Below are 574,709 nucleotides of genomic sequence, written 5' to 3' on the forward strand. Positions count from 1 at the left end.
CCGAGAGCAGGGCGGGGATATAAAGGAGAGGGACCAGTGACCGAGAGCAGGGCGGGGATATAAAGGAGAGGGACCAGTGACCGAGAGCAGGGCAGGGATATAAAGGAGAGGGACCAGTGACCGAGAGCAGGGCGGGGATATAAAGGAGAGGGACCAGTGACCGAGAGCAGAGCGGGGATATAAAGGAGAGGGACCAGTGACCGAGAGCAGGGCGGGGATATAAAGGAGAGGGACCAGTGACCGAGAGCAGGTCGGGGATATAAAGGAGAGGGACCAGTGACCGAGAGCAGGTCGGGTATATAAAGGAGAGGGACCAGTGACCGAGAGCAGGTCGGGGATATAAAGGAGAGGGACCAGTGACCGAGAGCAGGGCGGGGATATAAAGGAGAGGGATCAGTGACCGAGAGCAGGTCGGGGATATAAAGGAGAGGGACCAGTGACCGAGAGCAGGTCGGGGATATAAAGGAGAGGGACCAGTGACCGAGAGCAGGTCGGGGATATAAAGCTGAGAACAACTCAAACACAGGCAGAAGTTTGAAAGAGTGACATCAGAGGACAGCAAGTTGGTGACTGGTTGGTGAATAATACATTTTTTTGCTCTCTAAGCTAAGGGATTGGTTTAAACTAGGAACGTATTACTTGTGAATATTTTATTAAATTAATAACTTAAGCCAGATAAATTAATCAGCTTTTAAAAAATAAACCAAGTGAATTAATTACATACATACTTTAATTAAGTAAATAAATAAAGCACGGTTAGCTAGGAATGGCAGTGCAGGTGATGTGCCGTAACTGCAACGTGTGGGAGTTTGTGGAGAGCAGCGTGATCCCCGGTAACCACATCTGCAGTCAGCGTCTGCAACTCGAGGAACTTCGGCTCAGAGTTGTTGAGCTGGAATCCGAGGTGCAGACATTACGATCAGGGAGGGGGAGAGTTCCTGGACACTTTGATCCAGGAGGCAGTGGTTTAGAGTTGGTCAGTGGTCAGGGACAGGAGGGTGTGACTGCGAGTCAGGCAGGTATAGGGACCCAGGATGCAGTGATGGAGGAGCCTCAGCCTTTGACCTTGTCCAACAGATACAAGGCACTTGCTACCTGTGTGGACAAGAACAAAGGCTGCAGGGAAGATGGGCAAATTGACCACGGCACCGTGGTACAGGAGGCCATTCAAGTCAGGGGAGCGACAAGGAATGTGGTAGTGTTAGAGGACAGTATAGTCAGGAGCTTGGACACTGTTCTCTGCAGCTGTGACCAAGAGTCCCGAGGGCTGTGTTGCCTGCCCAGTGCCAGCGTTAAGGACATCTCTTCATGGCTGGAGAAGAACTAGAAGCAGGAGGGGGAAGAATCAGTTGTCATGGTCCACGTAGGAACCAACGACATAGGTAGAACTAGGAATGAGATTCTGCTAAGGGAGTTTAAGGAGCTTGGGTCCAAATTAAAAAGCAGAACCTCAAAGGTAATAATCTCTGGATTACTACCTGAGCCACACGCAAATTGGCAAAGGGACAAACAGATTAGATGGTTAAATGTGTGGCTGAGAGAGTGGTGTGGGAGACAGGGGTTTCAATTCATGGGGCACTGGCACCAGTACTGGGGAAAGAGGGGGCTGTTCCATTGGGTCAGGCTCCACTTAAACTGGGTTGGGACCAGGGTCCTGGCGAATCGAATAACTCGGGCGGTAGATAGGGCTTTGAACTAATAAAGGGTGGGGGGAGTTCAGGTCAGGGTAAATTTATAAGTCTAAAGAGAAAAGTCAAGACTGTAGAGCAGAGTAGCAATTTGGGTAAAAACAAGCAGAGTGTGACAGGAAGGTACAGAGAGTTTAACAAAGGTTTAACAAAGGGCATTAGTGACTAAGGTCACATCAGGGAAAAACAGTAAAAAGTTAAAATTAAAGGCGCTATATCTGAATGCACAAAGCATTCATAACAAGATAGATGAATTAATAGCACAAATAGAGATAAATGGATTTGATCTAGTAGCCATTACTGTGACGTGGTTGCAGGGTGACCAAGGATGGGAACTAAATATTCCAGGGCATTTGGACTTTTAGAAAAGATAGTCAAAATGAAAAAGAAGGGGGGTACCCCTGATAATAAAGGATGAGATAAATGCAGTACCATAGAACCATAGAACCATAGAAAAGATACAGCACAGAAGGGGGCCATTTGGCCCATCGTGTCCACACCGGCTCGAAGAACAACCAGGTGCCCGTTCTAATCCCACCTTCCAGCACCCGGTCTGTAGCCCTGCAGCTTCCAGCACTTTAGGTGCAGGTCCAGGTACTTTTTCAAAGAGTTGAGGGTCCCTGCCTCTACCACCAATTCGGGCAGCGAATTCCATATACCCACCACCCACTGGGTAAAAAGGATTTTCCTCATGTCCCCTCTAATCCTTCCACCAATCAGCTTAAATCTATGTCCTCTAGTTCTTGAACTCTCCGCTAGGGGAAACAGGTACTTCCTGTCTACTCTATCTGGGTCCCTCATAATTTTGTACACCTCAATCAAGTCTCCCCTCAGCCTCCTCTGCTCCAAGGAAAACAACCCCAATCTATCCAATCTCTCCTCGTAGCTGCAATTTTCAAGCCCTGGCAACATTCTTCTATGCACTCTCTCCAGAGCAATTACGTCCTTCCTTTAATGTGGTGACCAGAACCACGCACAATACTCCAGCTGTGGCCTTACCAGCGTTTTATACAGTTCCATCATTGCATCCCTGCTTTTGTATTCTAATACTAGTGAGAAAAGATCATAGATCAGAAAATCAGGATGTAGAATCAGTATGGGTGGAGCTAAGAAATAACAAGGGGCAGAAAACACTGGTGGGAGTAGTTTATAGGCCCCATTACAGTAGTTATAGTTTTGGACAGAGTATAAATCAGGAAATTAGAAGAGCATGTAACAAGGGTGATGCAATAATCATGGGGGACTTTAATCTTCATATAAACTGGGCAAACCAAATTGGCAAAAGTAGTTTGGAGACGAGTTCACAGAATGCATTCGAGACAGTTTTCTGGAACGATATGTCGAGGAACCAAATAGCAAACAGGCTATTTTAGATCTAGTATTGTGTAATGGGACAGGGTTAATTAGCAATTTTATCGTTAAGGATCCTCTGGGAGAGAGTGATCATAATATATAGAATTTAATATTGAGTATGAGAGTGATGCAGTTAAGTCCAAAACTAGAGTCTTAAATTTAAACAAAGCCAATTACGTGGTATGAGGGGCGAGTTGGCTAAGGTAGATTGGGAAATTAGATTAAAAGATATGACAGTAGAGAAGCAATGGCAAACATTTAAAGAAATAATTCCTAATTCTCATTGAATATACCTAACCTTGAGGAATAAAAACTCCATGGGAAAAGTGATCTAACCGTGGCTAACAAGAGAAGTTAAGGATAGTATTAGTTTTAAAAAAGCTTACAATGTTGCCAAAAAGAGTAGTAAGCCTGAGGATTGGGAGTGTTTTAGGAATCATTAACAGTAATGAAGAAAATAATGGCACTAAAGAGTAACAAATCCTCAGGACCCAGATGGTTTCCATCTCAGGGTTTAAAGGAAGTAGGTGAGAACATTGCAGATGCCCCAACTATAATCTTCCAAAGCTCTCTCGATTTAGGAACTGTTCCTTCAGATTGGAAAATTGCACATGTCACTTCTCTATTTAAGAAAAGTGAGATAGGGTAACCAGGGAGTTATAGACCAGTTAGTCTGACATCTGTTGTTGGGAAATTACTACAGTCTACAATTAAGATAGAGTGACTGAACACCTTGAAAATTTTCAGCTGATCAGAGAGAGCCAGCATGCATTTGTAAAGGGTAGGTTATGTCTGACGAACCTGATTGAATTTTTTGAAGCGGTGACTAAAGTAGTGGACAGGAGAATGTTGATGGATGTTGTTTACATGGACTTCCAGAAGACATTCGATAAAGTCCCTCATAAGAGACTGTTAGCTAAAGTTAAAGCTCATGCAATTGAGGGCAAATTATTGACTTGGTTAGGAAATTGGCTGAGTACCAGGAGACAGAGAGTAGGGATAATGGGCAGATACTCAAATCGGCAGGATGTGACTAGTGGTGTCCCACAGGGATCTGTGTTGGGGCCTCAAATATTCACTGTATTTATTAACAACTTAGATGATGGGATAGAGAGCCACATACCCAAGTTTGCCGATGACCCAAAAATAGGCAGCATTGTAAGCAGTGTGGATGGAAGCATAAAATTACAGAGAGATATTAATAGATTAATTGAATGGTCAAATTGTGGCAAATGGATTTCAATGTAGACAAGTGTGAGGTCATGCACTTTGTTCCTAAAAAGGATAGATCAGAGTACTTTCTAAATGGTGAAAAGCTCGAAACAGTGGAGGTCCAAAGAAACTTAGGGGTCCATGTACATAGATCATTAAAATGTCATGGACAGGAACAGAAAATAATCAAAAAGGCTAATGGAATGCTGGCCTTTATATCTAGAGGACTAGAATACAAGGGGGTAGAAGTTATGATACAGCTATACAAAGCCCTGGTTGGACCATACCTGGAGTACTGTGTTCAGTTCTGGGCAACGCACCTTAGGAAGGGTATACTGACCATGGAGGGAGTGCAGCGTAGATTTACTGGAATGATATCTGGACTCCAAGTGCTGAATTACGAGGCGAGATTACACAAACTAGGGTTGTATTCCCTGGAATTTAGAAGATAAAGGCGTGATTTGACCGAAGTTTTCAAGATATTAAGGGGAACTGATAGACTGGATAGAGAGAAACTACTTCCACTGGTTGGGGAGTCGAGGACTAGGGGTGATAGCCAGGAATTTCAGGAGTGAAGGTAGGAAACACTTCTACACGCAAAGGGTGGTAGATGCCTCGAACTCTCTTCCACAATCAGCAGTTGATGCCAGCTCAATTGTTAATTTTAAATCTGAGATCGAAAGATTTATGTTAACCAAAGGTATCAAGGTATATGGGGCTAAGGCGAGTATATGGAGTTCGGTCACAGATCAGTCATGATCTCATTGAATGGTGGAACAGGCTCGAGGGGCTAAATAGTCTACTCCGTTCCTATCAGCAAAGGATGACCAAGAAATTGATAAAGAGGGAGAAAATTAAATATGAGAGTAAACTAGCAAAAAATATAAAAATAGATTCTAAGAGCTTCTACAAGTATGTAAAAAGGAAGAGAGTCGTGAAAGGAAATGTGGGTCCCTTAGAGGCAGAGACAGGAGAAATGAAGGTGGGGAACAAGGAAATGGCAGAGGTGTTATACAAATATTTTGTATCTGTCTTCACAGTAGAAGACACAAAAAACATAATGGAAAAAGTGGGGAACCAACGGTCTAATGAGAGTGAAGAACTTGAAGTAATTAAGAATAGTAAAGAAAAAGTACTAATGAAATTAATGGAACTAAAAGCTGACAAATCTCCTGGACCTGATGGCCTACATCCTAGGGTTCAAAAAGAGGTGGCTGCAGAGACAGTAGATGCATTGGTTTTGGTCTTCCAGAATTCCGTGGATTCTAGAACGGTCCCCGTGGATTGGAAGGTAGCAAAAGTAACCCCGCTATTCAAGAAAGGATGGAGAGAGAAAGTAGGGAACTATAGGCCAGTTAGCCTGGCATCAGTTGCAGGGAAAATGCAAGAATCTATTATTAAGGATGTGGATAATGGGGCACTTTGAAAATCATAATATGATGAGGCAGAGTCAACAAGGTTTTATGAAAGGGAAATCGTGTTTGACAAATTTATTACAGTTTTTTGAGGATGTAACTAGCAGGGTAGATAAAGGGGAACCAGTGGATGTGGTATATTGGGATTTTCAAAAGGCATTCAATAAGGTGCCACACAAAAGGTTGTTATACAAGAAAAGGGCTCATGGGGTGAGGGGTAATATATTAGCATGGATGGAGGATTGGTTAAAGGACAGAAAACAGAGAGCAGGAATAAACGGATCATTGTCAGGTTGACAGGCTGTAACTAGTGGGGTGCCGCAAGAATCAGTGCTTGGGCCTCAGCTGTTTACAATATGTATCAATGACTTAGGTGCGGGGACTGAATTTTTTTTACTTGTTCTTGGGATGTGGGCATTGCTGGCATTTATTGCCCATCCCTAATTGCCCTTGAGAAGGTGGTGGTGAGCCGCCTTCTTGAACCGTTGCAGTCCGTGTGGTGAAGGTTCTCCCACAGTGCTGTTAGGAAGGGAGTTCCCGGATTTTGACCCAGCGACGATGAAGGAACGGCAATATATTTCTAAGTCAGGATGGTCTGTGACTTGGAAGGGAACGTGCAGGTGGTGTTGTTCCCATGTGCCTGCTGCTCTTGTCCTTCTAGGTGGTAGAGGTCGCGGGTTTGGGAGGTGCTGTCGAAGAAGCCTTGGCGAGTTGATGCAGTGCTTCCTGTGGGTGGTACACACTGCAGCCACTGTGCGCCAGTGGTGAAGGGAGTGAATGTTTAGGGTGGTGGATGGGGTGCCAATCAAGCGGGCTGCTTTATCTTGGATGGTGTCGAGCTTCTTGAGTGTTGTTGGAGCTGCACTCATCCAGGCAAGTGGAGAGTATTCCATCACACTCCTGACTTGTGAGTCACTCGCCGTTGAATACCCAGCCTCTGACCTGCTCTTGCAGCCACAGTATTTATGTGGCTGGCCCAGTCAAGTCTCTGGTCAATGATGACGCCCAGGATGTTGATGGTGGGGGATTCAACAATGGTAATGCCGTTGAATATCAAGGGGAGGTGGTTAGACACTCCCTTGTTGGAGATGGTCATTGCCTGACACTTGTCTGGCATGAATGTTACTTGCCACTTATCAGCCCAAGCCTGGATGTTTTCCAGGTCTTGCTGCATGCTTGCACGGACTGCTTCATTATCTGAGGGGTTGCAAATGGAACGGAACACTGTACAATCATCAGCGAACATCCCCACTTCTGACCTTATGATGGAGGGAAGGTCATTGATGAAGCAGCTGAAGGTGGTTGGGTCTGGGACACTTCCCTGAGGAACTCCTGCAGCATTGTCTTGGGGCTGAGATGATTGGCCTCCAACAGCCACTGCCATCATCCTTTGAGCTAGATATGACTCCAGCCACTGGAGAGTTTTTCCCCTGATTCCCATTGACTTCAATTTTACTAGGGCTCCTTGGTGCCACACTTGGTCAAATACTGCCTTGATATCAAGGGCAGTCACTCTCAACTCACCTCTGGAATTCAGCTCTTTTGTCCAAGGCTGTAATGAGGTATGGAGCCGAGTGGTCCTGGCAGAACACAAACTGTTATTTAATTGTCCACCATTCTGGATCAACCATGGTTCAATGAGGAGTGTAGAAGAGCATGCCAGGAGCTGCACCAGGCATACCTAAAAATGAGGTGCCAACTCAGGACTACATGCATGCTAAACAGTGGAAGCAACATGCTCTCGACAGAGCTAAGCGATTCCACAACCAACGGATCAGATCAAAGCTCTGCAGTCCTGCCACATCCAGTCGTGAATGGTGGTGGACAATTAAACAACTAACGGGAGGAGGAGGCTCTGTAAACATCCCCATCCTCAACGATGGCGGAGTCCCGCACATGAGTGCAAAAGACAAGGCTGAAGCGTTTGCAACCATCTTCAGCCAGAAGTGCCGAGTGGATGATCCATCTCGGCCTCCTCCCGATATCCCCACCATCACAGAAGCCAGTCTTCAGCCAATTCGATTCACTCCACGTGATATCAAGGAACGGCTGAGTGCACTGGATACAACAAAGGCTATGGGCCCCGACAACATCCCGGCTGTAGTGCTGAAGACTTGTGCTCCAAAACTAGCCGTGCTTCTAGTCAAACTGTTCCAGTACAGCTACAACGCTGGCATCTCCCCGACAATGTGGAAAATTGCCCAGGTATGTCCTGTCCACAAAAAGCAGGACAAATCCAATCCAGCCAATTACCGCCCCATCAGTCTACTCTCAATCATCAGCAAAGCGATGGAAGGTGTCGTCGAAAGTGCCATCAAGCGGCACTTACTCACCAATAACCTGCTGGGACTACTCGGCTCCAGACCTCATTACAGCCTTGGTCCAAATATGGACAAAAGAGCTGAATTCCAGAGGTGAGGTGAGAGTGACTGCCCTGGACATCAAGGCAGCATTTGACCGAGTGTGGCACCAAGGAGCCCTAGTAAAATTGAAGTCAATGGGAATCAGGGGGAAAACTCTCCAATGGCTGGAGTCATACCTAGCACAAAGGAAGATGGTAATGGTTGTTGGTGGCCAATCATCTCAGCCCCAGGACATTCCTGCTGCAGGAGTTCCTCAGGGCAGTGTCCTCGGCCCAACCATCTTCAGTTGCTTCATCAATGACCTTCCCTCCATCATAAGGTCAGAAATGGGGATGTTCGCTGATGATTGCACAGTGTTCAGTTCCATTCGCAACCCCTCAGATAATGAAACAGTCCGTGCTCGCATGCAGCAAGACCTGGACAACATCCAGGCTTGGGCTCATAAGTGGCAAGTAACATTCGCGCCAGACAAGTGCCAGGCAATGACCATCTCCAACAAGAGAGAGTCTAACCACCTCCCCTTGACATTCAACGGCATTACCATCGCCGAATCCCGCACCATCAACATCCTGGGCATCACCATTGACCAGAAACTTAACTAGACCAGCCACATAAATACTGTGGCTACAAGAGCAGGTCAGAGGCTGGGTATTCTGCAGCGAGTAACTCACCTCCTGACTCCCCAAAGCCTTTCCACCATCTACAAGGCACAAGTCAGGAGTGTGATGGAATACTCTCCACTTGCCTGGATGAGTGCAGTTCCAACAACACTCAAGAAGCTCGACATCATCCAGGACAAAGCAGCCCGCTTGATTGGCACCCCATCCACCACCCTAAACATTCACTCCCTTCACCACCGGCTCACCGTGGCTGCAGTGTGTACCATCCACAGGATGCACTGCAGCAACTCGCCAAGGCTTCTTCGACAGCACCTCCCAAACCCGCGACCTCTGCAACCTAGAAGGACAAGGGCAGCAGGCACATGGGAACAACACCACCTGCACGTTCCCCTCCAAGTCACACACCATCCCGATTTGGAAATATATCGCCGTTTCTTCATCATCGCTGGGTCAAAATCCTGGCACTCTCTTCCTAACAGCTCTGTGGTAGAACCTTCACCAGACGGACTGCAGCGGTTCAAGAAGGCGGCTCACCACCACCTTCTCAAGGGCAATTAGGGATGGGCAATAAATGCCGGCCTCGCCAGCGACACCCACATCCTATGAATGAATTTAAAAAAAATTCAAGACTGGATGTGGCAGGACTGCAGAGCTTTGATCTGATCCATTGGTTGTGGAATCGCTGAACTCTGTCCAAAGTATGTTGTTTCTGCTGTTTAGCATGCATGTAGTCCTGTTTTGTAGCTTCACCAGGTTGGCGCCTCATTTTTAGGTACGCCTGGTGCTGCTCCTGGCATGCTCTTCTACACTCCTCATTGAACCAGGGTTGATCCCCTGGCTTGTTGGTAATGGTAGAGTGAGGAATATGCCGGGCCATGCGGTTACAGATTGTGCTGGAATACAATTCTGTTGCTGCTGATGGCCCACAGCGCCTCATGGATGCCCAGTTTTGAGCTGCTAGATCTGTTCTGCACCTATCCCATCTTGTACGCTGGTAGTGCCACACAACACGTTGAATGGTGTCCTCAGTGTGAAGACGGGACTTAGTCTCTCCAAGGAATATGCGGTGGTCACTCCTTCCAATACTATCATGGAAAGATGCATCTGCGACAGGTAGATTTATGAGGATCGAGGTCAAGTAGGTTTTTCCCTCGTGTTGGTTCGTTCCCCACCTGCCGCAGGCCCAGTCTGGCAGCTATGTCCTTCAGGACTCGGCAATCTTAGTCAGTCGTGGTGCTACCGAGCCACTCTTGGTGATGGACATTGAAGTTCCCCACCCAGAGTACATTCTGTGCCCTTGCTACCCTCAGTGCTTCCTCCAAGTGGTGTTCAACATGGAGGAGGACTGATTCATCAGCTGAGGGAGGACGGTAGGTGGTAATCATTGGTAGCTTTCCTTGCCCATGTTTGACCTGATGCTATGAGATTTCATGGGGACCAGAGTCAATTTTGAGGACTCCCAGGGCCACTCCCTCCTGCCTGTATATCACTGTACCGCCACCTCTGGTGGGTCTGTCCTGCCGGTGGGACAGGACATATGCAGGGATGGTGATGGAAGAGTCTGGGACGTTGGCTGAAAGGTATGGTTCTATGAGCATGGCTATGTCAGGCTGTGGGAAAGCTCTCCCAATTGTGGCACAAGTCCCCAGTGAGGAGGACTTTGCAGGGTCGGCTGGGCTTGGTTTGCCTTTGTCGTGTCTGGTGGCTAGTGGTCCGATGCCGGGTGGTCCGTCCGGTTTTATTCTTATTGTAACTTTTTGTCGCGAGATTGTACAGCTGAGTGGCTTGCTCGGCCATTTCAGAGGGCGATTAAGATTCAACCACATTGCTGTGGGGTCTGGAGTCACATATCGGCCAGACCGGGTAAGGACAGCAGGTTTCCTTCCCGAAAGGGTATTAGTGAACCAGATGGGTTTTTACGACAATCCTGGCCAACGTTACTGATACTATTTTTTTTATTCCAGATTTTATTTAATTAACTGAATTTAAATTCCCTAGCTGCCGTGGCGTGATTTGAAATCGTGACTCCGGATTATTAGTCCAGACCGCTGGATTACTAGTCCAGTAACATAGCCACTATGCTATGATACCCACATATCTATACATATAATGTATCCAAGTTTGCTGATGATACAAAGCTAGGTGGGAAAGTAAGCTGTGAGGAGGACACAAAGAGTCTGCAAAGGGATATGGACAGGTTAACTGAGTGGGTGAGAAGGTAACAGATGGAGTATAATTGGGGAAATGTGAAATTATCCACTTTGATAGGAAGAATACAAAAGGAGAATATTTTTTAAATGGTGAGAGGCTAAGAAATGTTGGTATTCAGAGGGAATTGGGTGTCCTTGTACACGAATCACAGAAAGTGAAGAAGCAGGTACCGCAAGCAACTAGGAAGGCAAATGGAACGTTAGCCTCTATTGCAAGAGGGTTGGAGTATAAGACGAAGGAGGTCTTGCTGCAATTATATAGGGCTCTGGTATGACCACACCTGGAGAACTGTGTACAGTTTTGGTCTCCATAAATAACGAAGGATATACTTGCCTTAGAGGGGGTGCAACGAAGGTTTACTAGATTGATTCCTGGGATGAGAGAGTTGGCCTTTGAGGAGAGATTGAATGGAATGAGCTTATATTCTCTGGAGTTTAGAAGAATGAGAGGTGATCTCATTGAAACATATAAAATTCTTAGAGGGCTTGAAAGGTTAGATGCTGAGAGGCTGTTTCCCCTGGCTGGAGAGTCTAGAACGAGGGGTCATAGTCTGAAGATAAGGGATTGGCCATTTAGGACTGAGATGAGGAAAAATTTCTTCACAGAGGGTTGTGAATCTTTGGAATTCTCCAGCCCAGAGGGCTGTGGATGCTCAGTCGTTGAGTATATTCAAGATTGAGATTGATGGATTTTTGAACACTAAGGGAATCAAGCGATATGGGGATCGGGCGGGAAAGTGGAGTTGAGGTTGAAGATCAGCCATGATCTTATTGAATGGCGGAGCAGGCTTGAGTGGCTGTATGGCCTACTCCTGCTCTTATTTCTTATGTTCTTATGTTCTCTCAATTGTCACACTGCTTGTCCGACTGGATGAGCAAAAATTTCCTGCAACTAAATATTGGGAAGACCGAAGCCATTGTTTTTGGTCCCCACCGCAAATTCCATTCCCTAGCCACTGACTCCATCTCTCTCCCTGGCCACTGTCTAAGGCTGAACCAGACTGTTTGCAACCTTGGTGTCCTATTTGACCCTGAGTTGAGCTTCCGACCACAGATCCGCTCCATCACCAAGACCACCTACTTCCAGCTCCATAAGATTGCCCGTCTCTGCCCCTGCATAAAACCCTCACTCATGCCTTTGTTACCTCTAGTCTCAACTATTCCAATGCTCTCCTGGCTGCTCTGTCACCTTCCACCCTCCACAAACTTGAGCTCATCCAAAACTCTGCTGCCTGTATCATAACTCGCACCAAACCCATTCTCCCATCACCCCTGTGCTCGCTGTCCTACATTGGCTCCCAGTCCAGGAACGCTTAGATTTTAAAATTCTCATCCTTGTTTTCAAATCCCTCCATGGCCTTGCCCCTCCCTATCTCTGTAACCTCCTCCAGCCCTACTACCCACCGAGATCTCTGCACTCCTCTAATTCTTGCCTCTTGAGCATCCCCAATTTTAATCACTCCACCATTGGCGGCCGTGCCTTCAGCTACCTAGGCCCAAAGCTTTGGAATTCTCTCCCTAAATCTCTCCGCCTCTCTAACTCTCTCCTCCTTTAAGACGCTCCTTAAAACCTACCTCTTTGTCCAAGCTCTTTGCCACTTGTACTAATATCTCCTTATGTGGCTCGGTGTCAAATTTTGTTTATTAATGCCCCCTGTGAAGCCCTGAGGACATTTTACTATGTTAAAGGCACTATATAAATGTGAGTAGTTGTTGTTGTTGTTGTTGTTGCTGCTGCTGCTGCTGTATGTTACATGCCATTTGTCAGCCAAGCCTCTGCTCCTGCTATCGACTGGTATGGGCAGCTTCATTATTGCAGGAGTTTTGATTGAAGCTAAACATTGCAGGATCATCGGCAAACAGCCCCACCCTGACTTTATGATGGAGGGAAAGTCATTGATGAAACAGCCAAAGATGGTTGGGCGAGGCTGCTGGCCCCGAGGAACTCCTGCAGTGATGTCCTAGGGCTGCGATGACTGGCCTCCAGCAACCTCAAACCATCTTACTTTGTGTTAGGTATGACTCTAGGCACTGGAGAGCTTACCCTTTGACTTCCATTCGCCTCAGTTAGAGGGCTTCATGGCACAGCATAAGCTGTCTGTCTCCTTACATGTACAGAAAAGGTAAACACATAGTTGTCAAGTAGATAGATTTATCTGCCAGAAAGTCAGAACTACACAAAGAACAAAACAACCATCTTTTTCCAAATGCTGTTTGTTTCAACAGATTTCTGCAGACACTGTCCTTTTGTTATAAAATGGAGTCTTTAACATAAAATGGATTCTTTGATACAACCTCTGCTGCTTGCATTCCGAACAACTTATTACCTCAACTGCTTCTCCTGCATTGTGACACCCCTTAAGATGGCGATGCCAATTATTGCTTCACTCATCATCTGTCCTGGAAGTGAGAATCAGACGAAATACTGTCCTTCAAAAAAAGCATGGTCATGGTCACATAGGGTAGGTACTTCAAACGTATTGGCTTTTATTGAAAAAGTCATGTTAAGTCAAATAGAAGTGTAATTCCAGCTTCCAATTGTAATTATATTAATATATTTAATATAAGTTCTGTGTCATATTTTATATACAAATGATACACTGAAAGTATTATGAAAAGTATTAAGAAAATGTAATATTTGTATGAGTGCCAGTTTGTGTGGTGATTTGAATGGAAGTGCAAAGTTAGATATGTGCAGGTCAGAGGGGGTCGGTTGGTGGTTACACTGAAGTGGTGGTGAGGTATGAAATGTCGGGGAGGACTGGATAGAAGAAGAAACAGTTGGACTGTGGAGAGGCTGGTGGGTAGTAATGCTGAAGTCATGAATATAAAATATGAGTTTTGCAATGAGGACACAAAGTGTCTGCAAAGGGATAGTGACAGGTTAAGCGAATGGGCAAAAATTTGGCAGATGGAATGTAATGTGGGAAAATGTGAAGTCATCCACTTTGGGAGGAAAAATAAAAAAGCAAAATATTATATGAATGGAGAAATACTACAAAAGGGATCTGGGTGTCCTCGTACATGAAACACAAAAAGTCAACGTACAGGTGCAGCAGGTAATCCGGAAGGCAAATGGAATATTGGCCTTTATTTCTAGGGGGATGGAGTATAAAAGCAGGGAAGTCATGCTACAACTGTGTAGGGTGCTGGTGACACCACACCTGGAGTACTGCGTATAGTCCTGGTGCCCTTATTTAAGGAAGGACATACTTGCATTGGAGGCAGTTCAGAAAAGGTTCACTAGGTTGATTCCGGGTATAGAAGAGTTGTCTTATGAGGAAAGATTGAACAGGTTGGACCTATACTCATTGGAGTTTAGAAGAATGAGAGGAGATCTTATTGAAACATACAAGATTCTGAGGGGACTCGATAGGGTAGACGCTGAGACGGGGGGAATCATGGGGGAATCTAAAACTAGGGGGCATAGACTCAGAATAAGGGGTCGCTCGTTTAAGAGGAGGAATTTCTTCTCCCAGAGGGTGGTGAATCTTTGGAATTCTTTACCCCAAAAAGCTGTGGAGGCTGAGTCATTGAATACATTCAAGGCTGAGTTAGACAAATTTTTGATCAGCAAAGGAGTCAAAGGATATGGGGAAAAGGTGGGAAAGTGGAGTTGAGGTAAAAATCAGATCAGCCATGATCTCATTAAATGGCGGAGCAGGCTCGAGGGGCCGAATATCCTACTTCTGCTCCTATCTCTTATGGTCTTATGGTCTTACGGTCCTCCACTGACCCATTATTCTCTGTGGCTGCAGAATGCCTAGGGTTTCCAACCTTCCAGGATTGCCCTGGAGTCACCAGGAATTAAAAACTAATCTCCAGGGAGCTACTGTGAGCAAACCAGAGAAAGATCATAGGGGCATTAAAAAAATGGTGTTCTTTTTTATTTCCTTTGAACACTTTTGTTTATTTGTTATAAAAATATCGGACAAGAGAAAAAAAGACTGTTGACTGACAGTGAAGAATCATCCAGTGGGGTAATGAAGAGTCCATTCACTTTCTGATTGACGTAGGAAGGCGGGTGGACATGACGGGCGACCACTGGCGGGAGACTGGGGGCGGGGCAGTTAGAGGCAGGATATCGTGTGATGAAACTTCCAGGAATATGTCCAACCAGAGTTGGCAACCCCAAGATCGAACCAGGGTTTTTGAAAAAAAAAATGTGTAAAAGAAACACAAGCTGCTTGCACCTGGAGCCTGAGGCACTGGTGGTTCCAGCAGCCCTCGAGCCTCCTCCTGCAGTCCATGATCTTCCTGATGTTGTGTGATCACCGATTCACCCCACGCTACAAGGCAAACTGATTTATGCAAAAGAGAGAAAAAAAAGACCAAGGTGTAGACATCAGAAGAAAAGGGAGAAGAAAATGAAAAAGTTAAGTGAAGCAAAAACAGCGGCAGGAAAGTAGGACAAAGACACAGCAGAGCAAAATTAAATCAAGACAAAACTCAGCAGAGGAAAAAGAGAAAGAACAACAACAGCAGAATGTAAACAATTGCAATAGAAAAAAAGAGAAGGAAGGAGGAAGGCAGAGAATAAAGAAGTCACAGAGAGACAACTGGAAAAGTCGAAGCAAGAGAATAATGAAGTTGAGGAGAGGTTGCTATTCACAACGTGATCCTAACAGCCTATCCAGGAGCTCTGAACACCAACATTGATTCACAACAATATCAATCATTCTCCAGAAGATTTCAATAATTGCAACAAAGTAAGACAGTGCTTCTCTCTATTAAATGCATCTGAGGAGTGCCAGAAGAATAAAATGAAGAAAACGCCAGCTCAAAAGGCACCACATCCCTTCCCCTCTGCATCACGAACCATGGGGAGTCCAAACTTAGAGAGCAAGAGGAGGTTAGCCCTAGTATTTTAAATGCTTCATCCAGCCAGCACACCAGCAGCAGAAAATCAGGTGAGTGCTAAACTGGTGCAGCACTCATCCTCACCTTTAGCACAACAGGCAGCAGGATCAGCCTTCTCTAAAACAGCTTACATACAGGCTCTAAACTCCCCAGCCATCCCCTCCATCATGGGACACAGCAGCCAGCTGGCCTGCAGATCTGTGTATAATAAAAGTTGCTAAACATAGGCCACAATCCCACTGCCCAGCAGCCAACAGGGAATCAGCACCCCCACCGCGCCCCCCCACTCCACCATCCTCACAGGGCACAATAATCCCAGAGGGATACGTTCTGAAGGGAGGGAGGGGGGAGAAGAATCTATAGCAGACACAGTATTGAAGAAAGATTACCCACAGTCGTGCATGGGTGGAAGTGTTACGAGGGGACCCAGGGGCTGTACCCCACAGAATACAGGAACATAAGGGAAATAGGAACAACCGGGCAACCCGCACTCAGGGGCCTCAAGTGGGGAAGATCAAAAATTTCCACCCCAGACAGAGCATACCAATCTGTCCCCCAATACGACCCACTCAATCAAATGCAAAACAAATTCTAACCTACCTACAGAACCAGCAGAGGTCCCATTCTTCGGAGAAACCCCCTCACCCCCTCAGAACACACCAAACTTAGAAGAGATTGGGTGAGACAAATGCTGCATGGCCCCTACTCAGCCCAGAGTGGAGGAGCAGTAGCCATACTAATCAACAAAAAGCTCTCTTTGCAATGGAGGCAATCATCCCTGGCAAGGACAGCCGCTCTATCTTAGTGAGAGGTCAAATAGTAGGAGTACCGATAATGATGCTTAACATGTATGTTCTGAATGAAAACTCCTCCACATTTCCAACATACCGCATTGCTGAGGATCCCACACTTCCTCCACATTACTGTGGGAAACCGCCAAAGCAGTCCTTTGGGATCACCACCTCTGCCAATAGGTGAGAAAGAAGAGACCTAGAACAAAAGGTGAAGGTAGAATCCCAACACAAGAGGCACAGCACTTAAAGGGCCCCGTTACTGGCTAAATACAGGATGGCAAACCGAGGGCCAGGACCTCAATCCCAACCCCCCTCCCCCTGCACAACATACCATACTTCCATCCTCAGAAGAGAGCAATAATGAGCCAGAGCACCCCACTGTCACTGCAACCCTCTCAGCCTGGAGAAAGGTTTGTGGCTCCCTGAAGATCCCACTGGGACTGTCAGCCCTCTCCCTAATATGAACATAAGAACAGAACAACATAAGAAATAGGAGCAGGAGGAGGCCATACGGCCCCTCGAGCCTGCTCCTCCATTCAATCAGATCATGGCCGATCTTCAATCTCATTCCACTTTCCCACCCGATCCTCATATACCTTCATTCCCCTAGAATCCAAAAATCTATCTAGCTCAGCCTTGAATATACTCAACGACTGAGCATACAACCCTCTGGGGTAGGGAATTCCAAAGATTCACAACCCTCTGAGTGCAGAAATTCCTCCTTATCTCTGTCTTAAATGGCCGACCCCTTATCCTGAGACAATGCCCCCTATTTCTAGACTCTCCATCCAGGGGAAACAACCTCTCAGCACCTACCCTGTTAAGCCCCCTCAGAATCTTATGTTTCAATTAGATCACTTCTCATTCTTCTAAACTCCAGATAGTACAGGCCCATTCTACTCAATCTCTCCTCATAGGACAACCCTCTCATCCTAGGAATCAATCTAGTAAACCTTTGTTGCACTGCCTGTAAGGCAAGTATATCCTTCCTTAGTTAAGGAGACCAAAACTGTATACAGTACTCCTGGTGTGGTCTCACCAAAATCCTGTATAATTGTAGTAAGACTTCCTTACTCTTATACTCCAACCTCCTTGCAACAAAGGCCAACATACCATTTGCCTTCCTAATTGCTTGCTGTACCTGCATGCTAACTTTCTGTGTTTCTTCTACAAGGACACCCAAATCTCTCTGAACACCAACATTCAATAGTTTCTCACCATTTAAAAAATATTCTGTTTTTCTTTTCTTCTTGTCAAAGTGAATAACCTCACCTTTCCCCACATTATACTCCATCTTGCCCACTCACTTAACCTGTCTATATCCTTGTAGCCTTTTTGTGTCCTCCTCACAGCTTACTTTCCCACCTAGCTTGGTATCGTCAGCAAACTTGGATACATTACACTCGGTCCCTTCACCTAAGTCATTAATATAGATTGTAAATAGCTGAGGCCCAAGCATTGATCCTTGCGGTACCCCACTAATTACAACCTGTCAACCTGAAAATGACCCGTTTATCCCTATTCTCTGTTTTCTATCCATTAGCCAATCCTCGATCCATGCTAATATATTACACCCAACTCCATGAGCCCCTTTCTTGCGTAACAACATTTTATGTGGCACCTTACCGAATGCCTTTTGGAAATCCAAATATACCACATCCACTGGTTCCCCTTTATCTACCCTGCTAGTTACATCCTCAAAAAACTCTAATAGATTTGTCAAAAACGATTTTGCTTTCAGAAAACCATGTTGACTCTGCCTATTCATATTATGATTTTCTAAGTGCCCTGTTACCACTTCCTTAATAATGAATCCCAACATTTTCCCGACAACTACTGTCAGGCTAACTGGCCTGTAGTTCCCTATTTTCTCTCTTCCTCCTTTTTTGAATAGCGGTGTTACATTTACTACCTTACAATCCGCTGGGACCTTTCTGGAATCTAAGGAATTCTGGAAGATCATAACAAATGCATCCACTATCTCTGCAGCCACCTCTTTTCGAACCCTAGGATGTAAGTCATCAGGTCTAAGGGATTTACCGGTTTTTAGTCCAATTAGTTTCTCTAAGAATTTTTCTTTACTGGCATTAATTACTTTAAGTTCCTCACTCTCTTTATCCCCTTGGTTCCCCACTATTTCTGGGATGCTTTTTGTGTCATCCATTATAATTTAATTTATCATTTCTCTTGTCGCAGCCTCGAAGGAACCAACATTTACTTTTACATACTTGCAGAAGCTTTTTATATTTCTTGCTAATTTACTCTCATATTCTATTTTCTCCCTTTTAATCAATTTTTTGGTCATCCTTTGCTGGTTTCTAAAACTCTCCCAATCCTCAGGCTTACTACTCCTCTTCGCAACATTATAAGCCTCTTCTTTTAAACTAATACTATCCTTAACTTCTTTAGTTAACCACGGATGGATCACTTTTCCAGTGGAGTATTTATTTCTCAATGGAATGTATATTCGTTGAGAACTTTGAAACATTTCTTTAAATTTTTGCTATTTCTTATTTACCGTCATACCTTTAAGCGAATTTCCCAATCTATCTTCACCAACTCGCCCTATGTAATATCGATGTAATTGGCTTTATTTAACTTTAAGACTCTAGTTTCGGACTTATATATGTCACTCTCAAAGTCAATGTGAAATTCTATCATATTATGATCACTCTTCCCCAGAGGATCTTTCACTATGAAATTACTAATTAACCAAGTCTCATTACACAAGACAACATCTAAAATAGTCTATTCCCTGGTTGGTTCCATGACGTATTGTTCGAGGAAATTGTCTTGAATGCATTCCTTAAACTCATCCTCCAGACTACCTTTGTCAATTTGATTTGTCCAGTCTATATGTAGATTAAAGTCCTCCATGATTATTGCATTACCTTTGTTGCAAGCTCCTATTATTTCTTGATTAATACTTTGTCCATTGGTATAGTTACTGCTAGGGGGCCTATAAACTACACCCACCAGTGTTTTCTGCTCCTTATTAAAAAACATAGAAACATAGAAAATAGGAGCAGGATTAGGCCATTCGGCCCTTCGGGCTTGCTCCGCCATTCAATATGATCATGGCTGATCCTCTATCTTAATACCATATTCCTGATCTCTCCCCCATACCCCTTGATGCCTTCTGTATCTAGAAATCTATCCATCTCCTTCTTAAATATATTCAGTAACTTGGCCTTCACAGCCTTCTATGGTAGAGAATTCCACAGGTTCACCACCCTCTGAGTGAAGAAATTTCTCCTCATCTCAGTCCTAAATGTCCTACCCCGTACCATGAGACCGTGACCCCTCGTTCTAGAAACCCCAGCCAGGGGAAACATCCTCCATGCATCCAGTCTGTCTAGTCATGTCAGAATTTTATACATTTCAATGAGATCCCCTCTCATTCTTCTAAACTCAAGTGAATATAGGCCTAGTCGACCCAATCTCTGCTCATACGACAGTCCTGCCATCCCAGGAATCAGTCTGGTTTACCTTCGCTGCACTCCCTCTACGGCAAGTATATCCTTTCTTAGGTAAGGAGACCAAAACTGCACACAATGCTCCAGGTGTGCTCTCACCAAGACCCTGTATAACTGCAGTAAGACATCCTTGCTCCTGTACTCAAATCCTCCTGCAATGAAGGCCAACATACCATTTGCCTTCCTAACTGCTTGCTGCACCTGCATGTTTGCTCTCAGTGACTGGTGTACAAGGACCCAGGTCCCTTTGTACATCAACATTTCCCAATCTATGACCATTTAAATAATACTCTGCCTTTCTGTTTTTCCTTCCGAAGTGGATAACTTCACATTTATCCACGTTATACTGCATCTGCCATGTATTTGCCCACTCGCTCAACTTGTCTAAATCGCCTTGAAGCCTCTTTGCATCCTCCTCACAACTCACAAATCCCACCTAGTTTTGTGTCGTCAGCAAACTTGGAAATATTCCATTTGGTTCCCTCATCCAAATCATTGATATATGTTGTGAATAGCTGGGGCCCAAGCACTGATCCCTGAGGTACCCCATTAGTCACCGCCTGCCACCCCGAAAAAGACCCTTTTATTCCTACTCTCTGTTTCCTGTCTGTCAACCAATTTTCAATCCATGCCAGTATATTACCAATAATATAGACAATCCATACCAGTAATCCCATGTGCTTTAATTTTGCAGACTAACCTCTTATGTGGGACTTTATCAAAGGCCTTCTGAAAATCCAAATACATCACATCCACTGGTTCTCCCTTATCTATTCTACCACTTACATTCTCAAAAAACTCCAGTAGGTTTGTCAAACATGATTTTCCTTTCATAAATCCATGTTGACTTTGTCTAATCCCATTGATATTTTCTAATTTGTTACGAATGCTTCGTGCATTCAGACAAAGCGCATTTAATTTTAACTTTTCACCATTTTTTCCTGCTTTGACCTGATTCGCTGATGCACTATTACCATTAAACTCTCTAACCCTTCCTATCATACTCTGCTTATCTTTACCCAAACCACTACACTGCTCTATGGCCTTGACTTTTCTCTTTAAATTTCTAAATTTCCCCTCGCCTGACCCCTCCCCCCCCGTCTAGTTTAAAGCCCTATCTACAGCCCAATTATTCAGTTCGCCAGGACACTGGTCCCAGCCTGGTTTAAGTGGAGACCGTCCCAAAGGAACAGCTCCCTTTTTCCCCAGTACTGGTGCCAGTGCCCCATGAATCAAAACCCCTGTCTCCCACACCACTCTTTGAGCCACGAACATACGAAAATGATGGGCAGGAAAAGACCTGCTGGTCCATCAAGCCTGCCCCACATCATGATGGCTGGAGCATCATGACTACACTTCCTCTCCCCTCCCCCACAACCGCCCCCCCACCCCCACTCCCCCACAGCCAAGTAATCTCCTGGGAGAGGAAAAAATCTGAAACAATGTGGAATTCCCAAGGGGAGTCCGCTCAGGCAGCTTCTGTGACTGGCATGAGAAACAGATCACTAGAATAAAAAATGGGCAGAGATGTAAAACAGGCTGCTGACTCGCCATCAGCCGTTTTACACCCTGAGTCAGATTATCAATGTAAATAATTTTTTAAAACTTGCATTTAAATAGCAGGTTGTTCCGAAGCACTTCACCTCGAATTAACTTTTGAAGTCAGTCATTGTTGTTATGTGGGCAAGCATGGCAACCAATTTGCGTACAGCAAGTCTCACATACAGCAATGAAATGAATGAGCAGTACACCTGGAATACTGTTACAGTTTTGGTCTCCTTACCTAAGGAAGGATATACTTTGCCTTAGAAGGGGTATAACGAAGGTTCACTAGATTGATTCCTGGGATGAGAGGGTTGTCCTATGAGGAGAAATTGAGTAGAATGGACTTAAGTTCTCTGGAATTTTGAAGAAGGAGAGGTGATCTCATTGAAACATATAAGATTCTAAGAGAGCTTGACAGGGTAGATGCTGAGAGGCAGTTTACCCGGCTGGAGAGTCTAGAACTAGAGGTCATAGTCTCAAGATAAGGGGTCAGCCATTTAGGACCGAGATGAGGAAACATTTCTTCATTCAGAGAGTTGTAAATATTTGGAATTCTCTACCCCAGGGGGGCTGTGGATGCTCAGTCGTTGAGTATATTCAAGACTGAGATCGATAGATTTTTACACACGAAGGGAATCAAGGGATATGGGGATAGGATGAGAAAGTGGAGTTGAGATCGAAGATCAGCCATGATCTTATTGATTGGTGGAGCAGGCTCAAGGGGCCGTATGGCCTACTCCTGCTCCTATTTCGTATGTTCTTAATCTGTTTTTGATGACACTGGCTGAGGGAGTTGTTCTTTTTCAAATCGTGGCATGGCATCTTTCACATCCACCTGAAACATCAAAAGAGGCCATTGAGGCTTTGAATTTAATATCTCAACTAAAGGATGTTGTATCCCATAGTGAGGCACTTCTCTCAGTACCGCAATGAATTATCAGCCAAGATTATGGGCTTAAGTCCTGGAGGGGGACTTGAACCCATAACTTAGTGTCAATTTTTGCCAAATTGTGGGTGGCTTTTATGCTATTGGTCTGCACCCACTAAGAACTGGACTTAGAGAGCCCAAATTTAAATTACGTGGGGCCCTTACAATGAACAGACAGAGAAGATTTTAATTCCATCACCCTATGGTTGATTCAAAGTTGGGTTCCGAAAAGTGAAAGATGGTGAGTACCAAACCACTGCGTTTCCCAGTGTTACTTGGGTAACATTATTTCCTCATCTCAGTCCTAAATGGACGGCCCCTTATCTCGAGACTATGACCTCTAGTTCTGGGCTCTCTGGCATCTTCGAGGCATTGGACTGCATTTTTGATTTATAATCAAACGCCTCTAAGGCTAAATTTGAAAAGGTGCGTGCAATTTTCTGTATCTCATCATCAAAGACTTTCGGCAGGAATTTCCTCGAGACTTCTCCAGCTCCACCGCCGTTACTTTGGCAGAAATTCAGCGGAAACCTTATTTACAGTATGATTGAAATCATAAAGTTGTGCAGATAGACTTATCAAATTGAAGTTTTCATTCTAGAAAATAAATTGGGGGCTGGGGACCATGTTCTGAGTCTCTCAAATCCTGAAACTCATGGATAATGTGGATGAAACCAGTTGTTTGTTTAATTGGAGGGCATGGATGCAAATTGACAATACTCATTGCAAGAAAAAGAGGTTGGGAAAATCTTTGCTGGCATAATATCGTGCGGTTCAGTCAGTGATTTCTAGGAGATAAAGTTTCAACCACACATTGTTCAGCTCTGCTCAACTGCAAATCCATCCTGCAGCAATTATTTCGAGCCATGACATCAGCTTCCGCCCAATCCCTTGACACACATGCATCTGCATGTCAAAATGTAGTTATGTCTGAAACGGGTAAGATTTGAATCCAATTACATCAGCAATTTTCATAAGACTAGGGGGTCAATTTTCAGATGGCCGAGCGGGTGCGTTCGTGGCTGGGGGGCTCCTAAAATTGGGGATTCCCGCAGCGGGTCCGGAGCCTGGCTCCAACCCGCCCATTTCCGGGTTCCCCAATGATGCGAATCGGTGGGTGCGCAGCCCCCGCATGCGGGACTCCCACCCGCAATCAAAGCCGGCGGGATCCCACTTAAGATCATTTTCTGGGTACTTGAGGTCGTTTACAGACCTCATTAGTTGGAGATTTTAGGAGGATTCGGATTTTGGACAACCCAGAGCATGTTTCCCATGCTGGGGGAAACACTCCCTGTTTAAACAGACGTGTTGCAGCCAGCAGCCAGTGGCAGCTGCAAAGGTCCACTTAACAGGTGCGGGGTAAACCCTCATTCATTGCAGCAGGGCACTCTGTCACCTCAGACAAAGTTTTGCCTGCCACACCGTTGTCTCCACGCCCCAAATTATTACATCATACCCTAAACTCTGCTGTCCAAACACATTTACCTACTTTGCGGACCCCCTCACACTCACACCGTCAGGATGGAGCGGGGGGTTCCATTGCTGCATTCATCACTCCATTGGAGGCCGACCAACATCACTAGCCTCCCCCGGCATGCCGTCCACCTCCGCCACGTGGAGCTACACAACACAGTGCTGCGCAACAGGCACCTGCACAAAGTAGTCGTGCAACTACACATACACCCACTGTAGGGTGATCCAATGGGTGGCATCAAGGGTGTTCATGGAGAACCTCATGAAAGGGCCTCATTGCACAAGCCAGTCAAGAATGGCCAAGAGTCGCAGGAGTGGTGACAATATAATATGGAATGTGAGTTGATCAGAAATCAAATATAAATAAAAACCATGACAAACCTTCAGACACCCTTGTTCATCCCCTTCATGCTCACGACACATTTGTCTTATGCTTCCTACTACACATACGTGATGCATGCCCTGTGGCTGCAGCACAGGTAGTGGCAGGTTGGGTGAAAGAGATGCATGAGAGGGTGAGTATGAGACAGAGCCATGAAATTGTATGAGGATTGGGTTGAGTGGTAGTGGCGGGATGAGTACTGGCGAGGTGAGTAAGTGCAGGTAAGATGAGGATGAGGGTTCAGTGGGTGTGAGGAGAGATGTGATAGAGTAGTGTTGGCAGTGCAGAAGGAGATGTGGGGTGGGGGCGGTGATGTGGCAGACGGAGTGTAGGGGAACGAGTAAGTGTACTCACTTCGGCTGACCTGGTTAAGTCATCGAAGCGCCTCCTGCACTGTATGCAGGTGCGCGATATGTTGGTGGTGCTGGTGACCTCCTCTGCCACCTCGAGCCAGGCCTTCGTGGTGGCAGAGGCAGGCCACCTCCTCCCGTCCGCCGGGTGGAAGATCTCCCTCCTCCTCCTCTTCCTCACCCCATCCAGTAAGACCTGGAGTGAGGCATCATTAAACCTGGGAGCAGCCTTTCCCCTGGACTGCTCCATGCTGTAATTTTGCTTATTTTCTGCAGCATCAGTCAGTGGAGGACTGCCCCTTTAAATAGGGCTCCTCCAGCTGACAGCCTATGATGCGGGTGTGCAGTCCGCCTACTGTGCAGCTTTCCAGCGCGAAACCTGGAAGCCAAGGTAAGTGGCTCCAATTTACTTATGATCGCGTGCCAAACCCACTGATTTCACAGGGCACGTTACCCACGCAGCCAGTCGACCCCCCGCTGACAACCTGCCTCCCTCCTAATATCGGGCCCTAGGTTTCTCTTTAAAACAAATACAACCAATACAGTAACGCTATGTTTATTTTAACAGGAAAAAAAAATCCAACCTGGTGGCGATTGGTTTAAACAGAGCCTATAGTTCAGCAGTACAGAGACACTAGATCTGTGGGGCAAAGGGTATTTGAACTGCTGTAAATCTCTTTCCCATGCTTTCATTTTAGGGGTATGTACAATTTTTGCATTATTTTGCTTTACATTCATTTTCCATTTTCACTTTTGCAACAAGAGTTTGTGCTTTGCTTGACCTGTGGTTCTTGTCCCCGCACATTGCAATTCGGAAACGTAAGTGCAAAGCAAGCTCTACATGTGGTTTCCCATCCATACACCACTACAGGGGACGTATGATGCAAGGTGCTCCATATTGCAGGCCTGACCTTGTTTGCTAAAAACCTGAACGGTAATGGGGCTTTTGTTTTCAGTGATAGAGTGTTGTATTTTTGTGGGAGTGATTTTTTTTTCACCCGAAGGTAGTTCCTCATGCTGAGGTACTGTTCAATGGATGCTAGTTGCCCTCAAGTACTTCACTCAACTGACCATCCTTTATGTGTGAACCTAGACAGTGTCAGTGGACTGTTTGACCGTGGAACCGTGAATCTTCCAGCAAAGCTGGATCAGCAGGTTTTTCTGTTCACTAACCTGGGACACTGAGACTAAATCAAGGTTGTGCACAGTGGAATAGAAAACATGAAAGGTGTATATAGAAATGCCCACCAACAAAGGTAGGAAAAATTTGGACATGATTTTTGACCATCCACTGAAAGTTTCCACTCATCGTTAACAAATCAAGTACGAGAAAGCAGGGTTTTTGACTCTTATTGTTGGTAGATTTAATTGTTGAGGTCACATTTGCAAAAGGAAGTTTGGAGCACTGATTCCAACATTTAGGCTCCGACAGAATCCAAGATGTTTTCATTTGGGGAAAAAAAGACTGAGAGGGGATGTAGATGTTAAAATGCTGAGAGGATTGAATAATGTGGAGAATGCATAATTTGTATCATGATTGCTGAGCCATAGGTTATGACAAAGTGACTAACAGTCAGAGTTCAGATTAGAAAGAATTCCCCTCTACGCAAATACATAGTGCATATTTGTTAAAGGGGAGGTGCAACGAGACCTGGGTGTCCTTGTACACCAGTAGCTGAAAGTGAGCATTCAGGTGCAGCAAGCATTTCGGAGGGCGAATGGTATGTTGGCGTTCATTGCAAGAGGATTTGAGTACAGGGATATTTGTTAAAGCAGTTAACATGGATGTTGATTAACCCAGTTACAATAGAGCTGGGTGACAGTTAACCTCCCAGTGGCTGTCTCAGAGAAGCATTGGCAGAGGCATCAGAGATCATTACCTGCCCACTTGTCTGTAGTCAGCGGTTTGCGAGGCTGTGGATGGAACAAAGATTTTATACTCGCAAAAGATAGGAGAAAACAAACGTAGCTACATGACTGCTCTAGCAATTTTACCCAGCACAAGGTTCACTCGGCTCCAGTGGTAAATGGAATATCGTATTTTTTAAATTGGGAGTCCTGTTTTATTGAACTTAGACAAAGGGATCAATTTTAATCCCACCTGCCTGACAGAATCCGGGTGAACTTTATATGTTTCGATGAGATCACCTCTCATTCTTCTAAACTCGAGTGAATATAGGCCTAGTCAGTCTGGTAAACCTTCGTTGCACTCCCTCCATGGCAAGGACATCCTTCCTCAGATAAGGAGATCAAAACTGCACACAATACTCCAGATGTGGTCTCACCAAGGCCCTGTATAACTGCAGTAAGACATCCCTGCTCCTGTGCTCAAATCCTCTTGCAACGAAGGTCAACATACCATTCGCCTTCCTCACTGCTTACTGCACCTGAATGCTCGCTTTCAGCGACTGGTGTACAAGGACACCCAGGTCTCGTTGCACCTCCCCTTTTCCCAATCTATCACCATTCAGATAATAATCTGTCTTTCTGTTTTTACAACCAAAGTGAATAACCTCACATTTATCCACATTATACTGCATCTGCCATGTTCTTGCCCACTCACCCAACTTGTCTAAATCACATTGGAGCATCTTTGCATCCTCCTCACAGCTCACATTCCACCCCAGCTTTGTGTCATCTGAAAACTTGGAAATGTTACATTCCGTTCCCTCATCCAAATCATTGATATATACTGTGACTAGTCACTGCCTGCCACCTGGAAAAAGACCCGTTTATTCCTACTCTCTGTTTCCTGTCTGTCAACTAAATCTCAATCCATGCCAGTATATTCTCCCCAATCCCATGTGCTTCAATTCTGCACACTAACCTCTTGTGTGGGACCTTGTCAAAAGCCATCTGAAAATCCAAGTACACCACATCCACTGGTTCTCCCCTATCTATTCTACTAGTTACCTCCTCAAAAAACTCCAGTAGATTTGTTAAGCATGATTTCCCTTTCATAAACCCATGCTGACTTTGTCTAATCCCATTAATGCCTTCCAAGTGTTCTGTTATCACATCCTTTATAATAGACTCTAGCATTTTCCCCACTACTGATGTTAGGCTAACTGGTCTGTAATTCCCTATTTTTTCTCTCCCTCCTTTTTTAAATAGTGGAGTTACATTTGCCACCCTCCAATCTGTAGGAACTGTTCAAGTGTCTAAAGAATTTTGGAAGATGATCACCAATGCATCCACTATTTCCAGGGCCACTTCCTTTAGTACTCTGGGATGTAGATTATCAGGCCCTGGGGATTTGTCAGCCTTTAGCCCCATTAATTTCCCTAGCACTATTTTTTACTAATACTGATTTCCTTCAGTTCCTCCCTCTTACTAGACCCTTGGTTCCCGAACATTTCTGGGAGGTTATTTGTGTCCTTCTTTGTGAAGACAGAACCAAAGTATGTGTTTAATTGTTCTGCCATTTCTTTGTTCCCCATTATAATTTCCCCCATTAAATGGTTAAAAAAAGGTTAAATTACAATGCCCTGGCCAGACCGCAACTCAACTGTTGTGTTCAGTTTTAGTCACCAAAATTTAAGGAAACATTCAGACACTGGAGGTGGTGCAGAGAGATGGCAGAAAGTTGGCACTTATAGAGGACTGAATTAGGAGGAAAGACTGGAGAAACTGAGGCTATTTAGCTTTGAAAGGGGGTTGTTGAGAAGGGGACTTCATGGAAGTGTACAAGATCAAAAATACAGTAAGGTAAAGCCAGAGCATTACTTCAGGGTAAGCTCTTGTCAATTTTTGAATTTTGGTTTGTTTAAACTGTGACTTTGAAAGTACAAACTTGAAAGAGTTACTGATACAAACTAAGAAGGAATTCATTAACATTCCTGGAGATGGGTAGAATCCCAGAGATGACTCAGCATGATAAGTCTGTTAACTCAACTTTCTACTCTCTTGGGCTGAGCAAACCCTGCCAGCCAGTAACTTGCAATATCATCAGCACTTGATGTTTTAACCTTAGTATTTTAAACATGGACTGGAATGGACGGAAAATAAAACAAGGTTACACCAAAATTTTTATCATTGGATATTTAAGTAATCTTTGTGATGAGTTTATTTCTTTAAAATTGCAATATTAAGAGAATTAAAATAGTTACTGTGCTCCTTGAATTTTATTTATTTATATTGATCACTTTGTTTTCAATAATCTATTCCACTGATTTCAAGGACAAAATGCCAATCATGTTCCCAGCATTATTTAATTTATGACACAGCGAAGTGTACATCATATTTAATGTTTCTTTGTTAGAAAGATTTCAAAGTGTCTTGTCTTTAGTGCAGGAAATAAGGTTTTGTCAACAGGAAGTATGCTCAGACATATGGGGCTTCATTTTAGCACCTGCTATTGGGTGCGTTCCTGGCGGGGGGTCTCTGAAAATGGGAGAATCCCGGAGCGGGTCGGGAGCCCGGCTCCAACCCGGCCACTTCCGGGTTCCCCACTGACGCGCCGGTGTGCGCGCGCAGCCCCAGCTGGTGGGAATCCCGCAGGCAATTAAAGCCAGCGGGATGCCACTTGACAATATTTATCTTGCTTGTTCAGGTCATTAACTGACCTGATTAAGGGATTATGTGAGGAGGGGTGGGATTTTATAGCAAACTGGGACTGTTTCCCATACTGGGGGAAACACTCCCAGTTCAAATGGACGTGTTGCAGCTGTCAGTATTAGTAAAAAATAGTGCTAGGGAAATTAATGGGGCGAAAGGCTGACAAATCCCCAGAGCCTGATAATCTACATCCCAGAGTACTAAAGGAAGTGGCCCTGGAAATAGTGGATGGGATGGGGGCCGCCGTAGCTGCAGTCATGACCTCCTCGGACGGCGAACAGCATCACCAGCCTCACCAGCCTCGCCATCCACGCCGTCCACCTCTGACACGTGGAGCTCCACAACAGAGTGCTGTGACACATCCACCTGTACAGCAGGAGGGAGGGCTACCGCAGAGAGATGCGTCGTAGAGGGCTCTACCCTCGCCACAGGGTCCTGGACTTCTCTGAGCAGCATTCTTACCTGTCGCTGTCAAAGTCACCACTGCCCTCAACAACTTCTCCTCCGCATCCTTCCAGGGTGCCACCGGGGACATCGCTGACGTCTCTCAGCCGTCTGCACAAAAGAGCCCTGCAAATACACCTACACCCACTCTGCAGTGACACAATGGGTGGCATCAGTTGTGGGTCTTCATAGTGATCCTTAGGAAAGGGCATTATTGCACAAACCAGACAAGATTCGCAAAGACATGGCAGTAGTGGTGCCAATATAATATGTAATGTGAGTTGGTCAGAAATTCAATATGAGTAACAACCATGACAAACCCTCAAACACCCTTGTGCATCCCCTTCATGCTCATGACACGTTTGCCTTACGCTGTCTACTGCACATATGTGATGCATGCCCTGTGGCTGCAGCACAGGTAGTGGCAGGTTGAGTGAGGCTGACCGTGAAAGAGATGCACGAGAGGGTGAGTATGAGATAGAGCCATGAGATTGTATGAGGATTGGGTTGAGTGGTAGTGGCGGGATGAGTACTGGCGAGGTGAGTAAGTGCAGATAAGATGAGGATGAGGTTTGAGTGGGTGTGAGGGGTGATGTGACAGAGTAGTGTTGGCAGTGCAGAAGGAGGTGTGGGGTGGGGGCGGTGATGTGGCAGATGGAGTGTAGGGGAATGAGTAAGTGTACTCACTTCGGCTGACCTACTGAGGTCATTGGAGCGCCTCCTGCACTGTATGCAGGTGCGTGATATGTTTGTGGTGCAGGTGACACCCTCTGCTACCTCGAGCCAGGCCTTCCTGGTGGCAGAGGCAGGCCGCTTCCTCCCGCCCGCCGGGGGGAAGATCTCTGTCCTCCCCCTCCTCCTCACCCCATGTATTGATACCTGGGGCCCGATTTTAGCATCGGGTTTCGTGTGTGTTCTCGGCGAGGGGGCCTCGAAGATCCCAATCCCCAGGTGCGGGACCGGATCGCGCCGTGATCCTGGCCACTTCCGGGTTCCGCGCTGACGTGCGGGGCTGCGTGCGCAGGCCCCGCTGGTGGGAATCCCGCAGGCAATTAAAGCCAGCGGGATGCCACTTGAGTGTATTTACTTTGCTTGTTCAGGTCATTAAATGACCTGATTCAGCTGTCTTATTAGGAAGTGTGGGATTTTACCTTCAACTCAGACTGTTTCACATACTGGGGGAAACAGTCTCACTCCGACCGGACGTGTTGCAGCCAGCAGCCTGTGGCAGCTGCCAAGGTGCACTCCACAGGGGGGGGGAGACCCCTCACCCACGCAGGAGGCCACTCCGTCACATAGGGCAACGCCTGCCCTCCACAACCCCCCTCCAAGCCAGAAGATTCACCGACGTGGAACCGCAGCCCCAGTGCGAGGATACACCTACCTACCGTGCACAACCCCTCAGACCAACACCTGCCAGATGGGGGCCGCTTCGACATCCTCGGAGGACGAACAGCATCACCAGCCTCAGCAGCCTCGCAGTCCACGCCGTCCGCCTCAGCGACGTGGAGCCCCCCAACACGGTGCTGTGGCACATCCACCTGCACAGCAGGAGGGAGGGCAACCGCAGAGAGAGATGCGTCGCAGGAGGCACTACCCTCCGCACAGGGTCTACAGACCGAGGCTCAGCTTCATGGACCTCTCCGAGGAGCAATGCATACGGAGGCTCAGAGTCACTCGCCAGGTAGTCGCCGACATCTGCAGCCTCCTTAATGACGAGCTGCTCCCGGATGGACCAAGCAGCATCTTCCTACCCGTCGCCGTCAAAGTCACCACTGCCCTCAACTTCTTCGCCTCCGGATCCTTCCAGGGTGCCACCGGGGACATCACCGGGGTCTGTCAGTCCTCCGCACACAAGTGCATAAGGCAGGTCACCGATGGGTTGTTCCACAGGGCCTCGCACTACATCAACTTCGCCGTGGACGAGCGCAGCCAGATGGAGAGGGCGGTTGGATTCCATGCCATGGCTGGCTTCCCACGGGTATAGGGTGTAATCGACTGCACCCACATCGCCATACGGGCACCTCCGCATGAGCCAGGGCTGTTCATCAACAGGAAGGGGTATCACTCCATGAACGCCCAGCTCATTTGTGACCACCGCCAGAGATTCTCACATGTGTGCGCCAGATACCCTGGCAGATGCCACGATGCCTTCGTCCTCAGGGAGTCCACCATCCCGCCCCTCTTCCACGCACCCAACACCGGCAACGGCTGGCTCCTCGGCGACAAGGGATATCCCCTGCACACGTGGCTTATGACACCTCTGAGGAACCCCATTACCGAGCCGCAGCGTCGATATAACGACAGCCACATTGCTACCAGGTCTACAATTGAGCAGGCTATAGGGCTGCTCAAGATGAGCTTCAGGTGCCTTGATCGTTCCGGGGGGGGCGCTCCAATACACGCCACTCCGAGTGGGACGAATTATAGTTGTCTGCTGTGCCCTGCACAACATGGCACTACAGAGAGGGGTGCCGCTGGAGGAGGCCCCATGCACACCCGCCACCCACATTGAGGACGACAATAAGGTGGAGGATTAGGAGGAGGAGGAGGAGGAGGAGTACGAGCGAGAGGAGGATGAACGAACCATGGCCCGAACACCGGCTCACCTGCGTGCTCGTCAGGCCAGGGAGGCACTCATATGCCAACGGTTCTCCTAACATCACACTGTGTGAGGCGTTCACATGTCATAACGTGCACAGACGAGGGTCCATACAGGCTCCCTCCACAAAAGAGTGGTGCCTGTACACCTGCACCCACTGTATTATGCCCAATGGGTGGGACAGGGTGGTCGTCGTCATGATGAGGCGCACGGAAGGGACATATTGCACAAGCCGCAGAATTATAGACAAGAGGTGGCAGCATTGGTGAGAAAAAGTGAGTTTATTTCGTGTTGCCATTCAAAGACTGGAAATAAAAATATAACAAATAGACAAACACCCTGGTGCAATCCCTGTGTGCTCACGGAACTTTGGGTTTTCGTTTCCTGGTACCCCTACGTGGTGCTACCCCTGTGGCTCCAGCAGAGGTGGTGGCAGGTTGCTCCTGTTCGTGCCCTGACCTGGTAGATGCTTTGGGCCGACGCCCCCTGGGTTTCGGTGCCCGTGAGGGCCCCTCCACGGCCTTCCAGGCTGCAACTGGGGACATCCCCGGTGTCTCTCAGTCGTCTGCGCAGATGAGCCCTGCAAATACACCTACACCCACTCTGCAGTGACACACTGGGTGGCATCAGTGGTGGGTCCTCATAGGGATACCCAGGAGCAGGCATTATTGCACAAACCGGACAGGATTCACGAAGACATGGCAGTAGTGGAGCCAATAGAATGTGTGATGTGAGTTGTTCTTTAATTCAATAGAAGTATGAACCATGACAAACCCTCAAACACCCTTGTGCATCCCCTTCATGCTCACGACACGTTTGCCTTATGCTGCCTACTGCACATATGTGATGCATGCCCTGTGGCTGCAGCACAGGTGGTGGCAGGTTGAGTGAGGCTGGCCGTGAGAGAGATGCACGAGAGGGTGAGTATGGGATAAAGCCATGAGATTGTATGAGGATTGGGTTGCGTGGTAGTGGCGGGGTGAGTACTCGCGAGGTGAGTAGGTGAAGGTGAGGTGAGGATGAGGTTTGAGTGGGTATGAGGGGTGATGTGACAGAGTAGTGTTGGCAGTGCTGAAGGAGATGTGGGGTGGGGGCAGTGTTGTGGCAGGCAGAGTGTAGGGGAAAGACTACGTGTTCTCACTGTGGCTGACCTACTGAGGTCATCGGTGTGCCTCCTGCACTGTATGCAGGTGGGCGATATGTTGGTGGCGCAGCTGACCCCCTCTGCCACCTCGAGCCAGGCCTTCTGGGTGGCAGAGGCAGGCCGCTTCCTCCCGGCCGCCGGGGGGAAGATCTCTGTCCTCCCCCTCCTCCTCACCCCATCTAATGATACCTGGGGTGAGGCATCATTAAACTAGGAGCAGCCTTCCCCCTGGGCTGCTCCATGCTGTAATTTTTTCAGTTTGTGGCAGCATCAGTCAGTGGAGGACTGCCCCTTTAAATACAGCGCCTCCAGCTGACAGATCTTACTGCGCATGCGCAGCCCGCCCGACGCGCAGATCAGCAGTGGGGAACCCAGAAGACCAGGTAAGTGGATCCAATTGGGCTGCGATCGCGCGGGTGGCTGACTAATTTCACCGGGCGCGTTACCCACGCGCCCAATAGTCCCCCCGCCGCGAACCCGCAGCCCTGGTAACATCGAGCCCATGATTTTTGATGATATATGGATGTTACTATGAGATTAAAAAGTATGGATGCTGAAAACCTAAACTAAAACGAGCAAATGCTGGAAATTACATGGATATTACAACATGAAAATAGGCTGTTCGGCCCGACCAGTTTTAATTGGTTTTAATCCACCTCACGAGTTATAATCCATATCCCTTTTTCCTTCAACCACCTATCTAACTCATTCTTAAATGTTGACATGGTCTCTGCCCAAATTACTAACTGCAGTAGTATATTCTACAGCCGTACAAAACTTTTTCTTGCTCTCTGTACTAAATCTCTTGCATGTAATCTTATATCTAACTTTTAAAGGGGAATTGAATATATACTTGAAAAGGAAAAAATTGCAAAACTATAGGGAAAGGGCGATGACTGGGACTAATTGGGTAGCTCTTTCAAAGAGCCAGCATTGGCACGATGGGTCAAATGGCCTCCTTCTATGCTATATGATTCTATGACATTAGAACATGGGAGCAGAGGCTAAACCTGGTGAAAGGCCGCTTTTGGCTGATGTCAGGAAGAACGTCATGCTACAAGCGAGCGACACTTGAATGCTCTTCTGAGTAGGGAAAAATCAGGCAAAAAAACTCTAGATTCCTTCAAGATACAGTTAAGTAGCATGGTGGAGGGACTATAAGTTTTTGTTTTCTGGATGGATGAACAAAGGGAAGCTGAATGGCTTCCTTTAGCATTAATTATCTTGTAAATCATTCTTGCAGCTTACTGCAAACTCATTTCCTGTTCAGGGTGCTGATGCCTTCTCAGCAGAAAGTCAATTTCAGTCTGGCGTCTGTGGGAGTATTAAACATTATTTAAGTGCATTACACCTTCTACTATGTGATGCAAATTCTTTTAAAGTGCAGTAGTGTCATGGTGAGTCACTGGGGGACTTTCTGCATATTTCTCAAGTGGGATGACAACACTTCAATATTAATTTCCCATTTGGGTGGTGGCTGCTGGTCTCCTGCTGACATTTACCCCTAAAATGTAAAGTCTCATTACAGTCAACTGAAATCAGTAGAAATTATTATTATGCACCTTGAGTAAGGTTAGATGCTGACAGTAAAATGTGTACAAACAGACATAATTCATGCATCAAGAAACCACATTTTGTCTCTTGATAATAATTTACAAACATGACCACACAACCACTACACTAACAACTTGCATTTACATCACGCCCTTAACATAGAAAAGCATCCCAAGGCGCAGTCATTTGAACAGTTAGACATAAAAGCATGCTACATGATATTCTGGCAGTTACTGCACAATATAGCACTTAGTTCAAAGCTGATAACACTGAATATTCCAAATCACAATACCTTAAAGGGAAGGCAAGTCTAGGAGGAGTGCTTGATGAAAGCTATTCCCCCATTTTATAGAGGAAAATAGTGCATTGAGCAGAATTTTCCGTGACATCTCGTAAAACGGATAATTTTGTTGCCCACTTGGAAACCCTCAAGTTAGCTGTCCTTGCCTGATAGGTTATTACAGTGACATCATTGATGGTGAGCTGAAGTGACATCATTGACGGTAAGCATCGCCATGTAACCCAGAGTGGCTCCACATGAAATACTAGGGCCTGCCATTTAAGATTGCTCTGAGAGCTCCTCTGGAGCGACAGGACCCCAAGAAATAATTCTAAGAGATGCAGAGAATTTTTTTTTTACAAAAAGTAGCCCCCCCTCTACCAGACTTGCCTTCATAGCACTGCTGGTATTTAAGTGATAATTTGAGACATAGAATTACAATTTCAACAACAGCAACAAGTTGCATTTAAATAGTGCCTTTAACGTAGAAAAACATCCCAAGGCGCTTCACAGCAAGGTTATCAGACAAAAATTGACACTGAGCTATATAAGGAGATATTAGGACAGGTGATCAAAAGCTTGGTCAAAGAGATAGGATTTAAGGAGCACCTTAAAGGAGGAGAAAGAGGTTTCGGAGAGGTGGAGAGGTTTAGAGAGGGAATTCCAGAGCTTAGGACCTAGGTGGCTAAAGGCATGGCCGCCAATGGTGGGGCAAAGGAAGTGAGGGATGCACAAGAGGCCAGAATTGGAGGAATGCAGAGTTCTCAAATGAATTGCTTTATCAAATGAAAATTAGCAACCTGACCTATGAATATGAATATACAGTGAAACCTGTAAATTAGGGACATCTAAGGGACTTGCATCAGATGTCCTTTATTTGCAGGTGTCCCTATTTTCAAAATGGACATTGTGTGTACGGTAAATTATTTGGGACTGTCAATGAGTGTCTTTTTTTTGCTGGTGTTCCTTTGTACAGATTTCAGTGTATGTAATTTCTAAAATTATAAGAAAGAAAAAGGGAATTTATCCCGATGATCTAGGCTAAATCCAGACCCAGGAGCCGGGTCATTTGACCCATCAAGCCTGTTCCTTCCACATACCATTTAAACAAGTAGGAACAAAAAGGCTTGCGAGGAACATTACGGCATTAATAGAAAATCACTTAAACTAGACAGGTGGAGAGGGAAAGCAGAGTGGAAAAAGGATCCCAGAGAAGACAGATTATCGGGTAGAAGACCGTGGGTACAAATTCAGATCTCAGATGGACACATTTGAAATGGAGACCATGAATAGGCAGACAGTGAGAGGAGACAAATCTATAATAAGATGTAAATACATGAACGTTAAAAGTATTAGAAATAAGATGTTGGAACTGGAGGCTTTTGTGCGAGTAGGAAAATATGATGTGGTCAGAATATCAGGGACCTAGCTAAATCCAGAGGATGGAAATGAATATAGCATTCAGGGGTATAATCTGTTTAGAAAAGACAGAGTGGACAGAAAAGAAGGCAATGTAGCCTTGAATGTCAGGAACATCTGGGAGGTAAAAGAAGTTGATTCTGAGGTGGGTTGAAAGCTGCAAAATTAATTACTCTGATTAGACATCTGAATGCTAAAAAAACAAAGCTGACACGAGGGGTATGCTGTAGATCACCTGGTCAGCATAAGAAGGAGGACAATTCCCTCCATTAAGAGATAAGAAGGGTATGTGAAAATAGGAAAGTTATTTTTAACGGGAGACTTCAACCAACCTAATACAAATTTGGAAAACCTATGTGGTTTAGGGTCAGAGTTGGTAGATGTAGTGCATGACTGGTTCTTGACCAAGTATATCAAAGAAGCTATGAGAGGCAATACTCATCTCGATCTGTTATTCATTAATGACCCAGAAAATGACCAAGATGTGGAAGTCATAGCAACCCGAGGGGAAACTGACCACAGAATGATAACGTTTAACGTGATTTTGGAGCTGGAAATACCCAAAGTACATAACTTTAAAAGGGATAAATTCAATGAAATGAGCAACAATTAAAGCAAATAAACTGGGAAAGGATGTTCACTGCACTTCCGTGGAAAAGCCATTCGAAATACCAACAAGTTCAGACTAAGCAAATGCGACCCTAAATGGATCAACAAACAAATTAAAAGTGAGATAAAGAGGAAAAATGGCCTGTACAAATTTTGCAGGGAGAAAAGAGAAGGGGCTCACTGAGATGAATACAAGAAAATGGAGAAACACATCAAAAGGGTACTCAGAGGGGCTAAGAGAGACCTGGAAAAATGCTGAAGCTAAGCATAGTAAAGCACTTTGGGACATCCTGTGAAAGGCGCTATAGACATGCAAGTCTTTCTTTCTTTCATAGCAGTAAAAAAATCTTTCATTACCATAATAGCAAGAGGGCAGTTAGAGAAGAAGTGAAGACCATTAAAGATGCAAATGGCTTGAAATTGAAGATGAACACAAAATAGTAAGTATTTTGAATAAATACTTCCTGCAAGTATTCACAAGGGAAGATATGAGCAACATGCCCTCTCCAGATATCCCAAGTAAAATCAATTCCTTCATTGTAAATGAGACGGATCTTTCAGACAGGCTAAATGGGATCAAAATAAATAACTCCTCAGAGATAGATGGTATTTATTCCAGACTGCTGAGAGAGATTAGAGAGACCTCTGAGGTTTTGATGTGGGTGCCAATGGACACTGAGGAGGTACCAGTAGATTGGTAACAGGCTAATGTGGTGCCTACATGCAAAAAGGGTGACACAACAGTCACAGACAACTGCAGACCCATTAGTTTTACTTCCATTCCATGTAAAATAAAGGAGTCGATTTTCAAGAGTAAACTTACATCAATAAACCAGTTAACAACAGTCAAAATGGATTCAGACAGGGAAGATCCTGGCTGACCAACCTCCTCGACTTCTTCAAGGAAGTGACGACCCAAGTGAATTGCGGTAAATTCTATAACATGATGTTCCTCGACTTCCAAAAGACTTTTGATAAAGTTCCACACAAAAGGCACCAATTAAACTCAAAGTAGTGGGAATGCAGGGTAAACCCTGGGAATGGATGAGAAAGCGGTTGAAGGGTAGCAAACAAGTAATCAGAAGAGTTATGTCAGAGTGGAAGGAAGCATGCCTTAGGGCTCAGTGCTGTTTCCAATTTACATAAATTACCTGGATTCAGAAACTCTGCAAAGTAGGAGAGGCAATGGAATTGGAAGAGGCAGCTCAGAAATTACAGAATGAGTTGAACAAAACATGTAAGTGAGCAGAAGAATGGCAAATTAAATTTAATGTGGAAAAGTGTAAAGAGCTAGACATAAGAAGAAAAAGTAGATGACATGTGTACTTCATGAATGGTGCTGAAATAGAAAAAGATGAAGCTAGAGGAAACCTAGGAGCCTTAATTGATTCAACATTAAACATGTCCAACCAGACCTGCGACAACGGATGAACGGACACCGCGCAACAATCGCCAAACAGGAGGGTTCCCTCCCAGTCGGGGAACACTTCAGCAGTCATGGACATTCATCCACCGACCTTCGGGTAAGCGTACTCCAAGGCGGCCTTCGAGACACACGACAACGCAAAATCGTCGAGCAGAAATTGATAGCCAAGTTCCGCACCCATGAGGACGGCCTCAACCGGGATCTTGGGTTCATGTCACGCTACACGTTACCCCACTAGCGAACAAATGTTATCTGTTTTTAATATAACGGGTCAGTTGCTGTCTTTTCTATGTTTCCACCTCTCTATCTCTGTTTTTTTTTGTTTGTTGTTTTTTTTGGTGATTTGTATATTCTGAGACCTGGCAGGTAACACCTGTCTGTCTGCACACTGATTGCCTTGGCAACGGGCAGTTGAAAAAACTGTCTGTAATCACCAAGCATTGTTCTGTGAATTATAAATGCGATTTCATTTCGAGGATTTCATTTTCACATCGTTCACCTGAGGAAGGAGGAAGCCTCCGAAAGCTTGTGAATTTAAAATAAAATTGCTGGACTATAACTTGGTGTTGTAAAATTGTTTACAATTGTCAACCCCAGTCCATCACCGGCATCTCCACATCATGTCCAACCAACACAGAGCAGCAAACAAGAATGCCAATAGGGTGTTGAAATACATTGCCAAAACAGCAGAATATAAGTCAGAGGAGGATCAAACGTTATCGTAATCTGGTCAGGCTGCACTTTGAATACTACGTTCAGTTCTGGTCACCAAGATGTAAGAGAGATATTCAAGCAATGGAGATAGTGCAGAGAAGAGCCACTAGGCTGAACCCCAGTGACAGGGTCTGATTATGAGGAAAAACTGGAGAAATTTTGTTTTTTTAGCCCAGGAAGGAGGCATCTGAGAGCTGATCTTATAGAGGTATAAAGGTTGTTAAGGGCATAGAAAAAGCTAACCCAGAATATTATTTAAATGTAAACTGCAGAAGTAGAACTAGGGGACAAAGGTTCAAACTAGCAAAAGATCATTTTTGGATTGCTATCAGGAAATTTTTCTTCATATAAAGAGTGATCAACGTGTGGAATAGACATTCAGATAAAGCAGTGGAGGCAAAATCCCTGGCATCATTTGAGAAACAATGGATGCTGCAATGGGGGGTGCAGGGGCTTTAGGATCTTCCTGGATGGATGAACTAAGATAGGCCAAATGATCTTCCTATTCGTAATTATCTTGTGACAATCTGCTTTATCGTGATGTCTATGCAACTCTCATAATCTCTTCAGGAAAGCTTCTGAAGCATTATCCTCTGTCCCCAGGGTAAATCAGGTATAAATCCAGAATGGTGAACTAATCTTGCATCCTATAATATATATCCGAGACTATCTGCCTTCCTTACCATGGCTTATCATAGTCCCAGTGGTTCAGGAAACGTCATGTTCCTCATTTAATGTGCCTGCATCCTATGTTACAATTTGGGTTTTTTACAGGCTCATTTCCTCTTTCACTGGTTTTACAGCAGTTTCTGAAAGTGGATTATGACACAACAATAGGGAAGCTGCAACTTTTTTGATGATCTGCCTCCGCAGAGTTGAGTGATCTTGAGGATTAATGATTGCTCTGCTTGCAGTCATCAGCTTACTGGATTAAACATGGTCTTGTGCTATATTAGCACATTCACTTTGTAAATGGTGAAATATTCATATTTTCAGGCAAAAACAACCAATAATGTATATTTATTTACAACTAAAATAAAGATGTGATGAAAGATTAGTGAATTCAAATAGTGCAACATAAACATAAATATACAAATACCATGGAAAAACAGTCTTGTTTACAAACTTAGTGATATTGTTTACAAGTATCAAATGGCCAATGGATGAACATTTGACATAGAACAATGACAAATATGCCAGCAGATAGGAACACTTTGCGTAATTGGTCTCATATGACTGTAGTCTCGATGTATCTTAGGGAACCTAATACAATGATAGTTTGATGAGAGCACTGAGAGTGTATCTTTAGTGTAACACTTTAATGGTTTGAAATTAGATTTGCTAGAATGCATCTCTTGAGAATGAACATAAACATATTCCAAGTATATGTGCACTCTGAGTGTTTGTTTTGTTGTGTGCTATGACTGTACTCATAGGGTTAGATTTTGTGCCTTCTGTGACTATGAATGGGCAAAAATCTGGATCAAAATGTATCTCCAGCATTCTGACACAACTGCACATGAATATCATGAGCAGCCCATGATTATTTTTCTATCATCTGTCGTGATGGTCAAAAATAATGAACTGTCTATTTTAATACAATGTATGATCACTGAAAATATGTTGCAAACAAAAATAATATTGTCCTCATTTTCCACTCCACTATGTGGCAAATCATTTTCCACCATTTCCACCACCCACAACATCAACCCATCACCAAGCGTATCTTCCCCTTCCCTCTCCAGGGCACACGTTCAATCTTTCACCACCCCACCTTCTAGCTTCCCTTCCACTGGCATTTGCTCATGCAACCCTAGCAGATGCAACACCTGTTCATTTACTTCTTCCCACACCACTGTCCAAAGCCTTAAACACAGTTTCCATGTGAGTAAGAAATTTAGATATATTTCTTCCTACACTGTATTGACTCTACACTGGGTATGCCAAAGGCAGATTGGGTAACTGCTTTGCTGAACACCGAATGATTGAATAACTTGTTGACACTGTCTGTGCTCACACATGAAGACCAGCCACATGGGTGAGGTACCATGGTGCCCATGGACCTGTACCCCAGCAAGAAAGTAATGCTTTCAGGAAAGGAAGGGGAAGGAAAACTGCCTGAAAAAAAGTAACCGTTTATCATTCTGGGTTGACAATCTACCATAATAATGACTGATGTTTTTCAGCACTATGCTTTAGTGTTAGAGAATTTTGCATCTAGTTTTAGTTCGAACATAGCTATGGGTGACATGAAAGGTCACTTACAGTGTGCACAGTTTTCATCTAACTGAGAAAGATGATTGTACATTAGTGGTATTGAAGTGCTAATTGTACTGACAGTAGTGTTGTTAATAACATTGGAATTGTTAATAACATTGGAATTGTCATGGACAGGGATACGCTGGGTGTGAGAAGCAAGCGGCCCACACAAAGAGGGAGTGGAGAGAGGCAGGAGCAGACCTGGGTGTGAGAGGTGAGCAGCCCTTACATAAAGCAGGAGCCAAAAGCGGCAGATGCAGACTTGGGTGTGAGAAGCGAGCGGCCCAGACATAAAGCGGGAGCGGAGAACGGCAGGAGTGGACCTGGGTGTAAGAGGTGAGCAGCCCTTATATAAAGCAGGAGCAGAGAGCAGCAGAAGCAGACTTAGGTGTGAGAGGCGAGCGGCCCAGAATAAGGCAGGAATGGAGACCGGCAGGAGTGGACCTGGGTGTGAGAGGTGAGCGGCCCAGACATAAAGTGGAAGTGGAGAGAGGCAGGAGTGGACCTGGGTGTGAGAGGTGAGCGGCCCAGACATAAAGCGGGAATGGAGAGAGGCAGGAGTGGACCTGGGTGTGAGAGGTGAGCGGCCCAGACATAAAGCGGGAATGGAGAGAGGCAGGAGTGGACCTGGGTGTGAGAGGTGAGCGGCCCAGACATAAAGCGGGAATGGAGAGAGGCAGGAGTGGACCTGGGTGTGAGAGGTGAGCGGCCCAGACATAAAGCGGGAATGGAGAGAGGCAGGAGTGGACCTGGGTGTGAGAGGTGAGCGGCCCAGACATAAAGCGGGAATGGAGAGAGGCAGGAGTGGACCTGGGTGTGAGAGGTGAGCGGCCCAGACATAAAGCGGGAATGGAGAGAGGCAGGAGTGGACCTGGGTGTGAGAGGTGAGCGGCCCAGACATAAAGCGGGAATGGAGAGAGGCAGGAGTGGACCTGGGTGTGAGAGGTGAGCGGCCCAGACATAAAGCGGGAATGGAGAGAGGCAGGAGTGGACCTGGGTGTGAGAGGTGAGCGGCCCAGACATAAAGCGGGAATGGAGAGAGGCAGGAGTGGACCTGGGTGTGAGAGGTGAGCGGCCCAGACATAAAGCGGGAATGGAGAGAGGCAGGAGTGGACCTGGGTGTGAGAGGTGAGCGGCCCAGACATAAAGCGGGAATGGAGAGAGGCAGGAGTGGACCTGGGAAATGAAAAAAAAGTCAAAAGTCACGGGACTGCAGGTAGGTGATTGGTTGATGAGTATTACCATTTATTTTGCTTTCTAAGCTAGGGCAGTGGGTTAAACTAAGAGCTGGGAAACTAGAACGAGTACTTTATTAAATTAATAACTTAAAGTAGATAAACTAATTTGTTAATAAAACTAAAAATATCAAGTGAATAAATATTTTAACTAATTAAATATATAAAACAAGGTTAGATAGAGATGGCAGGGTGGGTGTTGTGTCATAACTGCACTATGTGGGAGTTGGTGGAGACCAGTGAGATCCCAGGCAACTGCAGTAAGTGTCTGCAACTCAAGGAACGTCGGCTCAGGGTTGTTGAGCTGGAGTCCAAGCTGAAGACATTGCGATGCATCAGGGAGGGGGAGAGTTACCTGGACACTTTGATCCAGGAGGCAGTCACACCCCTTAAGTTAGGTAGTAGTTTAGATTTGGTCAGTGGTCAGGGACAGGAGGGTGTGACTGCGAGTCAGGCAGGTATAGAGGCCCAGGATGCAGTGGTGGAGGAGCCTCAGCCTTTAACCTGGTTCAACAGATATGAGGTACTTGCTACCTGTGTGGTGAGAACAAAGGCTGCAGGGAAGATGGGCAATTTGACCACTGCATCCTGGTACAGGAGGCCATTCAAGTGGGGGGAGTAAAAAGAAACGTGGTAGTGTTAGGGGATAGTATAGCCAGGGGGATAAACACTGTTCTCTGCAGCCGCGACCGGGAATCCTGAAGGCTGTGATGCCTGCCCAGTGCCAGCGTTAAGGACAGCTCCTCGCGGCTGGAGAAGAACTTAGAGCATGAGGGGGAGGACCCAGTTCTTGTGGTCCGCTTAGGGACCAATGACATAGGTAGAACCAGGAATGAGATTCTGCTGAGGGAGTTTGAGGAGCTAGGGTCCAAATTAAAAAGCAGAACCATAAAGGTAATAAACTCTGGATTACTACCTGAGCCAAGAGCAAATTGGCGTAGGGACAAACAGATCAGAGAGTTAAATGCGTGGCTGAAAGAGTGGCATGGGAGACAGGGGTTTCAATTCATGGGGCACTGGCCTCATTACTGGGAAAAGAGAGAGCTGTTCCGTTGGGACAGGCTCCACTTAAATTGGGCTGGGATCAGTGCCCTGGCGAATCGAATAACTAGAGCGGTAGATAGGGCTTTAAACTAAAAAGGGGGTGGGAGGGTTCAGGTAAGGGTAAATTTATAAATCTAAAGAGAAAAGTCAAGGCCATAGAGCAGTATAGCGATTTGGGTAAAGATAACCAGAGTGTGACAGAAGTGTGTCAGAGAGTTTGATAGTGCATCAGTGAATAAGGACAAATCAGGGAAAAATAGTAAAAAGTTAAAATTAAAGGCGCTTTATCTGAATGCACGAAGCATTCGTAACAAGATAGACAAATTAATGGCACAAATAGAGATAAATGGGTTTGATCTAATAGCCATAAATGAGACTTGGTTGCAAGGTGACCAAGGTTGGGAACTAAATATTCCAGAGTATTTGACTTTTCGAAAAGACAGACAAAATGGAAAGGTGGGGGGGCGAAGGGTAGCCCTGATAATAAAGGATGACGGAAAGGCAGTAGTCAGAAAGGATCTTGACTAGCAAGATCAGGTAGTAGAATCAGAATGGGTGGAGATAAGAAATAACAAGGGGCAGAAAACACTGGTGGTATCGTTTATAGGCCCCCTAACAGTAGTTATACTGATGGACAGAGAATTAATCAAGAAATAAGAGGAGCTTGTAACAAAGGTAATGCAATAATCGTGGGGACTTTAATCTTCATACAGACTGGGCAAATCAAATTGGCAAAAGTAGTTTGGAGGACAAGTTCATGGAATGCATTTGAGACAGTTTCCTAGAACAATACGTCGTAGAACCAACCAGGGAATAGGTTATTTTAGATCTTGTCTTGTGTGATGAGACAGGGTTAATTGGTAATCTCATAGTAAAGGATCCTCTGGAGAAGAGTGATCATAATAAGATAGAATTTCACATTGAGTTCGAGAGTGACGTAATTAAGTGCAAAACTGGAGTCTTAAGCTTAAACAAAGCCAATTACATAGGTATGGGGGGGGGGGCGCTGGCTAAGGTAGACTGGAAAATTAGATTGGTGAACATTTAAAGAAATATTTCAATATTCTCAACGAATATACATTCTATTGAGAAATAAAAACTCCACGGGAAAAGTGATCCATCCGTGGCTAACTAAAGAAGTTAAGGATAGTATTAGATTAAAAGAAGAGGCTTATAATGTGGCCAAGAAGAATAGTAAGCCTGAGGATTGGGAGAGTTTTAAAAACCAGCAAAGGATGACCAAAAAATTGATAAAGAGGGATAAGATAGAATATGAGAGTAAACTAGCAAGAAATATAAAAACAGATTGTAAGAGCTTCTACAAGTACGTAAAAATGAAGGGAGTAGCGAAAGTCCCTTAGAGGCTGAGACAGGAGAAATTATAGCGGGGAATAAGGAAATGGCAGAGACATTAAACAAATATTTTGTATCTGTCTTCACAGTAGAAGACACAAAAAACATACCAGGAACAGTGGGGAACCAAGGGTCTAATGAGAGTGAGGAACTTAAAGTAATTAAGATTAGTAAAGAAAAAGTACCGGAGAAATTAACAGGACTTAAAGCCAACAAATCCCCTGGACATGATGGCCCACATCCTAGGGTTCTAAAAGAGGTGGCTGCGGAGATAATGGATGCATTGGTTGTGATCTTCCAAAATTCCCTAGATTCTAGAACAGTCCCATTGAATTGGAAGGTAGCAAATGTAACACCACTATTTAATAAAGGAGGGAGAAGGAAAACAGCGAGAAAACAGGGAACTACAGGCCAGTTAGCCTAACATCAGTAGTTAGGAAAATGCTGGAATCTATTATTAAGGATGTGATAATGGGGCACTTAGAAAATCATAATATGATTCGGCAGAGTCAAAATGGTTTTATGAAAGGGAAATCGTGTTTGACAAATCTATTAGAGTTTTTTGAGGTTGTAACTGGCAGGGTAGGTAAAGGGGAACCAGTGGATGTGGTATATTTGGATTTTCAAAAGGCATTCTATAAGGTGCCACACAAAAGGTTGTTACACAAGATAAGGGCTCATGGGGTTGGGGGTAATGTATTAGCATGGATAGAGGATTGGTTAACGGACAGAAAACAGAGAGTAGGAATAAAAGGGTCATTTTCAGGTTGTAACTAGTGGGGTGCCGCAAGGATCAGTGCTTGGGCCTCAGCTATTTACAATCTATATTAATGACTTAGATGAAGGGACTGAGTGTAATGTATCCAAGTTTGCTGACAATACAAAGCTAGGTGGGAAAATAAGCTGTGAGGAGGATGCAAAGGGGCTGCAAAGGGATATCGACAGGTTAAGTGAGTGGGCAAGAAGGTAGCCGATGGAGTATAATGTGGAGAAATGTGAAATTATCCACTTTGGTAGGAAGAATAGAAAAGCAGAACATTTTTTAAAAGGTGAGAGACTAAGAAATCTTGGTGTTCAGAGGGATTTGGGTGTCTTTGTACACGAATCACAGAAAGTTAGCATGCAGGTACAGCAAGCAATTAGGAAGGCAAATGGCCTTGATTGCAAAGGGTTTGGAATACAAGAGTAAGGAAGTCTTGCTGCAGTTGGACAGGGCTTTGGAGAGACCTCACCTGGAGCACTGTGTACAGTTTTAGTCTCCTTACCTAAGGAAGGATACACTTGCCTTAGAGGCAGTACCACGAAGATTCACTGGATTGATTCTTAGGATAAGAAGATTGTCCTATGAGGTGAGATTAAGTAGACTGGGCCTATACTCTCTGGAGTTTAGAAGAATGAGAGGTGATCTCATTGAAACATATAAGACTCTGAGAGGGCTTGACAGGTAGATGCTGTGAGGCTGTTTCCCCTAGCTGAAGAATCTAGAACTAGACGGCATTGTCTCAGGATAAGGGTTCCGCCATTTAGGACTAAGATGAGGAGAAATTTCTTCACTGAGGTTTGTGAATCTTCGGAATTCTCTACTCCAGAGGGCAGTGAATACTCAGTCATTGAGTATGTTCAAGACTGAGATCGAAAGATTTTTGGACTCTAAGGGAGTCAAGGGATATGGGGATCAGGCGGGAGAGCAGAGTTGGGGTCGAAGATCAGCCATGATCATATTGAATGGCAGAGCAGGCTCTAGCCGCAGTAAGGCCTACTCCTGCTCCTATTTCTTATGTTCTTATGCATATTAGCTGTACTAATAATGGTGCAATTTATTCTAGTTATTTTATCAGTATTAGTGCTATTGATATTAGCAATTGTATTGATGCTGACTGTGCTGATGGTAGTTGTAATGCTGGAATGCTGAATTATATCAGTTAAATCTGTTAATTATTTTTTTAATCATTCATGGGATGTGGACGTCGCTGGCGAGGCCAGCATTTAGTGCCCATCCCTAATTGCCCTTGAGAAGGTGGTGGTGAGCCGCCTTCTTGAACCGCTGCAGTCCGTGTGGTGAAGGTTCTCCCACAGTGATGTTAGGTAGGGAGTTCCAGGATTTTGACCCAGCGACGACGAAGGAACGGCGATATATTTCCAAATCAGGATGGTGTGTGACTTGGAGGGGAACGTGCAGGTGGGGGTGTTCCCATGTACCTGCTACTCTTGTCCTTCTAGGTGGTAGAGGTCATGGGTTTGGGAGGTGCTGTCGAAGAAGCCTTGGCGAGTTGCTGCAGTGCATCCTGTGGATGGTACACACTGCAGCCACAGTGCGCCGGTGGTGAAGGGAGTGAATGTTTAGGGTGGTGGATGGGGTGCCAATCAAGCGGGCTGCATTGTCCTGGATGGTGTCGAGCTTCTTGAGTGTTGTTGGAGCTGCACTCATCCAGGCAAGTGGAGAGTATTCCATCACACTCCTGACTTGTGCCTTGTAGATGGTGGAAAGGCTTTGGTGAGTCAGGAGGTGAGTCACTAGCTGCAGAATACCCAGCCTCTGACCTGCTCTTGTAGCCACTGTATTTATATTGCTGGTCCAGTTAAGTTTCTGGTCAACGGTGACCCCCAGGATGTTGATGGTGGGGGATTTGGCAATGGTAATGTCGTTGAATGTCAAGGGGAGTTGGTTAGACTCTCTCTTGTTGGAGATGGTCATTGCCTGGCACTTGTCTGGCGCGAATGTTACTTGCCACTTATCAGCCCAAGCCTGGATGTTGTCCAGGTCTTGCTGCAGCGGGCTCGGACTGCTTCATTATTTGAGGGGTTGTGAATGGAACTGAACACTGTGAACATCCCCATTTCTGACCTTATGATGGAGGGAAGGTCATTGATGAAGCAGCTGAAGATGGTTGGGCCTAGGACACTGCCCTGAGGAACTCCTGCAGCAATGTCCTGGGGCTGAGATGATTGGCCTCCAACAACCATTACCATCTTCCTTTGTGCTAGGTATGACTCCAGCCACTGGAGAGTTTTCCCCCTGATTCCAACTGACTTCAATTTTACTAGGGCTCCTTGGTGCCACACTCGGTCAAATGCTGCCTTGATGTCAAGGGCAGTAACTCTCACCTCACCTCTGGAATTCAGCTCTTTTGTCCATGTTTGGACCAAGGCTGTAATGAGGTCTGGAGCTGAGTGGTCCTGGCGGAACCCAAACTGAGCACCGGTGAGCAGGTTATTGGTGAGTAAGTGCCACTTGATAGCACTGTCGACGACACCTTCCATCACTTTGCTGATGATTGAGAGTAGACTGATGGGGTGGTAATTGGCTGGATTGGATTTGTCCTGCTTTTTGTTGACAGGACATACCTGGGCAATTTTCTGCATTGTCGGGTAGATGCCAGTGTTGTAGCTGTGCTGGAACAGCTTGGCTAGAGGCGCGGCTACTTCTGGAGCACAAGTCTTCAGCACTACAGCTGGGATGTTGTCGGGGCCCATAGCCTTTGCTGTATCCAATGCACTCAGCCGTTTCTTGAAATCACGTGGAGTGAATCGAATTGGCCGAAGACTGGCTTTGGGGATATCGGGAGGAGGCCGAGATGGATCATCCACTCGGCACTTCTGGCTGAAGATGGTTGCAAACGCTTCAGTTTTGTCTTTTGTACTCACGTGCTGGACTCCGCCATCATTGAGGATGGGGATGTTTACAGAGCCTCCGCCTCCCGTCAGTTGTTTAATTGTCCACCACCATTCACGACTGGATGTGGCAGGACTGCAGAGCTTTGATCTGATCCGTTACTTGTGGAATCGCTTAGCTCTGTCTATAGCACATTGCTTCCGCTGTTTAGCATGCATGTAGTCCTGAGTTGTAGACTCACCAGGTTGGCACCTCATTTTTAGGTACGCCTGGTGCTGCTCCTGGCATGCTCTTCTACACTCCTCATTGAACCAGGGTTGATCCTCTGGCTTGTTGGTAATGGTAAAGTGAGGAATATGCCGGGCCATGAGGTTACAGATTGTGCTGGAATACAATTCTGCTGCTGCTGATGGACTACAGCGCCTCATGGATGCCCAGTTTTGAGCTGCTAGATCTGTTCTGAATCTATCCCATTTAGCACGGTGGTAGTGCCACACAACACGTTGGATGGTGTCCTCAGTGCGAAGACGGGACCACGAGGACTATACGGTGGTCACTCCTACCAATACTGTCATGGACAGATGCATTTGCGACAGGTAGATTGGTGAGGGCGAGGTCAAGTAAGTTTTTCCCTTGTGTTGGTTCGCTCACCACCTGCCGCAAGCCCAGTCTGGCATCTATGTCAGCCGTGGTGCTACCGAGCCACTCTTGGTGATGGACATTGAAGTCCCCCACCCAGAGTACATTCTGTGCCCTTGCTACCCTCCGTACTTCCTCCAAATGGTGTTCAACATGGACGAGGACTGATTCATCAGCTGAGGGAGGATGGTAGGTGGTAATCAGCAGGAGGTTTCCTTGCCCATGTTTGACCTGATGCCATGAGATTTCATGGGGTCCAGAGTCAATGTTGAGGACTCCCAGGGCCACTCCCTCCTGACTGTATAGCACTGTACCTCCACCTCTGGTGGGTCTGTCCTGCCGGTGGGACAGGACATCCCAGGGATGGTGATGGAAGAGTCTGGGATGTTGGCTGAAAGGTATGATTCTGTGAGTGTGACTAGTCTGTGGGACTGCTCTCCCAATTTTGGCACGAGTTCCCAGATGTTAGTGAGGAGGACTTTGCAGTTTCTAATGCTGTAACTGTACAGTGTTTCTGGTTGTCCTGCACCTTCATGTCCATGAAGAGATTCAAGCCATGAGGGTGGTGCAGAGAACCTCAAGGCTGGTCCCTAATATCTGAGGATTGAGCGAAGTCTAGAGAAAGTTGGGCTCTTCAATCTTGAAAGGTGGTGACTGAGAGGGGACTTTATATGTAGGATAATATATAAGATAGTAAATGTTACAGAGCAGGTAAATCTGGAGCACTACTTGAAGTTAAACTTTGACAGTAGGACAAGGGGGCATAGGTGCAAACTGGTGAAAGGCAAAATTAGGACTGATATCAGGAAGTTCTTGCTGCAGACTCTTGGAATGGACATCCAGGTCGGGCTGTGGAGGCAAAAGCCGTGCAATCATTTAAGAAACTGTCGGATGCTGTGATGGAGACTGGAGGTTTTTTTAAAATATGGATTAGCTAAGATAGTGGAATGGCGCTCCTCATCTCTATTTACATTGTGATCTTGTGAAAAAATAGTCGAACTTCTCCACTGGGGAGCTCCTTGTTGATTTTGAAAGTTAATTTTGACCATCACCATGTTGGAAATAGACCACAAGAGAGTGTTGAAAATCTGGGAAGGGTTCTTGGGATTGGGGTGGAGATCGCCAGATTAAGGTTGGTATACAGTTGCAGTTGTTGACTGTGTAGATTAATTTTTCCAGACCGCACTAGAAAGTACTTTGCTCGAAAGGATTTTGCTGCAATTTGGTGTAAAAAATTTTCAGGGCTATTGGTATCAGCGGAGGTATTAGTGTTGACTGTGGGGTTGGTATGGATTGTGGTATGGGTACTGGCGTTGGGTTGGTATTGACAGTGGTGCTGAGAGGCGTTATTCATCTGGACAGTGCCATGGCAGAGATGAAAACAAATATTAAAAGATATACTGCAAAAAAAGTCCCGTGAAGGAAAATAGCTATTCGGCATGCATAGAAGTAAACAGAAGACCTCTGATTCTCTTATTGATCGAACACTAACAAAAAACTTCGTTCTAATCTACGTTAATCGTTCTCTCCTCGCTACCTCTGCTTGGCCTCTTGCCATGGGTGAGTTCCGCTCAGAGTTTGGAGCCACAAACTTGCGCGATAATTCTTTGCAGTTCACTTCCTCTGCTCTGAAGAGGGGGAAGTGCGTTGGTTATAAGTGAAAATTAAGTTGTAGAGTGCAGCGGACGCCTAGTACATGCGGTAATAGATTGAAGGGCTCCAGTTCAGTAAGTAACCAAATCTTTATTATAATGAATGGAAACGAACCCTTCGTGCACCTGATGTTTGTACTAACGCTCGTGGTTGTCGCCTGTCTCACCTTCTCTTGTTGCAAACCCTCAATCTCAATTCCTCTGGGTGCGAGCCCTCAGACTTTTCCACTTTTGTGAACGCCTTGCGTCAGCTCCGATCGGTAGAAGGTTTAGTGTCACCTTCCATCTTTATATTATCTTTTGTCTTTGTGAAAAACCAATGTCAGGTTCAATCTGTATCAACTGTGTGTATTTGTGTGTGTGTGTCAGGTCTCAATCATTTGGTGCTACACAACTCATTTTGGTTTAAAAATGGAACATGTTTTAATGCATCTCGCTTAAAAATAAACTTCATTTGTTTGAATGTTTGCAACCTGTCCCACTCTTTTTGACCCCATATCTCACTTCTCGCATTTCCCTGATGTTGACAGCTCTCACTTAGTGCGGGTGTGGGATCTTTTCTATGCCAATTTGTGTTGTACTAGACGTGGAGACCATGTTTCCACTTGTGGAGAATCTAAAATAGGGGTCATAAATATAAGTTAGTCATTAATAAATCCAATAAGGAATTCAGGAGAAACTTCTTTACCCAGGTAGTGATTAGAATGTAGCACTTGCCACAAGGAGTAATTGAGGCAAATAGCGTCGATGCATTTAAGGAGAAGTACATGAGGGAGAAAGGAATAGAAGGATATGTTAATACGGTTAGATTAAGTAGGGTGGGACCAGGCTTGTGTGGAGCATAAACACTGGTGTAGACCAGTTGGGCCGAATGGCCTGTTTGTGCACTGTAAATTATATGTAATTCTATGTGTTGAATCGTAAGTAACTGTGTGGACTTTTGGTGCAGTTATGGTATCTATTGGTTTTACAGTGACACCGTTTTGAGGGCTGTGCCAAGGGGCAGCACTGATTTACACTAAATCAAAAGCAAAATATTGCTGATGATGGAAATCTGAAATAAAAACAGAAAATGCTGGAAACACTTAGCAAGTCAGGCAGCATCTCCACAGGTGCTGGCTGACTTGCTGAGCATTTCCAGCGTTGTCTGTTTTTATTACTGAGTCACACTGCCCCACTCAGCTCAGGAAAGCAAACTCTGTATCCAAACTGCTGGCATCCAAATACCACTGAACTATTTCATGCCATGTTAAGAGCCATCTGTCTTGTAATGCTTTTACTGACATTATTATGAACTTTAAGAGGAGCATTCGTTGGGTGACCTGGGTGCTCCTGAAGATTTAATTTTTAAGTCGTGCAAGACTGGGTTCACATGATGCAAAATGCCACACACAGGTTCAGCTGAAGTTATACTGCACATTTTTGCATTTTTAATATTATGAACTTGAAGTTGCTTCACAACAAACCAAAATGTGCGGTGTAACTGTTCCAAACATATTGGCGCTTACCTCTGGGAGTCCGTAGTGGAAATCAGTTTCTATTCTTTTTTGGTATCTGAGCTACATGATCCCTGATCAGTTCCAGCTCAGAGCTGTATGATACCCTGATAACTGTTATCTCTTAGCCATATCAACAACAACTTGATTGTAAATGGTGCCTTTAACATAGAAAAACCTCCCAAAGTGCTTCACAGAGGCTTAAGGAAAATGGACACGGAGCCAAAGAAGGACAGATTAGGAGGACCAAAAGCTTGATGAAAGAAATGAATTTTAAGGAGGATATTAAAAGAGGAGGACAATGTTGAGGCAAAAGGGCTAAGGGGGGGAATTCCAGAGAGAGGGAGCTATGTGGCTGAAGATAAGGCCATCAATGTCAGGGTGAAGGGTGAGAGAGGAGGGATCAACAAGAGGCTAGAGTAAGAGGAACAGAGAGTTCAGCAGGGGTGGAGGTTTGTCGGGCTGGAGGAGGTTAATGAGGTAGGGACGGGTGACACCATGGAAGTATTTATACACAAGGGTGAGAATTGTTCATTTGAGGTGTGGGTGTGTGGGAGTCAATGTAGATCAGTAAGAAAGGGTGTGAGTGACGAGCATTAGTTGTGCGATAGGATATGGGCAACAGAGTTTTGGTGAGCTTAAGTTTGTAGAGGGTGGAGAATGGGCAACCGGCCAGGAGAGTATTGCAGTAGTTGTGTCTGGAGGTGAAAAAAAGCACGGATGAGGGTTTAAAATAGGCTGAAGTAGAGATGGAGGCAGGCGATGTTACAGAGGAAGTAGGCAATCTTTGTGATGGAGAGGATATAAGGTAGGAAGTTCAGCTTGGGTTCAAACACGACTCCAAGGTTGTGAACAGTCTTCAGCCTGAGACATTGACCAGGGACTTGATGGTGTGGGTACAGAGTTTGTGCCGAGGTTCTAAGTTGATGGTTTCAGTCCTCCCAGTGTTTAACTCCAGGAAGCAATGGCTCATCCAAGACTGGATTTCGGACAAGCAGTTTGACAGCACAGAGACAGTAGAGGATTTAAGAGGTCAAGGTTGGTGTCATCAGCATACATGTCGAAGCTGGCTTCATGTCTTCGGATGATGTCACCAAGGGGCAGCATGTAGATGAAGAAGAGTAGGAGGCCGAGGATGGATCCTTGCAGGACTCAGGAGATGACAGTGTGGCGGATAGAGAAGTCATTGCTCGAGGTGCTCTGACTACAGTTGGATAGTTATGTGTAACCAAGCAAGGGCAGTCCCACAAATCTGGACAATGGAGGAAAGGCATTGGATGATTGTGTAATTAACTATGTTGAAGGCTACAGAGAGGTCAAGGAGGAAAAGGGAGAATGCACTATGATCACAGTCACAGTGAATGTCATTCAATCTTGGTTAGGGCCATTTCGGTGCTTTGGGAGGGGCGGAAACCTGATCAGTGCTGACCCCCAGGTGCACAATCAAAAGCAAAATACTGCAGATGCTGGAAATCTGAAATAAAAACAGAAAATGCTGGAAATACTCAGTAAGTCAGGCAGCATCTGTGGAGAAACAAACTGAGTTAACGTTTCAGGTCGATGACACTTTGTCAGAACTGGAGGAAGTAATAAACTTCAATTATGCAGCACTCCATCAGAACTTCTTCCAGTTCTGATGAAGGGTCATCACCGGAAATGTTAACTCTGTTTCTACCTCCACAAATGCTGTCTGACTTGCTGAGTATTTCCAGCCGTACAATCCCTGGACAGTATCAGTTGTACAATCCTTGTAGGTTCCAATGGGTCAGTCATCTCTAATAACTGATTAGTTAGGTAATTAGCTTTAAAAAGATGAACTAAGCAAGGAATTTGATCCCAAAGTAGATAAAACCACCATGAACTCATTGTTTAACCAAACTGTTTTTATCAAGATAAAAAGAATGTATTTATATAGTGCCTTTCATGACCTCAGGATGTCCCAAAGTGCTTCACAGCCAACGGATTAGTTTTGAAGTGTAGTCACTGTTGTAATGAGACAAAACTGATAGCCAATTTGTGCACAGCAAGGTCTAACAAACAGCAATAAGATGAATGAGTAAGTAATCTGTTTTTGGTAGAGTTGGTTGAGGGATGAATACTGGCCAGGACACTAGGAGATCTCCCTGCTCTTTTTTGAAAAAGTTTTGCAGGATTTTTTTAAGTCCACTGGGGCAGATAGCGCCTCAGTTCACTGTCTCATCTGAAAGATGGCATCTCCAATAAAGCAGCACTCCATCAGTACTGGACTGGAGTATCAGCCTAGATCTGGAATTGGGGTTGAAATCCACAATCTTTTGACTCAAAGGCACGAGTTTCATGACTGAGCCATACTGACACTACTAAAGCACAAAGAAATATGGAAATTGACATTATTTCAGATTTATTGAAATTAACATGAGAAACAAATGATTTAATTTGTTTTATAATTTTCAGGACTTAGGTGAGTAGATTTTTAACACATTGATGACACAGCTTATGGTACAAACTGCAACACCAAGGAGCTCAATCTGAATGAATAGGTTTTTACCAAGAGTCCAATTACCAGTGCCAAAAGGAGTGTGAGGGGGAAACATCAGGGCAGAATATTACTGTCATATTAGGAGATACTTGAACTGCACATTGTGTGAGGTGATATGTTAAAAAATGGCTGTGGGGAGGAATCCCTGGAGATGCCAGTGCTCTTAAGATTAACCCATCTGAGAAGCTTTAGGAATTTCCGTGATTCCTATTTTGAGTACTGCCAGCTAGGAACTGGGTTTGTTTACATAGAAACATAGAAAATAGGAACAAGAGTAGGCCATTCGGCCCTTCGGGCCTGCTCCGCCATTCAAAATGATCATGGCTGATCGTCTAACTCAGTACCCTGTTCCCGCTTTCTCCCCATATCCCTTGATCCCTTTAGCATTAAGAAATATATCTATCTCCTTCTTGAATACATCTAATGACTTGGCCTCCACTGCCTTCTGTGGTAGAGAATTTCATAGGTTCACCACCCTCTGAGTGAAGAAATTTCTCTTTATCTCTGTTCTAAATGGCATACCCCGTATACTGAGACAGTGACCCCTGGTTCTGGACTTCCCAGCCATCGGGAACATCCTCCCTGCATCTAGTCTGTCTAGACCTGTTAGAATTTTATATGTTTTGATGAGATCACCTCTCATTCTTCTAAACTCTAGTGAATATCGGCCTAGTCGACCCAATCTCTCCTCATATGTCAGTCCTGCCATCCCAGGAATCAGTCTGGTAAACCTTCGTTGCACTCCCTCCATGGCAAGGACATCCTTCCTCAGATAAGGAGACCAAAACTGCACACAATACTCCAGATGTGGTCTCACCAAGGCCCTGTACAACTGCAGTAAGATATCCCTGTTCCTGTACTCAAATCCTCTTGCAATGAACGCCAACATACCATTCGCCTTCCTGACTGCTTGCTGCACCTGAATGCTCGCTTTCAGCGACTGGTGTACAAGGACACCCAGGTCTCGTTGCACCTCCCCTTTTCCCAATCTATCACCATTCAGATAATAATCTGTCTTACGTTTTTACAACCAAAGTGGATAACCTCACATTTATCCACATTATACTGCATCTGCCATGTTCTTGCCCACTCACCCAACTTGTCTAAATCACATTGGAGCCTCTTTGCATCCTCCTCATAGCTCACATTCCACCCCAGCTTTGTGTCGTCTGCAAACTTAGAAATGTTACATTCCGTTCCCTCATCCAAATCATTGATATATACTGTGAATAGCTGGGGCCCAAGCACTGATCCCTGCAGTACCCCACTAGTCACTGCCTGCCACCTGGAAAAAGACCTGTTTATTCCTACTCCCTGTTTCCTGTCTGTCAACCAATTCTCAATCCATGCCAGTATACTCCCCCCAATCCCATGTGCTTCAATTTTGCACACTAACCTCTTGTGTGGGACCTTATCAAAAGTTTAGAAATAGAATACTTTTGGGTTTTGTGATTTGACTATGGTATATCTTCAAAATAATTTTATTTAGATGCTTACACTTTTAGCATGTATTTCTGATGTAAAAAAAACAAATCAAAGATACTGTGCTCATGTGACAGGCAGTCAGACTTATCAGTGTGACTAATTGGTGGAACCTCATTGAGAGAGGAATTTGCATTTATGATAGCACTTTTTATCCTTGGTATGACACAGTGTTTCACAGCTAATTGATTACTTTTGAATTGTAGCCAATTTGCATACAGCAAGGTCCTACAAACGGTGAGATAAATGACTTGTTATTGGCTGTTCTTCAAGTAGTGCAACAGAGAGCTTTCACATCTCCTCAAACAGGCAGCTGAGCCCTCAGGTCAACATCATGTCATCTGAAAGACAGCACCTCCAAGAATGCAGTTCTGTCTTGGTCCTGCACTAAAGTGTCAACCTCGATTATGTGCTCAAGTCTTTGAATGAAGTTTAAACTCACACCTTCTGATTCAGAGGCAAGAGTGCTACCAGTAAGCCAAGCTGAAAACAGTGATACTTGGGTTCTGTGTCTGTGACAGGTACTTGTATGTTTTCCTATTGGAAATTTTTATTTTACAGTTAACCTCATTTGTAACTGCAAATTATAAGTAATTAAATTGATTGATTTCAGGAGTTTAGTATAAAAATTCCAGGCTTTGAATTGCTACTAAAATATGGAAATGCAGTACTGCACTTCTTAATCTTTCCTTTTTGCTGCTGAATTAAAAAATAATGCAGCACACCCATTTCAGATTGCATGTGACTCAACATCCTTTGTCAGAATATGTGGTATAATGCTAAATATGGAGGGCAGTGTTCTGTTACTTTCATTAATGGCCTGCTAGTTAGTTTTAATGTTGATTTGTGTGAAGCTGTAGTGCAGGCTACAGGAGTATGCACATAGAACTGATGTTTATTTTTCAGAGAAGGTTGGTGCAAGGTTGGAAGACAAGGTTACAGAGTTAGGGGGGGACAGAGACCAAGCAAGTATATACTGAGAGTTAAGAGAACTGAGCTGGAGAGGGACAGAGAGCAAGTAAGAAAGACGTGCATTTATATAGCACCTTTCATGATCACAGTATGTCACAAAGCGCTTTACAGCCAATGAAGTACTTTTTGAAGTGTGGTCACTGTTGTAATGTAGCAAACACAGCAGCCAATTTGTGCACAGCAAGATCCCACAAACAACAATGTAACAATGACAAGATAATCTGTTTTGGTGATGTTGGCTGAGGGATAAATATTGACTTTGGGAGAACTCTGGCGGGGGCCTCATTAATAAATGCAAATGGAGGTTCCAAGACGTACATGGGACCCCCGGGGGCATTTTAACCCACTCCTGAGGCTGCCCTGTCAGGTAAAGCTGTCGGTAAGTTAACACACGTTCCTTAGTTTCTTCACAAGGGAAAGTCTTGGCCTCTGCTACCCTGGCTCAGCCAACCCCACCAGCACCTCGCAACAAACCCTCTCCCCCCGGATTTAGCTTGCTGCCGGCAGCTTTCTCTTGGCGCTGGAGGGCTTCATGCCCAGCCTGCTGGCCAGCTGTTGCTTTCCACCCAAAACGTTCAAATTCAAATGAGGCCTGCGGTTAAAATCTGCTGGATGTCCCGACGAAGTTTCCCGCGCAGCATTGCCATTCGCTTCCGCCAGCTTCCTGCAGGGAGTTAAAATCGGCCCCTGAAAGTTGGAAGTATTTTTAAAACAGAAGTCCACTTTCCCAGAGACATGAGCACATAATCTAGGTTGACACTTTAGTGCAGTGCTCAGAGAGTACTGGATTGTTGTAGGTGCTGCATTTTGGATAACAGGTTAAACTGAGTTCCTGTCTGCCCTTTCGGGGATGTAAAAGATCCCCTGATACTATTTGAAGAAGAGTAGGGGATGTCTCATGGTGATGGTAACATTTGTCTCTCAACCATAACCACCAAATATAGACTAACTGATTATTCATTTCATTGCTGTTTGTGGGGCCTTGTTTTGGGCAAATTGGCTCACATTTACCTATAAAACAGCAGTGACTACACTTTAAAAGTAATTCATTAGCTGTGAGGCACTTTGGGACACCCTAAGAGTGTGAAAGGTGCTAGATGAATGCAAGTTTGTTTCTTTAAAACAGTGATCTTCCAATTTTCTCCCTTCCTCTGCTGACTTGTGTTGTGCTATTGTTTCCACACACACCAGCAGTTCTCTGGTATCTCATACAAGTAGTCATTCTTCATGTGTGAACCTAGACAGTGTGTGTTGGCATTTTACCATGTGAGGCATCATAGCTGAGCCTGATCCTGCACTCACTTGATATTCACATGTGCAAGCTTTCCAGCAGGCATTACTGGGTCACATTTGCTCTGTTTGATATTTTTCACCCCCTTAGCCTATGGATGCTTCATCCAATTGTAGCATCCCGACTGCTGCTCCACACTGAGATCAGCTAACTCAGCAAAGACCCTGCGATTGCCCTGGTCTGTATGCCTCAGTGCCACACCAGGATAGTGCATTTACCCATGGAACTATCAAGGGAGCTTTGATTATTTTGAAAGCTACAGTAGCAGAACTTCATTTTTGAGTGTGTTTTGGCTTGCATTAATATGTAACAGCCATGTAATTTTCAGGTAACTGAGTGTAGTAGTGTACTTTGCAGTAGTAAGTTTTCAAACGTTGCAATGACTCCATGAAATATTGATAACGGGTCCTGCTAATGCACTGGATGCACTGCCACCTCTGTTCGTCCAGAGTATTTACAGATAAAAAATTACTTACTTCTTTCATGTGGAGTGGGGACATTGTGTGTGTATCATGGTGACACCACCTGGTCCGTCCTTATCCCAACTGAAGGTGTACTTGAAGCTCCCTAGTGGATTTCAGGCCATCTAACACGATCAGGGCTGCAAATATAAGTGTTTGAACTGCTGTATCTTTAGTGTCGACAAGCTTCCAGTAAAATATTACCAGTGCTCAGAATCCATGGAAAAATAGGCTGCATTTCCACAAATTCTGTGGCAGTGGTGAGTTTGCTCCATATTTTATGTTTATCAATGAAATGCTTATCAAAATCAGACTTAACAATTGAGTTGCATCTCGTAAATTCTCTGTTAGTTTCCATTATGCCACAGTCAAAACAACTGCTTGATGTGATCAGCTTGTAATAATTGCACTACACAAAATGTCTACCATAATTCCTAAAATGTCAGACAGTAGCTTCTTATCCTGTGAATCCCTGCCATGTTACGTGTGTGTAAAAAGATTAAGATTGCTAATACTTAAATGATTGACAATGAGTGTAAATGCAGGGGTTCACAAAGTTGGTTGCCCTTTTCATTTCATTGCAATACTTGTCTGCTTTTTATTCTTGGCCAGATATGGCCCGCTAGTTTTATTGATTAAAATTTTGTGTGAGAAATTGCGCTTCAGATTTCATACAAATTTCACAAAAAAAACACACAAGAACTTAAAATTCTCATTGACCTCAAAATGACCTATGAACAAGGAACTTATGCAAAACTTTCTCAAAGAACAACAACAGGATAAACTTCAAAATGGTGGTTTATTTAAGCATTTACATGTCAACTCTAGATATCTATATGTGAGTCTATCTCACTGTGCAAATGTGTATTTCCATAGATAAATATGTAGGCGGAGACATTTATGAACTCTTGTTATCTCCTGCAATTGATTGTAGATGAACAAACTGTCTGACTTAGGTCATTCTATTAGTATTTTTGAATCCAGCTGAACGCTACAGTAGCTTTTTCCAAGTCCTGTTGTTCCGGGTCCGGTGTATGCTTACAGCAGGACTTCTGTAGGCTTGACTGGAAGTGAGGCAGTGGTTGCGAGTAAATGGGAAGTGATTGCCACATTTCCAACAGTGAGAAAGAATTGGGTAAGTGGTAAAATGTGTTTTGTGCAATTGTAACGTCTGATAAAATTGACTTGTTGCGATAGGCTAGGTTGTATATTCAGGCAGGAAAGTGGTGGAGTTAAAAGTTACAATTAAGCTGTTACTTTATTGACATTGGTAAATTAATAAATGTTCGTGGCACAATGTGTTAGAAAGAACACTCCACCTTTATTGGCAAATCACTAACATGTGTAGACTGGACTGTATGAACTGGAGACAAAGGACAGAAGAAAGGCAATTTGACAAGAATCAAAAGACTATGATCTGTCTCGGATAGCTTTGCAGATTTCCATAAGGCAAGACGATATCTCAGAGGGATCTTGTTTTGCATTTCTTCTGACCAACAGCAGCCTGTGTTAATCAAACCGGGGGATAAAATGCCTCATGGCCTTACCTGCTGAAGTCTAACCATAAAACTAAGCTTGTACTGTCTGTAATGAATCCCTTTAAAAACCACCTCGACAGGTTCGCTTAGTGGGTGGATGTATTACATAGAATCATAGAATGGTTACATTACAGAAGGCCATTCGGCCCATCGAGCCCGTGCCGGCTCTTTGTAAGAGCAATCCACTTAGTTCCATCCCCCCGCTCTTTCCCTGTAACTCTGCAATTTTTTTCCCTTCAAATATTTATCCAATTCCTTTTTGAAAGCCACGATTGAATCTTCTTCCACCACCCTCCCAGGCAGTGCATTCCAGATCATAACTACTCGCTGAGTAATAAAGTTTTTCCTCAAGTCGCCTTTGGTTCTTTTGCCAATCACCTTAAATCTGTCTCCTCTGGTTACTGACTCTTCTGCCACTGGAAACAGTTTCTCCTTATCTACTCTATCAAAACTGTTCATGATTTGCAACACCTCTATCAAATCTCGTCTCAACTTTCTCTGCTCTAAGGAGAACAACCCCAGCTTCTCCAGTCTATCCACATCACTGAGGTCCCTCATCCCTGGAACCATTCTAGTAAATCTTTTCTGGACCCTCTCTAAGGCCTTCACACCCTTCCTAAAGTGCGGTGCCCAGAATTGGACACAATACTCCAGTTGTGGCCGAACCAGTGTTTTATAAAGGTTCAACATAACTTCCTTGCTTTTGTACTCCATGACTCTATTTATAAAGCCCAGAATCCCAAATGCTTTTTTAACCGCTTTCTCAACCTGGATTGCCACCTTCAAAGATTTGTGCACATATAACCCCAGATCTCTCTGTTCCTGCACCCACTATGGAATTGCACCATTTAATTTATATTGCCTCTCCTCATTCTTCCTGCCAAAATGCATCACTTTGCACTTCTCTGCTTTAAATTTAATCTTCCATGTGTCCGCCCATTCCACCAGCCTGTCTATGTCCTCTTGAAGTCTATTACTATCCTCCTCGCTGTTTACTACACGTCCAAGTTTTGTGTCATCTGCAAATTTTGAAATTGTGCCTTCTACACCCAAGTCCAAGTCATTAATATATATCAAAAAAAGCAGTGGTCCTAGTACTAACCCCTGGGGAACACCACTGTATACTGTCCTCCAGTCCGAAAAACAACCGTTCACCACTACTCTGTTTCCTGTCACTAAGCCAATTTTGTATCCGTGCTGCCAGTGCCCCTTTTTTTTCCACGGGCTTCAATTTTGCTGATAAGCCAATTATGGGGTACTTTATCAAACGCCTTTTGAAAGTCCATATACACATCAACAGCATTGCCCTCATCGACCCTTTTTGTTAGCTCATCAAAAAACACAATCAAGTTAGTTAAATACAATTTGCCTTTAACAAATCCGTGCGGGCTTTTCTTTATTAATCCACTCTTGTCCAAGTGACTATTAATTTTGATCCGGGTTATAATTTCTAAAAGCTCCCCCACCACTGAGGCCTGTAGTTGCTGGGTTTATCCTTACACCCTTCATTGAACAAGGGTGTAACATTTGCAATTCTCCAGTCCTCTGGCACCACTCCCATATCTAAGGAGGATTGGAAGATTATGGCCAGTACCTCTGAAATTTCCATACTTACATTCCTCAGCAACCTAGGATGCATCCCATCTCGACCAGGTGACTTAAGAACATAAGAAATAGGAGCAGGAGTAGGCCATCCGGCCCCTCGAGCCTGCTCCGCCATTCAATAAGATCATGGCTGATCTTCTACCTCAACGCCATTTTCCTGCACCATGCCCATATCCCTTGATGCCTTTAATATCTAGAAATCTATTGATGTCTGTTTTGAATCTACTCAATGACTGAGCCTCCACAGCCCTCTGGGGTAGAGAATTCCAAAGATTCACCACCCTCTGAGTGAAGAAATTTCTCCTCATCTCAGTCCTAAATGGCCTACCCTTTATTCTGAGACTGTGACCTCTGGTTCTGGATTCCCCAGCCAGGGGAAATATCCTCATTGCATCTACCCTGTCGAGCCCGATAAGAATTTTGCTTGTTTCAATGAGATCACCTCTCATTCTTCTAAACTCTAGAGAATGCAGGCCTCGTCTACTCAATGTCTCCTCATACAACAATCCCTTATCTACTTTAAGCACTGCTAGCCTTTCTAGTACCTCCTCTTCATCAATTTTTAGCCCATCCAGTATCTCAACTACCTCCCGTTTTACTGTGACTTCGGCAGCATCTTCTTCCTTGGTAAAGACTGGTGCAAAGTACTCATTTAGTACCTCAGCCATGCCCTCTGCCTCTATACGTAGATCGTCCCCACCCCTCCTCTTACTATCCGTTTGCTATATGACTATAGAAGACTTTTGGATTCCCTTTTATGTTAGCCACCAGTCTATTCTCATACTCCCTCTTTGCGCCTCTTATTTCCTTTTTCACTTCTCCACTGCACTTTCCGTATTCAGCCTGGTTCTCACTTGTAATATCAACCTGACATCTGTCATATGCCCCCTTTTTCTGGCTTCATCTTATTCTCTATCTCTTTCATCATCCAGGGAGCTCTGGCTTTGGTTGCCCGACCAATCCCCCTCGTGGGAATGTACCTAGACTATACCCAAACCATCTCCTCTTTAAAGGCCATCCATTGTTCGATTACAATTTTGCCTGCCAATCTTTGATTCCAATTTACCTGGGCTGGATCTGTTCTCAACCCACTGAAATTGGCCCTCCTCCAATTAAGTATTTTTACTCTATATTGCTCCTTGTCCTTTTCCAGATCTAATCTAAACCTTATGATACTATGATCACTGTTCCCCAAATGTTCCCCCACTGACACCTGCTCTCCTTGACCCACCTCATTCCCCAGAACCAGATCCAGCAATGCCTCCTACCTCATTGGTCTGGAAACATACCGATCAAGAAAGTTCTCTTGAACACACTTCAGAAATTCCTCCCCCTCTTTGCTCTTTACATTATTAATATCCCAGTCTATTTCCCTGCAGATTTGCTCCTCTATATCCTTGCCACTAGTTGGTGGCCTATAGAATACACCCAGTAATGTAAGGCCTCTCTATTGTTTCTTAACTCTAACCAAATAGATTCTGTCCTTGACCCCTCAAGGACATCCTCTTTCTCCAGCACGGCAATATTCTCCTTAATCAATACTGCCATCCCCCCCATCCTTTTTTTCCTTCTCTATCTTTCCTGAAAACCTTGTATCCAGGAATATTTAGTACCCAATCCTGCCTTTTTTGAACCAGGTCTCCGCTATCGCCACTATATCATATTCCCATGAGGCTATTTGTACCTGCAGCTCACCAACCTTATTTACCACGCTTTGTGCATTTACACACATGCACTCTCAACCTATCTTGGACCTTCTCGTATTTTCTCTTAGTCTGATCCCACCTAATACGATACTATTTCTTACTCTAGTGCTATCTATCTCTCCCAATCCTTTGTGCATCTTGCTTCTCCTTTCTAATGCTGCATCCTGGTGCCCATCCCCCTGACAAATTATTTTAAACCCTCCCCCACAGCACTTGTGAACCTCCCCGCGAGGACATTGGTCCCAGTTCTGTTGCGGTGCAACCCATCCATCTTGAACAGGTCCCTCCTGCCCCAGAACTAGTCCTAATGCCTCAAGAATATGAAGCCCTCCCTCTTGTACCATGTCTCTACTTACGCATTAATCTGCCTTATCTTCCTATTTCTGTACTCATTAGCTCGTGGCACTGGGAGTAATCCAGAGATTACTACATTGAGGTCCTGCTTTTTAACTTCCTCCCTAGCACCTGAAATCTGACCGCAGGACCGCATCCCTTTTCTTTCCTATGTCGTTGGTACCCACATGGACCACGATTTCTGGCTGTTCCCTTCCCCCCCCTCGCAGAATGTTCTGCACCCTCTTCGTGATGTCCCTAACTCTGGTATCAGAGAGGCAACACACCATGTAGGACTCACGTCGGCAGTCACAGAAACGCCTGTCTGCCCCCCTGACTATCGAATCCCCTATAACTACTGCATTTCTACATTTCACAATGTCCCCCTGTGCAGTCCTTTGCCCCCTGGTGCCATGCTTAGGACTGCACTCCTTCGAGGTTTCGTCACCCTCACTGGCATTCAATGTTAAATACCGGTTTGAGAGTGCCACACACCCAGGAGATTCCTGCACTGCCTGCCTCTTCCTACCCTTTCGGATGGCCACGCACTTGCTATCCTGAACTCTCTGTGGCTGCGGGGTGACCACCTCCTGGGATGTACGATCCAGGAAACCTTCAGCCTCCCTTATGCTCTGCAGTGACTCCAGCTGCCCCTCAAACTCAGAAACCCTCAGCTTGAGCTCGAGCAACTGGCGGTATTTCCTGCACATGTGGCCCTCCAGGACATTTGAAGCGTCCTGAAGTTCTCACATGGCGCAGGAATTGTAGGCAATGTGTGTGATATGGAGATACACAGATCCCAGGTTCGATTCCTGGTCTGTGCTGAGTTAGCTGACCTGAGTTAGGGCATTACAACTGGCCTGAATGTACTTGAGTTAGGGGACGGGAAAACCCAGCCACATTGTCTTTGTTATGGACTATTGATATAAACTTTTTTTTGTCAGTTTTCCCCTTGTACTGAAGCCAATGATTGGTGAAGTATAATTCCATGGGTGCTTAGCAGCTCTCTGGTACCTGACCTAAGTGTCACTTCTCATCTTTCTAGACAGTAAGTGACTTTGGGACTGAGTCCAGTTCTGTCCTTGCTTGACATCCACACATGTACTGTTCAAGAAGTCTCACTGAATAATAATAAGGAAAGAAAGAACGGCTTGCATTTATATAGCACCTTCTATGACCAGCGAATGAAGTACTTTTGAAGTGTAGTTACTGTTGTAGCACTCCTACTGCTGCCCCACATTCAGCACAGACCCTGCGATAGCCCTGGTCCGTATGCCTCAGTACCACATCAGGGTGGTGCATTTACCCACAGCAACCAATTTGCGCACAGCAAGTTCCCACAAACAGCAATGAGATAATGACCAGATAATGTGTTTATTTAGTGATGTGGGTTGAAGGATAAATGATTGGCCAGGTCATCAGGGAGAAACCCTCTTCTCTTCTTTAAATAGTGCCAGGGAATCTATTAGGGAAGGCAGGCGGACTTGATTTGTCTCATCCAAAAGACAGCACCTCTGACAATGCAGCACTCCCTCAGTATTGCACTGAAGTACCAGCATTGATTATGGGCTCAAGTCTCTGGAGTGGGGCTTGAACCCACAACCATCCATTTAACTCAGAGGTGAGAGTACTACCAATGAGCCATGGCTGACACAGACAACGTCGCTGGGTTTTCCTGTGCCCTAACTCAAGTACGTTCAGGCCAGTTGTAATGCCCTACCACTGCCCTAACTCAGATCAGCTAACTCAGCACAGACCAGGAATCGAACCTGGGATCTGTGTAGCTCCGTATCACACCATAATACATCCAGCTACTCGTGAACCTGTAAAGGCTATTTTTAAAGGGAGCCATTACAGATGGTACAAACTTAGTTTTATGGTTAGGTTTCAGTAGGTAAGGCCATGAGGCATTTTATCCCCCAGTTTGATTAACACAGGCTGCTGTTGGTCAGAAGAAATGCAAAACAAGATCCCTCTGAGATATCATCCTGCCTTATGGAAATCTGCAAAGCTATCCAAGACAGATCATAGTCTTTTGATTCTTGTCATATTGCCTTTCTTCTGTCCTTTGTCTCCAGTTCATACAGTCCAGTCTACACATGTTAGTGATTTGCCAATAAAGGTGGAGTGTTCTTTCTAACACATTGTTTGTGGCATTATCAACCTCTAAATTGCCAGTCCTACGCTTACAACTAACCTGTACCATCCTATCTGCTAATTATATTTTAAACCCATACATAGTTATTGACGTAATTGGGTTCACTGCAATTCTGAACTATGGGAGTGAATGGGGATCAGCTTGGCTTATTGGGAATCTATGGGGTATGTTTTTCTCTGTGTAAAGTTTGAAGAAGTTATTAAACTGCATTTTATTTATAATCAATGGCAGTTTAATAAAATAATTTTAAAAAACTTTACAGAGAGAAAAAATATATCTGAAATACTGGGAGTGACTGTGGAAAATACCATATCCTATTGGATTTCTTTATACTGGAAGTGTGTTCACGAATTGAGATTCTCGATACTATGAATTCTATGGAGAAAAGTTACTGGAGAGAAGCTTAACTCAATAGAATTCTACCCTTTGGAGTTATGTTTTTGAATCTGACTGCCCTTGCTTTTTATTGATAAAGCTGTAACACCAATGCAGAACACCCCATTCTGCCCTCACATTCTCGAACGCTGCTGCCTTTGAAGGTTTGTTCTTGTATCTTTAAAAAAAATTGAATGACACTCATACAACTGAGCCACGACAAACTCGAAAAATTGGGGCTCTTTTCACGAGAACACAGGTCAAAAGGACATCTGATAGAGGTGTTCAAAGTTATGAAGGGTTTTGATGAAGTCAGTAGGGAAAAACTATTTTCATTCTTTTTTTTATTCGTTCATGGGATGTGGGCATCGCTGGCAAGGCCAACATTTATTGCCCATCCCTAATTACCCTCGAGAAGGTGGTGGTGAGCCGCCTTCTTGAACCGCTGCAATCCGTGTGGTGAAGGTTCTCTCACAGTGCTGTTAGGTAAGGAGTTCCAGGATTTTGACCCAGCGATAATGAAGGAACGGCGATATATTTCCAAATCGGGATGGTGTGTGACTTGGAGGGGAACGTGCGGGTGGTGGTGTTCCCATGTGCCTGCTGCCCTTGTCCTTCTATGTGGTAGGGGTCGAGGGTTTGGGAGGTGCTGTCGAAGAAGCCTTGGCGAGTTGCTGCAGTGCATCCTGTGGTTGGTACACACTGCAGCCACGGTGCGCAGGTGGTGAAGGGAGTGAATGTTTAGGGTGGTGGATGAAGCAGTCCGAGCCCGCATGCAGCAAGACTTGGACAACATCCAGGCTTGGGCTGATAAGTGGCAAGTAACATTCGCGCCAGACAAGTGCCAGACAATGACCATCTCCAACAAGAGAGAGTCTAACCACCTCCCCTTGACATTCAACGACATTACCATTGCCAAGTCCCCCACCATCAACATCCTGGGGGTCACCATTGACCAGAAACTTAACTGGACCAACAATATAAATACTGTGGCTACAAAAGCAGGTCAGAGGCTGGGTATTCTGCGGCGAGTGACTCACCTCCTGACTCCCCAAAGCCTTTCCATCATCTACAAGGCACAAGTCAGGAGTGTGATGGAATAGTCTCCACTTGCTTGGATGAGTGCAGCTCCAACAACACTCAAGAAGCTCGGCACCATCCAGGACAAAGCAGCCCGCTTGATTGGCACCCCATCCACCACCCTAAACATTCACTCCCTTCACCACTGGCGCACAGTGGCTGCAGTGTGTACCATCCACAGGATGCACTGCAGCAACTCGCCAAGGCTTCTTCGACAGCACCTTCCAAACCCCGACCTCTACCACCTAGAAGGACAAGAGCAGAAGGCACATGGGAACAACACCACCTGCACGCTCCCCTCCAAGTCACACACCATCCCGACTTGGAAATATATCGCCGTTCCTTCATCGTCGCTGGGTCAAAATCCTGGAACTCCCTTCCTAACAGCACTGTGGGAGAACCTTCACCACACGGACTGCAGCGGTTCAAGGTGGCTCACCACCACCTTCTCAAGGGCAATTAGGGATGGGCAATAAATGCTGGCTTCGCCAGCGACGCCCACATCCCATGAACGAATAAAAAAAATGTTTTAAAAGGGAAGTGAATAAATATTTGAAAATTTTGAAGAGCAGGGGAAAGAAAGAAGAAACAACTTGCATTTATATTGCACTTTTCATGGCCTCAGGACATCCCAAAGCGCTTTACAGCCAATGAAGTACTTTTGAAGTTTAGCCACTATTGTAATGTAGGAAATGTGGAAGCCAATTTGCACACAGCAGGGTCCCACACACAGCAATGAGATAATGACAGATAATTTGTTTTAGTGGCATTGGTTGAGGAATAAATATTGGCCAGGACAAGAATGGGACTAAGTTGATAGCTCTTTTGGAGAGTTGGCGCAGGCATGATGTGCTTAATGGCCTCATTTTGTGTTGTAAAATTCTATGATCCTATAAAGGGAAATTGACCGCATTGATGCCTAAGTACATAAAGTGGTGAGGCTGTGGTTTACTTCATTGTTGTTGGTTTACCTTATCAATTGCTAATGAGCAAAAAATGTGTGATCGTTTGCTGCAAACCAAATGACTTGTGTATCGTTTCATTGAAAACAGGAAACTAGCAGTTAGTAATGTGTTTGCATTGTAGCTCATAGCAACACCCTTGAACAGTCCACAAAATGTGTTATTTTTGAAATGAAAATGCAGTCCATGAGAAATTGTAAATGCCTCTAAAATTTGATGGGCATTTGGCGCATTGTAAAGAAAGAAAGGCCTTGTATTTACATAGTGCCTTTCACGACCTCAGGACTCCCCAAAGCACTTTAGTCACTGTTATAATGTAGGAAACACGGCAGCTAATTTGCACACAGCAAGGTCCCACAAACAGCAATTAAATAATGATCAGATAATCTGTTTTAGTGATGTTGGTTGAGGGATAAATATTGGCCAGGACACCAGGGAGAACTCCCCTGCTCTTCTTTGAAATAGTGCCATGGGACATTTTACATCCACTTGAGAGGGCCTCAGTTTAATGTTGCGCCCAAAAATATGGCACCTCTGACAGTGCAGCACTCCCTCACTACTGCACTGGAGTGTCAGCCTGGATTTTGTGCTCAAGTCTCTGGAGTGGAACTTGAACCCATGACCTTCTGACTCAGAAAAGCTAATGTCCCATGATAGAACAGTGACCTTCTTCTGAGGCTCCTCCAATGCTTCAGAGGGTAAATGAACCACGGGGCACAGTACTGATCCACCCAGACCCAGATGGTCATGGATTTTATATCTGGTATCTGCTGTGGGGTATGGCATTTGGGCTCAGTTTTCTTAGGTAAAGGAGGGGGGAGAAATCAGCACTGTTTCCTCTCCTGATTGCTGTCCACTGACCCTTGTTACAATGCATGCAGGTGGAAAGAAATGGTCTCTAATGCAGCAGTCAAAAGCGCTTGCTGAGTCTCATTAACTAGATTTATATTTGAATGTCCACATGATTAACGGGCTGCAGATGCTAATGTGGTGCACAGATTTACCGGTCTGTATTTTGTTTGTTTTCTGTAAGTAATTATGATTTTGCTCTGTCTTTCTCCACATTTTTATCTCAGTGTTTGAATATCTCTGCATGAGAGGGAGTACGAGTAAGTGAATAAGCGAGAGATAAAAAGGGAGAGTGTCACTAAGCAAGCTGGAGACTGTTGATCATCCTAAAGGAATTGTTTTGTTTTTGATGTCCTATGAAGAGAGGTTGAGTAGAATGGGCCTATTCTCTCTGGAGTTTAGAAGAATGAGAGATGATCTCAATGAAACATATAAGATTATGAGGGGGCTTGGCAAGGGTAGATGCTGAGAGATTGTTTCCCCTGGCTTGAGTCTAGAACTAGAGGGCATAGTCTCAGGATAAGGGGTCGGCCATTCAAGACTGAGATGAGGAGGAATTTCTTCACGCAGAGGGTTGTGAATCTTTGGAATTCTCTACCCCAGAGGGCTGTGGATGCTGAGTCATTGAATATATTCAAGGAGAGCTCCAATGAGAATTTTTGTCAGCAAGATATCTGTTCCTCTATTCTACATAGTAGGAGGGTCAATTTTTGTCTCCCATTTTGACTTATTTTAAATCAAGAAACCAAATGTACTGGCTGCAGGCAACTGGTGTGGGTGAAGCAGGCTGTGGATGGAAAGTGCCATGCTCAGTTTCTAAGCTGTGGATGCAAAGATAATGATCTGTGTAATAAAATTTTCTAAAGATCTATTGAAAGTTTCACAAAATCTTGCTTTTGGAATAGAAGATATTTATTCCTGGGTGTTAGAAAGTATCATTTTGCAGGCATTGTGTGAGGCAGTGAAGCAGAATATTGCACTGTGTCCATTTTTTAGAATGTTTGATTCAAGTTAATTTCAGCAGAGCCCAGGAGAAATTCAGTCATGGTTCTGCAACATTAACCCGGATGTGGGTTTTAGAAGTCACTGTTCCGGGAGATTCTTAAGTTCCCTAAGTTATTTCAGCAATGGATTGTGGTGTTATGCCACATCCTCTCACTCTGACATGAGGAAGTAGGAAGAAGAAAAAAAATATGTATCTCAGGCATTTGAAGTCACAGCCTCTCTAAGGACAGGACCAGATTTACATAGCTTGTGTAAATCCGGCATCTTGATTTTATTTTTGGCAGATGTGACTTTCTCTGGATACAGGTTGTTCACAAACCAATTAATGTATTGACATGGTCCCTGGATGACATGTTTCTACTGAATTTTAATGTCAGGTTTCAGGGTTTCATGCTCGGCTGCCACAGGGGAACAATGGTGTAATATATGTTGCAAATATTACTATTGAACTAAACATAGCTCTCAGATGCTCTCGGGTAAAAAGCTGGAAAGGTTGGGAGACAGTTTGCTTGTATTACATTACTTACATGATTTCAAATTGCTTGCACGGGCTGTTTCCAGTCTGAACTAGTTTCTTGCTTCTACTGGGTGTATCCCTTGTGGCTGCAGCATGGGAGGTAGAAGGCAGCTGTGGCTCAGTCAAGGGTTCCTGAGATGCTCGTGACCTCTAGGAGCTCGGGCGTGGTTGCAGACTGTACCAAACTGGCAGTCTGGCCTAGCTGGCTTTCTGGCACCAGAGCGGGCATTGGCTGAGGGGGATGGTGAGGGTCCATTCGGGCAGTCATCCTCAGAGATGGCAACATGTTCCATTCCTATTGCACAACTGCCCCTGCTATCAGATTGTGGCTCAGCACTTGCATTGATTTGTGGGAGAGCAGACTTCATGCGATCAATAATCCAACTGAAGCCCTCATCCATTTGGTCTCCCAGCCTGTCCAATATGGTGGAGAAGGTTGAGCCCAGAGCCTGCGTGGCCCCAGTATGTTATTACTGGTGTCACAGACTCATGCAGGGAGTACCCAGCTGCAGTGTTGGTTAAGGTGACCTTATGCTCCATGGTTGGTGATGGACTCGTTCACATTTTCAAACATGCAATAGAAGCTCCCTGGCAGTCGATCCAGTGCATTGAGCAATTTCTGGTGTACAGAAAGCATCTTTCTTTTAAAGGCTGGGCCCCTAAAGTTTCTGTTCTCTTCAGCAAAGCAAGGATGCGAGCTGGCACTCCAGTACGCTGTTTCCTGGGTTGTCATTTCTACTTGCACCTGCTCACTTGTGCTCAGTGAATAACCCCTTGCAGACCCCTCTAACTCACTGGAGTAGATTTTGACTCTGTGAGATAGTGTAAAATGGGCGATAGCGAGTTTGCAGCCTGTTTTACATCTTTCCCCATTGACTTCAATGGAAATAAAAACTGGAGAGATGTAAAACGGGCTGCTGATTCGCTATCACCCGTTTTTACACTGAAGCACAGAGTCAGGGTCTACCCCACTATTTATACTATCACAAAGGTGCCGATTTCTGTGCTGGTACTTGGAAGGGTGAGAGTGGGTGATGGTACATCTTCTGGGAAGGTTCTCCCCCTCAGACTGTGCGCCTGCAAGATCTGAGACATCTGATGGACCAAGACAAAGAAGGGAGAGAGAGAGAGAGACAAAGGTTAGTGCGTCGTGACAAGGGTGAGCAGTAGCAGAGTGGCAGCACAATGTGTATCACCAGGTTGTCATGCTGCGTGTGTGAGTGAGAAAGTTAAGTATAAAGAGAAGAGAAATTGCCCAAATACCCTGCCTGTTTGTGGCCTCCAGCCAGGCCATCACCAATGCATCAGAGGGAAGAGGATGTCCTTCCTGTTGCTCACTTGCTCGACGATCATGTCCACAGCTGGATTGGAGAATTGGAGGGCTCTGGGCAGCCCAAGCTGCCTGCTGCTTCAGTAAGTCGCTCTTCACCAGCCACCATTGGAAAAAATGTACCTCCCCTTTAAGGGGCTGGAGGCTGCCTTTAAGTAATGGCTTTTAAGTAACGGCCGCCCTACTGGATTTTCTGCCCTCCCAATCGCTGAGTTGTCTGTAAGACTTGTGCTTAGTGCTACCAGCGCACCAATTAATTTGGTACTCATGAGGAGGCCCGACCATGAATATTGAGGGCATTGGGCAGCAGACAACTCTGCCCACCCTTTATAAACCCCTAACTCCGAAAAATCGCCCCCATGAGAGACTTTGGTTATGTGGAGAGACTAGGGAAGCTGGGATTGTTCTCCTTAGAGCAGAGAAGGTTATGGGGAGATTTAATAGGTGTTCAAAATTATGACGGGTTTTGATAGAGTAGATAGGGAGAAACTGTTTCCACTGGGAGTTGGGATGGTAACCAGAGGACACAGATTTAAGATAATTGGCAAAAGAACCAGAGGGAGATGAGGAGAATTTTTTTTACGCAGTGAATTATGATGATCTGGAATGAACGACCTGAAAGGGTGGTGGAAGCAGATTCAATCGTAACTTTCAGAAGGAATTGGATACATACTTGAAAAAGAAAATTTGCAGGGCTATGGGGAAAGAGCAGGAGAGTGGGACTAATTGGATAGCTCTTTCAAAGAGCCCACACGATCATGACGGGCTGAATGGCCTCCTTCTGTGCTGTACGATTCTATGTATTGCATAGCTGTTCTTTACTTTGTCCCAATATAACATACTGGGAATGACTGCCGTGCTCTGTTTTGAGGCTGTTGATTCAAAGGTAAGCGATTTGTGTGCGACAATATTTTAAAAAATCAATTTAAAGTGCCGCAAAAGAGGAAGCTTTCATTCCTCAGCACTGGAAAAGTTCAATTTTTAAGGAGCTGTGTGAGGCATTGAAATAGAATATTGCACATGTGGTAGTCCATTTTTTTAAGAAGGTTTTATTCAAATTAATTTCAGGAGAGCCCAGGATAGGTTCATAATGGTTTTGCAACATATGGATTTCAGAAGACACTAAAATTCTGAAGTGTTTTATTTCAGGGTACCTTTCAAAGAGACGACCAAAATCATCAGAAGTCATAAGTTCAATAAACAAATGGTGCTGGGATTGTGTCATGATCTCAAAGAGCAATTGCAGTACCAGAGGAAATGTTCCGGTTGTCCATCCAAAGACCACACCAATAAGTTTGCAGATGACACCAAGATTGGTGGCATTGTGGACAGTGAAGAAGGTTATCAAGGATTGCAACGGGATCTTGATAAATTGGGCCAGTGGGCCGGTGAATGGCAGATGGAGTTTAATTTAGATAAATGTGAGGTGATGCATTTTGGTAGATCGAATCGGGCCAGGACCTACTCCGTTAATGGTAGGGCGTTGGGGAGAGTTATAGAACAAAGAGATCTAGGAGTACAGGTTCATAGCTCCTTGAAAGTGGAGTCACAAGTGAATAGGGTGGTGAAGAAGGCATTCGGCATGCTTGGTTTCATTGGTCAGAACATTGAATGCAGGAGTTGGGATGTCTTGTTGAAGTTGTACAGGGCATTGGTGAGGCCACACTTGGAATACTGTGTACAGTTCTGGTCACCCTATTATAGAAAGGATATTATTAAACTAGAAAGAGTGCAGAAAAGATTTACTCGGATGCTACCGGGACTTGATGGTTTGACTTATAGGGAGAGGTTAGACAGACTGGGACTTTTTTCCCTGGAGAGTAGGAGGTTAAGGGGTGATCTTATAGAAGTCTATAAAATAATGAGGGGCATAGATAAGGTAGATAGTCAAAATCTTTTCCCAAAGGTAGGGGAGTCTATAACGAGGGGGCATAGATTTAAGGTGAGAGGGGAGAGATACAAAAGGGTCCAGAGGGGCAATTTTTTCACTCAAAGGGTGGTGAGTGTCTGGAACGAGCTGCCAGAGGCAGTTGTAGAGGCGGGTACAATTTTGTCTTTTAAAAAGCATTTGGACAATTACATGGGTAAGATGGGTATAGAGGGATATGGACCAAGTGCAGGAAATTGGGACTAGCTTAGTGGTATAAACTGGGCGACATGGACATGTTGGGCCGAAGGGCCTGTTTCCATGTTGTAACTTCTATGATTCTATGAATATTGACTCACACAATTACCACAGATTTATTTCAGGCAGCGGACAACTTAGCTGATTCACACAGGTTGTAGCAAGAGCATATTTTTTGTCCTGCATAAAATGAAGAAATCTTATGCATCACGTTTTCTATATGACCATAGATAAATTTGTTTTAGAAATAACTACTTAGGATGGAAAATATCTTCCCTTCCTAAACTACGAGATGAGACCAGCTCTGAAAATCCAGGCAAAATTTGCTCTTGTCAGCATTAAGGTTTAGTGGGGCCCATAGCAGTGGCCATGTGGGATGTGCTTTAGTGAACAGTACTGACAAAACTTAAAGTTTGACAGCCTGAATGAACAAGTGCACTTCAAATTCAATATTCAGAGTTAAATGGAGAATGTGATATGCATCTTTTTTTTAAAAAAACAGGAAATGATCAAGTGGTTCCTCCTTCAGCTGGTGTTTGCCTTTGTGCTGGGAACAGGACAAGCTGGTGAGTGAATGTGAAATTTAAATGTATTTGGAAAGGTAACAAATAAAGAAAGAAGAAATAAAGACTTGCATTTATGCACGCCTTGCATGACCTCAGGAAGTCCCAAAGCACTTTACAGCAAATGAAGTACTTTTGAAGTGTAGTGGTAATGTAGGAAATGCGGCAACCAATTTGCGCCCAGCAAGATCCCACAAATAGCAATGAGATAAATGATCAAATAATCTGTTTCAGTAATGTTGGTTGAGGATACCAGGTAGAACTTCCCTGCTGTTCTTCGAAATAATGCCATGGGATCTTTAACGTCCACCTGAGAGGGCAGATGGGGCCTCCATTAACATCCCTCAGTACTGCTCTGGAGTGTCAGCATAGATTTTGTGCTCAGATCTCTGGAGTGGGACTTGAACCCACAACCTTCTGACACAGAGGCGAGAGTGCTACTCACTGAGCCACAGCTGACACCTGCTTATAAGAACTAGATATAAAAACTGGCCATATTTTGTGCAGTCAAGATGCACTGCAGGAACTCGACAAGGCTTCTTTGACAGCACCTCCCAAACCCATGACCTCTACCACCTGGAAGGATAAGGGCAGCAGGGCATGGGAACACCACCACCTGCACGTTCCCCTCCAAGTCACACACCATCCCAACCTGGAAATATATCGCCGTTCCTTCATCATCGCTGGGTCAAAATCCTGGAACTCCCGACCTAACAGCACTGTGGGAATACCTTCACTACACGGACTGCAGCAGTTCAAGAAGGCAGCTCACCACCACTTTCTCAAGGGCAATTTGGGATGGGCAATAAATGCTGGCCTTGCCAGCGACGCCCACATCCCATGCACGAATAAAAAAAAAATGTTATATGTGATAATGTCAACATTATTTGGCTGGGCTTGTTTAACCACAGTTGCATACATAAAGCTGATACTTTATAAGTAGCCATTTCTGAAATGTATAGCACAAGCACAGCAGACTTACAGTTAAGCTTCTGTCAAAATAATGACATTATTCATTATCATGCTTTTCCTGTCTTCTGTGCATGTTCCTGTATACTGTGCATTTCCTTTGTAGTTTTCACTTATTTTGTGTCTGTTTTTATTTTATGTTGGCCTGTATGCACAGGAGAGTATGGAAACAATTTACTTGTTTGTATATTTTTTTTGGTGTACTATATTATGAGTGAAGAGTAAAAATAATGATCCAAATTTATAATACAGCAATATCCTTTGCTCTCTGTTATACTGCTATTCTTTTTTCTTTCCTTCTGTTTCTCCAGATTCCTCCACTTGCCTCTTTTCTTCTCATCTCTCTCTGTGGGTTCTTTATTCATTACTTTTTAAAATTGATTTTCACTCATTTGGCCACTCGAGAGAGTACCTGATGTTTTGATGCCAGAAAGTTAAAACAAAATAGTTCCGTGCTTCTGCTATGCTCCGTAATGTGCTACATGTTATGGGAAATCTCAAAATTGCTGGCCACCATGTCATGATTTTGCTGTTCATGGCAGCCATTGTTAGAGCTGCCACTGCAGTAAAGTTTCACTTAATTCTGTGGATGTGATGAATCTTGTCAAGACATTGATTAGGTCACACAGAGTACTGCGTGCAATCTGGTAACCCTATTTATATATAAAAAAGGATATTGCAACCATAGAAGTATGACTGGGTCACTGGGAGATAACAGCGATGAGAAGCTATAATCATGATAAGGGACTTAAAGCCGAGAGCTGTATTAATTGGAACAGAGAAAGCTATGGGGAATCTAATAGAAGTGTTCAAATTCATAAAAGGGTCTGAGATGATAAATAATGAAAGTTTTTCCTCCCCCGCATTGGTTAAGGAATCAGTAAGAAAGGGGCATGAAGTTAGGATTAGTACTAGAAGCATAATGGGGGTGATTAGGAGAATTTCATTTCACATAAAGTGTTATTAGAATATGTATTACATTACCAAAAGTGACTATTGAAGCTGGGGCAATTACAACATTGAAGAGAAAATTAGAAGAAAGACAAAAAAACAGAATTAGAGTAGATAGTTTGCACGTGGAGTTAGCATCAGGACATAAACGGTGGGCCAAATTATCTCCTTCGGTGCAGGGATTGCTATGGTAATCCTCGAGAAAGTGATAATCCTCCAGCTGTCGATTGGAATTTCCTACCAGTCTACTGGAATTCCTATCTAACACTATTGTGGGAGCGTCATCACCACAAGGACTGCAGTGATTCAAGAAGAAAGCTGACCACCACCTTTTCAGGACAACGAAGGGTGGGCAATATACGCAGCCGTGCCAGCTTCACTCACATCTTGAGAACAAATTTTTAAAATAATTGTAGTGTAAAACCGCTCCTGATCCCCGAATGCCTCTCTACCATCTACAAGACATGTCAGGAGTGTGATGGAATACTCTCCACTTGCTTGGATGGGTGCAGTTCCAACAACGCTGAAGAAGCTCGACACTATCCAGGACAAAGTAGTCCACTTGCTTAAACTTCCTCCACCACTGGCGCATCATGGCTGCAGTGTGTACCATCTATTGGATGCACTGCAGCAATACGCCAAGGGTTCTTTGGCAGCATCTCCCAATCCCGTGACCTCCGCCACCGAGAAGGACAAGGGCAGCGGGTGCATGGGAACACCATCATCTCCAAGTTCCCCTCCAAGTCACACAACATCCTTCATTGATGCTGGGTCAAAATCCTCAAACTCCCAATCTAACAACATTGTGGGAGCGCCTTCATCACATGGACTGCAACGGTTCAAAAAGGCCCACCACCACTACATTCTCAAGGGCAACTAGGGACGGGCAACGTGCCCACATCCCAAGAATGAATTAAAAAATAAACTTCTGCACCTCTCAAATAGCCAGGTCTACCATGGATACCTTCTCAGGTTCAGTGGAGTCAATTGCTCCCAAAAGTGCTCCCATACCCTCTCCAACACCAAGACTGCCTAGTTCTACCACGTAACATCGCCCGTCTCTGCCCCTGCCTCAGCTCATCAGCTGCTGTAACCCTCATTTGTGCCTTTGTTACCTCAAGGCTCGACTATTCCAATGCTCTCCTGTCCAGCCTCCCATCTTCCACCCTCTGTAAGCTTAAGCTCATCCAAAACTCCAAAACTTGAGCTCATCCAAAACTTTGCTGCCTGTAGCTTAACTTGCGCCAAGTCCCATTCACCCATCTGCTCGCTGACCGACATTGGTTCCCGGTTCTGCAATGCCTTAATTTTAAAATTCTCACCTTGTTCTCAAATCTCTCCATGGCCTCGCCCCTCCTTATCTCTGTAACCTCCTTCAGCCCTCCAACTCTGGCTTCTCGTGCATCTCTGACTTCCATCACCCCACCATTGGTGGCCTAGCCGTCAGCCATCTTGGCTCTAAGCTCTGGAATTCCCTCTCTAAATTGCTCCGCCTCTCAACCTCTCTCTCCTCCTTTAAGACGCTCCTTAAAATCTACCTTTTTGCCAAGCTTTTGGTCACCTGTCCTAATATCTCCATATGTGGCACAGTATCAACTTTTGTCTGATTACGCTCCTGTGAAGCACCTTGGGACATTTCACTACATTAAAGGTGCTATATAAATTGTTGTTGTTGAATTGCATATTGCATAATCTACTTGTACGATAGCATAACCTAGGGATGTAATATTAGCATTCCCTTTTGATCTGGACTGCACACTTGTGTCTTCACACGTGTATTTCTTCAAACTGTCTGCAGGCGAACTGAGCAAACACTTGGTGAGGCGAAACTTGATAAGAAATAAAGCAACTTAATGGTTCACATTAAGTGAACACACAGAACAAAAGTTATGATTAGAATCATTTATTTCCATCAATGCAGCTTGTCTTTGCACAATAATGTAAAAATAATGAATTCACTGCACTATCCCACATCATTTAAAGCTAATTTTCTAACTCCACTATTCTGTAGTCAATTCTTCTTGTTGCTCCTTGCTACCTGTCAGCTTTTGGTCAAAACTTAACTGCGCCCCCCGCTATACCCGAAAGCCTTGCTGTCATATGAATTTAACCTCTTGAGCTAAATTTCACATCATAATAGCCTTTTTAACATGTGCTGGCATTGTCTGAAATTCTAAACTGAGATAGTAAGCGTGAAAAGTATTGCTTCAGTAGCGAAACTGCTGCAATAGTCTGCCACTAATTCCTTAGATTTGAGACTAGATTTGCTGCACAATGCATTTGATTAGTTGACAATATTAGATTTCTCAAATGGCCTACATCTACTGGAAAAGCTATTTTTAAATACAAAATGGAAACCATTTTGGAATACTTTTTTAAAAAAAGTATCAACAGATCCTAAAACCCATCTCAGTCATTGATGCACAATACCTCACATCTGCATGCTGCTGGAAGCTTAGAGCCAAAGAATCAAAGAATCATACAGGTTTATAGCACAAAAGGAGGCTCTTTGTCTGTGCCGACTCTTTGCAATCCAAATCTAATCCCACTGCCCATGCTCTCCCCATAGCCGAGCATCTCCCTCTGCTTCAAATATTTATTCAATTTTGCCTTAAAAGATACAAAGGTCTCTGCTTCAACCGCTCCTTTAGAAAAGCATTCTATGCTCCAACAATCCCCACAACTCTCCTCACTCTCTTAGTAATGACCAATTGTCACTGACTCCCCAAGAGGAAAGTCTTTGCCTATTAACTCTATTAAAACCGTTCAAAGTTTTTAAAAGCCTCAATTAAATCTGCCATAAGCCTTCTCTGCTCCAGTGGAAATAGTCCCAGTACATCAACTCTCTCTTCTGAACTAGTTTCCCATCCCTGGCATCATCCTAGTGAACCTGAGTTGTATTGCCTCTCTGGCTTTAATGTCCTTTTTATAATGGGCCAACTAAAACAGTACACAATACTCCAACTGTAGCCTAACCAATGTTTGGAATAAATTCATCCTTACTCATATACTCTATCTCCTTTCTGTAAAACCCAAAATTCTATTGACTTTTTATGACTTTATCTGCTTCGATTCACACTTTCAGGGAATTATGTGTTCGAACCCTAGTCATCTTTGCTCATCCATCCCTTTGTGTCTTTCCATTAAGCGTATTCCTTGTTTTTACTCTCAAAATAATTACCTCACACTTATCCATATTAAATTACATCTGCCCATATCTTCCTGAAGTCTTTTACAATTCTTCTCACTGTTTGACAAATCTCCTGTTTTGTATCACCAGAAAATTTTGAGAGTGTTCCCTATACCCAAGTCTAAATCATCTATACATACTGAGAACAAAAGTGGACCCAGCACTGAGCTCTGGGATACACCACTTCCAACCCTTCTCAAATCTGAGTAATTCCCATTTACCCCAACTCTGTTTCCGATCCATCGGTCAACTTTGTCAATGCTAAGCTATCTATCCTCTTACACCATACCCCTGAATTTTTCTAACAAGCCTTTTGTAAGATACTTCATCGAACGCCTTCTGAAAATCTACATAAACTACAATTACAGCATTCCCTTCATTTATCCAGTCACTTCTTTAAAGCTCCATATTAAATTTGTCAAATATGACTTATCTTTGACAAATCTGTGATGGTTGTCAGTTGCTGTGGAGGAGGCAATGGACAGTGCTGATTAAATGGTAGCCATAACATAACAAATAGGAGTCACAAGGAGCATAGCTGATTTGAGTGATACCATCACTTGGTATGACCCCTGACTGTACATCAGTGGTTGAGATTCTCCATGGTCTGTCTGTGCACTGGGCCTAGTACTGATGTTGTGGAGATGCCAACCTCGTTAAGGATGAATGGCTGTTTTCTTGTCCTATTGTTTATTATTGTGTACTTTAGAGGAGTATTTATGTGCTACTTATGTGGTTTTGATGTGCCAGTTATCTTGTTTTCCAGATGGAGTCTTTGTAAACATCATCTATAATAATAGAAATGGATTTATTTTTCTCTTTTGTTAGATCCTTCCCAGCATCACTGCAATCCCACAAAAGCAGAAGCAACCTGTCAGGAATGCATCAATTTAGGACCAGGTTGCGCTTGGTGTAAGGCACTGGTAAGACTCATTGGATATAATGGCACAGTTCATAATGCCTGGTACAATACCCATATCTGAAATGCTATACCGATATGCTTTACTAGCAATGGAACAGAATATTTGAAAGTGGGACTGCTTGTATCAGAAATGAGGTAGCCAGTTTTTAAAATCATAGTTTTAAAAACACCATACCCCTGAATTTTTCTAACAAGCCTTTAGTGAGATACTTCATCGAATGCCTTCTGAAAATCTACATAAACTACAATTACTGCATTCCCTTCATTTATCCAGTCACTTCTTTAAAGCTCCTTATTAAATTTGTCAAATATGACTTATCTTTAACAAATCTGTGATGGTTGTCAGTTGCTGTGGAGGAGGCAATGGACAGTGCTGATTAAATGGCAGCCATAACATAACAAATAGATTATGTTTGTAATGGAGTAATGCTATTTGAAAGTAGAATAGTCTGTGATGGAAGACAGGACTAACTACATAAATGATGAAATAAGTAATTCCTAAGAATAATATAAGCTGTTTGGTGGTGTGAAGTTGGACAATGTGAAGGGCAGTGTGAGGGTTTTTAATACAGTTATCTTTGGCTAGTATGCATTTCAGATGACTGATTTTTGAGATTATTATGCAGAATTGAAAAAGATGCTGTCAGTAGACCCACTCACCAATAGAATCTGTTGCTGATGTTAGCCAAGTCATTTACTTCCTGACCTGAAATGGTGGCTAGCGTATCTCAGAGGCTGGTCGGAGGAAATTAAAAGAAAGATTCTTTTTCACTCATTTATCTTCTACATGCATTATAATCATTGCTTAATTGGGGAAATCATAAGACAATCTTCCTTTTCATTTCAGTAACCCGATAAAAAGCATGTAATGAGGCTTCAAACCTGTCCTTAGAATTTAAGCTGAAATGCCAAATGACCTTAGTGAATCAAATCCATAAATTCTTTAGGGAAGCACCACTTGGCACTGGACCCGACAAAGGCAAACCAAGCCCAGGCAACCCTGCAAAGTCCTCCTCACTAACATCTGGGGACTTGTGCCAAAATTGGGAGAGCTGTACTTCGGACTAGTCAAGCAATAGCCTGACATAGCCATACTCACAGAATCATACCTTTCAGCCAAGGTCCCAGACTCTTCCATAACCATTCCTGGGTATGTCCTGTCCCACTGGCAGGTCAGACCCACCAGAGGTGGTGATATACAGTCAGGAGGGGGTGGCCCTGGGAGTCCTCAACATTGACTCTGGGCCCCATGAAATCTCATGGCATCAGGTCAAACATGGGCAAGGAAACCTCCTGCTGATTACCACCTACCGCCCTCCCTCAGCTGATGAATCAGTCCTCCTCCACGTTGAGCATCACTTGGAGGAAGCACTGAGGATAGCAAGAGCACAGAATGTACTTCAATGTCCATCACCATGAGTGGCTCAGTAGCACTACTGCTGGCCGAGTCCTGAAGGACATAGCTGCCAGAATGGGCCTGCAGCAGGTGGTGAGAAAACCAACACAAGGGAAAAACTTACTTGACCTCACCCTCTCCAATCTACCTGTCGCAAATGCATCTGTCCATGACAGTATTGGTAGAAGTGACCACCACACAGTCCTCGTGGAGACGAAGTTCCGTCTTCACATTGAGGACACCATCCAACGTGCTGTGTGGCACTATCACCGTGCTAAATGGAATGGATTCAGAACAGATCCAGCAGCTCAAAACTGGGCATCCATGAGGCAATGTGGGCCATCAGCAGCAGCAGAATTGTATTCCAGCACAACCTGTAACCTCATGGCCCGGCATATTCCTCACCCTACCATTACTAACAAGCCAGGGGATCAACCCTCATTCAATGAGGAGTATAGAAGGGCATGCCTTCAGGCAAGAGCAGCACCAGGCGTACCTAAAAATGAGGTGCCAACCTGGTGAAGCTACAACACAGGACTACATGCATGCTAAACAGCGGAAGCAACGTGCTATAGACAGAGCTAACTGATTCCACAACCAACGGATCAGATCAAAGCTCTGCAGTCCTGCCACATCCAGTTGTGAATGGTGTTGGACAATTAAACAACTAATGGGAGGAGGAACATCCCCATCCTTAATGATGGCGGAGTCCAGCACGTGAGTGCAAAAGACAAGGCTGAAGCGTTTGCAACCATCTTCAGCCAGAAGTGCCGAGTGGATGATTCATCTCGGCCTCCTCCCGATATCCCCACCATCACAGAAGCCAGACTTCAGCCAACTCGATTCACGCCATGTGATATCAAGAAACGGCTGAGTGCACTGGATACAGCAAAGGCTATGGGTCCCAACAACATCCCAGCTGTAGTGCTGACGACTTGTGCTCCAGAACTACACGTGCCTCTAGCCAAGCTGTTCCAGTACAGCCACAACACTGGCATCCACGCGACAACGTGGAAAATTGCCCAGGTATATCCTGTCCATAAAAAGCAGGTCAAATCCAATCCGGCCAATTACCGCCCCATCAGTCTACACACAATCATCAGCAAAGCAATGGAAGGTGTCGTCGACAGTGCTATCAAGCGGCACTTACTCGCCAATAACCTGTTCACTGATGCTCAGTTTGGGTACCGCCATGACCACTCGGCTCCAGACTTCATTACAGCCTTGGTTCAAACATGGACCAAAGAACTGAATTCCAGAGGTGAGGTGAGTGACTGCCTTTGACATCAAGGCAGCATTTGACCGAGTGTGGCACCAAGGAGCCCTAGTTAAAATTGAAGTCAATGGGAATCGGGGGGGAAAACTCTCCAGTGGCTGGAGTCATACCTAGCACAAAGGAAGATTGTAGTGGTTGTTGGAGGTCAATCATCTCAGCCCCAGGACATTGCTGCAGGAGTTCCTCAGGGCAGTATCCTTGGCCCAACCATCTTCAGCTGCTTCATCAATGACCTTCCCTGCATCCGAAGGTCAGAAATGGGGACGTTCGCTGAAGATTGCACAGTGTTCAGTTCCATTCGCAACCTCTCAGATAATGAAGCAGTCCGTGCCCGCATGCAGCAAGACCTGGACAACATTGGGCTGATAAGTGGCAAGTAATATTCGGCCAGACAAGTGCCAGGCAATGACCATCTCCAACAAAAGAGAATCTAACCACCTCCCCTTGACATTCAACGGGATTACCATTCTTCAATCAACATCCTGGGGGTCACCATTGACCAGAAACTTAACTGGAGCAACCACATAAATACTGTGGCTACAAGAGCAGGTCAGAGGCTGGGTATTCTGCACCGAGTGACTCACCTGACTCCCCAAAGCTTTTTCACCATCTACAAGGTACAAGTCAGGAGTGTAATAGAATACTCTCCACTTCCCTGGATGAGTGCAGCTCCAACAACACTCGAGAAGCTCGACACCATCCAGGACAAAGCAGCCCGCTTGTTTGGCACCCCATCCACCACCCTAAACATTCACTCCCTTCACCACCGGCACACCGTGGCTGCAGCGTGTACCATCTACAGGATGCACTGCAACAACTCGCCAAGGCTTCTTCGACAGCACCTCCCAAACCCGCGACCTCTATCACCTAGAAGGACAAGGGCAGCAGGCACATGGGAACACCACCACCTGCACATTCCCCTCCAAGTCACACACCATCTCCACTTGGAAATATATCACTGTTCCTTCATCCTCGTTGGGTCAAAATCCTGGAACTCCCTTCTTAACAGCACTGTGGGAGAACCTTCACCACATGGACTGCAGCGGTTCAAGAATGCGGCTCACCACCACCTTCTCAGGGGCCATTAGGGACGGGCAATAAATGCTGACCTCGCCAGCAATGCCCACATCCCATGAACGAATTAAAAAAAACACATTTGCTTCAATCTGTTTTGTCTGACATAGTAAAAAAGCCTTAAAACTTCTTAATATCAAGATAATTTGATTCTTCTGAATCTGAGTAAATAAAGGCAGGCGGTGAATGGCTTCTCATTCTCAGCACCTCCAGCACACATTTCTTTTGGTGAAAGTTTAGTAGCCAAACAGCTATCTATGCAACCACATTGCAGATGATAAGTCAATTGTCCACCTAATGAAACTTCATATATCGTCTGGGTTCCCAAGATTCTCCCTTCCACCACCTTAATGATTCATCATTAATTCATTGTGTGGAGGTTTCAGTCAATTTTTCTTCAATCCAACCAGCACAGTTTAATTTTACAGACACAATTCCCACGAAGGAAGGCCTTCACCACTTACTTATGGATTCCTTTGCATTATTCCTTGCACGGGGGAAAATTGGCAAGCCCATTTGGGAGGAAAAAAATCTCAAGAAGGAATCCAGAAATTGGATAATTATTCTTCCAACAGTGTGAAGTTGGAATGTTTGTGTTGGTGCAGTGAGAGGTCATCAGTTTGATGCAAGAACAAAAATCTAAAGGAGTCCAAATTATTTTTTGAATGAAAAGCAATAACGAATGGCTTTTCATGTGCACAGTCTTATCAAATTGAGTATCATATTGCTCTACTGTCCTGTTTTAATTGGGATGTCACTACCACTAAGAAAAGTTGCAGCAGCATGCAAGATGGTAAAATCAATTGATTCTACAGAAAACTGCACTTCGATCCGAAGCATTGAGTCTAATTCCTTCCTTTCAAAATGAACAATGTTGAGAGTCATGTTAGAAAGCTGATTGGCTTGGCCGTCTAGCCTATTCTTCAATCATCCAGTGCACCCTAACTTTGGTAAGACAGTATATGTGCATACACGTACCTCGTTGTACGTGCGCGCATACACGTACATACTTCTTCTCTATCCTCATATGCAGAAAGAAAATATTGTTTAATTTTATTTTTGACCTTTCCTGCACTATATAATTTTATTTTCTGTACAGAATTTCACCAAGGCTGGGGAACCAAATTCTGCACGCTGTGATTCTGTGAAGATCCTCAGGAAGAGAGATTGCAAAGAGGTAGACATAATCAACCCATCGAATGTGGCAAATGTGAAAATGGACAGGCCACTAGGGGGTTCTGGAGATACTGTGATACAGATAAAACCGCAGAAAGTTCAACTTGTTCTTCGACGAGGTAAATATCGAAGATACTTCATGCATTAAACTCTTTACAGATATAAACAAGTTTCAAATGTCTCTTAAAAATAATAGATCACCCAAGGGCACTGCACACTCCAAATAAAATGACAGTGAGACAGTATCCCTCAAGAACACTGCACACTCTGAATAAATAAAAGAAAACATGAAAGATCAAAAGGCCAATGTGGAGGGCCAGGGTCTGTTTTCAGTCCCTTGCTTTTTTGTACTATTCATAAACAATAGCTTTATACTAGGAAATTTAACACTATGCTACATTGCTGAGGAAGCAGAGTAACAACAAACAACAACAATGTGTATTTACATAGCGCCTTTAACATTGTAGAACGTCTCAAGGTGCTTCACAGGAGCATTATCAGACAAAATCGGACACCCAAGCCACATAAAGAGATATTAGCAAAGGTGACCAAAAGCTTGGTCAAAGAGGTAGGTTTAAGGAGCGACTTGAAAGAGGAGAAAGAGGTGGAGAGGTTTAGGGAGAGAATTCCAGAGCTTAGGGCACAATCGCCAATGTTGGAGCAAAGGAAATCAGGGATGCGCAAGAGGCCAGAATTGGAGGAGAGCAGAGATCTCGGAGGGTTATAGGACTGGAGGAGGTTACAGAGATAGGGAAGGGCAATGCCATGGAGGGATTTGAACATAAGGATAAGAATTTTAAAACCGAGCCGTTGTTGGACCAGAAGCCAATGTAGGTCAGCGAGCACAGGGGTGATTGGTGAGTGGGCCTTGGTGCAAGTTAGGATATGGGCAGCAGAGTTTTGGATGAGCTCGAGTTTAAAATCATAGAATGAATCATAGAATGGTTACAGCACAGAAGGAGCCATTCGGCCCATCGAGCCTGTGCCAGCTCTTTGTAAGAGCAATCCAATTAGTCCCATTCCTCTGCTCTTTCCCTGTCGCACTGCAAATTTTTTCCCTTCAAGTATTTATCCAATTCCTTTTTGAAAGCCACAATTGAATCTGCTTCCACCACCCTTTCAGGCAGCGCATTCCAGATCAGCCTGCTGTTGTAGAAGAACCCATGAATGTATTCCTCTGATCGGCAAAAAACCAACATGATCACATGCAAACAGGCAAGGACCTGAGGAATGGCTGTAGCATAATTGGATTGTTAACTTAGAAACTTTTACTGTTCCCTCCACTAATATAAAGGTAAAAGTGAATTAAATCACATTATTAGACTTCAAATTGTAGTGATTGGTTTTGTGGCACTTGCAGGCAGTGAGGAAACGTGGGCAGATTTGGAATTCTCTCCCCTCGTGGGGGGATCATAGTGATAGTACAGATGAAAAATACTTTCAGATAGAACTGTTCCATCACAAATGCTCAGCAGAGTTTTGAAGGGCAATTTGACACTTACCAACACCATAAGCAGCATTACAAACATACTTGTCAATAATCACTGTGGCGCTATATCTTTCCCTGGTACAGATTGCAAAGATGGCTATGAATTGAAAGAGAGACATCCGTTTGTCCTGGCATAAACTGCTGTAAACAACTATGTCTACTGTCCACCTAATGTTGTTGAAGCCACCAAACAATAATGTTTAAAAAATTAATTCCTCTACTTTTTGAAACTGTTTTTCTTTGCTTTTTAAGTTCCCTGTTCCCAAGCTTCTTCCAATGCCATTCTTAAGATGATTGTAAACAATTTTACAACACCAAGTTATAGTCCAGCAATTTTATTTTAAATTTTATTTTAAATTCACAAGCTTTCGGAGGCTACCTCCTTCCTCAGGTGAACGATGTGGAGATGCAAAGATGGCTATGAATTGAAAGAGAGACATCCGTTTGTCCTGGCATAAACTGCTGTAAACAACTATGTCTACTGTCCACCTAATGTTGTTGAAGCCACCAAACAATAATGTTTAAAACATGTACTCCTCCCATCTTAAGATGGGAGGAGTACATGTTTACCCAAGGCTGTCTCACTTTCCAGTTTTCATTTCCTATGGTGACATGGCTAAGAATAGGTACTTGTACTACTTACTAATGCATCGTGTGGAGATGCCGGTGATGGACTGGGGTTGACAATTGTAAACAATTTTACAACACCAAGTTATAGTCCAGCAATTTTATTTTAAATTCACAAGCTTTCGGAGATTTTCTCCTGAGGAAGGAGAAAATCTCCGAAAGCTTGTGAATTTAAAATAAAATTGCTGGACTATAACTTGGTGTTGTAAAATTGTTTACAATTACTAATGCATCAACAGTGATGGAATACTGTGGCCCTGTTTGGCAGACTGCAGATAACCTATCTCTTACTCCTGAACTTATTACGATGCAAAGCCACCCAGACTGGTGGACTCGACAAGAATGGGCCACTGCCTGCCAGATCTGCCCATCATAATATGAAAAAGACATGGCCAGCCATCTGCAAGAATATTACTGTAGGTAGACTGTCAGATTGAAGCAGCACTGGAACAGTTGTTCGTACTTGAGCTAGACCATCGCATTTACACCAGGGACATGAGAACTTTTGTAGTCGCATCTTAACAACAACAGCTTGCGCCTTATATGGCGCCTTTAACGTATAAAAAGTCTTAAGGTCTTTCATAGAGGCATAATCAGACCAAAATGGATGCTGAGCCAAAGGAGGGGATGTCAGGAGGAATGATCAAAAGCTTGGTCCAATGGGTCAGTTTTAAGGAGTGCCTAAAAGGAGAAGACGAAGGGAAAGAGGTTCAGGGAAGGTATTGCAGAGTATGAGGCCTGGACAGCTGAAAGCATGGCTGCTAGTGGTGGAATGAAGGGAGGGATGATGCACAATAGACCAGAGTCAGAGGACCATGGAGTTTGGGAGGGGTGTTGTAGGGCTGGAGGAGGTTACAGAGGTAGGGAGGGGCAAGGCCATGAAAGGGTTAAAACACGAGGATGAGAATTTTAAATTTGAGGCACTGGGGGACGAGAAGCCAATGTAGGTCAGCAAGGACAGGTGTGATGGGTGGGAGGAATTTGATGCAGGATATGATATGGGAAGCAGAGTTTTGGATGGGCTAAAGTGTATGGAGGGTGGAGGATGGGAGGCTAACCAGGAGAACATTGGAATAGTCAGTTCTGGAGGTGACAAAGGCATGGATGAGGGTTTCAGTGGCGGATGTGCTGAGGCAGGGGCGGAGAGAGGAGAGATGGAGGTCAAGCTATGCAGCCTTTGTGATGGAGAGTATATAGGGTTGGGAGCTCAGCTCGGAACTGAACACTCTGGTTCAGTCTTGAGACAATAGCCAGGGAGAGGGATGGAATTGGTGGTGAGGGTATGCTATGTATTTCCAGTGTTTTCTGCTTTTATCTCATATTTGTTGAATTCACTTTCAGCTACTATTCCTCATTATTGTCTGTTTCTCTTGTTTGCCTGAACCTATAGTGGAGTTGAGGTTGAAGATCAGCCATGATCTTATTGAATGGCGGAGCAGGCTCGAGGGGCCGTATGGCCTACTCCTGTTCCTATTTCTTACGTTTCTTATTCATGTATTGTCCCTAAAGTACAGATAATATTAAGTTAAACACTTGATTGTATAAATTTATTCTTCAGGCAATTTCTACTGAAATAACTCAGAAAATAAGCCTTTAACATACAAGAGAATGTTGTTGGAAGGAGTTGGTCACAAATTTGGCAAACATTCACATAGAGGACAGGACATTAAGTGCTAGCTTCAAGTAGCTAGTTTTCCCTTTCATCACTGCCTGAAATGGCCACAACTTCCTCGATTATTTTGCTCATTTGGAATTACATCAGTAATATTTTTATGAGTACTAACTTTCTAACAATAGAACAAGCTTGGGGAACTGTTCCTTAGGTATTCAGCGCTGAACTGCATTACAATATTATACTTCACATCAACTCTATCAGTGACAAGGACTTTGTGAAGAGCAAGGTCTGGGAATTTATTCCACTAAGAACATGTTCAGCAGTGGTGGACAATGAGGAAAAGCAATGAAATGGTAAAGATATGGTAAGACAGAAATGGTAAGACAGAAAAGTCCTCAGTTAAGAATGAACAACCAGGCATCCCTGGAACCTGGCAGGGTAATAGTGTTAGATAACAGTAATGAAAGGGAAGCGCATTTGAAAAGTTACATGGTATTCCGTAAAGATAGGTTGGTTCGCAAAGGATGTAACGTAGCTTTATTTGTAAATGACGACATGAAAGGGAGGATATTGGTCAACAGGATAGAGTTGAAATTGTTTTGGTGCAACTAGATGATAGGTTAGCCCAAGGTGGCTCCTTGGCAGGTCATAGGTCTCTGGAGCAACAAGTAGAGCTGAACAGGGAACTTTGTGAACAAATTTTCAGTGCAGCAAAACGGTGCAGTATTGTTACCTGGGGTGGGGAGGTGGCGTTAACTATGCTTCCATTAAGTGGTCCGATATGGGACAGGTAAAGCTGAGATTTTTTTTTTGACACTAGATGGTTGTTCAACATGTTAGGGAGAGTACCAGTGAGGAAACTGTTTAGACTTAGTACTTGGTGAACCAGAGATGATATCTGATTTCTGTGTCAGGAGCATTTGGGAAATAATGATCATGTATTTAGAGTTCAGTTGTTGAGGTGACTTAATACTATTGAATGTAATGTTTGAATCTAATTTCAAGGGGCTAAGTTTTCACTCATAAGATGGATTTGCGGAAAGTACATAGGGTAATCTGCTGGGTGATAATAACTGATGCAGAAGAAAAAATGATTACTTTTAAATCAGTACTGTAGTTCAAGGTAAAGTGAAGCCTAAATGGCTAAACAGAGATGGTTACAGAGAAATTAATCTAAAAATAGGTAGTTCACTGTATATAAAAGGCTCAATTATCAATAAAAAAACAGCTAAGAATAACTAAGATGACATTAGAAGAAAGGATAGTGAACAATAGTGACAGCAAGGCCTTTTTAATTATCTTATGAGTCAGAGAACAATGAAGGACCATAATTGGTTGCGTCGGGACAGGTTATGTATAAAGATGAAGATATGGCTGATGAGTTTAGTAAATAACTTCTATCAATTTTCTCTTCTGAAGATGATTCCATGGTTATAGTAATAGAGGATAGGTGTGCAGCTAAAACGCACCCTCGCTTCATTAGAAGTAACCACGGATATGGTTTTAGCTAAGGTTAATGCACTCCCCAATGCCATTCACCGCCAAGTGCTCAAGTGACTAGGGAGGATGTATGCAAGCCGTTGACTCATATACTCAATGGGCCAGAAATCGCTCTGAGTGGCGAGGCAACGGTTACCGCTGCTCCTGAGAATTAAATTAACAATATTACTTACGGCAGACTCTATGGCGTTGAATTGCTTGAATTTGAACTTTTAAAAAATTGTGCGCTATCAACCCAGCCTCTGAGCAGCACGACTTGCTGTGGCTGGAAAAGTCTGTGAGAGAAGAAGACTCGCCCACAAAATTTGTCAGGGATAGTGACAGGTGAACAAGGAAAATAGATAAAGCTGAATTTTGGAGTATCATGTGGATGGGCAGAGGAAAGGCTAATGAAAGTTAATACATACATACCATTATGTAGACATTTTCATGTTTTTTGTACCAACTTGCACTACTTCACACTTTTCCACATTGAATTCTTTTTGCTATTTCTTAGTCCACTTAATTTGCCTAGATTCCTTTGAATGCTATTAATGTCTCCCACAATTTGACTGGATCCCTTTGACTGCTATCAATGTCTCCCACAAACCACTTAGCTGGGTGTCAACTGGAAATTAAGTTTACTCACTGTCTGCATAATCTCTAATTAGATCAGCCTCTATTAATGTGCATACCTGTGGTGAGTCTGATTCAGGTCCCCATCTATTCATTCTGAATACACATACTCAACATTTGAGTGTAATATCCTTCTTGGCACCGTACACACACTCTTCCTCTACTATAATTTTCATGATGAATTCATCATATGAACATTGCGTATATACCATCTACTCATTTCTCAAGCCTGACTAGCCTCAGGCCATTAAACTTGGTTTAGTAAGTAGATGGAGGGAAGTTCAAGAGACTAGACTAGCTCATCTCCAAAACTCCTGATAGTCTGGAGCATAGTTGTGATGGCTCTTTACTATAATGGAACTGTGTTTTATCTGGCTGAGCAAACTCCCCTGGGAAAGCAGTCAAAACAGCCATATCATGTGGGGGGAAGCTTTTGGAGATAAGCAGTTGATCATTCATACACAGCTCTTCCTTAGGAAGAAGCCAGATTATGAAGATCAGAAAAACCAATGATGTGATCAGGTTCGTTTTTGTCACTTGGGAGTCTGACATTGAAATGTAACAGACTATACATGAAGCAGAGAGAAAAAGTCAGAACAGAATTGATAAATTGCAATTTTTTGTTTCAGATTCCTTAATTAATACATTTTCTTGTGTTTTAGGCAATCCACAGAAAATTGAGGTGACATTTAAGCGTGCTGAGGGTTATCCTGTTGATCTGTACTACCTCATGGACCTCTCCTACTCCATGAAAGACGATCTGGAAAAAGTGAAGAAACTGGGAGGACAGCTTCTTGAAGCACTGAAGAGTGTCACAAAGTCTATCAAAATTGGTGAGCCCACTGTTTTCCATTTTGCTTGTTGTGGATTAATAAGACCAGTAACTTGTGGGGTCACATAACCTTTTACAATCTGGGTGGGTATCATTTCTCACAATCTGGATGTGGCCAGTCAGGCCCCTGCTACAATAAAGTGTTGTGTTCCACCAGCTCAAATTTTACCCGAGGGTATGACCTAGGGCCATACATTTTTACAATAGATGGGGATGGTTGCGAGCTTGAATCTTAAAAGGGGAGAAAAGGTCTGTTAAGACCTTTAAGTGGAGATGCCGGTGATGGACTGGGGTGGACAAACGTAAGGAATCTTACAACACCAGGTTATAGTCCAACAGTTTTATTTGAAAATCACAAGCTCCGAAAGCTTGTGATTTTCAAATAAAACTGTTGGACTATAACCTGGTGTTGTAAGATTCCTTACAAGACCTTTAAGGATCACTAAGGTTAGTTTTTACTGCCAATTTAAAAACCTGTGTTTTCCCCAGGTTTTATTTTTAGTGTTAAGAATTGGATAACCAACAGGGTGAAAAAATTGACCCAAAAACCTATGTAAATTTGAGGAGTATCAGTAAAAACACGGTTTTTATTTACAATATTGCTAACACAAGAAAACAACCAAGGGACTTAAAAAAGGTACAGTTAAGCTAAATGATAACCTACATTTACACAGGCAGAACTTTTATGATCAGATCCTCACTTGAAGTGCCCATGTTTATTGTTGTTATTTCACCGACTAACTGCCATTATCATGGTTGGATTACAAGAATTTACACATTATGCATAGGGCAATAGTTGCTACCCTGCTTTTAGTAAACATTGACTTGTTTTGTGATATGGTTGCCAACCCTCCAGGATTGTCCTGAAGTTTCCAGGAATTAAAGATTAACCTCCAGGATACTTGCTATGGGCAATCCAGGAGAAAAATCATCGGTGCATTAAAAAAATTGTGAGAGATTTTTTCATTTTCTTTGAACACTGATTTATTAGTTATAAAAATATTGGAGTTGGAAAAAAGGCTGTTTGACTGACAGTCAAGGATGATTCAATCAGGCAATGAATAGCCTGTTTCCTTTCCAATTGGCGTGGGAAGGCGGTGCACTGGAAAGGTGGATGTGTCAGGTGAGCAATGCCGAGAGTGTGGGGGGCAGGGCGGTTAGATGCAGAAAGTCATGTGATGAAACCTCCAGGAATACGTCCAACCAGAGTTGGCAATCCTATTTTGTGACTCAAGTTTGTCTTTGATAATCTTTGTCTTCAAGGGATCTTCAGTATAGTAACCATCAGTGCACTGCCACCCTTGTTCCTTACCCAATGAAAAAGGAAAGGCTAATGTTCATCACAGTATGAAAAATGTAGACTTTACAGCAGCACCAAAAGATGACCCGGGTCCTCTTAAACAAAAATCCAAATTGAACAGCCTTCATTTCTTTTTCCTGCTGAAAATTGGTTCCATGGATGAACATGTACGGCATCTGTCATTAGTAAGGCACTTACAGCATATAATGTGTATGCTCACATCATGGATGCAATGCATGCACATTTATGGAGCCAATTTTTTGGTAAGAGAACAATGGGAAGTTTGAGTTTTTTCCCTCTCAAATTTAGAAGGAAAATCAGTTTTTAAACAAATCACCACCCAAAAAAATGATGGTGAATAAGGATAATAAAGGGAAAACTCCACCCCAGTGGTGCAGTGGCTACGTGCACACAAGGTTTGGTTCTGAGCCAGGTCTAAACCAAAAAGCTACCAGAGTCAATCCCCGATTTGCTGAGTTTTTTAAATCACAGCAATAGGTATACTACAACTGGTCTCAGTGACCCTGGACTAAGGAGGGAAAGTATAGGGTTACTTCTCCTGGTCACTGGTACTGGATGCCCCTATGGTTGGGCAGCCTACCAACACTCACTATCCAGGCTCACATATGTGCAATACCCACAATAAACCACTCAAATAATGTCTTTTTTGTGTCTGCAGGATTTGGTTCCTTTGTGGACAAGACCGTACTGCCATTTGTTAATACGCATAAGGAGAAGATGAAAAATCCATGTCCAGATAAAGATGAGGCCTGTCAGCCTCCATTTGATTTTAGGCATGTCCTCAATCTAACAAATGATGCAAACACATTCTCTGCAGAAGTTGGGAAGCAGTCTATTTCTGGAAACCTGGATCCCCCAGAGGCAGGTCTGGATGCCATGATGCAGGCAGCAGTGTGTGGGGTGAGGCTGTTACTTGGAGGGCTTATTTTAAAGATAAATCTAACTTACAGTTAGCACACTTGGGTCTGGGTAGTGCAGAGTATTAAAACTCCACAATGGGCGTGTCCAGAGGGCAGTAATGTTATTGTATGCTTACCACACTTACACCATGCTTCTGATAATTAGAAAAAGTCTGCACTCAGGTAAAATGAATTCATGCACAAATGAAATGCCAAATATTAGGCAATGACCTGATTAAAATAACTGAACTCGACATGTTCTGAGCATTTGTTTGTGAATTTTTAGGTACTACAATCCTGGTCCTTTATTTGATACAATTCCACCTACCTGTCTCTTCACCATATATCTCAATCCCTACCAACTCCAGAACGTATTCAGTTGCCTGTTTCAATTTGATGACACTGAACTCGAACATCCTCCCTGTAACTTCTATTCCTTGTAGTCTTTCCGCTCCCCCATGCCCCCACCAAAGTACTGACAAATCCCTGCACATCTCCTGACTTTCCCAGATCCTGGGGACAAGTGGCCCTTCACACGGTCCCAGATCACAGGATCCCCGCCCCAGGCTCTCACAACCCAAGTACTGCGATAATGGAAACTCCCCCATACTGTTTCTGGAAAACAATATATCCTCCACTGCCGCCACAACTGAGAATCCCAGTGCTCCAAGAATCTGGGATACTCCTCCATCTGCTGTCAGACAAAGAGACGTCCATACTCCACTTGTTTCAGACAGTCTGCTGCCCCGAGTATTACCACCCGCCTAAAATGACCCTGGATCTGAATATCAATGGCTCCAATAATACATTGTTTTAAAGTGTTATATCATGTCACGCACACAGTATCGTAACTCACAATGAGCAACTTATTAAAAATGATATGTGTGCACAGATATTACATTGCAGATGTCATACTTTGTTACAAATGCAAAACGATTTTGGAGTGCTGTTTTTTATGATCTGCACTTGTCCCCTCCAGCCTGAAACTGACAAGTAAAGGAAGGACTTGCATTTGTATAACACCTTTCACAACATCAGAATGTCCCGAAGTGCTTCATAGCCAATGAACTACTTCTGAAGTGTCGTCACTGTTGTAATGTGGGAAAATACAGCAGCTAATTTGTGCACAGCAAGGTCCCAAAACCAGCAATGAGATAAATGATGAGATAATCTGTTTTTGGTGATTGTTGGTTGAGGGATGAATATGGTCCAGGACACAGATAACTCTCCTGCTCTTCTTTGAATAATTCCATGAGATCTTTTATATTCAACTACTCGTCAAAATCCCTTTGGCCGCCATTTTTTCCTTCAGCCAGTTGAGACAACATAAACTTGGTATCATAAATAACATGAAAAAATGTAAATAATTTTAACAAATATATCAACTTACCCAACTCCTCTTTCAAATGTTTCCATTCACTTTACCCCTGAAGTCTACCCTTTGTCATATACCTGAAGCTTTACTTTTCTTCCCACCCAATGTCTCTTCTGATCCTGTAGCTCCACTCTCCAGGCCAAGTCCATCATCACCCACCCCTACTCTTTCAACACCTAGCTATCTACTCCACTCTTTCCCTAATCAGGCGGAGGGAGTTGCAGAGAATAGGGCCAAGGCAGCTGATGCCTCTGCCTTGAACGACGGGGTGAAGGGATGGGCTGTGCACAAACTGTAAGACATACATTTGTAGCTACTACCACAACTATAACATTAATTAATTTAATTTAAATTTCTTGATTTCTTCTCCATACAACTTAGTCTATTTTACATTTGTTTTTAAACTAACATTCTGTTATTGCCAACAACTATAAAAAGACCACTATAATATGTTATAATAAAATATCCCCCAACTATCAATGAGCAATGCAAGGGGAGAACCATTAAAGATTAAGGAATAAAGAACATCATTTGTGCCAGAATATTCCAGTAGCAAAGTACATAGGCATATCACAGCACAAACATAAATTTTATTTTGAAATAGTAACTGATTTTACAGCATGTAGAAAAAGAGACTAGAAACAGAAATAATGAGAATCAAATGTTTTGTTCACAAATCTTCAGTGAGAAGGTAACTAAATGATACATGGCATGTTTAGATAGTTAAAAATTTTGCTCCCTCCAATTTTCTCCTCTCCTGTATATGTTGACTGTTGCTGTTGTATGGTAATCTTGAGCACTCAAAGTCCTCTGGCGCCTTACTGAAGATGCTTTTCTTCATGTGTAAGCTTTGACAATGAATGGCAGCATGTTATTTAACCAAGATGGCATTACACCTGACTCTGATACTGTCCTCACTTAATGTCCACATACACATACTTTGCAGCAGGAGTCATAAGAAATAGGAGCAGGAATAGGCCATATGGCCCCTCGAGCCTGCTCCACCATCCGATAAGATCATGGTTGATCTTCGACCTCAACTCCACTTTCCCGCCTGATCCCATATCCCTTCATTCCCCGAGAGTCCAAAAATCTATCTATCTCAGCCTTGAATATACTCAACAACTCAGCATCCATAACCCACTGGGGTAGATAATTCCAAAGATTCACAACCCTCTGAGTGAAGAAATTTTTCCTCATCTCAGACCTAAATGGCCGATCCCTTATCCTGTCCCCTAGTTCTAGACTCTCCAGCCAAGGGAAACATCCTCTCAGCATCTACCCTGTCAAGTCCCCTCAGAATCTCATCTGTTTCAATGAGATCACCTCTCATTTTTCTAAACTCCAGAGAGTATGGGCCCATTCTACTCAATCTCTCCTCATAGGACAACCCTCTCATCCCAGGAATCATCGTTCGTTGCACCGCCTCTAAGGCAAGTATATCCTTCCTAAGATAAGGAGACCAAAACTGGACACAGTACTTCAGGTGTGGTCTCACCAAAGCCCTGTACAATTGTAGCAAGACTTCCTTACTCTTGGCCTTTATTGTAAGGGGGTTGGAGTGCAACATGCCATTTGCCTTCCTAATTGCTTGCTGTACCTGCATGCTAACTTTCTGTGTTTCTTGTACGAGGACACTCAAATCTCTCTGAACACCAAAATTAATAGTTGCTCACCATTTAAAAAATATTCTGTTTTTCTATTCTTCTTACTAAAGTGCATAACCTCACATTTCCCCATAAGACTCCATCTGCCACCTTCTTGCCCACTCACTCAACCTGTCTATATCCCTTTGCAGACTCGTGTCCTCCTCACAGCTTACTTTCCCACCTAGCTTTGTACTGTCAGCAAACTTGGATACATTACATTCTGTCCCTTCATCTAAGTCATTAATATAGATTGTAAATAGCTGAGGCCCAAGCACTGATCCTTGCGGCACCCCACTAATTACAGCCTGTCAACCTGAAAATGACCCGTTTATGCCTACTCTGTTTTCTGTCCGTGAACCAATCCTCCATCCATGCTAATGTATTATCCCCAATTCCATGAGCCCTTATCTTGCGTAATAACCTTTTTTTTATATGGCGCCTTATCAAATGCCTTTTTAAAATCCAAATATACTACATCCACCGGTTCCCCTTTATCCACCCTGCTAGTTGCATCCTCAAAAAACTGTAATAAATTTGTCAAACACTATTTCCCTTTCACAAAACCATGTTGACCCTGCCAAGTCATGCTATGATTTTCTAAGTGCTCTGTTACCACTTCCTTAATAATGGATTCCAGCATTTTCCCAACGATCAATGTCAGGCTAACTGCCCTGTTTTCTCACAACCAATGCATCCACTCTCTCTGCAGCCACCTCTTCTAGAACCCGAGGATGTAGGCCATCAGGTCCAGGGATTTGTTGACTTTTAGTCCCATTAGTTTCTCTTGTACTTTTTCTTTACTGATATTAATTACTCTCATTAGCTGCTTGGTTCTCCACTATTTCTGGTATAAGAACATAAGAACATAAGAAATAGGAGCAGGAGTAGGCCAATCAGCCCCTCGAGCCTGCTCCGCCATTCAATAAGATCATGGCTGATCTGGTCCTAACCTCAAATCTAAAATCATGTCCAATTTCCTGCCCGCTCCCCGTAACCCCTAATTCCCTTTACTTCTAGGAAACTGTCTATTTCTGTTTTAAATTTATTTAATGATGTAGCTTCCACAGCTTCCTGGGGCAGCAAATTCCACAGACCTACCACCCTCTGAGTGAAGAAGTTTCTCCTCATCTCAGTTTTGAAAGAGCAGCCCCTTATTCTAAGATTATGCCCCCTCGTTCTAGTTTCACCCATCCTTGGGAACATCCTTACCGCATCCACCCGATCAAGCCCCTTCACAATCTTATATGTTTCAATAAGATCGCCTCTCATTCTTCTGAGCTCCAATGAGTAGAGTCCCAATCTACTCAACCTCTCCTCATATGTCCGCCCCCTCATCCCCGGGATTAACCGAGTGAACCTTCTTTGTACTGCCTCGAGAGCAAGTATGTCTTTTCTTAAGTGTGGACACCAAAACTGTATGCAGTATTCCAGGTGCGGTCTCACTAATACCTTATATAACTGCAGCAATACCTCCCTGTTTTTATATTCTATCCCCCTAGCAATAAAAGCCAACATTCCGTTGGCCTTCTTGATCACCTGCTGCACCTGCATACTAACCTTTTGATTTTCTTGCACTAGGACCCCCAGATCCCTTTGTACTGCAGTACTTTCCAGTTTCTCGCCATTGAGATAATAACTTGCTCTCCGATTTTTCCTGCCAAAGTGCATAACCTCACATTTTCCAACATTGTATTGCATCTGCCAAATCTCCGCCCACTCACCCAGCCTGTCTAAATCCCCTTGTAGGTTTTTTATGTCCTCCTCACTCTCTACTTTCCCTCCCATCTTTGTATCATCTGCAAACTTTGATATGTTACACTCGGTCCCCTCCTCCAAATCGTTAATATAGATTGTAAAGAGTTGGGGACCCAGCACCGACCCCTGCGGAACACCACTGGCTACTGGTTGCCAGTCCGAGAATGAACCGTTTATCCCAACTCTCTGCTTCCTGTTAGATAACCAATCCTCCACCCATGCCAGAATATTACCCCCAATCCAGTGATTCTTTATCTTGAGCAATAATCTTTTATGTGGCACCTTGTCGAATGCCTTCTGGAAGTCTAAATACACATACATCCACTGGTTCCCCTTTATCCACTCTGTACGTTATATCCTCAAAGAACTCAAGCAAATTTGTCAGACATGACTTCCCCTTCGTAAAGCCATGCTGACTTTGTCCTATTAAATTATGTTTATCCAAATGTTCCGCTACTGTCTCCTTAATAATAGACTCCAAAATTTTACCCACCACAGATGTTAGGCTAACTGGTCTATAATTTCCAGCCTTCTGCCTACTACCCTTTTTAAATAACGGTGTTACATTAGCAGTTTTCCAATCTGCCGGGACCTTTGCTGAGTCCAGAGAATTTTGGAAAATTATTACCAAAGCATCCACAATCCCTACTGCCACTTCCCTCAAGACCCTAGGATGTAAGCCATCAGGTCCAGGGGATTTATCCGCCTTGAGTCCCATTAATTTACTGAGTACCAATTCCTTCGTGATTTTAATCGTATTTAGCTCCTCCCCACCTAGAGCCCCCCGTTTGTCCAGTGTTGGGATATTCTTAGTGTCCTCTACCGTAAAGACTGAAACAAAATATTTGTTCAGCATTTTTGCCATCTCCATGTTTCCCACCATTAATTTCCCGGTCTCATCCTCTAAGGGTCCTACGTTTGCCTTAGCCACCCTTTTTCTTTTTATATAACTATAGAAACTCTTGCTATCTGTTTTTATATTTTTTGCTAATTTATTTTCATAATCTATCTTCCCTTTCTTAATGAATCCTTTCGTTACTTTTTGCTGTCTTTTGAAGACTTCCCAATCTTCTATCCTCCTACTAAGTTTGGCTACCTTATACGTCCTTGTTTTTAGTCGGATACTATCCTTAATTTCTTTACTTAGCCACGGATGGCTGTCATTTCTTTTACACCCTTTTTTCCTCAGTGGAATATATATTTTTTGAAAGTTGTAGAATAACTCCTTAAATGAACACCACTGTTCATGTACCGTCTTACCCTTTAATCTATTTTCCCAGTCCACTTTAATCAATTCCGCTCTCATACCATCATAGTCTCCTTTATTCAAGCTCAGTACGCTTGTTTGAGAACCAACCTTCTCACCCTCTAATTGGATATGGAATGTAACCATGTTATGGTCACTCATTCCAAGGGATCCTTAACTAGGACATTATTAATTAATCCTGGCTCATTACACAGGACCAGGTCCAAGGTTGCTTGCCCCCTTGTAGGATCAGTTACATACTGCTCAAGAAATCCATCCCTAATACACTCAATAAACTCTTCCTCAAGGCTGCCCTGCCCAATTTGATTTGTCCAGTTAATATGATAGTTAAAATCCCCCATAATTATAGCTGTTCCCTTATTACATGCCCCGACTATTTCCTGATTAATACTTCTTCCAGCAAAGTTGCAACTATTAGGAGGCCTATATACTATGCCCACGAGTGTTTTTTCCCCCTTATTATTCCTTATCTCTACCCAAACTGTTTCATTATCCTGATCCTTTGTCCCAATATCTTTTCTCTGTATTACAGTGATTCCTTCCTTTATTAACATAGCCACCCCACCTCCCCTTCCTTCCTGCCTGTCCTTCCTGATTGTTAAATACCCTGGCATATTTAATTCCCAGTCGTTGTCACCCTGCAGCCATGTTTCTGTAATGGCCACAAGATCATACCCACACGTTGTTATTTGTGCCGTTAACTCGTCCATTTTGTTACGAATGCTACGTGCATTCAGATAAAGAACTTTCAAATATGTTTTGTGACACTTAGTTCCTGCTTTTTCCTTTTTTAACACTTTACCCTTTTTCTCCATACCTTCTGTCCCTTTTTGTATGCTTTTTGTGTCTTCTGTGAAGACCAATACAAAATATTTGGTTAACGTCTCTGCCATTTCTTTATTCCTGATTATAATTTCTCCTGTCTCAGCTTCTAAGGGACCCCGTTTACTTTTGCTACTCTCTTCCTTTTTACATATTTGTAGAAGCTCTTACAATCTGTTTTTATTTTTCTTGCTCGTTTACTCTCATATTGTATTTTCTCCCTTTTTATCAATTTTTTGGTCATCCTTTGCTGGTTTCTAAAATCCTCCCAATCCTCAGGCTTACTACTCTTCATCGCAACATTATAAGCCTCTTTTTTTAATCTAATACTATCCTTAACTTCTTTGGTTAGCCACGGATGGATCACTTTTCCCGTGGAGTTTTTATTTCTCAATGGAATGTATATTCGTTGACAATTTTGAAATATTTCTTCAAATGTTTGCCATTGCTCATCTATTGTCATAGGCTAACTGGTCGATAACTCCCTGATTTCCCTCTCTCACCTTTCTTAAATAGCGAAGTGACATGAGCAATTTTCCAATCTAAAAGAACGATTCCTGAATCGAGAGAACTTTGGAAGATTATAGTTAGGGCTTCTGCAATGTTCTCACCTACTTCCTTTAAAACCCTGAGATGGAAACCTGAGGATTTGTCACTCTTTAGTGTCATTATTTTCTTCATTGCTGTTAATGATTCCTAAATCCTCCCAGTCCTCAGGCTTACTACTCTTTTTGGCAACATTGTAAGCCTCTTTTAATCTGATACTATCCTTAACTTCTCCAGTTAGTCACGGTTGCATCACTTTTCCCATGGAGCTTTTATTCCTCAAGGGAATGTATATTCGTTGAGAATTATGAATTATTTCTCTAAATGTTCACCATTGCTTATTCACCATCATATCTTTTAATCTAATTTCCCAATCTACCTTCGCCAACTCACATCTCTGTAATTGGTTTTATTTAAGGTTAAGACTCTAGTTTCGGACTTAAGTATGTCACTCTCAAACTCAATGTGAAATTCTATCATATTATGATCACTCTTCTCCAGAGGATCCTTTACTAAGAGATTACTAATTAACCCTATCCCATAACACAAGACAAGATCTAAAATAGCCTGTTCCCTGGTTAGTCCCACGACATATTGTTCGAGGAAACTGTCTCGACTGCATTCCATGAACTCATCCTCTGGACTACCTTCGCCAATTTGATTTGTCCAGTCTATATGAAGATTAAAGTCCCCCACGATTATTGCATGACCTTTGTTGCAAGCTCCTATTATTTCTTGATTAATACTCTGTCCAATGGTATAGCTGCTGTTAGGGAGCCTATAAACTACTTACACCAGTGTTTTCTGCCCCTTGTTATTTCTGAACTCCACCCATACTGATTCTACTTCCTGATCTTTGGAGCCAAGATCATTTCTGTCCTTATGTCATCCTTTATTATCAAGGCTACCACCCCCCTCCTTTTCCATTCTACCTGTTTTCAAAACATCAAGTACCCTGAAATATTTCGTTCCCAACCTTGGTCACCTTGCAACCACATCTCTCTAATGGCTATTAGGTCAAACCCATTTATCTCCATTTGTGCCACTAATTTGTCTATCTTGTTACGAATGCTTCGTGCATTCAGATAAAGCGCCTTTAATTTTGACTTTTTACTATTTTTCCCTGCTTTGACCTTATTCGCTGATGCACTATTACCGTTAAACTCTCTGTCCCTTCTTTACAAAAGTCGCTACACTGCTCTATTGCTTTGACTTTTCTCTTTAGATTTCTAAATTTCCCCTCACCTGACCCCTGCCCACCCATTGTCATTGGAAAGAGGATGGCGATCCAAAATGGGAACCTTGGTTGATTTTTCTTCTGCATAGGCCTTGGGTACTGAAGCTAACTGTAGTGTCTCAAATGCTGCTCAGGCTGAGAACAGCTTACCTGACACTTTGTAATCTGTGTAGCTTAGTACCATACTGAGTCATGCATTCTAAAAATTAGTTTACTTCAGTACTGTTTTTATGAATTTCTAAAATGCACGTAAGTCTTATCTTTGTGAGTAACTGGCCACCCTTCTTTGCATAGCTTAGAGATGTTGTGAGTCAAAGCTCTCTGAAATCTTCTGATGACTATTTTGTTGGGGTGTGAGTATACCTACGAATGCCATTGTGGCTGATTTGGCCTCTTCATTTCAGAAGCTGACCATGTGGAGGATCTTTATCTATATGGCTTGGAAGGGATTTTGTTTTAATCGATCCCATATGAAGTTAGATTTAGTTTATAAAGGGTTAATTGTCAGAATTGCTGCATTTGTTTTAAACTTAACACTAAAAAACCTACAGTCGCTAGTCAATGAATGGGTGGTTGGGAATGTTAATGAACATATTAATAGTTTACTGTTGCATATTGGGACAATGGGGAGTCATAGAATACCTTCCTTAATAGCTTGTACCCTAATGGTAGAAGAGTTTCCATTCATTGCGTCACAGCAGGAGAGCTTAGTTGAACAAACATTGCATGTGCTGTGAACTTCCACACCGGGCAGGGGGTTGGGAGGGCAACATCTCGTCCAAGGTAGTAACTTTTGATTGGCAGTTTGACAAGCCAATTTTCGACACAGAGTTGGGGGAGGGGCAGGGGAGAGTCTTTTTCTGTGTCTGTCTGCATCTCTTTTCTCCCCCCCGCCCCCCCCACCCAACCACCAGAGGAGAACGCACATGGCACCCTGTGCAAGGTCACAGAATGCAGTACACATTCAGATCATGCCATCATTTAACCAGATATTGGGCAGTAAAGGGACATGAAGTCCACTTACGGGGAGCGAATGGTGATGTCAAACACAAAAAAGAGTACCGAGTATAAGGCTGGGAGATTTGTAATACTATTTGCCAAAATTCTTCACATACATGAAGAGTAACATTGAAACAGGATAAATCACTGGGAGTAGCTCTCTGATACTGCAAAGATGTTGCTGACAGGCTTCTGAAAGTCATTAACAAAAGCAACAGTGTTATATATGCTCTGCGCATCTGCCTAAAAATAAGCAATGTTGTTTCTCACAGGATGTGATTGGGTGGCGCAATGTCACGCGTCTGCTTGTATACACTTCAGATGATGGATTCCATTTTGCTGGAGATGGGAAACTTGGAGCAATTCTGACCCCCAATGATGGCAAATGCCATCTTAATGCAGGAGGTTTTTATGAAGATAACACTAAATATGTGAGTGCAACCTTCCTATTTGTTGTTTGTATGAGTATAACCTTCCTGCTCACCTGGAGTGTGTGGCCAAAATTTCCCGCTCCTGAAAGAATCCCCCAGATTGATGGTGGAGCAGGCTTTGAGTCATAGAGTCATAGAGTTATACAGCACGGATAGAGGCCCTTCGGCCCATCGTGTCCGCGCCTGCCCAAATATGAGTCAGTGGAGAAAATGACCGCTATCACTTCTGATGGTAAATCTCAGAATTGGCTGTTGATGCTGCAGAGCCAGAGGAACATCTCCTTGGCTCAATTCCCAATCTCGACCACCATGCATGGAAAATCCAGCCCTGTAGAAAGAAACCTTCTTACTTGCAGTGTGCCACATATACCCAAGGTTTTTTCATTATTTCCTCAATTATTCACTATAATGAAGGGGACTCTCTAGTGAATAATAGAAATTGATGGATAACTGAGTCTGTTCTAAATACTGCACACTGCTGATTGTTTTGCCCCTCCCCCTCTCTCCACCAGTCTGTTTCAGTCCTCTCGAGCAGCATTTACCTCCAATACTATTGGCAAAATTAACTAGTACTGAAACAACTGACTCACAGTTCCCCCACATACCTACCCATGACTCAAGCAACTGCACCAGCCACAGACTTGAGAAAGCCGGGCAAAGTCCCACTCCATGCCAGAAGTGAGAGAAAAGGTAGTATATGCTAATTTCCTGTGATCACAGCAAAGAGCTTTCTACTTCTGGTTCCAACAGAGGTGCGACTTTAAAATCAACACACAACGTGCCACACACTCTTATGTCAGTGAGGAGCACATTTTAAACAAGCTGTTCATTGATTTTGAAGGCAACGCCACCACTGATTAAATGGATGCTGCTGACAGGATTACTGACATTGAGCATGTATTGCTCACCTCTGTCCATGGGGGGGTGGGGTCTCTTGGCAGCATATTTGATTGCCTTTTTTGCGTTATGAGTCAAGACAGCTGGAAAGGTGGATAGTGCAGTGACGAGTTGTGAATCAACCAAGCAATGTGACCAGACAGCTATTGCAGCACCAGCGATTTTGCCATCTGGTCTCCCATTATTGAAATCAATGGAGATGAAAATCTGATGGTTTATATAATGGGTGGTCAATCCACAACACTAGCTTTATGCCTTAACGGCAAGTTGAAAATCTACACCAAAATCTTTTGTCTACAACAACAACTTGCTTTTATACAGCTCCCTTAACGTAGTAAAATGTCCCAAGGCGCTTCACAGGTGCGTTATCAAAACAAAACTTGACACTGAGCCACATAAGGAGGTATTAGGACAGATGGTCAAAGAGGTAGGTTTTAAGGACTCTCTTAGAGTAGGAGAGAGAGTTAGAGAGGAGGAGAAGTTTAGGGAGGGAATTCCAGAGCTTAGGGCCTAGGTAGCTGGAGGCACGGCCGCCAATGGTGGAGCGATTAAAATCGGCGATGCGCAAAAGGCAGGAATTGGAGGAGCGTAGAGATCTCGGAGGGTTGTAGGGCTGGAGGAGGTTACAGAGGTAGGGAGGGGCGAGGCCATGGAGGGATTTGAAAACAAGGATGAGAATTTTAAAATCGAGGTGTTCCTGGACTGGGAGCCAATGTAAGTCAGCGAGCACAGGGGTGATGGGAGAACGGGACTTGGTACGAGTTAGGATACAGGCAGCAGACTTTTGGATGAGCTCAAGTTTATGGAGGGTGGAAGATAGGAAGCCAGCCAGGGAAGCACTGGACTCGTCCAGTCTGGAGGTAACAAAGGCATGGATGAGGGTTTCAGCAGCAGATAAGCTGAGGCAGGGATGGAGACGGGCAATGTTATGGAGGTGGAAGTAGGCAGTCATGGTTATGGAGCAGATATGTGGTCGGATGCTCATCTCAGGGTCACCTAGGATGCCAAGGTTGTGAGCAGCCAGGGAGAGGGATGGAGTTGGCGGCTAGGGAACGGAGTTTGTGGCGGGGACCAAAGACAATGGCTTCGGTCTTCCCAATATTTAGTTGGAGGACATTTTGGCTCATCCATTACTGGATGTCAGACAAGCAATGTGATAAATGAGACGCAGTGGAAGGGTCGAGGGAGATGGTTGTGAGTGTACATATGGAATCTGACGTCGTGTTTTCAGATGATGTCGCTGAGGGGCAGCAGAAATAGGAGGGGGCCAAGTTCTAACAGTGAAGTGTTTCATGATTTGACACAGATAACGGTCTCAATGTTGCTCGGGTGTGTGCTGCAGCAATTGCTGGTTTTTTAGCCTGATGTGATTAAATATTTTGTCTTCTTTCTGATGTCTGTTTTCCAGGACTATCCCTCCATTGCTGAGTTGGCTTCTAAGTTGGCTGAAAATAATATTCAACCCATTTTTGCAGTCACAAGTAAAATAATGCCAATATACCAGGTAATTGTTTGTGATTAATGTCAACATGCCAGATAATTATTCACAAAATAAGGCCAATGTGCCAGAAAACCAGTCAAAGAATAAGAACAATGAACCAGCTAAACATTCATAGAACTACAGTACTGTACACAAAATGAGACCATTTCACAGAAATGTGACAATATGCCAAGTAACAATTTGCAAAACAATGACTCTATACTAATCATTCACAGAATAATACCAATTTACCAGGTAGTCATTCACAGCCTAGGAAAATATGAAATGAGAACAGACCATTTTCAATTGTGCACAATTTGCACTTTCCAACTTAATCTCCTATGGGAGGTAAATAAACATCGATATCATTTCCAAGCTCTGAAATTTTTCCAACCTCAGGGATTTGAGAGAAAACATCAAAGTATCAATCTAACATGACATTCAATACTATTTAGCCAAGTGCTTGCCTTCCACAAATGATATTCTCGTGCTCCCAATAGGATTAGAACCAGTCTTCCACGAATTACCTGACTATTTCCTTGGAGGAATCGTATAAATCCCAAATAAATGATCCCCACAATATGTAGTAAAGATGGTATCAGACTTAATGTTTGTCTAGGGTGTAACACACATGCTTAATTTAACCTACCTTGAATTGTTCTAAGTCAGATAATTTGATTAACATTAATTAAACCACCATTCGATCAACTGTTCAAGATATAAAGAACTGAACAGGACGTAGAAAAATATCTCCAACTATTTAATTTCCATTGTTTCTAAGCATAATATAGTTCTCAAAGCAATCATCAGAAAATGTGGTACGTTAACATCAGGTTTTATAGCCATAGCTGCTCTCAGGTTACAAAGCATAATATAATCTTCTATGTGTTATTCTTTCAACATAACATCATGTAATTCGTCATTTAGTTCAGATGGCTTAAATATATCTGATATCTTTTCCTCACCTTCAAAAGTCTTTTCAAAACTAACCTATTTCACAGCGCTTTAAGTTGCACCTTTCTGTACCTGTCAAGAAAATCTTGTAATTGATTTTAACTGAATATGTTTGTACATCTTATTTTTTTCCTTAAACCTTTACTTATTCTTGTACCCTTCAGCCCATTTCATAGCCAGAAATGTACCAGCTTTTTGTTATACAAATTTATCACCATGATTTTGTGGAGGAAAAGCTTATTTTACATTTTGCTTTGAGCTGAAATGTGTATTATTTTTGGGTATAGGAAATGGGATTTGCATGTGTAAACTAGGAATTTTAGGGTGAAATCAGTAATCCTGCATTCTCCAGTGGGGAGCTAAGCTCACAGGAAGCAAGGATCGGAGATAGGGCCATAACACTGTTGAACTGATTTTCCTAACTTACGCTCCCTTCAAGCGTGGTTCCCATGAATTTACTCAATTGGGTAGTGGTAAGTAATACATTGGACTATACTGAGAGGGGCAAAGTGTGTGCTATTAAAAGCACATGTCCAATTTTGAATATTTCAGCTTCCCTGCTCCTCTTATTGCTGTGTATTTTTTTTTTAATAGTCATGTTGTGACTCGATTGAAGTAACAAAGATCTCTTCTCTTATCGCTTTGTTTCATTCCAGGAGCTGAGCAAAATGATTCCAAAGTCTGCGGTGGGTGAATTGAAGGAGGATTCCAGTAATGTGGTTCAGCTAATAAAAGATGCCTATAATGTAGGTCCCATTTAGTGAGAAGTTCAATCAATTTCAATTTTACTGTTTGCTTGCTATTAGGGGGACCATGGTATAGTATCAGTGTTCCAACACTCTGTGCATTAGCACATTACTAAACAAGTGAACCATGCCACCTGGCCATCTTAGATACATGTCTGCATTCCAGAGATGCCTGGCATGCTAATCTGCTTACCTGGATTAAATAAATCTTGTTTTCAGAGCTGTCTGTCACACTGACTTGATGACTCAGGTGGGGGGAAATCGAACATCCAGAATTGGTTTGTCATTCTAGCTTTTCTGCTTGTTCCTGTGAAAAAGCCATGCACAAAAGTGAATTTTTCCAGTATAGCCACAGCAACAATCCAATCTCCGGTATGGGACCCTGATCGCAATAAGCCACCATATTGTGGCCTGGAGGGCGACGTGCAGGAAATGCCTCCAGTTGCTTGAGCTGAAGCTGAGGCTTTTTGTACTTGAGGGGCAGCTGGAGTCACTGCAGAGCATAAGGGAGGTTGAAGGTTTCCTGGATCGTACGTTCCAGGAGGTGGTCACCCCACAGCCAGAGAGTTCAAGATAGCAAATGGGTGGCCATCCGAAGGGGTAGGAAGAGGCAGGCAGTACATGAATCTGCTGGGTGTGTGGCACTCTCAAACCGGTATTTAGCATTGAATGCCAGTGAGGGTGACGACACCTTGAAGGAGTGCAGTCCTGAGCATGGCACTATGGGGCAAAGGATTGCACAGGGGGGCACACTGAAGAGTAGAAATGCAGTAGTCATAGGGGATTCGATAGTCAGGGGGACAGAGAGGCGCTTCTGTGACTATTGACTCCATCCAGAATGGGGTGAAAATTGCCTCCCTGGTGCCAGGGCAAAGGACATCACGGAGAGACATTCTGCGGGGGGAAGGGGAACAGCCAGAAGTCGTGGTCTATGTGGGTACCAACGACATAGGAAAGGAAAGGGATGAGGTCCTGCGGCTATTGTTTCAGGAGCTATGAAGGAAGTTAAAAAGGATCTCAAAAGTAGTAATCTCTGGATTACTCCCAGTGCCACACGCTAGTGAGTACAGAAATAGGAAGATAAGGCAGGTTAATGCATTACGGTTAGGCTAGAGACATGGTGTTGGAGGAAGGGAACATAGGAACAGGAGTAGGCCATTCAGCCCCTCGAGCCTGTTCCGCCATTTGATAAGATCATTGCTGATCTGTGATCTAACTCCATATACCTGCCTTTGGCCCATATCCCTTAATACCTTTGGTTGCCAAAAAGCTATCTATCTCAGATTTAAATTTAGCAATTGAGCTAGTATCAATTGCCATTAGCGGAAGAGAGTTCCAAACTTCTACCACCCTTTGAGTGTAGAAATGTTTTCTAATCTCGCTCCTGAAAGGTCTGGCTCTAATTTTTAGACAGTGCCCGCTACTCCTAGAATCCCCAACCAGCAGAAATAGTTTCTCTCTATCCACCCTATCTGTTCCCCATAATATCTTATAAACCTCGATCAGACCACCCCTTAACCTTCTAAACTCTAGAGAATACAACCCCAATTTGTGTACTTTCTCCTCATAACTTAACCCTTGAAGTCCGGGTATCATTCTAGTAAACCTATGCTGCACTCCCTCCAAGGCCAATATGTCCTTCCGAAGGTGCGGTGTCCAGAACTGCTCACAGTACTCCAGGTGCGGTCTAACCAGGGTTTTGTATAGCTGCAGCATAACTTCTGCCCCCTTGTACTCCAGTCCTCTCGATATCAAGGCCAGCATTCCATTAGCCTTATTGATTATTTTCTGCACCTGTTCATGACACTTCAATGATCTATGTACCTGAACCCCTAAGTCCCTTTGGACATCCACTGTTTTTAAACTTTTTACCATTTAGAAAGTACCCTGTTCTATCCTTTTTTGATCCAAAGTGGATGACCTCACATTTGTCTACATTGAATTCCATTTGCCACAGTTTTGCCCATTCACCTAATCTATCAATATCCCTTTGTAATTTTATGTTTTCATCGACACTGCTTACAATGCCACCAATCTTCACATTCAGATTCTTGGGGCATTGGGACCAGTTCTAAGGCAGGAGGGACCTGGGAACAATGTCCTCGCAGGGAGGTTCACTAGTGTAGTGGCGGCAGGGGGGGGGTAAAACTAATTTGGCAGGGGGGTGGGCACCAGGATGTAGCGTTAGAAAGGAGAAACAAGGTTAACAAAGGATTGGGAGAGACAGATAGCACTAGAGTAAGAAACAGGACAGTATTAGGTAGGATCAGACTAAGAGAGAATATGAGAAGGTCGAAGATAGGTTTGGAATGCATGCATAAACGCACGCAGCGTGGTAAATAAGGTTGGTGAGCTGCAGGCACAAATAGCCACATGGGAATATGATGTCGTGCCAATAACGGAGGAGATGAATCGGATACAATCTAGGTACATTCCCACGAGGGGGAAAGGTAGGGCAATCAAAGCCAGAGCTCTCTGGATGATAAAAGAGATAGAGAGTAAGATGAAGCAGAAAAAGGGGCATAAGACAGATGTCAGGTTGATAACACAAGTGAGAACCAGGCTGAATATGGAAAGTACAGAGGAGAAGTGAAAAAGGAAATAAGAGGGGCAAAGAGAGTATGAGAATAGAATGGTAGCTGACATAAGAGAGAATCCAAAAGTCTTCTATCGGCATATAAATAGTAAACTGATAGTAAGAGGAAGGATCAAAAAGGAGATCTACACATGAAAGCAGAGGGCATGGCTGAGGTACTAACTGAGTGCTTTGCACCTGTCTTTACCAAGGAAGAAGATGCTGCCGAAGTCACAGTAAAAGAGGAGGTAGCTGAGTTACTGGATGGGGTGAAAATTGATAAAGAGGAAGTACTAGAAAAGCTGGCTGTGCTTAAAGTAGATAAGTCACCTGGTCCAGATAGGATGCATCCTGGGTTGCTGAGCGAAGGGTGGAAATTGCAGAGGTGTTGGCCATAATCTTCCAATCCTCCTAAGATACGGGGGTGGTGCCATAGGACTGGAGAACTGCAAATGTTACACCCTTGTTCAAAAAAGGGTGTAAGGGTAAACCCGGCAACTACAGGCCAGTCAGTTTAACCTCGGCGGTGGGGAAGCTTTTGGAAATGATAATCTGGGACAAAATTAATAGTCACTTGGTCAAGTGTTGATTATAAAGGAAAGCCAGCACAGATTTGTTAAAGGCAAATCTTGTTTAACTTACTTGATTGAGTTTTTTGATGAGGTAACAGAGATGGTTGATGTTGTGTATATGGACTTTCAAAAGGCGTTTGATAAAGTCCCAGCAAAATTGAAGCTCATGGAATAAAAGAGGCAGTGACAGCATGGATACGAAATTGGCTTAGGGACAGGAAACAGAGAGTAGTGGTGAACAGTTGTTTTTCAGACTGGAGGAAGGTATACAGTGGTGATCCCCAGGGGTCAGTACTCAGACTGCAGCTTTTTTTGATATATACTAATGACTTGGACTTGGGTGTACAGGGCATAATTTCAAAATATGCCGATGACACAAAACTTGGGAGTGTAGTAAACAGTGAGGAGGATAGTAATAGACTTCAAGAGGACACAGACAGGCTGGTGGAATGGGCGGACACATGGCAGATGAAATTTAATGCAGGGAAGCGCGAAGTTATACATTTTGGCAAGAAATGGTGCAATTCTAAAGGGGATGCAGGAACATAGAGACCTGGGGGTAAATATGCACAAATCTTTGAAGGCAGCAGGTCAGGTTGAGAAAGGAGTGAAAAAAGCATACGGGATCCTGGGCTTCATAAATAGAGGCATAGAGTACAAAAGCAAGTAAGTTATGTTGAACCTTAATAAGACATTGGTTCAGCCACAACTGGAGTATTGTGTTCAATTCTGGGCACCACAATTTAGGAAGGAGGTGAAGGCCTTAGAGAGGGTACAGAAAAGATTTACAAGAATGGTTCCAGGGCTGAGGGACTTCAGTTATGTGGAAAGACTGGAGAAGCTGGGGTTGATCTACTTGGAACAGTGAAGATTGAGGGGAGGTTTGATAGAGGTATTTAAAATCATGAAGATTCGAGACAGAATAGATGGAGAGAAACTGTTCCCACTGGCGGAAGGGTCATGAACCAGAGGACATAAATTTAAGGTGATTGGCAAAAGAACCAAAGGTGACATGAGGAAAAACTTTTTTACACATCGAGTAGTTATGATCTGGAATGCACTGCCTGAAAGGGTGGTGGATGCAGATTCAATCGTGGCTTTCAAAAAGGAAATGGATAAGTATTTGAAGGGAAAATATTTGCCTTTGGGGAAAGAGCTTGGCATTGGGACTGACTGGATTGCTCTTTCAAAGAGCCGGCACAAGCTCGATGGGATGAATGGCCTCCTTCCATGCTGTAACGATTCTATACTCCAGCACAGAACCCCATTTGTAATAAAAACCCTGCACTCAATGATGGCAGAGTCCAGCATGTGAGTGCAAAAGACAAGGCTGAAGCGTTTGCAACCATCTTCAGCCAGAAGTGCCGGGTGGATGATCCATCTCGGCCTCCTCCTGATATCCCCACCATCACAGAAGCCAGTCTTCCGCCAATTCGAGTCGCTCAACGTGATATCAAGAAATGGCTGAGTGCACTGGATACAACAAAGGCTATGGGCCCCGACAACATCCCGGCTGTAGGGCTGAAGACTTGTGCTGCAGAACTAGCTGTGCCTCTAGCCAAGCTGTTCCAGTACAGCTACAACACTGGCTCCTACCAGACAGTGTGGAAAATTGCCCAGGCATGTCCTGAACATAAAAAGCAGGACAAATCCAATCTGGCCAATTACCGCCCCATCAGTCTACTCTCAATCATCAGCAAAGTGATGGAAGGTGTCGTCGACAGTGCTATCAAGCGGCAGTTACTCACCAATTACCTGCTCACCGATACTCAGTTTGGGTTCCGCCAGGACCACTCGGCTCCAGACATCATTACAGCCTTGGTCCAAACATGGACAAAAGAGCTGAATTCCAGAGGTGAGGTGAGAGTGACTGCCCTTGACATCAAGACAGCATTTGACTGAGTGGGGCACCAAGGAGCCAAATTGAAGTCAATGGGAATCAGGGGGAAAACTCTCCAGTGGCTCGCACAAAGGAAGCTGGTAGTGGTTGTTGGAGGCCAATCATCTCAGCCCCAGGACATTGCTGCAGGAGTTCCTCAGGGCAGTGTCCTAGGCCCAACCATCTTCAGCTGCTTCATCAATGACCTTCCCTCCGTCATAAGGTCAGAAATGGGGATGTTCGCTGAAGATTGCACAGTGTTCAGTTCCATTCGCAACCCCTCAGATGATGAAGCAGTCTGTGCCCGCATGCAGCAAGACCTGGACAACATCCAGGCTTGGGCTGATAAGTGGCAAGTAACATTCGCATCAGACAAGTGCAAGGCAATGACCATCTCCAACATGAGAGAGTCTAACCACCTCCCCTTGACATTGAAAGGCATTACCATCGCCGAATCCCCCACCATCAACATCCTGGGGGTCATCATTGACCAGAAAATTAACTGGACCAGCCACATAAATACTGTGGCTACAAAAGCAGGTCAGAGGCTGGGTATTCTGCGGCGAGTGACTCACCTCCTGACTTCCCAAAGCCTTTCCAATATCCAAAAGGCACAAGTCAGGAGTGTGATGGAATACTCTCCACTTGCCTGGATGAGTCGTCTTCTTCTTTGGCAGTCCCTCAGGGTCGAGGATGACTTGCTTCCACTCCGGGAAAGTGGGTTCTGCGTGGCTGAATAGTCTAATCCTGGAGCCACAGACTTTGCCACGATTCATTTTTTACGGCAAAGCCGATCCCATAGAGACGGCGTTCTTCTTCTGGTTTGCCTTTCCAGAAGACGGTGTATCCGCCGCCTTGTTCTTTGAGCTGGCCTTCTCCTGCCAGCCGTGTCTCGTTCAGGGCGGTGATGTCGATGTTGTAGCGCCGGAGTTCCCGGGCTATGATGGCAGTGCCTCGTTCAGGTCTGTCGCTGTTGGGACTGTCCATAAGGGTCCTGATGTTCCAGGTCCCGAAATTCATTTGGGTGGGTAAGGTGCGGTAGGGTGGAAGGTGCCTGTGTGTGGATTCTTTTAACATGGGGTGGTCGTTGCACACCAACCACCACACGGTCCCAGCGGAGTGAGGTCTTGGCCCAATGACAGGGAAATCCAAGACGATTGGAGAGCAGGCTCTGCCGTAGGACGGGGACGAACAAACACTCATCGTCCACCAATCCACTGGAGCAGCAGGAGCGGTGAGGAAGGAGCGGCAGCGGCGAGGACCTGACCTGGGTGAGGCCAGGTGGCAACGCGGGGCCTACAAAAGGCCCAGAGGGAGCCAGGAGCAGCGGAAGCGGCGAGGGCTCAACCTGGGCGAGGCCGGGTTAAAAATATGAATTAAATAAAACACAATAACACAATAACCTTAAAATAGACTAAATTAAAAAAGAATGCATTAAATTTAATCAATGTTAAAAATAAGTTAAAAAGCCACCGAAGCCACGGATAAAAACCCGGCCTCTTCAATGTAGCCGGTGACTAAAACTCCATTGAAGCGCCTGCCTGCGATGGGGATGAAGGTGAGGACCTTTGGCATCGTCTTCAACAGCGAAGGGGTAAGCAGCTACACGAGCGGCGACGCGGTGTTGGGGCAAGTGCTGCTGGAGGTGAGCGACGAGCTGAGGTTGGCGGCTCTGAGGTTGGAAGCGAAGAGTTGTGAAGGGTTGTGCCCGCATCATTTGGAGCGACAACCATGCCAATGGAATGACAATTCACAATGGAGCACTTCCAACCAGCACAGCCTCTCCTTGGCAACAAGCCACAGCAGTTCACACCAGGCCCAGGTGTCCGGATAGGCGACATGCAGCAGTTTTCCACTTCCCACCCGCGAGAAGCCTGAGCTGCCTGGCAGTCTCTCTCTCTCCTCCCACTCACCTGCCCCCATACACCCCCACTGTAACACGCCCCGAGCCAAGCCCGGGGAGCGGGAGAGTGAGAGCCCGGCGAGCGGGGGATAACATGCACAAAGCAGCTCCCAAATGGAAGCTGCACAGCTGAAAGAAAGCAGCCTCCTGAGGCTCTTCAGCAGAGCTGGTAACTGTAGCATCAAGGTGGTAGAAGAAGGATCCTTAGAATCTCAGAAACAGTTTTGGCAAGGAAGCAGAAGGAGCAGCTGCTGAAGCAATAGGAAGGCAGCAGCCTGGATGGGTGCAGTTCCAACAACACTCAAGAAGCTTGACACCATCCAGGACAAAGCAGCTCGCTTGATCGGCACCCCATCCACCACCCTAAACATTCCCGTCACCACCAGCGCACCGTGGCTGCAGTGTGTACCATCTACAGGATGCACCGCAGCAACTCGCCAAGGCTTCTTTGACAGCACCTCCCAAACCCACGATCTCTACCACAAAGAAGGATAAGGGCAGCAGGCACATGGGAACAACACCTGCTTGTTCCCCTCCAAGTCACACACCATCCCGACTTGGAAATATATTGCTGTTCCTTCACCGTTGCTGGGTCAAAATCCTGGAACTCCCTACCTAACGGCACTGTGGGAGAACCTTCACCACATGGACTGCGCCGGTTCAAGAAGGTGGCTCACCACCACCTTCTCGAGGGCAATTAGGGATGGGCAATAAATGCTGGCCTTGCCATCAATGCCCACATCCCATGAACGAATAAAAAAAAACTCAAACATACAACTGGGCACTCCAGTATAGAACCCTACATTCCAGTACAGAATCTGATATTCCATTTGCATCGCTAAACCCAATACAAAACTGCATCCCAACAAACCAACCGTTACTCCAGAAAAGAACCTTACAATTCAGTATAAATCTCTACCCAAAATAAATAATCCTGTATCAGAGTGGAGAACCCGAGCTGTAATTAACAACCAGTCAGTACTGTATAAACTCCTGTAACCCGATACAAAACTGTGTTCCCGAGTATAGCAGCTCACCATTGAACAACCCTATTCCCCAGTATAGGTCACAAAAATGCAACCTCTGCACCTCAGTAAGCAATGAATGCAAATTCGAAAAATGTATTGCTGAACATGGTTACCCCTCACCATAATAGGCCCGTGTACATATTCTCTTGCCCAAAGTACACTCAACCTGTACATATAATTTTAAAAGAGTTTTTTTTTTATTCTCAGTTTATTGATTAATTTGTATTTTCCAGAATCTATCTTCTACAGTGATATTGAAACACAGCACTCTGCCAGACGGGGTCCGAATCTCTTATATATCACACTGTGCTGATGGAATAACTGAGAATGATAAAAAGGGAACCTGTTCAAATGTGAGGATTAATGAGGAGGTGAGTTCAAATTGAAATGCATGGGTACACAGCCCACACCAAAACAAATTCCAGGTTTAAAGAGGCAACCCAACACGGACTAGGAATTTAACATGGGACTGTAAATCAAACCAAGGACCTTAATATTCTGTAGGGCTTAGTAGTACACTGGGCAGTGTCTCTGCCCATGAGGCCATTGGGGGAAGCCTATGATTAATATCGTTCGTCAACACTGATGCTGAAAAATTGATTTCTGGATGTGCTGGGAAGCTCTCCAAACCAGAAATCAGAATTTTTTAAAACCCCTTCGTATTCCGCCACCATAAAATAACACCCAGACATTCAAAACCAAAATAGTAACAATTATAATTTATATTAAGAACAAAAAACAGACTTGAGGGGAAAACAAGTAAACAGAATCATTACTATATTGTATGTACAAAATAAATGCAAGATAGAGATTGGCGGGGGGTGGGGGGGGGGGCAGCTGAGGTGAAGGAAGAGGGGCAAATTGTGTATTTAACTAAGACTAAGGCCCATTGAAGAAGCAGTGGCAGGCTTTCCTGATCATCTATGGACTATTGCATGGAATCCAGTAAATAGGAAAAGGTATGGATGGAATGTAATGTACAAAACGTTTGTGTCCCTTGACAACAGCAATCATGTTTTTTTTCCAGATACGTTTCACAGTCACAATAACTGCAGAAAAATGCCTGACCAAAGCAGAGTCCTTTGAGATCAGACCCTTGGGCTTCACTGAGAATTTGGAAATTATATTGCAGACGGAGTGTGACTGTAAATGTGATGACAAATCTGATATGTCTGCACACTGCAACAACAAGGGTAAAGTCAAGTGTGGTATATGCAGGTACAATAATGCTATTAAAATTCCTTTGTTCAGTTTAATCTTTCTTGATGAACACTTCCCTTCAACAACACTTAAGTCACTACAAACGCCAAGACTGTCCAAGACTTAAGTACTGCTCCCATATCTGGGGAGGGTCTCGAGATGACAGAAGAAAAAGCTTGCTATCCAAAGATCTGTCTCGCTTCTTGCCTCCAACCTATTTCTTTGCAACTCTCTTTTCTCACTATTTTATTGCCGTGGTCATTGTTCTTCCGAAGCTCATTCTTAACTTAAACACCTTATCCCACATGCTCTTCTTCCTCCCTACATCCTTACTGTGCTAAAATCAAGAATCCTTGTACAGTCTCCTTCTTTCACTTATTCTTTCATGCATTTTTCTTCAGGATTTCAAAACTGTAACTCATCAGTCTCCTTCCTCCTACAAACCAATTTTTTTTAAAAATCAAAGCTTAGCACTGTCAAATCACTATTTGATTTCTCCCTGCTCTCCAACTTTTTGCAATCTTGGCGTTCTACACTCTAGCCATTCACCTGCCTTTTTTAAATGAAAAACAAAAATGAAGTGAATGGTTTATACCAAGGTCAGGCTCCATACTGCAATCCACAGTTCCCTCAATTTTTCATTGCTATTTGTGGGAAAGTGTTTCACTTTTGTTCTGATCGTTCTGTAAAGCACAGTTGAGACTTGGAAGTCACTGTGCGGAAGAGTACATCACAGACTTCCATTCTGCTCTATGGAGCAGAACATGGGTTATCCAACATGCTGTGCTACATAAAATCTTACAGCACAGAAGGAAGCCATTTGCTGGCTCTTTGAAAAAGTTATCCAATTAGTCCCATTCCCCTGTGCTTTCCCCACATCCCTGCAAATTTCTACTTTTCAAGTATTTATCCAATTCCCTTTTGAAAGTTACTATTGAATCTGCTTCCACCTTCTTTTCAGGTAGTGCATTCCAGATCATGACAACTCGCGTAAAAAGATTTCTCCCCTGGATTTTTTGGCAATTATCTTAAATCTGTGTCCTCTGGTTACCGCCCCTTCTGCCAGTGGGGACAGTTTTTCCCTATCTACTCTATCAAAACCGCATATATATCTGGGAGTCTGTAGCTCCTTACAGTGCTCATCAGTAAGGACATATGTCAGCAGTGTTAAAGGGGCATCAGCTCTTCCTGGGGTGCTGCCAGCTCACCTAGGAACATAGGAACAGGAGTAGGCCATTCAGTCCCTCATGCCTGCTCTGGCATTTGATAAGATCTTGGCTGATCTGTGATCTATCTCCACATACCCGCCTTTGGCCCATATCCATTAATACCTTTGGTTGCCAAAAAGCTATCTATCTCACATTTAAATTTAGCATTTGAGCTCGTATCAATTGCCGTTTGCGGAAGAGAGTTCCAAACTTCTACCACCCTTTGTGTGTAGAAATGTTTTCTAATCTCGCTCCTGAAAGGTCTGGCTCTAATTTTTAGACTGTGCCCCCTACTCCTAGAATCCCCAACCAGCGGAAATAGTTTCTCTCTATCCACCCTATCCATTCCCCTTAATATCTTATAAACTTCGATCAGATCACCCCATAACCTTCAAAACTCCAGAGAATACAACCCCAATTTGTGTAATCTCTCCTCGTAACTTAACCCTTGAAGTCCGGGTATCATTCTAGTAAACCTAGGCTGCACTCCCTCCAAGGCCAATATGTCCTTCCGAAGGTGCGGTGCCCAGAACTGCTCACAGTACTCCAGGTGCGGTCTAACCAGGGTTTTGTATAGCTGCAGCATAACTTCTGCCCCCTTGTACACTAGTCCTCTAGATATAAAGGCCAGCATTCCATTAGCCTTATTGATTATTTTCTGCACCTGTTCATGACACTTCAATGATCCATGTACCTGAACCCCTAGGTCCCTTTGGACATCCACTGTTTTTAACTTTTTACCATTTAGAAAGTACCCTGTTCTATCCTTTTTTGATCCAAAGTGGATGACCTCACATTTGTCTACATTGAATTCCATTTGCCACAGTTTTGCCCATTCACCTAATCTATCAATATCGGTTTGTAATTTTATGTTTTCATCTACACTGTTTACAATGCCACCAATCTTTGTGTCATCGGCAAACTTAGATATGATACTTTCTATGCCGTCATCTAAGTCGTTAATAAATATTGTGAATAATTGAGGCTCCAAGACAGATCCCTGCGGGATTCCACTATTCACATCCTGGCATGTGAGTACCTACCCATTATCCCTACTCTCTGTCGCCTTTCGCTCAGCCAGCTTCCTAACCATGTCCGTAGTTTTCCCTTGATTCCATGGGCTTCTAACTTAGCTAACAGTCTCTTATGTGGGACCTTATCAAATGCCTTCTGGAAGTCCATATAAATAATATCCATTGACATCCCCCTGTCCACTACTTTAGTCACCTCTTCAAAAAATTCAATCAGGTTTGTCAGGCATGACCTACCTTTCACAAATCCATGCTGGCTCTCTCTGATTAACTGAAAATTCTCGAGATGTTCAGTCACCCTATCCTTAATTATAGACTCCAGCATTTTCCCCACAACAGATGTTAGGCTAACTGGTCTATAATTGCCCGGTTTCCCTCTCTCTCCTTTCTTAAAAAGCGGAGTGACATGTGCAATTTTCCAATCCAGAGAACTTTGAAAGATTATAGTTAGGGCATCCGCAATGTGCTCACCTACTTCCTTTAAAACCTTGGGATGGAAACCATCTGATCCTGGGGATTTGTCACCCTTTAGTGCTATTATTTTCTTCATTACTGTTGCTTTACTTATATTAATTTTATCGAGTCTCTGTCCCCGATTCAATATTAGTTTTCTTGGGATTTCCGGCATGCTATCCTCTTTTTCTACTGTAAATACTGACGCAAAGTAATTGTTCAACATGTCCGCCATTTCCCCATTGTCAATGACAATATCCCCACTTTCAGTTTTTAAGGGGCCAACACTGCTCCTGACCACCCTCTTTTTTCTAATGTAACTATAAAAGTTCTTCGTATTGGTTTTGATGTCCCTTGCAAGTTTCATTTCATACTCTCTTTTTGTTGCCTTTACTATCTGTTTTGTGACCCTTTGTTGATCTTTGTATCTTTCCCATTCGCCAGGATCTGTGCCATTTTTTGCCTTTTTGTATGCCCTTTCCTTATGTCTTATTCTGTCCCTTACCTCTTTAGTTGTCCATGGCTTTTTTTTTGGCAAGTAGAGTTCTTGCCCCTCAGGGGTATAAACCGATTCTGTATCATGTTAAATGTTTCTTTAAATATTTCTCACTGATCATCAGTTGTTTTACCCATTAACAGATTTGCCTAGTTTACTGTGGACAGTCTCTGTCTCATCCCATTGAAGTCGGCCTTACCCAAGTCTAGAATCTTAGCAGCCGACTACATTGAACTCGATCATGTTATGATCGCTATTGGATAGATGCTCGCGTACATTTAAGCCGTTAACTAAATCTGGTTCATTACTCATTACTAAATCTAGTATGGCTTGCCCCCTTGTTGCCTCTACTGCTGTAGAAAACTATCCCGAACACACTCAAGAAATTCATTACCTTTCTGACAGTTGCTAGTCTGCTTTTCCCAATCTATGTGAAGGTTAAAGTTCCCCATTAAGACCACTATGCCTTTCTTACACGCTTGTCTAATCTCTGCATTTATACAATCTAGCACTAGAGCTTCTGCCAGGGGTCCTATACGCAATTCCCACTATAGTCTTAGATCCTTTCCTATTTCTCAATTCAACCCATAAGGTCTCTGTTGGCTGCTTACCTCTCGTTATATCCTCCTTTATCATTGAAGTGATTTCATCTCTAATCACTAAGGCTGCTCCTCCCCCTCGTCCATTTTTCCTGTCTCTCCTGTAGACCTTATAACCCGGTATTAGTTCCCAATCCTGACCATCCTGCAGCCATGTCTCAGTAATAGCTATCATGTCATACCCTCCAATTTGAATTTGAACCTGTAGTTCATTTAATTTATTCCTTATACTCCGTGCATTTGTATATAGAACTCTTAGTTGGGCCACACACTTTAGCCTGACCTTCAGCTTTGATGCTGGGTTAATCGCCTTACACCTTCTAGTTTTCACTTTATCTGTCGTGCCTAAAGTACACTTTCTTTCTGCTGCTCTACGCTTTTCCCTTTCACTTGTTCTTGAACAACTGTTTGTACTATTTGTATTGTAAATTTCCCCTGGGTCTTCCCCTCTCTTGCTGCTCTCAACTTTACTCCCTTCTGACTCCCCGCTCAGGTTCCCATCCCCCTGCCACTCTAGTTTAAACCTTCCCCAACAGCCCAAGTGGCCTCCCTTAGTGTGGGAGCCTAGATAATAATTACCACTATTTGATTTGAGCTCTCTTCTCTGACCATGGAGGTCATCAGAGCCCAGCTCAATCCTTTCCTTACCCAGCATCAACATATATGCACTTGCCAAAATGTAACAATCCAAAGCAGAAGCACTACCTGATTTCCTTTCTATCCTAGCCAAAGGGTGTCCATATTTTTAAAAAAATTGTGTGTCAGCTTGGCTTAGTAGGTAGCACCCTTGACACTGGATCAGAAAGAGGTGGGTCAAGTTCCACACGAGGATTTGAGTTTATAATCTGGATTGATACTCCAATGAAGAACATTGCAGCACGACAGCTATTGCTCCAGCTGAGATCAACTAACTTATCACAGATCAGGGCTCAAATCTAGGACGTTCTGGTCAGTACGTTCATCCACTAGAGCATTGGAAGAGCAGAAATGCATATCATCATTACTTGTATAGTTCCTTCAATGTAAAAAAAATGTCCAAAGGAAATAATAGGAACATAGAACTGGATGGTGAGGCAGAAAGAGAGATTAGGAAGAGTGACAGAAAGATTGTTGAAGAGACAGGTTTTGATACAGTTTTGAAAGGTGAAAAGATAGGTTCTGGGAGGGAGTTCCAGGGAAGAGGAGGCTAAGGCTGTGCCACCAATGGTGGGGCAAAGGGACAGGTGGGAGGAGGGAATGAAAAGAAGTCCGGAGTTAGAACAATGGAGCGTTCGACGTGAATTTATAGGGCTGGGTAGAATGCAGTGAGGCTGTGATGGGACATGAATTTTAAATTTGTGTTGAAGGATGGGAAGCCAATGAAAGTCAATTAGAAATGGCACTTAGTATGGGACAACAGAAGTGGCAGGGTTTTGGACAAGTTGGAGTTCATGGGGGGAGGCAGACCAGTAAGCAACAGTGGCAAGGGCATCAGTAAGACTTTCAGTGGCATGGGGAGGGGATGGGCAATGTTGTGGAGGGTGGAAGTAAGTGGTCCGACTGAAGGATAGAATGTTGGGTTTAAGAGTCAGCTTGATGAAACAGGACACCAAGGTTGTCAATCCTGAGTGTGTGTCTGGGGACGGAAATGGAATCAGTGGCGATGAAGCGGAGTTTGTGACAGAGACCGATGACGATGGCTTCAGTCTTGTGGATGTTGAGCTGGAGAAAGTTGTGGCTCAATGTCAGACAGCACAAAGGCAGTGAGGGGTTGAAAGAAATATCATTTTGCTGTCTCTACTTGTCTGTGGGGCTTTCCTCTTCTCACTGAATAATTCTATGAATCAGCTATACAGTCAAGTATTGTCAGTTCAGTTCCAATGCCTTTTAAAAATGATTGGTTATTTTATTATAATATTTCACGTGTTCTGACCCTGTGACACTTCTTTTGAATTGTCATTTTGATTCAGGTCTTATAAATTGCTTCACAGTTAACACTGACAAATGGGATGTTTGTCTAATTGATTAAATTATGAAATTTCATTGTAAAATTATATTAAATGATTTTTATCAGATAAGAAAGATTTTTCTACCCTCTCCTTGGAACTGTAGCCCCTCATCCCCGATAACGTGATAGTGGATCTACACTGCATCTTTTCTATTGTTTTTATATCATATATGCACACACAAACAAAGTTCTTTCTTTTTCAATAATGGGGTCCAAAGCTATGCACAATACTCCAACTGCATTAGGGTTGCACAGGTTCAACATTATCTCCTTGCTTTTCTATTCTGCGTCTCTAGATACAATACCTTTTTAATGGCCTTATCTAGTTGTATTGCCATTTTTAATGATCCTGTGTATCTGCACACTGAGATGTCTCTGCTTCTCTACTCCATTTAAAATATGATCATTTAAGGTGCATTTCCTTTCCCGATTTTTACTACCAAAATGTATAATCAAATTTTGCTACATTGATTTATATCTGTTGCTTATCTGCTCATGGGGGATAATATAGTAGCATGGATCGTGGATTGATTAACAGACAGAAAACAGAGAGTAGGAATAAACGGGTCATTTTCAGGTTGGTAGGCAATAACTAGTGCGGTGCCTCGGCCATTTACAATCTATTAATGACTTCGATGAAGGGACCGAGTGTAATGTATCCAGGTTTGCTGACAATAGAAAGCTAGGTGGGAAAGTGAGCTGTGAGGAGGACACAAAGAGGCTGCAAAGGGATATAGACAGGTTAAGTGAGTGGGCAAGAAGGTGGCTCCTATTGAAATGTGAAGTTATTCACTTTGGTAGGAAGAAGAGAAAAACAGAATATTTTTTAAATGGTGAGAAACTATGAAATGTTGGTGTTAAGAGGGATTTGGGTGTCTTTGTCCACGAATCACAGAAAGCTAACATGCACATATAGCAAGCAATTAGGAAGGTGAATGGTATGTTGGCCTTTATTGCAAGGGAGTTGGAGTACAAGAATAAGGAAGTCTTCCTACAATTGTACACGGCTTTGGTAAGACCACACCTGGAATACAGTGTACAGTTTTAGTCTCCTTTCCTAAGGAATGAAATACTTGCCTTAGAGGCGGTGCAATGAAGGTTCACTAGATTGATTCCTGGGATGAGAGGGTTGTCCTCTGAGGAGAGATTGAGTAGAATGGGCCTATACTCTCTGGATTTTAGAAGAATGAGAGGTTATCTTATTGAAACATGTAAGATTCTGAGGGGGCTTGACAGGGTAGATGCTGAGAGGCTGTTTCCCCTGGCTGGAGAGTCTAGAACTAGGGGGCATAGTCTCAGGATAAGGCGTCAGCCACTTAGGATGAGATGACTTCATTCAGAGGGTTGTGAATCTTTGGAATTCTCTACCCCAGAGGGCTGTGGATGCTCAGTCATTGAGTATATTCAAGACTGAGATCGATAGATTTTTGGACTCTAAGGGAATCAAGGGATATGAGAATCGGGCAGGAAAGCGGAGTTGAGGTCGAAGATCAGCCATGATCTTATTGAATGGCGGAGCAGGCTCGAGGGGCCATATGGCCTATTCCTGCTCCTATTTCTTATCTTATCCTGCTCGCCTACCTATTGCTTTGCATTCAGTCACAATCAGAATGTTACTGTACAGAATGGGCTACTTATCACATTTTTCTTTTAATTTATCCTGTGCATGTGCTTCTACATTTGCTGCATTAGTGGATCTCCTATGGTGTGGCACAGTAGAATATAGTCCACCTATCTTTTTGTTTTCAACCTTTCTCTTGTTTTTCCTCTCCTCTTCTACTTCTCTCACTAACTCTTTTTGCTTCTGTCTTCTTTCCTTTTGAGTGGGAGGTGGTGGGTGTTATGGTGATGCTGGCATGATGTGGTAGGGAAAGGAGCTGCTGCTGACTGCAGGCTGAGCTTTCTGGTTGTTGGAAAAATGTGGACCATAATGGTTTTCTTCTCATCCCTCCCCTCTTCTATTAACTTTGTGTGCTTCTCTCCACACCCTTGTTTCCATTGCACCTCCTACCGCTTCACCTTCCCACTATCCCCTCCACTTCTTATCAGCCCATAATCCCATTGCTATTGCTACTTTTTCCCCTTTGAACTACATGCTCATTCCTGTATCTTCCCTTCCCTCTCACTCTGCTGCCATTCACTGAACATTTAACCCTCCAACCACCCTTACTCCCCTTTGCTTCTCCGAAGAGCAGGTGGCAAAAGGCCAGAGGTTCTCTCATCCCCTACCCTCCTATCCATTTCTCACAAAGAGAGTTTGCTTTCATAATTCAAGTTAAAATAAGGGAAGAAACTCTGTCTGTCTCTGTCCTTCTTTCTCTCAGATATCAGTAATTTGAATGTTTACATTTTCTAACTGTCAACAAAACATAAGTTGGAGGCTTTTAGTTAGCTTCAAGTTTCAATGTGTCTTTTTTGAAAAATTAAATGAAATTAGAATGAGCAAAGGCACTCTTTCTCTCTCAGCTTAATGCATTTTGTGAAGTTTGAAGTTTATAGAACACAATAAAAGCTACAAGTGTGTAGTAAGCACACTGTCTTCTTTTCTGTCACACACAATATAAACTCTGATAAAAGCAGTTAAAATTTGTCATCCAGCTTTCTTTAAATAACTCAGAACAACTGAGCACAAACTGCTGGAAGCTAAAGACACAGTTCAACTGACTGAATGATACCGATGAATCTTGCAAATTGGCTACACGACACATGTTCCTTACATAGAATGTAAAGCACAGAAACAGGCCATTTGGTCCATGCCGTTGTTTATACTCCACACCAGCCTCCTCCCTCCCTACTTCATCTAACCCTATCAACGTATCCTTCTATTCCTTTCTCCCTCATGTGTTTATCTAGCTTCCCCTTAAATGCATCTATGGTAGTCACCTCAACTACTCCGCATGGTAGCGAGTTCCACATTCTAAGCACTTTCTGGGAAAAGAAGTTTCTCCTGAATTCCCTATTGGATTTATTGGTGACTAGCTTATATTTATGGCCCCTAGTTCTGGTCTCCCCAACAAGTGGGAACATCTTCTCTACATCTAACCTATCAAACCCTTTCATAATCTTAAAGATCTCTATCATGTTACCCCTCGGTCTTCTCTTTCCTAGAGAAAAGAGCCCCAGCCTACTCAATCTTTCCTGATCGGTATAACCTCTCAGTTCTGGTATCATCCTAGTAAATCTTTTTTGCATTTTCTCCCGTGCCTCTATATCCTTTTTATAATATGGAGACCAGAACTGTTCACAGTACTCCATGTGTGGTCTAACCAAGGTTCTATACAAGTTAAACATAACTTCTCTGCTTTTCAATTTTATCCCTCTGGAAATGAACCCCAGTGTTTGGTTTGCTTTGCTTTTTTTATGGCCTTATTAACCTCCGTTGCTACTTTTAGTGATTTGTGTATCTATACCCCCAGATCCCTCTGCTCTTCTACCCCATTCAGACTCTTATTATCCAGGCAGTATGTGGCCCCCTTATTCTTCCTACCAAAATATAATGCCTCACACTTATCTATATTGAAATTAATTTGCCAATTACATGCCCATTCTGCAAGTTTATTGATGTCTTCCTGTATTTTGTCATAGTCCTCCTCGGTATTAACTATACCCCCCAATTTGGTGTCGTTTGCAAATTTTGAAATTGTACTTCGGATTTCTGAGTCCAAATAGTTTATGTCCCAGTCCAAATCGTTCAGAGTGCACAATGTGCATTGAGCTATCACAGCTCTGGACAAAAATATCAAGTCTTAGCCCAGACTTTTAAGAGAAGCTGAGGCCTTCAAGTAAAAACTTTAGTGAAGGTAATAAAAGACAAAAAAAAGCAACTTAATGGATACATTTAATCATGTTTTTGTGATATTTCTATATTAAAAATTTTGTTTAGACCATGTTTTTGGACATTAAAAGTTCAGTTAATGAGAAAAAAACATGGTGGACAGAAACATTTTCAGTGAGTTAGGAAAAACGATAATACAGCATCACATGGATATGTGACATGGAGCCATGACAGTCACTGTTCAGAGTAACATTTGCAATCTGATTAAAGCACCACCAAATGGCATGACAGAGAATCGTGACATTTTGACAATTGGAATTCCCATAAGAAATTATTGCAGCAGTTTTCTAATGGAGTGCAGGACCCACACAAGAACTTAAATATATTATAGATATAGTATCATAGAATGGTTACAGCACAGAAGGAGTCCATTCGGTCCATCGAGCCTATGCCGGCTCTTTGCAAGAGCAATCCAGTTAGTCCCATTCCCCCACTCTTTCCCTGTAGCCCTGCAAATTTTTTCCCTTCAAGTATTTATTCAATTTCTTTTTGAAAGCCACGACTGAATCTGCTGCCACCACCCTTTCAGGCAGCGCATTCCAGATCATAATTACTCGTGTAAAAAAGTTTTTCATGATGTCACCTTTGGTTCTTTTGCCAATCACTTTACATCTGTGTCTTCTGGTTCTCGACCCTTCTGTCAATGGGAACAGATTCTCTTTATTTACTTTATCTAAACCCTTCATGATTTTGAACATTTCTATTAAATCTCCTCTCAACATTCTCTACTCTAAAGAGAACAACCCCAGCTTCTCCAGTCTTCCCACATAACTCAAGTCCCTCATCCCTGGAACCATTCTAGTAAATCTTTTCTGCACCCTCTCTAAGGCCTTCACCTCCTTCTTACAATGTGGTGCCCAGAATTGGACACAATACTCCAGTTGTGGCTCAACCAGGTTCAACATAACTTCTCTGCTTTTGTACTCTATGCCTCTATTTAAAAAGCCCAGGATCCCATGTGCTTTTTTAAACTGCTTTTTCAACCTGTCCTGCCACCTTCAAAGATTTGTGCACTTATACCCCCAGGTCTCTCTGTTCTTGCATCCCCCTTAGAATTGTACCATTTAGTTTATATTGCCATTCCTCATTCTTCCTGCCAAAATGTATCACTTCACACTTCTCTGCGATGTAGCATGCAAGGTCAGATTGGCATTCTAGAATTTCACTCGATTTATCCTGGAGGGGGGTGGGGGAGGTGCACAGGAAGAAACTTCAGACAATCTTTCTTCAGAAATTTAGCTGATTTAAGTAGAATGCACAATCATGTGGATTGTATGCTGTCAAAAGAAAGAACTTGCATTTGTATCGTGCCTTGTCGCATCCTCGGGACATCCCAAAGCACTTGAAACCAATGGATTACTTTTGAAGTCCAGTCACTGTTGTTACGTAGGCAAAGAAGGAAGGAGTTTGAGGGGTGGATGGCTTTTGTTCTTACCTATTATTATGCGTGCACAGTGTCAATGACTAAGTGTCCAATTTCCCCATTCTTGTCTCATCGGAGGCGTTGAGCCTAATTTCTGTTCCTCTTTCCAGCTGTACCAAGGATCGGATTGGCAAGTTTTGTGAGTGTGACCCACACAAGCGCTCCACTCAAGAACTGGATGCAGCCTGCCGTCGGGACAACACATCGGCTACCTGCAGTAACCAGGGAGACTGTGTGTGTGGTACATGCATTTGCCATACCAACCCTCTTAAGAAAATCTATGGCACGTACTGTGAGTGTGATGACCAGAACTGTGAGCGAAACCTGGGTAAACTGTGTGCTGGTGAGTATGTCTTATTGGGAACACTTCTCAGTTTCTCTTTTAATTGACATTTGTTTTTATTCTTTAACAACACTTTCCCCCAATGGAACCTCACTTTCATGTCTCTAAGTTAAGTGGTGAGGGGGAAGAAAAAAAATCACTGACACTGATGAATCTAAATATGACAAAAATACAAAAGCATTGAAATCTATTTTAAGGAGCTGGCATACAGTTAAGCATCAGTATGTGGACCAGGCTCACTCTCTGCTTAGTTTCTTTCCCTGGCCTGTTGAACGGAGGCACAGAAGCACAAGAACATGCTTTTTACCAGTGACTTAGCAATTAGTCTATTCTATATTTGGCTGATCGAAAATGCAGGGACTGTTTGGAAACACTGATTTTGCCTGGAGTATATTCCTATATTTGCACTTGGTGGATTATGTTTGCTCCCTGTGGACTGATGCTTTTACTGTGTAGTACAACTTGTGTTGCATACAGGTATAGTCATAGCTAATGAATATAATTGTGTGGGAGGCTGTAGAGGTGCTACCATTGATTATTTACTTACCTTTCAGGACATGGAAAATGTGACTGTGGAACATGTCGATGTAATCAAGGCTATGATGGAACTGCCTGTGAATGTGAAACGGCTGATGAGCAATGTCAGCAGAACAAGGCGAGCGAAATTTGCAGTGGAAGAGGAAAATGCAGGTGTAACCAGTGTGTGTGCAAGTCAGGTTATCAGCCTCCATACTGCAAAGAATGCCCAGGCTGTCCATCTCCATGCCCAACCTACGTGTAAGTATCCATCGGAGAGCTGCCAGTTAAGATGTTATCAGAGACTAATCTTATCATAGAGCCTACAGCATGGAGGAATGTAAACAAAAAACTGATTGTCAGTTGCTGTTCCTTGAGATCTTGATCAACTCTATTCAGCACCCCTGATTTTACAATAATTGTTCAAATCATGCTGTCTCTACAGCAAGGAATTTTAAATCTTGCTCTTGACAGGGTAGATGCTGAGAGGCTGTTTCCTCGGCTGGAAAGTCTAGAACTTGATCATAGTCTCAGGATAAGGGGTCAACCATTTAGGACCGACATGAGGAAAAATTTCTTCACTCAGAGGGTTGTGAATCTTTGGAATTCTCTGCCCCCGAGGGCTGTGGATGCTCAGTCGTTGAGTATTTTCAAGACTGAGAATGATGCATATTTGGACACTAAGGGAATCATGGGACATGGGGATAGGGCGGGAAAGTGGGGTTGAGGGTAGAAGATCAGCCATGATCTTACTGAATGGCAGAACAGGCTCAAGGAACTGCATGGCCTGCTCCTGCTCCTATTTCTTAAGTTCTTATCCCAGAACTGGGGAATTCCTGAAAAAAAAACATATTTTCAATGGTTCTGCAAAAGCTGGATAGCTTAAAAAAAAATGAAAATGCTGTAATTGCACAGCACATAGATCAGCATCTGAAAGAGAAAGTTAATGTCAGGTGGAAAAGTGAAATGTTTACTTAAATTTCTTTTTCAGATGCTGATCAACCTGGAGCATTTCTGTTTTTAAATTTTGTAATGCCCCATTCAAAAAAATATATATAGACGTGTTTACTGCAAAGCAAATGTATAGTATCCAATCACAATTTTTAAATCAAGACAGGAAACCTTGCTGGTTCTTAGAATACCCAGTTTCTAAGTAAATCAGACATTGTTTGGTTAACGCCATACAAAAATGCTTTTGACTGGTGTGCCTGTGTTTTGGAAAGATCGATTATTATTGTCTCCTCTCCAAATCAATGGGAAATAGTTATAAACAGTGAAGAGTGGCCACAGCAAGATACAATCTTCAGCACATATAACAAGCCCTAAAGCTGTTTCCAGCCATCAATGTCAATGCTGGGTCAGTTGGACAAAGGATGGTTCTAATTTCCTGTAACCTTTGTAGGCTAGTTCTGTAGTTGGATTCAAAGGTTTCTGTGGAATTGAGCTAATTGCACGGTGCTGGGATAGTCCCATTCCCCATTAATTAACTATTTCTTACTGGGAGAACAAGAGAGTTATAATGCTGGCAGAGTGAGAAATGGAGGAGGACTGACAGTTATGAGGAGGGACTCAGAGGCAGAGAATTGGTAGGTGGCTTTTTTTTTTTAAAAAGAGGGGAATTAAATGTCGGTGGACAAGTAAATGCCAATTTTGCAGGTTGAGAGTTAGAACTGAATGTCTCAGTTTATTTGGAAGAGTCCTACGTCTTTGACCTCCCCTCTCTATATGTTATATTATTTTGGATAGAGCAAATATAATGAAGCTCAAAAGACCGGTAGCTTTGGGTACTTAAAATCTTTTATGTAATAGAGAGTAGGCACACTGTCCTTTCACATCAGAGACTCATCTTAGATAGGTGGTAGTGTTAGAGTGCAGTTCTATGATCTCTGGGATCTGAGATTGACTCCAGTCCAAATACATCAGATGAATGTTTCCCCTATCTAATAGGGACTGGGTGTTAGAGCATCTTAGATCATTGTTCTTTTGCATTTGAACATGGGCTCAAACTAACCACAAATTAATGTCTAGGCTGGTGGTTACTATCTCAATATTTCTCATTTTATTTAAAACAGACATTGTATTGAATGTCTTGGATTTTCAACTGGTCCATATCAGAAAAACTGCACTGAATCCTGTAGGAATATAAAACACACTCAAGTGGAGAAGCTGACAGAGCAGAACACATGTAAAGAGAAGGATTCTAAGAACTGCTGGATGATTTTCTTGATGAAGGAGGAAGATGGGGTTTCACAGTATAATGTGATGATCCAGAAGCAAACAGGTTTGTATAAATGAATCTCTTTGAATAAGCAAATTGCAAGAGGGACACAAATATACAGATATGCTCAAAAGATGATGGGTATGATACTTCACTGGGCCATCAGGGAGTTTTTTTTCTTCAGTGGCTCAGTGAATAAGTCTATACATTGATGTGGTGGACATGGTGACAAGAAGTTGGAATGCTAGACATCAAGAAGGTTCCAGGTTCAACCCCTGCTGAGTAATTAAGTTTGTTTTCCAAAATATGAAGGGCTTATTGAGCCTAATGAGCTTTTCCTGCTTTTAAAAATTGTTATGATATATTTCAAACAACAAAAAACACACTGGTAATAGTATGCAACATTTTTTGCATGAGTACACATGTATGAATCCATGCTTTCCTCAACTTCATAACAATGCCTGCAAACCTCTACTTGCATCACTTGGAAAATAGAATCAACACTGCATTCATCAGTGCAGTGCGAAAACTATTAAAACATTTCTCTCTCCTCTCATCATCTTTGTCATTGTCCTCTCTTTTTATTGTTACTTTCTCTTTGTCTTTCTCCTTACTTCACAGGCTTCAGTTTTGGAATTTGCTGCAACTGTTATTTAACAGCTATGGAGATAGCTCAAGTGAATAGTTCAAGTGAATATACTCTTAAAAAAGTATGGGCACATTATGCATGTTAGAAATACCACATTGGTGGGTGCCTGTGCTCTTCTCAGACTGAGATTGTCAGGATGTTGCAGAGTGCTACACTTTGTCTGACTTGCTGTGCCTGAGCTAACTTAATGCAGCATCATTATTCCTCACCTTGACAAGTACACAGTCACCAAAATAAAAAGGTATTTAACATCACACAGTGGTATCATTACAGATATGGAACATACCAAACCAATGGTGACATCAGCCAAGCGCTAAAAAAAGTGCTCAAGAAAATAGCTCTGGTAATACAGCAGTTAAGTTGCTCATTTCTCACCAGTACGGTCATGAGGTGATGGGGCAAGATCTCTGCTGGAGGAATTGCACTGAGATAGAATGGTGCCCATAGATTCCATTTGACATATGTACAAAGGACCATCCAAAGATTTAACACTCCTCTGTGACCGTATGTTTCTACTTCATAAATTTCAGAATGTCCTGTGCCTCCAAATATCATTGCGATTGTTAGTGGTGGAGTGGCTGGTGTGCTGCTGATTGGACTGGCAATTCTCCTAATCTGGAAGCTGGTGACTGAACTGTATGACAGAAAGGAATACAGAAAATTTGAAAAGGAGAAATCAAAAGCTAAGTGGAATGATGTACGTACAAATGCTTAGTTGCACTTCGTAACAAAACTATACATTATGTCAGTCATCTATGTCTTCACGTTGAAGCACTCCTAAACAGTGCCTAGGGACTTCTGCATGTTAATGGGTTGGTGTGGACACATTTTATGTTTGTACGTAACCCTTTTTCTGCAACAGCTATCATATTTTTAAATTGGATCTTCCTATCAATGTGACACCAGAAAACATTAGAACAACTGCTATGAGTCTACATGCAGTTGCAGGCTCTGTGGAACAATTTTTGTTTTCTCATACAGCTTTCTGGCAGCCATTTTTTCTAGTCTAGGTGAACAGTCATATAAGTTTTGAATCTTTAAAATTTTAATTATTTTGTAGTACTTTTAATTTATTTCTCCCCCCCCCCCCCCACCCCAGCAAACAGATTATAAATAAGTATACTGCAGCTGGCTCTCTTTGCCCAGTGGCGTACCTCTCACCCTGCTGGCTGTGGTTCCCATTTCAACGCAGCAGCAATGGCCAATATTTGCCTCCCTGCAGGTGCCTGCTTCTCCGTGGGGCTCTAGTTTTGATACACCCAGCCTGTCCAATGATGCTGCTTCTTTCACAGCAATTCCTATTCCCATATTTATAATGGAAAATGGTGATGTAAACTTATCAAGCTGTAATTACACCCTCCTTCCAGTGATGGTGCTATAACACCTCCAAAGGGGGAAGGGGTGTAGAGAGAAAAAATAATGTACAAGTTGACATGGGCAATTTCTACAAAATGTGTACATGTAGGAATTTATAATGAAGAGTTGACAGGAAGTGCATGTAGATGTAAGATTTTTAATATCTTAAAGGTTGCCACCTTGTTTTGACTAAAAGTTCAAACTTTCTCTCAGTACCTTTTATGGGGTGAGTAAGTGCTCATGGCCTCGATTTTAATTCCAGGCCAGTTTTGGGACAGTGATTGGCAGCTTGAGTTAGAAATTAACCTGTTGCTCTAGAAATGAGGACCAGGGTATTTAAGTCCCAGGCCTTATTTAATCTCATTGACCAAATTTCCACCCACTGCGACCCAGAGACTGCTCGCCAATAGCAGGTAACTTACGGGTTCAGATGTTGGGCCGGATTATGGCATGCAAGGTTCAAGCTTTCCTTGTGGGGCCTGAAAGAGCATTCTTGCACCTCCTGGCCCCACAAGGAATGTAAAAAGAAATAACATTTTTGGGCGTCTTCTGGCCCCCCCCATCTGCTTCCTTGCTGAGTTAGCCTGGTGGGAAACTCACTGCTGCTTTCTACGCAGGCTGCCTGGTAAAAATTGCAGTTGATGACATCATTGGCAAGTGACCTGAGCAATATTAACTGCACACCCGCCTGGTTTCCACCAATCAGATATGAGTAACTTTAAATATCTATAAACTAAAAGATCTTAATTACTGCAACCACTTCCTGTCTGCAAAATCATACTTCTTATTGCCATGATTTTGACACACCTTTGGGTCAACTTTTCTGAATATAAATTCCTGTATCCACATTTAGAATGTAAATTTATCACACTTAAATTACACCCTCATGGCAATGGTGGCATTGCAGCACTTGAGTTTACTATCTCCCCCACGGCTGAGTGTACTGCAGAGTAACTCCAATGCTCCAAAAGACTACTTCTCTTTCCTGAACTGCTGCAAATTGTACTACTCAACAACAACTTGTTATATTTTGATTTTATACTGTAGGGCCAGAATGTATGACTTTAAAATGGGGACAGAATGGGTAAATATTTCATACTGCATATCAATTCTTACTAAATGCCATGGGAGATTAACTAGTTTTTAAAAAAGGAAAATTGGTTTAAATCATTAACTGGAGGTGAGCCAAATTAGTCCAAAATGGGAGGGTGGAACAAGCCAGCCTGTGAACTTCTCCAAACCTACCATCCTGATTTGAATCAATCGAGAGAGGATTAGGTGGTGTCAGAAGCAATTGATTGGCGAGATTTGTCTTGGTTCCCCAAAAATTATTTTACTGGGTCTAACAATAATCATTTTATCTTCAGTAAGTAACATTTTCACAAATTAACTATCCATCTGTTTGCCCATAACCTAACTCTGTGTGTCTCCACCAGGCTGATAATCCACTGTTTAAGAAGGCAACAACCACCGTTTATAACCCTAACTTCAATGAAGACTGAAGATTTGGATGGAACGAGAAACCATTTAGCATGTCATGCCTCAACCAAGTCTTTCAATATTAAATTGCTTTAAAAGGACTAACTTTACAGCTTATTTTACATTTTTTTTCTAAATTGTGAAGATTAGCTTTTACTTAATACCTTACCAGGAGAAACGATAGATCATTACAGAAAAGTGCATAAGGAAACTATTCTTCTGAAGGTACATTGCATGACGGATGGTCTATTATTGTTGTTTTTAGCTGGTAACTTAAGTAGCAGACAATAGGGATGGGCCCTTACCTCCCAAAAAAGCTGGAGCAAAATTCAAACCATTAAAATTGCTATTCAATTGCAATGTGAAATCTTGCCTAGTACCAAACTGAGTGCTAATTAATATTGGTGCCAAACTGCCAATACCAGACTTACAGGACCAGACAATGGTTGCAAAATGACAGTGTTTGTACGAGCTGCTGGTGCCAATACTTGATACCCAGTGTCAAAGTGTGAATACTCGTCCCAAATGCAAGTGCCAGTTCTCCATACCAGTGTCAGTGTTTGATTTTGATATCTGGAAATACCAGACACCAGTGCCAAAGTAATTGTTTCAGATGCCCATATTACAAATTCCAGGTGCAATGTTGCAAACTTGATAAATTTGACAGTTTTGTCATTTTCTTCTGGAATAGCTTGATGACTATTTCATGATCCGCTGAACAGAGTAAGATTGAATCCATAAAAGTTATTTATTCATTCTATATTGTTGTAAAATACCTCATGACATACATCCTTATTTGTAGATTACTTAAGTAGTAGTTATCTGCTGTCTTGTGCATCTTATCTCTTGTACTTTCATCCATTTTTCTTTTATTACCAATAAACTTCCCAGGTGAGCGGACGAACAGCTCCCCATGAGATGGTTCCAAGTCACAACCATTCTGATGATTATTCTTGTTACTGCACAAATTCTTGTTACTGCACAAATGATGAAGGAAAACTGTGGTTATCTTTGGCCTCAAGCAAGTGATATTTGTTATCTGCAGTTGAAGAAAATCACTATCCATTACTGTTGGTAATATATTCAGCACTTGGTCTGGTATTTTTGAAATTCCCATCTCCAACAGAAGCACAGCTGTCCCAGTTCCTGTAAATATATTTTCAATTGTATTTTTATACTTGCTATGTCAATTTTATTTAAGTTTGTATTGTTCTTTCTTTTGTAAAGCTAACCCTTGCATGTAATCAGGTAAAGTGTAAAGTGTAGACAGTGACCAGTTGTTAATGCAACAACTCGCTTCTATTGGTGCTACGCTAACCGTGGATTGCAACCTGCACAGTAACAAGAATATGGAGGTGTATAAGACCCAATACAACTCCTGCCCTCCAATTTATAGGCATGCAGGAGCAGTTTATTGTCTCCAAATGTTTTAGGGTTCACAGTTAAGTAGATCCATCTAAGGCAGCCTAGACTAAAGCTCTAAATGATTAAATTGAGATGTAATATGAGGATGTCCACATTTAATCTTTATAGAAATCAATCTTTGACTTATGACAAGTAGATGTCATAATTTAAACCCTTCATTGTACAGTTTACAATTGCACTTTTGCACAGATGCATGTGTCTGGAGTTTTGGATTCCAGGGTAAAACTTCTCCTGATATCTACTGTACAGTGTTCATAGCGGAGACAGCCTCTCACTGACTGACAACAATGCCTAGGTTTAAATATGTCAACTCCAAGCATGCTTCATCTTCTCTCGTCCTTTATGTGTAAGCTGCTGTACTTCCACTGTGTCATTGCTGGGAAAGAGGTTGAGAGCAGTAAAGATGGCCCCCACCACAAACTCAACTCCTTAGTCACCAACTCCATCCCCTCCCTTGCCGCTGAACCAGACTGTTTACAGCCTTGGTGTCCTATTCAACCTCAGGCTGTGTCTGACCCCATATCCTCTCCATCATAGATAGCCTACTTCCACCTCCATAACATTGTCCATCCAGCACTAAAACAGTCATATGTGCTTTCATCTCCTCCAGACTCGATTACTCCAATGCTTTCCTTGCCAGCTTCCCATCTTTCCCCCTCCATAAACTTCAGCTTATCTAAAACTCTGCTGCTCATATCCTATCCCAAACAAAATTATGCTGATCTATTAGCCAATCCTCACTGACTTAAATTGAGGCGTGAAGGTACTGGAACCAAAGTTAAAATTCTTGTCTTTGTCACAAATACCTCATGGCCTCGCCCCTCCCCCATCTCTTAAACCCCCTGCAGTCCCACTCTGATCCCACCATTCCTCTCAACTCCAGCCTCTTGTGCATTCCCACTCCATTTTCCCCACCACTGGTGACTGTGACTTCAACCAGCTAGGTCTGACTCTTCAATTCTCTCCCATAATACTTCTGCCACTCCATTTTCCTTTCTTTCAAAACCCTCCTTAAAACCCACCTCTTTGATCAAGCTTTTGGTCATCCTTCCTAATTCCTCCTCCTTTGGCTCATCGTCTTTTTTTCCTCATGGCCCTGTGTAGCACCTTGCTATGTTCTTCTACGTTAAAGATGCTATATAAAAGGCAAAGTTGTTATGCTCCTACATCACTAACAAATGCAACTTTCCTTTGGTGTATTTTTCTTAAATTTTAGTTTTAAGCCAAATGTTGAAATGGTAACAGCCCTACTTTGATGTATTGTTGAAATGGTTAGCTTGTGTTTGGACTAGGAAGGCACTAAAAGTGAATTCTTGAAGTAGCTTAAAACAGAAACCATTTTGCTGAATTTCTCATTGGGCAAATTTAACTATTATTGTTTACAGACGAATGGTCAGCAAACAGCTGTAGCAGTGACATTGCTGCACATAATGTTACACAGAAAGGGAAATGATCCCCCTGGTGGATGTAAATCTCCAGAAGATGATTATTTGACCACCGACTCTGTAGAAGGTAGTTTGCATTGTCACGGGTAGATTTGACACTCTAGCATCTATACTGGAAGTTGGATAAACTCAAGCCGCCATTGAAATTGAACATTTCATCCAAAGTATGCTACACAGAGAGTGCTTCTGTAAGTTTGTTGGGAAATCAAATTATTGACAGTTTGCTGGACATTCTATAAAATCATACTCGAGGAGTTTGGAGATTTACAAAGACATAGGGAAACTCCTAACAAACAGTATTAAAAATAGGAAGGAGCCTGGAGGGCTTAATTATTTCATTGTTGAATGAATCATGCGAGCTTTAAAAGTATTCCTGTTGCCTATTGTATAATATTGATCAAAATGATTGTCTTTTTTAAACTAAAGCTAAAGTTTATGAAGAAGAATGAAAGAAAGAAGTGAACAGACTATGTAACTCTGTCTCCTGAATAAAGAAAAATATTGTAATATGCGCATCTTTCCCCCCCCCCCCCCCCCCCCCCGGTACAGTTCTCAGAGTGCAATGAGCTGAGACAGAACAAAGAGAAGTGATTTTGTAAACCCTGAACCTGATCCAGGATGATAAATTTCATGGAAATGGAAAAGAAATGGTGTAACCTCTGTAAATGGACATGGAGATCTTTTGGTTGAAGTGGATCACCTCATGACAATTCTTTTTAGAAGAGACTCATCAAAACGGGGACCAGAGAAATAATAGTCTACTGTGTGAACCGTGGAGGATAGATAAGAAAATATTAAATCTGCAGTCAGTTTTTTGTTCTTAAAAAAGGCACTGCAGCTAGAGCCCACAAAGCCTTTTTAAGTAGAATATGCTCACCAGGAACAAAGAAACAGGAGTCGGCCATTCAGTCCCTCGAGCCTATTCTGCCATTCATCGAGATCATAGCTGATCTGTACCCTAACTCAGTTTACCTGCCTTAGCTCAATATCCTTTAATACCCACGACTAACAAAAATCTATCAATCTCGGATTTAAAATGATTAATTGAGCTAGCATCTACTGCTTTTTGTGGGAGAGTTCCGTATTTCTACCACCCTTCGTGTGAAGGAGTGTTTCCTAACTTCTCTCCTGAATGGCCTGGCTCTGATTTTAAGGTTATGTCCCCTTATCCTCGACGACTCCACCAGCAGAAAAAGTTTCTCTCTATCGAGCCCATCAATTCCTTTCAAAATCCTAAAAGCCTCAATCAAATTACCCCATGATCTTCTAAATTCCAGGAAATACAAGCCTAGTTTATGTAATCTCGCCTCATAATTTAACCCTTGGAGCTCTGGTAACATTCGGTGAATCTGCACTGCACACCTTCCAAGGCCAATATATCCTTTCCAAGGTACGGCACCGAGAACTGTTCACGGTACTCCAGATGTGGTCTAGCCAGGGCTTTGTTTTGCTACAGCTATACTTCCTCTTTATATTCTAGCCCTCTAGATATAAAGTTGAACATTCCATTAGCCTTTTTGATCATAGCCCAGAAAAAAAGTCAAATGAGCCCTAATGCTGGCCCTTACGAAGGAAAGATCTTCCAAAAGGCATCTTAGAAAGAGAAACTTTTTTTTGAGGGAAGTGCATTTTTCAGTTTCTATTTATGGCTGGGTTTACTGTGCTTCTAGTACTAAAAGTTCTTTGTGGTCTGGGCACCTGTTTGTGCACCTATCCTACCTGTTTGTGAGTGCAGTATGATGCAACAGTTGAGGGAGGGAGAGGCTGGTTAAAGTGAGGTGGTTGTGACTGTTCAGGATTATACAATCTGAAGAGGACACCACAGTGAAGGAGCTAGAGAAAAAAATCCGATTGGAAACCTAATTAAATCAACAACTGGGAGTGGTTTAAAGATAAGGTACAGTTGGAGCTAATTCTTGATTGAGAGAAATAAGGTGAAATAGATGCATTGGTATTAATTTTCCAAAATTTCCTAGATTCTGGAAGGGTCCCATCAGATTGGAGAATGGCAAATGTAACTCCTCTATTCAAGAAAGGAGGGAGGCAGAAAGCAGGAAACTACAGGCCAGTTAGCTTAACATCTGTCATAGGGAAAATGCTAGAATCTTTTATTAAGGAGGTTATTGCAGGGCACTTAGAAAATCTCAATGCAATCAGGCAGTCAACTCGGCTTTGTGAAAGGGAAATAGTGTTTGACTAACTTATTAGAGTTCTTCGAGGAAGTAACAAGCAATGTGGATAAAGGGGATCCTGTGGATGTGGTGTACTTGGATTTCAAGAAGGCTTTTGACAAGGTGTATTTTGGGTAGTAGCCTTAGCACGGATAAAGGATTGGTTAGCTAACAGGAAACAGAGAGTAGGCATAAATGAGTCATTTTTAGGTTGGCAAGATGTAACGAGTGGAGTGCCACAGGGATCAGTGCTGGGGCCTCAACTATTTACAATCTATATCAATGACATGGATGAAGGGACCGAATGTATCATTGCTAAATTTGCTGATGACACAAAGGTAGGTAGGAAGGAAAGTAAATTGTGAAAAGGACATAAGGAGTCTGCAAAGGGATACAGATAGGTTAAGTGAGTGGGCAAAAATTTGGCAGACGGAGTACAATGTGGGAAAATGTGAACTTGTCCATTTTGGCAGGAGGAATAGAAAAGCAGTCTATTATTTAAATGGAGAGAGATTGCAGAACTCTGAGGTACAGAGGGATCTGGGTGTCCTAGTACATGAATCACAAAAAGTTAGTATGCAGGTACAGCAAGTGATTAGGAAGGCAAATGGAATGTTGTCATTTATTGCAAGGGGAATGGAATATAAAAGTAGAGATGTTTTGCTACAGTTGTACAGGGCATTGGTGAGACCACATCTAGAATACTGTGTGCAGTTTCGGTCTCCTTATTTAAGAAAGGACATAATTGCTTTGGAGGTGGTTCAGAGAAGGTTCACTGGACTGATTCCTGGGATGAGGGGGGTTATCTTATGAGGAAAGGTTGGACAAATTGGGTGTGTATACAATGGCGTTTGGAAGAATGAGAGGTGATCTTATTAAAACATACAAGATCCTGAGGGGACTTGGGGTAGATGCTGAAAGGATGTGTCCCCTTGCGGGAGAGACTAGAACTAGGGGACACAGTTTAAAAATAAGGGGTCTCCCATTTAAGACGGAGATTAGGAGAAATTTTTTCTCTGAGTCGCAAGTCTGTGGAACTTCCTTCTCCAGACAGCAGTGGAGACAGGGTCATTGAATATTTTTAAGGCCGATTCCTGATTAACAAGGGAGTCAAAGGTTATAGTAGGTAGATGGGAAAGTAGGGTTGAGGTCACAATCAGATCAGCCATGATCTTATCAAATGGCAGAGCAGACCTGAGGGGCCAAGGGCCAAATGGCCTAATCCTGCTCTTAATTCGTATGTTAGGAATTGAGCCAGTTTTGGAAGAGCTTGTGAGAGGTTTTCTAATTAAACAAGACAGGGCCAGGAACCAAGCCCAAAGGCAAATTTGAGGATATCGATCTTAATTGTCTTATGCAATGCAAGACGCGATTATTCTACGAAGTGAGACAGACAACAACCCTTACTGGGGTAACAGTTCCCTGAAGCAAATGCATCCTTTCAGAAAAGGAGAACTGGTACCAAATGCTGCAGTGGAATCTCTATTGACCTGCTGCTGTAACTATTTAAATGGCAGCATGGAACATTTGGATCTGTACAAAATTTGATGTGAAGCCTTGTTCCCTGCCACTGGCAATGTGTAAACTTTTGGGATGTTGTTTACTGGGGAGAGGGGGAAAGGAGGAGCTAATAATTATGCTGGATAAAAACTAATTTTATTTAACTTCATTACAGAAGTCTAGAACTATGAGTTCTAGTCACAGAACATTTGGGTGTAAAACTCTTCCACATATTCTGATCACAGCCATACATTCAGTCATTCTGGACAGCAGTCTGGGAGACCATTTTTAAAATCCCAGAGGACCAGCTCAGTGAGTACTGAGTTTGACTATTGGAGAGGAAGGTACTCCCGCAATTAACAAAATTCTACCGCTCTCTCCACAACAAACATGTGGCTCAAAGACTTATGGGACATTTGTCAATCAGAATAAGTGATGTTTGCTTCTGCCTGGAGCTGTGGAAATATGAGGCAGTCTGGGGCATTTTCTTGGGGACTCATTCAACACAAACTATCCACTCAGTGCAGCAACCCACCGGTACTGGTGATCACGTTGGTTGGAGTCAATGGTCATGAACAACATTGACTTGTCAAGAAGCCTGGATGCATTCCTCGAGAAAGCAATGTGTAGTTTGTGCGTTTCCATACATCCTTTTTCATTAAATATGTATAAATTTAAAATGTATAACAACCTCAAAATACATGTGTGAACCTACCCCTTAAGGGTCATAAAATATGCATCAGGGCACACCTATATCTATAATAGCTTCATAAATTGTAAATAAAATGACATAATATATAATCTACCTGAAAAAAAATTGCCCTATAGGTTAAATATTTCTTAAAACATTTTTCCTATTTTGCTGACAAGGTCTACATATGCCTTAAGAGGAGGGAGTAAATATAATTGTTCTGTGATTTCAATGAAAGATACCTTTGTAGCTGGCAACCTGGGTGTCTGATCATAGGCCCATTTAAACAATCTTCATTTTTGAGCCGAGGAGTACTAAGCAAATGTTTGTTTGTTTATTTTTATCGGAGTGCGACTCTGCCGGTGTGCTTACTGACTCGGTGGTTCTCTGTTCAACTTACTTCTGTTAATTAGCATTGATTCTTGGTATTTCTTATTACAGTTCACTAGAGGGTGCTGTCAGATTGATTACAATCCTGGGATAAGTGTCCGTAGCCCAATCTGAACATCTACATTCAATGAAATGGCTCTTTCTAATTATACGTGAGTTCTATGCATTACTGTGTATGATGCTGCCACCTCATGGATACTGCAAATAGCACTTAACAGATTGCTCACCCACAAGCACATTTGAGCATGCTCTGAACGTCAGTGTTTGTGCAAATTATGATGCTGGAAAAAAGTTTACAATTTTTTTGTTAGCTAGGAGCCTTAAGGCTGCCTTATCTAAGAAAGGATATACTTGCCTTAGAGGGGATGCAATGAAGGTTCATTAGATTGATTCCTGGGATGAGAAGGTGGGCCTACATTCTCTGGTGTTTAGAAAAATGAGAGATGATCTCATTGAAATGTATGAAATTCTTAGAGGGCTTGACAGGGTAGATGCCGAGAGGCTGGAGAGTCTAGAACTAGGGGTCATAGTCTCAGAATAAGGGGTCAGCCATTTAGGACTGAGATGAGGAAATATTTCTTCACTTAAAGGGTTGTGAATCTTTGGAATTCTCTACCTCAGAGGGCTGTGGATGCTCAGTTGTTGTGTATATTCGAGATTAAGATCGATAGATTTTTGGACACTAAGGGAGTCAAAGGATATGGGGACGGGATGGGAAAGTAGAGTTGAGGTGGAAGATCAGCCATGATCTTGTTAAATGGCCAGCCCGAGGGGCCGTTCGGCCTACTCCTATTTCTTGTGACAGTTTTCTGCAGTATGTGCATTGCCCATTTCTCTATGATTACTGGATTAATTGTAAATTTCTTACTTGTGTATTATATCTCTCTTACATGTATATCTCCAAGTCACTTTCAGGGTCTTTCTATTAACGTGCGACTCTCGAATAAGTGTCAGTTTGGCATTGTTAATAGAACACTCATTTCTGAGTCAGAGGTTGTGTGTTCAAGCCACACTCCAGAACCTGAGCACATAATCCAGGCTAATACTTCAGTGCAGTATGGAGAGTGCTACCTTTCGGATACAATGTTAAACTAAGGGTCTGTTTGCTCAGGTGCACATAAAAGATTCCACGGCACTCTTTGAGGTAAGGGAGTTTGCCCAATGTCCTAGCCAATATTCCTCCCTCAACCAACACCATGAAAAGCAGAATCTGGTTATTCATTCATTCGTTCTTTGTCAGACTTGGCTGTGAGCAAATTGACTACTTAATTTGTCTTCATAACAGTGATTGCACTTCAGAAGTAATTCATTGGTTGTGAAGTGCTTAGGATAGCCCGAGGAGGAGAAAAATACTGTATATGTCACACAAGTTACTTCCTTCCTTTTTGTTCTTTTCCCTTCAACAATTCTTAACAAAATCCTTTTACAACTCACACCCTACTCTGACAAACGCCAGAATTTTGTCCTTTTTGGCTTGTCTGGGTACGGTAGCATAGTGGTTATGTTACTGGACTAGTAATCCAGAGGCCTGGACTAAAATCCAGAGTCATGAGTTCAAATCTCGCCACGGCAGCTGGCGAATTTAAATTCAATTAATTAATTTTTAAAAAAATCTGGAATTAAAATACTAGTATCAGTAATGATGGCTATGAAACTACCGGATTGTCGTTAAAACCCATCTGGTTCACGAATGTCCTTTCGGGAAGGAAACCTGCCATCCTTACCCGGTCTGGCCTATATGTGACTCCAGACCCACAGCAATGTGGTTGATTCTTAATTGCCCTCTGAAATGGCCAACAAGCCACTCAGTTGTAAAATCTCGCTACGAAAAGTCATAAGAATAAAGCCGGACGGACCACCCGGCATCGGACCACTAGGCACCGGACACGACAACGGCAAAACACCAAGCCCAGTCGACCCTGCAAGGTCGTCCTTACTCACATCTGGGGACTTGTGCCAAAATTGGGAGAGCTGTCCCACAGACGAGTCAAGCGACAGCCTGACACAGCCATACTTACAGAATCATATCTTTCAGCTAACGTCCCAGACTCTTCCATCACCATCCCTGGGTATGTCTTGTCCCACCGGCAGGACAGACCCACCAGAGGTGGCGGTACAGTGATATACAGTCAGGAGGGAGTGTCCCTGGGAATCCTCAATATTGACTCCGGACCCCATGAAATCTCATGGCATCAGGTCAAACATGGGCAAGGAAATCTCCTGCTGATTACCACCTACCGTCCTCCCTCAGCTGATGAATCAGTCCTCCTCCATGTTGAGCACCACTTGGAGGAAGCACTGAGGGGAGCAAGGGCACAAAATGTACTCTGGGTGGGGGATTTCAATGTCCATCACCAAGAGTGGCTCGGTAGCACCACTACTGACCGAGCTGGCCAAGTCCTGAAGGACATAGCTGCGAGACTGGGCCTGCGGCAGGTGGTGAGCGAACCAACATGAGGGAAAAACTTACTTGACCTCGTCCTCACCAATCTACCTGTCGCAAATGCATCTGTCCTTGACAGTATTGGTAGGAGTGACCACAGCACAGTCCTCGTGGAGATGAAGTCCCATCTTCGCACTGAGGACACCATCCAACGTGTTGTGTGGCACGACCACCGTGCTAAATGGGATAGATTCAGAACAGATCTAGCAGCTCAAAACTGGGCATCCAGGAGGCGCTGTGGGCCATCAGCAGCAGAATTGTATTCCAGCACAATCTGTAACCTCATGGCCCGGCATATTCCTCACTCTACCATTACCAACAAGCAAGGGGATCAACCCTGGTTCAATGAGGAGTGTAGAAGAGCATGCCAGGAGCAGCACCAGGCGTACCTAAAAATGAAGTACCAACCTGGTGAAGCTACAACTCAGGACTACATGCATGCTAAACAGCGGAAGCAACATGCTACAGACACAGCTAAGCGATTCCACAACCAACAGATCAGATCAAAGCTCTGCAGTCCTGCCACATCCAGTCGTGAATGGTGGTGGACAATTAAACAACTAACGGGAGGAGGAGGCTCTGCAAACATCCCCCATCCTCAATGATGGCGGAGTCCAGCACGTGAGTGCAAAAGACAAGGCTGAAGCGTTTGCAACCATCTTCAGCCAGAAGTGTCGAGTGGATGACCCATCTCGGCCTCCTCCCGATATCCCCACCATTACAGAAGCCAGTCTTCGGCCAATTCGATTCACTCCACGTGATATCAAGAAACGGCTGAGTGCACTGGATACAGCAAAGGCTATGGGCCCCGACAACATCCCAGCTGTAGTGCTGAAGACGTGTGCTCCAGAACCAGCTGCGCCTCTAGCCAAGCTGTTCCAGTACAGCTACAACACTGGCATCTACCCGACAATGTGGAAAATTGCCCAGGTATGTCCTGTCCACAAAAAGCAGGACAAATCCAATCCGGCCAATTACCGCCCCATCAGTCTACTCTCAATCATCAGCAAAGTGATGGAAGGTGTCATCGACAGTGCTATCAAGCGGCACTTACTCACCAATAACCTGCTCACCGATGCTCAGTTTGGGTTCCGTCAGGACCACTCGGCTCCAGACCTCATTACAGCGTTGCTCCAAACATGGACAAAAGAGCTGAATTCCAGAGGTGAGTTGAGTGTGACTGCCCTTGACATCAAGGCAGCATTTGACCGAGTGTGGCACCAAGGAGCCCTCGTAAAATTGAAGTCAATGGGAATCAGGGGGAAAACTCTCCAGTGCCTGGAGTCATACCGAGCACAAAGGAAGATGGTAGTGGCTGTTGGAGGCCAATCATCTCAGCCCCAGGACATTGCTGCAGGAGTTCCTCAAGGCAGTGTCCTAGGCCCAACCATCTTCAGCTGCTTCATCAATGACCTTCCCTCCATCATAAGGTCAGAAATGGGGATGTTCGCTGATGACTGCACAGTGTTCAGTTCCATTCGCAACCCCTCAAATAATGAAGCAGTCCGAGTCCGCATGCAGCAAGACCTGGACAACATCCAGGCTTGGGCTGATAAGTGGCAAGTAACATTCGCACCAGATAAGTGCCAGGCAATGACCACCTCCCCCTGACATTCAACGGCATTACCATCACCGAATCCCCCATCAACATCCTGGGGGTCACCATTGACCAGAAACTTAACTGGACCAGCCATATAAATACTGTGGCTATGAGAGCAGGTCAGAGGCTGGGTATTCTGAGGCGAGTGACTCACCTCCTGACTCCCCAAAGCCTTTCCACCATCTACAAGGCACAAGTCAGGAGTGTGATGGAATACTCTCCACTTGCTTGGACGAGTGCAGCTCCAACAACACTCAAGAAGCTCGACACCATCCAAGATAAAGCAGCCCGCTTGATTGGCACCCCATCCACCACCCTAAACATTCACTCCCTTCACCACCGGCGCACTGTGGCTGCAGTGTGTACCATCCACAGGATGCACTGCAGCAACTCACCAAGGCTTCTTCGACAGCACCTCCCAAACCCGCGACCTCTACCACCTAGAAGGACGAGAGCAGCAGGCGCATGGGAACAACACCACCTGCACGTTCCCCTCCAAGTCACACACCATCCCGACTTGGAAATATATCGCCGTTCCTTCATTGTCGCTGGGTCAAAATCCTGGAACTCCCTTCCTAACAGCACTGTGGGAGAACCGTCACCACACTGACTGCAGCGGTTCAAGAAGGCGGCTCACCACCACCTTCGAGGGCAATTAGGGATGGGCAATAAATGCCAGCTTCGCCAGCGATGCCCACATCCCGTGAACGAATTTTAAAAAAAAATGCTTAAATCTAATCCAGATCCAAGATGGATCCCACTAGTTTTATTAAATCAATAAAACTACTCAAGCACTTCGTCCTCCTAACAAACATTTAATCTTTTGGTGCAGGTGTGAAATGGAATGTCACTTTAGACTATTATGAGCTAGGTAAGATGTATGTTCAGCAAATCCTTGGTTGCAGATACTGAAGTCTTAAGTCAGGTAAGATTCCAGACAATGTGTATTTAGCTGCTCATCAGCATTCCATGAAGTCTTTACAATATTGTAGTCTAATCTTCAAAAAAAAAATCTACACTTCTACCATATCAATAGTACTGGTTTCATCTTCAAGGGCATTTAGAGTATGCGATCATTCCTTATTTGAGGTCTTACTGGACTCCTGAAGATTGTTCAGACTGAAGAACTACATTCATTTTTTGTTTACATATTTCAGTGGGAACCGTTTACCTAATGGATATACCAAGATTATTTTTAAGAGACTGTCTTAATTGCTGGAGAAGGTTTGGTGAAAACACTGAAGGGACTATCTACATTCATGACTATTTTGAAATATAATTGCTTATATTGTATAGAATGTGGCTTCTATTGTTGCTTTTGTATCATTTAAGTGTAAATAAATACAAGCCTGTCAAAATCTTGTTTACTGTGCGATCGACTGAAGACTTGGTGAGAGTCGAGAAACTGTGGAGGAGCAAAGGGATTAGAGTGTCCAGGTACACAAATCACAAGAACTAGTGCACAAATAGTAATCATAACAGCCAATGGAATGTTGGTCTTTATCTCAATAAGTGTGGAATATAAAGGGGAGGAAGTTATGCTTCAGCTGTAGAGCCTTGACCAGACCCCATCTGGAGTAATGCATTCAGTTATGGGCACCACACCACAGGAAGGATTTATTGGTCTTGGTGGGAGTGCAGTACAGATTCACCAGAATGAGAGAGGCTGGAAGGGTTAAATTATAAGGACAGGTTGCATAAACTTGGGTTGTCTTCGCTTGAATTTAGAAGGTTGGTTTGGGGGTGGGGGAGAAAGAGGAAAGGATCATCTAATTGAGGTGTTTAAAATGATAAAAAGGATTCGATAGAGTATATACAGAGAAGCTATTTCTTCTGGTGGGGCAATCCAGACCAAGGGGTCATAATATTAAAATTAGAGCTCAGCCATTTCTGACTGAAATTAGGAATCACTTTCAAATGAAGGTAGCAGAAATGTGGAATTCTCTCCCCAAAAGGCTGTAATGCTGGGTCAACTGAGATTTTAAGGCTGCGATCGACAGATTTTTTTTATTATTAGGTGTGGGGGTATCAAGAGATATGGATCAAAAGTGAGTAAATGGAGTTGAGGTACAGATCAGCCATGATCAATTGAATGGCCTAATCCTGTTGCTATATCCTGCCACTCCTACATAATTCCAATAAGCATCTTACCAATCAGGGTTAATAGTTGGATCGGCAAATCAGAATGAAAAATATTCAAGTTTCAGAATGAAAGGCATTCATGTTGTCAGGTTATTTGAGCACAAAACTGTTTTAAAAGTCCAAATTGTAACATATTCCCATGAAGGCTCTTGCAGCAACACTCTCCAGTTCTTGGACATTGACAAATCTTGGCATCTGCCCTGTAATCCTGCTGTCACCTCCAGCCTGAAACCTTTCTGTCTCTCATTATTATATCAAGACTCACAGCATAGTTTGTTACTCTAACCCAAAGGTGTAACATCACAGCAAATCATTAATGTTATGTTGTGCAAATAATTCAAAATGTTTTAAATGCTGCATCCCTCCAACAGATGCAATGTTTTTTCCTTTAAAAAGAGGTGCACCCCATGTCCGCTCGTATTTATCCATCTCTTACTGGTCATTCTGATTGCCTATTCTGGTGGCTGATCTCCCACAGACAGTGTGTGCATTCGCTGCATTCTTACAAGTTCAGTTTTGGGCGGGGTTAAGTGTAAATTGGCCTCGGTTTTGGGTGGGCCTGGGGAACAATTGGCCTCGGTTTTGATGAGGGCTTCAATGCAAATTGGCCTCGCCATTACTTGACCTCTGTTTTGGTGGAGACAGGAGTACTAATTTGCCTCTGCTTTGATGGGGGCCTGGGTACTAATTGGCTTACCCAGACCTACCCAATGGCCTATGCCCACGGTTTTGGGTGCCCATCCTTTGTCAAAGCAGGTTCCACGCCTAAATCCTTAAATTGTTTGTTTTCTCCACAGATGCAGTCTGACCTCCTGTTTTTTTTTTCAGGCATTTTCAGTTTCCTTACACAGATGCTAACTGACCCACTGTGAGTTTCCAGAATGTTCTATTTTTCAATTCAGATTTCAGCTGCTGCCTTACCTTGCTTTTTCTCTGGATTTATCTTTGCCTTTTCCCCCCACATTTTTGGTTATATTCCTTTCACCACACAGATCTGGCCTCCATATTACAAAAAGAGATAGAGGCACTGGAGAAAGTGCAAAAAAAGACAGGTTAGCCACGGAACACAGTACATCCCAGTATACTGTTTTCCGTGGCTAACCCGTCTGAACACCAACGACACCTTTGATTGGTGTGATCGTGTCCCAGCCTAATATAAGATATGCGATTTGAGAACCTTTCACTCACTCACCTGACGAAGGAGATAATCTCCGAAAGCTTGTGATTTTCAAATAAAACTGTTGGACTATAACCTGCTGTTGTAAGATTCCTTACATTTATTAAAACCAAGGAAGAGAACAATTACTCGAAACAAATTAAATTGCCTGTACAGCAAGGTGCACAGCATCCGAAACCAAATGGGGGAACTGGAGGCAATAATTAATAGTGAGGAGCCAGATGTAGTAGGGATAACTAAACCATGGCTACATAAAAGAACAGGACTGGCAGTTAAATATTGCAGGATAAAATGTATTTAGAAAGGATAGGGAAGGAAGGAGGGAGGCGTGGGGTAACTGTACTAATTAGAGACATCATAATGACAATAAAAAAGCGAATTATTAACATTAAGATACAGGCAGAATCCAGTTGAGACAAAAGGATAAGAAGGGATCGATCATGGCAATAGATATATTCTATAGACCATCTAACAGTGGAAAGGAAGCGGAGGATGAAGTATGTAGACATATCTATGAAATGAGAAAAACATCAAATAATAATCATGAGAGATTTCAACTACCCCCAAATAAACTGACAGGAAGAGGTCAGGAAAGGAGGCAAGGGAATGGAGTTTAGGAGAGTGTGCATAACTCCTATATTACCCAGTATGTGAGAAGCCCCACATTCTGGAGGGGGAGGGTGAACAGCCAGTTGTCATGGTGCATATTGGTACCAACTATATCGGTAAAAAACGGGATGAGGTCCAACAAGCTGAATTTAGGGAGTTCGGAGTTAAACTAAAAAGTAGGACCTCAAAAGGTAGTAATCTCAGGATTGCTACCAGTGCCACGGGCTAGTCAGAGTAGGAATGACAGGAAAGCTAGGATGAATACGTGGCTTGAGAGATGGTGCAAGAGGGAGGGATTCAAATTCCTGGGCCATTGGAAACAGTTCTGGGGGAGGTGGGACCAGTACAAATTGGACGGTCTGCATCTGGGCAGGACTGGAACCAATGCCCTCGGGGGAAGTGTTTGCTAGTGCTGTTGGGGAGGGTTTAAACTAATGTGTGGCAGGGGGATGGGAACCGATGCAGGAAGTCAGTGGGAAGTAAACTGGTGTCAGAAACAAAAGGCAGTAAGGGAGAGTGTACAAAACATGACCGGACAGATGGTCTGAGAAAGCAGGGCAAAGACCAAGGGAAGTCTAGATTAAACTGCATTTATTTCAATGCAAGAAGTCTGATGGGCAAGGCAGATGAACTCAGGGCATGGATGGGCACATGGGACTGGGATGTTATAGCTATTACTGAAACACAGCTAAGGGAGGGGCAGGACTGGCAGCTCAATGTTCCAGGGTACAGATGCTATAGGAAAGATAGAGCAGGAGGTAAGAGAGGAGGGGGAGTTGCGTTCTTGATTAGGGAGAACATCACGGCAGTAGTGAGGGGATATATCCGAGGGTTCGCCCACGGAGTCTATATGGGTAGAACTGAAAAATAAGAAGGGAGAGATCACTGATAGGATTGTACTACAGACCCCCAAATAGTCAACAGGAAATTGAGGAGCAAATATGTAAGGAGATTACAGACAGCTGCAAGAAAAATAGGGTGGTAATAGTAGGGGACTTTAACTTTCCCAACATTGACTGGGACAGCCATAGCATTAGGGGCTTGGATGGAGAGAAATTTGTTGAGTGTATTCAGGAGGAATTTCTCATTCAGTATGTGGATGGCCCGACTAGAGAGGGGGCAAAACTTGACCTCCTCTTGGGAAATAAGGAAGGGCAGGTGACAGAAGTGTTAGTGAGGGATCACTTTGGGACCAGTGATCATAATTCCATTAGTTTTAAGATAGCTATGGAGAAGGATAGGTCTGGCCCAAAAGTTAAAATTCTAAATTGGGGAAAGGCCAATTTTGATGGTATTAGACAGGAACTTTCAGAAGTTGATTGGGAGAGTCTGTTGGCAGGCAAAGGGGCGTCTGGTAAGTGGGAGGCTTTCAAAAGTGTGTTAACCAGGGTTCAGGGTAAGCACATTCCTTATAAAGTGAAGGGCAAGGCTGGTAGAAGTAGGGAACCTTGGATGACTCGGGAGATTGTGGCCCTAGTCAAAAAGAAGAAGGAGGCTTATGACATGCATAGGCAGCTGGGATCAAGTGGATCCCTTGAAGAGTATAGAGATTGCCGGAGTAGAGTTAAGAGAGAAATCAGGAGGGCAAAAAGGGGACATGAGATTGCTTTGGCAGATAAGGCAAAGGAGAATCCAAAGAGCTTCTACAAATACATGAAGGGCAAAAGAGTAACGAGGGAGAGAGTAGGGCCTCTTAAGGATCAACAAGGTCATCTATGTGCGGAACCACAAGAGATGGGTGAGATCCTAAATGAATATTTCACATCGCTATTTACGGTTGAGAAAGGCATGGATGTTAGGGAACTTGGGGAAATAAATAGTGATGTCTTGAGGAGTGTACATATTACAGAGAGGGAGGTGCTGGAAGTCTTAATGCGCATCAAGGTAGATAAATCTCCGGGACCTGATGAAATGTATCCCAGGACGTTATGGGAGGTTAGGGAGGAAATTGCAGGTCCCCTAGCAGAGATATTTGAATCATCGACAACTACAGGCGAGGTGCCTGAAGATTGGAGGGTAGCAAATGTTGTGCCTTTGTTTAAGAAGGGCGGCAGGGAAAAGCCTGGGAACTACAGACCGGTGAGCCTGACATCTGTAGTGGGTAAGTTGTTAGAGGGTATTCTGAGAGACAGGATCTCCAGGCATTTGGAGAGGCAGGGACTGATTCGGAACAGTCAGCATGGTTTTGAGAGAGGAAAATCATGTCTCACGAATTTGATTTGAGTTTTTTGAAGGGGTAACCAAGAAGATAGATGAGGGCTGTGCAGTAGACATGGTCCACATGGGCTTTAGCAAAGCCTTTGACAAGGTACCGCATGGTAGGTTGTTACATAAGGTTAAATCTCACGGGATCCAAGGTGAGGTAGCCAATTGGATACAAAATTGGATTGACGACAGAAGACAGAGGGTGGTTGTAGAGGGTTGTTTTTCAAACTGGAGGCCTGTGACCAGCGGTGTGCCTCAGGGATCGGTGCTGGGTCCGCTGTTATTTGTTATTTATATTAATGATTTGGATGAGAATTTAGGAGGAATGGTTAGTAAGTTTGCAGATGACACCAAGATTGGTGGCATTGTGGACAGTGAAGAAGGTTATCTCGGATTGCAACGGGATCTTGATAAATTGGGCCAGTGGGCCGATGAATGTCAGATGGAGTTTAATTTAGATAAATGTGAGGTGATGCATTTTGGTAGATCGAATCGGGCCAGGACCTACTCCGTTAATGGTAGGGCGTTGGGGAGAGTTATAGAACAAAGAGATTTGGGAGTACAGGTTCATAGCTCCTTGAAAGTGGAGTCACAGGTGGATAGGGTGGTGAAGAAGGCATTCAGCATGCTTGGTTTCATTGGTCAGAACATTGAATACAGGAGTTGGGATGTCTTGTTGAAGTTGTACAAGACATTAGTAAGGCCACACTTGGAATACTGTGTACAGTTCTGGTCACCCTATTATAGAAAAGGATATTATTAAACTAGAAAGAGTGCAGAAAAGATTTACTGGGATGCTACCAGGACTTGATGGTTTGACTTATAGGGAGAGGTTAGATACACTGAGACTTTTTTCCCTGGAGAGTAGGAGGTTTAGGGGTGATCTTATAGAAGTCTATAAAATAATGAGGGGCATAGATAAGGTAGATAGTCAAAATCTTTTCCCAAAGGTAGGGGAGTCTATAACGAAGGGGCATAGATTTAAGGTGAGAGGGGAGAGATACAAAAGGGTCCAGAGGGGCAATTTTTTCACTCAAAGGGTGGTGAGTGTCTGGAACGAGCTGCCAGAGGCAGTAGTAGAGGCAGGTACAATTTTGTCTTTTAAAAAGCATTTGGACAGTTACATGGGTAAGATGGGTATAGAGGGATATGGGCCAAGTGCAGGCAATTGGGACTAGCTTAGTGGTATAAACTGGGCGACATGGACATGTTGGGCCGAAGGGCCTGTTTCCATGTTGTAAACTTCTATGATTCTAAGATTTTAAGAGAGAAATCACTGCTGGATCCAGTAATGGGAAATGAACCAGAACAGATAAAAGAATTAAGCGTAGGGGGACATCTAAGTAGTAGTGATTACAACATGATAAGGTTTGAAATAATGATAGTCTTGCGTATGTCTTTCTCAAAGACCAAATTAGAGATTGGAAAAAAGCTAATCTTGAGGGCGATGAGAATGAGAAATATGAAAAGGTAAACTGGAAAAAAGTCTTGACAGATAAAGAAACAGAACAGCAGCAGGTAATATTTAAAATGGTGATCATGAAAGTTCAGGAGAAATACATTCCTCTAAAAAGCAAGAACTAGCTAATAATGAAACACTATGGATGAATAAAAAGAGATAAGGGTAAAATTGAAACTAAAGGAAAAGGCATATTCTAAGTACATCGACAATAAAAGGAGAGGATGATGAAAGGGAATATGAAGGTGTTAGGAAAGAAGTCTATAAAACAATTAGGAAAGCAAAGAGGAACTAAGATTAAATTATCATGGAATATAAAAAGCAACAGTAAAGTATTCGACAGGCACACAAAAGAAAAATCAGAATCGGGATAGGGCCACTAACGGATGCACAAGATAAACTCACAGGTAATGACAGCGAAATGGCAAAAATATTGAACAGTTACTTTGCCTCCGTACTTACCAGGAAGACTCACAAGGCGAGCAGGATATAAGAGGAAGAAATCGAAAAAGATATTAAAATATTTAAGATAGAAAGGGAGGAGATAATTGATAAACTAATCAAACTTAGGGAGAATAAGACCCCTGGACCGGATGGATTGCATCCATGAATATTAAAAGAAGTTCGGGAGCAGATAGCAGAGGCACTATTACATATATATAAAAATTCACTGGAAAACGGAATAGTGCCAGAGGACTGGCAGACAGCTAATATCATTTCCATATTTAAAAAAAGGGGAGATAGGACAAGTCCAGAGAACTATAGACCAGTTAGCTTAACGTCGGTGGTAGGAAAGATAATGGAATCTTTACTCAAAGATGTAATAGAAAGACATTTAGAGAACAAAAGTATAATAAAGAATAATCAGCAAGGATTTCAGAAGGGAAAGTCATGCTTGACCAACCTTACTGAATTCTTTGAAGTAGTAACAGAAAGAGTAGAAAAAGGGTAATGCAGTAGATATAATATATTTGGATTTTCAGAAGGCCTTCAATAAGGTACCGTATAGTAGGCTCGTGGCTAAGGTCAGAGAATGTGGAGTCAGGGGACAGGTAGCAGAATGGGTAGCAAATTGGCTACAAATCAGAAAAGAGAGAAAGAGTTGAGGTTGAGGGGAGCTACTCAGACTAGCAAAAGGTGGGAAGTGGTGTTCTGCAGGGATCGGTGCTGGGAACACTGTTGTTCATATTTACATTAACAATTTGGATTTGGGAATTAGAAGCACAATTTCAAAATTTGCAGCCAACCCCAAAATTGGGGGTGGAGGGGGGGGGGGGGGGGAGGGGGTATAGTTAATACAAAAAGGAAGAATGAGTCAACGTGCAAGAGGACGTTAATAAACTTGCAGAATGGCCATGTAATTGGAAAATAAATGGCAATATAGATAAGTGTGAGGTGATGCATTTTGGTAGGAAGAATAAGGAGGCCACATACTGCTTGGATTATAAGAGCCTAAATGAGGTAGAGGAGCAAAGCGATCTAGGGGTACAGATACACAAAACCTACACTGCTACTTTTAGTGATAATAAGGCCACAAAAAAAAAGGTAAATCAAGCCGTGGGGTTCATTTCTAGAGGGATAGAATTGAAAAGCAAAGATGTAAAACTTGTACAGAACCTTGATTCGACCACATTTGGAGTATTGTGCATAGTTCTGGTCTCCATATTATAGAAAGGCTATAGGAGGCATTGGAGAGGATGCAAAAAAGATTCACAAGGATGGTACCAAAACAGAGAGGATATCTATATCAGGAAAGGCTGAACAGGCTAGGGCTCTTTTCTCTAGGAAAAAAAAAGAGAAGGCTGAGGGGTGACCTAAGAGGTCTTTAAGTTAATGGTAGGGATTGATAAGGTAGATGGAGAAAATGTTTCCACTTTGGGGGATTCCAAAACTAGGTCATAAATATGAACTAGTTGCTGAGAGGAAATTCAAGAGAAATTTCTTTATCCAAAGAGTGGTAAGAATGTAGAAGGCACTACCCCAGCAGCGTGGATACAAAATTGGCTCGGGGACAGAAAGTAGAGAGGGATGTTGAATGGTTGTTTTTTGGAAGTATATAGTGGTGTTCCCCAGGGGTCAGTATTAGGACCACTGCTCTTTTTGATATACATTAATGACCTAGACTTGGGTATAGAGGGTATCATTTCAAAGTTTGCAGATGATAAAACTCAGAAATGTGGTAAACAATATGGAGGATAGTAACAGACTTCAGGAGGACTTAGACAGACTGGTGAGATGGGTAGACACATAGCAGATGAAATTTAAAACAGAAAAATGTGAAGTGATACATTTTGGTAGAAAGAATGAGGAGAGGCAATATAAATTAAATAGCACAATATTAAAAGCGGGTGCAGGAACAAAGAGACCTGGGGGTGCACATACACAAATCTTTGAAGGTGGCAGGACAAGTTGAGAAGGCTGTTAAAATAGCAAATGGGATCCTGGGCTTTATTAATAAAGGCATGGAGTACAAAAGCAAGGAAGTTATGCTAAAGGTTTATAAAACACTGGTTAGGCCTCAGCTGGAGTACTGTGTTCAGTTCTGGGCTTCACACTTTAGGAAGGTTGACAAGGCCTTAGAGAAGGTCAGAAGAGATTTACTAGAATGGTGCCAGGGATGAGGGACGACAGTTATGTGGAGAGATTGAAGAAGCTGGGGTTGTTCTCTTTATAACAAAGAAGGTTAAGGGGAGATTGGATAGAGGTGTTCAAAATCATGAACGGTTTTGACAGAGTAAATAAGGAGAAACTGTTTTCAGAGGTAGAAGGATCAGTAACCAGAGGACACAGATTTAAGGTGATATAAGGAAACTTTTTTTTTTAAATGCAGCGAGTTGTGGAATGCACTGCTTGAAAGGGTGGTTGAAGCAGATTTAATAGTAACTTTCAAAAAGGAATTAGATAAATATTGGAAGGGAAAAAATCTACAGGGCTATGGGGAGGAGCAGAGGAATGGGACTAATTCAATAGCTCTTTTAAAGAGCTGGAACAGACCTCCTCCTGTGCTGTACAGCATCAGGCCATTAGGCCCAATAGGTCTATGCTGATGTTAATGCTCCACACGAGCCTACTCCCAGCCATCAGTATATTCTTCTATTCCTCTCCCTCATGTACTTATCTAGCTTCCACTTAAATGCATCTATGTTATTTGCCTCAATTACTCCATGTGGTAGCATTCTAACTATGTATCATAGTAGGTACAGCACAGGAGGCCATTTGGCCCATCATGCCTGTGCCAGCACTTTGAAAGAGTCCCATTCCCCTACTCTTTCCCTCACCCCCTAAATTTTTTCCCTTCAAGTATTTATCCAATTCCCTTTTGAAAGTTACTATTAAATCTACTTCCACCATCCTTTCAGGCAGTGCATTCCAGATCATTACAACATGCTGCATAAAAAAAATGTTTCCTCATGTCACCTCTGGCGCTTTTACCGATCAACTTAAATCTGTGTCCTCTAGTTACCGACCCCTCTGCCACCAGAAACAGTTTCTTCTTATTTACTCTGTCTCAACCCTTCATGATTTTGAACACCTCTATCAAATCTCCCCTTAACTCTTCCTCAGTTCTAAGGAGAACAATCCCAGCTTCTCCAATCTCTCGATATAACTGAAGTCCCTCGTGCCTGATACCGTTCTAGTAAATCTCTTCTGCACCTTCTCTAAGGCCTTGACATCCTTCCTAAAGTGTGGTGCCCAGAATTGAATAGAATACTTCAAATGAGGCCTAACCAGTGTTTTATAAAAGGTTTAGCTTAATTTCCTTGCTTTTGTACTCTTTGGCTCCATTAATAAAGCTCAGGATGCCATATGCTTTTTAAAAAACCTTCTCAACTTGTCCTGCCACCTTCAAAGATTTGTGTGTGTGCACCCCCAGGTGTCTCTGTTTCTATATCCCATTTAAAATTGTACTATTCAGTTTATATTGCCTCTTCTCATTCTATCAAAATGCATCACTTCACACTTCTCTGCATTAAATTTCATCTGCCACATGTCTGCCCCTCTCACCAGTCAGTCTATGTCCTCCTGAAGTTTGTTACTATCCTCCACATTGTTTACTACATTTCTGAATTTCTTGTTACCTGCAAACTTTGAAATTATACCCTCTATACCCAAGTTCAGGTCACTAATATATGAAAAAGAGCAATAGTCCAAACACTGACCCCTGGGGAACACCTCTGTATACTTCCTTCCAGTCTGAAAAACATTCACCACTACTGTCTGCTTTCTGTCCCTTAGCCAACTTTATATCCACACTGCTTTAGTATTACTAACAAGTCTATTATATGGTATTTTATCAAATGCCTTTTGAAAGTCCATGTACACATCAACTTCACTACCCTCATCCACGCTCCATTAGCCTATCAAGCTCCTTCATAATTTTAAAGGTCTCTATCAAGTCACCCCTCAATCTTCTCTTTTCTAATTGTAAACAATTTTACAACACCAAGTTATAGTCCAGCAATTTTATTTTAAATTCACAAGCTTTCGGAGGCTTCCCCCTTCGTCAGGTGAAGGAGCTTCTCTTTTCTAAAGAAAAGAACTCCAGCCTGTTCAGTCTTTGTTGTAACCTCTCAGTTCTGGTATCATCCTTGTAAATCTCTTCATAACCTCTATATCCTCTTTGTAATATGGAGACCAGAACTGTGCACAGTACCCGAGTGTGGTCCAAACAAGGCTCTATACAAATTCAATATAACTATGATCTATTTTTCTTTTGCGATTTCAGTCCCTGCAGTACCTTGTTTTTTCAACTAATAACTGATTTATCTTCACTTTTTCCTCCCAATTTTTGGATCTACTCTCTACATTGGCTTCTCAATTAACGAAAAAAAATGTACCTGTTACTACGGATTGCTCATCCACACCACAGCCCGGCGAAAACCTGACGCCGTCCTTTTTCCCGCCGCGGTTTGTTTTCCACCACTGCGCTCCGCCTATTGCACATCAAAATGTTTCTGGACCAACCAGAGGCCCAGAGGCGGACTTCGGCTCAGGGATAGGGGGGAAGAATTTATACATAGGGACCAATAGAAAGGCCGCCGATCCGGTCAGCTGTTGCAGGGCGGGTTGGTCCGGGAGCTGGCGACCAATGAGAGAGAGGCGCGCTGTTTTTTTCGCGTTGCGGTTAGTGAGGAAGAAGGCACGCGCGTCTGTTGGGCGGTTGGGGCTGCGCGCACGCGGGGGGGGGGGGGGTTGGGTTACGTGCGTGCGCGCGCGCGCGCGCTGGGCGGTTGGGCTGCGCGGGCTCGGCGGTTGAGCTGCGCGCGTGTGCGCGGCGGTTGGGCTGCGCGCGCACTGGGCGGTGTGGCGTGCAGGGTTGGTTGGTTGGTCGGTCGGGGACGGAGGAAGGGCTGTTGGTGGCGCGTGCTGGCGCTATGGAAGTGCTGAGGCTGAGGAGAGTGTGAGAGACGAGGAGACGGAGAAAAGCGAGCAGAGGTGGGTGGGGGTGGGTTATAAGCCATGGCCGGCATGGAAACACCCAGCCTCCCTCGCGATGTGAAGATGAAATTAGCCGAGCTCGAACTCGAGCTTTCCGAAGGTAAGAGTTTGTTGCTCCCCGGGGTGGTGGTGGGGGGGGGTCGTTTAAAACACAGTGAAAATCGGAGGACGCCGAGCCCGGCGCCGGCCGACACCCGGCATCGTAAGCGGATCGGGGCAATGCAGTCTGGATTCAACCGGGTGTCTGATCCGGAAAGAAAGGGGCGCAGTCTCGTTTTCCTGCTCATTCCCGTGGAAAATATTTAATTTTGATGCAAGTGGGCCGTGTTGGCGAAAGGGGACGAGCAGCATTCAGGCTGACAAGTTGCAATATGCAGATACGGTAGGGGAAGCAGTTTACGTGCAAAATAGCCTGCCGAAGGGGTTTGGAGTTACCCAGGATGATAGGCTGGTTCGTGAGCTTCAGCTATTTGGCTTCAGATGGGTTTGAGTTACTGGAGGTGGCTGCTTGTTTCATTGGGGAAATACACTCGAGCAATAAGTGGAATCTTTAATTTAGAGTCCCAATTATTTGGAGTCAGTATTAAAGGCTGTCATGGTATGCCAATAATTATATTGCTATTGTAGGTGACACCAATTTAAGTTTTTCTTTATGGATTTTTGGTCTGGAGATACTAAAAGGCTGAGTTAGTTCAGCCCCTTTTAAGTCTGTGTTTGCTGATTTTTTTTTTGGTACTGGTTGCTGTATGTTAACAGTATTACACCCCTAAAACCGAACTGATATTTTAAAAAATCAGCATATTGAGATCTAACAAGTTTTCATTATAATTTTTAAAAATTGTGTGTTAGTGCTAATGGCATACTACATAAGATCAAATCCTATGTCAAGTATTTTTTCTGTGCACAGACATGCAAACTGCAGTATTTGGTTTAAGATTAAAATCCCTGTTAAAGATCCATGGTTGAGCATTGCATACGTAGCAAACCATATTTCCCTGCATGCGCACATCTGTTGATCTGCAAATAAGGTCTTTAATAGCTGATGTTCTGAAAGATATTCTATGAATCAAGCTCAACAGATTACATTCATGCCTTGTGTGTTTATGTATCATAGTAGGTACAGCACCGGAGGAGACCATTCGGCCTATCGTGCCTGTGCCAGCTCTTTGAAAGAGCTATCCATTTAGTCCCATAGCCCTGTAATTTTTTTTCCCTTTGAGTATTTATCAAATTCCCTTTTGAAAGTTACTATTCAATCTGCTTCCACCATCCTTTCAGGCATTGCATTCCAGATCATTACAAGTCACTGCATAAAAAATGTTTCCTCAAGTCATCTCTAGCTCTTTTGCCGATCACCTTAAATTTGTGTTCTTTGGTTACTGACCCTTCTGCCTTTCCTTATTTCATCTATTAGTATTGTTAATGATTTTGAACACCTCTATCAAATCTTCTCTGTGCGAAGGAGAACAACCCTAGCTTCTCCAATCTCAGAATAGGATCATAGAAATTTACGCTGCACAAGGAGACCATTCAGCCCATCGTGTCTGTGCCGGCCGAAAAAGTGCCACCCAGCCTTATCCCACTTTCCAGCTCTTGGCCCTTGTTGGCTGTGGCACTTCAAGTGCATATCCAAGCACCTTTTAAATGCGATGAGGGTTTCTGCCTCCACCACCCTTTCAGGCAGAGTTCGAGACACCTACCACCGTCTGGGTGAAAATATTTTTCCTCAACTCCCCTCTAATCCATCTACCAATTACTTTAAATCTATGCCCCCTGGTTATTGACCCCTCCTGCTAAGGGAAGTAGGTCCTTCCTATCCACTCTTTCTGGGCCCCTCATAATTCTATACACCTCAATTAAATCTCCCCTCAGCTTCCTCTGTTCCAGAGAAGAAAAACCCAGCTTATCCGATCTTTCCTCATAGCTAACATTCTCCACTCCTGGCAACATCCTCATAAATATCCTCTGTACCCTCTCTAGTGTAATCACATCTTTCCTGTAATGTGATGGCCAGAATCGTACGCAGTACTCAAGCTGTGGCCCAACCAATGTTGTGTACAGTTCTAGCATTACCTCCCTGCTCTTATATTCTGTGCCTCGACTAATAAAGGAAAGTATCCTGTATGCCTTCTTAACCACCTTATCTGCCTGTCCTGCTACCTTCAGGGATCTGTGGACATGCACTCCAAGGTCCCTCACTTCCTCTACACCTCTGGGTATCCTCCCATTTATTGTGTATTCCCTTGCCTTGTTTGCCCTTCCCAAATGCATTTCCTCACACTTCTCTGGATTGAATTCCATTTGCCACTTTTCTGCCCACCTGACCAGTCCATTGATATCTTCCTGCAGTCTATGGCTTTCCTCCTCACTATCAACCACAGGGCCAATTTTTGTATCATCTGCAGACTTCTTAATCATGCCCCCTACATTTAAGTCTTAAATCATTGATATATATATATACCACAAAAAGCAAGGGACCTAGTACTGAGCCCTGTGGAAGTCCGCTGGAAACAGCTTTCCAGTCACAAAATCACATGTTGGCCATTACCCTTTGCTTTCTGCCACTTTCCCCATGGGCTTTTACTTTTCTGACCAGTCTGCCATGTGCGACCTTGTCAAAAGCCTTGCTAAAATCCGTGTAGACGACATCAAATGCGCTGCCCTCATCGATGTCCTCAAAAAATTCAATCAAGTTAGTCAGACATGACCGTCCCTTAACAAATCTATGCTGACTGTCCTTGATTAATCAAACTTGTTAGATCACAATATGCTGATTTTTTTAAAATATCATTTCGGTTTTAGGGTTGTAATACTGTTAATATACAGCAACCTGTACAAAAAAATCAGCAAACACAGACTTAAAAGGGGCCTTGATTAATCTGTGCCTTTCTAAATGACGACTAATACTGTTCCTCAGAATTGTTTCCCAATAATTGGCCCATCACCAAGGTTCGGCTGACTGGCCTGTGATTATTCGGTCTATTCCTTTTCTCCCTTTTTAAACAACGGCAAAACATTAGCAGTCCTCCAGCACCTCTCCATGTAACTGAAGTGTCTCATCCCTGGTACCATTCTAGTAAATGACTTCTGCACCCTTGACATCCTGCAGGCCTCGATATCCTTCCTAAAGTGTAGTGCCCAGAATTGAACACAATACTCCAGCTGAGGCCTAACCAGTGTGTTATAAAGGTTTATGATGTGGAGATGCCAGTGATGGACTGGGGTAGACAAATGTAAGGAATCTTACAACACCAGGTTATAGTCCAACAGTTTTATTTGAAAATCACAAGCTTTCGGAGCTTACCTCCTTCGGAACTTTCTGCATTTATCATTTCAGATGTGAAGCAGCCCAGAACTATTAACAATTTCCAAGAGCTTTTGTTTAAATTAAGAAACCTAGGTAATAGTCACCACATAGATACATTTGTATGTTTATCAAATAGGATTTTTTAAATTGAATTTCTTTACCAAAGATGGCAGCAGAGAGACCTGTGCCAACTTAATCATTATAAAAGTAACATAATAAATGAAACTATATCCAGGTAATGATGAGGATTCAGAGATGGACGAGTAAGAGAGGTGAAATTAATTGAGAATTATCAGCCAACAGTTTTAAAAACCTGTAGATTGTTGGAGGAAAGAAAAACTTGAGGGAGGTAATGGGTTCCAAGTTATGACTTCCTAGGAAAAAAATTATTAGAGTAAGAAGTGTCCTGAGGAGTCTTAATCTCTGGTTGTTCAAGATATGCAAAATGCTGTGACTAAAGTGACAAAGTGCATTGGTATACGATGCAACTTGGAAAACAAGCCATTTTCAGAAGTGATTGTCATCTCGCACAATCAATTTTTAAGTCGGAGTAAGTACAGTGAAAAGATGCTGTAATTCCAGTATATGTTTGGAGGGGAAGGGAGAAAGAGGGGCGAATGGGTTCAGTTGATATGGTGAGGGTCATTGGTAGGCCTTCTGATGGGCCTGAACCTGATAATTAACCTCCCCCAACCCCCACCCCACCACAAGCTTCAAGAACTATAGGGAACTTCTTAGCTCCTCCAGACACCTCCTGACTGTTGGACTCCTCCAACAGTCCACAGACTATTAAAGGTCAGTCTTAGTATCACCTAATCATTGCTTCTTTAATAATGTATCCTTTTTATAAATATATAAAGGAGTGTCGGGTGGGATTAGGTTGTAGAGGTAAGAATGGGTAGGGCCATGGAGGGAATGTAAACACAGTAATGAGATTTTTAAATTTGAGCCATGGATTGGGGTGTCCCAGTTTATAGAGGATGGGAACCTGGTCGGGGAATGATTGAGTCTGGACGTCATGGATGAGGATTGAAAGCATATGGGGATGAAGACAGGTGATCTGTATTATGGAGGTAGAAGCTGGCAGTCTTTGTGATGGAAAGGGTATGGAGTCAAAATGTCTGCTTGGGGTTTAACAGGATGCTGAGGTTATGAGCAAATCTGATATGGACTTTGTTGGGGGAGGGTCCAATGTCTTCATTCTTCCCAATGTTTAGCTGGAGGCAGTTATGGCTCATGCAAGACTGAATGTCAGAATAACAGTCTGACAGTACAGTGTCAGTGGAGCGGTTGAGAGATGTGGTAGAGAATAGAACCATGTGTCATTGGCATCGTGGAAGCTGATTGCATATGTGTGGATGATATTAGGAAGGACAGAACGTAGATGAGGAAGGGACCAAGGATGGATCCTTGGGAGGGCTGTGGAGGTGACGGCACAGGGGTTGGAAGAGAAGCCATTGCTAGAGATGCTCTGGCTACAATTTGGTAGGTAAGAGTAGAACCAAGCAAGGGCAGTCCCATGGAGCTGAACTGTGGAGTAGAGACTTTGGAGAAGAATTGTGAGATTGGTCATATTGAAGGCTGCAGCAAGGATGAGATAGAATAACGCACCATGGTCACAATAATGGAGAACGTTTGTGACTTTGGTTCGAGCTGTTTCACTCCTGTAAGAGGGGGTAGAAATCTGTTTGGAGAAATTCAAACAGGGATTTGCGGCAGAGATGGGTACAAATCTGGGAGGCACTAATGTGTTCAAGGACCTTGACAAGGAAGTCAGAGATGAGTTGGTTGAAGGTGGGTTTTCTGAGGAGGGGGGATGATAGTGAGTTTGAAAGGAAGGGGGCAGTGTCTTGGGAGAGGGAACCATTTTCTGTATCCGCTCGGAGTGGGGGGAGGCTGGAAGGTAAGTTGAGAGGTTAGAATCCAAAAAAAAATTTCTTTTTGATAACCTGAAAGCAAACATGGGAGCAAGGACCACTTACTGTGATGTGTTCTTAGTCCAAAGGAATGCTATGTCATTTTCACTTCATTTCATTTTTTACGTAGACTTGAAAAGACTTGTATGCAGCTGAAGCTATTACCTCTCATGCATTGTTCCAATCTCCTAAAGGACATCTAGCAGTTGCCCTTTAGGATGCCATGGTACAGGCATGGCTAATGATTGGGTCACCCTCACAGTAATGTTTGTCTGTGAATTGCTGTTGGTTTGCCAGTGAGAAGTCAGTGATTGAGACTGATTCTATATTGAGATTTTTTTTACAAGACATGTTCAGAGAGAGCTACTTTGGAATTAAATCATTTTGAAAACAATGTGATTGCTTGTTGCAAAGACTTTGATGGCTTTGAATCAAAGGGAGCTTGTAACACTTGCAAAAATTGACATAAGAAGGATGTGATGAAGTGTGCATGAGTGTGGGAACCAGACAATAAAAATAAGTGAAATCCAGTCATAAATCACTAGTGTTATTGAAATGAATTGTGTCAGCCGTGGCTCAGTTGATAGCACTCTCACCTCTAAGTCAGAAGGCTGTGGATTCAAGTCCCACTCCAGAGACTTGAGTACAAAATCTAGGCTGACACTCCAGTGCAGTACTGAGGGAGTGCTGCACTGTCAGTGCTGTCTTTTGGATGAGATATTAAACCGAGGCCTTATCTGCCCACTCAGGTGGACGTAAAAGGTCCCATGGCACTTTTCCGAAGAAGGCAGGGGAGTTCTCTGGTGTCCTGGCCAAATTTATCCCTCAACCAATATTACTAAAACAGATGATCTGGTCATTATCACGTTGCTGTTTGTGGGACCTTGCTGTGTACCAATTGGCTGTCGTGTTTCCTACATGACAACAGTGTCTGCACTTGAAAAATATTTCATTGGCTGTAAAGTGCTCTGGGGCATCCTGAGGTCGTGAAAGGTGCTATGTAAATGCAAGTTCGTTCATTCTTAATTGGGGCTAAACACCAGGCTGGAATTGATGCAATTCAAAAGCAGTGAAGCATTACTCAGAAGATTATGCTTTCTTGTGGTTTTAACAATGTGTACTCTAAAACTGCTTTTTTCAGTGTACACTAAAGGCAAAGGTGAAGTTGATGTGTTTTGTGTACATAGGTATGCCAAAATTGCTGAAGATACCTCAGTGGCATCTCATCATTCTATATGATCCAAAAGCTCTGCATGAAATACCAGTAAGGAAGCTTCAAACAGCTTCTCTAACTTTGTGTTCCATCTCAGGTGGTGTCCTGTAAAAGTTCGAGATATGTTTAAACCTGCACTTGGCAGATCCAGGGATTTTAGAATATCGATGAGCTTAAATGTCTGAGTTCACTGTTGGAACCTGAAATATAATTTCTATCAATCTTTCAATAAACCAGCAGTCACCAGTGCTAAATTTACATCTTTCCTCATTATAGTTGTCTTCAACTGCACTCTGTTATGTCACTAATTAACAAGGAACTATTCTGTGCCCATGAATGCTGAAATGGCATTTCCGAAGAACTGCTTTCAGGCCAGAAGGTTGCTGCAATGTCTTTGAAATTACCATTCATTACAAGGCAAGTAATTTGCTAATTGGGATACATTGGTGCCTCATTGTATATCTTAAGCCATATTGAAGAGTAGAGGCTTTATTAACAGTTTCTGGTTTTCTAGGCACTGTAGTGAGAAACTTGATGTATCTTCACTTTGTGTGAAGAAAAAGAGCAGTGACTTTGTGACTGTGGATCACAAAGTTAAATAATTCAGGATGAAGTCTGACAATGGCTCGATCCTAGAGTATTCGTGTGGGAAAAATCTGATGTGTTTTGACTAATTTAGAGGGAAAAATTGCCAAGTTATTAAAATTCTTCACTTTGGTTGATATAGTCTCTATTTTAGCTACAGCTTTGAATAAAGGGATAGAGTTGCCTAGCCTTGGTTCCCATACCCATTACCACTATTGCTGTTAGTGGAGGGCCGTGGGATGTCCTGTTTCTGGGCATTTATTTGAACACCAGACAAAAACAGGAGACCAGTTAGTTGCGTGGTAAATGTTCTATTTTAAAATAAGGTTGGCATGAGAAAAACACACATTAGTTCTGGACTAACTGAGGAGAGGAGGGTGCATGCTGGTATTGCCTCAAAGATTAAACCTCGTAAAGCCTTATCCTGGGATTTTTTTTCAGTGGGATTGATAGAGTTTTGGAGAAATCTAATGTTAAGTAGTGGTTTAATGTCTCATCTGAAAGTAGAGCAATGGATGAAGGTTTCCTCTTTCTCATGCCTGTAAAGGTCCCAAATGTAATGGGTTTAGCCAGCCTCAACCCAGATTTCATAGCACAAACTGCCCACAATTGGCAGTAATAGATATGAAACTGGCAATTTCATTCTGATACTGCAAGGTTGGCAGGTGCAGGAAGTGGAAACATTGTAGTAGTGCGGTGCGGAGTAGAGCAGAAGAAATGGCACAATCGGCTATTCTCTGACATGCCATCTCATATTACAAAAATAGAATGATTGTTTTACCCAGGGATATGGTTTTTCACTTCGTTGTATGTTTTTGTCTGTTCGCCTATCTCTTGCTACCTCCTTTTCCTGACTGGGAGGATGGGTGGACGATATGCTCCAGACTTCTGCCAATGCTGCTCTTGGTTTAACTGCTAAAATGCACAATTTTAACCTATGGACCAATAACTGCCCCCAATATTATTTTAAAACTTTTTTTTAGAACTCACATTTTGTGCCTCAGTGACATGGATGAGATGGTGATTACAAAGTGCAGGGAACCATTTCCACAGTTTGTTGGTGCTCCAACAAAATGTGACCCTCTAATTCTCAGTTATTGTTACTTTTCCCCATCAGATTAAACTCTCAGCATAAACAACCCAATCAGGTGTAAAATAGGCAAAATTGATTGGAAAAAGGGATGGAGAGTCATTTTGTTCGATCTCTGCCCATTTAAAGCCTTGTCAAATCTTCTGACAGGATTTTTGAATGGCGCAGGAAAAACCCATCAGTTTGCTGGCAGAAGTATGTAAATTTGCTTAAAATTATGTCATTTTGATATTGATAGAATTTCCTAGTGTTTAAGCTGTCATGTTGCTGATGCATCTATCCAGCCATGTAAATTGGGTGCTGGGCACTGTACTATTTTCAGAAATAGATTTAAAGAGCACTATGTTAAGATTGATGGGGACATTTTGAAACTACTTTTGTTTTGCTTTCCTGTTTCCACTTGCATGGTCGGTTGTGGCATTTCCATTTCCAAGGTCTTTGATAATGACACAAAGGATTTCCTCACAGAAGGGTCATTGGAGGGATGTCAGGCAGGTCTGGCTACATCAGAGGCACTCTGTGCCTGACCACCTATATCTCATCTACAGGCAAAGGTACACATGCCTTGGCTTGTCAGAGGAGCAGTGACAATGTTGGCTACGATTCACAAAGGAAGCTGTGATAGAGTTGTGCCGTGTGCTGCAAGGTGACTTGCAGCAAAACTTCACCAGATGTCTGGCACTGGCAGTGACCGAAGGCCACTTTAACCGTTATCTTTTGTGCCTCAGGTTTGTTCCTGGCGTGCTGAACTGCTGCCCTATGGAGAATGTACAGTGGAATGCCAATCAACCCAAAAATATCAGTCCAGCACCTGAACTTGTTTCATGGCTGCACTTTGCCATTCATGAAACAGGCTTCTGGATTGCTCAGTCATCTGCCCACAGTTTCTGTTTTGTGCTGCACATTAGGTTCCCTTTCACATCATTTTTGCTTGGCATTTCTTTCACCACTTCCCCCTTCAGTCTTGGGAAGACTACCAATGGTTTTGAACTTTCCAAAGGCTCTTAAAAAATTTTGCCCTCGTGCAGCCATTTATTTTTTTAAGTAGCTGTATACCTTTTTAAGTTTTACTGAGTGCAATTTTCAGTTCTGTTACTTCCCCCAACCCCACACATTAGGCTAGCTTCCTTCACCAAGCCAAATCTACACATGGAGCAATAAATAATTCTGCACATGAATTGACCCCAGAAAATTGCATTCAGTCAGCTGACTGCACTTCTGATTAGCTTTGCACTGCTTTCTTTGCATTCTGGATTGAATTTGGGCAGGACTGAAAAATCTACCCTCCTGTGATCTTCTCACCATTTTTCTTTCAAGCTATTTACAGTGGTGTTTCAAACTAGTTGCTGAGTATTCCCAAGTGGCTGTTTCATCTAATTTGCTTTCCCACCCCCTCCAGGGGAAATACCTGGTTTCTGTTCTGGATTCTTTTACAGTGATGTGGTGAAATTGGGAGCTGAGGAGTGGAGGATCGGACATGTGTGACTGTAATTCAAAACTACTTAATTGGCTGTAAAGTGCATCGAGACAATATGAGGTTGTGAAAGGGGTGATATAAATGCAAGTTCTTTTCTATATTTCTCTACTATGGCATCGTGCTTAAGCTGAACTGTGATGCAGCAATTTAAAAAAAAACAAAAATAATACCATGTGTAGTATTAGTTTAATGGTGGTATGCGCAGTATTGTGTACAGTATGGGTGCTGTAGGGCATTTCGTGTGATTAGCATATTTGGGAAATAGTGTACAAGGCTGCAGTACAATAGAGCTATAGCATACAGTGTTGTGACTATTCTTAACCTACACCAACCACAACAATCCTGCAAAAGTGTAATAGGAGCATTAGGTTTCAAAATCAATTGAGCTTTGGAATCTCAAGGTTTTAGTTAGATTGCCTGGGATACTGAGATAGAGAAAGGAAAATGATAAAGGCCCAATTACAAATTTCACTAACTACAAGCAATGGAACATGAATTGTTACTGTCGCCCTGAGAAATGCTGGAACCTAACAGCTGTGTTGCACCACTCAACACTACTTAAACTACCATTCATTACCTATTTATTTTTTCCCCAGTCAGTTTATCTCTTTTTGCCCCCAATTTTCTCCCTTCCTTCACTGATGGCACTGACTCTTGCTAGGGTACAGTTCCACGCATACCAGAAATCCTCTGAACTCTCACCCGAATGGCCAAAACAGTAATTGCTGCAAGCTGTTTGGCAGTGGAGGGTATCACAGCCAAGTCTGAACTTTGTTCTCGCTGGACATCCACACATAATCGTTTTACAGCAGAAGTTGTTATATAGCAACTGGGGCAGGAACAATGGCTTAAATTTTTTTCTCCTTGCCTAGATCAGGGTTGCAGAAGCCAATTATAGCACCCCTAGCACTGACCTAGATGATATCAACTAACTCAACACCAGTTGAACCTGAGACATTCTGAGCTGTCTAGCTTGGTATCATACCATGCAATAATGCATTTATCAACTATGCCAGTGTTTCTTAAAACTGAGGAAGATTGCTTTAGTGCTTCTGATAGTAATCTGGTTTTGTAGCTTATTATCATGGTAAAAATATGCAACAGCGAGCCGTTTAGTTTCCCTTTTGTTTTGGACCCCAGTGGTGGAGTATAACACTTAGGATCCTGGGAAACATGATGTGGAGATGCCGGTGATGGACTGGGGTTGACAATTGTAAACAATTTTACAACACCAAGTTATAGTCCAGCAATTTTATTTTAAATTCACAAGCTTTCGGAGGCTACCTCCTTCCTCAGGTGAACGATGTGGAAATGAAATCCTCGAAATGAATGCGATTTCATTTCGAGGATTTGTGAATTTAAAATAAAATTGCTGGACTATAACTTGATCCTGGGAAAGGAATAGGAAGGCAGGAGCAAGGACTATCAATTGTTAATTTCATGAACTTAAAAAGTATGGGGAGCTTTTTACCAGGTATTAAATTTATTGCCCATTTTCTGTCTGGCAAAAAAAATTCTATTGCAGTGGAAAGCACTTTCTGGGTCAGTTTTCTGTCCTGGGCTTGTGGGTACAGTAGCATAGTGGCTATGTTACTGGACTAGTAATCCAGAGGCCTGGACTAATAATCCGGAGTCATGAGTTCAAATCCTGCCACGGCAGTTGGGGAATTTAAATTCAATTAATTAAATAAAATCTGGGGAAAAAAAACTAGTATCGGTAATGGTGGCCATGAAACTACCGGATTGTCGTAAAAACCCTTCTGGTTCACTAATGCCCTTTAGGGAAGGAAACCTGCCATCCTTACCCGGTCTGGCCTACATGTGACTCCAGACCCACAGCAATGTGGTTGATTCTTACTCGCCCTCTAAAGTGGCCGAGCAAGCCACTCAGTTGTACAGTCTCGCTACAAAAAGTCACCACACGGACTGCAGCGATTCAAGAAGGCGGCTCAGCACCACCTTCTCAAAGGCAATTAGGGATGGGCAACAAATGCTGGCCTTGCCAGTGACGCCCACATCCCATGAACGAATTAAAAATAAACTATCAATATAGTGTCTAAAACTAATTAGGCTAAAACTCCTAGAGTGTTTAGTTTTGATTGGATATGATTCCAAGATGATTTTGGGTTTTCACCGGGTGCTGAATTAAGGTTTGAATCAGTCCCTCTGTCTGTGCTGTAGGCGATGACTCAACCTCTGACCTTCCCCCACCACCCCCTAAGAATAGCTTAGGAATTCCTCAGGGTTCTTTTCTCTCCCACACCATGCACTGTTCCACACTTTGGACCTTAGCCCGACTCCTTTGTTTCTCAATTTAAAAAAAAAACTGGTTTCCAACTACATTGAAATCTCTTACTTTATCACCATAATTTAACCAATCTTTGTGTCAACAACCGCCGTGATCTTTTTCTGAGGAGCAGCATTAGGGCTGAGCACGGAGGGCATGATTTAGAGGAACTTATTTTGGTGAAATGGTTTAAAGGCCAAGGATAAATTATGTTATTTTACTTGAGAAGCACTCTGTGAGGAGGTTCAGACTAGGAGAACAGCTATTACCCAAAGATGACTTGATTCATGAAGATTTGCGTAATCTCTCAGTCACTGTTGGCATTTCTGTAGCAGTACAAAGTCACAGTAACCCTGAATATTTTTACCATGGGTCCTTTCAAGCAACTGCTGAAGATTATGTTGGTATTTCACTGAGTACAATGTCAGATTGTTTAAAAGATGCTAATGAAGCTGTGATGTGCATACTTCATAAATTTTTCAAAAGCAAATGAAGAACGAGTGTCAAGGCAGTAGAAAGTCAGTGCAAGAGCTTGATTTCCAAAGGAAATTCAGTTTTGTATATTTATCAAGCTTGCTTAATGCGCAGTTAATCTTTGATACACCGAATACTTTTGCTAAATTTTAATTGAATTCCCTAGTTTACCACACAACTGTTTTGTCCTTATAAGAAATAGGAGCAGGCCACACGGCTCCTCGAACCTGTTCCTCTATGTATTTAATAAGATCATGGCTGATCAATGACCTCAACTTCACTTTTCTGCCTGATCCCCATATCCCTTGATTCCCTTTGTGTCCGCAAATCTATCTATCTCACACTTGAATATACTCAACGACTCAGCATCGACAGCCCTCTGGGGTAGAGAATTCCAAAGATTCACAAAGCTCTGAGTGAAGAAATTCCTCCTCATCTCATTCGTAAATCGCCCATCCCTTATCTTGAGGCTTATGCCCCCTAGTTCGAAACTCTCCAATTAGGAGAAACAGCCTCTCTGCATCAACCCTGTCAAGCTCCCTCAAAATCTTATGTGCTCAATGTGATCACCTCTCATTCTTCTAAACTCGAGAATATAGGCCCATTCTTTTCAATCTCCTCATAGGACAAGCTTCTCATTCTAGGAATCCATCCAGTGAACCTTCATTGCACCACTTCTAAGGCAAGTATATCCTTAGATAAAGAAACCAAAACTATACACATTACATCAGGTGTGGTCTCAGCAAAGCCCTGTACAATTGTAAAAAGACTTCCTTACTCTTGTACTCCAATCCCCTTGCAATAAAGGCCAACATACCATTTGCCTTCCTAATTGCTTGCCGTACTTTTCTGTTAACTTTGTGTTTTGTGGACAAGGACACCCAAATCTCTCTGAACACCAACATTTAATAGTTTCTCACCATTTAAAAAATATTTTGTTTTTCTATTCTTAGGAACGTAGGAACAGGAGTAGGCCATTCAGCCCTTCGTGCCTGCTCTGCCATTTGATAAGAGCATGGTTGATCTGTGATCTAACTCCATATACCTGCCTTTGGCCCATATCCCTTAATACCTTTGGTTGCCAAAAAGCTATCTATCTCAGATTTAAATTTAGCAATTGAGCTAGTATCAATTGCCATTTGCAGAAGAGAGTTCCAATCTTCTACCACCCTTTGTGTGCAGACATGTTTTCTAATCTCGCTCCTGAAAGGTCTGGCTCTAATTTTTAGACTGTGCCCCCACTCCTAAAATCCCCAACCAGCGGAAATAGTTTCTCTCTAGCCACCCTATCTGTTCTCCTTAATATCTTTTAAACTTCGATCAGATCACCCCTTAACCTTCGAAACTCCAGAGAATACAACCCCAATTTGTGTAATCTCTCCTCGTAACTTAACCCTTGAAGTCCGGGTATCATTCTAGTAAACCGACGCTGCACTCCTTCCAAGGCCAATATGTCCTTCCGAAGGTGCGGTGCCCAGAACTGCTCACAGTACTCCAGGTGCGGTCTAACCAGGGTTTTGTATAGCTGCAGCATAACTTCTGCCCCCTTGTACTCCGGTCCTCTAGATATAAAGGCCAACATTCCATTTGCCTTCTTGATTATTTTCTGCACCTGTTCATGACACTTGAATGATCTGTGCACCTGAATCCCTAAGTCCCTTTGGACATCCACTGTTTTTAACTTTTTACCATTTAGAAAGTACCCTGTTCTATCCTTTTTTGATCCAAAGTGGATGCCCTCACATTTGTCTACATTGAATTCCATTTGCCACAGTTTTGCCCATTCACCTAATCTATCAATATCGCTTTGTAATTTTATGTTTCCATCTACACTGCTTACAATGCCACCAATCTTTGTGTCATCGGCAAACTTAGATATGAGACTTTCTATGCCTTCATCTAAGTCGTTAATAAATATTGTGAATAATTGAGGCCCCAAGACAAATCCCTGCGGGACTCCACGAGTCACTTCCTGCCAATGTGAGTACCTACCCATTATCCCTACTCTCTGTCGCCTTTCGCTCAGCCAACTTCCTAACCAAGTCCGTAGTTTTCCCTTGATTCCATGGGCTTCTATCTTAGCTAACAGTCTCTTATGTGGGACCTTATCAAATGCCTTCTGGAAGTCCATATAAATAACATCCATTGACATTCCTCTGTCCACTACTTTAGTCACCTCTTCAAGAAATTCAATCAGGTTTGTCAGGCACGACCTACCTTTCACAAGCTGGCTCTCTCTGATTAACTGAAAATTGTCGAGGTGTTCAGTCACCCTATCCTTAATTATAGACTCCAGCATTTCAGCTAACTGGTCTATAATTGCCCGGTTTCCCCCTCTCCTTTCTTAAAAAGTGGAGTGACATGTGCAATTTTCCAATCTAGAGGGACAGTTCCTGAACTTTGAAAGATTATAGTTAGGGCATCCGCAATGTGCTCACCTACTTCCTTTAAAACTTTACCAAAGTGAATAACCTCATATTTCACCAATATTGTACTCCATCTGCCACCTTCTTGCCCATTCACTTAACCTGTCTATATCTCTTTGCAGGCTCTTTGCGTCCTCCTCACAGCTTACTTTCCCACCTAGCTTTGTGTCGTTAGCAAACTTGGATATATTACACTCGGTCCCTTCATTTACGTCATTAAGAAAGATTGTAAATAGCTGAGGACCAAGCACCAGTCCTTGCGGCACCCCACTCGCCAACCTCAAAATGACCCATTTATTCCTATTCTGTTTTCTGTTTGTTAACCAATCCTCTATCCGTGCTAATATATTATCCCCAACTCCATGAACCTTCATCTTGCGCAACAACCTTTTGTGTGGCACCTTTGTGTGCATTTTGAAAATCCAAATATACTACATCCACTGGTTCCCCCTTATCTACCCTGCTAGTTACATCCTCAAAAAGCTCTAATAAATTTGTCAAACACAATTTCTCTTTCATAAAATCATGTGGACTCTGCCTAATCATATTATGATTTTTCAAGTGCTTTGTTACCACTTCCTTAATAAAGGATTCCAGCATTTTCCTGATGACTAATGTCAGGCTAACTGGCCTGCAGTTCCCTGTTTTCTCTCTTCCCTCCTTTCTTGAATAGCGGTGTTACATTTGCTACCTTCCAATCCACTGGGACTGTTCTAGAATCTAGGGAATTTTGGAAGATCATAACCAATGCATCCACTATCTCTGCAGCCACCTCTGTTAGAACCCTAGGATGTAGCCTATCAGGTCCAGGGGATTTGTCGACTTTGAGTCCTCTTAATTTCTCTCGTACTTTTTCTTGACCAATATTAAATACTTTAAATTCCTTATAATCCATGGATTGAAAATCTTGGCTTTATAACACAGTTTCAAGCTAATTATTGTTACTTTTAGAATGTAGTACTGTTGGACAATTAAAGCTAAGATGCGGATGTCTTGATTGCTGTGGTGGTGCCTTATTTTATAAACCTAATAAAGATCTGCAGAATCCTGATTGGATACGGTAGTCTCATGGCTGTGGTGCTTGAAAAGCAGCCCAGAGGTTGAGAGTTCAAATCACACCAAGTTGTGAAATTGAATTCAATAAATCTGGTAACTTACGGGCTCACACCATAAATGACCATGAAAGCAGCTGAATTGTTGTTAAAAACTCAACTGGTGCACTTATGCCCTTCAAGGAAGGAAACCTGCTGCACCTACCTAGGCTGGCCTAAATGTCACTCCAGTTCTACACTATGTGGCTGCCTCTTTAATGTCTTCAGGGAAACTAGGTGTAGGAAATAAATAATGCCTTGTCAATATTGCTCATATCCCAAGAAGGAAAAAATATGGAGATAACTGCAGCTGCAAATTAATAAGCAATCTCCATGCATCATGAAATTAGAATGTAAGGAACTTCTGAGGAATGATGCATTATCCCTTCTAGTCACCCTCGACCTCTGCAGCCTTCAACAAGATTAACCACACCATCCTCGTCCAACACCTCTCTTCCATTGTCCAGTTCTGTGGGACTGCCCTTACTTGATTCCATTCTGGGTTACCTGATTGTAGCCAGAGCAACTTTAGCAATAGTTTCTCTTTCCACCCCTGCACCGTCACCTCCAGAATCCCATAAGGATCCATCCTTTTCCTCATCTACATGTTGCTTTTTGGCAACATTACTCACAGATGCGAGGTTAGCTTCCATGTGTACTCTGATGCCGAACTCTACTTCTCTATCACCACTCTCGACACCTCCAGTGTTTAAGTGCTGTTAGACCATTTATTCGCCATTTATTCTCGGATGAGCTGGAACTTCGTCCAGCTAACCATTGCGAACATCAGCACTGTTGTCTTCGGCCCCCACTGGAAACTCCACTCCTTTGCTACCAACTCCACCCCCCTCTGAGGCCACTATCTCGGGCTGAATTATGCTGACTTTCTACATCCACCTCCATAACATTAATGGTTTTGCTCCTGCCTCAGTCCATTTGCCACAGAAGACCTCGTGCCTTTTGTCACTTCCTGACTTCATTACTTTAATTCTGTCCCAGCTGGCTTCCTATCTTGCACCCTCTATAAACTTCACCGTACCAAAACCTCCGTTGGCTATATCCTATCCCTAACCAAGTCCTGCTCATTCATCATCCCTGTCCTCGCTGACTGATGTTAACTTCCAGTCCCTCAATGTCTTATTTAAAATTCTCATCCTCATGTTTAAATTCTTTCATGTCCTGGCTCCTCCACGTCTCTGTAACTGCCTCTATCTCTACAACCCCAGCTCTCCCTCTTTTGCCTCCGAAGCTCTCTGCTCCTCTGACTCTACAGTAGTATGAGCCACAAAAGCCAAAACTCTTAGTTATGTAAAAAAAAACTAAATGATTTTAAAAGCATGGTACAGGGATGGCAAGGGCTGTCACTAGACAAATGAAGCGTGCTGTTGAGAATGCAGTGCACGCAAATTTCCCTGGACCTGGACCCTGGGGTAAGAGGGGGGATTGAGTGTATTTGGGAAGATAACTCCAGTATTCATGAAAGTGGCACAGTGATGTTTGCTGAATTCTCATTTTTTTTTCTATTGTATATGTACTTCAAGTGATGCCATTAGTTTATCTGTTTTTCTGTTTATTTTGGCTGCTGCTGCTGGTAACTGCCACTTTTAAACCTGAGTCCTTTCCTATTTTTGTGACTGCTTCCTGTTGCATAGCCTTCCGTGACTTCACTTCTACCACTCAAACCTGAACAGACAATGTGCTTTGTTATGGCTGTGGTGCTTTTCATTTTCGTTCCTCATTTATGCATTAATCGTGAGCAAAGGTTGGAAATCAGAGTCAGGGTAAATTGCAGCCTCCAGGACCAGAGGCATGTTGATGCTTTGGCACATTTAGCTGTGTAACTTTGTGCAATGGTATTTATTTAATGAGTTATTATGACAAACTAACCATTTAATCATATAGCTGCTAAATTTAGTAAATACGAAAGTTGTTTGAACAGGTCAGTGACTTGTCATAATAAATAATTATGTATTTCTGGTGACAATTGGTGCTTTTTTTGTGATTTTATTTGAATGTAACCAATATAATCTCTCCAGATAAAACTGAAGTTAAAAAGGACAAATTTACAATTAAATTGTTGAATGTGTTTCACGATCTAAGTGAACATAGAGTGAAAATTTCACATACCCTCCTTTTTTTTTTACTGAAAGCCAAGTGACAAGACACAGGTGTGCTGTGGATTAACATTCCTGCCTCAAAGCAGCTAATTGTCGTACCAATATTATTAGTCTATTTCCTCAAGCTTAAAATCCACATGATGGTTGCTTTTTATGGCTCTCATGCTTAATCTGTATCCTTGATGGAGACTGTCATGGTCCAGTAATTGTTTCATGATGCTGATATACGATTGCTCCTGATTTATGTACTAACTCATAATATCTATGATTTAATAGTGTGCTAATTAATCTCCCACCTTCCCAACCCTATACCATGCCCCATTTAATGGCAAAATCCGGGTAATTTACCAGAGAAGTTTCTGTGTAGATGTGAGAATGACCACATGTTAACTTAGTTTCCACCCCATCCATGTGGAACTGTGGCCTTAGCCCTGTGCTTTCCTATTGTCATGGCTGAGAATGGGAACATGCATTTGTGGACCTACGTACTAACATTCTGTGCCATGTAAGTACACCTGCAGTGCTTCTGCACATCCCATCCGGTGCTTCAAAATCCCCATCAAGCAAAGGACTGTTCCTAGTGCTGTGTCTGTTGCTGTACTTGATTGAATCTGGACGGACAATCCAGCACTGGGATCACGCTGCATTATTGGAGTCAGCATCCTTTGAAGGAGATGTTGAACCAAGCTCCCGTCTGCCTGATGGAGATGAATGATCCTATGGCAATATTGAAGAGCTAAGAGTTCTCCTGGTATCATTACCAGCATTCCTTTGTTCAACTCACTGCTGTATGTCGGACGGTGTGGTGCCAAATGGTGGATAAATTTGCCTACTTGAGTTACTGCCAACCCCAAAAGTAATGTACTATGTGGAGTGCGTTACGATGTTTTGACATGATGAGGTGCAAAATGAATGCAAGCTTTTTTTCTATCCAAATACTTATCTGCCTTGCTAAGTGTTCAGAATGAATTTGAGGATACCCTCAGATGGTGAATATAAACATTCCTGTGTGTGTATCCACCTTAGTCTCTTATGCACAATCTAGATGCATTTCCATTAAGTTGCCTTTGCTGAACCACCCTGCCCTCAGCTGTTTGGTATTGGACTCCAGCAATACATCTGTCCACTGGGAACCTGTGTGGGCCTGATCCATGGATGAAACACTTCAAACAGCTTGAATAAATACAGCAGATTACATCACCTCCTTTGTTAAATGTATAACTTATGAATTTTTCTGCTATTTCTGTATGACATGTCTTCTGCGACTCAACATTCTGTGGGACTGGAGCTTTGGTTTATGTAATGGGACCAGTACTACAGAGAAGCTTTATTTTTAGCTGTGCCCGTAATGGTCTTCATTGTTGTTTTACTGACCTGTCTCTATTTGGTGTTATGTGTTTGAAGCATAGTATTTGAGTGAATCTTTGCCATTATGGCATTTTTAACTTGGCACTAAAAAGGCAGTTAGTTTTCTGAATCCCTGGCTGACTATCACGGGCCACTGTCCTATATCTCATTGCAGAGGAATTTATAAAATGGTCAGTGACCTTCTAAGATTTTTCATTTGACCTTGTTGCAGTTACAATAAATTGAATGTTTTTTTTTCTTTTATGTTGACTCTACATTCTGTCTGCCTTCTGATACTTATATTTTTGTGCAGCCCAGCTGTTTGCAGGAGTTTCTTCCTTCTGTTTTTTTCTGCAGTTGGTTCATTTCCCTAAATAGCCCAGCTCTTCGGTGCAGAGACTGCTTAGCACTTTTTTGCAGTCCTTGTTTCTATTCGGGGGGGGGGGGGGGGAATGCACCTTCTGTTTTGATAACTTATTAGTCTGTATTGTACTGCAGATACCAAATCTTCAAAATAGCTTGGCAGCTTTGGAGCCACTGAAAATGAAGGTTGGCTTAAATAAATTCTCTGATGTATTTTGTAACAGGACTTGTGTGCATCTTTCACAGACTGTATGCAGGGAAAAATATATTTTAATAGCTGTCATAGTTATAGGGTTTACATTTGTTTTTACATTGCCCTTTCTCTAAAGGACTCTAGTTTGAATTCATTTTTCCTAGCACATGCTACTTATAGAAATACTGTACATTCATACAGCGTGCTTTAACCTGCAGCTGAATATTGAGGCTGCTGATCATTTCCTATGGCAACAGGATGCTGCATTGTATCTTTTCACTGATGCAGTTATCCTATGGAGGCCAGCTGTTTTGAAGGGGGAAGATATTGAAAAGTATCCTTTTTTTTAAAGAATCTGTCTTTTAAGATAAACAAGCGCAGCAGAAAAAGATCAGATATTTATGTGGCGACACCTGTAATATGGTTACAGAGTTCGGCATGCATGTGAGCTGCAATGCAGCAATTTCAATGTTAGTGTCTGAGCTTGATAGATGAAGGCCAAGCAGTAGAATGCTGAAAAGTGGATTCATTACATTCCTTAACAGATCTTTGCCAGTGGCAATATTGCTAAAGCTGACCTAACTGATTTGAAATGTGATCACTCTTACTTTGCAAGTCAGCATTTGAGTCCTGTCCTATTGAATTCCACCCACAAACACATGCTTGATGCATTGTGCACCCACACATGGGAAGTTTCTAGTGTGGGCTTTTTATAAACTGCCTCTGGCAAAAGCTGCATGTGTAGAGATCATGCATGTTTAGTTTCTACTGAGTTAGTGGGCCAGGACTTTTTTTTGCTGTGAACCAGAAATATTAATCAGTCCTGTTATTATCAGCATCTGTGTTTTAGCTTCAAGCATAGAATACTTGGGAGAGGGTCTTAGAAGTACAGTAATCATTTAACTCCGTTGATCAGTGTTAAGCAATTAGAGCTGGTGTGTGTTTTCACAGACTTGATACAGTGGCTGACACCTAAACTATAAAAAACCATTGCATTGTAACAAGTGCAATGAATGTAACTGCCAAGCAGTTGTGTTTACTGTGTACTGGCTGTTAGTGAATCTTATGCTGTTAAAAGGGTGAGGTTAATATTGTAGTGAAAAGCTGCATTAGAATTAACAAATTATAGCTATCATGGAAAAGAAAAAACAGTCCCTCTAATTCCACCCTGAAACCAGGGGCAGCTGAACTAAGGTCCAGGAGAGAAACTGAGACCGTGTTGAAAGTGGTTGATGTTGCCTTTTGGAGACTGGTAGAGGCAAACTTTTTTGCTTTGATGTAATGACAGCTAGCAGTAGGTATTTGTGCCCATCTGATAGTTATTTTTGTCAGTGTATGAAAACTTGATTTACAGTTTCTACCATGGAGGGCAAACACAACATGTTTTGAAAATACTTGAAGCAAAGGGAAGGTAAAAGTCAGAACTTGAAAGTAAATAAAAAAGCAGATGGTGTAGAGGAATGTGAGTTGAAGGAATGGGGGGAATGTACAGTAGTTGCAGTGTTAATACAGTCTAAGTAGCAAAGGTTTTGAGTGGTTTGAAGCTGTGCAGACAAGTCTAATCTCAGTGAGTCCATATTATTTACCATGTTAATAATAACTGAAAAACTAACTGAAGAAAATAAGTTGATGTAACATTTCAAGTAAGAGACTGGAGTAATATGTACATAATGGATACACATAATGAAATAAAATCAAGTTTTAAAAAGACAACTACAATGATGTTGCCAAGGGAACTGTATGCACTGGGAAGTAAGAATTTGGCGAATCTATGGCCTGGCGTTTCCCTGGCATTTTCACCCAGAGACATATGTCAGCCATGGTTCAGTTGGTAGCACTCTCGCCTCTTGAGTCTGAAGGTTATTGGTTGAAGTTGCACTTCAGAGACTTGAGCCCACAATCCAGACTAACACTCCAATGCAGTACTGAGGGAGTGCTGTTGAAGGTGATGTCTTTCAGAGGAGACGTTAAACCGAGGCGCTGTCTTCCCTCTCGGGTGGACATAAAAGATACCACGGTACTATTTCGAAGCAGTCATTGTGTCCAAATTTTCAGGCGCAGTAGGAAACGGTCAGTTTTCTGCATGGGTGCTTGTTATAATTTGTAACAATATTCTGAGAAGCAGAGGATGATGTAAAAAACAACAAAAAAACTTTTTATTTGGAGAACATGTTCCTAAACAGGTGATTCTGGTTTATACTGTGAAAATGCTCTGAAGGCTCACGTAGTAAAAACAAAGTGGCTTATATAGTTTTGGAGGTAGAGAACATCTCCTCATGTGTTGGTTTCATTTGTTGCCCTGGAGGCCAAATGCTGTTAGCATCAAACTTAGAAGGCTGACAATGCAGCAAAAGTTCCCTTGCAAGAAATGTTAAAAAAAAGAAAGCACTTGCATTTATATAGTGCCTTTTGTCACATCCCAAAGCATTTCACAGGCACAAGCAGTGAAGTACTTATGAAGTCCAGTCAGTTGTAAGTTATCAAACACAGCAGGCAATTTGCGCACAGCATGGTCTACAAACAGCAATTAAATAAATGACTATCTGTTTTAGTGGAGTTGGTTGAGGAACAAACGTTCCTGCTTTTCAAAAAGTGCCATAGGACCTTTTCAGTAGACAGGGCCTTGATTTTTAATTTTGAGAGACAGCACCTCGAAGGTGCAGCACTCCCTCAGTTCTGCACTGAAGTGACCGCCTTTATGCACTTAAGTCTCTGGAGTGGGGCTTGAACCCACAGTCTTGTGACTCAAAATGCTACCATTGAACGAAGACTGACATCTCATGAGTTGCAAATACGACTTTTATGTAAGTGGTTGCGTGTTGCATTGATGTTGGATCTGCCCTACAATATAAATGGGGCAAAATTAAAACACTGCGGCTTCATCATATTGCAGTGGTGAAAGTGGAGTGAGCTGGTGCTGTAATGAGGTGTGCAAAAGTCAGAATTTATAAAGAAAATTAGCTTATTAGTCAAGAAAGTTGCATGGAAGCTGCCAAGATCCTCCCAATCATCAATGGTGAAATTTCATGGTCAGTTGCTCTGATTTTTAATTTATGTTTCGGCTGCCATGTTTCAAACGAGCATTTAAAATGCCCTGCTTGTCTTATGGCGTGAAAAATAGAAACTAGCAGTAGAGGTGAAGGAGAAGAGGAAGATTTTGTTGCAGGAGAAGAAAATGTAAGCAGGACAGTTGTCATGTTTTACTGTGGTGATATCTACAGAATGATACGCGTCTTAGTAAAAGTTTTCTGGCGAGTAGCAAAACAACCAGTGGTACAGAAACGGAGAGCTGTTGCTATGGGACTTCATTCGTGCCAGTTGGTTCACTGAACTGCCAGTACCATTCATCTTTGTTTACTTAAGAATAACTGTGAGGATGCATTGTACTGTGGTTTGTCTGTTCACAGATTATCTTTGATAATCACAGTGATTGCACATGTGTGATAATATTGCACCAATCTGCACATTGATTCGTTCAGAGTATCATTTTCATGATACTCACCTGTGGTAAATTTAGATGTGAAGCTGTAGCTCCTTGTATTTATATATGGAATTATTTTAGGTTTGGGTTAATAATCTTGTTTTTTTATATATAGAAGCCAATTTCCTTTTGAATAAGGAGCTAACTTGCGTTGGGAGATGGGTGAAGAGTGAGGGAGCTCTGTAAAATCACAAGATTTATTGTATTTCTTACTATGGGAAGGGTGGAAAGTCACATTAGACATAAATGGTCTGTCCATTGTCACTAAATTGGATGAATTCTTGGTTGAGTATTGCTCTATTTTGCATTAATATTGTGCTAAAATTGCAGAGATTGAGCTGTAAATACTGGAACAGCTATATAAGTAATGGATCTTGAAGTTAACTGGGTAGGATGAAGAGAAAATAAAATTTAGACATTTGCTGCATTTTAGCAACAGCCCAGGATCAATGGACTGTGTTGCTGGGCAGGATGATCAGATCTTTGACTACCATACTGCAATATGTGGACACTAACTGTTTGCTGGAAAATCAGAATTGCACTATGACCTTGTGTGCATCCTACAAGAGAATCTATGGAAAATTTAAGTTTCATATTTGCTCTCCTGTTCTCAGAGGAGGAGAGATGGAGGCAGAAGGAGAATGTGACTGGTTGAATAAGTTGGAAGTAAAAGATAAGTGTCTTCCAATATTGCATGTAAGTTACAAATCAAATTCCTTTTCCCCTTCATGATGCTTTGTAACTACTGTATTATGATATTTACTAACCACAAAGCATCATCATAAAGTGTAATATTTATAGAGCACAATGCCTAAGGTACAGAATTGGAATCGTAAATTTAAATGGCATCATGTGGAATAAAGTCATTACTCTGTTAAATACATATTGTATAGGACAGATAATAGCGCATGTAGTGTAACTGTATAATATAAATTTGAAGATGCAGCAGGGTTGTAACTATCCGTATGATATGGTATGTGTGCGAAATACATGGGTTGAATGAGGTAGTGTAAAGCATCTAGATATTTGTTCTGGTACTAGGACAGGATGGGGATATCATTGCAACACAGTTCTGGTTGCAGGGAAGGAAAGTACTGTAACGGGTGAGTGGAGTAGGGGTGGTGAAGTGGAATGGATCCCAAAAACTTTGGGCAACCAGCTGAGGAAGATCGAGATCAGCGGCCTTCGAGAGAATGGGTGAAGAAACATCATGATGATGCACACATGACTGCTTTTACTATCTACAACAAAAACTTGCATTTACATAGTGCCTTTAATGTAGAAGAATGTCCCAAGGTGCTTCAGAAGCATAAGTGGGGAGGGAAAAAAAGTAACGTTGCAATGCAGGCCTTGTGATGTGAGTTGGAACGGAACAGTGGTTCCTTTTGGAACGTTATTGAAACGTCAGTACAGAGCTCAACACTGAATTTCCTTAATGATGCAGCAAGGTTGTTTATAGGCCTCCAGAAGTGATAAACCACTGGTTGTTATTCAGACATTTAGGTGCAAAGTCTTTAACAACTGATTGATAGAGGCAGGTGTGATCCAAAGTTGAAGCAGCTATTCTTTTGGGTTTCCTTCACTTCATACTGCAAGAAGTCAGTTCTTGCATTAAGGTCAAATCTGTGGAGACAATCCATCCAAATATTTAGCTTTGAAGCTTACTTGTTTTATTCGCATGAATTCCTAAAGGAAGAAGACACAAGAACTGAGAAGGTTCGGAGACGAGGACTGGAGATGGTTCTAGGAAGGGCTTTACTGAGCTAATCTCTTTCTGTACATTGAAGAAAAGATTGAAAGGAGATATAATCCCAGTTTACAATCTTTTTTAGATTGGTGTTTAACTGTGTTTGTGCGCACATCTGTATCTGTTCAGACAATGGTACTCACTTGCATTGTGCCTATGTGGTTTGTCCTTTTGTGATTTTGCCTGAAAAAGTCAGCCTCCCTGACTTCCTCACTCAAAGTAAGCATTAGGAGAGAACAACACCAACAACTTGTATTTATGTAGCGCCTTTAACATAGAAAAAGGTCCCAAAGAACATCACAGAGATGTAAACAGACAGAATAAAATGGACGCCAAGCCAAAGGAGATGATATTAGAAGGGGTAACCAAAAGCTTGGTCAGTTTTAAGGGTGGATGAAGGAGGTGTCGAGGCAGAGGAGTTTAGGGAGGGAATTCCAGAATGCGGGGATCAGATGGTTGAAGCAAGGCTGCCAAGGGGGTAGTGGGGGGAGTCCTAAATAGGGCAGAACCAGAGGAATGGAGATATCTTCGGGGAAGGGTTTGTAGGATTGGGGATGGGGAGGGATGTGGCCATGAAGGGATTCAAATAGGAGGTTGAGGGAGGGGTGGAGAGTAGTCAGTTATCCTTTTTCACATCCTTCACTAGTTATCTTAGCCGTGCATCAGCTGTGAGCTCCTTCCAAGCCTTTGCCATTTCCATTCTTGACCTAATTTTTCAGAGGTGTATATAAACAGATTGAAGATTACCTACCATTAGATTTTGTTGTCCTACTATAGGGATGTGACTAATGTAGCAGAAATGCAATCCGTAGCATTTCATTTTGGTGCTCCAGTAGTTTACACACAGTATATATACTGTTATGAATTTCTGATTAACTACTATTATATGGTTTAGGAATAATACTCACGTTAAAATATCATGCTAAAAACATAAATGTGGAAAAAATTAATAAATATATTTAGTCAAGTCCTGCAAATGACGCAAGAATGTTGAAAGTTAGATTGAAGTAGTTGATCTTTGAGGGGAAAAAAGACTTGCATTTATATAGCGCCTTTCACAACCTCAGGATGTCGCAAGGTGCTTTACAGCCAATGAAACACTTTTGAAGTGTAGTTACTGTTTAATGTAGGAAACTTAAGAAGCTTAATGATTTGACATCCTGATATTGTTACTTGCTTTTTTCCGGAGATAAACTGTATATCAGCATTCCAGCCTTTATTGCGATTCTTCTGTATTGTAGTTTTCTCGAGCAGTGAGCATTGTCTGTAGTTTCCCTCTTGGATGAAATTACTCTGGCTGATTGCCAGTTTATCAGTTTTGCTGAGTTTGTGGTAAAATTTATTTTGTCTAATCCACTGAATAAGGATTGGCACCACATCATTGTATTTGGATTGGCTGATGTTCATCCAACCTGGCTAAACAATTTTTTTTGCTGGGTAATGAAAAGATTCAGCTCTGTGCCTGTTCAAGTGCTTTATCTGTTGACCAGGATAATGGGTGCTGAAACCCATCTGATAATTTTAACCTTTACGACTAAGGAAGGACATTGCATGGCAGTGGAGTTGGGTGTTTCGACTAAAACGCATAACTTGGAATGTATTCCTAAATGCTTCATTGTTGCTAGCACATGGAGTAGTAAAATTCAGAAGTCCTTCTACTGCTCTAAGTCTCTTTCAATTTGCCACACTGAGACCAGATCAGTTACCTACTTCACCTGTATTGCTTTTCAGCTGACCAATAGTATTTATGCTGTTGTACATGGAGGGACTTGCCCTATAATCGACTCCATTCCTCTCCCTGGCCACTGTCCGAGACTGAACTAGACCGTTCGCAACCTGGTGGCCTATTTAACCCTGAGCTGAGCTTCCGACCCCAAAACCGCCTACTTCCACCTCCGTAATATCGCCCGTATCTGCCCCCGCCTCAGCTCATCTGCTGAAATGCATATCCATGCCTTTGTTACCTTTAGACTTGACTATTCCAATGCTCTCCTGGCTGGCCTTGCATCCTCGGTAAACTTGAGCTCATCCAAAACTCTGCTGCCCGTATCCTAACTCGCACCAAGTCCCATGGGTGACATCGTTCCTGTCACTGACCTACATTGGCTCATGGTCCAGTAACGCCTTAATTTTAAAATTCTCATCCTTATTTTCAAATCCCTCCATGGCCTTGCTCCTCCCTATCTCTACAGCCCTCCAAGATCTCCGCGCTCCTTCAATTCTGGCCTCTTGCGAATCCTCGATTTTAATTGCTCCACAATTGGTGGCTGTGCCTTCAGCTGCCTAGGCCCTAATCTGTTGGACTATAACCTGGTGTTGTAAGATTCCTTACATTTGTCCACCCCAGTCCATGACCGGCATCTCCACATCATGGAATTCCCTTCCTAATCCACTCCACCTTTTTAAGACAGTCCTTAAAACCTACCCGTCACCTGTCTTAATATCTCCTTATGTGGCTCGGTGTTAAATTTTGTTTGATAACGCTGCTGTGAAGCACCTGGAGACGTTTTATTAAGTTAAAGCTGCGTTTTAAATGCACATTGTTGTTTTGATTGGCTGAGTTTAGGGGGATTGTAAATTTGGAAAAAGGCAATCCAGTTATATCAGTCTGTTACTCAAAAATACACATATTCTATATAGTTTTGACCGGTTTTAGCGTGAACGATTTTGAGAGTTAGGCTGAAAACCATGGGAATCCGGCATTGAAATGGTGTAAAGATAGGAAATATTTCTGAGAGGTTTCTTTTCAGACTGGAGGAGGTGTTCATTGGAGTTTGCAGGAGTCAATGCTTAAACTTCTGGTTTTCTCATTTATATAAATGACTTGGTTACTGAAGCCATACTTGTGATTGACACTGAATTAGGGAGAGCACTGGTAACCAAAGGTGCACCTGTGGGTTTGCTGAAGATTTGGATCATTTGTGCAAAAGGACAGACAGCAAGCACATGAGGTTTATTGCTGACAAATGTTGCATACTGGATGAAGTAATCTGCAACGTAAGCACAAAATATATGAAGTAGAAAAGAATTAAGACAGATAGATATGGAAAGGGGCCCAGGAGTAATAGAACTGTACAGGTAGACTCAGAAAGGGGCCTGGGAGAATTGCAGTTTCATTACTGTCAATGTTTCGAGCCATGGTCAGACCCCATGGCTCTAACCATGGGTTTTGGCACCACACTTCAGGAAGGATATAGTGACCTTGGGGGTGCTGCTCAGATTCACCAGAATGATACCAGGGCTTGGAGGGTTAAATTATGAGGACAGCTTGCATAAACTTGGCTTGTATTCTCTTTTGAGTATAGAAGATTGAGGGTTGATCTGATCGGGGTGTTTAAAATGATAAAAGGATTTGATAGGGTAGATATGGAGAAACTATTTCCTCTGGTGGGGGAATCAAAAACAAGGGGACATAAAATTAGAGCTAGGCCATTCAGGACTGAAATCAGGAAGCACTTTTTTCCACACAAAGGGTAGTAGAAATCTGGATCCCCTCCCCCACAGAAGGCTGTGGATGCTGGGATAATTGGAGCTTTCAAGACTGTGATAAGAGATTTTTGTTAGGTAAGGGTATCAATGTATGTGGAACAAAGGCAGGTAAATGGAGTTGAGGTGCAGATCAGCCATGATACAATTGAATGGCAGAACAGGCTCGAGTGGCTGAATGGTCTAATCCTTTTCCTTATGTTCCTGGACACTGGTTCAAGGAATTTAAACAAAATGAATTAAGCCAATGCAGTGGAATTACTGAGGTGGTGCTCAGGTTGTACAAAGCCATGGTCAGGCCACACCTTGCGTGGTGTATGCAGTTCTGGTCGCATTGAGCAAGAATGGCTGCAAATGTAATGGGGACCGAAAAGGAAAGGTTTTTAAAAAAACTCAGTTTCTGCAATTTAGAGAGAGGATAGTTAACGGAAAGGACCTTGTTGAAGTATGAAATGGCTTGGACAGGGTAATCCAGAATATGACTTTAATGTTGGCTAGGCTGGTAGGACCCAAAGTACGACCTAGTAAAAAGTAAATTTTAAATCTGGTATATCAAAGAACTTCTTCCTACAGAAGTTGATAAAAGTCTAGAATAATCTGTCAGGCAGGCACGAAGAGGTGCAAATATTAGGGGTATTTAAAATTTGGTTGGATGCTGGGCTGGAAGAATTGGGCTACCAGAGAGACAGATTTTCTTGGGCATAGAATCATAGAAGTTTACAACATGGAAACAGGCCCTTCGGCCCAACATGTCCATGTCGCCCAGTTTATACCACTAAGCTAGTCCCAATTGCCTGCACTTGGCCCATATCCCTCCATACCCATCTTACCCATGTAACTGTCCAAATGCTTTTTAAAAGGCAAAATTGTACCCGCCTCTACGACTGCCTCTGGCAGCTCGTTCCAGACACTCACCACCCTTTGAGTGAAAAAATTGCCCCTCTGGACCCTTTTGTATCTCTCCCCTCTCACCTTAAATCTATGTCCCCTCGTTATAGACTCCCCGACCTTTGGGAGGTAGCATCCTAGTAAATCTTTTCTGCACTCTTTTTAGTTTAATAATATCCTTTCTATAATAGGGTGACCAGAACTGTACACAGTATTCCAAGTGTGGCCATACTAATGTCTTGTACAACTTCAACAAGACATCCCAACTCCTGTATTCAATGTTCTGACCAATGAAACCAAGCATGCTGAATGCCTTCTTCACCACCCTATCCACCTGTGACTCCACTTTCAAGGAGCTATGAACCTGTACTCCTAGATCTCTTTGTTCTATAACTCTCCCCAACGCCCTACCATTAACGGAGTAGGTCCTGGCCCGATTCGATCTACCAAAATGCATCACCTCACATTTATCTAAATTAAACTCCATCTGCCATTCATCGGCCCACTGGCCCAATTGATCAAGATCCCGTTGCAATCCTTGATAACCTTCTTCACTGTCCACAATGCCACCAATCTTGGTGTCATCTGCAAACTTACTAACCATGCCTCCTAAATTCTCATCCAAATCATTTGATATAAATAACAAATAACAGCGGACCCAGCACCGATCCCTGAGGCACACCGCTGGTCACAGGCCTCCAGTTTGAAAAACAACCCTCCACAACCACCTGTCGTCAGTCTTCTGCCGTCAATCCAATTTTGTATCCAATTGGCTACCTCACCTTGGATCCCGTGAGATTTAACCTTATGTAACAACCTACCATGCGGTACCTTGTCAAAGGCTTTGCTAAAGTCCATGTAGACCACGTCTACTGCACAGCCCTCATCTATCTTCTTGGTTACCCCTTCAAAAAACTCAAATCAAATTCGTGAGACATGATTTTCCTCTCTCAAAACCATGCTGACTGTTCCGAATCAGTCCCTGCCTCTCCAAATGCCTGGAGATCCTGTCTCTCAGAATACCCTCTAACAACTTACCCACTACAGATGTCAGGCTCACCGGTCTGTAGTTCCCAGGCTTTTCCCTGCCGCCCTTCTTAAACAAAGGCACAACATTTGCTACCCTCCAATCTTCAGGCACCTCGCCTGTAGCTGTCGATGATTGAAATATCTCTGCAAGGGGACCCGCAATTTCCTCCCTAACCTCCCATAACGTCCTGGGATACATTTCATCAGGTCCCGGAGATTTATCTACCTTGATGCGCGTTAAGACTTCCAGCACCTCCCTCTCTGTAATATGTACACTCCTCAAGACATCACTATTTATTTCCCCAAGTTCCCTAACATCCATGCCTTTCTCAACCGTAAATACCGATGCGAAATATTCATTCAGGATCTCACCCATCTCTTGTGGTTCCGCACATAGATGACCTTGTTGATCCTTAAGAGGCCCTACTCTCTCCCTAGTTACTCTTTTGCCCTTTATGTATTTGTAGAAGCTCTTTGGATTCTCCTTTGCCTTATCTGCCAAAGCAATCTCATATCCCCTTTTTGCCCTCCTGATTTCTCTCTTAACTCTACTCCGGCAATCTCTATACTCTTCAAGGGATCCACTTGATCCCAGCTGCCTATGCATGTCATATGCCTCCTTCTTCTTTCTGACTAGGGCCTCAATCTCCCGAGTCATCCAAGGTTCCCTACTTCTACCAGCCTTGCCCGTCACTTTATAAGGAATGTGCTTACCCTGAACCCTGGTTAACACACTTTTGAAGGCCTCCCACTTACCAGACATCCCTTTGCCTGCCAACAGACTCTCCCAATCAACTTCTGAAAGTTCCCGTCTAATACCATCAAAATTGGCCTTTCCCCAATTTAGAATTTTAACTTCTGGGCCAGACCTATCATTCTCCATAGCTATCTTAAAACTAATGGAATTGTGATCCCTCACTAACACTTCTGTCACCTGCCCTTCCTTATTTCCCAAGAGGCGGTCAAGTTTTGCCCCCTCTCTCGTCGGGCCATCCACATACTGAATGAGAAATTCCTCCTGAATACACTCAACAAATTTCTCTCCATCCAAGCCCCTAATGCTATGGCTGTCCCAGTCAATGTTGGGAAAGTTAAAGTCCCCTACTATTACCACCCTATTTTTCTTGCAGCTGTCTGTAATCTCCTTACATATTTGCTCCTCAATTTCCCGTTGACTATTTGGGGGTCTGTAGTACAATCCTATCAAAGTGATCTCTCCCTTCTTATTTTTCAGTTCTACCCATATAGACTCCGTGGGCGAACCCTCGGATATATCCCCTCTCACTACTGCCGTGATGTTCTCCCTAATCAAGAACGCAACTCCCCCTCCTCTCTTACCTCCTGCTCTATCTTTCCTATAGCATCTGTACCCTGGAACATTGAGCTGCCAGTCCTGCCCCTCCCTTAGTCATGTTTCAGTAATGGCTATAACATCCCAGTCCCATGTGCCCATCCATGCCCTGAGTTCATCTGCCTTGCCCATCAGACTTCTTGCATTGAAATAAATACAGTTTAATCTTGACTTCCCTTGGTCTTTGCCCTGCTTTCTCAGACCATCTGTCCGGTCATGTTTTGTACACTCTCCCTTACTGCCTTTTGTTTCTGTCACCACTTTACTTCCCACTGACTTCCTGCATCGGTTCCCACCCCCCTGCCACATTAGTTTAAACCCTCCCCAACAGCACTAGCAAACACTCCCCCTCGGACATTGGTTCCAGTCCTGCCCAGATGCAGACCGTCCAATTTGTACTGGTCCCACCTCCCCCAGAACCGTTTCCAATGTCCCAGGAATTTGAATCCCTCCCTCTTGCACCATCTCTCAAGCCACGTATTCATCCTAGCTATCCTGTCATTCCTACTCTGACTAGCCCGTGGCACTGGTAGCAATCCTGAGATTACTACCTTTGAGGTCCTACTTTTTAGTTTAACTCCGAACTCCCTAAATTCAGCTTGTAGGACCTCATCCCGTTTTTTACCTATATCGTTGGTACCTATATGCACCACGACAACTGGCTGTTCACCCTCCCCCTCCAGAATGTTCTGCAGCCGCTCCGAGACATCCCTGACCCTTGCACCAGGGAGGCAACATACCATCCTGGAGTCTCTGTTGCGTCCGCAGAAACGCCTGTCTATTCCCCTTACAATCGAGTCCCCTATCACTATAGCTCTGCCACTCTTTTTCCTGCCCTCCTGTGCATCAGAGCCAGCCACGGTGCCATGAACCTGGCCGCTGCCACCTTCCCCTGGTGAGCCATCACCCCCAACAGTATCCAAAACGGTATACCTGTTTGAGAGGGGGATGGCCACAGGGGAACCATGCACTACCTGCCTGCACCTCTTACTCTGCCTGGTGGTCACCCATTCACTTCCTGCCTGTAGTCCCTTTACCTGCGTTGTGACCAACTCGCTAAACGTGCTATCCACAAGTTTCTCTGCATCGCGGATGCTCCACAGTGAGTCCACCCGCAGCTCCAGCTCCGAGATACGATCGGTCAGTAGCTGCAGGTGGACACACTTCCCGCACACATGGTCGGCAGGGACTCTGGTAGTGTCCATGACTTCCCACATCTTGCAGGAGGGGCATATCACGGGTGCGAGGTCTGCTGCCATGACTTGCCTTAGCTTAGTTACCCCTCTTAAATTACGTTGAAATTAGAAAAGGTTAACTATACCAGGGACCTAGGTTCACTAAAAAAAAAACACTACCTGCTATAAAACCTGCAGACCTTCCCTTTCTTATTACTTTACTTACAGTAAAATGGTAGAAATACTCACCTGAACCTACTCACCAATCAGCTGCCTCCCCTGTGCCGCATCACTTTCTGACTGGTGACGTCACCCCGAACTCTGCCGCTGGTCTCAGAGCAAGCCTCGGGTCGCTGCTCTTTATATTCCCGCTCTCCGGTCTCTCGCCTCTGGTTCCGCCCAGGTCCGCCGCCGCTCAGGTCTCGGGCCTCGGGTCGCTGCTCTTTATATTCCCGCTCTCCGGTCTCTCGCCTCTGGTTCCGCCCAGGTCCGCCGCCGCTCAGGTCTCGGGCCTCGGGTCGCTGCTCTTTATATTCCCGCTCTCCGGTCTCTCGCCTCTGGTTCCGCCCAGGTCCGCCGCCGCTCAGGTCTCGGGCCTCAGGTCGCTGCTCTTTATATTCCCGCTCTCTGGTCTCTCGCCTCTGGTTCCGCCCAGGTCCGCCGCCGCTCAGGTCTCGGGCCTCGGGTCGCTGCTCTTTATATTCCCGCTCTCCGGGCAGAATGGCCTTTTCTCCTCTACTTATGTTTTTGTTATGTTCTAATTTGTTTACTTTTGCTATCAATACCACTGATATTTATTTAGAAGGAATAATGTATCCATACTAAATAAAATTGTCAATTTATTCATAAGTTTACTTTCTGTCTTCTAATATGTAAACAGCATAGAATACAACAAAATGTTCAAGAAGACCTTTTTAAAATAAAATCTTTGCTGAACACCACTGGAACTTAAAGATCTTTGAGGATTTCACAATATTTCTTTTTAAATGCCCCTCCTTTTTAGGTTAAAAGCATTGCTGTCCTCTGACAAACTGCAATTTCACAGTTAGATGTAGCCTTTCCATTTGCCCGTGATGTCCTGATGGAATGTAGTGAAATATAGACTTCTATATGGTTTGGTGAGACATTTTATTACAGGTCAGAGGATGGTCACAAGGCTGCACAAACTGTCTCTGAAGACTGGCCAAAACCACTCTTAACGATTCAGAAGAGAATGAGACTTCAGGAGGAGGAGGCAGTGGTGCCATAGCAGACACATGGTGTAATATTCTACTGATTACCAACGGTTGTTAAACTTAACATGTGAAAATATTTTTTCACTTGCTTAAGAAGGATATTGCTCAGCGTTGTCATTCATCAGGCAGCCGAGAAGCAGTATCATTTTGGGAGCAATAGCCAGCTAAATGCTGCATTTAAATCAAAAAAATAATTATTGGGATGTGGAATGGGATTGTTCTTATAATGTGGTAGTCATTGTTGAAGTTATGATATTGTGCAATACATTTAATTTATATTCTCCAGATATATAGCTGACCTTGCATCATCACACAGACCTGCTACTGAAAATTAGTGAGTTATTGCATTTGTTTACCACAGCTGTTCACTTTTGGTGGAAGAAAAGAATATCACTTGGACTAACAAATTTTACAGTATATTGGATTTTCATAACTCCTGTAAAATTGCAGCTCTGGGCATTATTTTTTTTATTGCTGTTAATAAAACATAGGCTACAGAAAATCACTTTCCCTCTTGTCCCACATAACAGTATTTTCATGTTCATAGCAGAAAGCTTAAGTTTTGTTCAAGATCATCTGATCTTTACTGAAATAAAAGTGAAGTAATCCAGTTTTACAACATATAGAAGTGTACAGCTTATCCATGTAGTGAGCCAGAAGGCTGCAAAAAGAAAAGTCTGAAACATTTTTGGGTTCTGCTTATGCAACTATAATCCTAAATGTGGGGTGGAACTCCTCCATTGCTTTCTAAATACTTGCCCATCTAACCTGGTCATTCACATCCTGTTCCTTATAAAATCAGTGACCAGATTCCAAAATGAAGTAAATGCTGAAATGGAGTTTTCGATCTTTTATTAGTCAGGATGATGACATGCATTGTTTGAAAAATGTAACTTGCTACTATGTAGAATACTTATGAATGATCAAGGGACTTTTGTACAAGTACTTTTTTAATAAATGGATATCCCAGTTAAATATGAAAGCTTGTTTGCGGTGATTGCAGCTCAAAGTGGATAATGAGTATAATACAGAACAAGAAATGGAGCGGATAAAATGGAGATAGAAGCTGATGTAGTTTTTGAAATTTCAAATTATTTTAATGTTGGAATTTTATGATGTCTTATCTTTGAGGCTGGGTGCTAATTTTCAAAATATGAGGAAGACAATTGTATAATGCCAAGCACATGAAACAAGCTTGTTGTGGTTTATTTTTACTTTCAAGAGAGACAGGTGTTCCGACTGCTTTGGTATGCAGTAGATGCACCTCTTCAAACCCATTGAGTTTTGCAAAACTTTATTCATTACACAAAATGTTGTTAACTCTTAGCTTGCTGAATAAACAGGAACTGCAGCTGCACAATGAATTTGGTAATATGCTTAAAGGCACATTTAACAGGGTGTGTGGGACTATCTCAGACCTTGAAATTAACATTGGCTTGCTGGAAAGAGACTAGTAGTTTTTTTCAGACCACCCACATTGCAGAGAATGATCTGTTGAGCTAGTGCAACCAGTTTGTAGTAATACAATTATTGTCAATTTATGGGGTCCCGTGCTGGTATCTCATTGCGAGGAAAGCTTGAGTGCTGAGATTTTGTTGCTGTAAATTGATCCTGATAGGTATTTAGCCATTTAGAATTGGTTATGGTGGTAACCTAAAATGTGATCTGGCACTGTTGTTAAATCTGGTATTTGTAACAAGCTGGTATCTCAATGATTTAGAAAGTAATTATGTGAAACTAGTTTCACTAATAACGCTGGTTGTTAAGATGTTGCTTTGTAAATAATGAGCTATGTTATACAGGAATGCTAACCATTTCACAGGAATCCCCATGTCTTTGAGACTATGCAGGTCAACTGATGAATCTGTACCTTGAATTTGCATGTGAGAATCTTGCCAGCTGGGCAGCAGCCAAAGGACTTTGTGATCATCTGTCATAATATTGGCGCACATTGGCCTGAAAGGAAAGCAAGACAATCCTGTTGTGTAATGGCAAATGCAAGATCAAAACTGGTGAACTAATTATGCAGGTAGTGTTACATTTTTCCTGTGTTGAGACACACATCTCAACTGTGCTTGTTGGAGAGTGCCCAAAGGATTGCACCTAACAACCATTTATTATTGTTTTGAACTAAGGAAGTTCTTGAGGAACCTTGTACAACCTCTACATCTTTTCATTTTCTAACTGCAGTCATTTGATGCAAGAAACTTAAGTTTTGAAATGTTCTACATTTCAGCTGTACATATGTGTAGAACACAAAGGGGCGAATTTTGCCGTGAGTGGCAAATGAATGGATCCAGCTATTCGTTAGACTTGCACTTGCCTTTACCCATAGACTTTTTATGGGGTTTTGCACAACAAGTTGCTGTCATCGGGACAGGGTCCCTGGGACCTGTGTGAACAAGGCAAGCAACTGTGTATCTCCTTAACCAATCAAATTAAAGAATCGTTAACGAGCAGTGCAGCGCCTGAACCAGGAAGTGTAAGTTAGAATAGTGAATTCAATGTCAAATCGGGTACAGTAAGCGAGATTAAGAGATAACAAAGATAAAGTAAAAAATGTTTTTTTTAAATATCCAACAATAATTACAAGTTAAAGGAATGAGACTCCACACTTGCAAAAATTAATTTTCAGTGCCAGAGAGGTTGTTTGGCAGTAATTAAGACTTACGCCATTGTTTAAAGGGTTCTTACACTCGAATGGACAAGCCCCAACTTTTCTTGGTGTGTTTAGTCCGTATCTGAGATAAGTACAGGAATTTCACCTTGTTCAATACATTTGAATGGTGAGTCAGACGGCGAGATGCTGTTCATATGCAGCTTTTGGAGGAGCCAGGGCATCTCGGACAGCAACTTCCAAATTTCCACGTTTCACTGCGTATGTGTGGTTGCTGGAAGTTGCTGTCTGATTTGCACGTGAATAACGGCGAGCGCTGTTAGCTTCACCGTTATCTTTACAGCAAAATCCAGCCCAATATGTTTACAATCAAATGTTTTGCTAAAGTTGGATACTGTTTGAATTAATGTCCTAATGTTTTGTTTCAGTATGTAGATAATTAGTTTAACTGATCAAGTATAAGCTGATCGCACTCCCATCCTGCACTATTGCCCAGAAAATAAAATGTGTGTATACTCCAAAGGTTGGATATGAGTTGAACAATAGGCTTGTTTGAGCATTGATTAAATGGACTGTAGCTGATCAAAATAAAAAGTTAATGGTTATGTATGTTTGCAATTTGTCCAGTGCATCTGGTTAAAGAGGGTTTACAGCTTGAGAGCTTGGGTGTCCCTGTGAATTGAAAGGCTTTGAAGGAGAGATTCCTCCTTGCCCCCAGTTGTATAGTGTTTTGTACTTTTGTAAACACCTGGAAATAACTTCTGGCAATGAAGCAAGAATATTCCCTCAAGCCTAGGTCTAAAAGGGGCTTCTTTATTTTAAAAAAAAAGAAATGACGACAGACCTGTATGGATGGGTTAGCAGAAATATTAAAATACATTTACTTGTGATCATCTTTTCAGTAATTTATATATTTTTTAAAAAGGTCCTCCACTTAATCATATGAGGATGTGTAGTTTTCCAACATTCCTATCAATAAATATTATAGGGTACGCACAGTTTTACATTAACATTACAAGATACTTGCAAATAAGGAAGGTCAATTATCGGGTGGAGTAAGGATATTCCTACTTTGGAGTTAAACCATACTTCTGAAATTGGCAGTCATGAGGAATAAAATAATGTTCCAATGTCAGTACAAAGTGTCTATCAATTTATATGGTGCTGTATCTCATCCTCATGTCCCAAAACACTTCACATCCAATGAATTACATTCGAAGTGCAGTCACTGGTATGTAAACACATGCAGCAGCCAATCAGAGGAATGATTCGTTAATCTATTTTTTGATGGTGTTTTTGGGAAGAATATTGGTTATGACACCAGATACAGCACTGAGATCTTGTATATTCACATGAAAAAGCAGGTGGGATCCATGTTTAACATCTCCTCTGAAAGACAGCACATCCAACAATGCAGCACTCCCTCAGTGCTGCTCACAAGTGTGAGCCTAGATTATGTGCTTAAGTCCTAGAATGGAGCTCGCACCCACGAGCATAAGGCAAGAGTGTTTGTTTCTCTATCCAAGACAGGAAGAGGCCATCAGATCCTTAAATGCTTGCCACTGTCCGATTTCATCCCTATGTACCAACCGTCCCTTCGCTGCATGTCCTGGGAGAGGTTGAAAAAACTACAGACCTGTGGCCAATTCAGGAGTCGTGTATTAAAAGTTCCTCTCCAATCTCACGTGTGATCAAGCAAACCCTCCAAGGCTCATACTGATTATTTTCTTACCAACTAAGCCTAAAAGCACAGAAAAATGCAGAGTAAAGCTACCTCAGCCTTTGCCCCAACAATATGGAGCATAGGATAGGATGATAGAAGATACTTGCCCCACCACCACAATGTTTAGTCCAAAATAAAATACCCGTAATAAAAAAGGGTATGAACCTTCCATGCAGAGGAAGATATCTTAATTTTTGGTATTATTTTTGAGGGTTATGCCATAGGCGCTCCCCTTGCATCCAGTGACATTGGGAGCAGCACTGTAAGGAAACTGGAAGCCAACGTTCAGGTTAGTTTTGGATGCTGATTAAAAGGCATTAGAGTCTGTCAGCACAATTCAGTTGAATGTGATGTGTCATTGTATAATGGGACACCTGTGATTCATTGGTGGAGTATGGGGCAGATGTTGCACGTGGTAGAGCTGTGTTGACCAGTACATTAGCCACTGTTGGACATTTCGCTAATTGGGAATCCAGATGTGGCTAATTGCATTTTTGATTAGTGTATATAAAACATGAGTAATAGACACCGTTGTTGGGACTGTAATCCCAATACTCATATTCGTATGGTGTGTGCCTGTGAGCTTTATTCTTGTGTGTTGTTAAAATGGTAAGATGCAAAGCAGGGTGCATAGGTGTTTTTTAATAGTTGTGTGTGTTTTACTTGGTAACTGCTCATAGGTTATTTGCTAAAAGTGTGTAGCACTGGTGAAAATGCTGGACTTCAGCACCATGGTGACGGCAGCAACAATGTTTGGAAAGAGGAGCTGTCATTGTGGTCAGCTCGACCGATCGGAATAACCACTCCAGGCCAGCAGAAGAAGCGAGCCCAACCTTGAAAGCAGCTTCAATAGGGCACATCGCGGCCAAGGGCAAGCAGCATCCAACCACCTTCTGAACGGAGAGTGGGAATGGTTGGAGCACATCTCGTTGTGAGAGTCAACATTCTCAACAACCATTCTGATGAAGTCAAAGTACTGCTTAAAACTGCTGGATAAAAAACCTAGAAGCTGTACTAATGTGCTGTGTCTCACCAAATTTTGGAATTCTTGCATGAATTGATCAGAGAAAACTTTGTATTGAATGGTGGTACATCTTTGTTAAATGTACTTCACGTGTATATTATCTGCATTGTTCGTACGGCGGTTTTTCCTAAAATTAGTGCATGTGGCTAAAATGGTGTCGCCATAGCCACTCCTGTGGCTCGTCAGTGATTTCCATTGCAGATAAAACGCAAGACAGGAAGTGGGGAGTAGTGATTAGCAGCTTCCGGAAAAAGTGCTACAATACAAATGCTGTTTGCCTTTTAAGGAATGTCATGCAATGAGTGCTGGTTGTTTTGAAAACTGACAATTTGCAGTTGCCGTGAAAATTTGACACTGCCTTATATGCATAATTGTAGGGTCATTTACCTTGCTGTCATTATTTGTACCTGAAAAGATAGTGCACTATGATGGGACTGAATTTATGATGAGTACAGTCAGGAAGAACTGACCGATTGCTCCATTCTTCAATTTTTGTTATGAAGGTGACTATCTCAGCTGTATCTATGAGTAAATGTGCGCATAGGGAATTCAGTGCAAAATGAAGAACTGTTTCTGCTGCAACGAAAAATAAACACTGTTTGAATTAATGCTGATTTTGAAAAAATGCTAGATTAATGCCAAGTTGAATGAGGTTCTGAATTGAAAATTTGATTGTACTGATCGGGTTTGATTCTTCATTGAATAGTTGTGAATATTGGTTCTAACTTGTTTTTTTGCAGACTTCTGCTGGATTATAGTTACATAAGTGCTAGGCAGCAATCCAGTACCTTAACCGGCTGGCCATTCTATTGCAGGCTATTTGACATGGGGAATATCACAGCTGAGACGAAAACTTTTGTGGCCATGTGCAGTGTCCTGCAAGAGTCACTGGATAACCCAAGCTGATTTTCCTCCCCTCACACCCTCCTCCCCAAACCAAGAAGCACTGGGAGCAGTTTTAGCATCCCGACTCCAACGTGAATGTGAGATCAGCTAACTCAAGTTAGACCAGGAATTGATCCTGAGACCTTCTCGTATGTATGGCTCCTTACATGGTGCCTTTACCAACTGAGCTATTGGGTGCGTGATTCTGAATTCTTGTCAAAGTTACAACTGTGTTCTGTGGTTAAGATTTCACAAAAATATTGAAAATGAGACTCAATAGCTTCACCGGTTGCAATAATTACTACCTGTAATTGCAACTTTTCTATGATTCTTATATCTAAGAAAATGATAACACGAAAATTGTCCCTGTGTATAAATAGAATACCACATTTAAACAAATCATGAATTTATCTTCAAATAAAACACTTCGGTTGCTTGTGCTGAGGTCCACTCATTGTTTAAATGTATTACATTGTGCAGTCTCCCCTATTTACTAAATAATGGGCTGTTTATATAGCCCCATGTGCCTACATTGAATTATGATGTGGAGATGCCGGTGATGGACTGGGGTTGACAATTGTAAACAATTTTACAACACCAAGTTATAGTCCAACAATTTTATTTTAAATTCACAAGCTTTCAGAGGCTTCCTCCTTCCTCAGTTGAATGTTGTGGAAATGAAATCCTTGAACCCTTCGCATTTATAAATCACAGAACAATACCTGGTGATTACAGATAGTCTTTCCAACTGCTCGTTGCCAAGGCAATCACAGTGTGCAGACAGAGAGGTGTTACCTACAAGGCCACCGAATATACAAACACCCAAAAAAAAAGAGGCAGAAACATAGAAACATCCGGAAGGAAGAGAAAGACAGCAAATGACCCGTTTTATTAAAAACAGATAACATTTGTTCACTGGTGGGGTTACGTGTAGCCTGACATGAACCCAAGATCCCGGTTGAGGCCGTCCTCATGGTGCAAAACTTGGCTATCAATTTCTGCTCGACGATTTTGCGTTGTCGTGTGTCTCGAAGGCCGCCTTGGAGTACGCTTACCCGAAGGTCGGTGGCTGAATGTCCTTGACTGCTGAAGTGTTCCCTGACTGGGAGGGAACCCTCCTGTCTGGCGATTGTTGCGCGGTGTCCGTTCATCCGTTGTCGCAGCGTCTGCATGGTCTCGCCAATGTACCATGCTCTGGGGCATCCTTTCCTGCAACGTATGAGGTAGACAACGTTGGCCGAGTCACAGGAGTATGAACCATGCACCTGGTGGGTGGTGTCCTCTCGTGTGACGGTGGTATCTGTGTCGATGATCTGGCATGTCTTGCAGAGGTTACTGTGGCAGGGTTGTGTGGTGTCGTGGACGCTGTTCTCCTGAAAGCTGGGTAATTTGCTGCAAACGATGGTCTGTTTGAGGTTGGGTGGCTGTTTAAAGGCGAGTAGTGGAGGTGTGGGGATGGCCATAGCGAGGTGTTCATCGTCATTGATGACATGTTGAAGGCTGCAGACAAATGTTATCTGTTTTTAATATAACTGGTCATTTGCTGTCTTTCTCTTCCTTCCGGATGTTTCTATGTTTCTGCCTCTCTCTCTCTTTTTTTGGGTGTTTGTATATTCGGTGGCCTTGTAGGTAACGCCTCTCTGTCTGCACACTGTGATTGCCTTGGCAACGGGCAGTTGGAAAGACTATCTGTAATCACCAGGTATTGTTCTGTGATTTATAAATGCGAAGGGTTCGAGGATTTCATTTCCACAACATTCACCTGAGGAAGGAGGAAGCCAAATAAAATTGTTGGACTATAACTTGGTGTTGTAAAATTGTTTACATTGAATTAAGTATTTATTATTATTAACTGTTGTTGATATAGCATTGTATTATGATCTCATTAAGGTCAATTTGAGGATCCTCTCAGTTTGTTTGTTTTCTGCTTGACCGCAGTGAAACTCTTTCCTGCACTTCATTGTCAACAGAACATACTTATATGGGTGCTTTTGTGTTTCCTTTCCTTCTTTATTTTCTTGGCTCCTTTATGGACCCTAGGAAGTGGGGCAAGTGTTTGAAGTTTGGTGCCTTTGTACAAATGGTTGCGACTAAAACTGCTTAAGCTAATTTGAACAGATGAAATGCAGAAGCTTGTATCAAAGCTGCATAATCTGAATTTTGGTGACTTGATGGTAAGAGCATGTATATTTAAAGGGGGTTTGTCCTGTTGGAACAGCGACAGTTTTTCTTGTGTTGTGCAATTTGCATCCATTTGGGCAGCAGTGATTTTTAACTGCAGACTCTATACAACCTGATGGGACACAGTTATTATTTATATTATTGCCTGGATCAAATATAGGGAATACAAATAAATAATGGAAAGCAGAGTATGACCAGGCTGAGATGTAAACCGAAGAAAACATTATAGTCATACATATAAAAGAATCCAGAGGTTCGCATTCTCCTACCATAAGTAAATAGACATACAGATTTCTTCTCAGGTAATAATTTCTCTGATCATATAGAGGTATCTGCTCCATTATGCCATTGTTCTCCATAATCTGGCACATTATATTTCGAGCACCTTGTGCAGTTCTGTTCAGACTTTGGATCACACACACAACTGTATGTGAAAACATTCTTCGACCCTAAACTGCTCAGAAATTGGGGTAAGACTGAGATAAATGTGCAGCAAACCAGATCTCTTTGTGACTCTTGAAAAACTTGTGGCCACATTGAGAAATTTCTTGAGATGCATGACTAAAGTCTGATGAAGAAGGACTTTTATTTTCTGACATTGCAAATTTTAGGCATAAATTCCTCTAAGCTTCCTTCAGTCTTGTGAAACGGTATTATTTTTCCCATGAACACTGCATCATCATTGTTTTTTACCCCAGGTCATGGATTGCAATTGGTAAAGATCTAACTTCAGACCTATTCAGAGCCTCGAGTTGTCTTTGCTCAACGTGTTGGAACGCTCTCCCTCTTTCAAAAGCCTCCTCAAACCAATCTCTGGGACATTGCCTTCAGTTACCTCTCCTAATTCTTTTGTCATCACTGTCTGTCGTGCAGTTTTATCTCTGAAGTACAAACAGTGGTCATGCAGACTCTATCCCTGCTGATAGTATTGAAAATGTATTTGTGCTTGTTCTACATTTCATTGCACATTTTTGCAACAGTGCAAATGAAATTAAATGTCATGTGTATAGTGGAAACTTGTTCCATGGAATAGGACTGAAATTTTAATATTGTTTTATTTGGATTGTATGAGAAGATACATTAATTTAACTGCCATTTAGAAAAATATAAACTCAAAAAAAAAGTTTCTGCAGGAACAATATAATGTGGCAAACTCATAAGAGAACTTTATTTTTATTAAGGTTTAAAAGTATGCAGGCAGACTCCCTTTGTATCATTTTATACACTTGAAAGATGTTGTTATGTCAGAAGTTTTAATTGCTTCCCAGTGATAGTACATGAGGGAGAAAGGAATAGAAGGAGATGGCTGATCGGGTGAGATGAGGAAGGGAGGGAGGAGACTCGTGGAGCATAAACATCGGCATAGACCAGTTGGGCCGAATGGCCTGTTCCTGTGTTCACATTCGAAGGAATATGTAATTCTACATAATTTGCCAGTGTGTGTATTTTAGTGTAATGTGAAGTACAAGTATGTTATGAGAAGTTTGTTTATGTTTTCCAGGCTTATTCTAAGCCACATACTAGACTATTTTTTAATTGGGAATTTTTTAATGTAGGCTAATCAGCAAAAGTTATTGGCATTTCAACCATCACAATAAGTGAATAGGAAGCAGTAATGCAGATGTATATACTTCCAGATGATGGTTGCAGCCTTTGCTGTTTCAATTTTTTGTAACATTCACTGGTAATGTGACCTTTGAATACTGTTATTGATGTAAAGTCAGTTTTTAATGGTGTCATACTTTTGGAGAATGTTCACTTTCAATTGGTGCGTAGTGTCCATGCAGGTATGGACACATACATAAGTTATTTAGTACCAGGCGTGAGTGAACTATTACCTTTACTGTCTCTAAATTTTTCATGAGTAAGTTATCCATGCAGTAATGGCAAAATTGTTGAGAGCTTTACATATTTTGAACAAAAAGGGAGATTTTCATTAAGTCATGCAGCTGTAATGTTCTAACTTCATTTACTGGGTGTCTGACTCAGTTTTACAAATTCTCATTATACCATTTGTTTTCTCCTCGTAAAACTTTAAGTAAATGTAGATAACTCTGTATTTGTGTGTGTGTTTTGGACCAGCTGTAGCCCCAGATACAATATCTAATGCATTTTTAGCTGACGATCAGATTAAGATAGGATTTCCTGTTTGGCTTTAAATCAAAAACTGCTCAGTGTCTACACTGCAAAGCAATGCAACATATTTTGGTGCAGACCAAATTGTCTTGATTTGCTTGTAGCATGATCATCAGTTGAGTTTGAATGGACCAGAATTAACTTATAATTTGTATAGACTTGTAGTCAAGCCTTTGAAAAATTTGGTTTCATCATGTCAGACTGATCAAAGCTTAAATTCAATACTTCACAACCTGGAACCATGTTCATTCAGTTGAGTATATATTGGGCAAAGTAGGTACTTATTTCATACACGGAATTGAATTCTATCGTGTTTATAATTTATGGTGCGCCTGTGAAGTAACCTGGCACACATCCCAATTCAGACAAATTAATGTGAATGCACTCTGACATGGAACTGGGCAAGAAATGAGCATGTATGACGTGTTTCATAGAGTAGGAAAACAACACTGCAGTTTGACATGATGGAAAAGATGATTCAGTTATTCAGAGGGTTCTTTAATTGAGCTCACATTGAGATGCTGTACCAGTGGAGGTCTGATTCGTCTTAATAATGCAGCTACCCACCCACGTTTGTATTTACACTGGTTTTGACCATTCTTATTTAGGCATTTTATTCTATATATGTATAATAGTGAGATTTTGAGCCATATTGGTTCATTCGTACATCCCAACCTCTGTATTAGTCATTCAGGAACAATACTTTGACTTCATTTACTAAACATAACTCTGTCTTGAGCCTTAGTTTGCACATATCTTAGCCTATTTACATTTGTAGTTTGCCACTGACTTCAGAGGTGTCATTGGCAGCAAACTTCAAAAGAAAACAGAGTGCTGTTCCCTTTGGAGGCAGCACAAACCATCCAAGTTCGTGGTTTCGACATATCTATGGCAACAATGTGAACAGTTTCTGACTCCAGATCAAGCGTTATGGTTTAAGTTATGATCGTCAATTCGTGGGTCCGAGTATGTCTGGCTCTTGGTGTTGGGTTATGATTTTTGCCATGGCATGTTGCCTGTGTGGAGTTTTTAAATCTTGTCCGCTCTGTTCAATCATCAAAAAACACCACTGATAGTGGGAATCCAATGGGCTGTGCTCCGTGTATGAGTTTGCATATATATTTATGGAGCTCTACCATCCTCAACTTCCCAACAATACAAACAGCTGTGAGAATCTGGCTTCCTGCTTCCATTGTGAAAATCGAAGCAATACTGCATCCTACAACACAGTCCGAGAGTGGTACTAACGTTTTCCTTTCCTCCATACCCCTTCACCTGGCTGTGGATTTATATGTGCCACTAGTTTTAATAGTGTTTTCACTTGCACAGTGGATGTCCCCCGTACTGACTCAGAACAGTAATTACAAGTACAGTCTTTTTTTTTCCATCTCTGGAATCCGATTGTTCTGAACAATCTGGAATGTTTGATTGCTGTGCAGATGGCAGCAGTGTTCAGGAGTGTTTAATATTGAACAATGGGGGTGTAGTAATGACTTGTTACTCGAGGGGAAGTTAGGGGACTGAGGGCGAGGTTGCATCCAGGCCTTCCATGAGCTGTGGATCACACTAACATCCTTTCTTCCTTTTTCCATACCCAACAACAAAACACATACATTTGTGTGCATGGTCAAAATTTGCTTTGAAAGGATCCCTCTGTTTGCCCCAAAATATTAGTTCTTCATAACTTTCAGAACTTTTAAACTACAGTGAAACCGCATTTCAGTCAGTTATTTTTTTAGAATGCCTGTTTTGTATGTTTTGTGTCTGCCATTTGAATTTTTCTGAGCTTCAATTTGAATATTTGTTTTTCAGTGGTCTCGAAGTCTTTTGATGTAGTCAGCTCTACTTATTTGAGTAGTGGTTGTACATCAGCCTTTGTGATGTCCTCATTTGTGGAATGAGTGCATATCTCTTGTGGTCACATAATTGTGGTCTATGTTATAAATTTTGCTGGTGTTAAATTCAATATTTGTATCTCTGGGATGTTAAAGGCAAAGTTAGTAATCATGGGTATATTGCATGAGCCTATGTTGATTTCCTGTGCAAGCACTATTAACTTAAAATGACAGGAAACCCCTGAACTGGTGGTGTTAAGCAATATGTAAACATTGCATCCACCAAAGGCAGTGTCTGCAGTATGTGAGTTTTATACGTTTGTGTACTCTTCCCTCTTGGGACCAATTTGAGGTATCCGGTCAGAGCTCTCAAAAGCAGTAGTATGGCTGTAACCTGAAAGCCAAAAATCTCTGGGACTTTAAATCTTAAAATAATTTTCCATCTCTTTCTCTTCTTCGTCCACCCCACTGAAGTTACTCTCCTCAGTTGGATGTATAATCATCCCTCACCATCAAATTCCTTGATCTGACTGACTGGAATCGATTATTAAGGAAGTGGTAACAGAGCACTTAGAACATCATAATCTGATTAAGCAGAGTCAACATGGTTTTATGAAAGGGAAATCGTGTTTGACATATCTATTGGAGTTTTTTGAGGATTTAACTAGCAGGGTAAATAAAGGGGAGCCAGTGGATGTAGTATATTTGGATTTTCAAAAGGCATTTGATAAGGTACCACACAAAAGGTTGTTACGCAAGATAAGTGCTCATGGAATTGGGGGTAACATATTAGCATGGATAGAGGATTGGTTAATGGACAGGAAACAGAGAGTCTGGATAAACGGGTCATTTTCAAGTTGACAGGCTGTAACTAGTGGGGTGCCGCAAGGATCAGTGCTAGAACCTCAGCTATTTACGATCTCTATTAGTGACTTAGATAAAGAGACTGAGTGTAATGCATCCAAGTTTGCTGACAATACAAAGCTCGGTGGGAAAGTAAGCTGTGAGGAGGACACAGAGTTTGCAAAGGGATATAGACAGGTTAAGTGAGTGGGCAAGAAAGTGGCAGATGGTGTATAATGTGGGGAAATGTGAGGTTATTCACTTTGGTAGAAAGAATAGAAAAACTGAATATTTTTTAAATGGTGAGAAACTATTAAATGTTGGTGTCCAGAGAGACTTGGGTGTCCTGGTATAAGAAACACAAAAAGTTAGCATGCAGGTACAGCAGGCAATTAGGAAAGCAAATAGCATGTTGGCCTTTATTGCAAGGGGGTTGGAGTACAAGAGTAAGGAAGCCTTACAGGGCTTTGGTGAGACCTCACCTGGAGTACTGCGTACAGTTTTGGTCTTATCTGTCGAAGGATATGCTTGCCTTCGAGGCGGTGCAACAAAGGTTCACTAAATTAATTCCTGGGATGAGAGGGTTGTCCTATGAGGAGAGGTTGAGTAGAATGGGCCTATACTCTCTGGAGTTTAGAAGAATGAGAGATGATCTCATTGAAACATATAAGATTCGAAGGGGGCTTGACGGTGTAGATGCTGAGATGTTGTTTCCCCTGGCTGGAGAATCGAGAACTACAGGGCATAGTTGCAGGATAAGGGGTCGGCCATTTAAGACTGAAATGAGGAGGAATTTCTTCACGTAGAGGGTTGTGAATCTTTGGCATTCTCTACCCCAGAGGACTGTGGATGTAGAGTTGTTGAGTATATTCAAGGCTGAGATCGATTTTTGGACTCTAGGGAACTCGAGGGAAATGGGGATCGGGCAGGAAAGTGGAGTTGAGATTGAAGATCAGTCATGATCTGATTGAATGGCAGAGCAGGCTCGAGGGGCCATATGGCTTACTCCTGCTCCTATTTCTTATGTTCTTGCGACTGCCTTTTTCCACGTACAGGTAACGAGTCCAAGTGTGTGGTCACAGCACAACTAGCAGTCTTGTATCTTGTAAGATCAGTCTCCCTAACTGCTGCAGGTCCTCTAGGAAACGAGTAGTTGTTGGCTTTGTGAGTGCTACATTTAACCTCTGACTTCCCTGTCCTCACTCTTCCATTTAGCTGTACAACCACAAACTTGCCATATATAGGCTCAACATCTGAAGGACAGTGTGGGGCACATTATATACTGGGAAATTTTACTGGAAAAGCCTGAAGGTTGCATGAGGTTGAGAGGTAATTTTGAGGCACTGTATGGTTTGCAAAATTTAAGACGATAGTCTGTGACTAGTTAGCTCTGTACTCTTTTTTTTCTTCCCCCAAGCAAATAGATTGGCTACTTGCCTCCAGGGTTCCTGTTACTCTGTGCTCAGCTGACTCCTGAGAAGTATGTAGCAGTGAGCTGTGTATGCTTATTATCTCTCCTCCCTGTGAGCACCTTGGCCTTCATTCAGTACCTCCCCATATTTGCTTAGCTATGATTTGCATTAGCGCAGTACAGGATTGAAACTGCTTTCCTATTAGCTTCAATGTACTGTGGACACTGAAACTTCTGTACTACAATGAAAAACCAACAAAAACATTGAAGAATGAAAGGCAACCAAGAATCTCTCCACTTTAAGCAAAAACATTTAAAGGTGCAAGTGACTAAAATGTTAAGAAAACAATCTAGTGCTTAAAACTTTTTTTCTATAAGGTCACAACAAAAGAATACACAAAATTAATTTTGGTGGAAGATGAAAAAGATTAACTTCTATGAAGAAATTAAAAATTAATAGCATTAATAAAATATACCTTGCTCGAATACTTTTTGAAATGTGAATCGTTACTGTTTGGCTCATTCATTCTCATTCCCCCACCACCCCCCATTATTATAAGTTTTTGGTCTGCTGTAGGCATTTTCTGGTAGAATGGTGCTGTAAATGGTCTGAGTGTTTTATGTTCAGGAATGTGCCCGTACTATCCAACATAGAAATATGCAATGGCATAACTTGGAAGTGTAACAATAGGGCACTCTTGTGACCTGAACTGGATACCATTTGTTTCGCACATGTCCTCACATGCCCTTCTGCAATATCACTCAATGAGGTGAAGCCAGATATGAATTGTTCAGACAGCAGGTGAACATAAAGAGTAACAGTCAAAGCAATTCCCATTTAATTCACTGCCACTTCTGTCCTCATAATAGGAACAGGAGTGGGCCATTCAGGTCCTTGAGCCCGTTCTGCCATTCAGTTAGATTATTGTAAGGAATCTTACAACACCAGGTTATAGTCCAACTGTTTTATTTGAAAATCACAAACTTTCGGAGGCTTTCTCCTTCGTCAGGTGAGCGAGTCACCTGATGAAGGAGAAAGCCTCCGAAAGCTTGTGATTTTCAAATAAAACAGTTGGACTATAACCTGGTGTTATAAGATTCCTTACATTTGTCAACCCCAGTCCATCACCAGCATCTCCACATCACAGTTAGATTATGGCTGATCTGTACCTCAACTTCATTTACCCACCTTTGTTCCATATCCCTTGATACCTTTACCAAACAAAAATAATAATGCCATGTCCCTTTCATGGGCTGGATGATTTGATTTTTAGCATACATTTTTTCCCAGAGACCTGCTAACTGCAAAATCTGATGGCTTGCTTTTTTTTGTAAACAATTTTACAACACCAAGTTATAGTCCAACAATTTTATTTGAAAATCACAAGCTTTTGGAGGCTTCCTCCTTCCTCAGGTGAATGTCAAGAAATTTCTTGACATTCACCTGAGGAAGGAGGAAGCCTCCGAAAGCTTGTGATTTTCAAATAAAATTGTTGGACTACAACTTGGTGTTGTAAAATTGTTTACAATTGTCAACCCCAGTCCATCACCGGCATCTCCACATCATTGCTTTTTTTTTAGCTTCCAAGTCCCAAGCTTGCGCCTCACAGTCTCTTGTTTGAAACCTGATCCCTTTATCCCTTTCCTGTGTTTTCAAACAAGGGGAGGCCTGTGATGCTGACTTTCTCTCTGGTTAGTGATTTGCCAGCAGGCCTGCCAATAAAACTGGCTACCTCCCCTCCCCCAATGAGGTGTGGTTTTGAAGAGCACATTTCCTGCTGCTCTAAATGGGTATGCGATAAGATAGCTGACCTTCATTGTATCAGTTGACATTCCAATGTGTCTGGCTCTAATAGATATCTTTGATGCCAAAAACCTGTGCAAATTCATTTGTTTTAAAACACAAGAGTTTAACATAACTCAATCCCAAAATTCTTTCAGTGAAGGGAAAAAATAGGAAAAACTCCTGAAATGTGATTCCTCTTCTCTCCCCCCCCCCCCCCCCCCCCCCCTGCCCTCACTGCTGCCTTTGCATTTCACTACTTTTGTCGTGAAGGGGTGCAGACTGAGCATGTGTGGTGCGGACCGCATCAAGCACTATTGGCGGTTGCTCTCCTCTGCCAAACAGCTCACTACTCCAGGATCGTGCTGGAAGGCAAAGATAATATCACCCTCCCCCCGCCCCCCGGATTCTTTACTCCACTACCAACCATCTCCTTAAACCCCTCTGCCCTGCCACTGACCAACCCCATCCCACCCCAATTATTACTTCCAACAAGTGAAAGGAGCTCATACACGACTTTGTCGCTGAAGTTGAGACCATCTGCTTTGCTGCTTCCCCCCTCTTTCACCTTGCCAACTAAGCAAACAGGTCCCCAAGGTCGCCTCCTCCTAACCGAGCCGTGAGCCTGCATCTTTCTCTCGTTTCTTTCCTATCTCTGCTCATGCTCCAAACTCATCTTGCCCATAAGGCACGCCACCTACTTTCGTGACCCAATTGCCGTTAAACTGCTGACCACCCAACTTCTTTTCCTGGCCCCCATGCTAGCTGACATTGTAAATAGCTTCCTCTCCTTAGATACTGTCCCTATCCCTTTCAAAACCATCATCACTCCTTCAAAAAAACCCATCCTCAACCCCTCTATCCTTGCAAACTGTCACCCCCAACTTCGACCTCCCTTTCTTCTTCTAAGTCCTTTAACGTGTTGTCACCTTCCAAATCCCTATCCATCTTTCCCACAACTCCATGTTTAAATCCCACCAATCAGGTTTCCGACCCTGCCACAACACAGAAACAATGCTAATCAAAGTCACAAAAGATTTCCTCTAATGGTGACCAAGGTGCACTATCCCTCTTTGTCCTTCTCGACCTTTCTGTAGCCGTTGACAGAGTCAACCGCACCATCCTCTTCCAACAGTTGTCCTCCATTGTCCAACTGAGTGGAATTGCCCTCACTTTCTTCCACTCTTAGCTCTCCAGTTGTCACCAGAGCATATCGAGCAATGGCTTCTCTTCAGTGTTGTTACACTGTTATCTCCTGTGTCCCCAAGAATCTACCCTTGGCCCCCTGCTATTCCTCAGCTCCCTTGGTGACATAATTTGAAGACATTCAATTAGGTTCCACATGTCTGCTGCAGCACCCAGATCTATCTCTCATGAACCCTCCATTGCCTCTATTATTAGACTGTTTGTCCAACATCCCGTCCTGGATGAGCTGCAGTTTCCTCTAGTTAAACATTAGGAAGATCAAAGACATGGTCTTGGCCCTCGCCACCAATTCCATCCTCTCCCCAACTACGTCTCAGGTTGAGCCAGAATGTTTGCAGCCTCCATGCCCTATTTGACCCCGAACTGAGTTTCCCATGCCCTCTCTGACACGTAGTTCCACCTCCAAAACATCACCTACCTCTTCCTCATCGCATCTGCCGAAACCCTCATCCATGCTTATGACACCTCAATGCTCAACTGTTCCGATGCTCTCCTGTCCAACTTCCATACACTTCAGCTGATCCAAAATGCAGCTGCTCGTATCCTATCCCACACCATGTCCCATGCACCAATTATTCCTGTGCTTGCTAACCGACGTTGCCTCCTAGTCCTCCAAAGCCTCCAATTTAAAATTCTAATCCTGGTGTTCAAATCTCTATATGCCTCACCCCTCCCTATTTCTGTAACTTCCTCCAGCCCTACAACTCTCTGAGAACTCTGTGTTCCTCCAACTCTGGACACCGATGCATCTCCCATCCCGTTTACCCCACCATTGGCGGCTGAGCCATCAACCACCTTTGCCCTAACTCTGGAATTCTCTCCCGAAACCTCTCAACCTCCCTCTCTTCCTTTAAGACTCACTTTAAAACTTACCTCTTTGAGCAAGCTTTGAGACAGTGCTCCAAATATCTCCTCCTTGGTGTTGATTTTTGTCTGATCCTTCTCCAATGTGAAGCGCTTTGGATGTTTTTTGTACATTAATGAAGTTATATAAATGCAAGTTGTTTTTGCAACGTATCTTTCTCTACCTCTTGTCCCTACCTTCTTTGTGGGTAGGAAAGCATTTTTCTGTTACTTTGTCCTGTGCCAGAATGCATGCCTCTGTGTGGAATATTGAATGTTTTGTTTCTAATAAGGATCAGTGTTGTCTATTTCAAGACTTGATCGTGGAAAAAGTTCCATTGACTCAAAATGGATGAATTTTCAGATAGCCACAAGACGAATTATTAATGATCATACTCTTGTTCTTGGCACATGGCTATCCATGGCTTTGGCCTAGGAAGGTGAGGTGGGGGAAAGGTTTGAAGAAAAAATGATCGGTTGGTATAGGTCCAGAAGCAAGTGTTTCATTCAGTGATTGAGGTCAACTCCTTTCCTCACCAAACCATTCACCAGATCACATGGATACTCATTGAATGTGTAGAAAAGAAGCTGTGTCGTTCAGGTACACTGTATGGAAATAGAACTTGAGGATAAGGCTGGTAGAAATACATTTCTGATGTGGGTTTGATTTTTCGCTGTTCAGTAAGTGAGAAAATGTGCTACCAATAGTAGAGTTTGAAACCTTTTTCTCGTGTGGTACATGCAATGAGTCTCTGTGAATAAACTGGGAGATCTACATCAAAATAAGGGTAACTGTCGGCCACTGAAAATTAATGCAGCATTGTATTTAGTGACTTAGGGTTAAAGTGTGCGATGCTGACTGTTATTCTGACAATGAAAGGAGACCCTTATGAAACAATTCCTTCAAGATTTCCATACCAAACAGTTGCCAGGCACTATCTGTTGTTAATCAGGACTTTGAGTAATTGCTAGTAGGAATATTGTGGACTAAAGTTCCTTCTATCTGAGTGAATGAGAGGAATGCATAAAGCCTGCAGTCAGAACTTCCTTTGATGGCGAAGGGCCTTGGCTTCATTGATTAACAAGCTTGATCCAGATTCTCCAAGTGATCGCTGTATCCTTGTTACCTGTTATCTCAGAACTAAATATAATTGGTTTTTAATTCTTTCAGGAGATGAACGACTACTTTTTATTTCAAGAGGGAGGTGAACTATATATTAAGTTTAATGTGAAATAACAACCAGGTTAGTAAGTCAAATTTGAGACCAAGAAATCTACAGCAAGACTGCATGACCATAAAATGTATTTTGACCCTGTTCATTAAAAGTTGTAAAATCTCGCTACGAAAAGTCATAAGAATAAAACCGGACGGACCACCTGGCATCGGACCACTCGGCACCGGACACAACAACGGCAAACCAAGCCCAGTCGACCTTGCAAAGTCCTCCTCACTAACATCTGGGGACTTGTGCCAAAATTAGGAGAGCTGTCCCACAGACTAGTCAAGCAACAGCCTGACTCAGCCATACTCACAGAATCATACCTTTCAGCCAACGTCCCAGACTCTTCCATCACCATCCCTGGGTATGTCCTGTCCCACCGGCAGGACAGACCCACCAGAGGTGGCGGTACAGTGATATACAGTCAGGAGGGAGTGGCCCTGGGAGTCCTCAACATTGACTCTGGACCCCATGAAATCTCATGGCATCAGGTCAAACATGGGCAAGGAAACCTCCTGCTGATTACCACCTACCGTCCTCCCTCAGCTGATGAATCAGTCCTCCTCCATGTTGAGCACCACTTGGAGAAAGCACTGAGGGTAGCAAGGGCACAAAATGTACTCTGGGTGGGGGACTTCAATGTCCATCACCGAGAGTGGCTCGGTAGCATTACTACTGACCGAGCTGGCCGAATCCTGAAGGACATAGCTGCCAGACTGGGCCTGCGGCAGGTGGTGAGCGAACCAACACAAGGGAAAAACTTACTTGACCTCGTCCTCACCAATCTACCTGTCGCAAATGCATCTGTCCATGACAGTATTGATAGGAGTGACCACAGCACAGTCCTCGTGGAGACGAAGTCCCGTCTTCGCACTGAGGACACCATCCAACGTGTTGTGTGCCCCAACACCGTGCTAAATGGGATAGATTCAGAACAGATTTAGCAGCTCAAAACTGGGCATCCAGGAGGTACTGTGGGCCATCAGCAGCAGCAGAATTGTATTCCAGCACAATCTGTAACCTCATGGCCCGGCATATTCCTCACTCTACCATTACCAACAAGCCAGGGGATCAACCCTGGTTCAATGAGGAGTGTAGAAGAGCATGCCAGGAGCAGCACCAGGCGTACCTAAAAATGAGGTGCCAACCTGGTGAAGCTACAACTCAGGACTACATGCATGCTAAACAGTGGAAGCAGCATGCTATGGACAGAGCTAAGCGATTCCACAACCAACGGATCAGATCAAAGCTCTGCAGTCCTGCCACATCCAGTCCTGAATGGTGGTGGACAATTAAACAACTAACGGGAGGAGGAGGCTCTGCAAACATCCCCATCCTCAATGATGGCGGAGTCCAGCACGTGAGTGCAAAAGACAAGGCTGAAGCGTTTGCAACCATCTTCAGCCAGAAGTGCCGAGTGGATGATCCATCTCTGCCTCCTCCCGATAGTCTTCAGCCAATTCGATTCACTCCACGTGATGTCAAGAAACGGCTGAGTGCACTGGATACAGCAAAGGCTATGGGCCCCGACAACATCCCAGCTGTAGTGCTGAAGACTTGTGCTCCAGAATTAGCTGCGCCTCTAGCCAAGCTGTTCCAGTACAGCTACAACACTGGCATCTACCCGACAATGTGGAAAATTGCCCAGGTATGTCCTGTCCACAAAAAGCAGGACAAATCCAATCCGGCCAATTATCGCCCCATCAGTCTACTCTCAATCATCAGCAAAGTGATGGAAGGTGTCGTCGACAGTGCTATCAAGTGGCACTTACTCACCAATAACCTGCTCACCGATGCTCAGTTTGGGTTCCGCCAGGACCACTCGGCTCCAGACCTCATAACAGCCTTGGTCCAAACATGGACAAAAGAGCTGAATTCCAGAGGTGAGGTGAGAGTGACTGCCCTTGACATCAAGGCAGCATTTGACCGAGTGTGGCACCAAGGAGCCCTCGTAAAATTGAAGTCAATGGGAATCAGGGGGAAAACTCTCCAGTGGCTGGAGTCATACCTAGCACAAAGGAAGATGGTAGTGGTTGTTGGAGGCCAATCATCTCAGCCCCAGGACATTGCTGCAGGAATTCCTCAAGGCAGTGTCCTAGGCCCAACCATCTTCAGCTGCTTCATCAATGACCTTCCCTCCATCATAAGGTCAGAAATGGGGATGTTCGCTGATGATTGCACAGTGTTCAGTTCCATTTGCAACCCCTCAAATAATGAAGCAGTCCGAGCCCGCATGCAGCAAGACCTGGACAACATCCAGGCTTGGGCTCATAAGTGGCAAGTAACATTCGCGCCAGACAAGTACCAGGCAATGACCATCTCCAACAAGAGAGAGTCTAACCACCTCCCCTTGACATTCAACGGCATTTCCATCGCCGAATCCCCCACCATCAACATCCTGGGGGTCACCATTGACCAGAAACTTAACTGGACCAGCCATATAAATACTCTGGCTACAAGAGCAGGACAGAGGCTGGGTATTCTGCGGCGAGTGACTCACCTCCTGACTCCCCAAAGCCTTTCCACCATCTACAAGGCACAAGTCAGGAGTGTGATGGAATACTCTCCACTTGCTTGGATGAGTGCAGCTCCAACAACACTCAAGAAGCTTGACACCATCCAAGATAAAGCAGCCCGCTTGATTGGCACCCCATCCACCACTCTAAACATTCACTCCCTTCACCAGCGGCGCACTGTGGCTGCAGTGTGTACCATCCACAGGATGCACTGCAGCAACTCACCAAGGCTTCTTCGACAGCATCTCCCAAACCCGCGACCTCTACCACCTAGAAGGACAAGAGCAGCCGGCACATGGGAACAACACCACCTGCACGTTCCCCTCCAAGTCACACACCATCCCGACTTGGAAATATATCGCCGTTCCTTCATTGTCGCTGGGTCAAAATCCTGGAACTCCCTTCCTAACGGCATTGTGGGAGAACTGTCACCAGATGGACTGCAGCGGTTCAAGAAGGCGGCTCACCACCACCTTCTCAAGGGCAATTAGGGATGGGCAATAAATGCTGGCCTTGCCAGCGACACCCACATCCCATGAACGAATAAATTAAAAAAACATGACTACAATGCAATCCTTTAAGTCATTTTTGACATCTGAAAATGGAACTCAATTTGTCCTGCAAATATCCACAGCACACAAGTTATTTTGAAGTGCTTATAGATGTAAAACCATATTAATGATTTGTGGTATGAATATTGCCTTTATGGTGTCACTTGAGGTTCCTCAGCACAAAATATTAATATTTCCAAATGTTAAAACCGCATGTTGTGTTAAGTGAGGTATTAAAGCTAAGTTGATAACCTAAAAAGAAATTACATATATTTGTGAATGGGTGATGTTTGTGACAGTTGTTGCTATCACCCATCTTATGCTGTCTCCATTTGAGAGACCAGTGATACAAGGCAACCTAAAAATAAGTACCAGAGGCTACAAGAGAACCAAAAATAAGCCAAATGGAGGAATTAATTAGATTTAACATAAATTTTTAAAAATGGTAATGGAGAACGAAAATAATGGGTCTTATGGTGGACCAATCTCCAGGACCTGATGGCTCATTCGAGTGTTATAAGAAACAGGTGGGGAAATTCTAGGTGCACAAGTCATAATTTTCCAAAGCTCTCTAAATTGGGGAATTGTGCCCTTGGATTGGAAAATTGCAAATGTCACTCCATTGTTTAAGACTGAATAGAGGGAAAAACCAGGAAACTACAGGCCTGTCAATTTGACATCAGTTGTGAGGAAATTACTGGAATCTTTCATTTGAAACCGAGTGAGCATTTGAATAAGTATGAGCTGATCAAAGAGAGTCAGCATGAATTTGTGACGGGTAGGTCATGTCTGACTAATCTAGTCAGGCATTTGATAAGGTTCCGCACAAGATTATTGGCAAAAATGAAAGCGCATAGAATTGGAGGTAACCTTCGGACGTGGGTTGATACTTGGTTGGAAGCCAGGAGACAGAGAATTGGGATGAAGGGAATGTTGTCTGATTGGCAGACACCAATGGTGTTCCCTGGGGATCTGTATTGGGGCCTCAGCTTTTCACCATATATATCAATTACTTGGATGAAGGAATAGAGAGTTGTATATCCAAGTTTGCAGATGACACTAAGTTCGGAGGAATGGAGGGGTACAGGAAGTGACAGAGACATAGACAGATTAAGTGAATGGTAAAAATTGGCCAGACGGAGTACAATGTGGGGAAGTGAGAGGTCCTCCACTTTGGATCCAAGGAAGACATCAGAATATTTTCTTAATGGAGACAGACTAGAAACTGTGGTGGAGCAAAGGGATTTGGATGTGTACGTGCACAAATCACTAAAAGCTAGAGTATAGGTATAAAAAATAATCAAAAGGGCTATTTGAATGTTGGCTTTTATCTCGGGGGTTGGAATACAAAGGTGAGGACCTTGTGCTTTGGTCAAACCCCATCTGGAGTTCTTGGCACTGCACCTCAGGAAGCATATATATATAGGCCTTGTTCGGGGTACAGCCCAGATTCGTCAAAATGATACCAGGGCTTTTAAAGGATTAAATTATGAGGGCAGGTTGCATAAAATTGGCTAGCATTCCCTTGAGTATATAAGATTGAGGGGTGATCAGATTGTGGTGTTTAAAATGATAAAAGGATTCGACAGAGTAAATACAGAGGAGATATGTCCTCTTGTGGGGAATCCAGAACAAGATGGCCCAATCTTAAAATTAGAGCTAAGCCATTCAGTAATGAAATCAGAAGCACTTTTTTTACAAAGGGTAGTGGAAGTGCGAAATTCTTTCCTTCACAGTGCTGGGTCTATTGAAATTTTCAAGACTGAGATCGACAGATTTTTATTAGGTAAAGGATATGGATCAAAGATTGGTAAATGGAGATGAGGTACAGATCAGTCATTATCAAATTGAACAGGCTCGATGACATAAATGGCCTACACCTGTTTGTTTGGTCAGCAATATTTCTGCAGACAGTCAGTTTTGTTCTTTTTGTGCTATTGGGAGGTGTATTTAAAGGATGTGTAAAGGAAACTCTCTATCCAGTTGTTCCTCCTTCCCTTCTCTTCCCCGTCAGACCGGCTCAAGGTTGACAAACCTGCACCTGAGGAGCAGATTTAGTGTGGTGTCAGTTGAAAGCAGTTTGGATTCCATCTCTTGTACAGATGTCTAATGTTGAGTGTCATTTGGCAGCCTGCGACTTGGTGTTGCACTTGGATTTCTTAGCCCAAGATCATTCGGAGGCTGAGTTTTGAACTTGGATTTCCTAGCTGCGCAGCCAGTGCTTCAGTTTGCCTGAACCTATAATTAGAAGTTGGGTATCTGAAGTTTTTAGAGAAAAGGTCTAAACATTTCAGCCATTGCACTAATCATTCCAGTGCAAATGTTTATATCTGAACATCCCCTTCCCTTGTGGTGCAAAAAATGCTTTTTGCAGTTGAGTTGTGTCTTGATGACTTGTCCCTACAAAGCTATAATATTTTTTTGAGGTAAGAATACATGCTGCTCTCATTCACGAACTAGTGGCCAGCGAGTCAGTTGCATTCAAACTGAGTAGCTGACTCGCAACTGGTGTTGGGACCGGAACAGAAAGTTTCTTTCACTAAATTAATCTTACAGTTTCGTAGGGACAAGAAGCAAACTGAACCGCAGAAAGCAGTTCTGCACCACAGACCCTTCTGTACTTTGACTTTAGAGGAAACTTTGCATCTTTTTAATTTAGTGACGGTTTTCATATTTTCCACCAGAGAACAATGGTTATTTGTTCGTGTGAAGATGCTGAGAAAAAATGCTCATTTGGGCTGCTGTGAATGGGGAGGAGACTGTGCATTGCAGTCATTGTTAAATTGCAGAAAGAGGATTAGTGCTGCAGCAGTGCATCATGTGATGAGAGGAGCAATAAGCATCTTTCGAACTTGCAGGTCTGAATTATCATTCCTTATCTGATTGACTATTTAGCAGATGGTATGGGGATTTATTAATGAGGTCCCCATCTGTGAGGACTATAATTCAAGAAGGTATAAATTAGCAGTTCAGAAAGGATTTTTTAAAATCTTGAATAAGGCAGTGATCAGTTAATGGTGCTGAATTTTTACTGGTTTTCACCAGGACAGTAAACTAGGCAAATTAATGTACTGTATTTCAAAGGTTGGATGGGATGTTTGCCAAAACCTGGGGAAGCATATTGGCATTGCTGTGATTTTAACTTAATCTTACTGATTCTCTGAGCATAATGTTACAATTTTACAACTCAATAAAATAGAGTAAAAAAAAGTCCAAAATGGTTATGACTGCTGAATCTTGTTGACATGGAATTTTCCAACATTAGTTCTGGTGCATCTTTCTAAACCAACTTTGTGATTCAGCAGAAGATATTTATACCCAGTCACCTGCGCAACAATATTGTGATAATCAATACATGTATATTTACAAATCTAGCGACAAAACTGCTGAGAGCGTTAAGCTCCATAATAAATATGCTTTGTTATTGTCTGCACACTCTACAAAAAGTATTGTGTTATATAATATCTTTCATGTTACATCCTAAAGTGCTTCATGGCACTGTATGATCCCTTAAACAGCCATGAGATGAATGACCATTAAATCAGTTGTGGTGGTGTTTGAGGTAGAATTCCCATGTTCTTCAAATAGTGCCATGAGATCTTTTATGCCTATCTAAACAGACAGAAGGGGCTTCAGTTTAACATCTCATCTGAAAGACAGGTAACCCAACATTGCGGTTCTCTCTCGGTACTGTACTGAAGTGTCAGCCTAGATTACATTAGATAAGGTTAGATAATCTTGTTTTATTCATCCAGGTGCCTCCTCTGCTAGAAGATAAAAAGAAACAAAATTCATAATCATAGTTTCTCATCTATTCGAGTGAAGTCCTCGAATGGAACAAACATGCAGTCATCAATCTTGACATTGCCACTCTGGGCTAAGAGAAATCAAATGCTATTGACTTTATTAGTTAAAAGATGTCTTTAATAGATGAATTTCTCCATCGCAACTGTTTGAATGATGGATGACTTGCTTGGTGGGGGTGGAACTATTCTGTTAAACTAAGTTTGTTTGTCGCCTAACCAAACTGTGACACTGATGGTCTCCATACAGGTGTCTTAAGTTGTGAAGGTGGGAGTCAGGGAGGGAAGGCATGTAGCATTTACTACCCTAAGCCTGAAATGCTGCATTTTATTAGTTGTCGAGCCAGTAGAATTACTGACATCTATTGTGATGTCCAGTAGCTTTTTTTCATCAGACAATGAAAGTGCTTTCAGCTGTGGATCATAATCTTTGGGCCTAGCTGAAGTACTGGAGTGCTGTGCCATTAATATTAAGAGTAATTGCAGCAGCCATCATGGATCAGTGTAGTTGAAAGTCACAAGGTTTCAAATGAGCCCTCTTGTTGTAACAGTTTGTGACAACTGCCCTGATGACCCATCGTACTAATACTTAATTTATATATCCGAGCAGGAAGCTGAAAGAATATGGATTGCAAAAAAAAAAGCTGGAGAGATATTTGGATATTCCAACCATGTTTTGCTTTAATAAGGTAGCACAAGTCTTCTACTACTTGCCTGAAAGTTGGGGATTCTGTACACTGTTGGATGTTCATAACTCCTGTTCATTCAGTGTTGACAGAGTTTGGTACTACTGTAACACTGGTGCTCTTAGTGAATTTGCAAGAAGTAGGCATACCCGTCACTGCCTTAATCACTTGTTTTCCCCAAATTAGGATAGTCAGCAGGTTGGATGATGAAAATCGAAGAAGGAAAATTAAATTGGGAGTTATATGCTTTTTTAAAAGGAGTCCCTGGGACTCTTGCTTTTATATTTCATATTTCAACTTTTTTTTTCTCCGTACGTGTTGTACATAAAGCTCTGTAACCTTAAAATGAGTAGTTACAGCTGTTTGTTTTTTGTAGATCTCTTTCCCATTTTTGGAATCCAAAGATTTCTCAGATTCTCGCTGACCGACCATGGAAGTTGCTGTGTGGGGAAGGGTGGAGTGGAATTCCACACTGACTGTTATTTGCTAGTGAGTCTTTATGTTAAAAGCATGTTTGGTGAGTTGATCTCTGCTTACCAGCTGGTTTTGCTGGGGAGTGTCACTTGTAGGTTTTACCTCTGGTACAGAGTTTCAATTGAAACCTGTAGCTGAATACATGGGAGAGAAGTAATGATATCTGCAATGACCAAAGTTTTTTATTTAGTTCAGGGGGTGCCTATAATGGTAGCTTTGTACACTAATAATGTGAGACTCAAAGTTAATGTAGGTGTGTCCGAGTCTTTAGTTTGCTGGCCAGAAAATACATCACACTGGAAGACCTGTTTTTGGGAAACACAGAGCCCTGTTGTGGTTGCTTGGTGGTTGGATGCATCTTTGTAGTTAATTCTTGAGTCAGTTTCCTGTAGCTGGGAAGCTCCGACTATTCTGCTTACTCTATGCATTTCCTTCAGATGAAGAATGAAAGGGGAATGTAGTTTTCAATGTGAATGTTTGCTTAATGTACTCCTGTTTGGGTTAGGCAAGTCTGATATCCTCTCAACAACTTTGTCAGTAGTTTTCGAATCTCCTCCAATAAAATATTGGGAAGACTGAAGCCATTGGCTTCGGCCCCTGCCACAAATTCTGTTCCATTGCCACCGATTCATTCTCCTCCCTGGCCACTGTCTCACGCTGAACCAGATTGTTTGCAACTTCGGTGCCATATTTGATCCTGAGCTGAGCTTCCTACCCTATATCCTCTCCGCTTACGTCAACCTCCGTAACATCACCCATCTCCTCCCCTGCCTCAGTTTATATGCTGCTGAAACCCTCATCTATACTTTTGTTACCTCCAGTCTCAATTATTGCGATGCTCTCCTGGCCGGCTTCCCATTGTCCTCCTTCCATAAACGTAAGCTTATCCAGAATTCTGCTGCCTGTATTCTAACCCACACCATGTCCTGCTCACCCATCACCCCATTATTTCTGGTCCACCAACACGTCGCTTTTAAAATTATCATCCTCGTATTCAAATCCCTCCATGGCCTCGTCCCTCCCTATCTCTGTAAACTCTTCCAGCCCTACAACCCTCCAAAAACTCTGCGTGCTTCCAACTCAGGACTCTTGTGCAACCCCCATTTCCGATGCCCCACTATTGGTGGCTGTACCTTCAGCCGTCTAAGCCCTAAGGTCTGGAATTCCCTCCCTGCACCTCTTCGCCTTTCCACCTCTCCTCCTTTAAGACTCTCCTTACAATTTACCTCTTTGACTCAGCATTTAGTCACCTTTCCTAATATTTCCTTTGGCTCGGTGTCATTTTTTGTTGTTTTATGCTCCTGTGAAGCCCCGTGGGACGTTATCCTACATTAAAGAAGTTACAAATTCAAGTTGTTGTCATTGGTCCATAGAGTCTGCTTCTGAGCTAATTAAATTGCATATATTAGTTTCAGCCACTAATTCACAAAGGGCAGGTGATTACTATAGTGAAGTACACTGTATTTGTTCAAATCAATGATTACAGATTACAAGATAAGTGTTGCGGTTCTCTGAATTTCACATGTGACAGAATTACTGTGATAAAAGACGCTAAATTATGTCAGCTTGCTACTTTGCTTTGGAGTATGTTTGGTGTGAATAGGGTTTGCAGCATTGCTAGCAGTTGTACAATATTTCACTGCCCCATGTGCATTTGAGATTTGTGTGTTTGGGTAGTATAACCAGATTGTTCTTTTTGTGTTCTGTCTTAACGAATCTCCTTTGCACTAAATGTGCTTTTACGTTATTACGCGGAGTGCATGGTGTGCTGGTTGCAGTAAGAAGTAAAAAGCATGGATTTATCTTGTTTCTGTGGCAGTGGCAATAAATTATAGTTTGGGTCTTTGTGAACTACCACCAGATTGATTGATTGGCTCCGTATCTGATGGAGAATGGCATTGGATTGAAATATCAGTGGAGGAGGGGTGGGCGCAGTGTGTGTGAGGTGACGCCAAGAACCCAGCCTGGGACTGCTCTCCTGAAATCGGGAACTGCAAAGTTAAAGCATCTTATGTGAATTAAATATTCCCCAAGAAATTGCTCCAGTACCAGTTGAAATGTTATTTCGCAATTAATGAATCTGCAGCATGCTAGGTAGAATAGTGACCTAGCACTTGTATAAATTATGAGTCCTTGGTTACTTCTGACTTGATGAACCCTGTGGCTCAGCTGTTTTCCTTGCTTTACACCATGGTGTCCTCAGCTAAACTGAGGAGGTAGCCGCATCAGACTGCTTTGTCACATCTTAATAGACTTCGAGAAAGCTGCCAGAGCTGAGTGACGACAGCTGCTTGCCAAGTGTACCAGATGTGCCTGGGGGCTAAGATGACTTTGGCGGGGTGTGGGGGATGGGGGGTGGGTGTTGCAAGAGACCTGGGAGATGGTCTGATCGCAGAGAGTGTTAGTGCTCTGTGTTCAGGGAATCATTGCGTGGCACACATTCAGCCTCAGAGCTTTTGAAACAGGAAACAAAGAGGCTTCACTTTGTACTGTCTGACTCGGAGCACACTGAAAGGGATTGATTGGCCAGAGCTGCACATCCAAACCACTGTCTTCAACTCTCTTTGACTGCCTTTGACACAGTAATTGCCTGATTGCTGCTTCTTACTGTGGTGTAGACCTTGCCCTTGATGCTATTTTTTTCTTTTTTGAAGAAAAGCCTGGAGAGCGTTCGAATTCCATCTTTACATGGCTGCGACTCTTTCAATGGCAAATTAATCTGTATGGAAAGACTGTTGGGAATTGCAATCAGTTGCTCCAATTAGCTTAAAAATAACTGATTGTATGGATTGGCGCATGGAGATTTGTGGGATGTATTCTGTATTTCCAGTGGCACTGTAAGGTACGGGAAGCTGTCTCTTTGTGTCCAACAATAGTAATGGTGTATATTTGTTTGAAATGGAGTGGTTTGTTTCTGGCTACTATTACAATATTACTTTATTAAAACCTGCACAAGACTACACTTGATATGTCAACATATGATACAATTTTTTTTTAAAGGTTTTGTTTGCAAATAATTTCTGGCGTCATTGTCATGTTTCTTGTAACTGATAACAGCCGAGTGTAGTAACCGTATGCAATTGTACTACTAAATGTCTGAAATGTTTAACATCTACCATCATTTAGATAGTTTGAATTACTGAAATTACTGCACCCTGCTCCAGTGTTGAGATTTTTTTGCAAGTTTTTTGGTGAGATTGGCAATCTTTTCACCCTCTTTGTGGCTATTTGATTGCACTTCAGTGATTAGTTAATTTTACACCAAGTGTTTCCTCTGCAGTGGCAATGATCTCTTAGCAGCGAGAGATTTGTTTATTGTAGGTTTTAAAATTCCTACTCGAGCTTTCTTTGACAGTTTGTGTGTTTTTTTGCATGAGTTCTTCCCCTTCCCTTCCCCATTACAGAGTTGAATCCTCTGATCTTAGTTCCCTGTCGGCTATCTATTTTGATTTGCTGCTTCACTTCCCCATTACAGAGAAAGCTTTGAACCAATAAAGCTGGTTTTGTTGCACCCCTATTTTTCTGTACAGTCGTATCAAATGGACTCGAATGAACAATTTGGAGAATTGTGTTTTGACTCTGGTGCAGGTTTATGAGCTTATTTAAATCAACTGAAAACCAGCAACATTCTGGTAGAGAGGCAAGGTAGGTTCATATGTCAGTTGAGGCCACAATTTGAACTCTGCTCCTCTGAATGATGAGTCAGTTGTTACACTGCAATATTTACTGGATCGCCTCAAGCTGTCGGACACTTCATTTCCAATTTATTGTCTAACTGAATGGAAATCTGTCTGAAATGAGGATGCTAAAATGCTGCACTCTTTAAAGGCTAATATTACAGCAGACAGAGGAACAGGAGTAGGCCATTTAGCCTTTCGAGCCTGTTCTGCCATTCAGCGAGATCATGGCTGATCTGTGACCTAACTCCATATACCTGCCATAGCCCCATATCCTTTAATACCTTTGGTTAACAAAAATCTTATCAATTTCAGCTTTAAAATTAATAATTGCACTAGCATGAACTGCTATTTGCAGAAGAGTGTTCCAAACTTCTACCACCCTTTGCGTGTAGAAGTGTTTCTAACTTCACCCCTGAAAGTCCTGGCTCTAATTTTTAGGCTGGACTCCCCAACCAGCGGAAATAGTATCTACACTATCAATTCCCCTTAATATTTTGAAAACTTCAATCAAATCACCCCATAATCTTCTAAATTGCAGGGAATACAACCCTAATTTGTGTAATCTCCCCTTGTAATTTAACCCTTAAAGTCTCGGTATCATTTTAGTAAATCTATGCTGCACTCCCTCCAAGGCCAATATATCCTTCCTGAGGTGTGGTGCCCAGAACTGAACACAGTACTCCAGGTGTGGTTCTAACCAGGACTTTATATAGCTGTAGCATAACCTTTACCCATTTGTATTCTAGTCCTCTAGATATAAAGGCCAGCATTCCATTAGCCTTTTTGATTATTTTCTGTACCTATCTGTATTCGGTGAATGGGTATGCAGGTTAAATACAAATCCAATTGTAAGTGATGCATTCACTTGCTATAATTTACTGATAATTGTCAGTAAACCCACCCCTTTGACCAAGCTTTTGGTTATCACTCCTCATATCTCCTTTGGTTCAGCTTCCATTTTTTGAAGTGCCGTGGGATGTTTTTCTTTGTCAAAAGTGCTTTGTTGTTGAAGAGGAGGAACAGTAGACATGCAGAAATGTTAATGAAGATTATTTTGAGGTTTTTAGTTGGGTTGAAATAATTTTATAAAAAATGTTTGGGATTAGCGTGGTTAACTTAATGTCCCTGAAAGATTTTTTTGTGTGTGTTGTGTAACAAAGTTGTATTTACATAATTTGCATTGAAAGCAAAAAATGTTCCAGGCTGTTCAACATTCTATTTGACAGACTGAAAGTCTGTTTTGGTGTTTAATCCATCTCTTTTACATATTGATGTTATCACTGACTCATGAGGACTATCTAGGAAAATATGGTTATCATGTGTAAGAGGAGAGAGGACGAGATAATTTATCTTTTGGTGGATAATGATCTCCCTCATGCAGACATTGATGTATGTTTTTGTATGCTCCTGTGCTGTACATGGAGACCAATAACACAAAATAAATGCTCCCACAAGTCAGGCCCACTAGCCACAGGATGGGACTCTCAACTGGAAGACCTGATTTCCTGGATAGTTAGCATGACTGACCATCCCACTCTGCTCCCCCCACCCCCCACTATTGAGAATGAGTTTGCAAGTTTTGGCTGGGTTACTATTGAGGAGGAATGAAAAATTTCTTGGGAGAGATTGCACAAGTACTTGACATTTCATGCTCCAGTGTGGACCATATGGAATACGTAGAAAAGTGACTCTCCATTAAACATTGTACTTCAGTGGTGATTTTGTGTAGTATTCTTAACTGTTGGTGCATTTCAGATGAACAATGATGCTCCTGCTAAATTTTCTTGTGATTACCAGAGGTGTATTGTCATAATGTAACTATCATAATGTAACTCACTGCTGTGGTGGATGGTGGTGAGAGCAGTGGGATGTTACAGCAGGTTACCTTGGTGGTTCTGTTTGTCACTTCATTTGAAGCTTAATTATGCAGCTTCACTGCAAAAGTGTTATGTTCGGTATCCAGAAATCCACATCCTAAATTTGTCAACTAAAGACAGATTGACTGATGTTAACATTTACTGAGAAAACACGACTAATAAAATTGTTTGAGGTTGTTCCATCTTCTGCACTGGAAATAATGATGTGTTCCAATCATCTGCTGTGATCAGTTCTGTTTTATAGTAAGAAATCATGAAAAATCTAGTAATTACTTGAAAATGCAGAAAATAATTTGTAAGCTTATAATAGTTTTCATATAAAACCTATCAATATGGAACACAAAATTCTACATAGAATTTAGTATTCTATAGTTACAGCAGATGTTAGTGACTGATTGGCTTTAACCTAGTAATGGGCAATAAAATGCAGCTCTTCATATCTGTTACAGTTGCACTTTGCTCCATGAATTTTTTGTGAGCCATTTTCTACCACTTTTCTTGACTGTATCCAACATGTGGTTATGTCTTTGATCTAATTCTCAAAGTCTCCAAAAAATGATATGTCACCTTTTTATAAAGCTTTGTTCTGACACCGTGCTATACATAATATTCTTAATTATAAGGCACTGTTAATTGTTCCCTTAATTTTCTTATTGTATGCATATTTGGTAAATTTCTTAGCATAAGCATTCTTTCAAGTGCTATATTGTGTTACTAAGTAATAAATTCAGAGTGTATATATTAAAACACTAATTGTACACTCCACCCAAACTTCTTTAAAATGTTGAATTTTTGTGTGTGTGAATTTTTGCTGGGAGGAATGGAATAGTGTTCTATTTTGCGCACTCAAGGTCAAGGATGAACATTTTGAGCCTAGGTCTTGTGCTTCCAAATGTAGAGTAAATCTCCTACTTTGTCCCAACAATGTAGCTTATCCTCAAATCAGTAAATCAGTAGGGGCATCCTCTATTGCACCAGTGTTTCCATATCCCACACCTGTCATCCTTATGCCATTGCTAATTGATGTTGGATAATGTGCACATTTGTTTGTGGATCATCACCCACTGGATAATACCCAGATCAGTTTCATTGAGTTCTCACAGCTGGAAGAGAGAACACACGTTCATCCCATCAGTTTGAGGTGGGTTCAAGGCCAGGTCAGAGGTATAAAAATAGTCTGTGAGCTCATTGCACCACCCAGCTGCCTCCCGACCCTTATAATGGCCTTGGTTAGAATGCTTTGTGTGACACCAACCTTTATGCGGGTGCAGTTAATGTTATGTACGGTGTGTATGGTAGGTTAAGCAAATTTGGCCATCAGTTTAATTATTTCCAGTGGCCTTGGTCAACACAATTGTGTGCTTTTGCCTGGGATGTAAATTGATTTTATCAGCAAAAGTCCTTGAGTAATGTTTCCATCACTGATGTGGTAACCGTGATGCAGTAGAACAACTGAGAATAGGGGTTAGTGGCATTGTTTTGGTTTTGGTATTGTATTCTGTTGGTATGTATCCAAATGTTGGGATATTAAGACTATTTTGTTTCTTTCCATTCAGGTGATATCACTCAGAAGGGTTATGAAAAGAAAAAGGCTAAACTGCTGGCTCCGTTCATACCACAGACTGTAGGTAAGATGAACATGACTAACAAAGTTGTTGATAAATGAAAAGGAATATGACTGTCTTTGTCACTAAGATTTGATACCATCCGTTCAGCTACCTGTGCCCAATCCCTCCCTCCCTGTTGCCTCCCAGCCCTGATCTCGTATCTTTCTCTAGATTCTCTCCTATAGCCCCTTCATGTCCTCTCCGAGCTCATAGAATCATAGAAGTTTACAACATGGAAACAGGCCCTTCGGCCCAACATGTCCATGTCGCCCAGTTTATACCACTAAGCTAGTCCCAATTGCCTGCACTTGGCCCATATCCCTCTATACCCATCTTACCCATGTAACTGTCCAAATGCTTTTTAAAAGACAAAATTGTACCCGCCTCCACTACTGCCTCTGGCAGCTCGTTCCAGACACTCACCACCCTTTGAGTGGAAAAATTGCCCCTCTGGACCCTTTTGTATCTCTCACCTTAAATCTATGCCCCCTCATTATAGACTCCCCTACCTTTGGGAAAAGATTTTGACTATCTACCTTATCTATGCCCCTCATTATTTTATAGACTTCTATAAGATCACCCCGAAACCTCCTACTCTCCAGGGAAAAAAGTCTCAGTCTATCCAACCTCTCCCTATAAGTCAAATCATCAAGTCCCGGTAGCATCCTAGTAAATCTTTTCTGCACTCTTTCTAGTTTAATAATATCCTTTCTATAATAGGGTGACCAGAACTGTACACTGTATTCCAAGTGTGGCCTTACTAATGTCTTATACAACTTCAATAAGACATCCCAACTCCTGTATTCAATGTTCTGACCAATGAAACCAAGCATGCTGAATGCCTTCTTCACCACCCTATCCACCTGTGACTCCACTTTCAAGGAGCTATGAGCCTGTACTCCTAGATCTCTTTGTTCTATAACTCTCCCCAACGCCCTACCATTAACGGAGTAGGTCCTGGCCCGATTCGATCTACCAAAATGCATCACCTCACATTTATCTAAATTAAACTCCATCTGACATTCATCGGCCCACTGGCCCAATTTATCAAGATCCCGTTGCAATCCGAGATAACCTTCTTCACTGTCCACAATGCCACCAATCTTGGTGTCATCTGCAAACTTACTAACCATGCCTCCTAAATTCTCATCCAAATCATTAATATAAATAACAAATAACAGCGGACCCAGCACAGATCCCTGAGGCACACCGCTGGTCATCTTGTCCATAAGGTCCATCTCCTGTTCCCTTGACCCTATTCCCACCTAACTGCTGACCACCCTGCCTTCCTGACCATCCCCCCACACATAGTGCCCTCTTCTCAGGTGCTGTCCCCCTCCCTTTCAAAGCAGCCGTCATCACCTCCTCAAAAAACCCACCTTGATGCCTCTTGCAAACTACCGCCCCATCTGCAACCTCCCTTTCCTCTCCAGTGTCCTTGCATGTGTCCGTGCCCATCTTTCCCACAACTCCATGCTTGAACCTCTCCAATCAGGTTTCCATCCCTGCCACTGCACTGAAACAGCCCTAATCAAAGTCACAAATCACATGCTTTGTGACTCTGACTGTGGAGCACTAACCCTCCTCATCTTTCTTGACCTGTCTGCAGCCTTTGACACAGTTGACCACACCATCCTCCATCGCCTCTCCTCTTGTTCAGTGGAATTGCCCTCTCCTGGTTACATACTTATCTATTCAGTTGAAGCTAGAGAATCTCCTGCAATGGTTTCTCTCCCCGCCCCTGCACCATTGCCACTGGAGTCCCACAAGGATCTATCCTTGGCCCCCTCTTATTTCCCATCTACATACTGCCCCTTGGCTATAGTACTATAACATACAAGGCTACAGACCAGGTGCTGGAAAGTGGGATTAGGCTGGGTGGCTCATTTTCAGTCGGCGTGGACACGATGGGCCGAATGGCCTCCTTCTGTGCCATAAATTTTCTATGATTCTATGATATCAATGAATCAGGTTCCATTGTATGCTGATGACACCCAGCTTTACTTCAACACCTGCTCTCTAAACCCCTCCACTGCCTCTGTGTTGTCAGACTGCTTGCCTGACAAATAGCCCTGGATGAGGCAAAGTTTACTTGGGAAGACCAAAGCTGTTGCTTTGGCCCCCACCACAAACTCTTTTCCCTAGCCGCCGATACCATCCCCTCCCTGGCCACTGTCTCAGGCTAAACCAGACGGTTCTTAATCCGACCCCATATCCTCTCCATCACAAAGACCACCTACTTCCACCTCTGTGATATTACTCATCTGCTCCCTTGCCTCAGCTCATCTGCTGCTGAACCCTCATCCGTGCTTTTGTACCTCCAGACTCGACTATTCCAATGTTCTCCTGGCCAGCCTCCCATCTTCCACCCGTCATGAATTTGAGATCATCCAAAACTCTACTCCCAGTATTCTAACTCACACCAAATTCCATTCATCCATCACCTTCTCCTCGCTCACCTACATTGGCTCTCGGTCCACCAAACGCGTCGATTTAAAAATTCTCGTCCTTGTGTTCAAATCCCTTCATGGCCTTGCCCCTCCCTAACTCTGTAACCTCCTCCAGCTCCACGACCATCAAAGAACACTGGGTTCTTCCAACCGTGACCGCGTGTGCATCCTCCACTTCCTACGCCCCACCATTGGCGGCCATGCCTTTAGCCATCTAGGCCCTAAACTCTTGAATTCTCTCACCAAAGCTCTCTACCTCTCCTTCTTTAAGATGCTCGTACCACTTTGATCAAGCTTTGAGTCACCCGCTATAATATCTCCTTTGGTTTGGTGTCCATTTTTGCCTTTATGCTCCTGTGAAGCGCCTTGGGACGTTTTACCACGTTAAAGGTGCTTTATAAATGCAAGTGGTTGAGTCTAATTCACATGTAAGGGTATAAATATCATTGTGGGGGGAAGGATATATTTCCCCACTGGTGTTAACTAAGACTACAAAAACAGTGTTGAGGTTTGAATAGCAAATTCATGAGTGTGGACCGACAGTACAAAGGTAGTTCAGAAAATAAACAGAAGAGACCACAGGTGTTGTCAAAACTTAACTCGTCTCTGCAAAGTGTTGAGGAGCAAATGTTGCATCATGAGTTTGAGCAGCAATAAGACCTAATTGCATTTACCATCTTGTGGAAAGGTAGATTATTTTTGACAGCTCGATTACCAAGAGATCTCCTTTCAAAATCAAAAGCTGCACAAGCTAGGATGGATGTACTGACTACATGAATGTCTGTATCCTGGGTAGAAAGCTTTCCACAGGAATTTGATTTGTTCCCCAGTGCATTTGAATTGTTTTCTCTATACTGAAGATCATTCACAAGATCTGAGTGTTGGAGATTACTGTAATCCTAGTGATTCCAAACAGGCTGGGAGAGACTCTTCTGGACCTTTTGTAACTAAAAGCTGGCTGGCTCTTCACGTGCTTTGCAGGCCTGCTTTTGCTAATGAATTGCTATATAGTTGAGTCTTCACTGGATGACTAACTTGTTCCTTGAGTGTACCAACCCGATTATGCGAGTATTTTCTTTCTTACGAAACTGATGGGCAGCAAAAGACCAGTTGGTCCATCAAGCCTGCCCTACACTATGATGGCTGAGCATCATGACTAAATACTTTTTTTTACCCACCCCCCCTGCCCCAGCCCCTGAAGCTAGGTAATCTCCTGGAAGAGGCAAAAAATCAGAAAAAAAACCAGGGCCAATGAGGGAAAAAATACTCTGGAAAATTCCTTTCCGACGCCCCCCTCAGGCGATCAAAACCAGTCCAGGAAATCATGTGGACCAAGTGTCATCTATAAAGACACTTACCGTTTATATAATGCGATCGCCGCCACGATCAAGAATTCAATTGCTAATACTTCAATTTTACTATAGAAAGCATCCACCTAACAAAAAGCTTACAATCCCATGGAACAGACTTGTGCTAGGATAAAGAATACAACCCTCTGGTAGTGATCTTCTGTCTTTACCAATATATTCACAATCATTGTTTTCTTATCCTGTTCTTCAAGCTCTCTTCTCTTGCGCACTCTCTGCTTCCCAAACATTTATCTGTAAAGTGCTTTGGGATGTTCTTTACGTCAAGGATACTATATAATTATAAGTTGACATTGTCTTAGCTGAAATAAATCAGGAATTTATAGGCCAGTTAGTCGTGCTTCAATTGTTGGTAAACTACTGAAGATTATAATATCGGATAAAATTACACATCACTTGGAGCAACATGAATCATTTAGTCATTATGTATTTCTTATAGCCTGTGCTTAACCAACCTTATAGAATTTTTTGAGAAATTGAGAGGATAATTGGAAGAAATGTATTGGATGTTTCTATGAATTTTTTTTTTAAATTACCTTTTATTTAAGAGAACTATGACAAAGATAATGGCACATGGAATTAAGTGGATGTTGGTACATGAGAGAAAGCAAAAGATAGGGGTACAGGAAAGTTTCTTAGACTGGAATGATTAATGGTTTTCCACAGAGGTCTGTGTTTGGGCTATTTTTATTTACAGGACTTGGGAATTGAGGGAACAAGATTGAAATTTGCTGCTGACCCCAAATTGGGGTGTGGCAAATTGTGGCGAGAATTGTTGAGGACTACAGGAGGACAATAAGCTAGCAGAATGGGCAGAGATTAAAAACATGTAAAGTTAAAGATAGGTACGGCCATATAAAGATAAATGGAATTCTTGGATTTGTACCTAGAGAAATAGAACACAAAAGCAAGGGGGTATTGTTAAATTTGTATAAGATCATAGCTATGATGGAGTTGAGTATTGGTTTTGGGCACCCCATTTAGGAATGATATCAAAGCTATGAAAAAGCTACAGTGTAGACTCAGGAGAATGTTACCAATAATGAGAGGTTACAGTTATGATGGAAGACTAGAGGATTAGGGCCATTTTCCATTTGAGCAGAGCAGGTTAAGGGGTGACCTGATGGAGGTTTACAACGACGGCAGCAACTTCCAATTATGTCGAAAAATGCCCACGATGCTTTGTAGAGGTGCAAGGAAAAAATGAATGCCAAGCCAAAGAAACAGATATTAGGAGAGGTGACTAAAAACTTGATCCGAGATTGGTCTTAAGGAAGGATCTTTGGAGTGTAAGACTTGGGTGGCTGAAGGCATGGCTGCCAACAGTGAGATGAAGCGAGGGACGGGCGTGTACAAGAGGCCAAAGTCAGAAGAACAGAATTTAGGGAGGTGATATAAAGGAAAGAGCAAGGCCATGGAGGATTTTGAACACAATGAGGAAAATTTTAATTTTGGAACGTTGGGGAATAGGGAGCCAACGTGGATCAGCAAAGATAGGGGTGATTGGTGAGCGGAACGTGATACAGGATAGAATACGAGCAGCAGACTTTGGATGAGCTCAATTTTATGGAGGGTGGGAGGTCGTCCAGGACATCATTGAAGTAATAGATTCTGGAAATGACAAAGGCATGGGTGAGGGTTTCAGCAGATGTATTGCGGAAGGGGCAGAGATGGGTGGGGTTTTGGAAGTGGAAGTGGGCAGTTTTTGTGATGGAGAGGATATGGGGTCGGATGCTCCATTCAGATTCTAACCCTAATGTCAAGGTTTCAAGCAACCTTGTTCAGCCTGAGATGCTGGCCGGGGTAGGGGGCGGTCCTTGGCAAAGGTATAGATTTTGTGGTGGGGCCTGAGGATGATTTTGATCTTTCCAATTGCTCATTCAAGATGGGAAGCCCAACAAGCAGCCTGATGGGGCAAGGCAGTGGAGGGGCTGAGAGGGATGAATGGAAAGTAGAACTGAGTGTCATCAGCTTGAAGATTATGAAAGCTATGATATGGTAAATAGTGATGAACTGTTTCCACTGGTCTGTGCGATGGTGGTAATGAGAGGGAACAAATTTGAGATAATCACAAAAAGAATCAAGGGGGAGGTTGAAAACATTTCTTCTCACGGAGGGCAGTTAGAATTTGGAATTCTGTGCCAGAGAAGGTTGCTGAAGTCGAGTCCATAAATTATTTAAAAAGGGAATTGGGTAGTTGCTTCAAAAAGAGGAATGTTGAAGAGTGTAGGCTGCAGGTCGGAGAATGGGATTAGATTAAGTGGCCTTTAGGGCAAAAAACACCAGCACAGATTTGATGGGCTAAATGGCCTGTTTCTGTGCTGTAACATTCTCTGATTATGTGAACTTCTGGCTGTACTTTTAAAGTTCGTGATTCCTTTTGAACTGGATGAAGTCATGAACTTTAAAAGTAAGGAACCATTTACATGAATGAGCATTTTTCCCTCACTTCTGCATGAAATATTAATACTTTGTCTCATTGTGCGATGTGCCACGAGCCACCTGTCACCCAACCACATCTTGGGTGAATGTGCTTCTGCTAATGCAGTTTGGCCTATATTGGGCACCTTATGCTACTTCCGATCCACTGTAACCTCTTGCTCACATTGTTCTAACTCAAGTTTCCATTGGTTTCAAAATAGTCTGCCGGAGATCAAAAATTGTAAATGAAGCCCATTGGTGAAATGGCACCCTTTGGGCTTCATTTACACTGTAAAAATACTTCACTATTCTCATTGCAGTAAGATCTAATGAACTGAAGAAAGGAGTAATGCACGTTAGGAAACAGTGACTGTAGCTACTTGTTTGCATAGAAATGGGATGCAGCTCAAGTTGCTGAGTGGATGAGGCTTCCCTGGCTCACCACCAGTACCATTCAATTGTCAAGAGGGCAAGACTTCTATGGCGCAGCTCCACTGTTCCTCAGCTAACTGTTGACAGCCTGTACTACTGTTCGCTCCAGTCTGACCAGCCTGAAGCCTTCGTTGGCCTCCATTGAGCTTCAGTTAGCTGATGCAGTTTCATCCAGCAACAGAGCATACTGCTTCCATTCATTCACTTTCTCCCAAAAAAAAAACAAATTTGCTCTGCTTGTCATTCTTTTTTCCTTTCAAGTTTCCCAATGCCATCCACCCACTCACCTCTGAACAAGAATATGGCGGCTGCAACCTGTTTACAGATTCTACCAATATTCGTTTATAACCTGCTCATTGGGGTTGTGCATGAATGGCATGAATCTGTTCTTCATTATGATTTTCCTCCCACACAGATTCTTGTTAGTTCCCAGTGACAGGGGGCCTTGCAGATTCCCTCAGTTCTCTATTCATCTCCAGATCTACACCAGTGGTGTCCAATAGAAATTGCAGACTAGTCACGTGTGGCTACAGCGACACCATTTTAGCTGCATGCAATAATTTTAGTAGAAAGCACCTTACACACAGTACAGATAAATGTACTTCACATGTATATGTACTTAACAAACATCCACCACTATTCAGTGCGAAACATTGAAGATTTTCTCTTTCACCAAATTTTGGAATTCTGGCATGAACTTACTGGGCGAATCACATCTTGGTGCAGTTTCTAGGATTTTCTCCGTCAGTTGTGAGCGATTTTTTGAGAATCTGCCCCTGCTCTTCATTCAGACTCGCCGCTGCTCTTCATCCAGAACGTGGTTGGATGCTGCATGCCCTTTGCAATGACGTGTTCTGTTGAAGCTATTCAATATTGGTTACGCTTGCTTTCTTCAGCCGGCCTGGAGACATTATTCTGATTGGTCGAGCTGACCACAATGACAGCTCCCCTCTTCATAAAATGTTGCTGGAGCTTCCATGGTGCTGAAATTGGGTGTTTTCACCCCTGTTACACACCATTTTAACAGATAACCAATAAGCGGTTATTAAGGAAGTCGAGCACACTCAACGATCAAAAAACATTTGCACATTCTGCTTTTCATCTTACTATTTTACCAACAAACTCACAAAAACAGCACATGCATATGCTGTGGTGAATATGCCTAACGATGTGTCTATTACTCATTTTTATTGACTGATCAAAAATGCAATTGGCCACATCAGGATTCATAATTTGCCACATGTGGCTCATGGCTATCATTGGACAACACTGATCTACACTGCAATTACAGCCTGATATACAATTAAGGCTGATATCAGGTTTATCATTTTACAACTACTGATTCCTGTAATTGAATGTGGATACAATAAGTCAGGGGAAAGAATGAGCTGCTCCTACACTCAAGTTCATTCCTACAGGATCCTCTTTCAGTAACTTCTTTCTTTTGTGTAATACATCATACATCATGAATGGCAACCACTAGTTCTCCATAGCTACAACTGTTAAGAACAATAGCAATAGAGATCACAGAATCATACAACTCAGAATGAGCCATTCGGCCCATCGTCTCTGTGCCGGTTCTTTGAAAGAGCTATCCAATTAGTCCCACTTCCCTGCAAATTGCCTATAACCCTGCAAATTTCTCCTTTTCAATTATATATCCAATTCCCCTTTGAAAGTTACTATTGAATCTGCTTCCACCACCTTTTCAGGTAGTGCATTCCAGATCATAACAACTCGCTGCGTTTAAAAAAAAAATACTCTTCTAATTTCCTCCTTGGATTTTTTGCCAATTATTTTAAATCTGTGTCCCCTGATTATTGACCCTTCTGCCAGTGGAAACAGTTTCTCCCTATCTGTCAAAACCCCTCATAATTTTGAACACCTCTATTTAACTTTCTCTGCTCTAAGAACAACAACTGAAGCTTCTCCAGCCTCTCCACATAACTGAAATTCCTCATCCCTGGTATAAATCTGGTAAATCTCCTTTGCATCGTCTCCAAATCCTTGACATCCTTCCTAATGTATGGTGCCCAGAATTGGACACAATACTCCGGTTGAGGCCTAACTAGTGATTTATAACAGTTACCCAAACTTTCTTGCTTTTGTATTCTATGCCTCTATTTATAAAGCCCAGGATCCCGTATGCTTTAACAGCCTTCTCAGCTTGTCCTGCCACCTTCAAAGATTTTTGTAGGTGTCTCTATTCCTGTACCCCCTTTAAAATTGTACTATTTAATTTAAATTGCCTCTTTTTCTTCCAAAGTGCATCACTTATGGTAATGATTTTTCACTAATTGATTTTTGTTTTTTAAATTGATTTTTCATCAACACCGTGACATATTTGCCAACCCATGTGATTTTCCAAAATCTGAATTTTTGCCAGTCTCAAGACTTGATTCTGTCCTCTTCCAACTTTTTGTGGCAAAGGCCTTTGCTGGTAAATTTAGCAATCCTGCAGGGAGCTGTGCTTGATGGGAGCAGAGGTTGGAGATGGGGCCACAACAATGTAGTGTTGATTCTTTGATTACTGCCTCATCACGAGGCTGTCCAATGGGAGTGTGGGATCCGTGAGTTTGCCCTTCTGTGTGGTCCACAGCTTCTTCCAACACACCATAAAACAAAACTATTTGAGTAGCCCAAATGAAAAAATCAAGCCAAAAAATGTATTTAAAACAACTGTATAACCCGTAAAAAAGATTAAATGTGCAAATGCTGTTGCTGTGTTTTTTGCAACATTAAATTTTTACCCCATATGTCACCCAGAAAAGCTGATGAAATGTGGAGGTAACAATTTGGTTTTATCGAGCCTGTTCCTTCACAGACCAAATTGCATTCACTATTTCCATGATTTTCACCTTGATTCAACCTTCTGAAGTTGAAAGCCCGAAACTCGGAATTACAAGGTATTTCCTGGGTAATTGTGTATGTGTGCGCGCGCCTACATGTTGCAAAGTAATTGCTGTGTGTTTCTACCACTGGGTAATTGCCATGTGTCTGTGTGTGCACCTCTATCAGAGGGTTATTGTTGCCTATGTCTGTCTATTATAGAGTAATATACATCAAAAGTAGTTGGTGTTTATTCAGTATCTATTTTCTGCTATTTGCACTGAAAGTATTCTCTATTTACGAGGCATGTATGTTGTATTATGCTGTATGTATTTAGGGTATTTGATATTTACACTGGGTATTGACTGGCATTTGCAATGTATGTATTTGTACTTTGACTACTTATGGATGCTTACATTGTAAGTGTGCAGATATAACAGTGAGGATATTTATGGTACATAGGTTACTGTATTAAGTATTTGTGGGTGTTGGCAGTGTTTTTGTTGGCTTGATGGTGGAGGTTGTGGGGGGTGGGGGAGAAGGGGGAGCCATGACATAACCAGTTCCAATATTTACAGTTCTGTTGAAAAGTTTAAAAATGCTTGCCTGTCTTGCTAGTGTTTATATTTTGTGAGGTTGCTGACTGATCATTCACTTAAATCTTTTATCCAACTTGTAACAGGCTGACCTCAATGCCCTTGTATCCTCAAGCCTAAAATGCTGAAACTTTCACCAACAGGGTAATTTGTTTCAATGTGATTTAGTTTTCTGTAAAACTATTTACAGAATATATTTATAATCATTTGCCTGCTCTTAACATGAAACCCATTGTTCCATTATCAATGTATGGTGCAGTCATGTGAATTGGATAAAAATATTTCCATCCCCCATGCTGAAAAGAGTTGGCTAGATTTAAGGCTTTGTGTAAAACGACCCTTAGCAAACAAGTGAGACTGATGGATAGGGCTGAGAGTTGGTGTGAAATATCCAAATCATTACTGAAAGGCAAGTCATCAAAGCAGCAGTGTCTTTGAAGATGACATTGTACAGATTCCTTGAGGGTGCTGTGTAATGCTGGTGATTTTATGTGAGGTTTGCATATCGAGATGAGATCATGTAGGAATGCTGGTAGTTGAACAGACTGCTTTGTAATGTGATTTTCAGACATTTCAGTTTTTACTGAGTCTCTACTTCTGACTCACAATGGATCACCTTCATAAGAATGTAATGTTTCTCCTACTGAAACCAAGTGGACTTGCTTCTTATTGACCTTTCCCAGAGCTGAGAACACCAAAGTACAGACACTGTCTCTTATGACATGGTGACTGTAACAGCCAAGAATGCTGACTTTACACCACAGAAGTAGAGATTTCTATTTACTGTTTTAGAACCGCAAACTGGTTCCTGTCATGGCCGAAATAAATGTTCTATTTTTGCTCAGCATTCTAGCATCTGGTAAGAGTATGTTTCAGTTAAGTGCATAGAATGTTGCCTATTGACATCTGGCCATTACACACTTAACACCTCTTGGCAAATTGTTGTGCCACAGTCAGTTCCCTGCTGCCCATTGAAGTATACATTATGCACAACTAACCTTTCACTTTTTTAATTTAAAAAAAAGGTATGTTGTCAAATGGCATTCTTGCAATTTATTGTGTTTGAATTCTGTAGAGCGAGGCACCTGTGATCAGAAGTGCACTAGCTTTCGTGTACTTAGTGTAGGGCTTTGTGCTGATACTTAAGTACTGAGCTAAGCGACTACATTGTAGAGTTTCTCAACAGTTTGAACTCTGTTAATGTGAAGTTCAAAGCCTGTTGAATGGTTGAAGTGCACAAATCTGCTTAAGCATTTTCAGGGGAAGAGCTTAAAAATGCAAATTCAAAGCCTTCTGTCATTAAATGTTTTCAGTGGCATTAAAGTTGTATTCCTTCTGGTGAAGGAAATAGTTTTTGCTCTGTGTTGACCCTGAATTAGCTGGTGCTGGCATTTGATGTGTACTAGCATTGGTGTCACAGTGAGAGTTGTGTTGGTACTTACATTGTAGGTATTAGATTTGCACTACTGCTTTTCTCACTGCATTGTAGCAAATTGTCTTAGTTTGTGTTTGAAGTGGAACTGGTTTACAGTGAAGAAATTCCAATATTTAAATTAATATCTATCATATTATACCAGAATGCAATGGTGGTGCTATACTTTCTCATTGTTGCACAAATCTTCCATTGTTTTGCTTGCAGCAGGCATCCTACAGAGTGTGAGTTAAAGCACTTCAATCCTTACTGTACTAAATACAATGAACTGAATATACTTTACACCTCAGTGTTATCATTGTTTGTTTCTGTCCCAAGTACCTATAATCTTATTAACAGCAGAATGTAATGATATTGAGATTTTGAGCTTTCATTTGCTAACTAAAGAAATATTCATGATGTGGAGATGCCGGTGATGGACTGGGGTGGACAAATGTAAGGAATCTTACAACACCAGGTTACAGTCCAACAATTTTATTTTAAAATCACAAACTTTCGGAGATTATCCCCTTTGTCAGGTGAGTGAGTGAATAAGAGGTTCTCAAATCGCATATCTTATATTAGGCTGGGACACCATCACACCAATCAAAAAGTGTCGTTGGTGTTCAGACAGGTTAGCCACGGAAAACAGTAGGTCCCAGTATGCTGAATACACATTGTGTCAAATTACACAGACAGAGAGAAAGAGACCCAAAAGGCAGAGAGAGAGAATATTAAAAACAGAACTTTTTTTTCCCCCTTGCTGGTGGGGTTACATGTAGCGTGACATGAACCCAACATCCCGGTTGAGGCCGTCCTCATGGGTGCGGAACTTGGCTATCAATTTCTGCTCGACGATTTTGCGTTGTCGTGTGTCTCGAAGGCCGCCTTGGAGAGCGCTTACCTGAAGATCGGTGGCTGAATGTCTTTGACTGCTGAAGTGTTCCCCGACTGGGAGGGAACCCTCCTGTCTGGCGATTGTTGTGCGGTGTCCGTTCATCCGTTGTCGCAGTGTCTGCATGGTCTCGCCAATGTACCATGCTCCGGGGCATCCTTTCCTGCAACGTATGAGGTGGACAACGTTGGCCGAGTCACAGGAGTATAAACCATGTACCTGGTGGGTGGTGTCCTCTCGTGTGATGGTGGTATCCACCAGGTACATGGAAAAAAAAGTTATCTGTTTTTAATATTCTCTCTCTCTCTGCCTTTTGGGTCTCTTTCTGTCGGTATAATTTGACACAATGTGTATTCAGCATACTGGGACCTACTGTTTTCCGTAGCTAACCTGTCTGAACACCAACGACACTTTTTGATTGGTGTGATGGTGTCCCAGCCTAATATAAGATATGCGATTTGAGAACCTCTTATTCACTCACTCACCTGATGAAGGGGATAATCTCTGAAAGCTTGTGATTTTAAAATAAAATTGTTGGACTATAACCTGGTGTTGTAAGATTCCTTAAAGAAATATTCTGCATTTGTGTATGCAGAATTCTGTTTACCATAGTTTTCAAATCAGATATGTTCAAATCAAGTAATGTTTACTTTGCTGAAGTATGAAGGGATTGTGTTGGGACCAGGCATTTCAATTATTCGCCATTGGGTCTGAGACCATCCCCCTAAGAAAGGAACGAGGCGTTTGGACAAGAGAACTTTCATTATAATTGAGAAAGAGCAGAATAGGAATCACCAATTACAGTGTTTGTGCCTTTTACTAACTTAGAATGCATTTCAGGACTTTCCATTTAGTGAAAGGGATATTAAGGACCTGTTGTGGTATCACTTAGACATTATACTAACTTACTTCTAATATTTTTACATGGAAATATTGAGCCTTTGAACAGCAGTGATGTGGAAGCTTTTACGAGGAATGTAAATGCATTCAGATGGTGAGTGAAAATATTGGCATATGGTCTGACTGTTTCTCCACATGGTGTCAGGCAGAAAGGTGAGTCTGGCCCAAAAACGCCTCATTTTCAATAATTATGCATTCTTTCCATCTGGTTTTGCACATCCCAAGCTCAAAATGGTGCTCGTTTTTCCTGGTAGCCCAGTTTACAAAAATTAACGGTTGCTCTGGGCACAGTTCACTTCAAGTCTGCATTATATACCATTGCACCATAACAATTCTCTGACCCGCAAGTCCTAGTCAGTTAAGGTATAGCAGTGTGGGATTCTAAATGAATTTGATCTCTTTCAACTGCAGAGCGGTAGCTATCTGGAGCTTTTGATGAAGGTGCTTGTGGTTTCTTTGCTCTTAATCTCTAGGTCTGCACAGGCTGAGGGTATGTACAATAATGAGGAATCCCCTGATTCTGTTTGCTGGCATATATACAGCCAGCATGTTCATGATTTATGGCTCGTGTTATGTTTTATTGCTGGTGTGATAAATTGGAACAGAGATAGCACTTGGGGGAGGTGCAACTTCTGAATATTTTACAGTGATTAGGAATCCAGCAATGCTGTCTTTTTCAAGATTAAGATGATTCTAGTTAGTATCATAGAATTATATAGAAATTACAACATGGAAATGGGCTGTTCGGCCCATGTTGGTGTTTGTTCTGCACATGAGCAGCAATCCTAATCCCATGTGCCGTTGTGACCATATCCCCTTATTCCCCTTTCCTTCAATCTTGTCTTATGAGGAAAGATTGAACAGGTTGGGTCTATACTCATTGGAGTTTAGAAAAATGAGAGGCGATCTTATTGAAACATACAAGATTCTGAGGGGACTCGATAGGGTAGATGCTGAGAGGATGTTACCCCTCATGGGAATCTAAAACTAGGGGACATAGTCTCAGAATAAGGGGTCATCCGTTTAAGACGGAAATGAGGAGGAATTTCCTCTCCCAGAGGGTGGTGAATCTTTGGAATTCTTTACCACAAAAAGCTGTGGAGGCTGAGAGATTGAATACATTCAAGGCTGAGTTAGACAAATTTTTGATCAGCAAGGGAGTCAAACGATATGGGGAAAAGGCGGGAAAGTGAAGTTGAGGTAAAAATCAGATCAGCCATGATCTCATTGAATAGCAGAGCAGGCTCGAGGGACTGAATGGCCTACTCCTGCTCCTATATCTTATGGTCTTATGGTCAATCACCTATGTCTTGTGAACCTGAACCCTTAAATCTCTCTGCGCTCTCATGTCACTCACCTTCCCCCACCCCCCCCCATTCAAAGTATAGTTGTTGCTTTTTTTCAAACCAAAACGTTTACAAGGTGTTAGCCGTGGCTCAGTGGATAGTGCTTTTCCCTCTGAGTCAGAAGGTTGTGGGTTCAAGTCCCACTCCAGAAACTTGAACACATAATCTAGGCTGACACTCCAATGCAGTACTGAAGGAGTGCTGCATTGTCAGAGGTGCCGTCTTTCGGATGAGACTTTAAACCGTCTGCCCTCTCGGGATTATTTCAAAGTTATTCCCAGTGTCCTGGCTAATAATTATCCCTCACGCAACATCTCAAACAGATAATCTGGCTGTTATCTCATTGCTGTTGGTGGGGCCGTACTGTGTGCAAATTGGCTGCCAGGTTTCCTACATTACAACAGTGACTGCACTTCCAGAGTACTTAATTGGCTGTAAAGTGCTTTGGGACGTCCTGCGGTCATGAAAGGCGCGAAATAAATGCAAGTTCTTTTTTCTTTTACTAATATTGAATTCCATCGACCACTTTTCTGCCCATTCCAACATCTTATCAATATCTCCTTGCAGCTTCCTTTGGTCCTCAATTATTTACTCTGCCTCGTATTATAATATTATATTCAAATTTGGACACCACTCACTCGAGTCCTATAGCCAAATCATTGATGTAGCCATTGAATAGAAACAGTCTCCGAGCAGAATCCTGTGGGCCACCAATATCCACGACCTACCACTCCCTTCTAGCCAGTTTTTAATTCAATTTGCAATCTGTCTCCTAATTGCACAATCCTTAATCTTAAATAGTCTCCTGTGGGATAACATGTCAAAAGGTTTCTGAAAGTCCATGCACACTGCATCCACTTCATTTCGCCCATCCATCATATCTGTCAGCTCCTCAAAAGATGATTGACACCAATTCATTTTTTGACTCGTGGACATGTTGCAATGATGTGGGTCCAAAATTGAAAAATAACAGCTGAAGGATATAGCTTAGACTTGGTTAGGCTGGCCCTCATTTGACTAGCTGATTGTATACTACTATTCTACATGATGTAAGTGGAGGTGATCGTGACTGACTTATGGCCATAAGTTTTTGACCTGTTGTATATTACACAGTACTACTATAAATTGTTAATTAACCTTTGAGCATAATGTGAGCCCTTGTTGGTTAGTTGCATTGCTGCAGTGAGATGCTTCAAATTGCTGATGTTGCATTGATTCTTTTAACCAGAGTGTATGTTACAGCTGGAAAGGAACTATTTTATTGGGATCAGCACACTTTGTGCTGTTGCTGCAGAGAAGCAGCACTGGGCAGAACTCCAAGGATGTTGATGACATTCAGCAACTGAGATTAAGGGCTTAAATTTGGCAACTATTCTGGCTGGGTTGCAGTTTTATTTGAACAGCAACTGTTGACAGTCGATGATATCATTAATAGAGATGCACTGGTTGAAACAGTTTGTTGGCCAGCATGGAGTTTTATTATTGATTTTTAGAATTTGGAAAATACTAGGTTGAAACATAACTGTAGTAATGCCAAGAATATTGTGTTTACTGTTAGCTCTTTCTTTACTTCAGCAAAGGCAGAGTGGCATGCTGGACTGTTCGATGGTTTGCAATCATGTTGAGGCTTGGGTGTGCTGCATTGAGGTAGTCATTAACTTTTATCTCCAGAATCGGGGTTTGAACCAGCCCCTAATTACACTGTGGTCACTTAAACAGCTATCTATCCCACCGTTACGCCACCTACTTACTTTCCTTCATTATCCAGAACCAGGTCAAGTAATGCCTCTTTGTTGGATTAATGAAAAAAAATGATAGAGCACCTCATCACGTCCTCGGGGCACCCCAAAACACTTCACACCCATTGAATTACTTTTGAAGTGCAATCATTGTTTATATGTGGCACACAGAAATGTTGCACAAACAATAAATTACATAAATGAACAATGAATGTGTTTTTGGTAGTGCTTGTGGAACAAATAATGGCCAAGATATTGGACTAGCTCACTTTTCCTCTTCGAATAGTGCCACGTTTTCTGCCTAAACAGACAGACAGAGCGCTTTGAGTTAATGTCTTACCGGATCAACTGCATCTCGGACAATACAACAGTTGCTCAGTACCGTACTGAAGTGTCAGCCTAGATTATATGCTCAAGTCCTGGAGTGGAACTTGAACCTACAACCTTCTGAATCAGAGACAAGAATGCCACCAAATGAACCAAGCCCGGCACTTGAAGCAACATATTGACTTATAATATTCTGCAAAATAACCTCCCCCTTTCTCACCACAAACATTTTCCTTATCCCAGTCTGCTTGGGTAGTTTAAAATCTCCTACAATTGTAATTATTATTAATACACACACCTTTTATGTTTCTGCAACTTTTATCCTATTTCCTTTGCACTGTTTGGTCTATAATATATTCCCATGAATGTAACTAATTCCCTTGCTACCCCACAGCTGAATCCAAAGGGATTCTGTTAGGCATATTTCTCTATTTAAATCCTTACACTCTAGTACTATGATATTGTCTATAAAGCACTACTTATGCTCTTTCATCCCTATCCTTGCTGAAAGTCGTATACCCAGTATGTTTAACTCCCAGGATCAAGTTGCAACCATATTTGTTATTGGCATTGTCATAATTTTCTATTTTCGTCAACTCCACCAGTTTCTCAGTTTTGTTTCTTGTACTCTGCACATTACTTTACGTAGGTTTTTACTTTGGATTTCCTTGGTTTTGCAGTTTCCCCTCTTTTTTTGCCTCTCCACATCCTGGTTTCTTCTTTCATACTATCCTGTTATGTTTAACCTCTTTCAAACTTCTTTCCTGCTTAATAACTATACCCCAAAATCTTTCTTACCCTTCCAAATTGGCTACTCTATTCTCTCTCTTCCCCTCCCCCTCGCCCCCCCCCCCCCCCCCACCCCTTGGACTCTGTCACATTAGTTTCAACGCTTTCTTTCATGCAAATAGTATGTTGGCCTTCATTGCAAGAGGATAGGAGCAAGGATATCTTACTGCAGTTATACAGGGCCTTGGTGAGACCACACCTGGAGTATTGTGTGCAGTTTTAGTCTCCTTACCTAAGAAAGGATATACTTGCCATAGAGGGAGTGTAGCGAAGGTTCACCAGACTGATCCCTGGGATGGCAGGACTGTCACATGAGGAGAGATTGGGTTGACTTGGCCTGTATTCACTGAGTTTAGAAGAATGAGAGGGGATCTCATTGGAACATATTAAATTCTGACAGGGCTAGACAGACTGGATGCAGGGAGGATGTTTCTCCTGGCTGGGAGGTCCAGAACGAGGGGTCATAGTCTCGGGATAGGGGGTAGGACATTTAGGACTGAAATGAGGAGAAATTTCTTCACTCAGAGGGTGGTGAACCTGTGGAATTCTCTACCACAGGAGGCTGTGGAGGCCAAGTCACTGAATATATTTAAGAAGGAGCTAGATAGATTTCTAGATACAAAAGGCATCAAGGGGTATGGAGAGAGAGTGGGAATATGGTATTGAGATGGAGGATCAGCCATGATCATATTGAATGGCAGAGCAGGCTCGAAGGGCTGAATGGCCTACTCCTGCTTCTATTTTCTATGTTTCTATGTTCTCACAGTTTAAGTGAACCTCACTCTGAGAATATTGGCCCTATCTCTGTTTAGATGTAGATTGCTCTATCACACACTCACACCTGCCGTAGAACTGGTCCCAGTGCCTCTCCACCACACATTTATCTCCCTAATCTGTCTTTTTTACTGGCTAGTAATCCTGAAATTACTACCCTTTGAGGTCCTGCTTATCTCATTCACGACATGAATCTAATTCTTCATAGGTTGTTGTGCCACCTTTGGGAAACCTGAACACAGTTGCAGGTCAATTAACACATGAACGGGCTTGAACTTGGAGCATCACGACTGGTGCTCCTGCTTTTCCAGATTAAATGTATGGCCATGCATTGGGTCACTGGATGGTCAGTATATCGCTTGTATAATACTAAATAAACAGGAAGAACTCAGTCCTATTCTGTTTTCAGAGATGCACTTCAGGTAAATCACTGATGTTTGCCAGAACTGAATCATTATTTCTGTACAGTACTTTGCAAGCATACCAAATGTAGTGATGGATGTCCTGAACAAGAATGGACCCTTACTTGAGTACCGACACAATGATGTTTGACAGATAAGTTTTCTAGACATGTATCTGATAGTCACTTTCAAAACTAAAGGCGAGTAAAGCTTTGTTAACATGATACAGGGTAATTGAGCTTTCTCAGAGGACACAAACATTGAGCTGTGATAAATGGATGTTTGTCCTTGTAATATTTATGCAGGACTGCCTTAGGGAAGTGTGCTTGGGAAACTGTTTCTCATGGCATTGTGCTGATTGTGTTACTGTAGAGTTTGAAAGAAGTGCAGGAGAGCAACTCTTAGCAAAACTTCTTCCAGAGGGGTGAGTCTCTGCATGACTGGAGAGAACGCAAATATGATTGCAGGGAGTGAATGCATGTGACAAATTTGAGCGAGAGCAGCTACAGATTGAATGCAGATGATGTCTGACTGGGGAGAAAAAAGAGGGGATATAGAGTACAGTGCATTTGGAAAGTATGTGAGTAAAAGACAGTGTTTGTAACTGCAGAGAAAAAGGGAGGGGACACTCAGCTAGAGACAGTAAATCTGTCTGGGGCCTCAATTATTCACAATATTTATTAACGACTTAGATGAAGGCATAGAAAGTCTCATATCTAAGTTTGCCTATGACACAAAGTATGGTGATGTGGAGATGCCGGTGATGGACTGGGGTTGACAATTGTAAACAATTTTACAACACCAAGTTATAGTCCAGCAATTTTATTTTAAATTCACAAGCTTTCGGAGATTTTCTCCTTCCTCAGGCAAACATTTGCCTGAGGAAGGAGAAAATCTCCGAAAGCTTGTGAATTTAAAATAAAATTGCTGGACTATAACTTGGTGTTGTAAAATTGTTTACAAAGTATGGTGGCATTGTAAGCAGTGTCGATGAAAACATAAAATTACAAAGGGATATTGATAGATTAGGTGAATGGGCAAAACTGTGGCAAATGGAATTCAATGTAGACAAATGTGAGGGCATCCACTTTGGATCAAAAAAGGATAGAACAGGGTACTTTCTAAATGGTAAAAAGTTAAAAACAGTGGATGTCCAAAGGGACTTAGGGGTTCAGGTACATAGATCATTGAAGTATTATGAACAGGTGCAGAAAATAATCAAGAAGACTAATAGAATGCTGGCCTTTATATCTAGAGGACTAGCGTACAAGGGGGCAGAAGTTATGCTGCAGCTATACAAAACCCTGGTTAGACCGCACCTGGAGTACTGTGAGCAGTTCTGGGCACCGCACCTTCGGAAGGACATATTGGCCTTGGAGGGAGTGCAGCGTAGGTTTACTAGAATGATACCCGGACTTCAAGGGTTAAGTTACGAGGAGAGATTACACAAATTGGGGTTGTATTCTCTAGAGTTTAGAAGGTTAAAGGGTGATCTGATCGAAGTTTATAAGATATTAAGGAGAACAGATAGGGTGGATAGAGAGAAACTATTTCCACTGGTTGGGGATTCTAGGAGTAGGGGGCACAGTCTAAAAATTAGAGGCAGACCTTTCAGGAGTGAGATTAGAAAACATTTCTACACACAAAGGGTGGTAGAAGTTTGGAACTCTCTTCCACAAACGGCAATTGATACTAGCTCAATTGTTAAATTTAAATCTGAGATTGATAGCTTTTTGGCAACCAAAGGTATTAAGGGATATGGGCCAAAGGCAGGTATATGGAATTAGATCACAGATCAGCCATGATCTTATAAAATGGCGGAGCAGGCACGAGGGGCTGAATGGCCTACTTCTGTTTCTATGTTCCTATGTCTGGAACTTGAGGGAAGAGAAGGAGAAAGCATGACCTGGGGAGACGTGACTCAATGAGAGTAAAGGAATATGTACATGACTGGCGGAGAGTAGGATGGATAATATGTATTATTGGAGTGGATGGGAATGTTGTGTTAGGTTAATAAGAAATTGGAAAGAAATTTTAAGGTTTGGACTGATTGTGGTCAGTTGGTGCTGTATGTCAGAGTCCCTTTAATTCAATTGCAGCGCCCCAATCACTCCCAGAGATGTTTGTAACTCTGGCTCCCTACATTATACTTTTCTATTTGTCGCTCTGCATTTACTTTTTATGTACAATATATAGAAATGATATCATTAATTTGTGGTATAAGTAACATTCTTGCATCACAGATCAGTATCCGGTTTTCAGTTGAATTCTGCCATTTTAGCTGAAGACAGTGCATCCAGCACGAGTGGTAATTTATACTGGTTTCACAATTACAATTTGTGCTTACCACTTTTGTTGTATACAGTTTGATTCTGAAACTAATTTAAAAAAGAATATCGAGTTAGTTTAAGAAAGAAAAAATATTCTGATGTAAAACCTCAGCAATACATCTTGTATAAGAGTTACTTAGCATTTTCTGTTATATCTTTTCAGAGTTCCTGGCCCGGTTTATATTTACCCAGTGAAGGACATTTTGATTTTATTTGTGTCTATACAATTGCATTCCATCTTCCCAATAACTATATAATCAATAAGCTCTGATTAAATTGACACCATCAACTGGAAGAGTGACAGATAAACATGTCCTCAATCAGGACAGAGTACCCTTTCGTTCTGCATTAGCAAACTGTCAACCTAGCTTAATATGTAACTGGGTCAGGAGGTTGTGGGTTTGAGAGCCATATGAGAATTTGAACTTCTAATCTAAAATGGCACTCCAGTTCAGTACTGAGGGAAGAGTACCTTTTTTCCTCAACTAATATCACAATAAAAATTAGCTGATCATTCATCTCATTGCTGTTTGTGGGATGTTGCTGATGCAGAATGGCTGTCATGTTAGCCTACACAATAACAGTCCCTGAAATCCAGAAAGTAATCTGTGTGAAACACTTAAGACATAAAGTACTATTTGAATGCAAGTGTTTTTTTTTGTGAAAACTGATGGTCAGCTCATTTTAATTATGCTTATGATTCTTGAACAAATCCAGTCAGTGTATCGAAAATCAAGTCTTGGCATCAAAACCTTTAGTATAATCCTGGAATATGTTAGGAATTAAATTCTTGGTGTAAACCTTCCCAGCAACGGTGTTCGAGTGTAAAACTGGAATTGTTGCTCCTCTGGAGCAGGGTGTGCAGTACTGCTTTTGACACAAATGCTTTGAGTACCTAGTCTACTGTTCCTTGATATTGCCTGAAAATAAATATTTGACCGATGATACATTCTGAAAATGCTCTGTCATATTGGTGGTTGGATTGCAAAATAAGGTGGGTACTTGGTTGAGAAGTAGGTTAACGTTCAAAGTTACTGATTACTCTGTAGCCTATTCCTCTATTCTATGAGCAAAGGGGGAAGGGATTGAATTTTCATTTTCTGAAGTTGGTGCCATATTTAATGACTTGTGAATATTTCATTTGATCTTTCAAATCCAGAAGATTGAGGAATTTTCCCATTAGTGGTTTGATAATTGTTCTGTCTGGCTCGAGTGCTTTTCCAAATTCAACTTCCAAATCTAATGCTCGCCTAAAATTTCACACTTAACATCAGAAGTACAGCTAAAACCAGTTACCAAGAAGTTTAATTAATACCATTAGAATCATAGAATGATTGCAGCATAGAAGGAGGCCATTCGGTCCATCGAGCCCGTGCTGGCTCTTTGTAAGAGCAATCCAGTTAGTCCCATTCCCCCGCTCTTTCCCTGTAGCCCTTCAGATTTCTTCCCTTCGAGTATTTATCCACTTCCTTTTTGAAAGCCATGATTGAATTTGCTTCCACCACCCTTTCAGGCAACACATTCCAGATCATATCAACTCGTTGCATAAAAAAAAAGTTTTTCCTCATGTCATACTCCAATGGGGGCAGTTGTCAAACACCAATCAATTGTCAATGCATTAGTATAAATTAGCATTGCATAAGTGGGGGATTATCAGCAGATGAAAATGTATAACCTAGGGTACTCATTTGAAGAAACTATAGCTTGCATAACTCTAGAGGGACAGTTGTACAATTTATGATTCTCCACCATGTATACTTATTTGGGGAGGGGGAACTTGTCTAATTACTGATAGTGATGGTGATCATGGGAAGTTTTAGTTGTAGATACTTGGACCTGAATAGTCCAGTTAGATTGGATGAAGTTTTTTTTCAAGCTCCAGTTTTTTGATTCATTTGTTCTGTTTTACCTGCCGTCAACCACCGCCAGTGCCAAACAAAATCTGGTATTAACACTCTGAAGTGTAGCTATTGCAGTGAAAATAGCATAATCTCTTTCTTAAAGAATTTGAGGGGAAAAGAAGAATGGTCATATGTATGAATATTTTATGGTACAGCAGAATTTTAAATTTTAGCCCATACCTGCCGAATAAATGGAAGTCCAGTGCAGCTGTAAGTATCCTTCAGCATGCTGAATAAACAGAATTACATAGAGAGCACGTAGAGAGAGACATCTTAAAGATTAAACCTCTTTTCTTTTTGCAGGTGTAAATCCTTCTTTTCAGATTGAGTCCAGGCTCCCAGGTCCTCTCCAGGCTTCACCTTTCTCCTCCTCCTCTGCTGCTTTTGTGGCTGTATCCAGACAGCCCAAATCCCGAGCCTCCAATTCCAGGGATGAACGCTATCGATCGGGTAAGTCATACTTCTGGGCAGAGATGAGGAAAGATGGTCAGTCAAATAGAAATATGATGGTAAAATGAATCTTTTACTATCAAAAACTGTCCATATTTGATGGGGTGTTGCTGATCCAGGAATTATTTGCATTGAACAAAAAAATCTTCTAATTTCAATCCTTGCAGCATGCCGTTGTTAAGCTCCCATTAGAAATTGGCCTGTGTTAACTCCTACTACACTCTCACCATGTGTGGGATAGTCTTATGCATTTAGTTCTGCATCAACCAACTAGGTGGGTCTTGCCCTTTACAAGCTACACATTCATTTGCGCTGGAATTGAAAACATGGTCTTCAATATTTCCGATCGCATTTCCGTCTCTGCCCAGGAAAGAGAAAAATAGTCCATCAGACTTTGTCACGCGTCTTCCTCTTGTAGGAAAAAAGATGATCTGAGCACGCTAGGTGACCATACAGATGAACGGGATATTAGTTTCCAAGATGGAGAACCAGTTATGCATGGTTCTGCACAACAGTTTTCTCACAGTGGTTGCATGTTATTGAACATATATCGAGGGTTGACCAAGAATTTTTTTCATCTGCCCCCAACAGTAAAAGAAAAGAAAGAACTTGGATTTATATATGTCTTTCACAGCCTCCGTGTCCCAAAAAGCTTCACAGCCAATTAAGGACTTTTGAAGTGTAGTCTCTTGTAATATAGGAAATGTGGCTACCAATTTGCGCAAAGCGGGGTCCCACAAACAGATGATTTGTTTTTTAATTATGTGGATTGAGGAATAAATATTGGCCAGGAAACCGAAAAAAATTTATCCTGCTCTTCTTTGAAATAATGCCATGGGATCTTTTACATCGGTCTCGGTTCAACTTTTCATTTTTTTTATTGTTCGTTCACGGGATGTGGGCATCGCTGGCGAGGCCAGCATTTATTGCCCATCCCTAATTGCCCTTGAGAAGGTAGTGGTGAGCCGCCTTCTTGAACCGCTGCAGTCCGTGTGGTGAAGGGCCTCCCACTGTGCTGTTAGGTAGGGAGATCCAGAATTTTGACCCAGCGACGATGAAAGAACGGCGATATATTTCCAAGTCGAGATGGTGTGTCACTTGGAGGGGAACATGCAGGTGGTGGTGTTCCCATGTGCTTGCTGACCTTGTCCTTCTAGGTGGTAGAGGTCACAGGTTTGGGAGATGCTGCCGAAGAAGCCTTGGCAAGTTGCTGCAGTGCATCCTGTGGCTGGTACACACTGTAGAGACGATGCAACGGTGGTGAAGGGAGTGAATGTTTCGGATGGTTGATGGGGTTCCAATCAAGCGGATGGGATTGGCACCTCCGACAGTGCAACAATTCCTCAGCACTGCACTGGGGTGTCAACCTAGATTATGTGCTCAAGTCTCTGAACTCACGACCTTCTGACTCCGAGGCGAGAGTGCTATCAACTGAACCACAGCTAGCTCCCTGTAGTAGCAGTAACTACATACATTGTTTAGGAAGAAAATCAGAGGAGACCATGTCACAGTAAAAGGTTTTGATACCTGTGTTACAATGACAGTATGTCACCCCTGTGGATTTGCCTTACAGCACATAATCTCTTCCTCATGAGGAGCCGTTATATGATCTTTGAGGTCATCTAATGTTGGACAAGTGTAATATTGGGATATTTTTAGGGGTCGGTGCTGATGCAAGTTAGCTGCCCTTGCATCCACTTGTCATATTTCTCACACCAGTGGACTTCCCAATTTTTGTCTGAAGTCAGGACAACTTGTGGTTTTGTCAGGAAAACTTTCTTAGCATTGCTGGAGGGCTGCTACTACACCAGTAGTTAATGCACTCACTGTAGGAGTTCCATTCTGTTACCACCATATATTGCTCTGCAGAAGTGCTTTGCCAGTTAAAGTGCTTAAAAGCAACTCCAATTACCTTGTGTCTAGCAATCTCATCTGAAGGTTTAAGTAGAGTGAGCTGCCCTTTAGCTCTTATCAGGGTCTTGCGACTTCATTCAGGGTGCTGCACACCCTAGCCTTCAGTCCCAGCGTAGCTGCCCAAAAGTGACTTGTCATTTTCACATTGTTATTCAGCCACATTGCAAAAAGTTCCTGAGGTTCAATTTCCGTGGTAAAAGGTTACCAGTACAGGGAGTTCCTCGTTGTCTTTCCTCAGCAACCAAAGTCGTCTTTAAATGCCTTACTGCAATTGTAGTCCATCTTTAGCAATGGCATATTTGTATTTAGTTGACTAGTTTATCAGAGCTCCTTATTTAAGGGTTACTTGGGCATCAATTCAGCAAATTCCCACTACTTTCCAAGTTCTCAGGTTTCTCTTCAATTACAAGAAGCCTCAGTGGGATCCAGTGCAGCAATCTTCTTATCACCAGACTGTCTTATTCTCCTGCAAGGAAGGTGCCAGTTTTAAAGGAAGGGAACCTGATGCCAGTGGAACATGTATGTTTGTGTCCTTGTATGAAAGGCTGTAATCATTTTTATGGCCTCTTGTATGCGAATATTCATGATGTGGTCTTTCAGTGGTTCTGCATCAGGTCTCCATTGTCCCAGCTAGTGGCGATAAGAGGTGGTCAGCACAGAATCTGAGGTGGTGGTCCCAAAATCGCAACAACCTCTTGCTACCTCTTCCCTTGCTATAGCGTAACATGTATTTAGGGGTTCAGACAGAGGTCCAATGAAATCTAGGTGGTGCGCAAACAGACTTGAATGAAGTCAAGTTAGGAGTGAGAGCCTATCAGTACTACTGTGGTCTCTAAGTGCTTCTCCTTCAGAGGATTAAATAAATTTGAAGTGAGTGTGGCAGTGAAGAAGTCGGCTCAATGGAATTGTCTTTCATGAATGGCAGGTTATATTCCACCATTGACATTCCATGGTCACAACAGTGCCAGAGACATCATGTTCTATTGAGTATTTTATTAACTCTCTGCTAATATTTTGACATGCTTATAAATTTTTCAGTAAATGTGTAAAGCTCCCCCAGTTTGTTCATATACTTAAATTGGCATTATAATTGAATTAGGGAGAAAGGGGGCATTTTACATTAGATTTTACCATTTTAGTTGCCACCTGGAATAGGCAGGTACCTCTATTAATTACACTTCTTAATGTTTGAGGGGGGGTAGCTTTGTGAACGTGGTTGAGAATAATGACTAAAATATTACTTGTGATTTAGAGTTCTCTGTGCAAAGAAAACTAGTCATCAGTTGTTTTCTTTTATCCCTCCTCTCTTGAAAGTGATCTTAAGCAATCATTCATGTCTGAGTTTGAGTAGTCACTTTGCCTGATATTTAACTTGGGAAGGGAAACATCACAGCTAAAAGCATCCTGTTCCTCATAGAATGATACAGCACAGAAGGAGGCCATTCGGCCCATCATGCATGTGCCGGCTCTTTGGTTGAGCTATCCAATTAGTCCCACTCCCTGCTCTTTCCCTGTAGCCCTGCAATTTTTTTTCCTTCAAGTATTTATCTAATTCCCTTTTGAAAGCTATTACTCAATCTGCTTCCACCACCCTTTCAGGCAGTGCATTCCAGATCACAACAACTCGCTGCATAAAATTTACTTTCCTCATCCTGCCTCTGGTGCTTTTGCTAATCACCTTCAATCTGTGTCCTTTGGTTACCAATCCTTCTGCCACTGGAAACAGTTTCTCCTTATTTACTCTATCAAAACCCTTCATGATTTTGACTCCTTCTATTAATCTCCCCATAACCTTCTCTTCTGTAAGGTGAACAACCCCAGCTTCTCAAGTCTCTCCACATGAAGTCCCTCATCCCTGGTACCATTCTAGTAAATCTCTTCTGTACCTTCTCTAAGGCCTTGACATCCTGACTAGTGATTTCTCAGAATTGAACACAATACTCGAGCTGAGGCCAAACCAGTATTTTATAAAGGTTTAGTGTAACTTCCTTGCTTTTGTACTCTATGCCTCTATCTATAAAGCCAAGGATCCCATGTGCTTTTAGAACCGTTTTCTCAATTTGTCCTGCCACCTTCTAAGATTTGTGTACATACACCCCCAGGTCTCTCTGTTCCTGCACCCCCTTTAAAATTGTACCATTTAGTTAGGAAAAGGACATGGAGCGATCTAGAATAAAAATACTTCGGTGGAGGAGGGCCAATTTCAGTGGGTTGAGAACGGATCTGGCCTGGGTAAATTGGAATCAAAGATTGGCAGGCAAAACTGTAATCTAACAATCGATGGCCTTTAAAGAGGAGATGGTTCGGGTACAATCTATGTATATTCCGACGTCGGGTAAAGGTGGGGCAACCAATGCCAGAGCTCCCTGGATGACAAAAGAGACAGAGAGTAACATGAAGCAGAAAAGGGGGGCGAATGACACATGTCAGGTTGATGATACAAGTGAGAACCAGGCTGAATATATAAAGTACAGAGGAGAAGTGAAAAAGGAAATAAGAGGGGCAGAGAGAATAGGCTGGCGGCTAACATAAAAGGGAATCCAAAAGTCGTCTTTAGGCATGTAAATAGTAATCGGGTAGTAAGAGGAGGGATGGGGCCCATTAGGGACCAAAAAGGAGATCTACGCTCGGAAGCAGAGGGCAGGGCTACGGTAATAAATGAGTACTTTGCATCTGTCTTTACCAAGAAAGATGATGCTTCCCAAATCACAGGAAAAGAGGAGGTAGTTGAGATACTGGATGGGCTAAAAATTGACACAGGAGGTATTAGAAAGGCTGGCTGTACTTAAAGTAGATAAGTCACCTTGTCCGGAGGGGATGTATCCTAGGTTGCTGAGGGAAGTAAGGGTGGAAATTGTCGAGGTGCTGGCCATAGGAGTTAGGACCTCAAAGGTAGTGATCTCAGGATTACCACCAGTGCCACGTGCTAGTGAGTATAGGAACAGGAGAATAGACAGGATGAATGCGTGGCTGCAGGGATGGTGTACGAGGGAGGGATTTAGATTCCTGGGACATTGGGACCGGTTCTGGGGAAGGTGGAACCTGTCCAAGCGAGATGGGTTACACCCGAGCAGGACCGGGACCAATGTCCTCGCGTGGGTGTTTGCTAGTGCTGTTGGGGAAGGTTTAAACTAGAGTGGCAGGGGGATGGGAACCTTAGCGGGGAGTCAGAAGGGAATAAAGTTGAGAGCAGCAAGAGAGGGGAAGACCCAGGGGAAATTTACAATACAAATAGTACAAACAGTTGTTCAAGAACAAGTGAAAGGGAAAAGCGTAGAGCAGTGGAAAGAAAGTGTACTTTAGACACGACAGATAAAGTGAAAACTAGAAGGCGTAAGATGATTATCCCAGCATCAAAGCTAAAGGTCAGACGAGGGTGTGTGGCCCAACTAAAAGTTCGATATACAAATGCATGGAGTATAAGGAATAAATTAAATGAACGACAGGTTCAAATTCAAATTGCAAGGTATGACATGGCTGCAGGATGGTCAGGATTGGGAACTAAATATACCGGGTTATAAGGTCTACAGGAGAGATGGGGAAAATGGAAGAGGGGGAGGAGTAGCCTTAATGATTAGAGATTAAATCAATTCAATGATAAGGGAGGATATAATGAGAGGTAAGCAGCCAACAGAGACCTTATGGGTTGAATTGAGAAATAGGAAAGGACCTAAGACGATAGTGGGAGTTGTGCATAGGACCCCTGGCAGCAGCTCTGAAGTGCGAGATTGTATAAATGCAGAGATTAGACAAGCGTGCAACAAAGGCATAGTGGTCTTAATGGGGGACTTTAACCTTCACATAGATTGGGGAAAGCAGACGAGCAACTGTCAGAAAGGTAGTGAATTTCTTAAGTGTGTCCAGGATCGTTTTCTACAGCAGTATGTCCTAGAGGCAACAAGGGGACAAGCCATACTAGATTTAGCAATGAGTAATGAACCAGATTTAGTTAACAGCTTAACTGTGCGTGAACATCTATCCAATAGCGATCATAACATGATCGAGTTCAATGTAGTGTTTGAAAGGAAAAAAAGTGAGTCAGCTGCTAAGATTCTAGACTTGGGTAAGGCCAACTTCAATGGGATGAGACAGAGACTGTCCACAGTAAACTGGGCAAATCTGTTAATGGGTAAAACGACTGATCAGTGGGAAATGTTTAAAGAAACATTTAACGAGATACAGAACTGGTTTATACCCCTGAGGGGCAAGAACTCTACTTGCCAAAAAAAACAGCCATGACCAACTAAAGAGATAAGGGACGGTATAAGACGTAAGGAAAGGGCATACAAAAAGGCAAAAAATGGCACAGATCCTGGCGAATGGGAAAGATACAAAGATCAGCAAAGGGTCACAAAACAGATAGTAAGGGCTACAAAAAGAGAGTATGAAAAGAAACTTGCAAGGGATATCAAAACCAATACGAAGAACTTTTATAGTTATATTAGGAAAAAGAGGGTGGTCAGGAGCAGTGTTGGCCCCTTAAAAACTGAAAGTGGGAATATTGTCATTGACAATGGGGAAATGGAGGACAGTGACTACCAGGAGGAAAAGCATCCAGCAGAGGAGACAGAGGGGCATTCTGGGAGAAGTCGGCTCAGTCACCTCCACTGAACAGTGGGTAGCAGAAGAACTGATGTCGAGGAGCAGTTAAACCCGAAACACTACACTTGTGTTTCCCTCCCTCCCTCCTCCTCTAACCAAAAAAAGGCATCCAGCAGAGGAGACAGAGGGGCATTCTGTGAGGAGGGCAAGCAAGTTGACTAGGAGGAGGACCGAGCTACTGCAGCTGCTGGAGGCACAAAGTCACAGCCAACAGGTAAGTGATTGGCTGGTGACTGGTAAGTAGTTTATCTTTTCTTTCCTTTATTTCTTGACATTGTAGTTGTTGTTTAGCGAGCTTAAGGATTAAGTCATGGCAGGAGATCCCAGACCCGTATCATGTTCCTCTAGTGGGATGTGGGAATTCAGGGATCCTTCCTGTGTCCCTGGTTCCTTCACCTGCGGGAAGTGTGTCCAGCTGCAGCTACTGTTTGACCGCTTGACGGCTCTGGAGCTGCGGATGGACTCACTTTGGGGCATCCGTGATGCTGAGGAAGTCGTGGATAGCACTTTCAATGAGTTGGTCACGCCACAGATAAAAATTACTGAGGGAGATAGTGAATGGGTGACCAACAGACAGAGGGAAGAGTAGGAAGGCAGTGCAGGGGTCCCCTGCGGTCATCTCCCTCCAAAACAGGTATACCGTTTTGGATACTGTTGGGGGAGATGGCTCACCAGGGGGAGGGGACAGCGGCCAGGTTCATGGCACCGTGGCTGGCTCTGATGCACAGGAGGGCAGGAAAAAGAGTGGCAGAGCTATAGTGATAGGGGACTCGATTGTAAGGGGAATGGACAGGCGTTTCTGCGGACGCAACCGAGACTCCAGGATGGCATGTTGCCTCCCTGGTGCAAGGGTCAGGGATGTCTCGGAGCAGCTGCAGGACATTCTGGAGGGGGAGGGTGAACAGCCAGTTGTCGTGGTGCATATAGGTACCAACGATATAGGTAAAAAACGGGATGAGGTCCTACAAGCTGAATTTAGGGAGTTAGGAGTTAAACTAAAAAGTAGGACCTCAAAGGTAGTAATCTCAGGATTGCTACCAGTGCCACGGGCTAGTGAATATGTGGCTTGAGAGATGGTGCAAGAGGGAGGGATTCAAATTCCTGGGCCATTGGAACCGGTTCTGGGGGAGGTGGGACCAGTACAAATTGGACGGTCTGCATCTGGGCAGGACTGGAACCAATGTCCGAGGGGGAGTGTTTGCTAGTGCTGTTGGGGAAGGTTTAAACTAATGTGGCAGGGGGATGGGAACCGATGCAGGAAGTCAGTGGGAAGTAAAGTGGTGACAGAAACAAAAGGCAGTAAGGGAGAGTGTACAAAACATGACCGGACAGATGGTCTGAGAAAGCAGGGCAAAGACCAAGGGAAGTCGAGAATAAACTGTATTTATTTCAATGCAAGAAGTCTGATGGGCAAGGCAGATGAACTCAGGGCATGGATGGGCACATGGGACTGGGATGTTATAGCCATTACTGAAACATGGCTAAGGGAGGGGCAGGACTGGCAGCTCAATGTTCCAGGGTACAGATGCTATAGGAAAGATAGAGCAGGAGGTAAGAGAGGAGGGGGAGTTGCGTTCTTGATTAGGGAGAACATCACGGCAGTAGTGAGAGGGGATATATCCGAGGGTTCGCCCACGGAGTCTATATGGGTAGAACTGAAAAATAAGAAGGGAGAGATCACTTTGATAGGATTGTACTACAGACCCCCAAATAGTCAATGGGAAATTGAGGAGCAAATATGTAAGGAGATTACAGACAGCTGCAAGAAAAATAGGGTGGTAATAGTAGGGGACTTTAACTTTCCCAACATTGACTGGGACAGCCATAGCATTAGGGGCTTGGATGGAGAGAAATTTGTTGAGTGTATTCAGGAGGAATTTCTCATTCAGTATGTGGATGGCCCGACTAGAGAGGGGGCAAAACTTGACCTCCTCTTGGGAAATAAGGAAGGGCAGGTGACAGAAGTGTTAGTGAGGGATCACTTTGGGACCAGTGATCATAATTCCATTAGTTTTAAGATAGCTATGGAGAATGATAGGTCTGGCCCAAAAGTTAAAATTCTAAATTGGGGAAAGGCCAATTTTGATGGTATTAAACAGGAACTTTCAGAAGTTGATTGGGAGAGTCTGTTGGCAGGCAAAGGGACGTCTGGTAAGTGGGAGGCTTTCAAAAGTGTGTTAACCAGGGTTCAGGGTAAGCACATTCCTTATAAAGTGAAGGGCAAGGCTGGTAGAAGTTGGGAACCTTGGATGACTCGGGAGATTGAGGCCCTAGTTAAAAAGAAGGAGGAGGCATATGACATGCATCGGCAATTAGGGATGGGCAATAAATGCCAGCCTTGCCAGCGACGCCCACATCCCGTGAACGAATGAAAAAAAAAAAGCTGGGATCAAGTGGATCCCTTGAAGAGTATAGAGATTGCCGGAGTAGAGTTAAGAGAGAAATCAGGAGGGCAAAAAGGGGACATGAGATTGCTTTGGCAGATAAGGCAAAGGAGAATCCAAAGAGATTCTACAAATACATAACTGGCAAAAGAGTAACTAGGGAGAGAGTAGGGCCTCTTAAGGATCAACAAGGTCATCTATGTGCGGAACCACAAGAGATGGGTGAGATCCTAAATGAATATTTCACATCGGTATTTACGGTTGAGAAAGGCATGGATGTTAGGGAACTTGGGGAAATAAATAGTGATGTCTTGAGGAGTGTACATATTACAGAGAGGGAGGTGCTGGAAGTCTTAACGCGCATCAAGGTAGATAAATCTCCGGGACCTGATGAAATGTATCCCAGGAAGTTATGGGAGGTTAGGGAGGAAATTGCGGGTCCCCTAGCAGAGATATTTGAATCATCGACAGCTACGGGTGAGGTGCCTGAAAATTGGAGGGTAGCAAATGTTGTGCCTTTGTTTAAGAAGGGCGGCAGGGAAAATCCTGGGAACTACAGACCGGTGAGCCTGACATCTGTAGTGGGTAAGTTGTTAGAGGGTATTCTGAGAGACAGGATCTCCAGGCAATTGGAGAGGCAGGGACTGATTAGGAACAGTCAGCATGGTTTTGTGAGAGGAAAATCATGTCTCACGAATTTGATTTGAGTTTTTTGAAGGGGTAACCAAGAAGATAGATGAGGGCTGTGCAGTAGACGTGGTCTACATGGACTTTAGCAAAGCCTTTGACAAAGTACCGCATGGTAGGTTGTTACATAAGGTTAAATCTCACGGGATCCAAGGTGAGGTAGCCAATTGGATACAAAATTGGATTGACGACAGAAGACAGAGGGTGGTTGTGGAGGGTTGTTTTTCAAACTGGAGGCCTGTGACCAGCGGTGTGCCTCAGGGATCGGTGCTGGGTCCGCTGTTATTTGTTATTTATATTAATGATTTGGATGAGAATTTAGGAGGCATGGTTAGTAAGTTTGCAGATGACACCAAGATTGGTGGCATTGTGGACAGTGAAGAAGGTTATCTCGGATTGCAACGGGATCTTGATAAATTGGGCCAGTGGGCCGATGAATGTCAGATGGAGTTTAATTTAGATAAATGTGAGGTGATGCATTTTGGTAGATCGAATCGGGCCAGGACCTACTCCGTTAATGGTAGGGCGTTGGGGAGAGTTATAGAACAAAGAGATCTAGGAGTACAGGCTCATAGCTCCTTGAAAGTGGAGTCACAGGTGGATAGGGTGGTGAAGGCAATCAGCATGCTTGGTTTCATTGGTCAGAACATTGAATACAGGAGTTGGGATGTCTTGTTGAAGTTGTACAAGACATTAGTAAGGCCACATTTGGAATACTGTGTACAGTTCTGGTCACCCTATTATAGAAAGGATATTATTAAACTAGAAAGAGTGCAGAAAAGATTTACTCGGATGCTACCGGGACTTGATGATTTGACTTATAGGGAGAGGTTGGATAGACTGAGACTTTTTTCCCTGGAGAGTAGGAGGTTTCGGGGTGATCTTATCGAAGTCTATAAAATAATGAGGGGCATAGATAAGGTCGATGGTCAAAATCTTTTCCCAAAGGTAGGGGAGTCTATAACGAGGGGGCATAGATTTAAGGTGAGAGGGGAGAGATACAAAAGGGTCCAGAGGGGCAATTTTTTCACTCAAAGGGTGGTGAGTGTCTGGAACGAGCTGCCAGAGGCAGTAGCGGAGGCGGGTACAATTTTGTCTTTTAAAAAGCATTTGGACAGTTACATGGGTAAGATGGGTATCGAGGGATATGGGCCAAGTGCAGGCAATTGGGACTAGCTTAGTGGTATAAACTGGGCGACATGGACATGTTGGGCCGAAGGGCCTGTTTCCATGTTGTAAACTTCTGATTCTACTTACTTTGCGTCAGTATTTACAGTAGAAAAAGAGGATAGCATGCCGGAAATCTCAAGAAAACTAAAACTAATATTGAATCGGGGACAGCGACTCGATAAAATTAACATTAGTAAAGCAACAGTAATGAAGAAAATAATAGCGCTAAAGAGTGACAAATCCCCAGGACCAGATGGTTCCATCCCAGGGTTTTAAAGGAAGTAGATGAGCAGATTGCAGCTGGCCAAATTATAATCCTTTAAAGTTCTCTAGATTCAGGAACTGTCCCTCTAGATTGGAAAATTGCACATGTCACTCCGCTTTTTAAGAAAGGAGAGGTAAACCGGGGAATTATAGACCAGTTAGCCTAACATCTGTTGTGGGGAAATTACTGGAGTCTATAATTAAGGATAGGGTGACTGAACACCTCGAGAATTTTCAGTTAATCAGAGAGAGCCAGCATGGATTTGTGAAAGGTAGGTCGTGCCTGACAAACCTGATTGAATTTTTTGATGAGGTGACTAAAGTAGTGGACAGGGGAATGTCAATGGATGTTATTTATATGGACTTCCAGAAGGCATATAATGTTATGTGGGACCATGGAATCGAGGGAAAAGTACGGACTTGGTTAGGAAATTGGCTGAGCGAAAGGCGACAGAGAGTAGGGATAATGGGTATGTATTCACATTGGCAGGATGTGACTCGTGGGGTCTCGCAGGGATCTGTCTTGGGGCCTCAATTATTCACAATATTTATTAATGACTTAGATGAAGGCAAAGAAAGTCTCATATCTAAGTTTGCCGATGAGACAAAGATTGGTGGCATTGTAAGCAGTGTCGATGAAACATAAAATTACAAAGGGATATTGATAGATGAGGTGAATGGGCAAAATTGTGGCAAATGGAATTCAATGTAGACAAATGTGAGGTCATCCACATTGGATCAAAAAAGGATAGAACTGGGTACTTTCTAAATGGTTAAAAGTTAAAAACAGTGGATGTCCAAAGGGACTTAGGGGTTCAGGTACATGGATCATTGAAGTGTCATGAACAGGTGCAGAAAATAATTAATAAGGCTAATGGAATGCTGGCCTTTATGTCTAGAAGACTCGAGTATAAAGGGGTAGAAGTTATGCTGCAGCTATACAAAACCCTGGTTGGACCGCGCCAGGAGTACTGTGAGCAGTTCTGGGCATCGCACCTTCAGAAGGACATATTGGCCTTGGAAGGAGTGCAGCGTCGGTTTACTGGAATGATATCCGGACTTGAAGGGTTAAGTTATGAGGAGAGATTACACAAATTGAGGTTATATTCTGTCGAGTTTAGAAGGCTATGGGGTGATCTGATCGAAGTTTATAAGATATTGAGGGGAATGGGTAGGGTGGATAGAGAGAAACTATTTCTGCTGGTTGGGGATTCTAGGAGTAGGGGACACAGTCTAAAAATTAGAGGCAGACCTTTCAGGAGTGAGATTAGAAAACATTTCTGCACACCAAGGGTGGTAGAAGTTTGGAACTCTCTTCCGCAAACAGCAATTGATACTAGCTCAATTGCTAAATTTAAATGTGAGATCGATAGCTTTTTGGCAACCAAAGGTACTAAGGGATATGGGCCAAAGGCAGGTATATGGAGTTAGATCACAGATCAGCCATGATCTTATCAAATGGCGGAGCAGACACAAGGGGCTGAATGGCTTACTCCTGTTCCTCTGTTCCTATCCTCCTTAGATATGGGGGTGATGCCAGAGGGCTGGAGAATTGCAAATATTACATCTTTGTTCAAAAACCGGTATAAGAATACTACAGACCAGTCAGTTTAACCTCGTTGGTAGGGAAGCTTTCAGAAATGATAACCCGGGACAAAATGAATAGTCACTTGGACGCGTGTTGATTAATAAAGAAAAGCCAGCATGGATTTGTTGAAGGCAAATCGTGTTTACCTAACTTGATTGAGTTTCTTGATGAGGTGACAGAGAGGGGTGATGAGGGCAATGCAGTTGATGTGTATCTGGACTTTCAAAAAGCATTTAATAAAGTGCCACATAATCGGCTTGTCAGTGAAATTGAAGCCCATGGAATAAAAGGGGCAATGGCAGCATGGATGCAAAATTGGCTAAGTGACAGGAAAGAGAGTATAGTGGTGAATGTGTTTTTCGGACTGGAGGAAGGTATACAGTGGTGTTCCCCAGGATTCGGTACTCGGACCACTGCTTTTTTTGATGTATATTAATGACTTGGACTTGCGTGTACAGGGCACAATTTCAAAATTTGCAGATGACACAAAACTTGGAAGTGTAGTAAATAGTGAGGAGGATAGCAATGGACTTCAAGAGGTCGTGGACAGGCTGGTGGAATGGGAGGAAACATGGCAGATGAAATTTAATGCAGAGAAGTGCGAAGTGACATATTTTGGCAGGAAGATCAAGGAGTCGCAAAATAAACTGAAGGGTGCAATTCTAAAGGGGGTGCAGGAACAGAGAGACCTGGGGGTATATGTGCACAAATCTTTGAAGGTGGCAGGAAGAGGTTGAGAAAGCGGTTAAAAAAGCATGCAGGATCCTGGGCTTTATAAATAGAGGCATACAGTACAAAAGCAAGGAAGTTATGCTAAACCTTCATAAAACACTGGTTCAGCCACAGCTGGAGTATTGTATCCAATTCTGGGCACTGCACTTTAGGAAGGATATGGAGGCCTTAGAGTGGGTGCAGAAAAGATTTATTAGAATGGTTCCAGGGATGAGGGGCTTCAGTTGTGGATGGACTGGAGAAGTTGTTCTCCTTTGGGCAGAGAAGTTTAAGAGGAGATTTGATTGAAGTGTTCAAAATCATGAAGGGTTTAGATAAAGTAAATAAAGAGAAACTGTTCCCATTGGCAGGAGGGTCGAGAACCGGAGGACACAGATTTAAGGTGATTGGCAATAGAACAAAAGGTGACACATGAGGAAAAACTTTTTTACACGAGTAATTATGATCTGGAATGCGCTGCCTGAAAGGGTGGTGGAAGCAGATTCAGTCGTGGCTTTCAAAAAGGAATTGGATAACTACTTGAAGGGAAAAAATTTGCAGGTCTACGTGGAAAGAGCAGGGGTATGGGTCTCACTGGATTGCTCTTACAAAGAGCCGACACTGGCTCGATGGGCCGAATGGCCTCCTTCTGTGCTGCAACCATTCTATGATTCTATGATATTGCCTATCCTCATTCTTCCTACCAAAGTGTATCACTTCACACTTCCATGCATTAAGTTTCATCTGCCATGTGTCTGCCCATTTCACTAGTCTGTCTATGTCCTCCTGAAGTCTGTTACTATCCTCGTTTACTACATTTCTGAGTTTTGTATCACCAAGCTTAGAAAGTGTATGCCCATGCCCAGGTCATTAATATATATCAAAAAGAGCAGTGGTCCTAATACCGACCCTTGGGGAACACCACTGTAAGCTTCCCTCCAGTCTGCAAAACAACCGTTCACCACTACCCTCTGCTTTCCGTCCCTTAGCTAATTTCGGATCCACGCTGCCACTGTCCCTTTAACCCTATGGGCTTTAATTTTGCTGACATGATTATGATGTGGTATTTTACCAAAGGTCATTTGAAAGTCCATGTGCACAACATCACCGGGGTAGTGGGGGGGAGATAATTGATAAACTAATCAAACTTAGAGAGGATAAAACCCCTGATCCGCCTTCTTGAACAGCTGCAGTCCGTGTGGTGAAGGTTCTACCACAGTGCTGTTAGGTCGGGAGTTCCAGGATATTGAACCAGCGACGATGAAGGAACGGCAATATATTTCCAAGTCAGGATGGTGTGTTACTTGGAGGGGAATGTGCAGGTGGTGGTGTTCCCATGTGCCTGCTGCCCTTGTCGTTCTCGGTGGTAGAGGTCACAGGTTTGGGAGGTGCTGTCGAAGAAGCCTTGGCGAGTTGCTGCAGTGCATCCTGTGGATGGTACACACTGCAGCCACAGTGCGCCGGTGGTGAAGGGAGTGAATATTTAGGGTGGTGGATGGGGTGCCAATCAAGCGGGCTGCTTTGTCCTGGATGGTGTCGAGCATCTTGAGTGTTGTTGGAGCTGCACTCATCCAGGCAAGTGGAGAGTATTCCATCACACTCCTGACTTTTGCCTTGTGGATGGTGGAAAGGCTTTGGGGAGTCAGGAGGTGAGTTACTCGCCGCAGAATACCCAGCCTCTGACCTGCTCTTGTAGCCACAGTATTTATGTGGCTGGTCCAGTTAAGTTTCTGGTCAATGGTGACCCCCAGGATGTTGATGATGGGAGATTTGGTGATGGTAATGCCGTTGAATGTCAAGGGAAGGTGGTTGGACTCTCTCTTGTTGGAGATGGTCATTGCCTGGCACTTGTCTATTGAAGAATAGCCAGCACAGATGTCAAAAGGGAAGGTCATGCTTGACCATCCTTATTGAATTCTTTGAAGAAGTAACAGGAAGAGTAGACAAGGGTAATGCAGTTGATGTAATATATTTGGATTTTTAAAAGGCCATTGATAAGGTACTCCATAGTGGACTCATGACTAAGGTCAGAGCATGTGGAGTTGGGACAAGTAGCAGGATGGATAGCAAGCTGGCTACAAAACAGAAAACAAAGAGTTGGAATTGAAGGTAGTTACTCAGACTAGCAAAAAATGGGAAGTGGTGTTCCAGAGGATTGATGCTGGGTCCACTGTTCTTCACATAAACGATTTGGACTCTAATAGGAAGTACAATTTCAAAATTTGTGAATGACACCGAATTGGGTATTGTTTGTGCCGAGGAGGACTGCGACAAAATATAGGAAGACGTTAATAAACTTGCAGAATGGGCGTGTAATTGGCAAATGAATGTCAATATAGTTAAGTGTGAGGTATTACATTTTGGTAGGAAGAATAAAGGGGCCACATACTGGTTGGATAATAAGAGTCTGAATGGGGTTGAGGAGCAGAGGGATCTGGGGATACAGATACACAAATCACTAAATGTAGCAGACCAGGTTAATAAGGCCATAAAAAAGTAAACCAAGCACTGGGGACCATTTCTAGAGGAATAGAATTGAAAAGCAGAGAAGTTATGTTGAGCTTGATTAGAACCTTGGTTAAACCACAGTTGAGTACTGTGAACAGTTCTGGTCTCCACATTATAAAAAGGATATAGAGGCATCGGCGAAGGTGCAAAAAAAGATTTACTGGGATGATACCAGAACTGAGAGGTTATACCTATACAGGAAAGATTGAGCAGGCTTGGGGCTCTTTTCTTGAGAAAAGAGAAGACTGAGGGGTGACCTGATAGAGGTCTTTAAGATTGTGAAAGGGTTGGATAGAATCGACATTAAGAAGATGTTTCCACTTGCAGGGGAGACCAGAACTAAGGGCCATAAATATGATAGTCACTAATATATCCAATAGGGAATTCAGGAGAAACTTCTTTACCCAAAGAGTGGTTAGGATGTGGAACTCGCTACCGCAAGGATTAGTTGAGGCCATTAGGATTGATGCATTTATGGGGAAGCTAGATAAACACATAAGGGAGAAAGGAATAGAAGGGTATGCTGATGGGGTTAGATGAAGTCGGAGGGAGGATGCTCGTGTGGAGCATCAACACCAACACAGTCCTTTTGGACCAAATGGCCTGTTTCTGTGCTCTACGTTCTATGTAGTCAACCGCTCTACCCTCATCAACCCTCTCCGTTACTTCATCAAAGACCCCAATCAAGTTTGTCAACCATGATTTGCCTTTAACAAATCCATACTGACCTTTATTAGCCTATACTTTTCCAAGTGCCAATTAATTTTGTCCCGGGTTAATGCCTGTAAAAGTTCCCCCCCCCCCATTGATCTGTAGTTGCCGGGTTTAATCCCTCTCCCCTTTTTTGAACAGGGGTGTAACATTTGAAATCCTCCAGTCCCCTGGCACCACCCCATATCTGAGAAGGATTAGAAGATTGCAGCCAGAGCCTCAGTAACCTCGGATGCATTCCATCCGGACTGGGTGACTTTTCTATTTTGAGTTCTGCCAACCTTTTAAGTATCTCCTCTTTATCTATTTTTATCCTATCCAATATCTCTACTACCTCTGCCTTTACTGTAACATTGGCAGCATCCTCTTTAATGAAGACAGATGCAAAGTATTCATTTCATACCTCAGCCATGCCCTCAGTCTCCACAAGAAGATCTCCTTTTTGGTCCCTGTTCGGCCCCACCCTTCCTCTAACTACCCTTTTATTATTTATATGTTTATAAAAGGCTTTTGGGTTCCCTTTTATGTTAGCTGCTAATCTATTCTCATACTCCCTTTTTGCCCCTCTTCCCTTTTTTTTAGATCTCCTCTGTACTTTCTGTGTTCAGCTTGGTTCTCTACTGCATTGTGAACTGTACATTTTTCATAAGCCTCCTTTTTCTGTTTCATTTTAATCTCAATATCTTTAGTCATCCAGGGAGCTCTAGCTTTGGATGCCCTTCTTTCCCCCCTGGTGGGAATGTGTCTACTCTGTACCCAAACCATCTCCTCTTTGAAGGCCTCCCATTGTTCAGTTACTGTTTAGCCTGCCAATTTTTGATTCCAATCCACCTGGGCCAGATCCTTTTTCATCTCACTGACATTAGCCCTCCTCCAGTTAAGTATTTTTACGTTTAATTGTTCCTTGTCTTTTTCCATAACTATTCTAAACTTGATATTATGATCACTGTTCCCCCAAATGCTCCCCAACTGAAACATGCGCCACTTGCCCCACTTCATTCCCCAGAACTAGATCCAGCATTGCTTCCTTCCTCGTTGTGCTGGAAACACACTGCTCAAGAAAGTTCTTTTGTACATATTTCAGGAATTACTCCTCTTCTTTGCCCTTTACACTGTTACTGTCCCAGTCTATATTAGGATAATTGAAGAATCCCAATATCACTACTCTGTAGTTCTTGTATCCTTCTGTAATTTGCCTGCAAATTTGCTCCTCTCTCTCCTTTCCACTATTTGGTGGCCTATCGTATACACCCAGTAACGTAATAGCTCCTCTACTGTTCCTTAATTCTAACGAAATAGATTCTGTCTTTGACCCCTCAACTACTTCATCCCTTTCCAGTGCTATAATAGTTTCTTCGATCAGTACTGCCACCTCCACCACATCCTTTTTTCCTTCCCTATCTTTCCTGAATACCTTTTTAGACAGGAATATTAATTTCCCAATCCTCCCGTTGTTTGAGCCAGGTCTCTATTACTGCCACTACATCTTAGTTCCATGTGGCGACTTGTGCCTGCAGTTCACCAACTTTATTTCTGCAAATGCACTCCACAACCCATCTTCGTCTGCCTCGCATTTGCCCCCATCTGATCTCTCCTTTACTCTAGTGCTATTTGTCCCTCCCAGTCCTCTGTGCATCTTGTTTCTCCTTTCCAATATTTCACCCTGGTGCCCATCCCCCTGCCAAATTAGTTTAAACCCTCACCCCCCACAGCACAAGTTAACCTCCCCATGAGGACATTGGTTCCAGCTCTGTTGAGATGCAACTTGAACAGGTCCCTCCTGCCCCAGAACTGATCCTAATGCCCTAGGAATCTGAAGCCCTCCCTCCTGCACCCATTTCTCCTGAGTCCATACTTTCCACCTTCCAGCAGTTGTCTTGGATAATATGCAGGAATCAATCCTTAATCTTATTGTTGGTTGCTTCCTTCCTATCCTAGGAACATTAAAGCTAATCATTATTGTGCTCCTACTGTTGTTTCAGCTGAGATCAGCTAGTTCAGCACAAACCAGGTACAGAATTTGACAATTCTCCTGGTTATTGCTCAATACCATACCACCTAGTTCATTACTATTGAGCCACTGCAGAGGGAGCCAGGACCCCAAATTCCCAACGTGGCTATTCATGATTTTTATTCCTCAGCTGATGACTTCAACCAGGACTTAATGGGGAAACTTGTGCACCAACCCCCTCTAAAGCGAATGATCAAATTTGAGGCGATCATTTTCAGTTTCTTCAGATAAATTGGGACTACTTAGCCTGTGATCCAGCAAGTGTTCTCTGCCTGTTTGGGGTTCTTACTAGTTATGAAAAGTATTAATTAGAGTGATAATGGGACTTGATGTTCATGGGTGCCTGCTTTTGGGCAACACTGGGGATTGTATCCTTAGTAAAAGACTGCTTTTGTCATGCTACAGTGGTATTCGTTTTGCAGGAACTATTTACATATTTATGCTATGATTGCACCAGCTATGTTCAAGGGACTAGATATGCAATACTCCAAGAAATCTCTGCAGTTAAATATCCTCACGCAGTGGTCTCAGCCATTTTCCGTTACTCAGTTATTGCGAATCAGATTTCAAGTCTCTGTTGTGATGACCTACGGCAAAATATTCTGAGTTCACACTGCAACCTTCAACAATTGCTTTGACGGCTTCTCTCATGGTATGTTGCGCAATGTATGTAAGCATGGCATCTGCACCCAGTCTTGTGGTCTTCAGAGTAGCCCTGTTCAACTTTTAAACTCTGATTCAAGGCAAATAGGTCTCTCTCTGGATGGGCAACACCATCTTCTCATAAGTGAGCATGGAGGAATTGATCTTCATTTTCTATGATGGAATGTTCTTTTGATTGGCAAATAGTATTGGAACCGCAGACACCGTCTCAGCTGAGCATGAGGTTGGTGTAGGCAGTCTAAGAATTAAAGAATGAATGCTTGGTATGGAGGTGACTTTTTGAGACTTGCTTGCCCAAAGGTATGTTCAGTACTTTAATCGAACAACCACTCGTTGTATAGTTTGAGATCCTGGCATTTCCGTTTCATATGATTCCCAGTGTAATGCAGAAAATAAAGATGAAGAGCGCAGCAGCGATTCTGATCTCATTGGTCTTGAAAATTGTGGTTCTTGGATGATTGATCAGTGCCACAGTGATCTCATTATCTTCAAAGGGGATATCAGCCCAAATGCTTCATCTGGACTTAGCACGCTACTCCTTGGCTTGGCTATTGAGGGATCAGCTATTTGCTTATGTTTGAGAATATTTTCAGCAGTTGCTGATTTTAATCTTTATAACCAAGTTCTATTAGATTTTTATGGTGCAGCTATTGCAAATTTCCATGCATCTTTCTAGAAAGGTTCTCTTGGAGAACATCCTCATCTTGATTCATGAAAAGGGTTATGAATTGGCCATTGGGGTTATGAGAGATCCTTGGGATAACTTCCTCTCAAAATTTTCCTTCTTTGCCCCCCCCCCCCCCCCCCGCCCCCCCAAAATCCCCTGCCCCCCCAAAATCCCCTGCCCAAGTGGAACCTCATCTCCCGTGCCTCCATACAGTGGTGTGGTTGAAATTGAAAACTCACTGAACAGGGGATAAATTTGCATCCTGCCATTCCACAGCACCATGCATTGGCCTCAAGTGTTGCACCAGCACATTGCTACACAAGACTGCCTTTATGGAGCTCATTTAAGTTGCAGTGGTTGTCTATTACACGATTGATCATATTATTTGCTGATCTTCCTGTCTCCACAGATTTGCACACAGAAGCAGTCCAAGCAGCACTGGCCAAATACAAAGAGAGAAAAATGCCGATGCCTTCGAAGAGGCGCTCTGTGCTTGTACATTCATCACTAGATGCATACACTCCTCCAGGTACACAGATCTCCTAATAGCAAACCTATTCTTGCTATAATCTACATGCTAATTCTATTGTTGGTTCTATTTGTCGAACTATAAACTTGGACGCCCTGTACTACTTCAGCTGAGACACAGCAAAGAGAACTCTGCTTGAGATAGAGTGGACTTCAAACGGTGATATTTTATTGATTTAAAGAATTTCTTCTCTTCTCTCCCTCTTCCACAAAATAATGTGGTTATATCCAGTGATGGGCAAAGAATGCAGTTTATGTAAGGAACCACCCAAAACTAATTGTTGCAGGAGCGGTTCACTGTATGAGAGGAGGAATTTCAGAAAGAGATTACCATGAGTAACTAAAGAAATCTAGACATGAACTGATGAATGGGGATGAAAGACATGAGATACCTAGGTTTTATTAAATTCTTCTTAATTTCACATAGGACATTTGCATATAGTGAGTTGCATTGACAGAGGCCTGCCTATTGTCTGACCCAAATAATGTGTAGTGTGGGAAGACTTGAAGAGGAAGAAAAATCTTGAAAAATGGCAAGGTTAAATTAAATAACCTATTCTCTTGGGAACAGAGAATGAGATTCCTATATATTTTTCCTTCCCTTGTTCCTTGCTTCCCCAAGCAGTGCATCACTCTCTAGCCAAGAGAACATATAGGTCTTCTACCAGTGATGCTCATGAACTGGCTACTTATTGCTATATCTGACAAACAACAGCAACTTGCATTTACATAGCGCCTTTAATGTAGTAAAACATCCCAAGGCGCTTCACAGGAGTGATTAGCAAACAAAATTTGACACCAAATAAGTTACTAGTAATGTTATCCCACTGAGATGAGGGTCATCTAAACTTAGTTGAGAAGACACCAATTCAACCTATTATGAATTTGTTCCTGTGTTAATCTAATTGACTCTCGTCAATTATGTGTGACGAAACATCGCTATGCAGGTAATGAACTGGGAACCCTGCCCAAACAACTCTGCTGGAATTGCGCATGTGGAGCACGGCTAGGGACAGGGAAATAGATCTTGTGTAAGGCATACTGCTCCTTAAAGATCAAAATAGTAATTCCGAAACCAATTTACCAGCTTCTAAATTATGCTAATATTCAACTGCTTGGACTGGACTTGAGATATAATATAATGAAGGGCAAATAGACATTCATTTAAGACAGAATATGAGAGTACAATTTATTTTCCTCTTCTTTCCCAAATGACTGTCCCTCAGTTTTCCCCCCTTTCCCAGGGTAGGATCATTGAAATTAACTTTGTTGGCATGAGCTTGCATCCAAGTGGTGAGGTGGCATCATGGTACAAATTCAGCCATTCCATCTCTACTTAAGCAGAGCCTCTAGCTTTCTTGCGTTATAGACTATTCTGTTATCCTTGGATTATATCACTCACCAAGTTTTGGGAAACTACTAAATTGGGGACTGAAGTCCCACATCAGGGACCTGAGCAAAGAGGGTAATATTGTACTGGAACTCGAGTTTCTGACTGGGCAAGGACAAAACAAAATCTGTTTACATCTATTGAGGTAGTTTATGTGGGGCTTATGCAATGTTAATGGTTCCCAAAGGGGCCTTCCTGTATGAGAGAGGACGGATTTCAGGAAATGATCTGTAATATGAGCAATGAGAAATCTAGAAACTGATGGAAGGGTAATGCTATATTGCAGCTGCCTTTCCAAAACATTGGGTATCTAACAAAGTATTACTCCCTGAGAGTTTTTAATAGTGTTTGAATTAAAAACAAATGTCTGTTAGTTTAACTGTATATTTGCGCACATATAAATAATGTGTATACATTCACTGAGTCATGCATGTGTACTTTATGGAGTGTTCTTGTTCTCTATGTATGTGTCTGTGAAAAGAGCGTTGTTGTCTTGAAGGAGCAACAAAATATTTTTTGGAAGTAACTTGAGAGCTAATTTGGAATCCGTACTTTAACCTCATCCTGCTGAGTGAACAGGAACTCCATACATAGAAACATCAGAACGGGAATAGGGCATTCAGCCCCTCGAGCTTGTTCTGTCAATCAATTAGATCATGACTGATCTGTACCTCAACACTATCTGCTTTTGTTCCATATCCTTTATCATATCTGTCTTGAAAATTTTAATTGACCTCGCCTCAACTGCTTTTTGTTGGAGCATTTTCCAGAATTCCACTACCCTTCGTATAAAAAAAATGCTTCCTAATTTCACTGTTAAATCGCCTAGCTCTAATTTTAAGATTATACCCTCACTCTGGATTCCCCCACCAGAGGAAATAGTTTTTCTCTATCTGCCCTATTGAATTTCTTAATCATTTTAAACCCCTCGATTAGATCACCCCTCAACCTTCTAAACTCAAGGGAATATAAACCAAGTTTATGCAACCTGTCCTCATAATTTAACCCTTTAAACCCTGGTATCTTTCTGGTGTGTCTGCACTGTTCCCCTTCCAAGGCCAGTATATCTTTTCTGAGGTGTGGTGCCCAAAACTGACTGCAGTACTTCAGATGGGGCCTGACCAAGGCTCGATACAACTGAAGCATCGCATCCTCGCTTTTGTATTCCAACCCCCTTGAGATAAAGGACAATATTTAATTAGCTTCTTTCGTTACTTTTTGTACCTGTGCACTAGCTTTTAGTGATTTGTGCACATGGACACCTCCTAGCCTCTCACCATTAAGAAAATTTTCCAATTTGTCTTCCTTGGATCCAAAGTGGACCTTACACAGCCACAAAGTGTTGGCATTAAGCCTTCTTGATCAGAAATAGCACTGCCAATTGCAGATTGAAGGTTCCTTTACACTGGCCTTACTATGTGCCTGAGACTGCCAGCTACCACAACAGTGTGTATTTTTTCTGTTTCCCCACCAACCATTTAAAAAAACATTATATATTCTCCAGAATTGCATGACACTGAAAAGACCCTGTTTTTTTATTTCATTGCTCTGAGTAGTTATTTATACAACCAAGTGGCTTGATCGACCACTTCAGAGGGCATTAAGAGTTATCCATCTAAGGTGGGATTGGAGTCACGTGTAGGCTAGGCCAGGTAAGGGTGACAGGCCTCGAGGACATTATTGAACCATTTGGGTTTTTGATGATTATCTGGCAGCTTTCATTGGCCATTTTTTCTGGTGCTGACCCACAAATTACAGATTTATTGAATTCATTATGGTCTCTCTGACTGAGATTACCAAATGTTCTGATTCATGGGCAGTCGGCCTATGCTGAAACTGATCTCATTTCACGCATACAGTAGCGCAAGACTTTTGTCCCAGCAGTCTGTGCTTTTTTTGAACGCAGGCCCCAGTGGTACAGGGACAAAACTAGTACCATGCTTCTCTTTTCCTGCTAAAGGTTAGGAAATCTGAATAATTTATTTTTCCTCCCAAGTTAACAAGAGAGTATTTGCACTGTGTAGATGCATTTATGAGACATATGTGATTGTAATCTCGTAACAGTATTTATGAGAGAAATGATGTATGATTAGGTATATTTCAATGGTTATGAAGGTTAAGACTGATCTAATGGTGGCATTTGGAACTCATACGTCTTAAGGAATAGTACTTGGTAGATGTAGTTTCTACTCTAAGGATAAATTGCAGCATTTTATATAATGTTTTTTGGAATATTTGGCTCTGCTTGGCCGTTTATTTCTACGATAAATGTTTGCAGGAACTTTTTCTGTCATTTGATCAGTCAGGCAGCCACCTAATGTATTTGGAAGCGTGTATGTCACCCATATTGCAAACATGATGTAAAATATGTCACAGACGAGAGAGATAGACAGGCAGATGTGGAGTCCAGAACCAAGCTTAAAAATGACAGAATTCTCAATGGTGGGGACTGTTGAATTTGGATGGGTGTTCAAGCAACTAACAATTTTTGGGAATGGCTGAAAGTCTGGGAATGACTGGAAGTCTGAGAAGAACAGTCTTTTTTTTCTTTCCTGCTGTGCAACCTCACGGTCTAAGTTTCAGCCTATAATCAATACTGAAACAAACATACAGGACATCACATGACCTAACCAGAAGTATCACTCCACAACCAGAATGGTAAGTGCATTTGAAACAAGTAGCTTTAAAACAAAACGTCTCAACTGTTCTACTTATAATATATCTAGAGTATGTTTCAGGGACTGATGTTTTATGGAAATTAAATCATGTATGACTGACATAACTCATTTGCTCCAGCACTGCTGGAGGGATACATGGGTGGCACCACTTAGTTTATTTTCCATAAACCACTGATCCACAGTATATGGACATATGTTGATAAATAATCTTATATTAGAAAATAAGGGTGGAATGACATTGTGCTAATTTTCTTGCGAAAACACCTCAAAGTAATATTGTTGCTGCACAGTTCTCAGGAGGTATAATAAAGTAATTACTTTGCAGTTTGAATTGAACTGTGAAGGAATTAAGTCCTGCAGATACAATAGGGAAATGTTATGTGCAGTGTTTGTGCTTTGTAGTGATTCTATTATAATCATTGTAGATCTGTGTAATGTTAAGTCAATGTTAGGAGTGCACAAAATTATTTTATGCAGATGAGAAAATAGTGCAATTAAGTATTAGTGTAAATGATAGTATATACATAAAGAATGCAATCTTTCTATTATATGAAATTAGTGAAAAATTACACAGATGTAAAGAGTTTGACAAAAAAAATCTGGTATGGGAACTGGGGTGGGTGAAATTTTGAATGGAACGACAAATAGGAAAAGAAATAAGACGGAAAGATATTCTTGCAAATCACAAGTTTCCATGTGCCCAGCCCGAATACTTTCAATTTCTAGACATGATTTAGGATAGATGTGAAGCCTTGAAATAATTTTCATTCCTTATGGAAGAGAAATAATGGAGAACCTACGGCACTGAAGCAGGGGGGAGTTGCATTCCCTGTGAAATATTGTACAATACATGCATCCTTAGAAGTTTGTACTCAAATTAATATTTACATCCAGCTTTTATTTTTATGTTGCTTGTGTGATGTGTATTATAAACAGAATTCATGATGAGGATCTATGGATTAAAAATTGTGCTCTAGTGAAGAGTTATCAAACCAGGCTACTTGTGGGATGCAAATTGTGTCCTGCATATCCTCTATGTGCTGCATGTGTCAAATGCTCCCTGTGTGGCTGTGTTACTGAGTTTAATAGAGTAGAGACTACACTGTGTCCTAACATTAGTATTATATTGAATGCAGACACATCTTCAGCGTCGGAAGATGAGGGCTCACTCCGTCGCCAGGGCCGGATCACGTCCACTCCAAAGCAGGGCCATTTGAACGTAGAGCACTGGCTTAACAAGGTTATCCAGAGCTCCTCCACCTCATCCTCTGCATCGTCCACCTCATCACATGTAGGAGGGAAACCTACTGCTTCACTAGCTGACCTCATGGCGCATACCCATTTAGGTCAGTAAACCTTTATTTAATTTTACTTCCTCTACAGCATTATGAGAAACAGACCTTACTATACGGTGACTATTGTCTAAATTATGTTGTTAGCAGCAACTTAATAATGCAAAGTTAGGTAGAGAGGATTTGATAAGAGAAAGGTCATGGTTATTGATCTGCTGTTATATGCCTCAAATTAAAAATACCTCGAACAGTTCAAGGTTGCTCACTCTCTAAAATGTTCGATGCAGGGACAGCATATTGTAAAAGAAAGAGAAAGAACTTTTCATGACCTCGGCGTCCTAAAGCACCTCACAGCCAATTAATTACTTTTGAAGTACACACACGGCATCCAATTTGCCGCAGCAAGATCCCACAATCAGCGATGAGATAAATGACCAGATGTTTTTGGTGGTGGTGGTTGAGGGATAGATATTGGCTGGGACATCAGGGAGAACTCCACTGCTCTTTGGTTTGTGCTAGATCGTCTTTTACATTCAGCTGAGAGGGCAGAAAGGGCCTCGTTTTCATGTCTTATCTGAAAGATGGTAATTTTTTATGGTCCTCACTGCTTCATCCCATTCTGATGCTCAATATTAATGACAATTGTATCATATTTCCTTTTTTATATTTGCAGTTTGTACATTTTTATCATTTTTGTGTTGCATCTAAAAATTGTAAGATGCTAGTGATTTACACATGGAACTGTTTATCAAAGGAAAATATTTCAGATTGGTTCACAGCAATGTTATTGATGGGCTGATAGCCACGGTGGAACATAGATGGAATAGATTTGAATAATAGATTTACTAATTATTTTGACATCCCCCTTGTAAAAAAAAAAGTGTACTTGTAATAACTAACATGGTCATAAAGAAACTCTTGCACCTTTGTTCTGTAGCCATGATTCCCTGCTAACCAATACTGTTATAATGTTTTATTCCTCTGGGTTGAAATAGTGAGTTAAGGCAATTTGTATTTGAAGCTACTGGCCCTGACTTTACTGTCAGCGAGTCAGAAAATTGCAAGAAAATCTCCTTTTTTTGCCCCCTTTGGTTCACTTTTTTAAGGTTTCTTTCATTGTTTCCCCATCTCACCAGTTGCTTTTGTGTTATAAATGTTCTGCTTGCTTTTAGCATATTCTTTTCTATTTTCTTTGCCTCATTCTCTTTGAACTATTCGAGAACTTGTGGTCCTGTTTTTTTTTTGCACAGCACCATCCATTGATGGGAATGGAGTATTAGAGCGGAACAGCTTTATTCAGTATTTCAATTGTGTGTTTGTGTGCGTGTGTTTTCGCACAAGCACAAAGACAATGGAGACACATCATATATTGTATGGCATTGTTCTAGTAAGTTGGAGCATATTATCTGTCTCGTAACTGTCTGTGTTTTTGTGCTGCTGCTGCTTCTGTCTGTTTCCTCTTCTGCCTTTGTCTCCATTTTGTCTCGTGCGCTCATGCTCTTGCTGTCACCCACTCTCTTGCACAATCACGCTTGTGTGCCGCTCTCACTTGTTCTACTATCTCATAATCTTATTTTGTGCATGCTCGCGCACTCTCGTGCTCGCCTGCTCTGAGGTGGCGCTCCCTTCCCCCTCTCTCGTGTGCTCATTTTCACACTCGTGCACATTCTCGCTCTCTCCTCCATTTTTTTTTCCTCACTCTAGTGCGTGTGTTTTCTCTCTGACTTTCTTATTTCCCCCTTGCTTGTTGTCGTGCTGTGTCTCCTGGGCTTTTGGTCCCCCACTCCCTCTCATTGTCGCATGCTTTTTCTCCTCTTCTCTCTTCCTTACGCTTGCTCTCCTTCCCCCCCACCCCCACAGATGCATATTCTTGCTCTTGCACACATAATCTCTCACTTTTTTTTACTTCTTTCGTGTGAAGGATGGCATTATGTGGCACGGAACAGGCAGTGCTGCTCTTTCTGAATGCAGGGAACTGGTTACAGGAGGGATATGGCAGGGCTACAGACCGGTTGGCTGGTGGGGAGAGGGATCATGCCTCAGCCAGTGGCTTACTTTGTGGTGGCAGAATGCAGCGTGACTTTCAAGCTGCAGGTGGCAGAAAGTTGGCAACATGTGGCCAGGGCCGCAGACTAGATTTCAAGGTCACAAGTGAGGGAAACTGGAATCCGACCAGAGCTGCAAGCAGTTTCAGTTGCTGGTAGGGGGTGGATTTGGCTATGGGGACAGTAGAAGGGGATGGTGCTTCAGCCCCTTTGCCTGGTGTTTTGCTCCTATATCACATATACCATCTCCTCCACTGCCCTTCTCCCTTCTACCACACTTTGTCCCATCAGCTCTCTTTCCCACCACCCTCTATACACCCCTGCTTGTTACTCTATTGCTTCCCTCCAACTCATAAAGCAGGCCCTTACCTTCTATTGACTTCCATCTCTTCCCCTTCCCACCACTACCTTGCTCCCATCACTTATCGCATGGGGCAACTGAACATCTGATGGTGAGATGGGGACGGCCGTCTGAGTCTCAAGGCCTTACCACGGTGAAGATGAACAGAAAGAGGAAGCAGGTGGTACGGGCAGAGGCCTGAAACTGAAAGAAAGTTAAATTTTAAAATATTAAAACAAAGAACTTACCTGCGCGGACCATGGGTACAGAAAAGATTTAAAATGTAAACTTACCTGCATTGCCATTTAGAGGAACAGGCTTGAGAGATGGACCATGAAGGGGCAGCAGCATCACCTAGTGCTGAATGAACTGAAAGATAAGTATGCATACACCTTCTAATTTATACAGTTTAAAAGTAGCACTCAGATGTGACGCCCAGGCATAGAGTGGGCGTGACCAGAATTGTAATCTCAGAAGTGAAGTGAGAAATGGATAGGAATGCACACTATATGCAATATTTTTAATATGAAATAATGTGCAAGTTTTAGGTATCAGTGCTGTCTTCAAAAGACTACATTATGGTGGTGTATACCCATGAACAATAATGTCTAGACCTTAGATTTAAGTTAAATATCGATAAAGAAAAGTAGTCGGTTTATCTTAGTTCATTCACCCAGAAAGACTTCACAAATCTCCTCTTCTTCCCCCATTCCTCAATTACAGATCCTCATTTTTGTTAATGTTTCTGGGGTTTTTGCCCTGTGGAAGACCAGTGAAATCCATTCCATGTTCTTCAACTCTGACATCAGTCCTAAACTTGCCTTTTGCTAGTTTGAACCTGTCACCTTGTCTTATTCTCGCAGTTTAGTTAGAAGTAATATTCTGGGTTTACCTTTTCCTATCTTCTGTAACACTGTATAATCACCTCTCAGACACTTGCTCTGAAGGCTGACAATGTATGTTTCTCCAGTCTTTACTCATAACTCAGATCTGACACTAGAGATCATCCTCGTGGCTCTTCCTTGACTTGTCTTCAGGGCTTCATTGTCTCCTTTGTGTTACGGTGATCAGAATTGGCGACAGTACTTAAGGACTGATAATACTAATTTGAACATGACTTCCTCTGACTTGTACACTGTTATTTTCACCACATAGTTCAGCATTCTATTTAATTTGTTGATTGCTGCTCTGCAATAGTTGGAGATCGTGAGCATTGAGTCTACGAAGACCCTCAAGATATCTTACAATTTTATCCTTTACTATTTTTACGCCATTCATGAAATCTATTGCCCATTGTTGATATAAATTAGAAGCAGTAGTGGTCCCAATATCAATTCTTAGGGAATCAGAACTGCCTCCTGCCAACCCTGACACAACTCCTCCTAACAAGTAACCTCTACTTTCTGTGCTTGAGCCAATTTTTTTTAATCCATTCCTGGATTTACTCTGAATCACCACAGATTTGAGCTAACATGGTAACCTTTTTATCAGAATATTGTTGAATGATTTTTGAAATTGTAGGTACATCACATCAGAGGGCTTTCCATAGTCCACTTGGGATGTCAATTCCTCGAAAAAGTCAAGGAGGTTGGTCAGGCAAGATCTTCTTGTTCTGAATCAATGTTTACTAAATTATTATTGTTGAGATAATCCTCAAGTTTACTTTTGATAATTGATTCCATTATTTTAAAAAGAATGGAATTAAGACTAATGGATCTGTAGTGGTCCAAGTTTATTTTGTCCCTCTTTTTTTGAATCTGAGCACCACGTTAGCATGTTTCCAAGCTACTGATACCTCTCTAGTATCTCCCTTATAATCACCATCAGTGCCTCACAAATCTTTTTTATCTCTCTTGGTACTCCAGGATTCATTTGTTTTATGACCTTTTTAGCATATTTAGGAGTTCTAACTAATTTATATTGAAGTCATTAATTCTATTTAGGTTATCACTACTTAGAGCATGTTGTTCGAGTCCTTCCTTGTGAATGCTTGGGGGAAGTTATCATTCAGAATCTAACCACCTCATGCTCATAGAATAGAATCGGGCTCACTAGCCTCCCCCGAAGGCCATAGAGTCATAGAATGGTTACAGCACAGAAGGAGGCCATTCAGACCAGCGAACCCTTGCCAGCTCTCTGCAAAAGCAATCCAGCTAGTCCCACTCCCCTGCCCTTTCCCTGTAAACCTGCAAATTTTTCCCTTCAAGTACTTATCCAATTCTCTTTTGAAAGCCACGATTGAATCTGCCTCCACCACCCTTTCAGGCAGTGCATTCCAGATCATAACCACTCGCTGCGCAAAAAAGCTTTTCCTCATGCCGCCTTTGGTTCTTTTGCCAATCACCTTAAATCTGTGTCCTCTGGTTCTCGACCCTTCCGCCAATGGGAACCGTTTCTCTCTATCTACTCTGTCTAGACCCCACATGATTTTGAACTCCTCTATCAAATCTCCTCCCAACTGTTTCTTTCCATAAGGAGAACAATCCCATCTTGTCCACTCTATCCACGTAACTGAAGTCCCTCATCCCTGGAACTATTCTAGTAAATCTTTTCTGCACTCTCTCTGAGGCCTTTCCATCCTTCCTAAAGTGCAGTGCCCAGAATTGGACACAATACTCCAATTGTGGCTGAACCAGTGTTTTATAAAGGTTCATTATAACTTCCTTGCTTTTGTATTCTATATCTCTATTTATAAACCCCAGGATCCCATATTCTTCTTTAACCGCTTCCTCAACCTGCCCTGCCATCTTCAACAACCTGTTGCCTCCGTTCCTTTAGAATTGCACCCTTTAGTTTACATTGCCTCTCCTCGTTCTTCCTACCAAAATGTATCACTTCGCACTTCTCTGCGTTAAATTTCATATGCCACGTGTCCGCCCATTCTACCAGCCTGACTATGACCTCTTGCAGTCAATCACTATCCTCCTCCACTGTTCACTACACTCCTAAGTTTTGTGTTGTTGGCAAATTTTGAAATTGTGCCCTGCACACCCAAGTCCAAGTCGTTAATATATATCAAGAGAAGCAGTGGTCCCAGTACTGACCCCTGGGGAACACCACTGTGTACCTTCCTCCAGTCCGAAAAACAGCCATTCACCACTACTCTCTGTTTCCTGTCACTCAGCCAATTTAGTATTGATGCTGCCACTGCCCCTTTTATTCCACGGGCGTCATCTTTTCTGACAAGCCCATTATGTGGCACTTTATCAAACGCCTTTTGACAGTCCATATACACCACATCAACCGCATTTCCCTCATCAACCCTCTGTTACTTCATCAAAAAACTCAATCAAGTTAGTTAAACACAACTTGCCTTTAACAAATCTGGCTGGCTTTCAATGCTGGCTTTCCTTAATCAATCCACACTTGTCCAAGTGACTGTTAATTTTGTCCCATATTATCGTTTCTAAAAGCTTCCCCACCACTGACGTTAAACTGACTGGCCTGAAGTTGCTGGGTTTATCCTTGCACCCTTTTTTGAACAAGGGTGTAACATTTTCAATTCTCCAGTCGTCTGGCACCATCCCCATATCTAAGGAGGTATGAAAGATTATGGCCAGCACCTCTGCAATTTCCATTCTTACTTCCCTCAGCAACCTCGGATGCACCTCATCCGGACCTGGTGACGTATCTACTTTAAGTAGAGCCAGCCTTTCTAGTATCATCTCTTTATCAATTTTTAGCCCATCCAGTATCTTGACTACCTCCTCTTTTACTGTGACTTTGGCAGTTTCTTCTTCCCTGATAAAGACTCTATTTCAGCCCTGTTTGTATCAGTGCAGGTAGTGAATCAGAAATTTCAGCACGGAATCATTGGGCTTGCACTAATGCCCACTCCACTATGGAGTTATCTTCTCTATTCTAGTAGCATTCTTTTTGCTGTTTCCTTGTGTCCTTTTGATATTTTTCTTCACGATTATCCAATTTCCTTTTAATAGCCGCTTGTAGTCATGCATACTATATTGCAATAACCTTTTGTGTGAAAAATTTTCTTCTGACCATCTACATTACACTTCTCATATTAACCCTAAATTTATGTGTAATTTGGGAGATGTACCGTTAATTTCTAATTGTGAGAAAAAGTTGATATTTCAAGTTTGTAGTTTGGGAAATACAACTTCATTAATGAAGCAGACATGGAAACATTTGGAGAGTTTTAGTGACTGGAATGCATGATATGAGACTCACTGAACAAGGGAAACCTTACTATGAATGATTGTTAGATGAAATTGTATTTACACTTGTGCTGAGTTCCCATACAAATTATACTGAGCTTACAGCTCATTTTGGCAAGAGTGCTCCTGCTGCATCAGTTAGGGTGGTTTCCATCAACCATGGGCCTTGATCGCATACCAGTAACTGTATGCAGAGGATTGTGTGCTTTCCCTCTTTTTTGACGCAACTTGGTATCGTAATGTACAACAAATCTTGCTGCAAGGCAAGTAGCCCAGAATAACGAAATAAATTTGTACCCCATGACCCAACCCAAAATAATAGCACAGATTCAGACTAGATCTCAAGTAGTCCAGAATAGCCCAGAAATTTTTCATCCTCTGCATACTCTTGTTTAGAAAGTAAGGATTGACAACTTCAGTAAACAACTGGTATTCAGTGATACTAGTAAATGGGGGAAAGCATTAAGAAATGAAACTGCTCATTATAGCAATCATCTTAGTAATATCAATTTTGAACATTCCCTTGGAGGTCTTTCTAATGAGAGAAATCTCCATTTCTTACATGCGTTGATGATTAGAAAACTGGGAGTTAGAGCAAGTGCTAAAGGCAGAGTGGAAATTTATTTGGGTTGTCGACACCTCCTTATGGTGTAGTGTTTGCTGATTGAAATGCAGTGGGTGGGAATACCTTTAAATAGCACTTCCCTCTCTGTGTTTGAAAGATAACACTAGTACACATGGAGCAAGAGAGCTATTGTAAAAATATCCATTACAAAGTTGTAACGTGAGCATTGTGTAGCCATTTTCCATAACCAGACATCCTTCAGTCTCCTGAAGTATATACATATTTAAGAATTCCCTCCATAGCTTCTCCTTTCTGAGTTGTATGTGTGGTTTTATGTTTCCAGGTTTGAAATTGGAGTTTTAAAATTTTTTATTTGAGATGCAGTGGACATTGATGAAAGTTAAGGGAGAAAAGAATAACACTGGGTGAAAAACAAATGAGGTATAAAAGTACTAACAGTGTGCCTCCTGTTTCATTAGTGCTACCGTGAAGTATAAGCAAAAGGTATCACCTTCAAATGTTGAATGTGAATTACTTCTCCAGGGTACCGAATCAGTGTAACAGGAAAATGCATCACTTATGTTATGTTGTGCCTGTGTTGAAGTACTCTGTCTATCTCCATGAGTGGGTGACAGGGACTTTGTTTTGGTTTAAAACAGTAACAACTTCAGTGACAGTCTAGACACCAGTTCTACACTGAAGTCAGATTCTCCTGCCTGCTAATACAAACTACATTATGGATTCAAACTGCCATCTTCCCAGTTCCAATCCTGCTGACTCATTTCTTTGTTGGCAATTTCCTCTGCCCTTCAACTAAACTTTGATCACCCCCACCTCCCAACTTGCATCTCCATTTCGTCTCACTTGAGCATCGCTTTCGTGAGCTTTTACCGTCTTCCATTCCTTTAGCCTCTCCGTTTTGTTGTAAAAGCTATGTGTATATTGCTCCCAGAGAGTTACTGTGACATGTGCTCGTATTGTGGCTTTTGCAGAACAAAGGATAGTTTGTTTTTGTATATTTTTTTTCACAGAATGAGGATTGCAGTTTGTAGTATTATGACTCTGAGGTGCTTGATACAATATAACGTAAGTGTTGTGTCCTTCACAGATCAAGCATGTATGTGCATCATATCCTCTAAGAGAAATGTTATTGTAAAGGGCAAGTGCCTTGTGGCTCTCTCATAACTAATACCATTGTAGAAAGTGTGTGCAATGTGACTGCCAGAGGTCTGTTACTGTAAAGATTGTGCATTTGATTTCTAGTGTATACTTTTATCATTTGCACTGGTTGTTAAATGGACCTTTTAAAATAAATCTACAGTCTTGAAATTTAGGAAGTTTTCATTTGCACTAAACATAGTATTTTTCTTGTAAAGTGAACAGAATGCAGCATCTGTGTGACTGCTTTGTGATTGGAATCTGCATGATGTAATGCATTGTGATTGATATTTTAAGTTGCAAACAGTCAAAACGCAGAATATTTGATTTTTTTTTGTGCACAATAAGCTGGCAGAGCTGACAATCCTGTAGAACATTAATGCCAAAAATAGTTGGTTCAGTACTTTTGGTTCCTTGTGTGATTTACTGCTTTGCTGCATAAAACACATCAAAGTAAGAAGGGGCTAGAATGCTGTTTCCTGTAATATCTGCTGACAACCATAGTTTGACTCAGTCAGCATAGCCTTCTTGTTGATTTGTGAGTGGATTCATGTGAAGAATCCTGAAGAACATTGTGCACATCTTTCGATCTGTCCTTTTGATTACTGAATACCTAGAGACTTTTACAGAAATTGGATTTTATTGATTTCCACTGACAAGTAAATTCCAAGGTTGGTGGATCGGTAAAAACTGATTTCTACCCGATTCTGGCTTTCAAAAAGAGGAATTCGCCCTAATCGTAGTGGATCCCGAAATGTGCACACCTTGTATTAATGGCATCGTGCAATTTGTGCGACGTGCACAATGATGTCACTAATGTGATGCATGTGCATCCTGGGACCTGACTTTGTCAAATTCTGGAAGGGAGGCAACTTGCGGTAGTTGTTTTTTTAAATTTGTTCTTCGGATGTGGGCATCGCAGGCGAGGCCGGCATTTATTGCCCATCCCTAATTGCCCTTGAGAAGGTGGTGGTGAGCCGCCTTCTTGAACCGCTGCAATCCGTGTGGTGAAGGTTCTCCCACAGTGCTGTTAGGAAGGGAGTTCCAGGATTTTGACCCAGCAACGATGAAGGAATGGCGATATATTTCCAAGTCGGGATGGTGTGTGACTTGGAGGGGAACATGCAGGTGGTGTTGTTCCCATGTACCTACTGCTCTTGTCCTTCTAGGTGGTAGAGGTCGCGGGTTTGGGAGGTGTTGTCAAAGAAGCCTTGGCGAGTTGCTGCAGTGCATCCTGTGGATGGTACACACCAGCCACAGTGCTCCGGTGGTGAAGGGAATGAATGTTTAGGGTGGTGGATGGGATGCCAATCAAACGGGCTGCTTTGAGCTGGATGGTGTCGTGCTTCTTGAGTGTTGTTGGAGCTGCACTCATCCAGGCAAGTGGAGAGTATTCCATCACACTCCTGACATGTGCCTTGTAGATGGTGGAAAGGCTTTGGGAGTCAGGAGGTGAGTCACTCACCACAGAATACCCAGCCTCTGACCTGCTGTTGTAGCCACAGTATTTATATGGCTTGCCCAGTTAAATTTCTGGTCAATGGTGACCCCCAGGATGTAGATGGTGGGGGATTCAGCGATGGTAATGCCGTTGAATGTCAAGGGAAGGTGGTTAGACTCTCTTGTTGGAGATGGTCATTGCCTGGCACTTGTCTGGCGCGAATGTTACTTGCCACTTATGAGCCCAAGTCTGGATGTTGTCCAGGTCTTGCTGCATGCGGGCTCGGACTGCTTCATTATCTGAGAGGTTGTGAATGGAACTGAACACTGTGCAATCATCAGCGAACATCCCCATTCCTTACCTTATGATGGAGGGAAGGTCATTGATGAAGCAGCTGAAGATGGTTGGGCCTAGGACACTGCCTTGAGGAACTCCTGCAGCAATGTCCTGGGGCTGAGATGATTGGCCTCCAACAACCACTACCATCTTCCTTTGTGCTAGGTATGACTCCAGCCACTGGAGAGCTTTCCCCCGATTCCCATTGACTTCAATTTTACGAGGGCTCCTTGGTGCCACACTCGGTCAAATGCTGCCTTGATGTCGAGGGCAGTCACTTTCACCTCACCTCTGGAATTTGGCTCTTTTGTCCATGTTTGGACCAAGGCTGTAATGAGGTCTGGAGCCGAGTGGTCCTGGCGGAACCCAAACTGAGCATCGGTGAGCAGGTTATTGGTGAGTAAGTGCTGCTTGATAGCACTGTCGACGACACCTTCCATCACTTTGCTGATGATTGAGAGTAGACTGATGGGGCGGTAATTGGCTGGATTGGATTTGTACTGCTTCTTGTGGACAGGACATATCTGGGCAATTTTCCACATTGTCGGGGAGATGCCAGTGTTGTAGCTGTACTGGAACAGCTGGCACAGTTATTTAAAGTGAGAATGAAGCATGTAGAAGACTGCAGGCTCAAACTAATCTTTGGAGTTTGAGGATCTTAGGAAAATTTTGAGGTTAGTAGAGTATTGATTTTCACTGAATGTACCATCATTTTTTGAGCTCTGATTTCCCCCCCCCTCCCCCCCACAAGCATTTGAGCTAAAAATAAAAACTGAAAGACACCCAAAAAAACTTTTTCAGGATTTCAAATCTGTATTTAAAAGCTTTTAACGGTCCATACAAATGTTATCTCATTAATCTGGAAAATGCAGCATGGAAAATCTAATGGAAATATACTGCAATTTGCTGTATTCTCATGGGGAATTTGCTGTTTTATTTTGGGTAGGTGCAAATCTTTCTCTTTCATGTGTTCTCTCGCACAGTTTCCCACTCCCACATTATGCAACTGCAGCCACGAAGGTAGGTAAACAGCTTGCTGCCAGCGCTTCTCTGAATAAGCAATGATGTGGAGATGCCGGTGATGGACTGTGGTTGACAATTGTAAACAATTTTACAACACCAAGTTATAGTCCAGCAATTTTATTTTAAATTCACAAGCTTTCGGAGATTTCCTCCTTCCTCAGGCAAATGTTTCAAGAGCTCCTTGAAGCCTACGCATTTATACATATAGAACAATACATGGTGTTTACAGACTGCCCCTGCAACTGCCCGTTGCCAAGGCAATCACCGTGTTCAGACAGAGAGGTGTCACCTGCAGAACCCCCGAATACACATTCAACAAAAAAACAAACAGGGAAAAAAAAGAGAAAAAAAACAGAGAGAGGCAGAAACATCCGGAAGGCAGAGAGAGCCAGCAAATGACCCATTATATTAAAAACAGATAACATTTGTTCGCTGGTGGGGTAACGTGTAGCGTGACATGAACCCAAGATCCCGGTTGAGGCCGTCCTCATGGGTGCGGAACTTGGCTATCAATTTCTGCTCGACGATTTTGCGTTGTCGTGTGTCTCGAAGGCCGCCTTGGAGTACGCTTACCCGAAGGTCGGTGGATGAATGTCCATGACTGCTGAAGTGTTCCCCGACTGGGAGGGAACCCTCCTGTTTGGCGATTGTTGCGCGGTGTCCGTTCATCCGTTGTCGCAGCGTCTGCATGGTCTCGCCAATGTACCATGCTCTGGGGCATCCTTTCCTGCAACGTATGAGGTAGACAACGTTGGCCGAGTCACAGGAGTATGAACCATGCACCTGGTGGGTGGTGTCCTCTCGTGTGATGGTGGTATCTGTGTCGATGATCTGGCATGTCTTGCAGAGGTTACCGTGGCAGGGTTGTGTGGCGTCGTGGACGCTGTTCTCTTGAAAGCTAGGTAGTTTGCTGCGAACGATGGTCTGTTTGAGGTTGGGTGGCTGTTTAAAGGCGAGTAGTGGAGGTGTGGGGATGGCCATAGCGAGGTGTTGGTCCTCATTGATGACATGTTGAAGGCTGCGGAGAACATGGCGTAGTTTCTCCGCTCCGGGGAAGTACTGGACGACAAAGGGTACTCTGTTGGTTACGTCCCGTGTTAGTCTCCTGAGGAGGTCTATGCGATTTTTTGCTGTGGCCCGTCGGAACTGTCGATCGATGAGTCGAGCGTCATATCCCGTTCTTACTAGGGCGTCTTTCAGCGTCTGTAGGTGTCCATCGCGTTCCTCCTCGTCTGAGCAGACCCTGTGTATTCGCAGGGCCTGTCCATAGGGGATGGCCTCTTTGACGTGGTTAGGGTGGAAGCTGGAAAAGTGGAGCATCGTGAGGTTGTCCGTGGGCTTGCGGTAGAGTGAGGTGCTGAGGTGCCCGTCTTTGATGGAGATTCGTGTGTCCAAGAAAGAAACTGATTCTGAGGAGTAGTCCATGGTGAGCTTGATGGTGGGATGGAACTTGTTGATGTTATCGTGTAGTCTCTTTAGTGATTCCTTGCCGTGGGTCCATAGAAAGAAAATGTCGTCGATGTATCTGGTGTATAGTGTTGGTTGGAGGTCTTGTGCAGTGAAGAAGTCCTGCTCGAACTTGTGCATGAAAATGTTGGCGTATTGGGGTGCGAATTTGGTCCCCATGGCTGTTCCGTGTGTTTGGGTAAAGAACTGGTTATCGAAGGTGAAGACATTGTGATCCAGGATGAAGCGGATGAGTTGTAGGATGGCTTCCGGAGATTGGCTGTTGTTGGTGTTGAGTATCTGCTCAGACGAGGAGGAACGCGATGGACACCTACAGACGCTGAAAGACGCCCTAGTAAGAACGGGATATGACGCTCGACTCATCGATCGACAGTTCCGACGGGCCACAGCAAAAAATCGCATAGACCTCCTCAGGAGACTAACACGGGACGCAACCAACAGAGTACCCTTTGTCGTCCAGTACTTCCCCGGAGCGGAGAAACTACGCCATGTTCTCCGCAGCCTTCAACATGTCATCAATGAGGACAAACACCTCGCTATGGCCATCCCCACACCTCCACTACTCGCCTTTAAACAGCCACCCAACCTCAAACAGACCATCGTTCGCAGCAAACTACCTAGCTTTCAAGAGAACAGCGTCCACGACGCCACACAACCCTGCCACGGTAACCTCTGCAAGACATGCCAGATCATCGACACAGATACCACCATCACACGAGATGACACCACCCACCAGGTGCATGGTTCATACTCCTGTGACTCGGCCAACGTTGTCTACCTCATACGTTGCAGGAAAGGATGCCCCAGAGCATGGTACATTGGCGAGACCATGCAGACGCTGCGACAACGGATGAACGGACACCGCGCAACAATCGCCAAACAGGAGGGTTCCCTCCCAGTCGGGGAACACTTCAGCAGTCATGGACATTCATCCACCGACCTTCGGGTAAGCGTACTCCAAGGCGGCCTTCGAGACACACGACAACGCAAAATCGTCGAGCAGAAATTGATAGCCAAGTTCCGCACCCATGAGGACGGCCTCAACCGGGATCTTGGGTTCATGTCACGCTACACGTTACCCCACCAGCGAACAAATGTTATCTGTTTTTAATATAATGGGTCATTTGCTGGCTCTCTCTGCCTTCCGGATGTTTCTGCCTCTCTCTGTTTTTTTTCTCTTTTTTTTCCCTGTTTGTTTTTTTGTTGAATGTGTATTCGGGGGTTCTGCAGGTGACACCTCTCTGTCTGAACACGGTGATTGCCTTGGCAACGGGCAGTTGCAGGGGCAGTCTGTAAACACCATGTATTGTTCTATATGTATAAATGCGTAGGCTTCAAGGAGCTCTTGAAACATTTGCCTGAGGAAGGAGGAAATCTCCGAAAGCTTGTGAATTTAAAATAAAATTGCTGGACTATAACTTGGTGTTGTAAAATTGTTTACAACTGAATAAGCAAGTGGGAGGTGCACGAGCTGCTCAGTGAGCACTGTCCTTCAGATTCTCTCTTCTACCTGTGGGGAAGCACTTTGCCTATGTTGGTACAGCTGCGAGCAGGACTTTCATTATGTATGGGGTTGTGGGTACAAACTAATCCAGCACTTACGGAGTTGTGTGTTGGCACCAAACGTTACTAATGAATTTTAATGGCATCATTAGGGATGGGATAATGTATTGAATGACATGTTCCATTAAGCAAGTTTTGGCACTTAGTTGGAAAGAAGCTTCTGTTCATGGTGATATGGTTAAACCAAACAATTTAAAACATGCCCTTATTAGGAACAGCCTTCCGCCTTTGAAGGAATTCTGCTTGTTCATGGCATTATAAAGAAATGCCTGCAGATTTAGAAATATATTTTTGATCTGGAAGCAGAAGAGACTATTACAATGTTCCCAGAGGCATGACACTGAATCATTTCTTTTTTAATTTGGGTTGAAAAGTACGTTGCATCTGTAACTGGTGCTGCACTAATATTCTTCACTGGAACTCTAGTTATGTAATCAAAACTGTGGTTTTTAAAAAAATTTACTTATCAACCATTAATTGTTTTGGTTTCACTGGATAAAGGATGAAATACAAGAAGCGCAGATGCAAAAGGTTTGCTTTCAATTGCTTGGTCTCTAAGGACAAAACCTCAAAGAATCACTGTTCAACACTGGGATCAACAAGTGGCGTTAACATAGTGTTTTTAAAAAGGATCTTAGAAAGAAAGTATTGAATATCTGGGAGTATGCAAATTGTGCTGAGTACTGAATACCTGGGAGTTGCAGAGAGATTATCAGAGTATTCATTCTAGTGTTTTCCACATATCAGATTGGCAGTGGAGAAAATTACAACGGATGTTGTGGTACTATCCTTGTGGCTCCTTTTTCCTGTACCATTTGAAGGCACCTTCCTGTTACCTGCTTTTTTCTCATTGTTCACAATCTCTGCCATCATTCCTTGGATTTGGAATTTTTTGAATCTCAAACTTTTGAGTGGTTTAGCTTTGACTTATATCTGTGGTGTGTGGGTGGATTTCTTCTTTAGTTTCAAGAACTCATGTACATTTACTATGAAAGATGGCCAATCAAAAGGGAAGTGGTGCAACTCTCCTGCCATGACATGTCTTCATGTTCTGCTCATTTAGACTTTCTTCCACAAGTTCATTGAGACCAGTTACAGGGAATGTCCCAGGGTGCCACAGAGTGGAAGAATCCAGTTCTGTTCACAACTCTGCCAAGTTTCTGATCTTAGTACATTAAATGGAATGGAATTTTTATTCATGTTCCTCATATTACTTGAGTGTTTGTAACACACCCCAGTAAATATTAGTCAATTGAGATATATTCTAAATAAAAGTTTATGCTGGGTACCTACAGTCTCTGAATTTATTCACTGAGTTGCAGAAAGTTCCAGGTTTAATCACCTGGTTTATGCTGAGTTAGTTGACCTAAGTCAGGGAAGTGGCAGGAACATTATGATTACCCTCTGCACCACCGGTTAGGAAAGAGCTTTCACTCGACCACTTTGCAGAGTCCACTGCTGGAAGTCAGTGTGTGTAGATATCTGGTGAGGAAAGGATTGAGCTCTAGAGATCTCTCCTGTGATCCACTTGCATGCTGCCACTCAACATCGAGACTCGCACACAAATATTAATGACCACTTAAGCAAGTTACTGGAGAGCAGCCAGCTCCTGTGGAGCTGAACACCAGCAAGAAGAGGCGGGGAGAAAAAACTATTCAGGAAAATAAGTTTTATGTTGTAAACCGAATGCACCAAATGGTTTATTCTTTAGTCCCCATCAGATAAAATAACCAATTTCATTAATCCTTTCTTTACCTTCTATTCAGACAACCACTCAGCACCGCCAGATGTGACCACTGGTGCCTCAGAGCGTGTTTCCCACTTTGAGCGGCCCCAAGTTTCCTCAGTTCGCGGTGTTCCTCGTGCTTTCAACAGTAGCGTATTGGAAACTGCTGATGGTGAGTTTTTGATGGGTTTCAACATTGCATGGGTTCAAAGTGGTGCGTCTGTGCTTTTAAAATGTGATTTGGAGTGGAGTCTGGAGCCCAGTGATTGAGAACATAACCCTGACTGGGACTGGAACCCACAACCTTCTGACTTGGAGGTGAGTGTGCTATCACTGAGCCATGGATGACAGATGTGAGCTGTAATAGTGCCCAGTACTGCAAACAGTCTGAGGACAAATGTGACATATGTCAAACATCGGCTCTAAGCATTCCCACTGCTGTGTGCAATCTAGAGACACCTGTCAAACAGTATCAAGAGGGCCAAATGCTGTTTTAAAAAAAAATTTAAATATGCTTTTCTATCGTAGCGCCATCTGTCACTTTAACAACCACCCAAATTCTCTCCTCATTGTAGGATACAGTGCAGAAGTAGGCCATTCGGCCCATCGTGCCTGTGCCAGCTCTTTGGTAGAGCTATCCAATTAGTCCCATTCCCCTGCTCTTTTCCCATAGCCCTGTAAATTTTTTCCCTTCAAGTATTTATCCAATTCCCTTTTGAAAGTTGTTATTGAATCTGCTTCCACCACCCTTGTGGGCAGTGCATTCCATGTTATACCAAATAGCTGTGTTTTTAAAAAAAATATTTCCTCATGTCGCCTCTGGTTCTTTTATCAGTCACCATCCATCTGTGTCCCCTGGTTACCGACCTTTCTGCGACTGGAAACAGTTTCTCCTTATTTACTCTATCAAAACTGTTGTTAAGTAGAACAACCCCAGCTTCTCCAGTCTCTCCACTTGAAGTCCCTCACCCCTGGTACCATTCTAGTAAATCTCTTCTGCACCCTCTCTAAGGCCTTGACCTCCTTCCTAAAATGTGGTGCCCAGAATTGAACACAATACTCCAGTTGGGGCCTATCCAGTGTTTCATAAAGGTTTAGCATAACTTTCCTGCTTTTGTACTCTATGCCTGTCTTGAACCAGACTTTAGTGATATACCTTTTGTAGTCTGAAAGATTTGAAGATTGTTCATCTCTATCCAGAAATAAAAGCCCTACATGGCATTAGTGGGGAAAATTTGAAAAGAATATGTTTCTTTTGCTCATTTTGACAGGTGTACCAGTGAATAGCAGAGTCTCGTCAAAAATTCAGCAGCTCCTTAACACGCTCAAGCGTCCCAAGCGGCCACCACTAAAAGAATTCTTTGTGGATGATTTTGAAGAACAGCTGGAAGGTAAATGAGTCTAGATAAAGATGAAACTGCTTCTATTGGAGAAAACTGAACTACTCCGCACCGAGCATTCAGATGCATTAGTATGCAGTTCCATTTTCAGAAATTTTTTGTCATATCAGTCAAATTCTTTTGACCCTTAGATTTTGCATTTTTCTGTGAATGGTAATGCATAATTTAAGAGTTTAGTGCTGTGTAAAGGCATGATAGTTCTGCTCATTCTCATTTTGTGTATAGATTTTATTTTGGATGTTTACCTCTTTTTTCTTGGCATTTTCAGGAGCAGTTTACGCTGTTAGTGCTTCAGGACTGCTGATTCTCACTATGTCCATTCATGTTGCAATTGTCACCTTTTGTGATTTTTCTTTTTAATAAAAGTTTAGACGTTGAAGTTTTTTATTTTGGAGTTTTTCCAGCTTTGCAAAGGCATCAGCATCTGCTTCCAGGCTTAGACTTCTACATTCTTGGTTGAGGTCTGCATCACTTTTTAGTTGGTGACACAGCCAGAGCATTTCTAGCAATGGTTTCTCTTCTGAACCTTGCACCATCCCCTTGGATGTCTCCCAAGAATCCATCCTTGGCCCCCTCCTCTTTCTCATCTACATGCTGTCCCACTGTGACATCATCTGCCTACATGAACACTGATGACAACCAACTATCGCTTCACCATCTCTCTCGACCCCTCCACTGATTCTGTGCTGTCAGACTGCTTGCCCAACATCAAGTCTTGGATGAGCAGCAATTGGGAAGACCAAACCCATTGTCTTCAGCACTCGCTATAAACACCATCTGCCTCCACAGCCATTACACATGCTAACCTAGATTGTTTTCGACGTCTGCACATACTCAAAACCAAGGTGAGCATCTGACCCCATATCTTTCCCATTACAAAGACTGCCTACTTCCGCCTCTGTAACATTGCCCACCTCTGTTTCTACTTCCATTAATCTGCTGAAACAATCATCCATGCCTTTACCACCTCCAGACGAAACTCTTCCAGTACTCTCCTGGCCAACCTCCCACCCTGCAACCTCTATAAACTTCAGCTCATCCAAAACTCTGCTGTCCGTAACTTATCCTGTACCATGTTGCACTTGCCCATCAACCCTGTCCTCGCTGACCTACATTGGCTCCCAGATCCTAAAACCTCAAACTCAAAATTCTTATCCTTGTGTTTGTCATTCCATGCCCTCACCTCTCCCTATCACTGTGACCTTCTCCAGTTCTACAACTCACTTCCCTGAGTTCTATCTCCAGAAAGGTTTTACTTCACCCCCTCAATCATTCATCTTCCTGTAATATGGCTCACAGAATCTCGAACCGTAGCAATGCAGATTCTGTTTGATACACAGCCAGTCTTTGGTCCCAGCAGGAATTAATATGATAAGAGTTGGCTAAGAGGCTAAGTCTAAAAAAATTCCATGAATCAGGACCTAAAGTCTTAGAAGGTGAGGATGAGGAGGAATTCCTCTGTCATTATTCCCAGATTCTAGTCACCTTTCATTTACTGATTATAATGTACACATTGGGAAATTAATGACAATCAACCACGGGCTCAATTTTGAAATGGTGGTGAGTTGGCGGGGGGGCGGCAGCGAAGGTGCGCGTGGCAAACCCGAATAAACAAAACAAACTGTGGCTGACACGATCACAGCGTAATTGATGGTGATTAAAGTTCTTTCCGGCTGGCTGCCGACAGGAGCTGCAACGCGAGTTGGGGGGGAAGAGAGAGTGCAACGTCATCCGGCGCTGGAACGGAAGATCTGGGTGGCGGGGGAAGAGAGTGGAAGATTTGGGGGTGTGGGTGGCAGGGGAAGAGTGTGGAAGATTTGGGGGCGTGGGTGGGGTGGAGAGTGTGGAAGATTTGGGGGGGGGTGAAGAGGGGGAGAGAGTGGAGGATTTGGGGGGGTTGAAGAGGGGGAGAGTGGAGGATTTGGAGGGTTGAAGAGGGAGAGAGAGTGGAGGATTTGGGGGGGGTTGAAGAGGGTGAGAGTGGAGGATTTGGGGGGGTTGAAGAGGGGGAGAGAGTGGAAGATTTGGGCTGGTGGGGGGGGGGGGGGGGAAGAGAGTGGAAGATTCGGGCTGGTGGGGGGGGGGGGGGGAAGAGAGTGGAAGATTTGGGCGGGTGGTGGGGGGGGAAGAGAGTGGAAGATTTGGGCGGGTGGGGGGGAAGGGAATGGAAGATTTGGGCGGGTGGGGGGGAAGGGAATGGAAGATTTGGGCGGGTGGGGGGGAAGGGAGTGGAAGAATTGGGCGGGTTGGGGGGAAGGGAGTGGAAGATTTGGGCGGGTGGGGGGGGATGAGAGTGGAAGATTTGGGCGGGTGGGGGGGGGATGAGAGTGGAAGATTTGGGCGGGTGGGGGGAGTGGGAGAGAGTAGAAGATTTGGGCGGGTGTGGGGGGAGAGTGGAAGATTTGGGTGTGAAGAGGAACATAGGAACAGGAGTAGGCCATTCAGCCCCTCGTGCCTGCTCCGCCATTTGATAAGATCATGGCTGATCTGTGACCTAGCTCCATATACCTGCCTTTGGCCCATATCCCTTAATACCTTTGGTTGCCAAAAAGCTATCTATCTCACATTTAAATTCAGCAATTGAGGGGGAGAGAGGGCAGATTCGGGGAGAGAGTGGCAGATTCGGGGAGAGAGTGGCAGATTCGGGGAGAGAGTGGCAGATTCGGGGAGAGAGTGGCAGATTCGGGGAGAGAGTGGCAGATTCGGGGAGAGAGTGGCAGATTCGGGGAGAGAGTGGCAGATTCGGGGAGAGAGTGGCAGATTCGGGGAGAGAGTGGCAGATTCGGGGAGAGAGTGGCAGATTCGGGGAGAGAGTGGCAGATTCGGGGAGAGAGTGGCAGATTCGGGGAGAGAGTGGCAGATTCGGGGAGAGAGTACGAAGATTCGGGGAGAGAGTACGAAGATTCGGGCGGGTGGGGGAGAGTGGAGGATTCGGGGGGGTGAGGGGGGAGAGAGTGGAAGATTCGGGGGGTGGGGGGGAAGAGAGTGGAGGATTCGGGGGGTGGGGGGGAAGAGAGTGGAAGATTCGGGGGGTGGGGGGGAAGAGAGTGGAGGATTCGGGGGGGTGAGGGTTGAGAGAGTGGAAGATTCGGGGGGTGAGGGGGGAGAGAGTGGAAGATTCGAGGGGGTGAGGGGGGAGAGAGTGGAAGATTCGGGGGGTGAGGGGGGAGAGAGTGGAAGATTCGGGAGGGTGGTGAGGGAGAGAGTGGAAGATTCGGGAGGGTGGTGAGGGAGAGAGTGGAAGATTCGGGAGGGTGGTGGGGGAGAGAGTGGAAGATTCGGGAGGGTGGTGGGGGAGAGAGTGGAAGATTCGGGGGGTGAGGGGGGAGAGAGTGGAAGATTCGGGGGGTGAGGGGGGAGAGAGTGGAAGATTCGGGGGGGTTGTGGGGAGAGAGAGTGGAAGATTCGGGGGCTGGAGGGGGAAGAGAGTGGATGATTCGGGGGGTCGGGGGGAAGAGAGTGGAAGATTCGGGGGGGTGGGGGGGGCGAGAGTGGAAGATTCGGGAGGGGAGAAAGTGGAAGATATGGGGGGTTGAGAGAGAGAGAGAGTGGAAGATTCGGGAGGGTGGAGGGGAGAAAGTGGAAGATTCGGGGGGGTGGGGGGGACGAGAGTGGAAGATTCGGGGGGGTGGGGGGGACGAGAGTGGAAGATTCGGGGTGGCGGGGAGAGAGTGGAGGATTCGGGGGGTGAGGGGGGAGAGAGTGGAGGATTCGGGGGGTGAGGGGGGAGAGAGTGGAAGATTCGGGGGGTTGAGAGAGAGAGAGTGGAAGATTCGGGAGGGTGGTGGGGGAGAGAGTGGAAGATTCGGGGGGTTGAGAGAGAGAGAGTGGAAGATTCGGGAGGGTGGTGGGGGAGAGAGTGGAAGATTCGGGGATCGTGGGTGAGAGAGTGGAAGATTCGGGGGGTGAGGGGGGCGAGAGTGGAAGATTCGGGGGGTGAGGGGGGAGAGAGTGGAAGATTCGGGGGGGGTGAGGGGAGAGAGAGTGGAAGATTCGGGGGGGTGGGGGGGACGAGAGTGGAGGATTCGGGGGGGTGGCGGGGAGAGAGTGGAAGATTCGGGGGGTGAGGGGGGAAAGTGCGAAGATTCGGGCGGGTGGGGGGGGGAGAGAGTGGAGGATTCGGGGGGAGAGAGTGGAAGATTCGGGGGGTGGGGGGGGGGAAGAGAGTGGAAGATTCGGGGGGTGGGGGGGAAGAGAGTGATAGATTCGGGGAGGTGGGGGGGGCGAGAGTGGAAGATTCGGGAGGGTGGAGAGGAGAAAGTGGAAGATTCGGGGGGGTGAGGGGAGAGAGTGGAAGATTCGGGAGGGTGGAGGGGAAAGAGTTGATGATTCGGGGGGTTGAAGTGGGGGAGAGAGTGGAAGATTTGGGTGGGTGGGCTGGGGGGGGAAGTGAGTGGAAGATTTGGGCGGGTGGGGGGGGGAAGAAAGTGGAAGATTTGGGCGGGTGGGGGGGGGAAGAAAGTGGAAGATTTGGGCGGGTTGGGGGTGGAAGAGAGTGGAAGATTTGGGCGGGTTGGGGGTGGAAGAGAGTGGAAGATTCGGGGTGGGTGGGGGGGGAGAGAGTGGAAGATTCGGGGGGGGTGAGGGGAGAGAGAGTGGAAGATTCGGGGTGGTGGTGGGGGAGCGAGTGGAAGATTCGGGAGGGTGGTGGGGGAGAGAGTGGAAGATTCGGGAGGGTGGTGGGGGAGAGAGTGGAAGATTCGGGAGGGTGGTGGGGGAGAGAGTGGGAGATTCGGGAGGGTGGTGGGGGCGAGAGTGGAAGATTCGGGAGGGTGGTGGGGGCGAGAGTGGTAGATTCGGGGGGGTGGTGGGGGAGAGTGGAAGATTCGGGGGGTGAGAGAGGAGAGAGTGGAAGATTCGGGGGGTGAGAGGGGAGAGAGTGGAAGATTCGGGGGGTGAGAGGGGAGAGAGTGGAAGATTCGGGAGGTGATGGGGGAGAGAGTGGAAGATTCGGGGGGAGAGAGTGGAAGATTCGGGGGGGGTGAGGGGAGAGAGAGTGGAAGATTCGGGGGGGGTGGGGGGGAAGAGAGTGGACGATTCGGGTGGTGGCGGGGAGAGAGTGGAAGATTCGGGGGGTGAGGGGGGAGAGTGTGGAAGATTCGGGGGGTGGGGGGGGAGAGAGTGGAAGATTCGGGGGGGTGGGGGGGCGAGAGGGGAAGATTCGGGAGGGTGGAGGGGAGAAAGTGGAAGATTCGGGAGGGTGGTGGGGGAGAGAGTGGGAGATTCGGGAGGGTGGTGGGGGCGAGAGTGGAAGATTCGGGAGGGTGGTGGGGGCGAGAGTGGTAGATTCGGGGGGTGAGAGAGGAGAGAGTGGAAGATTCGGGGGGTGAGAGGGGAGAGAGTGGAAGATTCGGGGGGGGTGAGGGGAGAGAGAGTGGAAGATTCGGGGGGGGTGGGGGGGAAGAGAGTGGAGGATTCGGGTGGTGGCGGGGAGAGAGTGGAAGATTCGGGGGGTGAGAGAGGAGAGAGTGGAAGATTCGGGGGGTGAGAGGGGAGAGAGTGGAAGATTCGGGGGGAGAGAGTGGAAGATTCGGGGGGGGTGAGGGGAGAGAGAGTGGAAGATTCGGGGGGGTGGGGGGGAAGAGAGTGGAGGATTCGGGTGGTGGCGGGGAGAGAGTGGAAGATTCGGGGGGTGAGAGAGGAGAGAGTGGAAGATTCGGGGGGTGAGAGGGGAGAGAGTGGAAGATTCGGGGGGAGAGAGTGGAAGATTCGGGGGGGGTGAGGGGAGAGAGAGTGGAAGATTCGGGGGGGGTGGGGGGGAAGAGAGTGGAGGATTCGGGTGGTGGCGGGGAGAGAGTGGAAGATTCGGGGGGGTGGTGGGGGAGAGTGGAAGATTCGGGGGGGTGGTGGGGGAGAGTGGAAGATTCGGGGGGTGAGAGAGGAGAGAGTGGAAGATTCGGGGGGAGAGAGGGGAGAGAGTGGAAGATTCGGGGGGAGAGAGTGGAAGATTCGGGGGGTGAGAGGGGAGAGAGTGGAAGATTCGGGGGGAGAGAGTGGAAGATTCGGGGGGGGTGAGGGGAGAGAGAGTGGAAGATTCGGGGGGGTGAGGGGAGAGAGAGTGGAAGATTCGGGGGGGTGGGGGGGAAGAGAGTGGAGGATTCGGGTGGTGGCGGGGAGAGAGTGGAAGATTCGGGGGGTGAGGGAGGGAAAGTGCGAAGATTCGGGCGGGTGGGGGGGGGAAGAGTGGAGGATTCGGTCGGGGTTTGGGGGGAGAGAGTGGAAGATTCGGGGGGTGGGGGGGAGAGTGTGGAAGATTCGGGGGGTGGGGGGGGAGAGAGTGGACGATTCGGGGGGGTGGGGGGGCGAGAGGGGAAGATTCGGGAGGGTGGAGGGGAGAAAGTGGAAGATTCAGGGGGTGGCGGGGAGAGAGTGGAAGATTCGGGGGGTGAGGGGGGAAAGTGCGAAGATTCGGGGGGTGGCGGGGAGAGAGTGGAAGATTCGGGGGGTGAGGGGGGAAAGTGCGAAGATTCGGGCGGTGGCGGGGAGAGAGTGGAGGATTCGGGGGGTGAGGGGGGAAAGTGCGAAGATTCGGGGGGTGGCGGGGAGAGAGTGGAAGATTCGGGGGGTGAGGGGGGAAAGTGCGAAGATTCGGGCGGGTGGCGGGGGAGAGAGTGGAGGATTCGGTCGGGGTTTTGGGGGAGAGAGTGGAAGATTCGGGGGGTGGGGGGGAGAGAGTGGAAGATTCGGGGGGTGGGGGGGAGAGAGTGGAAGATTCGGGGGGTGTGAGGGGAGAGAGAGTGGAAGATTCGGGGGGGGGTGGGGGGGAAGAGAGTGGAGGATTCGGGGGGTGGCGGGGAGAGAGTGGAAGATTCGGGGGTTGAGGGCGGAAAGTGCGAAGATTCGGGCGGGTGGGCGGGGGAGAGAGTGGAGGATTCGGTCGGTGTTTGGGGGGAGAGAGTGGAAGATTCGGGGGGTGGGGGGGGGAAGAGAGTGGAAGATTCGGGGGTGGGGGGGGAGAGAGTGGAAGATTCGGGGGGGTGGGGGGGGGGCGAGAGTGGAAGATTCGGGAGGGTGGAGTGGAGAAAGTGGAAGATTCGGGGGGGTGAGGGGAGAGAGTGGAAGATATGGGGGGTTAAGAGAGAGAGAGAGAGAGAGTGGAAGATTCGGGAGGGTGGAGGGGAAAGAGTTGAAGATTCGGGGGGTTGAAGTGGGGGAGAGAGTGGATGATTTGGGTCGGTGGGTTGGGGGGGGGGGGAAGAGAGTGGAAGATTTGGGCGGGTTGGGGGTGGAAGAGAGTGGAAGATTTGGGCGGGTCGGGGGGGAGAGAGTGGAAGATTCGGGGGGGTGAGGGGAGAGAGAGTGGAAGATTCGGGGGGGGTGAGGGGAGAGAGAGTGGAAGATTCGGGGGGGGTGAGGGGAGAGAGAGTGGAAGATTCGGGGGGGTGGTGGGGGAGAGAGTGGAAGATTCGGGGGGTGGTGGGGGAGAGAGTGAAAGATTCGGGAGGGTGGCGGGGGAGAGAGTGGAAGATTCGGGAGGGTGGTGGGGGAGAGAGTGGAAGATTCGGGAGGGTGGTGGGGGAGAGAGTGGAAGATTCGGGGGGTGAGAATGGAAGATTCGGGGGGGTGGTGGGGGAGAGTGTGGAAGATTCGGGAGGGTGGAGGGGAGAAAGTGGAATATATCGGGGGCTGAAGAGAGGGAGAGAGTGGAAGATTCGGGGAGTGAGGGGGAGAGTGGAAGATTCGGGAGGGTGGAGGGGAGAAAGTGGAATATATCGGGGGCTGAAGAGAGGGAGAGAGTGGAAGATTCGGGGAGTGAGGGGGAGAGAGTGGAAGATTCGGGGAGTGAGGGGGAGAGAGTGGAAGATTCGGGGGGTGAGGGGGAGAGAGTGGAAGATTCGGGGGGGTGAGGGGGAGAGAGTGGAAGATTCGGGGGGTGAGGGGGAGAGAGTGGAAGATTCGGGGAGGTGAGGGGGGAGAGTGGAAGATTCGGGGGGGTGAGGGGGGAGAGTGGAAGATTCGGGGGGTGGGTGGAGAGAGTTGAAGATTCGGGGGGTAGGGGGAGAGAGTGGAAGATTCGGGGGGTAGGGGGGAGAGAGTGGAAGATTCGGGGGGGTGAGGGGGGAGAGAGTGGAAGATTGGGGGGGTAGGGGGAGAGAGTGGAAGATTCGGGGGGTAGGGGGGAGAGAGTGGAAGATTCGGGGGGTAGGGGGGAGAGAGTGGAAGATTCGGGGGGTAGGGGGGAGAGAGTGGAAGATTCGGGGGGTAGGGGGGAGAGAATAGATGATTCGGGGGGGTGAGGGGGGAGAGAGTGGAAGATTGGGGGATGGTCGGTGAGAGAGTGCAAGATTCGGGGGGTAGGGGGGAGAGAGTGGAAGATTCGGGGGGGTGAGGAGGGAGAGAGTGGAAGATTCGGGAGTGTGGAGGGGAGAGAGTGGAAGATTCGGGGATGGTGGGTGAGAGAGTGGAAGATTCGGGGGGTAGGGGGGAGAGAGTGGAAGATTCGGGGGGTAGGTGGGAGAGAGTGGAAGATTCGGGGGGTAGGTGGGAGAGAGTGGAAGATTCGGGGGGTGAGGGGGGAGAGTGTGGAAGATTCGGGGATGATGGGGGAGAGAGTGGAAGATTCGGGGGGGTGGGGAGGGAGAGAGTGGAAGATTCGGGAGGGTGGAGGGGAGAGTGTGGAAGATTCGGGGATGGTGGGTGAGAGAGTGGAAGATTCGGGAGGGTGGAGGGGAGAGTGTGGAAGATTCGGGGATGGTGGGTGAGAGTGTGGAAGATTCGGGGATGGTGGGTGAGAGAGTGGAAGATTCGGGGATGGTGGGTGAGAGAGTGGAAGATTCGGGGGGTAGGTGGGAGAGAGTGGAAGATTCGGGGGGTTGGGGGGGGAGAGTGTGGAAGATTTGGGGATGGTGGGTGAGAGAGTGGAAGATTCGGGGATGGTGGGTGAGAGAGTGGAAGATTCGGGGATGGTGGGTGAGAGAGTGGAAGATTCGGGGATGGTGGGTGAGAGAGTGGAAGATTCGGGGGGTAGGTGGGAGAGAGTGGAAGATTCGGGGGGTGAGGGGAGAGAGTGTGCAAGATTCGGGGGGTGAGGGGGGAGAGTGTGGAAGATTCGGGGATGGTGGGGGAGAGAGTGGAAGATTCGGGGGGGTGGGGAGGGAGAGACTGGAAGATTCGGGAGGGTGGAGGGGAGAGAGTGGAAGATTCGGGGATGGTGGGTGAGAGAGTGGAAGATTCGGGGGGTCGGGGTGAGAGAGTGGAAGATTCGGGGGGTCGGGGGGAGAGAGTGGAAGATTCGGGGAGTCGGGGGGAGAGAGTGGAAGATTCGGGGGGTGAGGGGGGAGAGTGGAAGATTCGGGGATGGTGGGGGAGAGAGTGGAAGATTCGGGGGGGTGGGGAGGGAGAGAGTGGAAGATTCGGGAGGGTGGAGGGGAGAGAGTGGAAGATTCGGGAGGGTGGTGGGGGAGAGAGTGGAAGATTCGGGAGGTGAGAATGGAAGATTCGGGGGGGTGGTGGGGGAGAGTGTGGAAGATTCGGGAGGGTGGAGGGGAGAAAGTGGAATATATCGGGGGCTGAAGAGAGGGAGAGAATGGAAGATTCGGGGAGTGAGGGGGAGAGTGGAAGATTCGGGAGGGTGGAGGGGAGAAAGTGGAATATATCGGGGGCTGAAGAGAGGGAGAGAGTGGAAGATTCGGGGAGTGAGGGGGAGAGAGTGGAAGATTCGGGGAGTGAGGGGGAGAGATTGGAAGATTCGGGGGGTGAGGGGGAGAGAGTGGAAGATTCGGGGGGGTGAGGGGGAGAGAGTGGAAGATTCGGGGGGTGAGGGGGAGAGAGTGGAAGATTCGGGGAGGTGAGGGGGGAGAGTGGAAGATTCGGGGGGGTGAGGGGGGAGAGTGGAAGATTCGGGGGGTGGGTGGAGAGAGTTGAAGATTCGGGGGGTAGGGGGAGAGAGTGGAAGATTCGGGGGGTAGGGGGGAGAGAGTGGAAGATTCGGGGGGGTGAGGGGGGAGAGAGTGGAAGATTCGGGGGGTAGGGGGGAGAGAGTGGAAGATTCGGGGGGTAGGGGGGAGAGAGTGGAAGATTCGGGGGGTAGGGGGGAGAGAGTAGAAGATTCCGGGGGGTGAGGGGGGAGAGAGTGGAAGATTGGGGGATGGTCGGTGAGAGAGTGCAAGATTCGGGGGGTAGGGGGGAGAGAGTGGAAGATTCGGGGGGGTGAGGAGGGAGAGAGTGGAAGATTCGGGAGTGTGGAGGGGAGAGAGTGGAAGATTCGGGGATGGTGGGTGAGAGAGTGGAAGATTCGGGGGGTAGGGGGGAGAGAGTGGAAGATTCGGGGGGTAGGTGGGAGAGAGTGGAAGATTCGGGGGGTAGGTGGGAGAGAGTGGAAGATTCGGGGGGTGAGGGGGGAGAGTGTGGAAGATTCGGGGATGATGGGGGAGAGAGTGGAAGATTCGGGGGGGTGGGGAGGGAGAGAGTGGAAGATTCGGGAGGGTGGAGGGGAGAGTGTGGAAGATTCGGGGATGGTGGGTGAGAGAGTGGAAGATTCGGGAGGGTGGAGGGGAGAGTGTGGAAGATTCGGGGATGGTGGGTGAGAGTGTGGAAGATTCGGGGATGGTGGGTGAGAGAGTGGAAGATTCGGGGATGGTGGGTGAGAGAGTGGAAGATTCGGGGATGGTGGGTGAGAGAGTGGAAGATTCGGGGATGGTGGGTGAGAGAGTGGAAGATTCGGGGATGGTGGGTGAGAGAGTGGAAGATTCGGGGATGGTGGGTGAGAGAGTGGAAGATTCGGGGGGTAGGTGGGAGAGAGTGGAAGATTCGGGGGGTGAGGGGAGAGTGTGCAAGATTCGGGGGGTGAGGGGGGAGAGTGTGGAAGATTCGGGGATGGTGGGGGAGAGAGTGGAAGATTCGGGGGGGTGGGGAGGGAGAGACTGGAAGATTCGGGAGGGTGGAGGGGAGAGAGTGGAAGATTCGGGGATGGTGGGTGAGAGAGTGGAAGATTCGGGGATGGTGGGTGAGAGAGTGGAAGATTCGGGGGGTGAGGGGGGAGAGTGTGCAAGATTCGGGGGGTGAGGGGGGAGAGTGTGGAAGATTCGGGGATGGTGGGGGAGAGAGTGGAAGATTCGGGGGGGTGTGGAGGGAGAGACTGGAAGATTCGGGAGGGTGGAGGGGAGAGAGTGGAAGATTCGGGGATGGTGGGTGAGAGAGTGGAAGATTCGGGGGGTCGGGGTGAGAGAGTGGAAGATTCGGGGGGTCGGGGGGAGAGTGGAAGATTCGGGGAGTCGGGGGGAGAGAGTGGAAGATTCGGGGGGTGAGGGGGGAGAGTGGAAGATTCGGGGATGGTGGGGGAGAGAGTGGAAGATTCGGGGGGGTGGGGAGGGAGAGAGTGGAAGATTCGGGAGGGTGGAGGGGAGAGAGTGGAAGATTCGGGAGTGTGGGGGGAGAGAGTGGAAGATTGCGGGGGGGAGAGAGTGGAAGATTTGGGGTGGTGAGGAGGGGGACATCGGCGGGGGGTGAAGAAGGGGAGATCAGGAACATCGGAACAATGGGGAAAGCTCGGTTGATTTTGTGTTTTAACTTTGTGTAATGGGTTTTTATTTCATTTATTTTGTTTCTTTTTGCCTGATCGTCTGGTTTCATCAGGTGTGAATCAGAAGCAGTGGGAAAGCTGCCCAGGAAAGTCAAAAATCGTTCTAACTACCTAATATGTCACAAGTAAAGTGCCTTGAGTAGCTCAGTGAGGTACATTTGGCTCTTTCACGATCATCCCGCCGGCTTTAACTGCCGGTGGGACTTCTGGATTCGTGACGTCCGTGCGCGCACAGGTGCGTCCATGGAGAACTCGGAAGTTGGTGGGTTGGAGCCGGCTTCCGAACCCGCTCTGCATTTCTGAAATTTTTGCAGCCCCCCCACCCCCAATGCACCTGCAATTTACGTTTAAATTCGAGCGCCATATCTCTAGGACCCAGGCAAAGATCTTAACTTAAAGAATGAGGAATATCACACCTTTACTGATTGAATTTCTTTTTATTTCGCTTGTCTTTACTATCCTGCTTCGAATTCAGTTCCACAAGCAGACCCTAATCAGCCAAAACTGGAAGGTCTGCAGACGACACCATTACAAGGGGAGCCACTAGGAGTAGTGACGAATTGGCCTCCATCGCTGCTGGCAGCTGTACAAAGGTGGGGGACCACGCAGTCCAAGGCCTCTTGTCTGACCTCACTGGATACGACAGGGAAGCCAGTTTACACCCTCACCTATGGTAAGCACCTGTCAACTGAATAAAGTGATTGTAATAGACACTTATTATTGCTACTGTTGGGAGTCCTGTTTACAAGTATACTTTTTAATCCGAGGGTAGAATGAGTACTGATATGGGATTAAACAATTTACAAATATATGTAAATTCATCAGTATCAGTTTGTACTGGTGTTACTGTGATGAAAATGGCTTTGTGACCAGTGTGATATTGTTTCATGCAGCCACAGAAAATCTTGCAACACGTGTATCTATCCTCCACATGTATTGATGGTTGAATCCTTTATTTTTATCTGTTTTAGGGAAGCTGTGGACAAGGAGTCTCAAGCTAGCTTACACACTCCTCAACAAACTGAGCAATAAGAATGATCCACTGCTGAAACCTGGTGATCGAGTACGTTACTCTTGCCAAGAATTGTAGAGTTTCCTTTTTTGTAGAATCATAGGATTTACAACACAAAAGGAGGTTGTTCAGCCCTCTATTCGTGTGATGGTACTAACTGCCAAGTTACAGCTATCGAATCTCATTTGTCTTTCCCTCCTCTGTATACTTTTACATTCAGGATTGATTTAAAGGATGATACTTTTGCATTTTCTTTCTAGCACTACTCCAATTTCCAACCAATGCAGAGCATAAGATTACAAATCTGGAACGGCCCTGATGGCTCAGTGATTAAAGGCAGCATTTGGCAGGGTACTTAGCCATACTCACCACTAAGGACTCTACTTCAACCCTGGTGTCTGCTGAATTGCCTGATTTCAGCCAGGGTAGTGACTAGGGGCTGCAATTGGACTCCTCAAGCCAGGGAGAGGGGAAACCTGCTCGAGTTCCTGCTTCTCAGTGACCTTGCTAGAAATGTGCACGTGTGGACATGGATTGAAGACTGGATCAGTCTTGTAATGCCCTGTGATCACTCAACCTGGACTCACACGTAAAGACCATAAAGAATGACCACCTTTGCAAGTACTGGAAGGCTGTTGCTGACTGTAGAACAGTGCTTCAGATGAGTCATAGCCTTTGGGAGAGGAGATTGGCTGAGGGGAGTACAAAGAGGAAGATAATCTGCGATTCAGTCATTGCTGAATTGAAAAGCAAAAGGTTGCTGGGGACTTACCAAAGCAGGATATGAATCGTAAAGCAGTTGAAAAGCAGACATAAGCTGGCAAATAGATTAGTGTTGTTGAATCCTACAAAATGATCACAGCTTTTTACCCAGTGAGACTCAATGCTGATCTCAAAGAGCAAACATAATAAAAATGTGTTTTGCCCTACAAAAGAGCACCAGTTCATTATTTGGGAAAGGTATAGAGAAATTTGTTGATGGAAAGTTGGTTAAGTTTACTTTTGGTATTCATCAGTTATGCCAAACTCTAATATGCCTGTTTGGTAACCAGGAATTATTAAAAACGCACAGTTTTAGTTAAACATCTGAAGCTGAAGTGCGGTTTAATGACGACTCCCAATATTTTCCGCTGAACGTTAGTTTTAACCAAACATCACATTTGCAGAATCATTACATCTATTGTGGAAAATAATGGGAGTATGTTGAATATATTTCAGACCCAGTTTTTAAATAGTATCTTTCTGTTCTGTTGTAGGTAGCTTTGGTGTATCCAAACAATGACCCTGTGGCATTTATTGTGGCATTTTACGGTTGCCTTTTAGCAGAACTGGTCCCTGTGCCCATTGAAGTACCACTAACCAGAAAGGTAATGCCAAATCTTATCTAAACTTTTGATCCCAAATTGACGTTGGTCCTATCGCACTCGATTAGGGTCGTTGAATCTGTAGTGCTAAAATATTCTTCTCAAGTACTCTGTGTAATGTTTCCTTTGCTCTTGGTAGGATGCTGGCAGTCAGCAGATTGGCTTTCTACTTGGCAGCTGTGGTGTGTCGGTCGCACTCACTTGTGATGCCTGTCACAAAGGATTACCAAAGTCCCAAACTGGGGATGTGGTGCAATTTAAAGGTAATATCACACGCTTATTAGTAAAAGGGATAACACGTAAAATAACCATAAACTTTTTGAAAGAGATGTCTGAACCAGGAAGTTCTTCACACACGAGTGATCAATTTGTGGAATGAACTTCCATGTCGGGTAGTTAAGGCCAAAACCCTGGAATCGTTTAGCTGTACATTGTGAAGGCGTGGGAAGGGGGAACTGTAGGTTCTTTTTGGATGGATTAACAAAGATGGGCTCAATAGCTTATCCACCCGCATCTATTCCATGTGTCGCAGTACATGTGCTTAAAAGCCTGATGCTATGCTTACTTTAACGGTTGATTGAACTCCGATCAGAATATATTGTACCAACACGGGTTCAGATGGAAATATTTCCCTTTTATTTAGCTTCAGCAGATAGTGGATTTAAATGGCATATGACTGAATGAGTGGACAGCCTGCCAGGACAGCATTTTTAACTCAACTTATGCTGGCCATTATTCTGTCAAGGAAATGGCACATTGTTTTTGTAGTGATTTTTTACTTGAGTGGGTGTTCCTTGTCAGCAATGTATTAGTACCAAATTTATTAAAACTACCATCAAAATCCAATAATACATTTCAGTACATAACTAATGGAATAAAATATTAGCAGGTGACTTTGGAAATAATTGTAGTGATGTACTTTCCCCCAATTTGGTTGTTGGTATTTGATCTCCCCACCCTACACCAAGACCTTAGATCACCAGACAAACTAAACTGTTTCTTCTATTTGTAGGTTGGCCTCGACTGGGTTGGTTTGTGACAGATGTTAAACACTTGTCGAAGCCTTCTAAAGATTGGCACCCCATGATCAGGGATGCCAGCAATAATATTGCTTATGTTGAGGTATGTTCTGAACTAATCCAACTTTATGGTGCTTTATTGGACTTTGATTTAACCTGATAAGCATGCATTTGTCCTTAAATATTTCTTATTCAGCAAGCGAGAAGTTGTACTGTTTTTGCAAAGGTCATGGTGATTCTTTGAACTAAAAATCTGTAACAGAAGGTTTAAAACACAGTGGCAAAAAATCCTTCAACTACTGTATATCAGCAAACGGTTAGTTAGAAAACAAATCTAGACCTTAAGAAAACCATATGGAATTGAATAGGAGGATGAATAGGAAATAGTAAACATGCTAAATCACTATTTTTGGAGGTTTGTACTATGGAGGATTTTAACAGTGTACCATCCAACATCAAACATCAGCAAATCTGAGATTTTAGATGGGGTTGTGAGGGATGCATATTGGTAAATCCCAAGGGATGGATGAACTGTCGCCCAGAGTGCTTAGCAAGATGACGGAAATTTGTAAAGCGTTGGTGATGACATTGAAGCAGTCAATGAACATTGGCCACATGCAGTTCCCATATTCAGTGAGGGCAAAAAGCCACACCATGGTGATTACATACCCATTAGCTTGGCTTGGATAACTGGTAGAACCAAGAATCACAGCGGATCATCCAGGCCTTGGAAATTGCATGAAGGAAAGCGTCGAGACTGATCCCCTGGCGTTAGAGGGATAAGCTGTATATAACAACTCGATAAGCTGTTGAGGCTCGAAATGGAGATCTCCAGGGAACCTTAGAGATGTAATAATATATTAAGGAAAGTAAACCTAAAACAATACGTTGAGATATGCCAGGGCAGAAGTTCAGAGGTTTGATGCCAGGAAATATTTCTTTGTATAAAAGGCAATGAACAGCTGAAACAAATTGCCAGGAAGATAGGTGGAGGCCAAGGCACAGGAGTCATTTAAGAAACAATTAGATGCTGCAATGGGAAGATTATGGGTTTGGTATTCTGAAAGAATAAAATCAGATGGGCCCGAGGTCCTCCTCCATTCAAAACTATTTTTGATGGTATGCTCACAGCAAAAGGTTGAGGATAATTCTTGCAAAGTTTACTCTGACTTCAATTTAAAACCTCGTCCTGTCAGTTTTCCCTATTATATTGAGTTAGGACAGGCTCGACCTTATAGTGCTATGGTGGGTCAGGGTACACCTGTCTGACAGCTGGTGGTGGTGTAAAATACTGAAGATGCATGTAAATTATAAATATTGAATGGGTATTTCTAGATAGTTTAAATGATGAGCAGCTAGACTGTGCTTTGAAGTGCTGAGAACTTTCCTCTGGTTATTTGTGGAAAAATTGAAAATGTGTTTTCAAAACACATGTTTACGAATTCTCTACAAATAATGGAGAGAGGAAATTTTCACCCTATTGCACACCTCCCAAGCATTTAAATTGAAGAAAAAACTTCAAGGTCTGTTGTGTGAGTACTTTGACATCTTCTATTGATGAACTAACTTGAATGGCAGATATCTATTGCTGGCACAAACTAGATGCAAGCTCAAGGGCTTGGCTAGTTTCACTAATGATTTGGATCAAAGGCATCAAATAATCACTTCTGACTGCGGATTAATTTGGTTACATTGTGTGTTATGGAAAGTGGACCGTTTATGATTTTTGAATATTCTTAATTTGTTTTATTTTTTTTGTTCCTCCTTCAGTATAAGACCAGTAAAGAAGGAAGTTCAATGGGCGTCACTGTATCTCAGACTGCCATGTTGGCACATTGCCATGCCCTTAGCCAAAGCTGTGGATACAATGAAGGTAAATTAGTTGAGCTCAATTGATATTCATTCAAAAGCCACTTTGGTGGATGGTATGTGATAGGATTCAAATACAATGCCTTTTGAATTAAAGGTGTTTTTAATTTGAGGATTGAAGTGGGGGGGGAACCTCATAGTAAGATTTATCACTTGCAAGCCTGGCTGATGGGTGGATCTGTCAACATGGGCCCTTGAACCAGTAACTAAGGCAGTTTGGAATGTGTATTTTTCTTACCTAATTTCCCCCCTTTCTCTATTGAAGGTGCTGACTTGTGTTGGGGTATGGTTCCAGAAGTAACAGCAGCCTTCTGGTACCTCACCAAAGTGGCCATTTTTCATGTGTGAGCTTAGACGATGAATGTTTGCAAATTATATGACCAGAGGGGATTTGATGCAGGTGTTCACAATCATGAAGGGTCTGGACAAAGTAGATAGAGAGAAACTGTTCCTATTGGCGGAAGGGTCAGGAACCAGAGGACACAGTTTTAAGGTAATTGGCAAAAGAACCAAAGGCGACATGAGGAAAAACTTTTTTACGCAGCGAGTGGTTATGATCTAGAATGCACTGCCTGAGGTGGAAGCAGATTCAATCGGGACTTTCAAGAGGGAATTAGATAAGTACTTAAAGGGAAAAAAATTTGCAGGACTGCAGGGAAAGGACTGGGGAGTGGGACTAGCTGGATTGCTCTTGCTGGCACAGGCTCGATGGGTCGAATGGCAGCCTCCTGTGCTGTAACCATTCTATGATTTTACAACCTTAGTGGGAGGCTAGTGCAGCCTGACCCTGTTCGCATCATGATCCAATGTCAGTAGAGGTCACTGGATGGTAATCGGGGTGAAAACTTGGGCTAATTTTTTGTGTTCCCCCCGCCCGCCCCTTTAACCTGCGATTGTTGAGGCCAATTGTAGCACCCCTATTGCTACCTTGGTAGAAATTAGCTCACTCAGTACAATCCAGGAATCAAAGCTAGGGCTTTGCTGCATGGTTCAATACTACATTAGTTAGTGATTTTAGTTATTAAACCAACTGGGAGAGCTTTGAGTGTGCATCTTCACGACTACATGTAGTCTGTGTTTGAATATGTTTTCCCATTCTGGTGATTTTGTAGGATATTTGAAATGGTCTGAGACTATGTATTTACTCACATAGAGAGGTTTCACAGAGCTTAATGGTTGATTTATCTTATGTACCTAAAACTGATCGACATAGCGGGCCACAATTTGCTATGGCAAGTCATCTATTGGCGTCTGCTGCCAGTTAGACTTGTCCTTGTATGTTTAGGTTTTTACATTTTTTGCATGGCAAGTTGCTGGAAGTGCGAGCTGATAACGTCACAGAGAGGGAAACAGGGCATCTGGGACCTGAGTGAACAGGGCAAGCAACTGTGTATCTGCTTAACCAATCAAATTGAAGGATTGAGAAATAAACAGCAAAAGGACTGAGGGGGAAGTGTAAGTTTTTATAGTGAATTCAATGTCAAATCAGGTACAAAAAGAGAAATAAAGAGAGAGGAAAAAAATTGGATTTTTAAAAAATATTCATTCATGGGATATGGGCATCACTGGCAAAACTAGCGTTTATTGCCCGTCGTAATTGTCCTTGAGAAGGTGGTGGTGAGCCGCCGCCTTGAACCGCTGCAGTCCATGTGGATTGAGAGAGAGAGAGAAAAAAGAGACAAAGGAAAAGTAAAAAAAAAAGTTTAAGTATAAATCTTACACTTTTAAGATCTCCCAACAATTAAAACCTGAAGGAATGAGACTCCATACTTGTAATAGTTCATTTTCAGTGTCACAGGTTAATAGGCAGTAATTTGGACTCAGCTATTTACAATCTGCATTAATGACTTAGGTGAAGGGACCGAGTGTAATGTATTCAAGTTTGCTGACGATATAAAGCTAGGTGGGAAAGTAAGCTGTGAGGAGGACGCACAGGTTAAGTGAGTGGGCAAGAAGGTGGCAGATGGAGTATAATGTGGGGAAAGGTGAGGTTATTCACTGGTAGGAAGAATAGAAAAACAGAATGTTTTTTAAATGGTGAGAAACTATTAAATGTTGGTGTTCAGAGAAACTTGGCTGTCCTCTTACAAGAAACACAAAGTTAGCACGCAGGTACAGCAAGCAATTAGGAAAGCAAATGGAATGTTGGCCTTTATTGCAAGGGGATTGGAGTACAAAATTAAGTAAGGAAGTCTTACCGTAATTGTACAAGGCTTTGGTGAGACCTCACCTGGAGTACTGTGTACAGTTTTGGTCTCCTTATCTAAGGAAGGATATACTTGCCTTAGAGGCGGTGCAGCGAAGGTTCACTAGATTAATTCCTGGGATGAGAGGGTTGTCCTATGAGGCGAGGTTGAGTAGAATGGGCCTATACTCTCTGGAGTTTAGAAGAATGAGAGGCAAACTCATTGAAACATATAAGATTATGCGGGGGCTTGACACGGTAGATGCTGAGAAGTTGTCTCCCATGGATGGAGAGTCTAGAAGTAGGGGGCATCGTCGCAGGATAAGGAGTCGGCCATTTAAGACTGAGGTGAGGAGGAATTTCTTCATGCAGAGGGTTGTGAATCTTCAGAATTCTCTACCCCAGAGGGCTGTGGATACTGAGTCGTTGAATATATTCAAGGCTGAGAGGGACAGATTTCTGAACTCTGAGGGAATTAAGGAATATGGGGATTGGGCAGGAAAGTGGAGTTGAGGTCGAAGATCAGCAATGATCTGATTGAATGGCGGAGCAGGCTCGAGAGGCCATGTGGCCTACTGCTGCTCCTATTTCTTATGTTCTTGTGTTTAATTAACACATGCCGTCGTTAAAAGGGTACATAATGTCGTTAAATGGACAAGACCTACCTTTTTGTGACGAGTTTAGTTCGTATCTACCGTGCAAATACAGGAACTTCATGGCGTTCAATGCATTTCAATAGTGAGGCAGGCAGCGAGATGCCGTTTTCATGAAGTTAACAGTGGAGTAGCTCATCTTGGTCAGCAACTTTTGGATTCCCTCGCCTGAAGTTGCACATAATTTACGCATAAATAACGTGAGTACCATTAGCCTCCATTATTTTGACAGCAAATTCTGGCCAATTACTGAAAAATTAGGAGATTGTTAATGATTCAGAAGCTGTCGCCCCCCCAAGTCAGAGTGCAGGTGTGATGGTATTTCATGGACCCATAACTTGGATACTTCATGACTGGGAGGTTTCTTTTAATGAAAGAGGTTTTGAAGTATAATTGATTTGCACATGTGGGACATAACAGAGCTGTCTTAGCAGTGGTATGAAGAGGGTTGTAAGACATGTGCTATGAAGCAGATTACAGCAAATTTGCCAGAGCAGTGGCATAAAGCAAGTTACAGCTGAGATGTGATATAACTTATGTTCTACATTTGTATTGCAGGGGAGACATTAACAAACGTTTTGGACTTTAAAAGGGATGCTGGGCTGTGGCATGGCATTTTAACTGTAAGTATTGTCTCCAGGTTTGTCTTTGAGGTACAGCGACGATCTGTTTTTCCACACACAGTTAATGAACAGGGCAACACCCATTCACAATATAAGTTTGGATACCTATACCTATAGTACCTGTATTGTTTCCTATGTACCCAAACTGTCCACGAAGATTTACTGCAAATTGAATCACTTGATCTTATCACATGCTTTCTTGTGGAAAAATTATTTGAGTCAGATGGGTTGCATAAATAGAGTTGCCATTACAGTCCCCACCAATTAAACCACCCCTGTTTAAATCGGGCAAGAAGTGCAAACCATTTGCCATTGCTATTGTCAATTATAAAGTCACCGCTTACAGAGTGTTAAGCATGCCGGCTATTTCGGGCAGACACAGGTGTTCAGTGAGTTGTTTGCACCTCGTTAAGGTGTAATTACCTACTAAATCATCTCTAAATGGTGTGGGCTAATACGGAAGGTGTTTGAAGAAATTGTGAACACAGTGTTTGACAAATGCGTGAACAGGGACAGCTTTCAAGCCACTGTTAGATTTTTTTAATTAGTTGCTAATAGAGGATTTCACATGGCACAGTGATACTCAAAAAAAACATATTCACTTTCACTATTTTCTGATTCGAATTATTTCAATGTCGAGAGTTTATCTATTGGAGGCAGTTTGCAATTGAAGCTACTTCAGTTCCCCTCACAAACAGCATAGATTCATATTAGACGTCCATTGCGTATAGCGGGCAAATCGCGTTAGCACCAACGCTTTCCTTTTTTGTTCTTTCCTCCCCTCCCATTCCCTGGCTCTGTACTTGCTTAAAAACTTTAATTCTTTTAACATCTTTCAGTTCTGACGAAAGGTCTTCGACCTGAAACGTTAACTCTGTTTCTTTCTGCACAGATGCTGCCTCACTTGCTGAGCTTCTCCAGCATTTTCAATTTTTATGTCAGATTTCCAGCATCCGCAGTATTTTGCTTTTGATTTAGTGTTTAATTCACTGCCACTTCTCTTCCAGGAATACCCACCTTGAAGAAGTTCTGCTCTCCTCTCCGTCATGATTTCCGTTTGTCTCTTTTTACCTTGTTCACCTTCATTGCTTTCTGTTTCCCCTCTCGTGTTTGTTCAGGTTTCTTTTAAAACTCGCTTTCATAGCCACATCTGTTCCCTCAGCAACTGTCTCCAGCTCCGACTTATTCCATGTGGTTTCCAACTTAAATTTCACCCTTCATGTTTCGGATCCACCCATAATTACAGATATCTCCATGATATTCAGCATTCCTTGAACTGCTGCTCTCGCCGCTTCCTGAGATCCACGCTCAACGCCATGCGCCGCCACATGCACGTTCTCAACCTCTCCAGCAGCACTGACTCACTCTATTTGAGTCATCCTGTTCCGCGAATCCATTTCATCCTTCACCTCATCCGGCGCTTTAACAAAAAACTTCTTCCTTTCAGGTGTCAAGGGACCGCAAGCTCTTAGATACCATCGCCACTCCTGATCCTTCCTCCCCTGCACTTTCCTCTGACCGTATCCCACCCTCCAATCTCACCCTTTGTCGTGTTTTCACCATTCCCTCTGACCTTCCCCTCTCTGACCCCAAACGATCAGTCCTCAGCAAAGGCCTTAGCTTCATCCCCTTCTGCCCCCATGTCTATGAATTTTGAGCTTGACACAATGCTGAGCTGTGCTTCCTTCACCTCTATGCCCATTTCTTTCGCCAGGAGTCTTCCCATCCCCCCCCCCCCCCCCCCCCCCCCCCCGCACAGCGGACCCTTTCTCCCGTCTTCAGAATTCTCGTTCCACTTGGACTCCTCCCTCTGGTCTCTTACCCTCTCTTGATCTCTTCATTGCGAACTGCCGGCGTGACATCGGCCGTCTCAATTTCTCCACTCCCTTCACCCACTCTAACCAACCTCCCTCGGAACTTGCAGTGCTCCGTTCTCTCAGGTCCAACCCTGACACTGTCATTAAACCTGCTGATAAGGACAGCGCTGTTGTATGGCGAACAGACTTCTACCTTGTGGAGGCTGAACACCAACTCTCCGACACCTCCTCCTACCTCCCCCTGGACCATACATCAAGCCATAGTTTTCCAGACCGTCACTGACTTCATCTCCTCTGGCGACCCCCCCCCCCCCCCCCCCGCAACGGCCTCCAACCTCATAGTCCCTCAACTCCGCACAGCCCGCTTCTACCTCCTTCTCAAGATCCACAAACAGGATTGCCATGGGAGACCTATCGTTTCAGCCTGTTCTTGTCCCATGGAACTTATTTCCTTCTATCTAGACTTTCTTTTCTCCCCTTGTTCAGTCTCTTCTGACCTACATCCGTGACTCTTCTGACACCCTCCGCCACTTTAACGGTTTCCAGTTCCCCACCCCTAACCGTCTCCTTTTCACCATGGACGTCCAGTCCCTCTACACCACCATCCCAGGACAACCTGCGGGCCCTCCACCTCTTTCTTGAACGGAGGCCCAACCAGTCCTCATCCACTACCCTCCTCTGCCTGAACTTGTTCTCACGTTGAACAACTTCTCCTTTGACTCCACTCCACAAATAAATGTTGTCGCTATGGGAACCCATATGGGTCCCAGCTATGCCTGCCTTTTTGTGGGATATGTGGAACATTCCTTGTTCCAGTCCTACTCAGGTCCCCTCCCTCACCTCTTTTTCCGGTACATTAATGACTGTCTTGATCATCCAGATGAGAGAGTAACCAGTAGGACATTGCCCCTTTCAAAATTTGTCATGGCACAAGAATCATAAAACCACGTGAACTCCCCTCTTAGCTTTGTTCTCCTAGTGCACTTCAATCGTTCTTTTCCTTTATTCATAGTGTTTTTTTTAGTGGTAGCACTCCAGGGAGAAGTTAAAATTGTGTAATCTTGCAGTTTTATATTTCTGGTTTAACTCTTCAATCATAGTGTATTATATATTGCTTTTATGGTGTGTGATTTACATTAGTACTTGTCCATGCTCCTATTGTGTGTTCATGTTTATCCTCAACAATTTGTGAGAGAGTCGGGAGATCAATGGACCCATTTATAGAGAGCAGCGAGTTACCAATGTGCATTTTTTTTATAGGCTAGAGGAACTTTTTAAATGTGACTCTTATATTCTGTTTCTTTTCATATCTTATATTGCGCAATGGTGGAGTTCAGTTTTGCTCAACATGGCTTGTGCTGTGCAGTTGTTTAATAAGCCAAATCCACTTGCCAAAGCTGTAGCCCATAGAATTCCATATTGTTGTGATGCGGTTTAACTTCCTCCAGCTAAATAATGGGAAGCTCAAAGCCAATGTTTTTGGCCCCTTCCACAAACTCCACTTTCTTACCTTTGATTCCATTCCCCTCCTTGGCCAGTCGCAGGCTGAAGTGGACTGTTAACAACCTCAGTGCTCTGTTTGCCCCAAAGCTGATTTTTTGACCCCATATCCCCTCCATCACAAAGACTGCCACCTTCCACCTCCATAACATTGCTTGCATCCACACCTACCTCAGTCCATCTGTTCTGAAACCTCATGCATGCCTTTGTCACCACCACACTTGATTATTCTAATGTTTTTCTTGCACCCTCTAGTTTGTCAAAACTTTGCTGCTCATATCCTATCCTGCACCAAGTCCAGCTCACCCATCAGCTCTGTCCTTGCTGTCTGATATTGGTCAATTTAAAATTCTCATCCTTATGTTTATATCCCTTCATGACCTTGCCCCTCCCCATCTGTAACCTACAACCCCCTCTCCCCTGCCCCCCCCCCCAACTTTCCATTTATCTGACTCTGACCTGTTGTGCATCCCCCCCCACCCCTACCTTCGCCTCACGATTAGTGGCTCAATTACTCTTATCTCCATCTCTGCGGATAGACTTTCCACTGATATCCACTACAAGCCCTCCAACTCCCACAGCTACCTTGATTATACTTCTTCCCACCCAGCTCCCTATAAAGACTCCATTCCCTTCTCTCAGTTACTCCGTCTCAGTCGCATCTGCTCTGACACTGCCACTTTTAATACCAGAGCTTTCGAAATGTCCTCCTTATTCCTTTGCCAAGGATTCCCCTCCACTGTGGTAAACAGGGCCCTCGACCGTGTCAGTCCCACCTCCCGCACTTCTGTTCTCACCCTTCTCCCTCCCTTTGTCCTCACCGAACACTCCACCAGCCTCTGCATTCGAAGGATCATCCTCCACTATTTCCATCAACTCCAATGCAATCCCACCACCAAACGCACCTTCCCCTCATCTTTCAGCATTCCGAAGGGACTGTTCCCTCTAACACCCGAGTCCACTCCTCCATCACCTCTAACACCTGCTGCTCTTCCCCGAGCACCTTCCCATGCAACACAGGAGATCACTTCCTCCCATGTCACTATCCAGGTGTAACACCTGCAATATTCGCCGTTCACAACACGGTCGCCTCCATTAGGGAGACCAACCGCAGATTGGGTGAGTGCTTTTCTGAACACCTCTATTCCATCCTCAAGTACAATCCTAAGCTTCCGGTTACTTGCAACTTTAATTCTCCGTCCCCCTCCCACCCTGACCTCTGTTCTTGGCCTCCTACAATGTTCCAATGAAGCTCAACACAAGAGCACCAGAATCAGCAAGAGGAACACACTGATCAGCTGTTTTAAGATAGCGGGGGGGCTTTTCAAATCTTGCGTCCGCTTGAGAGTCACTCAATAAAAGATTTTAAAATAAATGTAATTCCTGGAGAACCTAGATTTCCATTATCCATTGGAGTGGGGGTTAGGTTGAATAATCAAGGTTCAATTATGTATAATACAATGAGTTTTACTGCAGTTCATGGAAGTTTTTTTCCAAAATTTTCAATTAGGTCTTTCTGTTAGTGGTTTTGGAGCGCATTATTATTCTTGTATGTTTGTGGGTTGACAAATACCTCCGATCATATTGGCATTGGATTGATGGAGCCAATTAGCTCTTTAGATATATTGGTACTCAGAATAATGATTCTTACTGGCTTTCCCCACTGGTTGCTTGGCTGTCAAGTTTTTCCTCCCATTCTCATCATTTCCCAGTTAGGCCATTTGCAATCTAGTCATGAAGCCACTTCTCTTCTTTTATCAGAGTAAATTTGAACAGTTCAGAATTTTCCATTTTCTAATTTGCCTCTTCTAACCCGAAGCAATGGGATTGAAGTCTCTTCTCTGTTTGCCAACAATAAAGAACCTAAGTTAAATTAGCTCAGCCAATCTCAACTCAGTGCTTAGTGGGTATAGGTTCACATCTCAAAGCTACCCTTTGTTTGGTCAGCTGAATACCAAACATGCATGAAAACCTCCAGTGATGTAAATACCCATTCAAGTTCCACATGCATCAGGCTAGCTGGTTAGTCGTTTACAGCACCTGCCTGGTTCAGGTATCACATTTCTGAATCCCCTCCAGAGGGTTGACTTGGCTCTGAACTCCCATTGGCAGGCATTTCACATTGGAGCCAACTTAACCCCAAAGAGACCCTGCTTACCTCCCTTCCCCAAAAATGATGGTCACTAAAATGGTTGTCCACCACTGACTAGTGTGAAATCTGCGACATTGCTAGGTGAGCACCAGGTATTAAGAGCTCTCATGAGTGGCATGGTGAGCAGCAGAACTCACCAATATTTTATATATCTCGTTGACAGAGTGTCATGAACAGGATGCATGTGATCAACATCCCTTATGCTCTGATGAAGGTGAATCCTCTTTCCTGGATACAGAAAGTTTATGCCTACAAAGGTAAGGTAATAATATCAATATCCGAAGGCATGGAAGAAGCAAAAGTTATTTAGCCTATCACACTCTCTCCTTCCGTCAGCTGTGTACAATATTGTATTTTCATAAACTCAATTTACATAAAATTTACGGCACATGAACAGGCCATTCGGCCCAACAGATCTATGCCGGTGTTTATACACCTTATGAGACTCCTCCCACCATACTTTATCTAACACTATCAACATATCCTTCTTTCTTTCTCCCTCATGTATTTATGTAGCTTCCACTTTATAGCATCTATGCTATTCACTTCAGCTACTCCATGCGGTAGCAAGTTCCACTTTCTGAGTAAAGAAGTTTCCCATGAATTCCCTATTGGATTTATTAATGACTATCATATTTATGGACCCTAGTTTTGGACTCCCCCACAAGTGGAAACATCATTTACATTCCAGGAAGGACAAATAAGCACAGGTAAAAGTCTTAAGGAAGAAAAAATGTTGTACTTCCCAGACCCTCGAAGATAAAAATCCAATCAGTGTTGTAACCTTTCATGCCCCACTTAATGAATTTGGAAATTTCTGAAGGATGACGCAAAGACGGGAGGCACGAGCCTTTTTTTGGGGAGACCTTGATGCATGCCTTCTCTCCAGAAAATGAAGATTTTTTTAAAACACTTTCTTCAGTGCATTTTTGAGTAGATTTTTCAAAAATATGTAAATATGTATCAGGTTTACTGTTCTTGTAACATTGTGGTCCTCCTCCCCTACCCATTTACCGCTTCGCTTTCTCCCCTGCTCCGCTATGCCAGTTATTTCTAGTACAGTATCATTTTGAGTACTTTTAGATCATCCTACTGAGCATATGGATTTAATTTATACAGGATTTTCGTGGGCAGTACCAAAGCATTAATTTTGATGGTGAGAGGTGAATAGAGATATTCTGAAATTAATGATTGGCTACCAGCTATGCTTGATTCACAACATTGAAGTAATGTTTAAAAAGTGGATATTTAAGCAGCAGCTCACTTTGCAGCCGGCACCTGCAACACTTCAGTCTCCTAATCGATCTCGAGATTAACACTATGAAAAGTCCCAGTGGATTTTCACCTGCAATTTTATCGGAATTGAAATGTTGCCAATCTTATGCAAGATTTAGAAGACTCTGTTTGCATTTTTTTTGGTATGTGCTGTGCCCCAGGCATTGCATTCGATCAACAGGGCCTACCCACTGTTTGAGAACCACTGTTCTAGTGTGTGCACTTAACTCTTATGGAGTTATATGCACTATCGTATTAGCTATTAACGCTATTTCTTCCATTTTAAGATCACATAATAAATTGCAAACTTTTATTTTAATTTTAAGAGGTCTTAAGCCACTAGAGTGTAGAAACAAATCCTGCTTTATTTTCTTGCAGCTCACATTGCTGTGGTGAAGTCTCGGGACATGCATTGGTCTCTCTTGGCTCAGCGGGATCAGAAGGATGTAAGTCTCAGCTCACTCCGGATGCTGATTGTAGCAGATGGTGCAAATCCATGTAAGTATGCAGTTACCTTGCCATCTCCTACGGTCTCTATTCCCAAGGTCTTCATCACGAGACCTTGTGACCATCACCACCCACATCCCCTTACCCCCTTCCAACCCCACGTCCCTTTACATTCATCTTTGGGGGTGGGGGGGGGGAGAAAACTCTCCCTAAGTCACTTATAATTGCATTTAAAATTCTCAACTGCCTAGCCTTTGGCCTTCCAACTATCGATAATTCAACCACTCCTTCAGCTCCAGCGATGAGGCCTTTGTCCCTAGAAAAGCTTTTACTCTCTCCCATCCCAGTCGTTCCCTTTGGAGCGGATCCCATCTTCACTCCAAGTCAAAAGGGCACACTATCCTTCTTCAACACGTCTCCTCCATTGTGCAGCTCAGTGAGATTACCCTCACTTGGTTCCACCCATATCTATTCAACTGTAGCCAGAGTATCGCCAGCAATGGCTTCTCTTCCCACCCCCACACCGTTACCTCTGGAACCTCTCTGATCTATCTTTGGGCCCCATTTCTTCCTAGTCTACATGCTGCCCCTTGGTGATATCGTATGCTGAAAAGGGGTCAACTTTCACATGTATGCTGATGACGCCGAGTTCTATCTCTCCACCACCTCTCTCAATCCCTTCACTGCCTCTGTGTTGTCAGGCTGCTTGTTGAGCATCCAGTCTTGCAGTTTCCTCCAGTTAAACATTGGGCAGACATTGGGCATCATCTTCAACCCCGCCACAAACTCTGCACCCTTACTACTGATTCCATCCCCCTCCTCGGCCAATGTCTCAGGCTGAACCTGATGCCTGCAACTTCGGTGTCCTATTTGACTCTGAGTTGAGTATCTAACCCCATATCTTCTCCATCACAAAGACTGCCTACTTCCTCCTTCGTAACATTACCTGCCTCCGCCACTTCTTCAGCCTATCTGCTACCAAAACCCTCATCCATGCCATTGTTTCCTCCAGACTCGACTATCCCAATGCTCTACTGGCATCTCCCATCTTCGACCCTCCATAAATCTCAGCTTATCCAAAAGTCTACTGCCCGTATCCTATCTCGCATTAAGTCCCGCTCACCCATCACCTCTGTTCCTGCTTACCTACATTGGGTCCCAATTCCCCAATGCCTCCAATTTAAAATTCTCATCCTCTTGTTTAAATCCCTTCATGGCCTTGCCCCTCCCTATCTCTGTGACCTCGCCCAGTCCTACAATCCCCCTCCCCCGAACACTCCATTCCTCTGACTGGCTTCTTTTGAATCCCTCCTTCACCCCGTTGTGTCTTCAGCCAACTAGGCCCCGTGCTCTGAAATTCCCTCCCTAAACCCCTCAGGTTCTCCCTTTTTCTCCTCCTTAAGACCCACCTTTTTTGGCCACCTTTCCTAATATCTCCTTTTTTGGCTCAGCATCGATTTATTCACACCTGTGAAGTGTCTTGGGAAGTCTCCTGTACTTTAAAGGGTGCTATATAGTGCAGTGTTGCTGCTGCTTTGGACACGAATAACTAGTGAATGGGTTGGTGTGCACAGATTGCACAGCATGAGATTAATCGGAATTGGATACCTCTCACACGCTTATTCCAGATCCAGTTAAATTATTTACATAAAATCCTACATGATTTTTGCTGAGAGTGAGAGAAAGTCACAAAAAAGATTACTGTCTGACGCACAGTGCTAATCAGTAAACCATCCTGTTTATTTAGTAATATTTAGGGGCAGAGGATGTTAGCAGCTTAATGGACTGATACCACTTTTTTAATTCATTCTTGGGATGTGGGTGTCACTGGCAAGACCAGCATTTTTTCCTCATTGCCCTTGAAGGTGGTGTTGAGCCACCGCCTTTAACCGATGCAGTCTGTGTGGTGAAGATACTCCCACAGTGATGTTAGGTAGGGAGTTCCAAGATTTTGACCCAGTGACAATGAAGGAACGGCGATATATTTCCAAGCCAGGATGGTGTGTGACTTGGAGGGGAATGTGTCGGTGGTGTGTTCCCATGCGCCTGTTGCCCTTGTCCTTCTAGAGGTATAGCGCCTTTTAATATATAGACACTTCACAGGTGGTAGAGATCGCTGGTTTGGGAGGTGCTGTCGAAGAAGCCTTGGCGAATTGCTGCAGTGCATCTTGTATGCTCATGCTCATGCTCGTGCCCTGCCCTTATTTATGCACTGTTCTGAGAAGGGTTATTGCCAGCAAATGTCTCGCAATAAATTTAGGCTGTAGAACAGTAGTTTGATGTGGACCCCCTGCAAATATTGGTATACTACAACAGAACCCCTTCAAATACTGGCACATTTCTGGGGGACCGCCTGCAAATATTGATGCAATTCAGGGGAACCCCTGTTTCAATTTCTGATGGACAGCATGAGTAACCCAAAGGAAAATGCTGCTATCATTACAGAATTTTTTTTTAACTAAACAGCAACAAATAACATGCTAATAAATCAACAAATACAGAAAACATAATTTTAAAGACACTACATTTATGGTATTTTGCCAGCCATAGACAGACTGAAATCTGATGACAATGCAGACCTCTTGGGATCCTTTTATGGATCCTTTGGGATCCATGGACACCAGTTTTTCTACAAAAGTATTGTGTAGCATGTAGCCTGCAAGCTAATCTTACTTGCCAAAACAGTGCCAGATTTAAGAAATATAGACTGGTTTCATTGGCCAAGTTGCACTGTTTTCCCCTCATCAAACAGCATTTTCATCATGGAGATATTCCTGGGAAAATTGCCCTATGTCTCAAATCGTTACCAAGAATTAGCAGGGAAAGAATGGAAATGCACAGAAATGAATGTAGAGTAAGAAGGCGGTGAATTAATCTGAAAGATGTGCTGTCTGTGGGGTGGCGGAATGTTTATTTGTGCCTGTGACTCACTACATGGCTATCTCAACCACGGATAAGTCACAAGCAGGGGTTCAGCATTTGCCGTAGCGAGGAATGGATTATCAGCAGGCAGGTCGCATTCAACACCTGAACAACACACTTTCAGCCTTTGGTCAGGTGAAGAAGCAACACCTGCTCCAGAGGCTGACGAACTTGTGCCGCAGTAGCCTGCAATGCAGCATCATCTGTGTATGATGGTGACATCTAGTGGCAATGAACTATAATACAAACAGTATAGAGAAGGAAGGTGCCAGAAGAAAGAAACTAAATTTAATTTGACTTGACTTTTTTTGATTTTCATTTCAAAATCTCTGTGCAATACCCGTGACATGACATTTCAGTGGAAGTTGGGGTGGGGCATGTGGAATCTGCATGTAGATGAATTAATTTTAGCATTTTGTTTGTAGACAGTGAAGTTAACAATAGGTAGTGGTGACTCTTTAGGTAGTCACCACCACCACTGTCTGAACACCAACGACACCTTTGATTGGTGTGGTGGTGTCCCAGCCTAATATAAGATATGCGATTTTAGAAGCTCTCATTCACTACTCACCTGACGAAGGAGATAATCTCCGAAAGCTTGTGATTTTAAAATAAAATTGTTGGACTATAACCTGGTGTTGTAAGATTCCTTACATTTGACCACCTATGAAGTGGAAGGAGTGATTTGCATACCTTTATCAGTCAAAGTGTGACTGGCTATTTATCACCCATTTTTAAGTTGTTCCTCTCATTCTCTAACCTATGTCATTATTTCACAAATAAGAGCGAGGTAGTCAACTTGATCCCAAGCCTCGACCAGTGCTAACTGTTACTAGCTGCCAGGAAATGCACTAGAGAGGCTTAATGTGTCATAATGCCTAATTGGTTCCCTGCCCCCTTCTCATGGTGAACTGTCTGGCTGGTGCTTGGCCTCTCATCTGAAGGCTGGGCTGAGATGAGGAAACTTAGATATGGGCCCACAGTCTACTGCTCCATTGCATAGTGCACTTGTGCATTCACTGTATTGCACTACTGGATCATGTGTTTTATACAGTTTTATATTTTGAACTGAGCAGGTAACCTTATTAAAGCTGCTAACACCAAGTGCCCTTGATCGATGCTGATCAAATGGTAATCTTTCACTTGCCCAATATTAATGAATTTCTTCTCCAAAATAAACTGTTTCCTTACTAAAAGTCTTGTTTCATTGCAGGGTCAATATCTTCTTGTGATGCATTTGTGAACGTGTTTCAATCACGTGGTTTACGACCTGAGGTGATTTGCCCGTGTGCTAGCTCATCAGAAGCTCTGACGGTGGCTATTCGCAGGTACAAATGCTCTTTCCATAATGAAAATCCTGGGATTCGCTGGTTCCTGATGGGGTGTTCTACTGGATATGCAGGATATCACAACCTTTGAGTATGATGATGTTTCTAAAATATATTGCCATATATATTTTATTTAATATCATTTGCTTTTACTTCTACAAATCCATAAAGTATAATGAACAGCATCATTATGGCAAATGATTTCTCCTGTTGCTTTATTTACAGATGCTGCAGTAAGATTTGGTGCAGTGCTGTTTTGACCTTGCAGGATCTTACAAGGGCAAGAGGAGTTATCCTATGCAATTATTTAATTTGATTAAATATTGTCTCGACCCTTTTAGCTTTGGCTGTATAACAGTATAGGAGCTAGAGAATGAAAAAGTGGTGTTGGCATGAGCCTTTCCACACTTCTGTTAATAGCTGAGCGGTCACTGGGTTCAAATTGCTTACTGATTGCTAGACAGAATTAAATGATTATCAGTTGAATCTGATGCATTTAAAGGATTAGAGATAAATAGTTATGTGAAACACCATAGGACTTGTGGAGAACCTGGTGACTGTGATAGGTTCTCTTTCATTTCAGACCTGGCGACTTAGGAGGACCTTCTTCAGGGAAGATGGTGTTATCCATGAATGGCTTGAGCTATGGAGTTATACGCATGGACACAGAGGAAAAGCTCTCTGTTCTAACTGTCCAAGATGTGGGTGCTGTTATGCCTGGAGGTAGATTTCCCCTGTTGGTTGTGTTCATTAATATTGATGGTGCTTCCTGCAGCGAGCAGCGCAACAATTCATTTTTATCACCTATTTGTTTAGACTCCCATCTCAATGCATCCAAGTTCCAATTAAACTTGGTTCAGTGGTAACACACTCACTCTGAGTCAAAAGATTGTGGGTTCAAGTCCCACTCCAGAGACTTGAGCATGTAATCTAAACTGACATTCCAGTGCAGTACTGAGGGGGCGCTGCACTGTTGGAGGTGCTGTCTTTTAGATGCGATGATCAGCCGAGGCCCTGTCTTCCCTCTCAGGTGAACATAAAAGATCCCATGGCAGTATTCGAAGAAGAGCAGGGAAGTTCTTCTAGTGTCCTGGCCAATGTTTATCTCTTAACCAACATCACTTAAAAGGAATTATGTAGTCATTTATCGCATTGCTGTTTGTGGGATCTTGCTGCGCACAAATTGGCTGCCGTGTTTCCCTATCTTACAACACTGACTACAATTCAAAAGTACTTCAGTGTCTGTGAAGCACTTTGAGACATTCTGAGGTTGTAAAAGGCGCTATAGAAAGAAAAAGAACTTGTATTTATAAACAAAGTAGAGTAGACATGGTGGGAACTAACTTTGCAGAAAGGAAAAAAAATACAAAAAGAGCCAAGAAATTATTGTAATTACTTACCTACTGACACCAACAAAATAAAATATATTGAACTGTAAGGTAGTCTACATAGTGAAACACCTATTAACAAACCTGTTTGAATTTAAGTGTAGCAGGTAAAATTATCATAGCAAAAACATGATTAAGCAGAAAAATTGGACACTTTGGCACTTGATGACTATTTTGTAGGCGGTTTGTTCCTTTCTGATAACTGATACCCTTTCTCTCTCTCTCTATGCCTTCCAATGTTTCTCTCTTTCAGCATTGGTATGTATTGTAAAGTTTGAAGGTACCCCACATCTCTGCAAGACAGATGAGATTGGTGAGATCTGCGTGAGTTCGCATGCATCAGGGATGTCGTACTATGGGCTCCCAGGAATGACAAAGACTGTATTTGAGGTATTGGAAACTACTGTGAAAATACCTTGATTATTTTGTTGAAAGAAGATTTTAATTCTTATTCATTTACTGTTCATATACAAATTGGAAAGTTTCTCCATCTGGGGCAAAACACTACTTGAGATGCCATCTTTTTAAATTTTCAAACTTGCACTCAGGTTATCTCCCCCCTCACCCACATTCTGCTGACTCAGCCTCAGTTTTTTTGTTCCGTGCGCAAACTATTTGCCTATTTGCTCTCATTGGGTAAAACAACAATATTTTTTGCTGCTGCAGATATCCCACATTAAGGCTGAGAATTCCTGGGTTGGTTTGCAGTTTTAACTTAATTTTGGAAGTTTTTCATTAGCTTTAAACTTGGATGGTGCCCACAGTTTGTTTTCTCAGATCTACAAGGTATTTTGCACTTCTTGGACTCTGAATTTTATTTTTTTGTGTGCTATTTTTAATGCCCTTTGTGACAAAAATGAAGCACCAGCATGCTTGATAGCATAGACCATGCTTCGTTCCCTGGATGGTTAATTTTTAATGTTGAGAGCACAGGTAAGTGATGCTTCATATTTATCTGTGGTGTAGAGAATAGTGACCGTCTGATAGACAGTAGGCCATTTTATAGACTTTAATATGCATCCGTTAGTTGTTCCTGTGCAGTAAAAGGTGATTTTCATATGTTAATTGCAGAACCTTAGCACTGTTCTGTCCAGCAGTGTCCCTGATAGCTATATGGCTGTGTTAATTTTCCAGGTGATTGGAACAGATTAATCAGTTTCTACAAAAAGGATCATGGCATCCAGTTCAAATAAAAGTATCCTGACCATCTAATGTAGTTATGAGAAGTACATTTCTTAATTCCTTATTCTGGAAATTTAGAGCTATATCTCTGCTGTGTTGCAACCAGACAATTTGAAGCAAGCAGAGATAAAAGATGGGTCAACAACTCAATGGTAGCGTATGGCTATCTAAGAAGTAAAGGAACAGAGCTTGAAGGGTCAGTTTAATGTCATGATTACACAGGAAAAACATTATTACTATTAACGACCTGTTTGTACTGAGTATTCATTTATTTGCTTAGTGTTCAGTAAATGTGTCTAGTAGTTTACAGCCAAAGCTGCAATCTGGGTATATGTTCTTCCTTGTATCGAAGTCAAGAAGATCATGTGGTGGCACATGATATATTCCAGTAAACTGGTGTACGGTGATAAGTTCTCTGTTCGATGCCTGGGCCTTGATGCAGTTACCTGTAGATTGGGCAGGTAAAGGTACGTTTTGGTTTATAGGAAGCATGGCGTCTGCCTATGGGACTGGCCAGTAGCACTGAACCCAAGAAAATATCTTGTGTAAAAAACACAAAAATGTAACATCCTGGTTAACGCCAGTACTTCATTTCAAGGTTTGTCCTGGAATATTTATAATATTGGACACCCAAGATTGTTCTTTTCCCCTCCAATTATTAAGTTAGCCCTTTTTGAACATACTCAAAACCTAGGACTTGCAAAGATGGTAAAAATCATGAGAAAGGAACCCTATCCCAGCATGTTAACACTTAGTTCTTTGTGACACAAGGGAGCTTGCTTCAACCTCCAGCGAGAGAGACAGTTGAGTAGCTGATGGGAATTCCTCTCCTCTCCATAGATGCACTGCTTAAAATCTGTACTTATACAGTCAGGAAGATGACGTGAGTGGAAAGGAATGTCCAGAATGCCAGACTTAATTCATTTACAGGAGACTTGGATTATGTTGCACATTTCATTTGACATATGTAATGCATTTTTTGCATTCCATCCCAGGTGAAAATGGTTGCAGTTCCAGGCTTGAACGTGGACTCAGTCTTGAACCTAGTGGATTCATTCTCCAGCCAGACATTTGCTGGCTTTGCTCTGCTGTTGATAATGTGGGCACTGGCCAAGACAGTGTAGGCGAGCATGTTAGAATCCATGGCAATCCCTTTCAGATCAGTTAGGCTGTACCAATGCTGCAGCCTTCAGATGAGAACTTGTCCAACAAGTGGGGTGGGGGGGGTAATATCAAGCACAATTATCCCAAGTTTACTATTTTCTTCAACAAATACTATTTTCCCCAAGACTTTCCATCCCCCACAATATTATGTGCACCAAAATTGGAATTAAATGTTTGGCATTGCACCAGAATCCTTACCTCGTACTTTCACAGACAAGAACTGAGGATTCAGCCAGAGCCAAGCAACGAGTCAGCAGAGATTGAGGGTACTATCACTTGACTGCAAGTGTGAAAATATTAAATGTGTTACACACAAAATCATTTGAGGGAGCATCTGTGGCATAGTTGAGTTCTTGCATAAAGCATTTGATCCTGTGTGTTTGACCCTTCATCCCTGTCACCATGTATTTCTTCATTTATATTTTGGTTCGAGTGTTATATTTACCTGCAGTTTCTGTAGAGTTGGGACAAATTTCTGTGATTTTATACAAGGTATCTTTGTTCTGGACAGTGTTGGGATAACTCTTGCTGTTTACTGTTTTCCCAGGCTGTACCAGTGAATGATGGAGGAGTCCCCATCAGCGAGCATGTCTTCACCAGGACTAATTTACTGGGCTTTCTAGGATCTGTAAGGAAACCTATTTGTTTTATAGTGACTGGATACAATAGTTCTGAGGTGCTCACGTTTAGTCCTCAGTTTATTTCACTACGACTGTCAAATACAGAATCTATACACTGTGGAACTGTGGGATTCATAGTCTGTTCCATTGCTAAGGGAGCTCTAATGTCCTGAATGATAAAGTCAGAGCCGAGTTACCACGGTCTTCATGAGCGGAACAAACTTGGAATTGCACTATTTATTTGTGTATCGTCTGTAGCTGGTTTTCTGACTGAGATTATTATGAAGGTGGGGTATATACATAATACATTGTGGGCCTTTGGGTTAGCGGGATGGATCTTTGCTGTAATAAAGATGGTTATGCAGATTGTGAATAGGTAATAAAGCCCAGTTGCTGACATACTAATGGTACTGTTTCTGACCAACTACCTACGTGGGATTAGTATTGTTTTGATTATTTTCTCCTTCTTTCTTCAGGGAAACCAAGTTTTTGTGGTAGGCAAGATGGATGGCCTGATGGTGGTGAGTGGACGTAGGCACAATGCAGATGATGTTGTGGCAACAGCCTTAGCGGTGGAGCCCATGAAGTTTGTGTACAGAGGGAGGTGAGTAAATGACCAAACATGGGTATGATGACCCTTTAGTTAAAGATACAGGATAGCTTTTCATCCAATAGTTTGGTCTTTGCAAATTCTGTACTGATCAACCAAGCATCTCTCTGTATTGCCGATAGTGATATTTTTCATCAGGGTTTATATATCACCAGCTGGTTTGATTTTTACAGAATTAAATTGGTAATTTTAGAAGTATTATGGTAAAATTGAAATCTGTGGTTTGCGGTCCTGGGAGGTTGTTTATATAAGACTGCATCATGCAGATTATCTGTCTTCTTTAATGAGATGTGTAGCCTTTGAATTCATTTCAGCCTCATTCAAAACTTCTTCCCTACCTTTCTTTCTGTCCTATCCCTCAGCTGAAGCACTTGAAGCTTCCAGGTTTTATGCATTATTGCCTTGTTGTGTCATCTTGGTCTCTCTATCTTCACCCCTTTTTTATTGGGAAAAAAAAATGGAAGTACATCATCAGAAAATAACCTTTATATTCAATGGATACTGGCAGAAAGCCATGTGCCTGCATGGCTATTGTAAGAATTTGTTTTAAAAGAAAAGGAGGAAGATCATCTGTCGATCATCAGTTCCACTGTATGGAAACTATGAACCAAGTTGCCACCACATCACCCGAGAATGGGAAAGATGCTGCCTACAGTTTGTATCACTTTTTTTTAAAGAAGGTGACTTAGTAATCTTCAGCACTGAGTGTCTGATGCAAGCTGTTTTGTTCATGTTGGAGATGGCAAAAACAACCACAAACTAAAGAGGAAGCTTATTCTGTTTCCACATAAAACTGCACATAGCAGTATGTCTCACTTAACCCTCATTCCTGTTTCTATGATTTACAACTGTTTTTCGGAGGCAGCCTGGGGAAAACTACTTTATGCATAGTTCAGTGACTTTGTAAAGTCATTCTCCAGTAATGTTATAAACCATGAGTGCTGTTCACACACCAGTTTCCCCTTTAATGATGTCTCTATATTGTATATTTCAAATATACACTTACACAGAGAAGGGACTAATGCCTGTATCGTATACCATGCAAATACTCCCAAACAGAATTCTTATTTACCCTCCTCCTGTCTCTGTCTTAGGATAGCGGTGTTTTCAGTGAATGTACTCCATGACGAACGCATTGTATTGGTGGCAGAGCAGCGACCAGATGCATCTGAAGAGGACAGTTTTCAGTGGATGAGTAGAGTCCTGCAGGTAATTAAATTGTGTTATCTCTGGAGATGGGCTGTTTCGATTTTGCTTGAGATGCTCGGAGTACTTAAACCACATGACCACCTACAAAAGGGTTTTGAGCATTGCAAATATTCCAAATGTGCATTGGTTTCCTTTGAAATTTTATTTTGTATCTTAAGATTCTATTCAGAAGAAATTTTATTTTATTTGTCCCATAGATGTTAGAATCATAGAATCGTTACAGCGTCCTAGGGGACTCGAGATATGGGGATCGGGCAGGAAAGAGGAGTTGAGGTTGAAGATCTGATTGAATAGCGGAGCAGGCTCGAGGGGCCGAGTGGCCTACTCCTGCTCCTATTTCTTATGTTCTTAGCACAGAAGGAGGCCATTCGGCCCTTCGAATCTGTGCTGGCTCCTAAAAAGAACAATCCAGTTAGTCCCATTCCCCCGCTCTTTCCCCGTAGCCCTGCAAATTTTTTCCCTTCAGGTATTTATCCAATTCCTTTTTGAAAACCACAATTAAATCTGCATCCACCACCCTTTCAGGTAGTGCATTCCAGATCATAACTACTCACTGCGTAAAATAGTTTTTCCTCACGTCGCCTTTGGTTCTTTTGCCAGTCACCTTAAATCTATGTCCTCTGGTTCTCGACCTTTCCGCCAATGGGAACAGCTTTTCTTTATTTACTTTAGAAAAACCCATCATGATTTTGAACACTTCTATCAAATCTCCTCTCAACCTTCTTTGCTGTAAGAAGAACAACCTCAGCTTCTCCAGTCCATCCATGTAACTGAAGTCCTTCATCCCTGGAAACATTCTCGTAAATCTTTTCTGCACCCTCTATAAGGCCTTCACATCCTTCCTAAAGTGCAGTGCCCAGATTTGGACACAATACTCCAGTTGTTGCCGAACCAGTGTTTTATAAAGGTTCAGCATAACTTCCTTGCTTTTGTACTGTATCCCTCTATTTATAAAGCCCAGGATCCCGTTTGCTTTTTTAACTGCTTTCTCAACCTGTCCTGTCATCTTCAAATATTTGTGCACATATACCCACAGGTCTCTCTGTTGCTGCACCCCATTTAGAATTTTATCATTTAGTTTGTATTGATCTCCTCATTCTTCCTGACAAAGTGTATCACTTCGCACTCCTCTGCATTAATTTTCATCTGCCGTGTGTCCGCCCATTCCACCAGCCTGTCTGTGTCCTCTTGAGATCTATTACTATGCTCCTCACTGTTGACTACACTTCCAAATTTTGTGTCATTTGCAAATTTTGAAATTGTGACCTGTACACCCAAATCCAAGTCATTAATACATAATCAAAAAATGCAGTGGTCCTAGTACTGACCCCCGGAGAACACCATTGTATACCTTCTTCCAGTCCAAAAAATAACCGTTCACCACTACTCACTGTTTCCTGTCACTTAGCCGATTTCGTATCCATGTCGCCACTGCTCCTTTTATTTTTAGGGCTTCAATTTTGCTGACAAGCTTATTATGTGGCACTTTATCAAACGCCTTTTGAAAGTCTATATACACATCAACAGCATTGCCCTCATCAACCCCCTCTGTTACCTCATCAAAAAACTCAATCAAGTTAGTTAAATACGATTTGCCTTTAACAAATCCTTTTTTGAACATGGGTGTAACATTTACAATTCTCATTCCTCTGGCACCACCCCTATGAGGTTGTTTGGAAGATTATGGCCACCCCTAAGGATGTTTGGAAGATTATGGCCAGCACCTCTGCAATTTTCACCTTTACTTCCCTTGGCAACTTAGGATGCATCCCATCTGGACCGGGTGACTTATCTGCTTTAAGCATAGCCAGCCTTTCTAGTACCTCCTCTTTATCAATTTCCACCCCATCCAGTATCTCAACTACCTCCTTTTACTGTGACTTTGGCAGTATCTTCTTCCTTGGTAAAGACAGATGCAAAGTGTTGACCGGAGGTCACCGGTTACGGTTATTGGCTTAGTACAAAGAGGAGAAGAGTCAATTCTCTCTTAACTCTCAATTCGCTTTATTCACGTCGTTAGATCATATACATATAGCTTATTCGTCTGGTTAGATATAGACATGCAGTTTGCACCAGGTTATAGAGTTTTATACCCAAACTAGGATCTAAACGCACACTCACGAGGTTTCTCTGACACTCCCTGAGTGGTCACAGAATATAAAGGCTAACACCCGAAAGGAGAAGAGTTAGTTCTCTCTTAACTCTCAATTCGCTTTATTCACGTTGTTAGATCATATACATATGGCTTATACGTCTGGTTAGATATAGACATGCAGTTTGCACCAGGTTATAGAGTTTTATACCCAAACTAGGATCTAAACGCACACTCACGAGGTTTCTCTGACACTCCCTGAGTGGTCACAGAATATAAAGGCTAACACCCGAAAGGAGAAGAGTTAGTTCTCTCTTAACTCTCAATTCGCTTTATTCACGTTGTTAGATCATATACATATGGCTTATACGTCTGGTTAGATATAGACATGCAGTTTGCACCAGGTTATAGAGTTTTATACCCAAACTAGGATCTAAACACACACCCACTAGGTTTCTCTGATACTCCCTGAGTGGTCACAGAATATAAAGGCTAATACCCGAAAAGGAGAGCTGATGCTGGCCAGGCGTTCCGTTCTCTCTCTCTTTCGACGTTGTCTCTACGTCCCTGATGTAGGTTCTTCCACTTCCGCGATGGTTGGTCTCCGGAGTCTTTGCTGGCTCCACGCCCGAGATTCTTCATTCTTATTCCGAATCTTATCTCTTCAAGCTGTGCTGTCTCTCTCCCGTTCGTTTAGGCTTGCTCGCCTAGTCCGTGTCTTCTCCTCATTGGCTCTGTCCCAAGGACTTAGGTAGCATTACCTCATTACTCCTTTTCTAAATAAGGACTTGTGTCTTATCACATCTCCTTTGTCTTTCACGAAACTTAGCTAATTCAAACCGGTTCCAGCCAGCTCAGGCCAGCGACTGAACTCAGGTTACTTCAGTTCAAAAGTTGCTTTTGCCTGTGTGTCAGCAGTTCGGAATAAACTCAGTAGTTTCTGCAACCCCTGGCCAACATAAGTACTCATTTAGTACCTCAGCCATACCCACTGCCTCCATGTGTAGATCTCCTTATTGGTCCCTAATCAGCCCCACCCCTCCTCTTACTACCCATTTACTATTTATATGCCTATAAAAGACTTTTGGATTCCCTTTTATGTTAGTTGCAAGTCTATTCTCACTCCCTGTTTGCCCCTCTTATTTCATTTTTCACTACTTCTCTGTGCTTTCTATATTTAGCCTGGTTCTCACTTTTATTATCAACCTGACATCTGTCATAGGCCCCTTTTTTCTGCTTCATCTTACTCTCTATCTCTTTCATCATCCATGGAACTCTGGCTTTGGTTGCCCTAACTTTCCCCCTCGTGGGAATGTACCTGGACTGTACCCGAACCATCTCCTCTTTAAAGGCTGTCCATTGTTCGATTACAGTTTTGCCTGCCAATCTTTAATTCCAATTTACCCAGGCCAAATCCGTTCTCAACCCACTGAAATTGGCTGTCCTCCAATTAAGTATTTTTACTCTCGATTGCTCCTTGTCCTTTTTCATAACTAATCTATTATACCTTATGATACTATGATCACTGTTCCCTAAATGTTCCTCCACTGACACTTGCTCCGCTTGACCCACCTCATTCCTCAAAACCAGATCCAGCAATGCCTCCTACTTCATTGGGCCAGAAACATATTGATCAAGAAAGTTCTCCTGAAAACACTCCAGAAATTCCTCCCCCTCTTTGCCCTTTACATTATTACTATCCCAGTCTATATTAGGATAGTTGAAGTCCCCCATTATCACTACTCTATAGTTCTTGCACCTCTCTGTAATTTCCCTGCAATTGTGCTCCTCTATATCCTTCCCACTAGTTGGTGGCCGAAAGAATACACCCAGTAATGTAATGGCCACCTCTATTGTTTCTTACCTCTAACCAAATAGATTCTGTCCTTGACCCCTCAAGGACATCCTCTCGCTCCAGCACTGCAATATTCTTCTTAATCATTACTGCCATTCACCCCCCCCCCCTCCTTTTGTTTCCTTCCCTATCTTTCCTGAACGCCTTGTATCCAGGAATATTTAGGACCCAATCCTGCCCTTTTTTGAGCGAGGTCTCCGTTATCGCCACATCATCATATTTCCGCATAGCTATTTGTGCCTGCAGCTCACCAACCTTGTTTACCACGATGCGTTTACACGCATGCACTCTAAGCCTATCTTCGACCCTCCCTTATTCTCTTAGTCTGATCCCACCTAATACTGTACTATTTCTTACTCTAGTGCTATCTGCCTCTCCCAATCCTTTGTGCACCTTGTTTCTCCTTGCTACATCCTGGTGCCCATCCCCTGCCAAATTGGTTTAAACCCCCACCCCCAAAACCACACCAGTGAACCTCCCTGCAAGCACATTGGTCCCAGCTCTGTTGAGGTACAACCCATCCGTCTTGAACAGGTCCCTTCTGCCCCAGAACTGGTCCTGATGCCCCAAGAATTTGAAGCCCTCCCTCCTGCACCATGTCTCTAGCCACGCATTAATCTGCCTTATCTTGCTATTTTTGTACTCACTAGTGCGTGGCATTGGGAGTAATCCACAGATTACTATCTTTTTGAGGTCCTACTTTTTAACTTCCTCCCTAATTCCTGACATTCTAGCTGCAAGACCTCATCCCTTTCCTTTCCTATGTCATTGGTACCCACGTGGACCATGATTTCTGGCTGTACCCCTTCCCCCGCAGAATGTTCTGCACCCTCTCTGTGATGTCTTTTACCCTGGCACCAGGGAGGCAACACACCATGCGGGACTCACATTGACGGTCACAGAAATGCTTGTCTGTCCTCCTGACTATCGAATCCCCTATGACTACTGCATTTCTGCACTTCACTGTGCTCCTCTGTGCAATCCTTTGTCCCCTGGTGCCATGCTCACGATTGCACTTCTTTGTGGTGTTGTCATCCTCACTGTGAATACCGGTTTAACAGTGCTACACACCCACAAGATTCCTGCACTGCCTGCCTCTTCCTACCCTTTCGGATGACCACCCATTTGCCATCCTGAACTCTCTGTGGCTGCGGGGTGACCACCTCCTGGAACGTACAATCCAGGAAACCTTCAACCTCCCTTATGCTCTGCAGTGATTTCAGCTTCCCCTCAGGCTCAGAAACCCTTAGCTTGAGCTCGAGCAACTGGAGGCATTTCCTGCAAATGTGGCCGTCCAGGACGCAGGAATTGCAGGCAATGGGTCTCAGCTGCCAGTCCATTATATTTAGAAACTTTTTTTCCTAAATTTCCTTTAGATAGCTGTTCCAGCTTTAGTTGCTCAAAAATATTGTATACTTGTATCAACCTCAGTAAGATGATCAAGAAATGATCCAGTGGCTCAAGTTATAATGTGATTCATACTAAAATTAAAGATTAATTAAAACAAAATGTTTACATTTCACCCTTATTTCTCTTGACCTAGAAATTACTACCGCCAATATTAGCAGATGAATGCTTAATTTGCTGAAAGATATTCCTCTGTCCATAATTTTAATGCAGATTAAGCAGCTTATTTTGAAATAGTGTGCAGAGGGATGTCGTACAAATGCAAGTATTTGTCCATTAATATCACCAACAACAATTTCTAGGCCTATATCTCAGACACCTTTGTAAATATAATGGGTGGAATACAGGTTATTGGACACTTCATTCAACTTTGGGACATTAGCACATTCTGCTGCTGCCAGGGTTGCAGAATGCTATCAGTGGCGGACTTAACATTGCTTTGAAGCTAATGAAGAGGAAATATTTTTGGCTATAGTGCAGTTTTTTGGCAAGTGAGACTCTTCAGATTAGATTAAGAGTAAGATAATCATCTTGTGCTGCTCTCTTCCAGGCTATCGACAGTATCCATCAGGTAGGAGTGTATTGCCTGGCCTTGGTACCTGCTAACACACTTCCTAAGACTCCTTTAGGAGGCATCCACCTGTCTGAGACCAAACAGCGCTTTCTGGAGGGCATGTTGCACCCATGTAATGTCTTAATGTGCCCCCACACCTGTGTCACCAACCTTCCCAAGCCTAGGCAGAAACAGCCAGGTAAGTATAAGCTACCATAGCCTATTCGGAATACATTTGAATGAGTTGGTTGAGCATAATGGTCTTTTCTCATTCCTAGTCTTGTGTTTCACAGTTTTAACAGTTTGACAGCTTCCTTTTTTGTACTGTTGTTACACTATATTGCTTCATATGTAGATTGGGAGTTTGAAGTTTTTAACGCTCTAAATGACATGTGCTAAATAAATGTGTTTTAAAAATATCCTTGGCCTACAATGAGTTTACATTCTTATTTCATATAGTTATCGAAAAATGCTTTCCTAACTCTCCATGTATTTAAGTTAAAAAGGGAAATAGCTTACAGTAAGTTTAGAAAATAAATTCATGAAGCAGTGGCTAGCCTCAATCAGAGCCACAATTTCTGTACAAATTCTAAGCTGGGGCACTGAAATATGTTTAAAATTATAAAATCTTTCTTTAAAATTTGTTTTCTCCTTCATTTTTCTCTCCATGGCATTAGGGGTGCAATTATCTGTGTACTGGTTGCCCACAGGCACCTTGTTCTATTGGGCATTGTTTAAATGTGAGCCGAGACAGCAGATTTCGGCCATAGCAGCCAAGGTGATGTCCACAGGCATGCACATCCCAGCTGGCATTACAGAATAACCGTATCAGCAACCGTAGTCCATTTTTCACTTTCCTAGCCCAAAGGTGTGTAGGTCCCCAACAGTGCTGAGATTAGCCAGAGTGACCAAATCTGGTACTTCTATATGGTGCAGTTTTACACCACTTGCTGCAATTCCACACTGAGCCATTGGGTGAGCATAAATCACTTATTTATTAAATGGGATGTTTTCCTTTGGGTGAACATTGGTAGATTTTCGGTCAGTGATTCATTGACTCACCTGCCTGTCACATTGTAGAGTATTCCTCGAAACACTTTTATATTCTCACCTGGCTGCATTGGGGTGGAGTCCCTCTCCACCCCTCTACATTAGGTTTGTGTTGGAGGGGTGGAATCTGTGACATATTGACTCCCCTCTGTGGAATCGCACACATTGACCCCTATCTTTCATCTGTTTGAAGGGGACAGCTATCAAGAAGAAATATAAATTTAGAAAAAATTATTAGAATAAACTAAAAACTTGAGAGTTCTTCACTTTCCCTGTGCCAGTGATTTAAATTTCCAATTTTAATAGGGAGTAATATATCCTGAGGAATTAAAAAATACAGTTCAGTCAAAGGATATTTTGTTCTGTCACAGACTCCCTAACTAAAATGATGAATTGATCCACTGAAAAGTGACGGTCTTCTTTCTTCTCATCGTTTTTTTTTTCTCCTTGTTTGTTCTTGAATGCAGAGGTGGGACCTGCTTCCATGATAGTTGGTAACCTTGTGGCAGGAAAGCGAATTGCACAGGCCTCAGGCAGGGATGTCACCCAGTTTGAGGACAATGATCAGGCCAGAAAGGTATGGCGTTCTGTGTACTGTAAGAATATTAATTTAATTATGTTATGCTCTGTTCAGGGTATTGGATGCTTCTTTCATAAACCATTAATAGGGTCTCTAAGGCAGAAAATTAATCCTGATGTTTTGTGGCCCCACCAAAAGACATGAGGGTACTGACCAATTTCAGGCTCGAGAACGACAAACTAATTCCTCAGAAAGGACCATTTCAAAATAACATTGTCTCATTATTCAGTTTTGACAGAAGGTGACAGTAGGATGTGTATTACAAAAGTTATGCTTACAGATGAGAAATTAAGAGACCTTTTTCTATGCAGCGAGTTATGATGATCTGGAATGCACTGCCTGAAAGGGTGGTGGAAGCAGATTCAATAGTAACTTTCAAAAGGGAATTGGATAAATACTTGAAAAGGAAAAATTTGCAGGGCTAAGAGGAAACAGCAGGGGAGTGGGACTAATTGGATAGCTCTTTCAATGAGCTGGCATAGACACGATGGGCTGAATGGCCCCCTTCTGTGCAGGATGATTCTATGAATCTATGAGCTGCTGACCATATATTTTGAGAAAAAGCATTTTCATGTCGTCAGAAGATGTAATATTTGTGATTCCACACCCAAGAAAAGAACAAGCAATGTGGGTTTCTTTCCTTTTAAATTACTTCGGCTCTCTATCTTCAAAAAAAAACTGTAAGCATGGACAGCACATTTCCAAAAACTGGTTCAAGGCTTATGTTGATTGTCAGCTTCTTCCACCCTGGCTAGAAGAAGGCCAACTGTTCATGCTCTTGCATTCGTCTGTTTGTTTCTGAGTGTATGTAAATTGTTTATGCAGCTGACACTGCTCTATGCTGCTTGATGCACCATTGTGTAAGGTGTATTGAAGGGAATGATTGCAAGAATTCCTCTGGCAGCTATTTGTAACCACCTTGTAAATGTGTTTTTTGGAATACTTTTATGATGTTGCTACATTTAGCAACGGAGCAATTCCCCCTGGTAAGTGAGCCAGCTGCTCAACTTTCCCCACCAGCAAATTATTTGTATACAAATTTAATTTCAAGAAAAATGCTGCCCCCCATGTAACAGGAATTTATTTCTGTTTGGAAAATCTGCTTTGTGCTGCTATATACGTTGATGCATTATTTGGTGTGACAAAATGCCAGCTGAAAGGATGTATTTTGTTGTTGCAGCTCTGGTCTTTTAACCATGTATCTGACATCTGTAGTACCTCTGCTGCTTAATGATATTTCCCTTTGTTTTTCCAGTTTCTGTTCTTGGCAGATGTTCTGCATTGGCGGGCTCAGACCACTCCAGATCATCCTCTCTTTCTCCTCCTAAATGCCAAGGTATGTTCAGAGAATTAATTCTTAGGAGAGAGAGAATTCAAATCAAAATGTAACAAATAAGAGTTGTTCAGTTATTTGTTAGTGATGTCTAGCATTTTCATCTGGAATTGTATGGTACATAAGTGTACCAACTGAAGATCCAACAGACCGTAGTGGGATGTCAAGGATGTAGTTGCCCATAGAGAAAAATTAGTGGAAAACAATAGGATGTGTACAATGATTTTTACATCCTTCAGCACATCTTGCATCATTGTCTCTGTATCCCACTGTTTTGATATATTTCCTAATCTATATTATATTATGATTTGTATATGCCTATTATTATAAAAATAGTAGCGTAACATGCATTTCCCTACCACCACACTTTTCAGCTACAGTTCAAGTGTTACACTCAAATATTAAGGTTGCACTTCAAAAGAAAGAAAAATATAAAGAAACAAAGCAACTCTCCAGGAACACACATTACTGGAGTCAGAATGCCTATACCTTCTTTTTTGACCTCTGAATGAATTCAGCCAGTATTTACTTGAAAGGAGCAACTTCTTAATTGACCTTTTAGTCTAGTGTTTAATTATTAGTAATTAGATTTTGTATCCTCTAAGGGTTAAGTACCTACGGTTTAGCAGGTATAATGCCCCTGTTATCAAACAGAGTATCCTTCGACTTTGTGCGAGCCGCACCATGGGAGACTTGCTAGTATACATAAAGCATGGCACTCCTGATATCACACATTAAATGTCAGACTTTGTTACAGATTAGAACAATTTTAAATTAATGCTAGTACTTCTGAAATATCAATCATTTTCCAATCTGCAAAATTTCCTGACCAAGCAACAGTTAAGCACTGCACCCAGCTTGTGTTTACTTAACAATTAGACTCTGTAGATTCAAAAGGACACAGCTCAACCTTAGTAGCAGCATAATACATTATGAATTGCATCGTATAATACTCCTGTCCTTTTAAAACAGTGCATCATTCAACTTTCTAAGCAATGCCGTGGAAGACCTTTTAGAATGAGTGTATCATTAATGTGATATCGCACATTGTGGAGCAGAGAGATATGTGGAGAGGCAAAAGAGAAATTTTTTGGAATCTGTGTTGGTAGCTGGTGTAATGGAATAGGTGGGTGTAATATTAGGGGTTGGTAAAATCTATGTGCCTAGAGGTCAGAAAGTATGGAGTGCACTGATCACGGAACTCCGGAGGGGAGAATCTACATGGAGAGATATTTGTGACGGCAGTTCCATCTTACACATCCTGAAGTGTTTTTTTTTAAAAAGTTTTTTTTTCCCCATCAGGGTACCATTGTGAATACAGCGACATGTATACAACTGCATAAGAGAGCAGAGAGAGTGGCTGCAGCTTTGTTAGAAAAAGGACGTCTCAACACTGGGGACCATGTGGCCTTGGTTTACCCACCAGGTAAACAGGACAGTGTGCTACTTCTTTGACATCATCTTTGTGGTTAAATAAGCCTATTTGCTTCAGGCAGGTTGCTGTTGAATCAGGTAACTCTAGCAGCAGAATGTTTACTCATTCATCCAAGAGGATTAGTAGGGGATCTGTTGTGTTTTGGGTTTTCTAACTATTTGACCTAGGAGGGATTTTGGATCAATTCGTATTAGGATGAGGTTGCTAAGTTAAATTTAGCTCAGAAGAAGCTAAATGCACAACAGACAGCTGTTGGGGATGCAGATTAGAATTCAGCATTTAGAATTAGCTGGAGTATCATCAATTCTGGGTACCATACATTAGGAAGGATGTCAAGGCCTTAAAGAGGGTGCAGTGGAGATTTGCTAGAATGGTGCCATGGGTGAGGGACTTCACTTATGTGGAGAGACTGGAGAAGCTGGTGGTCTCCTTCGAGCAGAGAAGGTTCATGGGAGATTTAATAAAGGTGTTAACAATCGTGGAGGGTATTGATAGAGTAAATAAGGAGTAACTGTTTCCAGTGGCAGAAGGGTCGGTAGCCAGAGGACAGTGATTTAAGTAATTGGCAAAAGAACCAAAGGCGAGGTGAGATTTTTTTTTTACACAGTGAGTTATGATCTGGAATGCACTGCCTGAAAGGGTGGTGGAAGCAGATTCAGTGGTAGCTTTCAAAAGGGAATTGAATAAATACTTGAAGGGAAAAATTTGCAGGACTATGGGGAAACGGGAGGGGAGTGGGACTAATTGGATAGCTCTTTCAAAAAGCCGGTATAGGCACGATGGGCCAAATGGCCTCTTTTAGTGCTGTATCATTCTGTGATTCTATAAAGGATTAGATTCAGACAAACTGACTGAAGAAATGGTACTTCCAGCATACCACATCAGCGTGGGATGACGGAGATTCATTAAACTCGTTCCAAGTAAACATTTGCAAATGGTGTGTTGGAATGGCTTCATTTGTGTGAGCTCAGTAGGGGGTGGGTACCTAGATCCAATACCTAGGAGAGGGGTAGACTGTTTGATTAGCATCTTGACAGGCCAATCCTCGTGCACAGAGAGCTCAGAAGGGTCAAAAGTCAAGCTTTTGGCTTCCTAATCAGCTAGGAAAGGAGGACACAGTCTGCAGGTTTCGGTTAAGAAAATTAAACACAGAGAGTCAGAGCTCTCTGCTTAAGTTCAGTGCAACTAGTTCCAGTGAATTTACTAATCAGGAAAGTGTATGTAGGCTACTAACAGGGATAGTGTGACATGCTTTGTTATTTTCCTGTTGCAAGGCGCATTATGAAATAGTTTAAAGTTCACTGTGAATGTTATTTTGTTTGTTCATATATCATACGTAAAATCAATCAGCCTGTTACTTGATAATTGGCCTCGTCTCACTAATGTTCATTAGTCCGCTTCCAGAAGAGAGGAGAACCAGGTGCGAGATTACCTTATCTAGTTCACATAACATGGAGATTCATTGTTCCAGGTCATCCTATCTTATGACTAGATGGGGCAGTAAAGGTAAACTCCTGATCATGGGGGACATACGGTCAGCTTAAAGGAGAGACCAGTGATGCTGAACTTGAGAGACTATCTTGTGCAGAAATTTCTAACATTCCAGCAGCACTGGGTGGTAGAAGTTTTGAACTCTCTTCCGCAAATAATAGTAGTTCTAGCAGCAGCTAGTTCAGTTGTTAATTTTAAATCTGAGATTGATAAATTTTTGTTAACCAAAGTTATTAAGGGATACGGGGCTAACATGAAATTAGGTCACAGATTTGCCATGATCTACTAGGATGCTACCGGGACTTGATGGTTTGACTTACAAGGAGAGGTTAGACAGACTGGGACTTTTTTCCCTGGAGAGTAGGAGGTTAAGGGGTGATCTTATAGAAGTCTATAAAATAATGAGGGGCATAGATAAGGTAGATAGTCAAAATCTTTTCCCAAAGGTAGGGGAGTCTATAACGAGGGGGCATAGATTTAAGGTGAGAGGGGAGAGATACAAAAGGGTCCAGAGGGGCAATTTTTTCACTCAAAGGGTGGTGAGTGTCTGGAACGAGCTGCCAGAGGCAGTAGTAGAGGCGGGTACGATTTTGTCTTTTCAAAAGCATTTGGACAGTTACATGGGTAAGATGGGTATAGAGGGATATGGGCCAAGTGCAGGCAATTGGGACTAGCTTAGTGGTATAAACTGGGCGACATGGACATGTTGGGCCGAAGGGCCTGTTTCCATGTTGTCACTTCTATGATTCTATGATTCTATCTCATTGAATGGCAGAACAGGCTCAAGGGGCTAAATGGCCTACTCCTGTTCCTATGTTCCTTGTTCAGCAGCACAGTGTTTGCATACTTCGCTCGAGAAAATTGGTTGGTATAGCGATGATCAAAGCAGTGTTTAATAGTGTTTCCTTTTTCTACAGCTGATGCTGTCCAACTTTTTTTTTAAATCACACAACTCATAATGTAACAAAGTTGTCATTTAGACATCACCAAAACTTTAGGAAAATGGGATTTGATCTCCTTAAAATTGTTTATTTTAGCTGTGTGGCACAGAGGTGTATTGAAGCTTCAGGCAGTAGTTATGTACTGTCAGGGCAGTCAGGAACTACCTGACAAACACATTGCATGGGCAGGGGACAGTGAGACTATCACAGTTTGACAGTCCAATTGTTGCAATTTGATTTCTTTCTGTATCAATAAACCTGGTACTCTACCCTGGGAAGGTTTAGCCAACTAACTTTTGTTTCATCAGTGGAGATTCTGTAACAGATGGATGCCACTGAATTAGTATTGGTTGTTGTATCCCCGTTTGGCTTCCCAATCAATTGTGAACAGAGACTTTTACCTCACAGACTGGGTGAAATCCCATAGACTTAACTTACAGAGTGACTTCTGAAAGGCTAGTAAATCTCAGTACTGCACAAACTGTTTCATTCTGCTTCTTCCTACAGGTATTGACCTCATAATGACTTTCTATGGATGCCTGTATGCAGGATGTGTGCCTGTCACTGTGCGACCGCCTCACCCACAAAATCTTGCCACCACATTACCCACTGTCAAGATGATTGTAGAGGTATGAAATCAAACTTCTGCACTGTTTAGAATTTAATAACTTCAAGCACCTTTCTAGAAAACATGATTTCATGCTGTACCATTTAGAAATTGATGTCCCTAACTGTAGGAATTATAAGATGAGCTACATTGCCATCCCTACAGTAGGATTAACTACAAATCTTGTACTATGAGGTATGTTGGCACCCTTGAATGAGAGAGTCACACTGAGGTCCACTGAGGTAGAAACAGTAATTAATGGAACTGGAGCGCAACTCACTGCTTACCATACAGAGGCAATAACTGATAGAACTACATCATGAGGCATACTCCCAGAAGTAATCTCTTTTGCTTACGCGCACACATACACTGATGAGGTTATGGCACGAGACTGCACTACCTATACAGAGAGAATTATTGATGGCAGTACATCATGTGTCATTTTGCTGTGCATGTAGAGCGAAAGGTTGATGGAAATCTAACGTGTCAATCTGCTGTCCATATGGAGGGAATTTGGCTGAATTCTGAAAAAGCTGTTGCAGGTTTACATTGCTCTTTTGAAAATAGCTTGTTTATACTACCTGTTTATAGCAATGTTGCAACCTGTGCTGTAACTAAGATTCTGGATTGAAATCAGCTCAAACCAGTTATACTGTAGCTTTCATACCAATGCCTTGTTCAGTATATGCTCTTAACTGAAGTAAACCAGTATTGGTATTCTAGCAGCCATGATCATGCAAATCTTGTACTCAACAAAGGTTCTTTTTCTCTTTGATGGTCAGAAATACTGCCTTCTACCTCTAGTGTAAATGGGGAAAACTCAATCTTATCAAACCAGCACCTGAATAAGTGAAAGTCTTTGCACCAGATAATTATGTAAATAGGATGAGTTGGAATTCAAGGTGAGATGACACTGAAATCACTGCACTGAGGGAGCTGGTTTATAATCGCTCTTTCACACCAGACAAATATGGCCTCGGGTTCACAAAACCTACTTCAGTATGTTACTTGTCTCCAGGCCATTTGGGTAAATGTGGAGTTCTGCTAATATAAACTTGGGATGGATCCTTCCACCATTGGTTCCCCTCACCAACTCTACATGGTGTCTTCAGCTACAAACTTGCCAAAATAAGAAAAAAATGTTTTCAAAATGAAGTCAGGGTATTTTCTCACTAGCAATAAAAAGGTCAGGCACAGGTAGCTTCTGTCACTATGCTGAAGTTGCTTATTTATCGAGGCTCGTTTACATCACAATCAAAAAACGTGTCACTGCTATGTTTCACTGAAATTAAAGTGACTCGGCATTCATATTAGAAATGAAAAGAAATATATGCTGCAATTCTGATATAAAAACAGAAAATGCTGAATTTGATTGAAGAGTCCTACCCAAAACGCTGGCTATCTTTCTCTCTGATGCTAATTGGCCTACTGTGCGTTCGCAGCATCTTCTGTTTTTGTTTTTGATTTTTGGTATTGGCACTGTAGGAATGATGAAAGCTAGAGCAATGAATCTGTGCAAAGGAAATTGTCATGCTGCGGTGTCAACAGCAGTAACGACCTCAGGGAAAATAATGGGTGGTTGAGTGGTGTTTTGGGCAGCTCAAGTCTCTGCATGACACATCCATTGCTACTCTCAAATTCTGGTCATTAACTGAACATCTCCAATGATTCTGTAGAGGTTGTGGTCACTGACTGTTGTTTCTTTTGTCCCTCTAGGTAAGCAAATCTGTCTGCATACTCACGACACAAGCTATATTGAAACTACTCCGTTCAAAGGAAGCAGCTGCAGCCGTGGATATCAAGACGTGGCCCACGGTTTTAGATACCGGTAGGATTTTGTTATTTATTGATAAAGCAATAAATTAGTTAGATAATAGACTGCCTTCACGTTTATCAATCTCTTAGAGAGTTGAATAAACCTGTTACTCTGTACATTCACTTGCTGACTGTAAGTTAGCGTAACAATTTGTATCTAGCTTCATCTCATTAAAATGTTTCAGCTTGCCTTCAGTAAAGATTGGAGAAGGGCATGCATGAAAGATACAACATCCAGTTTGGATCATAAGGGGGAGTTCTATTGTTATACTATTGGATAGTTAGATATTGGGCTGTAAAGGCCTACTACTCAAGTAAGATGTTAGGACAACTTATGGGAGTCGCCAACCCTGCTGTACCCAGGAAAATATCTAGGGCAGACACGAGCCTTACAAATAACATCCTATTGAGTGCTTTAACCTGATCCAGCCAGAGTCTATTTTGCCTCTTGTGAGCAGTGAATGTAGAATTATTGAGCGTGTCAGCAGTACACATGCCTAAGTTGAGGAGAATATTACGTGGTAAGCAAAACTGCTTCACTTTTCTTGGTGGAGCTTAGTGCAGATGTTTTAAGGAAATCCCATTTTGATGATTTGACAAATTTATGTGCTTCCATTAGATGACCTACCCCGAAAGAAGCCTCCCCAGATATACAAAGCACCGACACCTGAAATGTTGGCATATTTGGACTTCAGCGTATCCACTACTGGAATCTTGGCAGGAGTGAAGGTATGGAGACTTTACTGTTGGTAGCTGTATGCGCAACTGAGGCAACTGTGGCAATTCTAAAAATGAACAAACTACAATATAATTTGACCTTCCATGCCCCTCACTATAAATATGTTTTTCATTGGTCATTAAATTGGCAGGAGATGGATTATATTTATTAAGGGGATGACAACAGGAGTTTCAGCCTGCTCACAGTCTGGGTACGGTGAGGAAGCTGAGACGAGGTAAAACCATCACCTCGCTTCTGGTGAGTGGGCACAAATAAAGTCTTGTCCATGAAGCAAGACTTCAGTCCAGTGAAGAAGTTTTTTTTAAAATTCCAGTTGGACTTATTGCTATGACAAGCATCCATTTTGATCTGTACATCCATATAATATGATGAATTTCAAGTGTTATAGTGCCTAAATCCACCAGCATAAAAGTTAACTACTTGAGTAGGCTATTTTTGGATAATGCACTTTCCCTTGCCCACAGAAAGTTTGCAGCAACAGTCTATAAATGTCCTTTATGCAAGCCTGCATGATATTATCGTAGAAATGCTTAAAGCATGCATAACCAGTTCCTTTGTTTGCTATTTGAACCGAGGAGTTAACCTGTTACAATAAAAGGGTTAACATCTCTTTTAAAATGTCTGACAGGAAATTGACACAAACCTATTAAGTGTTCACACGATAAAATCGCTCAGCATAACCTCTGTGATGGCTTCAACTTTGTAATTTACATTGGGGAAGAGGGGAATCTTGAAAATATACCTCTTCACTTGGGCATTGTTTTTATTGTCAACAGATGTCCCACGAAGCAACAAGTGCCATGTGTCGCTCCATCAAGTTGCAGTGTGAGCTATACCCTTCCCGACAGATTGCTGTTTGCCTTGACCCCTACTGTGGCCTTGGTTTTGCTCTCTGGTGCCTCTGCAGGTAAGCTAACTGTTGCTAAAACTCATTGATCCTAATGATGTAATTGAACTGCAGGAACTCAATTCCACCTTGGCAGTTACATAATTCACCAATTTGTACCAATACGAGAGACTGGAGATGCCTGAAACTATGGGATAAATTTTAACCCCCAAGAACAGGTGGGTTGGGGGTGGTGGAGTAAAAATACCCTGTTTTCAGAGTGGGATGGCATCTCGGATCCAACACGCTTGCTTCTGGGTTTAACCCAGGCAGATTTGTCTGCGTGTGGTAAGCAGACACCAGGAAGCCCCGCCCCCGCTTAAATCCGGCCGACCGATACTTAAAAGGGCAAGGTACCTCATTGAGATACTTGAGGTACTTAATATTTTGTGATTTAGAATAATAAAATAAATTTAACCTTACCAGTTTGGCAAACCCGTTCATGTCAGGTGAAAGCAGGGGGGAGGGCCGAATCCATGAGGTGAGTGCCTTTATTGCACTGCTTGTGGGCCCGGAGGAGCAGGAGTGCTTCATTTCAGGCCCATCAAGCTCACCTGGCCGACAGGACCCCTACGATCGGCTGACACCCCCCCCACCCCCCCCCCCACCATGGTAGATCCCGCTCTTCACCCGATCTCTTTCTCGGCATCCCACCCCCCCCCCCCCATCTCTTCCTCGGTCCCCCCCCAATCTCTTCCTCAGCCTCAACCCCGTGTCTTCTCTTCTCCCTCGCCGCCCCCCCACCCAGCCAGCCTTGCACTCTCTCTCTCGCACTCTCTCTCTCACGCGCTCTCTCTCTCTCTCTCTCTCTCTCTCTCTCTCGCGCTCTCTCTCCCTTCCTCCCCGGCCCCCGGTTTTCTCTCTCCGGCCTATGATCGCTTCCTCCCTTTCTCTGATCCCAAGCTGTGGCCTGCCACAGTAGGCCTTCCTGGCCGCCAGCCAGCCTGTCAATCAGCTGTCTGCCGGGCGCGAATCCCGAAAGTGAAATTGATGGGCCTCATTGCGATCCACCCACTTACCTTCAGGGTTTCGCACCCAGAAATCTCTTCTGCCCCCCTGCTCCCTTCCCAGGTCAGTTAAAATTTACCCCATATTTTTATGTAAAGAAACAACAGTGAATGTGAGACAGTCAGCATCGTAAAAGGTGTGTTTGTCATGTCACAATATACAGTCCTACTTTTGAACAAGCAAAGCAGATATCAGAATTGAAATCATAATCCCACCCTGTGCTCCACCTGTAAATATATATATATTAAAGGTATGGAACTGTAACCACTGGTTTCCAGTATTTATGATCAATCCAAAACAAAGTCAAGAACTTATTTTTGGGTTCACAAATGGCATAAATATTGTAAACCACAAGTCGCATGTGGTGTTTATGCCATGTGGAAAATTACAGATTTTTTTTCTATTTAATATTAAACATGGCAGGATTTCACAGTGTAGTGACACAGCGCATTGGAGAATTAACCTGTGAGAGTACATAGTGGGGCGCAAGTTCAAGCTTGCAACCTTTTGCATCTGAGTTCCTGGTTTCTGCTGTGCTGTGGAGGGGAGGTGCCAAATAGATGCAAGGCATTACCTCACGGGGATGGAGAGGAAAATGAGAGAGACAATCACTTGATCTAGTTTTAAAGTGACATTAGTGAAGGTCTGGTAACTGGTCACTCACCTACCTTTGCAGCTTTGCGTAGCATGAGAAGAACCAATTAAGAGAAAGTAACTTACAAAGCAGAATATTGCTTTATAACTGCCAGCAATTTTAGTTTTAATGCAGAGGCTATATATGTGAGATAAGAGGAGTGAAAAGTAAACATAGTAACAGTGACAGGATATCATTTACATTTTCACCTGAATGAATAAATAACAGGTGTTGGTTCATGTTCCAGGGCAGATTGTTGGCACAAACTGAAAGCATTTTGTTTTTAATCTCGTGTAAATTTATTTTGGGTGTGGATGGTATTTATGTTCTGGTTTTGTCCATCCATTCATACTTATATCTCTGAATACAAATTTGTCATCTTATTAGCTTAATAGTACTTCAACCAATTTTAACTAAACGTTACATGTGAGGCCCTCTCATTAAACACCCTTCCTAAGCAAGTATACTGGGAATATTCATATGAGCCATTTGTACATCTGTAAACACTGAAATGTCATAAAATGTAACCATATTCTGTATTTTGAACATACTGAATTTTCAAGCTACTGGATAAGTCCCCTCTCTGAACATATTTTCTATTGTTTAACTTAGCGATGAGCAAGTTTGAATGATGGGCAGTATTGTTTTGAGGTTTGGAAACAATCACTAAAACACTTGGGTTGATGAGTTGTCAGGTTTAGTAGTGTTTTGAATTATTTTTGGACCTCTTTTTACCCACACAAAACCATCTCTATACTTTCATACATGGATTTTTTGTGAATATCACTTATGATTTCTTTGGTAAATTGTTTAAATGTGAACTCTGCACATTATTGCACTGTTATGAGAGACATCAGATATGCATTTTTCATAATTAAACATCGATTTTTCTCTCTTCCCAGTGTTTATTCGGGTCATCAGTCCATCCTGGTCCCTCCACTTGAACTAGAGAGTAACGTCTCCCTCTGGCTCTCTGCAGTTAGTCAGTACAAAGTGCGTGTAACTTTCTGTTCCTACTCTGTAATGGAGATGTGCACCAAAGGACTTGGTGCACAAACAGATGCGCTCAAGGCAAGTGTTAATAATGGTTCTGGAATTTACCTGAGGAATTGTGCTAGTTATGCTATTTATATGAAGATGCTGTGGCAACTTGATGGCAAATGTGTTTTTTCTTTCTTCAAATCATGTTTCTCCTTGTCCAGGTTCAGGACTACTTTAAGTTAGGTGGCACACGTTGATGGCAATGAGTGCTAAGTGAAACTACTGTAGCTTCTGTTTTTAAAATCTAAGGAATGGTATCCTTTTGTCCTCCCTCGATACCACTTGTTCTTAGTGTGCACTGTGGTCTGCATATTTTCTTTTTCCAGGCAAAAGGTGTGAATCTGTCCTGTGTTCGGACATGTATGGTGGTCGCAGAGGAGCGGCCAAGAATAGCGCTTACACAATCCTTCTCAAAGTTATTTAAGGACCTTGGATTATCTCTGAGGGCTGTCAGTACAACCTTTGGCTGCAGGGTCAATGTGGCCATCTGCTTACAGGTGAGAATTTTATCCTTTGTAAACCAAATCTAAGCTGACAACCCATTGGAATAGTCTTTCCTCTAAATGAGCTATAGTCCCCAAATTGCCTGTACTTTAGACATAGTCTCATATTTTCTTCCTGTTGCTGAGGAATGACTCAGCCTCCCCTAGCTTCACTGTTTCCATTGGAATGGGCAAAATTGCAAGCTTGATAGTGATGCTTGGCATTATGTAACCAGTAACAAGAGAAAAATCTGTATTAAAACTACTATGCCCTGTAGGGGGCAGTATCAGCCATCTCTGACCTGACTGATCCAAAGCTGTTTTGTACTCTGAGGGTCTACCCAATGCAAAATGGTCCTTGCACCACCTCTTTCTCTCCACCCCCACCCCCCCACTAAAAAAACAGGAATAATCAAGTCAACACAGTTTTGATGTGACTTTAGTGCAGTTAACACTCCCACTCCCAGTCCAACCACATTGCATTGGTAGTGAAGGGAGGCATTTGGGATTTTGGAGTCCCACCCCTCTGTAGCAAAACATTGGAGGAAAATCCCAAATTTGGGTTATTGGTTTGTACTTAGACTCAATGGCTGATATAAATTGAGAATGGGAACTATATAAGATGTGAACTAATAGACAGTTTTTTTCTGATGTATGTAACTGTTTAAGCCAGCATGCCCTTATCAATGGTTTCTTGTGATGCCCTCTACGAAAGCAGCACTATGATTTAATTAATGGCTGTGCTTTGTGTATAGTTTCCTGAGATCCTTGTATTAAATCAGCAGTGTGATTTTGCTAACAGCTGTTCCAGTGTCTCCAGTAACTAGTTTGCTGTTTCTGTTTGTCTCTTTTGCCTTGCTTATGCTTCTCTCTCTCTAAATCTGGCTGTCCCTTCCTCTCTCTGGGCTGACCTGTGTCATCTCCATTCCTCGCTTCCTTCTTCCTCGTACTCTCAGCCACACAGGCTGGGCAAGCTGGCTGAACAGGTAGAGTAATTTGTGTTTTATTTTGCCCCAGGTCCTTTCTTTAGCCAGCTAGCGAAAGTTTATCTTAAAATGATAAAGCTAAGAATCACTGCTTTATTTAAATATCTGAACAAATGGTCAACAAGAAACATTTAAATAGGATTTCATGCAAAAAGTGACATAGCAACGTGTAACTTACCAGTATGACTTAAGAGTCCCATCTAGTGACATTGGGTTAAATTCGTTTTTTTGCATAGTTTTAATGGTAAGGCACAGCCTATTGATGCTACACTTAATCACGATTTTTATTCGATTGTGTGATCACACATTCAAGTCTCAGGGCAGATGCCAATTTGAACTACATTTCAATAAATGCCCCGCTCTCCTGTTTTTCAAGATTCTTTGCTCATAAGTACTATATGTTGTAGCCCAGTTTACTATCTTAAAATATTTTCTTACAGCACTGTATGGTTGTACCTGGACACTAAAGTAGCTGTATTACTAATATACACTTGTACAGAGCAGGATTCATAGTATTATAGCATGGTATAGCAAAGAAGGAGGCCATTCAGCCCGTCGTGCCTGTGCCGGCTCTTTGAAAGTGCTATCCAATTAGTTCCACTCCACTGCTCTTTCCCCATAGCCCTGTAATTTTTTTCCCTTCGAGTATTTTTCCAATTCTCTTTTGAAAGTTATTAATGAATCTGCTCCCACCACCCTATCAGGCAGTGCATTCCAGATCATACCAATTCGCTGCGTAAGAAAATATTTCCATGTTGCCTCTGGTTCTTTTGCCAATCATCTTACATCTGTGTTCTCTGGTTATTCACGCTCCTGCCACTGGGAACAGTTTCTCCTTATTTACTCTGTCAAAACCGTTAATGATTTTGAACACCTCCATCAAATCTCCTCTTTAACCTTCTCTGTTCTAAGGAGATCAACCCAAGCTTCTCCAGTCTTGCCACATAACTGAAGTCCCTCATCCCTGGTACCATTCTAGTAAATCTCTTCTGCACCCTTCCTAAGGCCTTGACATCCTTCCTAAAGTGTGGTGCCCAGAATTGAACACAATACTCCAGCTGAGGCCTAACCAGTGTTTTATAAACGTTTATCATAACTTCCTTGCTTTTGTACTTTCTGCCTCTATTAATAAAGCCAAGGATGCCATATGTTTTTTAACAGCCTTCTCAACTTGTCCTATCACTTTCAAAGATTTGTGAACATACACCCCCGGGTCTGTCTGTTCCTGCATGCCCTTTAAAATTTTATCATTTAGTTTATATTGCCTGTTTTTATTCTTCCTACCAAAATGTATCACTTAACACTTCTTTGTTAAATTTCATCTGCCATGTGTCTGCCCATTTCACCAGTCTAATTATGTTCTCCTGAAATCTGTTATCATCATCCACATTTTGTTCACTACATTTCCGAGTTTCGTGTTATCTGCAGACTTTGAAATTATACCCTCTATACCCAGGTCCAGGTCATTAATATATATTGAAAAGAGCAGTGGCCCTAATACTGACCCCTGGGGAACACCATTGTTTACTTCCCTCCAGTCTGATAAACAACCGTTCACCACTACTCTTTGCTTTCCGTCCCTTAGCCAATTTTGTATTCACGCTGCCACTGTCACTTGAATCCCATGGGCTTTAATTTTGCTAACAAGTCTATTATGTGGTACTTTACTTTATGCCTTTTCAAAGTCCATAGACACAACATCAACAGCACTACCCTTATCAGCCCTCTCCGTTACTTCATCAAAGGACTCAATGAAGTTAGTCAATCACAATTTTCCTTTAACATCCGTGCTGACTTTCATTTATTAGCCCATACTTTTCCAACTGCCAATTAATTATGTCCCGGATTATTGTGACTCAAAGTTTCCCCACCATCGACGTAGGCTGACTGGCCTGTAATTGCTGCGTTTATCTCTCTCCCCATTTTTGAACAGGGATGTAACATTTTTAACCCTCCAGTCCTCCGGCACCGTCCCCATATCTAAGGAGGATTGGAAGATTGTGGCCAGGATTCCAGCAGAGCTGGGGCTATAGTTTCAGCTATCATTGTTCTTTTGGAGTCAGACTAAGAACTTCCTTGTTCCCCCTTTTTCTCCAGGGCCATGGGATAAATTTAGCCAACTTGTTCCCTTCACCAGTGCTGCCTTGGCTTGAGTGTCGTGGTGCTGAGTCCCCAACCGACTTTCAGTTCCCCTTGTGGAGCAGATCTATGGCCATTCCTCTTGGCACTTCTTCACGTTTTATTTGATCTATGTTTTCTTGGGCCACAAGTTTCATGTAAAACAGTGGCAAATATTTCAGTCCTACTTGTGTACTACACAATTAGCTGGGAAGGGATGTTATGCTATGGGATTAGGCCAGAAATAATATCCAATTCCAAGTTCCTATTAGGTCAGCTGCAGAAATCTATTAGTGGTGTCTGTGCCCGTTTCTCTTGCGCTTTCTTTCCTCTTTAATTGATTTTTCAGGACTTTTTCTACTGGTTAAAGTTCTATTGTTTTCCCCTGATTAACACAAAAAACAATTTAGACGAAGCACAGCAATGTGCTAGATCCCATCTGCCGCACAACAGCATTCACTGTTGCCCATTTAGCAAAGAAACAAAAAAGAAAATGTTAGCTGGAGGCCAAGTAAAGAGTTGATTGTATTTGCTGTTCAAAAAGTCCTATTAATATTGCTTGAGATTTGTAATCCTGAATGTATAATCTGTTTTGATAGCACCTGTAATGCTGAACGTGTAATTATGCTTTTAAAGATGTGTAATCTTGGATGTATAAATAGTGCTCTGTAATTTTGAATATTCTGTGGTGAAAGCTATTTCTGGTGTCTGTAGATTTGGCAGGACACCATGCTACAGCACTATTTGAGAAGTTTGATGTGATCCCTTTATTTGAACCACTTGAAAGTAAAGGCATGTGTAACTTTCATTCTTTTGACATTTCTGATATTGTTGACATCAATGCCTTTGTTTACTAGGGAACGTCTGGCCCAGATCCAACCACAGTCTTTGTGGACATGAGAGCCCTCCGGCATGACAGGTACACCTAAACCATTATATTGGACTTGATTTTGTTGGTAGCTTTTCCTCAGACATTTTATTGCCTTCTTACATCACCTATCCAGGCCCAGGAAAGTGTGGAGTATCTATTCACTGCCTTCCCTTTGACAGCATAGCCAAGATGGGGAGTTTGCTATCAAGTGACTTGTGTTACTGTTCTGTGGTAGTCATGTGGAGCCTCAACACCTTGCACTGGCTTGGATGTTTTTCTCCATTTAGTTTCATGTATCCATAGACACTGCGAGCAAGAAGTGCTGCAGTACAGCATGATCATGTGAAATCATCGTTAATTGAACAAAAGCAAAATACTACAGATGCTGGAAATCTGAAATAAAAACAAAAACTGCTGGAAATACTCAGCAGGTCAGGCAACATCTGTGGAGAAAGAAACAGGGTTAACGTTTCAGGGCGATGACCTTTCATTAGAACTGGAAGAAGTTAGAGATCAACAGTTTTTAAGCAGGTAGCCAGGAAAAAGAGGTCGGGGGGAAGGTCTGTGACTGGGTGGAGGGCAGGAGCGATTAAATAACAAAAGGGCTGATGGTGCAAGGCAAAAGGGAGTGATGATGGGACAAGTAAAGAAACAAAAGGTGGGTCCAGAGGTGTAAATGGTTACAGTAGAATAGCAGAGGAGGAGGGAAGCATGGGAAATCTGGCAAAAGAGGGAAAGGTTCCGGTGGCACAGGAATGTGGCGGAAATAGGTGGGTGGACCACAAGGGTGCGGACCACCCCGCTGGCCATGTACTGATAGGGGATCACCAGCCCACATGACCTCCACTCCCACTGGCTCTGGTGCAGCTGTCCTCCATTACCAGCACCTACTATCCGACAGAAAATGGAAGCGGTGGTTAAGATCCATTTAACATCAAAGTGTTAATTGAACATTTTGCTGACTTGGTAAATAAAATCGACACAATACTGCTTCTGTTCTGAGCAAGAAATATCAGTCAGAGCTGAAGGTTCCCTTGCACAAATACCATTAGGATTTACAATCTGCACTGTTCTCATACTCTTGCTCATGTGAAATTCCTCACTGCACTCTTTTAAAATGCATCTAGAGTCTGATTGGAATTTCTACCTTTAAGTTGCAATGAAATAGCATACTAATTTTTCAGAATTTTCCCAGAGATTGAGATGAAGTTTAATTTTCCTTTTTGTGTCCAGTTAGCCTACATATACCATTGTATTAGCCCATTTGTTCAATTGGGAGTATTGTAGATATGGTCCCGTTTAATATTTTTTAGTGGAGAAACAAGGAAATGTTAACAAGAAGTCAGAGTTGGTCTTCGCCTTTATTCAAACATCCTGTAAATAGCACATCAAGATATTTGTCATCATGAATGCACAAACTGCTTTGATGGTGTCTCTAACGCTGAATGTCTAAACATTGCTTTGAAAGGATCTTGGATGTATAAATAGAGCTTTGACAGCTCTGTAATTTTGCATGTTCTATGGTGAGAGCTATTTCTGGTGTTTGTAGGGCTGATTAGATGTTATTAAAGCACTAATTCTGAAAAGCCTTACTGTGCTCCTTTTACTTGAATCACTTTCAAGTAGTAGCAGGTGTAATCTTGTCCCCTGTGATGAGATTTTTGAGATTATTGGTTATCTGTGAGATAGCCTTGAAGAGATGGGATTATCTCACACAGTGCTGCAAGCAGCCTCCACTGCAAACTTGCCTTAGAGGCGGTGCAACGAAGATTCACTAGATTGAATCATAGGATGAGAGGGTTGCTTTATGAGGCGAGATTGAGTAGAATGGGCCTATATTCTTTGGAGTTTAGAAGAATGAGAGGTGATCTCATTGAAATGTATAAAATTCTTAGAGGGCTTGACAGGGTTGATGCTGAGAGGCTGTTTCCCTTGGCTGGAAAGCCTAGAACTGGGGGGCATAGTCTCAGGATAAGGGGTGGGCGATTTAGAACTGAGATGAGGAGGAATTTCTTCACTCAGGGTGGTGAATCTTTGGAATTCTTTACCCCAAAGGGCTGTGGATGCTTAGTCGTTGAGTATATTCAAGACTGAGATCGATAGGGAATCAAGGGATATGGGATCGGGCAGGAAAGTGGAGTTGAGGTCGAAGATCAGCTATGATCTTATTGAATGGGAGAGCAGGCTCGAGGGGCCGTATGACCTACTGCTGCTCCTATTTCTTATGTTCAAAACTCTACAACTCAAATGATATCAGCATAGAGCCCACATCCATAAGTTAAGAGAACCATGTGCTACCATACAGCCTCAGTCCAAGTTGGAAAATCTGCACTTCTCTCTCCCTCCCCTCCCAACGTTGTACAGAAACTGCCACTGCTAAAGAAACAGCAAAGTTCCTTGTATCAGTTTGAAGCATAAACAACAGCACATTTGTGGTGGGTTTTCCCCACCTTGTGTCTTCACACAAAATTCTTTTCTTATATCAGAATTGCAATTCTCTCGGGAAATTATAATGAAAGTTCTTTGTCTGGCACCTCCATCATGTGAGATGCAGCATAGATTGAACTACAGTGTTGTATATTAGGGCCTTTCGTTCTACGTTCACAGGGCAACAAAGTTACTCATTTCATTTGGAAATAAAACATTCGACAAACACACTGTTAAATAGTGTCTTGCTAAATAGGTTCTACGGTGTGATTTGTTTTTATCAATTTGTAAATAGAAAACTGTCAGTTTGTTCTACCAGACTCACAGTTACTTCATGCGCGAATGTGGGGAGTATTGTGCTGGATTGCACTTGTAAAGCTACTACTTGGAACAATCCTTCCGTAAATGTTATTCTTTAGATTTCCCTGCAGAGAAAGATTTATTTTTTGTATGCCAGTTCCTAATGTAAATCTCAAGATAAAATTGCTGTAACCTACCTCCATTTTGGGCTCCACTGACTGTTTTCATTGGTATGTGGAGGATCACCGAATGTTGAAAGTAAGATTATTCACCTTGGGTATGGTCTTCCTAATACTCGGAATGTAGTTATTCTTTTACCAAACTTCTGTTGTCATTCTGGTCTTCAGTTCAACATGAGCTTTTGAAAATGTTTTGCTTTGTTTGATGAGTATATGGAAGTGGCCCATGGGCTTAGTCGTTATGTAGCATATGAAGGTAAGTGATAGTGCTGTGTTCCAAAGTCATAAGAGACTATCTTTCATTTATCTCATTTGTATATATTGGATAACCTACATTCAAAAAGTGAGAGACTATATCAAAAGTAGGTCATTTTTAAAATAAAAACTCCCACTCTGCCAGAATTTTGATGGGGGATTTAATATCATTGTATTACGCATTTTTTTTTATACTGAATGTAAGGATTTTTTTTAAAAGCTAATTTCTCTCTGGTTGCAGGGTGCGTTTGGTGGAGAGGGGATCCCCCCATAGTCTTCCATTAATGGAGTCGGGAAAGGTAAGCGGACTATGGACACGGAGATGGAAAAAAGCCTTTCAAAGATGCTTCAAAAATCATCGGAATTGAACTGGGTACCTCAGACTACACCAGTCCCTAGTTTGAAAAAGTGTGAAGAGATTTATATGATTTGAGCCAAACTGCTGGTAATTTTTCATGCAGTAAAATTGGAGTCCGTAATGCTAGGAAAGATTCAAATTTTCCATTCATTTACCTCAGGAGATTAAGTATTTTATTTTGAGAAATTAAGGTTAGGAGCTAAGGCCCATAATGTAAGACATCACTGAGGTGTAAAAGAGATCAGGAAGTAGTGATTCGGTGATCACTACTTCCTGATTGTTTTTTTTTAAAGCTTGAGGGTGTAGAATGAAGGAAAACCAGAGGGAAGAAAGGAGCTCTGTGGTTCTGGAAAAATTAAAGTTGGAGGCTGCAGTGAATCTTGATTGCAACGTCATGTGATGTACTCAGAAGGAAGAGGGTGTACAATGCTGTATTTGAAGGTTAGGAGGAATAAGAGAGGTAAGTTCAGAAAAGCACTGACCATACTAATTCCAAAAAAATGGAGGCTCACAAGGTTATGATGGAGAGAAGGACTGGATAAAAGCTATGATGGAATGGATTGGTCTTTGGCAGGAATGCGCTTGATAGGCCAAATAACTTTCTTCCCTGCTTTTTTATGTTTGTATACCTTTTATTACCTGCCGTGCTAATTATGGATAGTGCCTGCAGATCATAAGAACATAAGAAATAGGAGCAGGAATAGGCCAATCGGCCCCTCGAGCCTGCTCCGCCATTCATTAAGATCATGGCTAATCTGATCCTAACCTCAAATCTAAATTCATGTCCAATTTCCTGCCCGCTCCCCGTAACCCCGAATTCCCTTTACTTCTAGGAAACTGTCTCTTTCTGTTTTAAATTTATTCAATGATGTAGCTTCCACAGCTTCCTGGGGCAGCAAATTCCACAGACCTACAACCCTCTGACTGAAGAAGTTTCTCCTCATCTCAATTTTGAAAGAGCAGCCCCTTATTCTAAGATTATGCCCCCTAGTTCTAGTTTCACCCATCCACCCGATCAAGCCCCTTCACAATCTTATATGTTTCAATAAGATCGCCTCTCATTCTTCTGAACTCCAATGAGTAGAGTCCCAATCTACTCAACCTCTCCTCATATGTCCGCCCCCTCATCCCCGGGATTAACCGAGTGAACCTTCTTTGTACTGCCTCGAGAGCAAGTATGTCTTTTCTTAAGTATGGAGACCAAAACTGTATGCAGTGTCATTTGCTGAAGAGGGACACAATTGATAATTGGATTTAAAAGTAAGCCAACTGTGGGAATTAAATGACTGGAAGAACTAGACACTATGCTACAGCAAAGCCCCAACTTCAAAAATGATTCAGGGGCCATTTTGGATTTGTCATCAAACCACTTCAGCTCGTGGATCTGACCAAATATTGCACGCTTATACTCTAAGATATGTGGTTGTGCAAATGTTACATCACCTATGTAATATGGGAAGTCTTTCATGTTTTCTGTACCAACTAGACGAACAAGTTTTTTTTTGTCCCCTGAATGCCCTAAGAATAAAGGGTGGAAAAGCTGTATCTTTTATGGTTGGCTGAGCTTTTTAAGATGTAAAGTACTGTTGAATTAACAATCAGTGAGAACTCATGGCAAAAATAATGAACTGCCTGCCTGGTCTTCAGCTCAGTCTTTTTAATCTCCTTTCTTTTGCAGATTCTCCCTGGAGTAAAGGTTATCATAACAAATCCAGAGACAAAAGGCCCTCTGGGAGATTCCCACTTGGGAGAGGTGAGATCAGGAAGAGCCAAATATTAATTAAAACAAGTTGATATATGAGTTGATTGGTATTGAAGCTGATGTAGCAAGTTAGTTCCTAGTTTCTACAAGTTAGAAAAAAGAGAGTTGAAAAATTATCCTGATAGTAATATTTATTAATACAGCTGTAATAATGACTGTGCTGTGCATTTTTAGTATGCGCTTGCTCTATTAAATCTATAATATAATTAGTGTATTTTCCAAAGAATTCTCGAACAGTCAGAATGAAAAGTTACCCTTGGCCTTGGTTACGGTGCTGTTGGGCATGGAGTTGATCAGGACTGACACAGTTGTTGCCTACTTGACCTCCTTCGCCTCATCTTTAGTCACCTGTAACAGTTGCTGGAGGGACATTTGGACATGTAGGTCATACTTCAGATAGTGCTGTAACTGCCTCACTGGGTTTAAATGCAGAGACTGGGTGTTTCTGCATATGTGTCTTTCCATAATTATTCTTCAGTTCTTTTGTTCTCATCCTCAGTACCAGAAGAGGCACTGTGTGTAGTTACTGTTATGTAGGGAAACATGGCACTCAATTTGCATATAGCAAAATTCCACAGTGAAATAAATTAACAGTTAATCTGTTTTGGGGATGATGCCTGAGGGATAAATGTTGCTCAAGACACCGGGCGAACTCCCCTGCTCCACTTCATATGGTACCATGGGATCTTTTACGTCCACCTGAGAGGGCAGACGGGGCCTCTGTTTAATGTCTGATCCAAAAGACAACACCTCTGATAGTGCAGCATTCCCTCAGTATTGCACTGCAGTAGGATCAACAGTTCCCATACCTCTTTTGCTGAGCCCCCCCTTTGGAGATTCATGTCCCATGCGCACCCTCTGCCCTTTCTAAGAAATGGTATTTTTGCATAATTAATGTTAGTGTAGATGTAGCTGGTAACCCAGAATACTTCCATTTTGTCACTTAACTGTTTTAAGTCTGCTCTTTTACACTTATGATTGGGCTTCATATTAAAACTCATATCATTAGAACTCACTGGCCGGGAAATTCCTCGGATCTCCTCCGACTTGGCTGGCGTTACTTTGCTGAAGTACGGAAGTGATTTCCACCACACTTCTGTCGAAGTAACACCAGTGAATTTCCTGGCTACTATTACAGCAACCTTAAATAAATGGGAAAACTGCAGGCTTCTCCTCTCTCTGGGTGGGGATATGAGCAGGTGCAGGATGGACAATCTTCTGTTGACAGAACTAGAATGGGTCTGTGGTCAGGTCGTTTGAGGGTGGAACGGGGAGTGATGAATCAATGGGTTGCTTTGGAGGAGCTAGAACATAAGTGTTTTTTTAATTTTGTGCAAACATTGAGGACCTATGAGTAAGGGTGCTGTTATTAATTTATTTCTCAATATTAGATGACTTCAAGTAAGCAGCAACACTAAATCTAAGCAGAACAAAATAAACTTTACAGAAAGGTGCAGAGCACTGGGCAATAATGTAATTTTTTTAGGTCAAGATGAGTTTTTAAAGGAGGGCTATTTATCTGTTCCCTCTAAACCACACAGGGACCTAAAGACTAATGAGGACTTTGAAGCAGGGACAAAAAAAAGATGCTTCACAGAGCTGCAGATCTCGGCAAAGAACCTTTGAACAGATTTTTGAAGCAGAATCGGAGGGGTCACTGACTAGCAGCTATTTTATTTCTCTATAGCAGCGGAGACCCCAGATCTCATGAGCACTTCAAAAAAAACAATTTATGCTGCACAGAGTACAGACCAGAAGGCAAACTACTTTTTTTTTACTGAAAGAAATGCATTTAAACTGAGGAGTAATGAAAGTACCTGTAAGCTGGAACTGTTTGCAGGGAATGGTTGAATTTTGGAGAGAACCGATCTAGAAACAACCCAAGAGATGAGGAGACTGCTACAGCGCCACCAACGGAGAAAATACAGATTGCAGACATTCATATTATCACAGTAGATACAGCACAGGAGGAGGCCATTCAGCCTATCCTGCCTGTGCCAGCTCTTTGAAAGACAATTAGTTCCATTCCCCTGCTCTTTCCCCATAGCCCTGTAAATTTTTTCCATTCAAGTATTTATCTAGTTCCCTTTTGAAAGTTACTATTGTATCTGCTTCCATCATCCTTTCCGGCAGTGCATCCCAGATCATAACTCACTGCATTGTTAAAAAATGTTTCCTCATGTCGCCTCTGGCTCTTTTGCCAGTCACCTTAAATCTTTGTCCTCTGGTTACCGACCCTTTTGCCACTGGAAATAGTTTCTTCTTATTTACTCTGCCAAAACCGTTAATGATTTTGAACACCTCTATCAAATCTCCCTTTAACCTTCTCTGTTCTAAGGAGAACAACCCTAGCTTTTCCAGTCTCGCCACATAACTGAAGTCCCTCACCCTTGGTATTGTTCTAGTAAATCCCTCTGCACCCTCTCCAAGGCCTTGACATCCTTCCTAAAGTGTGGTGCCCAGAATTGAACACAATACTCCAGCTTAGGCCCAACCAGTGTTTTATAAACATTTAGCATAACTTCCTTGCTTTTGTACTCTATGCCTCTATTAATAAAGCCCAGGATCCCATTTGCTATTTTAACAGTGTTCTCAACTTGTCCTGCCACCTTCAAAGATTTGTGTATGTGCACCCCAGGTCTCTCTGTTCCTGCACCCCCTTTAAAATTTTAGCATTTAATTAATATTGCCTCTCCTCATTCTTCCTCCCAAAATGTATCACTTCACATTTCTCTCTGTTAAATTTCATCTGCCATGTGTCTGCCCATTTCACCAGTCTGTTTGTGTCTTCCTGAAGTCTGTTACTATCCTCTATGTTGTTTACTACATTTCCAAGTTTCGTGTCATCTGCATACTTTGAAATTTTACTGTCCATACCCAAGGCCAGGTCTTTAATATATATCAAAAAGAGCAGTGATCCTAATACTGACCCCTGGGGAACACCACTATATACTTCCCTCCAGTCTGAAAAACAACCATTCATCACTGCTCTCTGCTTTCAGTCCCTTAGCCAATGTTGTATCCACGCTACCACTGTCCCTTTAATCCCATGGACTTTAATTTTGCTAACAAGTCTATTATGTGGTACTTTATCAAATGCCTTTTGAAAGTCCATATACACATCAACCGCACTACCCTCATCAACCCTTTCCGTTTCTTCATCAAAGGACTCAATCAAGTTAGTCAAACACAATTTTCCTTTAACAAATCCATGCTGACTTTCATTTATTAGCCCATACTTTTCCAAGTGCCAATTAATTTTGTCCTGGATTTTTGTCTCTAAAAGTTTCCCCACCACCGATGTTAGGCTGACCGGCCTGTAATTGTCAGGTTTATCACACTCTCCTTTTTTGAACAGGGGTGTAACATTTTCAGTCCTCCAATCCTCTGGCGCCGTCTCCATATCTAAGGAGGATTGGAAGATTGCGGCAAGAGCCTCCATGATTTCCGTCCTTACTTCCCTCAGGATTCGTCCCATCTGGACCAGATGACTTTTCTACTTTGAGTACTGCCAATCTTTTAAGCACCTCCTCTTTATCTATTTATATCCTATCCAAATATCACTGCTACTTCCTCCTTTGCTATTACAATGGCAGCATCGTCTTCTCTGGTGAAGACGGATGCTAAGTATTCATTTAGCACCCTCAGCCATGCCCTCTGCCTCTACAAGAAGATCTCCTTTTTTGTCTGTAATCGGTGCTACCCTTTTATTATATGCTTGTATAAGACTTTTGGGTTCCCTTTTATGTTGGCTGCTAATCTCTTCTCATACTCTCACTTTGCCTCTCTTATTCTTTTTTTAAGATCTCCTTTGTAATTCTCTATTCAGCCTGGTTCTCTGCTGTATTATGAACCTTACATTTGTCATAAGTCTCTCTTTTCTGTTTCATTTTAATCTCTATCTTTAGTCATCTACGGAGCTCTAGCTTTGGATGCCCTTTCTTTCCCCCTCATAGGAATGTGTCTACTCTGGACAAGAATCAATTCCTCCTTGAAGGCCTCTCATTGTTTAGTTATTGTTTTGCCTATCAATTTTTGATTCCAATCCACCTTAGCAAGATCCCTTTTTAACTCAGTAAAATTAGCCCTCCTCCATAGAATCATAGAATCATAGAAGTTACAACATGGAAACAGGCCCTTCAGCCCAACATGTCCATGTCGCCCAGTTTATACCACTAAGCTAGTCCCAATTGCCTGCACTTGGCCCATATCCCTCTATACCCATCTTACCCATGTAACTGTCCAAATGCTTTTTAAAAGACAAAATCGTACCCGCCTCTACTACTGCCTCTGGCAGCTCGTTCCAGACACTCACCACCCTTTGAGTGAAAAAATTGCCCCTCTGGACCCTTTTGTATCTCTCCCCTCTCACCTTAAATCTATGCCCCCTCGTTATAGACTCCCCTACCTTTGGGAAAAGATTTTGACTATCGACCTTATCTATGCCCCTCATTATTTTATAGACTTCTATAAGATCACCCCTTAACCTCCTACTCTCCAGGGAAAAAAGTCCCAGTCTGTCTAACCTCTCCCTGTAAGTCAAACCATCAAGTCCCGGTAGCATCCTAGTAAATCTTTTCTGCACTCTTTCTAGTTTAATAATATCCTTTCTATAATAGGGTGACCAGAACTGTACACAGTACTCCAAGTGTGGCCTCACCAATGCCCTGTACAACTTCAACAAGACATCCCAACTCCTGCATTCAATGTTCTGACCAATGAAACCAAGCATGCCGAATGCCTTCTTCACCACCCTATCCACCTGTGACTCCACTTTCAAGGAGCTATGAATCTGTACTCCTAGATCTCTTTGTTCTATAACTCTCCCCAACGCCCTACCATTAACGGAGTAGGTCCTGGCCCGATTCGATCTACCAAAATGCATCACCTCACATTTATCTAAATTAAACTCCATCTGCCATTCATCGGCCCACTGGCCCAATTGATCAAGATCCCGTTGCAATCCCAGATAACCTTCTTCACTGTCCACAATGCCACCAATCTTGGTGTCATCTGCAAACTTACTAACCATGCCTCCTAAATTCTCATCCAAATCATTAATATAAATAACAAATAACAGCGGACCCAGCACCGATCCCTGAGGCACACCGCTGGACACAGGCATCCAGTTTGAAAAACAACCCTCGACAACCACCCTCTGTCTTCTGTCGTCAAGCCAATTTTGTATCCAATTGGCTACCTCACCTTGGATCCCATGAGATTTAACCTTATGTAACAACCTACCATGCGGTACCTTGTCAAATGCTTTGCTGAAGTCCATGTAGACCACGTCTACTGCACAGCCCTCATCTATCTTCTTGGTTACCCCTTCAAAAAACTCAATCAAATTCGTGAGACATGATTTTCCTCTCACAAAACCATGCTGACTGTTCCTAATTAGTCCATGCCTCTCCAAATGCCTGGAGATCCTGTCCCTCAGAATACCCTCTAACAACTTACCCACTACAGATGTCAGGCTCACTGGTCTGTAGTTCCCAGGCTTTTCCCTGCCGCCCTTCTTAAACAAAGGCACAACATTTGCTACCCTCCAATCTTCAGGCACCTCACCTGTAGCGGTGGATGATTCAAATATCTCTGCTAGGGGACCCGCAATTTCCTCCCTAACCTCCCATAACGTCCTGGGATACATTTCATCAGGTCCCGGAGATTTATCTACCTTGATGCGCGTTAAGACTTCCAGCACCTCCCTCTCTGTAATATGTACACTCCTCAAGACATCACTATTTATTTCCCCAAGTTCCCTAACATCCATGCCTTTCTCAACCGTAAATACCGATGTGAAATATTCATTCAGGATCTCACCCATTTCTTGTGGTTCCGCACATAGATGACCTTGTTGATCCTTAAGAGGCCCTACTCTCTCCCTAGTTACCCTTTTGCCCTTTATGTATTTGTAGAAGCTCTTTGGATTCACCTTTGCCTGATCTGCCAAAGCAATCTCATATCCCCTTTTTGCCCTCCTGATTTCTCTCTTAACTCGACTCCGGCAATCTCTATACTCTTCAAGGGATCCACTTGATCCCAGTTAAGTATTTTCACATTTGTTTGTTCCTTGATCTTTTCTAAACCTAATGATATTATGATCACTGTTCCCCAAATGCTGCCCCCACTTCATTCCCAGAACCAGATCCAGCACTGCTTCCTTCCTTGGGCTGGAAACACACTGATCCAGAAAGTTCTCTGGTACATATTTGAGGAATTCCTCCCCCTCTTTTCCCTTCACATTGTTACTGTCCCAGTCTACATTAGGATAATTGTAGTTCCCCCATTATCACTACTCTGTGGTTCTTGTATCATTCTGTAATTTGTCTGCAAATTTGCTCCTCTATCGCCTTCCCACTATTCGGTGGCTATAGTATGCACCCAGTAGCGTAATAGCTCCTCTATTGTTCCTTAATTCCAACCAAATAGATTCTGTCTTTGACTCCACAACTACTTCATCCCTTTTCAATGCTATAATAGTTTCTGTGATCAATACTCCCACCCCGCCTCATTTCTTTCCTTCCCTATCTTCCCTGAATACATTGTAGCCAGGAATATTAATTCTCCCCTTCTTGGAGCCAGGTCTCTATTATTGCCACTATATCATAGTCCTATTTGGCAATTTGAGTCTGCAGCTCATCAACCTTATTTACCACGCTATGTGCATTTAAACACATGCACTCTAAACCCATCTTAGACTGCCTCGCATTTGCCCCCTGTCTGATCCCTCCTATTTTTGAACTCTTCTTCACTCGTGCTATTTGTCCCTCCCAGTCCTCTGTGCATCTTGTTTCTCCTCTCCAATGTTTCATCCAGGTGCCCCCCCACCAAATTAATTTAAACCCTCCCCCACAGCACTATTTAACCTCCCAGCAAGGGCATTGGTCCCAGCTCTGTTGAGGTGCAACCCGTCCATCTTGAATAGATCCCTCCTGCCCCAGAACTGGTCCTAATGCCCCAGGAATCTGAAGCCCTCCCTCCTGCACCATTTCTCCAGCCATGCGTTTACCTGTCTTATCCTACTATTCCTATACTCACTCGCGTGTGGTACTGGGAGTAATCCAGAGATTACTACCTTTTTGAGGTCCTGCTTTTTAATTTCCTCCCTAGCTCCTGAAACTCTGACTACAGGACATCAACCCTTTTCCTTCCTAAGTCACTAATTTCCACATGGACCACGACTTCTGGCTGTTCCCCTCTTCCCCCCCCCCCCCCCCCGGCCCCCACAAAAAATATTCTGCACCCTCCCAGTGATGTCCTTTACCCTGGCACCACAGTAACATAATACACCATGCGGGACTCACGTCGGCAGTTGCAGAAATGCCTGTCGATCCCCCAACTATCAAATCCCCTATAACAATTGCATTTCTTTTGCCCTCCCTGTGTCGCCAAGTCTCCCACGATGTCGTGGATTTGCTCCTGACTGCACTCCCCCGACGTGTCAACACCCTCACTGGTATTCAATTCTGAATGCCGGTTTGTGAGTGCCACACTCCCAGGGGACTCCTGCACTGCCTGCCTGTTCCTTCTAGTCTGTCTGGTGGTCACCGACTCCCTCTCCGCCTGAACTCTCAGTAGCTACAGGGTGACCACCTCCTGCAACGTGCTGTCCAGCATTACCTATTATTGAGTTACAGCTAGCGTCCTCACTCTGGCTGAGATTATGTGTTCATGTCCTGTTGTGGGGGACCTTCTGACTCAGAGGAGAGTCAAGCAATGGTATGTGGGACAGTAAAATCTAACAAGGGAAGAAAAATGCATATCAAACGTGGTGCGCTTGTTTTGTTATTTTGTAGAGGGCTGTGAATTAAACTGCCTGATTCTCTACCTACAAATGGAAATTGGTTGATAGCTTGGAGGAAATAATGATTTGCTGCTGATGGTCACATCTTTCTTCCACAGATCTGGGTGAGCAGTCCTCACAATGCCACTGGGTATTACACTGTTTATGGTGAAGAGTCCTTGCATGCTGACCATTTTAATGCCAAGCTAAGTTTTGGGGACACACAGACCCTATGGGCACGGACAGGATATCTGGGATTTCTTCGCAGAACAGAGCTGACTGATGCAACTGGAGGTGAGACTTGGCGCACACCAACAATGAGAAATAGCATTTGTTTAATGTGTGGCTTTAAGGGTTTCAATTCTGTGATACCTTTCAATTAAGTATATTAGTAAAATGGGACAATTTTTAAAAGGTTAAATATTAAAACATCAGAATACTGTTTATTGTTGAAATGACTTAGAATACATGAGCTTCATGACCTTTGACACGAGTTTATATCCTCTCCTTATCTGTAGTGGGGATGAACAAATCATTTGCCAAAAAAATTCTTATATATTGTAGGAAATTTGTTGATTTTCTGATATAACATATTGGAAAGCATTCACTTTGTATCTCAGTTGGCCTTCCGTGGAATCTTTCTTTTTGGGATCCATACAAGAAGTGAGGGATATGTGATAGAGAAAGGATGTTTTATATGGTTTCATAATTAATGAGCCATAAATATGCTTCATACTGGAGTCATTGTGAGGGGTGTTCATACTGGAGTCATTGTGAGGGGTGTTCATACTGGAGTCATTGTGAGGGGTGTTCATACTGGAGTCATTGTGAGGGGTGTGCTGAACGTGGGAAGCGCCTAATCAGCTGCAATATAGTGTGATGTATTAATGAGTGATGGAGGATGTGCCTGTGCCTGCACTAAAATATGACACCAGTGTACTGATTGCATTACTTGTAAGTGAGGAAGTTAGGACCATTGATGGCCTTCAAGGAGGATGCTTTCATCTCTTTACCAGAACTAGATTCAAATTGAATTCTCTAGATAAGCAATATTTATCCTCTCTCTTGCAGAACGCCATGATGCCCTGTATGTGGTGGGATCCCTGGATGAGACTCTGGAGTTGAGAGGAATGCGTTATCACCCAATTGATATTGAGACCTCAGTGCTCCGATCACACAAGAGTATTGCTGAATGGTAAGGCAGAAAGATTACAAATTAACCCGACTCAGAAATGAAACTATCAAAATGATTCATTGGTATGCAAAAGCTTGATGCTTGATCCATTTCCTATGATTTGGGATAAAGCTCTTGATTCCAGCTGAACTGCCAAATTGAGTGCTTCTTGAAAAATATTCCACCATACAAGTTCTGCCTTGTACATCACTCATCTTTTCTAGCTCATGAGGGCTTATTCAAGAGTTATTCAATCCTGGGACAGCGACAGGAGAGTAGATAGGTAGAGAAGTTCCTACTTTACAACGGTGACTACACTTCAAAAGTACTTAATTGGCTGTAAAGCACTTTGGGACGTCCTGAGGTCATGAAAGATGCTATATAAATGCAATTTTTTTTTTGAAAAGTAGTGATGAGTTGGGAAGGAATTGAGGGGGCAAAGTACCTGAGAGGGGAGAAATGAAAGATGGCATGGCTGGGTGACAGAAAAGGGAGGAAAGAGGAGGATAGGGGCCGAAAGGAGAAAAACGGTGAAGTAGAAGTAATTGGGCTTGGGTCAGGAGTGGCAGCCAAAATGTACCTGACTGTACACAGGTGGAATTCGGGTTACAGCGGCATGGCAGATACAATGAAAAACATGTCCTGCACATAAACACAGGGCATGGAAGAGATGATATGAGAGATGCCAAAGTTGATGTCTGAGGCCCTGTGGTGGGATTGTCAACTTGTAGACATCAGCACAAACCAGTATCCAGGTTCAAAGTCCCATTGTGGAAAGGTAGTGGATCCATGAGGGGCAGAGTGCCAGCATGTCAGCGGTAACACTAGTGGAGGTTGTCCAGTGGAATCAGAGGGCTGAGGAGAAGTGGAGAGTCGACCATGAGCCACCAGAGGTTAATCCTGGGGTACTATGGAGGTGCATTGTGGCCTCAAGATGTTGGTATGCAGCAGCAGATCCCTTGGGCCAGCAGAGAAAGGAGCAATGGGAGCGAAACCAAAAGGAATGAAGATCATGGATTTGCGGGGAGGTGAAAAGTAAATTCACAGTATCGGTGCAGATGTGGGTACTAAAAAAGGAACAGCTTTTTGTTGCAAGAAAACACACAAGACCGAGAACAGAAGCTTGAGGAGCTGGTCTAACCCAGTCCAGTGAAGGGTGATCGGGAGTTCTGAAGGATGAGTGGAGCAGTGCAGTGTCAGTGGCCACGGGAAGCAATTGGATAGCCACAAAGCAGAGATCATTCAGCACCATGGGAGCAGAATCCAGAACAAGATGGAAACCAGGAGGAACAGATCAGAGCTAGCTCAGTGTAGAGTACAAAGCCCCAGCAGAGAAGTGGAAATTGAGCTCGCAGGAGCTGGCCGGATAGCGAATTAGAGATAGACTGATGGAGAATACAATCTCAGTAGAAAGCAACAGTGAAGGTGGAGGTCATAGTAAAGCTCAGAAAGCAATAATGGAATTTGGCCCAGGAGAAAGCAGATTTCTGCCCAAACCAGCAGCAGGGTAAAGCTGAGAAGTGCACTGGAGTACAGTCCAGAAGTCAGCAGATAGCAGCAACAGGTGGTGGGATGGACACTGTAGGCTGGAAGAGGTTAAATCCAATTTGAAGAGATTGAGTGACAATCAGAATCATGGCAACATAGGCCTACAGTGTCGTCCAGCAGAGCAGCATAATCCTGATAGCAGAGGAGTCCGGGAAATCAAATGTGAGCAGAGTCCCAGCTGTTAAAAAGCACACAGGTAAAAACACAGAACAAAGAGGTTTGGGGGATGGGTAATGTGCTCTGTACAGGGAGCTTTAACTTGTACATTGAGCTAAATTATTAGGAGCTGGGGGTCTGAAGCAGTGGAGAAGAGGAGACGGGAGGTCGGGGAGAGGGCAAAAGATAGCAGTGGATGGAGTTGCATTGGAGAAGAACTCAGTCGTGAGTTGCCAACCTGGGAGCCATCTTCATAATAGTTTATGTTAAATAAGAGATGCTTAATAATGTGCTGTGGATAATGGGATTTAAAAATCGGATTTTACATCTATGGACTCTTAAGATAACTCCCTTTAGCGTTGTGCTGTCCATCAGCCTGTGCTCATGCCTTTTTCTGATTGTGTTTTGTGTCTTCTGCAGTGCTGTCTTCACATGGACCAACCTGCTTGTTGTAGTGGTGGAATTGGACGGTTCTGAGCAGGAAGCACTGGACTTGGTTGCCTTGGTTACTAATGTTGTTTTAGAAGAACATTACCTGATTGTGGGAGTGGTAGTTGTGGTGGACCCTGGGGTGATTCCCATCAACTCGCGTGGCGAAAAGCAACGAATGCACCTTCGAGATGGTTTCCTAGCTGATCAGCTTGATCCCATTTACGTGGCCTATAATATGTGAGCCTAGTGCTCTGAGACTACTTACTCAGTGACAGTGTTCACCAGTGCCCTGAATGTCCATATCGATCTTATATGCTGCACTAGAAACGAGAACAGAGAGCCAGACCATGCTGGGGGGTGGTGCTGTGGGTGTTAAGGCCATACATCCAGTATGATCTGTTGTCAGCCATTTCTCATGATGATGTGTTCTGCATAGCTCCAATTCCTGTCATACCAAAAGACAATGGGCTAGCCTGCTACACCACTGATTGATATGCTGGTGCCATATTAAATGTGAAGTAGTGTTCTAGAAATGTCACTGTATCACAGCACATTAAAGAGACTGCACAGCAGCAGGGACATATCTCCATCATGTGACACCAGACTTCCTGCGAGAATGGGAGGCGAATCAGTTCTGAGGTTTGAGTCACCAGTGTTATATTTTTCTTAAATCCCTGCTCGTCTTCGCAGTTTGTGTTGCCACACTTACTCAGTGTGACTATGGATTTGGAAATTCTTTTTAAAACCTATTTATTCTGTTAATGAGTGGATATAATTGTACGGACGGACGGTTTGATATCCCGGAGCCAGGGGTTAAGGGGCCAGTCTCTAAAGTTGTGCTCATCTTCAAGCTTATCCACTGTTCACCTCGCTAAGAAGCAATGGAAAACGGTCATGGGAAAAGTTTGTGTCGAGTGCTGGGTTGCCCTGTGACGATTGCATTAATGGCTTATGAGTGGAACTTTTGGGAGTTTCTACCCCATCAATGTATTGTGATCTGCAAAGTTGGTGAGAATCATTCCAACTTGTGTCACTGTTGTGATTGCCACAAACCATGATAATCAGGCCTGAGCAACAGAAACCCACAATCAGACCCTCTTCCCTGCACAAAGAACATTATATCTCCAGGAAAAATAAAACAAGTATCCTGTCATTTTGATGATTAGCCTATTGTGATACTTTTTATAAAGTATTGTCATTCCAGCCACAGAATCCTATTGCAGCACTCCCATCATTAACTGTAAGTGTTTCCTTCCATTATTTTATGTAATAATGCCAGGCCTGGAAGTGCTTCGGGAGTCGATCACTGATCTTGTGTTACAAAGGAAATTCAGAGGGGTCTCTAAGCTGGAGTGGCTTTAATCAGAAATTTGCAATGGGGTTGAATTGATGTGAAATGAAAACCTTTCTATTTGATTATTAAACTCCAATTTCTGCCAGTTGCTACAATTTGCACCATGTTGCTAACATGTACTTGCATACCTGGCTGGCTTTTCTTGCATTCGGATCTTGAGACATGACACAACTCGGTGATTACACAAATAAATAAAGTTATCGCAGACGTTTCCAGATTTTGCTAAAATCATTTTTTTTCAAATGTGACAATAGCTCATGGTCAGTCATTTGGTTTATTCATTCTGCAGAGCAGAACCTCTTGAACCCTCACTGTGTTGTTCCTAACAATGACTTCACTCTTGCCACACCTCACTGTTTCTGTTTTTACACGCATTTTTAATCATGGTAAGTGAATCATCAGCACTGAATGAAAGAATGACACTTCGCAATGTATTTGCAACATAATCAGAGCATCCTGTTTTTCTTTCAATCATGGGCTGCTACAACTTACTCTCAGATCAGGAAAATGGTCAAAAATGCCAACTGTCCACTATATAAAAGTCCAGAAATTTGATGGCCCAGCGCCTGTTTTTCAGGCGTCTAAGCATCCATTATGGCGGGCTTGGCTCACGTGCTCATTACTAGCCGGATGCTCCGTAGGCAGCCAGTGCGTATGAAAAATCGCTAATTCAAATATTTAAATGATGGTCCTACGCTTGTTATAGGATCGCTTTCTAATATTGGGCTGCCCCAAGCACCTGATTCACCACGTGGTAAACTTGCCTAGTAACTCGGTGTGCTAATAGGCAGGGAGGACCCTTCAGCAGCACTATTTAAAGGGCTCATCGACTGCATACAGGTTAGTTGTTGATTTGTCATTTTAGGCTGCTGGTTAACTTTTGGGGTTTTTTTGACCTGTTCTCTGACTTTGAAAACTAATTCTGACTTCTGAGAAGATGATTGTACTGGTGCTGCACTGTTTTTAGCTGCCTTCACAATAGTTGCGCTGAAGTCATGGGTGGTCTGGTATGGCTGCCTTTGGGGTTGGAGGATGAGAGGAGCAGCAAGGAAGATAGGGAGAGAGCAGAAGCAGCTGGGACAAGAGGTAGGTGGAGGGGACTGTGCAGGAGGCCATACCCACAGTGGCTCTTAAGGGAGCATTTCTCCTACCTCAACTTCTCGGAGGAGCAATGTCTCAGGTGCCTCCGCTTCACAAAGGAGCAGTTACAACTCTAGTCTCGCACCAGGGCATGGATGGCATTGCCTGTGGCTGTCAAGGCCCTTAACCTTTGTACCACAGAAACCCACAATCAGACCCTCTTCCCTGCACATTTTTCTTCCAGGCTGCAGCAGGTGACATCAGCCACACCTCACAGTTTGCAGGCCAGCGCTGTATCAGGGATGTCACTGAAGCGCTTTACACGAGGAGGAGCACCTACTTTCCCCATGGACTGAGTGAAGCAAGATGAGGGAGCATTAGGCTTCGCCTGCATTGCAGGCTTCCCCATGGTCCATGTTGCAATGCGTGGTCCCCAATACATGCCTGGCATGTTCATCAATCAAAAGAGGTTCTACTCCCTCAGTATCCAGCTGGTGCACGACCACAGGCAGCACATCAAGCAGATTTGCGCCTAGTTTTCTAGCAGCAATCGTGACTCATCCTGCGCTAGTTCTCTGTGCCGCCTTTATTCGAACCAGGCTGTCACATCACAGGTTTGCTACTGGGTGACGAAGACCATCCCTTTCAGCTTGGCTCATAACTCCTGGCAGGAACCTGGGCACAGCTGCAGAGCTGACCTACAAGAAGTCATGCTACCACCAGAAACAACATTGAACAGACAATTGACATGTTCAAGCAGCGCTACCTGGTCCATTCCTGAGCAGCTTTGCAGTACAGCCCTGAGTGGGTATCCAGATTTATGCTTGTCTGCTGCATGCTGCATAACTTTGGCATCATAAGAGCCAGTCCTTTGCACCACCTGGGCAGCAAGGTGCAGCAGGAGGAGAAAGAGCAGGAGTGGAATCGACCACCAGTCCCCTTGGCTACCAGAGCTCTCTCCGAACAGCTCATCGAACCAAACATAAACAATACCACAATCTTTATCACCACTGTCCTTACTACAACTATCCAATTGCATTCCTTCAGTCCAGCATTATGCATCTTGGCCTCACTTCATCACAAATATAAACATCAACATGAAATCCAGAACAAAAAACATATTTATCAAACAACTCAATTTCATCTGTATCTAACAGTTAACAGAAATAATTATGAATCATCCCTTGTGCAAGCCCTCAATGCCTATCTTCTGTGTTTGTTTATCTATCCTAGTTTTCCAATGAAGTGTTTCAAAAGTGGCTACAGCTTGGGAGGTGGGAGGCTGATGAGCTTCCATTGAGGGCACATCAGATGGCCATGGTGGGTGACCTTCAGCAGCTCAGCCTTGAAGGCCTGACTGCAGGCATTTCAGCAAGGGCAGTCTGGCCCAGCTGGCTGTGTGGTACTAATAAGGGCACTGGCGGAGTGGGTGGGGGGAGTGCCCACGTGCTGTCCTGAGAGAGGACAGCAGGTGCCTCTCCCATGGAGCTAATGCCACTTTCCTGGGGCTTCACCTCAGCACTCCTCTGGCTCTGCGCAAGAACAGAATGCTGGAGTGATGTGATGCTCTGGAAACCTGTGTCGAAATTGGCCCCCAAAGCCAAAATGGTAGCGCTGCCATAGCATCGATCAGTAGATGCTCCATCATGGTGGGTGCCACTGTGTTGTTGATGGAGCTGCCCGCTCATGTTGGACAGAGTGGTCTCCGTGCTCTGCGCGAAGCCTTGATACAAGTTAGAGCTGGACTCTTCCATGCTCCGTGACATTGTGCGCAAGCTCACTAGCTTTGCTGCCCAGTGCACCTAGAATTTCCCAGTGTATACCCATCAGCCTTCTTCGGTAGCCTGAGCCCTTGAAGTCAGCATCTGAGTTTTTTGCAGCAGAGCCAGTATGTAATCTCGCCCTCCGGCAAGCTGGCACTTGTGGCGTCCTATCCCCCGCCCTAGCTTCTGCACTATGCCTGATGATTCACCACATGAAGACCTGTCCTCTGTCCTAGCATCTAAAGTACATATGGTGCCAGCCTTTGAGCTGGTGCTTGTGAGTGTCAGATCGACTGATGGTGCATCTTCAAGATGGCTGGCCTCCTCTTCCTGAAGTGGCAGAGGTTGTTATGCAGAGTGTGTAGGGTGCGATTAAAGTAAGAAGGGAAAAAGAGAAGTATGTGAAGAAATGTTTCCTCCAACGTTGCCAGTCACCATCACGGCCATGACTCTTCCCTTGGCCGTGATGGCCAGCATGCTTTCTTCGACGGGGGAGAGGGTGTGCAGGCGAGCGTGGCAACCTCCACTGGCAGCCTCCTGTCGGCAGTTGCGCGTGACCTTCTGCAAGAAAGAAGGGATTGTGTTAGTGACATCCTTGTGACGTGTTTAGAGAATGTGCTTAGTTGTTTAGTTGGTATGCAGTGTGTCAGATGTGAGACGTAGGGAAGTGAGTGTTGCAATAGTGGTGAGTATGAGGAGAAGGAGGAGTGAAGTGTGGTGCAGTGATTGTAAGAGTGTGAAGGGAAATGGGGAGGAGAGTGTAGTGAGGCTGGAGGTGTGAGTAGAGAGTAAGACAGCAGGATTTTTACCATGTCAATTCTGGTGAGGTCATTGAACTTTTTCCAGCATTGCTGCTATGTCCTTGGAGCTAAGCTCCTGGCATTGACCTCTTCTATGATCTCTTCCCACTGGCAACAGAGGTGTTGCCTGGAAGGCTTTCAGCCCCTTTGGGGAATGAGATCTACCTCCTCCTGATCACCACCTTGGCCTGCAAAGCAGCATCGGAGAATCTGGGGACCCAGTCTGCAGGTCTTCCAGCCATTTTTGCACTCATGAAGTTTCCCTGATGTCTGCAGGCAGAGTGCATCTCCCTTTTAAGAGGTGCTGGCTGTCTTTAAGTGCCACAGAGATGCCCAATTTCCTGCCTCCTCCCCCCTCCAAACAGGCATGCAACCAATGAATAGCATAGGTAGCATTGGCTGCACGTCTGAATCATTTTAATGAGGCCTCAGCATGAATTTAACGTGCTATCTGGGACTATGTGAACAGGTGTGTGCAGTGTGCACACAAACTTCAAAGCCAAAGAGTTCATTTTGGGTCAAACTCTTACACCGTTCACTTGAAAGGAAATTAGTGGTAAATGAAAATTAGAATTGAAGATGGATCATATTTTTCAAACTTGTATTTTACAACTGATGACTTATTCCAAAATGAGAATTTATTATAAATCCTGCTGCCAAATAAAGTGCAATCTTGATTTTGAGAGAAATGAATGGCTGTGATTTAGGAATTTTCATCTCTGAAATGTCACTTATCCATCAGTTGACTATTGCAGTATTCACAGTTGATGTTCTGGGCACTCAAGTGTCTCTCACTGTTAAAGCCAATGATATGTTTCAGTCATCTTATTAAATCAGGTTGCCATGGAAACCTGTGCAGAAACTGCTTGGATGGAAAGACTGCAGGAAAGTCATGGTACAGGAGCATCTCAGTTGGATATCCTGCAATGTTATCAGAGTGAACAATGCAGGAACTGCTTGAATTGATGATTTTTTTCTATTTTTGGACCTGAATGTATTGCAGTGGTTGTCATCCAAACAAATGGTGTGGTTTTAACTTTACTAGCTTGTATTTTAAGAACTAGCAATTTCCACTATCTTGTTCTCCTTTTACATCTTTCCCTACCCTCAGCAATGTCTGATAATGACCATTAATTATTGCTACCTGGTATTTCACTCTCCCCATAGGTCTGGTAACAACTTCCAATTCACATTGCCTGATATACCTTACTGTAATTTTTTGTTACTAGAGAAACCTAGGCAAAGACCTAAGACCCACAGATATTACCAAGGATGGAAAAGAAAAAGAAGACCAGATAAATAAAGAAATACTAATTAAGTGACATCAAATTTGTATTTTTAAAACCTTTAGATTGTAAAAGGAAAGAAAGAATATGGGAGGTAAGAAATTCCACATTTGAAGTCCTTGGAACAAATTGAGTTAAGAGTAGAAGACTGATGATGTAAGGAGGATATAGAGCATGCAGGATGGTACATACGGAGCAAGAAAATTCAAAGGAGTAATGATACTAGTAAATAAACATAAGGTTGTAATGGAGAGAGTGTTTGGAAGTGAGAAGTGACCCATATATGATGTATATATTGAACGCTGAACTTTTTGTTGTATTTTGTCAAGGAATGCATCAGAATTGATGGACTTCATTCATATATGGAAACAATATTATGGTCTTGGACAAACTTTGGCTTTCTCGAGAGTTAAGAGTAATGGAGGAAATGTAGCAGTTCAAATTCAGACCACAGGAATTAGTGAGGCCGAGAAAGTCAGTAGATGAAGGAGAGTGAATGATGAAGCCATCAAAGATAAAATGTCGTATTTGTTAGACTTGAGAGAACATAAATGGACTGTAACTTCAAAGAACTGACAGAACAAGATTTCATCGTTCCATCAAAGAACATGAAGGACATCAGGATTTAGTGATTCACCCATAGCACCACAAGGAATGAACATGGCATCCACTGAGGGCTTACAATCTGAAGGGAGTTGAATCATCACTAAAAGGGTTGATAAGGCTGGATCATGAGTGCAGATAATTATTAATAGAGGGAACAGAGCCCATGGGGAAGTCAAATGGATGGGGAAAAAAGAGTCAGAGAATAAACAGTCAACTGCAGCATAGGTAGAGCAGTTTGATAGGAAAATAGATGGATGTGACATAGGTTTGGAAGAGCATATAATGCCAACTTGTTCTGAAGTGCACGGTGCCAAACCCCATCAAAAGATTTGGGATGTCTAAAGCAATAACAAATGAATCACTAAAGTAGAATTTCAGAGGTATGTAACATAGGCAAGAGGATCACCAGTATACCAGCGATATCAACAACCATACTGCCGATCATGCATTTGGCCAGAACTTGTAAGATGATGCTGGTTGCTACCTCCTGTTTCATGTTCTAGTGTGCTTTACCATCACTTCAGGATTGTTAGTGAAACAATCTCATACAATCATTTACAAATAAATGGGACCTCCTCATCAAATAGCTTGAAGACTGTCATGAAAGGCTATGCTGATTATGTTACAGCACCCTATTTTATGATCAGGTGTTACTTTATTGAGACAGAGTTCCTGCATTAAGGTGCAGTTGGCCCTTAATGTCCAGAAATTTCTGCTTTCCAAGGTGTAGAGTACGTTCCTTGAGGCCAAAGAAACTCGAGGCTCTGCTCCAGCTACTTTCTGGACCTAAGGCTTTGGAACTCCTTCATTCTGAAGAAAGTCAAAGCAGTAATGCAACCACATATAGTTCAGTTGGTATGACTAAGGAATTAGCTGATAGCTGTGTACCTCATATTCAGATTTAAATGCCTTACACAAAATACTTGTAGTTGAACATGAGAGTCAACTACTATTACAAGATTTTCCAACTCAATGTTTATGAAGTGCTTATCTGCAGTTGCAGTTTTTGTTAGAATGTAATACCTAGATGTCTATCCTTATTAATTAGCTCCTCAAACTTTCTTTGCATTTTCCTAAGTGAACTGGAGATGCAGGTCTCCCTCAATTTAAGAAAAGCTTTGGTTGCAACCATATTTCACAACCTTGCAACTTGAGCATTTCCACCTCCTAGTAAGAGCTAGAATTTTGGAACAATGTCTATGCCAGTATTTTTGTAGTACTGTGTATATTGAAGGTCGCTATCTCTAAGTGATCTGCTTATCCGCTCCCCAGTCAAGGCTCATAATCTCAATTGTTGCATTGATCTCCAAAGTCAAGGAAGAGAGATTCAAGATGATCAGTAGCAATGTGGACTTTCTATTTAACATCTGCACTCCTTGCTTCAATTGCCTATAAACAGGAAATTGTTTCAGTCTGCACTATTTAGTCAGTATTTGATGGTAAGATTACTGAAGGAACAGAGGCTAGGTGCTAAGGGAAGTGATTGGAACTATTGTGTAATCTGGGAACCCTGCTTCGATAGGCTGCAAAATGGTAATTGGAAGTAGTTTGCTTCCTTTTGCCAAAACCAAGGGGGAAAATCCCATTCTTATGGTATTTTGCTCCCTGGGAGCTGTGATGAATGTGGGAAGCAAACCTAATTCTATTAGGCTTGAGGCAATAATTACATGCATTTTACTCTAGAAAAATATGATGTTTTAGAAGCGAAACATTCTTTGCATTTATGATTTACAGAAGGGGGCTGAGAGGTGTAATTCCTGCCTAGCACTTTAAACTATTTTTCTTTAAGCTTGCGTAATTCCCCTTGAGGCAATGAAAACCTGTAATATGAAACTTTGATCTTCTAAGTTATTAGTTAGCTCTCATGCCTCAGTAGTTGAATGCCCTTAGCTTACAATGCAGTGGATAGAGCATCCTACATTGATGGCAAGGGTGGTTTCTCAGTTCCATTTGTGACAGACGATCACTATTCCAAGTTTGTATATAGATGTAAATAAATAAGGATATATATTCTAGCCTTTGCTATTGACTTGAATTTGACAGCTCCTTCCTGAACTGCAATATTGGCAACATGGCAAGATTACCAAAAAAAGATTCATTACACTGGCAGCCAACCCAACTGAGAAATTCAAAGTGATCCTTATATTTCCATGCCTTTATTTATGCAGAATCAGGTAACTTTATCCTCCATCATGTAACAATATCTCCAAGCAGTTCTCTTCATTTCTTTTTCTTCCAACATCAACACTAGTTGCAACTCGTCTGTTGCAAAATGAGAGATATTTCTCTACAGTACTGTTTTTATTTTGTAAATTTATTGGTCCAGAATTTTCTGAAAAAATAACGGCGTGTAATGGTCCTACGCTGTTATTAATGTGCAAATCAGCCAGCAACTTATAGTGAGGAAGAGATACCCCGTGAATTGCAAATCGCCACAAGTTGCTGGCTGATTTCCACTGCTCCCCCATTAGCTTCACAAAAACGGACTTAACCTCCCCGTGGTTTTAATGAAGTTGCTGCATTTGCCCATTAATTATCCATTAAACTCTCTTACCCAGAAACAATTATGAATTGTTGTTGAGATTTCAAAAATTCTTACTTTTCATTTTTGTCTCTTTTCTCTCTCCTAATCCAATCTTTCTTTCTGTCGCTTTATTTCTCTTTCTGATTTGATATTGAATTCACCCACTCTAATTCACCCTCCTTCTCCGTCCTTCCTCTGGTTATTTCTCAATCCTTAAATCTCATTGCTTAAGGAGATACACCGTTTGTCCCATTCACCAGGGTCCTAGGTGCCCCGTTGCCCTCGCCACAATCAGCTTGCACTTCCAGCAACTTTGTGGGCAGAACATTTTTGAGCTGAAGAGTGCAGGAGCAAGTCTAACAGGGAACACCGTGAGATGCCCCACTCCAGCAAATTCTGGGCCATTATATTTTTCTAAAACTTAAAAGTATTCTCAATCTAAATGTTTTACTCCAGCTTGTATTACAGGACTGTTCTACCTTCACAAATGAAACTGTGTATTCTTTTAGCTGTTCAACTTCTGTATTCAGGTAGAATAGCCTCCAATTCATTGAATAAACAGCTACAGGATAAATGCACCCTTAACTGCTACTTCCTAGTTGTATATTAAGTCAGTAGAGAGGCTACTGGCACTTAAATCTGTGAACCTTACAACAGCGTTGATATTTCCCATTTACAGCAGGCTTTACTATGTTTTAACATTTCATTGCTCCATTCATTATGCCATAAGCTTTCCAAGAGTTTGAAACCCTCTACTAGCAGTTTCCTTATAGGACAGATTGCACAAGCCCTGTTATTGAAGTACAGCCATTCAGCTTTTTTGTTCGTGGTGGAACAATCAGATCCATCCTGGTTCATCTTCTCTTCCTTCTCCTCCACTATGAAGGAGGAGGAGGAAAAGAAGATATATCCTCCTTTAGCACCTTTCAATACATTTTCTCATGAGATTTCATCTGTTCTAATCAAAAATTAGTTCCATTTCTTGGGTAAATGAAAAGCCTAGTCCATAAACCATAATGGAGCTGGCCATAAGTCCCGTTACTGAAACACCTCACAAGACATGTACAGAGATACTATGGTCAGGGTCGTAGCAGTGGGTATTTTTGTAAAACAGTGGCCATGACATACCGATACCTAATTTGAAGCAGTACATATAGTGTGTGTTTTCATCCATAGGATGACATAGTTGTCAATGGTAGTTACTCACATTCTTGGCGCTTAGCTCTTCCATTTAGAGCAGTTATGTAATTATCTGCACATTTTCACCAATTATTGTTCCTTTGACCTTGTTACAGTTACAGTTGAGGCTTACTCCCAACACTTTTTCTCAAACAGCTTGATAGCTGTTTCCATAAGTAAACCACACCTCTTACAAACTGAAAACTGTGTCTTTTACTCTCTGCTATTCTGAATTAGTGCTGTCTGGCTCTCACAATAAACACAGATCATATTACATTGTTTGCAGGAATTCACATATGTACCCATGACATCTCCTGTCAATCTGAAAGGCAGAAAATATCACATGCGAGTCCTGCTACACATAGGCTAAAACTGATCAAATTTATTTATGATTAGATGTTACAGAAGCAAAGATAGAAGGTTATATAACCCTATATCCCTTACTGAACCCTCCCTGCCTTGCTACACCCTCCACCACTTGCCCCGCCCAGACCCGCTAGGGTGGCGTTGTGGCCCTTATCACCAAATCGCATCTTGGTCTGTCCCCCAACTCCTCTGGCACCTTCTTTGAGCATCTCACCTTGTTCCACCCCTCTTGCCTCGCCTTTAAAATTCTCGTTCTCTACGGCCCACCCAAGTATCACACCTAGATTCTCACCAAGGTATTTTCACTGCTTTCCTCCCTCAGCCTCTACAACGAGCAACTTCTCATTCTTGGTGATTTCAACCTCCATCTCAACTCTCCATGCTCTCTCTCCTCTGCGTTCACTGCCCTTCTATCCTCCCTTAATCTCCCTCCATATAAACTTGCCTACCCATATTCACAACCACCCCCTCGACCTTGCCATCACGAGTGCCCTCTCTACTCCTATCGTGTCAATCACAGATAAGGCCATCTCTGATCACTTCCTTGTATCCCTCTCCAATCACATCCCCCCTTCACCCTCCCAAACCCACTTCCCTCTGAGCCGACCCCTGGAAAAAGCTCTCCCCTAAGTCACTTACAACGGCACTTTCAGATTCCCAACTGTCTAGCCTTTGGCCCTCCATTCACCATGACATTTCTACAGCTACTGATATGCTCAATCACACCTTCACCTCCATCTTTGTTGCTCTTGTCCCCATTAAAACCATTGCTCTCTCTCACCCTGGTCGTTCCCCCGTCTCCGCTCCCTTAAGTCCAAAGGATGCAGACGTGAAAGTTTATGGCAGACAATTGGTTTAGCCGTTCATCACCAGATCTGGCTGGACCACAAAAAGCACTATTGTGTCCTGCTCTCCTTGCTAAAATTGCTCACTATTCCAGGATCATCTTGGAATGCAAAGATAACCCCCGGCTTCTCTTCACAGCACACCGTCTTCTTAAACCCCTCTCCCTTGCCTCCTCCACCCTCACTTCCAATGAGTGTGAGGAGCTCATGGACTTCCTTGTCACCAAGATTGAGACCATCCGTTCAGCTGCTTCTGTCCCTGCCCTAGCCCTGAACTCATATTTCTCTAGTTTCTCTCTATCTCCCCTCATGCCCTCTGTGAGCTCATCTTATCCATGAGACCACCTCCTGCTCCCTCTACCCTATTCCCACCAAACTGCTGACCATCCAATTTCCCTTCCTGGCCTCCATGTTAGCTGATATTGTTAATGGTTCCCTCTCCTCAGGTACTGTCCCCCTCCCCTTCAAATCTGCTGTAACCGCCACCCTCCTCAAAAAACCCACCCTTAACCCCTCTATCCTTGTGAACTACTGCCCCATCTCCAACCTCCCTTTCCTCTCCAAAGATGAATGCATTGTCGCCTCCCAAATCCGTGCACATCCTTCCCGCAACTCCATGTTTGAATCCTTCCAATCAAGTTTCTGCCCCTGCCACTACTGAAACCCTTATCAAAGTCACAAATTACATGTGACTGTGACCATGGTAAACGATCCCTCCTCATCCTTCTCAACCTGTCTGCAGCCTTTAACACGGTTGACCACACCATCCTTCTCCAATGCCTCTCCTCCGTTGTCCAGCTGGGTAGAACTGCCTACACATGGTTCCATTCCTATCTATCCAGTCGTAGCCAGAGAATCACCTGCAATGGCTTCTCTTCCTGCTCCCACACCGCTACCTCTGGAGGCCCCTAAAGGTCTAGCCTTGACCCCCTCCTATTTCTCATCTACATGCAGCCCATTGGCAACATCATCCGAAAACACAACGTGAGGTTCCACATGTACGCTGACACCACCCAGTTCTACCTCACCACCACCTCCCTCGATCCCTCCACTGCCTTTCATTTGTCACGCTGCTTGTCTGACATCCTGTATTGGATGAGCAGAAATTTCTTCCAATTAAATATTGGGAAGACCGTTGTCTTCGGTCCCCACCACAAACTCCGTTGGGAGTTAGGATACGTGCAGCAGAGTTTTGGATGAGCTCAAGTTTACGGAAGGTGCAAGGTGAGAGGCCGGTCAGGAGAGCATTGGAATAGACCAATCTAGAGGTAACAAAGGCATGGGTGAGGGTTTCAGCCGCAGATGAACTGAGATGAACTGAAACTGGGTGATGTTGCAGAGGTGGAAGTAGGCGGTCTTGGTGGTCATAATTGCTAATATAATTCTGGCATGGATATTACACAGCTGATCTTATCTCTGTCTACGGTCTATAGTGCATTCTTGAATGCACTATAGACCGTAGATACCATATATTTCTAAACAAGTTACCTTTATAGGGTATGCTGGTTTGTCTGACATGTCCAATGTCCATTGTAACTGAACCAATCACGTCTAATGGATTGTGGAGAGTCAGGATCTGATGAGGAGTTGGCACCTGTACCAACAAACTTTGTTACAGATGTGGGAAAAATTGTCCAGACAAACTGATGAATCTTGTTCATGTGTAAAAACTTGTTTGGTTTGGGCAGACACGGCGAGGGAGATTTTCAAGTTGCACCCAAAACAGGCGTGAAGCGGGCGTTAACACACTCCCTTTTCTCATGCCGGACAAACTTGCACACAATGTCAGGGAGAGGATCTGCACCGGTGGAAGGACACCATCCTTTCAAGTCCTCATATTCGCAGAAGAGGCAGCCATGGATATCCTGGGCACAGGGAGAGTCAGAACAATTGTAGATGGCGATGCAAGAGGCAACATGTCACAGGGTGCATGGCCCTACACCCATCCTTTTCTTCCATCACTTAACTATCCCCCTCACTCAATCTGCGTTGCAGCCTAATGCATTGAGTGACCATTCTTTTACAACGATATAGCATTGTCTCTAGTTACGAAGCATTTTCTCTATCCCCTCTTTCCAGGTGCTGCAGAAGTCCAGGCCCATTGGCAGTAGAGTAGGAGGATGAAACTCCAAGTGAAGATCACTCACTTATCCTTGCAAGCACCAGCTCGGAAACTGGTACCCTGCGACCTTTAGATAGTGACTAGAGGGTACTGAGTGATGCACTGAGCACAAGTGAGTGAGAACAAGGGAAGAGGGAAAGGAAGGTGCAGAACACAGCTCACTGGAGGGGGAGCTTGCCTCCTAGCCCTGCTGCAGAGAGCACAGATGAGGATTTCCAGGAACCAGCCTACAAAACACGAATTGTACCTGCACAGCAGGAACTGTCAGGTGCTATACACTATTTTGGACAGTGTGGAGGAGTCTACTTCGAACTTGTGTGTAGCACTCATGCATTGAGTCACAGCAGTCAACCATGGAGCGTGTGGTCGTCTCTATGCAGACTGCAGTTAGGCCTATTCAGGAGTCTCTGGCACCAGTGGTAGCATCTCTCAGGGATGCACATGCTGAGGTCATTGAGGCCCTGGGCTCCATCATTTCTTTCAGCTTATTAAGCTTGAAAGAAACCTTGGACAGCGGCTTCCAAGATGTCACAGCACTCCTACAGTCTGCTGTCCCTCCGATCAGTGGAAGTGCTGAGACATAGCTCCATGCACGCTTTTGCTGATAATTCAACTCTATATTCATCAACTTACTTCAGATGGGAAATCCTCATTATATACAACATTCTTCTTACAGTACAATGATTGAATCAAGTCTTGATCTACATGCTCTTCGCTGGGAAAATTAAAGTCTTGTTTCTGTCAATTTTTCAGACGTCGTTGCTCTTAACTCTACCCTCAATCTCTCTTCATATCTTGATGTTCTTGAAAACACTATCTCCTCAAATCTACTTCCACAATTTCTCGACTGCTAAAGCAGCCACTAAAAAGACTTGTATTCTCTTTCAAGCAAGAGACTTACTTTCTCATTCATTCTTAACTCTATAAAGCCCACATTTGCCAAAATCTTCAAAACTGTTCCTTTTTCTGGTTATGCTCTTTAAACACCTGTTTTACACTCCTAGACAAAATACAGATAAACTTAGTATCTGATATAATTCTAGGCTCACTCATTTCTAGCTCTCATTCCCCCCACCCCCCAACTTATCTTTCTCTATTTAATCAATACTAAAATAGTTATTGATCTTTCTTGGTCCTCTTAAGCTCTAAATACACCATCCTACACACACCTCCATACATCCTTACTATTTTGAAATTGAGGTTATTGCAACGTTAACTCATCCTTTCCCAGGATCTTAAAGCTATAGAACTCCTTATCTCTCTCAGTATTCCCTCTCTCCAACAGTCGACAGGCATTAGTTAATTCCAATTCTCGATTTACTGATTTACTCATTCTTGTGTCTTATTTTTTTTCAACTTTGGTGTCTTGCATTATGGACTGGGCCCTTTAGCTAAGTCTTTTAATTTAAAAGAAAGTTTGTGCTTTGGTCTGTAGTCAGGCTAGGATTGCCAACTCTCCAGGATTGTCCTGGAGTTTCCAGGAATTAAAGATTAATCTCCTGGACCCAGCTGCAAATAAACCAGGAAAAAAAAATCATATGGGCATTAAAAAAAACTTTTGTTTTTTCCATTTTCTTTGAATGTTTTTGTTTATTATATACAAATATATTGTTATACAAATATTGGAGATGGGAACAAAGCTGTTTGACTGGGCAGGGCTGGAGGTCATGTGATGAAACCTCCAGGAATATGTTCAACTACGTGCAACCAGAGTTGGCAGCCCTAAGTCGGGCATGGTAGTCAATGGCCATGGTTTGGATCCATACTAGGTCAGGTAAAATAAACTGTTCTGTAACATAGTTAGACAGGATTAAAACAATATGGAGTGGTTTCACCTGCACAAAGGAGTGTGGGTAAGAAATGGCACCATTAAGAAATAGCGAAAAAGAAAATGTGTTTAAAAATAAAGATGTTAAGAAAAGAAAGAAAAAGAACAGGAAAATGACAAAATAAAGTACTGAACAAAAAGGAAATAGTTAATTATAAATAAAAAGTAAGTCAATTTAATATAACTGACCTCAGTGTGCCAGCAGCATGCTCCTTTCCCCAGAAATGGCAATACCATAATCATAGAAAGTTACAGCACAGAAGGAGGCCATTCGGCCCATCATATCCGTGCCGGACGAAAAAGAGCCATCCAGCTTAATTCCACTTTCCAGCACTTGGTCCATGCCCTGTAGGTTATGGCACTTCAAGTGCTCATCCAAATACTTTTTAAATGAGTTGCGGGTTTCTGCCTCTACCACCCTTTCAGGCAGTGAGTTCCAGACCCCCACCATGCTCTTGGTGAAAAAAATTCTCCTCAGCTCCCGTCTAATCCTTCTACCAATTATGTTAAATCTATGCTCCCAGGTCACTGACCCCTCTGCTAAGGGAAATAGGTCCTCCCTATCCACTCTATCTAATCCTGTCATAATTTTAATTTTATATACCTCAATTAAATCTCCCCTCAGCCTCCTTTGTTCCAAAGAAAACAACCCCAGCCTATCCAATCTTTTCTCATAGCCAAAATTCTCCAGCCCAGGCAACATCCTTGTAAATCTCCTCTGTACCATCTTTCCTGTAATGTGGTGACCAGAACCGTACACAGTACTCAAGCTGTGGCCTAACCAATGTTTTATACAGTTCTAGCATAACCTCCCTGCTCTTATATTCTATGCCTCTGCTAATAAAGGAAAGTATCCCGTAAGCCTTTTTAACTACCTTATCTACCTGTCCTGCTACATTCAGGGATCTGTGGACATCCACTCCAAGGTCCCTCACTTCCTCTACACTTCTCATTATCCTCCCATTTATTGTGTACTTCCTTGCCTTGTTTGCCCTCCCTAAATGCATTACCTCACACTTCTCTGGATTGAATTCCATTTGCCACTTTTCTGCCCACCTGACCAGTCCATTGATATATTCCTGCAGTCTATGGCTTTCCTTCTCACTATCAACCACACAGCCAATTTTTGTATCATCTGCAAACTTCTTGATCAAGCCCCCTACATTCAAGTCCAAATCATTTATATATACCACAAAAAGCAAGGGACCTAGTACTGAGCCTTGCGGGACCCCACTAGAAACAGCCTTCCAGTCGCAAAAACACCTGTCAACCATTACCCTTTGCTTCCTGCCACTGAGCCAATTTTGGATCCAATTAGCCACTTTCCCTTGAATCCATGGGCTTTTACTTTTTTGACCAGTCTGCCATGTGGGACCTTTTCAAAAGCCTTGCTAAAATCCATGTAGAATACATCAAACGGGTTACCCTCATTGATCCTCCTTGTTACCTGCTCAAAAAATTCAATCAAGTTAGTCAGACATTGACCTTCCCTTAACAAATCCATGCTACCTGTCCTTGATTAACCTGTGCCTTTTTATGCTGTTACTCAGAATTGATTCCAATAATTTGCCTATAATTACTCGGTCTATCTCTTTCTCCCTTTTTAAACAACGGTACAACGTTAGCAGTCCTCCAATCCTCCGGCACCATGCCTAGGGCCAGGGAGGATTGGAAAATGATGGTCAGAACCTCCACTATTTCCTCCCTTGCTTCTCTTAACAGCCTGGGATACATTTCATCTGGGCGGACTCTTTTTATGCTCTCTGAATCCTGAGTGTTTTATTTAGCGTAATGACAGCCATTATGTAAGGTTTCAATGTGACAATAAGAGCTAGTACATGGCCTTGCTTCTTCCAAGAATATTCCTGGAAAAGTAGGGACGAGAACTTTATAGCACAGAAAGATGCCATTCGGCCCATCTTGCCTGTGCCGGCTCTCTGAAAGAGCTGTCCAGCTAATCCCATTCCTCTGCTCTTGCCCCACAGATTCAAAATGCTTCTTTGTTAAATATTTATCCCCTTCCCTTTTAAATGCTATTCTGAATTCTGCTGTCCCCCACAATTTCTGGCCGGGGATTCCATGTCCTAACAACTCTCTGGTGATGATCGTAAATTGATGCCGTCTCACCGACCAGTGACAGTGTCCACTATTGAAGAGTCTCTCAGTCTGAGCCAGGCTCTGCTGCCTTGATCCGATCATCTGAACCCTGTACTCCACCACTGTCCACAGCAAGCCTCTATTACCATCATTTTACTGGTTCTTTTATGAGGATATGTGGGAATGAAAGTCTGCTTTCTCCCGCTAAGGTGAGTTTAAAGTCGTTTGTCATTGCATCAGTCGGCAGTTTGTAATATCACCAGTTATTCCAACATTTAATTTTTATTTAGATATGTTTAACGATGCAATCGGTTACTATTGTCCTGGAAATACTTAACAAAAACTTGTTTTGCATTTGATGATTACAGGATACATTCTGGTTGTTTAGAAAACCATAATTCTTAAATGATTGATTATTTTGACAGAGACTGTTAAATGGGGCTTCCAAATAGTCAATGAACATAACAACAAATAGCCCCCAGATTGTAATAGTTAATTCCGCACTTTCCCACGGGGGTTGTTCAGCAATATTTCAGTAGGTATTGATTAGGATTCCACGCGAGGGAAAACATCGCTATAAAAATTGTTTCCGTTTAGTTGGTATTCACTCTGCAACATCTTTTGACGAATCAAGTGATTAGCTTATAAGATGCAACTCTGTGTGCTACCGATCACGATGATTTTTGCTGCACCGTGCCGGCATTCTCAATTTCAGTATTTTCCGATGAGATCCATCCCGTCAATCCTAGTAATGTTAGACTTGTAATGCTATCAGTCACCGTCAGCCCAATAGTGGTGACTTATCAATTGCTACGATGTCTGACCCATAAGGGATACACTATCACAACAACATCTGTGCCCATGACGTTAACCTTTGAGAAGACTTGAGATTGGAAATATTTATTTTCCCAAAAGGGCTGTGATATTTGGAATAAACTCCCAGTGTGGTCAATCAATACTGTGTTAATTAACATCTTTTTAAAGAGTATTAAGTGTACATCTGATTAGGAATGGGATAATGTTGATAAGGAGCGGGGTGGGGAATGTATATATTGTGATGCACAAATTATCATAATTGTGTGGGACAGGCTGGATGGACCAGAAGGTCGTTTCCTGTCCCTCATTGTTCATAAGTTGGATAAGAATAGACAGAGATTATTTAAATGGAAATGTCATTCTAGGGAAGGCAACTGATTATGATGTAAAGTTTAGTTGCATAGTCTGTGGGTTTGCTTGATTTACTTTTGGGGAATGGAGTAAAGATGATGAACTTCTCAGAGCCTTTCTTTAGGAGATTAGACGGGTTGGTTGGATCCATTAAAGTGTGGACTCTGGTCTGTGGATGTGTCTCGTTTTGAGTTCTCTGACCATGGAAAGGATTTGGGAATGAGTTATGTTTAAGTGTGCAAATACATTTCAATATAGATAAGTGTGAGATGGTGCATTTGGTAGGAGGAATAAGGAGGTCACATACTGCTTGGACAGTAAGAGTTTAAATGGGGTAGCGGCGCAAAGGGATCAAGGCATACAAAGTAGCAACGCAGGTTAACAAAGCCATAAAAAATGCCAACAAAGCACTAGGGTTCATTTCTAGAGGAAGAGAATTCAAAAGCAGATAAGTTATGTTAAACTTAACCCTCGCGGGGGTGTTTGCTAGTGCTGTTGGGGAAGGTTTAAACTAGAGTGGCAGGGGGATGGGAACCTGAGCGGGGAGTCAGAAGAGAATAAAGTTGAGAGCAGGAAGAAAGGGGAAGACCCAGGGGAAATCTACAATACAAATAGTACAAACAGTTGTTCAAGAACAAGTGAAAGGGAAAAGCGTAGAGCAGCAGAAAGAAAGTGTACTTTAGGCACGACAGATAAAATAAAAACTAGAAGGCGTAAGGCGATTAACCCAGCATCAAAGCTGTGGCAGGGGGTTGGGAACCTGAGCAGGGAGACAGAGGAAAGAGTGTCAGGAAGGGACAGAATGTATGGAGTAAAAGGTAAAGTGTTAAAAAAGGAAAAAGCAGGAACTAAGTGTCACAAAACATATTTGAAAGTTCTTTATCTGAATGCACGTAGCATTCGTAACAAAATGGACGAGTTAACGGCACAAATAACTACGTATGGGTATGATCTTGTGGCCATTACAGAAACATGGCTGCAGGGTGACAACGACTGGGAATTAAATATGCCAGGGTATTTAACAATCAGGAAGGACAGGCAGGAAGGAAGGGGAGGTGGGGTGGCTATGTTAATAAAGGAAGGAATCACTGTAATACAGAGAAGTGATATTGGGACAAAGGATCAGGACAATGAAACAGTTTGGGCAGAGATAAGGAATAATAAGGGGAAAAAAACACTAGTGGGATTAGTATATAGGCCTCCTAATCGTTGCAACTCTGCTGGAAGAAGTATTAATCAGGAAATAGTCGGGGCATGTAATAAGGGAACAGCTATAATTATGGGGGATTTTAACTATCATATTAACTGGACAAATCAAATTGGGCAGGGCAGCCTTGAGGAAGAGTTTATTGAGTGTATTAGGGATGGATTTCTTGAGCAGTATGTAACTGATCCGACAAGGGGGCAGGCAACCTTGGACCTGGTCCTGTGTAATGAGCCAGGATTAATTAATAATGTCCTAGTTAAGGATCCCCTTGGACTGAGTGACCATAACATGGTTGAATTCCATATCCAATTAGAGGGTGAGCAGGTTGGTTCTCAAACAAGCGTACTGAGCTTGAATAAAGGAGACTATGATGGTATGAGAGCGGAATTGATTAAAGTGGACTGGGAAAATAGATTAAAGGGTAAGACGGTACATGAGTAGTGGTGTTCATTCAAGGAGTTATTTTACAACTTTCAAAAAATATATATTCCACTGAGGAAGAAAGGGTGTAAAAGAAATGACAGCCATCCGTGGCTAAGTAAAGAAATTAAGGATAGTATCCGACTAAAAACAAGGACATATAAGGCAGCCAAACTTAGTGGGAGGATAGAAGATTGGGAAGTCTTCAAAAGACAGCAAAAAGTAACGAAAGGATTGATTAAGAAAGGGAAGATAGATTATGAAAATAAATTAGCAAAAAATATAAAAGCAGATAGCAAGAGTTTCTACAGTTATATAAAAAGAAAAAGGGTGGCTAAGGCAAACGTAGGACCCTTAGAGGATGAGACCGGGAAATGAATGGTGGGAAACATGGAGATGGCAAAAATGCTGAACAATTATTTTGTTTCAGTCTTTACGGTAGAGGACACTAAGAATATCCCAACACTGGACAAACAGGGGGCTCTGGAGGGGAGGAGCTAAATACGATTAAAATCACTAAGGAATTGGTACTCAGTAAATTAATGGGACTCAAGGCGGATAAATCCCCTGGGCCTGATGGCTTACATCCTAGGGTCTTGAGGGAAGTGGCAGTAGGGATTGTGGATGCTTTGGTAATAATTTTCCAAAATTCTCTGGACTCGGCAAAGGTCCCGGCAGATTGGAAAACTGCTAATGTAACACCCTTATTTAAAAAGGGTAGTAGGCAGAAGGCTGGAAATTATAGACCAGTTAGCCTAACATCTGTGGTGGGTAAAATTTTGGAGTCTGTTATTAAGGAGACAGTAGCGGAACATTTGGATAAACATAATTTAATAGTACAAAGTCAGCATGACTTTATGAAGGGGAAGTCATGTCTGACAAATTTGCTTGAGTTCTTTGAGGACATAACGTACAGGGTGGATAAAGGGGAACCAGTGGACGTAGTGTATTTAGAGTTCCAGAAGGCATTCGACAAGGTGCCACATAAAAGATTATTGCTCAAGATAAAGAATCACTGAATTGGGGGTAATATTCTGGCATGGGTGGAGGATTGGTTATCTAACAGGAAGCAGAGAGTTGGGATAAATGGTTCATTCTCGGACTGGCAACCAGTAGCCAGTGGTGTTCCGCAGGGGTCGGTGCTGGGTCCCCAACTCTTTACAATCTATATTAACGATTTGGAGGAGGGGACCGAGTGTAACATATCAAAGTTTGCAGATGATACAAAGATGGGAGGGAAAGTAGAGAGTGAGGAGGACATAAAAAACCTACAGGGGGATTTAGACAGGCTGGGTGAGTGGGCGGAGATTTGGCAGATGCAATACAATATTGGAAAATGTGAGGTTATGCACTTTGGCAGGAAAAATCAGAGAGCAAGTTATTATCTTAATGGCGAGAAACTGGAAAGTACTGCAGTACAATGGGATCTGGGGGTCCTAGTGCAAGAAAATCAAAAAGTTAGTATGCAGGTGCAGCAGATGATCAAGAAGGCCAACGGAATGTTGGCTTTTATTGCTAGGGGGATAGAATATAAAAACAGGGAGGTATTGCTGCAGTTATATAAGGTATTGGTGAGACCGCACCTGGAATACTGCATACAGTTTTGGTGTCCATACTTAAGAAAAGACATACTTGCTCTCGAGGCAGTACAAAGAAGGTTCACTCGGTTAATCCCGGGGATGAGGGGGTGGACATATGAGGAGAGGTTGAGTCGATTGGGACTCTACTCATTGGAGTTCAGAAGAATGAGAGGCGATCTTATTGAAACATATAAGATTGTGAAGGGGCTTGATCGGGTGGATGCGGTAAGGATGTTCCCAAGGATGGGTGAAACTAGAACTAGGGGGCATAATCTTAGACTAAGGGGCTGCTCTTTCCAAACTGAGATGAGGAGAAACTTCTTCACTCAGAGGGTGGTAGGTCTGTGGAATTTGCTGCCCCAGGAAGCTGTGGAAGCTACATCATTAAATAAATTTAAAACTGAAATAGACAGTTTCCTAGAAGTAAAAGGAATTAGGGGTTACGGGGAGCGGGCAGGAAATTGGACATGAATTTAGATTTGAGGTTAGGATCAGATCAGCCATGATCTTATTGAATGGCGGAGCAGGCTCGAGGGGCCATTTGGCCTGCTCCTGCTCCTATTTCTTATGTTCTTATATAGAACCTTGGTTAGACTACACTTACAGTACTGTGCACAGTTCTAGGCTCCATATTACGAAAAGGATAAAGAAACACTGGAGAAAGTGCAAAAAAGATTTACACGGATGATACCAGAACTGAAAGGATACAACTATCAGGAAAGACTCAACAGGCTGGGGCTCTTTTCTCTTTTTTTAAAAAAAGAGAAAGCTGAGGGGTGGCCTGATAAAGGTTTTAACATTATGAAGGGGCTTAATAGGGTAGGCATAGAAAAGATATTTCCATTTCGGGGCCATAAATATAAGATAGTCACTATTAAATCCAATAAGGAATTCAGGAGAAACTTCTTTACTCAGAGAGTGGTTAGAATGTGGAACTCATTACCACAAGAAGTAGTTGAGGCAAATAGTTTAGGTGTATTTAAGGGGCAGCTAGACAAGTACATGAGGGAGAAAGGAATAAAAGGATATGTTGATAGAGTGAGATGAAGTAAATAGAGTGGGAGGAGGTTCGTGTGGAGCATAAAGACCGACATAGACCTGTTGGGCCTAATGGCTTGTTTCTGTGCTGTAAATTTTTTGTGAAAAATGTTGTATTTTAAAATTAAAGTGAGTTCACACAGGTTTTAAATACTCCTCACAATCATGTACTGCAGCCGCTGAGGCAAAGAAGGGGTTGATATATTAATGAGCTAATTATTCTTACTGTTTACCACAACAATCAGGGACAATAAGTAATTTGCTGTCTCACCTCTAGTCGGCCATCCACTCATGACCGTATTCTTAGGTACCATGCTGAGAGGCAGGTGGCAGGTTTGATTGACGGACCTATTGGCGAATTACTGGATTTTTGAAATATTCATTTGTGGGATGTTGGCATCGCTGGCAAGGCTGGCATTTATTGCCCATCCCTAGATGACCTGAGAAAGTGATGGCAGGCTGCTGCAAGAGGCTTGATACAACTGAATGGCTTGCTAGGCCACTTCAGAGGGCAGTTAAGAATCAGTTAAATTGGTGTCGGACTGGAGTCACATAAAGACCAGAAAAGGACAGCATTAGTAAACCAGTTGAGTTTTTATAACAATCTGATTCCTTCCTGGTCACTTTTTTTTAATACTGATACCAGCATTATTTTTACTTCCGGATTCTTATTTTATTAAATTGAATTCAAATTCTCAAACTGCCATGGTGGGATTTGAACTCACGTTCTCTGGATGACTAGTACAGTTACATAACCACTACACTGCAGTGGAGAGAAAGTCAGGTGGGAACAGTCTTTCTACTTCCTGTGAACGTGGAGAAAAAGAACAAAGGAATACCTGACGTCAGTCAGTCAGGGTGGTCTGCTTAGAGAAAGGTAAGAAAGGCCAAGGCAGTTCATTGTAAGACAAGCCCATGTACATGTTAGTCTGCTTCAATGCTGGATTGATCAAAACAAGTATTAGTCAGCCCACTAACCCAGGGCATGACAGCTTGGTTTATTATTTTTTTTATTTTTGAGGAGGAGTTTGAAGTTAAGTGAACTAAGTGAATTTTGATAACTGTCACCCTGTACATTCACTTGCTATCTGTAAGATGAAGCATCTTAACAGTTCAAATCTGGCCGTGTCTCACTGAAGTGCTTTCAGTCCACCCACTGATTGGGGAGGGGCACATGTGAAAGACACAAATGGTGGTGGTGGTGGCGGGGGGGGGTACAATTGTTAATATTATGGCAGTACTGCTGCACTCCTGAACAGAAAACACAGGGCTGCTTACAGGAATGATCAGCACTGCTGAATTGAGAGAATATCTCTGGTAACCCAAAATACATACAGGAAGAAATGGGCTTAGTGCACCAAATTACTTTTATTTTCTGATCCAGCCTTCCTTATGATCTTAAGGAATTGGATGAATTGAGTATGCTGGAATGCACTGCCTGAAAGGGCGGTGGAAGCAGATTCAATAGTAACTTTCAAAAGGGAATTGGATAAATATTTGAAAAGGAAAAATTTGCAGGGCTGTAGTGGAGGGGAGTGGGATTAATTGATTAGCTCCTTCAAAGAGCTAGCACAGGCACAATGGGCCGAATGGCCTTCTGTGCTGTATGATTCTATGAGATTGCCGCAAACTTAGAAACCAGGGACATGGGCTCAAGCTTCGAAGAGGGAAGGTGCACAGACAGATTGCTGAATGTGTAGCATGGACTTCCCAGGGAAGCAGTGGAGCCAGGTAGTGTGGAAAAGTTAGAGGATAATTGGATAAATATTTTAGGGAATGGCTGAATTGAGAGTTATTTAGTTTTTGGGACAGATAAGATGGACTACAGATTCTCTTTTACGATTTCTATACTTTCCAATACTTTCTTGTAAAGTAGTCTCTGCCAGACCACATGTGAGACTCTCCTCCAATTTCAATGTTTGTTTTTCAGTAATGAGTTGTTACTCGTATCCAGCAAGGTAACTCAGGATTGTCTGTAATAAATGCTTCATAACAATGATCATAGAGCAATAATTCTGCCCATAAAAGCACAACCTTGGACACAGAATGCTGGTCATCAGCCAGTATAACCACTTCAACAAAAGGCAAAGCACTGCAGATTCTGGAAATCAAACAAAAATAGAAAATGCTGGAAGCATTCAGCTGGTCAGGCAGGATCTGTGGAGAGAACGTAGGAGTCGATGTTTTGGGTGTAGACCCACCACTTCTATATTCAATAGCAGTGAAGAAATCCACAGCCAAAATAATCTTCTTGACAAATGAGAGAAGAATTATAAATATCTAGCAAAAGCTGATTTATAAATTATGAAGGGTTTTGATAGAGTCAATAAGGAGAAAGCGTTTCCACTGGCAGATTGGTCAGTAACCAGAGGACACAGATTTAAGGTAATTGGCAAAAGAACCAGAGGCGAGATGAGGAGAATTTTTTTTAAGCAGCGAGTTATGATCTGGAATGCACTGCCTGAAAGGGTGGTGGAAGCAGATTCAATAATGGCCCAGATTTTGCTGTCAAAATAATGGTGCTCGCCGTTATTTACGCGCAAATGGTACTGCAACTTCAGGCGAGGGGCAGATACGCGGTTAAACTCAAATTTCCAAAAGTTGCTGTCCGAGTTATGCCGTTCTGCCATTAGCTTCGTGAAAATAGGATCTCACTGACTGGCTCACCATCGAAATGCACTGAACGGCATGAAGTTGCTGTATTTGCGCGGTAGATACAAACTAAACTCGCCACAAAAAGTTAAGTCTTGTCCATTCCAATCTAAGTATCCTTTTAACAATGTGTTGTGTTAATTACTGCCAAACAACCTCTCTGGCACTGAAAATTAACTATTACAAGTGTGGAGTCCCATTCCTGCAGGTTTTAATTGTTATTGGAGATTTTAATAATGTAAAATTTAAAATTTTATATTTTTTTTACTTTTTCTTTCCGTCCTCTCAATCCAAATCTTTCTTTCCCTTTATTTCTCTTTCTGTACCTGATTTGACATTGAATTCATCCACTCTAATTTACACTTCCTTCTCAGTCCTTGCACTGTTAATTTCTCAATCCTTCAATCTGATTGGTTAAGGAGATACACAGTTGCTTGCCCTGTTCACTCAGGTCCCAGATGCCCTGTTTCTCTCACTGCGACATTATCAGCTCGCATTTTCAGCAACTTGCCACGCAAAAAAATTAAAAACCTAAACTTGCAAGGGCAAGTCTAACAGATGTCCTGCTACAGCAAAATTTGGCCCAATAACTTTCAAAAGGGAATTGGATAAATACTTGAAGGGCAAAAATCTGCAGGACTATGGGGAAAGGGCAGGGAAGTGGGACTAATTGGATAGCTCTTTCAAAGAGCCGGCATGATGGGCCAAATGGCCTCCTCTGTACTGTATCATTTTATGATTCTATTCTATGTAACTCAAATTTCCAGTAGGTCTCTTGGTGGGGCTGCGGTGGGGAGTATTACCATTAACAATTATACAGGCCTTGATAGTGGGACAGACACCATACTTTCTATAGGTTTCTTTGGAAATGCTGTAGCCCTTCCCGTAGATGCATTTTAGATTGCTTTAAAAAAGTCTGAAGGTTTTATGAGTCAGCTTAGACCAGTCCTTCTCCCTAAAGTAATATTTTTCTTTTCACTTCAGTGTCTGTTGCAGTAAGCGAGGGCGTTTTCATTCCCCTTGTGCAGATAGCAGTCAACGGGCTATTGTCAGCCCCTTGTATGCCTGATACACAACAGCCAAGGCCTATCTTCTGTCCTGCAGAAAGCCTCCCACTGAGCCAAGCATTGCAATTACTGGCAATGATTAGATATGTTGAAATTCCAGAGTCATAGTTGGTCTTTTAATAGAATTCCATAAATACTGCCTGAGAGCTGAGTGGGTTAGTGCTCTGTTCCAATACCGCTTGCAGTATCTTCTTCAACAAAACTGTTTTAAACGGTGTCTCTTTGTTTAAGCACAAACCTGACATCTATTGAATCCACAATCTACCTTGTCCTTTTCCTTCTGGTACCTTGTCTTTATTCCTGAAAATTCTGAATGTTTTGGCTAAATCCAGATATTTTGGCTATTCCAGCTATTTTGCCATTAGCACATCTGCAAGAGGAAGTTGAGAAAGAACAAATCATTGTAGGCAGATAGTAGCAGTTGGACAGTAAACTGACTTGATCAGTTACCTTCAGTACTGGAGAAACTGAAGTTTAAAACAGTATGACATATAAAACAAACATTTGGTTAAAATATGCAAGTCAGCAAAAACATCCTCATCAGATAAGCAAATAATAAGATAGAAAGCTAATAAAAATACAAAACCAATTTAAGAGTAAGAACATCATTTTTATGGATGCGATTCAGACAGCAAATGATGTTGAATGAATAGTTGACCTCAAGATAAACAAGAGAATTGTTAATTTTAGACGTGGGAGCTGATTGTAATGTCATGCCACAGCCAGTTGATCAGAAGCTAAGCACAAAACTCAGCTAGTCTAATGCAAAGTTAGTGATGTGCTCTGACCAAAGCATCATGCCAGTAGGAAAACAAAAAGTGGTGTGGGAATATAATGACAAATACCAAAGTCCAGAATTTCAAGTTCTAGAGCAGAGAATTCAGCTAATCCTGGGACTTTGAGATGGCAACACTTAAGACTGATCAAAAGAATTGACACAGTCACTAATGATCAATGTCTAAAAGTAACTGAAAGGCACGAGATGTATTTAAAAGTTTGGAATGCACAGCAGGATGGCAGAGCATGCTGATGAAGCCAGGTCCTTAACCAGACTCTCATCCTCCAAGGAAGGTGCCAGTCACGATGAACCAATTAGAATGGATAAATTAAAGAAAGTTAAAGAATCAAGCCAATGGATTAGCAATAGACAATAGTTGACTTTACAGCAGCCAAGCCAAACAATAAATGAGTGAGAATATGCCTCAACCCTAAAGATTAAAATTAAGCTACAGAAGAGAACATTATCTAATCCAACCATACAAGAATTGTTATCAAAAGTAGCCAAATTCCAATGGGAAAGTGAAGAATGCTGTTCAGATTGGAAAAAACTTGAAGAAAGTAGTTGAAGACACACATATAACCTCTCCGATTAACATAACACACCTGGAGATAGACTAGCATTCCCAGTACAATTGTTGCTGGACCATAGAATGAAAATAACACTTCCTGTCACAGAGCGACTGATCAAACCAAAAGTCATCAAAGGACACAACAGTTCAAGCACCTCAAAATGTAAGCAAGAGATATACTATCACTGAGGATCTGTTCCTTTAAAACCATTGCTACCAGGAGAGAGTACATGTACTCAAATGAAATGCATGGAAACCGTTAGTTATTCTGTGTAAGTGACTAGTCAATAAGAGCAGATGATCAAGGGTTGAGAAGGAACAGTAGAGATTTTATCAAAATGTCTGAAAGGTTGGAGCCACTCAAGAAGAGAAAAAACTAAACACTCATTGAAGAAACTAAACACTGGAAAAACAAACTAACAAACAAAACATCTGGCACAGGCATGATGGGCCGAATGGCCTCCTTCTGTGCTTTATGATTCCATAAGCCCAAGATCAATAAGAAAGAACTAGCCTGGAAATACCCAACCAGAATCTGAAAGCCACCTGATAGATTAGACATAGTTTACCTGTACAAGAATATGATCATATAATAATCCACAGTGTAAAGTTTATTTGAATCAACTAATTTTGAGTTCAGTTTAAAAAAATATAGTTTCTTGAAAAAAAGATGTAATGACGTGTCAGCAAGGTGCAGTATTAGCACTTTCACCTCTGAGTCAGGACTCTACAGGACTTGAACACATAATCTAGGTAGACACTTGAGTTCAATTACCGAGGGAGTACTGCATTGTCTAATGTGCCATCCTTTGGATGACTCATTAGAGCGAGTCCACATCTGAGTCTTCGGGTGAACATAAACGGTCCCATGGTATTTTATTGAAGAAGAGCCATGAGACCTCCAGGTGCCCTGGCCAACGTTCATCCTTCAACCAAATCACCAAAACATTAATCTCATTGCTGTTTGTGGAATCTTGCTGTGCACAAACAGGCTGCTGTGCTTGCTTACACAACAACAGTAATCATATCTCAAAAAAAGGAATTACTTGGCCGTGAAGTGCTTTAAGATGTCCTGAAGATGTGGAAAGGTGCTTTATAAAAGTTAGTTCTTTTTTTGTAATGTTAGTTGTATAGAGTCATCTAGTGGTCAGAGACGGGATTGATACTTTAACACCATGAGCTCATAAAAGGAAGCAGACAATTTTGAATAAAGTTTGAGACATACTGCAGACAGTCGTCTGAGGGTTGTTTAGATAGGCTGCATTTACGCTCCTGTCTCAACGGTTATTTTGGAGTAATTTTCTGTATCTATCTTAATGAGGTCACCTGTTTATTGGCTACTCTCAAAGTTGAAAAGCCCAAGTCTTGCCCATTTCTCCTGATAACTTCACCCTGTCACAGGTCAACGAATGGTTGAATTGACAGTAACAATGCCTGTGAGATATCAGGAGTGCAGAAATACGGGAGCTCTTGAGCAAAGCACTCTGATGTGAGATCATGAAGATAAAGGTCCTTTTTCACTTGAACATATTGAAACCAAGCAGTCAATAAATATTACAAGAGAATCTTTTACAATAGACAAGCCCTTTTTTGTCATATGATCTGTTGGACATTTCTACACAACCTACTCCCTTCATACAGACACTTGGAACTGCCTGCTTGTCCGTTTTCCTGCATTCCAGAGATCACTAACCTAAACGTCTTGTTTCACGTAGTAGCTGTGTACTTGATAGAACACAAGCATTGCTTGTTCTATTGAGAAGAATACGCCATTGTTTGGGTGAATACAGGCCCATGGCTCACTGTACCTTGGCGTGGATGGAAGGCTGTCCTCTGGAGCTCCCGATTCTCCAAATGTTTCTCTCCGTTCGCTTTCTGCTTTAGGTAAAGAAAGGGTTGCAGTCGTTTTAAACACGGCATCATTCATAGAATCGTGGAATGGTTACAGCACAGAAGGAGGCCATTCGGCCCGTCGAGCCTGTGCCGGCTCTTTGTAAGAGCAATCCAGTTAGCCCCCATTCCCCCACACTTTCCCTGAGGCCCTGCAAATTTTTTCCCTTCAAGTATTTATCCAATTCCTTTTTGAAAGCCATGATTGAATCTGCTTCATGCAGTGCATTCCAGATCATAATTACTTGCTGCATAAAAAAGTTTTTCCTCGCATCGCCTTTGGTTCTTTTGCCAATCACCTTAAATCTGAGTCCTCTGGTTCCCGACCCTTCCACCAATGGGAACAGTTTATCATTATTTACTTTATCTAAACCCTTCATGATTTTGAACACTTCTATCAAATCTCCTCTCAACCTTCTCTGCTCTAAGGAGAGCAACCCCAGCTGCTCCAGTCTATCCATGTAAATGAAGTCCCTCATCCCTGGAACCATTCTAGTAAATCTTTTCTGCACCCTCTCCAAGACCTTCACATCCTTCGTAAAGTGCAGTGCTCAGAATTGGACACAATACTCCAGCTGTGGTCGAACCAGTGTTTTATGAAGGTTCAACATAACTTCCTTGCTTTTGTACTCTATGCATTTATTTATAAAGTCCTGGATGCTTTTTTAATCACTTTCTCAACCTGTCCTGCCACCTTCAAAGATTTGTGCACATATGCTCCCAGGTCTCTCTGTTCCTGTACCCCCTTTAGAATTGTACCATTTAGTTTATATTGCCTGTCCTCACTCTTCCTGCCAAAATGTATCTCTTCGCACTTCTCTGCATTAAATTTCATCTGCCATGTATCCGCCCATTCCACCAACCTGTCTATGTCCTCTTGAAGTCTACTACTATCCTCCTCAATGTTTACTACTCTTTCAAGTTTTGTGACTGCAAATTTGCAAATTTTGAAATTGTGCCCTGTACACCCAAGTCCAAGTCATTAATATATATCAAGAAAAAGCAATTGAGCTAGAACCGACCCCTGGGGAACACCACTGTATACCTTTCTCCTGTCCAAAAAACAACCGTTCACCACTGTGAACCACCGTTTCCTGTCGCTTAGCCAATTTCGTATTCATGCCGCCACTGCCCCTTTTATTCCATGGGTTTCAATTTTGCTGACAAGCCTATTATGTGGCACTTTATCAAAAGCCTTTTGAAAGGCATTATCCACAACATCAACCGTATTGCCCTCATCAACCCTCTCTGTTACCTCATCAAAAAACTCAATCAAGTTACCTAAACAGATCCGTGCTGGCTTTCCTTTATTAATCCACACTTGTCTAAATGACTATTAATTTTGTCTTGGATTATCGTTTCTAAAAGCTTCCCCACCACCGAGGTTAAACGGACTGGCCTGTAGTTGCTGGGATTACCCTTATACCCTTTTTTAAAAAAGGTGCAACATTTGCAATTCTCTAGCACCACCCCCATCTCTAAGGAGGATTGTAAGATTATAGCTAGCACCTCTGTAATTTCCACCCTTACTTCCCTCAGCAGCTTGGGATGCATCCCATCCGGACCGGGTAATTTCAGTTCTTGTATAGCATCCTGGTGAGAGGGAAGGGCAGCTATTTTTCCTTTCTCTTTTTTCCCCCAGTGGCAGAAGGGTCAGTAACCAGAGGACACAGATTTCAGGTAATTGGCAAAAGAGCCAGAGGCGAGATGAGGAGAATTTTTTTTACGCAGAGAGCTGTTTTGATCTAGAATGCACTGCCTGAAAGGATAGTGGAAGCAGATTCAATAGTAACTTTCGAAAGGGAATTGGATAAATACTTGAAGGGAAAAAATGTGCAGGGTTATGGGGAAAGGGCAGGGGAATGGGACTAATTGAATAGCTCTTTGAAAAAACCATCACCGGCACAATGGGCCGAATGGCCTCCTCCTGTGCTGTATCATTCTAAGAATCTATGAAATGGACTGAATGGAGATGCTGGCAGGGGGAGAGGTATCTGATTCAGTTTATTTATTGTATATTCAAAATGAAACATTTAAAGGAGAAGGCGAGATAGCCTACCAGTCACAGTGATAGGGTAGCTGGATAGTCCAGTGGTTACGGTAAGGGATTGTTCAACATTTACATTTAATCTAGCAGCTAAATGTATTGGATTACGGCTGGGAGTGAGGCCCCAGACTGCCTGTCACTTGAATCCTCTGGTCATCATTTTGATGTTTTGTCAGTTTCCTTCCCGCCAGTTGGAGCAGCTCACCGATGGAAAATTCCATATTGGAGGAAGAGAAAAACTAACGAGCGCTTTGCTACGATGCAGCACTATATTGTGGAGAAGTCAAGTCATAGGGCCGGACTGCTTCTCTGGCCTGCGTGAAAACTAATAGTCCTTGGGGTGAGCATGGGGAAAACAGGACATGCACTTCATAGCAATTAATGTGGGTGGCTATTATATGTGAGAAGCTATCTGCAAAGTTGATTTCAGTTGCTGTTGGGTCTCAGTGTGAGAGGTAAAGGTTATATTGGCATGTTTTATTTACATTTTCAGGTACTAATTCTCCACGGAAATGTCCAGAAGAATTGACCAGCAATCGGTGTACTGGTATATAATGTACTTTGCTTTAATCTGTGTTGTTACCATTATTCCCAGTCCAGCTACGCTTATTCCCCTGCATCAATCTTGAGCTGAGATGTTATGTGGGACAGTTGGTATGTGCCTTTAACATAATAAAACGTCCCAAGGCACTTCACAGGAGCGATTATCAAACAAAATTTGACACCGAGCCACATTAGGAGATATTAGGACAGGTGACCAATAGCTTGGTCAAAGAGGTAGGTTTTAAGGAGTGTCTAAAAGGAGGAGAGAGAGGTAGAGAGGGAATTCCAGAGCTCAGGACCTAGTCAGCTGAAGGCACGGCCATCAAAGGTGGTGCAATGAAAATCGGGGATGTGCAAGAGGCCAGAATTGGAGGAGCGCCGAGATCTCGGAGGTTACAGAGATAGGAAGAGGTGAGGCCATGGAGGGATTTGTAAACAAGGATGAGAATTTTAAAATCGAGGCATTGCCAGACCAGGAACCATTGTAGGTCAGTGAGCACAGGGGTGATGGGTGAACGGGACTTGGTGCGAGTTAGGATACGGGCAGCAGAGTTTTGGATGAACTCAAGATTACGGAGGGTGGGAGGCTGGCCAGGAGAGCTTTGGAATATTCGAGACCAGAGTTAACAAAGGCATGGATGAGGGTTTCAGCAGCAGATGAGCTGAGGCAGGGGCGGAGACGGGCGATGTTACGGAGGTCGAAATAGGCGGTCTTGGTGATGGAGAGGATATGGGGTTGGAAATGGAGCTCAGGTTCAAATAGGAGGTCAAGTTTGCAAACAGTGTGGTTCAGCCTCAGACAGAGCCCAGGGAGAGGGATGGAGTCAGTGGCTAGGGAACGGAGTTTGTGGCAGGGACCGAAGACAATGGCTTTGGTCTTCCCAATATTTAATTAGAGGAAACTTCTGTTCATCCAATACTGGATGTCGGACAAGCAGCCTGACAAATGAGAGGTAGTGGAGCGGTCGAGAGAGGTGGTGGTAAGATAGAGCTGTGTGTCGTCAGTGTATATGTGGAACCTGATGTGTTTTCGGATGATGTCGCCAAGGGGCAGCATGTTGATGAGAAATAGTAGGGGGCCAAGAATAGATCGTTGGGGGACTCCAGAGGGAGTGGTGCGGGAGCAGGAAGAGAAGCCATTGCAGGTGATTCTCTGGCAACGAATGGATAGATAGAACCAGGCAAGGGTAGTCCCACTCAGCTGTACAACGGAGGAGAGACGTTTGAGGAGGATGGTGTGGTCAACCATTGTCAAAGTCTGCAGACAGGTCGAAAAGGATGAGGAGGGATAGTTTACCACGGTCACAGTCACATAGGATGTCATTTGTGACTTTGATAAAGGCTGTTTCAGTGCTGTGGGAGGGGTGGAAATCTGATTGGAGGGATTCAAACATCGAGTTGTGGGAAAGATGGGCACGGATTTGGGAGGCGACAGCCTGTTCATGGACTTTGGAGAGAAAAGGGAGGTCAGAGATAGAGCAGCAGTTTGCAAGGGCAGAGGGGTTTTTTGAGGAGGGGGATGATGATATCAAATTTGAAGGGGAGAAGGACAGTACCTGAGGGGAGAGAACTGTTAACAGTATCGGCTAACATGGGGGACAGGAAGAGAATTTGGGTAGTCAGCCGTTTGGTGGGAGTAAGGTAGAGGGAGCAGGAGGTGGGTCTCATGGACAAGATGAGCTCGGAGAGGGCATGAGGGGAGATAGGAGAGAAACTAGAGAAAGATGCGAGTTCAGGGCGAGGGCAGGGAGGAACCTTAAGGGAAGTTTGGCTTGGTGGGCTAGGGAAAGGGAGGAAAGCGGCAGAGGCAGCTGAACGGATGGTCTCAGCCTTAGTGACAAAGATGTCCATGAGCTCCTGGCACTTGATTTTTTTTTCAAAAAATATATTTTATTCATAAAATTTGCAACAATACATACAATACAGTTGTCATATCACATTGCAAACGTACACAATACAGATTATACAATTTGCAGGTTACATCAAGTACAGTTCAGTGAACACATTGTACAAAATTACAGTTCATGACACTCTCGGTTGCCTCATTGCATTACACTCAATACAGAATATTGTTTTCAGAAACATTACAGGTACTTTACAGATTCATTACAAGTACATTACAGATTCATTACAGGTACATTTCATCAATTTGAATTTTACATTCTGCCCGAGGGGTTTTTTCCCTGATTGCAGCCCCTCGGTACACAATGACGGGAAGGCTCTAAACGGTTGCCTTTCCCCACAGAGTCTTTGCGGCGGCCGCACCCAGCTTCATTGCGTCCCTGAGCACGTAGTTCTGGATCTTGGAATGTGCCAGTCTGCAACACTCGGGCAAGGACAGCTCCTTGCACTGGAAGACCAGCAAGTTTCGGGCAGACCAAAGGGCGTCTTTCACCGAGTTGATGGTCTTCCAGCAGCAGTTGATGTCCGTCTCGGTGTGCGTCCCCGGGAACAGCCCATAGAGCACAGAGTCCTGTGTTACGGAATTGCTCGGGACGAACCTGGACAGATACCACTGCATCTCTCTCCAGACTTTCTTTGCAAAGGCACATTCCAGAAGGAGGTGGGTGACGGTCTCGTCTCCACCGCAGCCTCCTCGGGGACAGCGCGCGGTGGCGCTGAGAGTCCGGGAGTACATGAAGGATCTGACGGGAAGGGCCCTTCTCACCACCAGCCAAGCTAGGTCTTGGTGCTTGTTTGAAAGTTCTGGTGATGAGGCTTTCTGCCAAATGACATTGACAGTCTGCTTGGGAAACCAACCGACAGGATCCACCATCTCCTTTTCCCGCAGGGTCTCGAGGACGTTACGTGTGGACCACTTGCTGATCGCCTTGTGGTCAAAGGTGTTTTTCTGCACAAACTTTTCCACGAAGGACAGGTGGGGCGGAACGGTCCAACTGGATGGAGCATTCCGTGGCAGCGTGGCCAGGCCCCTCCTTCTCAACACCGGGGACAGGTAGAACCTCAGCACGTAGTGACACTTTGTGTTTGCGTACCGAGGGTCTGCGCAAAGCTTGATACAGCTGCCAACAAAGGTGGCCCTCAGGATGAGGGCCACGTTGGGCACGCTTTTCCCCCCTCTCTCTGGAGATTTGTACATTGTGTCCCTGCGGATATGGTCCATTTTTGATTTCCAGATAAAGTGGAAGATGGCTCGGGTGACTGTCGCGGCGCAGGAGCGAGGTATGGGCCAGACCTGCGCCACGTACAGCAACACCGAGAGCACCTTGCACCTGATGACCAGGTTCTTGCCCACGATCGAAAGGGATCATCGATCCCACAGTTCCAGTTTCTGCTTGACCTTGGCAATACGCTCCTCCCAGTTTTTGGTGCACGCCCCGGCCCCCCCGAACCAGATCCCCAGCACCTTCAGGTAATCAGACCTAACAGTGAAGGGGACAAAGGATCGGTTGGTCCAGTTCCCAAAGAACATGGCCTCGCTCTTAGTACGATTTGCCCTGGCCCCTGAGGCCAGTTCGAACTGGTCGCAGATGCTCATCAATCTGCGGACCGACAGCTGATCCGAGCAAAAGACGGCGACGTCGTCCATGTCCATGGCCTTGACCTGAGTGCCTTCGCTGCCTGGGATCGTCACCCTTCTTATGCCCGCATCCCTCCTGATGGACTCGGCAAAGGGTTCGATGCAACACATGAACAAGACGGAGGAGAGAGGACAGCCCTGCCTCTCTCCAGATTTGATCGGAAAGCTTTCTGATTCCCACCCGTTGATTGAAACTGCGCTACTGATGTCTATGTAAAGCAGTTGGATCCAATTGCGGATTCCCTCCCCAAACCCCATTTTGGAGAGCACGTCCATCATGTACGTGTGGGACATTCTGTCAAAGGCCTTCTCCTGGTCCAGGCTGATCAGGCAGGTGTTCACCCCCCTGTCCTGTACGTAGGCGATCGTGTCCCTGAGTAGCACCAGGCTATCAGAGATCTTCCTGCCAGCTACGGCACAGGTCTGATCGGGGTGGATCACCACCTTCAGGGCTGACTTGACCCGATTGGCAATGACCTTGGACAGAATTTTGTAGTCCACGTTAAGTAGTGAGATGGGTCGCCAATTTTTGATTTCTTCCCTCTCCCCCTTCTGCTTGTAGATGAGGGTGATGATGCCTTTCCCCATGGAGTCTGACATGCTGCCTGCCAGAAGCACACCCCCGTACACTTCCAGCAGGTCTGGGCCTATCCAGTCCCACAGAGCCGAGTACAACTCCACCGGTAAGCCGTCGCTTCCGGGAGTCTTACTCTTCTCGAAGGAACGGACGGCCTTTGTCAGTTCGTCCAGAGTTAGCGGGTGGTCCAGACTCTCCCGCTTGCTGTCGTCTAGAACCTCCGTGATAGACGACAAGAAGGACTGGGAAGCCGCGCTGTCTGTGGGCTTCACGTCGTACAGTCCGGCATAAAAGGATTTGCAGATGCTCAGTATGTCAGGCTGCGAGGACGTGACCGAGCCGTCCTCTTCCTTCAGGCTGCTGATCACCAGAGCTCTCTCTGTGCACTTTTTGGAAGAAGAAACGCGAGTGGACTCTGGACCGGAAGATGATCTTGGAGGCCTCGGAGGCAAAGAGCGAGGCTTGCTGGTCCATCACCTCTCTGAATTCCTCCCCGACATCGATCCCCATTGACTGCAGCAGGAGAAGATTCTGCATGCTTTTCTGGAGTCGGGACATTTCCCTCTGCCTCTCTCTCGCCTTCTGAACACCTTTGAGGATGAAGAACTTCTTGATGTTCACCTTGATGCTTCCCACCAGTGCATTGAGGAATCAAAGAGGGGCTTTACAGCTCTCCAACCTTTGTAATCCCTCTTCAGTTCCTCAATGTTTCCCGGGGTCAACAGTTTCATGTTCAGCTTCCATATCCCCCTTCCCACTCTCTGATCGTCCTGTAGGTGACAGTCGGCCAGGAGGAGGCAGTGGTCAGAGACGAACACCGGTGTGACCTTGGTGGATCTGACCTTGAGCGTCGGGGATGCAAACAGGAAGTCTATCCTGGAACGGACGGACCCGTCTGGTCTGGACCAGGTGTATTGACGCGCCGCTCTGTCTGCAGGGTTGCTGACGACGTCGCACAGCTTGGCGTCTTTCACCGCTTCCATCAGGAGTTTGGCCGTGGCGTCCAGTTTGCTGTCGGCTCTGCCGGATCGTCCAGCCGCATCGATGATGCAGTTGAAGTCACCGCCGAGAATGACCGGCCTGGACGTCACCAGCAGCAGTGGGAGCTGCTGGAAGACGGCCAGCCATTCGTTCTTTAGAGCCGGGGCGTGCACGTTAATCAGTTGGAGCGGAGTGTTTTTGTACATTACGTCTGCTACGAGGAGACGACCCCCCCACCACCTCCTTTACTTCGGTGATGATGAAGTTGCCTCCCCGCAGCAGAATCCCCAGGCCGGAGGCACGGTTATCGTTGCCTCCCGACCAGATCGACGGCCCGTGGGCCCAGCGCTGCGACCATTGCCGGTAATTGCTAAGGTGCGGCAGCCGCACTCTTGCAAGAACAGCAGGTCGCTCTTGACCTTGGCCAGGTAGTCCAAGGTCAACACACATCGCGTAGTGCATTTAACGCTACGCAAGTTAATGGATGCGACTTTCAGACCCATTTTAACAACAGTTTAAAGTCTCACCCGATAGTCCGTTTGCTGTTTCCAGCTCTTGGCCGTGTCCCTGCATCTGTGCAAAGTGTTCCACGCTCCCTGAGCTGAGGTACGAGTCCTGTTCTGCCTCAGAGAGGGGGCGTCATTCCGCCGGGGTGACATCGGCGGCATGGTGTCGGGTGGAGAGCCCGTGCGATCCTCGATCGGTTGGAGCTCCTCGTTGTTGCTCCCAGTTTCCCAGAGCCGGTCTTCGCTTTCTGCAGAGCTGCTCCTGGTGTCCCGGAGCTGGTGTGCGCTGGGCACTTTGCTGCTCCCGGCGTCCCGGAGCTGGAGGGTGCGGGAGGCGTTGTCACTCCCAGTGTTCTGGAGACGGAGGCTGTTGATCGCGTCGGTGTCGCCTTGGACGTTTTGACGCTTTCGCTGTGAAGCCTGACTGCTTCGCTCCGATCGTCCCTCCTCATCAGACGCGGGGTAGTCACTGTAGTCTGACTGCGACTCGAGCGCTCTTTTACCCCTGGTTGCAGTGTCGGCAGGAGCTCGTTTCCTTTCCTCTGGCTTCCTCTTTCTGTTCTTGCTCACGAGCTGCCATTCTTCCTCTGCTGCCTCCTCGTCCATGGACTCTGTCGTCTGGTGGGGAGGCTCATAGCTGGGTGTCGGTGACTGGCAGTTTTTGGCTTGTCTCTTTCCTCACTCCTTGTTTTTCTGGATCGGGTTCTTCTCGGAGGGGGTCGAGGCGGGGCGAGGGTTCTTGGCCTTTTTTGGGGCAGCCTTGCTTGTTGCCCCCTCCTCCTTCGCTGTGTTGCTCTTGGCCGCCTGGGCGTAGCTGAAGCTGCGTTTGGGGCAGGCCCTGTAGAGATGGCCATCCTCCCCGCACAGATTGCAGCGCTTGCTCTCCTTGCAGTCCTTAGTCTGGTGCCCTTCCTGCTTGCAGTTCTTGCAGACGGTTGCAGTGCAGGAGGCCGCCACGTGGCCGGATTTGCCGCAGGTGCGATAGACTCTGGGTTGCCCCACGTACATGATGTACCCTCGACTTCCTCCGATGGTGAAGCTGGAGGGGGTGGGTGGAGGATGTTGCCATGGGTGTCCACTCTCAACATTGCCGTGACCTCCCTTTTACTGGTCTAAGTCCAGAACCGGTCATTGACGTCCATGCTGTTCTCCACCCCGTTGACGTGTCTGGCGAGGAACGTCAGCACATCGACGACCGGGACGTGTGGGTTGTACACGTGTACAATCAGCTTCCGATTCCTCTGCGTTGGGAGCGTGAAGAGCAGCTCTGCAGTGAGAATCGCCAACGGTCCTTTGCTCTTTTTCTCCTTGAAGACCTGAAGAAACTTCTGGCATCCAGCGACGTTCCTGAAGGTGACATCGAAATATCCGCTTCGAGGGAAATCCTGTAGGCAGAAGATGTCCCGTGCTTCGAATCCACAGAAGTCGCACACAACGTGTTTCATGAAAAACGCACGATCCATCGGCGTAATGCTTTCAGTTGTCTTTACCGTCACCCTGACGGTGTTTGGCACACCATGGCCTAGTGCCCGGGTTCTCTTCACTGCCGTTGCAGTATTGTTGTCGTCCCTATACAAATTTAGGGGCAGAGCCAGCACACTAATCGACCCATCGCAGCAAAGTCCACACTTTGCGAGCGCATGAGTTCGCAGCCAGCTTTCCGATCCGCTCAGATCCAAATAAGCCCTAATAGGAACACACTTGATCTTGGCCAAAAGGCACTTGTTGTTGAAGGCGAGGGTGGAGGAGGTAGAGGACAGGGGTTTAAGAAGACGGTTTGTAGTTGTAAGGTGTTCAGTTCCCTTTTGCCTTACAATGATTCTTGGATCCCGGAATTGCAAGAACAAAATATACTCAACAAATAGGTTTTGGCTCAACCCGAATTAGTTAGTTTATTAGACCAACAAAACCACAGTACAAACCCCTTTATGATTTGACTGAAACTTACAATCACCCATGCAGCTGTTACCGATGTTGATTGTAGGCCTGGATCTGGAGATGACCGGTCTCTGTCCTTCTTCACCTGGCTGCAGTGTCCATGTGTTGATGTTGTCCCTTCTTATAGTGTTCCAGTCACGCTATTCCACACCTGGGCCCCAACCGTAGTTTCGGTTATCAGCCTGCTGAGCCGCCTGGCATTTCACACCTCTTCATCTCGGTCTTGCAATCTCCTGAGCTACGCACACCTGCAAAGTCAAAGACAACTCCTTATCTCCTCCCCTGCTATCCGTACCGCATAAAGGACTGTGATCACTGTGATGGACATTTAGCTCATGGCATTGTTCAGGTGTTAATGTGTCTTCCTTTCTTGTCAGAAACTGATCAAGAATCAGAGTTTAAGTTAACTGGCACCTTCCGTGCATCGAGGTTAACTGTTTCATGTCATTCATAGAGGAGAAGAGAAGCCGGGGGTTATCCTTGCATTCCAGGATGATCCTGGAATAGTGAGCATTTTGGCAGAGCAGTGCAGGACTTTGTGGTCCAGCCAGATCTGGCGATAAATGGCTAAACCAGTTATCCGCCATAAATGTTCAAGTCCGCATCCCTTGGACTTAAGGGAGTGGATATGGGGGCTGTACCGGGGGAATAACCGGGGTGAGAGAGAGTAATGGTTTTAATAGGGACAAGGGCATCAAAGGTGGAGGTGAGGGTGTGATGGAGCAGATCGGTAGCTGTAGAAATGTGGTGAATGAAGGGCCAAAGACTAGACAGTTGGGAATTTGAAAGTGCCGTTGTAAGTGACTTGGGGGAGAGTTTTTTTCAAGGGCGGACACTGAAGAAGATGGGGTTGGGAGAGAGAAGGGCGACGTGAGTGAAGAAGGATACAAGGAAGTGATCAGATGATTTATGACATAGGCCCTATGACTTGACTTCTCCACAATACAGTGCTGCATCGTAAAAAAAAAAGGGCTGGTTAGTTTTCCTCTTCCTCCAATATGGAATTTTCTGTCGGTGAGCTGCTCCAACTGGCGGGAAGGAAACTGACAAAACATCAAAATGATGACCAGAGGATTCAAGTGACAGGCAGTCTGTGATTGTCACGATGGGAGTAGAGAGGCCACGTAAGATGGCAAGGTCGAGGAGGCAGTCATGAATATGGGTAGGCGAGTTTATATGGTGGGAGAAATTAAAGGAGGACAGGGGGGAAGTGAACGCAGAGGAGAGAGAGCATGATGAATTGAGATGGAGGTTGAAATCACCAAGGATGAGAAGTAGCTCGGTGCAGACTTTGAGGGAGGAAAACAGTGAAAGTATCTCAGTGAAAATCTTGGCGTGGTACTTGGGTGGGCCATAGAGACCAAGGATTTTAAAGGAGAGACCAGAGGGGTGGAACAAGGTGAGATGCTCAAATGAGGAGCAAGTGCCAGAGAAGTAGAGGGACAGCCCAAGGTGTGATTTGATGACCGCGGCAGTCTGGGTGGGATAAACGGTGGAAGATAAAGCCAGACAGGAAGGCTTCATTAAGGGGGAAGTTGTCATCACCCATCAGCCAAGTTTCTGTCAAGGCCATGCTGTCAATGCAATCATCCACAATAAGCTCATGGATGGCAAGGGCCTTGTTCACAAGTGAACAGACATTCTGGAGGGAGATGCATAGAGGTGATAGCTGATCCACTGGCAGAGTCCACAGGGTCAGCGCAGGGAGAGGTGAATGGGACAGGAAGGGAGTTGGCTAGATTAGTCCCCATCGGGCGTGCTGGGTGGGAGGGTCATTGAGAGAGTACGATGGGGCAGTGGATGATTCTGATCGTTAGGAGGCAGCGATGAGTGCCTTGATGGGCCCTCGGAGGACGCCAAGAGAAGCATAGAAGGAAGCTGTAAGCCATCCAAGAGAGTGTCCAGTCTGGAACAATGGCAGGAGAGGAAGGTCGAGGGATGGTGAAGGCTTGGGGTAGAGATTTGGTGGGGGGTGGGGGGGGGCGGTAGGCAGAGTAACTCAGAGGGGAGAAATGAAAGGAGGCACGATGACAGGAGACAGGGCCTAGGAGGGGTAAAGTGAAAAGAAGATAAAAGGGGAAATAGAAGTGATGGGCTCGGGACCAGAGCGGCACCAAAATGCGTGTGCGAATCAACATGGAGAGACTCAAGTTACATAGGAACAGGAGTAGGCCATTTAGCCCCTCGAGCCTGTTCCACCATTCAATGAGATCATGGCTGATCTGTGACCTAACTCCATATATCCGCCTTAGCCCCATAGCCATAATACTTTTGGTTAACAACAATCTATCAATCTCAGATTTAAAATAAACAACTGAGCTAGCATCAACTGCCGTTTGCAGAAGCAAGTTCCAAACTTCTATCACTCTTTGCGTGGAGAACTGTTTCCTAACTTCACTCCTGAAAGATCTGGGTCTAATTTTGAGGCTATGTCCCCAACCAGGAAATAGTTTCTCTCTATCTACCCTATGTAGATCCATCTACCCTTCCCCATAATATCTTGAAAACTTCGATCAAATCACCCCTTAATCTTCTAAATTGCAGGGAATACAACCCTAGTTTGTGTAATTTCTTCTCATAATTTAATCCTTAGAGTCCAGGTATCATTCTAGTACATTTACGCTGCACTCCCTCCAAGGCCAATATACATAATATACAATAAACATAATGAGAGAGGAAATATTATGGGGTTAAGTATCTTTGAAAGTAGATAAATCGTCAGGTCCAGATGAAATGTATTCCAGGCTGTTAAGAGAAGCAAGGGAGAAAATAACGGGGGACTCTGACCATCATTTTCCAATCCTCTCTGGCTACAGGCGTGTCGCCGGAGGTCTGGAGGACTGCTAACGTTGTACCATTGTTTAAAAAGCGAGAAAGGGATAGACCAAGTAATTACAGGCCAGTCAACCAAACCTTGGTGGTGGGCAAATTATTGGAAAAAATTCTGAGAGATAATATTAATGGTCATTTAGAATGGCATGGATTAATCAAGGACAGTCAGCATGGATTTGTTAGGGGAAAGTCATGTCTGACTAAATTGATTGAATTTTTTGAGGAGATAACAAGAAGGGTAGACGAGGGCAGTGTATTTGCTACATGGTTTAGCAAGATAAGATCATGGCTGATCTTCGACCTCAATTCCACTTCCCTGACCTATCCCCATATCCCTTGATTCCCTTAGTGTCCAAAAATCTATCTATCTCAGCCTTGAATATACTCAACAACTCAGCATCCACAGCCCTCTGGGGTAGAGAATTCCAAAGGTTCACAACCTGCTGAGTGAAGAAATTCCTCCTCATCTCAGTCTTAAACGGCCGACCCCTTATCTTGAGACTATGCCTCATAGTTCTAGACTCTCCAGCCAGAGGAAACAACCTCTCAGCATCTATCCTGTCAAGCTGCCTCAGAATCTTATATATTTCAATGAGATCTCCTCTCATTCTTCTAAACTCCAGAGAGTATAGGCCCATTGTACTCAATCTCTCCTCACAGGACAACCCTCTCATCCCAAGAATTAATCTAGTGAACATTCGTTGCACCGCCTCCAAGACAAGTATATCCTTCGTTAGATAAGGAGACCAAAATTGTACACAGTACTCCAGGTGTGGTCTCACCAAAGCCCTGTACAATTGTAGCAAGACTTTCTTACTCTTGTACTCCAACCCCCTTGCAATAAAGGCCAACATGCCATTTGCCTTCCTAATTGTCTGCTGTACCTGCATACTAACTTACTGTGTTTCTTGTATGAGGACACCCAGATCTCTCTGAACACCAACATTTAATGTTGCTCACCGTTAAAAAATATTCTGTTTTTCTATTCTTCCTACCAAAGTGAATAACATCACATTTCCCCACATTATACACCATCTGCCACCTTCTTGCCCACTAACTTAACCTAGATTCAAGAACTGTCCCTCTAGATTGGAAAATTGCACATGTCACTCCGCTTTTTAAGAAAGGAGAGAGAGGGAAACCGGGCAATTATAGACCAATTACCCTAACATCTGTTGTGGGAAAATGCTGGAGTCTATAATTAAGGATAGGGTGACTGAACACCTCGAGAATTTTCAGTTAATCAGAGAGAGCCAGCATGGATTTGTGAAAGGTAGGTTGTGCCTGACAAACCTGATTGAATTTTTTGAAGAGGTGACTAAAGTAGTGGTCAGAGGAATGTCAATGGATGTTATTTATATGGACTTCCAAAAGGCATTTGATAAGGTCCCACATAAGAGACTGTTAGCTAAGATAGAAGCCCATGGAATCGAGGGAAAAGTACGGACTTGGTTAGGAAGTTGGCTGAGTGAAAGGCGACAGAGAGTATGGATAATGGGTAGGTACTCACATTGGCAGGATGTGACTAGTAGAGTCCCGCAGGGATCTGTCTTGGGGCCTCAATTATTCACAATATTTATTAACGACTTAGATGAAGGCATAGAAAGTATCATATCTAAGTTTGCCGATGACACAAAGATTGGTGGCATTGTAAGCAGTGTAGATGGAAACATAAAATTACAAAGGGATATTGATAGATTAGGTGAACGGGCAAAACTGTGGCAAATGGAATTCAATGCAGACAAATGTGAGGTCATCCACTTTGGATCAAAAAAGGATAGAACAGGGTACTTTCTAAATGGTAAAAAGTTAAAAACAGTGGATGTCCAAAGGGACCTAGGGGTTCAGGTACACAGATCATTGAAGTGTCATGAACAGGTGCAGCAAATAATTAGAAGGCTAATGGAATGCTGGCCTTTATATCTAGAAGACGAGAGTACAAGGGGGCAGAAGTTATGCTGCAGCTATACAAAACCCTGGTTAGACTGCACCTGGAGTACTGTGAGCAGTTCTGGCACCGCACCTTCGGAAGGACATATTGGCCTTGGAGGGAGTGCAGCGTAGGTTTACTAGAATGATACCCGGACTTCAAGGGTTAAGTTACAAGGAGAGATTACACAAATTGGGGTTGTATTCTCTGAAGTTTCTAAGGTTAAGGGGTGATCTGATCGAAGTTTATAAGATATTAAGGGGAACAGATAGGGTGGCTAGAGAGAAACTATTTCCGCTGGTTGGGGATTCTAGGAGTAGGGGGCACAGTCTAAAAATTAGAGGCAGACCTTTCAGGAGCGAGATTAGAAAACACTTCTACACACAAAGTGTGGTAGAAGTTTGGAACTCTCTTCCGCAAATGGCAATTGATATTAGCTCAATTGCTAAATTTAAATGTGAGATAGATAGCTTTTTGGCAACCAAAGGTATTAAGGGATATGAACCAAAGGCAGGTATATGGAGTTAGATCACAGATCAGCCATGATCTTATCAAATGGCGGAGCAGGCACGAGGGGCTGAATGGCCTACTCCTGTTCCTATGTTCCTATGTCTATATCCCTTTGTGTCCTCCTCACAGCTTACTTTCCCACCTAGCTTTGTTTCGTCAGCTTGGACATATTACATTCGGTCCCTTCAACTAAGTCGTTAATATAGATTGTAAATAGCTGAAGCCCAAGAACTGATCCTTGCGGCTACCACTAATTACAGCTTGCCAACCTGAAAATGACCTGTTTATCACTACTCCTTGTTTTCTGTCTGCTAATCAACCCCTTGAGCCCTTATCTTGCCTAACAACCTTTTATGTGGCACCTTATTGAATGCCTTTTGAAAATCCAAATATACTACATCCACTGGTTCCGCTTTATCTACCCTGTTCATTACATCTTCAAAAAACTCGAATAAATTTGTCAAACACGATTACTACCCTTCTTCACAACGTTATAAGCTTCTTCTTTTAATCTAATACTACCCTTAACTTCTTTAGTTAGCCACGGATGGATCACTTTTCCCATTGAGATTTTATTTCTCAATGGAATGTATATTCGTTGAGAATTTTGAAATATTTCTTTCAATGTTTGCCATTGCTTATCTACCGTCATACCTTTTAATCTAATTTCCCAATCTATCTTAGCCAACTCGCCCCTCATACCTCTGTAGTTGACTTTATTTAAGTTTAAGATTCTAGTTTCGGACTTAAGTATGTCACTCTTAAACTCAATGTGAAATTCTATCATATTATGATCACTCTTCCCCAGAGGATCCTTTACTATGAGATTACTAATTAACCCTGTCTGATTACACAAGATCTAAAATGGCCTGTTCCCTGGTTGGTTCCATGATGTATTGTTCTAGGAAATTGTCTCAAATGCATTCCACGAACTCGACCTCCAGCCTACCTTTGCCAATTTGATTTGTCTGGTCTCTATGAAGATTAAAATCCCCCACAATTATTGCATTACCAAGGTTTTTGACAAGGTCCCATGTGGCAGACTGGTCAGAAAAGTAAAAGCCCATGAGATCCAAGGGAAAGTGGCAAGTTGGATCCAAAATTGGCTCAGTGGCAGGAAGCAAAGGTTAATGATTGGGTATTTTTGTGACTGGAAGTCTGTTTCCGGTGGGGTTCTGCAGGGCTCAGTACTAGATCACTTGCTTTTTGTTGTATCTATCAATGATTTAGACTCAAGTGTAGAGGGCATGATTAAGAAGTCTGCAGATGACACAAAAATTAGCCATGTGGTTGATAATGAGGAAGAAAGCTGTAGACTGCAGGAAGATATCAATGGACTCGTCAGGTGGGCAGAAAAGTGGCAAATGGAATTCAATCCAGAGAAATGTGAGGTAATGCATTTGGGGAGGCAAAGAAGGCACTGGAATACACAATAAATGGTAGGATACTGAGAAGTGTAGAGGAGCAGAGGGACCTTGGAGTGCACGTCCACAGATTCCTGAAAGTAGCAGGACAGGTCGATAAGGTGGTTAAGAAGGCATGAAATATAAGAGCAGGAAGGTTATGCTAGAACTGTATAAAACACTAGTTAGGCCACAGCTAGAGTACAGCGTACAGTTCTGGTCACTACATTACAGGAAAGATGTGATTGCACTGGAGAGGATGTTGCCAGGACTGGAGAATTTTAGCTATGAGGGAAGAGTGGATAGGCTGGGGTTGTTTTCTTTGGAACAGAGGTGGCTGAGGGGAGATTTTATTGAGGTGTATAAAATTATGAGGGGCCGAGATAAAGTGAATAGGAAGGACCTATTTCCCTTAGCAGAGGGGTCAATAACCAGGAGGCATAGAATTAAAGTAATTGGTAGAAGGATTAGAGGAGAGTTAAGGAGAAATTTTCTCACCCAGAGGGTGGTGGGGGTCTGAAACTCACTGCCTGAAAGGGTGGTAGAGGCAGAAACCCTCACGCATTTAAAAAGTACTTGGATATGCACTTGAAGTGCAGTAACCTACAAGGCTATGGACCAAGAGCTGGAAAGTCGGATTAGGCTGGATAGCTCTTTTTCAGCCGGCACAGACACGATGGGCTGAATGACCTCCTTCTGTGCCGTAAATTTCTATGATTCTATGATTCTACATCCTTCGTAAGGTGCGGTGCCCAGAACTGAACACGGTACTCCAGGTGTGGTCTAATCAGGGCTTTGTATAGCTGTGGCATAACTTCTACCCCCTTGTATTCTAGTCCTCGAGATATAAAGGCGAGCATTCTATTTTTGATTATTTTCTGTTCCTGTCCATGACATTTTAATGATCTATGTACATGGACTCTAAGTCTCTTTGGACCCCCACTATTTCAAGCTTTTGACCACTTAGAAAGTACTCTAATCTATCCTTTTTAGGTCCAAAATGGGTGGTTACTTAGTAAGTTTAGGATAGATAGGTCCTGGTAATAAATGGAGAATAGAGAGGAGACAATAGGAGGGAGCCCAAATTTAAAGTCAGAGGTCCCTTGTTGGGATAAAGTTGATATGGATAGGGTGGAGTCAGCTTGGAGCATCGACAAACTGATGTCCAGGTTCAGAGGGAGGGCGAGCGAGTCCAGAAGCTGTTTGAAGGGTAGATTATTGGAGGATGCACTGCTGGGGGTATTTCCATGGAAATAAAGAGCCAGGAGTTGTGCAGAATCGATCGTTGCGCAGAAAAACAGTGGCGAAGTCGGAGGTCACTATAAGATCCAGAAGCGGCAGAGAATGGACTTCAGCCCAGGAGAGTGAATTTCTGGCCAGGACCCATACAGTAGCAAAATAAAGCTGAAAAACCAATTAGACCAGTAGGATGGTCATAAGGTCATAAGGACAATAGGTAACAGCAGGGGTGGGGGATGGGCTGTAAACTAGACAAAGTTACCTTAAAACTTAAGCAACTGAATAGCAGATCAGAGTCATAGCAGCTGAGTCTTACAATGTAATCCAGTAGAGTAGCATAACCATTTTCTAGTGCTTACTTACAACGTATAATCACACTGTTTATACACCTCTTGAGAAGACACATAATTATCACGCCATCCTTCTAAACTCTCTCTGTTGAAAAGTTTAGGAGAAAGGCTGTTATTTTATCGGATTTTATTATTAGAAGAGGACTCATAACTCAATAGATAGATGCCCACACGGTGTGGTACTGAGCTGTACACATCAGGAAGCCCCAAGACCTGTGCCAAGTTACCCAATCTCTGCCAACGAAGTGATGCTGTAACAGGATTGGCCTCAATGTCCCCAGGTGAGGAAGGACAAAAAAATCAACCAGGGCTCCTGTTCTTGATCACTTTCAGATGATCCCTGCTAGAATGTGCATGTTTGTGAACATTGCGCAGTGCTGCTCCCCATGATCAAATAGCTTTCTACACTACTATGCAGGCTCAACACATGAAGAGCAGGCTCTTAGATGAGGTACTGGAGGGCTGGTCCATGTGGAGTTGTATCTCAGTGTGAGTCACACTCTTCAGGAGAGGAAGGGAAAATTTGGAACACGAAGGAAAGGCTTGTGAACAATATGTTACGTGTGATAGCAAAGGACCACCTTCTTATAACTTAACTGCTGTAAGAATTCTGGGAATTCCACCTTTTCCCTTAGTATCGAAAACTTTGGCCATTGACTAAAATCCTAAGATGGAATCAACAACACACACGGTGGAATGTGAGAGAATTACTGCTTCCGACATGTCTCTGTTTTAATGCAAAACCTACAGCAGGTGGTCGACGATCAGAAAGGCAGTAGGCCATTGAAAGAGGCAACTGCTCCAGACATGGTGGGGCCATGTCTTTGTTTTAAAGCAAAACCGATCAACACCTAGGACGTTGGATACAAAAGGAGCCCTGTATACCAGGTGATCAACAAATCGGAATTAACAATGGCCCATCGAGAAAAGCAATTGCAACATGATGAGGGACCATCAAAAGCCATCAAAGATTCTTAAGGACTTTGTAAGAACTGTTTAAACAGACATCAAGTGCCTCATTTAAGTGACGAAGACCATTGTAAGAGGAGGGGTATATAAGTGGAAACCCGAAACCCCTCTCTCTCTCTGGCTCTTGCTTGCTCTTGTGTTCTCTCTCTTGTTCTGCCTGCCTCTTGTTGAAAACCCCTCTCTCTCTCTTTTGCTCTTGTGTTCTCTCTCTGGCTCTGGCTTGCTCTTGTGTCCTGCTCCTCTTGGAGGAGCCTGTCTCTTGGAGGAGAGCAGCTTCCAGTGAAACCAACGAACCCTACGTGAGAGAACCGGTCAGCCAGACCTGCAAGTGCATAGGATTGGTGAACCTCGACCATATATGTGTGTGTGTGTGTGTGTGTGTGATAGGTGTCTCCAGGGTCCCCACCAACCTCTTAGTTTAGCGGGATAAAGTACTGTAGTGGGTGTGTGCAACTCAATGTACTGTGTAGGACCGTTTGTATCGTTATTTTCTTTGTGTTGAGGTATAATAAAGCCAACATTCCAATTCAATTCAAACACCGAGTTTGTGTGTTCTCTGTGCTATTCGACTATGTGATCCATCACCAGGTGCGTTAGTGTAAGTCCCGTTTTCCTGAACCCGCGATCCGTGAGGTATAAGTGTTCCTTGGCTAGACCGGGGACCAGATATCTACACCGATCAATAGGGTGAGAACAACCCCAAAACACCCTACACTGCTACTATATTTCTTGTATATCTCTAGGTGATGAAGAAACGAAGATCTGACAAATCTAAGCGGGTGGATAGCTGAATGACTGTTCCTGATGTCCACTCATCTTTCTTTTTGGGGGAATAGCATCTGTTGTCTAATTACATAGAATTTACAGCACAGAAACAGGCCATCCGGCCCAACTGGTCTATGCTGGTATTTATGCTCCACATGAGCCTCCTCCCACCCCTCTTCATCTAAACCTATCAATATATCCTTCTATTCTTTCCTCCCTCATGTACTTATCTAGCTTTCCCTTAAATGCATCTATGCTTTTTGCCTCAACTACTCCTTGTGGTAGCAAGTTCCACATTCTAACCACTCTCTGGGTAAAGAAGTTTCTCCTGAATTACTTATTGGATTTATTAGTGACTATCTTATATTTATGGCCCCGAGTGAAAACATCTTTTCTATGTCTATCCTATCGAACTCCTTCATAATTTTAAAGTCCTCTATCAGGCCACCTCTCACCCTTCACTTTTCTAAAGAAAAAAGTACTGACCGGCCTGTTCAGTCTTTCCTGATAGTTATAACATCGCATTGGGATTGATGTAATTCCAGGATCAATCCCAATTATATCAGATACCTGAACACTCCCAATGGATTTGTGCTTGTTGGTGAACCAGCAGATCCTTATTAGGAAACCCTTCAAATGCTGAGTGTGCGGAAGATCATTTGCCCAACTTCAGACCAGCAGCTGCACCAGTGCACTCACACAGCCGGCGGGCCGTCAACGCTGCGCAAAGACGTTCGCGCAGTCTTCGACTCTGGTACATCACCACCGCGCGCACATGGATGAGAAACTATACCATTATGCCGTCTGTGAGGACACCTTCATGCTGTCATCGGGGCTCATTCCACATGAGTGTACCCTCACTGGTGAGAGTGCCTACCACTGTGTAGTCTTTGCCAAGGTGTTCATTTCACCTTCATACCTTGTGCAGCACCGACACTTGCACAGACTGGGGAGAAGCGGTGTCAGCCGTGGCTCAGCGGTGTCACTCTCGCCTCTGAGTCAGAAGGTTGTGGGTTCAAGTCCCACTCCAGATAGCACAAAATCTAGGCTGACACTCCAGTGCAGTACTGAGGGAGTGCTGCACTGCTGTAGGTACTATCTTTCGGATGAGCCATAAACCAAGGCCCTGTCTGCCATCTCAGGTGGATGTAAAAGATTCCCCTGGCACTATTTCGAAGAAGAGCAGGGGGATTCTCTGCAGTGTCCTGGACAATATTTAAATACTTATTCCTCAACTATAATCACTAAAACAGATGATCTGGTCATTTTCATATTACTGTTTGTGGGACCTTGCTGCGCAATTGGCTGCTGCATTTCCTACATTACAACAGTGACTACACTTCAAAAATACATGTATGCAAGTTCTTCCTCATCTGCACCTGTGCCACCTCCAGAGGCGGGGCAGATACAGGTGAGCGGCCATTCAAGTGTAAAAATTGCAGAAAGGCCTTTGCCCACTCCTCACACCCCAAGCAGCACATCTGGCGAGAAGCTGTATTGATGTATGGTCTGGGACATGGCATTCACTCAGTCATCTGGACCTATACTGAACAGAGGCTTCACACAGGAGAGCGCCCATACAAGCGTCTCAACTGTGGTGAAGTGTTTATATCCTCCTCCCACTTCTTGCAGCACCAAACTCTAGAGTCAGGAGAATACCACTATAAATGCACCGTGTGCGGTAGGTTATTTGAGCAGTCCTCCTATCCCCTCCCACACCAGCAAGACACCGTTCATGCTGCGAGTGTGGGAGGTCATCTTACCTTCACTAGCATCTGCTTACTCACACTGTTGTGCAGCCATACTGCTGTCCCATGTCTGAGGTAACGTTTGCCTACACTTCTATTCTCCAGCGTCATCAGAAGAAACACAACACCAACTTCCATTTATATAGTGTGTTTAATGTAGTAAAACGTCCCAACGCGCTTCACAGGTGCATAATCAGACAAAATTTGACACCGAGCCACATAGGGGGATATTAGGACAGGTGACCAAAAGCTTGGTCAAAGAGGTAGGTTTTAAGATGCATATTAAAGGAGGAGAGAGAGGCTGAGAGATTTACGGAGGGAATTCCAGAACTTAGGGCTAAAGGCATGGCCATGGAGCAATGGAAATCGGGGCTGTCCAAGAGGCCAGAATTGGAGGAGCGTAGAGATCTCAGATGGTTGTAGGGCTGGAGGAGGTTATAGAGATAGGAAGGGGCGAGGCCATAGAGGGATTTGAACACAAAACAGCTGAAGAGAGGTTTGGCGTTCATAAAGGGACTGTTGAAAAGGCTATCCTGAAAAAAATCTTCTCGTGCATTAAGTACAGCCATTATTGCAAATTGAAGCTTCCTGGAGAAAAGTCTTAAGTGGATTTAATGGTTAAGGATGAAATGACCTTTGGTTACACCAAATAGCTACTGTTCAGCTCCTCTGGATGACCATAAAAGAAGATCCAATGAGTACAAGACTTTATGGAGGCTTTGCTGCTGACCATTGTTCACCTTTGCATAAAAAAAACCTCTTTTTTTCCCTTTTGATGTTGGCCATTGTGAATAACTATTAAAGGCCCTTAAGGGCAACCATCTGTGTCACTCTATAACAAGTGATCCTAAAGACCATCCATAACAGTTACATGGACACTTAAGAAGTAAAAATTCCTTTCCAAAGCTTATAAACTTAATCATCTGAACAAATCTCAGGTACTTGGTACGTATGCGGTAAGAGCTGGCAACTGTTTTCTAATAGATAATAACCAAGTCTGCACTAGACAGCATGCTTCAGAAGTATATTGGAAACCATGCTTTTGAAAATGGATACTTGACCTAAATGTGCACAAGCGTTTTTAAAGCAGTACCTTTATATATAAGCCTGAACTCTATAACAGTTTATCCTGGCATTAGATGTGTGAATATCTAGTACTGTAGTTTTATTGAATGCATCTAATCAAATCAAAAGAAACTTAAAGAAGATGACATAATTTTCCAGCTCCAGGATTTGGTTCTCCATCACCCTGTGTGAAACTATTGCAGAGTATTTGAATAACTTGGGGCTAGATTTTCTGCCCAATTGATGATGAATAGCTGAAATATCTAGTCCATCATGTGTCTATATCTGCAGATATGTGAGGTGACGCTATTGCTGGGTATATGAGTAACCCTGTGAGCCATTCCCTGTACAAGTGTGAGGTGAAGCTGTTGTATATGAATAACTGCAATAATCCCCGCAGCAGCAGCACCTCAATTTTAAAATTCTCATCTTTGTGTTCAAATCCCTCCATGGCTTCGCCCCTCCCTATCTCTGTAATCTCCTCCAGCTCTACAACCCTCCAAGAACTCTGCGATCCTCCAATTCTGACCTTGTACATACTTGATTTCCTTCGTTAGTGGCCATGCCTTCAACTGCTTGGCCCTAATCTCTAGAATTCCCTTCCTAAACCTTTCCTCCTCACTACCTCTCTCTCCTCCTTTAAGACACTCCTTAAAACCTACCTCTTTGACCAAGTTTTTGGTCACCTGTCCTCATATCTTCTTACGTGGCTCGGTGTCAAATTCTGTCTGATAACGCTGCTGTGAAGCGTCATGGGACGTTTTACTATGTTAAAGGCATGATATAAATGCAAGTTGTTGTTGTTATTGTTGAACGACCTCATGAGCTAATCCCTGCAGAAATGCCAGGTAAAGCTGAAAAAAGATATACAAGTAAGTTTTTGCCTGTCCATTGTCACTTTAAGTTGTTACAGGGTGGGTGCTAAACCTTCCTGGCCCCTGAAGAGATGTCAGTGAACCATGTGGAGTTTGACCCCGTTAAGACTTAAATTGTCTATTGTAACCAACTTTGCCAAAGCGATTCTGGCTCTTACAGATTGTGTTTTATATAACTGTTGTCAAACCAAGCCACCTCAGACCAGCGTGGAGGCACATCGGGATGATACTGAAGAGTACTGTGTTCGCCGAGACCACCTACGGATGAAAAATCAATAGCAGAAAGCTACAGAAGAAGAGGATCAGATCAGTATAATGCATTCTGTTTTTAAAGGAGCAACATATCTTATTAGTTATTTATTTAATATTTTTTAAATGAGAGTAAGGATATAGCCTCATTCATTTGTAAGATTTTTTTTAAATGGTAACTTTAATTATATAAGTTGGTACAGTTAATTCAGACCACTCCTAACCAACCTGTTCCAGAGACATGCAGCTTGACTGCGGTCCACTTAGAATTACCATGTGGTGAGGAGATAATATACTTTGCTAAATTAAATTTTTTAAAATTTAAATAATTTTATTTGAAAATTGTTGCTGGTGAGATTGCAATCTTGGTGATACTGACACTAAACATATCAATAAAATGGCTATGACAACATAATCATTGGGGTACAAAGAAGTCCTTCCCCTTCACAGTAGAAGACACAAAAAACATACCGGAAATAGTGGGGAACCAAGGGTCTAGTGAGGGTAGGGAACTTAAAATAATTAAGATTAGTAAAGAAAAAATACTGGAGAAATTAATGGGACTAAAAGCCGACAAATTCCCTGGACCGGTGGCCTGCATCCTAAGGTTTTAAAAGAGGTGGCTGCAGCGATAGTGGATGAATTGGTTTTGATCTTCCAGAATTCCCTAGATTCTCGAACGGTCCCCGTGGATTGAAAGGTAGCAAATATAACCCCACTATTCAAGAAAGGAGGGAGAGAGAAAACAGGGAACTGCAGGCCAGTTAGCCTGACATCAGTAGTAAGGAAAATGCTAGAATCTATTATTAAGGACTTAGTAACATAGAATCATAGAATCATAGAAGTTACAACATGGAAACAGGCCCTTCGGCCCAACATGTCCATGTCGCCCAGTTTATACCACTAAGCTAGTCCCAATTGCCTGCACTTGGCCCATATCCCTCGATACCCATCTTCCCCATGTAACTGTCCAAATGCTTTTTAAAAGACAAAATTGTACCCGCCTCTACTACTGCCTCTGGCAGCTCGTTCCAGACACTCACCACCCTTTGAGTGAAAAAATTGCCCCTCTGGATCCTTTTGTATCTCTCCCCTCTCACCTTAAATCTGTGCCCCCTCGTTATAGACTCCCCTACCTTTGGGAAAAGATTTTGACTATCGACCTTATCTATGCCCCTCATTATTTTATAGACTTCTATAAGATCACCCCTTAACCTCCTACTCTCCAGGGAATAAAGTCCCAGTCTGTCTAACCTCTCCCTGTAAGTCAAACCATCAAGTCCCGGTAGCATCCTAGTAAATCTTTTCTGCACTCTTTCTAGTTTAATAATATCCTTTCTATAATAGGGTGACCAGAACTGTACACAGTACTCCAAGTGTGGCCTCACCAATGCCCTGTACAACTTCAACAAGACACTTAGAAAATCATAATATGATTAAGCAAAGTCAACACTATTTTATGTAAGGGAAATTGTGTTTGACAAATCTATTGGAGTTTTTTGAGGGTGTAACTAGCAGGGTAGATAAAGGGGAACCAGTGGATGTATATTTGGATTTTCAAAAGGCATTCGATAAAGTGCCACACAAGAGGTTGTTACACAAGATTAGGGCTCATGGGATTGAGGATAATATATTAGCATGAATTGAGGATTGGTTAACAGACAGAAAACAGAGAGTAGGAATAAATGGGTCATTTTTGGGTTGGCAGGTTGTAACTAGTGGGGTGCCGCAAGGATCAGTGCTTGGGCCTCAGCTGTTTTACAATATATATCAATGACTTAGATGAGGGACCAAGTGTAATGTATCCAAATTTGCTATCAATACAAATCTAGGTGGGAAAGTAAGCTGTGAGGAGGATGTAAAGGAATAAAGACAGGTTAAGTGTGTGGGCGAGAAGGTGGCAGGTGGAGTATAATGTGGGGAAATATGAAATTATCCACTTTGGTAGGAAGAATAGAAAAGCAGAATATTTTTTAAAAGGTCAGAGACTAAGAAATGTTGGTAGTCAGAGGGATTTGGGTGTCCTTGTACACGAATCACAGAATGTTAACATGCAGGTACAGCAAGCAATTAGGAAGGCAAATAGTATATTAGCCTTTATTACAAGGAGGTTGGCGTATAAGAATAAGGAAGACTTGCTGCAATTATGTAGAGTTCTGGTGAGACCACACCTGGAGTACTGTGTATAGTTCTGGTCTCCTTATCTAAGGAAGATATACTTGCCTTGGAGACAGTGCGATGAAGGTTCACTAGATTGATTCCTGGGATGAGAGGGTTGTCCTATGAGGAGAGATTGAGTAGAATGGGCCTATATTCTCTGGTGTTTAGAAGAATGAGAGATGATCTCATTGAAATCTATAAAATTCTTAGAGGGCTTGACAGGGTAGATGCTGAAAAGCTTTCCCCTGGCTGGAGAGTCTGGAACTAGGGATCAAGATAAGGGGTTGGCCATTTAGGACCGAGATGAGGAAAAGTTTCTTCACTCAGAAGGTTTTGCATCTTTGGAGTTCTCTACTCCTGAGGGTTGTGGATGCTGAGTCGTTGAGTATATTCAAAACTGAGATCGATTGAATTTTGGACACTAAGGGAATCATGGAATATGGGGATAGTGGAGTTGAGGTAGAAGATCAACCATGATCTTATTGAATGGCGGAGCAGGCTCGAGGGGCCGTATGGCCTACTCCTACTCCTATTTCTTATGTTCTTATGTTGAGAGCCAACAGCACCAGTAGAAAATGCATGTAAACTATTGAAATTGTGCCTCTCGTTTGCGTGAGGTCCATAAGATGTGGGGTTATGTTATGTCATGGGAATTAATTGAATGCGGAGTTACGTGATATGTTTGGGATGATGGTGAAATAATTGAAAGAATTAAAGTGTGACTGAGTTGTTTAATAACATTCATATAACACTATTTTATGACCTATATATGTGGATGTATATGATCCCAGTACTTGTCAATTTAGATGGGCTAATTAAATATAATGTAACATTTGCCATTGTGCATGGAGAATGCATTAACCTACTAAGAGGTAGGTGGGGTACTGCCCAACTTAAGGAGTACTGAGAATGGGGACTCTGCTTTATTTGAACTTTCTGCTTATCTCCAGATCGATGTGATTGGTTTCCCATGAGTTTATTAAAGATCTTATACATTGCAATTAAACAAGATGATGTTAACCTTCTAATTCATCAACACTGTCCTTGTCACAAGATCATCTATGATCCAAATATAAAGATTACTCCAAGCTACATTCGCAAATGTGTTGACTGGTAGTAGTAACTCCAATATCACCTGGAATTTTGTTGGGGTTTCTCTCGATCTCTGCCATAAGTTTGGTGGAACAGCCATTTACACTATTTTTACAGGATTCCTGCCAAAGTTACGGTGTGCAATTGGGAAAATACCCCATTGTGTTTTAGCTACACTATCCCTTCTCGTGAGGAGGATGGATTTACGTGTCTACCATTTTACTTGATGAAATAATCTGAAATCCAATAGTCAGTAACCAAAGTGTCATTGAAATACAAGAGCCCTATTGACTGACTCAAGATTAGATGCAAGCAATGATGCTGATGTGTTAAGAATGTCTCAATGGCTAAGAAGAGAGTTCATATTTATCTTTTAAAATAGGCTCACAAAAATAATGATTGTCAGTGTTTGTTGTATGTTAAAACCACTGAGTAACCCTCAAGCAGGATGTCAGAATTGCATGAGTTAATTGCTAAGCAGTCCATTGACATCAGCTCTCTTTGATCATGGGTGGGCACTTTGTTCGGCTGCTAACAGTCAATTGTGGCAATGATGTAGAGCGGGATCATAAGTGTTTGTGATTTCACATTTCTTAGCAGAGCGGTCAACATCAGGGAAAGGTTAGGAGTAAGATTTATGATCATCAAGACTGAGACAGGCTGAAAAACATATGGAGCTGTATTTATTTATGTTTACTTATGTGTAAGAGTCGCGTTAAAATAGGTCACATTTTTGATCAAAATTAATGATTGTCCATCTTAACGACTGAGACTCAACAAAGTCTGCCAATCTTTATTTTGGTCTCTGGAGTAGAGCAATCCAGCATGAAATCTGATTGTGCATATAGCAATTACTTTGCAATAGACAAAAATAGTACTTCTGTCAAAAATAGTGGCATCATATTACTCAAGAGACCATGCGGACTAGATTTACCACCCATTTATAGTTAAAGGGTCGAATGTCTAGCCTATATCCACTGTGAGTAAAACCATATGTATCTAAAGTTTCTTGTCCTTTAAAACCAGCTCAGGCAAGAAATTTGATTGAGATTGGAAAATGACCTATTCCTCATTACAAATAAGGCACTGTAATTCAGTAACTGATTAGACAGATTTTGGAGAAATTTGTAGAGCACATCATCCATTGTTACAACAGCTTCATAGATTTTAAGTAGGCCTTTGACAGTGTATGGCGAGAAGGGATATGGCATGTTTTGAAGATATTTGGTTTTCCTGAGAAACTTGTCAGAATGATAGAAAACATCTATAACAAGTACCTGAGCACTGTTAGAGTGGATAGGAAACTAACAAAATGGTTTATATCAACGATTGAGGTGAGACAAGGATGCACACTGTTGCCTGATTTATTTAATCTAGGAATGAATCTTGCACTAAAAGATGATATTGGAGGAATCTCCTTATGTTGCAAGATTTTAAACAATCTCAGATTTGTTGATGATATTGACCTTATGGCAACATCTGAAACAGATTTGCTAAAACTAACTGATAAGGTGTATGTGGAGAGTAGATAATTAGGATTACAGATTAATTCAAAGAAAACAAAAATCATGTCATTTGGGAAGTGTCAGGAAGATGTACATATTACAGTTGAAGGGGATGCAGTTGAACAGGTTGAAAAGCTTATATACCTTGGTGGGCTAGTGTCAGAGAATGGGAGTTGTGAAGAAGCCATCAAAAGAAGAATTGAACTTGCTTCTGTTGCTTGTGAAAGATTAAGCAGGATATGGAAGGCTAACATTATTTTGGTAAAAACAAAGGTGAGAATTTATGAAGTGATGGTTATCCCCATATTATTGTACGGATCTGAGTGTTGGAACATGAGATAAGTTGACGTGTAAAAGATATTAACGGCAGGGATGAGTTGGTTGAGAGGAATACTGGGAGTGTCCAGGATACAAGCTTCGTTTGCATCTGCCCGCAGTTCCATGCTCTGGCCACTGGGTCACGTTGCAGCAAGTTACTTTCTGAAATTTCTGTCCAACAGCCAACTTGGCAAAGGTGAGTTTAAAGTTTTAATTATTTTGTAGTGTCTTGTTACTTTTCATGTTCCCCTACCAGATGACCTCCCCCCGCCTCAGAAATGTAATTCCCTGGCCATAACCCTTTTGTGCAGTGCCACTAGTGAAATCAAAAATAAAACTTACTTGCACAGAAGGGAAATTGGGTGAAAAAGAAAAAATGGCAAGTGAGCCAGGCACTCTCACCTAGTCGATCATAGCCAAAGCATCTCTAGCATTGGCTTCTCTCTCCACTTCCACACCGTCACCTCCAAGATCTCCCAGAATCCATCCATTGCCCCCTCTTCTTCCTCATCTACACTGAGGAATGTAATGACCTGTGTAATCATCCTGTAATTCTATATATAATAGAGATCTGATAACCAGGGTCTTGTAATTCTTGATCTGAAAAAGTATTATTTTCAGTTTTTTAAGGGTTAACAATTTATGAGAATTAGTGAGCTGCGTAAAATATATTTTCTTTACCGGTTTCTTTTTCAGGACATTGACAGGCTGGAATGCAGTTCCACAGGTGCTGACACGTTCCCCAAGATCTAAACATGTGCACTTGCCAGCAGTGATTACCGAACAGCCAGTAGAAGAGCATGCCAGGAGCAGCAGCAGGCATACCTGAAAATGAGGTGCTAACCTGGTGAAGCAATAACACAGGACTACATGCATGCTAAACAGCGGAAGCAAAATGCTATCGACAGAGCTAAGCAATTCCACAATCAACGGATCAGATCAAAGCTCTGCACTCCTGCCACATTCAGTCGTGAATGGTGGTGGACAATTAAACAACTAACTGGAGGAGGAGGCTCTGTGAACATTCCCATTCTCAATGATGGCAGAGTCCAGCACATGAGTGCAAAAGACAAGGCTGAAGCGTTTGCAACCATCTTTGGCCAGAAGTGCTGAGTGAATGATCCATCTCGGCCTCCTCCCGATATCCCCACCATCACAGAAGCCAGTCTTCAGCCAATTTGATTCACTCCACGTGATATCAAGAAACGGCTGAGTGCACTGGATACAACAAAGGCTATGGGCTCTGACAACATCCCAACTGTAGTGTTGAAGACTTGTGCTCCAGAACTAGCCGCGCCTCTAGCCAAACTGTTCCAGTACAGCTACAACACTGGCTTCTACCCGACAATGTGGAAAATTGCCCAGGTATGTCCTGCTTTTTGTGGCCAATCTGGCCAATTACCACCCCATCAGTCTACTCTCGATCATCACACAGTGATGGAAGATGTCGTCGACAGTGCTATTAAGCGGCACTTACTCATCGATAACCTGCTGACCGATGCTCAGTTTGGGTTCTGCGTAGACCACTCGGCTCCAGACATTATTACAGCCTTGGTCCAAATGTGGACAAAAGAGCTGAATTCCAGAGGTGAGGTGATAGTAACTGCCCTTGACATCAAGGCAACATTTGACCTAGTGTGGCACCAAGGAGCCCTCGTAAAATTGAAATCAATGGGAATCAGGGGGAAAACCCTCCAGTGGCTGGAGTCACACCTAGCACAAAGGAAGATGGTAGTGGTTGTTGGAGGCCAATCATCTCAGCCCCAGGACATTGCTGCAGAAGTTCCTCAGGGCCGTGTCCTTGGCCCAACCATCTTCAGCTGCTTCATCAATGACCATCCCTCCATCATAAAGTCAGAAATGGGGATGTACGATGATGATTGCACAGTGTTCAGTTCCATTCGCAACCCCTCAGATAATGAAGCAGCCCGTGCCCGCACGCAGCAAGACCTGGACAACATCCAGGGTTTGGCTGATAAGTGGCAAGTAACGTTCGCGCCAGACAAGTGCCAGGCAATGACCATCTCCAACAAGAGAGAGTCTAAACACCTCCCCTTGGCATTACCATTGCTGAATCCCCCATCATCAACATCCTGGGGGTCACCGTTGACCAGAAACTTAACTGGACCAGCCACATAAATACTGTGGCTATAAGAGCAGGTCAGAGGCCGGGTATTCTGCAGCGTGTGACTCACCTCCTGACTCCCCAAAGCCTTTCCACCATCTACAATGCACAAGTCAGGAGTGTGATGAAATACTCTCCACTTGCCTGGATGAGTGCAGCTCCAGCAACACTCAAGAAGCTCGACACCATCCAGGACAAAGCAGCCCGCTTGATTGGCACCCCATCCACCACCATAAACATTTACTCCCTTCACCACCGGTGCACCGTGTCTGCAGTGTTTACCATCCACAGGATGCACTACAGCAACTCGCCAAGGCTTCTTTGATAGCACCTCCCAAACCCGCGACCTCTAGCACCTAGAAGGACAAGGGCAGCAGGCACATGGGAAACACACCATCCCAACTTGGAAATATATCGTCGTTCCTTCATCGTCGCTGTGTCAAAATCCTGGAACTCCCAACCTAACAGCACTGTGGGAGAACCTTCACCACATGGACTGCAGCGGTTCAAGAAGGCGGCTCACCACCATCTCCTCAAGGGCAATTAGGGATGGGCAATAAATGCTGGCCTTGCCAGCGACGCCCACATCCCATGAACAAATTTTTTTAAATGTTCAGGCCGGAAGGCTATAAAGTGCCTAGTAGAGAGATGAGGTACTGTTCCTTGAGCTTGCGTTGGGCTTCATTTGAACAGTGTAGGTGGCCGAGGACAGAGAGGTCAGAGTGGGAGTGGGATGGAGAATTAAAGTGGCAAGTGATGGGAAACTCAGGGTCACACTTGCGGACAGATGGGCCTTGGTTTGATGTCTCATCTGACAGTACAGCACTCCCTCACTATTGTACTGAAGTGTCAGCCTGGATTATGTGATCAAGTCTCTGGAATGGGGCTTGAACCCACAACCTTTTGACTCAGGAGAGAGTCTGAGCCAAGAGAGAGTGCCATTCCTCCATGGAGGGGGAAGAAATGGTCACCCTCAGCTGAGGAACCTATGGACTCAGATCTCAGAGGCCTAATCTTCAAAAAAAACAATGATTTGTGCAGGCAGTGGAGATGGCTTGAACGCATGTGGACAAGCAGAAGGAGTCAATTACCGGTATCTGCAACACATTGCAGGTAGTGCCTCACGATCTTTACCCTGGAGACTGTGACAGCCTGGGAAAATGGTTCTGCATCAAGGTGCCAGGAAGTCTTTCTGAGGATGCTGGTGTCTTCAGTAGTGGCAGCTTCAATAGATGTCTTGAACAGAACACTTTCACAGTCTGCAATGAAACTGACCAGTTGCACCTCTGAGACTGTACCCAGTACCAGGAGTGAGCACAGACTGTCTGCAGAGAGTTACTATGTACCCGCTTCCTTAAAGCCCACTCCATTGCCTTCATGAGGGAGCTTGAGACTGAGGCTTAGCACCCCTTGCTATTACAAGCGCCCGGCTGCCAAAGCTGGTATCTCTGGGAAAGCAGTTACCCTAAGACAATAGTCACCTCTTGTCTCTAAGCCTCCAGGGGAACCATCCCAGACACCCACTGCTGAATCTCATGCCACTTGGAGCACAGGAGTAGTAGATTAGGAACTAGAATAAGTAAGTTAGCTAGAAAAAAGGTTAGTCATGGTGTTAAGTTGTAGAAAGAGCGAATATATGTTGCTGCACTTCCTGGCAAATGTGGAGTTTAAAGTTATGTTGCAGGAGGTTACCTAAGGAGGTTGGTCCTATTTGAACCTGAAGGCCACCCTCCAGTCCCTCCAGTAAATGTGCAGGTATCCGCTGCATGAACACAGGTTGCCGGCCAGGTTAATGCAGTCATTATAGGTCCCTTGTACCTGGATGCAAGTAAGGAAGATGTCTGCTAGGAGCAAAGTAATGGGAAGCTCAGTTTTGCACACATTTCTTGGGCTCATCAAACATGGGACAGACTTAAGTTGTGAACTCCCACACCTTCTGCAAGGTACCATTTCAAGCACTGCGTACAGCCGTTGCCCTTTTGCACCCATTCACTCTGCCTAGATGCATGGAACACTTTACCTCATGGCCGCTGTGGAACAGCAAACAGATATGAGGCAATCAGGCTGAGGTCCTCCTTTGAAGTTAAGGGTTTCTTATTGGGGTCAGCAAATAGTACAGTTCTCTTAAGAGTCATCCACCCACTGTTTCTTCTTGTTCAAGTAATGCAGACATTGTGGAATGCTTGTTCCTGGATAATGTCCAATGTTGTGCAGAGTGGTATTTCAGTGGTCAGATGCCACCTGAACAAAAATCGAGTGCAAAGCCTTTCTCATCATAAAGGCCATCGGGTTGATACAAAGAGCCCTGATGCTTGAATGGGAAACTTGTGTGACGCTTTGCACTCAATGGAAGGATCCGGTAGCATTAAAGCTTCATGCTGCAGTAACCTTCAGTTGTACAGGAGGAGCCGGCCCTGACCTAGATGTCTGCAGGATATTGCGTAACAGATGGCAGGACTCTGGGTCAGCCTGTCTTGGGAAGCGGAAGCAGTGAAAAAAGTTTCAGCTATGTGGCCGGGTCTATTGATGTACAGAGGTACAGATGGGTGTGGCCATGTCGCTACAGAAAGTCATAATAAGAATAAAACCGGACGGACCACCCGGCATCGGACCACTAGGCACCAGACATGACAAAGACAAACCAAGCCCAGTCGATCCTGAAAGGTCCTCCTCACTAACATCTGGGGACTTGTGCCAGAATTGGGAGAGCTGTCCCACAGTCTAGTCAAGCAACAGCCTGACATAGCCATACTCACAGAATACCTTTCAGCAAACGTCCCAGACTCTTCCATTACCATTCCTGGGTATGTCCTGTCCCACCGGCAGGTTAGACCCACCAGAGATGGCGGTACAGTCAGGAGAGAGTGGCCCTCAGGACCCGGACCCCATGAAATCTCATGACATCTGGTCAAACATGGACAAGGAAACCTCCTGCTGACTTTTTTTATTCATTCATGGGATGTGGTTGTCGCTGGCAAGTCCAGCATTTATTGCCCATCCCTAATTGCCCTTGAGAAGGTGGTGGTGAGCCGCCTTCTTGAACCGCAGCAGTCCGTGTGGTGAAGGTTCTCCCATAGTGCTGTTAGGTAGGGAGTTCCAGGATTTTGACGAAGGAATGGCGATATATTTCCAAGTCGGGATGGTGTGTTACTTGGAGGGGAACGTGCAGGAGGTGTTGTTCCCATGTGCCTGCTGCCCTTGTGCTAAAGGTTGCAGGTTTGGGAGGTGCTGTCGAAGAAGCCTTGGCGAGTTGCTGCAGTGCATCCTGTGGATGGTACACACTGCAGCCAAGGTGCGCCGGTGGTGAAAGGAGTGAATGTTTAGGGTGGTGGATGGTTGCCAATCAAGCGGGCTGCTTTGCCCTGGATGGTGTCAAGCTTCTTGAGTGTTGTTGGAGCTGCACTTATCCAGGCAAGTGGAGAGTATTCCATTACACTCTGACTTGTGCCTTGTAGATGGTAGAAAGACTTTGGGGAGTCAGGAGGTCAGTGGTGACGCCCACAATGTTGATGGGGGATTTGGCGATGATAATGCTGTTGAATGTCAAGGGGAGGTGGTTAGACTCTCTCTTGTTGGAGATGGTCATTGCCTGGCACTTGTCTGGCGCTAATGTTACTTGCCACTTATCAGCCCAGCCCTCGATGTTGTCCAGGTCTTGCTGCATGCGGGCACTGACTGCTTCATTATCTGAGAGGTTACGAATGGAACTGAACACTGTGCAATCATCAGCCAACATCCCCATTTCTGACCTTAGGATGGAGGGAAGGTCATTGATGAAGCAGCTGAAGATGGTTGGACCAAGGACACTGCCCTGAGGAACTCCTGCAACAATGTCCTGAGGCTGAGATGATTGGCCTCCAACAACCACTACCATCTTCCTTTGTGCTAGGCATGACTCCAGCCACTGGAGAGTTTTCCCCCTGATTCCCATTGACCTCAATTTTACGAGGGCTCCTTGGTGCCGCACTCGGTCAAAGGCTGCCTTGATGTCAAGGGCAGTCACTCTCATCTCACCTCTGGAATTCAGCTCTTTTGTCCATGTTTGGACCAAGGCTGTAATGAGGTCTGGAGCCGAGTGGTCATGGCGGAACCCAAACTGAGCATCGGTGAGCAGGTTATTGGTGAGTAAGTGCCACTTGATAGCACTGTTGAGGACACCTTCCATCACTTTGCTGATGATTGAGATTAGGCTGATAATTGGCTGGTTTGGATTTGTCCTGCTTTTTGTGGACGGGACATACCTGGGCAATTTTCCACCTCGTCGGGTGGATGCCAGTGTTGTAGCTGTACTGGAACAGTTTGGCTAGAGGCGCGGCTAGTTCTGGAGCACAAGTCTTAAGGACTACATTGTGTTGTCGGGATGTTATCGGAGCCCGTAGCCTTTGTTATATCCAGTGCACTCAGTCGTTTCTTAATATCACATGGGGTGAATCGAATTGGCTAAAGACTGGCTTCTGTGATGGTGGGGATATCGGGAGGAGGCCGAGATGGATCATCCACTCGACACTTTTGGCTGAAGATGGTTGCAAACGCTTCAGCCTTGTCTTTTCACTCACGTGCTGGACTCTGCCATCATTGAGGATAGGGATGTTCACAGAGCCTCCTCCTCCCATTAGTTGTTTAATTGTCGACCACCATTCACAACTGGATGTGGCAGGACTGCAGAGCTTTGATCTAATTCATTGGTTGTGGAATCGCTTAGCTCTCTCTATAGCATGTTGCTTCCGCTGTTTAGGTCCATTTTTAGGTACGCCTGGTGCTGCTCCTGGCATGCTCTTCTACACTCCTCATTGAACTAAGTTTGATCCCCTGGCTTGTTGCTAATGGTAGCGCAAGGAATATGTCGGGCCATGAGGTTTCAAATTGTGCTGGAATACAATTCTGCTGCTGCTGATGGCCCACAGTGCCTCATGGATGCCCAGTTTTGAGCTGCGAGATCGGTTCTGAATCTATCCCATTTAGCACGGTGGTAATGCCACACAACACGTTGGAAGGTGTCCTCTGTGTGAAGACGGGACTCTATCTCGATAAGGACTGTGCGGTGGTCACTCCGACCAATACTGTCATGGACAGATGCATCTGCGACAAGTAGATTGGTGAGGACGAGGTCAAGTAGGTTTTTCCCTTGTGTTGGTTTGCTCACCACATGCCACAAGCCCAGTCTGGCAGCTGCGTCCTTCAGGACTCGGCCAGCTCGGTCAGTAGTGCTGCTAATCAGCCACTCTTGGCGATGGTCATTGAAGTCCCCCACTCAGAGTACATTCTGTGCTCTTGCCACCCTCAATGCTTCCTCCAAGTGGTGCTCAACATGGAGGAGGACTGATTCATCAGCTGAGGGAGGCCGGTAGGTGGTAATCAGCAGGAGGTTTCCTTGCCCATGTTTGACCTGATGACATGGGATTTCATGGGGTCCAGAGTCAATGTTGAGGACTTCCAGGGCACTCCCTCCTGACTGTATAGCACTGTATCGCCACCTCTGTTGGATCTGTCCTGCCAGTGGGACAGGACATACCCAGGGATGGTAATGGAACAGTCTGGGACGTTGGCTGAAACTACCACCTACCGCCCTCCCTCAGTTGATGAATCAGTCCTCCTCCATTTTGAGCACCACTTGGAGGAAGCATTGAGGGTGGTAAGGGCACAGAATGTACTCTGAGTGGGGGACTTCAATGACCATCGCCAAGAGTGGCTGATTAGCAGCACTACTGACCGAGCTGGCCGAGTCCTGAAGGACGCAGCTGCCAGACTGGGCTTGTGGCAGGTGGTGAGCGAACCAACTCGAGGGGAAAAACCTACTTGACCTCGTCCTCACCAATCTACTTGTCGCAGATGCATCTGCCCATGACAGTATTGGTCGGAGTGACCACCGCACAGTCCTTATCGAGACAGAGTCCCGTCTTCACACAGAGGACACCATCCAACGTGTTGTGTGGCACTACCACCGTGCTAAATGGGATAGATTCAGAACAGATCTAACAGCTCAAAACTGGGCATCCATGAGGCACTGTGGGCCATCAGCAGCAGCAGAATTGTATTCCAGCACAATCTGTAACCTCATGGCCCGGCATATTCCTCAATCTACCATTACCAACAAGCCAGGGGATCAACCCTGGTTCAATGAGGAGTATAGAAGAGCATGCCAGGAGCAGCACCAGGCGTACCTAAAAATGAGGTGCCAACCCGGTGAAGCTACTACACAACACTATATGCATGCTAAACAGCGGAAGCAACATGCTGTAGACAGAGCTAAGCCGTCCTTACCACGTCTGGCCAATATATGACCCCAGACCCACAGCAATGTAGTTGATTCTTAATCTCCCTCTGAAATGGCCTAGCAAGCCGCTCAGTTGTACAATGTCGCTACAAAAAGTCATAATAAGAATAAAACCGGACGGACCACCTGACATCAGACCACTAGGCACCGGACACGACAAAGGCAAACCAAGCCCAGTCGACCCTGCAAAGTCCTCCTCACTAACATCTGGGGACTTGTGCCAAAATTGGGAGAGCTGTCCCATAGACTAGTCAAGCAACAGCCTGACATAGCCATACTCACAGAATCATACCTTTCAGCCAACGTCCCAGACTCTTCCATCACCATCCCTGGGTATGTCCTGTCCCACCGGCAGGACAGACCCACCAGAGGTGGCGGTACAGTGATATACAGTCAGGAGGGAGTGTCCCTGGGAATCCTCAATATTGACTCCGGACCCCATGAAAACTCATGGCATCAGGTCAAACATGGGCAAGGAAACCTTCTGCTGATTACCACTTATCGTCCTCCCTCAGCTGATGAATCAGTCCTCCTCCATGTTGAGCACCACTTGAAGAAAGCACTGAGGATAGCAAGGGCACAGAATGTACTCTGGGTGGGGGACTTCAATGTCCATCATCACGAGTGGCTCGGTAACACCACTACTTCCTGAGCTCACCGAGTCCTGAAGGACATAGCTGCCAGACTGGGCCTGCGCCAGGTGGTGAACGAACCAACACGAGGGAGAAACCTACTTGACCTTGTCCTCACCAATCTACCTGTCGCAGATACATCTGACCATGATAGTATTGGTAGAGTGACCACCGCATAGTCCTTGTGGAGACAAAGTCCCATCTTCACACTGAGGACACCATCCAACATGTTATGTGGCACTACCACCGTGCTAAATGGGAAAGATTCAGAACAGATCTAGCAGCTCAGAACTGGGCATCCATGAGGCGCTGTGGGCCATCATCAGCAGCAGAATTGTACTCCAGCACAATCTGTAACCTCATGGCCCAGCATATTCCTCACTCTATCATTACCAACAAGCCAGGGGATCAACCCTGGTTCAATGAGGAGTGTAGAAGAGCATGCCAGGAACAGCACCAGGCGTACCTAAAAATGAGGTGCCAACCTGGTGAAGCTACAACACAACAATACATGCATACTAAACAGTAGAACAACATGCTATAGACACAGCTAAGTGATTCCACAACCAACGGATCAGATCAAAGCTCTGCAGTCCTGCCACATCCAGTCGTGAATGGTGGTGGACAATTAAACATCTAACGGGAGGAGAAGGCTCTGTAAACATCAACATCCTCAATGATGGCAGAGTCCAGCACATGAGTGCAAAAGACAAGGCTGAAGCGTTTGCAACCATCTTCAGCCAGAAGTGCCAAGTAGATGATCCATCTCGGCCTCCTCCTGATATCCCCACCATCACAGAAGCCAGTCTTTGGCCTATTTGATTCACTCCACGTGATATCAAGAAATGGCTGAGTGCACTGGCTACAACAAAGGCTCAGGGCCCCGACAACATCCCGGCTGTAGTGCTGAAAACTTGTGCTCCAGAACTAGCCACGCCGTTAGCCAAACTGTTCCAGTACAGCTACAACACTGGCATCTACCCGACAATGCGGAAAATTGCCCAGGTACGTCCTGTCCACAAAACGCAGGACAAATCCAATCCAGCCAATTACCACCCCATCAGTCTACTCTCAATCATCAGCAAAGTGATGGAAGGTGTCGTCAACAGTGCTATCAAGCGGCACTTACTCGCCAATAACCTGCTCACTGATGCTCAGATGGGTTCCGCCATGACCACTCGGCTCCAGACCTCATTACAGCCTTGGTCCAAACATGGACAAAAGAGCTGAATTCCAGAGGTGAGGTGAGAGTGACTGCCCTTGACATCAAGGCAGCATTTGACCGAGTGTGACACCAAGGAGCCCGAGTAAAATTGAAGTCAATGGGAATCAGGGGGAAAACCCTCCAGTGGCTGGAGTCATACCGAGCACAAAGGAAGCTGGTATTGGTTGTTGGAGGCCAATCATCTCAGCCCCAGGACATTGCTGCAGGAGTTCCTCAGGGCAGTGTCCTAGGCCCAACCATCTTCAGCTGCTTCATCAATACCCTTCCCTCCATCATAAGGTCAGAAATATTGATGTTCGCTGATGATTGCACAGCATTCAGTTCCATTCGCAACCCTTCAGATAATGAAGCAGTCAGTGCCCATATGCAGCAAGACCTGGACAACATCCAGGGTTGGGCTGATAAATGGCAAGTAACATTCGCGCCAGACAAGTGCCAGCAATGACCATCTCCAACAAGAGAGAGTCTAACCACCTCCCCTTGACATTCAACAGCATTACCATCGCCAAATCCCCCGCCATCGACACCCTGGGAGTCATCATTGACTAGAAACTTAACTGGACCAGCCACATAAATTCTGTGGCTACAAGAACAGGTCAGAGGCTGGGTATTCTGCAGCGAGTGACTCACCTCCTGACTCCCCAAAGCCTTTCCACCATCTACAAGGCACAAGTCAGGAGTGTGATGGAATACTGTCCACTTGCCTGGATGAGTGCAGCTCCAACAACACTCTAGGAGCTCGACACCATTCAGGAGAAAGCAGCCCACTTGATTGGCACCCTATCCACCACCCTAAACATTCATTCCTTTCACCTCCGGTGCACTGTGGCTGCAGTGTGTACCATCCACAGGATGCATTGCAGCAACTCACCAAGGCTTCTTCAACAGCACCTCCCAAACCGCGACCTCTACCACCTAGAAGTACAAGGGCAGCAGGCACATGGGAACACCACCACCTGCACGTTTCTCTCCAAGTCGCACACCATCCCGATTTGGAAATATATCGCCATTCCTTCATCGTCGTTGGGTCAAAATCCTGGAACTCCCTTCCGAACAGCACTGTGGGAGAACCTACAGCACACGGACTGCTGCGGTTCAAGAAGGCGGCTCACCACCACCTTCTCAAGGGCAATTAGTGATGGGCAATAAATGCTGGCCTTGCCAGCGACGCCCACATCCCACGAACAAATAAAAAAAAATGTAATTCCTGAAGCTATATGGAAATCATACAACTGGTGCTAGTGTTTTCTTTTTCCAAGGTGAATGCAAAGAAACACTATCAAAAATAACTACTTGGACAAGGTACTGGAGGGTGTTGCCATTTTTGAAACAACCCCAGTATGGGGTTGTCTTCAAGCATTAACAGGTTAACCTTAAATCTAATAGTCGATGTGTTTCTGTGCGATCACCTGATTAATCATCAACCCTTCCGTTTCATTCTGGGAACAATCTAGAGTAAAAGCCAAGGTCACTTTGTTGCTCTCGTCCTTTCCCTTGAGAGTTGCTTTACCTGCATTTGATGGTCATTTTCGAACACCTCTTTCACAGCTCAGTTTGTAACCACTAACAGAATACTCGTCATCACCAGTTTGTAAGATGCAACTTAAATGCCAGTCGCAACCAAGACTAATGAAGGAAAAGAAACAAACAAAAAGTGCAAAATTGGAAGACTAATCAACAAAATTTACTTATGTATGGACCAAAATGCAGCAAGGGGTAACTCAATATACACAAAAGTTCAATTTATCTGGAAGAGAAACCTCCAGCTGTCTTTGAGGCCTTTTTGAGCAAGCTTTCCCCCAAAAAGCTGTTCAGGCTAGGTCAGTTGATAAAATTTCAAAACTGTGATTGCTAAGATTTTTATTGAGTAACAGTATTAAGGGATATGGAACCAAGGCAGATAAATGGAGTTGAGGTACAGATCAGCCATGATCTAATTGAATGGCGGAACATAGGCTCGAGGGCCTGAATGGCCTACTCCTGTTCCTATGTTCCTAGGTACTAGGACTCCCCTACTCCTACTTTGTACGGGCAATGCTTGCGCAAAGACATAAAATTCAACAAAGGGCCTCTTTTCGCATGATTTGCACAATAAAGTTAAGTCATGCACGAGAGTCACCTGGTTTTCTGACCCATTCCAGCTGTCTGTGAGGACCTGCAGTGCCTGTAACACCTCGCAAAATCATGGCTTAGAAATTTCAGTTACTGAGAGAAAAAAATGGTAGTTGAAATGTTTTCAGTTATTTGATTGGGTTTGAAATCTGATAAATTTTCATGAGTCTGAACAGCCATGGGTGAGTTGGAATAGTCAAATTGTGATTTCATATAATCATAGAATGGTTACAGCACGGAAGAAGGCTATTCGGCCCATCGAGTCCATGCCGTTTATTGTTTTAAATTTTTTTTTGGCCAATTAAAAAGTGTGGTGTCAAAGTGCAACACAGGAAGCGTGACAGCAGAGTATCACAGACAGGAACTCTGCACTGTTGTACCATTTGTAATATAAGTTTTTCAATCCAGAACTTTAGCTGGATTTACTTTCTTTGAGTGACAACTGTAAATGCAATGGAAGGTTTGAAAATATGATTGAAATTACAGAAGGGCAGAGATCAAACAGGTCTGTCTACCAGCTGCTGTATCGTAAAGCAGTAAGTACTGAATAAGAGGTGGCCATTCATCCCGTAGGAACAGGAGTAGGCCATTCAGCCCCTCGAGCCTGTTCCGCCATTCAATGAGATCATGGCTGATGTAACTCCATCTACCCGCCTTGGTTCCGTAATCCTTAATATCCTTGCTTAACAAAAATCTGTCAATCTCGGTTTTGAGATTTTCAATTGACCCCCGGCCTCAACAGCTTATAATCCATCCCATCCATCTTGCATTGTCATCCAGGCCATTTCAAGAACTATTATAAGCATTTTTGCCTTTTTACTGCCACCATCCTAAGTCCCTCTGCTTTCTGCAGAATGCGAAACTGATCCAATTCCGTTCTGAATATCTTAATCAAGGCCATGCTCAGCACTAGATGACAGTTTATTCCACAGATCATGAAGAAGTTATTTGTCAAAGTTTAATCTGCAACTTCTTCAGGGTGAAACATGAAGTTACGCAACGACAGCTGTACTTTATTGACTTAAGTTCACAGCGAGTGGTCTCATTCTTTTATCAGCTGCAGTTCTACAGGCAATAATGTTTTTAGTAAAGTTTGTTTTTAATCATTTAACCAGTGTTTGCACTGAATTCAGTAGAGGCAGCGAGAGAGAATGAAAGCAGAATAAAGAGGACAGTAATGTAATTCCTGAAGCTGTAGAGAAATCACATAACTGGTGCCAGTGTTTTGTTTTTCCAAGGTGAATGTTAAAAAAACAGTATCAAAATAGCTGCTTGGACAAGGTACTAGATAGTTTTGCCATTTTTGAAACCGCAGAATGGCTAAGCTTCTTCAAGCATTAACAGGTTAACTTTGAATCTAATAGTATGTTTCTGAGCGATCTCCCGATTAATCATTAACCCTTTTGTTTCATTCTGGAAACAAATCAGAGTCGTTGCCAAAGTCACTCTTGATCCTTCATCTTGAGAGCCATTTACTAACGCTTTGTATAACATAAGCAGGAGTTTAAAAGAAAACACCTAGAAAACCTATGCGAACAGTATTGTTTATTGCGGTCAGGTACAAAAACAGCTCATTGTCCAGAAGCAATTAAATGAATTGTCTGCAAATGGTTAAAAGCTGATGTTGCAACCAATGAATCTGTGATTAGTACGATCCCTGGCAGCTATGTGTAGTTTGTGTCAGTTGGCAGTTACTTGAATCCTGCGTGAGTTGGACCTGAGCCAGCACACATTGAAATAAGATCTTTTTACGGCCACTGAGCTGTAAAAAAAAGTTTTCATTTTGTAAAATGGCTTTCACTTCTCACAAACTGCATGTGGTGGGATGTCTGCTATTTCTTTTCGTGTCTCTGTGGAGAGTGTCTGATAGCGGGGACCTTCTCGTGGTGCCTTTGGATGGAAGTCATTGGTTAACCCTCAAAACTCTGATTGATGAACTTGGGAAAAGAGGTCACAATGTGGTCGTTGTTGTGCCTGAGGTGAACATGCATATGGAACCATCCGCTTACTACACAACAAAGATGTTCCCAGTGCCTTACAGCAGGGAAGACATGGACATCATCAGACCAGAGATCCTCATCAACGGGTCTTTCTTTGAAAGAATCAGTGTTGTATTTCAAAAGATAAAAACTCTCAGGCAGTTCTTCCTGACTACCTGTGAGAGTCTGCTGTACAACACAGAACTGATGCAGGAGCTGGCTGAGAGAAAATTTGATGCTTTACTGACTGACCCTTTCGTTCCTTGTGGTGCTATTGTTGCTGAGTATCTCTCGCTGCCCACTGTGAACTTGCTGCGAGGAATTCCTTGTGGTTTGGATTATTTCGCCACTCAGTGCCCCAGGCCATGCTCATACGTGCCAAGGTTTTTCACAGGGAACACAGATCGAATGAACTTTTTCCAAAGGACAAAAAATGTGCTGGCCAGTTTAACAGAACCACTGTTGTGCCATTTTATATATTCACCTTTTGAAGATCTGGCCACCAAGTTCCTTGGGAGAGAGGTGACACTGGTCCAACTGCTGAGTCGTGCTTCCATCTGGTTAATGCGGTTTGACTTCATATTTGAGTATCCAAGACCTCTGATGCCAAATATGGTCCTAGTTGGAGGCATCAATTGCAAGGAGAGAAAACCTTTACCTCAGGTAGGAATGGCACTGAACAAATAGATATAAAGTTAGAAACTTTTCTAATTTCGTCTTTTAACTGTCTTTTGATAGCAGAAGCTAAGTAAAAGGGGAGCATTTCAATGTATCTTCACTGTGAACTAAAGCTCCATTTTGCATGTCCCAGGAATTTGAAGAATTTGTGAACAGTTCTGGACAACATGGTGTTGTGATCTTCTCCCTGGGATCAATGGTATCAGAATTGCCTATTGCGAAATCCATTCTTATTGCAGATGCATTGGGACAAATTCCCCAGAAGGTGAGTGAGGGGAAACATTGAAGATATATACTTAATTATTAAAAATGATTTATACAGGATAAGAAAAATATTTTTAAGATAAATTAGAACTCCCCTGATAGTTTACAGATGCTTCTAAGTCAGAAGGTTATGGGTTCAAGCCCCATTCCAGAGATTTGAGCACAAAAGCTAGGCTGACACTCCAGTGCAGTACTGTAGGAGGTGCCGTCTTTCGGATGAGACATTAAACCATCCTGACTGCCCTCTCAGGTGGACGTAAAAGATCCCAAGCCACTATTTCGAAGAAGTGCAATGGAGTTCTCCCCTGTGCTGTTTGGCCCATCGTGTCTGTGCCAGCTCTTTGAAAGAGCTGTCCAATTAGTCCCACTTGCCTGCTCTTTCCCTATAGCCTTGCAAATTTTTCCTCTTCAAGTATATATCCAATTCCCTTTTGAAAGCTGTTATTGAATCTGCTTCCACCACCCTTTCAGGCAGTGCATTCCAAATCATAACCACTCGCTGCATAAAAAAAATTCTCCTCGTCTCGCCTCTGGCTCTTTTGCCAATTACCTTAAATCTGTGTCCTCTGATTGCTGACCCTTCTGCCAGTGGAAACAGTTTCTCCTTATTTACTCTACCAAAACCCTTCGTGATTTTGAATGCCTATATTAAATCTCCCCTTAACCTTCTCTGCTCTAAGGAGAACAATCCTAACTTCTCCAGTCTCTCCACGTAACTGAAGTCCCTCAACACTGGTACCATTCTGCACCCTCTCCAATGCCTTGACATCCTTCCTTAGGGGTGCCCAGAATTGGACACAATACTCCAGCTGAGGCCTAACCAGTGATTTATAAAGGGTTAGCATAAATTCCTTGATTTTATACTCTATGGGCTCGATTTTAGCACCCGCGATCGGGTGCGTTCGTGGCGGGGGGCTGCGAAAATCCAGGATTCCCGGGGCAGGTCTGGAGCCTGGCTCCAACCCGCCCACTTCTGGGTTCCCCAGTGACGCGCTGACATGCACGTGCAGCCCCCGAATGTGGGACTCCTGCCGGCAATTAAAGCCGGCGGGGTGCCACTTAAAGTACTTAAACAGGTACTTCAGGTTGTTTACAGACCTGATTAACATGATATTTTAGGAGGGGTGGGATTTTGCAATGAACTGAGACTGTTTCCCGTACTGAGGGAAATACTCCCAGTTGAAATGGACGTGTTGCAGCCACCAGCCTGTGGCAGCTGCAAAGGTCCATTTGACAGCTGGGTGGGGGGGGGGAGACCCTCACTCATTGCAGGAGGCCACTCTGTCACTTTGGACAAAGTTTGGCCTCCACCAGCCTCCTCCTACCAATAAAATTCACCAACTTGCACACTTATCCCGGTGTCCAGACACATTTACCTACCTTGCGGACCCCCTCAGATGTACATCTTCCGGATGGGGTTCGCCGTAGCTGCAGTCATGACCTCCTCGGAGGGCGAACAGCCTCATCAGCCTCGCCGGCTGCACCGTCCACCTCTGACACGTGGAGCTCCACAAAACAGTGCTGTGACACATCCACCTGCACAGCAGAAGGGAGGGCAACCGCAGAGAGAGATGCATCGCAAAGGGCACTACCCGCGGCACAGGGTCTACAGACCGAGGCTCAGCTTCCTGGACCTCTCTGAGCAGCAGTGCACATGGAGGCTCAGAGTCACTCGACATGTAGTCGTGGACATCTGCAGCCTCCTTCATGCTGAGCTGCTCCCGGCTGGCCCAAGCACTATCTTCTTACCTGTCGCTGTCAAAGTCACCACTGCCCTCAACAACTTCTCCTCCGCATCCTTCCAGGGTGCCACCGGGGACATCGCCGACGTCTCTCAGTCGTCTGCACAAAAGAGCCCTGCAAATACACCTACACCCACTCTGCAGTGACACAATGGGTGGCATCAGTTATGGGTCTTCATAGTGATCCTCAGGAAAGGGCATTACTGCACAAACCAGACAAGATTCGCAAAGACATGGCAGTAGTGGTGATAATATAATATGTTATGTGAGTTGATCAGAAATTAAATATAAGTAAACACCATGACAAACCCTCAAACACCCTTGTGCATCCCCTTCATGCTCACGACATGTTTGCCTTACGCTTCCTACTGACCATATGTGATGCATGCCCTGTGGCTGCAGCACAGGTAGTGGCAGGTTGAGTGAGGCTGACCGTGAAAGAGATGCATGAGAGGGTGAGTATGAGATAGAGCCATGAGACTGTATGAGGATTGGGTTGAGTGGTAGTAGTGGGATGAGTACTGGCGAGGTGAGTAAGTGCAGGTAAGATGAGGATGAGCTTTGAGTGGGTGTGAGGGGTGATGTGATAGAGTAGTGTTGGCAGTGCAGAAGGAGATGTGGGGTGAGGGCAGTGATGTGGCAGACGGAGTGTAGGGGAATGAGTAAGTGTACTCACTTCGGCTGACTTACTTAGGTGATTGAAGTGCCTCCTGCACTGTATGCAGGTGTGCGATATGTTGGTGGTGCTGGTGACCTCCTCTGCCACCTTGAGCCAGGCCTTCTTGGTGGCAGAGACAGGCTGCTTCCTCCCACCTGCCGGGGGGAAGATCTCTGTCCTCCCCCTCCTCCTCACCCCATCCAATGATACCTGGAGTGAGGCATCATTAAATCTGGGAGCAGCCTTCCCCCTGGGCTGCTACATGCTGTAATTTTTCCTATCTTCTGCAGCATCAGTCAGTGGAGGACTTCCCCTTTAAATAGGGCTCCTCCAGCTGACAGACCTTACTGCGCATGCGCAGTCCGCCCGCCGCGCAGCTTACCAGCGGGAAACCCGGAAACACAGGTAGGTGGCTCCAATTACCCTGCGATTGCATGCGGAGCACACTGATTTCACCGGGCGCGTTACCCATGCGCCCAGTCGACCCCCCCGCTGAGAACCCGCCGCCCTGCTAATATCGAGCCCTATGCCTCTGTTTATAAAGCCAAGAAACCCGTATGCTTTTTTAACAGCCTTATCGACTTGTCCTGCCACCTTCAAAGATTTCTGTATGTAAACCCTCAGGCCTTTCTGTTCCTGCACTCCCTTTAAAAGTGTACCATTTAATTTTCTCTTATCTCTTCACATTCTCTTGTTCCTTTTCTAATTCACTCTTTCTCTTGTTCTGCCTCACTTTCTTCTCCTTTTATGGTAATCCAGCGCTGTTGTCTCTTTTGTTAAAGGTCCTGTGGAGATATACTGGAGAGATTCCTACTACACTGGCACCAAATACAAAACTAGTAAAATGGCTACCACAGAACGATCTGCTAGGTAAGATACTAAGATGTCATTTATCTCGACGTACCAAAATGGTTGCTCAATGGGCAGTGCGCCCGGGTTAAATAAATGTTTTTCAGATTGGCGAATGTGAGCCTTGGTCTGCCCCAGGAATCCATGCTGGGATCTCTCTTGTTTTCCAGTAATATAAAATAATTTAGACTTTGGCACAAGAGGAATGATGTTGGAATTTGCTGATGATACCAACTTAGGGGCAGAAAGAAAGTAAAAACTTGCATTTATACAGCGCCTTTCATGACCTTAGGATGTCCCAAAGTGCTTTACAGCCAATGCAATACTTTTGAAGTGTAGTCACTGTTGTAGGAAACTCAGCAGCCAATTTGTGCATAGCAAGGTCCCACAAACAGTAATGTGATAATGACAAGATAAAGTGTTTTGGGGATGTTGGTTGAGGGATAAATATTGGGGAGGACACCTGGTGGGGGGGGGGGACCCCCCTGCTCTTCATCGAAAATAGTGCCCTGGGAGGGCATTTGGGCCTCGATTTAACATCTCATCATCTCATCCGAAAGACGGCACCTCCGATAGTGCAGCGCTCCTTCAGTAATAACACTGGAGTATCAGCCTAGATTTTGCGCTCAAGTCTCTGGAGTGGGACTTGAACCCACAACCTTGTGACCCAGAACGTTAGCCTGTCCAACAGCTTTAAAACCTCAAGCCCAATTTCTAAAGATGGTCATATATTCTCAGTCTAGCGTTCGCCCGCGAGTGATGGAGTATGTAGACTGTATAGCCTGGCTTTACTTTGGATTGACAAATATCCAATCTGTTTTTGCTGCAATGACTGGGTCAGGTGATCTACCCTCTCCCTTGAATTAGTGAGCTGTTAACTGGAAAAACAGACTTATTAGCTGCCTGTTTTAGACATGATGTGGAGATGCCGGTGATGGACTGGGGTGGACAAATGTAAGGAGTTGCACAACACCAGGTTATAGTCCAACAGCTTTATTTGAAATTACAAGCTTTCGGAGCTTTGCTCCTTCGTCAGGTGAAGTGAAGAGTTACATAAAGGCACAGCATATATAGTCAGAGAACAATGCCTGGTGATTACAGATAATCTTTCTAACTGCCCTTTATCACACCTCGGCAGAGAGATAATCACAGCAATCAAAGGAGTCAATGGTGTTCAAACAGGTTAGTCAGGGAAACATTACATCCAAGAATACTGAGGTGGGGTCACCAGGGGTCAAATGTGGCAGATGTTGGGATTTGTATTAAAAACAGATAACTTTTTTTTGCTGGAAATCACAGCAGGCCTGGCTGCATCTGTGTATGGAGAACAAGCCAACTATGACTTGAGTCTTAGGCAGTCTGAAAGATTTCTAATTTGTTCAAAATCTATGAAGTGCTGTTTGAATCACTTCACTGTTTTCACTGCCTAGCTCCATTCTGCAGCAGGTTGGATTAATTATTGAAAATAACTGTGTAATCGAGCTTTCAATAGGTCTCAGTGATGTTTGACTCTGTTTGTTTCACCCTTCTGTGAACCAGGACATCCCAAAACACGAGCCTTCATCACCCATGGAGGGACCAATGGAATCTATGAGGCCATCTGCAGTGGTGTGCCATCTGTCATGTTACCATTATTTGGGGATCAAGGATATAATGTACAACGCATGGTAGATCGCGGTGCTGGTGTGGACCTGGATATCGAAAAAATGAGCTCCCATGATCTAGTTAATGCATTAAACACAGTTATCAACGATACCAGGTCAGTAAAATGAACAATTCCATTCTATGCTGTATTTTTACCTTAAAAAGAGCTCTGTAACAAGGGAGCTCGCTGATTTGATCTTTTAAAAAAAATTACAGTTTGGAATCAGACAGATTGATGATAGCTGCTTTGAATTTAATGGAAGCTGTTCTTTGAATGTAATAACCTCCTCCATCCCTACAACCCTCTGAGAACTCTGCGCTGCTCCAACTCTAGCCTCAAGTGCATTCTCGCCTTCCTTCGCCCCATAATCAGCGGTGGTGCCTTCAGCCATCTAGCCCTAAGCTCCAGAATTTCCTGTCCAAACCTCACCTCCCTTTAAGAAGCTCCTTAAAACCTACATCGTCAGCTGTCCTAATGTCTTCTTCTTGGCCTGTTGTCAATTTTTTCCTGATTACGCTCCTGTGAAGCGCCTTGAGATGTTTTATTACGTTAAGGGCGCTTTATCAATGCTAGTTGTTGTTGTTGAGTAAATCAGATATCATTGAGGGCTACCTGAGAGAAAGTTTGCAGCAGATTTCTCTATCCATTTCTATGAAATAAAATGTGTTAAAAGCTAGGCACAAGTTCCCTTCCCACCAATCCTGTGTTTTGAGTGGCTTTAGATGTGAATCTCTGAGCTTTAGTGAGGTACCATACCCCATTTATATTTGAGCATCAATCTTCGGGCTCCCTAGTAGATACCCAGTTCTGATATGCAGTAATGCTCTTTTAAAAAAAAATGTTTCCCAGTTTCTCTGCATCAGTGTAAATCTTGATAAATTCCTTGCCCAGTTCAATGTTCCTCAAGGGCAAGTGACTACAATTTTCTCCCCCTATTATATTGTTCTCCTAATTATGGTCCGTTCAGCACTGCTTCACCATGCTGATTTACAAAGAGACCTCCAGTTTAACTTTAATGGACAATTTTGAGATGAAATACATACTTGGTTCTCTAGGACAGACTTTGGTGACAGCCTGTTTTATGTCCTCTGTACCTAATGTGCTTTGCTTCTTTCTCCTAACGCTGCTCCTATCCATTTGAAAATAATTTGACTTTCCTTTTCTGTCGTAGATACAAAGAAACCATGATGAAGCTGTCTTCACTGCACAATGATCGTCCAATCGAGCCAGTGCAACTTTCTGTCTATTGGGTGGAATTTGTTCTGAAGCACAGAGGGGCAGAACATTTACGTCCCGCAGCTCAAGAGCTTAGCTGGATCCAGTACCACTGTCTGGATGTCATTGGTGTGTTTCTTGCCTCTGTGGTGGCCTCCATGTGGTTAATGGTTAAGTGTTGTTTGTTTTGCTGCAAGAGATGTTTGTGTGGAGCAAAGAATCAGATGAAGAGCAAATCAGATTAAAATGGACATTAATCGTTCCCATCTCTAAATATGTGAAGAGTAACCTTGTCTCTGTAAATGGTTGAAGGGTAACGTAATCCAATTAAAACAGTTAAACTCTGCTTATTCCTCCCAGTCCATGAATGTCAGCGGGGGGAGAGGACAATCAACATTGCTTGTAGCACTTTGTGCATTTGGATTCTCTTTGTTCTTAGCACTATATGTATGTTGGATTTTGAATGTTCAGAAAATGAGTTTCTGATCTAAATTTGAACCTAAAAATCGTAAGGGTGAATGAAAGGATTTTGAGCATTTAGCAGCTGTTTAGACCATGTAGTGATTGTTAATGTTGGCCACTTTATACTTTGCAAGGCAGTTTAAAAACTGAAATAGGAATGTGAGTCAGCAGCTTGTTGATTAAAGCATCATGGGCTCGATTTTAAAAAGGCGGTGGGATGGCAGCGGGAGGGTGCGCGGCAAACCTGAATGATAAAAACTTATGTTCCCCACGCGATCACGACTTATTGGTGCCCCTTAGCCTTGTTTCTGGGTTTTCTGTCCAAAAGCTGCGCAATGGGCGGTCTGCGCAACTGCATGACAGGCTGTCAGCTGGAGCATCTAGATTTGAGATAGTGTCACAGGGACATGAGGGAATCTCTGAGATAGTGTCACAGGGACGTGATGAACTGTCTGAGATAGTGTTGCATGTAACTGCGGAAATGTCTGAGATAGCGTCACATATAACTGCGGAAATGTCTGAGATAGTGTCGCAGGTAACTGCGGAAATGTCTGCGATGGAGAGAAGGCTAGCCTTCGTTGAGCTTCAAGAACGGCTCACAAATGAGTCCATTCAGGCCCTGATAATGGCCGTTCAGGCTTACAGTGAACAACATTCTGCCGCCTTAAATAGGCAGACAGAAACTTTACAACTGGGCTTCCAAGGCATCATACACATCCTCCAAACTGTGTCCAGCAGGGTGGTAGGAGTGATGTGGGCCTGGTCCAGGAGAGGGATGATGGCGAAAGGGACATGGAAGTGGGGTCACCACTCAAAGCACTGCCACCTCTCACCCGTTGCCCCCCTCTCAACCAGTAACCACAATGCTGCCTCCTCTCCAGGTGGCCGAGTCTGCCCCTACACAGATGCAAGTGGAGCAGTCTTTGGAGGGACCCTCACGGGCTCCAAAACCCAGAGGGCGTAGGCCGAAATCATCTAAGCGTCCGGCCATGGACATGAGCAACCTGCCACTCCCTCTGCTGCAGCCACAGGGGATGCACCACGTAGAAGTGGTAGGAAGAGAAAGGCTAAGGATTTGTGATCACGAAGGGTATGCACAAGGGTGTCTGACAGACTGTCATGTTTTTCATTTAAATTTAGTTTTTGTTAAAGTCACATTAAATGTTATCTTTCTCAACACTACTGCCTCGTCTTGCCCATTCTTGACTGGCTTTTGTGATAGCGCCCTTTCATGTGCTTCATCATGAATGGTGACACTTGATGCCACCCAGTGGGTCACTTTACAGTGGGTGTATGTGTAGTTGCAGGACTGTTTTGTGCAGGAGATGGGGGGGGTGGGTGCTAGTGTTGGCGCTGCTCTTTCCAGGCGGTATGAGGACTAGATTCTTCTCACTTTCTGATCTTATGAGAACCGTTCACATATGAGTGACTCCCTGGCCTCATGAGCAGCCAGGTGAGACGCTGCTGTACCCATGGGTTCGTCCTCCTCCTCCTTCTCTCCTCCTCCTGCTCCTGCTGCACTGCTAATGCTCCTATTCAATGTGGATGGCAGATGTGGATGGTGGATGAGGGCATGGGGCCTCATCAACTGCACCCCTCTCTGTTGCACATGTTGTGCAGGACACAACACACTATTCTCGCTGGTACGTATTGAAGTGCTCCCCCAGAATGATTGAGGCACCGAATTTGCATCTTCAGCAGTCTTATCGCATGTTCAATTATAGACCTGGTGGTGATGTGGCTATCATTATTTTGACGCTGTTGCTCAATGATGGGGTTCTTCAGGGGTGTCAAGAGCCACGTGTGTAGGGGGTATCCCTTGACCCGAGGAGCCAGCCCTTAAGAGTGTTCGGTGCGTCGAAGAGGCTCGGGATGTTGGATTCCCTCAGAATGAACGAATCATGGCAGCTGCCAGGGAATCTGGTGCACACGTGAAGAAATCTTTTGTGATGGTCACAAACGAGCTAAGCGTTGATTGAGTGATAACTCTATCTGTTGATGATCAGACCTGGCTCGTGTGGAGGTGCTCGGATTGCTATATGCGTGCAATCAATTGCACCTTGTACACGTGGGAAGCCAGCCACAGAGAGGAATCCCACTGCCTCTCTGTCTGGCTGAGGTCATCGATGGGAAAGTTGATGTATTGCGAGGCCCTGTGAAACAAACAGTCGGTGACCTGCCTTATGCACTTGTGTGCAGACAACTGAGAGACCCCGGCGATGTCACCGGTGGCACCCTGGAATGATCTGGAGGCGAAGAAGTTGAGGGCATTGGTCACTTTAACAGCAATAGGTAATGAGATACCACCAGGCCCAGCTGGGAGCAGCTCTGCATGAAGGAGGCTGCAGATGTCTGCGACCACCTGGTAACTGACTCTCAGCCTCCGTATTGTTGACCGGAGGTCACCGATTATGGTTACTGGCTTAGTACACAGAGGAGAAGAGTCAATTCTCTCTTAACTCTCAATTCACTTTATTCACGCCGTTAGATCATATACATATAGCTTATACATCTGGTTAGATATAGGCATGCAGTTTTCACCAGGTTATACAGTATTATACCCAAACTAGGATCTAAATGCACACCCACTAGGTTTCTCTGACACTCCCTGAGTGGTCACAGAATATAAAGGATAATACCCGAAAAGGAGAGCTGACACTGGCCAGGCGTTCCGTTCTCTCTCTCTCTCGACGTCGTCTCTATGTCCCTGACGTAGGGTCTTCCACTCCTGCGATGGTTGGTCTCTGGAGTCTTCGCTCTGCCACCACGCCTCAGATCCTTCATTCTTATTCCGAATCTTATCTCTTCAGGCTGTGCTGTCTCTCTATTTCGTTGGTTTATGCTTTCTCGCTTTTGCCTGGGACTTCTCCTCATTGGCTCTGTCCCGAGGACTTAGGTAGCATTACCTCATTACTCCTTTCTTAAATAAGGACTGTTGTCTTATCACATTTTCTTTGTCTTTCACAAAACTTGGTTAATTCAAACCGGTTCCAGGCAGCTGAGGCCAGTAACTGAACCCAGGTTACTTTAGTTCAAAAGTCGTTCCTGCCTGTATGTATCAGCAGGTTACTGCAGCCCCTAGCCAACAGTATGCACTGCTCCTCAGAGTAGTCCAGGAAGCTGAGCCTTGGTCTGTAAACCCTCTGACGAAGGTAGTGCCTCCTGCGACGTTGCTCTCTCTGTTCCTCTTTGTGCTCTTGTGCAGGTACCTATGGCGCAGCACTGTTGTAGAGGTACAAGTGGCAGAAGTGCACACCTTGCCTGGTGAGGATGGTGAAGTTGCTCGTCCTCGGATGTACTGGTGAATGCAGCCATCGCGCCCCCATCCTGATGGTGTCAGTTTGAGGGGGTCAAAAAGTTGGTAAATATGTGTAAACAGAATAATTCTGAGTGGAACCAAGAATTTTCAGTCTAAACACAAAGATCTCCCAGCCAAAAGTTTGTCTGAGAGAACTGAGTGCCTTGCTGCAATAATTCACCTTTTATCACCATCTGTCAAATAGGGATTTAAATGGCCAAATAACTGCCGGCTGAAACACGATTCATTCCCCAAAGCGTGTTTCACACATCGCGGGAAACACGCTGAGGCAGCTTTGAAATCGCTAGCCTTCACTCTTAATTAGGTTTATGTACAGTTCAAGTACTTTAAGTACTTGAATTACTGCTTTAAATATCACCCTGCCGGCTTTAATTGCCGGCGGGTCTACTGGATTCGAGAATGGTGCGTGCACCCAGATGACACTGGGATGTGCGCGTTCTTAGGCGTGTTGGAGCTGGGATTTCTGCCCGCTCCTGGAAATCCCAATTTTCTTTGCCCCTCCGCCCCCAAAGCACCCACAGTTCTGTTTTAAAATTGACCCCCATAACTCTGCCTAACAAGCAAAGATCTTTATTTTCAGTTTTACTGATTTTTGTCTGAAAGTTGGCAGGTTCATCAAATTCTCATCCTCAAAGTCTTGAGATGTTTGAGTTTAATGAGATTTGGTTCTGTACAGATTTCTTAATTGCATATGGAAATGAATCACACCAGACACTGTGATGCTTTCTCTTACTGCCCCTATAGTACACCCCCAAAGGTATATTTTATTTTGAAATGTATTTTGTATCACACAAAGGATATCTTTACTTACTAGTCCATCTCCTGTGGTATTGATCTAGGTTGGAAATAACAGGATTGGACGAATGAGCATGTGCAAAAGGTGAGGAAGTTCCAATATGTGTGACTGAGGCTGAATTTGAACTGCGGGACAAAAAAATGGGAAATTTGTATGGAGAAATAAAACGTAAAAAGAGAAGGCACAAAAAAAAATAAAAGGGAGGCAAAGTGAGTCAAGGTACCCCAAAAACAGATAGGCTGGTGGAAAGAAACCGTAGTGTAGGAATATGGAACACCACAGAAACTTAATGTTCTTCATTTTATGGGGAAATATAAAAATGTTATGGATTTGTTATTTGATAACTATTGTTTGTAAGACTACATATTTATCTACATATTTTTGTCCAATACTAACAATTTTTTTAATACAGAATACCTCTGCACTTTTTTTTGCATTTCCTGCTTCTATTTCCAACTATTGATAATGTAAGAGCCACTGAACACTTTGTTTTGTCAGAAATAGAAATGGCAGCTGGAATTACTTTGAAAAAATAAATGCAGTAACAGCTGACAGATTTATTTCTGAACAGAGCAGCCACTTCCCTATCCAAGTCCCAGTACCAGACATTGGCATTTACCTGAAGATTGCTCACAAAAACACGGAATAAAACCAATCCAGCCAATTGCTGCTCTATCAACCTGCTCCCGAGTAAAGTGTTGGAAGGAGTCATCAATAGTGCTATCAAACAACATCTACTTACCAATAACCTGCTCAGTGACGCTCAGTTCAGGTTACGCCAGAGCCACTCAACTCAGGCCTCATCACAGCTGTGAACCAGACTCAGATGCAAGAGCTGAATACCAGAGGAGAGGTAAGAGTAGCTGCCCTCAACATTAAGATAACATTCAACAAAATATGGCACCAAGAAGCTCTGGGAAAATTGTATTCAATGGGGGCCAAAGCCTTTAATGGCTAGAGTCATACTCGACACGAAGGAAAATGGTTATAGTTTTTAGAGGCATCGCTGCCTGTTGACATCGCTGCAGGAGTTCCTCAGGAAAGTGGCCTTGGCTTAATCATCTACAGCTGCTTCATCAATGACCTTCCATCTGTCATAAGGTCAGGTGTGGGGCTGTTGATTGCAATGGTATTAAGAGTCACCAATGACCAGAAGCTTAACTGGACCATCCATATCAACATCATGGCTTCAATAGCAGGGCAAAGGGTGGGTACACTGCAACAAATACGTTCATCTCTTGACTCCTCAAAGCCTCTCCACCATCTACAAGGCTCAAGTCAGGAATGTGATGGAATACTCACCACTCGACTAGATGGGTGAAGCCGCAATAACACTCATAAATGAGGGAGAAGGGAATAGAAGGATATGGGGGTAGGCTGGGAAGAGGTAATTAAAGTGGGAAGAGGCTAGTGTGGAATATAAACACTGGCATAGACCAGTTGGGCCAAATGGCCAGTTTCTGTGCTGTGACCTCTACCACTGAGAAGGACATGAGGAGTAGCCATTCAATGAGAAGGCTCACCAACACCTTTTCAGGGCAACTAAGGATGGGCAATAAAAATGGCTTTGCCGGAGTGACCCATCCTGAGAACAAAGAAGGAAAAATATGATTTGTTAAAATTTCAGTATTTCAACTGGCTGCCTTTCTGTGGGGTTCCATAGGATCGCTGATCAATATTTAAATGAATCACTATGCTTAAGTCAATGAGAAGAGTGACATTTAATTTTTTCTGCTACCAACAGCTTTAATGCGCCACCTTACAGATTTTATTTATGATGCGCGGTACATAAAACCTTTGATTGCCTTAGTAAAGGAGGAAATCAATGCAATAGTGAGGAAGGATATTGGCTCGGAAAATCACAATGTGGAATCTGTATGGGTGGAGCTAAGAAACACCAAGGGGCAGAAAACGTTGGTGGGGGTTGTCTATAGGCCCCCAAACAGTAGTGGAGATGTAGGGGAGGGCATTAAACAGGAAATTAGAGACGCATGCAAGAAGGGTACAACTATAATCATGGGTGACTTTAATCTACATATAGATTGGTCAAACCAAATTAGCAATAATACTGTGGGGGAGGAATTCCTGGAGTGTGTACGAGATGGTTTTCTAGACCAATACGTTGAGGAACCAACTCGAGAACAGGGGATTCTAGACTGGTTATTGTGCAATGAGAAAGGATTAATTAACAGTCTTGTTGTGCGGGGTCCCTTAGGGAAGAGCGACCATAACATGATAGAATTCCTCATTATGATGGAGAGTGAAGTAGTTGAATCCGAAACTAGGGTCCTGAATCTAAATAAAGGAAATTACGAAAGCATGAGGTGCGAGTTGGCTATGATAGATTAGGGAACTTTACTAAAAGGGATGATGGTGGATAGGCAATGGCTAATATTTAAAGAACGTGTGTAGGAATTACAACAATTATTCATTCCTGTCTGGCGCAAAAATAAAACAGGAAAGGTGGCTCAACTGTGGCTTAGAAAAGAAATTAGGGATAGTATTAGATCCAAAGAGGAGACATATAAAATTGCCAGAAAAGGCAGCAAGCCTGAGGATTGGGAGCAGTTCAGAATTCAGCAAAGGAGGACAAAGAGATTGATTAAGGGGGGAAAAAGAGAGTATGAGAGTAAACTAGCAGGGAACATAAAAACTGACTGTAAAAGCTTCTATAAATATGTCGAGAAAAAGATTAGTGAAGACAAATATAGGTCCCTTACAGTCAGAAATGGGGGAAATTATAATGGGGAACAAAGAAATGGCAGAACAATTAAACACATACTTTGGTTCTGTCTTCACAAAGGAGGACACAAATAACCTGCCAGAAATGTTAGGGAACCAAGGGTCTAGTGAGAAGGAGGAACTGAAGGAAACCAATATTAGTAAAAAAAATAGTGCTAGGGAAATTAATGGGGCTAAAGGCTGACAAATCCCCAGGGCCTGATAATCTACATCCCAGAGTACTAAAGGAAGTGGCTCTGGAAATAGTGGATGCATTGGTGATCATCTTCCAAAATTCTATAGACTCTGGAACAGTTCCTACAGATTGGAGGGTGGCAAATGTAACCCAACTATTTAAAAAAAGAGGGAGAGAAAAAACAGGGAATTACAGATCAGTTAGCCTAACATCAGTAGTGGGGAAAATGCTAGAGTCTATTGTAAAAGATGTGATAACAGAATACTTGGAAGGCATTAATGGGATTGGACAAAGTCAGCATGGGTTTATGAAAGGGAAATCATGCTTAACAAATCTACTGGAGTTTTTTGAGGATGTAACTAGTAGAATAGATAGGGGAGAACCAGTGGATGTGGTGTATTTGGATTTTCAGAAGGCTTCTGATAAGGTCCCACACAAGAGGTTAGTGTGCAAACTTAAAGCACATGGGATTGGGGGGAATATTCTGGCATGGATTGAGAATTGGTTGACAGACAGGAAACAGAGAGTAGGAATAAACGGGTCTTTTTCCGGGTGGCAGGCAATGACTAGTGGGGTACCGCAGGGATCAGTGCTTGGGCCCCAGCTATTCACAATATATATCAATGATTTGGATGAGGGAACTAAATGTAACATTTCCAAGTTCGCAGTCGACACAAAGCTGGGGTGGAGCTCTGAGGAGGATGCAAAGAGACTCCAATGTGATTTAGGCAAGTTGGGTGTGTGGGCAAGACCATGGCAGATGCAGTATAACATGGATAAATGTGAGGTTATCCACTTTGGTTGTAAAAACAGAAAGGCAGATTATTATCTGAATGGTGATAGATTGGGAAAAGGGGAATGCAACGAGACCTGGGTGTCCTTGTACACCAGTCGCTGAAAGCGAGCATTCAGGTGCAGCAAGCAGTTAGGAAGGCGAATGGTATGTTGGCCTTCATTGCAAAAGGATTTGAGTACAGGAGCAGGGGTGTCTTACTGCAGTTGTACAGGTGAGACCACATCCGGAACAGTTTTGATCTCCTTATCTGAGAAAGGATGTCCTTGCCACGGAGTGAGTGCAACGAAGGTTTACCAGACTGATTCCTGGGATGGCAGGACTGACGTATGAGGAGAGATTGGGTCGACTAGGCCTATATTCACTAGAGTTTAGAAGAATGAGAGGTGATCTCATCGAAACATATAAAATTCTAACAGGACTAGACAGACTAGATGCAGGGAGGATGTTCCCGATGGCTGGGGAGTCCAGAACCAGGGGTCACAGTCTCAGGATACGGGGTATGCCATTTAGAACCGAGATGAGGAGAAATTTCTTCACTCAGAGGGTGGTGAACCTGTGGAATTCTCTACCACAGAAGGCAGTGGAGGCCAAGAATTAGATGTATTCAAGAAGGAGATAGATATATTTCTTAATGCTAAAGGGATCAAGGGATATGGGGAAAAAGCGGGAACAGGGTACTGAGTTAGACGATCAGCCATGATCATTTTGAATGGCGGTGCAGGCCCAAAGGGCCAAATGGCCTACTCTTGCTCCTATTTTCTATGCTTATATGTTTCTATGCAGAGAAAGTAGCTGATCTCTCTTGGTATTGCTGGCTGAGAATAAAAGTAATATGGGGGTAAAATTGGATAGGGCCTGTTTTTGGGTGGGAGTAGCACGATCCGCTATTACCCCAGGCCCAATAGTCCCTGCCCAGGCAGGACGAGATTCTCGTCAGGCCTGAGGACTCACCTGCAATCTGCGTTGGAAATCAGCGTTGAACGAGGATTCCATGCAATTTGCACTTTCCACCAGCAGAGGCAGGCTGTCTGTTAGAAATCTCTTAAAGGTAGCTGGTACCTGTTATATGCTGAATATAACAGCTTGCTGTCTGAACGGAGATCAGACATCACACACAGAAGAAAGCACAGAAGAAGGTCTCTTCCCTATGTTTACAAACTGATGAGTTATGTTTGAATAAAGATTGCGCACCACTAAATCCCACATCCTCCAATCTGCATGCCAGACCTCACCAATCTGCAGATGTGAGAGTCCATGCACCAAGATTCTCTGCCGATGCACCAGAGGCCTTGGTGCAAGAGGTGGACAGAAGGAGGGACATCCTATATCCTCGGGGTGAGGTGGGGGGGGGGCGGTGAGCAAGAGGCCCTCCAGACATACACCCAAAATGCAGTGGGAGGCAATAGGGGATGAAGTCAATTCCAGGCGCACAGCATCATGAACATGGATGCAGTACAGGAAGAAGTTCAATGCTTTGACATGAGTGGTCAGGGTGAGTGAGGTCAACTGTCAAGTGGCATCTCCTACCAACTGCACCACTAGCCGCATCCACTACTCCATACACTAACTCCCCCAACACCCACCTACCAACAATCTCTTTCCATTAGTACTCAACTCTTCCAATCAGATGCTTTCTCTCATCCTCACATATTATCACTGTTGCAAGCCACCGACCCACATCTCCCAGGCCACACACACTGGCAGCTATTCATACATAACCAGGCACATCACCCAGACACACATCCCACTTTCTTAGGAACATAGGAACAGGAGTAGGCCATTCAGCCCCTCGTGCCTGCTCCGCCATTTGATAAGATAATAGCTGATCTGTGATCTAGCTCCATATACCTGCCGTTGGCCCATATCCCTTAATACCTTTGGTTGCCAAAAAGCTATCTATCTCACATTTAAATTTAACAATTGAGCTAGTATCAATTGCTGTTTGCGGAAAAGAGTTCCAAACTTCTACCACACTTTGTGTGTAGAAATGTTTTCTAATCTCGCTCCTGAAAGGTCTGGCTCTAATTTTTGGACTGTGCCCCCTATTCCTAGAATCCCTAACCAGCGGAAATAGTTTCTCTCTATCCACCCTATCCGTTCCCCTTAATATCTTATGAACTTCGATCAGATCACCTCTTAACCTTCTAAACTCCAGAGAATACAACCCCAATTTGTGTAATCTCTCCTCGTAACTTAACCCTTGAAGTCCGGGTATCATTCTAATAAACCTACACTGCACTCCCTCCAAGGCCAATATGTCCTTCCGAAGGTGCGGTGCCCAGAACTGCTCACAGTACTCCAGGTGCGGTCTAACCAGGGTTTTGTATAGCTGCAGCATAACTTCTGCCCCCTTGTACTCCAGTCCTCTACATATAAAGGCCAGCATTCCATTAGCATTCTTGATTATTTTCTGCACCTGTTCATGACACTTCAATGATCTGTGTACCTGAACCCCTAGGTCCCTTTGGACATCCACTGTTTTTAACTTTTTACCATTTAGAAAGTACCTTGTTCTATTCTTTTTTGATCCAAAGTGGATGACCTCACATTTGTCTACATTGAATTCCATTTGCCACAATTTTGCCCATTCACCTAATCTATCAATATCCCTTTGTAATTTTATGTTTTCATCGACACTGCTTACAATGCCACCAATCTTTGTGTCATCAGCAAACTTAGATATGAGACTTTCTATACCTTCATCTAAGTCGTTAATAAATATTGTGAATAATTGAGGCCCCAAGACAGATTCCTGCGGGACTCCACTAGTCACATCCTGCTAATGTGAATACTTACCCATTATCCCTACTCTCTGTCACCTTTCGCTCAGCCAATTTCCTAACCAAGTCCGTACTTTTCCCTCGAAGTCAGGAAGGGAGGATGTGATGATGGTGGGATCTCGTCATAAGTGGCAGAAATAATGGAAAAATGATCTGGTAAATGTGGAGGCTGGTGAGGTAGAAGGTGAGGTCAAGTGGCATCTTGTTGTCCTTGTGAGAGTAGGGAGAAGGAGTGAGGGCAGGGCCATCAGAAATGAGGCAGTCGCAGTCAAGGATTAAGAGTCCCATCGACCACTGTCAAGGGGAAGTCTTGGCTGAGGAATAAGGACATTTCAGAGTCATGAGAGCAGATGTGACGGAGAAGGTGAAATTGGGTAGATGAGATGGAGTCTTCGGAGTTAGCGAGGAGAGTAGAAGCTTAGTCCAAGTAGTTACGGGAGTCTGCAAATTATAATAGATGCCTGTGCAAAGTGAAATAGTTCAAAGTTTGTCCCTCAAATGCTTCTTGTAGCATTTATATTTTGTGGCTAGGACTGAATTAAGAAAGATTCACTAATGATATTCATATGTTCATTGTATGGCTGATGAGGAAGCTCTGAGACTTGGGATGACAGCTGCCGGAAGGCATTACAGGGATGGCAAGTATAAAAATACACAGCCCTATATCCTGTGTCCAGTGTTTACTATGATTGGATTACAGAGGAGGCAAGGTGTTGGAGCACCAAACCTTCAACCTGTGGAAGCACCATTCGATGGTGGCACCAAGTGCTCACAATCTATGGCAAAATACAATGAACCAGTTATTGTGTAGGCCCCCCAGCAACTTAGGTACTTCCTGCCTGCATTTCCTACGCTCAATATATTGGTGTAGTTGGTTCTCAGGCCTCCACTCATGAGACAAGGGGGGGCCCTGCCTGCACACCGCTTACAGCACTTTGTTTCCTGCAATATCAGACCCAAAAGGTCAAATTGGCGTTTGTATCACATGATATTCTGGGATTTTTAAGTGTTTAGGGGATCAAATTTTGCAATTCTGTTCCTGCACTGAGGTAGTGGTCCTGGAATTTTTTTCATTCATTCTCGGGATGAGGACGTCACTGGCAAAGCCAGCATTTATTGCCCATACGTAGTTACCCATGAGAAGGTTGTGGTTGGCTGCCTTCTTGAACCGCTGCAGTCCATCTGGTGAAGGTGCTCCCACAGTGCTGTTAGAGAGGGATTTCCAGGACTTTGACCCAGCGACAATGAAGGAACGGCGATATATTTCCAAGTCGGGATGGTGTGTGACTTGGAGGGGAACCTGCAGGTGATGGTGTTCCCATGCGCCTGCTGCCCTTGCCCTTCTAAGTGGTGGAGTCATGGGTTTAGGAGATGCTCTGGGATTCTGGTCTAGGGGGCGGGGTGGGGCGAACCAGTCACAAGGATCAATACCAACTTCTCTTGAAGCAAATCAAAGGAAGATTGTTCCTGTGACATCAAAACGAAAAGAGTGCTCATTTTTGCCAAAGGCGAAAATTGCTGACTCTGGGAAAATAATGAAACGGACAGAGTGAGTGAGGGAGCAAAGGGCTCTGTGGGATTGATTTCCTCACCATCAATTTACATGGTAAAAATATAACCTTTGGTTTGAACGAACTCCATAAAGACACCAATAAATTACAAACCCTAGTTTAATTTATAATCATCATACCTAATTGCAATGTTAATGTTTATTGGAATAGAAGTGTTGAAGCCTAATCTGCAATCACTAACACTCATGTTTTTGGATTGCGTAAACACTCAATGTATGTTGTCGTGAAAAAAGCCTTAGAACGAAAATTAATTACAATCAAATGAAACATTTAGTGGCTTTGTCAACAAAAAGGATCAGTACATAGTAACACCAAGGGGGTAATTTTAACCCCGAAGAAAGGGTGGGCTGGGGGTGGGTGGGAGGTTAAAATAACAGTTTTTTGGAGCGGGACCGCATCTCGGCTCCAACGCGCCCACTTCTGGGTTTAACCCAGGCAGGTTTGTTTGCATGTCGACTGCAGACACCAGGAAGTCCCACCCCCACTTAAAGCCAGCGGGCCAATACTTAAAGGAGCAATGTACCATATTGAAATACTTGAGATACTTAACTTTTTGTGTATTGGAAAACTTAAATGAATTCAACCTTACCTGTTCGGGTTTCCCATTGTTTCTGATTCATGTCAGGTGAAAGCAGGGGGGAAGGGCCGGATCCATGAGGTGAGTGCCTTTATTGCATTGCTAGAGCAGGAGTGCTTCATCCAGGCCCAACAAGCGTGCCTGGCCGACAGGAACCCCGCGATCGGCCAACCCCCCCCACCCCCGGTGGACGCCCCCCCCCCCAACACCATGGTGGAACCCCCAGATAGTGGCCCCCCACCCACCTCCGATTCATCACCCGACCTCCGAACTCATCTTCCGATCTCTAACGTCCTCGAGCGACCTCCGATCACCTCCTGTCAATCAGGCTAGCTGCCGGGTGCGAAGCCCGTTAATAAAATTTGTTGACCTCGTTAAGGTCACGATCTGTGATAGCGACCCGCCAACTTACCTTCCGGGTTTCGCACCCAAAAATAAACCCCCCCCCCCGCATACCCCTGCTCTCTTCCCAAGTCTTCATGTGTCTGCTTCAGCTGCTAGCTGCTTACCACCCACTTCTCTCCACTTCACAGGACACTGTGCTAGCCAGATACATGGGCCTGCCAGGTAAGTGTCAACCATGGCTCTGTTGGTGTCACTCTTGCCACAGAGTCACATGGTTGTGGGTTTAAGTCCCACTCCAGAGACTTGAGCAGAAAATCTAGGCCAACATTCCAGTGCAGTACTGAGAGAGCACTGCACTGTCGGAGGTGCCGTCTTTCAGATGAGACATTAAACCGGCCCTGTCTGCCCTCTCAGGTGGACGTAAAAGGACCCATGGCACTATTTCAAAGAAGAACTAGGGAGTTCTCCCTGGTATCCTTGCCAATACTTGTCCTTCAACCATCATCACTAAAACAGATGATTTTGTCATTACCACATTGCTATTTGTGGAAGCTTGCTGTGCGCAAAATGGCTGCCACATTTCCTACATTATAACAGCGACTGCACATCAAAAGTACTTTATTGGCTATAAAGCGCTTTGGGACATCCTGAGGTCGTGAAAGGCATCATATAAATGCAAGTCTTTCTTCTTCTTTCATGCTTCTGGAATGTTCCAGATTGCTACATAATATTCGTTCCCAGGTAACAGCACAAACTGTACTTCCTGTTATTAGAGAAATACGTTGCATCAATAAAATTCTGTTTTACTAAAACCCAACTAAGTGTGTCTTGAAGTTATAATTTTCTGTTTTCCATCACCTAATCCCAATCATCTGAGTGAGCTGAGGCTCAACTGGGAAGAGTCAAAGGGGGAGAAATTCAACTAGCGTCAGAGGGGCGTTTGATTGGAAAGTGCTCTGGATGACGTCAGCGATAGGTGCGGCGGAGTTGGAGCACGTGCCTCATTCGATTGTTGTTGGCTAGCTGCCAGCCCGACTCGCATTTATCGGCAGCTCACCGATTAGGGGGGGCGGAAAATCAAGTGTCAGTGACACCATTTAAAGGCAGCCTGCACCTCTTAAAGGGGAGGTTCCCTTTGGCTGATTTCTTCTGAATTGGAGTTGAACACTGGGAATGGCTGGCAGAGCTGGTGCAGGAAGGGCCGCCCCAACTTTCAGACGCCGCTCTGAAAGTGTCGGTGGAGGAGGTGACCAGGAGGAGGTGAGCTGATTTTCCCAGCAGACGGGAGAAAGGTTCCAAAGCAACTTGCCTGACAACAGTGGGCCAGAATGGCAGAGCAGGAGAATATGAGGAGCATAGCACCCAGGACCAGGTTGCAAGGACAGAAAAAATTCAATGATCTGACCAGAGCTGCCAAGGTCAGAATCCTACTCAAATCCTCTCTTACTCTCTACTCAGTCCTGCACCACTTGTAGCCCCAGAAATCATAAGCCTACCTTTCCCCACTTCCCATCACTCTCCTCCAAATCACAGCCGCACACTTCACTCAACCTCCTTCTGCTGTGACTGGCACAATCTGCACTTGCGACTGTCCTCACAACCACTCCCCTCGCCCCTCACTTCCTTACACCTGTGCATCTTTCATGCACCAACAATACTATTCTACCCTGACAGCTACATCTTCAAAACCTTGCACCAGCATGGGAAATTTGTAGGGTCAGTTGTAGGATAGCAGTGTGAGCACTGGGCTCATCTCCCACAGCTCCGGCAGTGAGGAATGCCCCAGCCGAGAACTTAAGGCTTTTTTTTTACTGAAGTTGAAAAGGTTAGGGCGTATTCAAGATTATGAAGGGTTATGATATGGTAGAAGGTGCCAGGTTGGGCTAAAAGGGTTAAATTGTGAGGACAGGTTGCATAGGCTTTTATTCCATGAGTATAGAAGATTAAGGGGTGATCTAATTGAGATGTTCAAGATGATTAAAGGATTTGTTAGTATAGATAGAGAGAAACTATTTCCTCTGGTGGGAGAGTCCAGAACAAGGGGGCATATCCTTAAAATTAGAGCTAGGCCATTCCGGAGTGATGTCAGGAAGTACTTCTTCACACAAAGGGTAGTGGAAATCTGGCAGTCTCTCCCCCAAAAAGCTGTTGAGGCTGGGGGTCAATTGAAAATTTCAAAACTGAGATTGATAGATTTTTGTTGGGTAAGGGTATTAAGGGATATGGAACCAAGGCAGATAAATGGAATTGGGATGCAGATCAGCCATGATCTATTTGAATGGCGGAACAGACTCGAGGGGCTGAATGGCCTACTCCTGCTGCTATGATCCTATTGTTTAAAGGGAAGGTTACAAATTTTTTTTGTTCGCAGAGGGCGATTAAATTCTCTGCCACTGACTGTTGTTGAAGCAGAATGCATAGGTGCTTTGTGCCCGTCTGACTGATCCGCCACTGACCCTGGAATCAGCTCGTAAATTTTCTTAGTGGACCCCCATCAGGATTCCCAAGTGTGGGAGGAGATAGTAGGAAATGGAACCTGCAGCCGCTCAAAAAGGTTGGCAGTTTGAGCCGTGGAAAAAATAAATGTCCAGGTTGTAAAGAATTGGCAAAATTTACTGATATAGAAGTGGCCAGTCCAATGTGTCTAAATCCATTTCTCATCCTGCCTTGGTACTTTAAATTTGTTCAGTTGTTCTGTCTCCCTTTGCAATGCTGGTTGCCTGTCAAATACTGCTGTAGGTAACACTCCTATCAATATAAATCAGTGTATCACCCAATTATAATGATTAATGCAGCATGGTAGGATCAATCAGGTCTCACATCTACACGTTGCAGCTGGACATAAACTGAAAATGTCATCACATTGCGTGCTAGCAGTTACCAGCACATAATGTTGTGGTTTGCAAGGAGATCTGCGGAAGTGATACAGCCACTCCTATAAAATACAGAGTATTGTGTGCAGCTTAGCACAGTCCTACCTTGAACAAATATTTCCTCGCGTGACAAGCAGCTGTGGGAAAATTCCAATGTCTCACCTGCATAACAGATCAACACTTCACGGCGTGAGCGACAGGTTGTTTGGTTGCTTTGAATTGACGTGGCTACGAAACGCATGGTGCATCAAGTTACACTGATTAAGTGGTACTTGACCCTGAGCTCAGCTTCCTCCTTGGTGTCAGTCGTGGCTCATCGGTAGCGTGCTCGCCTCTCTAAGTCAGAAGGTTGATGGCTTCAAGTCCCACTCCAGAGCCATGAGCACATAATCCAGGCTGACACTCCAGTGCAATACTGAGAGAGTGCTACACCATCAGGGTTGCTTTCTTTCAGATAAAATGTTAAACTGAGGCCCCGTCTGCCCTTTCAGGCGGACGTAAAAGATCCCACAGCATTATTTCGAAGAAGAGCAGGGGAGTTCTCTCTGGTGTCCTGGCCAATATTTATCCCTCAACCAAGATCACTAAATAACAGATTATCTGGCCATTATCACATTGCTGTTTGTGGGACCTTGCTGTGCGCAAATTGGCTGCTGCGTTTCCTACATTACAACAGTTACTACAATTCAAAAATACTTCATTGGCTGTAAAGCATTTTGGAACATCCCGATGTTGGGAAAGGCGCTATATAAATGCAAGTTCTTTCTTTCTTCTTTCTTTCCACACCTGATCTGCCACTGAGGCCGATTTCTTCCACCTCTCCTCCTCCTTTGTTACCCAAAACCTAATCCCAGCTTTTATCAGCTCGCGACCGGCCTTGTCCAAAGCTCCCCTTGCCAGCCTCCTCAACTCTACCTTTCATAAACTACAAGTATTCCAGAATGCTGTTGTTTGTGTCTTCATCTGTACTAAGGCCCACGTCACCATTGCCCCTGCCCCCACCAAGCTCCACTGGCTTCTCATGTTCCAAAGAATCAACTTTAAGATTCAGGTCTTCATCTTCAAACCCCTCCACAACCTCCTCTTTCCCTACATCCATAACCTCCTCTTTCCCTACATCCACAACCTTCTCCAGTCTTAGTTGCCTGTGTGCACCATCCAATTCTCCAACACTGGCCTACTTCTGCTTCCCCACTCCCTCCACGATCAGTGATCATTCCTTCAGTCACCTTTCTCCTGCCCTCTTTCCCTCCGCCTTCAACAACCCCCTTAAGCCTCTCTTCTTTAACCGTACTTTTGCCACCACCTGACCCTCTTTCCTTTTTTTCTCCCTTTCCCCTTGCTACCCTGTTGTTTGCTATCCACCACCACGTAAAGGACTCTGAGATCTCTCTTTTAGCACTGTGGGGATGAAATTGGGCCTTTTAATGCCCGTTTCTTAGGCGCTACGTGGCCAACTAAGCCTTGAAAATGGGATCCGAGATGCACACGCACACTTCCAATGGGAAGTGTACAGGACGCCATCTTGGTAAAGGGGTTTGTGCGCACCTAACAATCACCAACTGCATGCAGAGTAGGGAGATTATGACGCAAATCAGTGTTCAATGCTGATTTAAAGGGACCGCTGCTATTTTGGAACTCCACACTCCATCCAATGCACGGTCTTAACCTCGCACAGCTGAACATGGCTTAAATGGCATGAAGAACCCCCCCCCCCCCCACCCAACCAGCGCTATTTAAAGAGATCATGCAGGAGTTACAGGTTATTTGCTGGATTATTTCCCCAGGCTGCTGGTGCATTTGTACGTGTTTTTGGAGGTTCCCTATGCTTGGATAAAGTTTCAATACTCTACAGGGAGTGGGCTGGCTGGCTGACAGGCAACAGCAAGGGCACTGGTGGAGTGGCAGGGGTGGGTGCAGGAATGCTGTCATCCTGAGAGAGGACAGCAGGTTCGTGCCCATGGAACCACTGCCACTTGCTGCCTCCTGTTATGCGCCACCTTCTCCTGCAAGAAAGAGGGAAGTGTGTTAGTGAGTGTCCTACAAGATGTTTGGGTGATGTGGCTGTCATGGTTGAATAGCTACCAGTGTGAACTGTGAGTTATGGGTCTGAGGCTTGCAACAGTACTAAGTGTGTGACGGTGAAATAAAGCATATGATTTGAACGGTTGAGTACTAATGGAAAGAGATTGTTGGTAAGTGGGTGATGGGGGTGTAGTGAATTGAGCAGTGGACGAGGCTAGTGGTGCAGTTGGTAAGATATGCCACTTGAAACTTGAACTCACTCGCCTCGACAACTCATTTTAAATCACGGATTAATCATGTACCGCGATCCCCGCGCCCATTTTCAGGGATTATCCAACTTAACCCCCAATGAGCGCTACAGATATATAAACATGCTCTCCTGGCCGGCTTCCCACCTTGCACCCTCCATAAACTTGAGCTCATCCAAAACTCTGTTGCCCTTATCCCAAATCACACCAAGTCCCGTTAATCCATCACCCCTCTGCTCACAGCCCGGCAACGCCTTGATTTTAAAATTCTCATCCTTGTTTTCAAATCCCTCCATGGCCTCACCCCTCCCTCTGTAACTTCTTCCAGTCCGAGATCTCTGCGCTCCTCCAATTCTGGCCTCTTGCGCATCCCCGATTTTAATCACTCCACCATTGGTGGCCGTACCTTCAGCTGCCTAGGCCCTAAGCTCTGGAATACATTCCCTAACCCTCTCCGCCTCTCTCTTTTCCTTTAAGATGCTCCTTAAAACCTACCTCTTTGACCACCTGTCCTAATATCTCTTTATGTGGCTCGGTGACAAATTTTGTTTGATAACGCTCCTATGAAGCGCCTTGGGACGTTTTACTACATTAAAGGCACTACATAAATGTAAGTTATTGTTGTTCTTGTACTTTTATTTTGGCATTTTTACCGAACTTAGCTTCAAACAATAATGTGCTCAATTTTTTTTTTCTTGGCCTGACAACAACTTAGCGTGCACACAAGAACAGGCTGTCTCTGTCTCTCAGCACTGCCTGTTTGAAACCAGATATGATTCTTAAGACTCTTTCTTGGCTGGAATCGAACGACATGTTTTCAACATTTTATTGGATTGTTAATTACACTCTAAAGTCAAGGCCTGAACATAGGCCTGTTTCCGTGACAAAGATATTTATAAAAATTAGCAACAGTCATGATTTGAGACCAGTTAATTATGTCACAGGCTGTTCAACATCTGTGAGTCAGGATATCTGTTGCTTCCATAAGTGTACATAATTCAAATTCATTGAACAAGGTCCATCTTCCTTTATGTTAATTGAAAGTGGGCACATTTCCCACGACAATTGTTCACAACTGGATTAAAGCCAGTTCCAAGATGCATGTTTGGGACTGCACTTTTCAATGGTGTGTGTGTTCACTGTTGCCTAAGCTTTCTTGAACAGTGTGAAAACCAAAATGCAATACTGTTGAAATTTACTTTGAACATTTACAGATGGACATAAGAAACATAAGAAATAGAAGCAGGAGTAGGCCATCCGGCCCCTCGAGCCTGCTCCACCATTCAACAAAATCATGGCTGATCTTCTACCTCAACGCCATTTTCCTGCACCATCCCCATATCCCTTGATGCCTTTAATATCTAGAAATCTATCAATCTCTGTTTTGAATATACTCATTGACTAAGCCTCCACAGCCCTGTGGGGTAGAGAATTCCAAAGATTCACCACCCTCTGAGTGAAGAAATTTCTCCTCATCTCAGTCCTAAATGGCCTACCCCTTATTCTGAGACTGTGACCCCTGGTTCTAGACTCCCCAGCCTTGCATCTCCTTGCATCTACCCTGTCGAGCCCTGTAAGAATTTTGTATGTTTCAATGTGATCACCTCTCATTCTTCTAAACTCTAGAGAATACAGGCCAAGTCTACTCAATCTCTCCTCATACAACAATCCCGCCATCCCAGGAATCAGTCTGGTGAACCTTCGTTGCACTCCCTCTATGGCAAGTATATCCTCTCTTTGGTAAGGTGACCAAAATTGTACACAATACTCCAGGTGTGGTCTCACCAAGGACCTATATAATTGAAGTAAGACATCTTTACTACTGTACTCAAATCCTCTTGAAATAAGGCCAACATACCATTTGCCTTCCTAATTGCTTGCTGCACCTACATGTTAGCTTCCAGTGACTCATGTACAAGGACACCCAGGTCCCTTTGAACATTAACATTTCCAAATCTCTCACCATTTAAAAAATACTCTGCATTTCTGTTTTTCCTATCAAAGTGGATAACTTCACATTTTTCCACATTATATTCCATCTGCCATTTTCTTGCCCACTCACTTACCCTGTCTATATCCCCTTGAAGCCTCTTTGCATCCTCCTCACAACTCACATTCCCTCCTAGTTTTGTGTCATCATCAAACTTGGAAATATTACATTTGGTCCCCTCATCCAAATCATTGATATAGATTGTGAATAGCTGGGGCCCAAGCACCGATCCCTGCAATACCCCACTAGTGATAGTCTACCAACCTGAAAAAGACCTGTTTATTCCTACTCTCGGTTTTCTGTCTGTTAACCAATTCTCAATCCATGCCAGTATATTACCCCCAATTCCATGTGCTCTAACTTTGTTCACCAACCTCCTGTGTGGGACCTTATCGAAAGCCTTCTGAAAACCCTGATGTCAGGCTAACAGGTCTGTTGTTCCCTGTTTTCTCTCTCCCTCCTTTCTTAAATAGTGGGGTTATATTTGCTACCCTCCAACCTGCAGGAACCGTTCCAGAATCTATAGAATTTTGGAAGATGACAACCGATGCATCCACTATCTCTATGGCTACCTCTTCCAAAACCCTGGGATGTAGATCATCAGGTCAATTGGAATTTATCGACTTTCAGTCCCATTAATTTCTCTAGTACGATTTTTTTACTAATACTAATTTCTTTCAGTTCCTCGCTCTTGCCAGAACCTTAGTTCTCTAATATTTCTGGGAGGATTTTTGTGTCTTCTTCCGTGAAGGGGCCGATTTTCGGATGGCGGAGTGGGTGCATTGGGGGCGGGGGTGTCTCGTAAAACGTAGAAATCTGGAGCGGGTTTAGAGCCCGGCTCCAACCCACTGACTTCCGGGTTCCCCAGTGACGCGTTCAGCTGCGTGCGCGCCTCCCGAATGCGGGAGTCCCACCGGCAATTAAAGCCAGTGGGATGATGATTTACATACTTGTACACATAGTTAAAGTACTTGAGATCCTGATTGAGTGGAGATTTTGGCAGGGGTGCAATTTTGAAGGATCCTCAGGGTGTTTCCCGTGCTGTGGGAAACACTCCCTGTTCTAGCAGACGTGTTTCAGCCAGTGGGAGATGCAAAGGATTATTTGACAAGTGGGGATAAAACGTCATTTATTGCAGCAGGGCACTCTGTCACTTCAGACAAAGTTTTGGCTGCAACACCTTTGTATTTCCACTCAAAATTCTTACTTTCCACCCAAAACTCTGTTGTGCAAACATATTTACCTACTTTGCGGACCCCCTCAAACTCACACCGTCAGGATGGGGGGCGCCCTGGCTGCATTCACCACTTCATCCGAGGACGAGCAACATCACCAGCCTTACCAGGCACAGCATCCACCTCCGCCACGTGGAGCTCCACAACACAGTGCTGCGCCACAGGCACCTGCACAAGAGCACAGAGGGCAACAACAGAGAGATTGACGACACAGGATCTACAGACCGAGGCTCAGCTTTCTGGGCCCCTCTGAGGAGCAGTGCATACGGAGGCTAAGAGTCAGTCGCCAGGTAGTCGTGGACATCTGCAGCCTCCTTCATGCCGAGCTGCTCCTTACCTGTCGCTGTCAAAGTCACCACTGTCCTCAACTTTTTCGCCTCCGGATCATTCCAGGGTGCCACCAGGGACATCGCCGGGGTCTCTCAGTCGTCTGCACACAAGTGCATAATGCAGGTCACCGATGGCTTGTTTCACAGGGCCTCGCACTACGTCAACTTCCCCATGGATGACCTCAGCCAGACGGAGAGGGCAGTGGGATTCCACGCTGTGGCTGGCTTCCCATGGGTGCAGTGAGTAATTGATTGCACCCATATAACAAAATGAGCACCTCCATCCGAGCCAGGACTGTTCATCAACAGGAAGGGCTATCACTCCATCAGCACTCAGCTCGTTTGTGACCACTGCAAGAGATTCCTTCACGTGTGCGCCAGATACCCTGGCAGCTGCCACGATTCCTTTATCCTCCAGGAGTCCAGCATCCCACTCCTCTTCCACACACCCAACACCCGCAATGGCTGGCTCCTCGGGGACAAGGGATACCCCCTGCACACGTGGATCATCACACTTCTGAGGAAACCCACCACCGAGCAACAGTGTCGATATAATGACAGCCACATCGCTAGCAGGTCTACAATTGAGCATGTTATAGGGCTGCTCAAGATGCGTTTCAGGTATCTTGATTGTTCTGGACAAGTGCTTCAATATGCACAAGACAGAGTGGGACGCATTATAGTCGTGTGTTGTGCCCTGCACCATGTGGCATAACAGTGAGGGGTGCTGCTTGAGGAGGCCTCATCCACATCTGCCATCAACATTGAGGAGGAAGAGGAGCAACCCATGGGCAGAACAGCGGCTCACCTGGCTGCTCATGAGGCCAGGGAGTCACTGATATGTGAACGGTTCTCCTAACATCAGACAGTGTGAAGACTCCAGTCCTCACCACCTGGATCGAGCAGCGGCCACACCAGCACCCCCACTCCCTGCACAAAATAGTCCTGCAAATACACATACACCCACTGTAGAGTGACCAATGGGTGACATCAAGTGTGGACATTCATGGTGAACCTCATGAAAGGGCCTTATTAGACAAGCTGGTCAAGAATGGCCAAGACGTGGCAGTAGTGGTGACAATAATAATATTTAATGTGCATTTAACAAAAAGCAAATATAAATAAAAAACATGACAAACCGTCAAACACCTTGTACATCCCCTTTGTGCTTACAAAACCTTTGCCTTTCGCTTCCGACTACTTCTACGTGGTGCATCCCCTGTGGCTGGAGCAGAGGTAGTGGCAGGTTGCTCTTGTTCATGCCCTGACCGATTAGATGCTTTGGGCCGACGCCCTCTGGGTTTCGGATTCCGTGAGGGCCCCTCCAAAGACTGCTCCACCTGCACCTGTGCAGAGGCAGACTTGGCCAACTGGAGAGGAGGCAGCATTGCGGGTACTGGTTGAGATGGGGGCAATGGGTGAGACGTGGGGGCGCTTTGAGTGGCGTCCCCACTTCCATGCCCCCTTTCGCCATCTTTCCTCCCCTGGGCCAGGCCCAAACCACTCCTACCACCCGTGAGTAAGTGCAGGTAAGTTGAGGATGAGCTTTGAGTGGGTGTGAGGAGTGATGTGATAGAGTAGTGTTGGCAGTGCAGAATGAGTTGTGGGGTGGGGGCAGTGATGTGGAAGACGGAATGTCGGAGAATGAGTAACTGTACTCACTTTGACTGACCTAGTTAGGTCATTGAAGCGCTTCCTGCACAGGATCCAGGTGCGGGAGATGTTGTTGCTGCTGCTGGTGACCTCCTCTGCCACCTCGAGCCAGGCCTTCTTGGTGGCCGAGACAGGCCACTTCCTCCCGTCCGCTGGGTAGAACACATCCCTCCTCCTCCTCACCCCATCCAGTGAGGCATCACTAAATCTAGGAACAGTCTTTCCCCTGGGCTGTTCCATTGTGCTATTTGTGTGTTTCCTCCAGGAGCAGCCATTGGAGGATTGCCCCTTTAAATAGGGCTCCTCCAGCTGACAGCCTGTGATGTGGATGCGCAGTCCGTCCACTGCTCAGGTTTCGGACGCCAAACCCGGAAGCCATATTAAGTTTACCCGCGATTGCGTGGGGGACGGATGTATTTTATTGGGCGGGTTACCCACACGCCCAATCGCCCCCCCCCCCACACTGCCATCCTGCCTCCCCGCTAATATCGGGACCCTATTTGTTTGTCGTTCATATAAATAGAATAGAGTTTGCAGACAAGGGAGGAGAATGTTTGGTAGAAAATAAAAGTTTGGCAGCATAGAGTTAAAGGTCAAATGTAACCATGTGTCAGCAGGATTCCCTCTATTCTGCATTCTCATAGCGGAACTAAAGGGCTATTTTTTACAGTCATTTTCATACTGGAAATGCCACAAGAAAAGTAACATAGGAAACATAAGCAAGGTTGATTCTGTGAAAGGGGAATAGCAACAGAATGAACTACCCTGGGTATACCTCTATTCCAAAAAATCTAAGTAACGCTAGGGATATGCGACAAATTGCTCTATGAAGAAATAAGAAGGATATGCGAGAATAAAAAAAGTTATCTTAACTGGAAACTTTAGTCAGCCTAATATAAGCTGGGACCACCCATGTGTTTTTGAATCAGAGGGCGGAACTCCGACAGGAGAGTAAAACGGGTGATATAAAATCGGCTGCCCATTATACACCCGGCTGATTTTTCCTTTCCATTGACTTCTAAGAAAGGAAAGTCAGGCGGGGTGTATTAGGGGCGGTCGATCCGATATCGCCCGTGTTACATCCCTGTCAAAGTTAAAAGTTCCAGCGAGAGTTGGTAGATGTAATGCACAACCCAGTGTTTCAAGGTTGCAACATGAGGCAGTGATCATCTTGAACTGGTTTTGCAAAGAATCAATCATAGAATCATAGAATTTTACAGCACAGAAGGAGGCCATTCAGCCCTTCATGCCTATGCCGGCTCTTTAAAAGATCTATCCAATTGGTCCCACTCCACTGCTCTTTCCCCATAACCCTGCACATTTTTCCTTTTCAAGTATTTATCCAATTCCCTTTTGAAAGTTATTTTTGAATCTGCTTCCACCACCTTTTCAGGCACTGCATTCCAGGTCCTAACAACTCGCTGCGGAAAAAAAATTCTCCTCATCTCCCCTTTGTTCTTTTGCCAATTATTTTAAATCTGCATGTCTGGTTACCAATCCTCCTGCCATTGGAAACAGTTTCTCACTACTTACTCTATCAAAACCCCTCATTCATTTAATAAAATGAAAGAACAATTAAAGCAAATAGATTGGCGGAGTTTGTTTCCCAGCATTTAATTGGAAGATAAGTGGAACACTTTAAAGGTATAATACTGCAAATGAAGGATAAATACATACAGAAAATCAATAAGCCCAGACTAAGCAAACATGATCTAAAGTGAATTAACAAATCAATTAAAATTGATATAAAGTGGAAATATAACATTTACCATTCCTACAGAAAGAAAGGGGAAGAGCTTCCCTGGGAGGAATACAAGAAAATGAAGAAACAAGTTAAAGGGTGATCAGGGGGCAAAGAGGGGCCTGGAAAAAAGCATAGTGACAGAGGCTAAACATAATAGCAAAAAATTCTTTCAGTACAGTAACAGTAAGACAGCAGTCAGGGAAGGGATGAAAACCATAAAAGATGCAAGTGGAACCAAAACTGAGGATGAGCACAAGACAATCAATGTTCTGATGACTTCCTCCAAGTATTTGCAAGGGAAGATCTGAGCAACATGTTACATGTCAGGGGGCAGAGGGAGAACTGGTAGCCCCTTGAAAACGGGCAAGTTGCACCAGACTTTCTGGACTGTGGGGCATGGTAGGTGGCCAAGGTGCATGCCTATGTGTCAGCCGTGGCTTAGTTGATAGAACTCTCGCCTCTGAGTCAGAAGGATGTGGGTTCAAGTCCCACTCCGGAGACTTCAGCACATAATCTAGGCTGGCACACCAGTGCAGAGTGAGTGCTGCACTATTGGAGGTACCGTCTTTCAGATGAGACATTAAACCTCTCAGATGGGTGTAAAAGGTCCCATTGCACTACTTGAAGAAGAGCAGGGGAGTTCTGCTAATATTTATCCTTCAACCAACATCTCTAAAACAGATTATCTGCTCATTATCACGTTGCAGTTTGTGGGACCTTGCTGTGCGCAAATTGGCTGCCGCATTTCCTACATTACAACAGTGACAGTACTTCATTGGCTGTAAAGTGCTTTGGGACGTCCTGAGGATGCGAAAGGTGCTAATTTAAATGCAAGTCTTTCTTTCTTAAGCTGCAGTATTCTCTGGTGTAGTGTTATTCCCATGTGATATTTAAGGCTTGAAAGGTTACAGCACGGAAGGAGGCCATTTGGCCGCAAGAGCAATCCAGCTAGCCCACTTCCCTGCCCTATCCCCGTAGACCTGAATTTTTTTTCCTTTCAAGTACTTATCCAGTTCCCTTTTGAAGGCCGTGATTAAATCCGCCTCCACCACCCCCTCGGGCAGTGCATTCCAGATCCTAACCACTCACTGCGTAAAAAAGTTTTTCCTTGTGTCATCTTTGGTTCTTTTGCCAATCACCTTAAATCCATGTCCTTTGGTTCTTGACCCTTCCGCCAATGGGAACAGTTTCTCTCTATCTACTCTGTCTAGACCCTTCATGATTTTCAACACTTCTATCAAATCTCCTCTCAACCTTCTCTGTTCCAAGGAGAACAACCCCAGCTTCTCCAGTCTATCCACGTGACTAAAGTCTCTCATCCCTGGAATCATTTTAGTAAATATTTTTTGCACCCTCTCTAAGGCCTTCACATCTTTCCTAAAGTGCGGTGCCCAGAACTGGACACAATGGGACCGATTTTCGGATGGCTAAGCGGGGGGGCTCCAAAAATGGCGGAATCCCGGAGCCGGTTCGGAGCCCGGCTCCAACCTGCTCACTTCCGGGTTCCCCAATGACGCGTTCGAGTGCGCGCGAAACTCCCGCATGCGGGACTCCCACCAGCAATTAAAGCCAGCGGGATGACAATTTAGATACTTATTTAGGTCGTTGAGGTACTTGACAGACCTCATGGACTGGAGATTTTGGCAGGGGTGCAATTTTGAAGGATCCTCAGCGTGTTTCTGGAGCAGACGTGTTTCAGCCAGCAACCAATGGGAGATGCAAAGGATTATTTGACAGTTGGGGGGAATACCTCATAGATTGCAGCAGGGCACTCTGTCACTTCAGACAAAATTTTGGCTGCAACACCTTTGTCTTTTCACTCAAAATTATTAATTTATACCCTAAATTCTGCTGTGCAAACACATTTACCTACTTTGCGGACCCCCTCAAACTCACACTGTCAGGATGGGGGGCGCTATGGCTGCATTCATCACTTCATCTGAGGACGAGCAACATCACCAGCCTCACCAGGCACGCTGTCCACCTCCGCTATGTGGAGCTCCACAACACAGTGCTGTGCCACAGGCACCTGCACAACAGCAGGGAGGGCAACAACAGAGAGAGCGGCGTTGCAGGAGGCACTACCCTCGCCACAGGGTCTACGGACCGAGGCTCAGCTTCCTGGACCTCTCTGAGGAGCAGTGCATATGGAGGCTCAGAGTCAGTCGCCAGGTAGTCGCAGACATCTGCAGCCTCCTTCATGCTGAGCTGCGCCCGGCTGGGCCGAGCAGCATCTTCTTACCTGTCACTGTCAAAGTCACCACTGCCCGCAACTTCTTTGCCTCCGGATCATTCCATGGACATTGCCAGGGCCTCTCAGTCGTCTGCACACAAGTGCATAACGCAGGTCACCGACGGCTTGTTTTGCAGGGCCTCCCACTATATAAACTTCCCCATGGATGACCTCAGCCAGACGGAGAGGGCAGTCGGATTCCACGCTGTGGCTGGCTTCCCACGGGTGCAGGGAGTAATCGATTGCACCCATATAACAATACGGGCACCTCCACACGAGCCAGGACTGTTCATCAACACTCAGCTGACCTATGACCACCGCAAGAGATTCCTTCACGTGTGCGCCGGATACCCTGGCAGCTGCCACAATTCCTTCATCCTCCGGGAGTCCAACATCCCGCCCCTCTTCCACACACCGGACACCCGCAAGGGCTGGCTCCTCGGGGACAAGGGATACCCCCTGCACACGTGGCTCATGACACCTCGAGGAACCCCACCACCGAGATATAACAACAGCCACATCCCTACCAGGTCTACAATTGAGCATGCTATAGGGCTGCTCAAGATGCGCTTCAGGTGCCTTGATCGTTCTGGGGGAGCGCTTCATTACGCACCAGACGGAGTGGGACGCATTATAGTCGTGTGTTGTGCCCTGCACAACAAGGCACAACAGAGAGGGGTGCCGATGGCGGAGGCCCCATCCACATCTGCCACCCATATTGAGGAGGAGGAGGAGGAGGAGGACGAGGAAGAGGAGGACCAGGAGGAGGAGGCAGAGGAGGAGGAGCAACCCATGGGCAGAACAGCGGCTCACCTGGCTGCTTGTGAGGCGAGGGAGTCACTGATATGTGAACGGTTCTCCTAACATCAGACAGTGTGAAGAGTCCAGTCCTCACCACCAGGACAGAGGAGCGACCACACCAGCCCCCTCCCCCGCCCCCTGCATTAAATAGTTTTGCAATTACACCTACACCCACTGTAGAGTGAGCAAATGGGTGGCATCAAGTGTGGGTGATCATGGTGAACCTCATGAAAGGGACTTATTACACAAGCCAGTCAAGAACGGCCAAGACATGGCAGTAGTGGTGACAATATAATATTTAATATGAGTTGAACAAAAATCAAATATAAATAAAAAACATCACAAACACCCTTGTGCATCCCCATTGTGCTCACAAAACCTTTGCCTTACCCTTCGGACTACTCCAAGATGGTGCATCCCCTTAGGCTGCAGCACAGATAGTGGCAGGTTGCTCTTGTTCATGCCCTGACCGATTAGGTGCTTTGGGCCGACGCCCTCTGGGTTTCGGTGTCCGTGAGGTCCCCTCCAAAGACTGCTCCACCTGCACCTGTGCACGGGCAGACTCGACCACCTGGAGAGGAGGCAGCATTGCGGGTACTGGTTGAGAGGGGGGCAACGGGTGAGACGTGGAAGCGCTTTGAGTGGCGTCCCCACTTCTATGTCCCCTTTTGCCATCATCTCTCTCCTGGGCCAGGCCCACACCGCTTCTACCACCCTGCTGGACGACAGTTTGGAGAACATGTGTGAACCCTTGTAAGGCCAGTGCTAGTGTATCTGCCTGCCTGTTTAAGGCGGCAGAAAGTTGCTCACTCTGAGTCCGAAGGGCCGTTGTCAGGGCCTCAGTGGACTCATTAGTGAGCCATGCTTGAAGCTCGATGGAGGCTAGCCTTCTCTCCATCGCAGACATTCCCGCACTTACCCGCGACACTATCTCAGAGATGCCCTCACATCCCTGTGACAGTATCTCAGAGATTCCCTCCTATACCTCTGCCACCATTCCACTCATGCAGGAGTTGGACTCCTCCATCCTCTGTGTGATTGTGGAGAGTGCGCGTGGCACCTGTTCCAGCACCTCGCAAATGTGCTGCTGCCCCTCGATCATTCTCTTTTTAATGGCTGGCCCCCAAGGTCCAGCATCTGTGCACAGCTGAGCAGAGCCTGGAGAAGAGTGTTCCCACCGACGTGGACTCTCCACAGCTGCCCCTGCCACCAGTGTCTGCTCGTGCTCACATGTGTGTGGTGACTCACCATGTGCAACTCCAACTAAGTGAGGACGGGGACCCACCGAGATGTGTGTATCTGCGCTGGTGGATGGCTCCCGCACATGTGACGGTGCACCCTCAGAGGCTGGCAGATCCTCTGAGGAATTGCCCCCGCCGTCATGGCGGTCACTGAAGGCCCTGTAAGAGAACAGAAGGCAATATTAAGCATGTTGACAGATGTTGAGGTGCTGAAGATGGCAAGGCATGTTAACATCATTTGCTATTGTGTGTGCTGAATGTTAAAGTTCTGTCACCAGCCGTTTGTCGGGTGGCAGTCTCGGCGTCCCCGACGGACAGGCACTCGAGGGTGCGTCTTAGTTCCAGAGCCTCCTGCTCCGCGTCCATGAGGATGACCAGATGCTGTGGCCCTCCCTCCGGTCTTCACCCTCTCCCGTGCATTCTGGCCTCTCTTCTCCTGTAAGGGGAGAAAGTAGAAAGGCATGAGTGAGGGATGGTGACCTGGCCAACCGATGAATGCATTGGTTTGGGTGCGGCTGACCGTGAAAGTGATACATCAGAGGGTGAGTATGAGACAGAGCCATGACATTGTATGAGGATTGGGTTGAATGGTAGTGGTGGGATGAGTACCGGGGAGGAGAGTAAGTGTAGGTAAGTTGAGGATGAGCTTTGAGGTGTGAGGAGTGATGTGATAGAGTAACGTTGGCAGTGCAGAATGAGTTGTGGGGTGGGGGCAGTGATGTGGAAGACGGAGTGTAGGAGAATGAGTAAGTGTACTCACTTTGGCTGACCTAGTTAGGTCACTGAAGCGCTTCCTGCACAGGATCCAGGTGCGGGAGACGTTGCTGCTGCTGGTGACCTCCTCTGCCACCTCAAGCCAGGCCTTCTTGGTGGCAGAGGCAGGCCACTTCCTCCCATCCGCCAGGTAGAAGATCTCCCTCTTCCTCCTCATCCCATCCAGTAAAATCTGGAGTGAGGCATCATTAAACCTGGGAGCAGCCTTTCCCCTGGGTTGCTCCATGGTGCTGTGTGGTTGTTTGCTGCATGATCAGTCATTGGAGGACTGCCCCTTTAAATAGGGCTCCTCCAGCTGACAGCCTGTGATGCGGGTGCGCAGTCCGCCCGCTGCGCAGGTTTCTGACAGGAAACCCGGAAGCCACGTTAAGGGGATTCAATTTACCCACGATCGCGTGGTGAATGGACGGATTTTACTGGGCGGGTTACCCACGCGTCCAGTCACCCCCCACCCCGCTGCCAACCCGCCTACCTGGTAATATCGGGGCCTACACTCCAATTGTGGTCGAATCAATGTTTTATAAAGGTTCATCATAACTTCCTTGCTTTTGTACTCAATGCCTCTATTTATAAAGCCCAGGGTCCCGTATGCTTTTTTAACCACTTTTTCAACCTGCCCTGCCACTTTCAACGATTTGTGCACATATACCCCCAGATCTCTCTGTTCTTGTACCCCTTTTAGAATTGTGCCCTCTAGTTTATATTACTTCTCGTCGTTCTTCCTACTGAAATGTATCGCTTCGCATTTTTCTGCGTTAAATTTTATTTGCCATGTGTCCGCCCATTCCAACAGCCTGTCTATGTCCTCTTGAAGTCTATCACTATCCTCCTCACTGTTCACTACACTTCCAAGTTTTGTGGCATCTGCAAATTTGCATTGGCCCAGAATTTGCTCGGAATATAACGTTGAGTTTAATGTGCACACCGTTACTAATGAGCAAAGAAAACAACAATTTGTGGCGAGGTAGAAACAGGCCATGAGTTACGAATCATCACAAATTGCTGGATGATTTGTGCTATTAGCCTTGCTCTCTCTCAACCCCCCCCCCCCCCCCCCACCGCGATGAGTGTCAAGAAATTGCTGCATTTGCGCTGTAAAAATGAATTAGACTCGCTGCAGAAAGTTAGGGTTGCTACTTCACGCGTAATGGAGTGATTTATGTTTCCAATTGCTTTCCACTTTGAAACCAGTTAGCAATTGTTCTGCACTTGCCATATAAAGCATGCCAACCAGGATGCAAGTTAAACTGGAGGGATTATAAAAGGAAGTAAATCCTTCACAGAGAAAAATAATGTGTTAGGGTATACAACTAAATGATAGAACTGAAAGGAAACAAAAAGAGCATAGACTGGAAAATGCTTTACTTGATGCAAATGCCGCTGATTGAGAATATATGGGCTAGTAACTGGCTGGCAAAGCAAGAAATGTTTCTGACCAGCAGAGAAGAAGGTCATCAAATTTGATTTGTTGTGAATTGTGATAAAATATATAGTTTTTGTATGTAGGCAGCTGCTGCCTTCGGTTCCTGAATTTCATGAATTCAAAAACAATTTGAACCCTGGCAGGAGACTGTCTTATTTATATGTGTCATGTTCCATAGGCAAAAAAACTTAGAACGACACATTTTCCTGCATGTAATTTGGTGATATTTTATTAAACTTGTTTAAATAATCAAATGTTCAAGCTGCCACTTCAGAGATTTGCTAACTATTCAAATCCTTAAATTTTATTGGTTAAGGAGATAGACTGTTGGTCTCAGATGCCCCGTTGACTGTTGATCAATTCACACTTCCAGAAATTTGCGGTGCAAAATTAATTGGAGCTGAAGGATGAGGGAAAAAATTGAATTCAAGGTGCTCACCGTAAGATGTCCCACTCCAGCAAATACTGGGCCATTAACTCAGAAAATGTGAGATAGACCAGTAAATGTTTGCATGCTATGTAGTTAAACATTAGCGCCTCAGATTTCACAAGTTCTGTAATTGAGTAATCCAAATTTGTAAGTGATTTTCACTGGACTGTATTTAAGTACGTCCAACTGAGGGCTCAGAACCAAATTCTGTTCCTGAATTTTCCACAGTGGCTTTGAGTTACTTCATAGGATGGCTTTGATTTTTCAGTGTATTGGCCAGCTGGGATGTCTACTGGTTTACTTGCTGTGGTTTTGGAGACCAGCTGAAAGTGGAAAGCTGCTGGCTATTCCTATCGACGGGAGTCATTGGATGAGCATACAACTTGTACTGGAGGAACTTCATCAAAGAGGACATAAAATTGTTGTTGTTTTTCCTGAAAACAGCTTGACGATCAAGATGCCCCTTCACTATAGCAGCAAAGTTTATTCCATTACCTACAGCAAAGATGAAGTGGCCCAGATATTCGCAAGTCTAATAGAGATGCCTTTATTTGATGGAGCTTTTTATGAAAGGTTTCGTAAAACCTTGGAACATGTGAAAAAAATCAGGCAGTTCTGCCTGGCTCTCTGCGAGGGTCTATTGTTTAATACAGAACTGATGCATGAGCTGGCTGAAGAAAAATTTGACGCTTTACTGACTGACCCTTTCGTTCCTTGTGGTGCTATTGTTGCTGAGTATCTCTCGCTGCCCACTGTGAACTTGCTGCGAGGAGTTCCTTGCGGTTTAGATCATTTGGCCACTCAGTGCCCCAGGCCACTCTCGTACGTGCCAAGGGTTTTCACAGGGAACACAGATCGAATGACCTTTCTCCAAAGGACAAAGAATCTCCTGGTCAGTTTAACAGAACCACTGTTGTGCCATTTTATATATTCACCTTTTGAAGATCTGGCCACCAAGTTCCTTGGGAGAGAGGTGACACTGGTCCAACTGCTGAGTCGTGCTTCCATCTGGTTAATGCGGTTTGACTTCATATTTGAGTATCCAAGACCTCTGATGCCAAATATGGTCCTAGTTGGAGGCATCAACTGCAAGGAGAGAAAACCTTTACCTCAGGTAGGAACGGCACTGGTGTGAATTGAATGAGAGAATACACATTTACATATCAAATGCGAGGATAGAGATGGTAAATCCCAAATACACACTTCAATGGAACTAGAAATTCATGTAATCTGATATAAATATCTAATTATTTGAGTTTGTAGGTCATTTGAAGAGCCATCTATTTAATGTGATATATTTATCAGTGCTATTTTAATATCCAAACTTGTGAATTTGTACATGTATAATCTAATACAGATTTTTTTTTAAAAATCAAAATATACTTAATTTCATAAAATTTAAACATACTTCAATTCCAAGACGATACAATTCAGAACAATACAACACGGGTTGTACACAATACAATTCCAATATTACAATTTGAACACAGTACAAATCCTAAAATACATTCTGTACAATACAAGGCGAGGTAGCCTTACACGGTGGCCTTTCCCCATAGAGCCTTTGTGTAGGTCACACCTCGCTTCACTGCTTCCCGCAGCACGTACTCCTGGACCTTGGAGTATGCCAGTCGGCAACACTCGGTGGTGGACGGCTCCTACAGCTGAGAGACCAGCAGGTTTTAGGTGGACCAAAGGGCCTCCTTCACCGAGTTGATGGTCTTCCAGCCACAGTTGATATTGGTCTCGGTCTGCATTCCAGGGAGCAGCCCATAGTGCACAGCGTGCTGTGTTACCGAACTGTTGGGGTATTCTAATACAGATCGCTTGGCACGCCATGTCGGAGTACGAGCTTGTTGATTGAGCGAAAGTACATGCAATTGGTCATGTTTAAACTCAAGCTGGGTGTCAGCAAACTGATAGTTGGCAAGTAGATTGGAAGCATATGTTTTATTCTATTAATAGAGAAAGCCAGTATGAAAGGTCATGGTCCACATTGCAGAAACCATCCGAAAAGTTTGAAAGCAGCCCCTCTGCACGTTGTATAGACACAAATTGATTGCTTTATTGTTGCTATCCAAAATAAATGACCACAGAACTGAACCAACTTTGGAAAGATCTCAGTCTACCAACTCCATTAAAATAATTCTATTTCAGATGCAAAAAAAAATGCGAGACAAATATTACACTAAAGCATTCAATTTACCAACAAATAGGCATGTTGTGTTCATACCTATTATTCACTAAGAATTTCTTGAGGATATAGTTTATGCAATTCATTTTATTAACTATTGTTGATCAATGATTCCACAGCTTTTGACTCTTGTGTCTCTTGCTATTGTCCAGTTCCCCATCAGCTCTCAAATGGTATAAATGGACTCATTTTATTGGGTTCCAGGCAGATTAATTGAATTAAAATGCTTGTAATACGACGATGGAAACGGATTTCTCAGCAAAAACCAGGGTTCGAAATCTTTGTCCTCTGCTTTTTACTAAAATTACTTTGGCGTTAAAAAACAAATTCTAAATGGATCTTCTCTTTTAAAATCTTTGAAACCAAAATTACATGTAATATATTTCATTTTTGCAGCAGATTAAAATAATAAATATAACTCTCCAGTCTGCACATCAGTGTAGCTCAGTTTAGACTGGGGTGATTTTATTTTCTCCTCTTAACATTAAGTGGCCAAGGAGGACACACATACTTTATTGGACACATTTCTGTCAACTACTACACGAAGGAAATCCCTTCTGACTGCTTGGTTTGATGGGGAAATAGAAAACACTGTGTTTGGGATTAATGTTTGTGTAAAAAACGTGCAATTAATGACAGAAATTTGTTTCGATTGGACTAAGTATCTGCTTTTTACACTGTTTGATTATGTTCGAAGAGATTTGGGGTTGCTTTGTGTGTGGTGACATTCCCTCCCCTGAATCTTATTATGAACCTCCACAGATACCGCAATCACACTTTACCTTGTGCACAGTCAAAACATTAAGTCCAACAATCAGTGAAGACCTAAAACCAACACTTGTGAAACCAGTTCTCCTGGTTGTCCATAACAATTGCATGGCAGAATCCAGAGAGACAGCTTGGAATAAAATAGGGTATATCTCCCAAGTTTTTTTTAAAAACATATATTAAGAGGAGTTGATTGTCACTTCTTTGAGCCAAAACTTGAGTACATCAAGGGGAAAATACGCAGTTGTTAGATTCCAGCATTTTATTGGATAGAGGCAACTCACTGAATTCTTTTTTTATGTAAAGTATTTCCCCCTATAAACACCCATTTACAATATGAATATTGTGAGTGTGTAATCGTTCTGTGCTCACATTTCACTTCTCTCTGGTACCTGTTTACCAGGAGATTGAAAACAATTGCTACTAAATCTGGACCACACTAAGCGTGTTATTACATAATTTTACTTCTCATTAAATCAACTCAAAGTAAGAATTTGTTCACAAATGATACAGTTAAATGGTTCAGAAGAGAAAGTGGGGTTGGGGTGTGACACGGTTGCTTTTGGAGGATTGTTTTTTCCATACTGTACTTGTTATTTGGGAGGAAAAAGTTGTCCTCTGAGAACATGTAACTCAAGGGGTTGTCTGCTGGAGAATGATATTTGGGTTTGTTCACCTAACAGCATGGACTTTGTCTAATGGAGATGTGCAGAGTTTGTGGTGAACCTTTATAAAACAATGGTTCAGCCACAACTGGAGTACTGTATCCAGTTCTGGGCACTGCACTTTTGGAAGGATGTGAAGGCCTTAAAGAGGCTGCAGAAGAGATTTACTAGAATGGTTCCAGGGTTGGGGGACTTCAGTTATGTCGATAGACTGGAGAAACTGGGGTTGTTCTCCTTAGAGCAGAGAAGATTGAGAGGAGATTTGATAGAGGTATTCAAAATCATGAAGGGTCTGGACAGTGTAGATAAAGTGAAACTGTTCCCATTGACGGAGGGGTCAAGAACCAGATGACGTAGATTTAAGGTGATTGGCAAAAGAACCAAAGGCGACAGGAGAAAAAACTTTTTAATGCTGCGAGTGGTTAAGATCTGGAATGCACTGCCTGAAGGGGTGGTGGAGGCAGATTCAATCATGGCCTTCAAAAGGGAATTGGATAAGTACTTGAAAGGAAAAAATTTTCAGGTCTATGGGGATGGGGCTGGGGAGTGGGACTAGCTGGGTTGCTCTTGCAGAGAGCCGGCATGGACTCGACGGGCCTAATGGCCTCCTTCCATGCTGTAACCTTTCTATGATTCTATGCTAACATTGGTGGAGGAGAAGAGGGGAAAAATAGAAGTAAATGCTGGAAAAATCAGAAATAAAAAGAAAATGCATCAGATACACAGCAAGTCTGTCAGCATCTGTGCAAAGGAAAGACGGATTAACATTTCAGCCAGCGACCTCTTTATCATAAAGGTCTGCATCCGAAATATTAAGCCATCTTTGCACGCAGATGTTAGCACTACCACCTTGCGCTTCCAGCACTTACTTGGGGATTGGGAGGAAAGATTTTTCTCTGTGCCCTAGATGTAGGGGGAACGTTGAAGCTGTTCTTTATAAATGTGTTTATCATTTTGACTCGGCCATGGAGGAAATCTTTGCCCACACTGCAAATGTTGGAAATCTAAATTCAAAAAAGAGCAGAAATCGTTGAAAGCAAAATTAGAAATATTTGTCCTCTGCTGTTAATAAAATTATTTTGGCTTTTTAAAACTATATTATTTTAAGAAAATTCTATGTGGATCCTCTCTTTAAAAATACTTGGTAGGAGAGATCAACCCTTTCCAAAGTCAAAATTACTCGTAATATATTTAATTTTCTGCATTATATTAAAATAATAAAATATTTTCAGCATCATTCTGTAGTTGTCCAACTACTGAGAACCGGGCTGTCCGATTAATGGGTAAACAAGTTGGATACTGATATTTTTTAATTACTAAAAGCAAGTGAACATGCCAATATTTGTAAGTGCTGCATGTACTACAGTGAAAGTTAAAAGCAGAAAGACCTTACAATTATCGTTCACAGGGTCTGTAAATCTGAAAGCAGCATTCAAATGCATGTAATCCAACATGGTCGCCGAATGCTGCTTTCAGATTTACAGACCCTGTGAACGATAACTGTAAGGTTTTCAAGTAAAATCATTAAGAGCACCCTATTGAAGGACACAGAGACACTTCTCATTATGCTCTTATAACACTCCTTCACACCTGAAACATTACCAAAGTTTCTTCACCATCATCATATATTTGAGACTTTGCTGCTCAGCTGCAATTCACTCAGATCTATCTGTTGGTTAAATATTGTATTTAAGGAGACTCTGGGTGTTGACATAATATATTATATTAAAGTAGATTGAGAGTAACGTGGGTCTCTTTTTTATTCATGGGGGATATGGGCGACGTGAGCAAGGCCAGCAATTATTGCCCATCCCTAGTTGCCCTTGAGGAGGTGGTGGTGAGCCGTCTTATCTCTGAACCGCTGCAGTCCGTCTGGTGAAGGTTCTCCCACAGTGCTGTTTGGAAGGGAGTTCCAGGATTTTGACCCAGCGACGATGAAGGAACGGTGATATATTTCCAAGTCGGGATGGTGTGTGACTTGGAGGGGAACGTGCAGGTGGTGTTGTTCCCATGTACCTGCTGCCCTTGTCCTTCTAGGTGGTAGAGGTCGCGGGTCAAAGAATCCTTGGCGAGTTGCCGCAGTGCATCCTGTAGGTAGTACACACTGCAGCCATGGTGGTGAAGGGAGTGGGTGGCTCTACCACTGCTTGCCATTATCATGGAGGAGGAGGAACAGGAGGGAGAGAACAAGAGACAGGAAGCCTGGAGAGTGAAGCAGCACCAGTGAAGACAGCACCCCACATTAGGGTTGCCAACTCTGGTTGGATGTATCACATGACCTCCCGCCTCCTACCACTCCGCTTCCATGTTCCCGCCACTGGCCGCCCAACACATCCATCCTTGTGGTGCTCCGCCTTCCCACACCAATTGTAAAGCAAACAGGCTCTTCCTTACCTGATTGGATGGTTCTTGACTGACGGTCAAACAGTTTTTTTCTCCCATCTCCAGTATTTTGATAACCAATAAACAAAAGTGTTTAAGAAAATGAAAAAGACACAATTTTTTTAATGCCCCTCTGATTTTTCTCCCTGAGTTATCTCGCAGCAGTGTCCTGGAGAATGATCTTTATTCTCTGGAGACTTTAGGACAATCCTGGAGGTTTCGCAACTCTGCCCCACATACAAGTACCTGGCTCGGAGAGCATGTTGGCCTCGACTGACATTCGAGGAGATGCCCAAGGAACTGACTGTGTGAAGGCAGCGCTTTTAAAAGGAGCCCATTGGCTGACTCTTCAGGCCTGCTGATGTCCCATCAGATTCCACTGACTCACCAGTCAGTGGCTGCCTTATAGCCAGTGTCTGCAGCGAGTTGGTGGGAACCCTTCACCTCCTCAGAGTCCCCCTGCTCCCTAAAACCAGTTTATGACACTGGAGAGCTCACCTTGTCTACAGGCACTTGCTCGCCGCGGTGGAATGTGTCCGCTGATACCCAGTTGAGGAGAGCCAATTAACTCTGACTCTGCTTGGAGATGGCCTGAAGGTGGGGTGGGTAGGGAGGGCACATTCCCAGGAAAGGAAGGAGGTGTGAGGTTTTGGCTTTTTATTGTTCCCTCATCTGGCAGCTCAATGGGAACATGTTGCACGTCAAGCCAGGGTCTGTGATCTCCAGCTCCTCCATGAGCCGCTCCCGCTCCCTCTCCCTGCTCCTCCACCTCACCTTCCTCCGCCACCTCGCCCCCCCCCTCTTTCTCCACAACGACTGCCTTCCGATGCCTTGAATGACCTATGGGGGAAAAGTGGTTGTCTTTGCCAGAGTGGAGATGGCCCACGGTGGGGGAGGGGTGGGGAGAGATGGGCAGGGGAAGTAAGGGCCCTCTCCTGGAGCATTGAAAGATAGCAAGCAGACAGGTACCCACCTGGCTCTGGACACTCCCCCTCCTCCACCTCCATGGCCACAGCTCCACCCCTGTCTTCTTGTGGGGGTCAGAGAGTGAAGGTTTGTGACTCTCGTTCTTTGCCCCTCCCGGGCACTGTGCGCCATCTTGCCCTGCAAGGACAAAAAGAGAGAAATGTTAGGCTTGCAGTCATCTGAGTGTATGGGACGATCAAAGGGGCTACTGGTCTTCATCTTTCTAGGGCTTTCGCTGCAGTGTCATTGAGTTCCACCTCAGAGCCTCAAGTTTGGTACCCACAGAGGGTGAAGAAGAAAGGGAGAGCATGGTAATTATCTTAGTTTCTCTGCTGTGGTCAGGTCATTGAATTTCTGGCAGCACTGCACCACCGTCCTGGGGTCTATGGATGTGGCCCTCATTGCCTCTGCAACCTCCGTCCATGCGTGCCTCCTGCCCGCACGTGAGGCTGGGATGTGGCGGAGTTGAGGAGCCAGTCCTGCCTTCCTTCTATTTCGTCCAGGAGGGCCTGCAGATCACCCTCCATGAAGTTGAAGGCCTTCTTTCTGGCATCTTCTCCTGTCAATCAGCAGCAGTCATCTGTGGGAAGGGAAAGATTTGAGACAATGGAGACTCTCTACTGAGCGATTTAAATGAATTAATGAAAAATCTCTATGACGGAGAGTTGTCTGCCACTTATCTTGTACTCCCCAGCCTCGCTCTGAAGGAAATTCTTTTTAACCCATTTCTATAGTGTTACACCCTAACACCGTTGAGGCCCCATTGGTTATGTTCCAATTATGTTCATACCACGCTGGCCATTTATGCTGATTTACGTCCATTTTTACCTTCCAGTGTATGCTAATGAAATTGACAGGAATTTTGAACATAACTTGACATCGGCAGAATGGCACGGGAATGGGCGTAACTTTGGGTGCAACTTCCGTGTTAGAGGAAATTCCAAACCATTATGTTATCACCTCCCCGAGGATACTGTCAATGACCGATCCTATGAATTACTGTCTCATCATTAGCCAACTTGGCATCAACAAGGTTTTCTGAATCAACCATAAATAATTAACATAATCAGACCTAATAACCATGGAGCATATGTTTCAGTCAGTCATATTTAAATATTCAAAATGACCTTGCTTCCTTTTTTCCCCCGCAGGACTTAGAAGAATTTATGAACAGTTCTGGAGGACATGGAGTTGTGATCTTCTCCTTGGGGTCAATGATTTCAGATATGCCAATCGCAACAGCCAATCAGATTGCAGAAGCATTGGGTCAAATTCCTCAGAAGGTGATTACAGATAGAGGCAGAGAGTCTGAACAATACTTGAACAACAAATTTGTGCTTCAAATTACAGTTACATTTAGTAATGTTAGGTGTTATTCAATGTGGTTTCACATAAGCTTCGCATGTCAAAATGCTTCCAACTCATTCAGATTCACTACTGCTTTGTAACATGTGGATCACAAGGAGTGGACAATATGTCCTGGGGTTAATTTAGGTTCCATAACTGTCAGGACCTGGGAGAGGTCTGGGAGAAACTTGGAGAGAGGGCAAGCGCCAAGGTAAGGGAAGACCATAGAATCATGCAGCACTGAAAGAGGCCATTCAGCTCATCGTGCCTGTGTTGGCTCTTTGAAAGAGCTGTCTAATTAGGCCGCTCCCCTGTTCTTTCCCCATAGACCACCACCCTGTTTTAATATGCAGTGAGCTTCTATCAGAGCCTAACCATGTGCTTTTGGGCCTCGCTCTACTCCGGGTCCAACTGCCCTATGCCATGGGGCTGAAAACACTGCAATGAAGCACTCTTGCCTCTGAGTCAGAAGGCTGCGGGTTCGTGTCCCACTCCAGAAACCTGAGCACAAAATCTAGGCCGACACTCCAGTGTGGTACTGAGGGAGTGCTGCACTGTGCGAGGGGCCGTCTTTTGGATGAGATGTTAAACCAAGGACCCTTCTGCCCTCTCAGGTGGATGTAAAAGATCCCATGGCACTATTTCGAAAAAGAGCAAGGAGTTCTCCCGGGTGTCCTAGCCAGTATTTATCCCAATAATATAGTGCCATGGGATCTTTTACGCCCACCTGAGAGGGCAGACAGGGTCTTGATTGAACATCTCATCCAAAAGGCACTCCAGCAGTGCAGCACTCCCTCAGTACTGCATTAAAGTGTCAGGCTAGATTATGTTCTCGTCTCTACAGTAGGACTTTAAACCACGTCTTTCTGACTCAGAGGCGAGAGTGCTACCCACCAAGCCACAGCTGACACCTAAATATCTGAATATCTCAGTCAATATACACAATGAGGTTGACCTGGTAACTCACCATTGGGATTTTTTTAATGACAGGTCCTGTGGAGACACACTGGTGAAAGACCTTCTACACTGGCGCCAAATACAAAACTGGTAAAATGGCTACCACAGAACGATCTGCTGGGTAAGAGAGCAACACGTGCAGATAAAGTCACACCACATGTGTTATCATTTGTAGGGTGGGAGAACTGGTAGCAACCTCACCAGGTCAATATGAGGCCCTAGTTCACGTCGCAGTGGGAATATACGCCTTTATGAAAGCACCTAATTATTTTTTTTTATTCGTTCATGGGATGTGGGCGTCGCTGGCGAGACCAGCATTTATTGCCCATCCCTAATTGCCCTTGAGAAGGTGATGGTGAGTCGCCTTCTTGAACCACTGCAGTCTGTGTGGTGAAGGTTCTCCCACAGTGCTGTTAGGAAGGGAGTTCCAAGATTTTGACCCAGCGAAGATGAAGGAATGGCGATATATTTCCAAGTCGGGATGGTGTGTGACTTGGAGGGGAACGTGCAGGTGGTGTTGTTCCCATGTGCCTGCTGCTCTTGTCCTTCTAGGTGGTAGAGGTCGGGGTTTGAGAGGTGCTGTCGAAGAAGCCTTGGCGAGTTGCTGCAGTGCATCCTGTGGATGGTACACACTGCAGCCACGGTGCGCCGGTGGTGAAGGGAGTGAATGTTTAGGGTGGTGGATGGGGTGCCAATCAAATGGGCTGCTTTGTCCTGGATGGTGTCGAGCTTCTTGAGTGTTGTTGGAGCTGCATTCATCCAGGCAAGTGGAGAGTATTCCATCACACTCCTGACTTGTGCCTTGTAGATGGTGGAAAGGCTTTGGGGAGTCAGGAGGTGAGTCACTCACCGCAGAATACCCAGCTTCTGGTCCGCTCTTGTAGCCACAGTATTTATGTGGCTGGTCCAGTTAAGTTTCTGGTCAATGGTGACCACGAGGGTGTTGATGGTGGGGGATTCGGCGATGGTAATGCCGTTGAATGTCATGGGGAGATGATTAGACCCTCTCTTGTTGGAGATGGTCATTGCCTGGCACTTGTCTGGCGCGAATGTTACTTGCCACTTATGAGCCCAAGCCTGGATGTTGTCCAGGTCTTGCTGCATATGGGCACGGACTGCTTCATTATCTGAGGGGTTGCGAATGGAACTGAACACTGTGCAATCATCAGCGAATTTCCCCATTTCTGACCTTTTATGATGGAGGGTAGATCATTGATGAAGCAGCTGAAGATGGTTGGGCCTAGAACACTGCCCTGAGGAACTCCTGCAGCAATGTCCTGGGGCTGAGATGATTGGCCTCCAACAACCACTACCATCTTCCTTTGTGCTAGGTATGACTCCAGCCACTGGAGAGTTTTCCCCCTGATTCCCATTGACTTTAATTTTACTAGGGCTCCTTGGTGTCACACTCGGTCAAATGTTGCCTTGATGTCAAGGGCAGTCACTCTCACCCCACCTCTGGAATTCAGCTCTTTTGTCCATGTTTGGACCAAGGCTGTAATGAAGTCTGGAGCCGAGTGGTCCTGGCGGAACCCAAACTGAGCATCAGTGAGCAGGTTATTGGTGAGTAAGTGCCGCTTGATAGCACTGTCGACGACACCTTCCATCACTTTAGAATCATAGAATCATAGAATCATAGAAGTTACAACATGGAAACAGGCCCTTCGGCCCAACATGTCCATGTCGCCCAGTTTATACCACTAAGCTAGTCCCAATTGCCTGCACTTGGCCCATATCCCTCGATACCCATCTTACCCATGTAACTGTCCAAATGCTTTTTAAAAGACAAAATTGTACCCGCCTCTACTACTGCCTCTGGCAGCTCGTTCCAGACACTCACCACCCTTTGAGTGAAAATATTGCCCCTCTGGATCCTTTTGTATCTCTCCCCTCTCACCTTAAATCTGTGCCCCCTCGTTATAGACTCCCCTACCTTTGGGAAAAGATTTTGACTATCGACCTTATCTATGCCCCTCATTATTTTATAGACTTCTATAAGATCACCCCTTAACCTCCTACTCTCCAGGGAATAAAGTCCCGTCTGTCTAACCTCTCCCTGTAAGTCAAACCATCAAGTCCCGGTAGCATCCTAGTAAATCTTTTCTGCACTCTTTCTAGTTTAATAATATCCTTTCTATAATAGGGTGACCAGAACTGTACACAGTACTCCAAGTGTGGCCTCACCAATGCCCTGTACAACTTCAACAAGACATCCCAACTCCTGCATTCAATGTTCTGACCAATGAAACCAAGCATGCTGAATGCCTTCTTCACCACCCTATCCACCTGTGACTCCACTTTCAAGGAGCTATGAATCTGTACTCCTAGATCTCTTTGTTCTATAACTCTCCCCAACGCCCTACCATTAACGGAGTAGGTCCTGGCCCGATTCGATCTACCAAAATGCATCACCTCACATTTATCTAAATTAAACTCCATCTGCCATTCATCGGCCCACTGGCCCAATTTATCAAGATCCCGTTGCAATCCTAGATAACCTTCTTCACTGTCCACAATGCCACCAATCTTGGTGTCATCTGCAAACTTACTAACCATGCTTCCTAAATTCTCATCCAAATCATTAATATAAATAACAAATAACAGCGGACCCAGCACTGATCCCTGAGGCACACCGCTGGACACAGGCATCCAGTTTGAAAAACAACCCTCGACAACCACCCTCTGTCTTCTGTCGTCAAGCCAGATTTGTATCCAATTGGCTACCTCACCTTGGATCCCATGAGATTTAACCTTATGTAACAACCTACCATGCGGTACCTTGTCAAATGCTTTGCTGAAGTCCATGTAGACCACGTCTACTGCACAGCCCTCATCTATCTTCTTGGTTACCCCTTCAAAAAACTCAATCAAATTCGTGAGACATGATTTTCCTCTCACAAAACCATGCTGACTGTTCCTAATTAGTCCCTGCCTCTCCAAATGCCTGTAGATTCTGTCCCTCAGAATACCCTCTAACAACTTACCCACTACAGATGTCAGGCTCACTGGTCTGTAGTTCCCAGGCTTTTCCCTGCCGCCCTTCTTAAACAAAGGCACAACATTTGCTACCCTCCAATCTTCAGGCACCTCACCTGTAGCGGTGGATGATTCAAATATCTCTGCTAGGGGACCCGCAATTTCCTCCCTAACCTCCCATAACGTCCTGGGATACATTTCATCAGGTCCCGGAGATTTATCTACCTTGATGCGCGTTAAGACTTCCAGCACCTCCCTCTCTGTAATATGTACACTCCTCAAGACATCACTATTTATTTCCCCAAGTTCCCTAACATCCATGCCTTTCTCAACCGTAAATACCGATGTGAAATATTCATTCAGGATCTCACCCATTTCTTGTGGTTCCGCACATAGATGACCTTGTTGATCCTTAAGAGGCCCTACTCTCTCCCTAGTTACCCTTTTGCCCTTTATGTATTTGTAGAAGCTCTTTGGATTCACCTTTGCCTGATCTGCCAAAGCAATCTCATATCCCCTTTTTGCCCTCCTGATTTCTCTCTTAACTCTACTCCGGCAATCTCTATACTCTTCAAGGGATCCACTTGATCCCAGCTGCCTATGCATGTCATATGCCTCCTTCTTCTTTTTGACTAGTGCCTCAATCTCCCGAGTCATCCAAGGTTCCCTACTTCTACCAGCCTTGCCCTTCACTTTATAAGGAATGTGCTTACCCTGAACCCTGGTTAACACACTTTTGAAAGCCTCCCACTTACCAGACGTCCCTTTGCCTGCCAACAGACTCTCCCAATCAACTTCTGAAAGTTCCTGTCTAATACCATCAAAATTGGCCTTTCCCCAATTTAGAATTTTAACTTTTGGGCCAGACCTATCCTTCTCCATAGCTATCTTAAAACTAATGGAATTATGATCACTGGTCCCAAAGTGATCCCTCACTAACACTTCTGTCACCTGCCCTTCCTTATTTCCCAAGAGGAGGTCAAGTTTTGCCCCCTCTCTAGTCGGGCCATCCACATACTGAATGAGAAATTCCTCCTGAATACACTCAACAAATTTCTCTCCATCCAAGCCCCTAATGCTATGGCTGTCCCAGTCAATGTTGGGAAAGTTAAAGTCCCCTACTATTACCACCCTATTTTTCTTGCAGCTGTCTGTAATCTCCTTACATATTTGCTCCTCAATTTCCCGTTGACTATTTGGGGGTCTGTAGTACAATCCTATCAAAGTGATCTCTCCCTTCTTATTTTTCAGTTCTACCCATATGGACTCAGTGGGCGAACCCTCGGATATATCCCCTCTCACTACTGCCGTGATGTTCTCCCTAATCAAGAACGCAACTCCCCCTCCTCTCTTACCTCCTGCTCTATCTTTCCTATAGCATCTGTACCCTGGAACATTGAGCTGCCAGTCCTGCCCCTCCCTTAGCCATGTTTCAGTAATAGCTATAACATCCCAGTCCCATGTACCCATCCATGCCCTGAGTTCATCTGCCTTGCCCATCAGACTTCTTGCATTGAAATAAATGCAGTTTAATCTAGACTTCCCTTGGTCTTTGCCCTGCTTTCTCAGACCATCTGTCCGGTCATGTTCTGTACACTCTCCCTTACTGCCTTTTGTTTCTGTCACCACTTTATTTCCCACTGACTTCCTGCATCGGTTCCCATCCCCCTGCCACATTAGTTTAAACCCTCCCCAACAGCACTGGCAAACACTCCCCCTAGGACATTGGTTCCAGTCCTGCCCAGATGCAGACCGTCCAATTTGTACTGGTCCCACCTCCCCCAGAACCGGTTCCAATGGCCCAGGAATTTGAATCCCTCCAGCTTGCACCATCTCTCAAGCCACGTATTCATCTTAGCTATCCTGTCATTCCTACTCTGACTAACCCGTGGCACTGGTAGCAATCCTGAGATTACTACCTTTGAGGTCCTACTCTTTAGTTTAACTCCTAACTCCCTAAATTCAGCTTGTAGGACCTCATCCTGTTTTTTACCTATATCGTTGGTGCCTATATGCACCACGACAACTGGCTGTTCACCCTCCCCCTCCAGAATGTCCTGCAGCCGCTCCGAGACATCCTTGACCCTTGCACCAGGGAGGCAACATACCATCCTGGAGTCTCTGTTGCGTCCGCAGAAACGCCTGTCTATTCCCCTTACAATCGAGTCCCCTATCACTATAGCTCTGCCACTCTTTTTCCTGCCCTCCTGTGCAGCAGAGCCAGCCACGGTGCCATGAACCTGGCCACTGCCACCTTCCCCTGGTGAGCTATCTCCGCCAACAGTATCCAAAACGGTATACCTGTTTTGGAGGGAGATGACCGCAGGGGACCCCTGCACTGCCTTCCTACTCTTCCTCTGTCTGTTGGTCACCCATTCACTATCTCCCTCACTTTGCTGATGATTGAGAGTAGACTGATGGGGCGGTAATTGGCCGGATTGGATTTGTCCTGCTTTTTGTGGACAGGACATACCTGGGCAATTTTCCACATTGTCGGGTAGATGTTAATTTGAGGTTTGCTGTAATGTGTTAAACTAGACTGAGATCTTGCTGTTTTCTTGTTTTACCCTCCATAGTAGCCGTCATGTTACACAACGTTCATTCGGCTTTTTTGGGGGTGAATTTCCTCGCTGATTTCAGTGGTGTGTGCACGACCCAAGACATTTTTCTAGTGAGGAAATTCGAGTGGAAGTCGTTTCCGATGCTTGTGCATCTTTAACAAGCTTCCATCCCAAGTTTCCTCCTGCTTTTTGAGCCTTCCCATGATGCTCCCACCAGGTCCCCACTGGCCTCATTTGAACACGTCAGAGTGAGAGCCAATGGTGTAGCAGCTGTGAGCTTCCTGGTTTTACCTTGTTGGTGCACACTCGATAAGTTGGCCTGAGATACGTGAGGCTCAGCCCCTGATCAAAAGTGGAAGTGAGGAGTCTGTGAGCTTGAAGAGTCTGCAAAGTTTATTACTGCAGCTTCAAAACACTTTTTGAACCCGTTTTGAACAGATCAGCCATGATCTAATTGAATGGAGGAACAGGTGCGAAGGGCTGAATGGCCTACTCCTGTTCCTGTACCTATGTTTTTTGCCTCTTTCTCCATAAAGACCTGCACTTGCTTCTGACTGGGTCCAGTCCATCAGATGACTTTTGGCCCTCCCCATCTCCTGCAATCCGGGCATCCCAGCAACAGATATGGCTTTCCCATGGACAACGACGACGACGACGACAACAACAACAACAACAACAACGTGCATTTATATAATGCCTTTAATGTAATAAAACGTCCCAAGGCGCTTCACAGGGGCGTAATCAAACAAAATTTGACACCAAGCCACATAAGGAGATATTAGGACAGGTGACCAAAAACTTGGTCAAAGAGGTAGGTTTTAAGGAGCGTCTTAAAGGAGGAGAGAGAGGTAGACAGGTTTAGGGAGGAATTCCAGTGCTTAGGGCCTAGGCAGCCGAAGGCTCGGCCACCAATGGTGGGGTGATTAAAATTGGGGATGCACAAGAGGCCAGAATTGGAGGAGCGCAGAGATCTCGGAGGGTTGTAGGACTGGAGGAGCTTACAGAGATAGAGAGGGGCGAGGCCATGGAGGGATTTGAAAAAAAGGATGAGAATTTTAAAATCGATGCACTTCCGGACTGGGAGCCAATGGAGGTCAGTGAGCACAGGGGTGATGGGAGAACAGGACTTGGTGCGAGTTAGGATACGGCAGCAGAGTTTTGGATGAGCTCAAGTTTATGGAAGGTGGAAGATGGGAGGCCGGACAGGAGAACATTGGAATAGTCCAGTCTAGACGTAACAAAGGCATGAATGAGGGTTTCAGCAGGAGATGAGTTGAGGCAGGGGCGGATGTTACAGAGGCTGAAGTAGGCGGTCTTGGACATACCACTCTTTGTCATTATCATGGAGGAGGAGGAGGAGGAGGAATAGCACAGAGCTGCACATCCTCGCCCACTTCCCATTCCTCCGGCACCCTCATGCTCTGTGAATCACCCGCTGCCACTGACACTATCTAATTGTCCCCAGGTGAATGTATCTAGCCCAGGTGCTAGCGTAGACTTAAGAAGCAAGTGACGCAGGTTGTGGGGTGGGGCGTTGTGAGTTGAAGGGGGTTGGTACAGAGGAACACGAGGCAGGAGGCCTCTGCATGAAATCATGGCTAGGCCTGAGTCCCACATTGTTTCCCTTTTCATCATCATCCTTCTCTTGGTCATCGTAATTCACACAGAGACAGTTGAGTCCTCATGATCATCATCTTCTTCCCCTGTGCCCCCTGTTTCTGTGTTGGATCTGCAGGAAAGGAGGGTGGAAGCTAAGAATGGGTGAGCACCACCCCCTTGGGATTAAGGAGACAGAAAAGGGGCTGGAAGGTTGTGTCTTGCATGCTGCTTCACATGGAAGCCAGGGCCTCGCTGCTAAACACCCTCCCCTTCAATACTGATCATCATCTTTGCTCCACCCTCGCCCCCCCAATCGGCCGAGCCCTCCCCTTTAACCCCTTGCTGCAGGCCCATGCTTTGTGGATGACCCATTGGATTTCTCACCCTGTCAAAAACAGCAAACCGCAAATCAGCACTCACAACTAGAATTGGCTAGAATTTAAACAAGGCCCGGCCATCAAACCGCTTTGGGACTCTCGCTGGCGACACTGCGATCGATCCAAGCACTGTCCCCCAGCCCCATGTGCCCCGAGGATGAAAATCGGCAACATTTCCAAATTCATTGCGCTCCTTGTGTCGTGGGAGAAGAAATAGATTCTCCGTACTTAATAACTTCAGTTGTTAGTTCCACTGAATTGGCAAATTTGAAATCAAAGCAGTTTTGTTAGCATAAGAAAAAATTAATGTAAAGTTCACTTCATCAAAACAGAAGTCCCTTGACAGGATAATGCCAATTAGATGCTGAGAGATTGTTTCCCCTGGCTAGAGAGTCTAGAACTAGGGGCATAATCGCAGGATACGGGGTCGGCAATTTAGGACTGAGATGAGGAGGAATTTCTTCACGCAGAGAATTGTGAATCTTTGGAATTCTCTACCCCAGAGGGCTGGGGATGCTGAGTCATTGAATATATTCACGGCTGAGATTGATAGATTTTTGGACTCTAGGGGAATCAAGGGATATGGGGATCGGGCGGGAAAGCGGAGATGAGGTCAAAGATCAGGCTTGAGGGGCCGAATGGCCTATTCTTGCTCCTATTTCTTATGTTCATATTTTCTGATGCCAAAAGCCCTTTTGGATATTCTTCCAATACTACACTTTGATGAAGGTAATTGCTTCAAGTTTCATTGGATCGCAGTAGGTTTAAATTTATTGCTTTTTATTGTCCTGTGAACTAGGACATCCAAAAACACGAGCTTTCATGACTCACGGAGGGATACATGGAATCTACGAGGCCATCTGTAGTGCTGTTCCAATGGTCATGTTGCCATTGTTTGGAGACCAGATGGAAAATACAGAACATATGGAGCAACGTGGGGCCGGAATCGCCTTGCATTTGAAAGAAATCAACTCTCGGAATCTAGCGAATGCATTAAGCAGGGTTATCAATGATACCAGGTCAGTAACACTCACACAGCTTTGATCTACGTGCAATCTTCAAAGTCTTTGTAGTTGCTTAAAAAAGTAAAGAGGAGAAAAGAAAGCTCTGTCCACTTGAAAGAAGAAAGAATTACATTTCTATATCGCCTTTCACAACCTCAGGATGTCCCAAAGAGCTTTACAGCCAATGAAGTACTTTTGAAGTGTGGTCACTATTGTAATGTAGGAAACGTGGCAGCCAATTTGCGCACAGCAAGGTCCCACAAACAGCAATGTGATAATGACCAGATAATCTGTTTATTTTTAGTAATGTTGGTTGAGGGATAAATTTTGGCCAGGACACAGGGGAGAACTCCCCTGCTGTTATTCAAAATAGTGCCATGGGATCTTTTACATCCACCTGAGCGGGCAAACAGGGCGTCAGCTTAACATCTCATCCAAAAGATCGCACCCCAAAAGTGGAGCACTCCCTTAGTACTGTGTTGAAGTGTCAGACTAGATTTTGTGTTTAAGTCTCCGGAATGGGGCTTGAACTCACAATTTTCTGACTCAGAGGTAAGAGTGCTATCAACTGAGCTACAGCTGATACCTTGTAGAGTAAGGCCTAATCGCCTTCATTATAAAATGCCGTTATTTTGATTACAAGTGGGATAGATTACCATTTTGGTACAGTACTAAGTTTACTACAGATCTGAGGTATCACCAGATGTCTGTCTACTGTACATATTGTGGCTGTGGATAGTTTGGTGGTAGGTAGCTGATCCCTGGTAAATCAGAAGCTGGAGGTGTGAGGCTTGGAATGTGCCCAAGGCACCAAATGCGTCTCAATGCAGGTTGTTAGTGTGAAGGGCGTTGGGAGCCCAAGGCTCATCAGGCCCCTGAAAAATTCTACATTAGGCGTGGTATTTCAAAGTGACTGGAGTGCCTGAGTAGCACAGTGCCCATCTGGAACCAGTGCTTAAGAAGTGACCACTACTATTACTACTACTAAATTCACCTTTGCCAGCTCAGCAGTGACGATAGGGCTGAATGAATTCATTCTGCTGTTGTCAATTCTGAACTAGCCCTGGCCGCTTCAATCATCTGCATCCCTTTCTATGACAGGTCACTCTTGACATTGTCTGTCCAGTACTTCCTTGGTCTTCCTCAGCTTCTTGTTCCATGTTAAATAAAAGTAAGACTTGCATTTATACAACGTCTTTCACGACTTCAGGACGTCCCATAGCGTTTTACAGCCAATGAAGTATAGTCACTGTTGTAATGTAGGAAATGCGGCAGCCAAATTGCATACAGCAAGATCCCACAAACAGCAATGAGATAATGTTTATCTTTAGTGATGTTGGTTGAGAGATAAATATTGGCTAGGACACCAGGCAAACTCCCCTGCTCTTCTTGGAATAATGCCATGGGACCTTCTACATCCACCTAAGAGGGCAGATGAGGCCTTGGTTTAATAACTCATTTGAAAGGCAGTACCTTCCGACAGTGCAGCACTCCCTCAGTACTGCACTGGATTATTAGTCTAGATTTTGTGATCAAGTTTCTGGAGTGAGACTTAAACCCACAACCTTCTGCCTCAGAGGCGAGAGTGTTACCTATTGAGCCACAGCTGACATCTGTATCTCTATGTGCAGGGCCACGCAGGTATTCTACCTATTTCCATTCTTCAAATAATCGCAGTCGTCTTTCTTGGCTCTTCTGTATAAGCTTTGTTCCTTGTCCAAGCCGTGTACCTATTGTAGCATTCTTTGCAACCTGGATACTCCTGGTATTCCTCTCAACCAGCTCATCCCTGCTGTTAGTATCTTTTGCTCGTCAACGTTTCTCATGTTCCAACACTCAGATTCATACAATAATATGGGGATAACCATTGCTTCATAAATTCTTACCTTTGTTTTTACCAAAATAATGTTAGCCTTCCATATTCTGCTTAATCTTCCACAAGCAACAGAAGCAAGTTCAGTTCTTCTCTTGATGTCTTCATCACATCTCCCATGTTTTTTTAAAGTTCTTTTTAAAACTCTGGCACCCCTGCCTGATGCCCCCACCTACCCGAGTGCCACCGTAGACATATGCAAAGTGCCCGTCCCCCCACGCTGGGAAATCCTCGTAATGCTGAAAGGGCCTGGTGCCCCCCCACATCAGGAGGTTAGCTCATTTCCCGAACAGGCAAACACAGCACCTGAATAGTACTGGCTGCCCTGAGCAAGGGTGGGATTATCAGCATAATGGTGATGTTGAACGCACTGTAATGTTCCATTTAATCCATTCTGAAGGAATCAGTAGATCTCACAAACAAATTGGTAATGCCAATTATTTTATGAAGCACAGTTGTTAACCTTCCAGCTCACCGCTGGGGTAAAGTTCCACACAAATACTCCTGTGTGTGGCTGGTCTAACTCAGCCTCTGTCAGCTTGGCCCAGTGATCCCACTCTCTCCCAAAGTAATCGAGCAAAACTGCTGCCTATCTATCCATCTCCGTATTTCTGCTACTCCACCCTGGTCAGTGGCTCGCCATAGATCTAGGCTTCCCACATTAAACACACTCCAAGCTGTGCCTCTGCACAGTGTGTCTCAGATCACATTTGTTAATGATCATTCACACACAAAAGAAGAGCCAGACAGTCTGGTTCTGTTTGTAGACTAGTTGATAGAGATTGATTGCCTTGATTAGTCAACAAATCCATTATCATTGTATCATGTGATTACTAGGATAGTAGATGGACTATGGTGGCACAGGGCAGTGGGGGGGGGGGCATCAGGGCAGGGGGGGGTGGGAGCACCAGGCGGTGGGGGGGTTGGGTGCGGAGGGGCCTGGGGTTTAAAAAGAACTTTAAAAAAGTAGTGGTGGGTTAGGTCAGAGAATGGGAGTTCTGAAGAAAACATTAAAAACAGATCATTTCTTGGTCAGCAGGTGCTGGTAATGGTTCTGCTGCAACCATTTACATCTCCACTGGACCCATCTTTTGTTTCTTTACTTGTCCCATTACCATCCCTTGCATCATCATCCCTTTTGCCATTTAATCACTCCTGCCTTCCACCCTATCACAGACCTTCCCCTGTTGTTCTCTCTTTCCCCCCACACCTTTTCCTTGGCTCTGTATTTGCTTATAAACTGTTAAATGTCCAACTTCTTCCAGTTCTGATGAAAGGTCATCGACCTGAAACGTCAACTCTGTCTCTCTTTTCACGGATGCTGTCTGATCTGCTGAGTGTTTCCAGCATTTTCGGTTTTATTTCATGGTAGAAGGACAGTGGTCTAGCAATTCCTGTGTACATTTAGGCTGCATTTACAACTGTAGTGAAGTGGAGTGAGACACTAGACTTGTATTGTAAATTCAGCCTTAGAATTAGTAAGCAGGTCAATAATGCTGTGCTAGGAGGATAGATTCAGTGGTGTTCCTGCTTCAGGAGCTATTCACATCAGGTCTCAGGCAGCACTGCAGTGGGGACAGCAGGCCTTAGCTATGCAACAACTTTGTGTTTCAGATACAAGGAAGCCATCATGTCGTTGTCTTCACTCCACAAAGATCGCCCAATAGATCACCTGGAGCTCTCAGTCTATTGGGTGGAGTTCGTGATGAGGCACAGAGGGGCCGAACATTTACGAGCTGCAACGTACGACCTCAGCTGGATCCAGTACCACTGCCTGGATGTCATCGGGGCCCTTCTTGCCATAGTGCTGATGCTTCTCTGCCTGTTGATCAAGTGCTGCTCATTCTGTCTACACAGAATGAAAGGCCAAAAAAAGAGGAAACTTGATTGAAGTGCCTTCTTACAAATAAGCCTTCCTTCTGACCACCTGATAGCCTGATGGATAAAACATTCCCTTCACGTGGATGTGGTGGTGGAATCACACGGCAGTGCAGGCTGACGATTGTTTCCACCAGCGCTAAGACGAGGTTAAGTAATTCTCTCAGTTCCCAGTGGGACTACTGGGTTACAGTCTCTTGGAAGCAAACACTCTATTCATCTTTTGGCCACAATGTAGCACTGAATGGGATGGAAAAACCAGCAATCAGTTCCCAATTCTGTAGGTCACTTGCCAAGGTTATGGAGAAGGGGTGAAATGAATGGATAAAATATGTCTATATACATACACACATACATATCGTGTGTGTGTGTGTGTTGGAGATGCAATCAGTCCAGTAACGCTGTGATTTTAAAATTCTAATCTTTGTTTTCAAATCCCTCCATGGCCTCAGCCCTCCCTATCTCTGTGACCTCCTCCAGCCTTACAACTCTCCGAGATCTCTGCATTCCTCCAATTCTGGCCTCTTGTGCATCCCCGATTTCCTTCGCCCCACCATTGGCGGCCATACCTTCAGATGTCTAGGCCCTAAACTCGGGAATTCCCTCCCTAAATCTCTCCACCTCTCTCTCCTCCTGTAGGATACTCCTTAAATCCTATCTCTTTGACCAAGCTTTTGGTCACCTGTCCTAATATCTCCTTATGTGGCTCGGTGTCAAATTTTGTTTGATAACACTCCTGTGAAGCGCCTTGGGACATTTTCTTTGTTAAAGGTGCTATATAAATGCAAGTTGTTGGAGTCAGCGAGAGATCATTTCTCTGATATCACGATTCCCTTTAATACTCATCTGTGAATGTCCCGTATGCTGCTCTTAGTGGACATTTTACCACAGTATGTTGCAAAGAAACAAGAGCATTGAAAAAAAAAACAGAGCAAAGAGGTATGTTCATATTGAAGATTCTCATTTAAAGTATCCAGTGTCAGCATTATGTACTCCCAAAATAGAGCCAGCTACTCTGCCCCAACTATCTGCCTTTCCCCGATGGAATAGGCCATATTTTCCATTTCCCATTCTGGACATTCTAACCACTCCACAAGATTGTCAATCACTGCCAAACTAGGGGCGTATTGCACTATGAGCCTAGAACTCACTAGGAGGTAAGTTAAGATCGCTCCTTTCAGATATGACCAAGGCCCCAGATTTATAAATTTAAACAGCAAAAAAAAATTCTCCAGAATCCACTTAATATGAACAGAATTTGACTTTTTGGGCCTGGATTTCCCAGATCCTGTGCCTATAGGGACAGTGTGAAACTTAAGCCTGCCATCCTAATCCCACCAAGGCCTTGGCCCAGTTTTCTGGGTTGGGAGTCATTTCGTATTCATGGCGGGCACCTGGCGGGATTCCCGCCAACAAGTGGGTCTCCGCGAGTAGCTGTGAGGAAGATACTTCAGCACGACTGCCACGGTGGCACCAGAGGAGGCCCACAAAGTGCTCATCGGGTCCTCAGGCCTGTACCCGAGGCCTTCTGCGGGTTTGGAGGGAAGAGGAGGCCGCTACAAGGTTGTCTCCCTTTATTTGGACCACCTTGAGGCCATTCACACTGCTAATACCGGCCTACTTGCGATGGTCCACCTGGCAGTCGCAGGCAATGGGAGGGGGGAGGATGGCGGGAGGGAAATGGACCGGGAATCCAGGCCCCGGCCCTTGGACCAGCACTTTCATAAAAAAAATTAGGGAAGGAGCAGCCAGCGGGAGCTGTGGGAGGGAAATTGAGGTCAGCGTCATGAGGGGGAGGTGGGCCTCAAAGCCTAATTTTTCGCCACTTTTACCACTGCTGTCCCACCCGATTTCAGGCGTGATAGCGGAGGAATATCCAGCCCAATCAGTCACTACAAATCATTGGACCCAATTGTAAAGGGAAATAATCGTGGAATGTGGTTCCCAAGACACCAGTAAAAATTCTACTTAATTGAAATTGAATCTGACTTATTCAGTCATAGTCGGGGGTGGGGGGGTTGTAGGGATACGACAGTGTGATATTATGAAGTTGCGTAGGTCAAGGGAACTTCAGTCATAGAATCCTAGAATCTTACAGCACAGAAGGAGGCCATTGTGCCTGTGCCGGTAATGGTAAATCAGTGGTCCTGATTTCAACACTTTCAGCCTGTAGAGAGATGAGGCTTGCAGCCTGTAAGTTTTAACTGGTTTCGAACCCTTTGGGGAGGGAAAGCAGTTTCTATCGTTTTTTAAACTGAGAATGAGAAGAAGAACAATGTTTTATCTATCCACAGGAAATCCACATTTGATTTCCTTTCAAATCATTCAATGGCAGTTGATATGAAGCACGAGCCAAGTTCCCTTGACCCACACAACTTCATAGTATCACACAGTTATATCCCTACAAAACCCCTGCACCCCCACCCCCCCACCCACCCCACTGAACTACCCATTCCTCTTACTCAGGCCTCTTACGCATCTTCCTCCCCACCCTTCGTTCCACAATTGATGGCCATACCTTCAGCTGCCTGGGCCCCATGTTTTGGATTTCCCTCTCTGAACCCCGCCACCTCCCCATCTTCCTGTCCTTCTTTAAGACCCTCTTTAAACCCCACCTCTTTGACCAAGCTTTTGATCACCTATGCTAATAGCTCCTTCTTTGTCTCGGCAGCCATTTCTTTTCTGATTATGCCTCTGTGAAGCACCTTGGGATGTTTCATCTATATTAAAGGCACTATATAACTGCAAGTTGTTGTTGTATATAACAAACTTAATGAAAGAAAACTATATGGCAGTTGATATGAAATAAAGCAGCTTGACAATTCTATGTTGGAAGAATTAATTAATTGCTGTCCTCAAATAAATTGAAAATAATCTTGATGCCATGATTTATGATGCCATTGAAATGCTTTGATTAGATTATAACTCTGTAACAACCCTGCTTTTTTTGCTGTTGAGCTTTTTTAGGCAAAGTGCATTCTCACAGGCTTTTTAAAGTGGTTAATAAATAGAAGTTGTTTTCACGAGAAACCAAACAATGAGTAATCTGTTGCCTCGAGGCCGATTTTCGGATGGCCGAGGGGGTGCGTTGGGGGCGGGGGGGCTCCGAAAATGGCGGAATCCCGGAGTGGGTTCGCAGCCCGGCTCCAACCCGCTCACTTCCAGGTTCCCCAATGACGCATTCGGATGTGCGCAACTCCCGAACTCGGGACTCCCACCAGCAATTAAAGCCGGCAGGATGCTGCTTTAGATAGTTATTTAGATAGTTGAGTTACTTGACAGACCTCATTGAGTGGAGATTTTGGCAGGGGTGCAATTTTGAAGGATCCTCAGCGTGTTTCCCGTGCTGTGGGAAACACTCCCTGTTGGAGCAGACGTGTTTCAGCCAGTGGGAGATGCAAAGGATTATTTGACAGGTGGGGGGAAAACCTCATATATTGCAGCAGGGCACTCTGTCACTTCAGGCAAAGATTTGACTGCAACACCTTTGTCTTTCCACTCAAAATTATTACTTTATACCCTAATCTCTGCTGTGCAGACACATTTACCTACTTTGCTGAACCCCTCAAACTCACACCGTCAGGATGGGGGGGGCGCCATAGCTGCATTCATCACTTCATCCGAGGACGAGCAACATCACCAGTCTCACCAGGCACACCATCCACCTCCGCCACGTGGAGCTCCACAACACAGAGCTGTGCCACAGGCACCTGCACAAAATAGTCGTGCAACTACACATACACCCACTGAAGGGTGGCCCAATGGGTGGCATCAAGTGTGGGTGTTCATGGTGAACCTCATGAAAGGGACTTATTACACAAGCCAGTCAAGAATGGCCAAGATATGGCAGTAGTGGTGACAATAATAATATTTAATGTGCCATTAACAAAAATCAAATATAAATAAAAAACATCACAAACTGTCAAACACCCTTGTGCATTCCCTTTGTGCTCACAAAACCTTTGCCTTACCCTTCGGACTACTCCTACATGGTGCTTCCCCTTAGGCTGCAGCACAGATAGTGGCAGGTTGCTCTTGTTCATGCCCTGACCGATTAGATGCTTTGGGCCGACGCCCTCTGGGTTTCTGTGTCCGTGAGGTCCCCTCCAAAGACTGCTCCACCTGCACCTGTGCACGGGCAGACTCGACCACCTGGAGAGGAGGCAGCATTGCGGGTACTGGTTGAGAGGGGGGCAACGGGTGAGACGTGGAAGCGCTTTGAGTGGCGTCCCCACTTCCATGTCCCCTTTCGCCATCATATCTCTCCTGGGCCAGGCCCACACCGCTTCTACCACCCTGCTGGACGACAGTTTGGAGAACATGTGTGAACCCTTGTAAGGCCAGTGCTAGTGTATCTGCCTGCCTGTTTAAGGCGGCAGAAAGTTGCTCACTCTGAGTCCGAAGGGCCGTTGTCAGGGTCTCAATGGACTCATTGTTGAGCCGTGCTTGAAGCTCGATGGAGGCTAGCCTTCCCTCCATCGCAGACATTCCCGCACTTACCCGCGACACTATCTCAGAGACGCCCTCACATCCCTGTGACAGTATCTCAGAGATTCCCTCCTATACCTGTGACAGTATCTCAGAGATCCCCTCCTGTACCTCTGCCACCATTCCACTCATGCAGGAGTTGGACTCCTCCATCCTCTGCGTGATCATGGAGAGTGCGCGTGGCACTTGTTCCAGCACCTCGCAAATGTGCTGCTGCCCCTCGATCATTCTCCTTTTAAAGGGTGGCCCCTAGGGTTCAGCATCTGTGCACAGCTGAGCAGAGCCTGGAGAAGAGTGCTCCCACCGACGTGGACTCTCCACAGCTGCCCCTGCCACCGGTGTCTGCTCGTGCTCACATGTGTGTGGTGACTCACCATGTGCAACTCCAACTAACTGAGGACGGGGACCCACCGAAGTGTGTGTATCTGCGCTGGTGGATGGCTCCCGCAGATGTGATGGTGCCCCCTCAGAGGCCAGCAGGTCCTCTGAGGAATTGCCCCCGCTGTCACGGCGGTCGCTGAAGACCCTGTAAGAGAACAGAAGGCAATATTAAGCATGTTGACAGATGTTGAGGTGCTGAAGATGGCAAGGCATGTTAACATCATTTGCTATTGTGTGTGCTGAATGTTAAAGTTCTGTCACCAGCCGTTTGTCGGGTGGCAGTCTCGGCGTCCCCGACGGACAGGCACTCGAGGGTGCGGCTCACTTCAAGAGCCTCCTGCTCCGCGTCCATGAGGATGACCAGATGCTGTGGCCCCCCCTCCGGTCTTCACCCTCTCCCGTGCATTCTGGGCTCTTTCTCCTATGAGGGGAGAAAGTAGAGAGGCGTGAGTGAGGGATGGTGACCTGGCCAACCGCTGAATGCATTGGTTTGAATGAGGCTGACCGTGAAAGAGATGCATCAGAGGGTGAGTATGAGACAGAGCTATGATATTGTATGAGGATTGGGTTGAGTGGTAGTGGTGGGATGAGTACTGGGGAGGTGAGTAAGTGCAGGTAAGTTGAGGATGAGCTTTGAGTGGGTGTGAGGAGTGATGTGATAGAGTAATGTTGGCATGTACAGAATGAGTTGTGGGGTGGGGGCAGTGATGTGGAAGACGGAGTGTAGGAGAATGAGTAAGTGTACTCACTTTGGCTGACCTAGTTAGGTCATTGAAGCGCTTCCTGCACTGGATCCAGGTGCGGGAGATGTTGCTGCTGCTGGTGACCTCCTCTGCCACCTCGAGCCAGGCCTTCTTGGTGGCAGAGGTAGGCCACTTCCTCCCGTCCGCCAGGTAGAAAATATCCCTCCTCCTCCTCACCCCATTCAGTAAGACCTGGAGTGAAGCATCAGTAAATCTCGGAGCAGCCTTTCCCCTGGGCTGCTCCATTCTATAATTTTGGTTGTTTGCTGCAGGAGCAGCAATGGAGGACTGCCCCTTTAAGTAGAGCTCCTCCAGCTGACAGCCTGTGATGCGGGTGCGCAGTCCGCCCGCTGCGCAGGTTTCCAACGGGAAACCCGGAAGCCACCTTAAGTGGCTTCAATTTACCCGCGATCGCGTGGGGAACGGGCCGATTTCACTGGGTGGGTTATCCACGCGCCCAGTCGCCCCCCCCCCCAGCTGCCATCCCGCCTCCCTGGTAATATCGGGGCCCTTGTCTGGGCAATTGAAAAACACCTTACACCCATTGGGGTCGCTTTGGGGTCAATTTTCACTTCTATGGCCTGGAAATAGGGTCGGTTGCTTCACCACCCCCTGAACACCAGCATTTAAAAAGGGGCCGACCATTGGTCACCCAAAGCACCTGCCTGTCTAAAACGGTAGGCCCCTTATAATATGCAAACCGAGGGCGGGGAACCCCGATAGCCATTTTAGTCTGGAACTGGCAGAGGTGCTCCTCCGAACCTCACAAAATATCCGGGACCCCTACCTCCATGATCATGACACCCCCTCTCCCCCCTGCCCTAACCTTCCTGGTGGCCCTATATTGGGAGGTCTCAATTCGCAGAGCTGCATCGGGAAGCCGGTTTTGCACCCCACAGCTCGCCGGCCCAATGTTAATGAGGCTGTGCCTCAAAATCACAGCCCCCTCTTCACCACTGGTGTGGCAATCGGCTGGCGCACTCCGCCGGTCGGTCACCAAAAAGACAAAATCGACCCCATCATGTTAGAAAGTCCTTTAATCCCTGTCTGTCTGCGGAAAGTAGATAAAAAATAAAGACGCACGGATACAGACACACAGGCATTTAAACAGAAAGCAGCAAAGGTTTTAGGCAGGCTCAGAAAGTCAGAAATGCTAGAGGAGGATAGTTAGAAGCCATCTGGGTCAAGTCAAGTAGGACGCCCACTGATGCGAGATAATGTGGCATATTCTTTATTTTCTTGTTATTACATATAGCTAAATTATACAAATTGAATTGAGTCCAGGCATCATGGCTGTTCTACATATTCCCCTTCCTGTGCAATATGCAGCTTAACAATTCTTATCCTGGTCTCATCTCACCAAGGGTTGCTCAGTCTGCCTTCAGAGACATTGAAAAAATGCACGTGGATAAAGCACAAATATCCATTCTGGGTCATAAGGGGATGCTGTTGTTGTGTCCCTGGGTTGCATTATCGTACAAGTAGATATAAGGCAGTGCCAGTCAATTCCTGTAAAAATAAGACACTCAGACCACATATGGTAGTGACTAATATCACTGAACCAGAGAAGGTTTCAATGACAGACCTGAATTTGTAACAGTATGATTTTTAGTTATGAATGATTGCACAACATTGGCCCAGAATTTGCTGTAACCGCTGAACGAACCTTCACCACACGGACTGCAGCGCTTCAAGAAGACGGCTCACCACCACCTTCTCAAGGGCAATTAGGGACGGGCAATAAATGCCCGCCTCACCAGCGACGCCCACATCCCATGAACGAATAAAAAAAAAGTAATTAGACTTGCCTTTGCCCGTTTGATTTCCGTGATATTTTGCGCTGCGAGGTGCTGGAAATGGGAGGTGGAATCAGCACAGCGACCCTTTACAGGGCATCTGGGACCTGAGTGAACAGGGCAAGCAACTGTGTATCTCCTTAACCCATCAGATTGAAAGATTGTGAAATGAACAGTGAAGGACTGAGAAGAAAGTGTAAATTAGAGTGGATGAATTCAATGTCAAATCAGGTACAGAAACAGAAATAAAGAGGGAAAGAAAGATTGGATTAAGAGAGAGAAAGAAAAAGTAAAAAAAACATTTTAATTTTAAATTTAAAAAAAAATCTCCAACAACAATTAAAACTTGAAGGAATGAGACTCCACCCTGGTAATAGTTAATTTTCAGTGCCTGAGAGGTTGACTGGTAATTAACACTTATCACGTCATTAAAAGGGTAATGGACAAACCCTGACTTTCTGTGGCGAGTTTAATTCATATCTACTGCATAAATGCAGCAACTTCACACCATTCAACACATTTCAAAAGTGAGGCAGGCAGTGAGATGCCGTTTTCGCAAGGCTAACGGTGAAACAACGCATCTCGGACACCAACTTTTGGATTTTCACGTTTAACCGCACATTTGCCCTCGCCTGAAGTTGCTGTGCGATTTGCGCATAAATAATAGCGAGTGCCATTAGCTTCACCGTTATTTTGACAGCAAATTCTGGGCCATTATATTTACTGTATTCAGCAGTCGATTCTAGTGATGGCCTGCTCGTCAGGTTTTCAGATTGTCACTGTCTCAGACTGTGCTTGATTACCTGTACTGTACTTGCACTGTTGTGTTGGTGCCCTCTTCAGGTTGTTTATCTGATTTCTGCAGCTTTGCGCACTTGAAGCACCTATTCACTTTTTCAACAAGAGTAATAACCCTGCGTGGCTGGTAAAATTGATTTACTTCGTCGAGAATGGTTCCTTTTATCTGCTGTACTGTGTAACGTATAGAATCATAGAAGTTACAACATGGAAACAGGCCCTTCGGCCCAACATGTCCATGTCGCCCAGTTTATACCACTAAGCTAGTCCCAATTGCCTGCACTTGGCCCATATCCCTCGATACCCATCTTACCCATGTAACTGTCCAAATGCTTTTTAAAAGACAAAATTGTACCCGCCTCTACTACTGCCTCTGGCAGCTCGTTCCAGACACTCACCACCCTTTGAGTGAAAAAATTGCCCCTCTGGACCCTTTTGTATCTCTCCCCTCTCACCTTAAATCTATGCCCCCTCGTTATAGACTCCCCTACCTTTGGGAAAAGATTTTGACTATCGATCTTATCTATGCCCCTCATTATTTTATAGACTTCTATAAGATCACCCCTTAACCTCCTACTCTCCAGGGAAAAAAGTCCCAGTCTGTCTAACCTCTCCCTGTAAGTCAAACCATCAAGTCCCGGTAGCATCCTAGTAAATCTTTTCTGCACTCTTTCTAGTTTAATAATATCCTTTCTATAATAGGGTGACCAGAACTGTACACAGTACTCCAAGTGTGGCCTCACCAATGCCCTGTACAACTTCAACAAGACATCCCAACTCCTGCATTCAATGTTCTGACCAATGAAACCAAGCATGCTGAATGCCTTCTTCACCACCCTATCCACCTGTGACTCCACTTTCAAGGAGCTATGAATCTGTACTCCCAGATCTCTTTGTTCTATAACTCTCCCCAACGCCCTACCATTAACGGAGTAGGTCCTGGCCCGATTCGATCTACCAAAATGCATCACCTCACATTTATCTAAATTAAACTCCATCTGCCATTCATCGGCCCACTGGCCCAATTTATCAAGATCCCGTTGCAATCCTAGATAACCTTCTTCACTGTCCACAATGCCACCAATCTTGGTGTCATCTGCAAACTTACTAACCATGCCTCCTAAATTCTCATCCAAATCATTAATATAAATAACAAATAACAGCGGACCCAGCACCGATCCCTGAGGCACACCGCTGGACACAGGCATCCAGTTTGAAAAACAACCCTCGACAACCACCCTCTGTCTTCTGTCGTCAAGCCAATTTTGTATCCAATTGGCTACCTCACCTTGGATCCCATGAGATTTAACCTTATGTAACAACCTACCATGCGGTACCTTGTCAAATGCTTTGCTGAAGTCCATGTAGACCACGTCTACTGCACAGCCCTCATCTATCTTCTTGGTTACCCCTTCAAAAAACTCAATCAAATTCGTGAGACATGATTTTCCTCTCACAAAACCATGCTGACTGTTCCTAATTAGTCCCTGCCTCTCCAAATGCCTGTAGATCCTGTCCCTCAGAATACCCTCTAACAACTTACCCACTACAGATGTCAGGCTCACCGGTCTGTAGTTCCCAGGCTTTTCCCTGCCGCCCTTCTTAAACAAAGGCACAACATTTGCTACCCTCCAATCTTCAGGCACCTCACCTGTAGCGGTGGATGATTCAAATATCTCTGCTAGGGGACCCGCAATTTCCTCCCTAACCTCCCATAACGTCCTGGGATACATTTCATCAGGTCCCGGAGATTTATCTACCTTGATGCGCGTTAAGACTTCCAGCACCTCCCTCTCTGTAATATGTACACTCCTCAAGACATCACTATTTATTTCCCCAAGTTCCCTAACATCCATGCCTTTCTCAACCGTAAATACCGATGTGAAATATTCATTCAGGATCTCACCCATTTCTTGTGGTTCCGCACATAGATGACCTTGTTGATCCTTAAGAGGCCCTACTCTCTCCCTAGTTACCCTTTTGCCCTTTATGTATTTGTAGAAGCTCTTTGGATTCACCTTTGCCTGATCTGCCAAAGCAATCTCATATCCCCTTTTTGCCCTCCTGATTTCTCTCTTAACTCGACTCCGGCAATCTCTATACTCTTCAAGGGATCCACTTGATCCCAGCTGCCTATGCATGTCATATGCCTCCTTCTTCTTTCTGACTAGGGCCTCAATCTCCCGAGTCATCCAAGGTTCCCTACTTCTACCAGCCTTGCCCTTCACTTTATAAGGAATGTGCTTACCCTGAACCCTGGTTAACACACTTTTGAAAGCCTCCCACTTACCAGACGTCCCTTTGCCTGCCAACAGACTCTCCCAATCAACTTCTGAAAGTTCCTGTCTAATACCATCAAAATTGGCCTTTCCCCAATTTAGAATTTTAACTTTTGGGCCAGACCTATCCTTCTCCATAGCTATCTTAAAACTAATGGAATTATGATCACTGGTCCCAAAGTGATCCCTCACTAACACTTCTGTCACCTGCCCTTCCTTATTTCCCAAGAGGAGGTCAAGTTTTGCCCCCTCTCTAGTCGGGCCATCCACATACTGAATGAGAAATTCCTCCTGAATACACTCAACAAATTTCTCTCCATCCAAGCCCCTAATGCTATGGCTGTCCCAGTCAATGTTGGGAAAGTTAAAGTCCCCTACTATTACCACCCTATTTTTCTTGCAGCTGTCTGTAATCTCCTTACATATTTGCTCCTCAATTTTCCGTTGACTATTTGGGGGTCTGTAGTACAATCCTATCAAAGTGATCTCTCCCTTCTTATTTTTCAGTTCTACCCATATGGACTCAGTGGGCGAACCCTCGGATATATCCCCTCTCACTACTGCCGTGATGTTCTCCCTAATCAAGAACGCAACTCCCCCTCCTCTCTTACCTCCTGCTCTATCTTTCCTATAGCATCTGTACCCTGGAACATTGAGCTGCCAGTCCTGCCCCTCCCTTAGCCATGTTTCAGTAATGGCTATAACATCCCAGTCCCATGTACCCATCCATGCCCTGAGTTCATCTGCCTTGCCCATCAGACTTCTTGCATTGAAATAAATGCAGTTTAATCTAGACTTCCCTTCGTCTTTGCCCTGCTTTCTCAGACCATCTGTCCGGTCATGTTCTGTACACTCTCCCTTACTGCCTTTTGTTTCTGTCACCACTTTATTTCCCACTGACTTCCTGCATCGGTTCCCATCCCCCTGCCACATTAGTTTAAACCCTCCCCAACAGCACTGGCAAACACTCCCCCTAGGACATTGGTTCCAGTCCTGCCCAGATGCAGACCGTCCAATTTGTACTGGTCCCACCTCCCCCAGAACCGGTTCCAATGGCCCAGGAATTTGAATCCCTCCCTCTTGCACCATCTCTCAAGCCACGTATTCATCTTAGCTATCCTGTCATTCCTACTCTGACTAACCCGTGACACTGGTAGCAATCCTGAGATTACTACCTTTGAGGTCCTACTCTTTAGTTTAACTCCTAACTCCCTAAATTCAGCTTGTAGGACCTCATCCTGTTTTTTACCTATATCGTTGGTGCCTATATGCACCACGACAACTGGCTGTTCACCCTCCCCCTCCAGAATGTCCTGCAGCCGCTCCGAGACATCCTTGACCCTTGCACCAGGGAGGCAACATACCATCCTGGAGTCTCGGTTGCGTCCGCAGAAACGCCTGTCTATTCCCCTTACAATCGAGTCCCCTATCACTATAGCTCTGCCACTCTTTTTCCTGCCCTCCTGTGCAGCAGAGCCAGCCACGGTGCCATGAACCTGGCCACTGCCACCTTCCCCTGGTGAGCCATCTCCCCCAACAGTATCCAAAACGGTATACCTGTTTTGGAGGGAGATGACCGCAGGGGAGCCCTGCACTGCCTTCCTACTCTTCCTCTGTCTGTTGGTCACCCATTCACTATCTCCCTCAGTAATTTTTATCTGCGGTGTGACCAACTCACTGAACGTGCTATCCACGACTTTCTCAGCATCGCGGATGCTCCAAAGTGAGTCCATCCGCAGCTCCAGAGCCATCAAGCGGTCAAACAATAGCTGCAGCTGGACACACTTCCCGCAGGTGAAGGAATCAGGGATACAGGAAGGAGCCCTGAATTCCCACATCCCACAAGAGGAACATGACACGGCCCTGGGATCTCCTGCCATGACTTAACCCTTAAATTGGCTTAAGAACAACTACAATGTCAAGAGAAAAAAAAAGGAAAGAAAAACTACTTACCACTCCCTTTAAGGAGTTTACTCCTTTAAATTGTTCTCAATTTAGAGAATGTTAACTACACTAGGGACCTTGATTCACTAAAAAATAAACGCTACTTCCTATAAGACCTGCAGACCTTCCCTTTCCTTTTACTTTAGTTACTGTAGATAAGGAGAAATACTCACCTGAACCTACTCACCAATCAGGTGCCTCCCCTGTGTCGCGTCCCGATCTGATTCCTGACGTCACTTCGAACTCGGTCGCAGCTCCGCTCGGCTCCGCTCGGCTCCTCTCAGCTGTTCTCAGCGCTCTGAAATCCCGCCTTTTATCGGACGCTCCCTCCGCTCGGCTCGGCTCCTCTCAGCTGTTCTCAGCGCTCTGAAATCCCGCCTTTTATCGGACGCTCCCTCCGCTCGGCTCGGCTCCTCTCAGCTGTTCTCAGCGCTCTGAAATCCCGCCTTTTATCGGACGCTCCCTCCGCTCGGCTCGGCTCCTCTCAGCTGTTCTCAGCGCTCTGAAATCCCGCCTTTTATCGGACGCTCCCTCCGCTCGGCTCGGCTCCTCTCAGCTGTTCTCAGCGCTCTGAAATCCCGCCTTTTATCGGACGCTCCCTCCGCTCGGCTCGGCTCCTCTCAGCGCTCTGAAATCCCGCCTTTTATCGGACGCTCCCTCCGCTCGGCTCAGCTCCTCTCAGCTGAGGAAAATGGCTGCTCTGCATGGTCTCGACCATCATTGATCTGCCTTTCAGTGATGCTGGCCTAATTCCCTTCATTTGCATAGGTCAAAATGGCTCACTGAGGTGATGACAGCCACACATTTGTATAAAATACATTTACATCAGTCTAAAGATAGGGTCCAAATATTCGTGAAATGATTTTCCTGAATTTTTGCTTAAACACGCCAGTCAAGTCCCCACATTTCAGAAACGACAGATTTACTCACTTTCCTAGGACTTGGAGATATTGAAATTACTGGCCTTCAACCCTCTTTAGTTTACTATAGTTCTGTGATATCTTTGAGGAGCATTTCGAGCATATTTACCTTAGATAGGCTTATGGAGCTGGGTCTATTTACTTAAGAGCTGCATAGACTTAGAGGTGAACTGAAAACCTCTCACTGAAAACTCAAAATAATGAAAGGGCTGGATTGTGTGCCTATTGATCGAATATGTGCCAGCCATCATGAGTGTTGGGGCAGGCTTGATGGACCAGTTGGAATTTTCCTGCCTGTCATTTTCGTAGGTTCATAGATATGGCACTTCCTAAAGATGACACATCTCATACTGACTGTTCCTGATGGGTTGTACACAGATGCATGGCAAGAACTATAACAAGGTCACTTGTCCCTGGTGATTCTTGGGAACACAAATTGAAAACCTATCATCTAAGAACCTGGAACCCCAAACATACATCGTTTTTATCTCTCTGCAGCTTGTCCCAGCTAATCCATATAGAATCATACAGCACTGAAAGTGGCCATTCAGCCTATCGTGCCTGTGCCAGCTCTTTGAAAGAGCTGTTCAATTAGTTCCTGCTCTTTCCCCATATCCCTGCAAATTTCTCCTTTGCAAGTATTTATCCAATTCCCTTTTGAAAGTTATTATTGAATCTGCTTCCACCGCCCTTTCACCAGTGCATTGCAGATCATTGCAACTCGCTGCATAAAATAATTTCTCCTAATTTCCTCCATGGATTTTTTTGCCAATTATCTCAAATCTGTGTCCTTTGATTATCGACCCTTCTGCCAGTAGAAACAGTTTTTCCCTATTTACTCTATCAAAACCCCTCATAATTTTGAACACCTCTCTTAAATCTACCCATTACCTTCTCTGCTCTAAGGAGAATAATCCCATAGGTTTCAATATAGAATTTACTTGTTAAACAATCAAGTAACAAGATTTAGTAAATGCTTTCGAACACTAAGGTAAATTATAGACATAATTTAATTCTGTGATTCATCTTTACAATTTCAATTCAATCACTGAATAGCTTACGTTCTGTCTACAAAAGACAACATTAGTTTTCATAAACATTTCTGGCTAATATTTGCTGCCGCCTTTTGGTCATTTAAAGGGAAAACATGACGGAACCAAAGGATCTTTGATAATAGGAGGTTTAGTCATAGTCGGTTGATAATGTAACCAACCATGGTCGTATGTTTATTCATTACCTCAGGCCGTGGTGGTATAGATTTCAGTGAAATAAGGATCCAAAGACCCATGCACATTATCAGCTGCTGGCATTGTTTCCCCATTATGCTCCCTGCACTGTGAAGAAACTTTCAAAACCCTTGTCCCAGGTGTTTTGTTTTCATCCTATGTTTGAAATACAGCCCATTAAATTTCTGATATTAACTCCATTCCACTCCAGCAAAATCCTTTGTCAGAACACAAAGGTTTAGACATGCTGCAGACTAATTACATAGTTAGAAGGCTTCACAGATAACACAAGGTCCATGTGATCTCCTGAGGGTGCCGGAGAGAAATTTCCAGAGTATTTTTTCCCTTATTGCCCCTGGGTTTTCCTCTGGTGTTTGTCTCTCCCAGGAGATTGCATGGCCGGTGGGTGGGGGGGTGGGGGGGGGGGGGTAGGAAGTATCTAATCATGAGTAGGAAGTATCGGCCATCCTGAGTGTGGGAGTGTGGGGCAGGCTTGATGATCCAGCTGGTCGTTTCCTGCCCGTCAATTTTGTATTTTGGTGATTCACAATGGGGTAGGATTTTCATAGGGATTCTCCAATCTCATTAATGCCCCATTTTCTCCAGGGTTTCCACCGAGATTACAGTGGGAGATCGGGAGAGCCCTCTCCGGAAATGACTGGAGAATGTTTTTTCACTGTGATGTCTGCAGCAAACATTGCCTTGTTGATATGGTGCAGGCAATGCAGCAGTTCCTTCAAATCTCATTCAAACTTTGCACAAAATACGATATGGGACAGTGGGATGGTAGAAGAGGAGGTGTACCCATGAAGGGGATGGTGGGGTCTTTTTTATCTTCTTAGGTTTTCATTCATTTCATCTTTTACACTGTGTGGTCCTGGAGGCTATGAAGGTGAGTCATGCTTCCAGCTTCTTCTCAGCACTTGCATGGGCACTCATGCCTTCACTTACCTTGGCCAGTCTGGTGAGGTCACTAAAACATTTCCTGCACTAAATAACTGTTTGTGGGGTGGTAGAGTTGGCACTGTCATTGTCACCTCCCTCCAGAATGCATATCCTTTTTCTGTGCTCGCTGACCTACATTGGCTACATTGGTCCACCAAAGCCTTGATTTTAAAATTTTCATCCACATGTTCAAATTTCTCCATGGCCTCACCTCTCCCTATCTCTGTAACCTCTTCTGGCCCTCTGAGATGTCTGTGTTCCTTCACTCCATCATTGGAGGTCATGTGTCGCACCTCAAAATACACTTGAAAGAATAATTTACACATGCAAATTGTAAGTCACATTTGCATCTAATTGGTTCAAGTATCTCCAGGGACTTGAGCACAAAATCTAGGCTAATACCCCAGTGCTGTGCTGAGGAAGTGCTGCACTGTTAGAGATTCCATCTTTCAGGTGAGATGTTCAACCAAGGCCCCATCGATGAGGGTAGTGCATTTGATGTAGCCTACATGGATATTAGCAAGGCTTTTGACAAGATCCCACATGGCAAACTGGTCAAAAAAGTACAAGCCCATGGGATCCAAGGGAGGAGAGTGGCAAATTGGATCCAAAATTGGCTCAGTGGCAGGAAGCAAAGGGTAATGGTCGACGGGTGTTTTTATGACTGGAAGGCTGTTTCCAGTGGGGTTCCCAGGCTCAGTACTAGGTCCCTTACTTTTTGTGATTTTTATTAATGATACGGATTTAAATGTAGGGGGCATGATTAAGAAGTTTTCAGATGATACAAAAATTGGCCCTGTGGTTGATAGAGAGGAGGAAAGCTGTAGACTACAGGAATATATCAATGGACTGGTCAGGTGGGCAGAAAAGTGGCAAATGGAATTCAATCCAGAGAAGTGTGAGGTAATGCACTTGAGGAGGGCAAACACAACAAGGGAATACACAATAAATGGGAGGATACTGAGAGGTATAGAGGGAGTGAGGGACCTTGGAGTGCATGTCCACAGATCCCTGAAGGTAGCAGGACAGGTAGATAAGGTGGTTAAGAAGGCATATGGAATACTTTCCTTTATTAGCTGAGGCATAGAATATAAGAGCAGGGAGGTTATGCTGGAACTGTATAAAACACTGGTTAGGCCACAGCTTGAGTACTGTGTACAGTTCTGGTTACCACATTACAGGAAGGATGTGATTGCACCAGAGACGGTACAGAGGAGATTTATGAGGATGTTGCCAGGTCTGGAGAATTTTAGCTATGAGGAAAGATTGGATAGGCTGGGGTTGTTTTCTTTGGAACAGAGAAGGCTGAGGGGTGATTTAATTGAGGTGTACAAAATATGAGGGGCCTAGATAGAGTGGCTAGGAAGGACCTCCCTTAGCAGAGAGGTCAATAGCCAGGGGGCATAGATTTAAAGTAATTGGTAGAAGGATTAAAGGGGAGCTGAGGAAAAGTTTTTTCACCCAGAGGGTGGTGGGGGTCTGGAACTCACTGCCTGAAAGGGTGGTAGAGGCAGAAACCCTCAACTCATTTAAAAGGTACCTGGATGTGCACCTGAAGAGCCGTAACCTACAGGGCTACGGACCAAGTGTTGGAAAGTGGGATTAGGCTTGGTGGCTCACTTTCAGCTGGCGTGGACACGATGGGCCGAATGGCCACCTTCTACGCCGTAAATTTTCCATGATTCTATGATTCTATGCCAACTAACAAAAGGGACCAACAGTTTCAAAAGTGCTGACACAGCTCCCAAAAAGGCTCACTCAAACAGCCATGAATAAAAGCCTATGATGTGTGAAAACAAGTAATTACACTGAAAGTGCAGCAGGAAACAGGCTGTAGGTATATTTAACATTCCTTCACTTAAAGGTAGAACACCAAGGGGATAATTTGATGAGCCCTCACTGCACACATTCCATGATAATCTGACTACTAAAATAAATGAGCATACAAATGTTAAAGGCACAACATTAATTCTGGAGGGACCTAGGGTTATGATCCACTCCAGAAAAATTATGATTTTTGAAACTTTATTTGGTGAATTTTCCAGTATGTTGGAATCTACAATAAACGTAGGCAATGCACTTTTTTCATCTAAAAAGGAAGGAACATTTGCTCAAACTTATTGACGACTACTCTAGTTACCATTTCGGAATGAATTAGTTGACTTTATGTTTTAAAAATTCTTTATCCCAGTAACAACACATAATCTATTACTGGGAGAAAAAAGACAATAACTCATTTTCTTAACAAAAAAATGTAATAGTCATTAAGTGATTTGAACAGTTTTCTTTTAGATCGTAAGATCATTCTGGTCAAGATGAGGCAGCAAATTTAGAATTGTTCACAATCCTTTGAAATGCAGCCTCTCTCCCAACTGACAGCGCATTTTTAAGGAATCTGGAGGCATTCTCTCCCGTTAAGGTTTCGATTTTTACATTAAAATGGTGCACTCTGGTTAATCTTAATTGCTTTTATACTTCACAATTGATAGATTTGTAATCTAAAAGAAAGGAAAAATAAAGTGATATTTGGATTTTCAACAAACCATCAGGCACAGCTACCCCAATAGTCACCCTGCCCCCATCTGCATGTGGACTCTAGCCCCTCCGGACCCAGTTCAGAAACACTGTCATCCCCTCCAACCTTCCCAGTTCATGGGAGCACTCTTCTCCCTCACTTCAACCTGGCACTCCTCCCTTTCCACCCAATTCATGCTGGTATACCTTCTTCCCCATTCTATTACACCCCACTGGGCTTTGTTCCATTCAACCCGTGCTCTCTTCCCTTCCAACAGCAACCCCCCCCCCCACCCCCAGTTGATGCTGACTCTTTCACCTTCATCCCAGTTAGAGCTCTCTTCTCCCCCCCCCCCCCCCCCCCCCCCAACTACCTCAGCATTTTCTGCAGGAAGCGACACCGGACACATATTATAATGGGGGACAAGTGAGGGAAATGTACTGTACAACATATTTCCCATCATTTGAACCTCTGCATTGCTGAGCATAAGGAACATTTATGCATCCCTGGCATTCAGCATTGCTAAAGGCTTGGCAGGGAGGGGAGAGACACTTAACTTCCAAAAGTCCGGCATTTGCAATGCAATCGATGGCAGTGTAATCAAACGCATAACTGAAACCAGCAACAGCCTTTTGGGGCACTTCAACAAAAGATTTTTAATGCCACAGGCCCACTTACACTGTGGCAAAACTGTGCAGTGATTTTCTTCCCCCCACCCCCGAACCACCATCCCCACCTGAGGCGGATGATCCAGCTATGCTGCAAACAACGCCAGGGCGCACCCAAAATATTTAAATGCCCCTGGCCCAGGGAAATGGTCCATGGTCAGGGCCTCAGATAAGGGTCAGGTGGAAGTTCTGCCCCATGAAAAGTCTGCCCCCCCCCCCCCACCAAGGACATCATCTATGGAATTTCAGTCCACGGTAAAGATTTAACCACACATTACACAATAGAGCTGTGCTGGTTCTATTCTGAAGCTATATAGGCTAAGCAGTGTATTACACAAGGATGGCTTTATGGTCTCGACCAGCATTAGTTTGGTAGCATTCTTGTCTCTGAGTTGGGGTTGTGGGTTCAAATCTGACTCCAGGTCTGGACCACTGACATTTCAATGCAGTCCTGAGGGAGTACTGTATTGTCAGAGGTGCTCTCTTTTGGATGAAACCTACCTGTTCAAGTGGACATTAAAAATCCTGTGACAATTTTCAAAGAGGAGCAGATAGTTCTTCCGGTATCCCGGCCAATATCCATCCCTCAACCAACACCACCAAGACATTAACTGGTCGTTTATCTCATTTACTGATTGTGAAATCTTCTTGTGTTAAAATTGACTGCTCAATTTTCCTACAAAACATATCGCAATTTGTGTGACGCATTTGAGAGGATTCTCAGAGCTGTGATAAGGTGCGATACAAATACAAGTCTTTCATTCTTCTTTTACAGTTTACCTCACAGGGGAAACTATGGGGACTGAACAGTGCAGGGCAATGGAGTGTGTGTTCCAGAACAGCTGTACTGACCACATAGTTCCCCTGTGTAACACATTGTTCCATGCAATGTCCTTTTGAGTAATGCCTTTTTCAGTTCATGCCTGTATGATAGAACATTTGGACCATACAGCTGTTCTGTGAAAAGTTCAGTCCCTACAGCTTCGTTGTGTAATACAAAATTGAGCCAATACAAGTCCCCTGTGTAATGCACTTAGTTCATACAGCTGTCCCTGTGTAATATTCTATTCAGTACACACAGATTAGGGTTGGCAACTCTCCAGGATTGTCCTGGAATTTCCAGAAATTACAGATAAATCTCCTGGACACTGCTACAAGCAACCCAGGAGAAAAATCAGAAACAATTTTTTAAAATGTGTTTTTTCCCCTCATTTTCTTTCATTTATTAATTATTTAAAGATGGGAGATGGGAAAAAGGCTATTTGATTGGGTGGGGTGAATGGAGACGGGAGGTCATGTGATGAAACCTCCAGGAATACATCCAACAAGAGTTGGCAACCCTAATGCAGAGAGTATTATCCATAAAACTGTAGAGGGTTCAGACAGTACAGGCCCTCCATATGAAGCAGTCTTCAGTCCATTACAGGAGTTATTGAGTTAAAATTATTGGATACATGGCAGACAATTACTATAGAATTAAACACATATAAGATCAAAGTTTAGAACATATTGTACTACATTCAGCATCCAAAATGTACAGATTGTGAAATTCATGCCTTTAAATGCCAATTGGATGGAAGTCCATTTGGCCAACAAATCCTGCTCCTGCTCTGTCTCAGTCACTTAGGATTCAAGATCCAAAAACTGTCGTTTCCTTTTCCTGTTTGTTATACTATCCGTTTTCGGAAGTGTTTCTACACCTCGGGAGCCATGCTTCTCTGGTGTTCTACTTTTGTGTCCCAATGACTCCCAGCAGCTTTCATCATCTGAAATGTCCTCAAGTTCCAATAGTGTCTGCAAGTTGACTTGCTCAGGCTTCAGATCGTAAAAAGAGTGTTCATTGGTGAATCTGCGTGGAATACTGGGAGTTTCAATATGGACCGAGGACTGTGATTTCTTGGCCAGTGTCAGTTTAGTGCAATGTTCCCCTTCTAATTCAGAGGACACAAATTTTTCTTTCTTTGGCAGAATTTCCTCATTAACTCTTTTACTTGTTGTTGTCTGGTTATCCTCCTTCCTTCCTTTATTTTGCTCTTGTTCAGCAAGCTGACCATTTAACTTAGGGTTGTCGAAGAGTTCAAAGTCAAACATCATTACTGCATCTTCAAACGTAAGCATCATTAACTTCTTCTCACATTCCTCATTTTGGTCAATTGAGTTGATGCCATCACCTTTTCCACAGATTGTCTCAACTTCTTGGTTAGAATTTTGGGTCTGGTGAAGACTGATTGGATATTGTTTATTGTCTTCTTGTGACTGATTATCATCGTATGATGTAGGATTCAGAATGGGGTCAGTATTAGGATCAGAGCCAGGTGCCTTAGATTCGGGGACAACGTCAGGATTGTATTGCATTGAAACAAGACTGTGTTGCAGCTGCTTGCCGAGAGATTGAGTGGCTTCAGGTCGGAATCCTTGTCTGACCTGAATTTCCTGAGGCTGACACTGTTGTTTCTGCTTACAGTCATGCTGTTGGATTTGTTGTAAAGACAGACAATGTGTATTTACTTTACCCTGTGATGTGATGGGTATCTGCGGTTGGTGAGGTTGATTACCATAGGAAGTACTGGGCCTGGGAGTGTAAATTGCATTTCTTACTTGGACAGGCAGAGTTGTGTAAAATGTCTGATTTCCTTCATAGACAGCAACAGGAGGCTGTTGGTAACGAATGCTGTGCTCAGGTGGTGGGAGTAGGACATAGAGAGAAAAATGAAAATCAGGGGTTTGAGGAATCTGGGTTGTCATATTTTGAAGTGTGAAGGGCACTGGATTTGAATACTGGGGCACTTCCATTCGAGAACTAGGCTGATCTAAACTGTTCATTTGTCCCAGATCATAGAAATAATCAATTGGATGCACAAGAGTTCCTGCAAAGGTAAAGAAATAGGAACTTTACTATTAACAAATTGCAGTGTATGTATAAACTATCTTATTCATTGCTGGAAGGGCATGAAACTGAACCTTTTACTACCCTTTTACTTCATTATTAAGCCTGCAAGGGGTTGAGAATTCTACCAATCTACCTAGTTATGGTAAACTTTTATAAATCACTGGTTAGGCTTCAGCTGGAGTATTGTGTCCAACTCTGGGCACCACACTATAGAAAAGAGGTCAAGGCCTTGGAGAGAGTGCAGAGGAGATTTACCAGAATGGTTTCAGGGATGAGGGACTTGAGTTATGTGGCAAGACTAGAGAAGCTGGGATTGTTCTCTTTACAGCAGAGAAGGTTAAAGGGAGATTTAAGAGGTGTTCAAAATTATGAAGGGTTTTGATAGAGTAGATAGGGAGAAACTGTTTCCACTGGCAGGAGGGTTGGTAACCAGAGGACACAGATTTAAAATAATTGGCAAAACAACCAGGGGGAGATGAGGAGAATTTTTTTCATGCAGCGAGTTGTTATAATCTGGAACACGCTGCATGAGAGGGTGGTGGAAGCAGATTCAATAGTAACTTTCAAAAGGGAATTGGGCTATAGGGAAAGAGCAGATGAAATGGGACTAATTGGATAACTCTTTCAAAGAGCTGGCATAGACATGATGGGCCGAATGGCCTCCCTTTCTTCTGTAAAATTCTATGATTCTATGAACAGAACAATATGGCAATGGTTCATTTCTGCCATTATAAAATGCAGGAGCTGCCAGTTCAGATGAATCCAATTCAGACTGTCCGCCTTAAGGTCTGAAGCAAGAAAACAAAATGATATATAAATATTTGGATACACAAATGCACTCAAATTCCCTGTTCCATGGATGCATCCCGAGAAAGCTGAAGAAGTCAGAAATTCCATTAACTTGACCAAAGCAGCATTTTATGAAGACGATTGACTACAAAGGGACTTTGTGAAATGACAGGAAAATTAGAATGACAGCAACTTTAGTTATAGTGGGAACAAGTTAAAGTTTTGAAATCAACAATTTAAAAAAATAATCATTGGAGTAAAAGAAAATAGAGATAAGACTATAATGAAGGATAAAAGCAAGGTGGGAACAGGACTAGATAAATAAATAATGTAAAGGAGAAAAAAACTAGCTCAAGGAAAGAAGCACCACGGGTGAACCTAGATCCAAACAAGAGATGTGCAGAACCCACCAAACCAACCCTTCAATTCTGGTTTATTGAAATTCCCATTAGGGTATATATGGAGAGAGCATCCTGTATACATTCCCAGCATGGACCTATGAGCAGTCTGTTTTATCCCATTGACTTGTAAACCTTGCACACATCCTACAAAACTCAATGATATTAGCATCAACATTGACAACATAACACACATGACAAACCTTTTCTCCAAGCGTTGAAAGTTTAAAGTCCTTACACAGTTTTGTAGTTTGAAAAAACACAAACTGGAATAAAATGAAAGAAAGCAGAGGTGGCTGACATGCCAGAAATTTTGTTGGTTCAAGTGAATAAGATCCAACTTACATAGGAATGGGAGTAGGCCATTCAGCCCCTCGAGCCTGTTCCGCCATTCAGTTAGATCATAACTAATCTGCACCTCAACTCCATGTACCCACTATTTTTCCATTTCCCTAGTTACCCTTACCTAACAAAAATTTATTGATCCAAGTCTGGAAAGCTCCAACTGTCCCAGCATCCACAGACTGTTTGGGGAAGAAAGTTCCAGTGTGAAAAAGTGCCTCCTGATTTTTTTGCTGAACGACCTAGCTCTAGTTTAAAGATTATGCCCTCATTCTGGATTCCCCCACCAGAGGAAATCGTTTCTCTTTATCTACCCTATCGAATCACTTAATCATTTTGAACACCTCAATTAGATCACCCCCCCCCCCCTCAGCTTCGAAACTCAAGGAAATACAAGTCAAGTTTAGACAACCTGTCCTCATAATTTACCCTGGTATCTTTCTGGTGAATCTGTGCTCTATCCTTTTCAAGGCTAATATATCTTTCCTGAAGTTATGGTGCTTTAAACTTAATGCAGTACTCCAGATGGGGTCTGAGCAAAGCTCTGTCAAATGAAGCATCACTTCCTCCCTTTTGAATTCCAACTCTCTTGAGATAAAGGCCAACATTCCATTGGCCTTTTTGGTTACTTTTTGTACCTGTGCACTGGCTTTTAATGATTTCTGTACATCACCTAGAAGTTGGTGAGTTTGCATCTAAAAACTGTTTGAACTCTCTTTGATTTTTGGTTCCTCTGTTGTCTTGCAGCTGCCAGAATGAATTGCACCAGAGTGATGAGCTGAATCTTTTCATGAGCTGAATCACGAAGTGAACTCTCAAGGGAATTCCCTTCTCTTTGATTCACCATGAGGTGATTGTGAAGCAACTTTCATGATGCTGGTTGAAAAGCAAGTGATCCCAATTGCTGCACTCTTCACCTGAGGTTTCATAGGGAAGAGCGGCACCTGTGGGAGAGAAAGTGGGGGGGCAAGAGATAAAATAAACTGCAAACCTTGAGCAGTTGAAGGGAGAGGTCGCTGGTGCAAGATAGAGGTAATCAGTGGCCGATTTGACTGTTGATGTGAGAGAGATGTCCTTGCTTGTTGGTTTGGATCTTGATGCAGAACGGGTGCCCTCAATCCCGGTTCTGGATGTTGGTGCAGGCTGGACATCCCAGCAGGTTGAGTCTGGTGTAGCATCGATCTACCTGCCGCCTGGTTTACCTGGCTGCCGGGGAGCTGAGCCAAACCATTTGGGTTCACAATGATGATATTGTGAGTGTGGCCTGCCCCTAAATGCGGCAGCCGCTGCATTCTATCTAGGGGCGAAAAGGGGGACGAATGGCCTCTTCTGGCAATTAGAAAAATGGTTCAATGATCTGAATTAAAGATAACATAAAGTTGAAATCTCTCGCCGAGGTCGCGTCCCCATGGGAACTTGGAGTTCGGTCGGCGTCTGAGCGGTGTCTGATGGTTTGGACATTGTCCCATTGTGACGCTGGGAGATATACCCCAGTGTCATCGCGGAAAATTGGTGGGTATTGAACTACAGCCTGAAACTGACGACAGGAAATCAACCAGGAATGGGTGAAATAATGCTGGGAATTGCGAACAGGTTGCCTCTTAACGCTGGTGGCCGAATTGCAGCTCTTAAAAGTGTAAAACTTATCAGAGAATAACGGGGGAAGCAGTGCTCATTAAATTCCGCCAACTCCAGACTTAACTGTACAAAAGGGAAGAGGGCAGATTTTACTCTCAACACCCTCCCTCCTCCATCCCCCCACCCACCCACCATTTAGAAGTTTCTGGCAAAAGCTCACTATCAAAAAAAAAACAAAATAGAAAATGCCAATTTCCCCATTCACAAGACGCATGGTGCAAATGATCTAATGCGCTCTCAGCTGTGGGGTAAGTAAAGCCAATGCTGAGGAGAGGGACACAACAAATCCTAAACCTTTAGCATTTCAGGAAGAGGGAATTAGGGCAGCACAGTTGGATCTGCAAAATTTGTCTGCTGAAGTTAAAATTCCTTGGACCAATCTTCAAAAGATGGATAGGAAAGAAATAATAGTGTGTATTTCTTGGCAAAAGAACCAGAGGGGAGATGAGGAGAATATTTTTCCGCAGTGAGTTGTTATGATCTGAAAGGGTGGTGGAAACAGATTCAGTGGTAACTTTCAAAAAGAAATTGGATAAGTACTTGAAAAGGAAAAAATTGTAGGGCTATGGGGAAAGAGCAGGAGAGTGGGACGAGTTGGACAGCTCTTTCAAAGATCAGGCATAGGCACAATGGGCTGAATGGCCTCCTTCTGTGCTGTAAGATTCTATGTATTAGTTCTCCTGGCCTCCCATCAATTTGTTTGTTGTACATTGTCATGGTATCTTGTTGGGTTGGTTGATCTGTGGCAGAATGGGCTTTGGTTGTACCTCATCAGTTTGGCTGATGTGTCTTGAAACAAGCTGTATCTTGCTGGTTGATGGCTGCGCAGCAGAACAAATTCTTAGAGCAGAGCCAACAACACTGGACAAATCCTAGACTGTGAACCTATCAGTGGTGAGCCCTACATAATGAACATGGTTAAGAGCAGTAAACTGCATCTGTCACAAGGGCAACACGTAGAGCCAAATAGGAGTAACACAATTTTCTTCTGTCTTTGTTCTTTAACCTCTTCTGGTCTTTATCTTTTTGTTCCTCTCTTCATTTTCTCACTGGAGAGGGAGAGAAATAAAGGGCAGGACTATTGACGGGCAGTCGTGAAATCCAAATATTAATTAACGTAGACCTTACTGGGAATTACCATCACAGTCCATTCATACAAAAGACTGAGAAAGAAAAACTTGCATTTATATAGAGCCTTTCACAACCTCAGGACGTCCCAAAGCGCTTAACAGCAAATGAAGTATTTTTGAAGTTAAGTCACTGTTTGCGCTCAGCAAGCTCCCACAACAGCAATGAGATAATGACGAGAAAATCTGTTTTTCATGATATCGGTTGAGGGATAAATGTTGGCTAGGACCCCGGGGAGAACTCCCCTGCTCTTCTTCAAAATAGTGCCATGGGATCCTTTATGTCCACCTGAGGGGGCCGAGAGGGCCGTGATTTAACGCCTCATCCAAAAGACTGCACTGGAGTGTCAGCCTAGATTATATGCTCAACTCTCTGGAGTGGGACTTGAACCCACAACCTACTGACTCAGAGTGAGAGTGCTACCGACTGAGCCATGGCTAAGTTGGGAGAGCCTAAGATGGGAGATTGCAATCCCCTGTTGGAGAGTTGTCTAGTTGGTTGATGTGTAATGGGATTGGCTTTTATACCATTTGTCACTTTGGAAATGTTCTTGCAGGTTCTCATCAGTGTGTTTGATGTCTTGTGCCTCATACTTTCCCTTGTTAGTTGGCTATTGTGTGGTGAACAGGTTGTTGCATTGTATGGCAGCTTGGTTCAGTGGTTTGGTTGACACATCCCAGAATAGTTGACTTGCTCAGTTGCTTTTAGGTATCTAAGCCGCTCTTTCCAATACCTCAGTAAATTTATCCAGTGAGCCAAGCTGTTCAAGTACAGCTACAACACTGGCATCTACCCGACAATGTGGAAAATTGCCCAGGTATGTCCTGTCCACAAAAAGCAGGACAAATCCAACGCGGCCAATTACCGCCCCATCAGTCTACTCTCAATCATCAGCAAAGTGATGGAAGGTGTCGTCGACAGTGCTATCAAGCGGCACTTACTCACCAATAACCTGCTCACCGATGCTCAGTTTGGGTTCCGCCAGGACCACTCGGCTCCAGACCTCATTACAGCCTTGGTCCAAACATGGGCAAAAGAGCTGAATTCCAGAGGTGAGGTGAGAGTGACTGCCCTTGACATCAAGGCAACATTTGACCAAGTGTGGCACTAAGGAGCCCTAGTTAAATTTTAGTCAATGGGAATCAGGGGGAAAACTCTCCAATGGCTGGAGTCATACCTAGCACAAAGGAAGATGGTAGTGGTTGTTGGAGGCCAATCATCTCAGCCCCAGGACATTGCTGCAGGAGTTGCTCAGGGCAGTGTCCTAGGCCCAACCATCTTCAGCTGCTTCATCAATGACCTTCCCTCCATCATAAGGTCAGAAATGGGGATGTTCGCTGATGATTGCACAGTGTTCAGTTCCATTCGCAACCCCTCAGATAATGAAGTTGTCCGTGCCCGCATGCAGCAAGACCTGGACAACATCCAGGCTTGGCTGATAAGTGGCAACTAACATTCGCGCCAGACAAGTGCCAGGCAATGACCATCTCCAACAAGAGAGAGTCTAACCACCAACCCTTGACATTCAATGGCATTACCATCGCCGAATCCCCCACCATCAACATCCTGCGGGTCACTATTGACCAGAAACTTAACTGGACCAAGCCATATAAATACCGTGGCTACAAGAGCAGGTCAGAGGCTGGGTATTCTGCAGCGAGTGACTCAGCTCCTGACTCCCCAAAGCCTTTCCACCATCTACAAGGCACATGTCAGGAGTGTGATGGAATACTCTCCACTTGCCTGAATGAGTGCAGCTCCAACAACACTCAAGAAGCTTGACACCATCCAGGACAAAGCAGCATGCTTGATTGGCATCCCATCCCCCACCCTTAACATTCACTCCCTTCACCACCGGCGCACTGTGGCTGCAGTGTGTACCATCCACAGGATGCACTGCAGCAACTTGACAAGGCTTCTTCGACAGCACCTCTCAAACCCGCGACCTCTACCACCTAGAAGGACAAGAGCAGCAGGCACATGGGAACAACATCACCTGCACGTTCCCCTCCAAGTCACACACCATCCCGACTTGGAAATATACTGCTGTTCCTTCATCGTCGCTGGGTCAAAATCTTGGAACTCCCTTCCTAACAGCACTGTGGGAGAACCTTCACCAGACGGATGCAGCGGTTCAAGAAGGCGGCTCACCACCACCTTCTCAAGGGCAATTAGGGATGGGCAATAAATGCTGGCTTTGCCTTTTATTCGTTCATTTTATCCCATGAACGAATAAAAAAAAATGGACCCAAAAAGTTCCAAGTTTGGTCCCCGCTCTGTGCTGAGTTAGCTGATTTCAGCTGTTGTGTGACGGTAGGAGTATTACAATTGGCCTCAGCACCTCTGGGTTTAGATGGGGAAAATCAGCCAGTATTCTCACTTCAGATTGCTATCAAAATCGTCCCTTGCTGGAAGGAGCACATGTGTAGATGTAAGAACAGAATTGGGCGACACTTACTGCCAAGACTCACACATGAACGATGGCCAATTAGGCAAGGTACTGAAGGATGACCAGTGCCCAAGGGAGCATACCCCAGCAAAGAGTCAATGCCTTCCATTTGGCAGAGGGGGAAAAAAGGTACTTCATCAAGTTTCTGTTCCAGTCAGGCTATTCCAAAATTTACTCCAAAAATATTTGATTCCCTTCATTTCTTCATTATTGAGTGAGTCTTTGCAACAAGTTATGGACAAATATTGATCAGAACTTCAGTGATAACAATCCAGCAAACAAAATAGTGCCAAATCAGCAGCAAACTAACAGGAAAAAGTGATTGTGAGTAATGCATCATTCACTGTCGGCATGCAATAACTCGAATACATCAATCACATACAGACCTCAATAACTCCAATACATCATCCAAAATGGTTTTAATACAACACATTAATCATAAAGTCTTGTTCTAATACATGACATTAAACATAAATCCTCACAATTCAATGGTAATATTGAACCTGGATAAGGAAAAATCTTCAAAATATTCTGAAGAGTAACAGGGAATCTTTCTCACCTCACTTTACATCTGCAATTATAATTAGAATTTTTCAGTGTATCAAATCATTACACGGTCTGCAGTGGCAATTGGCCTTTATCAGGTTTATCAGGCTATTACAATTATATGTAACCTCTTGATTACAGCATATGTCCTGCTGAACCTTGCTATATTTATACTTGACATCTTTATAAGAATTATGTTGCAATAAGTCAACAGGACAATTGCACATAGAATCATGGAATCATAGAATGATACAGCACAGAAAGAGGCCATTCAGCCCATCGTGCCTGTGCCGGCTCTTTGGAAGAGCTATCCAATTAGTCCCACTCCCCTGTTCTTTCCCAAAGCCCTTCAAATCTCTCCCCTTCAAGTATTTATCCAATGCACTTTTGAAAGTTATTGTTGAATCTGCTACCACCACCCTTTCAGGCAGTTCATTCCAGATCATAACAACTCGCTGTGTATAAAAATTTCCCCTCATCTCCCCGCTGGTTCTTTTGCCAATTATCATAAATCTGTGTCCTTTGATTACTGACCCTTCTGCCACTGGAAACAGTTTCTCTTTGTTTACTTTATCAAAACCCTTCTTGATTTTTCACACCTCTATTACATCTCTCCTTAAACTTCTCTGCTCTAAGGAGAGTAATCCCAGCTTCTCCAGTCTCTCCACGTAACTGAAGTCCCACATCCCTGATACCATTCTAGCAAATCTCCTCTGCACCCTCTCTAAGGCCTTGACATCATTCCTAAAAAACTTAATGAAATAGTTATCATCTGTTGGAATTATTAATGTAACTCCCTCTTCTCCCTTCATCTCAAAGTATTTACTAATAATCTCCTTGAAATCTGGAGGGGCAATATTATTGGTTTGCATTTCTTTCCCCTCCCTTTTACATACATACATATATATATATATATATTCCTAATTTCCTGACCATACTCAAGGACTTCAGCTGAAGGGTAGAAAACAACTGGTACTGGGTTAGAGGGGTGATGTCAGGGTGAGGGGATGGAGGGTGCCCCCAAGGCTCAGTGTTGAGACCACCACTGTTTCTAGTTTACGTCAATGACTTGGATTCAGAAACTCAATGGAAACTGGTGAAATTCGTAAATGATACCGAACTCGGAGGGCCAGTGGAATCAAAGGAAGCAGCTCAGAAATTACAGAATGATCTAAACCAAACCCCTCGTGATTTTGAACATCTCAATTAAATCTCCCCTTAACCTTTTCTGCTCTAAGGAGAACAATCCCAGCTTCTCTAGTGTCTCCAAATAACTGAAGTCTCTCATCCCTGGTACCATTCTAGTAAATCTCCTCTGCACCTTCTCCAAGGCCTTAACATCCTTTCTAAAGTGTGGTACCCAGAATTGGACACAACACTCCAGCTGAGCCCTAACTGTGATTTATAAATGATGTGGAGATGCCGGTGATGGACTGGGGTGGACAAATGCAAGGAATCTTACAACACCAGGTTATAGTCCAACAAATTTATTTTAAAATCACAAGCTTTCGGAGATTATCCCCTTTGTCAGGTGAATGAGTGAAAAGGTTCTCAAATCGCATATCTTATACTAGGCTGGGACAGCATCACACCAATCAAAAGGTGTCGTTGTTGTTCAAACAGGCCAGTCACGGAGAACAGCACGTCCCAGTACACTGGATATACATTGTGTCAATTACACAGACAGACAGAAAGAAACCCAAATGGCAGAGAGAGAGAGAGAGAATATTAAAAACATAACTTTTTTTTCCCTTTTTGCTGGTGGGGTTACGTGTAGCGTGACATGAACCCAAGATCCTGGTTGAGGCCGTCCTCATGGGTGCGGAACTTGGCTATCAACTTCTGCTCGACGATTTTGCGTTGTCGTGTGTCTCGAAGGCCGCCTTGGAGAACGCTTACCCGAAGATCGGTGGCTGAATGTCCTTGACTGCTAAAGTTTTCCCCGACTGGGAGGGAACCCTCCTGTCTGGCGATTGTTGCGCGGTGTCCGTTCATCCGTTGTCGCAGTGTCTGCATGGTCTCGCCAATGTACCATGCTCCGGGGCATCCTTTCCTGCAACGTATGAGGTAGACAACGTTGGCCGAGTCACAGGAGTATGAACCATGTACCTGGTGGTTGGTGTCCTCTCGTGTGATGGTGGTATCTGTGTCGATGATCTGGCATGTCTTGCAGAGGTTGCCGTGGCAGGGTTGTGTGGTGTCGTGGACGCTGTTCTCCTGAAAACTGGGTAACTTGCTGCGAACGATGGTCTGTTTGAGGTTGGGTGGCTGTTTGAAGGCGAGTAGTGGAGGCGTGGGGATGGCCTTAGTGAGGTGTTCGTCGTCATCGATGACATGTTGAAGGCTGCAGTGATTTATAAAGGTTTAGTATAACTTCCTTGCTTTTGTACTTTGTTGATACGCATCCTGTTCTACAACTTAACTTTTAACGACAGTGTTTCAATCACTTTGAGGGTCTGGATTTTTTTTCTCTAGAAATAAATATTTTACTAAAATTTTTAACTATAACTTGGAGTGTTACAGTTAAAAGCTTGAGCTTCTTGCATGTGCCTGAATTTGACCCCATTTTTTGCTGCCCATGTGGAGTGGAAAAGTCAAATGGCTTACTCCTGGTAGGTAAGGGAGATGTTTCCAACCATTACAGGTGTCTTCAGGGTAAGAAATTAAACCAAGGCCCTGTCTGCCCTCTCAGGTGGACGTAAAAGATCCCATGACGCTATTTCGAAGAAGAGCAAGGGAGTTCTCCCTGGAGCCCTGGCCAACATTTATCCCCCAACCAACATTACTAAAACAGATTATCTGGTCATTATCACACTGGGACGTCCTGAGGGGGTGAAAGGTGCTATATAAATGCAAGTTTCCTTCCTTCTATACAATATTGCTGTCTTCTGATACTAGCTGAGAAATATCCCTTTAAGCTTGGAAATAAAACCCTGAAAGCTATACTCAAGAGTTCTGAAGATGTTGATGGGGTTCCAGTCAAATGTGACAGAAATTGTACTTTGATATGCCAGAAAAGTCTGATTGACATCAACAGCAGGAGTGTCGAGGAGAGTTGGTATTTGGGCGAATCTTGTTTGAATTAAAAGGCAAACTTTTGCTCGTCCAGTGTTATCCCTTTTTCTTTCCACTTCTCCTAAAGGTTCTGATTCTTACTGGGTTACAGGACGAAGAGCACCCACAGGTCTCTGGTACCGCGGGCAAGTGGCACTTCTTCATGCACAAACTTACTAACTTCCCAACCAATCAACTTTCGTCCTTCCAGCCTCCGGCCATCTGACCTCCCAGTCATTTATTCACTCACTCTTTCCGTGGCTTGGTCACTTGGCCTCCCATTCTCCCAATCACCCAATCCCTTGTCTTCCTAGTTTTCTGGGTTGCCTGCCTCTTAGTTCCTCAGTCTTCTTTTCCCACCTGCCCTCTCATTCACCCAGAATGGTCCTCAGACACACAGGTTCCCAACAAACTCCTCCATGAACTTGGAACGAAACAAATTCCCCAAAAAACATTTTTGTGTTTCCACATTCTCCTTGGGATTACTTAGAATGAATATCCTCATTTTTTTTTTACATACAATTACATAGCATCTACAGCATAGAAACAGGTCATTCGGCCCAACAGGAACGTGCCAGTATTTATGCTCCACTCAAGCCACCTCCCACCCCTCTTCATCTCACCCTATCAGCATAACCTTGCATTCCTTTCTCCCTCATATACTTATCTAACTTCCCCTTAAATGCATCACTGTGATTCTTTCCTCTGCTGCATCTCAAACATGCTGTGAAAGAGGCAAGTCAGGTCCCACCACATACATCTGACTTCCAGCCAAGCTTTGTTCGAGAAAGATCTTGATCACATGGTGCTTTACACCCCCCAACAAGGAAAAGCTACGTTAACACTTCATGTAACCAGCTCATCCAATTCAATGTGACCGAACCCAAGAGTTCATGTGATCCCCCCTTGGATGCTTATTTCTCTTTACTTGTGGTATGTAAACAAAAGTGCTCTCCGGCAATAACAAGATCAGTCCCCTAAACTGACGTTGACTGAAATTGGTTTTTGCAAGAGAGTAATTCTGAATACCGTGGGTTTACAATCTAACGTTACGTTACTCCAACCAGATGAGTTGCATTCCACAGGATTACATTCCTTTGATTTTAACCAGCCAAGAATTTAGTGACGTTCTATACTATCCCTACAACCTGTAAGTATGCAAGTGTGGGTGTTTGTGTTTCTGTGTGAAGCTGTTGGGGTGGGGGGGGCGGGGGTTCATTGAAAGAGCATTTGTAGACAGTCAGAATGCTATGGTGTGAAATACTGTGCTTCCAGCAGCTTTCATCATCTGAAATGTCCTCAAGTTCCAATAGTGTCTGCAAGTTGACTTGCTCAGGCTTCAGATCGTAAAAAGAGTGATCATTGGTGAATCTGCGTGGAATACTGGGAGTTTCAGTATGGACTGAGGACTGTGACTTCTTGGCCAATGTCAGTTTAGTGCAATGTTCCCCTTCTAATTCAGAGGACACAAATTTTTCTTTCTTTGGCAGAGTCTCCTCATTGACTCTTTTACTTGTTGTCTGGTTATCCTCATTCCTTCCTTTATTTTGCTCTTGTTCAGCAAGCTGACCATTTAACTTAGGGTTGTCGAAGAGTTCAAAGTCAAACATCATTACTGCATCTTCAAACGTAAGCATCATTAACTTCTTCTCACATTCCTCATTTTGGTCAATTGAGTTGATGCCATCACCTTTTCCACAGATTGTCTCAACTTCTTGGTTAGAATTTTGGGTCTGGTGAAGACTGATTGGATATTGTTTATTGTCTTCTTGTGACTGATTATCATCGTATGATGTAGGATTCAGAATGGGGTCAGTATTAGGATCAGAGCCAGGTGCCTTAGATTCGGGGACAACGTCAGGATTGTATTGCATTGAAACAAGATTGTGTTGCAGCTGCTTGCCGAGAGATTGAGTGGCTTCAGGTCGGAATCCTTGCCTGACCTGAATTTCCTGAGGCTGACACTGTTGTTTCTGCTTACAGTCATGCTGTTGGATTTGTTGTAAAGACAGACAATGTGTATTTACTTTACCCTGTGATGTGATGGGTATCTGCGGTTGGTGAGGTTGATTACCATAGGAAGTACTGGGCCTGGGAGTGTAAATTGCATTTCTTACTTGGACAGGCAGAGTTGTGTAAAATGTCTGATTTCCTTCATAGACAGCAACAGGAGGCTGTTGGTAACGAATGCTGTGCTCAGGTGGTGGAAGTAGGACATAGAGAGAAAAATGAAAATCAGGGGTTTGAGGAATCTGGGTTGTCATATTTTGAAGTGTGAAGGGCACTGGATTTGAATACTGGGGCACTTCCATTCAAGAACTAGGCTGATCTAAACTGTTCATTTGTCCCAGATCATAGAAATAATCAATTGGATGCACAAGAGTTCCTGCAAAGGTAAAGAAATAGGAACTTTACTATTAACAAATTGCAGTGTATGTATAAACTATCTTATTCATTGCTGGAAGGGCATGAAACTGAACCTTTTACTACCCTTTTACTTCATTATTAAGCCTGCAAGGGGTTGAGAATTCTACCAATCTACCTAGTTATGGTAAACTTTTATAAATCACTGGTTAGGCTTCAGCTGGAGTATTGTGTCCAATTCTGGGCACCACACTATAGAAAAGAGGTCAAGGCCTTGGAGAGAGTGCAGAGGAGATTTACCAGAATGGTATCAGGGATGAGGGACTTGAGTTATGTGGCAAGACTAGAGAAGCTGGGATTGTTCTCTTTACAGCAGAGAAGGTTAAAGGGAGATTTAATAGAGGTGTTCAAAATTATGAAGGGTTTTGATAGAGTAGATAGGGAGAAACTGTTTCCACTGGCAGGAGGGTCAGTAACCAGAGGACACAGATTTAAAATAATTGGCAAAACAACCAGGGGGAGATGAGGAGAATTTTTTTTATGCAGGGAGTTGTTATAATCTGGAATGCACTGCATGAAAGGGTGGTGGAAGCAGATTCAATAGTAACTTTCAAAAGGGAATTGGATATATACTTGAAAAGGAAAAATTTGTAGGGCTATGGGGAAAGAGTAGAGGGAGTGGGACTAATTGGATAACTCTTTCAAAGAGCTGGCATAGACATGATGGGCGAAATGGCCTCCCTCTCTTCTGTAAAATTCTATGATTCTATGAACAGAGCAATATGGCAATGGTTCATTTCTGCCATTATAAAATGCAGGAGCTGCCAGTTCAGATGAATCCAATTCAGACTGTCCGCCTTAAGGTCTGAAGCAAGAAAACAAAATGAACGTTGCAATATCAGCAAGTATAAATATTTGGATACACAAATGCCCTCAAATTCCCTGTTCCATGGATGCATCCCGAGAAAGCTGAAAAAGTCAGAAACTCCATTAACTTGACCAAAGCAGCATTTTATGAAGACGATTGACTACAACGGGACTTTGTGAAAAGACAGGAAAATTAGAACGACAGCAACTTTGGTTATAGTGGGAACAAGTTAAAGTTTTGAAAGCAACAATTTAAAAAAATAATCATTGGAGTAAAAGAAAATAGAGATAAGACTATAATGAAGGATAAAAGCAAGGTGGGAACAGGACTCGATAAATAAATAACGTAAAGGAGAAGAAAACTAGCTCAAGGAAAGAAGCACCACGGGTGAACCTGGATCCAAACAAGAGATTGGGAATGTGCAGAGCCCACCAAACCAACCCTTCAATTCTGGTTTATTGAAATTCCCATTAGGGTATATATGGAGAGAGCATCCTGTATATATTCCCAGCATGGACCTATGAGCAGTCTGTTTTATCCCATTGACTTGTAAACCTTACACACATCCTACAAAACTCAATGATATTAGCATCAACATTGACAACATAACACACATGACAAACCTTTTCTCCATGAATTGAAAGTTTAAAGTCCTTACACAGTTTTCTAGTTTGAGAAAGCACAAACTAGAATAAAATCAAAGAAAGCAGAGGTGGCTGACATGCCAGAAATTTTGTTGGTTCAAGTGAATAAGATCCAACTTACATCGGAATGGGAGTAGGCCATTCAGCCCCTCGAGCCTGTTCCACCATTCAGTTAGATCATAACTGATCTGCACCTCAACTCCATTTACCCACCTTTGTTCCATTTCCCTAGATACCCTTACCTAACAAAAATCTATCGATCTCAGTCTTGATAGCTCCAATTGTCCCAGCATCCACAGATGTTTTTGGGAGTTCCAGATTTCTACTACTCTTTGTGTGAAAAAGTGCTTCCTGATTTTGTTCCTGAATGGCCTAGCTCTAATTTAAAGATTAAAAATAAAGGCCAACATTCCATTGGCCTTTTTGGTTACTTTTTGTACCTGTGCACTCGCTTTTAATGATTTCTGTACATCACCTAGAAGTTGGTGAGTTTGCATCTAAGGATTGTTTGAACTCTGTTTGATTTGTGGTTCCTCTGTTGTCTTCATAAAATCATAGGTTACAGCACGGAAGGAGGCCACTCAACCCATCGAGTCCGCACCGGCTTTATACAAGAGCAATCCAGCTAGTCCCACTCCCCTGCCCTTTCCCCGTAGCCCTGCAAATTTTTTCAAGTACTTATCCAGTTCCCTTTTGAAGGCCTTGATTGAATCTGCCTCCACCACCCCCTCAGGCAGCGCATTCCCGATCCTAACCACTCACTGTGTAAAAAAGTTTTTCCTCATTTCACCTTTGTTTCTTTTGCCAATCACCTTAAATCTATGTCCTCTGGTCATTGACCATTCTGCCAATGGGAACAGTTTCTCTCTATCTACTCTGTCTAGACCCTTCATGATTTTGAACACCTCTATCAAATCTCCTCGCAACCATCTCTGTTCCAAGGAGAACAACCCCAGCTTCTCCAGTCTATTCACGTACCTATAGTCCCTCATCCCTGGAATCATTCTAGTAAATCTCTTCTGCACCCTCTCTAAGGCCTTCACATCTTTCCTTAAGTGTGGTGCCCAGAACTGGACACAATACTCCAATTGTGGCCAAACCCGTGTTTTATAAAGGTTCATCGTGACTTCCATACTTTTGTACTCTATGCCTCTATTTATAAATTCCAGGATCCCAAAGCTTTTTTAACCGCTTTCTCAACCTGCCCTGCCACCTTCAACGATTTGTTCACATATACCCCCAGATCTCTCTGTTCCTGTACTCCTTTTAGAATTGTGCCCTCTAGTTGTCTTGCAACTGCTAAATGAATTGCTCCAGTGATGTGCTGAATCTTTTGATACATGGTATATATGGAGAGAGAACCCTGTACGCATTCCTCTTAAATGCATCAGTGTGTCTTTTCTCTGCTGCATCTCAAACATGTTGTGAAAGACGCAAGGCAACTCCCACCACACACATCTGACTTCCAGCCAAGCTTTGTTCGAGAAAGATCTTGATCACATGGGTGCTTTACACCACCCAACAAGGAAAAGCTACATTAACACTTCATGTAACCAGCTCATCCGATTCAATGTAACCGAACCCAAGAGTTAATGTCACCCCCCCCCCCTTGGATGCTTATTTCTCTACAAAATATTGTAAACAATTTTTTGTAAAACCAAAATTGTTTATATATTTTGGTATGTAAAGAAAATTGCTCTCCGGTAATAACAAGATCGGTCCCATAAACTGACATTGTCTGAAATTGTTTTTTGTGTTCCAGTAATTCTGAATACCGTGGGTTTACAAACTAACGTCACATTACTCCAACCGGATGAGTTGCATTCCACAAGATGTAAACAATTTTACAACACCAAGTTATAGTCCAGCAATTTTATTTTAAATTCACAAGCTTTCGGAGGCTTCCCCCTTCCTCAGTCCACAAGATGTCACTGCTTTGGTTCCAAGCAGCCCAGAACTACAGTGACTCTCTATATTTATCCCTACAACCTCTAAGTATGTGAGTGTGGGTGTTAGTGTTTGTGTGAAGATGCTGGAGTTCGTGGACTGTGTTGTTCACAGTGGGTATTAGGGGTATTAGTTACCAGGGCTGTTATAGTGTGCACCCGCATGTGGGTTTAGCTGCTTTCATGCTGTTCCTTTAACTCAGAGTCCAGCAGTCGCCTTCCCAGTGTTTCTGTAACCCGGCAGCAGAGTTTCACTCGGTCTCCCTTGGGTTTCGGAAAATGCATTTTACAGAGTAAAAGGGCGGAATCTGGCTCGCGAACAATGCTCGCCCAGATCCCAAATTAATGTAAAGCGGCTGTCGCACACACGTGTACTCGGTTCCATGTACAATTTCTCTTGCACGGCGTGTGCCTGTGTATTTACAAGTATGCACACATTGATCTGTGTTCCAACATTTACTCAGCCGCCCTGAACCAGTGACTCCAACTACTGGGCCCCCCGCCCCGCCCCGCCGCAGCGTGCGCGCCCCCCTGCTTGCGTGCGGGCTCGTTCCCTGACTGACGCACCCATGGCGTGCTTACGTACATATGGGCGCGCCCGACCCTTTGCCTGCCTCGCGCGTGCGGCTTCCGTTGTTATTGTGGGTTCGGGAGAGGCCGTGAGGAGACTGCGAGGGAAAGGTTGGGCCTGAGGTAGGAAGCGCCTGTGGATATACGCGGGGAGAGGGGAGAGGGGAGAGGGGCCGGGGGCCGGGGGCCGGGGGCCGAGGGCCGAGGGCCGAGGGCCGAGGGGAGAGAGGGGCCGGGGGCCGGGGGCCGGGGGGAGAGGGGGGCCGGGGGGGAGAGGGGGGCCGGGGGGAGAGGGGGGCCGGGGGGGAGAGGGGGGCCAGGGGTCAGAGGGGCGGTAGGGGGAGGGAGAACAGGTCGAGAGTTACAGGCAGTGTGACCGAGAGTGGTTGGAGCTGAGAGGAAGAGTAACAGGTGGGGCGAGGGGGAAGAGTAACGGGGAGAATAACAGAATCATAGCAAGGTTACAGCATTGAAGGAGGCCATTCGGCCCATCGAGTCCGTGCTGGCTCTCTGCAAGAGCAATCCAGCTAGTCCCACTCCCCCGCCCTGCAATTTTTTTTTCCTTTCAAGTACTTATCCAGTTCCCTTTTGAAGGCCATGATTGAATCTGCCTCCACCACCCCCTCGGGCAGTGCATTCCAGATCCTAACCACTCCCTGTGTAAAAAAGATTTTCTTCATGTTGCCTTTGATTCTTTTGCCAATCACCTGTGTCCTCTTGGTTCTTGACCCTTCTGCCAGGGTGGACAGGTGAGGAAATGGGGGAGTAATAGTTGGGGAAAGTAGGGGAGTAACTATAAGTGATGGGGGGGTGGGAATTGCCAGGACTTAGAAAAATTCTTACCAGTATAAATGGCAATTAGATTAAAGCTAGAGGGAGAGTCCCAGTCAGAACAGCTATATGTTACAAAGACCAGGTGTAAAGACAGTTTAAAAAGCCAATATTATGATAGAAATAGAGACACAGGTGAAAGGAATAAAGTAGCCTCCACCTCTTAAAACAGGAAATGTGTGTTTGCATCAGATGCATACATTCTGATTGCTCCTTTCAATCAGTTGTGTTTTGATTTAAAATGGTCCTACTATTAGGATTCCCTTTAACAAAGTCAAATGGTTAACAAAGTGGACTCTTTAGTTTCTCTGTGCTTTCTGTGGATTTTTCCTGACTTAATAGGAAAAAGTGTAAGTATAGTTTAAAGGCTGGGTACACAAGGAAGGTGTAGTTATTAACTTCAGGTGTTTCCAGTGATGGTTGAACAGTGCATGATACATTGAAGGGGAAGAATTCCAGGGTAGGAAGTGTGTAGCCTGTTGGGTATTGAACCTACTATCTTGAAATAGAGTACTGAGAGAGGCACCTGGCACAGAGGAGGAGGATGCAGGTCAATGCTCTAAACAACTTGAGTTCTCTGCTGATTGATGTATGTTGGTGCAACAGCTCTTTCCAGCTAGGAAACTGTAATGGTATCTGTTAACAGGAGAAACAAAGTAGTTGTTTTGTTCTGTTTTATTTCCCCCCCCCCCCCTTTCTGAAGGTGGTGATTAGTAAGGGTTATGATCCCATCAGTACTGGCACCCACCCCTGTGGTATCTCATTCAAGCAGTTATTCTTCATGTCATCTGTGGCTCAGTAGCAGCACTCTCCCCTTTGAGCCAGAAGGTTGTGGGTTCAAGTTCCACTTCAGAGACTTGACCACAAAAGCTAGGCTGAAATTCCCAGTGCAGTACTGAGGGAGTGTTGCACTGTCAGAGGTGCCGTCCTTCAGATGAGATGTTAAATCGAGGCTCCGTCAGCCCTCGGGTGGACGTAAATGGTCCCATATTTCAAAGAAAAGCAGGGGAGTTCTCTCCTGTGTCCTGGCCAATATTTATCCTTCCACCAACGTCACTTAAACAGATTATCTGATCATTATCACATTGCTGTTTTTGGGACCTTGCTGTGTGCAAATTGGCGTTCCCTAAATTACAACAGTGACTACACTTCAGAAAGTACTTAATTGGCTGTAAAGCACTTTGGGGCGTCCTGAGGTCGTGAAAGGTGCTATATAAATGCAAGTCTTCAAGTATCTGACTGATTAGAATACTTCAGGAGCCTATTCAAGCCTGATACTGTCCTGTTGGAGTCTTCACATGAATTTCCAGCTGCAGTATGGGTAATAATCAGGATTTGGAACTCCAGCTATTTTATTTATTTTATCTGCTTCAGCTCGGACACTGAAACCAATTGTCATGCTCCACCACACTAGCTGAAATCCGCTATCTCAGCACAGATCCAGGATTGCACCTGGGACCTCCTGACCTGTGTGGTTCAGTACCATGCTGGGAATTGTATTTACCCACTGAATCATCAAGGGGAGGCATTTAAATTGAAAGTACTGTTCCCCTGTCTTTTTTTTAAGAACTTTCCCTTCAATATTTCTGCCAAGGTCATTGACACACTACTAATTTGGAGCAATTGTAATCAGTGGGAACCAGTTACAGTAAATTTGAGTAATTTTAAATGGGTACAAATGGTGTAGTTCCTTTTAAAAAGTATACAACATAAGTCCATTTTTGAATGCACTGTGAAGGATCTAAGTTTATGGGAAGTAGTAGTAATCCATTACAAGAGCAAACTAATATGAGCACCGTATCACATTATCTAGATATTTCGAAGTGATTCATAATCAATAAATTACTTTTGAAAGTGCCGTCACTGTTATGTAGTTAAACAGGGCAGCCAATTCTGTGTAGCAAGATTCTACAAACAGCAAATGACCAGTTCTTCAGTTAAGGGATAAGGGGAGAACTTCCTGCACTTCATTTAGTACCATGGACCCTTTACATGCATTTAAACAACAACAAATTGCATTTATATAGCGATTTTAATGTAATAAAACGTCCCAAGTTACTTCACAGGAGCATTATCAAACAAAATTTGACACCGAGCCATGTAAGAAGATATTAGGACAGGTGACCAAAGCTTGGTCAAAAAGGTAGGTTTTAAGGAGCATCTTAGAGGTGGAGGGAATTCCAGAGTTTAGGGCCTAAGCAGCTGAAGGCACAGCTGTCAATGGTAGAGCGATGAAAATCAGGGATGTGCAAGAGGCCAGAATTGGAGATGGGGGGTCTCAGTTTAATGTGTCTTATGAGCACTCCCTCAGCACTGCATGGAAATGTCAACCTAGATTTTGTGCTCAAGTCCTGAAGTGGGGGCTTGAACCATGGCCATTTGATTCGGAAGTGAGAGCGCTACCAACTGAGTGAGTTGGCATGTGACCAGAAGAGATCTTTAAGTTGTGGGTTTGTGAACATACGCTTTTAGGTGTACCATTCACACTGTACAGGATTCCTGGTGGTGATCCTGACTTGTTACTTTTGAAATTTCAGCACTTCAAGTTGCACCATTGAATACTCGAGAGTTGCTGAAGAACAGGATGGCACTGAGGATTTGGCTGCCGGGTATTATTGGAATTCTTTTTGGATTGAGCCTTGGAGCCTGGGGACAGCCTACAACATCTCCAAGGATTGGTAAGAATTCTTTACTTTGTACTAAAAGGTCTAGTTTCATCAGCTAACATGCACAAAGGTCTTTCCTAGAAAATGTTCAAGGCTCTTTTTTTAAACTGGGGTTTGAATGTACATCCTCAAATCCTGCTTTATCTCCAGTTCCAAGTTATTTCATGTTGCAATTTAGCATCATTGATTTAGTTCGTTGTAATTCAAACCCCTCCAGCACATCCCTGTTTTACATCCGCAGTTTTAAAACTGATGGTATGGAACTGTGTTGTCTCTTCTATGTCTCTGAGCTATTGTAAGGCTTGGGTGGTTGCTAGGCCTTAGTTATGGGTCAGCTTGGCTCACACTCGCCCCTGAATAAGATGATTATGAATTCAATCAAGCCCCACTCCAGGACTTGAGCACATAAAATCTAGGATGTCACTTTGGCTACTGGTTGACCAGCTGTCACTTTGGATCTTTAGAAATAGAGTACAGTGAAACCTGCAAATTACAGACACCTCAGGGACTGGCACCAGCTGCCTTTTTTGCACGTGTTCTTATTTTCAAAATGGCCATTGTATGTACTATTTTTTTTAAAATTTCAGTAAAAGGGAAGTTCTTTGCCCAGCATCCATTGCAGCAGAGAAACCACTCTATCCCTGGGATAGAGCCATGCAAGCATTCAACCCCAGAGAGAGCGCGCGGTTTCTCTGCTGCTATGGATGCTGGCTAAAGAGCACCTATTCCGCAAAAGCCATTTCTTTCACAAAACCCGCTGCTGCCTCGCGCTGACCTGCTTACGCTGACCTCACGAGACTTTGGGGGCAGAAAGGAAATGAGCTGCAAGGGGAAGTGCCAGAGATCTCGATTTATGAAAGTTCCAGATACGGTAGTTTTGCAACAGGCTGTGTCCCGTGTTTCACGTTCTAAAAGGCCTTGGTGTGTTGAAGGTTTTCCGTAGTTCATAATTTGTAAGTGTCCATGGTTTCAGAGTGCCTCTTGTATATTTTACCATTTAAGTTATTTGGGGGTCTCTAGTCTATTTTTTGTACTGTAAATTTACATTGAACTCATGAGAGTAGAGATAGAAAGACTATCTACACAGTTCTCAAACAACATCTTATTTCACAGGTTTACATTTTGGATTAAAATAACTTATATAATTTAAGTATTTGTGAGGCAAGCACTGGTACTTATGAATTCTTTTGTGTTGTGCTGTATGTTTGTTAAATGTTACTGGGTGTGCTGTAACTGAATGTGACCTTTCTAACTGTACATAGTGTTTAGCAATCCGTAACTTCCTCTCTCTCTCTCTCTGATAGTTCCTGAGTTAGTTATGGGCAGAAATTCATGGCACAGAGTGAATGTTAGTGCCACACATTGTGTGTGTGTGGGGAGTTCAATCTTGGTTACCTTATTCTTAGCTACAATCATAACAGATTATACACTGAGTTTGGTGTAATAGATTAGAAAATGTTTTTGTGGGTCAGGTGGGGGTTTCAAAATTTATGTGCCACATTGGCCTTTGAGAAGGTGTGTTTAAACTATATAATTCTGCTTGGGGCCATCCACGGTTGTATTGTAATTTTCATAGTTTAAAAGGTGCTGAGTGTTCTGAGTTTCTCTGGAATCTTGCCTGGTGGCCATCCTTCACGTGCTGATTAATCTATATCCCTCTCTATGTATGTAATCTTCCCTCTCTTCCCTGTCTCTCTCATTCTCATACACTCTTTTCCCCCCCCCCCCCCATCACCACTCTCCTGGTCTCTTAGCTTAACCCCCCCCACCCCCCCATTATCACTGACCCTGGACTCTCAACCCCTCTTCTCTCTCTCCTCTTTCCCCCCCTTCCCCATGCCTGGTCTCTTCCCCCTCCTTTTTCCATGGTCTCTTTCCTCTTTTCCCCCGTCCCGTCCCCAACCTCCTCCACCCTAGTCTCTCTCTCTCTCCTCCCTGGTCTCTTCTCCCCTCCACCCATCTTCCTTTCTTTCTCGCTTCCTTTCCTTCTCGCTCGCTACACTACTACCCCACCCCACCCCCCCCCCCCCCCCCCCAGGCTCTCTCGCGCTCTCTCGGCAAACTGAACGCACACAATGGATCAGATCTGAGTCCTTCCCAGTCTCAACACACACCACAAAGTGCATTTCTCCTCTGAATATATTAGCTTTTCCAAAAATAACAATTAGAAATTTTACATATGTGTTTAAAAGGCCAAATGAGAGTTATATCCAAGTATTTTGAAAGAAATAATGGCTACCAGAGATTGTTAACGTAACAAAGGTTGGAAGTGAGATCCACATACCCAACTATTTTTTGTTTTTTGTGGAACATTGTTAACATATTTCCAAATCCTTATCTGTGTGGGTGTGCCTGGGTGTCAGTTGTTAAATTGCATTGATTCCTTGTTTAGTTTTTGGTCAGGTGAGCTTGCACTGATTGTTTTGTGCAATCAATCCTTAGTGATTGTGGATTGTTAGAACCTAGAATTAGTGGCCAAATGAAAGCTGCCTTGTGTGTATTGAAGAGGCTGTGTTTATTGGAAAAGAAAGACTTGCATTTATATAGCATCTTTCATGATCTCAGGACGCCCTAAGTGCTTTACAGCCAATGAAGTACTTTTTGAAGTGTAGCCACTATTGTAATGTAGGAAACGCAGCCAATTTGCTCACAGCAAGGTCCCACAAACTGCAATGTCACACTGACCAGATAATCTGTGTTTAGTTGGTTGAGGGATAAATATTGGCCAGGACACCGGAGAGAACTCCCCAGCTGTTTGAAATAATGCCATGGGATCTTTTATGCCCACCTGAGAGGGCAGACAGGGCCTCTGTTTAACATCTCATCTGAAAGATGGCACTTCCGACAGTGCAGCACTCCTTCAGTACTGCGCTGGATTGTCAGCCTAAATTTTGTACTCAAATCTCGAGTGGGATTTGAACCCACAACCTTCTGACTCAGAGGAGAGAGTGACATCACTGATCACCTGTAGATGACAAACCTCCTGTAGGGATTCTGTGTTAGATTTTGGGATGGTATATAAATCTGTTTCTGTTCTGAGCTGTATAGAGCTGATCACGTTTGGTTTCATCGTGTAATGAAAATTTGTCTTTTGAAACCTTGAACCATTCGGATCTCCGTTTCGATCAGTATGGCAAGCCATGCAGGGTTTGCACCTGAATATTGGGAGATTTAGGAAATCCAACAGAAATCTAAAATTTTTAATACTGAAGTTTCTTAAATAGAAACCTATAGCGCAAGTTACCATCAACTTTGAAAAGGAGAGAAGATAAGTCAAATTGTAGTGGTTACTGACAGTAAACATGGGTTTTAAGAACCTGTGGTTACAGGAGGAAGTGAAGATTGATGGGTAAAGATTTCCACACTTCTGAATGAATGGATTTAAATATTTTCCAACAAGCACCAGTGCATGAATGCACTGGTACATACACAGAGCATTTTCATCATTGGAAAAACAGACTTTGTCCATTTTTCAGTTGTCCAAATTACCAGCTGGCAAAACTCAATCTGCATTTTCTGTTTTGAAACTAACATCCCAAACTAATGTAATCTAATCTCACTTGTTTAGTCACATGGGCGCAACATACTACATTAGATAATGGGATAATTGTTAATGAATGGATGTTTATGGTCGGCTAACTTTGACATGGATTCTGAGGAAGAAGGATATTACATATATAGGTAGTGAGGCCCATACTGTGATGGACTAAAAGCAAGAGACATGTCTATGGGGTGGGAGGAGGGCATGAATGGTGTGTATTACTTGTTTAATCCTTGGCAGGTGAAGCATTTGCTCCATTCTGAATTTAAAAAAAATTAAATATGTATCCCTCTTTCAGGTTGCACTGCTACCGGTAACACAAATTGTGAGGAATGTCTGAGGAATGTTTCGGTGAGTAACATAGTTAAGTTGTTGCATTCCCATAGGCCACTTTACCTGATAGGTGTGCTATTAGGCAAAGTTGGTGATTACCAAATGGGTGCAAGTGAAATTGTGGAAAAATTGAAGTGGAAACAGATGTTACTAACATGTAAAAGAATTACCGTTGATCTTCAGAAGTTCACACCACAGAAAGAGGGACTATTTTGGCCCATTGTGTCTGTACCAGCTCTTTAGTTGAGCAACCTAAAACTGATCACGCTGCCCTGCTCTCACCTCCCCCATACCTTGTATCTTCCTCTGCTCCAAATATTTATCCAAATTTTCCATAAAAGATGCAATGGTCTGTGACACAGCAATCTCTGTGGCAAAGCATTCCATGTCCCAATAGCCCTCTTGTCAAGAAATTTCTCAACTCCTCGTTCTCTTAGTGATTTTAAATGAATAATTTTGTAATGTCTGCTGTATTTAAAAGTTGGACGCAGCACATGGTGTGAACATGGGATGTTTTTCAGTTGTGGTGCAGTTCCAATTTATGGAAATTGATCCAAAGAGGTTCTCTAACTTTTTTTGTAAAGCCAGACAAGGTAAAACTAGTATGGGTAAACCATTCATGTCTAAGGGGCGGGGGTTCAGAATTTGTAACATCATCAGTATTGGTGCTTCTGTTGAGAAACCAGTAAAATTTCAAAACCATCCTGGCGTGTGTTCATGTGGTACTGTATCAGTAATGTGTGTGCACACAATGTACCACACAACTGCTGTATTTCGTAGAGTTAATAGCACAGAAACAGGCCAATCAGCCCAACGATGCCAATGTTTATGCCCCAAATGAGCCTCCTCCCACACTCTTTACTTCACCTCGACCTATCAACATAACCTATTCCTTTCTCCCTCATGTACCTATCTAGTTTTCCCTTTAAATGCACCTATATTATTTGTCTCAACTTTTTTTTTATTCGTTCATGGGATGAGGGCGTCGCTGGCGAGGCCAGCATTTATTGCCCGTCCCTAATTGTCCTTGAGAAGGTGGTGGTGAGCCGCCGCCTTGAACCACTGCAGTCTGTGTGGTGAAGGTTCTCCCACAGTGCTGTTAGGTAGGGAGTTCCAAGATTTTGAACGGCGATATATTTCCAAGTCGAGATGGTGTGTGACTTGGAGGGGAACGTGCAGGTGGTGTTGTTCCCATGTGCCTGCTGCCCTTGTCCTTCTAGGTGTAGAAGTCGCAGGTTTGGGAGGTGCTGTCAAAGAAGCCTTGGCAAGTTGCTGCAGTGCATCCTGTTGATGGTACACACTGCAGCCACAGTGCGCCGTGGGGAAGGGAGTGAATGTTTAGGGTGGTGGATGGGGTTCCAATCAAACGGGCTGCTTTGTCCTGGATGGTGTCGAGCTTCTTGAGTGTTGTCGGAGCTGCAGTCTTCCAGGCAAGTGGAGAGTATTCCATCACACTCCTGACTTGTGCCTTGTAGATGGTGGAGAGGCTTTGGGGAGTCAGGAGGTGAGTCACTCGCCGCAGAATACCCAGCCTCTGACCTGCTCTTGTAGCCACAGTATTTATGTGGCTGGTCCAGTTAAGTTTCTGGTCAATGGTGACCCCCAGGATGTTGATGGTGGGGGATTCGGCGATGGTAATGCCATTGAATGTCAAGGGGAGGTGGTTAGAATCTCTCTTGTTGGAGATGGTCATTGTCTGGCACTTCTCTGGCACAAATGTTACTTGCCACTTATCAGCCCAAGCCTGGATGTTGTCCAGGTCTTGCTGCATGCAGGCATGGACTGCTTCATTTTCTGAGGGGTTGCAAATGGAACTGAACACTGTACAGTCGTCAGCGAACAACCCCATTTCTGACCTTATGATGGAGGGAAGGTCATTGATGAAGCAGCTGAAGATGGTTGGGTCTAGGACACTGCCCTGAGGAACTGTCACCACACGGACTGCAGCGGTTCAAGAAGGCGGCTCACCACCACCTTCTCGAGGGCAACTAGGGATGGGCAATAAATGCCGGCCTTGCCAGCGACGCCCACATCCCGTGAACGAATAAAAAAAAACTCTTGCAGCAATGTCCTGGGGCTGAGATGATTGGCCTCCAACAACCACTACCATCTTCCTTTGTGCTAGGTATGACTCTAGCCACTGGAGAATTTCCCCCTGATTCCCATTGACTTCAATTTTACGAGGGCTCCTTGGTGCCACACTCGGTCAAATGCTACCTTGATGTCAAGGGCAGTCACTCTCATTTCACCTCTGGAATTCAGCTCTTTTGTCCATGTTTGGACCAAGGCTGTAATGAGGTCTGGAGCTGAGTGGTCCTGGCGGAACCCAAACTGAGCATCGCTGAGCAGGTTATTGATGATTGAGTGCTGCTTGATAGCTCTGTCGACGACACCTTCCATCACTTTGCCGATGATTGTGAGTCGGCTGATGGGGCAGTAATTGGCCGGATTGGATTTGTTCTGCTTTTTGTGGACAGGACATACCTGGGCAATTTTCCACATTGTTGGGTAGATACCAGTGCTGTAGTTGTACTGCAACAGTTTGGCTAGAGGCGTGGCTAGTTCTGGAGCACAAGTCTTCAGCGCTACAGTTGGGATGTTGTCAGGGCCCATAGCCTTTGTTGTATCCAGTGCACTCAGCCGTTCCTTGATATCACGTGAAGTGAATCGAATTGGCTGAAGACTGGCTTCTGTGATGGTGGGGATATCAGGAGGAGGCCGAGATGGATCATCCACTCGGCACTTCTGGCTGAAGATGGTTGCAAACGCTTCAGCCATGTCTTTTGCACTCACGTGCTGGACTCTGCCATCATTGAGGATGTACCACTCCATGTAGTAGCGAGTTCCACATTCTCACCACTCTGAGTAAAGAAATTTCTCCTGAATTGTTTATTGGATTTATTAGTGACTATCTTACATTTATGGTCCCTAGTTTTGGACTCCTCCACAAGTGGAAATGTCTCTGTCTACCCTCACGAACCCTTTCATAGTTTTAATGACCTCTATCAGGTCACCCCTCAGTCTTCTCTTTTCTAGAGAAAAGAGCCCCAGCCTATTCAGTCTTTCGTGATAGTTGTATCCTCTCAGTTGTGGTATCATCCTTGTAAATCTTTTTTGCACTTTCTCCAGTGCTTCTATATTCTTTTTATAATATGGAGACCAGAACTGTGCACAATACTGTGTGGTACTGCAAGGTGTCTCTGTTTCAATGGACTGTAAAATAATCAACATAAAATGCTGAATAAAACAAACTTGACCTCCATTTTAGTCAAATTATATATCATCTTTATGAATGACTTTGATTGTCTAGGCTGCTTCCCTGGCACAAGACAAAATGAAATTTTAGTGAATCTACTAGAAACTCAGAGAAACCGATTCAATACTGAAAGGTAGCAGCAGCTTCTGTTTTTTATACACTATGCACAGCAGCATAAGCACAATGAACCAGATTTCAACTCAGAAAGCTTGTACACTACAGCTCTTTTATTGGCTTTAAACAGTGAACAATCTTTTCAGTTCAGAAACAGAACTGCCAAGTCTTGATGGATTCTCACTGAGCCAGTTACTGAAATGTGCAAAGAAACATTCTCGAGATTCACTGACGCATACCTGTCGAATCAGCATGCGTGCGGCTGTATGTGTGCTGTATTTAACTAGTTTGCTTTTATGTTGCAGTGTCTGTGGTGTAATGCCAACAAGAGATGTATTGACTACCCAGTGAGGAAAATCCTGCCACCCAGGTCTCTCTGTCCACTGTCTGATGCTCGATGGGGAGTCTGTTGGGGTAAGTGGCCTAAAATTTCTTTGGAACTGGTGTCTATTTTGTTTGCTTACTTTTCAATCTTGTGAAATATTTCTTTATTCAATATTTTTTGAATATAGCTCCTAGAGAGACGCTAATATCTCTATCTCAACGTGATAAATCCTGTCCTTTTCTCCTTTAGCCTCTGCACTGAGCAGCTCCTCATCCTCATTTGATTTTAATCTCCATCCCAACTCACCTTGCCCTCTCTTCTCTGCTTTCACTGCCCTCTTGTCCTCCCTAAACTCCTTCACAGCCAGCCCCTCGAAGTGGCCTGTTTACTCCCTGGGTCTCGATCGAAGACAAGGCCATCTCCAACAACTTTTTTGTATCCCTCGTCACCCACATCCACCGAGCCACTTCCTTCTGCATTTGTCTCTGGGGAAGGAAAAACTATTCCCCAACTCACTTGCAATTGCACTTTGAATCTGCAAGCTGCCTAGCCTTCGGCCTTGCATTTACCGCAATACTTCTGTAGCTGTGGATTTGTTGAACCACTGCCTCCTTTACCTTTGTGCTCCTCTCCCCAGAAAAAAATCTAGTCTCTCCCAACTGGTTATTTCCCCAATATGAAACCCCCCCCATCTTTGCTCCCTCAAGTCTGAATGAGCACAGACTTGAGCGTATCTGGGGCATAACTGGTTTAACCGTCCCATGGGTAGATTCACATCAAGCGCTTTCGGGCCTCACTCTCCCCTGCCGGAACTGTTCACTACTCCTCCAGGATCATCCTGTAGAGTAAAGGTAACCTCAGCTTGTTTTCGTCACAAACAAACATCTCATTAAACCTTTCTTTCTTGCCCCATCTAACTTCCCTTCCAACAAATGCGAGGAGCTCATGAACTACTTTGTCACTGAGCTTGAGACCATTTGTTCAGCTGCCTCTGTTGCTTCTCCCTCTTCCCGTTGTCCACCAAGCCAAACCTCCCCCCTACCCTAGCCCTGATCCTAAATATTTCTCTAGTTACACTCTCATCTCCCCTCTCCAAGTTCATTTTGTTCATGAGACCCACCTCCTGCTCCCTCGACCTTACTCCCACTGCTGCTGACAATCCAACTTCCCTGGCTGTCCCCAGTGCTAGCTAACATTGTAAATGGTTCCACTCTTACCTATCTTAATTGTAGTCCGAGCATTTCCACCAATGGCTTTTCTTTTGACCCCCGTACTGTTACATCTGTAGCCCCATCCCCCCTCCTCTCATCCAAAAATACGCAGTCAGCTTCTACCTGTACGCTGACGACACCCAGCTCTATCTCTCCACTCTCTCTGTCAGCCAGACATCCAGCTTTGCATGAGCTGCAATTTCCTCCAGTTGGGATGACCAAGGCTGTTGTTTTTGGCCACTGCCTCCGCTACAAACTCCGTGCCTCTGGCACTGAATCCACCCCCCTCCCTGGTATTGTTCCACACGCTGGAGAGTTTCCCTCTTAGCTGCACATACACTCCAACATTTAAGATTGTATTTTTTTTGTGCCACGTTTGATTAGCTCCTTGGTCTCCATGGAGCTAATGTAGGATTAGATGTCAGTGCAGGTGCTGCACTTGACCTCAAGCTCCTGACCTTGATTGCTCTTTGGCAACCTCTGAAGCACTTTGTGTGGATCAGGTGTGATGTTCTCCACGCCCAAGTACTGTTAAAACTGCTCATCCTTATGAAGACCATATTTGGGTGATATGCTAAAGATTCTCTTACTGTAAGTTAGTTTCACCCTGTCACAATTTATATTTACGTGAGGTTACGGGGAAGTGAAATTCAGCAGAGCTATCGGATCAGAACCTTGTTTCTTCTGAAGAAATTAAAACTGTTGCTAAGTGTTAGTAGTATGGCACAGCAGAGTAAGTCATGGGAAACAGTGTCTCTTTAAGGACCCCTCTTCTCATCAGCATTATCTATATAATCTATATAAGCTACTGCTTGGTTCATTCTCTCATCAACATCTGTAGTGGATTGTTCATGAAACTCCCTGCTGAGCTATTCTAACTTCTTCTGACACTTTAATAATCTTGAGTGACGTTGGCTTTAAGCCATATTTTTCAAGTCTTGGGATGAAGGCTGACTTCTATCAGTTGCCCACAGAATTCCCAGTCTCGGCAGTTTTGTAATGGAGAGGGAGATGCACCAAAAGTGGAAATGATTGTGCTTTCTGCGCAGGGAGGGTGAATTGGCCTGGGTTATCTAGCAACTGTTAAAAGGGAAGGCAGCAGAGGTCTGAGAGCAGTTGATTCCATAGCCAGGAAGAGGGAGAAAATAAGTTAACAAAAATTGATGGAAATGAGCGCACACAAAGGGCGTTCTTAAATCAATTAGTTACGAGACCCACCAGAGGATAGATTTATTCTGATTCACCAACCAGCAATGTGAATCATAGAATCTTAGAAGATTTATGGCACAGAAGGAGGCCATTCGGGCTAGCGTGTCCATGCCGGTTGAAAATGAGCCACCAGCCTAATCCAACTTTCCAGCACTTGGTCCGTAGCCTTGTAGGTGATGGCACTTCAGGTGCGTATCCAGGTACTTTTTAAATGAGTTGAGGATTTCTGCCTCTACCACCCTTTCAGGCAGTGAATTCCAGACCCCCACCTCAGCTCCCCTCTTATCCTTCTACCAATTACTTTGAATCTATGCCCCCTGGTTATTGACCTCTCTGCTAAGGGAAATAGGTCCTCCCTATCCACTCTATCTAGGCCCCTCATAATTTTGTACACCTCAATTAAACCTCTCCTCAGCCTCCTCTGTTCCAAAGAAAACAACCCCAACTTATCCAATCTTTCCTCATAGCTAAAATTCTCCAGTCCTGGCAACATCCTCGTAAATCTCCTCCCTACCCTCTCTAGTGCAATTACATCCTTCCTGTAATATAGTGACCAGAACTGTATGCAGTGCTCAATTTGTGGCCTAACTAGTGTTTTATACAGTTCTGGCATGACCCCCTGCTCTTGTATTCTGTGCCCTGGCTAATAAAGGAAAATATTTCACATGCCTTCTTAACCACCTTATCTACCTGTCCTGCTACCTTCAGGGATCTGTGGACATGCACTTCAAGGTCCCTCACTTCCTCTACACCTCTCAGTATCCTCACATTTATTGTGTATACTCTTGCTTTGTTTGCCCTCCCCAAATGCATTACCTCACACTTCTCCGGATTGAATTCCATTTGCCACTTTCCTGCCCCCTGTTGATATCCTCCTGCAGTCTACAGCTTTCTTCCTCACTATCAATCACATGGCCAATTTTTGTATCACCTGAAAACTTCTTAATCATGCCCCCTACATTTAAATCTAAATCATTAATCTATACTATACGAAGCAAGGGACCTAGTACTGAGCCCTATGGAACCCCACTGGAAACAGCCTTCCAGTCACAAAAACACCCGTCAACCATTACCCTTTGCTTCCTGCCACTGAGCCAATTTTGGCTCCAACTTGCCACTTTCCTTTGGATCCCATGGGCTTGTACTTTTTTGACCAGTTTGCCATGCCTTGTCAAAAGCCTTGCTAAAATCCATGTAGACTACATCAAACGTGTTACCCTCATCGACCCTCCTTGTTACTGCCTCAAAAAATTCAATCAAATTAGTCAGACACAACCTTCCTTTAACAAATCCATACTGACTATCCTTGATTACTCAGTGTCTTTCTAAGTGACGTTTATCCTGTCCACATGGTCACAGTATATTAAGCCCACTGAAAGTCGTGATCTTTCAGTACTCTTATCAATCACGTATCTGACCTACATCATTCTGTTGTTTCTTCAATAATTTGAGTTGGACCAGAGAATAATTCCAGTTTTCCTGGGAACACTATTTACATGAACAGTATGGGTCCAGCATTTGTGCTCCTCCCTATGTTTACAATGTTACACCATTACCCTTATGAAGCAGGGACACAACTCTGTCCCATGTCAAAAATCACTCAGTAAGCCACTTGAAGTGGCACCACCTTAAATTTTATTCAGGTAGAAGACCTTTTGGGGCCTTTGGTACTGGCTTGATGGAGTTGTTATTTCTAATAAATAAAGTAATTTCACATGAGGGTTAACTGCACAATTCAACTTCAGTGTTTTTAGCACATGGCTTTGGGTAAATAGCTTTATAGTTCTTGCCAGTATGTTGATTTTTGAGATATAATAGCAGTGTGGGCATAGGGATCATATAATACAGACTACAAGTTAGCCATGAGCCACAATAACTTATCGAAGTCACGCTGTTGCCATCTTAATACCGGCCTATGTACCCACAGATGCCAAGCTGCTTGAGAAGTTATAAATTAAAGAAAGACTGACTCACATTTATATAGCACCTTTCACAACATCAGGAGGTCCCAAAGTGCATTACAGCCAATGAAGTACTTTTGAACTGTAGTCACTGTTGTAATGTAGAAAACGCAGCAGCTAATTTGCACACGGCAAGGTCCCACAAACAGCAATGTGACAATGACCAGATAATCTGTTTTTAGATGTTGGTTGAGGGATAAATATTTTGCCAGGACACCAGGGAGATCGCCCCTGTTCTTCTTTGAAATAGTGCCATGGGATCTTTTACATCGACCTGAGGGGGCAGATGGGGTCTCTGTTTAACATCTCATCTGAAAGATGGCCCCTCCTTCAGTACTGCACTGGAACATCATCCTAGATTTTAAATGTGGAGGTCATTTGAATTAGCGATGGGATAACTGGTATAACTGTTAGTGGAATGTTTTTTTGGATATTGCTGAGGGTAGAGTATAAGAAAATTTCACAATTTCAACATTTAGGTTTATGGTTATGTTAAATTTACAATAAATTCAGTGAACATAACTGGTTCAAGTATATTTGATATTTAGTGTAAATCTGCAGGAGGGGAAATGGTACTTTTGCTCCAGTTTGTTTCTTTGTCTCCTTGGCCCACACATGGGACCAGGTGGCCTAGGAATAATTCTTGTTCCCCCTCTTCACCCCCCCCCACCCCGGGCCGATGGAAGGCACTTATTACCTCCTCACAGCAGTGTGACTGAAATCAAGAGATCAGTGTGGAGTGGGGGAATCGAGCTCGCATGAAGTGTACTGAAACCACGCAACTTTCCAACTAGAAGGAACAGGCGGACTGGTTGTGTAGGTACATGGAATGTGGAAATTGTTACCATTCAAGGAATGACGATGATGTTGCTATATAGATAAAGTGGGGTTATGTATCTATTGTGCAAATGTGTTTTTCCTCATTCTTTGAAACTAGTCCAACGTGCACATACAAATGAATAACTCATCATGCAAACAGGTTATATCACCTGGGACAATTTCCCTTCAGGGACACTTACATTTGTTCCTTCTGTAGTTTGGACCCCAAGAAACAACATCTATGCACTGGCTGCCCACATTTACATGGTGAAAATCAACTGCCATGTCGTGATGGCAGAATTATAGGCTGGCACTTTTATGAGCTACTTTTAGTAATATAAACACAGGGAGCCTGCACATGGACGTAACTTCCCCCTTGATCTACTAATAGTGTTAAATATAAAAATGACTTAAGTACTATGTAGGGGATTTTAATGGTCACTGAAGCTTCCTCCGCTTTGCTGTATCTATGTCTTGTCTTGTTAATATCTCGGTGCTTTAAAAGGAAACATTAGCAAAACGATTGAGTTGATTTAATAGGGAAGTTAAAGGTTCACAAAAAGAGGAAGCTGGAAGATAGAGAATAGAGGGGCCAAAGGCAGGAAGCTTTGTATGGGGAGGTTGAAGTACATTCAAAGTATAAGAAAGACTGTAGCTAGGAAGTAATCTAATATTCTTGTTCATTTGTTCAACCTCAGAATATGAATGAATGGGTTAAAATTCCTGATTGACTGACTGTTAAAGTCAACTTGAAGCACAGTAGCCTTAAAGCAACTGCCACCCTGGATTGTTAAATGAATATTTGATTGAAACATGTAGGTTGTTTCACGTAACATGGGGTTTACTGGGCTCTGTGCCTATGTAAAATAAGCAATGCACTGTTGTCTCAGCAGCCAGACTTTGTGCACTTATTTCATGTTCTATTGAGATTCTATTTTAACTTGGTTCCTTACTCAGCATTGAAGTTGGGAATAGATACTCAGAATTCTCGATTGTTTCATTTTTACAATGCTCCTCTAAGATACCCTATATACATATATACGTAGGATTCGGGTTTGGTGTAATCTCATGTGATTAAGATTTTTGCTTTCTTTTCACTTGTACTGTAGCTGGAAAGTCCCTAGATTCCAGAACGGTCTCAGTGGATTGGAAGGCAGCAAATGTAACCCTGCTATTCAAGAAAGGAGGGAGGGAGAGAGAAAACAGGGAACTACAGGCCAGTTAGCCTGACATCAGTCATAGCGAAAATGCTGGAATCCATTATTAAGGAAGTGGTAACAGGGCACTTAGAAAATCATATGATTAGGCAGAGTCAACACTGTTTTCTGAAAGGGAAATTGTGTTTGACAAATCTGAGTTTTTTGAGGATGTAACTAGCAGGATAGATGAAGGGAAACCAGTGGATGTAGTATATTTGGATTTTCAAAAGGCATTTGATAAGGTGCCACATAAAAGGTTGTTACACAAGATAAGGGCTCATGGGGTTGGGGGCAACAGATTAATATGGATAGAGGATTGGTTAACGGTCAGAAAACAGAGTAGGGATAAATGGGTCATTTTCAGGTTGACAGGCTGTAACTAGTGGGGTACTGCAAGGATCAGTGTTTGGACCTCAGCTATTTGCAATCTGTTAATGACTTGGACGAAGAAACCAAGTGTAATGTATCCAAGTTTGCTGACTATGCAAAGCTAGGTGGGAAAGTAAGCTGTGAGGAGGACACAGTGTGCAAAGGGATATGGGCAGGTTAAGTGAGTGGGCAAGAAGGTGGCAGATGGAGTATAATGTGGGGACATGTGAGGTTATTCACTTTGGCAGGAAGAATAGAAAAACAGAATATTTTTTAAATGGTGAGAAACTATTAAATGTTGGTGGCCAGAGAGACTTGGGTGTCCTGGTTCAAGAAACACAGTTAGTATGCAGGTACAGCAAGCAATTAGGAAGGCAGATGGCATGTTGGCCTTTATTGCAAAGGGGTTGGAGTACAAGAGTAAGGAAGTCTTACTATTGTACAGGGCTTTGGAGAGACCTCACCTGGAGTACAGTGTACAGCTGTGATCTCATTATCTGAGGAAGGATATACTCGCCTTAGAGGCGGTGCAACGAAGGTTCACTAGATTAATTCCTGGGATGAGAGAGTTGTCCTATGAGGAGAAGTTGAGTAGAACGGGCTTATACTTTCTGGAGTTTAGAAGAATGAGGTGATCTCATTGAAATATATAAGATTCTGAGGGGGCTTGACCGGGTAGATGCTGAGAGGTTGTTTCCCCTGGCTGGAGAGTCTAGAACTAGAGTGCATAGTTCCAGGATAAACGGTTGGTAATTTATGACTGAGCTGAGGAGGAATTTCTTCACTGAGGGTTGTGAATCTTTGGCATTCTCTACTCCAGAGGGCTGTGGATGCTGAGTCATTGAGTATATTCAAGGCTGAGATAGATTTTTGGACTCTAGGGGAATCAAGGAATATGGGGATCGGGCAGGAAAGTGGAGGTTGAAGATCAGCCATGATCTGATTAAATGGCGAAGCAGGCTCGAGGGGCCGTATGGCCTACTCTTGCTCCTATTTCTTATGAAATAATCAAATGGATAAGGTGCTCATTCCCAGAATTCTTCAGGGCATAGAAGACATTTAGCAAGAAAAGGGTTTGTCACCAAGGAGAGATGTTTTGTTAGCAAGGAATGCTGAATAAAGAGTCAGTGGTCTCCCAGATAAGAGGGTAGCCTTTTTCACAAACAAGACATTGATCAACAAATCAGTTAGGAAACTGAAAAACAATTCCTTTTAAGGGATGGCTAAGCCCTATAAAGATCTTGAGCTTTCTTTTACAATTTGTAGAGAGAGACAAGAATGAAAGAGAACGTAACCTTCGTCGATTCTATCCAAAGCGGATAATATCGTTATTTCTCTGACTCTTGCTTAAGACATTGAGTGGGTCAAGACTCAGCCGAACTCAAACACGTGTTTGGTGTAATGAAAGCTAAAAATGCAAATACCAGTAATGTTTAAGTTAAGTTTTAATACAAGGGACTTGCAGCTGATTTGGTTGAGGCATGTAAAACAACTTGCAATCAGTTAACCTGCAGAGCCACTGAACAACTAAAATACAAACTTGTTGAATCGGAGACTGACTTGAATGAAATTTGAGAACTGGCTCAGCTGGAATCAGCGTTTGATAAGTCCAGTGAATATAAAGAAATAACTGAACAGGTACTGGAGGGAACCATTAGAATCTTGCCCCAACATAAATCAACCTCTTCAGAAAGGGATGTTGGGTGAAGGGAGTTTCCAGGGAAAGTAAGAATGTGGCCTATGAAGATGCAAATATTGAAACCAGAGATTTCAACATAGTGGCTGCTGGTGGAGTGAGAGGCTCTAGCCCATCAATGTAGGCTTGATTTGACTTGGGGCCAAGCAGTGCTACTCACACTCTCCAACCTACTGAAATTCTTGTACGTGAAGGTGATCTTTTGTGAATTCAGAATAATGAGCCCTGTAACTACTCACGCAAGCCTGCTATTTTTTTCCTTCACTTCCTGGTTAATTGCGCAGAATTTTCTGGATGGAACATTACAAAGTTTATCTTTGCCTGCCCTCATGCCATGGTAGATGTTTTGAATTTAGGTGCGGGGTAGATTTTCTGAGCTCGTGCCCATGGGGGAAGTACTGCTCTTTTAGTGACACATCTGTGATTTTCTGATGCATATTACTGATGGGTGAGGACTCGGGGAAAATCTACCCTATTGGGTATGTGTGCTACTCTCTTCTAATTTTCTAGACTGTGGTTTAAATGTTGAATGCCATATATGTTTCAAATTACTTCAAATTGATATATTAAAAATCAAGCTGAACAACATGTCCCTTTTTTCTTTTGCAGTGAACTTTGAAGCTTTGATCATTGCCATGTCAGTGGTCGGGGGAGTTCTGATCTTGTCCCTGTGTATCTGTTGCTATTGCTGCTGCAGGAGCCGAAAGAGTAAGCAGTAAGTGTTCGGTCTTCTATCTAAAACAGAGAGTGTTAGTCTGACAGTACTGTCTGTGCTTCCATTGTAGCTTCTTGGCTTCTCTTGTACTGCTGTACCTACGTTGTGCCATTGAACAATGGAGTATTCAATTCACATTCCATAATGTTTCACTTTGAGAGGACGGAAAGTGTGAGAGAATACTTTTTGTTCAAGTTGGTCATCCATTTATAAAAGAAAATCATACTCAACAGTTTTTTTTAAACTTCAATTTTAGTGCTCAGCTCAAGGCAGGAAAGACTGAACAGGCTGGGGCTCTTTTTTTTCTTTAGAAAAGAGAAGGTTGAGGCGAGACCTAATAGAGGTCTCTAAAATTATGAAGGAGTTTGATAGGGTAGACTTAGAGAAGATGTTTCCACTTGTGGGGGGACCAAAACTATAGGTCATAAATATAAGATGGTCACTGAGGAATTCAGGCGAAACTTTACTCGAGGTTAGAATGTGGAACTCGTTACCACACAGTAGTTGAGGCGAATCGCATAGATAGCTTTAAGGGGAAGCTAGATAAGTACATGAGGGAGAAAGGAATAGAAGGATATGTTGTTAGGGTTAGATGAAGCAGGGAGAGAGGAGGTTCATGTGGAGCATCAACACCAGCATAGACCAGTTTGGCCGAATGGTCTGTTTCTGTGGTGTAAATTCTGTGTAAGGTCTTTGGGTTTTCCTCCTTTCTGGGTTGCTCCAGAATATTATCCCATGCATTCTGGAGTGGCTCCATTGCACAACTTGGGTGGGAGGGTGACTTCACTTTGGCCTGAGCCCTGCTACAGATTTAGGAATTTGAATTTGTAGCCTGTAGCTTAGTTTACCAGGGTTGGATGGTGCCAGAGCATGCCCTAAGGCAGGTCTGAAGCTGCACTTCTCATATTTCACTCTCCCCCTGAAATACTGATACAAAATACACGCTATGCGGCACAAACACCCACGTTTTGGGCTCCCAGGTAAAATTACCACATTACAGGAAGGATGTAATTGCACTAGAGAGGGTGCAGAGGAGATTTACGAGAATGTTGCCAGAACTGGAGAATTTTAGCCATGATAGATTGGATAGGCTGGGGTTGTTTTCCTTGGAACAGAGAAGGCTGAGGGGTGATATGATTGAGGTGTACAAAATGATGAGGGGCCTCGATAGTGGATAGGAAGGACCTATTTCCCTTAGCGGAGGGGTCAAAAACCAGGGGGCAAGATTTAAAGTGATTGGTAGAAGGATTAGAGCAGAAATGAGGGAAATTTTTTTCACCCAGAGGGTGGTGGAGGTCTGGAACTCACTACCTGAGAGGGTGGTAGAGGCAGAAACCCTCAACTCATTTAAAAAAAGAGCAGTAACCTGCTGGGCTACGGACCAAACGTGGGAAAGTGGGATTAGGCTGGGTGGCTCGTTTCTCAGCTGATGTGGACACGATGGACCGAGTGGCCTCCTTCTGTGCCGTAAATTTTCTATGATTCTACCTGACTCTACTGATGCAGCAGAGAGCTATTGCATTTTTTTTTGGGTGGGGAGGGGTTGGGATAAGGAGTGGGGGGTTGGGGACAGAGAGACCAGTTATGTAAGGAACTGGAAATCCATTTAGTTTTTCTTGGAAGGTAGGAGCAAACTAGCAGCAAGAGTCCATCAGGGATGGAAGATGAGGAACTGGGAGGAATCCTCTAATGTGAGCATGCAGAACTGGTAGGCAGACTTTATTTTCGGTGGGGGGGGGGTGGCAAAGGAGCGAGACCAAGAGAAAAAGGCTACCAATTGTAGAGTAGTACCACCTTACAGGAACTATCATTCTATTGGCCAATTGGAGCACAAGAGTTAGAACATCTGTGGAGGAGCATATTGCCCATACTGACCCAATCTGCTGGCATTACGAGAGCAGTGACCTAAACTGTCTCATTGCAATGGTGAAAGACTTCATTGGATCCAGTATCTCATGCCTCTCTGTGGATGGAGAATGTCTAGTTCCTTCTGCGATCTGGTGGTCTCAGGCCAAATTAGAAGGTGTCAAAAAAAGTATAGTAGTCCAATGAAATAGGTTGCCAAAGAATACTTGCATGTTTAACTTGTTCTTTTCCACATGGGTATAAGTAATGAGCTTTCATAACTTTTGTTGAGGCATATCTTTTTTTAAAAGTCTATTTGTTTGATTTTGTTTAGACATGATGTAACAGATCAGAAACTGGAAAGAGAAAGAGAACAGAGGAGAATGCGGCAAGAGGAAAGGTAGGGAAAAGAAAAACTACATCGAAAGCAAAACTAGCTGACAGTTGCTGATTGAATTACATCGCCAGAGTTTTTGAGCATCATCCCAATCTTGTATGCCTCTCCGTGGTCCAGATTATTCAATGAACATCATTCACTGTGCCTTGCATGAGCTCAACATTCATTCTCAGCAATTGTGAGAAGACATCATATTCACTTGTCCCCACCCCGTGGTCCAAGGCTGCGGTTCACCTTCTGATTTGCTTAGCCAAAAAAGCAGCGTAATGATTTCAAGTTGGCGTTCGCTGCCTGCACTACAGATTCCCCTCCCCAGTTGTGATCTCTGAGATTAGTGGGATCTGTCATGCTACCTTTGTCATCAGTGCACTGCCAATGCTTATCCTTTGCAAAATCTAATGGCTCCCTAAATCTCTTGTAGTCTCTGCTCCCAGGATTGCTGGAATGGGCAAAACTAGTTTGGGACATAGGCTGCGTAGAGTTGGCAATGCACTGGTGTGAGGGACAATAAAACCGTACCTACCCCTCATCGTTACTGTGGAATCTCATGTTACTGCTATACTGTGCTCTTCAGACTTTGAGAAGTATAATCACTTCACATTGTTTCAAACAGCATTTTTTTTTTGTGTTGCAGGAAAAGTGAAATGAAAATCAGGCATGATGAGATCAGGAAGAAATATGGTGAGAAGACACATTTTGAAATTGTTTTTCATTGGTTTTGTTTTTTTAAGGGAATGGACTATGGCTGTGCTTGGTTATGCTACAGTCACAATGAATTGTGCCACTAACACTGTCATGCTAGTGATATTTGGTGAGGCAGATCAATAAAATTGAACAGAATTTTACAGCACAGAAGCCATTCGGCCCAACGGGTCTATGCTGGTGTTTATGCTCTTTAAAAAAAATTCATTCATTGGATGTGGGCGTCGCTGGCAAGGCCAGCATTTATTGCTCATCCCTAATTGCCCTTGAGAAGGTGGTGGTGAGCCGCCTTCTTGAACCACTGCAGTCCGTGTGGTGAAGGTTCTCCCATAGTGCTGTTAGGTAGGGAGTTCCAGGATTTTGACCCAGCGACGATGAAGGAACGGCGATATATTTCCAAGTCAGAATGGTGTGTGACTTGGAGGGGAATGCACAGGTGGTGGTGGTCCCATGTGCCTGCTGCCCTTGTCCATCTAGGTGGTAGAGGTCATGGATTTGGGAGCTGCTGTCGAAGAAGCCTTGGTGAGTTGCTGCAGTGTATCCTGTGGATGGTACACACTGCAGCCACTGTGCGCCGGTGGTGATGGGAATGAATGTTTAGGGTGGTGGATGGGGGTGCGAATCAAGCGGGCTGCTTTGTCCTGGATGGTATCGAGCTTCTTGAGTGTTGTTGGAGCTGCACTCGTCCAGGCAAGTGGAGAGTATTTCATCACACTCCTGACTTGTGCCTTGTAGATGGTGGAAAGGTTTTGGGGAGTCAGGAGGTGAGTTGTTTGCTACAGAATGCCCAGCCTCTGACCTGCTCTTGTAGCCACGGTATTTATGAGGCTGGTCCAGTTAAGTTTCTGGTCGATGGTGGGGGATTCGGTGATGGTAATGCTGTTGAATGTCAAGGGGAGGTGGTTAGACACTCTTGTTGGAGATGGTCATTGCCTGGCACTTATCTGGTGCGAATGTTACTTGCCACTTATCAGCCCAAGCCTGGATGTTGTCCAGGTCTTGCTGCATGCATGCACGGACTGCTTCATTATCTGAGGCGTTGCAAATCAAACTGAACACTGCAATCATCAGCAAACATCCCCATTTCTGGTACCATATGATGGAGGGAAAATCATTGATGAAACAGCTGAAGATGGTTGGACCTAGGACACTGCCCTGAGGAGCTCCACACAAGCCTCCTTCCACCGTACTTCATCTAACCCTATAAAGATATCTTTCTATTCCTTTCTCCCCTGTACTTATCTAGCTTCCCCAGATGCAGTTCTAATGATTTAATGGATTCCAGTCCCATTGTGTGTTTTAAATCTCATTACGCTGTTGAAGCAGAGTTCGTTCCACCCTACTGCTAACTCCCAAAGCTTCTGACATTTGGGTTGGGCCAGGAAAAAACCACTGTGTGTAATGCTACACTTTGTCTCTATATTTACAGGCAAGGTGGTGTGACTAGGAGGTTAACTTTGATATCTTCCGCACGTGGCAGCTGTGCTTCAAACGGCGGAGAAGCACACAGGAACCTATATGCTTTCAGGAAGGATGTAAAAGTGGGTCCAAATGGCTGAGGGGGAGTAGGGGTATATGTGGGAGCCCATATGCGTGCTGGAGAGAAGGGCAAAGTGATGTAGACAGCGTCAAGTTTCTATGGCATGCAACGCTGCCAACTGAAAGAGGACTTGCTGGATTAGTAGCCAATGTAAAAGAAAAATGCCTATCTTTGTAAGGCTGATTCCCCAGTTGGACATTTATGACTGGGAGCACTGCTCAGGAAATCATGGGCTTCTGATTTAAATGTCTATTTCAATAATGGGCAGAAAATCTGGAACTGGTGGGCCTGCTGAGCACTCCTTGTGAGCACTGTTACTGTAAGCACCCAACCGGGACCTTGTTTGCATCTGCTTGTTTTTCTTTAAAATCAGACTTCAGTTGACTTACTGAAAATGCAAGTAAGAATCATGACTCTTAACCTTGATTTTCCTTTTATTTCAGGTCTCTTCAAGGAACCAAATTCTTATTCCAAATTCGAAAACAACTAATGCAATAAAATGTAGACAACTCAGCTCTATGCCAAAAGATTCCAAATGAATAGTGTTCCAATAGCTCAGTGTCTTTTATATTCTGTACTTACTAACCTCTCCCTCCAAAAATCCCATAGGAAGCAAAATCAAACAATCCAGGTTTACTGTTTGTTTTTATTCTTTGGGGAAGGGGAACTCTTTTAATTTGCTAAATTCTGGACCAGATATTGTTTACTCCTGTCTGCACAAAAAAATCTAATCCTATATCTCCTAATATCTAGTATTTGCACTGGCCTGACTGGTACCACCAGTTGAAGCAAATGTTGAAGATGGACCAAACTACTGGCAACTGGGCTTTTGGATTCTCTAATTCAACTTTTCTTAACCAGAATGAGTTCAAAATATTAAGACGACTCATTCAAATAATTTTAATTGGATTTTGCCAGCAGGATGCATATCTAATTCCAGAACCATGCCTGTGCCATTATGTCTTGCCCCTTTATTCTATTTCGCACTGCGGGTGGATTTGAGACACTTTCATTTTTGTTTTGGATCCACTTGATTAACAGCTTCTGCAGACCGGCAATGATCACGGCCTGAAAGAAGCCTCTTTATACAGTCACTTATGACCCAAAGAGTGCAAGAAGTTGAAAGTGCTGCATTTCCAAATGGCTGTATAAATGAGATGAAGTGCGGGGGTAGTGGTGCTGAAAATTGGGAACCAAACCAGTGCCTTTCTGTTTAATAGAATTTTGTTTGTGCTCTTGAAGAGGCCATGTTTGTGATGTTTTCTATCTCATTGCACTCTGTGTAGAATGACCAGTGTATATTATTAGGACATAGTCCACTGTCACATTGCTTTATTGTGTGGGAAAGCTGCAAAGATAAATTTTTAACTGCTGAACTATATTAAAATAAAAAAAATGAACAAAAACACTGGAAACTTGATTTTAAATAGAATGAAACCATATGTGTCATGGCATGCTGAGAGGAGAGACCTGTATGTTCCGAGTGCTGGTATTGTGGTCCAAGGGCTGGTATTGCACCAACAGTAACCCAAGCTGAACTTGTAGTTAGCAAATGTATCATTCACAGGAAACAAAGTGAAAAGCAGTTCCACTCGTGTAATGGGAATGGGGGAGAGCTGGCCTTGACCCACCTGCTCCCATTCATGATGTCACTGGAGTGGAACATCATGGTGCCACAAGGAAGAGTCCGACTCAAAATGGCCCATCTCCAAGCTGGGAATTTTAGTATTAGACACTGTAACTAGGAATAGCCGAGAGGCATCCAGTAACACTACATTATTGGGCAGTTCAATGGAGCCTTCTATTTTACAAGACAAGGGCTACAGTGCCTGAAGCAAAATAAATGCAGCCATCATTGATCCAGCCTTTATGGAGATTATTTGAACCCAGGTGAAAGGACAGTGTTCTGTCACAGTGCAACACTTAGTCTCATTGAGTGAGAAGGTGATTAGCCTTCTCTGACTGGACTGAGCCCAGTCTGAGAAGTGATAGGATAGTATTTCAAGTCCATATCAGTGCTCAGTCTCTTTGCAGTAAGCTA

General features: G+C 43.8%; 5 protein-coding genes and 1 long non-coding RNA gene across 9 annotated transcripts; all 6 read left to right on the forward strand.

Moving 5' to 3' along the window:
- Positions 1 to 51,197: 51,197 nt before the first annotated feature.
- Positions 51,198 to 139,716, forward strand: itgb2 (integrin, beta 2). 4 transcript variants are annotated; one of them, XM_067988008.1, is made up of 16 exons: positions 51,198 to 51,288; positions 75,519 to 75,582; positions 81,518 to 81,612; positions 86,457 to 86,652; positions 93,042 to 93,212; positions 95,191 to 95,432; positions 105,354 to 105,512; positions 107,818 to 107,913; positions 109,500 to 109,589; positions 117,780 to 117,917; positions 118,574 to 118,764; positions 129,889 to 130,121; positions 130,676 to 130,898; positions 132,710 to 132,918; positions 134,035 to 134,201; positions 136,297 to 137,274. In XM_067988008.1, the coding sequence occupies exons 2-16, from the start codon at positions 75,522 to 75,524 to the stop codon at positions 136,360 to 136,362; spliced, it is 2,337 nt and encodes a 778-aa protein (XP_067844109.1). In that variant the 5' UTR covers positions 51,198 to 51,288; positions 75,519 to 75,521; the 3' UTR covers positions 136,363 to 137,274. The 4 variants fall into 4 exon arrangements, 2 of the variants coding, with proteins under 2 accessions (XP_067844109.1, XP_067844110.1); XM_067988009.1 differs by lacking the exon at positions 51,198 to 51,288 and adding an exon at positions 60,438 to 60,568; XR_010963469.1 differs by lacking the exon at positions 51,198 to 51,288 and adding an exon at positions 139,150 to 139,716 and having other exon boundaries at positions 136,297 to 137,487.
- Positions 139,717 to 142,144: 2,428 nt separating this feature from the next.
- On the forward strand, positions 142,145 to 149,362 carry LOC137323921 (uncharacterized). Its single transcript, XR_010963471.1, has 3 exons — positions 142,145 to 143,513; positions 144,013 to 144,113; positions 149,162 to 149,362. It is a non-coding gene; the product is annotated as an uncharacterized lncRNA (long non-coding RNA).
- An 11,545-nt stretch (positions 149,363 to 160,907) lies between these two features.
- LOC137323922 (disco-interacting protein 2 homolog A-like) lies at positions 160,908 to 376,305 on the forward strand. Its single transcript, XM_067988011.1, has 38 exons — positions 160,908 to 161,135; positions 230,164 to 230,235; positions 253,426 to 253,572; positions 273,862 to 273,981; positions 279,185 to 279,394; positions 295,220 to 295,351; positions 296,451 to 296,570; positions 308,576 to 308,773; positions 309,072 to 309,163; positions 310,369 to 310,479; positions 310,616 to 310,739; positions 311,489 to 311,598; positions 313,266 to 313,368; positions 316,761 to 316,825; positions 322,458 to 322,551; positions 323,948 to 324,067; positions 328,152 to 328,266; positions 328,850 to 328,989; positions 329,908 to 330,044; positions 332,548 to 332,628; positions 333,097 to 333,224; positions 334,325 to 334,439; positions 340,344 to 340,545; positions 341,864 to 341,973; positions 343,232 to 343,312; positions 344,612 to 344,735; positions 347,684 to 347,805; positions 349,500 to 349,611; positions 350,218 to 350,327; positions 351,114 to 351,244; positions 353,768 to 353,936; positions 354,233 to 354,403; positions 358,350 to 358,411; positions 361,766 to 361,823; positions 363,561 to 363,635; positions 371,550 to 371,724; positions 372,502 to 372,625; positions 374,729 to 376,305. The coding sequence occupies exons 1-38, from the start codon at positions 161,057 to 161,059 to the stop codon at positions 374,979 to 374,981; spliced, it is 4,692 nt and encodes a 1,563-aa protein (XP_067844112.1). The 5' UTR covers positions 160,908 to 161,056; the 3' UTR covers positions 374,982 to 376,305.
- Positions 376,306 to 447,853: 71,548 nt separating this feature from the next.
- LOC137323924 (UDP-glucuronosyltransferase 1A1-like) lies at positions 447,854 to 457,142 on the forward strand. The gene is made up of 5 exons (XM_067988013.1): positions 447,854 to 449,113; positions 449,262 to 449,393; positions 452,575 to 452,662; positions 454,181 to 454,400; positions 455,458 to 457,142. Exons 1-5 carry the CDS (start codon positions 448,262 to 448,264, stop codon positions 455,744 to 455,746), a joined length of 1,581 nt encoding a protein of 526 aa, XP_067844114.1. The 5' UTR covers positions 447,854 to 448,261; the 3' UTR covers positions 455,747 to 457,142.
- Positions 457,143 to 488,253: 31,111 nt separating this feature from the next.
- On the forward strand, positions 488,254 to 512,435 carry LOC137323923 (UDP-glucuronosyltransferase 1A1-like). Its single transcript, XM_067988012.1, has 5 exons — positions 488,254 to 489,177; positions 496,190 to 496,321; positions 497,376 to 497,463; positions 505,655 to 505,874; positions 509,347 to 512,435. The coding sequence occupies exons 1-5, from the start codon at positions 488,314 to 488,316 to the stop codon at positions 509,621 to 509,623; spliced, it is 1,581 nt and encodes a 526-aa protein (XP_067844113.1). The 5' UTR covers positions 488,254 to 488,313; the 3' UTR covers positions 509,624 to 512,435.
- A 35,518-nt stretch (positions 512,436 to 547,953) lies between these two features.
- Positions 547,954 to 574,074, forward strand: LOC137323926 (pituitary tumor-transforming gene 1 protein-interacting protein-like). The gene is made up of 8 exons (XM_067988015.1): positions 547,954 to 548,062; positions 551,308 to 551,448; positions 555,276 to 555,328; positions 558,986 to 559,094; positions 568,079 to 568,184; positions 570,364 to 570,429; positions 571,061 to 571,107; positions 573,112 to 574,074. Exons 2-8 carry the CDS (start codon positions 551,355 to 551,357, stop codon positions 573,156 to 573,158), a joined length of 522 nt encoding a protein of 173 aa, XP_067844116.1. The 5' UTR covers positions 547,954 to 548,062; positions 551,308 to 551,354; the 3' UTR covers positions 573,159 to 574,074.
- Positions 574,075 to 574,709: the final 635 nt, after the last annotated feature.

Source organism: Heptranchias perlo, chromosome 7 (assembly GCF_035084215.1).
Source record: "Heptranchias perlo isolate sHepPer1 chromosome 7, sHepPer1.hap1, whole genome shotgun sequence".
NCBI lineage: Eukaryota > Metazoa > Chordata > Chondrichthyes > Hexanchiformes > Hexanchidae > Heptranchias > Heptranchias perlo.

What these genes read in the sequence shown, in the direction of transcription:
- itgb2 (XM_067988008.1), top strand. Translation starts at nt 75,522, where the DNA reads ATGATCAAGTGGTTCCTCCTTCAGCTGGTGTTTGCCTTTGTGCTGGGA. An exon ending in TCAACTTGTTCTTCGACGAG is followed by an intron (nt 86,653 to 93,041) that starts GTAAATATCGAA and finishes CTTGTGTTTTAG; the next exon opens with GCAATCCACAGAAAATTGAG. An exon ending in GATGATCCAGAAGCAAACAG is followed by an intron (nt 132,919 to 134,034) that starts GTTTGTATAAAT and finishes CATAAATTTCAG; the next exon opens with AATGTCCTGTGCCTCCAAAT.
- LOC137323922 (XM_067988011.1), top strand. Translation starts at nt 161,057, where the DNA reads ATGGCCGGCATGGAAACACCCAGCCTCCCTCGCGATGTGAAGATGAAA. An exon ending in GGATGAACGCTATCGATCGG is followed by an intron (nt 253,573 to 273,861) that starts GTAAGTCATACT and finishes CTGTCTCCACAG; the next exon opens with ATTTGCACACAGAAGCAGTC. An exon ending in GGCCTTGGTTTACCCACCAG is followed by an intron (nt 344,736 to 347,683) that starts GTAAACAGGACA and finishes TTCTTCCTACAG; the next exon opens with GTATTGACCTCATAATGACT.
- LOC137323924 (XM_067988013.1), top strand. Translation starts at nt 448,262, where the DNA reads ATGGCTTTCACTTCTCACAAACTGCATGTGGTGGGATGTCTGCTATTT. An exon ending in ACCACAGAACGATCTGCTAG is followed by an intron (nt 452,663 to 454,180) that starts GTAAGATACTAA and finishes TCTGTGAACCAG; the next exon opens with GACATCCCAAAACACGAGCC. An exon ending in ACAGTTATCAACGATACCAG is followed by an intron (nt 454,401 to 455,457) that starts GTCAGTAAAATG and finishes TTTCTGTCGTAG; the next exon opens with ATACAAAGAAACCATGATGA.
- LOC137323923 (XM_067988012.1), top strand. Translation starts at nt 488,314, where the DNA reads ATGGCTTTGATTTTTCAGTGTATTGGCCAGCTGGGATGTCTACTGGTT. An exon ending in AGAGAAAACCTTTACCTCAG is followed by an intron (nt 489,178 to 496,189) that starts GTAGGAACGGCA and finishes TTTCCCCCGCAG; the next exon opens with GACTTAGAAGAATTTATGAA. An exon ending in TGGGTCAAATTCCTCAGAAG is followed by an intron (nt 496,322 to 497,375) that starts GTGATTACAGAT and finishes TTTTAATGACAG; the next exon opens with GTCCTGTGGAGACACACTGG.
- LOC137323926 (XM_067988015.1), top strand. Translation starts at nt 551,355, where the DNA reads ATGGCACTGAGGATTTGGCTGCCGGGTATTATTGGAATTCTTTTTGGA. An exon ending in AATGTCTGAGGAATGTTTCG is followed by an intron (nt 555,329 to 558,985) that starts GTGAGTAACATA and finishes TTTATGTTGCAG; the next exon opens with TGTCTGTGGTGTAATGCCAA. An exon ending in TGAGATCAGGAAGAAATATG is followed by an intron (nt 571,108 to 573,111) that starts GTGAGAAGACAC and finishes CTTTTATTTCAG; the next exon opens with GTCTCTTCAAGGAACCAAAT.